The following is a 576716-nucleotide window of genomic DNA, read 5'->3' as shown; positions in this document are numbered from 1 at the left end:
TCACCGGGTGTTGGCAAACATTTCGTTCTTTGTCCATAAATTAGCCACACCCAATTATAAGCCGTTCTGTCATTTGCAGCGAGGACGCGTGTGCAACAAAGTTGCCAAATAGTAACAGAATCTCTGGATCCAGGGTGGGGGTTTACTGGCTCGGTTCGGGCTGTGAGGGCTCAGCCCACTTGGGGTGGCCCAGCTCAGCACTGCTGCTCGGTGGGGCCACTCGGGGCCGGCCGCCACCTCTGGGGTCACTCACCCTGGCCCGGCGCTGCCCTGTGGTGGCCGGGGGGGCACGGAGCCCACCGGCACCCATGGTAGCAGTGGCAGGCAGGGACAGGAGCCCGCCAGCACTCATGGCATTGGCGGCAGGAGGGGAAGGAACGCCCCCGCTCCTGCGGCAGCAGGTAGGAGGGAGCCCCCTGCCTCCCTCCTGAGCCATGGGGATGGCAGCACGGAGCCCCCTGCCTCCCTCCCGAGCCACGGGGATGGCAGCACGGAGCCCCCTGCCTCCCCCGGGCTGCGGGAGAGGAGGGAAGGAAGGAGCTCCCCTGCCTCCCTCCCCTTCCTGTGCTGCCAGCAGGGATCCCGGCTCCACCCGTTGTGCAACAGAGTAACCAATTTGTAACAATCGCGTAAACCCGGGTTTTACTGACCAGTGCTCGGCTCAGGGCCTCAGTTTGCACTTCTGGGGTTGGAAATGTCAGAAAATTATTTACATGTTAGCCGCCCCTGAGTGTAGGCTGCATTTCCGGTGTGGGAGAAAAATTTTAGTCAAAATGGTGCGGCTTGTATTCGTGAAATTACTGTAATTTGAATTTATACTTTTTGTTGTTCAAAGTGATTTCATGCATTCAGACTGTGTTTCAAATACTGCATTGTTAATTTCCTCAAAAGTGCATTTTTAAAAAATAATCCTCATCAGTGCATTTTCAAATTGTGTCAAGGATTCTTTCTTCACCATACCAGTGAAATAAAGGAAGTGTTTGCATCCTGGAAACCAATGTGCAGAGAAATTAAGCTAAATGTATCCATTCATTTTTGGGAAATCTGAGATGTCTACGACCTGATTTCTTCTCCAATACTATGAATTAGCTTGATCTATGCAACACAGAATGGTGTATTCACATCTGACCAGCATTTATGGGATTTAAAAATCAGCTTTCTAAGTAGGCATCCAGAAAATGAGTTAAACAGAACTTGTGTCTATCTCTGATGAGTTACATATAAAAAGATTACATGACAATTCAAAGGCCATAATTTGACAGTCTTTTCATGGAGATCAGAAAGTCTTGGAGCTATAGCAAGAAAGGTTACTAAACTTGTATCTTGTCAAACATGACTTAAATGATTTATTTCTGTTTCCCCCTAAAAACTGCACTCTTGGAAATAGTCAAGCCCATTTTATTGAAATTAGGGATAATATATAATTCACTCCACAAAAGAAAACAGTAAACAATTCAAGCAATAATAATTTGTCAGTGTCAGAAGTGAGGAAAAGTGGGATTGTGCAAAAGGCTTCAGTGAACAGTTGTTAGCAGGAGAGCTGATTGCAATGCCTGAAATAATATACATCTCAGAAGTCACGTATCTCAATAGCAATAATGAGAGTAAAAAGATCAGCAAATTATACCGCAATACAAAAAGAGTTTGAAGTTTCTTTCTTTTCCCTGTGTTCAGACAGGAATGACTAGATTGACTATTGAGACAGGTCCTACATTTTTGGGTAGGCCTGCAAAGTTTCTCTGCCAGTGGATAATCGATCTGCTCACAGGGATTATAGCACTTACCACAGAGCCATTAGAGGATAGCAGGTCAGCAAGTCTATTCCCTGAAGGCTACTCAAACTAAAAGTTTGCTTCAGGTCTGAGAAGTTTGCCAGAAGGAAAATGTTATGGGAAAACATTGCATTTATTTGCTTCCTTTCACTTTTATATCACATAGTCTTCATTCCCAAATATAGTTGAACTGAGTTTCAAGGGTTGGCAAATAGAAACAAAATGCCAAGCCCCAAATAAAGCTGTATTCTTTCTTCTTCATATCTCACCTGGCATTGACAAGTTTCCCAGCCTGACTCACACTTGTTCAGGAGCTGTGCTTGAGAGGATGCACAAGTGCATGCTATGGAAAGGTGGGTAGTAAATTCAGTTGTGGGTAGGAAGATTTGAATATGTTTTATTGTCCCTTTCCTGCTAGAAATTTGGGGAGCCAAAAGCAATGAAAAACAGTGTTAACTCAAGTTGGCCTCTTCCGTCTGCTATCAAAGTTCACCTGTAAAATGGACCTGATGCTGCTTTAATTCTTGGTCTTAAGTAGTTTAATTGACTATTATAGAAAACCAGAAGGAGGAAGGGAGACATTCCTGTTGCCTAGACTTTTGTTTCAGTGGAGAAACTGAGCTGATTAACTTGCTGGTTTCCCTTTTCATACTCCTCGGCAGACATTCAAACATCACGGACAGAGTTGGGGTTGATTTGGCAATGTTCTCCATGTCTCTTTGTGTGTTTAGTTACAAACTTCACTGAAAACCTGCTGTCAACAGTAGTTTACCATGTAACACTGAATTTCTAATGCAAAGACAGCTTTGGAAGAAAAGTCACATTTTTCTTCCATGGACAAGGTAACCTTTGGATAGGAAAAGCTGGATTCTAAAAGGCTGGGATTTGAGAACAGTGACTGTCTAGGAACAAATTATGCTCCTGATCCAAAGGGAAAAAAATATGTAACTAAAAAGTCATTAGAAGAAAATACAGTTTTGACTTAGTTAGGAGAGGGATCTAAGAATCAGATTGTTTAATTTAAAAGAGTTCGAAGGTAGGATTACTTTTACTGTCTAAAGTCCTGAACTAGAAAGCCTTTAACAATATGAAGAACTTCAAGCATGTAATGTCAAGGCTCTAATTACCTTTTACAAATTAAGCTAAGTTCCCCAGGCAAATAAGTAAAAAATATAATAACCCTTCTTTGCTTTTTTCTTGGTCTTTTTTTAAATTCAGTCTGAACTCATCTGCTATCATGACTTTGCATTTGTTACAAAGTTTAAAAGGATTTTCCTAGAAGTCTCACAAATTATGATAATGCCATGGTGTTAGAATTCTTGGAGTTGCCTAAATTTCTCCAGTCCCTAATTTTTAAGAGAGTATTTAATGTGAAAGGAGACATAAGAGGAGTATCCTGTGCCAATATTGAAGAAAGGCAGAACAGTAGCCGTCTTTGCTACAGGTAGCTCATACAAGTAGCACCCTGTTGTTTCACAATGACAACCCAAAATAACACAGCTGAAAGGTGCTTTGCTGCATAACCTGTTATGTGGGACACTTTATACAGCATATAGTTACTGAGGTGGACCCTCCATTATTACCATCTACAGCTTGGTTCTGTGGTGCTATACAGCAGTTTGCTAGAGCCTGTCAGAAAATGGAGAAGCTTATTTAATCCAGTTTGAAACCACCTGGCCATCCTTGGTTACATCTAGACTTACACTCCCAGGAGAGCATAGTAACTGCCTGGAGTTTCTCAACAACAGCTAACACACTCTGCCTCCAAAGTTGTCCAGTAAGGTTTTTATCCTTCAAAAAGGAGCATAAAGCTTCTATGAAGCTAAGACATTATTTCTGAATTGACGTACCATAATGTAACCCACCCTGGTCAGGTTTGAGGTTCTGCTGCAGGTGTAGGTGTAGGATGCATTTCACAAGTGTGTCTCACTGTGAAGGTCTGAATTTATAAGGGACCCAAAGATAACTTTTTCTCTCAAAATTAAACGTATACTTTCTTCATACAGAGTAAATGCAACAACCGAAGGTTAATGAGCAGCTTTTCAAAAGAAGTAATGCAATTCTGAAGTTCTAACCATTAAGTATAATCATGAAGGAATGTCTGATTTAATAAACAAATAACATCTATGATTTTATATGCCTGACTCTGCATGTTTTAGTGGGTTTTGTCAGGTGTAGGATTACCTGTGACCATGATAAATGGAAATTAAAAAAAAATTAAAAATTAATAAAAACAAGTAGGGCATGTGGACATTATGTCACCTTCATTTAAGACCCTCAGGAAAGACAAAAATATGTCAGACTTCTGGGGACTTTGTACAATCTCTTCTCAGCTGTGTCGTGCAACATAGGAAGTTAAAATGTAAAATGTGAGATTTATTTGAAAGCCTTATCACAAAGTTTGAAGCTAAAAATGCATAGCCAACCTTAGATCTGAAGGTTTTCTTCACAATACTTGATTTACATTACAGACTTTTTAAATCTATATTCACTTATATTACTTTTTAATACACAGTCACATTAGTTGGTTGCTACAGGTTTGATCCTGCTGTGCATGCTACTGGACGTGTTCATTTACTATGATAAGCAAATCTAACAAAACTGTCAGGACACTGATTTATGGTAGCGATCAGCTTGATAGTTTCATTTTTATTTGTATATGGGGAGGCACTGCCTGCACAACATCAGCTGCTTGCAAATTAATTCCTACCTGCACCCTTTTGCCTAGGGCTTAACTGTCCCTCCCACCCCTAACCTCAATGCGAAAAGAGATTTCCTGTAAAGTGGAATCAATTGCAGTGTGACTCCTGTTCTCCAGTCCCACTGTGGTCATCTGAGAATCAGGGAGTGAGGGAATACATGGTTAGAGAAGAGAAGCAAATAGATCCATCTGCCCTGACAGCAGATGTGTTGCGTGAGCTTCTGAAAACCATGTCAGCTACTTGTTCTTCCCCAGGCTTGAGGGGAGAGTGAACGGGCAGAATTCACAATCCATATGCTGAACCCAAACCGCGCTGTTTTAGAGGTGAAGTTGAGAAGTTGCACAAAACCAGCAAAATGAAGTTATGTTGCCCTTGGAAACATTTTTTATACTTGGAATAGAAGGTAATGGGGCATTTTACATGTCTAAGAGTCTAGGTTTATGCTTATAGGGTGCTCTTCTAACAGTATATTTGTAGATTTTGATTCATGTTTTGTGAATACATGTTGGTTTAAACAGAGTCTTCAGAATATTTAAGTGGCAAAAGAACCTATATTTGCAAAGTTGCTTAGGGATGATCAGTTCTGGATGGATCTGATTTACTGTAACTGCAAAGAACTGGTAGAAGGAGTTCAAGTTTCCTCAGTACTCTCATAAATGAAAGACTATTGTGCTGGTGAAGGGCTGTGTGAGGACCTAGGAAATAGTTTCTCATAATAGACATGAGGAAAAATAGTCAATTCCTTCTATTCATAACTTTTCCCTTGAACTTTTAATGATGCAGTAATAGTGAGACCCTATATTCAGCCACTCTTACTTCAGAGTCATCAAGAAAAAGTACACAGTCTCTTTCAATCATTCCTTAACTGTTTCACTGTTCTATACTTTGTGTAGCTGTAAGAAATTATTTGGTTTCCATTCGTGCTCTATCATAACTCACAGTTCAAGGTTTTTAAAAATAATTCTCCTGGCCAAACACAGATTGCAAACTGTTACGTAATGCTCCAGTGACGTAGTAGTGGGATTTTTCCAGCACTGCTGAATGGATCATTGTTAACTTTTTGGGGGGCAATTTGCAGCAATTCTTGAATAGTTGGGCTATAATATTATCAATACTACCTCAGTATGCCATCTTGATATTTCATGAGATCTGCTGATTTTTTTAAGTTGAACATCTACTCTAGTCAGGTTATAAGTTTCTCCTTCTTAATTTTCATTCCATGAATCACTGAAACAAGCCCCAACTTGGTATGAATGTTCTACCTGCCACTTGCTTGCAAAGACATAATTGGCACTGTTTCAGCAGCTAAGCTCAAGGATTTAGCTGGAACATTTCACCACACTCAACAAAACCCACCTGGCTTCCAAGTTTCAAAACTTGTTAGTCAGTGATTTTGGAAGGTACTGAGCAAATAAGAATTATTATTATAGAAATCTAGCTTCACTATAGCCTCTAATGGTTCCTTGATCTGCCAGCTATAGCAGTCTGGACTTTTCAGTTTTTTTAATGAAAATTTTACTCTTGAGTGATTGGTTCTTCAGCTTGACTATATAAAAATTTCTTGGTTTGATTAAACTTCATTTTACCTATCGTAACTGGTATCTCATATTACAACTTCTAACTCAGAAAATCTTTGACTAATTGTTCCAAATGTAACTTCTTCTCTTTTGTGGGTACCTTTTCAGTTAGGTGGAAATAAAGTGAAAGCAAAATTTTTCACTGTACTTCAAATCTGTTTTTTTTCCCTGCAAAGGACTTACTGGTCTGCAGACTTTCCTTTTACATTCAAGAAAAACAAATGTGAGATAAACGAAAGACCACATGAATTGTAGCTGTGAAAATAACAGCAGTGAAAGTCAAGCCAAATTATTACATTTTCTACTTGTTTGAACAACCATGGTTTGCCTACACTGGACTACTTTTCTTTTTTCACTAATTGCCTTCAATTACCTGAATGCCAATTTACTCAAGGCAATTAACACATCTAAAAGTTAGTTTGGGGAGATATATTTCAGCGTAAGAATTCTTGTGTTCCAACTCAGTGACGTCCAAGGAAAAGAAGCATGAGTTTCTTGAAAATATCTAAAAAATAAAATATATTTTGAATATAAAGGAGTTGATAGGCAGCAAGTTAAAATCTCCATGAAGTCAAACAAGTTAAAAAAACCCCAAAGCTCAGCTCCTTGAGCATGTCTCTTTTTATACAAAGGGTTCATACTTGGAGTGGTAGAGAAAGAAAGCACAAAATTAATAAAAGTTTCTGAAATGTAGCTGTAGTTAGATATAAAAATCTGGCTACATTTGGTATAGCACTGTATAGACTTATGAAGAGGGACCATGATTGGTGCATAGAAAGGTCTTTGATATCAGTTCAGTGCCATCGAGACTTATGAAAGGAGATCTATCTGCCTGTTTGATAGAGCTAGAGTCTGTCCTGTGCAGTGCAAGCCCAAGACAATTTGTGAAGATAAAAATATTTGGTTTTGGTTTTGTTTTTTTTAAATACAATTGACAAGGTAAGATTATTCCATACAGAAGGAGCATGTTCCATATTTAAAGAAGTTGGAGAGTGACAATTTAGCACTGAACTATGGAACTGAACTTTCCTTTACAAAAGTAGACTAAAAGCACCAAATGGCTTAGTCAGCAAACCACAGTTACTTGTTCCAGAAAGGGAGTTGAGTAGAATTTAAGCAAGTTAACCACAGCCTTGGATACCTGATCATAGGAGTCCAGGAACTGTAAAAATCACTGTTCCAAAACAGAATCATTGATCAATGGAGCACTCTTCAAACCCCGGCTGATCTACCTCTGAACATGCTAGCTGAAAAAAAGTCCTCTTACATTTTCAAACCGAGAAAATGAACACACACTGTAGAAGACAGGTCTATGGGCAATTTTTTGTGTCTTTTAGAGGAAGTATACCCGCGATTCCTTTGCTCTGGACACCAGTTAACACAAGCTACTGGTTCCCTTGAAGTTGTCTGTGTGTTGAAGGCTTTTTGGACCTTGGCTTCTTTTATGATATCTAGATTTCTGTGATTTATTTTTTCCTTAGGCTATGGGTGTTTTGCTTCATATCATTAAATTAAGCAATCAGTAGGCAGACGTGTCAGAAGGATGTCATAACACTTTTATGAAGCTCAATATGAGACAGTTTGGACTTCAAGATTATCTATTTCTCTCTGGGTCAGTTATGATGCATAGTTCTGGATATATCGAAGTAGATCTTGTGCCAGGTCCTTTGTACCTGATCTTGTAAAGTCAGAAGTAGATTTTGTTTGAGATTTCAGGGAAATTCGTGCTCCAAGTTTGCAGCATAAAAAAGTCAGAGCTTTATCAAAGTGGCCTCCTTCCCTCACCCCTCCATCTTTCCCCCCTTCTGCTGCTTGATTGACGCTGCAGTTCTGGAGGGCAGCCCACACTGCTTGAACATGATCCTCACAGTGCGGCGATGCATGCTAGATTTCTTCCCAGTTATGCAACACACTGATTGTGTGCCAAAGCTGAATAATTGCCATTCACAGGCCCACAGAGGAAAACTGCGAAGTGTGAGGACTAATCTGGGGGCCACAGGGAGGCGAATTCAAGGCAGACACTGGTCCTCTGTGGAACACCGAGAAGGTGCCCAGGCAGACTAACAGAGACACCAGCTGAGCTCAGCCCTTCTTGCTTCTTTCTACAGAGTTTCCTTTTTCTACCACTCTCCTCTCCTTGAAATGAGTGAAAATGACTTTACAGGTTAGGTGCCAAAGGCTACTGGGTTTGCATTCAGTCGCACTTTCTACAGCCTGTTCAGGCCACCGTAAGGGACTACTGGTAGTGTTGTTTGCTTTCTTTCTTGAATTGTTAACTGACTAATGACTTTATAAATATTAACATTTAAGAACTATAAATACATCAGTAAAATGAACAACATGTTTGGCATCATGTAAGAATTGAAGTGCAACTTAGAAAAGGATGGAATGATTTCCCTTTCTCATCAACCCTCCAATGACAGACTCTAATTGATAGCTCACTGAAACCAAAAGAGGTTGTCCTCTCAGAAGCAGGGGATAGTCTCTCTGGACCACCAGGGTGGTACAGGGGCAGATTGCTCTTGATCTGAAGAATGTATAACAGTTGTCATTCAGAAATCACCTAATGTATTAAGCTCAGAAAAAATTTACATCCATCAGGATGAAGTCCTACAACAGATCTGGACCTTTTACTGTAGGCAGAGGAAGAAAGGGTCTGGAAAGCAATTGCAAACATCCAGCCACATCACCAAAGAACTTTTTTCTGGCATACACATTTTGGCTCCCAGTATTGCACATCCTGCCTCTCTTTCCAAACCCTCATCACCATGGGATGTATACTCTTGAGAAATTCAGCAGCTCCCAAGAAGACTGCCACTGTTTGAAAAGAGTGCACTAGAATAACAATAATAAGGCTAAAAACATCCATAAAATTAGATAAGCAAGACATTTTTTACTTTCCATGAATGTAAGGTAGTAAGATGAAAGAATACTTGCAACAAACCAAAAAAAGCTAACTAGAAACTAACCCTTTGAACAAAGGCTCAAAATAAATTCTCGAGTGAACATTTGTAGCTGGAGAAAACATCACATTTTGTTATTACGGGACTTTGTGGTGTCTTTTCTCCTGCAGAAGGTGAAGAATAAAGGCTACAGTTTTTTAAATGCACAAATGAAAGGAGTATCTGTTTTAGTGTCAACTTTCTTATGCCCCAGACCATGTCACCACCATTAATGGTGATACCACTATTCATTCTCTCATCTGGTGATTTTTTGTTGGAATGTGTCAAATGTCTGCATTATTTTGTTGTTAGCTGTCATGAGATTAGAGGAAATTATGTAAGTCACCAGGCTTCTTAGAGATGCATTTTTGCAAATCTTCTTTGGTCAGAAAATGAATTGAGTAACATGTTCTCTAAGACAAAAAGGTAGGATACTTCTTTCAAACACAGAAAAGGGAATTTTACTTACAGCATTTCAATTAAGGCCACCGGGTGTTCCTCTATGAAACCAAGGCTAAAAATAGTTACCTCCTTTCCTGTATTCATTTGGGTTAACTACATATATCTGGGACAGTATATGAAGATTGAGGTTTTTTGACCTGTATATGAAAGACAAACATGAATCTACCTGAGGAAAACTCACAACTATTTCTTCTGTAATCCCCTGCCTACTAGGTCATTGGGTAGTTATGGGGTAGCTGCTCTTTGACGCCACGGTTTGCTGGAGCTGGTTTAACACCAATGCTACAACCTTCAACTGCGGGTGTGCCCACACTCACACGTTGACCTTGAAAAGAGACTAATTTTGTTGGCTTCTTCAGTTTTCTTGGTTTTGAGACTGTGTCAGCAAATTTATGCTGTCAGCTTGGGCACTTGCTTGTTGTAAGGCATGCTCTTTAAAGAGGAGTAGAACATAATGCAACAATAGAAGGAAAAATATCTTATGGGATTTTTGACAATTGGTTATTGTTCTTTTAGAAATCAGAAGAGAACTTTAATTATTTTCATTCCATATCCTACATGTTATGTCTCATACTGAGGAATGAAAAAGCTTTAATGATTTACTGATCTCTCTCAAGAAAATAATCTTTTAATTTTCCTAACGAGATGGTATAAAAAATAAGCTATTTTTAGTATGTAAAGTCTTGGAGATTATAGATATCCATTTTCTCTTTCAGGAACAGAATTCAGTACCTACATATTGATGTACCTTTCTTGCTTGTCTGGCCTGTCCAGAGACAGAGATTCCAGGTTTTCCTCTGCTTTTCTGGAATTTGCCTCATTGCTAAGAAAGATGAGGTTCACTTAAGACGGTAGGCAAGACCAGGGAAGTTAACATTCTTTTCCCACAGGGAAAATCGTAAAAGTGTAAACATTCAGATTTTTGTGAACCTGTGCATTTATTTCCCACAGAATAGAAATTTCCAAGCAATTGTCTCTGATTTCTTTCTGCCTTAATTTCTATTAAATTTTGGCCTAAGTCAAAGAACTTACTTTTATTATCTTGATGATATCTAGCCATGGAGGTCCTCATCAACCACCATCAGAACTGATTATATCCATCATGCATTTCATGGCAATTTGTTCCCACTGAAGATATATTGCTGCTTTTGTTTTGCTAAGGAGGTAGTGGCTCTTCTTGTCTTTTCATATATTTGCTGGTGCAAATTACGGTAATCAAAGGAAGAATCCATATTCAATACATGGATAAAACCCTGCCTTTACTCTCAGAATTTTGTAGATAATAAAAATAATTTGTCACCAATTGAAATGAGTTTATACACAGTTGTCTTCTGCACCCTGATCATGAGAGATTCACTATGCTTTAGCAGTAATCAGGCCAAAAAAAAAGAAAGTTATACTTGCTGGATTTTTTTTTTACCCTGTCCAATTGTAATTTTGCTCCTGGAATCTAATGGTATTATGTCTTTTATCCGTCTGACAACTTTGTGGAGCTGGAAGATAGCATTACTCAAATTGGAAAGAACCATAATTTAATTCCTGCATTTCTACAAGAGAAGAAAAATAGTCCATTCTGATTGTGAGGTGCAGCAGGTTGGAGGAGCACATTCAGTCAGTTCCTAAATACAGCTTGAGGCAACCCTAGTAATCCAGACTTTCTGGGATGCATGAACACTGTCCTTTGCAGTAACCCTTCATTTTGCTTTCCTATCTTTTTGGTCCATCTGTCTTCTCTATGCAACTCCTGCATTCCTCGTTTATTTTCTGCACTACTCAGTTTTTAAATTCGCTCATTTTCCTTCATGTTCTTTCCTTCCTACTTGTTCTCAGAGTCACATAGCCCACTCTGTCCTCTCTGCTGAACTGCCTGATGTCTTCTCGTGAGTGAAAGATGAGTTTTTGTTTTTAAGCTTTATGTTGATTGATTCATGCCACTGCACAGAAATGAAATGCCCTTTCTGGCTGTGTCTGTTCTTTCACCCAAAAATAAATAGCATGTACTTCTTTCTTCAATGTCTAATGGAAAGTAATTTCCTGTTAAAGATGTGAGGAATTCTTATTTATACTCATTGCTTGCTTCATGCAGGGAGAAGAGAAGCTCTCTTACTTTGTTCCTCTTTTCAGAACCCAAAGGTCTATTGGAAGGTTTCACCTCTGGTTAAAGTCTCCACTTTCTTACACAGGCTGTGATGAACATCTCTATGTATTGTAGGGGTTTTGCTTGCTTTGTCTTAGGGAAATCAGCTGGCTAAGGATTTCTGATTTCTTATGAAAAATAATGGAAAGAAATCGTTGGCTTCTCTTGAACTGTTACAAAAACTCTTTCTTAGTTCTTATTTCATGGTTCCTTTATACACAGCTGAATGATTCCACACTTCATCTGGAAACCTAAAGTAATTGCAAGTACAAGGAGTATTCCCTGCCATGCTCTCTTACTGATTTTTCCCATGCATGTTACTGTTTCTTCTCTTGCAACCCACACCATATAACAGAAATGAAGTGGAAATGGAGAATCTTTCTCATAGAGCTCAAGGTTTTATTCTCCCTCTTCTTATCACTGTTTCAATTAGCATTGGTAACTGTTGTAAAAGGTTACAGTTAGGGGGTTTTTATGTTTTCTTTGCCTGTTTTTTAAACTCTTTACTGTTCATAGTGTTTGCTTTCCCAGGAACACTGTGATGTTCCAGTTTTGACATTCAAGGATGACCTTGAGCTGTAATTTCAGATGCTTTACATGCTAATATGAAAAATGTAGACTATTTAGGTTCATCTCCGTAACAGAGCAGTCAGTGCAAATGTGGGGTGTGGTGTAGTCTTTTGGTTTAGTGTTTGAGTTGAGTTTTTTTGGCATATAGTTATATAGTTACAGTAATTTCACGAATACAAGCCGCACCATTTTGACTAAAATTTTGCTCCCACACCGGAAATGCGGCTAACACGTGGGGGCGGCTAATATGTGAATAATTTTCTGACATTTCCAACCCCAGGAGGGCAAACCGAGGTGCTGAGCTGAGCATCGGCCAGTAAAACCCGGGTTTACACGATTGTTACACATTGGTTACTCTGTTGCACAGTGGGGTGGAGCCGGGATGCCTGCTGGCAGCGCAGGACGGGGAGGGAGACAGGGGAGCTCCCTCCTTCCCTCCTCTCCCGCAGCCTGGGGGAGGCTGGGGCTCCGTGCTGCCATCCCTGCGGCTCGGGGGGAGGCTCCGTGCTCCCGTCCCTGCCTGCCACCGCCGCCATAGGTGCCAGCGGGCTCCCGTCCCCTCCCGCCGCTGCGGGAACGGGGGGACTCCATCCCCGCCATCCACCACCGCAGGGCAGTGCCGGGCCAGGACGAATGAGCCCAGCGGCGGCTGGCCCCGAGCAGCCCCGCCGAGCTGCAGCGCCCAGCTGGGCCACTTGGCCCCGTCGGCAGCCCCGAGTGGGTCGAGCCCTCACAGCCCAAGCGGAGCCGGTAAACCCGCCATGCCGCGATTCTGTTGCTATTTGGCAACTTTGTTGCACGCGGATCCTCCCTGCGAACGACAGAGCGGCTTATAATTGGATGTGGTTTATTTACGGACAAAGAACGAAATGTTTGCCAACACCCGGTGATGCAGCTCATAGTCCGTGCAGCTTGTATTCATGAAATTACTATACTATAAGTAACTATAAGTTAATATCTTGCATTTTATAATTAACTGGTTTGATAGACCAAGGCTTTTTAAAATGTTAAATATAAGCCCTTAGTAAATGAGACACTGAATTTCAAATAAGGTGAAGAATTAAAAAATGTCTTTTGTTACATTCATTAATTTATTACATGAACTACTCAGATGGCCATGACTGGCACAACTGCCTCCTACTTTCCAAAGGCCACTTGAACCTGTTTATTCCTATCTTGCTGAACAAGGAAATATAGATTATGTTGGGAAAGATAGAGAAAATCAACTCCCTTTGTTTAATTTTTCCTCAATCTCTTGAAATAAATAGTACTTGCTGACCCAAGCATTTCTTATAGATGTGTACGTGTGAATCCTGTCAGAGATGATAGTTATGGTAAAGTGAAGGAATAGAGTTCTTAATATGTCTTTGATTGCTGTATTTTCTGACAAGTCAACTTTACATCTATGATGGTATTCCTCTCTTGACAAGTAGTGTTTATAGGCGGCTTTAATTGGTAACTCCCACTTCTACAGCTTTCTCAAGTTAAGTTGGTTCTAAGCCACCCTGGCCAAGTTGCCATTTTCATTTTCCTTAGGGCCTGGCAGTAGAATATCCAGCACCAATTTAGATTTAGACCAGGTGGTATGCAGATTAACCTATTGTTTCAGAGACACTTGACATTATTTCCTGCCCAAATACATAATTCCGGTAAGCCCTGTCACAGGTAGGCTTTAACATTTTTCCTTTGATTTCAATACGAAACTAACATTTCTATTCCAAGCTGCTACCTAGCTGTGAAAAGAAAAACCATTTGAAGGTGACCCTCTGGTGCATAAGGATGCCCAGAAGCTGCTTACCCACATCAGACCTCCTCTTGATGCATATGTTCAGAATCACAGAATTATGTGAGTCAGCAGTCACACTTCCCAGAACTGTCCTGCTAGTTTTTGGATGTTTCTACAGATGGAGACTCAATCACTTCCCTGGGTAGCCTGGAGCAGTGCTCAGTCACCTCACTTACAGTGAAAAAGTGTCTCCCGATCTTCAGATAATCTCCCAGGTTTCAGTCTGTGCATGTTGTCTCTTCTCCCATCATGGAACATCACTGAAAAAAGCCTCACTGTGTCTTCTGAGGTGAACTGCTTGCTGCTGACTTCCAGTCACATTTCATACCTCTGTTCACCACCCTTTGGGCCTGAATGTTCAGCAGGTTCTAAGCCCAATTTTCTCTCTGCTAATTGGCCTATTCTTCATCAGTTTCCATATGAAGATCTTATGGGATATAATGTCAAATGCTCTCCTGACAGGTTGGCAATGTCTACTGTTCTCCCCTCAACTGCCAACCTATTTAGCATATTGGAGAAGGTAAGCAGATTGGTCAAGTATGATTTCCCCTTTATAAATCCATACTGACTACTCCCACTTGCCTTCTTGTTCTCCATGTGCCTGAAAAGCATTTCCAGCACTAATTTTTCCATGACCTTACCAAGGACTGAGGTGAGGCTGAACAACCTGTAGTTCCCTGGGTATTCCTTCTTGTCCTTTTTAGCAACAACAGGACTGACATTTTCTTTTCCCCACTGACCAGGCACTTTTTCTAGTTGCCATATTGTTCAAAGGTGACCAAGAATGTCCTTATATCTCATGACAAAAGATGTCATCACAACCCCATCTCCCTCAGCACTAGTGGGTGCACCATATTGGGGCCCATGAATTTACATACGTCCCATTTGCTCAAGTGCTCTCTGATCTTATCTTTATACACCAATAGCACATCTTCCTTGCTCCAGACTTTTCCCCTAGTCTCTGGGGCTTGGGATCCCTGCCTGCAAAGTTTTTGATGAAGAGGCAAAGGTGGCATTTAGTACCTCAGTTTTTTCGAAATCCTGTGTCTCTTTTCCATGCAACATCAGGCTCACATTCTCCCTAGCCTTTTGCTGCTTGCGGATTTAAGAGAAGCAAGGGGGTTGTTTAAAGCATCCCCTGTTGACTTCAGGTGGGCTTTGGCTTTCCTAACACTGTCTCTGCATGATTGGATACTGTCTCTATGTCTTCTCAGGTTGCTTGTCTCTACTTCCACCTTTGAGTATTTCTTTTTCATATCTAAACTTTGCCAAGAACCTCTTGTTCATCCATGCAGATGTTCTGGCATTTCTGCTAGGTTTGCTACTTGTTAAGATAGACCACTGTCGAGCTTGAAAAGGGTGATCCTTCAATATCAATATTTGCTTGGACCTATCTCCCCTCCAGGGCCTAACGTGAAGAGGTCAAAGACTACTCTCCAGCTGATGTGCTACATGATCCCTAAGTTAGGGTATATGCAAGTGAGTCTCACGGTTGTCTCTCATTTTGGCTCTCCCAGGTTGATCCAGCCTGCCCCGAAGCCAGAATCTAGGACTTCTACCTTTCTGCCCTTAAAAGAAGGGCCTGAGTCGCCATGAGGTTGTAAGCCTTGCTGTCTTCCGATGCTGCTCAGGTCACACAAGGATATGGGGTCACACCAGGATACTCGTTTTAACAGATCCATGCCTCAGTGAGCTAACCAGCTGTGTAGGCTGACCTGTGTGTGCTGGATGAAGGAAAGGAGAAGAAAGGGGAAAGAGGAAATGAGCAGTAGAATGGTGATATAAGTAATCCCTCACATACGCATTCCCAATGTCAAATAAAAAACTCTTATCTTAAAGTTGGGGTATTTGATGTTTCAGATTTTTTGTCTTTTCTATTCTCCCCTTTTTTTTAATTGGCTTGACTACTCACATTCATTTCTAAGCATCAACTCTTTCTCTTTGGAGCCACCCTGTTATAACTTTTTAATTTGTCAAAAGTCTACCTGGACTCTGCTCACAAATCAGAATCATAATGTTTTTCTTTCCATTTTTTTCTGACTATTTTCTGTACCAGAACTAAGGAAAGTCATCTTATGTGGTCTGTTTTCCTGGCACTTTAACAGTAGGACAGAAATAGCTGAAAACTGAGAAGAATATTTTCATAAGTACTTGCTCATATATAAAGATACATAGTTTATGTCAGAAAATACACTAAACAAAGGAACTAGAACTCCTGTTATCCTGATTCTTTCAATTACTATTAATGACTCTCAATGAGAGGATTCAGATTTTAGATCTAAAAGCAATGATTAGCTTAAAGATTCTAGAGAGCATCATTTTAGAAAATTCATCGAAAACTCTTTCTTAGCCTTGAAGGATTTAGTTAATTTGAATAATATTCCTATTGTCATCTAAACAGTAGTGGGTTGATCTGAATCTAGCATCTGTTCTTCCAGTTTTCATCGCAGAACTGGAATATAATGTCTCCTCTTATTAGAAATGTCTACAGTATTACCAACAGCATAGGGTTATGATTGTTAAAATCAATCACTGTTAAATGTGGATTTTTTTTCCTTTAGTGATTTAACACACAAATTCAGTCTGATATGGAAAGAAAATTCACATTGAATTTAATTAGGTTACTCAGATAATTAATTTTTAGAGACAAAAATAGAATTTTATTAGTGTGAGACATTCCTGTTCATTTAAATTGTGGGTGAAAACTTTGTTTCAACTTGACAGTGTAATTAGTTGGGTTCTAAGTGCTTTCTACCATACATTCAAAACAAATTTTAAATTATTTATTGGGATAGGTACTCAAAAAGCAAGTTCCTGCTCCACAGACTCTTACAGGACACTCTGTCGTCAATAAATGGTTAATAAATGAGAGTTTGGAAGTGCTGAATTCAGACCCACTCCAAGACATCTTGTCCTGATTTGGTCAAATCTAGGCTTCTCTTGAATGAAGACTGTTTCAAGAAAGTAGAACCAAAGTTTTCTTCTTTGGCCTACTGTCCTTTAACAACCGACAAAAGCGGACACTGTCTAACTCAATTATGTGTGACCTGGGACTGATTTAATTCAATTCCACAATGGCAGAGAACCAAGTGTTGGACATCAGCAAACCATTATTCCCACTGAAAAAAATACCCTTGTGTGGTATTATTTCTTGAAAAGGAACAACATCTGATTTTGCATTTGTGTAGCAAAGAATCTGGCATGAATTTGGTCTGGACTCATTCAATCAATGATGTTGGCAAACTACAGACGTTGTAGCCATTTGAGTCTTATGAAGTGAAATGCAAAGGGTAGTTAGTTTTGTATACAGAACTCAAAATCTTCTTTGTTCTCTATTAAGGATCTGCATGGGTTGTTCTAGGGTAAAGAGAATCTCTTCCTGAGAGTGGCATAAATATATACTACATCAATTGTGGAAAAACAGTAACAGCTGTAAAAATTTAATGGGTTTTATGCACTCTATGATCTAACTGCAGGAGAAATTTTGTATCAAATGCAAACAGAATTACAGTAAATTCACGAATACAAGCCGCACTGAGTATAAGCCGCATCTCTGGGTGTTGGCAAACATTTCGGTTTTTGTCCATAGATAAGCCGCACACGAATATAAGCCGCTCTGTCGTTCGCAGCGAGGACCCGCGTGCAATTAGTAACAGAACCGCGGGAGGGCGGGGTTTACTGGCTGAGCTAAGGCTGTGCAGGCTCGGCCCGCTAGGGGCCGCTGACAGGGCCAGGTGGCCCAGCCCGGTGCTGCCGCTCGGGGCCGGCCGCCGCTGCCACTGGGCTTGGTCACCCCAGATCGGCGCTGCCCCGCGGTGGCAGGCAGGGACGGAGCTTCCCCCGCTCCTACGGCAGCGGCAGCGGGCGGGGACGGAGCTTTCCCGCGCCCGTGGCGCCGGCAGCGGGCGCGGACAAAGCACCCCGTCTCCTCCCCGGGCCGCGGCAATGGCTGCGCGGGGCTCCCGTCGGCTCCCCGAGACGTGGCAATGGCGGCGCGCGCTTCCACCCGCCTCCCCGGGCCACAGCAATGGCTGCGCGGGGCTCCCGTCGGCTCCCCGGGCCGCGGCAATGGCGGTGTGCACTTCCCCCCCCCTCCCCGGGCCGCAGCAATGGCTGCGCAGGGCTCCCGTTGGCTCCCGGAGCCGCGGCAATGGCGGTGATCCCCCCCGTCGGCTCCCCGGGCCGTGGCAATGGCAGCGTGCCCCCCCCCCCCGTCCTCCCTGAACAGCGGCAATGGCGGCGCCCCCCCCCCTCCCCTGGGCTGCGGCAGAGGAGGGAAGAAGAGAGCTCTCCCACCTCTCTCCCCGCCCCCCGTGCTGCCTGCAGGGAGCCAGGGCAACACGGTAACACTGTAACAATTGCGAAATGCCGGCTTTTACTGGCAGGTGCTTGGCTCGGCACTCTGGCTGGCACGTCTGGGGTTGTAAATGTCAGAAAATTATTGACATATTAGCTGCCCCCGACTATTAGCCGCACTTCCGGGTTTCCACCAAAATTTTTGTCAAATTGCTGCGGCTTGTATTCGTGAAATTACTGTACATTAGGAAGAAATAACACTGGACATGTTAGCTGAAATAAACTTACCATTGATTATAACACCACATTTCATTTTAAATGGCAAGTGGTATGGGAGAAGTGAAACAAAGCAGTGGGAACACATCTAAGCCATTAATTTTTAAATTAGTGACTGGTCAAATTATAAAATTACAGTAATTTCACTATTATAAGCAGCACCATTTTGACTAAAGTTTTGGTCCAAAACCGGGAGTGTGGCTTGTAATCCAGAGTGGTCAATATATGAAAAAAAGTTCTGAAATTTGCCAACCCGGAGGTACGAGCCCGCAGCAGCCCCAAGCTGAGCTGAGCCCACCCGGCCTCGGCAGGGCAGCGCCGGGCCAGGGGGAGCGAACGTAGCAGCAGCAGGGCCAGCAGCGCTGGGCCAGGGCCAGCCCACCTGGCGTCGGCAGTGCAGGTTGGGGCGAGCGAGCCCAGCACAGGCGTCAGCACCAGCTGGCCAGCCCTGAGCGGCCCCACTGAGCAGCAGTGCCGAGCTGGCTCACTCAGCCCCATCGGCAGCCCTGAGCGGGTCGAGCCCGCACAGCCCCAAGCCAAGCCAGTAAACCCCGCGATTCCATAATTCTGTTACTAATTGGCAACTTTGTGAAAGTTGCATGCGGATCCTCTCTGTGAACGAAAGTGCGGCTTACAATCCAGTGCGGCTTGTATATGGACAAAGACCTAAATGTTGCCAACACCCGGAAGTACAACTTAGAATCAGGTGCGGCTTGTAATCGCGAAATTACTGTAGTCAAATTCATGAAAAATTCTGGATGATCAACCATCAAGTGTGTTTGCATTGCAAAATTCAAAATTATAGATATACTAATGCAAATTTCTAACACCTACTTAAATGAAAAGGACAGGAAAGTTCTCTGTCTTTTTAAAAAGTGTTTGTTCTTTCCTGGTGTTTTGTGTATTTTGGTGAAAAACTTTGAACAACTTTTTGATGCTGTTTGCTTGAGGTTGAAAACTAATGCAGAGTTGAGTAGTTAGTAGTTAGAGCTGTTAGTCTTGGAGGTTCCCTCAGCAAAGGAGAAAGAGGTAAGTATATGTGATACAGGGCAGTCCTCCTGGGGGCACGTGGTTGTGCCTGAGACTTCCAGTTCTACAATGCAACAATCTGAGCACAATCCTAGATCTGCTTACTCAAAAAGCATTTGAAGCATGTTCTATCATTGACTTTGTATAAAACTGGATGTTTTAGCAAGTACAAGCAGACTGAAACAGAGATAAGGATTTTATCCTGTTTTCATTGAAATCATCACTACTTCTGAATTCATTAGTGCAGAAGCTAGTTCTAAAATATGCATTAGGAGAATTAATGAATTTATAATGGTTATTTAAGAAAAGGGAAAAAAACCCAGATAAAAAGGTTTTCTAGTGTTTCTTTCATGCTGCTTCTGCAAAGTGTTTTTCCAAGATGCTACCCTTAAACCACTGACTAACCCTCAACACTGAACACAAAAATGTGAGTATTAAGGGCTGATAAATGTGAATTTCATCATTAGTTGCTTTTTACTTTCCCTTTGCATAACATTTTGAGAAGTTCTGAATTATCCAATGACTTTTGCTTTGCCTGAACAAGACCACCCACTACTGTGATATGATAGCTGCAAAGAGATTTAGTGGAAGTTGTTGCACATCAGTGAAAAGTAAATGAAATATTAATGATGTCGTCTAAAGAAACAATGCATTTAATTTGTGAAATATTTTCATCACTGCAATGAAATGATAATAGTAAAAATAATAAACTTTAGAAATATTAGACTCTTAAATAATCAAGCCCACTACATTGGGCAGTGTGACAGTTAGTGATTATGTGGTTTGACCCTCATATGGTACATCAATCATAGCAATGCTCTTTCCCTTTCCATCCAAGTAAAACCACTACTTCCCACGCAACATGTCATTACTATCACAATAGGATGTGCTTGGTAATAGCATTTGGAAGGAATCCTTCACTTTAAAGTACTGTTTGAAATCAGAGCTCCCTTCCTGTTGCAACTTAGCTTTAAAACAGACTTCTAGTGATCCTGGCACATACAATCCTCTTTTTCTTTACCCTCCTCAGTTCTGATTCCATTCACTGCCTTTTGGCTGTATTTTTTTAAATGAAAAACCAGAAAAGTGGTTTTCCAGATCCTGAAATGGTATTAAATTCTAAATTTTGGAGGAGAAAACGAAGAATTTTCCAATTGACATTTGCCTGTGTAATTTTGAAACCTCCATAGTATGTCCTTTGATTGAAACCAGCCAACAAACTGCAAAAATCTCCAAACATTTTTCGTTTGACTAACTCTAAAAAGAATTAAACTGCTAAATTCTACTTTAATACAGCTGCATTATGAAGAAGTAAGCTGCAAAAAGGAAAAATCCAGAAAACACACTAACTCCACCTGTTGTGGTAAACAGTAGCAAATGGTATTCACTTACAGTCTTCACTGTTTGCCAACAAATTGTGCAATAATTCCATCTCTTCTCCTTAATTTTAAATACTGAGTCATTAGTTGCTAAGATTTGTACCCTCTCACATATTCAAGGGCTAATGTTGCAAAAGAAGATAGTTTTCTTTTATGTTTTGATCTTTCAGTACACATGGCTGCTAGTTTTTGGCTATTATATAACCAAGAGTATTAGAAGTGAACCCAGCACTATGCTATGTGGGAGGTCCACAAACTTAATGGAAATAGTTATCTTTCTTAATTAAAAAGGATAAATATTTCCCTCCTTTCTCATGTTATGGCTGTTTTCCAAAATAGGACAAAATCCCCACTGGGCTTTTGGGACGATCTATCTGGAGGGAATCACTTGTCTCTCAGGAGGGAGAGAGCCTGCCTGAGGACACTAACATTGGGCCATGTTTTAAAACTCTGTCAGTCTGATTCCCAGCTGAAGTTGGATGCTACCGATCAGTGACCTCTTCTGACAATATCCAACCACTGTGAATTCACATAGAGCTTCCCCACAAGCTTATCTGCTGGTCAGGGAAGAAATAAATGGCTTAGGATAGTAGAAGCTGCTATAATTTTCACAGCTATGTATTAGAACTGCACAGTCAGCTTATAAATGGAATTTGAATTTGTCTGGTGAACTGCCACTGGCCTGGCTTCTTCACATGGTGATTGCTGAATTTTCATTGTTTTGTGTGTTCTATTTTTGTTTTTGTTGAGATTTTTGTTGGGATTTGGTTGGTTGGGATTTTTGTGTTGGTGGGTTTTGGTTTTTTTTTTTTTTTGTTTAAGTCCTCCACATTGTTAACCAGAATAGTGGGTGCTCCAGTAATCTAGTATAGTTCATGAAAGCAGATGGCTCTCTACCTAGACCAACAACAAAGTTGTGCACCAGGACGAAAGTCTGTATTTGCAGACTTAAAAAGGATGCAAGCACAAAAGTCATATCAGGTTGTGTTTGTTGCTACAGTCATAACTATTGCTACTTTCATAACTGTGTATTAATGGGCCTGTCTCCTAGATGGGGTATTTTGGGGGTATCTTTTGTTTATTGGTTTGGGTTTTTTTGTTGTTAGGTCTTTACAAACAGCAGAACATGTCTCTGCATGTGACATGTCTAAGGACTGAAGAGAAGGCAACAGCTTTCTATCACCAAACAATTGTGAATGGAAAGATTGCGTTACTGCATTATAATATTTGCAAAAACAGTAATTTTCTATAGTTTTGAATAAAGAGAAATGCCATATATTTCATTATTATTATCCAGAATTACTTGGATCCTTTCAGGTAATTATTTCCTCTAACAAAGAAATTAAAAGAAAGCTTAGTTAAGAATTTGTTGTTAGCTATGAGTGTCTTTTCTGTAACAGAAAACCTTTCTATAATTACTTAACATGAGCCTAAGAATAGGGGAGCACTGCCTGGCTAGTGGGTGCTGGTGGAGACTCTTCGGAAACACATTATAAACCCATATTGGTAGAAGACTTGACCCTCAGGGGAGGGTCAAGGGATATACCCCTCTAGAGTTCTGGAGCAAAACAGAGAGGGCACAGCAGCTGGGAAAAGACAATGTGCTGTTTAGGACATCAGACCAATCTGCCCATTCTCTGCAGTCTGGGATATGAAATAGTGAGTGCTGCAGCTGGACAGGGAGCTATTTCAGCAGTTTCAGCACAGAGGCAGTTGCTGGCATATTCTGGGAAAAAGGCAGTATTGCCTATGGGATTGTTTAGGTTTTCCTAATCCATTTCCAAAATGTTTTACTTCTCTTCCTGTGCACTTCTCCTCATTTAAACCTATTTATTTGACTTGCTGCTTATAAATGGAAAAGTATGGCTTATTGAGAACCTTAGCAATATAATTTGATTGCCAGACTGCTGGATAATGGCTTGAGTTTTATTTTGCACCTTTCAAAACTCTGTTGCTATTGCCTCAACCCTGATACTGGCTAATCAGTGTCTGGAAGGTTAGGTTTGTGAAAAGACAGATCAACAGAGGAACGTGAATTGGGTAGTTTGCACCTCTTTTGCTTTTTAATGAAATTTGCCTTATGTGGAAGAATTTTCAGGGAAAAAATTACCTGACCTGAAAAAGAGGTGAGCTGGGAGATGATAGACTGCTGACAGTTAATTGGGATATGCAGGGCAAGGCTGACAGAAGAATTTCAGAAGGATCCAACAAGACTGAATGACTGGTCAATAACACAGCAGATTAAATTCAGTGTAGACAGAAATATAACGATTCACAGAGCAGAGAAAAATGATCTATTTCTACCTCAACTTAAAGACAGTGATTGCAGAAGGACACTGGCCTAGTCAGATCTTTTCTCCAAACTAGTAAATCTTCTCTGTTTTTTCCTTTTCCTGGCAAGAGTAGGTCTTAAAATCCCTTTTTACTCTGTAAACTATGGGAATACACAACAATTTTAAAAAGTAAAAGAAAATATGGAAAAATAATGTGCCTGATCCTGGGTCCATAAAGAGTTATATGCTTCACCTAAAAGTCATAGAAAAACCTGTGCAAATCAATGTCTTCTTGCAGAACCTTTATTCTCTTCTTTGTGCACATCTTTGTGGGAGATGGAAAGAAGAGCAGAGAGTGAATTTTCTATATCATTTGTCTCATCAACTGACTTTAGGAATTTATAGCATTTTTCTTTCTCCTCAATTCAGAGGAGAAGAACTACTGTAGCATTTAAACTACAGTGACATCCTCTGGTATACAGACTACTTAATTGTCTTCAGGTCTTTGTTTGAAATCAAGAATACCTGCGTACAACTGGAGTAGGGATAGGGTGATGTCTACAAAAACAGGCAAAGCAAAAACTAAGTTGGACCAAAAATCATGCCGTGTTCTTGGTTTAGGAGGTTTATAAGCTGAGAGTCAGAATACATTAGCTAACTCAGAAAGTAGCATTTACTCTGGCTTGTCTGGTCTGCTCAAAGAGGAGTTTGTACAGTCTGTGATCCTCTGTGCTTATATTTTAGGACTCTGAGTTTAGTCTGCATTAGAAAACTTGGGTTAGACTCTGAACGCTTAAAAAAGAGCACTCTAAACATCTCAAATGTTCAATCTTAAGTGTCATTTCCTTTCTCTAGAGAATGTGGTTTTCCTAGATACAAAGTTTAGCATGAGCCTCAATGTGGCAGACCACTAAGGTTAGGATCATGACTTTTGTCTTTGAAAAAACCATTTTATAGCATTCTTAGCAGCAATCAGTACTACAGGATGTTTTATGATTTATTGCAGTCACAAAGCACACACTTACACGCATGGGACTGAGTACATCCTCAGTTGTTTTCCAGATGACAACCTGGGCTGGACAGGTAGGAGGGTTCTGCAGAGGCATCTGGACAGGCTGGATTGGTGGGCCAAGGGCAATTGGATGAGATTCGACATGACCAACTGCCAAGTCTTGCACTTGGGTCACAAGCCCATGCAGAGTTACAGGCTTGGGACAGAGTAGCTGGAAAGCTGTCTGGCAGAAAAGACTTGGGGGCGCTGGTCAAAAGCAGATGAACATGAGCCAGCAGTGTGCTCAAGAAGGCCAACGGAATCCTGGTCTGTATCAGCAACAGTGCAGCCAGGAGGACTGGGGCACTGATCAGCCCTCTGTACTTGATGCTGATGAGGTTACATCTTGAATCCTGTGTTCAGTTTTGTACCCCATACTTCAAGAAGCATCTGAGGGAGTTGGGATTGTTTAGTCTGGAGAAAATATGTCTCATGAGCGACCTTAGTGCTGTTTAGTCTGGAGAAAATATGTCTCATGAGAGACCTTAGTGCTCTCTGCAATTACCTGAAAGTAGGTGTAACCAAGTGCATTTGGTCACTTCACCCAAGTAACAAGTGATAGGACAAAAGGAAATGTCTTCAGGTTGTAACAGGTGAGGTTTAGATGGGATATTACCAATAACTTCTTCATTGAAAAGATTGTCATACACTAGAATATGCTGCTTAGGGAAGTGGTTGAGTCACTATCTCTGGAGGTATCTAGAAGATATGTAGACATTTGGAAAAAACAATTGGACTCTGCACGATTCCATGTGAATCAAGCAAAAGCTGTCTATTGTGTCCCTAAACATTGTTTATATTTACTTCTTATCTTGGATTACACAGTCATGCATTATTTAATTGGTTGTTCCGCTTTGTCATGCATCTTTTAACTGGTAGCTCTATATATTCTGCAAGGCAAGCACACGCTTTTTCTTTATCTAATTGGTTGATAATATAAGCATCATTTTACTCGGGTTGACACCCCTATGTTCTGTCAGCAACTTTTTGCTTCTTCTTTGTTCTTGCGGTATCAGCTTTTTTACCCACAGAGATCAACTATTTTCAGAAGGTTTAGGCTGGTTCACTTACTATATGTCCATTTTCCTGCAAATATAATCCTACATGTAGATGTGTCACTAAAGGACTTGATCTAGTGGTGGACTTGGCAGTGATAGATTAACAGTTGGACTCAATGGCCTTAAAGATCTCAAAGGTCTTTTTCAATGTAAACAATTCTATGATTCTAACTTAGTGTATAACAGAATTTTTCAGCCACTTTGGTGTAGGGTTCCAAAGTGTAACAACCATTAGAAGAATATGCTAATTTTCTCCACAGTTGTCTTAAATAGCTATGATTTTTTTTTCATTCACCTATTGTTTCTTTTTTGAGGGGAGTATGGGAATTTTTAATGTGGTGAACCAAAATTAATTTAGTGTTTAATTGAAAGTCATTGTTGCTCCTTTGTAATGTTTCATTGATGCCTTCATAATAGATATACTAGACAACCATGCGTATCTGATGTAGACAAACAGAAAAAAATTAATTACAAGTGAAAGTGTGTTTCATATTGTAGTGGGAGTTTGAATTGGCTTCAAGTTATAATGATTATACAATATAAATTATTAGAGAGGCTAAAGTATTGCCAGTAGCTGAACTTTCTGTAATTGGATAGAAACTTAGCTATAGCACAGACTGAGCCAAGTCCTTTTTTTTGTGCTCATACAGACATACACAGAGAACAAAAAGTAGTCTCAGAACCTAAAAACTTAGTCCAAATACTACGAAGAGGTGTTGGAGTAAGTAGCACTTGAGAAGCTCACACTTATTTTAGTTTGTTTCTATTTCTTCCAGGAAGTATTCTGCCTTTCAAGTTGTACCAATTCATGTGTCTGGTTTTTATCCTGGAATTTTCAGTGATCTGTACTCAGGCTAGTCCCACATTCTCCCTCATTTTAGTGGGCTTTGGGTATAAGCAAGGTAAACAACAAATAGAGTAAGTTATTTGTGTAGTATAACAAGCAATAAAGCCATGCACACATTTCTCCTGAACTGAGTACAATGACAAGAGAATCTTGGTACTAAATCACATGGGAATGTTAAATTCTATTCTAAGAGATTTGGTGCATGGTAGAAATGCTTCAGGCGGTGAAAGGACAGTGTTGTAAGTAGAGTATATAGACCTATGCTCTGAATACCAGTAGGCACTCAGTGTTACCCTGAAGAGACTAATTTCTGACTGAAAATCAGATGTGGTAATGTGCATTTCAGAGAGATGTTGTGATGCCTAATATTGGTTTCTCCAGAATCCTTTCCTGTTTGCTGCTGAGGGCATACTTGGTAGGAATCTAATTGGTTTCTAAATGCATAACATTTACCCTAAGTCATAAATCCATCCCCTACAGATACTGGTTTCTCAGATACTTGAACTTGATCAGAGAAACAAAATACTCCAAGGATTTTTATTCAAAGGATTTGTATTGACAGATTTGAAGAATAATTGGGTTTAAAAAGCTACCATTAATTCAAATCCAGTAGATCCGGTTACTGTATTGTATTGCATTTCTTTGTACATATGTCCACATGCTTTCTAGTTTGTACTTACTTATATTTATTCCCTATGATTGTCTATTAAAGACAAACAACTTTTTGCTATGGTTTTCAAGAAAAGGCTACATTTTGAAGCAGTTTCTCTAGAGAAATGAAGAGTGTTTGCATTGAAACATCAGCTGTGGTTTCAGGGTCTTAGAGTGCCAAAGGCATGTTGCTGCTGAAAAACAATTCCAGTATCAAACTTAACAGAACTTCGTATGCTAGTGTTGCAAGCATATTGCTATTCTGTGAAAAACTAGCAGGGAAAGAAAAATTAATTATCCTAAAATATTGATTAAGAAGTTTCACTGTGAAGAAAGAACAGGTCATTGAATTCTGCTGTTAGTGGCAGCAAATCAGCTAGAAATAGCAGCTGAAAAGGAAAAAATGGAAGCCCGAAAAAGAAATGTATCCATTAAACTAAAAAGTCTTTGGTGGACTGTTATGAATATTGGTATGTGTGCCACCATACATTTATGCTTTGTGAGTACCAATGAGTGTTGCCCGTCAGCCCAGCATGGCAGACAAGCTTGAGTAAGATAACATTTTTCTATAAGGCTCTTTCAGATATGTTCCTGTATAGATACAGAATTGCCCAGCTGTGCAGTGCTCCTTGTGCACTGCTCAGTTTAATCTGTCTAGCTCTTGTCATGGGTGATGGTAATATACTCCATTCCCTTCAAGTACAAAGAATTTTGACAGACTTGGGAAAAACTAGTTTTCAATTAATTGTTATGCTGAATGTCCATTAGAAAATCTCTATTATGCACAGGTAATACCTAAATACCCAGTTTCTCATTCTTGCACATAATAAAAAATAAGAATTATTAACACTTAATGGTAATTTATTAGTTATAGGAATGCTAGAGGCAAAGCAAAATTTTGTTGTTTCATATCCAGGTTGTACAGACGTTAAAAAATAATTAAACAAAACCCTGAAACTATTGTACTGAATTTTTTTTTACTCTTATGTTCACATTTGGTGCTAATGTGATTTATGATATGTATTTATTTGTGCAAATTGTTTTAAGGGAAATATTGAGGAAATACTTGTACGATTGACTGTTAGGATTTGAATGCATTACCCTTTAAAATTTGGTTTTGTTTTTACTTCTGCCACTCTAAAACTGGGTAACCTAGTGCAAATCAGGTCATCATTTGGAATCTGAGATTTCCATTTTGACAACGGGGATAACCTTGCTTAGTCCCACTTTCTTCTATTTTCTTTTGACCTTTTTTTACAGGGTTTTGCTTTTACTAGCCTCTTATGAGACAATATTTTGTTGCACTGTGAATATGCAGAACTTGCAGAGAGATTCCAGTGAAGATTGATACGTCTAAGTATTAATGCAGTATTAAAAAAAACCCTCACTAATTATTTGGATCTTTCACATCTCCTTTCTACTCCTGTGGATCTTTTTTTTTGTAGGCTTGATTGCAATTTGAAGGGTTAAATAATGTAACAGTGTTTTTTGCCTTCTGCAATTTGGTTTTCTCTGCTGAGTTTCTTGCTGTGGTGTTAAGGGAGTTGGTCAAGAGAACACAAAGCAAAGTAGCAGATCTGTAGACATATTGAAGACTTTCAGGATGGTATTCAGGTCCCTTTGAAATCAGAGAGAATTCAATGTCAGTGCTTTCTCTGTTTAAATGGAATAAGGATTTCATCTTCTTTATCGTCTTACAGGAAAGTTCCGGATTCCAAAAAAGAGCAGTACTTCAGTTAAATGTTTCAGCACTGTTTTTCTCAATTCAGCTGCACTCAAAGCCTTAATTTTTTTATTTGATGTGAGGCTGAGTAAATGCTTAGCAAAGAATAAAAGTTTAACTTTCCAGCTCAGTTGTGACAAGGAAAGCTGTTTAAAAAACCATTCAGGAGGAAGAAGGGGAATCTCAGATGTATTTTTTCTTAATGTGTAACAAGACACAGTAATATTCCTTTTTAAATGTTTTTCCCTTGTTCAAGAACACTTAGTAAGAATATGTGCAATTTTGGCTGCATTTTGAGAGATAATTCATTGAGTTGAGCTAGTGTTGTATAGTGAGATCACTGCTGATAAGATAGGGGATTAATATATATTATCTAGCCCAAATCAGGGTTTTATGTATGTTCCCTTGTTTGAAGGGAGTGGGGGTGGGACTTCCTGCCTCTGTAGCATTTCCAGAGCATTTTCTGCTTTTCATGAAACATCAGGCAGCAGGTACACCTACAAGAACCATCAAACACTGTTCATCAAAAGCCATCAAGTTTGTCCTGTGTTCTTTACCATGGTGTTAAAAATCAATCATTAAATAGATCTCCAGAGATCTCCAGAGATAAGGATCACCTGAACAGATGTTGCATTCTCTTTTCAACTCAGTAACCCAAGGGATCTCCTGTCTCCATACTTGACTTGCCATTTATTATTGCCAAGGCATGAGCAGAGATCTTTGTAGAATTTAGAGAGATCAATATATGACAAGGTGTATTATTATCATAATATATCATATATATATATATCATCTATATAACATACAGAGTTATATTCTATACGTACATATGTACACATATGAACCCTCAAAAGTTCATGTAATCATAGATATTTTTGCTATCTCTGTATTACGCATAGATTCCATTTTAATAAGGCAAACACTTGATATCAGGTATTCCAAAGAATTTCTACCATAAAGTGTGGTGGGGTGTGGGGTGGAACTTTAGTTCTCACAGCAAGTAACAATTGAATTCAGATCTGAATTCAGTTTCAAGCTTAGAAAAAGAGTAGCAAGAATCAAGAAGATTTTCATGTGTGTAAGACTTTTAAGCTAAAGTCTCCTACACATGCTTCATGCAAGTACTAAATAACTTGTATTTTATAAATTAAGTAGGTGGACACAATGTTAGAAATTATTAACTGGCAGTTGGCAGGTATACCTTATAAAGATGATGGAAAAGTACAGTCAATATAAGGTTTCTGCTGAATTTCACAACTCAAGTACGTAGGTGTGCACATCAACAAAATTAGCCTGTAAGTAGAAAAGTAGTAAGAAATTACAATGTTGTAAAATATGTTGATTGTTTAACTTGTTTCCCATTCCTTTTTTTTCTCTGGGTTGCAAAGCCCACACTTTGAGAAGTTAATGACCTCTGAATGACACAAATCATAGAAGGGGGACAAGGGCAAAGCTGCAGTAAAGATTTTTTTTTTCAGTACTTGATCAAATTATATGTTGCTTGATGGGATAATTCATGGTGATAAAACAAAAGCAATAGTTTAGCTTTTAGGCAGCTGGAAAACAGCATGAGATGGTGCCCTTCTTGCAGTGCAACTACCATGGAAAAAGGGGTAGAGATGCAAGAAAAATATAAATGACTGTGAAGACAGTTTTTCCTGTTCTCTTTAGAGCTTTTCCTGCTGTAAAAGAGAAAGAGACAGAGAGAGAGAGAAAGAAAGAATGAAAAAACAAAAGAAAGAAAAAGGAGAAAGAAAGAAAGAAAGAAAGAAAGAAAGAAAGAAAGAAAGAAAGAAAGAAAGAAAGAAAGAAAGAAAGAAAGAAAGAAAGAAAGAAAGAAAGACTGTTTTTTATTTTTACCTTGTACTTGATTTATTTGATGCTGTTCTGTTTTGTTATCAGTTTTTTAATCAAACTGGGGAAATGTTTTGTTTCAAACACACTCTCAGGTTTACACTCTGCCAGGCAGCACAGAACTGTCATCCATCCTCTTCCTGCGTAAAGCAAAGGAGGTTTAACTTTGGAAATATTGCCATACTACAGTATCTATCTGTTATTTTGAGAAAATCCAAATATAATTGATTCTAAAAAATGACACCTCTGCTTTCCCCTTGTTTTCTCTTGAGCTGCACTACCCCATACCTCAAGTCTTTGCGAGGTTGCATTCCTACTGCTCATTAGGCCTGAGTCTAGCAAAGGGTTTCCATGAGGTTTGATGCGTGCAAGAATGTCACATGAAAATAGATGGAGTTTAGGTATGGTGTTTAGAAGACTTTCAGTGCAAAGCCAAAACAACACACTTCAGTGCAAGATGACCCCTCGTTGCCTTTTCATTTTACTTTTTTTTCACCCTTTCCTTTGTACAATGACCTAATTTAGATGCTGGAAACATCTGAATACAGTAGAGAAGCCATAAACTATAGAAATCCCACCCCTCATTTCCTGTCCTTTTTCAAGTTTGTAGTAAGTTTCTAAATTACAGTAACCTCTATGAAAAATAAAGATGTGTTCAATATTAAAAGAAATTTAATAATAAACCCCAATATATCGGTATTCATTTTGGTTTTGCAGTAAAGACTGTATAAAATGTGGGTGCAACATTACTGTTTCCTTTTAAAATTCATCATAACCCACCCAGCAAGTTCAATTCAATTTGGGATCTATTTATGTATTTTTCAGTTTTGGACCTCTTGGTTGTCCAAATGGAGTTTCAGAGCTTACACTTAAGCTTCTATTCATTTACTGCTTGGTCTTAATGACATTATTATTGAATTGTTGCAGTCAAAATGACCATTGTTATGTCTAGGATGGATGTGGGGATCAAAAAGCAACCTTAGGAAAGAAATTAGAGAATTTGTTGTTTAACCTCATAAACCAAAGGCTGGAGGAAAATGTATAATGGACCTTTACAAAACCATGGCAGAGATGAATTATAGAGTCAGAGAAGGAGTGCTTAAGCTCAAGGACATCGTTGGTCCAGGAAAAAAAAGGACATTAGCTGACTAAATTTAGGCTGGAAAATGTTCCTCTGATGGCAAGAATATTCTGCTAATAGTGCTCTGGAATCATCTTTTAATGTTAGCAGCAAGACTCAGGCCAAACCCAACTCATTAGAGTTTGAATTGCTTTCTGAATGGGATTAAACAATCAGCTTGCATTAGCAAAGGTCTTCTCTGGAGGCAGTTTCTTTTCCTGTATTCAACTTAATTATTTTTTTATAACAAAAATTGTAAAAGTTTGTAAATTGGGAGCTTAAAATATTTTTCTTTAAGACACAATATTCAGAGATTTATGTAAGAGAAATGTGAATGAAAAGATTAGCTGAAAGAATGCATGATTGTTTGGAGTTTGTTTCTGGCATTATATAAAATAAATCTTTATTGTATGATATACTTTGTATTGCTACATTCTTGTGTGATTGCTCTAGATAGAACTGGTAAGCCATTGAAGACATAGTTGGAAAACACAAAGGACATTTATGTTCCTTTCAATACCTCAATACTTTACTCAAAAACAGACTCTTGCTATGACACAATCTCCTAGATGTGCTGTGGTTTGTGGTCATAGTTTAGTAGCTTTGGATTGCAGCCCAAGGTGCATTGAAATGGTTTTAAGTGTCACAAATGCTACCCTGTTTCCAAATAACGATCAGCTTCCCTGTGCTTCTCACCTCAAAACCTTTGGAGATGTGACCTTTTTGAACTTGTTTTTGTGCAAGGATGATACTGGGTATACCACAGAAAAGTTTTTTTTTTCTTTTAACTACTAAAGTCTATGATACCACATGTATTGCCTGACAGTCCATTATTCCTGAGTCAAACATTCTCTGCACTTGGTCGTGCTTTTTTCCAGATTCTGATATATAACAGTTCACTTTTGGAAATATTTGTTGTATGCAAAGCTTGCTTAGACTGGGATAAAACTTCCATTCATATGGGGTTTTTGCTGCTTCTTTATCTCAAATGAAGTGGCAATATTTAATTAAACTGCAACATGCAGAGCTCCATGAATATATGTTGTAAGTCAAGTTTTCTGAATTTGGAAGAACCAATGAAAACCTGCCACTTAAAAGTCCAAAGATATTGAAAAGAAGCATTTGTGCCTGGGTCAGGGGAGAATTTTAGTTATGTACAGATGGTAGCAATGGAAACAATATTGGAGTTTGCCTAGATGGTCATGAGAAATGTAAATAATGAACAAACCGTATCAAATAAATGTACATACTGTGCTGAACAGAGGTAAAACAAATTCACTAAGAAATCACAGAATTGGCTGCTGCACATTTATTTCTGTTCAGTGTGTCTGCTGCGAATAAAATCTTAGCCAAGGGCTGAGTTGCACATCTGTCTTGACCTTAATGCTACAGGCTCCAATATAAACATTAAAAAAAATCAAAACCTATTTCATGTCACAGCACACAAAGACCACTGCTCCCTGGAGTGATTTTAGTAAGTACAACTGCCCTTGCTTACAATGTTTTTAGCTTTCAGTTTTCAACAGCTCAACTCTGACATCGCAGATAAAAGCAATTTTTATGTGTAATTTTAGGTAAACGGAGTTGGATTAAAAGATTTCAGGCTGGTCCCTCTTTCCTTCTTTGTCTGCTCCATGTTACTTTCACAGGAAGATGTCTGGTGAGAAATCCCACTGCAAACTTTGCCTCATCCTACCAGGACAGCTTTATGTGAGATGTCCAGACTGGACGAGTTTCAAGGGATAAATTAGTACAAAGTAGAAAGTAAGAGGCAAGACTCTTACTATATTATTGAATTCTTTCATCTTTTCAGTTTAGCTTTGGTTGAACAAAGATAACTATGTTTCTATATGAAGCTTTTCACTGTCTGTTTTCCAATTGCTTTTTCCATTATTGCATATTCATGTATGGAAAGATTGATCAATAGCATTCTGTAAATAATCTCACTGCCATACCTTACTTGATCAACTACACAATCAAAACAATTGATAAACTGTTTTAAAGGCTTTAATTTGGGGGTTAAGGGTGTATTTGTCTCACTGAGCAGAAAATAAAGATGTTCAACAATTGTTAACAAAAAACTGCTGCTTGTAAAAGAAATTGTTTTCTTTCCGCATATGTAAATTATTCAAAAAACTGAGAGAAAAAAAAAAGTTTAATGCTGGTAGTTGGGACACTTTATCCAGGAAGTGGCATCACATGAGTTAGTGTGTCTAGCCTGTTTTTTATTCATACTTATGCATTTCTACAATGTGCAAAGGGATGAATAAAGGAGATTGCAGTACCCATGTAATCACCAGAATATCCAGATAGTTGTGCTGGAGATGGTGGGTTTATGTGTGATTGAACATACAAAAACTGCCTGTATTTCACTCAAAGTGACTGGGTTAAACCACCTTCCTCCATTTTAAAACAATCAAACCAAACTTATTTCTGGAAAAATCTTCTTTCCTAGTTTGGCTTGAATTTGTAAAATTTTCAAGCTGAAACTTTTATGAAACATTTTATGGAAGTTTTGTGGTTTGTGAGTAAGTTTTTCCCAGCTCTCATCTGTGTCCAGATCAAAGCCTTAATTTTCTTGACTCAAGCATCATCCTGCACACATAAGTATAAATAATTGTCTTTTTAATACAGGTGGACAAGTCAGCCCCTAAAAAATGTTCTATGTGCAGTCAGTTTCTGCACTAATATTTCCTGGATGATTCCTGACAAAGTAGAAATCCGTGAAGAGAAAATTTTATAGTTCACTGGTAATCATAACAGCAGGGCTTTTGTTCCAAGAATGGGGTCCTAATTACCTTCCGAAATTCAAAAAAATCATACTGACTATAGTATATTTTACATCATGTGCTAAAGTTATTTTAAGATGAGCAATTTCAATCTTTTTTTAATAAAAGCTTTTTGCATGGCACTTTAGCAAATCTGTGTATAAGTGGGTTTCCAGAATCACTTACTTTCTTGGCATTTATTCAGGAAGATGCAAATTCTGTTAACTGGCATCTATATATAGATGTCATAAATGCACAGACATTAATTTAATTAACTCTTGTGTGTTTTTTTTTTCTTTTTAGAACCATCTTTAAAATAAACTAAAATCCTGTGCTTTGTCTTTGATGTAATTTTAATAAGGTTAACTTACAGTCCCTGGGAAAATGCCTGCCTAGACCAGCCTTTAAAAGTTTGATCCATATAAATTATTGTTCTCTATTTAACAACAAAATCAATTTTAAAAATACATCCTTAATTTTTGTTGTTTCCACTCATGAAAAGATGGAAAAATAATTAACAAAATAGTAGTGGTGGAGAAACAAAAAAAAACAGTCAGAATAAATTATTGAATACTGCAATAATTTTCACTGCTTGCAATGCTTCAAAAACAATCTCTCTCTCAAGGGTCTGATCCTGCTCCCTTTCAAGCTGATGGAAGTTTTTCAATTAATTAAATGAAAAACAGCATAGAGGTAAGTTAAAATGAACTTGTTAGTTGGACTGTCACTTTATATTCTCCCTCCGCAGAGCTTAAATTTGTTGCCTACCAAATGAAATTCTTTCTCTTCATTTGTTTACTACATTTTAACTGCAAAGTACGAGAAAAGCAGTATTTTAGGTTTCAGTGAGAAACATCCCTGTCTTGTGTTTGCTTGGGCTTAATCTTCATATGTCTGTGCCACGGCGGGAGGTAAACTCAGAGGTTTCCCATTTGAAATCAGTCTCTTACCTATTTACCAGTGAGTTGCTGCTGACGATTAAGCTTTAGGTCACCAAATTGCTGCATTGTCTACAGTCACTATCTCCATCATACTACCTAAGTTGGATGTTTTCTGAAGATGTTGGCTTTAATTTTGTAGTGCCGGGCACACCATTCCAGGCAGTGCAAGTACACAGCATTTCTCAATGTCGTGGGCCGCCTGCTCCTTCTCTTCCACAGGATGGGAGGAAGAGAGAGTTGGGGGTGGGGGGAGAGCTTGACAGTCAAGATAAAAGCAAGGATATCATTTTGCCGAGACGGATTGCTGCAGTTAGTCTGTGCCAGCCCCTCTTGGCCGCTCCTGCTCTCTCTCGGCGGGGCTTCTCCAAGGGAATCCGGCGGCCGGAGCTCCTCCTGCCCTCCTTCCTCTCTCCCTTGGGGCTGGCAGGGCCTTTCCTCCCCCTTTTCCCCTCACGCCTTGCTGCCCAGGCTGAGGGGCCTGGCTGTACCCGGCTGAGGCCCGGCCCGGCAGCCCCGCACCCTGCGCCTTCCGCACTCCTCGAGGCGGAAAGTCGGGCTGCTGCCCCCGGTGATTCCCTTCTGATGGAGGAGCACAGCGGCCTCGGCAGCCCTGACCCCTGCGTGCAGCTCTGTAATTGATTTGTGACAAAAGTGACACGGTGAAATGTCGATTTACAGAGGTAATTGCACGCTGTAGTTAGGCGGTAGACTTTTAGATTACCGGAAGGAAAAGCTAAAGAAATGTTAGCAGTTGGAGAAGTAAACCTGTGGGCGCTGCTGGGTTGTGAGGAGGTTGTGAGGTTGGGAAGGGGGTTCACCTGTGCCCTTGGTGCCCACGGGAAATGTGTCCGTGGAAATGTGCCGCTCCTCCCGCGTGCGGCGTGGCAGCACGGCTTCCGTGGGCGGCTGTGGAGCCGTAGGAATACTAAGTATGTATTAAAATACTCCTTCGGTGTAGAGCCAGGCTAGCAGCGCTAAGTGTATTGATTTATAGTTTGCTTGCTGTGGCGAAGGAAATTTTACACATTTCAATGTTTTTATAAAATTTATCAAAGGTTTATGTCTTTATAGCCGTGGTAAGGAGATGGGTGCCCGTGGCTATGTACAATGCTGATTTATGCTGTATAAGGTTTTGGGGGCCAAGGGGTGTTTGCTAATGATCTTATTTAAGGTGTGGGGAAGAAACTGCTTTGACCTTAATGATAATAATCCAAGGGATTAGCACAATGAAGTTCTGAAGTTCCTTAAAATACATATTATGCTACATCTTGAAGAGCAAGTTATAAATAAGTGGATAATAGTGGACAGGGCAGGATACAACAAAACATATATGTTAACAAACTCCATTAGGACTTTCAAAAAGTCTTTAAAAACATGCTTCCTTCCCTCAGAAGCACAGAGAAGCCAAGTAGTCCCACTATGGAAAGCAAAATGTTATTTTTGAATCTGCAAATGATAAAGTCAAATAAAAAAACCAAAATGAACTGATCAGTGTTTATCCCACTAAAAAGCTACCGTCAGAAGTACACAACTCACCCTGGAATTATAATACTTATTTTCTGGCTTTAATTTATATGCAGAAAGGAATTAAGCAACAGTTCATATGAAAAATTTCCAGAAGTTATGAAAGATATGTCTACACTGTAATGTAAATGTAGAAGTACCTGAGTTAGTTTTAAACAAGAACTGGAACACTTTAGTGGTGACAAACTGGCAGCTTATCGACAACAGTGAATTTTCCCTCCTACGTTTCTCGGTCAGAAAGATAGCTGGATATGTGCTTCTCAGAGTAGGACAACTGAGACTTTGCTGACCTAGGTGAACTTCTCTGAGTGTCCCAGCTCAGTCCTTTGGAAACAGCCTGGATGTCTCCCTACTTAAGCGAAGATTGCAGCACTTTAGGAGGCACGGTGACTTGGAAAAAAAAAAAAAAAGTCATCAAACAGCCAGGAAAAAACCTAAACAACCAAAGAAACTAAAAATCCAGACCAAACCAAGCCAAACAACCCCCAACCCAAAACTCACACAACGCCCCCGCCCCCACCCAAACTCCACTTCTTGCAACATGTGTACATTTAAAGAATGAGGATCCAAAACCCGTAAACTATTTATGTGCTTTGCAAGAGTATAAAAAGTTGCAATAATAAATTAGAAAAACAGTTTTGAAAGGAATCCTTGTCACTGTAATCAGTTGTGCTTAGAGCATAAGCCAGCCTTTACTGTCTGAGGTCAGGGAGAAACTTTTCATGTTGGGGCAGTTCTTCCTATGGCCGCCTACTGAGTAGACTTTGCGCGTCTTACTAAGCTGGGACTGCCCACAGTTGAAGAGAGGATACCGGGGTATGTGAGCCACTGGTATCTTTTATATTTTTTTCCATAAACCTCAACCAGGGAAACTGAAAGAAGTGTGGTTTGGGAAGCTCAAATTGAGGTAAGAGACAAGGTAGGTACTGCAGGCAGATTCTTCCATTGCATCAGCTTCTGGATGGAAAATGTCTGCTAAGATGTTTGGATTTGTTTGTTTTTTCTTTGGGATTTGTGTTTGTTCAGTTGGGTCTGGTTTTTAAATTTTTTTTCTGTATGTTACTGTCTTTTTGCTACCTATATATTTTATTTATTTTTAAAATTTTTATAATGCTGAAACTTTTAATTAGTAGATTTCTGTGCTAGCTATATAATTTTAATATACCTTCAAGATAAGGCCCTGACAAGGTCCCGTGTAAATCAGATACAGCTGTTTCCTAAATCCAGTCATTCCTGCCTTGTAGTTTTCTAGTAATTACCTCATGTACAAGAAATACTGTATTCCTGTATTGTGCCCCTAAGTATATTAAGTGTTTCCATTAGCTTGCCTGCTGCTGAGACATCTCAGAGTTTTTGATGTGGGATTTTTTTTTTTTAATAATTTATTTTTTTCATCAAAGTAAGTAATACGGTTGTTGCGCTTTGCATCACCAGCATTCCCACTGGTTTAAGAAAGGTTTTGGTGTGCACACTTTTGCTTCCCTTGAGGTCTACCTCTGGATATTTGAGATTAGGGCTTGATTACACACTATGGAGTTTTGTCAGTTGTAAGATGACATGCCCAAAGTTGGCATTCTAGCTGATCGAAATTTTTTCATAACTTTTTCTGGGAGATGTATATCTGTTTTTGTCATTTTGTCCCTGGATTTTTGAGCAATTACTCAAAGAATTAGTGTAATGTCAAGAAATTACCCTAGTCTTTCCCAGAGTCCTTTTTGCCTCCAGATGCAACATAGTTCCAGAGGTTTTTTTTTAATGTCCTCATCTCTGAAAATGGGGGGCTTAATTTTTGTGTTAAGCCTGTTATAATTTTCACCACTACAACTGAACTCCTGAGCATTCATTTATCTTTAGGTATTTAAGTATTTCTATTGTCTTTCACATTGTTTTGATGCCTTCATATGAAAAGGAATCTACTTCCTGGATAAAATCTGGTTTATTTTTCAAATTCAATGTGATATGCTGCCTTCCCCTCACATCTCTGTCATGCTTAAAAGAAAACATAGTTAAATACATATTTTGTAAAATCTTATTTCGACATGGTTTGCTTTCTTCTCTGAGTAGAACACATCAAACCATGCAGAAATCAGATTGAAAGCCTGACAAGGGCATATTTCTGCTTGCAGTGGTAGTAACCTCTTGTCCTATCACATTAGCTCTTTCACTTGCCTCTTTCACATTGTGAACTCCGTGTTCTTCTGTTCATATGGATGACTTTTTAATTTACTCTTTTTCCTTGGAAACATTTAATCCCAAGGATAACATTGGCATAATATTGAAAGTGAGATATACTGTGCAATTTCAAATGTGTGAACTTCACCTAAGTTTTCCAGGTTTTATGTCATAGCTTTCCCTTGACTTAACTCATGTTCACAGTCAGTCCTACATTAGACTTTTTGAAAATGGAAGAAAAATTCCTCGTTCTATTCATTATCTTTTTCCAAGCCTTTTGGCTTGCAGCGATTGCTGTTTTCCATACTGCAGGGGTGAAAAAGCAGCTTCTGTGCTCTTCTACTGATTTTTTATTGCAAAGATGACCAAAGAAATGTCAAATATTGTAAGATTAATTAGTTTTAAAAGCCTAACAACCTCTGTATCAATTAAATATTAACTTTTCACCAAGCATGTCATAGTTTAAAGACTTTTATACAACATTTCTCTATCCAGTATTCCTAAAATGGTGAAGCATGAAACAACCCATTCTGGAATAAAGGTGGATGACAAAATACCATTCACTCTTGAAGCATGAATATTTTTAGGATTTCCTGTTAGCTTATAGATTTTATTTTTTCTTTAAAGACCTGTGAAAGAAACGTTACCAGCTACATTACTTTCCAAATAAGCAAGATCATGAGAAGGCATACACTAGTACTTTCAAACAAAAATGTGGGATAGACTCTGGGCACCTAGATTAAGATATCTGTTAGTCTTGTACTTTTCAAAATAGGTGTTTTTAGTTTTGCTATTCATTTGTGTTAGCACTGGAGGTAGCTGTTCCAAAGCTGTAAAAGTCCAAAGAAAGTGCAAAGAAAGAAGCAATTGGTTCCAGAAAAGAGAGATAGGAATGTGTCAGGATTTTTTTCGTTATATTATACTGTTTGAACAATAGTGTTGCTTCATTGCAGTAATTTAAAAGTTCATTACAAGAAATAAATGTTTTGATACTGCAGCATTATATTCTCTGATGACATAATGATTGCTACCAATTCCTAATAAAGAATGACTTGTTCCTCACATATTTGACCCTTTATATCTTGTTTGAATGCAAGTTAATGGGATACCAACTGTATTTGTGAACCTCCTAGAAAACTTGAGGTTAACCCACTGTAAACACAGCTTCCATCATAAAGCTTGAACATCTGTGAGAGATTCTAGTAAGAAGTCGTAAACAAAAATACTCCATATTGATTCATAAACACTTCCACAGTCCAGGACACTGGAAGGATGTTGTGTCACTTGGGGTGATAAAGAATGCCAACTGTATTTATTTTCTGAGGGCCCTCCTTGCCAGGCTGTGAGTAGTGCTCTGTTATCTAAGCTACATTTTGTATTCCAAAGTCCACATTGTGTTCCTTGTTCGAAATCACGAATTCTGTAAATGCTTCAGGCAAAACAAATTTTTATTACCCCATGGTGTGATCCTTAACTAAAAGAACAGGTTAATTTAGATGACAAAGAGAACCACTTCAGTGGAATTGAAAAGAAAATTGTGTTTCCTGTGGTTAGCCAGAAAGATCGTTCGGAAGACATCGCGATGTACGAGGAGTTAGGGCACACCCTCTCCATGACGTTAGCCAATCACAGCTGTACCAACTGTACTTAAGCCAGCGTTTGCCGGGTAATAAATGCACTTCACCATCCACCCCATGGGTGTTCGTGTGTGATTTGGCCCGTCAGGCATGTAAGGTGTTTGCCGACGTGTCCCGTCCTAAGAACTGGGTCGCTACGCCTCCACCTGCGAGGCAACAAATGGTGCCGAAACCCGGGATCGCCACCCGGTGTACAGGTGAGGGAAGGTCGCCTCTCGACGTTCGGGTGAGGGAACGTCGTCTACTGCCCCACGGGCATAGGCGGATAGCCCCCTGACGTGCGAGCGTGGACGGATAGCCCCCTGCTACACGGGCGCGGGCGATCGGGTGACGGGATTCACGCCGGTTCAGGAGGGACGGTCGGAGCGGCTGGACCGACTTCGACGGGGAGGACGCTCCCAGTGCCGTCGAGATGGAGGCGCTCGGCGAGGTAATAGGGGAATTAAACAATCAGTGGGGGATAAGTGTTAAAAGAAAAGATTTGGAGTGCGCGGTTGAAAGGTTAATAGAATTGAGTGCAGTAGGTCGTCCTGTGGACCGTGCTCGGGATATCGGGAGAAATGCCTCAAAGCACTCGCAGAAGATGTGATAATTACAGGATCAAGCAAATGTTTAAAGAGTTGGGGGAAAGTTATGCGGGCTATGGAAAGGGCTCTATCGGAACAAAAGATTTGGAAAGCAGCTCGCAGCTGTTTAAAGATCCCACCTAAAGTGCGGGTGGCCGCAGCCACCCGGACTGCGTCTGGCGATCGCGCGGGGTCGAAAACTAACAACCACTCACGGCCTCAGTGCCTTATCTCAAACCCTAATCTAGCTACTAATCGGTCGCCAGACTGCGGGAAAGTATTTGAGCCTCAGGGCATTTTTAAAGAGTCGAGCCCTGAAGAAGTTTTTAAAAAGCCACTGCCCCTCGTGTCACAAAATGGCGCTGGGGAAGAGAGAGAGGGGCAGGGCGAGAGGTCCGTTCCCACCACAGGCATGCGCAATTTCGAACACCAGGGGGAGGGCGCGGCCGGCAAGAGGGAGGAGACCCCAAGATCCAACCGGGGAGCTCACCCCAAAACACTCCCCTGGGAGGAGGAGAACTCCTCCAAAGAAGGGCAGAGAAGGGGAGGGGGAAGAAGAAGGCGGAGTTCGGGCAAAAGTCACCGGTGGCCAGAAGCTCCTTACCACTCCGCTTCCACCGACTCGGATCGCGAGTTCGGGTGGGCCGGACAGACATTGCGGCACGAGCGGTGGAGAAGTCGAGGACACACAGGGCGATGCACATCCAGTGCAGAATCAGAATCCGATTCTGATAGAAATAATGCTCCAGCCGTTCCCATCGAAAATACTGGCTCGTTCACACCGCGCGCAAACCAAGGGGGCCACCGCAACCAGGAAGTGAAGGTCCCGGAGCTCCGAAGTTTAGTGTCAAAAGCCAAGGGTCCAATTTTAGAGGGCAGCAGCACAGAGGGACGTTTAAAACATTCAGGAAGAGAACACAGGCTATCCTGCCGATGTTACGTAGCCAGGGGTGGCTCCAGCTACATCTCACTCAGCGTCCACAGAGACAGGAGGGTTTCTCCCCTGGCCATGCCCTCAGGAAAGTTCGGCAGCAGCTTTGCACGTCTCAGAACCAAGCTTGTCGGAACATGTGTGTGTGTTTTGGAGACCTTGCCAGGTCGATATTCGCCTTGGTAACTCGTTCTCCTGCAGTTGCTGAAAACGTGCCTCACCAATACAGCAAGCACATGTTAGCATTTTTAAGCATATGAGGGAGTTTACACCACAACGTTTGCTAATGATATTTGTGTACATTGCACTGGCATCGTATATTGTTAACCATTCAGAGAACTTAGGGATGTTGCTTCCTTTAACATCATAAATTTGAGGAACCAAAAATTGAGTGAATTAGTTTGGTGAAAAGTATTTTATTGTTAAATTGAAATTGTGTGATTTTCTAAAATACTTATCCCTTACCACTTTTCAAAATTTAGTAAAGGTTGGGTTTTAAAATGTAATAGGAAAAAACATTTTGCCTAGTCTAATATCTCAGCCCTGACCAGGTGGGAATATTAGCTAAGCAAAGAACGTTTGCCATTGAAAACTTCTCAGTCTCTTTCAATTGTGGCCAGACTGGAATTGGCTGACAAGGGGAGAAAACTATAAAGTTCAGATATTTCTGAATTAAAATCGAAAACAAGTAATTTGGACGGGTTGATTCGATCTTGCAAGGGCTAGAACCTTTTCCTTTGAAGGGAACGCAGAGAATCTTGTCCGGAAAGGATTCTCCTGGGTTGTCATTAGACAGGAGATTTGCCCCAAGGCATCTGGGCATCGAACCAGCCAGTCACAGAAGAAGAGCATCTAGCTCCCATCCACACAGCAGTCCCTCCATTAGCTTCTTCTCGTGCCAGGACTGCAGGCACTCCTCCTGGAGGGGCACCAGGTCCCCATCCAGCAGTCCAGGCAGGAGCGCGCCCACACATGCGAGAATTCCTCTGCCAGTGCCCTGGTGTGCGGGCTCAGCTGCAGGTAACAAGCAAGAATAAACATGGCAGAAACAGCTGAAGAACATTCTGATATTCCAGCTGTTGTTCCTTTATCGGAGTATGAAGCAGCAGAACAGGAAAAAATGGAAGCCCAACGAGTGAAAGATGCTGAAGCAATGAGAGAACAAACCTCAGAGGAAGAGAGAGCAGAAAAGTTAGAGGAGACCCTGAAGATGGAGTAAAGATCTGAAGGACTGGTACATGCAGTTGCTGTTACTGTTGTGAAAGAAGAAAGGGTGGTGAGCAGCATTGAGGAGAGATCACCATCATGGACATCTGCTGCTCTGACAGAGTGCATTGAGCAGGCAAGAGAAGAGGAAGAGAAAGAAATTCAGAAAGCAGCTGAACTGGGTGTTACTGTGGAGGATGCAGTGGTAGCTGCTAAGACAGTGCCAGAGACCAGAAAGGATGTAAGTGATGACACCACAGCAAGTGAACTGGAGCTAACCTCTGAAGCAGTGACTGCTCTGGAGAGAACAGAAGCTTCCTGTGCTGAAGAAACAATGGAAGCATCCCTTGCTGAAGAGACAACTGAGATGGTTTCTGCTGTTTCACAGTTGTTAGAAACCCCAGATACTACAGAGAAAGCTACACCAGTTCAAGAAGTAGAGGCCACTGAACAAAATTTGAAAGAATTGGACAAACAGACACAAAAAGTTCTTCATGAAGTTGCTGAAAGAGTCAAGTCAGATGTAACACAGCTGGTTAGTGAAAGAGCTGTAGCAGAAACTGTAATTACAACAGCACAGGGACTTGAGTCAGAAGTGAAAGGTGGTGCTAAAGATGGGAGCATTGTAGACCAGGAAACTGTTCTGCTTGAACAGTCCTTGGAAAATGAACACAAAGAAGATGGCCCCCAGCAAAGTGCAGAGAGCATTCAGGGCCAAAACAGAGTTGAAGATATTGTTTTACTTACAGGATCAGAGAAAAGTGAAATACCTTCTGTGATGGAAAAAAGCACGGAAAGACATCAAGGATATGTTGAAGATCATAAAGAAGTAAATGAAGTGCAGAGGAGAGCAGAGGAAACTTTATCACATGCCGAAGAGTTTAACAGCATCAAAGCCATCACTCCCAAGGAAGAGCTGTCTGCAAAGCAGAAGCCTTCAGAACAAGAGAAACTGCCTGTAACAGAGTTGACACTGAATGGGACAAGAGATGAATGTGCTCTAGAAGGAAAGCCTGCAGTTCAGGACAAGACAGAGGATGAAACCTCATCCTTGGGGCTAACAGCTGAAAAGCCTATGCAGCTTGGAGGAGAGGGCAGAACGCTTACTTTGGGACCAGAGTACACAGAAGCAGTTGTCACTGTGGTCCCTGTTAAAACTGAAAAACAAGATGGAATTCCTGACTCAGAAGAGCAGGTTTGTGCTAAAGGAGGGCCTAGCAGGACACCTGTCCTGAGAGAGGAAGATGATGCTGTGCTCAATGGAATAAAAAGCACAGAAGTCACTGTTCCTGAGGTTCTACTGCAGAGCAAGGAAAAAACTTCTGCCATTCCTTCAAAAACAGATGACTCAGAAGCAGATGCTGAGCAGAGTGTGAGCAATGGGTCTGACAGAGACTTTGCAGCAAAACATTCTGTGGCCATCACAGAACCACAGTGCAGAGACAAAACAACTGAAACTCCCTCCAAGAGTGACGAAGCAAAAGGTGGCAAAGTGGAAAGTGCTGTGCTCAAATCTGAAATGCAGCTGGAGAGCACTTCCATTGTTACCGAGGCTCCTATGCAGATTGAAGCACATGGGGCATCTAATTTAGCATCAACATGCCCAGAGATTGTTGAAAATGGAAGTGCTGTTATCCCTGATATAAGTCCTAAGAAATGCGAAACACCCAGCAGCTTGGCTGGAGAAGAGACTGTGGGAAAAGGACAAGAACTCGTAGAAACCTTGAGCTGTCAAGGTTCTCAGAAAGAAGATAAGAAAAATGAGCAATTGCTGGAAGGAGCCAAAGAAGCATTTGAATATGGAAAACAGGAAGCTGTGAGGCATGATGAATGTTCAACTGCTGTCCAGCAAGAGGAAGGCTCTGACTCAGCCTTTGCATAGGCTGAAAGCTTAGGGGCTCTGAAAACACCTGTGGCTGTCACAGCTGCAGCAGGTGGAGAGCATGTCATGGCAGAAACTGCGACACACACAGACGTGACAGCCAAAACTGCACAGCCCTTGGCAACCACACCAGAGCAAATGGTTTCTCAAGAGGTCCCAGTTTCTAATATTGACTGTTCAGGCTGTGGGACTGCAGAGCTTGATAGTGTGGAGGCAACCAAGCCTGGAGTAACTTGTGCTTCTATGAATAGAGTATCAGAAGAGCAAGAGCAGCCCCAGAGCACGGAGCAAGCCGAACACAATGGTATTCCTTCCAGTCACAGTCTGTCTCCCAGCCACCTGGAATTTCAGAAGCATGTCATTCAGTCTGTGATCATAGAGTCCCAGAGCACAGAAATTGTATTGAATGCCATCCAGTCAGCTGTTCACAAGCTTGCAGAAACAGAAGAGTTGGCTGCCCTTGAGTCAGAGCAGAGCATTAAGTCCATAAGGAAAAGCCCATCAGATACAATTGTACCTGAACTTCTGGGAAGTACTGGCAGGGACAGAGGGTTTTACCAATTCCATTCCCCCGAGCGACCAAGTGCGCATACCAGCGACCGCACTGCCAGCATTAAATCAGTTCCCCAGGGGGGATGAGATAAATAGTCCTGCCCAGAGATGCTGAACCACCCGAGCACTAGAGAAAGGCCCACAAGTTACAGTTAAGAACAGACTAAGGGAGTGGGAACAAGGTAGGAGACTAGTGCTCACGGGGCAAGGGTACGTGGCAGTAAAAAAAGGATGATGTCATCAAGTGGTGCCCATTAAAATCCATAAAGCCCATGCTGCCTAATAATACCGATGAAACTAACGAGATCTCTGAGTTTCTTTTGACAGGTTTGCCGCCATGATCCATCTCGTCAGCCTCGTGTTTCGTCTTCGTGCTTCAGTGTTCTGTCGTTGCCAAACCCGCTTCATCGGCCAAGCAAAGAGCTCAAAGACAAGTTCCAACGTCATGGCCAAACGCTCCGGCAATGAAATCAGTTCAATTCCCCTGTTTACCCAACAGCCCTAGTTTACCACCCATGTGTTCACCCTAGTACGACCAGTTGCAGTTGTTGTACCCATGTTAGCGTTCAATCCCCGTTTCATAAGTAAACTAGCCCGATTCGTGAAAGCTCATTCGAGCAAAGTCGATATTGCGCTGTAGAGCAAAGTGACTTCAACCGTTTATGTGATTTGTTAACTAGATAAGTTATAACCAAGTTGCGATTGCATTCGGACGTTTAAAACGGTTCGCGAGTTGTTACTAACATGTTCCACGAGTTATTACTAACATCAGTTTAGTACAGTTACGAAGGCTTAACCGGTCATGGAGAGGGGGGAAATGTGGTTAGCCAGAAAGATCGTTCGGAAGACATCGCAATGTACGAGGAGTTAGGGCACACCCTCTCCATGACGTTAGCCAATCACAGCTGTACCAACTGTACTTAAGCCGGCGTTTGCCGGGTAATAAATGCACTTCACCATCCACCCCATGGGTGTTCGTGTGTGATTTGGCCCGTCAGGCATGTAAAGTGTTTGCCGACGTGTCCCGTCCTAAGAACTGGGTCGCTACGCCTCCACCTGCGAGGCAACAGTTTCCTTGTGTTTCTTTGCATGTATCATAACTCAAGCTTTGTTGCTATGCAGCATGAAGGTGAACCTTTAACATCTTTAATGAACATCAGTGCAAAGCTTATCATAAAATCTGCCCTAAGTGTAGCTCTGATAAGACACCATCTGATCTTCAGTAAACTCACAAGTGTAAGTAGCATAAAGTAGAGTTTGAAATTTCTGAAGTAATTTCCTTCATCCTCTTCTTAAATAACTTGGCTGTGGATGGTCCATCAGTTTAAATGATAGAACAAAAGGTTCTACAGCTACAAAACAAACTATTTTGGCTTGCTTCTTGGGTGGCTGTTTATTGTTTTACAAGACAATGGGAATTGTCATAGTGTTTTAGAGTATTTTCATAAATTTATTCAATATTTATTGTCAAGAATACTTCAGTTTTGTATTTTGAAGTTTGATACTACTTACATTTTAAAGAAATCCTCTGGTACTTTTCCAGTTTTCTGTGACTTTTTCTAACCGCTTGCTCTCAAAATCCTTTTAATTTTTATTTGTGAACTGAGTAAACAATCTGGAAGTCATTGATAGACAATAAAAATGGCACCCCACAATGCTATTTAAAAAAAAAAAAAAAAAAGGGCGACAGACACTATTATCTTGTCTATGTTTGACATACTTTCCTAAAATTTCCCACAATTACTGGCTCAATTTCAGCTCTACTGGTGGTAAAAAATGTAGAAATGTTAGTATACACAGGGCACTGATGTGAGCTGGTGTTTCGGATCATCTATTGTTATTTATTGCTATTTATTACTTGTGTATTACAGTTTCTGGGACCCAGCCTCATGGATCAAGTACTTCACTGAGCTTGGCATCAGGCCAGCTCTAGAGGGCAAAACTGTCCCTGCCACACTGGGTTAAAACACCGTAGTTAAACTGCTGGTGAGCCGTGCACATCAAAATGTCTCTTTGGTTAGCAGAAATGCAGAAGCAGACCAACACAGTGCCCAGGAAATTAATATACTAGCTTGTACTTTCACTACAACATCCATGTGGAAATTGTGCATTCTTTACCACTGTAAGATCAAGGCACTTATGAATGTTTGATTCTACTCATTACTACAAGTATTTTAGAAATAAACATAAAAATTGTGATGGGGGATGAAGAACACTGACCATAAAAGACTTAAGAGTGTGTAGGTTTTATTCCCTACTGGCAGATGTAGCAATAACTTGTCCTCCCTGTATCTTTATATAGGTTTCTGGAGAGCAGGAGAAAATAAATTTCAAATAGGTTTTATCTTTCTTGTGAAAATTACTCTTAGACAAATATATCACTGTAAGCACTACTATAGTCTCCAATTTGGCAGGCCCAAGAAGAGGCAACCAGACTCAGTGCCCAAGAAGAGGCAACCAGACTCAGTAAACACATAACATGTAAGGAACTGTGGAAGTAATTTGCTGAACTATAAATGTTACTATGTTCACAGTAGCACAGAATCTGCTGTTACTGAAGAGCTGAACATATTTTGACTGATCTGAGATCAGGTTGTAGCTTTAAAACAGCTTTCTTTTTCTGATTGGTTTTGACCAGAGGAAGTATATTTGTTCAAATGAGCCATTCTTTCAGAGGAAGGTGTTTCATTACCCTTTGAGAACAGGCACATGTGCCAGAATAAATATGTTTTAACCTCTATAGATTTTTCCTAGGGGCAAAAGGTACTGTCTTTTCTTTGTTTCTGGAAATAGGTGAGATTTCCATAACTGTAAGAAGACAATAATTTGTGGACACCTTGAAGTACTGGTTTGTCTGTAAATTTAGCTGGTAACAAATTGGAGTGGCATACTGAATTAAGTTAGTACGGTGTAACATCTTAACCTCGAGCGTTTTTACTTATCCTGAATTACATTAGGTCTTGATAATGATTGGATTGTTTCTTCTTCGGCACCAAATGCAGCATTGCTGGGAATTCACCGTGTTGTGTAACGGGATTAGCATTTATTTATGGATTTCATTCATTAGTACTGAAGTAATTTCCCAAAGGCATTTTTGAATGCTTTATTATTATTACTGTATCAACTTTCCATTGTATCATCATGATATTTTTGGTAGGGAGCTGGCAAGTATGCAGGCATTTCAAAAGAATGCAGGAACTTGGAGGCCCACTGGAAGGCTTTCATTTGTCATTTTTTAACGCTGCCAGTCTGCCTTAGGTATTAATATAATTTCTTGTTATCAATTATAATGGGTAAATAAACTGCTTTTCATTAATTCCTAACTGTTTCATAGTTTAGACAAAAGAGAGGAAGGGCTTTTGCTGGATTTATTGAGAGTAGAACAGTGATTGAGATCTTCATGTGATCTCTATAGAAGTGACATTTAGAAATTCTAAACTGGTAGAGGTTACATGTACTTTGCCTGCCTTGAGGTCCTTTGTGGATCTTTTGTGGTCCTTTGCTAAGAAACATTCTCCTTTTGTTTTCTCCTGTGCTATCCAGAAATAAAATCCAGCTTGCCTATTCTTATTTATTTATTTATTTATTTATTCATTTATTTATTTATTTATTTAAACGTCTCTGAGAGTTGTATTCTCTGAGGTCACAGTTCCCTGGAACACCCCCCATGGAGAAAGGAAGATACTTCTTTTGCTTTTTTGAAAAGCATATTTGCATTGCACAGCTTATTTAACATTTTTCTGGCTACACATTTACTTTGCAGTATAACCTTCTGAAAATACCATTATTAAAACCTCACACATCATACTATGAAAATTATTTTATTTATAGTAATCTTACTGGGATTATTTATATGTTTTCTAAAAGATCATTGGGTGAGGCTATCATAGATGCTAAAATTGAAACTGAAACCACTAGGTAAAGACCTACTTTTCTCCGTCAGAAATCCAAGCTGTTGCAGGTGAGCAGCTATCAAGTCCTTGAGCTCATTCTTTCCACCTAAAACTTTACTGTACAGCAGGAAAACAACTGAGAAGCTGCATGCCCCATCTCATTCATGTAATGAATGTAAGGGATCACAGAAATGAAGCCTAGCTCAATTCAGTGACACCACATTAGGAACTGCAAAGAAAAGACTTAAGAGTTTAGTAATCCACTGGTGGGGGAGTTTAATATTTCTTGTCTAGAAGTTAGACCTTTTTAAGAGCTAGAAGGAATGAGCATTAACCCTGCTTAAAAAAAAAAAAAAAATTGTAAACCTAATATGAAAACTTTTTGAAACAGTTCCAGGAAGTCAGATATCATACTTACCTTTAGTGATGAAGCATTTTAGAGACAGGTCAAATTCCTTCCAAGAGTAAATTGCATTAGTGGGCATGGAACATCTGGAAAAATATGATATGTCTAGAAACACCCTAAATGGCCTGATTTCAGAAGACTGGTCTGTATAACATGGTTTGATGTTTCTCCTGTGTGTGGTTCAGTTGGTTGATTGTTTTTTTCCAAAGTAGAATATGGACTAGGAGATGAGATATAAAAAGGTATTTGGAAGACTATGGTCTGTTTATGTAGCACTGACTATTGAAAAAAAATAATGATTTTGAATGGAGGAATGAAGTTTTATGTGATTGCAGATAATTTGGAGTGGGAAAGGTTATTGAGTGAAGATAGGTAAAAAAAAAATTAAAATCCAAAGATTTACATTGTGGGTTTTACCTTGAATGGTTTACATTTTTCAGATGGACCATATGTAGATCTGTTTGGAAGTTTTCTTAATCTGGGAAATTCTTGTTCACAATTCATGTATCAGTTGTTTTGTTTCTCTTAGGGAGAACATAGCTAAAGTGAAATTATAATTAAGCACTTGACTTTGCTTTACTGCAGAAGTCAACTCAAAATTTTATGTATCATCTCATGCTTTACATTGTTCTTCAAAGTGAACAGGAACTAAAAATTTGCACCTGAAATTATATCTGTTATGTTTTGTTGTGAAAAGGGATTTATGATATTAATTTGTCACAGCTAAAGTTGTGTATTAGAAATACAGTGTTCATTTTAATTGATCATTTGGGAAAAGTAGTAAGAGTTTGAAACAAGAGTATGAATTTTTGCAAGGAATTAAATTCTTGTATATTGAACATATTATTGAGTGTGAGAAGTATCCTCACTTGGTCAAAAATTTGATTCAGACTTATTTTTGTCCTAATACTGTATGGTGGAAAGAAGTAGATTTGTCTTCATGTCTTCTTATGGTGAAGCTTTAGTTCCACAGAGGCAAATACCCAGGATAGAGTTTTGCATTATCCAGCTTCTTTCAAACCGTTATTCCAAACTTGAGTGTGTGTAACTTCCCTGTTAATGTTGATACGCACCCTTGTCCTCTACCACTCTGGGTCAGGGAAGTTTTAAAAAGTGTGCTGAATGCTGTGGGTACAGTTATATTTGGTTTTTCTTGCTTAAGAGTGTAAGGGAAATGTTAGGAGAAAAGACTTAAATTTAGAATTTCCAGGTATGTCTGGAAAATATGACCTGGTTTTGTTTAAAATTGTCTGCCTCCTGTTTTATTTGTACCTCTGCAAGTCAAAGAAGAAAGAACAAGTGTGACATATAAAAATTGTACTAAGGTGTATTTAGATGAGAAATTCTGTTTCCTCAGTTTCTAAGGTGCATTTGAATAGCCATTTTTGAATAACCTTTAAGGCAGTTTCAGGCATAGAGCAGGAACAAGGTCAGAGGAGAGCTGAAGAATGAGTTCCAATCAGTGAAATACTTTATCTTAAAAATATTTTTGCACATATACTGTTCCTTCGTGAACAGGAAATGTTTTAGAAACACGATAGTGTAAAGGAATAGTCACGGACCACGTGCTGAATCCAACCATTGCTGATATAAAATGGTCCCTTCAGCTTGAGTGGACAATTTGTTGGCAGTACTATTGAAATATCTCTGCTTTATTGCCTTGCAACTATTAAAAAGTAGTTTCAGATATTTAAGACTCCACTCCATGTCTTACAGGGGCAAGAAGTACCTGTCTGTTTTATACTGAATGCTCCTTTTGTTTCACTCATTTTGCTGTACTATTTTTATTAGTTTCTTTGCAAATAGGGATAGTTCTTGATGCACTCTGTTGCTACTTACAATGGAGAAAGAAACCACAGCACATCCTCACTGTAAGCAAAACTCTTTTCACATCTATCGAGTGTCTGAACAGACAAAAGAGCTTTGATCACTTTCAACTTCTTTTAACAAGGGACTTGTTTTAATTATAGAATGCTTTAGCTATTACTAAACATTTGCCTGGCACAGTTGGCATATGACATCATTTTACAAAAGCTTGGGTTTCTTTAGAGCATTCCAGCCTTAGGCTGCTCTTCTTAGAACTAAAGAAGGAGCATTATTTTTCCACCAACTGAAAAAGGTATCTTTAAATTAGAGCCAATAAAAATAAGATGATAATCCAGAACCATTCCCAAGTAATGACCACAATGCAGCAGTCACCTAATGAAGACCGATTTATATTCACTACTGCAGTATTTCTGGTGATCTCATGAAAATACCAAAGATTTTCCTATTCCCTCTTGCAGAAAAAACCTCCAAAAGTACAGAATTTATGGTAATCTCCCCTCCACTTTTAATTTTATAAAGTTGTATTGCTCTCTGAGAAAAGAAAAAAAAAAGAAAATTATGAAGAATTTTTTTTATCCTTGTATATTCTGTATACAATGTCTATTATAGAAAATCCATGTGGGGTAAGTATAATGTAAGAAGAATCTGTCAGATCTGTAAATGAATAATGAAAACAGTAAATAATATTTAATGTTTGAGTTTCCCTACGTTGCAATATGCATAGTTTGTATAGAAATAGTGTACTAATATCTGTTTTTCACTGCTAGCAACATTTTCTTTATTTCTTAAAATGGAGTAAGATAGGATGAAATGGGTCTTGTAAATTACATTTTGTAATTCTTTAGTAGAGGAGATTATGAAGACTATTCTCAGTGTCATTTTTGTAACTTGTGTAAACTCTATACATATCCCATAATTTGGACTTATTTGTTCTTGTCTTCATTCAGCTTTAAGACTTATGTCAGGATTACTTTTTCCCTTAATGAGATGTAAACTATTCATATTTTTCACACAACACAGTATGTTAAAACTTAGCATAGTGTAGCTACAATATTATGACAGTGGCTGTCTGAAGTTAAAGTTTTATAAAAGCTTCTCAAGTTCATTGAATGATTTCTCAGAAATAAAGACTACTGAACTAAAATTTTACAGCTTGGTATTTGTCCAGGTTCAGTCTTTTCCTCTGTTCTTAGGAAATGAATTTGGTTTTGGATCTTTCAGCATCACCAGTATAGTGTACTGCTTCTAGGTAAAGCAAAAAAATATATAATTTTCTCACTGAATCTTGGTGTTTCTTCTTTTCTGTAGGTCTCAGTTCTGATTTGATTGCCTACAGAAGTTGCAGGATCAGTTAGGGAGAATCAGTAACTCAGGCAGAGGAATTTTTAACACCATTGTAAGTATTTCAGTCATATTTTTGTAGAAACTAAAATTTCTTACTTTTTAAATTACACACCTGAATTAATTTATTTAGGATTTGTTTGTGTTTTCGGCAGTATTAACCCTATTCCAGTTGTGTGTTGCCTATGTTTATCACTACCCAGTAGCTCTTTGGCGATCTCTAAGGTAAGTTTATCTTTTTAACAACTTTGATGTAAGTAGGGTCATAGCTGCAACGTATGGTAAATCCAATGAAAATTAATTTCCTTGGGCTATATTTATCTGAATTTTCTTTAAAAAGCTTGTCAGTTTACCATCTGGTGATTTTTCTCATGCTAAGTCTCAGAGATTATTTAATTTTCTAGTATTACTACAGATTTGACATAAGAAATTACCAAAATACTCCAATCTGACTTGAATAATTTTCAAAAATCTTAATATATCAATTTATATATTCTTATTGTGATGACTTTTGAACTGCTTTTTAGAACACATGGCTTTGCTTACCAGTGTAAAGTAGTATATGTGTTACTGTGTTTTAAATGTACATGATTCAAAAACCTACAATTATTTAACTACATTAAGCACATTACAGAAGTTATAACTTATGGTTTTGTAATTCAGTGCATAGGATGTGTGTTACCCAAGGCACTACAGTTAACATCAAGAATCCAAAACTTCATTAAATTGGATGAATGTGAATGCTATTCAACACCATTTTACATTTGGTGATCTTAGCCTTCCATTTTCACAAGGTTGAATAAGATCTTGTTTTCCTAAGCTTTGGATTGCCTGCCTTTGAAAGAGAACTTAATTTTCTATTTTAGAAAAATTATCTCTCTGCAGTGTCTACAGGGAGCATCTACATGACAAAATTAAGCAGTGGAACTGTAGTCATCTTTATCACACTAAACCCTCCCCAGAGATTAGATTGTATTTATTCTAGTATCTGAAGTATTTCAGTATATTTAACATGAATAGATTCATATTATCTTTAATTATGCTATTTAAACCCTGTTCAACTTAGTGCTCAGATAAGTCATGTTCTTCAGGAGCCATTTGTATGTCTAGGGTGAGAAGTTATTAGGATAACGTCATTGACAGTCATAGTAGCTCTGATTTAGCTCTACTAGTGTGACATATTGAAACCTCATTAAATTTCTCTGTTACACTGAGGGATGCCAGCCTTGTCAGTTCGTGAAAGTTGCACACTATAACCAGCTGTGTTTGCAATTTAAGAAGGCTTAGCATAGGCGTGAGACAAAAATAAGAACCTCCCCTGTTTCTGTTCCCATCATAGCTCTAAGCAGTGGGTGGAGGGTTAATGTGGTGACATTTTGTGAAGCCTACCTGCATTTCAGGAGGCTGCCCCTTGTCTTGTAAGGTGTGTTGATAGGTCTTTATTCCTCCAGCACATCTGATACAGTGCTGGAGCCCAGCTGCTGGTGGTATGTTTCTCACATAGATAGTAGCCTTTTAAAATATGTTTGCAAAATATAATTTTAAAAAATCTAAAAGCAACTGTGTGCCCTATGTAGTGTTATTAATGCATAGGTAGCATTTCTGAACATTAGCTGTTTGATTATATAGATCTAAAATAAGCTTTGTATCCAACAGTTTTATTCTGCTGATTCTTGAATGTCACAGGGTTTCGGCAAGCATTTGTCCTGAGTTAACCACTTCCTGTATTTCCCCTGAGAAGCAGTGGTGCTGTCCTAGAGGGGAATGGGAAGGAAAAGAAATTATTTGAGGATTCTGTAGGGTAGGTTTGCAGAAGTTCTGGTCTAATCCAAATGCACACTAATTGACCTGAAATCTTCAGATACATTCTCATACATTCAGATACATGCACTTTTACAAGCAATAAACTTGGAGAGGGAGAACTGGAGGGAAAAGCAAAAAAACCTACAAACCACATTTCTGTGTTTCTCTTGAGCTCTCTGTCTTTCCTTTGGGTTGTCATGGGTTTTCTCTCTCTCACTCATTGTAAGTGCTCTTCTTCCTGGAGGATGAGGAGCCGGAGTAGGCTTTTCATTAGCACCTGCCCTGGAATGTCTTTGAAAGTTGGCAGGACATTCTTACAGGGGCACTGTGTGGATGAGGGGCAGCTGGGTTGCCAGTCCATTCCAGCACATGTGAAAGACTTCAAAACACATCTCCTCACAGGTATTATTTTTATATAGAAAGGGAACCAAACCAGAAATTTTGTGTAATGTGACAAAAAATATTTAGGTATGAATCTGACTTAATAAGACTGATTTTTTTGGAAGCTGCATACATTTGAAAGAATGCTAAACTGGAAAATGTGTCTGCTTCCAGTGAGGGCATTGCAAGTTTTGATTTGAGAGAAACAGCTATTTGTATAGGAGGGTGGCTGGTGCAACATGAGAAGTAAGTGTGTAGAATACGGGAAGTTAAAATCTTATCTCTGCTGTGTGTCTGGTGAGTCACCACACTTTTATACCCTTGGCTTTCTTTGGGTGGAACTATTCCAGTTTATAGAACAGAAGAAAATAAAAATTAACGGGAATTTAGGCCTTAGTATTGCACAGGACTTTGTCAGGTTATTTTCTAGCTCAAATACTGCTTAATGATGACCTGAAATTGAACATGTATAACAAGTTAGAAAAATATTTCGCTGGGAATAGCGAATCTGATGTAAACCTCTTTCCATCACTTTTCTTCCTTACCTCAGTAGAGTTGAGAGCCAAGGGAATCCTGAGCCAGCATTGATTTAGGCTGGTATGCACACCAGGTGCAGGATGACACATTCACAGTCTCCCTCCTGGTTAGCTCATGCAGTGAAATACCTGCTTCTTGGTCCATGACAAATGTGATTGTATAGCTTCTGGTTCATGGTATGATCTCTTCACAGGAGTCATTTACAGAGTGAAGATCTGTGCTTGAAAAATTAAGTCTCATCAGGTGTAGGACCTGCTTATAGGTGTTCTACACCTTGCAAAAATCCTTCTTTATCTCTTACCTTTCAACCTCCATTCACAAGAAAATGAGGTTTAGATGGAGGCTCTCTCTCTTTCTCCCTGAGGAACTTAGTTTATTTGCATAAACTAGAAACCTGAAAACATAACAAAAGCAGATATTTCTTCTTTGAGACTGAAGAATATAAACATGTGCCGAAACTTGTTTTTCAGCATTATTAAAAAATTACCATCTTCATTCAGTGGTACACTACTGCTTTTTTTTAATCACTGACCTTGGTTTCCTAGTGAACTGTGGTGTTCTCTGGCTACTACAATGGAATAGTGTAGCTTTTTTGTAATAATGATAGAATTTTAGGGTTAAAAGGGAGCACAAGAAAGCATCTAGTTCATCACCCTGCCCCAAGGCAGCATGAGCTAATCCTGGCAGATGTTTGTCTAACCTGTTCCAAAGCTTCACAGATATTCTTTAAGGCCCCCAGGCAACCTATTACAGAGTTGCACTACATTTATTCTTGGGTATTTTCTGCTAATGTTTAAAAAACTTCTGCTCTTAAGCTTGTCACTTCTTGTCACTGTGGATATGGGAAGCAGATTGCTAACTTGCCTTTTGCAGTAGTTTCAGGTTGTTTTTGTTTTGTATTTTGTGTTTGTTTGGTTTGTGGGCTTTTTTTAGCTTAAACATCATATAATGTCTTGGCTGTTTTACTTTGCTTCCTAGAGTTCCAGTCATTTCAGTCTTCTTGTGCAGCTGATGTTTTTGCAGACAATACATAATGCTGTCCTGTATACATGTAAGCTCCATTTAGAAAATTTCTTTTTTTTTTTTACCATTACCCGGCATATATTCTACCAATCAGTTTGACTGCATTTTTCTGTACTAGAAACTCAGTTCTTAAAAAAAACCCTCTTCATTTGTAATCTGCTGTTAAAATGATACATAGCAGCAGTACAGAGATAGCTGATGTATTTTTTTTGTTAAGAGATTACCACTGCAGGCAGTAGTGATGTCTATATCCTTACTTAATAGCTACTATTTCCACAACACGTGCGTAAGACTGGTGTTGGAGGCTAGATACTGAATTGGATGATATTACAAAAAATGTCTGTATGCTGTAATAATCCACTGTTTTCAGTGATGTCTTACTGCTGAGTGTATAAAACTTCTAGGCAATGTTTCTTTAATGCTTTAGAAATCAGTACACTAATTGGGCATTTTGAAAGACCTATTGAATGTCCATTTTATACTAAGTTCATAAAGAGAAATCTGCACTGTTGGCTGTCTCGCTGATGATCATGTCATTTGCTGTTCCAAAGAAGAGCCAGCAAATGCTGTGGGTCACGGGAAACCCCTGGCAGACAACCTCTATGGAAATAATTTTATCCCAGCTTAAAATGGAAGTCCTTGTGGCCATTCTATGTACATCCATGGAAGCTAGGCATTTATAGATATCAGAGGCGCTATGAATGACTTGTAATCTTCAGGGACATCTTTAACAAGCATTAACCCTAGCCATGGTCTTGATTTTCCATGACTGTCTCTACAAAAATGTATCTCTCAGGGAAAATAGTGTTTTGGTTTGATTGTTAAATTCAGAGTGAAGAGTTCAGTTATTTGTGTTAGACTGTTATTAAGTCATCATGTCTCAAGAGTTAAGGGATTTAAAGGACTTTGCTATAAAATAACTTTCATTTTCACCAAGCCCATCTTACTTGAAAGCAGACCTTTAAGGTGGGAATCCAGTTTCTAAGAAAATGTTCTTCAATAAAGAAAATTCTTTTTAATTATTACTTTATCTTAAAAAAAAAAAAAAACTACTTTTTGCTACTTTTTGCCTCCCTCCCTTTATTTTCTTTTCTTTCTTGTTTTCTTTTTGGGCATTCATATATTATCATAGTCATGTCTCTGTACCCATTTTTTCTTGAATGTTCCGTTTTAAGATATGTGCACCTTGTCTAAAAAGCCAGCTGGGATGCCACAAATAGTGTGCTTTATTTATGACTGCAAAGTAATTATAATGGAATTTAAAGACTTGGTTTATAGATCCAAGATGAGGATCTTCTGTGTACACTAAAAGGATGAATCCTTTCCAGACCACTTCTTATTTGGCTGAAGATGAACTTGAGGAAGCATTTTGGAGTGTCAGCCAAGGCTGCTTTTAGAAAGACCTGGGTGGGATTCATACTGTTGATATCCAAATAAAAATAGGCCCTGATTTTGATCTCTTCATGGTTACTTTAGTGTAGTTATGAAACCATGAATTAACTTTAAGGCTTTCAGGGATGAAAGGAGACATATAAGTAAGTGCCTGTTATCTTTTTTAGATTCATGGGAAAATATTCCATCCAGTGTCCTAGCAGCTTTCTCTTGTGGACTTGTCTTTTGTTTATTCTGTTTCTGTGTGGTATGCATTTTAGTTTGTTTCCTGTGAGAGCAAAATCTTTGTGACTGGGAGAAATATGTTACAGGAATAGGAGAAGAGGATGGCAATTTGGGGAGGAGAGAGGGGCTAATCTGCTAATTATAAATGAAAGTGTATTAAGTATTTTATGCTTAAGGTGAAGTTGAATATAGCTCTTTCTGGTAAATGTCACTGAAAATTGTACCGTTTCAGTATTTGTCAGCAAAAGAGTTTATTTCAGAATTCAGTAAGGGGCAACAGTTTTAGAATATAGCCCTAATTGTATGAGGGACATAAATATAATCATTCAAAGGAATATATTTTAGATTTTCCAGAAACCTTTTAAATATTGTTCTCTCCCCAGTTTCTTTAGACACCTCAGCACCTCTCTCCCTGTCAATAAATCATGGGGATGTCACGGCATAATTTGTAGGACAAATACACTTATTCTGCATAAAATTTTAATACTTTAAATGAAAGTAATTTTGGAACAGGGGAGAGATACCACTTTGGATGCAGACATTGAGTGAACATACAGTCAAAAACAGGCTTGCTTCTCCTTTTCAGCATGGAAAATCAGATACCTCAAAGTCTGTTCTACATTCTTTTAGTATGAAGTTATACTTCTTGAACCAACCTGTATGATAATGATGTTATTAAAAATGCCTTCCAAAAATGAAATTCCCTGCTTCATTTATTTTTCTTCATGGAATATGAACATTTTCTTTTTTCTCCATCTACTCACTCTGTGTTTCAGCTTTCCTTTTTTTTTTTTTCTACAGTGTCATTTAACAGCTGCAATAAATGTATTAGGGTTCCTATATATAGTTAAACTTGTGGTCTTAGCACAGTTAGAATAAGATAACAGAAAATGCAAGATTAAAACAAGACTGGTGCTCCAGAAAGGTGGCCTAAATGGAGTGATGTGGTTCTCCTTGGCAGTCTGCTCAGCAGATACTGTCAGCGTCACTTGTGAAGCGGGGAGAGGGATCAGGAGATGAGCAAAAAAAGAAACCATCTGCTGTGTGTTTTTTTGCTCTGGGACTATACAGTTTTCATAGTCCCTCTTCCAAAAGTGGCACATCTTGAATGTCTGTGTGCTGTGGTTTTTTTAGTGGTTACATATAGCTGCAGTGCATGTTGGCAAACAGAACTGACACCATCTTTGTCAGGAAGCAAACAATTGTCTCCTGAGTTAGTCCAGGTTTAGCAAGTACTCTTGTTCATCCTGACCATCTCTGCATTCCCAACATACATAATTTTGCCTTTTTACCCTTCTTAAAGAGGAAAAATAGTATAACCAAACTCCAGATATTTTTAGTGAACCTCTACAAATGTTATTGCAACTGTATTGGCATAAGTGAGAATTTCTCTTTGGAGCAAAGGCTGCTATTTAAACAAATACACTTATGCCACTCAGACTGCCTATCAGTTACTGGAGCACTGTCAATATTTTTATATTTTAAAACTATTTTATGGGTGGACATGAGGACATGAAAAATTAATACATTCAAAGATTGGAAATAATTTATAACTTTGTAGAATGTAAAAATATGTGGGATAAAGCACATGTGCACCTGTGCCATATGAAATTTGTTCCTGTCTACACATTCAGGGGAATTTGGGTTTACAAACTTGGCATACCTTTTCCTTCTCCTAGGTCTACATGGCAGGAATCAGCTCCAATATTCTGCTCTGTCAGCATAAGAAAAATGCCTTGTGAAATCAGCAAACTCATTAATTGGAATTTGAAAGGGTAACATGATCTGAATCGAAGAAGTAGAACCATCATCCCTTTTTGAGAGAAAAAAAAAATTATCCTTAAAAGCTTAGCTGATCCTAAATCATCATTTAGGTAATTCAGTTGACAGCTATTTAATGTTGGCAGCAGTATGTGTGTATGTACCACTGCCCTGGTAGTCAATGGAAGATGTCATAACCATTCAAGTGATTTATCAGTTTATAATTGTTATGGGTTGTAGTAGCTAGAGGCCAAGAGGAAGATAGTAGAGATTCTGCTTTAGCTCAAATTTTCCCAGTGGAAACATCCTAGAGTGGTAGTATGAATGAAATTAGTGCTTTACTATGGAAACCCAATAGAATTATCTCATCCAAGATCCTGTATAATTTACTTGCCATAATTATAATTCTTTGCCCTGTTGACCATAACACAGAATTGCTCTTACTGTGGGATGTTTGAGAAAACCAACTGCAAAAATTTTTGATGAGGTTGTCATTCTCCATTAAATTTGGAGAATTTGGTAGTATTCTTTCAAAATTATCTAAATAAATAGTGTCCAGAATTAGCACATCCTTCAAGAGGAGCTTTTATAAATCCAATGATGCTACTATAATCCATTCTACCAAAGAAAAGATTAGGTATAAAGAATATGACTAATCTAAAGCAATCAATGCTCAATTTACCAAGCCACATGCACAAAAAATCCAAAAAACAATTAGGTGTGCTTACTCCCTAGTAGAGTCATTTCCAGATGCTTTCCTTTTTATTCCAAAGCTGATACAGAATGGTCAAAGACTTTTCCAATTTAAATCTCTTAAATCCATCTGTAGTTTCTTGGGTTGTAAATATTATCTTCTGACTCTGAACCATGTTAAGTGGTTGAGGTTTGCCTGAGTCTGCAGATGGTCTGAATCAAATCTCAAAAATGCTTCTGTCCTGACACTTTGAAATAAAGATGATGCACATCGTTGTTCCTATTATTAAATGTTTCCATAATGGCCTTTTTAGCAAGTGGTTTGCATACTTCCCCAGGAATTCAAATGTTCTCTCATTATCATGAGTGCAGAAAGCTCTGAGCTTCTGCCATCCAAACAAATACCCTTAACCCTCTCAAATTTTGTACATTCTTAAAACAAAAGTCTGCATTGAGAACTCAGATTATTTGCTTTTGTACACTTTCTTTAGCATTTAGAATTATAATGACAGAGTTGGCCTTGCAAAGTAAAATGTAAAATTTTCAATCGGTACTATATTTAGAGGCTGTTTGGACAATTACAAAAAAAAATCTTACAGAAATTATTTTAGAATGCTAGCCTATCATATGACAAATTTGTAACTTCTTTTTGGTTTTTAATAGTCATACCATGCTTATTCTACAAGGCTGTTTAAAAGGTAAGCATTATAGAAGAAAAGAAGCCATTGGGACACTGAGGACAAGTGACTTGAAAACTTCAGCATGAGAGTGAAAAGTTAAATTTCATAAGAAAGAGAAGAGAAAAATAATCTGGGTTTTCTAAATGCATGGGATTACAGTAGTCAGAAAAAATATAGTTCCGTTTTCATATGTAGCTCAGCACAGCTCCATTTTTTTTGTTTATCATAGCATGCTGAATAATTGCACCACTCTGGCACTGGGACATACCAGGATATGGGTGTGCTATGTGTAATCAGAATCAATCAGTACTGTACCTTTTTCCTCTCTGATATTGTTTCTGTAAGGTATATCTGCAGCTTTTGCATAGTTAGGCATTCTGAGCTTTAAAAAAACCTAGAAAATTTGTTTTCAAAACACAACTTCAAAGCATGGACAACTAGTCCCAGTGTTTTCATGACTCACATGGGAGCTCTGCAGCAGAGGGCATAGCATGGTTTCAGGTCACTGTTACACAGCAAGTCTGATGTCCTGCTTTAAGTCAGCTATACGTGGACAGGAAATAGAAGGGACAGGAGTAGTTCTGAGCCAGTTTTAGATCCCTCTGAAGTTTAGGGCTGTCCTCAGATGTACCTACTTCTTACAAGAAACCAGATCAACCTCAGAACTTTGCTGTTCATTGCTGTAAACCGAGCAGAGTGCAGCAGTGGTCAGGAAATTCAGTCCCTTGTTCTGTGTGGAGAGCTTTGCACAAGTTATCAGAATTACCACTGCTACCTGTATAATTTTTTTCAATATCTTGAGAAATTCCTCTCAGGGATGCAGGTTATATTTTAAGTTGTCCTTCTTCTGCTTGTGTGTTGTAAAAGGGCTGGGATGTTCAAAGCTGAGTTAGGCCTAACGCACACAGGGACCATTATATGTAGCTCCACACACCAAACAGGGGCTCTTCTTAACATTAGAAGGTCTGAAATGAAAAGGAATAGATTGCCTTACATCTGTGCATAGACTACATTTAAATCATGTTTCTGATTTTGCTGTATCAATTTTGTATCTCATGTACCTTCACTTATATTTAAATGCCAGTATAGCAGTATTCCAGGCCACCACATGTAAGCAGCAAAGAGTTAAGAAACTAAGACAGTCCAAACATGAAGAAAAACGTAAAGACATGTTGCAGTCTGATGAAGATTACCAGACCATCACAGCAATGCCCAAAAGCATCCTTCAAACCTCAGGAAAAAATGCACTAACAGTTACCATGGGAACAACAAATTTAAAGAACAAATGAAAACCAACAGCTATTTACACCCCAACAGAATTACACAAACAAACAACAAAAACAGAATCGTAAATCAGCTAAACTCAATAACTAAGCAGAATGTGGAAAAACTTAAATATTAAACATGAAATAATGGAGGGGGGGAAGGCAGGAGAGGAACCATCCAACAATCCGTTGCTAACTAAGATATAAAACAGAAAACAAAAATGCTGTATTAGAAAAAAACCATGATTATTACCACAAGACAAAATACAAAGCTAAGCAGGTGCTTCAATCTAGATAAATGTTAACATTTTTTGTCTGATTTCTGCCAATTTCTTTACTGTATCATCAGTGAGTTTTTCAATATCAATCACAAGCAGCCCATACTGAAATCAGTGTGTTATGATGATTTAATGAGAACAGCATTTTTCCATCTTACTGGTATTCGTGAAGAATAGATTATATATTGATACCTTGAAAATATAGGAGACATAGGATTTTGATTAAAGGGATGTCAATCTGTTTTTCCTTAGTCATTCAGGTCCCTTTAAACTCAGATTCCTCCAGTATATACCTATCTATTTTTAAAAGTCCACTATGGGAAACTAAAAAGTAGTGTCAGGAGGTGACATTTGACATGAGTAGGAAAGGCTATTAACCTGAAGCTGGGATAATTTTTAATGAAGAACTCAGATGTGATAAAAAGATGAGAGTGAATAGGCCCCCTAAGATTAATTTTTGTGTTGAGAGTATCTTGAAAATGTTGTCTTTCTCAACCAAATAGTTGATTTATGGATATGATGCCAATAAAAATTTATACTGCAAGAAAAAAAAAAATCAAACCAAACCCAAAATCTTATCATACTTCAGTGTGTTGGAAGCATCCTTCTTTATATTTTACTCATGAGATAAAATGCAGTTTCACGAGTCACTGGAGTCCATTAAGGAAGAACAAGACTGTGTGGTCCAGAGTCTCACAGGGATTCTGGTCTATGTTCGGGAAGCAGCTTATTCATTTTCTCCCAGAAAAATATTTGTTACTTAGCCATTAAATCAAAGATGAGTTCATGCTGCCAAATAGATTTGAATTCAAACCATTAGAGAATTTTAGGCCACTCCCTTCCAAAGCTTTGATTTGTGCCCATCTCTTAATGTGGTGAGGCTTTTAAATTTCTGCTTGTTCTACCACCATTATTTATCATATGAAACTGTGTGAACATGGAAAGAAGGGTGGGAGGAATCCTGCCTTTTGAAAGATTCCGTTAATTTTCTGTGGCCAGACTTTGAATTTGCCTCTTTCCCCTTTTTGGCAAGGTCATGGTTATCATGAATATTTGACTGAGCAGTTGAATCTGCACACGAGAGAACTTCTAATGGAAGTGGGTATTCTGACTGGTGCTAAGGACAAGTAACTAACACAATATACATCATATACATTGTACAAGTAGAAGATAATCATGTGCACTTAAAAACTGCTAACACCTTTGTTGGGTGAATTTGAGTTACTGAATTTGTTCCTAATCATCCTTGCAAAGGGAGATAACATGTTTGTCAGATAAATAATTAATTAAAACTAGATTTTTATTCTATATCACCATTTAAAAAAAAAGAGAAGCCCCAGTTCTTGCTGATTGGAGGCAAAATTCTTCCCTTGTTTGAAGGTGATCACCAATTTAAAGTCTACCTGGTCATGTAAAGTCAGAGAAGTTAGTTGTCTGCTTCAGATACTAGTGCCACAGTTGGGAATACATCTCAGCATTTATTGGGGTCTCATCCTCTGACAACATTCTGAGTTATTCCAAGCAGGTCAGTGCCTCCTAGAATAGCCATTGAAAATGGGAATCTGTGCAAAAGTTGAGATTTAGAAGCAAAGGGAGAAAGTTATAACATTGGTATAATATTAACAGCTTGAGGCAAATTAATTGTGCTTCTGTTGTAGAGATGTCATACTGAGGTTAATTGAAAGAGAGAGGTTAAGGGAAAACCTTCCCACCTTGAAAAATGTGGTATAATCAATAGCAAAAAATAAATGGGTGATCAGTGAAGATCAGTTTTGTTTACTGTTTACTTCATGGTTGCTAAGGAATGTCTTGGAAGATAGAGGCCAGGTTTGTGAAATAAAAGTTTTTATCCATTACAGATTTTGTTCCCTGTGTGAGTCTGCGTCAGTAGCACGTAGTGAAATTCAAAGCTATTCCAGACTCCTTCATTACATGTGTGCTACTGAAAACCTCAGATGATTTTAAAATACATTCTACACTATAGAACTCAAAAATTAATGCAATTTTAAAAATAATTTCAATTTTTTGGTGGGAAAAACAAACTAAAACAACTCAGGCCAAACACCATGGATTTGGTTTTTTTTGTTTATAAGGATATGATTGTGAAACATTGCTAATAAACTTTTATTAACAATAATAAATGACAGCTGTGTGTAACATGTACCAAAGGCCTGTTCAAAGATTCATTTCTAAGTTGCATGTCATGTTTAAAACTATAAAGCATAATGACCTTTTCGGAGATCAAAGCACTGTCTTCTTTTTTTTTTTCCCCGAAAGAGATGTTTGAGGTTGTAAGAGCAGTGATCCCACTGAATAGAGTTTCATTTTCTACCAGAAATTCATTAATAGAGAAGCTGAGAATGATAGTGCCATGAGTGAATAAGGGGGACAAACCAGGTGGACAAGCAGTTGATCACATGCAGTTTTCCTCATGCACGATCCAGTAGATTAATTTGCTACCCATGGATCCTCCCCCTAACAGAGGACTCTGTAATGAACCTGCTGTAGGTGGATTTCCTTGTGTACATTGTGGTGGATGTGTGGTTGGCACAGAGTAAGGCTTTGCTGTTAGTCAGCTTGCTATGTTTCATCACGCATAACAGTGCACTCTCTCATGCCTGCACAGAAGCATGGCTAATGTGGTAGATTTGATGCTGTTAGTCTTGTGGAAAGATTTCCAGGCTGGCTCCATTCAGCTGGTTTAAGCGTGCCAAAGGACAGCCACATCATCTGGATGCGCATTCCTGTATCTCCATCAGTATTGTCACAAGCCTTGATAGTACTCCCTGTCTCTGTGGAATCTTTACTGACACCTGCTTTGGAAGTAGCACATGTTCTTCCTATGGCATGTACTATGCACTTTGTTATAGATAAATTAATGACTGTTCAGAAAGGTATTAAAAGGCTCTCACTCTCCTCAAACTTGACTTGAAGTTTATAAAGTAAAAAAGCAGCAAACATGTAAAGAAGCTATGTTGTTTGGAGCAAGCTACCAGGATACTGTCACAGACAGGGACAAGGATATTTTAGTTGGCTACCTTTGACCTGGAATCTTCTCTGGAGAGGTCAGCAGTCCCCCTACAACTGAAACTTGCAGGTTGTCTTGTTCTGCTGTAACATAAAACAAAGCAGCATAGATCATATAACATAATTTTGCTTGCCACTACTTGCCATTGTAAAATTCAGTGTAACTCTTCCAGGAATTTCTCTGTTGTGTGGTGGACCATGAACCCTGTTATGAATATTTTAACCACAAGGTTCCAAATTCCAGATAAAATAATTTTGTTAAATGTTCTGAGAAATAAGTAAAAATTTATGGCGATGCCAAAATTTTTTTTTCAGTGTTTTTTCTGAATGAAATTTTGTATAAATCATTTCACATTTTATTGGAATATTCGCACGGTCTTTGCCGAACTTCCATGACAGAAGCTGTAGCTAAGGGAAGAGCCTTCTTGTCAATTTTAATCGACCCAGTAAGATAAGATTTCATCTCTGCTCTCTTTTGTGAATGTTACAGTACCTCTGGCTTTGTATACAGTTGTAAGTTACTGAGTAAAGATAGACTTCTCAAGGAATGTATTCCAACTCCCCACTGTTGATAACTGTGCTGACACTGAGCAGATGTTGAAAAGGATAGTTCCAGTACTGACTTGTACTTTCACAGTCTTTGGTCAATATTCTTACTGTCTGTGCTCTTAGGCAGCATTTTCCTGTGCTGTATTCATCCTTAAAATTCTTGAGCTGAGCAAAGACAGCACAGGTGGGGTTCATCATCAGAAGTACCTGATATTTCACCACCTTACTTTCGTTCAGCATTGTTTTAACTTCCTGGTAGACCTTTCCATAAGCCAGCTTCCCAGCTTCTTGGTTTTCTTACAAGTGCTGTAGAGAATCACAGGGATTTTGCCCTTCTGTGCTTAGGATGGCATCACCAAGTATTTCAGCAGTGATATCTTAGCAGCCAGGTTTTAAGAGCTGCAGCTCAGAATGAGGAAAGGGGCTATTTTGGGTGGTATTATTCCGTTGTGAACACAGAGAATGTGGATAAGCACATATATTTATAAGGGCTGAATTTTGGAAGACACCAGATACCACAGTGATAAGTGCCATATAAGTACCTAGATAAGCTCTTTTCTGGGAGGCTGCCAGTATAACATCAAATGTGTTGCATGATGGTCGTAAACCAGAGCACTTCATCCTGAGGAGAAATTGATGACACTATGCTATCAGCAACTTCAAGTTTTACTGCAGCCTAATAGAAAACTAAGTCTCCATATTAATGACACCAGAAAAATGATGAGATGGCATTTTTTGAAATGACGTTAAGAGAGGAGTCAGGAGCAAGTACAAGTTGAACAGTAAATAACACATTTAGCTACGGCAATACTTGGCTATACAGAATTATTCTCCCATCAATAGCAATTCATTGAGTTTGGATCAGACTGAAAAGGCATTGCAGTTCATATATAAGCAAACAAATAGATACATAAGTAAATTTTCAGAATCAAAAAAGCAATTAAGCTAGCCAGTATACATTTGGTACAGACATGAAATGATCATACAGCACCCTTATCTCTTGGTTTGGTCATAATACTCTGCATATATATTTGTGGTTCTTTTCTCTGCCTGTCTCTCTCTTTCCCCCCTTTGGTAACATTGTCCAGATCTTCTTTCCTGCTTGTGGGGCCTCACATTAGGGTATCATATTTTTTCCTATCTGGTGGCCTGCGGTTTGTCTATTCGTCTATCACTTGAGTGTTTCTATTTCAGTGCCAACTTATAATGTCCCAGACTTCAGATCAAGGGTTTCTAACAGAGATTGTGCCATGGACCTACTTCCTTCCCATTTGTGATCATAAAACTACCCCTTTTGTTCACACAAAACCCCTACAATATACTGCTCAGGGAACCAAGACCTGCCCTAACAAGGCAGAATTTCTCCTAGTGAAAATGAAATTTTTCCAATGGAGTTATCTATATGCTCCACACTTTTCTCACCCAGGCGTGTAGGAGTTGTGTCTGGGCAGACTGGGTACAATTTCATTCTGTACCAGAATTAGGAGAGCAGATGGGTGATTTAGAGTCATATTTCCCTCCCATCTCTGATCCTGCACTGAATCCAGATCAAAATCACTGTGTTTCATCTCATCACCCTTATTCTTTTCTTCTAGCTGGGCTTAATTTTTTTCTCTCTTTCCTAGTCTCCACAGGTAGATGTTGTTTCAACAAGAGATGGTTACCAAAAGTTTCCTCTAGGCATTGTGGAAAAGGATGAGTGTTGATGCAAAGCTAGAAGGAGGTAGGGAGTATCTTCTTCCTCACCCTCCAGTTCAAGTAGAATGAAAGCAAACTTGTGCTAAAAGCAGAATTAATGTTTTTTTAATCTATTTTAAAAGCTAAGAGATGGCTTGCTATAATAATCTTGTATCCCAAGGATGACAGTACTATCTAAGTAGGGGAAAGATGTTCTTTGAGCAGGGAATTAATCTTTCAGTGTGCCTGCATTAAGAGTTCCCTCAAAAGTATTGCTGGTATTGCATTTTTGAATGCCTTTGAAATGTCAGGTTTCTGGCCATAACAGCTTTGGGTCCAGATTATTCTCCATGAGAAACCAAAAAATATTTCTATTTTCACCTTTTCTCAACACATTTTTCACCTTTTTGGGACTACAGTGTTATAAGGAGAGCTGGGGTTGTTTTATTCTTCTCTGTAGCTCTTTATTCCCAAAAGCGTATGGAAAACCAGAGACAAAATGGAAACACAGAACCTACCATTTATCTAGGCATTAGGTGTGGAGACTGTTCCTTACATCTTTCTATTGAGTACTTGGTTCTGTCTGTATTTATCATTAAAATTTCATTTTTAAAAATTTTACGTCACTCTTCTTACTATGCTGTCCAATCTTACATCCAAGTATAAGGCGCACCGGATTATAAACCATACATCCGGTTATCAGCAATTTTTCGTTCTTTGTCCATATATAAACTGCACTGGATTATAAGCTACACTTTTGTTCGCAGTGAGGATCCGCGCGCAACCTTCACAAAATTGTCAATTAGTAACAGAATCACAGGATCATGGGGTTTACTGGCTCAGCTTGGGGCCGTAAGGGCTCGACTCAGTGCTGCTCTGCTGCTGGGGCCATACGGGCTCAGCTTGGCGCTGCCCGCCGCTACTGGGCATCAGTACCACTGCCCTGGCACCGCTGGGGAGCAGCCCTGCTGCCCCGCCGCTGGGGCCGGGTGGGCTCCGGCTCGGCTTGAGACTGCTGTGGGCTCACACTTCTGGGTTGGCAAATTTCTGAACTTCGTCCATACATTGGCTGCTCTGGAGTATAAGTCGCACTTCTGGGTTTGGAACAAAATTTTATTCAAAAGGGTGCGGCTTATACTCATGAAGTTACTGGTATTTAAATCAGGTGCACTGCAATGCAACTCTTTACTTGGAATTGGTCTAGAAATGAAATCTCTTAATGCATTCCAGCATTCTCTAACTTATTTTTTCATGCAAAGCAATCCGTGCCATGTAACCACTACTATAGAAATGCAGCTGCAGTTTAAGGCCAATGCATGGCATAAGAGTATGCATCTGTGCTATCAAAACTGGCTTTTATAGCCTTAAGCCCAGTCCTTAAAAGAAAGGCTAAGCAAGATTATACTGAGAAATTGATGCTATTGTTTTACTCTGGATGCTAAGTTGTATTCTGTTACCCCTAAGATTTCATTCCTCTGTCAACCTTACTATGTCATACTCTGTTATTTCTTGTGTCTTATGTACTTTACTACCCTGAACTTTAAGGACGCTCTAGTCAAGGGTGTATCAAATGTGCCTGTGTCACAGGGGGACACCAGCGCTATATAAAGTAAAGCTGAGTGTAGAAAGGATCCACTGACAGAAATCAGAGCTTTCTCCCCAGCCCCCAGTGCTGCTTATTTCATCAAGCAGGATATAAGAGCATATGCACAGACAAACTGGCGTCCCATTACATTCCTCCAGGGTAAATAATTTATCAGGACTGATGCTGATTAAGTATAAATGTGGACAGAGTCAGGAATCCAGGTGACACAGTAGTGAGTGCTAGCTTTTGCCTCCAAGGAGTGCAGGTCACATCTCTGCATTTACATTCACATCTTCTTTCAGGGAATATTTGTGATTCTTGTGTACTATTTTAATTTTGGGGAATATAACCATTTTAGAAGAAAATGAAATATATTCACTCAGGCTAGTGTCACATAGCACACATTTAATCCTAGTATGTATCCTCCTTACGAAGCAATTACAGTAATTTCACGATTACAAGCTGCACCATTTTGACTAAAATTTTGCTCCCACCCCAGAAATGCAGCTTACACTCAGGAGCGGCTAATATGTGAATAATTTTCTGACATTTACAACCCCTGAACTGCTAGCCAGGGTGCCGAGCTGAGTACCTGCCAGTAAAACCGGGATTGCGTGATTGTTACAAATTGGTTACTGTGTTGCATGGCGGGTGGGGCCAGCTCAGTGCTGGCAGGGTTGGGGGGGAGGGAGGCGGGGGAGCTCCCTCCTTCAGGCAGGGGAGAGGCGGGGGCTCTGTGCTGCCAACCCCGCGGCCTGTGGGGTAAGCGGGGGTGCTCCTTCCCCTCCTGCCGCCGCCACTGCGGGAGCGGGGATGCTCCTTCCCCTCCCGCCGCTGCCGCCGTGGGTGCCAGTGGGCTTTGTCCCTGCCTGCCACCACAGGGCAGCGCCGGGGCAGGCAAGTGAGCCCAGCGGCAGCAGTGGCCAGCCCCAAGTGGCCCCGCTGAGCGGCCCCGCCGAGCTGGGCCACCTGGCCCCGTCAGCAGCCCTGAGCGGGCCGAGCCTGCACAGCCTGAGCTGAGCCAGTAAACCCTGTTTATTGTTACTATTTGGCAACTTTGTTGCACGCGGGTCCTCGCTGCGAATGACAGAGCAGCTTATAATCAGGCACAGCTTATTTATGGACAAAGAACGAAATGTTGCCACCACCCGGCGATGCGGCTTATAGTCCGTGCGGCTTGTATTCGTGAAATTACTCTACATTTGGTTGGATCTTCAACTCACTGATTTTATTCAGTCCTCTTTATAAATCCTTCCGTTTCAGTCCTCACTCGTGAATACATTTTATTCCTGAAGTTTTATCTGTCTGTTTTGAAAATGCTCTGGTTTACTTCTGTCTTAAGATCATAAGTTTTAAGAAGGTTTAAAGTTGTGTGCACATACCTTTCATCAGATGGCAATGCTCACTGCACTGTGTTGTTGTAATACAGGCACTGAGACAGGCCTTGGAGCTCTGGTAGCTCATAGGACATCCAAAAGCAAGATTTTGTAACACCTGTGGGGATGTTGATATGGAGATTGTCAAAGTATCCAAAACCACTTTTCCAAATAGATCTCGTCCAAAATATTCATTTGGTCCTTGCACTGCTGAGATGGGAAACACCAAATGCTGTTTAAAATTCTGGGCCTAAAATACCGCACACTGATGCAGAGAGCTTGAGCTCTGCTGATAGCTGCTGCTTAGGAGATCTTTGTCAAATATACAATTTGCTTAGACCAAAAGTGTATCACCTACAGAGAGGGCAAAAAGTCAAAATACAAAATTGAAGCAGTGCTCTCCTCCAGAGAGAGCACAACATTCAGCAGAAGCTTGAGCCATTAGTGAGTGCCAGACAGATGTAAATCTGCAGTAAGTGCAGCTGGAATGAACAGCTGGGGCAATTGCTGGGAAGAAGGCAAAACCTCTTTTTAGACTCTGCTAGTCAAGGAGCTTGAGCCTAGTATTGCCAGGCTCACTTTTGATATGCTTCATAATGTGGCTTGGGTCATCCTTAAGTCAGTCCTACGATGGACAGGAGGAAAGTGTCTCTAATGCAGTGGGGTATTTCTTCTCTGTTGTCAGATGGAAGGATAAACTTTCATTGCTGAAGTTTGCTAAATGGTGTGCCAGAAATTCACATCAGTGGAATGGCAGTGGAAGTGGTCATTTTTAAATGCAAGAAAACTAGCAGGAGGCAACACATGAGCTGAAACAATTGATAGGCCATTACAATATTTTTCTGTCCTCCAAAAGATGACTACCTGGGATCTCAGCCCTAAACTGCATCCCCAGACTTGATAGATCAGGAATTGGCTGACACAGCTGGAGAGTTGTGGTCAATGGTTCTGTTTCCAGGTGGAGTCTGCTGATCTTCAGGGCTCTGTCTTGGACTGGTACTCTTTAATATTAGTGACACAGACAGTGGGATTGAGTGCACCCTCAGCAAGTGGTGTGATTGGCACAACGGAAGGACAGGATGATTTCCTGGGGGACGCTGGACAAACCTGATAAGTGAGCAGACAAGAACCTCATGAAGTTTAACAATATCAAGTGCAAGGTGCTGCACCTGAGAGAAGTACTGGGGGGTTCTGGTGGATGAAAAGCTGAGCTCAAGATAGCAGAGTTCACTTGCAACCCAAGTGGCCAGTGGTAGCCTGGGCTACATGAAGAGAGGTGGCCAGCAGGTAGAAAGAGGGTGATTCTACCTCTCTGCTCTTCCCTTATAAGACTGCACTCAGCATTCTGCATCCAGGTCTAGAGTCTTCAGCACAAAAAAGAGGGTGTCCAGAGGAGGCCACCAAGGTGAGTAGAGGACTGGAGCATCTCTCCTATTAAGACAGACTAGAGAGTGGCGTTCTTCCTGGAGGAGAGAAGGCTTCAAGGAGACCTCATTGTGGCCTGCCTTTGAGTACTTAAAGGGGACTTACAAAAAAGAGGGAGAGTGACTTTTTACATGGGCAGACATTGGCAAAATAAAGGGAAACCATGCTGAATTTGAAGAGAAGAGATTTAGGTTAGGTAATAGAAGGAAATCCTTCAAGAAATCCTTTACTGTGAGGATGGTAAGGCACTGGAACAGATTGCCCAGAGAAGTTGTGGATTCCCCATCCCCATTCCCCATCCCCATGTGGAAATGTTTAAGGCCAGATTGGATGGTGTTTTGAGCAGTCTGATCTAGTGGGTGGCATCCCTGCCCATAGTAGGGGGATTAGAACTCTAGATGACTACTAAAGTGCCTTCCAATCCAAACCATTCTATAATTCTGTGAAATCAAAAACAGATATCAAAAACAGCTCAGCATTTTCTTACAGAAAAAGAGAGAAATCCCTTTCCTTATACTTACAGTCCTAGCATTCTCAAAGTCCATGCCTTTTGGAATCCAAGACAGTAATCTCTTGAATTACCTTTCTCTATTTCCTATATAACTCCTTGTAAGTAAATTAGGAAGAAATTCAGTGGAATGTGCAGAAATAGCTTCCAGACTAATGGAAGACAATTTGTCCTTTGACATGAAATATTTAGAGTTAGGCAAAACGAAGTCTTTAAACCAATCAAAAATCTACCATCTTTTAGAAAAACAAAATTAAAAATCATGTTAGCTAACTTATAAAAGACTAGTCATTAGACAGAGAACTATGTAACTTACAGTAGTTAGGTTAGATTTACTAATTTTTTTATTTAGACTATATCTGCTCTGTTCCATTTTCTTGTTGTGTTAAACTGTGTTGACAGCTATGCTAATGAAAGTATTTCAATACACTGAATAGATCTGGAAAGACATAAAATCTTCCAAAAAAATAACTGAGAATAAATCCTATAAATAAATATAGAAATGAGCTTAAAACCACAAAAATTTATTGGAGCTAGTCTTGGTTTTTCCCAAATACTAGACATATTCAAATCTAAACTCCTAGTCTTTCTTTGTTTAGAAAAATTTCCTTTGAAAAAAAAGTCATCTGAGAGATTTAAAATTTTCAAAATGTGTTGATGAAAACGTCTTTGTTTTTCTAGTTTTGTTTTAATTTAACTTATCAAATAAAATATAATTTCACTTAGGTTTCTTTAAATCTGTATGCCAAAACTATATTTTTATATAAACAGCAACATTATTGTTTGAAACATTTTTTCCTGATGAAAACTGTTGGTACCATGCAAGATGTTTTTCTTTTTTTTTCTGGACAGTCTTACAATGCTAATAACTTTGTCCAGCCTCTGAGTTACACAGCTGCTGGATTTTACTGTCAGTCCCCCTAATTCAACTTTTCTTGCTTCACAGGATTTGATTAATCAAAATAATTATTTTAAGTTTCTTGTGAAATTTCTGTTAAGTCTGTCAGGGTCTGTGGCCTAAGTGAGGAGTAATGCTATCTAAACTTAGGATAAAAGACTGTATGGAACATCTCAATGAAGGAAAAAATAGACCCAGAGCTTGCCTCTGAAATATAGTCTCATTTTTGGTGTTTATGTATAGTAGTCATGTTCACCAGAGACATTTAGAGGACGGAGAGAATACTGGCTCCACTGTACGTGTCATCTTGACAAGGTGAAAAGAGAGTATCATTTCAAGCCAGCTGTGAAAAGAGGACGGAATCCTCTTGGAAGTGGTACGAGGAAAGTCTGCATATTACACAGGAGCCAGTCTTCTTTGGAAACCTTTTATTAGTACCAAGCAATAAACTAACTCATGTGTGTTCAACATCATGAGGTACAGTTTGAGTGTCCCTCGCCCTGCTCAGAGTCCCACGGGTAGGAGTAACTATTGTAAGCAGTATGTGGCTGCGGAGCCGTTCAGGCCTGACCGTGCAAGGTCTACTGCTGACTGCAGCCTGTTACTCATCTCATGTAATGTGTAAGGCAGCTTGGACTGATGCAGCCAACTTACCTGATTTACCCTTTCTGTAGGTGGGAGGAGACAGCAGTAAGCACCTTGCCAGTGAGACACAGCAACCTTCCAGTGTTTCTGAGCACTTCACTGGAGCTTGTGGCTGATTAAGTCAGCCTCAGATAGCAGTCACCCAACTGACTGTATACGCTGCTGGCATTGTCTCAGAAGCCAAATCATATACCTGCTCCTTGTGAAGGAATTGGATTGCAAAACCAGAGCTGTGTTGAGTTCAGCATTTGAGTGGATTTGCAATGCTGTTTGGGGAAAAAAATAGAAAATAACATGACTCATTCTATGGCAACCATAAAATACAACAGTGTCAGAGTCATAAATTGTTGTATATTAATGTATCACCCACCTAGCACAGACAGATTTCTGCCAACAACTCTGCTAATAAGAGATAGAGTTTTGCATAATTTTTAAGGTAGAACATGCTGGATTTAATTGCAGAACTAAAGTTTGCCACTCAAAAGACCTCATGGCATTGTTTTAGATTATTTCCTCTTCCATTCTGTAGAGCACTAGCCTTCTTAAATGTGTTTTGTGAACATTAGGACAATAAAGGAAATCCTAATAGCATAGTTTCCAAATTTACCCAGAGGTCATTACTAAAATGGGATCGCCAGCAAAGAGGCATCATAGAAAAAATAAATCTATGCTTCAAACAATTTCAAGTCTTGACTTCACTGACACAGGACATTCTGATAAACCCAGAAAAATAATCTTATTTGCCCTTATTTGCCTAGTTTACCCCTTCACTGCTTAAAAGTCAATAGATTCATATAACTGATCTCTAGCTGGATGACCCTAGTTACAAGGATTTTTATTTTGTCTTTATTTTGTCTGAGGTGGGTACAGAATATAAGCAGTTAAGGGCAGAATGGGATAGATTGTTTTAAGGAGTGTTATATGTGCTTGCTTGAAAGAAGGAAAGAAGCTAGACATCCTATTCCAACCTTTGCTAGTCTGCATGAAGCATGCTAGAGAATGAATACTGTAAGCATTTAGAGCAGGTTAAACTCAACCATATTTTCATAGTGTTTGTGTTGGTTATCAAAGTCTCTTAGAAAATATTATAATTCTGGGAATAACAAGTGATAACTGTAGGAGGGACAATAAAGCAAGCCTGAGAGCTGATGTAAGGATTGCCAACTTCTTAACTTTAAGGATGACATAATTGCTGTCACCACAATCCATTGATGCAAAGGGTCTGGAAGCAAGCTGGCAGAAATACAAATTTTTCAGAGAGTTGACTGGTGGAGTAATTTATTTAATTGTCCTTTTGAGCAATTTTAGGGCTCATACAGGCTCCCCATAGAGCACATACTGTATATCATCCCTATGAAATATGATGAAGCACAGATCTTTTTGAGCACATTAGCAACCATATCCAAAACAACAGGGCTATAATTTTACAGTTACTGTGCATGATCCATTTGCCTACATCCCCTCATCCCTTTTTTGGCTGTTACTTTTTAAAACATGAAATATATGCTGTAGTGCAACCCTTCCTGAAAGAATATATTATCAATGCTTCTGTGTAGAGGATGGAACTGTCTAAAGATTTCTGTTATGTTTCTAATTCTTCCAGTGTTTTTCAAATTGTTTTGAGAATGAGACAAGTCAAAATAACTTGAGCTAGGAAAAGGAGGACCCACAGTTAAGAGTACTACTATATAATAAGATTTAAGTGACTGTTAGGATTTTCAGTGTCTTAAAAATTGTAATGGGATGCTGGCTGAAGTGCTTTGGATGCAAGGAAGACTGTAAATATGTTAATTGCCAAAGTTAAGTTTCTTCACTGCTCTGATCTGTAATACAAAATCACCTAAGGAAAGTGAAAGTGAAAGTTCTGATGACTGGTGCCTCCTCAAGTGTGTAATTTAAGAATCATTGAATAAGATGTGGTGCTGTCATCTTGTATCACCACTGACATGGATTGCAGCATTTGGATATTCTAACACAGTAAGGTAAAGTATTAATTTACATAATATATGGAACTTGGCAGGGTGCAGTGAAACAACTTTTTCAATACCCTTTTCTTCCTCATTTATTCAGGGGAGAAAACAAATTAAAATTGAAACAAATACCCTAGAAAAATAACATAGGTAAAAAAAGGTTACCTCATTTTAACCTATGTAAGAATGCTTACATTACTGTAAGCAGCCTGGGAAAAGTGGGAACATATGATGTCCAGAGACTGCCAGTTCTATTCTACTCCTAACACAGTTTTCTGAAGGTCATAAGGAATACAATGGATTTTTAAGTAAGACGGTATTAAAAGATTTCTCTATGAAAATTGCTGCCTTAGACAGAACCTGCCTCATTTACCTGGGATTGTTTGATTCCATTTTCTTGGTAGTAAGTTTGAAGATCATGGAGCATGTGGAGCATGGGCAAAACTACAACCTTATTCCAAAAGCTGCAGAGATGGTATGGCAAAGCTGTAATTTCTCATGCTCCTTAGAGAAACTGATTGTTGAACCAACCTGACACTGGGAAAGGAGTCTGACAAGGACCTCACATGAAAATATACAGAATTTGTTGTTTGAAATGGCAGGTGGCCGTCTGACTCAAGCTTCTCCATGTCACAGGCAATGGGGACAATGCCTCGCACAGTTCAGTAGTTAAAATTTCAAAATCGAGCTGTGTGATTCAAGTCAGGAGGTATTCTGATTTGATGAATGTATTACAAAAAATGATCCAGTAGGAACTGGCCTGAAATTGTCTCATCTATCATTCAATATGTAACATGTTTTTTGCATTATCATTCATGCTGTCATTGCAATTGCTGTAACTATCAAATGATAGCTGACAGTGGGAGCCAAAGTAAATCTCAGGATAAACAGGGAACTGTGCCTGCTCCATTCCACCAATTAATTTACTTAGCTTCATGAAATGCCACATACCATTTTTTGTTGTGTTGTCGAGAGGAGGTGGGGATTTTAAAGGATGTGCAAGTCTTTCCTCCTGTTATGTGGCACAAATCAAGAAGTCTTGTGCTCCCAGGGAGAAAACAGACTCCTACAGTGAAATCCTGGTTAACACTAGGAGCTCCACTTTGAAGAGCTTAAGTCTCACCTCCTAATTTTCAGAATTAGCAATCAAATTATGAATGAATTTCTAAGTTGACAGCAAGGATAATTAGTTACAACTGAAACAACTTTGCATTTCTGCTGAACAATCTGAGATAATGGCTTCAGCAAAAAAAACCATAAAGTAACACTTCTCAAGGGTCCACTATTTGACCATATATCTAGTGTTTACTGTGTTTTCTTACTGTGCTCCCATTTTGCACACAAAACCCCTGTTCTCTGTGGGAAGAATTTTTGAAAGCCAAAGAATGCAGGATAAGGTAGAAGTTAGGCACGGACATACTGGCTGTGTTTTCAGAACATGATATATCATTCCCCTGCTAGTTTCTCATAATTCCTGGCTCAGAGAGTACACTTTACTCAGAGAAAGCAGTGTAGCTGGTCTGTGTCATTGGGACATAGCCCAGATGTGTGTCAGGGACACGCAGCATGCAGCACTCTGCTATTTGTTTTCTGAGTACTTGTATGTCATCGTACTGCCCATACATAATTCAGATGTAAGTGAAAGCCACTTTCCTGAGTTCCCTTGTTGATCTATAGGGTCTTTTTAACTTTGTAGAAACTTGCAGTGGCAAAGGGCAGAGGTAATTAGAAATGGCCTTGTCTGTTCTGTAGGTTGCATCTGTTTAAATTTCATTTTCTAATCTGACATAATGTTCTTACAGTCATATCTTTTAAAATTTTCCGGTAAAATTAATAGACAATGAGGCTAACCTGTGTCAATTTTGCATAGCAAAGGATTTTCTTAGCTGAACTTTTAAGTGTATAAAGCACCATTTCCTATCGCTTATCTCTGTAGCATATTTGTTGTATAAGAACGATGTCTTTTCATTCCTCCCACTGCTACCTTTCATTCTTGGCCAGTGTACATAATGATTTTGGAGGATGAATTAAAAAGTTCTGTCTGAGCTCTTAATGAAAGCTCCCTTTTTATCTTATCTTCCACTCTCAAGGTAACTTTCTGATAAACTTGTTTGTTAGAGAGAATAAACTGTTTGCTTCAACTTTGGTTTCATTATGATACTGAACTGTGAAAAAAAAACTTAAGGAGAAAGTGCTTAATCAGTGCTAGAGCTGAAAAAATATTCCTGCATTTCTACAATTACTTAAAATTTGCAATTGATTTCACTCTTTGGGATTGCTTTGTACATAAAATCTAGGAAAAAGTTTATTGGCAGAATATTTGCAAAAAAGAGCAAAGTTGGGACTTAAACTACAGTAATTTCACAACTCTAAGTTGCACCCTTTTGACTAAAATTTTGATTGAAACATGAAAGTGCACCTTATAATCCGGTGCACCTTATATATGAACAAAGTTTGGAAATTTGCCAACCCAGAAGTGCGAGCTGCAAGCTGAGCTGTGAGCGCCAAGCCGCCAGCCGTGGCAGCCGCGGGAGCCAAGCCGCGAGCCGCGCCAGCTGTGAGAGCTGCACCAGCCGACGCCGGGGGCGGGCAGGAGTGCCAGGGCCTGTGACATGGGGAGGGTGCCTGGGGCTGTGTTTAAAGGCTACACCGATCTGTGAAAAATGTTTGCAAATTGAGCACTTGCCAGTAAACCCCGTGATCGTGCAATTCTGTTACTAATTTGTTACTTTGTTCACATGGGTCCTCACTGCAAAAAAAACAAGTGTGCCTTATAGTCCAGTACGCCTTATATATGGACAAAGTTTGGAAATTTGCCGACACCTGGAAGTGCACCTTATAATCCGGTGCACTTATAGTCATGAAATTACTGTAATTCCATTTGGTTCAGGTTTTAAATATCCAATCTTATTTATGGTTTCCTGCTTAATTTTTTGCTTGCTTGTTTGTGAAGTTGGGCATAAAAAACCAGTCACTAAGGAGTGCTCTGGTGTGCTTGGTATAAGATGACAGAATCACAGATTACTCTGAGTTGGAAGAGACCTGTAAGGATCATCAGGTAAAACTCTGAAGTGAAGGGCCAACCCCAACGCTGGTGTTACTAGCACCATGTTCTAGCCTAGATGATGATGATCCCTGCCACTATGAGTCCAAACTTTAAAAAATCCTCTGGATATCTCTCAGTATCTGTTCTTTGACAGAAATCTTGTTGAAATGCAAAGACTTTCAACATGTGTTCAGGGTGTCTGAAGGTTCCGGATACAGTATGTGTGATCGATCTGTGGGGCTTGTGGAGAGCACAGGTACAGGCTGCTGGTCTGCTTTTGTCTGGTAAACTGAGCTCAAATCACTGATGCAGTGCATTAGGGATAGGTATTTAGGAAGTGTTGTGTATGCACCACTAAGTGCAAAAATAACCATCTGAAACCTGTGGAGCTGCCATCTAAGACACCACACCAGCAACTGAAGCACAGAGAGTTGAAACAATAATCTTAAAGAAATTAAGATTTTAGTTAAAAGTTAAGAGTTAAAAGAAACTGGGCTTGAAATAGTTACCTGAAACTTAAATAATTGATTGCCTGTCAATTTATGTTTGCTTAGCTGTGAATATGTATATGAATATGTATTTGTTTAAACCTTTTGTCAATAAATAGACTTTGTGACCACCTGTAATTTCGCAGTGCGTATTAGGGGGCTACCCCACACTGCTGCCCAGCGCTGAATAAACATATCCTTTCTAACTTCAAATTGTTAGAGAGTTTTTTGTCCATCACAGTTAAGTATTGGTATTAGACCAATACTCATATTTTGGTAAATCAGAGTGACTTGCAACAAGCAGTTCAGAAAGAATCTACATCTATTCAAATGGTGAAATTTATTCATGAGCTGAGAAACAACATAGTGTTTTGAGAATTGTTTGAACCCTATTCAGAGGATTGAAGTGATGCATATGCCTTATGCTGATCCTCCACAGAGGAATGATATTCATCCAGTGTGAATACTTTTGAGTAGAGAATGAATGCTTAAACCACATGGAGACAACTGATGAATAGAAAAAGAGGATAAATTATCAAATTAATTAATATTAGTAGTGAGTGCTTACAAATAGTGCTCATCAAGGACTAGACCTTTTGTTGCTCTGACTGGGTGGGCCCTTGCTGGTTTGAATTATCTTTGTAAGCAAATGATCATCAAAGAAGACAAAACATATTTTAAGAAACCCTTTTAATACAGCATAACTCAGAATAAAATATACTATTGTTTAATAAAGCTATCATAGGAACAATTCAGAATTTATGAAAGCCTTTGGCTTGAAAGCAGAACAATATCCTATTCCAATATACTTATTTTCTTATTATGAGGCGTTTTATTCAAATATAGTGTATTTGATTGTAATAACCTGGAACATAACTGGCCTATAAAAGTGGAAGAGAGAGCAGCAAGTCAAACACTAATGCCTAAATTCTGTGAAGAAGTACTGAACAAAACATTTATTTGTTTTTTATCAGTACAATTATTGACGCTTAGATGCAAAACATATAGAAAGCAATGTAGAAGTTCTATACTGTTTCTAGAAGATTTTGATACTTCCATATATACTCTTTCTTTATGAATGTTATGCAACCCTCTCAATTTTAATCACTTTCAATTTCTTTAATGTATGACATTATCAGTTTTAAGTTTTGAGATTTTTTGAGATTTAGTGTAACGCCTGAAATCAACAGAAAGGAGCTTTTGGGATATTCTAAATAATTGCTAATATTTTAAAAATTGTTGATGAAAAACTTAAAAATATGCATGCATTTTAAGAACAAAGCATGCATCGTTTTTCATCCACGTACCATAACCAAAAGCTTCTGCAGTGAAATATTACAACTGTTAAATCTAATCATTTCAATTTCAAGATCTATGATGTTTCATTGAAAAAAATCTTGCATTCACAGATTGTGAATTCTTACGTTTTAACAAAGACTTTTAAGAATGTAAGTGTCCTCAGATAATTGGAACATTGCATAAAAAGGAAGCCTACAATCTTCATTTTATGAAACACCCAAAAAAAAGTATTTCCAGATGGAAGTATTATGCTTATTCGACTTAATTTTTCACTGAATTAAATTAATTGCCCCCTGTCCTTGTCTCTTATCTAGGTGTCCCAACTTTAGTTTTGGTCTGTCTTCCTTAGCTGACACCTTGTCAAGTATAACTTTGTTTCAGTGTAGTGTTTACCTTATACTTACATGATTTCTTGTATGATCGCAGTTTTCAGGTGTATCTGCTACTGTCCCAGCTTTATTTCCATTGAACTCACTGATTCCTCTTCCTCCTAGCCCTGATGTCAATGGAAGCAGTTAGGCCATTGTCAAATAGGATCAAAAAATTTGGTGTTTATCAACTCTGTCAGAAAGTGATCCTAGCTCTGATACATCCTAAAGTAGTCTTACTTGAGTTCAGTATAAATTAAACCTCTAATTTATGTATCTGCTTTCTTCCCAGTCTCAGGCCAATTGGTTGAGAATATCTTGCCTCTTAATAATTTTGTGTTTCTAAGCCAGTTTCCTTGCACCTAGAGTTTGAGTTTTAATACAGGCCTTTAGTTTCAAAATATAACATTGTCATCATGGTAGCTATTGGCATCATTAGGATTTCTTAGCAACAGAAAGAAAATCTATGCAAAACGTAACTTCTCAATCACAGAGGAGACCCTGTGCACTAGGGAAAATCCACATGCTATGATCTAGAGGATAGAGAGTACATACACATTGCAAATAACCGTGCCAGAGATAAAAAAGGTGGTGTGCCGTAGCTATGGCCCCTCCAGTAGGGAGGGTGGAAGGTGAAGCTGAACTGAAGAGGCTGGAAATGTTTGTATTTAACCTTCTCAGGGAAGAGTGAGTGGGAGCTAGCAGGGAAGTGGAAAAGCTAGTGTGTGGATCCCAAGCTCCTGAAGGAACCATCATGCATGAGAGCAGTAACTAGCACCAGAGGGTAGTGAAGGTTGGCATCCTCTCCTCTACTGGCTGGGGATCTCCCTGTCCCAAAGGCCCCCTGCAGCCTCCTCACTCAGCTCAGTGATGGAGGGGCATCCAGCTCTCCTCAAGAGATAGAATATGTGCTCCCTTCCCTTCACATGATTCTTTTTTTTAACCTGCATCTTACGTGCTGACTTTATTCTTCAAAATTTATTTTTAATATTCTACAATTTAATGCTGCTGATCTGCTGCGTGTCTTAAGTCACATGATTTTTTGGGCTCTTCTTCCTTATTTGGAAAAGGCAGCATAGTAGGTCTCTGATAAGCTCATACCCATCTTCCCTGAGTCAGTTATGTGATATTAATTAACCTGCATTATGCAATGATTACCTGTATCAGTACAACATAAGTCACTCTTCAACAAATAGTGCAGACTTTCACCTGGATATTACCTTAGAGTTTTCTGTCATTTCATACTCTTGTTTGGGGCTTTGGCTGGTTCTAATAACACATAATGTTGTGAGACTCTCTCAGATACACATTTTAATTATCTTCCTAATCATTCCATTCCTTGGAAGAGTAAAAACTACAATCTTTTGCAGCTAAACTTCCAAATATCCATGATGCAACAGATAAAACTTTCTCAAACAGTTATAGAAATCTTCTTTTCTTGTAAATTGCATTATGACTGCTTTGAAATCCAATGGAAATAATTAAAAAGTGGTGAGAGCATTTGTTGCAAGCCCATCTTTAACATATTAAAATCACTCCTGAAACAATACTGGCTATAGACAAAAGGTAGTGCTTCAAGAAGAAAATACAGAAGAAAATAAATAATTGGCCTGCCACTCCCAACACATGCATGCACAGCCTGCCACAACATTTTTGTAGGTTGTCCCATTTTTAAATTACCAGGATGCAAAATAGACACTTGTTTTATTTTCCACATTTGAAGCAGCTAGTTGATGTCAGAGACCCCATGTTAAAAATTATTCTCATATGAAGTGGAGTCAACAAAAAGGTGAATTCAACTTTGGGTATCACTAATTATTAGATCAGTTTACTGGTAGTGGATGGATATGGGAAAATTTTTATTCCAAGCTTCATCTTTGAAATCTTCTGTTAGTAGAGGAACATACATATGAATGTGTGTGTGGCAAGAAAGCTTTCTTCCCTATATGCAGAGCAGGTGTGCTTTCCTGATGCAGTGTGCTACAATCATTGCTTGGAGGTGTAGGACTTTCATAGATGAGTTTTTTAGCTGGAAGCTAATAGTGCTTTAACTGGAAGAGTCTATGGCACTGAAATACAGAAAAATAAAAAGTCTCTTTCTGTGCAAGAGAAAACCTATTCTTAATGGGTTTTTTTCTCTTAGTATCTGTGCCTAGTGAGATATGTTCATGGCCTGATTTAAAAATTAAGGAGATTTTGACAAGGTAAGAAAAAATATTTATACATACAGAATGCTAACTCTGGACAATAATTTGATATTTAAATCCTGACAGGAGAATTACAAAGGTCTGTAACTCACAAGTGATGAAGTAAGAAGTACAGTAAATTACAAAAATCCTATTACACATATCTGAGTAGAAAATTTCTGGACTCCATCTTTTAATGCTTTAAGTTCATTAATTAATTCATTTTTATTATTATTATTTTGGTTTTGTATTTTGGCTAGTGGTTTTGTATTTTTGACTAGTATTGAAAGCAAGGTATGGAAAAAATAGCTATGCCACAGTGAGGCATATCACTCCATGTGTTAAAATCTGGCTTTTTCTGTGGTTTGTTGAAAAAAGATTACCTGTTTTCTCCATTTTCTCATCTCACATTGAGTTGTTGAAGAGGTTTTTGTTTGTTTGTGGAGTTTTGGGGTTTTTTTTGCCTTTTATTCTGTGGGGACATGAGATCACAGATACCTAATCCATATTAAAGAACTCAACTTCTTAACGGTGTTTTCCACTGACTACTAAAGAGGATTGGCAAATGAAGAAAACCCCTGAGTTGCCTGAGAAGGAGAACATTTTTGTCTTAATACAGCCATATGGTCTAACTGAGCCTTTATTGCTTCATATGATGCCATTTCAAAGACATGAACAAGATCTGCAATTGTGATCCTGTTGCTTTTAGATGCACTTGCAGCTCTAAATGGGGTGGCCACTCCCCACAGATACAGACCTGGTCTGTGCTGAGTTTGAAATTACCCTAATTTCTGAAGGCAACCTGTATCTGCACCTCCAGATGCACAGAATATTTTTGATGTTTTAACTTAGAAAAAATGAAAAAGGTGAAGAAGAAAAATCCTGGTTCAAAACTAGTAATCAACTATCTTCTTCTTTCTCTCTCCTTCACCCTTCCTCTGTCAATAGTTTTGGATCCCATGTAAATGCAACAGACATTACTGATTTAGACAGGAAAAAATGTGGAGGACTTGCTCTGTAATTTACTTCAAAGCAAAAATAAAGTGCCAAAAATCATAATACAGTATCCAATATACTTTTTCAAGGAGTTATACTTTCACAGTAATGAATGCATGTGTAAAAAAAAGTGGGGGAATTTTTTATGGAACTGGCTGATAGTTTAACTTACTCTACATGAAATGAATACTCTGAAATCCTAAAGAATACAGTGTAGGTCACATTACACTGCTAAAAACATGCATGTACACTTCACTAAGGCAGTTATTGAGACTGTCTCATATCATCTCACAGTTTTGAGTTATGTCATAGATTCTGACTGCAAATGCTCATATGTTGTGAACACAACTTCAATTTCACATGCTACTCATTTTAATCATACCCAACTGAAAACAGGAAAACCTACCTGCTAGGTATACAATTGAATATGTTACAGTTTCTATGTAGATTCTATATAGAAACTACTCTGTGGATTCCTGTAATTAATGTAAGAGTTTTATAAGTTGCTCATTACTACTTTATTTGTAATATACTGCTGTGGTAATCCCCAGGCAATGGGATAAACATAGGAAGGATCTTATAGTGAATATAGATAGATAGATAGATAGATAGATAGATAGATATAGATACAGATATAGATGATATATATGTACAGTAATTTCACGACCATAAGGCACACCCCCCGGGAGTTGGCAAAATTCGCAACTTTGTAGATCAGATAAGGCGCACTTTTTTTTTGCAGCGAGGCTCCGTCCCCAGCTCTCTCCGCGTGGTTGCTGGCCGAGGCCCCGCCTCAACCCGGCAGCCATTGGCCCCCGGGCCCACCTGTATCCCTCCATGCCACCTCCACGGGGCCGGGGGTGCCTGTGTAGGGCCCGTGCTGCCTCCACGGGGCCAAGGCATGCCTCTGGAGGGGCGACTCCCCCTCCACCGGGCCGGGGGGTGGCTCTGGAGGGGCGACTCCGCCTGCACGGGGCTGGGGCGTGCCTCTGGAGGGGCCGTTCCACCTCCACAGGGCCAGGGCGTGCCTCTGGAGGGGCCGTCCCGCCTCCATGGGGCCGGGCTGTGCCTCTGGAGGGGTGGCTCCGCCTCCACCAGGCCGGGGCGTGCCTGCCGCCACTCCGCCCCGCCTCCACCTGGCAGCCATGGCACTGCGTGTTCCCCCCACGGCTCGCAGCTCTCACTTCTGGGTAGGCAAATTTTTTGAACTTTGTCCATCAGATAAGGTGCACCGGACTATAAGGTGCACTTCCGAGTTCCGGGGAAAATTTTAGTCAAAAGGGTGCACCTTATAGTCGTGAAATTACTGTAAATATATATATGTATATAAATAATGAAATATGGCTCTCCAATAACTGCTATGGATAATTAGTCACATTAGCAGACAGTACTGTGTTTCATTACTTTCTTCATGCATTCAGTTGGGTAGAGTCTAGACTGAGACTTTACAATGCTAAAAAAAAACCACAAACAAACAAAAAAAATGGAATCAACAATATCAAAACTCCCAAAAAATCCCAAAAAACCTTGAAAAACAAATGCAAGAGGAATATTAGCTTCTCAGACCAACAGTGATGCAACAGGACTTCATGAATTCGCAAGACACAATTCACTGCACGTATCAAGTACTGCATTATAGAAAAATCAAATCTTATTTTCTGTTAGAGAATATATCCTGATTAGAGATCATCATACATAAACTCTCATGTTTTGAGATTTTGGACAATGCTTGCAGACACATTGTAGGATTTTTGTGGTTAGCCTGTGCATGGCTTACGAGTTGGCCTTGATGATGCTTTTGTGATCCTTGTGTCTCCGGTGTTCTATTATTCTATGATTCTGTGATAATGAAGCCCATAACTGAGATGGACTGAGAAAGACACCATAGCTTTTGCTGCTATACACAAAAAGAGATTCAGATTCGGTGGAGAGAGGAGAATAGGATGTAAAAAAAATGGGATAATGGTGTCTGTGGATGGATAGCAAGTCAGAAAAATTTCAAAGAGGGTAAACGTGCTCCCCCTTTCTACCTAAAGGAATTTTGTTTCACCAGCAATGATGTCCAAGGATTATTGTCATTGTGGGTAGTGTTAGATAAAATCCTGATTTGTTGCTCTTCTCTTCATTGTCCTAATGTCAGGAAATAAGTAAAATAGTAAAGGTAACTGTTGGTGAGAGCGCTGTTGTGGGCAGGATCTGGCTTGGCCATCATTTCTTGGGTGTTTTGTGTTGCTAAATGCAGGTTTCTGATTAGCTGTTCGTTTGAAAGAAAGATATCTATTCAGGTATTTCCAATAGTTTGTTTGTTTTGCCTTTTAAAATTTGTGTGAATTGAGAAAAGATTATAGTAGACTGACCTTAATCCGTCTCTCCTCTTCCACAAAAAAGGTGGTGCATAGGGGAATTGCAAAATATTGGCATTACCCATTTATCTTTAAATTTCATGTTTTTACAAAATGTATAATTTTTTATAGAAGACTAAAAAATATACTGTGCAGGTAAATAAAGTTTTGATTGAACTTCTTCAATTTCCTATGTATTTGAGAGTTGCTTAGTAGATTTATTTGATTGCTGCTGCTACTTGAGACTTTTGACTCTACAGAATCTGGGAACATATTCAGTTAGGAATAAGCAACAAGAATAAATACATTCATATCTTACATCAAGGAATTGGTGGGCTATTTTCTGTAACTATTTTTACTGTGATATTTTCTTCTATAATAGGTTTACTGACAAGTTATTTTTCCCCACAGGAGTAGTAGACTCAGGGAAATTAGAGATGGAAAAGTCCTACTAGGTCATATTGTCAATTTTCCTGTCAACACAAGAATGCTCCTTGCAAGGAGGTTTTCTTCAGTATTTCTGTCTGCTGAGCCACATGAAAAGAGTCAAGAATATGCATTTTCTGATGTAATAACAGCAGTGAGAAATGAGGAGCTGCTCTTTAAATTCCTTTTTTTGAGGCAAAGGTGGTCAGAACTATCTGGAAAGAAATTCAAGCCAGTTCTTTACAAAGTAAAAAATACTTAAAGGTAAAGTAGAAGTAAACAGTGAATTTTTCTAACTTTATCAGAAATTAACCACTTTTGGTAATGATACTTCATTGTTTTTGTTTGTAAAAAGTGCTGCACATACAAAATGTCAACACTGGGCCCCATTCCTCTGGACATTGTTCGCAAAAACTGTCCTTACTTAGGACATACCACAGATTGCACAGAGGCTTTTCATAGGAGTAGGAACTGTTTTTGCAAGTAATAGTTTTCAACAATGATTGTGTAAGTTATGAGGGGGAAAATGCAGTATGAAGACCTGGATAGCAAATACATTTTCTCTTCTGGGAAAATTTTTATGTTATAAAAAATGTTCCTGTTACATGGGGGAAGGAGAGGGCAGGAAACATCTTTAAAATTTTACATCTTGCAAAGAAGGTCTGGGTGTATTTACTCGCTATCACAAACATGCAGATCAGCCAACTCCTCTCTGCTAGGGGCACATATTCAGCTCTGTGCTGTCTTTCACCAGCTTCATGATGGCTCTTCCAGTGTAGAGCTCTCCTAGGCTCCTTCTTGCAGCTATGGGAATTCTTTCTTAGCTAGATTTTTTTAATGTTAAACGGGGCAGCTTCAGTGAGAATGAGTGGCCATAATATAGCCCAGTTTTAAGATTCTTACATAGTATGTGAGCAACTGTCTGAAAAAGAGCTCTGAAGTCAAGTTTTGCATCCACAGAAACCACCTGTGAGCTGTTGGCTGGCCTTGATCTTCACAGTTTCACACTGGGACTCCAAGGCTGTTTTTCCTTAGAAAATCCCATGAGAACTGGTATGCTCCCATAGTGTTGCAGCTTCAATGAACTTACTCCACATTTTCCATTATAATCTGTTGCATTAAAACATTTGCCAATATCTGTGTTTCTCCAGACTGCCAAGCCATAGTGTCTTATAATAAAAGGGTTTTCTAAAAAAGAAAGCAAACTACATACTACTCTTTTGAATACAGAAACTCTGGTTTGTTCAGAAAGGCAACTTCTGCAGTGCTAAGAGACATCAAAAATACCAATCAGTCTTTCCTGACACTGTCCTTTTCCTCAGGTGGCATTTCTGGTTATCAGTCTATGTCAGTTTGTAGGATTTATTAGGAGGAAAAGGAGTGTTAACTCTGCAGTGACTAGCTGTGCACTCCTTGTAAAAAGTAACAAAACGATGAATCTGGTTACTTCAGGGAGTTGTCTCTGAATGTATTCTGAGAGCAATGTTATAGATAATCATATTGTTACAGGCTTTTTTCCTTACATATTTACCACTACGTGGTACTTCTGAAACAGATTGGGTAAAAAATTACATCTATCAGACTGAAACCAATTGCTGCACTTCTTCACTGCTGTAGCCTTATTCCAGAGTGTAAGTATCTCTGGTCACATCCTGTTTATAACCCACTGAATAAATACTAAATTGCTTTCATTTGCTGATTTTATTTACTCAAGAAGACCAATGGCATCATTATGGCATCATTAACAATATGATTTTTTCAAGTCCTTTTAATAAAATACATATTGTTTATATTTCTTAGTATTAGCTTCTATTGCTTGCAATGGATTTTGTATCATAGTCTGCACTGTGGCATTGTAATATGTGCTTATTTTTTGTCAGGGAGTAGTTTGATTTTGGTTTTCCAATTCATACGTACATGGCAACATTTATAATATATGATATGGTATGATATGATATGATATGATATAATAATATAATATAATATAATATAATATAATATAATATAATTAATATAATATAATATAATATAATATAATATAATATAATATAATATAATATAATATAATATAATATAATATAATATAATGTAATATAATATAATATAATATAATATGTGAAGTTCTGTCCAAGTTCCAAGTGAATGAGTATCAAAAGACATAGTGCATAAAAGAGATTGCAATCTTTGTCTAAAACTAGAAGGTGGCTTGGTCTGTAAAAAATTCAGGAAGCAGTGCAAGTATTTGACATATTTATTTCTTGAGTATAGTGTATCTCAGAACTGATACCTTATAAAGAAGATTGTTGAAAAGCAAGAATTACAAAGTTTTGCTTATGACTTTAACAATAAGGTTTGGTTTTGGAGTGGGTTTTTTTTATCTTTCACTTGGGGCTTTTAACCACTTTCTATTTTTGAAAGAAGTTTCAAATTCTTGTTCTTGTCTTGTCATGCTACTTTATCAACAAATATGCATTTTCTGCCTCTGACTACATATGTATTATTCAGTTGTTTTGCCTCTGAGATCATGTAAAAGCTGTCCATAGAAATACAACTACAAAAGTGGCCTCTCTGCTTGTCTCACTGGTCAGTTTCAATGCAGGGTCACTTTGAATTCAGTGAAATTTCTTATGCTTTCATAAAGAAGCAGTAGCTGATTTCGTCTAAAAAGCAATGCTTGAACACATGCATACTTATACTGTGGGTATAATTGCATTGTCTTTCAGCTTCCCAAAGTACTGGATAACCTGATGTAAATGTGAATCCAGATTTTTGTTGTTGTTGGGCTTTTTTTGGTTTTGTTTGTTTGTTTGTTTGTCTGGGGTTTGTGTGTGTGTGTGTGTGTATGTGTGTGTGTGTTTAACGGCTAAGATGAACTTCGGCAAAGGGGAAAAAGCTAAGATTTGATGAAAGGAAAATGGAGGGAAAAGCAGCCCTGAGTCTAGTGAATTAAAAGTGCTATAACCTACCATACTAATATTGTAGGCTCTAATGTCCCAATCTGACAGGCTTACTATGAGACACCACTGGTAAAGCAGAAAAAAAATAAAGTATGAGGTCTGTGTTCGTATAAAGATACCATTCTAAAACCAATGACAATGGTGTAGTGCTATCCAACCTGTGCTAGTTTTGTCTTTGTTGTGAAGCTATGTAAACAGCTTCAAAGCCTTTTACACAGTGTTTGAGGGAGATGGCTCAAAATTAGAGCAACAGCAGAAAAAAAAAATCTTTTTCCAGTCTGAAAAATCATGGACTAGTCAGATTTTTTTTCTTGAAAATGCATGCAGTAGATAAACAAAGTGGAAAATAAAGATTAAGATGGGCCAGAGAATCAATAATTATTGACTTATGATAAATTTAGGCAGGAAATTAAGTCAAGTTAATTAATAGCCCTGAGTCTTCCAGCTGGGAGAAAACATGCAGCTACAAAGACTTGTTAATATGTAGCTACAAAAAGTTTGTTATGGTATCTCTGAGAGTGGGGATCTTGGCATGATGGTGCAGGAAATTGCTTTTTACCTTTGTGTTCTCCTCCTTTCCTCCTATAAGAAGAGAGTAAGGTGAAATTGTTGAGGATGGCAGGGATCTCTTGAGGACATCTGGTCAAACTGCCCTGCTCACACAGGGTCACCTGATCACCCAGGATTGTGTCCAGTCAGGTTTTTAATGTCTCCATAGATATAATCTCCACTGCTTCTGTGCGCAACCAATGGCAGCACTCGGTTAAGACATAGAAAAGAGGCACCAAGTAGAGCACTCATACAGGAACCAGATGGGGAAAGCTCCATCGGGCACATTTCAAAGCTTCTTGTCAAACACGTTTATCACTTCGAAGCTTTGCTCAGACTGGCTCCAGCTCTTGAAAATCTGATCCATACAGATGTTTGTGTAAGGTGATAAGATTATTGGAGCAGTTTTATACTTCCAAACACAAATATGGGGGTTGGATGTGGATGCTAGGATTCATGATCCTACATTGTTTCAGGATTGACAGTGTTATAGCAGTAGATGTTTAATTTTCGATTGGTCATTTATCATATATAAGGTGTATACTCCTAACTCCATATTTAAATTAGTGAGACTCCAATTCAATGTAAAACTAAGAACAAAAGAACAGGGAGAAATAGTATTTTACAACATTTTTCTCCCCCCAAAAAGTTCCAAAGCATGTTAAGATCAGCAGTTGTGTAGTAGTGACGTTTTTGTGGTCCATGTGAAAGAGCCTCTGTTGAAACAACACTCCTATAGTGATCAACTTGAATTTAATGTAGAATTTAGGTTGATAACATGGAGTTCAATGGAGTAATTACGGGCCAAATCCTGATTTCCTTGGTAATGCAGGTGTTTCCTGTGACTACCACATGACTTTAAATTTTAAAAAAATTTTTTGAAGACGTTTCTCTCATCAACAAGCTTCCAAAGAGGTACTTTAAAAAAGATATCACCATTTTTTTCTTCAAAACTCTGTGTCCAGTAGGAGAGGTTCCTAATTTACTGTTAAATCATCTTGTAAATAATACATTCACCTCAAAACTCTAGAATCTAAAGAGCAGTTCTGATGAGAATATACTTCCAAACTGAAAAGACAAACTGAATGCTTTACCATGTGATGTGCTGAGAAAGCTAAGTAGAGGTGATTTTTTCTAATTTTTGTCATTCAAGGTGAATATACTGTACTGACCTTAATGCCTCTTCCTGCCCAGTACTTCAGAGCAGGACTCATTCTAACTGTCCTGCAACCTCACTTGTTTGATACTGAGATCAAGAGAAAAACTTTCTTAAGGTGCCATTGAAAAGTTGGATCAGGTATTTACTTTCCAGAAAACTTCTGTCGCATGAGAGAGAAGACCTGCTGATAACTTACCCAAACAAGCTAGATAGGTATTCCCTTACCATTATCCTAGTAAGTGTATTTACAAGGTCAGGTTTCTAGCAGAGAAAAGGAAGTTATCTGGTGTTGATAATAAAGTAAGTTTTTATAGGAGGTATTGGATTTCAGTATTTCCCTTTCCACCTGTATTGTCTTTTACAGATACCAAATGACAGTTATTTGCTGACATTTTGCTGAAGACTGAGTGAAAGAATAAGCAGTTGAGGGGGAAATCCTTGTCTTGAGCAGCCAAAGTGAAAAGAAAATTAAAAAATCTCTTGGAGAGGGGGGTGCTAGAAAACAAACATGAAAATCATTCTTGCAATTTAATGCGTTCACTGATATTTTAAACATGTTAACAATTGTAATTTTGCCTCTTAGCTCATATTTTGATCCCAATCTCCTGTTCTTTTGCTTGTTTGCTCTTTTGTTATCTTTATTTCTTTAAAACTTGAGGTTTGAGGCTTTATCATGTTTCAGGGTCTTATGAGAGAGTATTTTATTGACTGTTTAGAGGTCTTTCTAGCAGGACAAGACTAGATGAAAAGGCCCTGAAAAACAAAGACATTGCTGAGGGTGCAAAAGTCTTCCAGAAGATAAACTTTTAAACTTTGTTTTTGTTTTGTTCTCCTTAGTTTATCATGGCAGGCTGCCTGGGCTCTTCTTTCACTAGATGTTCAAGTAAAGCTAACTTTGTATTTGCAGGCTATCTCAAATGTTGGTCTCTATTGGCTGCTAGAACCTGGTCAATGAGCTTGAAGAGACATAGTGAGTGTAACTGCAAAGGTTTGCTACAGAGAGAAGCATTTTCTGTGTCACTATAGCCCTTTGGGTTTTTTTGCATTTGGACTGGGCTAAATGTCTGCATACACTTGTCATGGACAGCTGACTTTATCAAGGACAAAACCTGGTGAAATGCAAAGGTGCATTTAAAGCTCTGGCTTGATGAAACAGCAAAGCGTGACTGGCTGCTACTAGTTAAATCTGTGAATCCAGAGGCTAAAGCTGTAGTCAAAAATAGCTTCCTCTCTCATAAAGCTACTTCATCTCCCTTTCCAGTCCTGTAGAAACTACATGGCCTATGCAGTGCACTCTATCTTGACATACAGTAACATTTGGAAGAGCTGGTTTCCAAGACCAGCTTCATGAAAAGGTGCATTGTACTTTAAAAGAAGTGAGAAATCAGGAAAGACTAGTCAGAGTAGCTGAGGGATAGAGGTCACTGCATCTTTCTCAATACTACCCTTCCCAAAGGCAAGCCATCACAACTGAAAAAGCTGTGCACCACTTGGTTTTTATATTAATACTACTCTTCATTCCTATCATGCTCACCAAGGTCTGCACAGCTCCCTGATACCAGGGGTGTGACCCCCAAGGCCTAACCCCCCTGCAGAGGTTTTGTTCTGCTGCTCCAACAAGGTGAATATGAGTCTGCAGAAGAGACTGAAGTGCTTTGTTGCCAGTGGGTGCTGGGTTTCTGCCTTGCTTTCCTGGGAATCAATGAGGTTCATGCAGGAGGGTAGAGGGGACTTTGCTGCAAGTACTGGGTTAATGCTGCCAGTCAGTGCTGTGGAGACAGCAATCCATGGTCTTGGGGCTGCAGGGGAGAAGATCCCTGAGCACTGCAGCTTCTGCAAGCATTTTACAGCCATGCTGGGCAATAAAAACTGCTTCATCCTGCTGCATCATTACAGGTCCAGTTATCTCTGTTCTTTTGAATTTAAGTTTTTGCCATATCACTGCGGGGTTTGTTACTTGAGGTACCCCCAGGATTATAGAAAGGAATACAGTAATTTCACGACTACAAGGCGCACCAGATTATAAGATGTACTTCCAGGTGTCGGCAAATTTCCTAACTTTTGCCAATATATAAGGCGTACCGGACTATAAGGCACACTTTTGTTTTGCAGCGAGGATCTGCCACTGGCTCCCCCCACACCATTGCTGGCCAAGGCCCCGCCTCCTCCAGGCAGCTGTGGCACCGTGGGCCCCCCTGCACCCAGCAGCCATGGGCTCCTGGGCCCCCCTTCACCCGGTAGAAGCAGCACCGCGGGCCCCTGGGCTTGCCTGCATCCGGCAGCCGTGGCCCCATGGCCCCGCCTCCACCCGGCAGCCGCAGCCCTGCTGGCTCCTCCCGTGGCTTACGGCTCACACTTCCGGGTTGGCAAATTTCCAAACTTTGTCCATATATAAGGCGCACTGGACTATAAGGCGCACTTCCGGATTCGGGCCAAAATTTTAGTCAAAAGGGTGCGCCTTATAGTCGTGAAATTACTGTACTTTCCCAAATGGAATATCTGCTATTGATTTTGGGTGTTGTATAATCTTCCTTCCTCACCATTCCTGTTCCTCTTACAAAAATGTTTCTTGGGGGAGAAGGGGAATCCAGTACGAACACAATTTGTAATGTACTCTGTGGCACTAAGGAAGCTATATCCACAGCAAAAAACTGCCTTCTTTCCCCTGTAGTCTTGAAGGGCTCTCGCACAGTATATCCAGTATTCTTTTCACAGTCCTTGAGCTGAACCATATGTATCCGTTACCTTGTCCTTCCCCTATCTCTTTTGCATCCTTGAGTGTTTCACAGTAGGGTGCAAGGCATCAGATGTTGCAGGATCGTCTGGACATGAAGGAAAGAGCTTCTGGGAACTGCTGTGGGTGTCCTTGCTCTGCAGGCATGACCAGACTTTTGTCCTGCTTTCCTTCCACTCTTGGATTTTCAGAAATTTATGAAAATCTGATGATATCTTTTCAAGTCCTATCATCTCCCACCTTTGTCAAAACATAGTTCAGTCTACCATAAAGGTTCAAAACTGGGAATAGAGGCAGAAGCACAGAGAGCATAATCATTTAAGCCATTCTTCTTTGGAACTCAGGCCTGCAAGGCTGAATTCACAGCATAACTGGTGTTACATTTGTGGGTAAAGGCTTTGGTTAATAGGGGAATGGGGGTTCATGTTTTTCCACTCAGGTTATTTTGCTCAGCGTGAGTTTTGTCTCTGCCTCTCAGGGACTGCTCTGAGATGATTGCAGACAGCAGCGCCATGCAGAGCCCTTGGAAACCCTTGAGGTTGCAATAGGACTCCCCTTGGCATTTTTCCAATTTTGTTTCTGCAAAACTGGACATCTATGAAATTTCCATTACATCAATACAGTAGTTGTTGCAGCAAAACACAGATCATTCAGCAGTGTTACAGAATTTGTTTGCACTGCCTTTTTTCTTTCTTCTTTTTTTTTCTTTTTTGAGTTGAGTAGAGTTGAGTTGAAAAAATAAGCAAGCTACATGGAAAGGGTGAACATATACCCAGGAAATAGTTTGCTGATAACATAGGAGCCTTCATGTCTGCTGGGTGGTGCCTTAAGTTTTCTTAACAAAGAAGTGAGTGTTAGTGCATCAAATAAAAGTTACTTTTTGCACTCACATAACTGAGGCTGAGAATTTCCAAGATGAAAAACTTGGCTTTTTATTTATTTTTCTTTTTAATTTTTTTTTTTAATGGAACAAATCTGAGTTGGATCTCCTCTCCCTCCAGCAAACCCCTACCCCCCACATTGCTCTCCCCATCTTATTAGGATTACAGTATCCCAAAAAACTCTTTAGTACTGTGAGCAAAGGAAACAAAAATGGCTTTGCATTATGAATTGAACAGAGATTAAGCTATTGGAGGCCTTGAAATAGTTCTTTCTCAACTTCCATTCCCATGAGGTTATCCACATAAAGTTGCTGTTTAGTAAAGAGTCAGTGTGATGAAATTTATTTGTTGAGTCTCTTCGGTGCCAAAGCTTTTGCCAACAATCTGATCTACCTGATAGTGGTACTATTTCAAAAATGTCCAGTCAGTAACAGAACTGCAATTATCTGTAGAGTTTCAAAGACACCAGTAGTAAGTGGGATCAGAACAAAGAAATCAAAACAAAAAACGTCTCTTAATAAAATAAATGCATATAATGATTACTTAGACTATTTACAAGCTATGAAAAAGTAGACATTACTTTTTCATTTCACATACCACCCCTGCCTCTAAGCATGTGGAATCTTTTATTATATGACTCCATCAGAGGACCATATTGGATGTGCTTCTGTCAGCTGCTATATAAAATAAGTAACTCCTAGCTGTCCCTTTCAGATAAAAGTTAATTGCAGGGGAAGGGTACAGGACCAAAGTGTTAAAATGACATGGACTGTGGATTTTGCATATGATGTCCATTTTTCTCCTTTTGCTTTATTACATTTAAAGAGTTCTCTGCCTAACAATTTGCTATACTAAAAAACCTGCAGTACTGTATATCTACATAAATTATACACAAAATAAAGACTTGGGAAATTAAGTCTTGCCATCTTAAGTACATATGTTGTAAAACTATGTACGCTTTTTTTTAGTCTCCAAACTGCAAGGGAGCGTTGTCTTTCACTTTATTTTTCAAAACCTTTAATTACCAACATAAAATGAAGTTATAATAGTCTTCTCTTTGTTTAGTCATCTGTGAAATGAGTTTATGGCCATGGTTTCCTCTAAGTCAGTATCACATCAAAACCCCAGAGTGGGTAGAAGTAGTGCAACTGTGTTAGCTATGGGCAATTCAATTTCCCATTTTGCATTTTATAAGGAATATATATATATATATATATATATAGGTATAGGAATACCACAAGAAGCTTTCTACTCAGCAGCCTGCTTTTATTTTGTTGAAGACTAATAATCTTGAGAAAAGTCCATCATACACTTACCCACCTCTGAAGCTTGGAGTGGATCCACTTGAGATGACTAAACTACACTTTTCAAAAGCCTCATTGCTCTTTCCTGCTGTACTACAGCACATTCTAAAGTAAAGCAATTTTGACCATCATGTTTTCTGCTTATATGCAAATATTAGCCAAAACTGTTAAAAAAAAAAGTCAACAAATTGCTTTTGTGTTCTCAGTTACATGAAAGAGGGCATTTACAATGCAAAGGCCTATTTCTTATGTTACATTGCAAAATAAATGTCTGGTAGGAAGAAAAGTTAGCCATCTGTAGTTTCAAATTTCTACATACCCAGCATGGTGTGCCAGCTCATAACATTATGGCAGCTTCTTGCTCACCTCAGCTGGTCAGTGTGCTCTGACCTATTCAGAGGGTTGTTTTACATGTTGGTTCACCTTCACACCAAGGGCTACTCCTTCATGACTGCCTGTTGCATCCAGGCTGCTGCAGCAATCCTGCATGACACAGCCATCCTTCTGTAGGAGTCTCACAGCTGTAGCAGGGGATGTAATTGTATTTATAAAAGCTTAGGGTTTACCTTCACTTGGTGAGCATGTATCCTGCCTGGTAGGCATGCTTTTCTCCTTTTGCCCTGGTCTTCAGGTTTTGGGTAGAGGAGATTCTCTTATATTTAAAGATTTCAAAATGGTCATGGAGGCTTTTTTGGTCTGAGATGGTGTTATCTAAATTTAATACAAAACTTTCAGCTACCAGTACTTCTTGGAGAGAGCAACTGTGTGGCAGGAGTTTTTCAGGCTCAAGCAAGGTAGGCTCTAGTTTAAGGAAAGCAGACTCATTGAAGGCAAATCCACCATGGTAATAGGTTGCTCTCTGTCTTTATTGAAGGACATAGGGCTGTGCAAGAGACTGAACTCCCTGGCCTTAGTCTTGGGTAGCCATATTTCCCAAGCTGCTGGTGTGTCCTAGTTAGTGCCTTGAGATATTTTGGCCCTGTTTTTTTCTTCACCCACAGAATGGAAAATTTTGGTATTGTGTACATGGCTGAGAAGCTTGACACTTCCCTTTTGTAAGGCTGCACATGTTCAGACAGCAGATTTTGAAAATAAGGTGGAGAGTGTGTCAAGTGCCTGCAAGGTGTACTGTAACTTTGTTTAAGACAGGTTAGGATAGAGGCTGGGCCTCATAGTCATGGCTCATGTCTGGACTGCTTGTCATAGTACCAGTATGAAGAACATGTACGGTGTTATTAGTATTATTTTAGGAATTTAATCAAAGGCCATATGCTGACTCAGTTACAAGGGGATGATACAAATCTCTTCTGAGTTCTACTCTCACAGAACTTGGTCTCACTCTTTCCTCCTAGCCTATATTCTTTTTTTTATGCTAAACACTGAACTCTGGTTATATTCTAAATTATTTCTTTTTTCTTTCTGTGATATCTTGATTGTCCCATTCTTTGTATGTTCTTCTGATTGCAATTAGAAACCAGTAACACTTAATTCAAACTAGTGGTGTCAGAGGATTTGAAAAATCCACATGATTAATTAATTCATACATCCTTTATTCAGATCAAGAGATGTCAAGTGCCAAAATTTAAAAAAAAAATAAAAATCAGTACTTCAGGAAATTTCAGTCTTTCAGGTTTCTGTATTTTAACAATTAACCTTAGACCAAGGCAGCAGTAAATGATTATAAATCTTCAGTTTGACAGTCTCCATATGCACACTGGTAGTTCAAATGCATGTCATCCAACCCTTCACCCCTTTGTCTTAATGATAGACTGCTTGGTATTTTCTCCTAAAGCTTTATTTATCCTATTGTGTGTTAAGTTTCCCGTGCCAAATTCCCTAGGTCTGTTTTCATAATTTACATGAAAAGATAAACAGTATTTGTCTGCTGAGGAAGGTTAAATTGCCTGCCACTTGCTTTATGTTTAATCTGTTGCTTCAAATAAGATAGAGCAGATACAGCATATGAATAATATCAGAAATTTATTTTTGTGGAATGCATATTGATGGAGTTTTAAAACAAGTAAACATTAATTAGTCTTGAGAGCAAAGGCTATTAATTTTAACTGTTTAGTTCCCCGACTTCTACTGTTAGTGTAAAGGCTTCCACAAACAGGCCCACGTGGATCAGCATCCTAGGCTTGTGCTGAGCCGATGCGCCAGTGCACTGTAAGGTGAAGCATGTTGGAGAGGCTGGGGATTTCCTGGTGAGCACCTTTGCCTACTCTGTGTGGTGAAACCCAGAGAAACAGCAGTAGAGCTGAGGCAGCCCTGGGCAATATAGGGGAAAAGGTGATCTCTTCTGTAACTTTGCTGTAGGCTTCAAAGACAGCCCAGGCACAAACAAGCTGGCACCATGGGGCCAGGCAGGCTTGTAAATTCACAGCCATCCCACCTGCAGTGGCAGGAGGTCAGCAGCTACTGATTCTTGGAGCTGCTCCAGCTTGTCAGCTTCCTCCAAGGCTGACAGAGAGCAGCCACAGTTTCACTACAGGGAATGGGGATCCAGGCAGAACCAGTGTTGCCTTAGAGAGCTGGACAGAGAGGCCATACAAGGCAAATCTTTGAGAATCTGAAATATGAGCTAAGGCAGACAGGTTGTTCTTTGGTGAATTTGGGATTGTGTTCATATTCTTTAGAGGCAGAAAGACAGAGACAGAGACAGTGTACACCACCATATGGATAAGCATTGAACAACAGCTGGAGTATGTTTCTCAGAATAGATTTGACCTCTGTGAAACTGCAGCCCTCCAGAAGAGAAAGTGTGAGATGGAGGGTGGCTTGTTATGTTATACTTCAGTGCACTTTGATGGGGGTCAAGCCAATGTGGAGAAATGTGCCACTAATATGCAAAAGAGCAACAAGCTGGAAAAACAGATGTAGGTAATTCTTAAAGGATTGTGTTGCTCCCCCTCTACATGCCCTCACATCCCACCTCCCTGCATTCATGAGCACCTCCCCAGAATGATACTTCATTTAAGAAAAAAGTTGAATATTCCAAGAGCAGGTATTAGGGTGTGACATTTCTCATATGAATGGGCTAGAGTTTTGTATCCAGGACAAAAGAAACACAAGAAACACATTAAATTTTGTATTCATAGGAGAATATATGACATCATTTTGATTTGTCAGTCTTCGTGAAACTGATACACAGAATTTGTTCAGGAGGATATTGTGCACTTTTCCTGTTGAAATGTTTGACGCGAGTACTAAGAGGAAGAGAAAATTGGGCAGTGGAATAGGATTGAGAATTTGAAAACTAGAAAGTAATATGTTGGGTTATTCAAGTCAGAACCAAACAAATGGTAGTTACCAATTCCAAGTACAGCAATGAAGGGCTAAATTTCATTAAAAACAAAACAAACCCAAAAACCTCCATGCATCTGTCTGTTGATAATTGATCATTTAAAGACTGCACTTTCAAAATATTTAAAAGAGCTTTGCCCTTGTCCTGGCAAAAATCAGGTTTTTACTTCATTAGTATATATTTCACATTGATTTATTGCATTGCAATTGCTGTAGCTTGGCATGTATGTAGCTGAAGGCCATGTTTAGAATTATAGTGTTTAAATGTTTTTGTTTTAATTATTTTGTGTTAAAATAATTTAGAGTTACTTGGCTCAGATACCTTCACAATAGAAGACTTAATTTGTTCATGTGATATTTCCCAGTAAAAGAATAGTTAGATAAATAAGCAACAACAGGAAAAAAAAAAAGAAAAAAAAACCACCCCACCAAACTGCCAAGTTTTCATACTGACATTCCTTTCTATCATCATCATCAGACATCCCCTCAAGTCCTGCCACGGTATTGTTGGTTTTATATTATGAGAACAAGACAAGTGCCTGGAGGTGCTGCAGATAGCATAGCTGGATTAAGGAAGCCTGCAAATTGTGGCAGCAATTTCTGTTAAAATTTTTTAATTACCACATGTATCATGCCAAGAAACTATTGCAAAATATGGATATTTTAATTTGTTTCATGTCTCCAGGGTGTGTTGTAAAATGGGAATCTGAGACTATTACCTTTAAAAAAGAGTGACTGTCATAGACAGACTAACACATGATGCTTGCAGTGCCAGTGGTATTCTGCTAGGTCAAGAGAAATGGCTGGTAAGCCAAACAGTCTTGGTTTTTAGCAGATAGAGGGATTTTTTTCTCATTTACTAATTTCCTTCTCCCACAGAAGCCCCTGTTTGGCATATTTGTTTTAGCAAGATGCAGTCAACTTCTGAGGTGTCCAACCTCCCACCACCTCACTTCATAAGGAAGGTAAAATACATGACACTTTCAAGGGGAGGTAGAGTCCACCCTGAAGAGACACATGCATGTCAGCAGGAAGGCAGCTGAGATTTCCCAGAAACCAAACCCCATATGTTGTCTCTTCCTCCACTATATTGTGGTGGGCAAATACAGCTGGGAAGCTGAGGTATTTTTTAAATTGCATCTTTAAAACTTTTAATGTTCCAAACAGACTACATGGAGACATCTGCTTGCTTACCATTCAGTGAGTCATGACTCGGTGTTGTTTTGGTTTCACCAGTGTGAGAATTTTGATTTATCAAGATTTTTGACCCTGTAACAGGACATTAAAATTGCCAAGGATACAAATTTAAGGATTATTTTGTCAGGGTTTTGTCATTTTGCTGTAGATTTTGTCCCGTTAAAAAGTTTTAAATGCTTCACATCTGCTGTGCCACAGCAGAGAAAAACAGAGCTTTGTCTGGAGTTTAAAGTGTGGTTACAGTCAAAAAAGTGACTGTGAAAATGGCATGTTCTTAGTCAACAGATCCATTCCCTATGTGTATTACCACTTTCACATGCAAGCTTGACTTGTGAGAGTAAGTCTGTCATTAAATTTCAATCCCTTTGCCCATGGAGTGCCTGCGGGCCTATGGGGAGCAAACTATGGAATGCTTTCTTGCACATCCCAAATGGATTCCTCAGTGAAATCCCAGTGTCAAAATCTTTTGCCATAAAGAGGGTGCATGCGACAACCTAACTTTCAGAGACATGGCTGATGGCGTAATACTGGTTAACCTTGCTTCCGTTTCCATTCCCCCTCACATGCCTAAAAAGAAACAAACCAAAACAAACCCCAGCCCAAAACCAAGCACAAGTACCATCTTTTTTTTTCAAACCAAATAAATATGATCTGGAAGTCATTGAGAAACAGTAAACATGAAACCCTACTGTGACATATTTACGGAGTGATATATTCAGAAAATGACCGCACTTAAATAAAATAAGTTCAAAGACTAGTAATCAAAACCAAATATGGTCAGTCCATCTTCCAGAGAAAAAAAACACGAGAAAACAAAAAACCAAAAAAGCCCCCTGTAACTGGCATTTCTTGAGCTGGATTGATACTTGTATATGCATCATGGTGAGCAAATGATAAACTGGTAGGATTTGAAGTAGAAAAATTAGCATTAAAAGAACCAAAGAACTTAGGTGAATAAAAAACCTGAAGCAAAATTTATGTATTGCCTTTCATAATTTATGTTATTACTGTTCTAGAAAATCTAAGCATAGACTATCCTCTCCTCCTCCTTAGACTGCTTTAAGAGTTTGTAACACAGTAGTGAGCAAATCACTGCCATAATTCAATCCTAGCACTTTTCCTCTGCTACAAGTGGCCAACTCAGTTGAGGTTGCAAACTCATTTTTCATAAGTCATTTTTCTCATCTACATACTCCTGAACTGCTCTGTCGCACAGGGGTAGGGTGAGTGGGCATGGTTTTCTGTGCTCCAGAAGTAAGTAGATGTGCTCTGGTTTGGGCTGTCTACAATTACCAATGTCAGGTAACATTTTAGTCCCTCACATTCTTGCAAAATGTGAACTGTATGAGAGGTGACGTGTGGGAGGGTGAAAATTATATCTCTGGAACTTTCCAAGTGAATTTCCACATGTGGAAAGGCTGGAAGAAGCTGTAAATTGAAGAAACTTACATTCACTTAAGCTGTTTAAACTTTCTTCTGAATCCATTTCTATATCCTATTAGGTGACCAAATTTGAAAACCTCTTTCCTATGCTGACATGCTACTAATTTATCAACTTGTGTATTTTGAAGTGAGTGAGGAAGGAGGAAGAGAATAACAATTTTGATTAATAACTTTCATCTTTCTTCCTTTAGGAATTATTACTCTTCAGCTGCCATGTGTTCTTTCCTACAATATTTCACTTGCACTTGTTCTGTTTTCTTCCTGTGATGGAAGTCTCAGTGGAAAGTACTATGTCATGTAAATAATATACACATGACAGTCTATTATTTTCTGAGGTTATTAATCCCCATAGAGTTGAGAGCTTTCTGGTTTGCCTTAATGTAAAATCCATAAGCATGTTCCCACACAAAAAAACTTCCAGACTTGTAGTTCAAAAAGCTTAGAAATGATCTTTTGTGAAATTTCCTGAGAAATTTTAAGAAAGTTAAAAACCTGCTGATAAACTTTGAGATGCAGATTAGGATTTAGACAGGCATCACTTTTAGCTCTGCATAACTACTCATAGATACTCAAAAATTACTAAAGTCTCTGCTGTTTCCAAGTTTGGTGTGCATTAATGAAGCCTTGAAGAAATCGGTTTTAATTGCAGATGGCACCAAAACAAATTGTCCCTCTCAGGAACAGTGAAATGTTAATGTCGGGACTTGGAATCAAGCCATCATGGAGTACAAAAGAGGTGTTCCCAAGGCCTCATATCTATACATAAGTAATGTCTGATTCCTGCCTTGTTACTAAATTCTTCACAAAGCTTCTAACAGGAATGCATGAGTGCTTGTTCAGCTTGTTTCCACACCAGGTTTCTACTTTCTATCTGCTTCAAGAAAGCCTTGCTGTTCTAAAATGGAAAAGAGCCTTTTTTTTTTTCCTGAGGTGGAATGTTCCTCTTTCTGTATACTACCTCTCCCTTTATTTTACAATCACTGAACTGTTCACCCTTAAAAAAAAAAAAATTAAATGTAATTACCTGCAGCCAGGGGCTCAGAAAATAGAATCCTAGTGATAACTGTCTGAGAAATCTATCATTGTCTGGAAGCAAGAGCTGTGCTATTGACTTCTTTTATCATTTTTGAAGCAGTTCCTTTTTCTGCAGGATCCTTACCTTAAGAATCATAAAGTTGTAACAATCATTATTAGACAAAGGTTACAGTATCTCCCTGAAGGCAATAACTCAGGAGAAGTAAAAGGAGAAGTTTGTAAAGCAGAAAACAGAACGACCCATTTAATGGACACTTGGAAAAAAGAAAACAAAATTATTTGGGTAAAAGTTGAATAGAAGGAACTAGTAAATATTCAGGCTTTGAAATATTTTTACTTCAAATACATGTGATGCCCCATAATCTCTTAATAACCCTTTGGCAAGAAAATAGTTGATTGTCAAAAGGCCTGGATCTGCCTCTCCTGTCCTATGCATCTCCAAGCTCTAAAATCCTTGCAGCTAGGGAGGTCAGGCAAAGTGATGCAAAAACCTAGGGTGTTCTCTTTGGAGGTCAGCAGGCTTATCCTGTGAACCCTAAAGAAGTTTTTAATATAGACAGTGAAACAGGCTCCAGTGACTCACAACAGTTCTCCTGTTTCCCTGCAGGCTGTCCCTGAGTCAGTCACAGTCACACAGGTAAACCAGCTCAGGGCTATAGAAACATCACAACTTGACAGCCTGCTCTGAACACACCAAGCAATCTCTTCAGTATCTCATCTACACCATGCTGAATTCAACTTGACACAATAAGTTGGGAAGGTGAGCAATAAACACATTTTCAAGACTACTGAAGGGCAAATGCCTGAGTACAAGATGCATCACAGAAATAACAGTGAGACAGTCATGTCCAAGCTGCTGGAATTGATCTTTGTAAAGACTGAACCTTGCATTGCTGTGTTTTACAAAGATCACACAGAAGCCAACACCACAGTGAATCTTAAAAACCAATTACATGTGTGGTTTACCTCCCAAGGTCTTCCCCAGTATTATTACCTCTAACAAAGGGGCCAGTGTTATAAAAATAATCAGTGTTGGCTAAACCACTTGAATGCTGTTAAGAAAAGTGTCTTCTTTGCTGGATTACAATCTAAAATGTTTGACTATTTATTTGTTTTTTGTTAAAATTGTAGTAAAATTACAATGCCTCATAGTACTAGTAGCTCCTATGCATAAATTGTATGCCATTAGCTGTAAAAAAAACCAAAAGAATTTTTTTTAAAAGTTTAACAAGAGTATTTACAGTTCATATAAATCAGGCTTTTGAATGTGTTGTCATTTCAGTTTTGTCAGGTTTGGGGTTTTTTTTGCTTTCACATTTTAACCTCTCTAGTGAGGAGAAAGTTGTGCTGAAAATACTGGCATCGATACCTGCTTTAGGTGCTAATACCCTGCCCCTGGACACATGTTCACATTTCTATTGGCAGAAAGATTATGAATTTTGCACTGACCTGGAATTTTGTAATTTTCTACTTCTTTGCAGCATGAGATCTTAAGGAAAGCCCCCTGGGGAATATTTTTCCAGGTTCTTCCCTCCTTTTTCTAATTCTGACACCATCTGATAAATTGGATTTTGGTAAATTGCATTGCCAGTCCTGTCATACTCTTACTTTGTACTCTCAATTTTTTCATTCCAACATTCCCATATTCAGTGCTCTCCAATGCTCATGGAACCAGACTGGAATTATTCTTTTTTATTGGCTTACTAAGCATGCCACTGAGGATGTTTACTAAGGAAGGAAGGCCTGACATGAACCTGATAGATTAATAGAGAACTGGTCCCAGATTTTTTAAGACAGTCTGGAGGGGTTTATATTCCAGAATTTCATCTCTGGTGAATAATGCACTGAACCTTAATTGATTCCTGCAGAGTGTCTTTGACTGATGAAAGGGACGCTTCTCGAAGAAAAGCAGACATCAAAAGTTTCACATATGTATGTGCAAATGGCCTTGGGATGGTTGCATGCTGATCTCCAATTAAATGTTTTAATAAATACGATCAACCATTTACACCCTGATTAATATTCCTTAGCTCAGACTGTATCTGAAACTGTATTTGAGTAATACAGGGCAAAAGTCCAGTCTCATTCTCAAGTAACACTGAAATCCTTTATTCTTGAATTAAAATAAATTCATGGAAAGCTAACTTGTGGGCTTACTGAGGATAACTTTTTATTGCAATGGATAGAAGTAAATAACCTTTTATTCATATTTAATTTTTTTTTTCTATATGACAAACAAAGGTTTAACAAATATTTTCATCTCTGCTGTGTTACAGCTGGATACCCTTAAGACTGTTGTCATGTATTATAGCCTCTTCTGATACATCCCCTCACTGGTTTAGATATCTAATTTTTGTTTCAGATTCTTTATCCTTGCAAAGAGACAATAATTAAGTAACTGGTATGTCTCTACCTGTCAGTCTTTGGATCTCTTTGCTTTCTACGCTTCTCCATCCTTCACTCTTCCTGCCACAAATTTTGTCATTTGACTCACGGTCATGTTCAGCCAGGCTCGGCTGGCAAAGATGGTTCTGTCTGTGCAAATTTCTGGGGGTGATCACCTGAGTAGTAAGCTCTGAAGCAAGGTGCAGTGAGGATGAAGCAAGAAGAACAGGTGTTGTGACCTCTGTCTGACAAGGCGTTCAGACCCCAGTTCCTCTCTGGATAAGTGACATGCTCTCTATGGTGGATAAGAGACACCATCTAGGATGTTGATGACAAAATGGGAGAGAAGTCAGTTTATGCAAGGGGAGATTCTTCATGAGACAAAAGGGACACATATGTAAGGATGCAGGTTTCGGCTCTACCAGAATGACTTTAAAGTACCTCTAAAATTGACATAGATAAGTTCTCCAAAGAGGTTTTTTTTTTCCCCACCAAGATACTCAACTGCTAGTTTTGTTTTTGATGACAGATATATTTCTTCTAGTTAATTTTCCTTTACCCATATGAAGGCTATTAACACAATAAAATACTTTGACTCAGTAGTTCCATCTGAAAAGCGTGTATTTTTCTGTCAATGAGAGAAACAGTAGAATTCAAAACAGATCAATTCTTCAGGATTACATTTTTCAATAGATACTATGATTTTGATTTTATGAATGAAAGACACGTGCTAAAATGACATTTTAAAAGCAGCTAGTGTAAGGTTTGGGAAACGAGTCAGGACAATGATTTGGGAAAATAACATCAATCAATATGCAAGCCATTTTCACTGGTACAAATTTCACTGGTGAAATTCCAAGAGGTAACACATTCACTGGGATTTACTGAAACACTCTCCTTTCTGGTAATATCACAAGAAAAAAAAAAAATACCAAATCATGTAGCACTGTTAGCCTTGAGATGTCAGGAGTGGTGCCATAGGTCATCTTAGGAAGAACTGCCAGCCAATAATTGCACCGTCTATTATTTTTTGTTTAAAACGATTTAAATAATTCCCTACAGACAGAAGTTTTCACAATGGATTGTTACTACTTTGTTATTTTCTCGATGTTTTTCTTTTTCAAACCTACAATATAATTACGAGATTTTCACCCAAGACAAATTGTCATTATTCTGTTCTACTAGAGTTAATGATTTTGCATTCTGGACATGAGATAGTTACTGTCAGTTGTGAACGTGAGTCTTGTACAGATGAGCAGTTATTCACCCAGCGAATGGCTGGACCGATGGAATAATGTGTAAAAAATGAAAAGTCTGGTGTACAATTTGCTGCAGAAATTTGTTTCTCCATCTGAACCTTTCAGAACCTCCTGTCATTTCCAGTAATGATAAAATGGTGACATTTTGCTTCTTTCTTTTTTGGCAGAAGTCATTATGATTTTCTATACTTGCATGTTATAAAGTATTCTATGCAGTAATTTTTTCTTTTAATACCTCCAACTGCATATTTGCTATATTTCCTAATTTAGCTATGGTAAAATTTACTCTGCTTGTTTAAAAAAAAAAAAAAAATCTCTGCCTACAAGTGACTTTTTACTTACTGTCTGATTGTACTAATCTTAAGATTCAGTTCTGACTTTACTTAACAATCTCAGTGTTCTAATTTTCAACCAGAAAGCAACCTAAGTTTTAAAAAGAGACTAGTTATGTAAAAATGGCTGATACTTGGGATTCGCCATTCAAAGCATTCTCAAAGAGGCAGGGTTTTTGGAAGGTATTGTCCCTTAGGAATTTTCCATCCTCTTCAAATCAAACTTAAGACACTAGCTGTTTTTGAAAATTAAACTGGTCTCAATTGCAGCTGGAGGCAGACTTCCCAAAAATTTCCCAAGAAGTCTTTACTTGTGAGGTGTTTTGGCTGTATGCTATAGGATCAGGATATTCTGTCTCCTCATAAGCATCTGAGCATTGGAACTTCTTCCAAGGCAAGGTATGAATTCCAAGCTTTTTTTTTTTTAGTCTTTATATGAGGTAACTGAGAGATGAGACTGCAGGGAAAAAAATTGTATCATTCATAAAATAGTTACTTTTAGAGCAGATATGCCATCCTTATTGCTGAAGTCCTATTTTAATGTAGTGGAATGCTGTTTTGTTCTGCACAGTGTGATTCTATGGTGTTGATTCAATCCCTGTGTCCACTTGAGTTTGACGCTAATCAGCTGTAATTGCATAATTTACAGATGATTACTGAGAAATCCTCTACTGGTCTAGCAAAGACCTTCTGCATTTCTGGATTCTGTAGTATCAGGCCTTCATTCTTGTGGTCCTCAGTCTTTCACAATCACATTAGTTTGGCAAATGCCCAAAAATATATTTAGTCATGAACTCATTACTGATACAACAGGCAACACAGGGCATGAAACACAATGCTGTTCACAGCATTCCTCAATAATGTGTTCTGGAATGCTTATCTTAGATTCCAACTTGTTATTACTTTGGCACACTTAAATAAATGGACTTGTCAACAAATAACAACCAGGAGCAACAGGCAACGTTTCATTCAAGTTATGTCATTGCCCTTCAGATTTCATTGTCCATATGTGAAATGCATTTTTTTCTTGGGAAATAAGAAACATGGGAGAAAAAAAACAATGAATTTTTGTTAGCATTTGACAGTAATTCGTGTGTTTGATGAGTAAAGGAGGCAGCAATACCAATCTAACACAGCAACATTATGGTAGCCAAGACCAGTAGCTTCTGCTCCATATATTACCAGTGAGTCAGTGCTTCATTTATTCAAACTGCAGCTTGCCACCAAGAGAATCATTTGACCCCAGTTTTTGTGCAAAACCTGCAAGAGGAGGCCATCCAGAATTTCAGAGGCAGAATTTAAGAAGCAGTCATAAAAAGTATGCTTACGATGTCTCTGTACTTCCTTGCATCCTTTTGTAAATTATGGGGGAAAAAAATCTTCATTTTTATAAGCATTTTGGAACCTGCTTTTTTCCAAGTTACTGGAGTGCATGTCGGTTATAAGGACCAATATGCTCTTTACATCTATTGTGCCACAGAAAGACGGCTAATTTCCTTTTTCATACAGTTTAGAAATTTAAACATTTTGGTGAGATTAACAGTCTGAGATTTAAAGTGAGCCTTCACAATATTTCATGCTTTAGGAAGAACTATTCCAGTCATAGGATCTGTGTGTGTGGGAAGAGCGTGGGAAGGGGTGTATGCATAACTGAGGGCCTTCTGAAAAGAGCAAGAGCATTTCTTTCTTGGTTTACACTATTTTAAAGAATACAGTGTGTTTTTAGGGTTTTCTTTTAAAATACATATAAGTACTTCTACTCTGGGCACTGGGAAAGGCACATAGAAGGGTTAAGTAAAACACTGAAAATGGTACGATAAGTGGGCAGTAGATAAGCAGAGGCAGTACTGCTGATCATGAGTGGTCTGGACTGTCATCAGTTATAAGACAAATGTATAAAATGGGCAATTTTTCTGTCATTGGAAGTTACCTCCAAGTGCAAAAAATATTAGCTGCAAGAACTATACTGGTATATGTGGATGGATGCTATTTCCTGGTACTTCCAAAATAAAAGACAATATAATTAAATATTTTATTGTTAGCATGTTGCTGTTGCTACTCAGCAAGGCAGTCGCTTTCTTTGTCTTGTATTTTAAATGTTCCTGCATTGCTATACTTTCCTTACTTGAGGCTTTGCTTCCAAATGATACCAATTTTTCACTGAATCTCTTTTTATGGCCAATCCACTGCTGAAAGAAGATTGACATTTTCAGCTATGCTTGGTATTTCCCATTGTAACTGCCTACTGTTTCCATAGAAATCCTTCAAAGTGTTTTAATAGAACGTGATTTAAAAAGGAGTTTTGTTGACACATTTGTACTGCCAGGTTTTTAACAACTTGATTAATGTCTCCTCAATATTCCCTTCTTTTAAAAAACAAAAGCAAAGATGTACAAAATATACATGCTGCTGCCACAGCACTTTCACTGTCAATTTCCAGGACCCTTGAATTTGTTTCTCTTTTCTGTTTTTTTCCTCCCCATCACCCCTCAATCCTATTATCATTTTGTCCCTGAAAGCCCTTTTCTACATAAAATTAGCACTAGAAAATCTACAGTGATGACAAAACCCCCTTAAATCAGACACTGAGTATGTTATGATTCATCAGAAACTCTCCATGCCTCTGAACCAAGTTGCTTACTAAATGGCTGCTGCATCATGGGCAGAGCAAGATGTGAGTAACCCATGCCACGCATTGTCAGAACTTTTGGAGCCCGTTGAAGATACCCACATTGAGCTGAATACATTTTGTTTTAAGGGGGTGTTGATTTAAATGTTGGATGATTCACTGCCTCCTGCTGTCTCCTGCAGTGTGGGCATAATAGTCGCACATTTGAATGCAATGCTTTTTAATTGCTTTCATTTAATGTCCATCCTCCTCATCTATGCCACAGCATGATGCCAGTTACCTTGTGAAATGTTCCAGCTACTCCATTCCACACTCACTCCTTATTAGGCTCCAAAGTTATGCTCCAAACTTCCTAAGAGTCATAATTCTAGCTTTCAGCATAGTTGTTATTCCTCAGACAGTTTAAACGTATTCACAACCATGTGAATCCTCATGCCTCTCCTGTGTTTGCTCTGTTCATGTTAAAATAAGAATTAGCTGTCTCTAGTTGTTAAATATGAACAGAAATAGATAATGCTGGAAATGACACATATTAATTTGGTTTTTTAATTAGACATTCTGACATCTGGAAATGAATTTTTGGTGAGTCTGATGATGATCAATAGCCTTTTTATGTGACCAGCTGGCCTATCCGTCCATGACAGCAATGGAATTATTATGGGAATTATTATGACCTTTTTTTTTCTCATGAACCTGAAGGATGATTAGAGTTTTAGCACAAAGTGAGTTCCCATTTTTTGTACCCATTATGCAATTTCAAGATTTCAAGCTAGTAACCTGCTAAGCAGAAATCCCTTAATCTGCCAGGCCCTACAATGCCCTCAACCAGTTAAGCAAGAGTGGACCCCTTAATTAAACATCTATCTTTTATCTATCTTAAAATAGTTTTCTCATTTCTTACTGCCTCCAAATATTCTGCATTATACACATTTTCGGATAAATTTCTGGGTGTTTCAGTATAGGTATTTAGTGTCTGTTCAGATGTCTCCTCTAAGTATTTTGCAAATGTCTCAGACAGAAGGGTGTATCTAAAATAGCACTAGATGACTATACTTAAGCACCTGAATCTCATCCCATATTACATTTTAGTCAACATTTCCCTCACTAGACTATAAATCAGATAAATATAGGGGTCCTTAAGTGCATCTTCAAATGACTTGTGGTAGGTAATAAACTACCTCTGCTACTTGGATTCCATTTCCTTTGGAGTGAAAGAGACTCTTTTTACAGCTTGCTGGATCACACTTCTTTGACTATTCTGTATTTTCAGTGTTATCAGAATGAATTGGTGTGATTTGAACATATACCCTTCTGTCTGTAGAGATTGGCTTCTGCCTATCAGTTGCTAAATTCTGTTCAGTGTACGTGACAGACCAAAACTGCAGCTGACACCCATGATGAAGAGTGTTCTGTGCTTGTCCCTGGAAAGACAGGAATTTAATTTCTTATTGTCACTTGAGTAAAGTGTCACTATTGCCAGGGGACTTCCATAAGAGTAACAAGCCTACCAGATACCATGCAATCATTCGCTAAATAGCACATCCATGGCACACATTTGGGGTTTTCTCCATATGTCTTGCTTTGAAGGCTCAGCAGCAGTGATAAATATATGGACTGCTTCTTAGCTGCAGGTAAACTAAACAATTTATGAGGAAACTGAAAGAAAGCATAAAGTGGGAAAGCCTAAAAAGCTTGGAGTAAAATTAAGAGTGTGACATCAGTGGAGAACACTAACAGCAGATGCAGATCTGAAGAAAAGTCAATCCATTGTGGTTTTTTAGCAAACAAGGCCAGCAAATTTATGGAACTATTATTTTTAGAAAACCAGGGGAAAAATAAGTCGGTGAAGGATAAGATATTGCACCTCTATTCTTGTTAAAGCAATTTTGCCCGTTTAAATATTAAGCAATACAATCTTGTGTTATACATGAACCCAAGCATGAATCCTTTTAAAGCTCTGATATCATAAACAAATGCTCAATGAATTGCAGCAAGTGAATGGTATTGTAGTGGTTATGAGAGCTTGCAGAAACCCCCTTGGGGTCTTCTGTTGTCTTACAGTTATGCTGCTGCTAAAATTCTTTACTTAGGGGATAGAAACAGCTCATTAAATTAAATGCAGCTTCTTCAAGATGTGACAGAACATAATGAAGTTAATAGTGATTTGGATTAAGGAAATTTTGATACTGATATTTTTGCTCTGACTGTTGGCATATATTGAATGACTGGATAATTTCTTTGCAATGAATAATGGATAATTTTGTCTAGCATACTGTAACATTATGCAAATTCATCACACACAGCAGCAGTACAAACTTTGCTCTTCCCTCTTTTTACATCTGACCTGTGCTGAGATATGAAAGGTTGAATTCAGAGAAGAGGAGTAGGGTTGTCCAGGGTTTCTGGGGTTTGTAATAGCTTTGCTATTAAGACCACATTTAAATACACAAGTTTTATGATTTTTTGTCAGGTTTTCTGCATTCAGATCAGCATGCCGTGCAAGCTTTTCCTGCCTTTTGTTATTTAAGCAAAATTGAGCATCAGTTTACAAATGATCTTGTTTAGCATCAGTACACAAACTTGCTTCACCAGAACTACAAGCACAGTGTCAGTTAAAGCCTAGTATCTCCTAACATAGACTGTGAATCTGGACAGGCCATTTATTTGCAACGGGCTTGATTCATGTTGCCACAGAACTTAAAAGAAGTATAATGCTTATCAGTGACCTCACTACCAAAAAGTGTTTTTATATTGGTGAAAACACACAATAGCAGTGTGGAGGATTGTTGAATTATACAAAAATATTGGGAGTGGAGAGCATATTGATTTATTTTTGTTGCCTGGGGAAAGATGATTTTACACAATTTCAAAAGAGTGATCCAGAAATCAATGGAAAGAATAAAAGCTTATCCCCAAAAAGCCTTCTCATGAAAGCTGTAATTTGGAAGCTCTAAGGAATATCAGTAGTGAGTATACTGTGAAAGTGCAAAATTTTCAAACCTCTTCTCTCCACAGTGTGGGAACTCAAGCGTAGTGGAAGCTATTCTCCACAGAAAGGGAGAAGAATGGATCCAGCCACTAACTGGCATAATTAGATCCTTTCCTACACTACTTCATGGACTTACACATTTGACTTACCACATAAATGTCTCACCAAATACATAAAAATGGCTTTGCAAATTTGGCGGTTAGATAAACCCTGCTGACTTTAAGCTAAAAGCAGGATGTGCATTTTCATATATGGATTGCCGCAAAGTTCTCTGATGGTCTCACATGGAACAGCTGCTTTCCGGAGTGTGCAGCACCCTGCCACAGAAATCCAAGTATGCACTGGAAACGCAGCATCTACAATGTGTTAAATATTTCTGCTTCGTAAAATGCTGAGAATGCTGATGCTACAGCTCTCTTAACTGACATGCAGGTTTAGCAGCTAGGAGGAATATAGAAAAGAAATCATAGATAAACTTGTCCTTGTGCTAGCTTTGTTTCTTTGAGGAGAGTTAGTTACTGCAAGGGATTTACTGGATAGTCAGGGGCCAAGGTTCTGGCTGCCAGCAGCTAAGTAGAAGAAAAAGGTTTGAGAATTGACCAGTAAACTTTGTTCTTGAAAGATTACATAAATGAGAACTGTTCTTTAAATTGTAAACCCTCCAGCCGCTCTGTGAATTACACGTGTCTCCTGCACTGTGCAATGCTAAAAAGGCTTCTGGGGGGAATGGGGGGTGGTGGAAGGCTGTCTCTTCAAAGTTTCCTCATACATCCCCTCAAGGGATTTATTGCTTTCAGATACTGTTTCTCACTCAGTGTGTGTAACCCACTCTTCAGCATAGCTCTGTCCTTTACTCGATAGGATAGTTCTTGTCAAGCCTCGTGTGCTACAATGGGTCAAGACTGTTTTAGGAACCTTTTCTCTTGTGTTGAATCTATGTATGTCTCAAAGGAGCACAGGGACTCTTTGACTATGGTCTTTTAGAACTGCAAATGCGTTTCATACTGCTATTACCGTGTCTCCTTCTGAGATGCCTATAAAGTCATTGCTGTAAGGAGGATAACATGGTATAAAGAGCAGCATGAGGTACAGCAGATTATATTCTTCACATTTATTGTATGTTACTGCAGATGTGTTAGTTTTCTGTACAATGTGTTTTACTTGCACCTCCTTTTTTTGCTTTGCTTGCCCTGAAGTGGCTGATTTATGTGTTTTTAAACATTTGGTGTAAACAAATGAGTACATGAGACCTTTTGCAGTACTTTTCAAACCCCTCCCAAGTCCATCTGTCCTTTGCAGTTGTTCCAAGCCACAGAAAGGGGTGTGTACATGTGCTCTTGTGTATACGTAACTATATATATATAGCTTAATATTAATCAAACCTATACTTTTTCCATTAAATTGTACTGAAAAACACTCAGTTTTAAATACATCATGGTTTCAACAGGATTGTTTTCTTACCTTTTCACTAAGAGTTAAAAAAGAAAGTATCATGCAAAGTTGCACTGTTTCTGAAGAAATCTGAAGTGGATGTCATGCAGGAAAGCACTGCTTTTTGAACTGAATTATGAGAACAAAAGGAAAGGAAAGGAAAATAAAGAAGCACTGAAAATGGGCAGTACCTCCTTTTTCTTTTGCAGTAACTTGTGAAGTCAGAATTTCTTCTTAATGTCCTATTCTTCTCAACCTCCTCTTCCAGCTGTACCCCCCACCCTAGCAATAGTACATAAAGGAAAGGTTTTAGTTATATATAAACCAAGAAGTGAAAAAAATTCATAGTTTGGCAGTTAGATGTGCTTAGAAAATTGAAAAATTTTCATTCAGATATTTCCTGGTCCCTTTGTGAAATCCATAATATAAACCATAATACTATATAATACATTAGAATATAATATATTATACCATAAATATAATCCATAATATTGGAGAGCAAAACCTCTCCAATATTTCAGATATTTAAATCAGAGAGTTGCAACTCTCTGAAAACACAGGTCATTTATTGAAAATACAGGTCATTTTCCCACTGAAATTTTACTACCAATGAAAGGTGTTGACAGTTTTTTTCATCAGACCTAATGCTGTTTCATTTAAGATTAAATGAACAGCATATCAATGACTATTTGATGGATTGTTAAACATTATTTAATAGGTTCTCTCAACTGGTCAAGATTTTTAAGTTTTGGGGGTTTTGTGTGTGCATGTATGTATGTATATGTTTTTCGTGAGAAGATTGTTAACCCCTGTTGAGGCCATGCTCTAATACAACTAGTGGCATTTTGGGGATAAGAGTTGAGCATCATTTAGATTAATACCATTTTTTCATTGTTGTGGATGAGACAATATATCTAAATAAATTCTTCCACCACTAAGCTACGCTGTTCTGAAATTGGTGTTTAATGTCATTCTGTAAGTCTATGATATTCCTATTTCTTTATCTTCTAAGGAGTGCCAGTACTTTTATATGAGCTCATGTGCTGTTTTATCTTCTGTGTGTTCAAAGATGTGATGTGCAAGGGCTGTTTGAGCCTCAGTTATGGACAATAATTTAGATTAGCTCCACTGAAGTATTCTAATGTATTTGTGGGAAGAGTTTCTTGATATTTCTTTATATCTGAATAGCATGTAATGAACTACAGTCAGTTTTCCCTCCAGATAAATTATGGAAGTGCAAATAATAATTCTTGGAGATGTTTTAATCAAGCAATTAAAATATCCACTGTTTTTGATTCTGTTGTTATTGTGATTTTAGTGGTGACACTTATATTTCAGTTTTCCTCCCATAATGCCATAACTGAGTGAAGTTTGGAAATGAGAGATTAACAAGAATTATATAAATAACTGAAGAGTTGAGGGGAGAAAAGAGAAAGAACACTTTCAAGAACCCAAAGGGAAAAGGAATCCATATTCAGTTTGATTTTTAAGGTGAGGTATTCATCTGTTCTTAATTTATCCATACTAATACAATCTTCGCTATCCAGCTCATCATCTCCTGATGAATAATGCATGGATAAATATTGCTACCTATGAATGCAAAAGTAGTTTATAATTCCCCAGAAAAGTTTTATTAATAGTACAGTGTTAACCACCTTGGTCTGAGTCATAACTAATTGTTGCTGTATATTTGTGAAACCCAAGGAACTGAAGACAAGAGGAGGCAGAAGACAGGAAAAAAATCCAACTCAGGTTAGTTGTATTAAAAGAATAAATGCTTTTTAGTCTGAGCAGGAAGCTAGTGACTTTTAATGTAGTCATTCTTTAAAATAGTCTTTCAGATGATTAAGTTAGAAATCTTCACTATGCTCGAGCTATTAACAGAAACCACCTGAATTTTTGGAAGGAAGTCCAATGGAAATAGAGTTATAATATCCAGAAACCTCTGTAAGAACATGCTAAATTTTCTGTTCAATGGTTTAAGCTCTCTTATTCCCTTCTCACTTTTAAAATATGCTATTAAGGAGAGGTTGAGAGGAGACCATGTTTGACATCCATATGTTGCTATTCAACCTATTAATTATACCACTTAGTTTAAAAAGAAATTAATCTAATTTGTAATGTTAAGTTACATTATACACACACCACTAACATTGTGCTTCACACTGTCTCCAAAAAACTCACATTGAATAGTGGCACAGCGTATCACTAACAGAACCAGAAGTTAAACCTGAATGTGAAAAATATTAAAGTTCCTCTGTACCTTCATCAGTGTGCAAACTTTGTAGAAGATAAAGTCCAAGAGAAGTCTGGCAACAAAACAATTCTTCTCTGAATTTAGTTGAATCAATTGGACAGGAGAGAAATCCTGGTAAACAGTGAAAAGCACTAGTAAATAAATATAAATTTAATGCTCTGAACTCCTCTGAACCCTGACAGTGGCAATTCATTCCCAAAGAATACTTATTTGTCATTCCACCCACTGCTGTGCTATAGCTGACACTGAAAACATATTAGGAAAGTGTATGTAATGTTCAAGGCATCTTTAGACTCTTTCAGATCTGGAAAATCGAGACTGGTTGCTCAACCACCTTTTCTACCAAAACACCAGCTGGAGAGAAGCTCCTAATTATTTGGAACTCAGTGTGCTAGTATGAGCTTGAACAGATGAAGACTAGATGGAGCCAAATTGCCCTTTCACACCACCTTTACACGGGTATAACATCACCAATTTAAACGCCATTAAGTGACAGATGAGTAGGTCTGCATATCTGATTATAGTGTACAAAGGAAAATGAAAACTTTTTCTCTAAAATGATCTTAGGAACTGTTGTGGGCAGAGGGGGGAAGAGGAAACAAAAAATTTAAAGTGGTCAAAAAAACTAAATCAGTTCACGGGGGACAAGAAAGGCAGTTCAAGGGGGAACAGAATTCCCATGTTGAGAGACCTCTGTGCATGGTGTGCATTTCTTACTGTCATACCTGCAGTCAGTATGCAGCAAACATGGAAAAATTCTGTATTTGCAATCAGAGATTTTTCATTCCTGTGCTGTGGAATGTCCAGGCTAAGCTGCATGAGCACTGGACATGCATACTGTAAGCAATAACAGTTTGTTCAGGAAGCTGCAGAGGTTTTGGTAGCTACTTCAAAATTAGCACAGATACTTGGAGATTTACAGGATCATTTTGTTCTCTGTGAGGACAACATTTCACCCTGTTATCACTTGATGTAAATTGATTTTTGCAAGAATTTCCATTGAATCTATTTAAGGAAATAGGAATTTAGAAAATAAATCTTTCATGACTTGTAATGCTGCTGGTTTCACTTTTCCTTTAGCCCGCTTTAGAATATAATTGGCTGGATTTCATTACTTGACTATTTAGACTAATATACCTCTAGGCAGAATTTCAGGCAGAGAATATGTATGGCATCCCTGAACCACTGATAGTAACACTGTTAACATGACCTATCAGTTTTTAGATTTTTTAGCAAGAAAAGCTAACAAAGTCAGACGACTTTATTAGAAGAACACAACTGTGAGTCTCTGAAGTGTAAATTAAATCTCTTCTTGCTGCCTTTGTCTCTCCAAGCTATGAAGGAGCATTATCAAAACATTTCTTTACACTGCAGAGTGGCATTACTCTTTGGAAGATTTCCAGCAGATGCTGCAATAAGCCCTTTAGGGGCAGCTTTCTACAGTTCATGCTTCTTTATTCGTAGTGCCATGGAGTCAGAAGAGGGACCATGAACAGGCAAAGTTTTGTTATCCTCCATTAAAGAGCCTTAAAGATCTCCAAGATGAGATGTCTCTCCTCTAAGACACCCCAGAATGAAAGACCTAGTTGAATGAAATTGTCTGGTAATAACAGAATCATAGAATATCCTGAGCTGGAAGGATCATCAAAGTACAACTTCTGGCCCTGCACAGGACACCCCAAGAGTCACACCATGTGCCTGAGAGTATTGTCTAAACACTTCCTGAACTCTGTCAGGCTTGGTGCTGTGACTGCATCCCTCGAGAGCCTATTCCAGTCCCCAGACACTCTCCAGGTGAAAAATCTTTTCCTAATACCCTACATAAAACTCCCCAACAGAGGTTTATAATGTTCCCTTGGTGTTCTATCTCTGAGCACCATAGAGTAGAAATCGGTGTCTGCCTCCCATGAGTTAGTTGTAGACTGCAATGAGGTCTTCCCTCAGTCTCTTCTTGAGGCTGAATAGACCAAGTGACCCCAGACTTCCTCATATGGCATCCACTCAGTGGCCCTTCACATCTTCATAGCCCTCCTTTCAACACTCTCTATCAGCTCAGTATCATTCTAGTATTGTGGCATCTAAAACTGCCCCCAGCACTTGAGGTGAGGTGGCTCCAGTGCAGAGCAGAGCGGGACAATCCCCTCCCTTTCCCAGTTGGTGATGCTGTGCCTGATGCACACAGAACATGGTTGGCTCTCCTGACCATGCAGGCACTGCTGACTCAGATTCAACTTTCCGTCAACCAGGACCTCCAGGTCCCTTTCTGTGTTGCTGCTCTCCTGTGTCTTGTTCCCCAGTCTGTCTGTACACCCAGGGTTGCCCTATCCCAGGTGCAGAATATGGCATTTGTCTTTGTTCATATGGTTGGTGGTTGCCCAGCCCTCTAATTTGTGCAGGTCTCTCTGCAGAGCATCCATATCTTTGAGGGACTCAATGATTTCTCCCAATTTGCAATAATTGGCAAACTTGTTTAGTATACCTTTGAGTTCTGCATTCCAGTCATTTGTGAAGATGTTGGTCACAGTGCCAAGGATGGAACCCTGCAGAACCCCACTAGTAACAGGTCTCCAGTCTGATGTCACCCCATTTGCTGTAACCCTTTGTGCCTGACCCATGAGCCAGTCACTCACCTATCCCATGATGTATTTATCCAGCTCTAGGCTGGAAAATTTGTACAGAAGGATCCTGTGAGAGACAGTATGGAAAGCTTTACTGAAATCCAAAAAGATTACATCAACTCACTTCCCTTGAGCAGGTAGGTGGGTAACCTTGTCATAAAGGGAAATTAAGTTTGTCAAGTAGGACTTTCCCGTCATGTAGCTATGCTGGGTGTGATCAGTGATTGCATCGTCCTTTAGGTATTTCTCCTTCCAGGATAATCTTCTCCATAATTTTACTGATCACTGCCAGGGACACCAACAGGCCATATAATTTCTAGGGTCATCTTTCTTACTCTTCCTAAAATCTGGAACAAGTCCCTAGCCAATCAGCTGGAACATACAACAACAGGTAAAAGGCTCTTGTATTTTTAAGGCACTGTAAGCAGGTAAAAATGCAGTCTCTATTTCAGTGTACCATGTTAGCGCTCTAATCCTGCTGGCATTATACAATATGCTTGTTGAGTTGCATAGAAACTGTCTAGGTAGTGCACTGAATACACTATTCAGGACATAAGAGTTTGGCATATGGAGAATTTACAGCCCCCATGTATGCCAAGAAAAAATATTGTTATTATACATAGAACTAAAAGAAAATTTACATTATCAATGAGGCAATAGCATGTCATGTATTTCAGTTCATAAAATCGACATTTTTAATAAAAGGTGTTAGTTTAATTTAGAGCATAAGCAGAGAACATAGGCAAATATTTTCCAATTCATTAGGCCACAGGCCCATAGCATGGATATAAATTCTTCTGATGAGTCCTGTCACCACATTGTAATTCTAACACTGCCATTTTCTGAAATTAAGCAGACCCATGCCACCCTTTGCTCTGCTGATGTAGCTTCAAATATTTCACATGAGTTCCTCAGGGCTGGCTGTGATGCTGCATCACAGTGGGAGCCATCTCAGGTTGCACATGGGGAATGGAAGGGGTGTTTTGCCCTGAATTTAAGTTATAAGCCATGAATCAGGAAAACAAGCTATTTTCAGTTTGCCCTCTCTTCCAAATAATCATCTTTATGCCCACTCACACAAGCATATTTGTTCTGCATTTGTAGCACTCTAACAAGATCAGAGTTTTGAGGATCTGAATATAAGCTGTGGATGCTGCCTCAATGTAAAGAAAAAAGACACAAGTAAGCCCTGCATCTTCTGTGGTTTTGGGAGGAGGAGTTATATCATGTGCAGCCTCTTGGAGGGGTTTCCCTACTTTATTGTGCCAACTGGCAAATCTCTTACTGAAACTTCTGTCAATTTTAAGTATTACTACCAAAAATCAGTTGGCAGTTGTAATCCTTTTGTTTAGATAATTGCAATTCACTGTAGAACAAAAGATTTACGTCATCTGCAAAAGTATCCCAGTTTGTAGAAAGCGTGTGGAATTTTTTGTTATTGTTGACATTTTCCTTTCAGCCATTCATATTTATAAAGGAGTAAAATCTCTTGGCACAGCTGCCTGGTGATTGTATTTAGGATAGACATTTGGAAACAAATTTTGCTAAGCTATAGCACTGTTGATTTTGGTAGGTGAAGGTTGTCAGGTTGTCTCATCAGATGTGAATTGGTCAGAGGGATGAACACATCCCTTCTGCATTTCCCCTCTTTTTATGAAACAATCCATCATGAATTGCAGAACACTTCATTTAGCACAAATTACGCAAGAAACAGCTTAGTTAAGAAAAATGGAACCCATATTGCTTAAAAACAAAGATTAAAAAGTACCTTTTTTTTTTTTAATCTGACTAATTCCACAGTGAATGACATCTTTGTCAGACCTATAGATACAATGTCTGTATGCTGGTGTTTAGGAAAATACCTTTGCTCTCCCGAGACCCATTTGGAGTGTGGCCTCCAAGTCGAGGGTACCCAGCAAAAGAAAGACGTGGACGTTTTAGAGAGAGTCCAGAGACCATGAAAATGACCCAGGGGACCTCTCCTGAAAATACAGGCTGAGAGAGCTTGGGATGTTCAGCTTGGACTAGAGAAAGCGCTGGGGAGGCCTTGCTGGGGTATTTTCAATATTTAAAGGGGGCTTTTAAGAAAATTTTTACCAAGGCCTGTAGTGACAGGAAAATGGGCAATTTTGAATCAAAGGAGGGAAGATTCAGTCTGTATATAAGGAAGATTTTTTTTTTTTTTTGTGAGGATGGTGAGAAACTGGAAGAGGTTGCCCAGAGAAGTTGTGGATGACCCATCCTTGGAAGTGTTCAAGGTCAGGTTGGATGGGGCTTTGAGCAACCTGGTCAAGGAAAGGCGCTCCTGCCCATGACAGGGAGTTTGGAACTGGATGATTTCAAATGTCCCATCAAGCCCAAACCACTATAATAATTCAAATAATTTTGTCATTCTATAATTCTATGAAAATTAGAGTTTTCTTCAGTTTATATCTGCAATATATTTGGTCCAAAGGGAAAAACATGTGATCCAACACTGGGCACAGTTGTCCTCCCTTCTGCCAACTTTCTTGGCCTCAATATGAGTGCAGTCATCTTCTAGTGATTATTAGAGAAATGGTCTTAATTTGATTGATATTAAGAGAGAAACTTTAATTGACTGGAAACAAGAAATCAAGATGCAACAACAAAATTTTCCTGGAGAGTGAATTTGGAATGAATCTTCCAGAGGTTTATACTATGTCTACAAAAAGTACTACCATATACAAAAATTTTTCAGTTACTGTGTTTTAGCAACTAATAATATAAGAAGATATTTCAAAAATTAGATAATTTAAGTATACATTTCATGTAATTGCCTCCTATGGTTGGGAAATGAAAGAAGGTGTATGTGTGAAAGTATTGTTTTTCACTAGATTTTAACGAAAAAAACCCTTGGATTTGTTTGCTGAACAAAATTTTCAGATTCAACATTGCTAAGTACTATGCTCATAATTTTTTCTAAAGTGTTAATAGTAAATATTACACCTGAGGTAGATATTTTCCTAAAGCTTTTTCACATGAGCTTTTTAATTTTTTCCATTATTTCAGTGCCATGGTAACAGAGACATAAAGATAACATGTCTGTGTATCCAGTATTTACAGTGCTATGTTAAATAATATAATTATAATCCTCTTAAGTAGTTCGTGCATCAATCTAAACAGCATTGCACCCATAGATTCTCCAGAAAATATTGAAAATCATATAATATTATTTATGTAGGCTTACATTAGCTAGCCCACAATAGCATAGCCACTGAATTTTACAGTACTCAGCCTAATATGAGTATTATTTAAATTCTTTTGTTAAAGAAATAATTTACTATGGCTCCTGATTAGCAGTATTCTTATGTGGAAGCTAATGCCTGTCATAGAGTCTCACTAAAATCAGTGGAAGTATGCAAATTTTTAAAGCTCTATACTTCAAAATATTTTCCTGATTCGGATTTATATACCTTAAAGCAGTGGAAGTCTTTTCACTCATACTAGCAATAACTGGGTAGGAATACAAAGTGCAGTAATAACTATATTTTTACCATAACTGGCAAGTAGGAAACCTTATACTTGTCTTATGTGCCTATATTTTTCAGTTCTATTCCACTTTTTTTGCAAACAAGTTGGTGTAACTAGGTTAATTTTTTTTTTCTTTTTTTTTTTTTTGTGTGAGTAGTTTCAAGGAAGGAGATCTTTAATTGTTCCCTCTTAAAGCAGTTTAAAGCAGTAATAGGTACTTCCATCTTGAAGCAAGGAATGTCTGGCTTTTGTTGATTATATTTTTCTATCCCCCGGATAACATGAAACCTCAAATATACATAGGCATTATGTACCGTGATTAAGGTTTACATAGCAGAAAGCATGAGTTATATATTCAGTTTTGCCACAAAATAGAAGTCCTTTTTTACAAAGGAATGTCTGCATTTCCCCTATGTCAGTCTGGTTGAAGAGCACATGATTTTCTGTAATTTATGTGCTCTAGTTTGTTGGGTTTTTTTCATTTCTTCTCTCTGGGATAGTTTTAATGGAAACTTTTCTATATTCTAGCTTTAAATACTTTCTGGGAGACACTAACAGGGTGGAAGAAGGAAATTTTTCTTATTCAGTAGCCAAAAATAAATATAATCGGAAGTTTGTGGAAGGCGTCTTATTGGTCTGGGTCTTGATCCAGGCAAGTAGGTGGGACAGAAAATGATTCGCCTGGAGGAAGGATGGATTGTGAAAAGATAAAGAACAATGCCCCGCCTGGTTTCAATGGAGGGCCCATTAGCAGAATATCTGCCATGGAGATAAGGATCACTACCCTCACCCTCAACAGATGGTGATAGAATAGACACCTTTTATCACACTCTGTATGGTAACGTGCAGCTTATAATCAGGTGCGGCTTGTAATTGTGAAATTACTGTAATTGATTATAGAAAGGAAATTTTGTGCTGCTTTCAGGACAATTAGATAGCTGGATTGTGCTCACTGAGGTGATTTCCCAATACATGATGTGAAGTGGTTGATCATTTCAAATATCTTTAACTTCTCACTTTCACTGCTAATTAAGAGGTGATTCTGTGTCATTTAAAAAACTTAATCTTCAAAAGATTTTGAATATTTCATAGTAAATTCTCATCTCTGATGTTATCTCTTTAGTCAAGCAGTATAGAGAGACCCAACCTAGATGTCTGCCAGAAATCTTCTGCAGAATGTTACAGATGCTTTGAGGAATCTCCAGCTTAGCAAGATCTGGCAGAACTTCACTACAATCTCCATCCCTCTCCTAGGTGTCCATGCATGCACCTGCTGTAAGCCTCGATAGCACATCTGCTTGTGCCACAGTTTGGCAGTTCATATTCATTCCACAATTCCTGCTACCAGTGTATTGTTTATGCATCCTTCTCATGGCAGGTAAATGGCAGTTTTATGCAATGTATGTCCATAATTTTAAAGATTATTGCTTAGTTCAGACTTATGTTCCCCAGAAGAATGTTCCAATAAATTCTGAAAAAGAGCTTCAGTAGCAAGTCTTTTCTTTATCAGAAAATCTCACATTTTGTTGCCATGAATATTGTTTTTTTAAAAAATCTTTTTAGTTAGCTATTACTTATGGTGAGCATTCGTGCTCTGTTATTGTACACAGTAGAGTTTGAAACAGTGCATGCTTTCTCAGTATTTGTAAAAACCTGCTTCTCAAGTAGATCTTCATTCAGTTTTGAGGTTACATGGGCAGAACAGAAAGTATCATACAGCTGGGCCAAATATCATATCCACTGGACTGCTGGTTATTCCATATGTTTAGGAAGTAAATTGTTTGCGTAATCTTTAAATCTCTACTCTTTCTTCCTCTTTCAACTTTCTGCAGCCACCAACTCACCTCTCCTAGTTTTGGTTTTCATTAATCATTTCTATAATTTCTCTTGAAGACTTAAGTTTGGACTTTTTTTTCCTTTTTTCATTTTTTTCTCGGCTTTTTTGCTTTTGATACACACCCTTTATTTATAGCCATCTACCTTATCTCATATGATTTTAATGAAACCCATCTTTCACAGTTACACAGGAGTATACAGCATTTATGACCTTTTGTCTTATTGAGATCATGAACAGTAATAGAGGTAGTAGAATTATCAATGCCCCAATGAAAACAACTGGAGTTAGGAGGAAAAATGTGCAACAAACTGAAGAACTGAATGCTCTTCCCATCCCTTGTCCCTGACCTGAGCTTAAGGAGAGGCAGAGCTAATTCAAAACTGCAGTTGAACAAATAATCTGTGGAAGATAAAAGTAGTCCTTTGAAGTTATAAAATACAACTTATGCTCTCATGTTTTCTTTTCTGGCTGTCTTGGAGGCAGTTCTCTCAGTTCCTTGGAAATGGCTAATCTGCATGTTTTGGTATATGAATTTCTGGCAACTATGTTTTACATAATTATTTAAATGGAGAAAAAGGTTAACTGAGTAACAGAATGTAATAAAATTCTCCAGTGGTAGTAAACACTAGACCCAAGCTGAGAGGAAGAATTGAGCTTAAAAAGCAGTTTCACACTGGCATTAATATGTAGTCTAGAGAACACTGAGTGGGCTCTGCTTCTCATATTCAGAGCAGGAGAAACAATGAAGCATCATGCTACCTGGTGTAAAAATACTATACTCCAATTCAGTTTTGAGTAGTATGATCCTAGTGAGCAGAATCAATTTGAGACCAAAAATTGTTTCACAAGCCCACCTCAAAATGTTAAAGCTGCTTTTGCCCTCACAAGGGTATGGGATTAATGTCCTGTCAGCACTTTGAAAATGTAAAGTGCTAAGTATATATTATTATAACCCTTTCCATTTATTACTTTTTATTGATGGTCTCGTGGTTTCCATGACGCTATGTTGATTTGCACGGGATTTTCCTGCAGTGTGCATTTCATCTCACGAAGAGTAAAAAAACAAATAGTTCTTTTTAGGCCTTGTGCCTTGTTGGATAATATCCAGTTACTGGGGGACTTGTTTATGACCAACTATCTCTGCTGTGAAAGCCTTACTGCAATACATTATGCAGCTGTTTGTTTTCAACTTTGTTTTCTCAACTGTATAAGCCTCTGCTGCTACTGAGACCCATGTGCTGCTCCTAACTGACTCCTAAGGGGTTCCTGAGTGAAAAGCAGACTTACCACCCACTGAACTCCTGTATTTTTCAGTAGTAGGTGCCTTTTTCTCATAGTTGTTCTGTTGTGTTCAAGGAGTGGGAGTGAAGCCAGGCTTGTCAATCACTGGCAATCAGGGAATATCTTGCTTGTTGAAGTTCAGTCCAGTTTTTTCTGCCTCTTCTGGCATTGGCATTGCAGCCAGACCTCTTGGTAGCCAAGCTTTTCTGAGGAAAATTCCAAACTTTATTTCAAAATTTTAGATTTACACTTTGGCTCTGCAACATGTCTGTCTAACTCCCAGCCAAGTCCCCAGGCGGCATTTACTTTTGGAGCAGTTTGCCTCCTCAGCTCTGCTTTCCTGCAGACTTCAGGGATCAAGTTAGGCCAAAAAAAGCCAAAAGCATATGAACCATGTGTGCCTTTTGCTTCCTCTTCTGTTGAGAGTCTCAGCATGGAGGTTGGCCCTGATCTGTCAGCAGTGCTCCCTCAGCTGACAGTCTCAACCAGGTGGGTTTTCCTTGGCCCTCATCTCCACTCAAATCATAAAGACCTGTGAAAGCCACAGCTGCATGTCAGCCAGCCCCTCTCTTGCAAAAGGTCCTGTGACAGGGCAAAAGTACAGCAGGTTTTACCCAAATGCATGGATGAATTGCCACACAATGCAAATACCAAAGCTATCCAAGTTTGTGTTCTTGTGGCACATGTGACATCTTTTAGGGCCTGTATCAACTGCTGTGCTTTTATCTACATCTCTCTACACCTTTTCCTCCAGGGGTTCAGGTGCTTGGGGGTAGAAGAAGCCAGAAGGTGTTGCAAAGGTCCTCAGACCTGCTACTTCTTGTAACCTTTCATGTCCCTTGCTGAATCATTTCACAGACTGACATCTCCAGTAGAAACACAGGCCTACCTCACTTCTGTGAAGTACAGGAGGCTTTGTACCACATTGAACAGTGGGCTAATGTAGGTTGGAAAGGATCTCAGAGGGTCATCTAGTCCATTCTCCTGCTCAAATCCAAGTTAGGCCCATTAGTTAATAATCAGCAATGTGGAGCATGCAATATGGTTTCTTTGCCAAAAATCTATCCTGGATATTTTTCTAGAGCATTTTCTTAGCTTAGTTATCCTCTCTTGTTCAATTTAGTGAGAGAATAGAGAGCAGAGAGAAGAGATAAGAGGGTGAAGAATCTAATGACGCAATCAAGGTTTTGTTTAGCAACTTTGTAGACTAGAGCAGGAGTGATCAATTTGAAACAACAAAACCTCATATCTGATGATTCCTCTTGACAGACAGCACTCTGATTCTGTCAAAGCAATTCCTTCTCTTAGTGAGAGAAATCTCACCTGTCCATGCTGGAGAAAAGAGTAAAATATTTTAGCTTCTTAGGATGTTGATTAAAAAATCAAACAGCCAAAGGCTTGAACTTTATCCAACATATCTTAGAAGTCTGTAGTTCCTTGTTGTCTATGGAGAAGAACAGCAGGGTTTTCCTGATGCACCTAAAAGATGCAATTAATGTCTTTTATGTGGCTAGTATCTACTGTATGTTCTTCTCAAGGTGTTAACTTCAGACTGCTATGGCCTCATGCTCACAGTATTGGTCCAAAAATGCTGCCGTATCTACTTAGAATATCCTATATCCCTCCTTCTGTGTCCCCTCCATACATCCGTGGTGTGGAGAAGGACAAAAGTCCAGACACTAGGGAAAAAAATGGGTAAAAAGAAGCCTTTTTGACAGGCTGTTTTAGGTATCAAAAAGGAGTAAAAAGTCGTAAGTCAATGACTGCTCAGGACACAATGTATTAAGATCTTTGGGCACTGCCCCTTCCACAAGCATCAAGTGTCCCATCATGGTGCTGGCATTGTTACCACCCAAGACAGACAAGAACAATCAGCTTTATCTCTAAGAGAAACTGTCCTGCTTCCAGTGGACAATATGTCCTATCTCTGTGTGTACTATCTGCTTGAGAGAAAAGAAAAACGCTAAGACATATACAGAAGAATTGCATGCAGAGGTACCTTTGTTGCATAGCTTTGTGGGCTGGCAACTGACCTCTTTGACTGTCAGAATAATCAACAAGAAACATCATGCAACCTGTCTGTATCTTGTGACCTCACAGGTGAGTTGATAAATGACATAAAGTTCAGAAGTTCCTTGGTCTATGTGTTCATAGTCCCATGTTTTCCATTGCTCCTCAAGGCAATTCTAAAACACCAAAGAAATTGAGGTGACGCTGTTTATGCCATGCTGTCTCTATGGTTATGGTTGTCATGTCAGACAAACAAAACAGATCTTTAATCTTAGAAGTGCCAAAAAAGAGAAAAGGACCCATATTCCCTCTGGGACCGGGTAGACTCGAAATGGTGAGTAGATGATGTTGTGGAGTTTAAGGTTTTCGTTTTGATTTATTTTATGTATACTTTTAAGGCCATTATTTATTTAATATATTCTAACCAGTGAGATTAATTCTCCACAAACAAACATAAATGCCTAAACAGGAGGCTCAAATCTCTCAAAAAAAGGACATTATGTACAACTTGGAACATTAAAGATTATATCCTTAGGATAGTGTTCACATATATAAAATCCTGAAATGTCAAAAAGACAATATTTTACTTTCTTTACTACCTAGAGTAAAACTGAGAGCAGATAAATATATTTCATGTGCTATAAGACCATTTTCTGTAACAGAACTCTGCTAGGTACTGTTAATTCTGGCACCTAATCTTCCGAATTGTAATGGTATTCACTCTTAAATTATGGGAGGACTATTTCTTGAACTTACTGAAATATTCAACTGCAGTGTTTTACAGTATTATGGGGTTTGGGATCCATGGTACTAGAACCATGTCCTCTACCTGTGCTAAGCAGTCAGCTGGCCATAAACACATAAAATGCTTCTGACACCACTAGGTAGTCAAAAACCATCTCCTTTTTTTTTACAGTTAATTTCTTGTCCTCAAATTTTTTCTTCTTTTTTTTTTCCCTGAGAAATTTTCTTAAATCTGCATTGCTTGGATAGCCATGCATAAAAACTCTTTTCCACCTCTTTTCCAGATCTTTACATGTGTGTATAAATCCAGTTGTTACAAACTGTACATCTTAATGTGAAGGAGAATAAGGATATTAACCCATGCACATTTAAGTATTTTGTTCTTCTGAAAAATAAGGTTCTAAAATATAGCTTTTCACTGGAAAGAAGTATAATCCTGAATAAAAATGAACAGTAATGTCCAAGAAGTGAAGTTTTTCCTGGAGCAGAAGAAGTCCTTCATGCTTTTTCCTCTTGATGGCGTATTATATTTAATGAGATTGGTGGTCTGGGAAAATGTATCAGAGTTAGCCCAACTTTGCAGATTATATCAATTAGAGAGAACATTGGGAGTCAGGGGATCCTCTGGTGTTAGTACCTTGAACAATAAAATTTTGTGCCTATGCATCTATCAGGTTGAAAAAGTACCCCATGGAATAGATATTTTTGTTGTGTTACAACATTGTGATTGCAATGCATTTGCTGCTGATCAAAGATTACAGTAATTTCATGATTATAAGCCACACCATTTTGACTAAAGTGCACCTTATAATCAGGTGCGACTTATATATGGACAAAGAACGAAAAGTTGCTGGTTTAGTTTGGAGGACAGGTGTCTGCTGAGAAAGGCAGGAACTTCTCTTTGAAATGGAGAATGTAAACACCCTCCCTCCAAATTATTATAATTTTGAAATCAAGGGGTTTTCAGGCAAAGATATGGGAATTAGGAATAACTGTTCTTTACCACACCTGATTATAAGCTGCATGTCTGGGTGTCGGCAACTGTCTTGTGTTACAATATAGAGTGTGATAAAAGGCACCTATTCTATCACCATCTGTTGAGGGTGAGGGCAGTGATGCTTATCTCTGTGGGAGATATTCTGTTAATGGGCCCTCCATTGAAACCAGCTGGGGCATTGTTCTCTATCTTTTCACAACCCATCCTTCCTCCAGCCAGTCATTTTCTGCTAATGGCCCATTGAGTCCCACTGTGTGACTGATAAAATTACTTCATCCCATTGGGAGTTGCTCCAGCCAGGGGGAAGAGACCAACATTTCTTACCAAGATAAAAGCAGAGGTTTTGGGACACTAAGGTAGCCCCTTTCTCCGCTGCACTCCAGAGGAAAACCAGACTTCTCCACATCACCACTGGACCTCCGGAGGGAAACTGCACCTTCTGCAGGAGCACTGCTTTAGCTGAACCACATCTGTCGCTGCAAGAGGATGCAACCACCATTTAATGGGACTGCTACCAACACCCTGCCTGACGGGGTGTCAGGTTGTACTCTGACTTTGTCGGGGTTTGGAGTTTGTTTCTTTGTAGTACTGTATTTCTATTTTAATTTCCCTAGTAAAGAGCTGTTATTCCTAATTCCCATATTTTTGCCTGAAAGCCCCTTGATTTCAAAGTTATAATAATTTGGAGGGAGGGGGTTTACATTCTCCATTTCAAAGAGAAGTTCTTGCCTTTCTTAGCAGACACCTGTCCTCCAAACTATAAAACAGCAACTTTTTGTTCTTTGTCCATATATAAGCCGCACCTGAGTATAAACTGCACTTCCAGGTTTGGACCAAAATTTTAGTCAAAATGGTGCGGCTTATAATCGTGAAATTACTGTAATAAATGAAAATCTGACTTATAGCTATGTAAAAGCATTGGATACAGAGAATGAAATGATGATGAATGCAAGGAAAATTACAAAGTCTTTATGTGCAATGCAACTTACTTTATTGTTTCTTTTTCAAGGAAATCCAAGCAGGGAGCAAGACTGTCAAATCTGGATTATACAATAAATATCATTAAAGGGAGAAGTTAACACTTGCCATTATTTCTGCATTCACTATATTTTTCCAGTCTCTTGAGAATGATCAAATCTCCTTACAAATAGTAAAATATTTAAAACAAAATAGCTTCAATATATATGTCTGTATACGCCAAGATATGTCAAGTGCTTTATGAAAAGGATGCAGACGTTTACTATATTTTCCCTTTTACTTTTCACATTGGAACAACCTCAAATAATAGTATCATAGAAATTGAAAAGACATATTAAATGATGCATTTCCTTGCCAGTGGAAGTGCATTCCCAACATACAGAACTTTCCATCTCAGGCTTATAGGCATCTACCCCATCATTTGAGGACTCCATTGCACAGCACAATAAAATTAGTGTTGGAAATTTTCGCTATATCTCAACCTAAAAATAGATTTGTTCTCTCGTACTGCCTTACTCGTACCCGTAAGCCACCCTTTTCTGTGCTTCCTTCTTAAGAGTTCAACTACCAAACTCTTAAAAATTGTCGTGATATATACTCCAAACTCTGTGAAGTCAAACAAGTGCAAAAGCAAGTGGAAATTGTTTTTTAAGCTGAAATTATGAACAAACTGTTTGCATTTACTGCAGGTGAAATATCTGCCTCCTCTTTCACAAAATTTCACAGTTGTATCAGTTCAAAGCTCTTTGGACCAATTCTTACCTTTTTCAATGTCTTCCTGAACATTTAGATGACTCAGAGATAAGACGGGCAATATCACTGATACTGCTGTACACTTGAATTCATTTCAATAGTGTTGCAAATTTTACTTTAGAAATTGCTCCGAAGGTGTGCTTCTTTCATAGAAGTCTGCTACCTCATTTAACACTTTCTCTTAGAAAGCAAAAGCTCTAGTAAACGTGTGCTGAGCTAGAACAGGTTCCTCCATAACTTCACACAGTAAATTTAGTTTCATGGGATTTATGACTTGTCTGTTAACTTGTGCCTTCAATCACCTTTTCATACTTTCATTTGATTTATCTGAGTGTTTCTCTTAATCTCTTCATGGTAGGTAATGTGGAGTGTATACAAATGGTTAAAGAAGACATTTGAAAGGTGCAAAGATAACAGGCAAACATTCTCAATCTTCTTGTTGGAGAGGGGCTGTGTAGCTAAGGAGGAAAAAAACAACCAGCAGTGGTTTGTATGGAAATTTGTGGGTTGGCTGCCCATTGTTAAATTAAGTTCATCTATTCATTTCCAGGAGTATTCCTTTTCACCACACTACTTACTCTACATTTTGCAGTGGATACAAGCCAGGTTGGGGATTTACAGCCTTCTATGGCTACTCTTGCCAACTCATAGATCTTGAGAAGGTGTGTATCTTAAATCTTTAAAACAAAATTTGTTTGCTGTAGGCATTCACTGATCCGTCTGTTTCCTTCCTTTCTCTTTGCCTCTCCACCACCTTAATTTGTCTGTGGACTTGGCTTCTTTGTTCTTTCATGACTAATATTACCATCTGTGACATTACATATCAAGATAGCAATGCAACATATTAAGCACAGGAAAACCCGGAATGTTTGAGCTCATCCAAGCATTTGTTGCTTAAAGCTCCAGCATTACTTGTAGCCACCTGAAGCATCCCAAAGTTTCTAAAAACACATTGCAATAAAACAGCAGGTTTCCGTGTTGTTATTGAAATTGAAATACAAGACCTTATTGGAGCTGCCTTCTTGCAAACAATCTGGGCAACTTACTTGGTTTTATTTCTCACAAAAGGCTCATAAAAAGAGCTTTTTTTTTTTTTTTTTTTTAATAGCGTTAGCCTAACTACCACCTAGAGCAGCTCACTTTGGGAACTCCCCAACTCACTTTTTTCAAGATCTCCTGTTGTTCAATGGAAGCACCATTCCCAGCTCAAACCTGTTGACCACAGCCGATGTGAACTATGCCCTCATGTAGCAGGGGTCCAGCAAACAGGCAGGACCATAAACAAGTGCTTATCTCTGCCACCTTCTGCCTGTTCAAGGGTGAGGAGGGGGCAGCAGGTGTGAAGAGAAATGTATCAAGTAAAAGAATCTTGAAATGCAAGATCAAAATCAGAATGGAGGTCTCGTCCTTCTCTTTCTCGTATAGTTCTAGACAGATCCACATTTTATTTACTTAATAGGGATTGCAGCAACCACCAAGATCTGATATTCTGAGAGACAGACCTTTCCCTCCCATTACTGATTTTTCAGACAATGAGTTGCTTAACTGTTTATCTCAAAACCTTATCTGCAGACATCAACCTGTCCAGTTTTTCCCTGCATTAATAATTTTACATTTTAAGTTCTAGTACCTTCATGTGGGATTCAATATTGAATAACCTTATGTTTCAGACTGTATCTTATTTGCATTATAGCATTCTGCATTATGAAAGAGCTGTAACTATAGCACATAATAATACAATAGTGAATTATAAAGGTCTGTGTAAGATTAGGGGAGTTTCTTTGTGTCCACATTGGAGTCTGTTATGTCCTTTCTAATTTATCCAGATTGCCACTAGCACAAGTGAGGTGAGAGCAAGCTTCCTCCCCTTATCTGTTCCACCCATAGCACCCACAGCTCCTAAGTGCTGAGGAGTTTATGAATTTACTCCTCATATTGCCATAAAAAAATATGTGTGGGTATGTATAACACAACACTTTAATGCTATTTTTCATTCTCCTGTATCTAGACATTATAAGCCTTTACTGTCTAAGATGACAAATAATCTAGTAGTTCCTGTTGAAAACAAACAAACAAACAAATAAATACAATTATTCTTTCTGTGTAAGTCATAGAAATGAGAGCAATATTACACAAGAGAGATATAAAAAGAACTATGGTAATGTCACAAGATGGATTTGTTAATTTGATTTGGTATGATAGACTTAGAAAAATATGTAATGTTTGTATTATTCAGAGGAAGGAAAAGGTGAGCTGGAGAAAGGAGGAAATGGAAGGACAAAAAGAGGGTAATGACAGCTGACAAAGAGGAAAAGTGTGCTTCATCAGAAACCCCCTCATCTTTTGCCCTGGGCCTGCAATCAACCTTGAAGGGGAAAAATATTTGCTAGTGGTGATGTCACTAGCCTGTGTTTTGTAGGGATATTGGGTCATTTATGACCACTGTGTTGACATGTTAAGTGGTATGCAATTTATCACTACTGTAGGGTAAATTATCTTCCTCTGAACAGGAATTTAAGGGTAACCAATGTGCACATTAGAGAAATGTATGCAGACTAACATGCATGCTCAAGAGTACACAAGTAACACTATAGATGAAAATCTGTTTGCATAAAAATCGACAGAAGTGCAGGTGTTGCCCCAAGTGTGGATACATTTTTAGCCATAGAACACATGTATTGAAATATGTGTGTAACTTACTGTAATTATCTGCACTACAGTGAGAGATACAGTGTGATACAGAAAGTGTATTCAATATTAATTCATGTATGTTTTTCAGATCTTACCTATTTCTATAGCTGATGCTTTAAACATTAGGTTTAATGGAAATACTGATGGTATAGGTGTACATGACTGAATTAGACATGTGGTTAACTTCTGCTGTCCACCTCAAAACACCTTGGGGCACAGGCCATAGTTAAAGTTGATAGTGGCTTCTGTTTGTGAGCTGTCTTTCTGGCTTGGGTCCATGGGACCCCATCAGCTGAGATCTTACCCAAGGAGGTGGGGCTGGGCGCTGTCCTCAGCGGGGCATAGAAAAATCTTCAGCAGTGAGTCGTGTTGCTCACCATCCCTCCAAAGTTTCTCATGCCTGCTATCCCCTCCCTGTGGCTCTGAAACAGGGTTGATGAGGCACAGGAGGCTTTCCCCTTGTTGTGGTCGCTCCTAGCCCCAGGTGCCCGTGGGGCAGCAACAACCCCTGTGGAGATGGGGCTAGGGAAGGCAGGTGCTGTTCCCACGACCAGAGCCCAGCTCCCAAGGGGCAAAAGTGGGGGTCGGGAAGTTAGCAAAGGTCAGCCAAGTCCCGCTGGCTCTTCTTAATCCTCTTTTCCACCCACAGCCCCTTGAAACTCCCCTGATTTCTCCCAGAGCGGTGTCTGGGGGAGTTGCTCTACTGCTGCAGGATTCAATTTATTTTTCTCGCTTCCAAACTATGCTTCTGCAGAGTCTCAAGTCAGTTTTGTTTCAGCTGGTGTCGAGCAACACACAGGAGAGATGCAGCTCTATTACAGTGGTTTGTTTTTCTTTTCCTTCCCTTTTTTAAACCTTTTATTTTTTTTTTTCACTATTTTGACAGGAAATCTTGCTCCTTTTTCTCTTGCATAAGTATGAAGTAACCCTGTGAAAACAAATATGATTACTTGTTTACGTGTATAAAAATAAAAGGACAGTTTTGCAAATCAAGTTATATCTGAAGAATAGAGTTGTATAAAGGATTTATTTATTTGCATTTTTAGCTAGCCAAACAAAAAGAAATCAGCAACAATTAATGAAAAAAAAAAAAATTGGTCCACCTAGAATTACAATTTGTCAGTTTGTTTTATTGCCAAACAGCAAGACACAAATTTGAAAGAAATGTCATTTTGGGTCAGAACACATACCAAGTAGGCTTTTTAATATTGATCAAAGATAAATATACAGTAAATTCACGAATACAAGCCGCACTGAGTATAAGCCGCATCGCCGGGTGTTGGCAAACATTTTGTTCTTTGTCCATAAATAAGCCCGCACCTGAGTATAAACCGCTCTGTCATTCGCAGCAAGGACCTGCGTACAACAAAGTTGCCAAATAGTAACAGAACCGCGACAGGGTGGGATTTACTGGCTTGACTCAGGCCATGAGGGCTCGGGGCTGCCGACAGGGCTGGGTGGCCCAGCTCGGCGCTGCCGCTCGCGGGGCCACTCAGGGCCGGCCGCCGCCACCGCTGGGCTCAGTCACCCCGGCCCGGTGCTGCCCCACAGCAGCAGGGGGGGCACAGAGCCCGCTGGCACCTGTGGCGGTGATAGGACGTGGGGATGTAGCCTGCCTGCTCCTGCAGTGGCAGCATGCAGGGATGGGAGCCCCCCGAGCTGCGGGGCCAAGCAGGAGAGAGCCCCTGCTTCTCCCGAGCTGCAGGGCTAAGCAGGAGGGAGCTGCCCCGCCTTCCCCACCCCCTGTGCTGCCTGCACGGAGCAGCTCCACCCGTGGCGCAACAGAGTAACAATTTGTAACAATCGTGAAATGCCGGCTTTTACTGGTAAGTTGCTCGACTCGGCACCTCGGTTTCCACTTCTGGAGGTGGAAATGTCAGAAAATCATTCACATATTAGCCGTTCCTGAGTATTAGCCGCATTTCCGGTGTGGGAGCCAAATTTTAGTCAAAATGGTGCGACTTGTATTCGTGAATTAACTGTAGGTAAATTTCTAAAGAAACTCTTAATGCAAAATAAGAATTGGCAAATTTCTGTTTGACAACATCAATATGATTCCTCTTGACATTTCAAAATGTTTCTTTTGACTGAAGAGTTTCATTCTGCTGTAATACAGATTGTTCCTTGTAAGGAAATCAGACCCAGCTTTTTGTGACCAGCTTTTTGCTTCCTTACACAGAAATTAAGGAAAGGCTAAAAAGTGTTAACTAGCTATCTTCTTAGGTATAGCTGGAGAATGTACTTTTTGGGTTTGGTTTTATACAAAACATCCGGGCACTAAACCAAATTAAAATATATAGACTATAGTTTCAAGGGAAAGCTTTGTCCAAACAAAATTTAAATAAATTCATGCATTTCACTAGGTTAAAAAATCAAATAAATAAATAATTTTTCTCATATGTAATGGTCTCAAGGTTTTGCAATTTCTCTCCTACTTTTAAAACAATAAGACTCCACAAATGTGGATAAAATCATCCCACTCTTCCCACTTAAAGTGAAGAACTTTTTCCAAATTCTTATGCTGAAAAAATGTATTTCTTAGAATTGATGATTAAAACTATATAGAATAAGAGTTTTAGTGCTCTAGTTAAGGAAAAATAAACAACTGCATTAGCTAATCTGAGTTCAAATAAACAGATGCATAAACTGGACTATCTCAAAGCAATACAGAACTGAACAGAGACCATTAACACTCAAAACACTTCACAAGGTTCAGAGATTAACCTCTTCAAAGCAAAATGTGGTTAGGTCTTCTATGATTGCACTGAGGGAGTGAGTGATAGCGCCTCTATATAGTGGCAAGCTGTAATTGCATATTTGCTGAACTTGTATGCTGGTACACAGTGAAGCTCACATGAACTTAATTTTAAAGAGGAAAATAACAAAAAATGTGGTTTCATTTACTGTTTACTGCAGCCAGCAAAGCTGACCAGATATAGTGGTGTCCAATGCACTTTTGTGTCTTTGCAAAAATTCTAAATTTTCAGGACTGTTAACTCTCATGTGCTGGAAGAAAGACCCTTTGAGATATTACCTAAATGCTGTAACATGATGTTGAGCCTTGCTTATTCAGCTCTGTGTACAAACGATTGGTGACTCATTAAAAGAAAATTCATTATTTTTAAGAAAATCTTGACTATCTGTGTAGCTGGCTAACAGATGAAAAGTACAAAATCTGTGGATTGTGGATTTTCAAACAGATCCCACCAGCTTCCCAAGTCTACAGACAATTTTTAAAAACTCTAAACCAACCTACCAAATGACCAGAAAAAAAACCAGAAAACCCAAATAAAATAGAACAACACAAAAAACCCCACAACAGAAAACCTTCTGTCAAACAAAAAACAGATCCATTTGAACCAGCAAAAGACTATTGTATATATTGTCTCAGATCACACAAGAAATGAGGGTCTCATGCAATAGTGCTGACATCCTGGTAGAAAATACAAGACCTGCCTTTTACCGATATGGAATGGGTCTTGACTTCTCAGGCAAGAGAGAGCAGCAATTCTGACACCCTAGGATTACTCAGATCTCCTGTACACCTGCTTTGGGACCCTATGTCACTATGGACCCTCACCTCATATCTGCAAAAATCTTTTTCTGAGTGTTGTTTTGCAAGTGCTTTAGATTCAAGTCAGCATGGATTGCTTTGTATGAATTTTTTATTCAGACTTTTTCATACTTCTATAAAATAATTCAGAACCATTGTTCAACTTTTAACATTTAAGTTTATTGAGGGAAAGGGTGAAATATATAACATTTTTTGATAAGCACCCAAAAAAGATTTTTTACCTCGGGAGTCCAGTCCAGGTTTTACATAGACTTCAGTACGAGGTAGGCTAGGATTTTGGTGTTTCAGCCAGCATTATGTGATTATACATATAGAAATGATCAATAAGGTTTCCAGTTGCAGAGGTCGCTATTAAAACCTTTACAATTGCCATTTACACATAATTAACATTGCCACATGGTTTACTGTATTCCCCACACTATGAATGGTACTGTAAAGATAATTAGGGAAAAGTTATAATTGTAAAGATTTGCATTTTTGTATTCCTTAATACAGAGTCTCAATGCTATGATTTAAGGAACTCCCAATAACTGCAGAAGCTGCAGGGAGCTTTGCATGGGAAAGGAAGAACAGTATTTCTTTTAAGAGCTTCTTAAAACTTTGTTCCACCTATGAAATCCTCTGTAGTCTATGCTATTATAGTCTAAATAATCTATACTATATATCCAAATTTACATATTTTCATTAGTTTTTCATCTTATAGGAATGACTGTTTCTTCTGTTGGAAGAATTCCACTTGGAAATTTCATTTTCAGGATTCAATAAAAATAGCTGTAAGAACTCCTGATAGGTTTGAAGTCAGAGCTTTCAAACAGGTTTTTACATTTGCCAGGTTTTACAGCCCATTTTAAAAATATGTGCTAGTGTCAAAGAAACCCAGCTGCACTGAAATGATAAACATGACATGGGATGCTTCAGACTGTGGATGACCTCTTCAAGACACAGGAGTGAGTATTGACTTCTCAGGCAAGAGAGAGCAGCAATTCTGACACCCTAGGGTCTTCCTGCATTGTTCTAGGTGAGTACTTATGTTCTTCCAAAATGTGGGTCCAGGGAGTGTTCATTTTGCAGTAGGAAGATATAAGCTATTTCAACTGAGATGTGGTATCTCTGTCACCCCACAGCCTGCAGTGTAGACAAGTCTGAAGCGTGTTTGAGCTGTATAAACATAACCACAAGCCAGTTTCGTTGTTCAATACAGTTTTGTGCTGTGCTTGGAAATGGAATTATACATTCCTTTCCATAAAAGCACCCTAAGGGTAACAGATGCCTAAAATGTATCAATTCCATTATCAAGAAGTAGATTATCCAAGCTGAATACACAGTATCAGAGTTTACTGTTTTGTATGTAATCGACATTCTTAACATTTTCCTGGAGTGCTGTTAGTTTGGGTTAGTAAGACTTACTGTAGTCTCAGTGTTGAAAGATGAATAGGCCTATCAACTGAACAGCATAATAAATTTGTTAGGATGCACACGACTGTGCTCCACCTCTCTGTCGTTCTTCATCGTGTATAATGTAGCCTAACGCAATATGGCAGCTGTTAGCAGAAAAATGGTGCAGCAGCCATACAAAAGTGATTTATGTCTTAGTACCAAAGCAGCTAATATTAAGAAACTGGTGTTTTGGAGGGCAGCAAACAAGTTAAATATGAAACACAGCATATATGTATTCATGAAACACAGGAAGCTGTGAAATGTTAGACTGACAGTGAAATTCTCCCTGGGTATCCACTGTAAGGTCAGATTAATAAAGGGGGTAATTGGTGGTGATGGTTGTGGATGTTCAGAGCTGCCCACAAGTCACAGCTGCTTATGCTGGAGTATCAGAAGCATGTTAAATGCATCTCCTGACATGAACCCAAAGATCCTTACTACCAAATGACATAAGAAAGGCTAATTTAAGGTGGCAGCTGGCAGAAAGAAAAAAATATCAAGCAGCAAAGTTGTTCTTAGCAGCCATAAATGTAGAGAGGAAACAGTGGGATGAGAGAACTAATGTGGGCTTCATTCCTCTGCTGCATTTTTCTACTGGTGTAAATCAACTAGTTTAAGGCTACAGTCATAGATTAGGGATTTCTCCCTGAATGCTGAAAACTGCATCAGAGAAAATTCTGTCTTTGGTTTACAATACACTTATTGTGACTAAACATGATCATGTAATATCTTGTCAGTTTTGCCACTGAACGATGTAACAGATTAATCTTAAACATGGTGAATTACAGCTACCCCATCAGAATAATCCTTGGTTTCTGTTTAACATACTCTGTGTATATATACTAAAAACATACATATGTCTATGTATGTATGTACTCATGCTGCTGCTAAGTGTGATGTTTTTGGTTCAGTGGGTGGCACTCTTCCTTCTCAGTCAGTACTAAACTAGTTGTTCCTCCCATGGTGCTTAATGCACAGTGGAGTATGGTCGGGTCAAAGAGGTTAATAGCCCTACTTTTGTGAAAAGTGCCGTGAAATCTTTCTTAGCAAGCAATGAGAAACTCACATTAAACACCCTCTGAATGAGCCTGTGACTTGCTCAGAGTTACAAACTAGGGTGTTGCTGTAACACAGAAAGAGGGGAAACCATGCTGCATACATAAGTGGCTGAGTCATCCTGCCCCCACAGACATTTACCAGATGCAGTGAAACTTTGCTTGTGTGGAGTTACAAAATAATAACAAAAGATAGTATGACCAAAAAATACTGGAGCTTCTCTTTGGCATTTAAAAAAAAAATAATTATGAGACAAGCTTTCACCTGATTGTGTGTAGTCATGTTTTAAATAATCTGGATGGAGATCTCTCAAACGTTTTACTGTCATATTCTGGATTTGTTAAGTACTGAATAAGGTGAAGCAAGTGAGACTTGTGGGAAAATGGCCACATTTTGTGTTGTTGCTAGAGGCCTTGCCTTGGAGAAAATTCCAGTCCATTTAGGAATTCCTGGTTCCTATGCTTTAGATGTCCTAAATTACTTTCTAGCCATCGGTTAACCAGGATAAAGATTATTCTAATAGAATTTTTTATGCTTTGAAGATTTGATCATATCCATGGCAAAATGAAATGGCTAGGAGGACTCTATTTTGTGAAGCCCTGTTGAGATCTTGCCCTTTGCAACTCTGTGGGGCTAGAAACTTCACACTGGCAGCTATATGGGCTCTCTGGACAGCCACTGAAATTTAGAAATCAAAGTTTGTGTGGCTCCAGGAGTAGGTACTGGTTTTCCAAATGCCAACACTCCCTTAATATTACCCTATAGAGGCTTATGTAACCATGGAGCATTTTTGTACCTAACTCCACAGAAGCCTAGTAGGTCACTGCTACCACACTGAACTTTTCAATAGTGATTCAAATCACGAGGTCCTCAAATAACCTCAAATTCTTCAAGGGTGTCAATTGAGTTGTCCTCTTACATGCTGATGCCCAGTTTCCTGAGGGTTCAACTGCATGTGTGGCTTCTCTCCCCTTCCCAAACTTTCTGTCCAGTGCCAAGGAAAGTCTCTTGAGTGTTCAGAAGAGGCCAATCTCTTCTGAGCCCATTGGTGTTGACTTCTGTCTCCACAAGCCACTTGGAGATTAAAATACCAATCATCAATCCATGCAATCATCTTTTTTTTTTTTTTTTTAGCACTGATTTATGCCTGAGGAAGGGAGCTCAATGCTCTGTACCCATGACTGGCTTTGTCTTTGGCCTAAGCACCCTGTGTAGGGAATCTGTAGCTGCTAAATGTGGCAAAATGGCTTAGGAATAGTCCTATCCCATTGATGCAGGAAAGGTGTACCTAGCTCAATAGGAATTCTCAGGTAAAAGACTTGACAAGGACAGCAGGATTCATCCCACTATCTATGGGATTGAGACACCTCTTAATTGTGTCTCTTCACCCTAATTGTTTTCACAACCTAAAAGATTAAATTCTATTGCGCAATTATGGTACCATACTCTTAAACATAATTTTTTCACCAGTTTCTCTGCAATCTCTCTATTAGAGGATATGAAATAATATCTTTGCAATTCTGGTTAAAAAAATCATAAATTCCTATGTTAGACAATACTGACATAATATTTTTGTATTTATTATGTTGTTTGGTCACTACTAATCCCTTGTAAATGGTGATTATTTCAGAAGTCCAAATTAGATGTTCAGACTTAAGACTTATTCCAAGCATACAGTGATTTGTCAGATAATAACACCCTTACACTGGTATGGTCTGTTACCTGAATAGATTCCAAAAATTAAGTACAAACCATGTTAGAAATTACTTCATCTGTCATTACTTTGTGGTTTTCAAGGTGAAATGAGGTAATTTTTAAATAGCATGGAGTAAGATTGCATAATGATTTAGGTCAAAAAGTGAGTAACAAGTCACATAGCTGAGATGAGCAGAATATAGTGAGTATAGAACTGCAAATATCAGGCATCCATAATTCTAGATCATATTAGACTAGCTATTTCTTGAAGTCTAACTAAGGAAAAATGTTAAAATTGCTGCCAGAAACAGTTCTTACAGAATTTGATGGCAAAGGATGATTTGTGTTTTTATGGGGGCTGATTAAAATACATTAGAGATACTAGGGACAAGCAGTATTCAATTATTGGAAATCTAAAGATCTTACCCTCTCGTGAAATCTAGCAGTTATTAAAACTGCAATAGAAAAAAGCAATTCCGGCCCTCTACGGAAAATTTTTTTTGCCCAGTTATAAAAGGGCGTGTGATACTGGAAGTTAAAGAAATGCGGGCAAATTAAAGCAGGCTCTACTTCCTTGCTTTTCATTTTTGGAATGGATGAGCAACACACATGGATCAAAGCAAAGGGCTTTGTTTGTGGCTGTCCATTTGTCCTTTATATGCCAAATCACACGAAAACATTCCAAAAGTTTTCCCAAATACTCCTAATCTTAAAGTATTATGATTCGGTGAACTTGTTATTTTATATACAGTAAATTCACGAATACAAGCCGCACTGACTATAAGCCGCATCTCTGGGTGTTGGCAAATATTTCGGTTTTTGTCCATAGATAAGCCGCACACGAATATAAGCCGCTCTGTCGTTCGCAGCGAGGACCCGCGTGCAATTAGTAACAGAACCGTGGGAGGGCGGGGTTTACTGGCTGAGCTAAGGCTGTGCAGGCTCGGCCCACTAGGGGCTGCCGACGGGGCCAGGTGGTCCAGCACGGTGCTGCAGCTCAGGGCCGGCCGGCGCTGCCACTGGGCTCGGTCACCCCGGGTCGGCGCTGCCCTGCGGTGGCAGGCAGGGACGGAGCTTCCCCTGCTCCTACGGCAGCGGCGGCGGGCGGGGAGGGAGCTTTCCCGCGCCCGTGGCGCCGGCGGCGGGCGGGGACGGAGTTTCCCCGCTCCTGCCGGGGCGGCGGCGGGCGGGGACAAAGCACCCCGTCGGCTCCCCGAGCCGCGGCAATGGCTGCGCGGGGCTCCCGTCGGCTCCCCGGGCCGCAGCAATGGCTTGCGCGGGGCTCCTGTCGGCTCCCCGAGCCGCAGCAATGGCGGCGGGCGCTTCCCCCCCCCTCCCTGGGCCGCAGCAATGGCGGCGCCGGCTTCCCCCCCCCCTCCCCGGGCTGCAGCAATGGCGGCGCCGGCTTCCCCCCCCCTCCCCGGGCCGCGGTAGGGGCGGCCCGGGTCCCCCCTCTCCTCCCCGGGCCGCGGCAATGGCGGCGCCGGGCCCCCCCCCGTCTCTCCCCTGGGCTGTGGCAGAGGAGGAAAGAGAGCTCTCCCGCCTCTCTCCCCGCCCCTGCGGGGAGCAAAATCTTAGTCAAATTGGTGCGGCTTGTATTCGTGAAATTACTGTAACTATGTTACTGAATCATCACTTTTATTGTTTATATGTTATATTTCAGCTTGGTCTGTTGAAAAGAGTATGTTTCTACCTAAGGGTATGTTTTCTATCTTTCAGTGGCAACCTATGCTTTGTTTTTGTGTTCTTCCCCCTTTGCATGAATCACTAAAGCAAAAAATCCTTTACTTTTCAACAACTACCTTGGTAGATTAAAGACTTCCTTTGATGCAAGCACCATAGTCACCCTTGTTGGCAAGGCAAGGAATAGGGTAACACAGTTTTGCATTTAAATAAATAAGCAAGTTTATATGCAGCTTTACTTTCGGATCAGAGCTTCAAAGAATCTGTCTTGTTCTGCTTGATGTATCGTAGAATACTTCTCTGACTTCCTGCCTATTCACTCTCTCTCCTGATAAAATACATACAAGCATTGCCAGGATAAGCATTATAAGTAGCTTTACATGCTCCTTCCACCCCAGAGTTTTTTTCAAGAACACCCTGAACACTCTTACAATAATTCCAAATTAGGGAATTTATTCAACAGACAGAACTGAGTTGCCTCTTCTCACATTGGCTGAAAGTATCTGATCTTGGGTCAGCTTTTCAAGGAGCTCTGTATTGTGCTTATGTACATTTTCGCTTTATGTAATATGTACCTTTTTTATATCTTTTTTTTTTTCCTTTCGCTGTGTTCAAGTGTTCCATAATGAAGGATACTTCTGCCCTTGTTTATTCCAGCATTTGTTGGATCCTGATTTCAGTCATTCTGGACTACATCAGAAGTAGTTGGAACGCAGTAACTCCAAATCTCTTCTGGTGTCACTAAGATCAGGTCTGACTCACTTCTCCTATATCTAGTATTTAAAATCAAATCTGTTCTTTTTCACATTAAAACTGTAATTTTGTTCTGCTGTACTTTAAATTGTAGTATTACTTTGAAAAAAAAAAAAAAAGACCATAAAAATGACATTTCATGGTTCTATATTTGTCTGACAGTTGTTTCTGTTGCAGAAGTGCTCATTTTATAAGTTAAAAATCTGTCTTTCCTAATACTTAACTCAGAATGCACAGGATGTTATGATTTGAGTTATTGACGCACTGTCTTCATATTCTGCAACCACTGAAGGCCATTTTACATTTTAAAGCCTCTGTCTGCTTGCGCCACCCTGTCTTCTTCAAATCATGCGCCTGGTAACACGGCCAGACCTTTTGCATTGCATAAGCATGTTACAGGTCTAAGGGATCACATTATGCAAGGCAAACATACACTTCAGAAAAAAAATCAGCTCAGACTTCATGTTTTAATGGCAGGAATCACAATTATTAGTAACAGTAAAACTTCGGTTTTCAATCAGAAACAAATAAGGACCTTTTCAAAGTCATTCTATGGGTGCCAGGTTTGACACATAGAACTTTCAGCGCAGAGATGTGGCCACCATTCTGCTAAATATATCAGGAAAGCCTTAATTTGATCTCAGAGGACAGTCTAAGAAAATGAGAACAGTACCTTTCAGTTTGGCAGAAGTGGCGGTATGTTCAGCTGCTTTGTCAGGGAATGTGCTGCTAAGGGTGCACAGGCAGGAGTTTGACGAGAAAGGGGTTAACTGAAAATTATGGATATAGCACATGGCACCGACCAAACTTCCACATCTCTTTGCAGTCAAAGGTCTGTCTTTCATTTTCTTTTATAAAATATATCAACCAATTTAGCATTAGAAGTACAACTTTTTCATATTGAGAATAATGTGTTATAATACAAAGGAACAAAGGCTGGAAGTTGAAGTAATTTTAAAAAATGGAAGAAACAAAGAAAAAAATGACAGGAAACAGTTGTGATTAGTTTGGAAAAAAAACAAAACAAAAACACCATCTTTCCCCTCCCTCTTAGCCTTTTTAAAAATATACTTGAAAATGCAACATTTGGGAAAACCTACATGTCTATATTTAGGGTTTGAGTTACTTTACTCTGCATTTCTTTATCACACTTTACTCATCCATATATCATTTTATAGAAAGCCTATGTGGCAGGCTTATGCATGTCTTACTTTATAAATATTTATTACCCAGTGGTGTGTTCCTATCTTTGAAGTTACAACCACTTCTCCTTTTCAGTCTGTGTTCCCTCCTTTTTCTTATTAAAAAAAGAATCTTGTCAAACAATTTTGTTTATGTGAAAATACTGTGAAGACTAGTTTTGGTTTTAGCCTCATCTTTATTTTAGTTTGCCTTGCTTCTCCCCTCACTTTTCATTTTAGAAAGTGTAGGCCTGGAATTAGAATGTAAACAGCATGATCTCTGCTGCTGTTCATGAATGCAGCAAGGCAAGCCTGGCCATTCATAGACTCATATGCCCATGGGTCTGTCTCCACAGGGATTCCTTGGAAAAGCTAGGAGGTCTTGAGCTTGAAGGAAGTATGACTGGCTTTGAAGAAAGCTCAGAGACAATCATCACAGGCTGTAGCTGCTCAAAAATGAGGATAATTTATGTTGTTTTGTGGTTTAAAAGGAAGGGATCTCAAAAGTATATATTTAAAAACAAAAACAAAACCCAATCTACCAACCAAAAAAACCAACAAAAAAACCCCAAATAAACAACAACAACACCCAAAAAAACCCCAAAAATTAAAAGAAACCCAAACAAACAAAAAAAACCCCTAAACACTTCCCGCCCCCCCAAGTAGTTGGCTGCATCAGAAGAATAATCAATCTGTCTGGTTTGTTACAGCATAAATGTATTATTGCCTTGTTATGTAGAGTGATTTCTCTCTGTCCACACAGGATCAGTGTTTTCTAATAACCTGGTCCACCATGCTATTCTATCAGAAAAAGTGTGGTGTTTTGCTGAGGTAAAAGTGACATCCCTAAGTGAGAATCAGCAATTAGCTTGTCCAATCAGAAACATGATGACCTAAAATTTATGTCTTATTTTTCTTCCCTCTCTCTGTCCCTTTAAAAAATTGCATGTGAATAGTTTGAGTAAGCTGGACTCAGAGAGAGCAAAAGAGAGGCCTTGACCTACTTTAATACCCCAATCAATTAAATACAGGGGTTAAACCTAGGTTCTTTTGCTCTGGGTAAACGCAAAGGAGAAGTACTTACCAGACATTTACAAATCACACAAAAGTTTACTGGCAAACATGGAAAATCAAGGAATCTTGGCACATTATTTAGTACAACATAAAACACTTAGCATAGACTTAGCCCATTCGACATAAAAACTTTCAAAGCCATTCAATGTTACATTCTGTAAAAAGAGAGTCAAATAAGAAGAAAGGGAGAAAAACAGAAAGTCAAGAAAAATATAGAAAGACAGACGTAAAGCTAAGTCCTGGATTCCAGCGATGTAATGGCCAGAAAACTCTAAGATTATGGTGGGGTTAAGGAACAACATGCTTGTCTCATGGTCAGGCTTCTTACAGCCTTGGCAAATCCCGGGCCTTCTTCCCAGGTGAGATTTATAGTCTCTTGGCCACTCAGGGCCTGAGTTAGGCAAAACTGGGACTGCATGATTGTGCATGATTGACAGACTCTGGGGCAAGAGCCTATGGGGGACAGGGCACTACCTCACCAGAGCAAAGCCTGACCCACCCCCTTCTGCACACTCCAAGAAGATGCCTAGAGAGAAATTATTCTTTTCAGTTTCTGATGAATGAGAGTTTCTCTTTTGCTCTAAAGTCTACCATTCTCTTTCAATATCCAAAGCCATGTCTGTATTTTCCAGTTATACCAACCAGTTGAACGAAAAGTTCAGCTTGCTTTTCTGACTGATGATGCTCGTTTAGCTCACTATGGTCATTATAATGTTCAATTCCCTTTCCTGAGAGACAGTTCATTTCTATGCATGCAGCTCAATTCTCTGCAAGTGTTCAAGGCCAGGCTGGATGGGGCTTTGAGTAACCAGGTCTAGTGAATGGCATTCCTGCCTATGGCAGGGGGATAGGAACTAGATTATTTTTAAGGTCCCTTCCAACATGAACCATTCCATGATTCTATTATTACTGATATTCAGCTGCTTTTTCATTATTTTGTGAAGTTCCTCAACAACTCCATTCCACAAGCCTTTTTTTTATTCCCTTTTTCAGATTTTCATGCTCACAGTATAGTCTCTAATGCAGAGCTAGACACTAATGACATCTTCCCTTTTCTTTAATCTGTTTTAATGAAAACTATTACTTATGTGCTGTCTTCTTTATTCTATGATGGGTTGGTTTCTTTAGAATGAGTCAGTGGGGTATCTTTTTAAATTCCTCCTGGAAAATCCAAGCTGGCTGTATCAGTTTGTGGGATTTGTTGATTCCTTCTCAGAAATGAAAGAGTTTTCCATATAGCAAGCATGCATTGACCCTTATTGTCATTCTTATTTGATCTTTTAACTCTTTCTTAGATATTACAGATTTTGCAGGCTTTTCTCATTCTTTTCCATTTTTATCTGTTTTTAGAATTATTTACTGACATTTCTGTTCTTTTCAATTTTTCCGCAAATGTGACTCTTTCTCCTGCCCTGTCATACTGACTTTTGGTCTGTTTTTCAATACTGTGACTATACTGCAGTATCCCTAAATAGTCTGCAATCTGCTTTAAAATATTCAGCCATCCCTTTTATCGTCTTGAAGTCTTCATAAGATTTTGAGGTTTATTTTTCCACTGTAGCAGAGGAAATTGGAAAGATGGACAAGTAAAGCCTGTCTTCTTATTTCAGAACAATATTATGATAATAGATTATTGCTTTGAGTTATGCATAGAAGTTTCTTCTTTTCTTCTTGTCTAGATGCTCCCTGAAGAAGCCATTCATGGCAGCAAAAAAAACAAATCTCTGCATCATGACCTGATGTGATTGCATGGGAGTAATTAAAAACACTCCCCTGTTGCTGCATTTTCTCTCTCTACAGTCCCTCTACTTTTCCTCAGATGCTACAGACCCTCTCGGTAACTGGGTGGGTCACTGGCAGGACAGGTCTAGTACTGGGCTGCTCCTGTTTGGACTTGGAGTTTCTATTAGTAGAGAATGTCTCTTATTTGTTGACATAATTAATTTATTTATCTGATCTCTCTTCTTCCTGTCCAGACGTGGGGGTGGCATAAAGCTCCTATGCCTGAGGGTGCTTTCTTAGGCTATAGAAATAGGAATGGAGGAGCAAAGCCTGAAGCCTAAACCTAGAGACAATTTCACCACAACAGCTGCGTACAAATGACCAGACTTCCCACTGAAAGCGTGAGAAAGGTGTAGGATTTGCATGAAAAGGTATGCATCTGAAAGCATGCCAGATTTGAACCTGATTCATACTAAGGTAGTTTACCATTGCTGAGAAGGGTCTGAATTGCTTCTGAGGGTTGTGTCATCTGCTAGAAATTAAAAATTTAAAAAATGTAATAGTGTGATATGTCACTTGTTAACCAATCTGTCTGCCCAGACTCAGATAGATTTCTGGCCTCTGCATACTCTCCTGATGGGAAAAGCGATGAGTGTCTAATGTCTGAATGTGGTGCTATGTCTTCTTCCTGAATTGTGCCATTTCTGAGGCATGACCATGTGTCAGTGAAGAACACACACAACTCAACCGAGAACTAAGATTTAGACTTTTGAATGGACCCCTTCAGCAGAAAGACCCCTGTGAAATTGCATAATTGTGTTCTGTAAATGAATTTTTTTTTTTACATTTAGTCTGATTTCAGTTACTTCACATTTTTCAAAGATATTCAACTCTGATCACTCTCATATGTAGCTCAGTAAAGTGGACATGTTTTCTACCATCTTACTATCTGCTCTTTCATACTCTGTGATCTTTCTTGGAAAATAGGATTCTCCTATTTTCCTTAATTTTGCTTTCAGTTAAGCTACTCAGCTCTATAACACCCATCTGCCTTCATTAACATCAAGCCAACTACATCCTAATTCAACCATAAGAGGCATTCTTCTCTGTGTCTAAGTTGTGGACGAGCAGTCTGCTCAAGAACCACTCTAGGAATCTCTACTAGATCTACTTGCCAACTTTCCTCTGAATGTTTTTCTTGTTTGAATAAAGCTGCTATGTTGGTTTTGTCTGCTGTTATATTACATTCTGATATACATTTCTATCTTCTCAGAAAGAGTAATTTAGTCATGTAATAGAAACGGTATGAATCAGATATATTAAATAATTAATAGAATTGTAGATTGGCCTGGATTTGAAGGGACCTTAAAGATCATCTTGTTCCCTGCCATGGGCAGGAACACCTTTCAGTAGACCTAGTTGCTCAGAGCCCCATCCAACCTCGCCTTGAGCACTTCCAGGGATAGGGCATCCACAGCTTTTCTGGGCATCCTGTGCCAGTGTCTCACCACCCTCACAGTGAAGAATTTACTTCTATCATCTGATCTATATCTACCCTGTTTAGTTTGAAGCCATTCCCCCTTGTCTTGTCACTATAAGTTTTTGTAAAAAGTTCTCTTCAGCTCTCTTGTAACCCCCTTTATGTACTGGAAGGCTGCTCTAAGGTCTTATGGGAGTTTTCTTTTCTCAAGGTTGAAAAACTTCAGCTCTCTCAGCCTTGTGTTTGTAGGAGAGGTGCTCCATCTCTGTGATCAGCTTTGTGGCAGATTCATGTCTTTCTTGTGCTGAAGCCTCCACTGTACACTAGACGGGGTCTCACAAGAGAGGATTGAATTTGTCCATGTGTCTGCCATTCAAAGACAAAATAAACCCATTCCCTTTCACAGTCCTCATGAGATGAAGATACATAGATACTGTCTAGTCATGTGGACGTTTCTCCCAGCTTTCACTTTTGGCGCTCAGAGTTGCTGGCTATTGGAGGGAAAAAGAAAACCTAATTGTTCACTTAATTCTGTTCTGCAAAGAGTATTTGGGATTCTCTAGCAGACAATGACGTTCTGCACTATTTTCCCAGTCAATGCAATTTTAGCAAAGATGATGAGAAATAATAGTAGACAGGAGAGATGAGATTATGTGGTGACAGCTCTTTTGAAACCATGAAGTACCCAGAGGTCACAGAAGCTGGGCAGCAGGTATTTACATGCCATGGATTTGATCACTGTGGTATACTTCTATTGGCAGAATAAGGAAGGACAGTCACTCTGACCCCTAAGCAGTACTTCAGATCAGTCTATGTTTGTATTTTCAGGAGACAGACAAACTTAAGTAAGAAATGAATCACTGAGGGCAGCCATAGAACTAACAAAAATTTGATTGTGTTAGCCCGCTGACAAGCATGGAAAGAATCGTGAAACTAACCCAGTGACTCAATAGCCCAAGGAGCAGTGTGAAGCTGTTCTTTTAAGGTAAGAAATCCACACTGAGTAAAAACTATTCATGTATCTGTTTACCAGAACAATTTGGTGTTTTCTGTCTTTGTATATTAGCAACTTAATTACAGTAATTTCATGATTACAAACCGCACCTGATTATAATCCACAGCTCTGGGTGTCAGCAACCTTTAGGTCTTTGTCCATATATAAGCTGCACCTGATTATAAGCCGCACTGTCGTTCGCAGAGAAGACTCGTGTGCAACAAACTTGCCAATTAGTAAAAAAATTGCGGGATCTCAGGGTTTACTGGCTTGGCTCGTGGCCGGGTGGGCTCGGCCCGCTTGGGGCTGCCAATGGGGCCAGGTGGCCCAGCTTTGCGCTGCCACTCAGCGGGGCCGCTCAGGGCCTGCCGCCGCCTCCGCTGCCACCAGGCTCACCCCTGCCCGGCGCTGCCCCGTGGCAGCAGGCAGGCACGGAGCCCCCCGCCTCTCCCCCAGGCCGCGGCGCCAGCAGGAGGGAGCTCCCCGCCTCCCCCCCTGTGCTGCCGGTGGCATGGAGCCCCCCCTCCACCCACCGTGCAACAGAGTAACCAATTTGTAACAATCAAGCAATCCCAGGTTTTACTGGCAGGTGCTCGGCTTGGCACCTCGGCTCGCACTTCTGGGTTTGGAAATTCCCAAACTTTTTTCATATATTGGCTGCTCCTGAGTGTAAGCCACATTTCCAGGTTGGGAGCAAAATTTTAGTCAAAATGGTACGGCTTATAATCATGAAATTCTGCTTTGTATATTACTAACTGGTTTAATTTCTTTAGGATAGGTTTTTTCATATTTTTATTTTTTTCATATTTTTCATATTTCTCATAGTATTATGTTTTTCTATCTGTGAAAAAGGCAGCTTTTAGTTCTTCACTGCTCTTTTCAGGTGGAGCATTTCAACAAGCTTGTACAATAGCAACAGTTCTCAAAAGCATTCTTAAAGTATAAAGGAAATTAAATGGCTGGAGAAAATGGAAAACATTTTGATTGCATTATCTAGTACTGCACTCTGTGTCATGACAGAAAGGATAACTCTCTGTTTTACACCTGAAGTGTAAGCTTCAGTTGTATCAGGTTAATACACTAGCAGCTGGAATGAAGTAACTCTTACAGTTTTATTCTCTTAGAGCAACACCCAAATCCAGTTGGATTTCTCTTTGATGGCAGTAATGATCATAGAATTATCTATGTTGGAAAGACCACTGAGTCCAACTGTATAATAGTGATCATAAAGAAGGGAAGAAAGCAAATATTCAAACATGTCTTTCTAATCTCTGAAACAAATGCTTTCTCTAGCACTGATAGTACTGATTTTTTTTAAAATATATTTTCAGTAAGAGGAAACCAATTCAGTTCTCCAGGCTTTATAGAAGGCTTTCAGCGTCTAATTGTTTAAAGGCCTGCTGATAGCTGTGATGGCCTAAGCTTGAGCACCATGCAAATAATCTGTTTAAAGGTCAACTTCAGAATTCTCACCCCACTGGAATGTAGCAGGAGTCTATTTATCACCATTGGAATGCAACGACTGGTGAAAACCCTTCATAAATTCACTCTACTTTCAAATATGAAAGTACTCAGATAAGTTCTCACTCAGAGCACGAATCAGATGCTTTTAATCAGGCCTCTGATAATTCCATCTATCTATCAATTTATAAACTAACTCATGTGAACTGATGGTTTCCATTTTTTTTTTTCTCTGTAATGAAAATTACCCCTTTATCTGTGTGAGCATCAAGTTCTGGATTATTTCAAGGCAATTGTGGTGATAGCAGCTGAAGACCTAACAGTCTACAGGCAAAGGGAAGTTGCAGTTGGCTTTAGCTTTTGTACTCCATATCTTTCACAAGGAGAAGTGAACAACCTAAAATTCCATTGCTTGTTGGGCCGTGAATTCAAATGTCTATTCAACTATTATATATTCATGCTGAAGAGAAAGATATAATACTGTTCAGTCCAAAGAGGCATTATTTCCCAAGTTCCCGTGAATTTCCCAACAAGGAAGGCATATTAAGGAACAATTACACAAGGCTTGGTGAAACTCCCTTTATTTATTTCACTTGTGTTGTTGCTGCTGTTGTATAAGAAAGAGCAAGTAACAAAAAGAACAAAGTAAAATAAAGTAACAGCTGATCCAAACATTTTTAACATGTTGAAATCCCGTTCCAAATGCAAAGACTCTTTCTTTCTGCCTTTTCTTTGCATTGATTTGCACAAGCATTTTCTCTGTGAGCCAAATACATCTCTGGTATAACTTCACTGAAGTCACTGGACTTACACCAGAGGTGTTTTTGGTCCTCTGTCCTGGGTAAATACAGTAGGAATAAATTGGTCACGCAGGCAGAGTGTCTGGCAACAAGTGCACTGAGTGGTCCTGGCAAACCAATAGGAAAAATCTAAAATAAAAAGCCCAAATAAGTCTTTTACTCAATATAGGGCCTAAAAATCTACTGGGAGCTGCTGAATACTGCCCACTAACTGTACAAAGTATAGGTAGCATGCCTTCCAAATATCAAAATACCAGACGGAATGCCGTGAAAATAAATAACTTCTAATATAAACAAATGAGAACATATCAAACTGTTACCTCTTTAAACATAATGTAAATAAAAAAAAATACCAGTCCTTCTACACAATAAATATTAAGAAACCATTGACATAGTTGAAATGTACTCATATAAATTAACAACTTTAATTACATTAGCCAAACAGACATTGGTTAAAGCACTGCATGTAGTATGCAAAATAATAATAATAACAATAATAATAATAATAATAATAATAATAATATCAACAACGAAACACAAAATGATAGAAACAAAATAGGCTTCATAATATCTTGGCTTTCATAATTTATATATATGTATATACATATATATAGTTGTGTGTATATATATACTGTAGACATATATAATATGCATATATATTTAATAAAATGCAATATAACAATATATTATGTCATATTGCATTATATTATATTTTATATATACATATTATTATGAAGATATATATACATATATATAGATAATATATATATATCTTCAACCCATTGTCAATGTATTGTTTTTGAAAGTATTTAAATACAAAGAAACCCATTGAGAATTAACAGATTCATTATTTCTCAAAAAATAAATAGCTATAAAACCCAGAAGTGCTGCTTGTTTCAGCCCATGAAAACCTTGCTTCTAGTTGTTCACAAAAGATCAAATTATGATTTTATTTACTCATGCTAAAAACATTTTACTCCACATGTAATGCAGTGAGAGCATATGGGGGAGTAAAGCTTTTTTCAGTGTAAGGAAAGGGATTAGCATCTGGTTTTTATACTGATGCGCACTATTGACATGAGGTTTAACTTAAAGAACTTATTAATTTCCATCATATCTACCTACACTTCAGAAACAGATTTTGCTCAATTTATTAACGCTGACTGGTAACTTTCTAGGAAAGGAGACCCTCTGAAAATCAATGGCATTGCTTACAGAGTAAGGCACAATTCCACATGAGTAACTATAGTCCATCAATTTTTAATTTTGCACATAGAATTTACAGATGCCTGAACTTCTCTACCTAAGAGATATTGCTGCTAGCCTCTATATTGTCTTGTGGTGTCACTGTTAAATGAACTTGACACCTTAATTCTCAACTAAATTAAAAAGAAAAAAGAGGTATATGTAATGGAGCCCTACTTTGCAGTGATTTCGTAGGAGACTCTTCCTATTGAAGTCAATGACAAAACTCCCATTTCATTTGTTTCTGCAGTCTTGCGCACTAGACCATATGAGTGCACAGTAATTACAAGCATCTGTAAGCATTTCCTTTTGCTAAATCTAAAGGATACAAATACATTCAGTTTTCCCAAAGAAACATCTTAGCATGTACTTATGCCAGTTTCTTAGGCTTTGTAACCAGTGGGCATGTGACAGGAGATGTGGAAAGACAACCAAATGTGGTCAACTCTCAAGCAAGAAGATTATGGAGGTGCTAAACACATTTCTGTGGTTAAGTATATACTGAAAATGTATTTTCAATATAAACAGTCAGTAGGTTATATGGAATGGAATGTGTTAGCAGTTAAGAGCCTTTCCTTTTTTTTTGTACTGTCATACCTGAAAGGAGAAGTAATTTTTAAGGCTGCATGCCCTAGAACAACTGCTTAAATATGGTAACAATTTCTAATGCTATTTTAAGTACATGCAGATTTAATTCAATCAAATTATCAGGGATGGGCTATTTTGCTGGAATCATTCAGTCTTGATTAACATCCTAATTTCTTATTTTACTTTATCATACAGTTTTACTTTATCATACAGTTTTTCATTTCCCTCTACTTTAAGTAACTCTGACCGCAAATCAAAACCCCATGACTGATTCTAGAGATTGGAGGGAGAAATCTTTAAAATTTGTGACCATTATATACACACACAATCGAAAGCTAAAAAGTAGGGCTTGGAAACAGTTACTTCTTGATTTGAAAACTTTCTTCTGTTTTTGGTGTAGCTATCAGGAAACATGCTCACAATATCTAAAATCCTATTTTCTTTCCTCACTTAGAAGTTGTCTCAGGCTAGTCCCTGGTCTGAAATCTGCTATCAAATTCAGGATCAGAATTATTTTTTGTCTTTCTCCTTTAGTCAGAAAAACCATGAGTCTAAACCTACTTTGCTACCAGCCAATGCGAGTTTTGCCATTGTCATCTAGGGGAAGGTTCTGAGATTTCAGGTCTCCAATACTCTCTAACAAATCACTGTTGAAAATAATTTTTATCAATGTGAGCCATCTGACCTGTTTCTCTTACCACTGTGTTCAGAGATCCACCATGATGCAGTCTCACTCAAATAATTGGATTAAACAGTGTTGGTTGTGGTGCTGTTCATTCAGAATCCTTTCTCTCCCTTGACAATGCCCACAGCAGAAGGAACCTGTGATTCTCCCTGGCACAACTTTACTTGTGTTAGTTTTACTGATCTTGTAAGGAGACCAGTTGAAATCAAAGGGCCTGTTGACATAAGTAACCATTCTGGGACATCTGATCATATAAACAAGGGTTCTGGGGCATCCAATTTTAAAGCCAAGTACAAAGACCAGTGATACTTTCCTCAACAACTCTCACAGACTGTGTCCCTGCTCCTGCTGCTCCAAAGGCTGGCTGTGCTTCTAGAAAAATCAACAGAAATTCTGCCACATGCTTCAAATAAGCAGGGCCAGGAACTTCTTTAAAGTTATAAAGATAAATTAGTTGTGCATTTTTTTTTTCTGGTAATTTTCCTACTAGCATTTGGTACCCTCCCTTTCCCCAGGAAGAAAACACAAAAAACCCAACAAACTTCTGCAAATAATTTAAATCAGAAAGCCATGATATTTTACAGAACACTTCAGTGAAAAATTTAGTGTTTAACCAATTATATTTTTTCAACCTTTTTTTTTTTTGCAAATTGCAAACAAGTCTGTAAAAAAATGCATTGTATAAAAAGTACATAAATGTATAACCCATTAGCTGTACTATGCAATCTAAATATTGTGAAATAAATTAGATAGAAAACTTAGCTATATGCATGTATGTTGATACCTATTCAACAGAGGAAAGGGCTATTTTTTTTCTTTCTTTCTTTTTTCTTCTTTTTTTTCCCTTTTCTTTTTTTATCTCTATAGATACATACAAATACAGACATGCGCCCATGCGCACATACATATGCACACTCAGAGAACACACACGCAGACATGAACACACAAACAGTTTTGGCTGACAAAAATGAAGGCCCTGATTACACTGTTCAAACATGGTTCTCGCCATGAAGGTGCTAACACACTATCCCTAGCCAGTGTGACTGGGTTATATTGTGCTATCTTTTTTCTTTATTTTTTTTGGTTTTTTTTTTTTTTCGGTTTTTTTTTTGGTTTTTTGGGTTTTTTTTTAACAAACTGTGCTCTCAACAAGACGGGGAGCCGTGTTAGTACTTCTTTCCAGAAAAGGCATTTAGAAGCCTGTCCCATCAGAAGGCCGCTAACCGAGGCTTGGTTCAGCAAATCTATGAGAGTCTGAAGTTTCAGGCTCAGGGTTATCAAACTCAGTGTAAACAGGGCCTAAAGGTTTCTCCCATTCCCTCTTATCATCTCTCCCCACCCAAACATAAACATAAGTTTAACATTCTTTTAAATATGACAGCATTTAAAATTTTTTAAAAAACAATGACTATCTATCTACCTATGCCCTACGGGTTGGACCCTTCAGGTTAGGTGTTGACACTGAAAATTAGGTCTTACAGGTAACGCGCAAACCCATTAAGAGTTGTCATGCTAGAGGGTGGTGGTTGAGAAAGCCAGTATTTCAGCAAAGACTGTATTCCAAACAGAAATCCAACCCCGACTGCCATTTTCTTTATGCTTGCAGGAGCAATGGTGGACAGGGCCCAAGGCTGCTTGCAATTTTACATCAACACTTTTTAAGTGTATACTAGCACTTTAGATTTCTCTTGCACAAATACCATTTTGAACACGTAGCCTCCCACTTGGCAGTAAGAAACAAGAAATCTTTTAACATACTGTGCTTTGCACACAAACATTCATTGTTTTAAGAACAGTAAAATGAAGCCAGAAGTGCTTATACCTTGTGTATGCATACATATATACATACAGAAATATATACATATATATGTATATCCCTTGGACAAAGTTGTTTCCCTACAATGCACATTTGCTGTGCATCAGGGCCAAGTTTAGTCTTGTACATACAAAACAATATGATTATGCTCAGATGGACCTTGGACCCAAGCACCTTGGATCCAAATCCCAGGAATTGTCTGGATTTATTTCAAACGACAATTTTCTGTTGAGGGCACTATTTGAATTTAACTGGTTAACAGATATTCTAGCCTGAATGTAATCAACCCACTGACACTTAATTCAAATCCTAACTCATTACAGGTGAATGGTTCCAACCACAAACAGACTTTGCAGAGGCTTGCACGAATGTCTTTGGTGTATGTGTCTATTCATTTTAAGGTACAAAATAATAATAATTATTATAATAATAAAAATAGTTATTTTGTGTGCTGTAGCAGTTCTTGTATAGCTCACAATAAGTGCAGCTCTCAACCCCTCCCACACCCAACCACCCTCCCTTGCAAATATTTTTAAATAAGGATTAGACAGGTCAGACACCATTGTAGTGCAAATAGTAAACGATTAAAAATTTTTTTTACAAAATATAGAAATGTTTGACTCCAGTAACTGGACAAACATGTTCCTTTCAAGTATCTCTCACTGAAGATTTTTTTTTAAAACAAGTTACTTCCATTTGTAAGAAAAAGTCTTTCTGTTTTGTTTTTTTTCTTTCTCTTGCAGGTAAACAGTTTCAAACCATCTAGGTTGCATAGTTCTAACATTGTAAGCACCTTTACAGAACGTAACTTTTATTCTTTCATTAATTTTTCTGTTTTGTTTCTTTTTCTTCATTTTTCTTTTTTCCTTTTTTCTTCTTTTTTATTTTCGCAAATGTAGTGCAGAAGATGAAGGTGTACACACCTGCACACTATTGACCCTTGATGAATGTTAAGTATATGTATGTGTATTGTGTCTGTATGTATAGAGAGATGTATACATAGCCATAAATATACAAACACAAACACTACACACCTACTCAGTTGCTCTATAAATGTGGGGGGGGAAGCGCCAGTGACTGTAGTGATCATACACATGGCTTTTCATTGACCTTTTGGACTTTGTCCAAATTTCTGCAGGTTAGGTGAGCTGCTACCATGGCTTGACCTGATGGGTAACTAAGGGAGGGAACGGAACTTCCTTCCCCTAGTAGTAACTAATATTTAGTATACTATGTAACAAGATAAGGAGCATACTGAAAGGAAGGGGAAATCCCCAACCCATACCAACCATACCACCATTCAGACCTATCTTATTCAAGCCCAGCTTCATGACATTTTCTTCTTTTTTCATAGCTGAAGTCTTGAAGCCTTTTCTGGTCCTCCTTAAGTCTTTTTTTTTTTTTTCCCTCTCTCTCTCTTTTCTTGCTCTCTTCTGTTTTTTGCTTATATTTCTGATTATTGTTTCACTCAAAAAAGATTATACCATGTCTTTCCTCTTCTTGGGCTTTTGATATATTTTCTTCTTAACAAGGGTCTTGTGCACATCAGCATCTATGAACAGCCACACTCCTCCACAATCATATTCTGTATGTCTTTCTTAATGATGTTCTGGCCATCATCGTAGTAGAGCATGGACATAGGCCGGAGCTTGGTGGGCACACAACATGATTTCAGGTTGGCAAAGGGGCTATGGCCCCGCATACGGTAGTGGTTGATGACAGTGGAGTGGAAAGATAATGATGAACCAGATGTGCCTGCTATATGGCTGGGACACTCTCCTTCACAGTAGTTGGCATGATAACCTGTAGGAGCAATGATCCAGTCACTCCATCCTATGTCCTTGAAGCTGACAAAGAATTGCTTCTTGCAGCAGATATTGACTTTGCCATCACACTCTAGGCCTCGTCTCCGCCGTCTGTGCTGGCGATCCTCTGAGTGCCGGGCAAGCATCATCAAGAAGGGCCGATGTGATTGTTCCTTCTCCTCTTCTCCTGTGAATTCTCCAGCTTCCTTTTCTTTCCCTTCCCCTTCTTCTTCCTTTTTCTTCTTCTTACCCAGTAGCACCAGGTTGGCTCCTGTCTCTTGACACAGGTCACAGGCAATTCGCACATCCAAAGAGCTCTTGCCTTGGTCCAGGAGTCTCTGGACACTGCTGGAGACAGGGAAGATGTGCCAAGTGCTCTTACGGGTGTCCACTGCCTTTTCTGAAATCAAAGTCTCACTCTTTTCGCCTTTCAGACCCCCATCCTCTGCATCCTCTGCTCCTTCATAATTGCCTTTTGGCTGCCGTTGCTGTTGAAACAGGCGGATGGTAACTTTTGTCCTGCTCCGGTTGGTCTTGGAGACCTTCAGGAAGAGCCACACTTCAGCATGCTCCACCACCGATAATTCACTGCCTTCCTTGGAAATCTCAAAGTGCAACATTTTCTTGGCTGTGCCTGATTTGGTAAATGGAAATAGATAGGAAGAACTTGTTAGTATGTCTGCTTGCATTGTGTTAAAGAGACTTCTGTTACTTTTTCCACAGGCATGAAGTGCCCTAGGTTTTCTATTTGGTTCTTTACATTTTTATAGATCTTCTGTTCTAACCTTCCTTCACCCCCTCCTCAGTTTGTATTTTGTAAACATTCTCTTTTTAGAAAAGTATATATTTGCCTGTTTTCCAGCATATTTTAACTAGAGCATTTTTCATAGTAATGACATAGTCATTAATGTAAAGCTTCTCATGGCAAACAGCATCAGTGGCTGCCAAGGGTTCATTTGCTTAAGATGTCTTTGTGATCACTGTTAGTTGAAAGACAAAAAGGCTTTATGATGGCAGTCCATATATACCACATGCATAAAAGTCTACACCTAATATCTGTATGGGAATGAGGTCCAGTGCTGCCAATTCTTTACAATAATTTGAAAATTATGTGGGAAAGAGGTTTACGCTTTCTCCCTCCATAAAAATACATCCTTCATTTGCATCTTCAAATGAATTCTAAATATCTATTGTTTCAAAAAAAACCACATGCTAAAATATAAACCTCGGCTTTAAGAAGTTTGCAGAATTATATTTTAAAGAATTGAAGAATTGCAGCAGTCAGATTTTTCATCCTGTTAGATGTTAGCTGTAGATCCTGTTCTTAATTTAACACACTGTACTTGCTGTGATTATAGTAATGGTGAATACACTGAGAAATGAGTTAAAGAACTGTATAATTATGGGGACGGTTCTCTGGCATAATTGTATCAACTTGCTGAGATGTCATTATGATGATTGTGATGGTGAGGAGGTGTTTCTCGGATACAGAGCTCATATCCCTGGCAGAAGTTGGAATGAATAATGAGGGCTGTTTAATGATTTGATCACTAGAGCATGAAGAAGTTAAGAGAGAATAAATTAGCTGGGGGGTGGTGATGATATTATTTTTTCAAGAGAGGTACTTTTCTATTTTCTTGACAAAGAAAAAAGCCCTGATGATGTCTTTTGTTCCCTCTCAGCATGGAGGCCAGGATGGACTGGGGTGACAGATTTGCAGTGCACAGATACCTGGCCTTAGTGAGAAACAAACAGTATTCATAATTATCAATTTGTCATTAATATTATTCTTGAGCAACCCATAGTTGTTTACCAAATTTTCTGTGCAGCAATTCTTCTTGTCAGTGAATCCCAAAAACACCTTTGCACCCTTAAAACAAAAAGTGATGATTAAAACAGAAGTAGTTGGACACACAGAGAAATAATTGCCCTCATTGTAGCAAGGCTCATCTCCTTGCTTCCTACTGCAATTGAATTCACGAGTACGGGTTCCCTGACCATTCCCCTGTTCACCCATTCTCCAGTGAGACAGGACTGGAGCAAAATCCTAAGAGACATCTACATTGTTTTCACTTGTAAATTCAAGAGTTGCTGATCTCTGAAGTTTGTAGGCAAGCTGTGCTGTCCCTTGAGCTACCTGTTGCTTTTCTTCTCTGTGAAGTACTAGCACTGACACATTCAGCTGTCCCTCGTGGCATTCCAAGGTCAAAGAGAGAGACATTTCTGAATTACAGTGTCCAAAGGACACGGTGTTTTGTTTTTGTTTTCCCTCTAAGTGAGAGTGTGAAATTGTAGACTTTAACTGTCACTGAGATATAGAAACACATGGTTTGTGTTAACTGCTTCTCACGGACGGTTGATGCCAGCCTCCAAATTGAGTTACATTAATTTCTCAGGGAGCTATATGAACCAACAAGATTGTGCTTTGGAAAAGGAAGTAGGCCATAAAAAAGACAGAGGCTGCTGACCAGTACCAGTGAGGCATGATGAAATTACTCTTTTTCTACTATTTTTTAATTTATTAATTTAATAATGACTGAATGGCTAATGCTGGTTTTTTTTTCCATTCTGGTAACCAAACCATGTCAAAGCTTCCAGCTGTGTTGGAGCAGAGGTCAGGTGATAGACACCAATCTAACTCCTGACTCAGTTTCAGAGCATGAGGAGTTGTACAATGCTGTCCCTCCAGTCCAAAGGAACCTGGTCCAAAAGGCTGGTTTGCCTTGTACACAGGGATGTTATAGAGGGTTCTCTATGAGAATGGATACTTACCAGCTGTGAGAACCAGCCAGCCTCTGACTTTATTCCCCCTTACTCTATTCTCTAAAGCAAGCTTCTAACCTTAGGTTATCCCTTTCCAGTCCTGATAAATCCTTTCTGAGGAGGACCTGGACACCAAGGGAACCTGAGGGCAGGGGTTGTGTCAAGGGTGGGTTGCTGCCAACCATGACTCTCCATTCAACCCATTCTGCTTTCTGCCTCTAACCAAGCAAACCTCGGTAAAAAAAAAAAAAGGTGGTTTAGATCAAACTGCAGAAGGTCTTCTGACACCAGCAGCCTCTTCTCAGCTGCTCTCTTTCCCCAGAGCTCACAGCCTTGTGTGTGGAATCAGCATGAATTGCTGGGAATTGCCATACTTATTTTGTATTCTTGAGAAACCAAACTGGGCACGGACAGCAGTTCTGGAAGTGGCAGGGATCTGTGCATGAGCAGATCAACTGTGCTGGGTTCATGAGAAGATCAGCTGTGCTGGACATGGACAAAAAACCTGGTCTGGTCATCTGCTCTAGAGAAAGCAGGTAGGGTGTGCAGACCTGGCTCAACAGTGGAAGAAGCTCTATGACCTATCTAATCTGAAAAGCCAGGCAGCCCTGCATTACAGAATAACCTAATGCTGTTAAGTGCTAGCACATGGTATTTCACATTCTGCTATTTCCATGCTAGTAGGAGTTGAAAATAGTTACCAAGTGATGTATCTGCAACAGTAAATATTCATATTACCTTTTGCAATGGCCAGAAGTATAGTGATGCAAGCACTTTTTTTGACAAATATTACATGAATGAAACAGGACCTAAAGAACCCTCTTAAATATCTTTTCAAATGTGTGTGGAAGATTTCTTTTCTATGTGTGGAAGTAGAATTCTTCCTCATTACTAAAAATATTTGAACAGTATGGTGAAAGCATGTAAGTACTTGCTTTTTCTTTACTTAAAGGAAGTGAGCTTGAGCAAGGTAGCCTAAGACATGTCCTTAGACAGGGATAACAGCCTCCTTGTATGTTGTTAGCTACAATAACAGCCTCTCTGGATGTGGTTAGCTACATTTTCAGAAACAAATGGTGGATTAAGATTCTAAAGAAAAAAGATGCAGGAAGCTTATATGAGCCTGATATTTCTGAATGAAACAAAATCCTTAAACCTGCATAGCTAATAAAAGGTTTTATAGCAATTTAAAAACACTTTCCCTTTCATAGGTCTTTTTAGAAGGAGACTGGGAATGGTGCAAGGTTGAGGATAAAAAGCATGCTTTCACATTAGGAAAAAACGAAGCTTTTCTGAATTCTCTCCACATTCACAACTAGTTTGTTACAATCACACAGCACAAATGGTATGAATCCTGCAGTTTTTAAGAGGTCACTGTTCTCAGACAAACTCATTTTGAAATCAGAGTTTGGCCTGTGCTAAAACCAAATTGCAACTCTAGAATCTGGCTTATTATGATCATACATTCACTTTATCTTTGTTTCCAAAAGGTTCAGTGCTACAATAAAATAAATTCTTCAAGTGTTCTGAGACAAAAAAAAATTAATAAAAAATTCTATATTTAATTTTCTCCAGATATTTCCTAGAGATTTAGCATTTCTTTTAGGTCTGAATTAATGGTCAGGATCAAAGCTTCGGAAATATATACTGTTCATCAAACCTGAAGGTAAAAGGGAGATTCCTGAAATTTGGGGGTGGTATCACTTCCATAATTGCATTTTGTTTACCCTTTTGTCCTTCCTTTGCATTTGCCACAGCTGATTTGTGAGGGTCGTTTTCCATTTGTAATCATCCTGCTCCTCCTGTCTGACTGCTGAGGAAAGACCTACAGCCCAACAATGATAATGCCTTCATCACTCCCATGCTCATATAAACAGCAATGTCAACAGCCTGGATTGTTGTCATAGCAGAAGGTAGCTGAAAAAGGAGACAAGGGATTACTTTGGGGTCCTTTTGTTTGCTTTTCTGCTTTCCTCTTTCCCAAAACTTTGGAGAGGCCACCTCTCTGCTTTACTGCTGAGCAAAGTCCCTTCCAGAATGAGGACTGTGATGCCAAAGGAGCAGTCCAGCAGGGCGAGTGACACCAGCAAATGATGTGAGAAGTGGTTAAAAATACAAGCTCTAAGAAGTAGTGCATATATGGTAAAAGGTTTAATGGAAGGAGTTACTGAATGGAAAGAAAGCGTAGCAGTGTGTATAACATGGGAGTTTTCTCATATCTGTTTTTCTCTTCACTAGTGCTCATGCACCTTTTTAGGTGCCTTTCTCTCCACCTCTGGAAGGGCTGGCCAGGGCTTGCACAGGACTCTGTGGTCAGCATCTACTCCCAAGCAGCACTTGGGTGACAGGTGTGGCACAGGAGTCCATGGAGAGATTGGCAGAACCTTTGAGGGCCCATGCACAGGAGGACTGGAGGTGCAGCCCTGCATGAAGAAGCTCATGCTGTGCTCCAGCAGGAATCTGCAGGTCCAGTGTGCTCTTCCTCTGAGGCTAAGGATTCTTCCAACAGTGTGGTTGGCTTTAACTATGCAGCTGAAGTTCTGTTATTTGCAATTTGTAGTAGGATTTAAGATCAAGCCCTGTTAGTTCAATATACTAGGTGGGGTTGAGTATCTTCTTTTGAGTAAAATGTGAAAATATTTAGGTTTGTCTTAAGTATATGCAGTTAAATTATTAAGGCTTTTTCTTTCATAATGAAAGTGATTAACCTTTGTGAAACTATAATGTGGCTTATTCTTAATTTATCTTAATACACAGGATTTATTTTCCTTTGAAAAATGCTCAGTGTGTAAGAAGGTGCTGTCGCTTTAAATTTCTATGCTTCATCGGTGCTTAATTTTGAAACATTTTTACATTATAGTCTAAGTGAACTGTTTTTCCATACAAAGAGAGCTTTTTTTTTCCTTTTTTAGTTGCTAACTTTACTACTGCCTATGTTTAGATTTGGGGGAATTTGTACTGAGTGCCAATCTGTAATTACATTCAAAAGCATCCTTCCCTTCACTTCTCATTTCCGTTCCCCAGGAGACAGAAAAAAAAATAGGTTACTAGAAAGGTTGTTCTAAAGAGAGTGAAGAGAAGAGCATAGTTATTGAGAGATAATTGCTCAAAATGTTTACTAATGAGTGACCACTGGAGTTAGATGAATTCTCTGCAGCATAGAATTTATTCAGAGAATTTAGTGTTATCGTCTGGTAATTATCCCCTAGGCAGACTGATGATTACAAATGCCCTATTGCCACAGTTAGACAGTGGCCATTTCTGTGAATACATTTCAGCCTATGGATCACTGGCAAACAATTTATTCTGATTATTCATTATCTGGTATATGTGACTGGTCATCCAGGTTGCATACTTTCATTCCTGCTCCCTTACTCTTGCCTCTTACAGTGAGAGGAGAAATTATGACACAATTAATACCTTATCTTTATGCTCAACTACCATTAGATGACAGAAAAGGGTGATTTTGTTGTACAAGAAAAATAAACTGAAAAATAAAATCAGGAAAAAGAACTATCCCCAAGCATTCATGGAGGCAGGGAGGAAGCAGCAGCAACTGCTTCTATTTAAATATTTTTTCTTCAAAAGTTAACCCAAAGAGGCATTGACAAGGTCATTCAGAATGTGAAATAATTCAGTTCTGGTGAACCTTGACTCTCCTCTGCTATTTTGTTAGGAGAAAAGCACTTTACATCCACAGCTTTGAGTTCTTTCCAAATTGAAAGCCCTTCCCCCACATGGCTTTAAATATTTAGAAACAAAAAAGGTGTTTGTTTGGTAGAAGTTGTTCTTTTTTTTTTTAACTTGATTTCTTCATTTACATCTAAAATAGCTCAAGCAAAGTTTAGGGTCATTTGCACCAGTAAAATATTCCAAGGTAAAAACAATCCCCAGTCTTCAACTGTTTTTTTGAAAGGGCAATTTTTTTTGTGCACACTTGTAATAATTTGCTGTGATTTTTAAAATTAAGTGGATCAGAGGCTGCATGTCTGTTTTCATTAAAATATTTAATTTCTGTGCACTAAGGCTCAAATTCCAAGCCCACTGAAATGAGTAACAGAACTAGCAGTTACTTCCAGTAAACTAAACTTCAATCCTAAATCAACATTGCAAAGCTCTGTTGCATTAAATGAGATTGTCTTCTCATAGGCATATCTCTATATATAGATAGAGATGTAACAACTCCTCAGCATGAATCATTTACGTGCATGCAAGGTAGATATATCCTACACAGAGAAAAACACATGAATACACATTCTTGTCTGCAGGAATGGCATGGGTACAGGCACAGGTACACGAGCATGTCTGCCCTGGCATAACTGTATGTAAGGACATATGTGTGCTTATACACACATACAGGCAAATACATATTCAGATATTCCCTGCTAGCACACAAAGCTGTGGGACTGGCTACACAGAGATGGATACATACAATACTTTTTGTCTTTCTGGTATATTTTCTAAACTGGTTCCTACCTTCCTAGATTCATCTCTGCTTTCTCAGACTGTTCTTTAAACCAATCAGTGCACACCACCCCCCCCCCCCCCCCCCCCCCGCCGAATTCTCACATTTTAATACAGTGAAACAGATGAATACAGAATGGCTTTCCTCTTTTTCTCTTCTGGAAGTAACTTGCTTTCATTTGCTAAACTTGAAATCTTTGATTTGATATGCCAAGGGGGAAAAAAAAAGGAAAACCAACTAGGGAAAATAGGCTTGTTTTCTAAAAGCCGAGGAGCCTGCATTAAAATAAAAGGGTCTGAGCAAATCATCTCAGAAGATGATTCATGGTCACATTCCTCAGTATCTTGTAAAAAAATAATATTTATAATTTCTGATGTCTCTAGATTTCCAGCACTGCTAGCATCCATCAGTTTCTTTTATCCCCTCTACTCTTCCTGCATTATTTTCCTTGCAGTTTTTCACTGCAGTGAATCCCTGCCTTTTAAATAAACTAGAAGAGAGAGACGAGTCCCACTTAGAGCAGCTACAGATAAGCATAAAGATCTCCGGGATTCAGAATCCAATTAGGTAAAATAAAGAGTTTGCAGGAAGGTTACCTCGTGTAGAGCCAAAAGCCTTTGGAGTGTGCCCTCTCGTGGCCGTTCTTTATTCAGCATGAATACTTGTAACCTTAAATACAGTTCTTTTCGGAAGAAATTTGTTGAAATTATTCAAAATACATGAGCAACACATCCTTTGGTTCTTTTTTCCTCCTGAAATGGCAGCTTGGTTGTATAGGGTATGTATCTTCTGGGAAAAGACATGAATACGTACATACACTTACCCCTCTACACATGAAAGTGGACATTACATGATCAAGTCAGTTCACCTTGAACTCTGTATGAAGTGGTACAAAACAGTAAAAGTGCTCTAAATAGCCGGCAGACTTCTCTACTTTTTATCCTGAAATTTCTCCTGGTGATAAACCTTTAGATTTTAGTGTTTCCATCCAGTAATTCCTATCACCTTCTCAGGGCAACCCATTTCATTGGTAGTTTAGTTGCCAGTTGGCAAAATCCCAGATCTGCCTAATAAGCTGTCTACTTAAAATAATGAACGAGTTAGTAGCAAATCATATTTATAAGTATTGAGTATCTCTATTATTGAACCTGTTGGATCAATTTGTCACAAAATTATATGACCTCTCTCCTCAAAAAACTATTTTTAGGACTTTGAAGTAACATACAGAACTCTAGCACAGCTAATCTTGCAGCAGAACTAATCGAGGTTAGTAATCTTAGTTTGATATGCAAGTAGAAAGTAATTTTCATGTTTTACTTGTAAAAGTGCCAAAGGACAGTAGGGTGCATTTGTAACTTTTGCCCAATACTCACAGTCATTAGTTTTGCAGAGATCTGTCTGGATTTGTTAGCTGTGAAAACTATCTGCCAACTATTTTGCTGATTTCCTGGACATAACTACACCTGTGCTTCAGACAAGTGTACCTCATTTATTTCCCCTCTAATTGTCTGAAGTCTGTGCTTGTTTGAATTTTGGTCTGTTTTAGAAAAGAGCAGTGTCGAGCCGGAGCTGCATGCACAGGGTGCTGTTTGTTCATTCACTCAATTTCTTTGTGTGTTTGAGAATATGGCTGATGAAAGATGAAAATACTACCTTTTAATAAAAGCAAGTAGTAAATGTAGCATCTGAGAGGCATGGGGAAAGGTTGGTTTATGTCAAACCATACTCAAAGAAACAAGAAGCCTAAAGTCTTATTTTGCTTTTTATATACATTTATTTGGTACAATATGAGATGTTTTCATTCATGTTCATTGATTTCTTATTGCCCTCTATCGAGGCTGAGTGAGTTTGATGTTAAAAGTAGGAAGTGCATTAACCTGACTGAGAGCAGAACATGATTATTCTCCTACCTGGTGTTTAAACTTCATTCTATTCCCAGTTCCCACAGAATGAAAAGTGGAGACTGTCCCTGTGGCTATATTATATTCCTTCCTTTTTGACTCAAACTTCCTATATGACATGTCACTTGCCTTTGGTTTTTTGCCTCACTTTCCTTTACAGGAAAAACACTGGCTTAATGTTTGACAGGTAAAACAGCCAGTGCACAGGAGGACAGGATCTCAAGTACAGAGAGTTACTTGAGCTGATGCAGCATTGGCACCTGTAAAACCTGGCAGATCCTCTGATGTTAGCAAGTCACCAGATATGAGTGGCTGTAGAGGAAGAATACGCTTCAGTAATCTGAAATTACTCCACAGAGTGGATTTATCATTTCCGTTATAAGCCCAATTCAGAGCTTGGTTTTTAGGTTGCTAATTGTCCCTCCCTTGCTCCAAATCAAAAAGGCATGGAAAGGTAGCAGGTGTGGAAAAAATGTACAAAGCAGCCCTCCTGCCTAGGCTTCCAGGATTGTTTTAGTACAAAGGAAGAGAACTGTGGCAGGGAAGAGAAGGCATGAGAACACAGTGGATGCTCCTGTCCTGCAGCTCCATAGCATAAGTTCTCTTCAAGTGACTTGCCTAGCAGCAGTAGACAAGGCTATGTAAATCAAGCTGAGTGACGTGTCAGTGCTGGTGGCTGGTGGCGGGGATCGGTGGCAGGATGATTGGCCAGTGTGTGGGCAATGGCATGGTTTTTGCTGCTCACGTGACCCCAAGAGCCAATGGCTTCAAGAGCCACCGTTGGAGGGTATTGTACAGAGTAGGCATATATCAAATTCTAAATTCCTTTGTGTCAGAGCTCAGGAGAGACAATAATGTGTTTACAAATTATTGCGATGCACACAGTGAAGAGAAACCACTGTTCATGCCATATGTGTTCCACTGTGCTAAGAGCAAGCTGCTGAAAACCAAGTGGGGAATACGACTCATAGATAGCTTAGAGGTTTCCTTGCTTTTATAAATTCATTTCTAAGCTAATGTTGAGCTACCCCTGATTCTAATGACCGCTGGCACTGACACCTTCTCCCTGCTTTTTGAAGTGGAGGGGATGGAAAAGCTGAAATGCCTGAGCTCTCATGCTGAAAGAACTGTTAATGTGTATATTGACAAGGACTCCGAAGGCTAGGACTCCTTGTACAGTTGGAAATCAGACAGCCAGCAGGAATGTCTGCACTTAAAAGCATGCACACTTCTTGTGCATGGCTACCCTGCAATCAGAACATCTGAGTCAACAGGTTTTCAGGACTGGAAACTCTGAGTGTTGTCTCAATTGTTTATATTGCTGCAGCAAACTTTTAAACAAAAATGCTTAGAGTTCCTTTGCATACTTTGCCTACCATATGCTGTACCAAACAAAACAATGACATTCTTTTAAAACCATCTTGGCAACAGGAAAAATGCTTTGGCTAGACAGCATCATAAAAAGTTGATGTTAGTTAGATGATAGACTTACTACAAGTAACTGCTATTGATGCATGCATTAGCATACCCATTACACTAACAGAAGTATGTGCAGATACATATACGTTGAATTAAAATGGGTTCTGGTCCTATTCATGTAGGAACAAGAAAGCAAAGTACAATTTTAGAGCTGTTTCCTTTGGGCAGTTTATGTGAGCCTTAAGACTTTGCTTACTAAATATATATATTCTGAGCTCTTGCTGCCTAAGAGTTAGGGGAAAAAGAACTGTGAAAGAGTTCAAAATACACCCTACCAAGGTTGCATTTTTTGGCAGGAGTGTTTTAGGAGCAGAATCTTTTTTCCAGTATGCAGAAGTCTGCATTACAAATTGGATCAGCTACAGTAACTTGTCCAATTCTATTGAAGTCATCTGACAGTCCCTGCAACTCTTTATTGCCGAAGATGCTGTGTTAAATTAAAAAAAAAAGTAAAATAAAAGAGGGAAAAAACTACAAAAAAGCTCTCTCATTTCTAAAACTTTAAGCTGCTTCCTCTGATTTTATAACTTCCACTAAAATTTTTACATGAAAGGGCTATTTCTGAAGTAGTTAATAGTTCACTTTCTGTCTTGATAAACTCCCCAAAAGGCTACAGCCTTTTTTTTTTTTTCACCATCAACTCTGCAATCCAGCCCTTTACTGCAACTACTTTGGATTTACAGGTAGAGTTTGGAAGACCCTGCTGCAGCCTGACTTTATGTTCAAGATTGGTCAGAGAGCTTCCTCCCTGTGTGACTGACTGTGCTTAGCAAGTGTAATCTGTAGCCAAGACCAAGTCAGAAAAATCAAATTCCTGCAGACTCCTACCCCCCCATCCCATTCTTCCTTCTCCCTTCCCCCAAGTCTCATCCTACAACCTTTCAGAAAACATTATTGCTGAGGAGAAGAAAATAAGTTAATTGCACTTTTGGCACAAAGGATATTTTTCAGTTTGGGCACAAAGGATATTTTACAGTTTTGTTTTTCAAGCACTCACCTGATTCTGCAAAAGTGATGATTTCTGAGGTTTGCTCCACAACTTCATTCATTTCGGCTCTTCTTCCAACATCATCCTCTATTTCCACATAACCATCCTCTCCCACCTTTCCCACGTGGAGTTTTTTGATGGCATTTAAAAGTGCTGCCTTGGGCACTGGCTGGGTAATATTAGGTCTGTCCCTCAAGTGCAACATGTTCAGTATGTGCTTCTTTACTGCTTCCACCATCTCAGGCTGTGAGCTGGGCACATCCTTTGAGAGCGTGGCAAGGGCACATGATGGACAGTCAGTGACTGAACTGTGCCCCTCGGATCCTGGGGTTGGGGAACTCCTCACTATAATCCAGCAAAGCACCAACAGAAATCCTCTCTTCCAAAGCAAAGGCATCCTGGCAGCAAAAGTTGTTGTGATTCCCTTTTTAAAAGGCCCTGCTTTTCCTCCCCCTTCACGAACAGTTTTTTTGGGGGCTGGTTTAGTTAGTTAGTTTGTTTGTTTGTTTTTCCTTCTCTTCAGCAAATTCTCTGGAACAAGAACCAAAAGTTTTCTGTGAAGTTTTGTTTGCAGGTTCCCTCTCTGAATGCAATAAGTGCTGTAGATGTTTGTGGCTGTCAGGGAGAAGAGTTCTGACTCTGTCTCAGAGTAGGAGAGAGACACAGAGAGAGGGAGAGAGAGAGAGAGGACGGATTGGCCTAAAGTGAGTGAGTGAATGAGAGAGGGAGGGAGTTTTGTCTGTGAGTAAAGGCTATGATTAGGAAGGGGGAGGAACAGGCAGGCTGGCTTCCTTATGCTCATTGCTCCCCTAACACACACCTCTCTTCAAATATCACTACTCGTAGTTCCTTCCCTCCCCCCTTTCTAAAATATCTTCTCATTCCTGTAAATTTACTCCTATTTTTTTTCCTTTATTTTTTCCTCTCTGTTTGACCCCCCCCCCCCCCGCCAGCTGTCATTTCCCCCCTTTTTTCCTTTTTGTTTTGTTTTGTTTGTTTTATTCCTTCAACAGTATCACTGGCATAACTAAACAGAGGAAACATGATTGAATTAAAAGAGTGAAATCTTTAATGAGCACCTTGCTCTTGGTCTTGCCTGGTATTTTTAGGGATAGCAGGAGATGTTAAATAGCTTGTGAATGAGATGGGAATGAGGGCAGGGGCTCTGAATATTTTGAACAGAACATTATTCTGCCTGAAATAGAAGAAAAAAAATCTTTTCTGCTCACTTCTAATGCTGGGGGTTATCAGCACTGGCAAGAGGTCTGACAGGCACAAAATAGCAGTGTTGTTTGGAGGGCTCTATAATACATTATACACTCCCCAGCTGCAATATACAGTCAGCACTGAAAGCCTAAGCAGGAGTTTGTACATATATGTGACATGCCATGGTAGTGCCATATAATGTCCCTACTTCAATGTTAGTCTGTGCCTGGAAATTCTTGGGTAGATATATTTAGGTTTGGGGTTAATCAAGCAATGCCTGAAAAATGGTTTAAATGCGAAAAGTGTTACATGTCATCTGGCCAAATCATATTTGCTTCTGACTCAGGCAAATCCCTCATCGATGCCAATAATAATTCCATCTGAGTGAAGGCTGAGTAAGATCTTCTACATTTGGCCCATTGTTATTAGAAGACACTTATTACTTCAGTCATTTAAATCACAGAGAACAATCATAATGTTAGAATAAGACATTGGAAATTTAAAGAAATCTAAAGCACTACAAGAAACAGGAGTTTCAACCAGTGTTGGTAGCCCCTTGTCAGTTTATGCCCAGGAGGGCTTTACTCTGCAGTGAAAAGGCATTCCCTGTGCCACTGCCATGGCTTCAGGTTGCCTTTACATTCTGTATCCTCTCCATTCTGTTCTTTACCCAGCAAAGTTGAAGTTTCCAAATTCGCTTACATTTGATTTGGTAATGGAAAAATGACAGATACAGCTATAACTTTTGAGATTCTTCCCTTTCAGGTATTATCTTGTACATATTTTCTTAGGTCAGCTTCTTTTTTTTAGCCTTTACCCTCTTTTATTCATTCCTTTCATTCTCGCTCTCACACACCTCTATCTTCTCAAATGGGCTTGCTTCCTACCCAGCAAATATTCCACTCTCAGTATATTACTGTCAACCATTGTATTTCACAGTGGAAAGGAGTAATTTATAAATAAAAGCATTGAAAGGTCTCTAATTTCCATGAGATGACTACAGGCACATGGGCTAAGAGACAGGCAAGGAATTATAGGTAGAGTAAATGAAACATACAGAAGTAATTGAACAATCAACCAAAGTCTTACAAATGTTATATATTGCTAGTCTTTTTCAATTAAGATCTTCTATAAGTCTTTTACTGTTATAAGGCATCCACAATACCCCCTCATCTGTGTTTTACTGACCTCAGTTGCTATACTGTTATATACTGTTACACTTACAGGTCTGTCAGCATTATAAACCCTGCAGCCATTCTTATAAACACATCTTTGTAACACAAACCTCACTATAATACATCGAATTTTCTTGGATCTTGTGAACAGCCCAAAGTCTGTTGTAATTATATGAAGTCTGAAAGTCAGCTTGAAATAGAACTAAAAGTTTAATTGGATGAAAAAATAATTTCAGATGAAATATGCATTCATGATTAGATGTACTAACAGATGACATAATTAAAGGAGTTATATATAGTTCTAATATAACACCTCTCCTAACAGTGTCTGAGGAAAAGTAAGGGAGAGGCATAAATCAAAATAAAATACAGATAAGTATGTCTGGGTTCTTGCTGTGGGGTATATGTTGCCATATTCTACAGGTACAGTTATCGCATACAATCTCTATTGCATAGAGGTACAGCATATTTTACTTGCATGTCATGATGATGACAGTTTTAATGTTAAAGCATAACTTTCTTAAAACAACTGTTTTCTAAAAGCAAGTTGTCCAATACTGCTGATACATGGTTTATTTGTACTTACATGTATATACATATATGTACAAAAACACATACAGAAATGTGTTTGAATACATACAGTAATGGTGGTTCAGTCTCTTTCTACAAATTACCTGAGCTGCAAAGTTCTGTATATGCATTCATTCAAAATAACCCTAAGGGTACGCAACAGCATGCACAGGAATTAAAAGTTTCAGTTTTAAAGGAAAAAAACTGAATGAAAGTTTTACCTCTCTAGTCCTGACTCTCAGAAGGAGACTGCTGTATTGTGCTTTAAGAACTGCTGAAGTTCCTCTTTGTGGTACTCCTAATGTGAAGCTTTATACTTCTCGTGTACACTCACATATAATGTCTTTCAAAAGTGGGCTGGATCACTGTGCTGGATTGGTTAATCCTGTTACATCAGCAATTGACTGTTTTTCCTGTATGAGGCATACTTCTGGTAATTATCTAATGGAAACTCCTAATTCTCTAGCATGACAAAATATCATGGATCAACTCATAGAGGTGATTTCTATATCCATTTAAAGACTAGAACTTAAAATCAGACAAAGCAAACATTATGAGTCAGGAAGATACACTCTAACTTGTTGTATTGCATAGATAGATATAGATAATATTAGATGTAGATAAAACTGTTCTAGTTCAAATACAGTATTTGCCAGCTAGTTAATTACTACTTTCAAATTATTTTCTTCTTCTTATGGATATACCAGATAATCTTTCTACAAATTTGGATTCTTTTCAAATTTAGGAAAATGCATTTGAATAAGAATCCTTTTGCTTTGGATAATTTTTTTTTAAAATTCAATATCTGAATAAATATGTCCTTCTGTTTAAATTAGGGATCCCTTTAAAGCTCTTTAAAAAATGAATCATTTTGCTCCTGTCCAAGTCTCCTGGCTCCTTGACGTGCAGATTGCATCACACTATTAAAAACTGTTTAGACATCTAAAAATAAATTACAGTGAATGACAGGTCACATTTTTTGCAAGTGTGGTATTAACACTTGTGAATAAAATAAAAAGCAATTTTCCTTTTAATTAACATTAAAAAAATCAGAAATAACTGTGCCAATTAGGCAGTACAGAAATAATACATAAAAGGGCAAAAGTAAATCCAAAATCCATCTCCTTTCTTAAACACATATAATAACTGGCTTTATGTGGTACCGTTTATGACAAATGCCATGATCATGCAGTCTTTACTCATTCATAACACCCACTGATTACCAGAAAATCCCCATCCCTCAGATTTTTTTTTTTTTTTTTGGTCTGATTCGTACTTATAATTATATTTTTATGTCCTGTTGGTAATGTAACTTTAATCTGTCTTGGAATATGGCTGATCTGGAGCAAAGAAAGATTTCAAACTTTCAATTTACAGTGATACCAGGGAGTCCTTATAGCAGCGTTGATCCCAACTGGTGAGTGTGCTGTATACACACAACAGCTTTGGTAGAATGAGAAAAAAATCAGAAGTTAATGGGAAACATATGACCAGATAGGTTGTTTTGTTTCCCATTTTTAATACGCATATAATAAGTGAAACAGGTTGCAGTAGCTTTTCTGCAATGAGTTTGGTAGTTCCAGTTGTTGCAAAGAACAGCACTTTTTTTTTTCCCCTTTCTTTCTTTTTTTTCCCCCTTTTTTTGCTTTTTTTGCCTCTCCTTTTTTTTTTTTTCTTCAGAGACAGTGAGACTCTTCCTTGAAGAGCCAGATAAGGAACATGTATATACCTAGTTAGTCACAGGACTCTTTTTTTAGAGAGGATCCTAAACCCAAGCTTTGCCAAATGACTTTTCTACCTTACAATCTTGTTTTTCTCAGGACCAGGGTGAGTTTGGTTTTAACTGACATCCTAAAACTCTTTGAAATTAGTTGCATACTGGTACTGCAGTGCCTGTTGCAATTTGGCAGCAGACATGTTCTCAGCAAGAGACCTTACATTGCGTTGGTTTTACGGAGAATAGAAAACTTGCCCGGGGAGTAACGGAGCTGTCTTCTTCTAGTCAGAGCGGTGCAGCGCCGGCTGTGACCGTCATCCCCCTCCTGGGGCAGCACCACCCCGCTGGGACAGAGTTTCTCCCACCGCGGCGGAGGGGCAGAGGATTCCCAGGGAGAAAGTGTGTGGTCTGTGACAAAACGAGAAAGCTACCGAGTGAAGCCCAGCAAGCATGTATGTGATTTATAGCGCAGGATAACTTCTGAAAGGAGTTTAGGAGAAGTGAAAAGCATTATTCATTTCAGAGCATGCTCCTTATTGCCTCGGGGAGTTTGTGTATAGCTTTACCAAAGGCCTAATGAAAGCTTTACTCGGTGACTAATTTTTCTTCACACCTATTTCTCTCTTTATAAATATTTTTCTCCCCATCCCCCTCGCACTCCTTTTCATTTTGTTGAACACAGCAACACCTGCTGGCAGCGGTCCGGGAGTACTGCTGGAAAGACCCACTGATCTAACTCTTCAGACCAGCTGCCATTAAGCACTGCCAAGCCATATTAATGAGCTGCCTCTATTTTTACCCCTTCCTGCCAGAAAGGGCAATTGCTCCTGGGAAAGACTGTAGCTGGGTTTGGTTTTTTTCTGATTTTTGGTTTTTTTCTATCAACTTCAGAGTCTAGATAATCATTGTTCAGTTGGGATTTCTAATTTAAATTCTGATACCACCAACTGAGACCACATAAAATATTGGAGTGATGCTGAGTCTATCTTGCTGGTTCACAGGCATATTTTAGTACCCTGCTGGATCAGAAATAACTAAAGGAATGGGACTGAGAAAGAAGGTACTCTAACAACCTGTCTCTTTCTTTTTTTTATATATACTTTTCCTAATTGTGGATTTTATCTTACAAACCATTTTAAAAAATGGCCCAATGCCACTTCATTATTCACCCCCTAGATAATATGTGATTTACTGGCTACTTTGGAATCCTGAATTGCATACAACAATATCTGTCCATCTCCACCCCTGCTTTGAAGAGCAGCAGAAAACACATTGGCACAGATTTCTGTGCAAATCAGCTGGAATCTCACTCTGTTTTACCTTATTTTCCTGTAATAATAAGAAAAGATATGCCAGAAACTTATATTTAGAAGTTTTATGTAAGTGGACCAATTAAGGCTGGTCTTGCTGTTGCTACCAACTCAAACGCTTATGTGCTTATTTAGAAGGGTCAATGATTTCAATAATAATTAGTGAGCTGGTCAAAAAATAAAGTTCATCTGAGGATAAGAACTCGGCCTAGAGGGTAGGGTAAATAAGAGCTTTCTTGCCTTTCTTTTTAATATTGATGGATGACACTTTTTACAAGGGGGCAGGATAAGTATAAGTTCTGTTTTACAAGAACCTTATATAAAGTCAATCTGACAAATAGAAGCAAGTATGTTAATTTTCGTTCTAAACTATACCTATGTCTCCTGACATGTCACTCATTGATATGTTTTCTTGCCAGCTCATGGAACAGTGAGCTTTAACAAAGATATTTCATGTTCATGTTATTTTAGCATATGAGTTGCCTTCTTACGCTTAAAAATAAAAGCCAAGGCATATGAATACATAAGACAGGTGATACAGATGATGTTATTAGTGTGATGCAATTTGACACAAATATGTGTTATAATCAGAGCTTGTTCAAAACTTTTCATTTTGGGAAAAACCTATTTACAAAGAGAATTTTCTTGAATTTATAGAAAGAATATGGAGTTAAGTTGTAACTGGAGAGAGTAGTCCACAAAATCAAAGTTGTTCACGCAGCTTGTTCATTTGACAGGTGACTTTTCAGTATAGTACTGAAAAAGTAATCTTTTTTCTTGAGAACTGTTCTGTAATGTGTAAAATATCTTGAGTGATGCTGTCTTCAAAGATATTTTGAGGTTTATGATTAGAGTCACATCAATGATTTAAACCCCAAAGCAAAGGACCACCAGGTGACAGTTCCCATTTGGCTCCAGGTAGAGTAAAAACATTCATAGGTGAATTAAAGCTATTATTGAAAGTCCACTAAAAAGAATTTCCATGCTGTTGAAAACTTTGACTTTTAGTCAAAGCATATATCAAAATGATTTCTTATGTAATTGTGCTTCATTCAGTGGAGTTTTATCAAGGATATTTTTGCACCAACTTCAGAATAATGGGAAATGATCTTATTTCTCTGATAAGCCCTGAATTCTCTGTTCTGTGTTCCTTTTACTACAGTTAATCAAATCACAGTACACACAACTGTTTAAGCTACAGACTCCTATTAGATTTTAGGGCCAACTCTTGGTGCCACAGAAGTTAAGGCTGACTGTGGGAGCAGTAGTCAGTTTAATCAAGCTTCCAGGATAAGTATAAACCATTGATGGATGGAAAGAGAAAGAAAAAGTTGTATCTTAGATAAAAGCTGTTCAGATGATTACTCACTGATGTACAGTAATTTCACGACCATAAGGCGCAACGGACTATAAGGCACACCTTTTTTTGGCAGCGAGGATCCGCCTCTGGCACCCCCTGCACGGTTGCTGACTGAGGCCCCGCCTCCACCCTGTTGCCGCAGTCCCACAGGTCCCCGGGGCCCCCCTGCACCTGGCAGCCGAGGCGCCGCAGGGCCACTCCCCCTCACAGCCCCGCGCAGCTGCAGGTCCACTTCCCCTCGCAACTCGCACTTCCAGGGTGGCGAATTTCCGAACTTTGTACGTTATATAAGGCACACTGGACTATAAGGCGCACTTCTGGATTCGGGCCAGAATTTTAGTCAAAAGGGTGCGCCTTATAGTCGTGAAATTACTGTACTTCTCAAAGTAATATTGCTTGTGGATTTTAGAAAGATTTATTACTGTGTTTGGAAGAGGAATGTTGGACCCTTAGTTAATATGAATTGGGGTAGCTCTTCTGACTTCAGAGATTGAGATACATCAGTAAGTCTGATGTAAAGTCTATTTGCTTAATTTAATTTCTAGATATTAATGTTTAGATTTTGGCTTCTCTTTTTAAAAACAGATCCCAGTTTTCATCTTGTTTGAACAAATTTCATCTTGGTTTAGCTCCCTCCATGATGGGGATACATTTTGCATATTAAGTTTTGATTACTTATAAATCTGCTAATATGTGGGAGGGAATTGAATGAAGCTCATAAGCTTTCTCTCTTCACTGAGCTGAACTCAACAAGAGGTTACACTGGCAAATCTTCCAAGGTAGTCATCATGTACAGGCCATTGGGAAAAGTTGCAGTGTTACATCAGCAGATATTCCCATGTGCTGATGAGTGAGAGCAACCAGAAGAGAACTAACATAAGTGACATACTGAGGACACCAACAAGTAAATTTTAAAAAGTATATATTGATCTTCTCCATGGTTGCTGCTTTTTCACTGTGAATCCCTTGTGGAGCAAATCACGGTGGATGAAGTAAATACACTCTGCAATGAAAATTTTACAAGGAAGCCTGACTACTTCCAACTGTTTACTGCTATTGATGAGGACCCAGGAAATCTATATGCTATGGCTCTACCATCAGCTGCTGAGGACAAGTACCTTATGTTCTCATCTGTAAAGTTGAAGGAATCAGTATCTCTTCTGAGATCTATGGGTCAAAAATTACAAACAAGCTCTTGCTGCTCTTTTGTTTCTCATGGTCACTGGTTTTCATGTAGGTTATTTAAAGTAGTGTTTGGATGCATTTCCAATGCAGACACAGGTTAAACCTGACGGATGGGTTAGGCTTCAATTATTATTTTCAGGGAAACAGAAGAAATTACCAAGAGCATTTCACATATGGGGAAGTGAGGGGAGTACAATGGACAGTCATCATTTATTGACGTAATGAAGCTGCTCCCCTTCTCTTTGCATGTACTCCTGCCCCAACACTGTTTTAACAAACATCAGAGATTACCCTGAGATTTCAAGTTCAAATGTTAACCTATATATGTTTTCGGAATTTATCTCAGATTTTTTTCCTCAAATCTGGGGTTACAGCACTTGAGAATTAACTTGGTAGCATGAAGTTGAACTTTTGGAATGGGTATGAGACCCTCAAATCTGGATTTAATTTCAATTCTATTAAATTTTCTAATTTGACTTCACATTTTATGGTTAAAATTTTATACTTTTGTAGTTCAGTGTAGGTGGGAGGTGTAACATGTAGACAGTTAAATACCTACTTTCCTGGTGTCTGCTTATAGACTACAATGTGCACAAACAACTAGGCTTTATGCCTCTTTATCAGTGAGGACAAAATAGTACCTGCCAAGCTCACAGGTCTTGGAGAAGTGCTTCTAAAATGAGCTTTATAATACCCAGTAACAGTTGGGGGAATAGAGGGTTGATAGGCAGCAGTGATGGCCAGTTGCCTAGAATATCAGTTCCTCTTCAATAACTTTTGTATGCCAACTATGAACTTATAAACAGTTATTTTCTTTATTCATTGTCTGCTTATTGGTGTCATGCCCTCATGGTGACTCCTCTAAAAGGGGTGACATAAGGTAGCTCAGAATAAAGTTTTTGTGTGCAAACAGGGCTCAACTGTGTGTCTATGCACACATTTTTAATTGCTCCTTTGAAGCTACCCATTCAGGGACAGTAACCAAGCATCTAGGAAGTATAAAAACAACAAAGAAGTGTTCAGATGTTTCTCATAAAGCAGATTCTTTTTTGAGAGGGTTAGTTCTCATTCTTTTTTTGCCCCTTAAACTGAATTTATCTCACGTGATCAGAGTCAAATTGACAGCTTTGAACAATAATTTAATCTGCTCGCTCACAGGAGAGAACAGCAGGGACAGCCACAGTACACTCTTCGTCACCCACGTTCTTGAGTACACAGAGACTTGTTCATGCCCTTGGTTCAACAAGTTCTGGAGACATTAAGCAGAGCTGCCTGCTGTAGTGTCTTGCTTTGAGTGGGAGATGAGCTGAAAGAAGTGAATCCTTTCAAACAAATCAGCAAATAACCAATGTAGAAGTCACATTCAGGTAAGTATTCATGAGGGGTATCTGCAGACTAGAGAGAGATGAGTTTTGAATGTATCATTTAGAGGTCTCCAAACTTAAAAATGTAATGTGCAGTGACAGTTCAAAAAGCCAACAAAAAAAATTGGTTGTTGTTAGGAATAGTGTGAGAGCAAGACAGAGGGCACCATGTTGCCTTCATATAAATATTGCATCCACAAAGTGGATGTCTGCAGTTCTGGTCTCTGCATCTCAAGAAGGACATAGGAGAATTAGAGAAGACACACTAAAACTATTAAGGTTTTGAAGCAGCTGCTTAATCAAAAAACTGAAAAAACAGCTTGGAGAAGGGAAGGCTGAAAGAACATGTACTTGGGGATTAGAAAACCATGAAGATGATAGATAAGGTGAATGCCAAACTGTTATCCACCAAATCCTGCAGTATCAGGGGGAATGCGTTGAAACTAGTAGGAGAAGATTTAAAATAGATACAGAGCTTACACAATGGAGACTGAGCTTCAGGGATTTGTTGCCACAGAAGGTTGTGGAGGCAGACAGTATCAGAAGACTCAAGAAGATCCATTAAAAACTACCAGAGGGAATAGGCAGGGACATATCCTTTAACATCCTTAATACAACAATTGCAGATTCAGGGCTTCTTGAAGGGATGGGCCTGCAGAGAGCAGCCAGGCTCACATTCTCTCTCCAAACAGCATCTATTCTTGCCAATGTTGGAATGAGAAAAAGGGGTTAGATGGACCACCAGGGGGACTACTCAGGAAGCGTCCTTACATGGTAGTGAGGCGCTCCTGTCTCTATGCTGTGCAAAGAACAAAAAAGTTTCTGAAGGTGATTCAGAGCAAAATGTAACTGTTCTTGCCCTGAGTCACTTTCAGAAAAGCCCATCTCTTGCCACTAATTTCAAAGGAAATTTACCATAGACAAAAGGAAGTCTTGTGAATAACCACGTTTAATCACAACTAACACAGGTTGAGTTTGAACTGCTGCTCTAGAACAGAGAAGTGTCACATATAGAAACTTAATCCAGACACCTCACAGTCATTTTGGTGAGTGCTTTTAAGAGCAAAAACACTATCAGATTATTGGTTAACTTTGATCACAGGCAGTTGGAAACATTTCCTCAGCCAGTGATGTTGAAGTATCACGTCAAGGTCTGGTTAAGATGAAAAGTTAAGAAAACATCTTCTGTATACATTAGACTGCTCTCTCATAGTCTTGCAGCTGAATCACTGGGAAAGACTGCCTCTGCTGTCTAGTTGCAAAGCTGGTCTGAATTGCCCAGGTATGGCCGGATATCCTAACATTTATGGGAAGTCTGCTGCATGTCAGCATCTGGGAACAGAAACAGGCTGTTTGGCTGGAATTACAGGATGACATCTGACTCAGAAAGAGGGGTGAAAGTCAGGAGGTGATTCTATTATGTGAATGCCACCCCAGTAGATTCATTTGAGCTCTCCAGTTCATAGATGCGAAATATCTGCTTAAGGGACAGTTAGGTGTTTCAATACCTGATCTCTACATACAATGAGCTATTTGGACATGCACATATAGATATATTTGGACATAAATTACCAGAGTTACAGATGCAAGACATTTTTAGGCATGTGCTGAAAATCTGGTCGTCCCAGAAGAAAAAGTTGCTTGTTCCCAAGCAGATTCTGAAATTCAGTAATAGGCTAACATACAGTATGAGCTAAACAGAATCTAAACTTGTCTTTTAAGTGTATTCTAACTGAAATGCGAAGCTAAGTATAAGGGATCAAAATTACTGATCTCTGATAGCATGAATACTTGGTATATACATATACATACACATACACATACACATATACATATACATATACAATTTTTTTTTTAACTAATCAGATGATTAATCACTAAATCTTTTGAAAAAGTTATGTCACTTTTTTTTTTTTTAACTTTGAAGATATGAGATGGGAGTTTGCTGTTCAGGGCTACCAAAGAAGTCTGCAGGCAAGATGAAAATTAAAACCTAGGTGGTTCCCAAACTTTTCTTCCTACTTGATAAAATATGTTGCTACCTACACATGAACTGAAAAAAACCCACCAAGATGCACAAAGCCTCAGACAGAAAACGTTTAGAATACAGTTAACTGGTATGTGGTTAACATTTTAGTATCTGAAGTACTTCTCAGCTCATCTTCCGCATGAATTTTCAGATACTACCACTGGGACCATTATTCACTGCATCAGTTTATGTTTAATAATGTTCAGAAAAGGCATTTGAATTGTCCTAGCTTGGGGAACATTTTGGTAATGTAATGTCCAGCCTCTGCCATTCCCCCTTGAAACTGTTTCTTAGTGCCTATAGGACAGAGAAGTTGAAAGTAATGCCATACACCCTTTATATTATCAGTGCAAAACCTGTACACCTCACACAAAAGAGTTAGTTTTAGGGAAAGAGCTCAGAATATCTGACCTTCTCTCAGAGCTGGACTGCACAATGTAAGTGCTGTTACTCTCTAGGGTTAAGAATTCAATTTACACTGGAAGTCTTTTTACATAAGCATTTCAGTTCAGTTGGTAAATATTTCCAGGTGGCCAAGTATAATTTTAGAGAGGGAAAATTTGCAGAGGTTAAACAGCAAACAGGATTTTTATAAGTCTCTATCAGTTTGAAAAAAGAAAATGTAATTAAACACAGCATTCTCCCACAGATGAACCAGAAGCTCAGGATCCTCCACAGCATGTCTAATTTTTTGTGTTGTTGCTGGTAAAATCCATGCTCCAAAGATACATAAGATGCTTTTGTAAATATGTTCTGTAATTTGCAATGAAATAAAAAGTTATCACAATACCAGTACATGAGGCAGAAAATGTGGATCATGCAGCTTTGTGTCGAAAGACCATTGGGATAGCTTTTGACCAGTTTTGAGTCTGAGTGTGTATGTATTAACAGAGAAAGGGAAGAGCTTGCTGCAGGCCAAAAGAAACATCTTGCAACCCTATAACGAAGCAGAAGAGTTAAAATAATGGCTCCAATTCAGAAGTTCCACCAGAAATATCCTTCGTTTCAAGTGCCCTTTGTGCTGTCAGACACTGTTAGCCCCTAGTTAGTCACTGCTAGCGAAAAAAATCCTCAGTAACACACATCGAAGTTTGGTCAGTTTGCTCAGCTGCTGTTGATGTCACCCCTTGCCCACTAAGAGTAAGTTACTGTAATAATTCTCCCCTTTTATTAATCATAACTTTATAGACAGCAAGAACAGAGTGACATCATTGTTGAAGAAGACTGGCTAAATCATGCTCAGCTTTAGTCAGCTTTGCTATAACATCTCTTGTGTGTCACATGAAAATAATTACCAGCTCTCACTTTCCATGACCAATCATCCCCCTCTTCCCCCTTTATGAGACTACAAGTCTCTACCTATTTCAAACACCTGCTGAAGGTGTAATCTATTTAGACATGAAAGAGAATATCTTTAACTGGAAGTTGGGACATTCCAGAGAATCCATATAAGATGAAGTCACTTGCCATATAAAACATTAGTGGTATTTATTATGGCAAAACAGCATCATCCATAGTATAATATATTGAAGTGTTTCAGATAGAGGCTATCTCATACTCTTCATGTGATTCCAGCATTGGTAAATTCCAGCATACATTTTCTGCTCGTTTTTGTTTTGGATAACATAAAAAGTTTGTCTGCTTCTACATCTATCTGTATTAAAAGAAAGAAATAAGCTAAATTTCTTGGACATTTTTTCATTGTTGATTTTTTGAAGGATACGTAATTAGTCATTTGCTAACAGGTCAGTGTTCGCTGACCTATTGCCTAAGATCAAGGGAGAGGCAGATTCTACCCTTCACTTTTACCTCCATATTTCAGTCGTTTTCAAGCAAAAAATACTTTCAAGAGAAGTGTAGTTGAGAAGAGTAATTTAGATACTAAGCAAATGTTATATCATATGGGCAAGTGATTCTTTCCCACCAGAGAAGGAAACACACCAGGACTTAGTTGGACAGCATGTCATGTTTGTCTGCTAGTTAGAGATATTGTCGCAATCCAATGCCTTCTCTTACTGTAGAGACCTAGAAAACATCATAAAATTGCATACTAACATTCTCTTTGGAAGGTTAATCATTTGAGCTTCATACGTTTTTCACCAATGAATAGTCCCCTAGGTTAAATTATTCTTGTATTTTTCCCGAAACCTTTATGATTTTGTGCTCCTGTTTAAACACCTTCCCAAAAAATCTCCCAAACCCAAAAAACAACTTACCCTGCAACAAACTAACAAGCAAACAAACAAAAAAGGATCATCTGAGAGAAAAAGCACCAGTTTGTTACACAAATGCAATACAAATACAATACAAAGAGTTTTGTTCATTTTGTTAATTAATGCGACCTCTTAATTTTTTCTCCTGGGGCAAAATGCCACATACTGTGAGTATGACAGGTATTCTCTGTTGAAAGGTGTATTGTGTTGGTCTCCATGGTGCTAAGACACCTGTAATGCACTTGAGCAGAATTTACGAAGTTTGGTCAGCAATTAAGGCAGGTCACTTACAAAGATCATTGCCATTTGGGCACTCTGCCTAAGTGCTCTGTATTATTACTATTGCTACTATGACACCAAACTTTCACTGCCTTTAGCAATTACCAGTAATGATGAAAAATTATATTCCTCATAATGTATTCAGATTGCAATACTGAAGACAATACTTGAGACACTGGAAGTTTTGGTGGAATTAAAAGGATTTGCAGTTCCAAGCAGTTGCAATGTGCAATAAACTTTTATCTTCTGTACTTGTTTTAAACTTAGGCAACGTTGTTTGGCATAACTGAATCTTTTGGAATCAGAGAGAGCATAGCAAAACTAAGTGAGTTTTTTCTAATAATCTGAATTTTCTCTTTATTTTATAAATATTAAAAAACAGCACTTGAGTGATAACAGATCATTGAAGTCACCTACTTTAAAATGCTTGAAAGAAATGCATTTAACCTGGGTTTTGACACCATGAGTACATTATGGCAAACAACATCTGTAGTTATTGCTAAATTTGAAAGTAATCCATTATAAAGCATGTGTGCAATCTCCCATTTTCTTTTTTAGACAAAAATACAGAACAGAAGTAGTTATAATGCATGTTTTCTGTTTTTCTTTCACCATTGCTGACATAAAAATTCTGAATAGAATTTTTACCTGATGTATTTCTGGTGTTCCTTTTATACCTGATTTATAAGCTAATTGGGACAAGAAGTATTTATTTCTGCAATTAACACCTATTGATCATGGAATTTCATTAATATTTTTTGCTTCCCTTACCAATTATTTGCACTCCTCTGCATCTAATTTATATGCACCGAAATAGCATGCTGTTCAATATTTCAGCAGAATCTCAAGTTTTGATAGGTACAAAGAGCTTTGGGAAAAATGGAAAATCATATCACTAAAGAACAGCCATAAAATAAGGTGATTTGGAGAAATATATATTACTATAGATAAGGGCCACTTAACCTCATATCAACTGGTCATGCTTAATCTTCCAGTCCACTTAGCTTCACCATAAGTTGCCATAATGTTAAAGATATTCATCTTTCTCAGAGGTATTTTATTTATATTTAACATCATAATATTTGTCTTAGATACAATTTTTCCTGATTCACTGTCTTGAAATTATTCTGTGTGATTCTGTGAAATATGCTGTAACCCTCAAAAAGCAATTGACCATGTTTGAACAGTGTTACTGGAAGAATGAAGAGGACTTGCACTGCTTCTGCTTGTAACATGCTGTGTTCTGTGCATAAAGGGGATTTTGGTCTCTAGGCCGCTAATCTGGCATCTTTCATGAACACAAAATTCACAGCCAAATAGATTTAGTATAGGAAATAAATAACTCTGTCTCCATTTCAAATCTCAAGGAAAATATAGGCAGTTGAAAGAACTGAAAGAGAATTACCCAGCTTAAATTTGGCTGGAATTACTTCATGTGCTTATTCATAAAATTCAGTGTGCCTAACTTTGATTACTTGCTCCATATGACTTCACTTCAGTATTTGCATTTTCACATTATAATATACTTGAATGTGCAATAGCATCATGCTGCAAAACATAATGTATTACCCAGCAACATTGTAAGTTATAAGAAGTTTTATGTTCTCTAGTATTTGTTTGATTCAGTTTCTGTATGTTCATTTTTGAGTACATCTGCATACACACACACACATATATAAAAATCAATCGGTGAGTATGATTTTTTTAATGTACGTGAATCCAAGTGCATCACTAGCCAATTGTTAGGAAGTAACAGAAAGGAGCAGAAGCATGTCTGTATGGATTGTCCTGCCAGTTTACGCTTTTTAAGCACAATTTCTTTGTCCTGAACACAGATATCATATCTCTTTCTCTGTAACCAAATAGGAGAGGCAAATTTACAGAGATAGCACTCTGCACCTTCCTAATGGTTGTGATAGTAGATCAAAGCAGTAAGAAACATTGCATTTTAGCATTCATTTTAGCGTGAGGCTCACTGTTGATGTCTTAACATCCTTTGGTTGTCTTACAGAGTTAATAGATGACTGAGACTGACTTTTTTCACATCATGGTGCACCAGGCCAGTCTAGCAGCTCATAGGGTGTCTTGCTAAATGTTTTCTTGTCGCTTTTCTTGTGAAAGCTTCCTTGTCAAGGGCTTTGCATCTTATTTCGGTTTCAGACTTCCATTCGTTTGTTATTTTTGAGCCCTTGTGGAGTCTTCTCTCTAGAGTTTCTTCTTCAAAAACAGGTTTCTGCTCTTCTTGAAACTAGTCTTTTTGTGCTGCAAGGCAGATTGCACAGTAGGAACATCATGCTTCCTAGAGCTCACAGGGTGACCCAGGCTGTTACAACTCCTGAGACCTTACGGAGAAAAGTGCACAGACTACTGGGAAGACTGCATGCTGGTCACAATCCCTCATGTCAGTCAACAAGGGGTCAAGGGACTTCTGAGTTTGTCAGAAGCATTGACGCTGTCACCATAGGTCTGTGAGATCCACCTGCTCTGGTCACAATTCACATATTTGCATTTCAGTGATTGTGTACTTAGTGCTCTCAGGCATGTTTGGTACTGTGTAATAGATAGAGAACTCCTCCACCTGTTAAGCTTATCTTTCAGGACAGTTTTGCAACTCTAGTGCATTTGTAATGTTTGTCAAGTTGCCTATTGCTCCTGATTGACATCTTCATTATTCAATATTTCTTCCTTGTATTCAGGATTTAAAGTCTCTTCTGATGATAGTTTAGATTGCCAGAAATACAGATATCATTGCAACCATCATCTCTGGCCTCTGTAGCTGTCTTTCTAAGTTTTTCTTCTCAAAGTTTTGTTAGTCCTAACTAATCACAGGCCCCATTTTCAACCATAACTGCACTTTATTTTCTTGGCGTTCCTGAAGACTTTAATTAAAATATCCAGATTTTTTTCCTGAGAAAACCACTGAGAAAGAAGTCCTACTCACCATAGAGGAGAAGATTTGAAAATATCAAAAGTTCTCCATACTCTGTTCTGGGACATGACTGAGCTTTAGAGTATGATTCCTCATAAAGTTCCTAATAATTTCTGTTGTGGCATCATAACAAATGTTTTCTTGAACACAAACTGTCTTACTTTTCTAGAAATTTTTTGTCAAAATCAAAGAAAGATTTGTGGATGTTGTCACACAATACCTCTGAAGAAACTCTGTTCACTTATTACTCAGCTGCATGTAGCTACATGCCCTCAATTACTCTTTCCTTTAAAGTCCTCATGAGATCACTCAAATGTCCTTTTTTTGCCTCGATCACACTCCCCCCTGTTATCTCTGGCAGCCACATTCAAACTTTGCCAGTAATTCAGTGCTCCCACAACTTGACAGATTGATTAACAGATTGTTACCAGGCTTGCTGTTTAACAGGCCAATTTTTTAAAAAAGTAAAAATTGGGGTGGCAATTACCTTGTGATTTGAGCATGCTTATCTGTTTCAGTTTTGGTTTTGCCTCAGAGGTGTCTGTTACAAAATCTCATTTGCATTCACTCTATAACCTTGCCCTTTAGGCTCAACATCTGCATCTTTACTTGAAAACTGAAGCAACACATTCAGATCATTGTTGAAGCCACATCTTGAGTCCCAGTCCCACCCTTTCTCCACAGCAGTAATTCTTGTTATGTTATTATTTGTATTGAACAAAGGATCTTTTGCTGTTTTCTTCAAAGAGTCAGGAAATTCATGAGGTCTGTGTGACTCAATATAACTTCATACTTCTTTATCTCCAAAAGGCAGTCTTGTTCATGGATACATAGATCCTTTTTTATCAAAGCTTCTCTACATAACCCTAGTTTTCTTCTTGTATCCTTGTCTGCCCTGTTAGATCTGGAACCTTTTTCAAATTACTTTTTGTCTTTTATGGAATACAAGTCCCTGATAAAAGAAAAGTAACGTTTGAGTCTATGAAGTCCTTAGGACTGGTAGAAAAGAATAAGGCATGAAAGTTGCCAGCATATTTTAAATTTTCCCCAGCTGCAACAGAAGAAAAAAAAAATCAACATCAAAATCTAAGTTAAAGGAAAAAAAACCCCACAAACCTGAATAAATTATTCATGAAATATTTATGAAATTTTCTATCACTTCAACCATTTTTATTTTTTCTAAATATTCATACTATCATTATGGATGTAATTTGAAAATTGCGTTCAAACCCCATTTTTCAGTTTCTGAATGATTGGCACTTCTACTGGGACAGAAATTACAGGTGACTTTTTCTGTCTTAATTTCCTAGGGAAGCTATAAAGGAAAACTGTCCTTTTTTACTAAGCTTCAACCCAACCAAGTCAACATTTTTTCTGGGAAAAAACTTGCATATGATCGAACATTTTCTATCCAAATAATTTCAATAGAATTTTATTCTCCAGAACTGCATTATAATGCAGTGTCATATTAAGCCACTGCCTTCTGTCACTTGGCTGTCCCTTTCATTTGACAAGATGCAAGTTCATTATATGCTGTAGTATTCTGATTCTGAGAGATTTAATCATACAAGCTAAGCTATAAAAGTGTAGCAACTTGTTTTCTGGCAGTGCCGCCATTCTTTATGGCATCCAGTTAAAGTGATATGGATGGTTCAGCATTATATGAAAGGTGTCTCTGAATGGGGGAGGCTGATGGAAAAGAGGTTCTTTCTCTTGACAGAACACATACCAGTATGTCAAAAGCTGAAATAATTAATACTGGGATAGGGATAATGCCTTTGGGAGAGCAAACAAGGCCAAATTTCTGCCCAGTTGCAGTCATGGTTCCCAGCCTAAGCATACTTGCAACAAACTATTTTCTTCAGCCTTGCCTCTGACCAGTTCTCACTTGACATTTACATCCTGCTGTTCTAACTTTCCATCACTGTTCTACCTGCATGGTATTCTTTCCAAAGTCTTTCTGCACAGCATAGGTATCTTCACTTGTGAGCTATTTGTGCTCAACTAGAAAAGAGGAAAAGATCATAGAGTCCAACTGCTGATGCATCCCAGGACACTGATGGCTCTCCTGGCTGCCAGTGCATTGCTTTCAGTTTCATTTTCAGCTTTCCACCAAGCAGGACCCTCAGATTCCAGCTTCTCATTCCCTAGTCTGTCCATATATCCAGGTTTGCCCTGTCCAAGGTGCAGGACCTGGCACTTGCCATTGTTCAAATTCATACAGTTGCTGCTTCCCAAGCCCTCTGATTTGTTCAGGTCTCTGTGGGACCTCTCTGCCTTAGAGTTTCTCCCAATTTAGTGTCATTGTCAGACTTGTTTGGTATCCCTTCCAGTCCTGTGTCCAAGTAATTTATGAAGATGTTGAAGACCACAGGGCCAAGGATGGAGCCCTCCATCCTCGAGTGACAGCTCACCAGTCTGAAGTCACTCCATTGACTGTAACCCTTTGCACCTGATCTGTGAGCCAGTTGCTCACCCACTGCATGTATTTATCCAGCTGTGGACTAGACATTTTGTCCAGAAGGATCCTGTGAGAGACCATATCAAAAATTTTACTGAGATCTAGGAAGATTACAAGTGGTTTCTCTTGGTCAGCTTGGTGAATCACCTTGTCATAAAATGAAATTGTTTGACAAGTGAGACTTTCCCTTCATGAAGCCATGCTGACTTCAAGCGTTTTTCAGTAGCTTCCAGAGTAATTTTCTCTGTAACTTTACCAGGGACTGAAGTGAGACTACAGGCCTATAGTTACCAGGATCATCCCTCTTGGTCTTCTTGAAATTTGGAGCAGTTACCAGTTTCCAGTTGACTGAGACTTCTCAAGATCGCCAAGACCACTGAAAAACCATTCAGAGAGGCTTTCAATGACATCAGCCAGCTCTTTGAGTACCCTGGGATAAATGCCATCAGGCCACATAAAGGATCAGGTGAGTAAAATGTATAATGCTAGGTTTCATTTGTGACTGTAGAAGGATCAGACAGCTTCACAATTGTCTCACTAAGTTCCACAAATTTGATTTCTACAACTTGTATGCTTAGTTTTACCTTTTTCTCTACAGACCAAAAGTGAAACTTCAGTGAAATTTAAAATATGTCTGTTCTTGCATATAGATCAGTGATCAATTCAATACAAAAGTTCTAATACAGTATGGAGTCAATATAACTAGTTTCTTCTTTTCCAGATCTTCTCAATTGGAAGTCTCCTGAAAACAGTGTCATAGAAGATAGAATATCCTTTTTTTCACCATAGTTGAGCACTAAATAAAATTCATTTATAGTTCTTGCTTCCTAACAGACAGTAATTTGATTCTTGAAACCTGACCACTAAATTGCAATTTTCATAACTTAACCATTTCTGGTCAGGGAAGTCTCAAGTGTCAACTCACAGAAACGCTGAATTATCTCTGGCCTCACAAGAAATAGTCTCTCAGGTCATGGCTGAGGTCATTATTAGAGTGTTTTCTAAAAGCTTGTCAGTATTCTTGGGAGATTTAACCCTACAAAATGCTGAACACTTTTGATAGACACTGAGCACCATCAGCTTTCATTTGGATTAAGATAGAACTGAGGACACTCAATCTGTCTTGAAAATGTTTAGTGTTTTGTAAGACTGAACCTTGACCCTTTTTTTTCACTTTAGAGTCCCTAAAGAATCTTAAATTTAATTACAAAAACTCTGCTGAAGCTCAGGCAGAATGGACACTAGTACATGCCAATGGTATTTAAAACTGACTGTCAGTCGAGTATTGAATTTCTCTGTCTGGGTTTTAATATCTTTTTCTAAATGAGTACAAAAATAATATTTAAATCCCATGTAATGTAAAAGTAATTAAAATGTACTTTTAATGCAAGACAGTACTTGTAGAAATTGTTGGATACCTCTCCTGCACTTAGTGGGGGAAAGAGATATTGGGCTTTGGAGCATTTCTTAAAAATCTAGTGAAGGCTTAACATTGTTCTATTCACTCCTTGAAATCAGAGATAATCAAATGATGAGATAAGTGGATAGGTCTTTTTTGTTGGTTTTTTTGTTTTGTTTTGTTTTGTTTTGTTTTTAATTTACTGAAGGCCTCCGAGTGCATATTCTGTTGAAGGTGATAACTCCTTTGGGACACTGTAAGCTCCACTCAATGTATTTAAGGAATATCTTCCATTTACACAGACCACATTTTTCTTGATCAGCCCATAAGGATGAGGGGAGAGAAAAATAAGCCGTAGACTGCTTTTTCTCTCTTCTTTCCTTTTTTTTCCCCCCAACTTCTTGCCACTTGTTTTAAGCTCTGTTTTAGGATTGTGGCAAACTGCAGCTGCTGGTATTCAGTCTGCCCTTAATGCTAGAATATACCCTCATAAACCCAAAAGTTATCCAGTTAAAGAATCCATTATATTTTTAGAAGAAAAAAGTCACACTCTAAGGAAGACTTACTGGGCATGAATGTGAAAAAAGAACTTTTTTCAGCCTAGGGTACAAAACAGTAGCATTTTTTATGTACTGTCTTTTTAAGCTATACCTTTAACACAACCTCAAATACTTCTTATATTTCCCTTACAATGCCACTGGCAGCAGATCAGTGCACTCCAACAACATCCTTAGCTACTGGTAGTACAACTGCAAGTCAGGTGAGTTGGCTCAGGGTTGCAGTTCTACTGCATGGGCTTCACTAGCTTATGCAGACACTCCTGATGGCTAAAATACAGTGACTGTAGTACTACTGATGGGGAAAATGAAAAGGAGATGAATTGCAGACAATAGCACATGCATCCATCACGAACTTCTCTCCTGTAAGTGAGTGGGAGGTGAATCTGATTCACAGACTTCAAGCTAAACGGATTGCAAAGTTTTGAAGTAAAGAAAAAAATATTCCTCTGGGTCAGTGTAGTGGATGTGGGATTTTTTTTTTTGTTTTCTCTTCTTACAGCAAAATTCATGCTTTATTTCTCAAAATCGTTTTATCCTAAAATGATTTTGGCTCCCAGTAGTTAGATCCTGATGATGCTTGATCCTGTGTTCTTTCTATGGCACATTATAATTCTGGCTGCTCATTATTATTCATCATCTTTCCTAATTGTGTTACATAGGAACGGTTTCATGGCCTGTGACATGTGGAGTAGATGTTCCATGCACTGTTTGTAATTAAACATCTAATTCATAGTAGCCTACAGAGCAAGGAACAGTTCACAGATGGTTCCAGATGGTCCTTTCCAGTTCTGTGTTCTCACATTTTTATTACAGTTAAAGGGTAGCAGAAGCAAAAGGTAACTGGCAATCTCTGTAACAGAGATTCTCTGGATTTAAAATGCTCTTTGATCTCCATTTCCTTTGAAACAAAGAAGGAAAGATATGCTACTTGAAATCAAATGCAGAAATGAAGAGTGAAATACAAGGTTAAAAGTAATAGTATGAGAAATTATTTTGTCATATTTGGTTGGAAGATTTTCACAACTATATTTTATTCGTTTTGAGTTGAATAGCAGTGCTTTGCTCCAGCTACCAAATGAAGCACTCATCAACTGTTTTCATCCCTCAAACACCATCTAAGAACAATATCTTGCCTCTTCCCCGGTAGATTTAAAATGCATTATCCCCTGCACAGGAAAGTGTCAACATTTTCCGGAGCTATACAGACGCTATCTATATCTGTGCCTTTATCTGTATCTTGCTAGTAACTTGCATATGAAGCACTCTATATCTTGCAAAACAGACATATGCCCTTTTTGCTGCTGTGTAAAGACTCCACACTAATGTTCCCCCATGCTTTACATAACACACATGTGTGCACCCTGATGCAGAGGAATGAAGCAACTCAGTAGGGGAAGCCTCAGACCAAAGGGATTCACTGAAGTGCAGAAATGGGAGGACAACAGATCTGCTACAAGAAAGGTCCCAGATCTTCTCTGCAACTAGTAACTTATGCAGAATTGCCCCAGTAATCGATTCCACTGAGTGTACAGCTTGCCCATGTCAGACAGGCAGACACACATAATATGCCCTTGTTAGCAAGGCCGAGGTAGTACTGAAGAGCTCATTTTACACATAGTGTGTAACACTGAGTTTCATGCTACTTCAGTAATTAGTCATGGGGATAAGGATCCAATTAAGCCCATATATGTTTGAAAGTTCCCACTTAGGGAAGTGCATGTCTCTATGTTTCTATGACTGTATCTGCGACTCTTTGTATTAGAACTGTGGCTGAACAAAACTTTTAAATCCAGAATTAGGGAGACATGGGGTAGATTTTGGATTCAGAACAGAATCTAGTAGTTCAGGCCCATCCTTGTAAGAGACTGTGAATGAGTGGTAGTGGTTATTGATGTCTGTACAAGCAACAGCATTTCTAAAACTTTGACACAAGAGAGCAAGTTGGTAACAGAACCAGTCTTGCACTTTTGCTGGGTCAAAATTTCCTTTTGGTTGAAGGGCTCTGCTATTGTCACTCCAGCATATTTTAAAAACAAGAATTTCCTGTGGGCCATCACTTGGGAGGAAAACTTCTAGCCAGGGGTTAAAAGTTAGCAATCTTCTAATTTATCAGTTTGAATTAGACCAGGATCTAAGAACTGAGAAGGAGAGGGTAATCATGAGGCAGTTGTCTCCGACACTCCAGCAATCTATGGCAAATGAAGGGCTGCAGTGTTTTCAACATTAACTGACTTTTACCCAAAGAGTAAATGTGTGGACCAAATCTATGACCCAGACCTGGTCCTTAAGGCATTTTAGAAAAGATAAATTTGGCTTCTTATGTACAAACTCATTTTATTTTCAGTGTTTCAGCCTGCAGGAGTACTCAACTGGAGATAAAACACTAGGTTTACCTCTGCATTTGAATAAGTAATGGGGAAAGAAGTTTTAATCCGATGTCTTTTTTCTGTCATGGATTTCATACGCTTGATTTTTTTTTTGTTTTCTCCTCAGTCTGTCAAACTCTCAAAAGTGACCTTGACAAAGGATTTCTCTCACTTCTTCTGAGTGTGAATAATCCAAATAATTTCTGTGCTGATGGTTTGTTTTTATTATGGATTTCCTTGAGACTTAGAAGCTTGAAATAGCAGCTTTAATCTTAAAATGTTTAAACTTGATTAAGTCACAATAAGTCTGTAGCTATCTGAATATGTAGATAGATATCTGTTATTGGCACCTACATGACCTTCACTGATGTAGTATTTGTGCATCTTGCAATCCCAGCAAGGTTTTAGTCCCACTGCCCCTGCCAGGCAGGGAACTGTTAGCTGCCTTTTGCAGATGGAAAACCAAAGTGTGGCACACAGCCTATCCAGGGACTTCTGGGAAGTCCAAGTGCAAGTTTACAGCAGCATCCACTAGGTCAAGCATACCTTCTTACCATATTATCGGAACAGTTGCAGGAACAAAGTACAACCAAGTTTCTTTATCATATGCTAACTCACTTTTGAATTAAATTTGGCCCCTCCTAATAGTCACAATAACTTTAAAATAAGTTTAAGTGTGGACAATATTGTTTTTAAAATATCTACTTATAATCAAATCAAATTGATAGCCATGGGCAACTTCTCTTAACAGGCTGCAATAAAAGCAAACTGATCAAGACTGGGGGACTTCAATTAAACCAGTTCTGGATTTGTGGTGGTGGAACTTGAAAGATTGAGTGAGCCAGCAGACTCACTAGTGAGCAGCTGTAAGGACAAAATGTGACAAGCCTTCACCTGTTAGCATTGAAAGAAACATCTTGATGATTACAAATTACAGTAAATTCACGAATACAAGCCGCACTGACTATAAGCCGCATCTCTGGGTGTTGGCAAATATTTTGGTTTTTGTCCATAGATAAGCCGCACACGAATATAAGCCGCTCTGTCGTTCTCAGCGAGGACCCGCGTGCAATTAGTAACAGAACCGCGGGAGGGCGGGGTTTACTGGCTGAGCTAAGGCTGTGCAGGCTCGGCCCGCTAGGGGCCGCTGACGGGGCCAGGTGGTCCAGCACGGTGCTGCCGCTCGGGGCCGGCCGGCGCTGCCACTGGGCTCGGTCACCCCGGGTCGGCGCTGCCCCGCAGTGGCAGGCAGGGACGGAGCTTCCCCTGCTCCTACGGCAGCGGCGGCGGGCGGGGATGGAGCTTTCCCGCGCCCGTGGCGCCGGCGGCGGGCAGGGACGGAGTTTCCCCGCTCCTGCCGGGGCGGCGGCGGGCGGGGACAAAGCACCCCGTCGGCTCCCCGAGCCGTGGCAATGGCTGCGCGGGGCTCCCGTCGGCTCCCCGGGCCGCAGCAATGGCTTGCGCGGGGCTCCTGTCGGCTCCCCGAGCCGCAGCAATGGCGGCGGGCGCTTCCCCCCCCCTCCCTGGGCCGCAGCAATGGCGGCGCCGGCTTCCCCCCCCCTCCCCGGGCCGCAGCAATGGCAGCGCCGGTTTCCCCCCCCTCCCCGGGCCGCAGCAATGGCGGCGCCGGCTTCCCCCCCCCTCCCCGGGCCGCAGCAATGGCGGCGCCGGCTTCCCCCCCCCCCTCCCCGGGCCGCAGCAATGGTGGTGCGGGCTTCCCCCCCCCTCCCCGGGCCGCGGTAGGGACGGCCCGGGTCCCCCCTCTCCTCCCCGGGCTGCGGCAATGGCGGCGCCGGGCCCCCCCCGTCTCTCCCCTGGGCTGTGGCAGAGGAGGAAAGAGAGCTCTCCCGCCTCTCTCCCCGCCCCCCCCGTGCTGCCTACAGGGAGCCAGGCTCCACCCGCGGTGCAACAAAGTAGCGATTTGTAACAATCGCAAAATGCCGACTTTGCAGCTGCTCGGCTCAGCACTCTGGCAGGCACTTCTGAGGTTGTATTAGCCGCTCCTGATTATTAGCCGCATTTCCGGTTTAGGAGCAAAATCTTAGTCAAATTGGTGCGGCTTGTATTCGTGAAATTACTGTAGACATTTTTCTAGTTGGCCCATCAGTGAACATCAAGTCTTCCTACAGGACGGATATCCACCATCAATAAAGTTGATGTTCGTATGTACAGTGAATCCAGAAATGCAACCCATATGTAATCTAATATAACCCATCCCACACATAGTTCACAGAGTTTGTAAAAGAAATGTGAACAGTGTAGAGAGGACAGTGTAGAGAGGAAAGCAGTAATGTGCTGAGGCAATCAGCTTACAGGATCTGCAATGTCTGAAGCCTTCCTAGTTCTTGCATGTTCGGGTCAATGACTTACTCATCTTTTGCTTCTGCAGCAAAATAAAAAATGGGAATAAGGATATTTTATCTGCACTTATCCAGCATTTGATTTGGGAGGGATGTTTGGAGGTTACTGCCCAGCTTCCTGTGGAAAGCAAGGCCAACTTTGGGGTTATACCTGGTGGCATGGTTAGATCAGTGAGCCAAAGGATGTGACCATTTCTCTCGGGTATGCAAGACCTCATGGATCAGATTGTGGCTTAGGGGGTAGGGGCAGAGAGACCTCGTGGGGCAGGGTCTTCTGAACATTAGTTCCTGATGCAGGCATTAGAGGGATGCTTCTGTCATCCTAGGCATCATGGTAGGCCAAAGCTTGACATGACAGTGGGTTGGGATGTGGGTTCTGCATTCCAGAAGCCCCGTGGCTGCCTCATCACCACTCAGTATACATGCCAGGCCTAATGCAGAGGTGGGATGAGAGAAGGTATCAAGAGGACAGAAGCCGGCATGCTGTTACCCTAGCAGGAGCAGCTCTGGCTTCCCAGTGTGGCTCCCCTTACCTTCCTGTAGGTACTGCACGCTGGAAAAGGAGCAGCAGTGGATTCAGTGAGGAGTCTCACAACCCCCAGGAATGTCACAGAGTAAGGAATAGCCTTAGTGCTTGGGGAAGAATTTGTCAAGCGTAGTGAAAAAGGAAAGCAAAAAGAGAAGCTTGTGCAGAGGGCCTGAGTCGCTGCCGTGCAGCAGGGCTGTGACCCCGGCTCCGGCCGCTGCGGTGCTGCTTGCAGCCGGCTGTGCGTGCGGCGAGCCCCGCGGAACGGGAGCGGCACCGCAGCGCTAATTAGCCGGGCGCGCTCATTAGAGCAATCCCGCGCTTGTTGGTGTCCGAGCGCCCTCTCCTGGTGCGGGCCGGCCGTGCGGGGCAACATCCTGTATCATGTTGTTGAGCGTTCAAAACTTGGCCTGGACAAGTTTTCCAGACTCTCTCCCTCCCCATTTCCCCATCCACAAAAATTCTTCCCTTTTTATGGTTTTTGGTGTCCAGGAGAAATATTGGGTTACCTAGCATCTTTTCAATTGGTTTCTCTGATGTTCTATGGAGATAGGCATTAGCACAGGTTTTCCTCTTAGTTCTTCTTCTGTCTCTGTGAAGGAGGAATCATTTCGAGCTACCATCTCTTCCAAACACCTGATTCTGACAGTCTGTGTTGCTGCAGATAGGCCCCAGACACCAGTTAATCTGAGGAATTTAATGTGAGTTGTACATTGGTATTTATGGAAGATTCTTCAAGAGCAGCTTTATAATTGATTGTGTGTATCTCACTGTTTGGATACCATGACCATCACTAGAGGACACATAACTTACAACAGCACAGTAGCCAGAGGAATTATGGTCTTGCAGTGAAAGTAATGATCTTGCAGTGAAAGTAATTATCTTGCAGAACAGTGTGGGTTTAAGTATAATTTTCATTGATTTGAATAACTTTTACTACATTCAATGAGCTGTAATCCAGTGGAGACTTTTTTCTCTGTTCAAACTGTTCCACAAGGAATTTTTCAGCCTGTTGTAGGGAGTGAATTCCAGTAAAATAGGACCTACATGAACAGCCACAGTCATTTGACATAGGGACCAGGAAAGACTGAGAGCATGAGTAAAAAGAAACAACTTCTATGTAGCTGTGAAAGAGTACCTGGATTGCCAGAAAAGCAAATCACTCTGTTTTTGGACATGGATTGCTGTGATGTGTGCTGGAGGGTCAAGAAAGCTGGTTTGAATGAGGGAGGAACATTTTTCAGAGCCAGAGAAGCCTTTACCACTGTTCAGGTCTCAGACTGAATGTTTAACATACTGTCTGCTGCTATCTGTAGTCTGCCCTCAACTTCGCTTCTCTCACCCAAAGATCCAGGGAGAAGTCAGTAATTGTGTAAGGCTGGAGATGCCATGTGGTATGCAAGGGAGTGGGAAAAAGAGTAAACCTTTGGCTTGCAGGCCACAGAGTTGACATAGACTGAGGTTGTGGGCCAGCCACAATTGTCTTGGGACTGCTGTTCTCTTCTGCTGGCACGTCATCTGCCTGCAACAATGTGCTGACTGAGCCTGCTTGTCTGTTGTAGACCTTATCCTACCACTCCTTTGCCCTGTAGAGCTTTTCTGTATTTCAGTTGCAGATCATAGTAACTAGTTTTGTGTTCTGTCCCTCTTCACAAAAGACAGGATCAGAAGCAAAATATTTTCTTGGTACCACACAGATACACAGCACATAGACACAGCACTGATACCACCCTAGGGTGTGGGAATATGCTCCTCAGATTTGTTTTTGCTTGTACTAACCTGTGAATTTCTTTTGTTTTCATGAAGTTTATGTCAGCACTTTGAGCTTTAGATGTGGTACAATAGCACAAAAGAGTGTCACAGAGACAGCCCTACCCTCTCAAGAAATGGACTACACAATGTGTGCTGCAGTACTGTGGGTAATACCTCACAAACCCTGATAGCCCACAGAATGTAGGAATAGTATATGTTCAGAGAAAAGACCATAAAGAGAAGCTAGAGATTAATATGTTTTACTCAGTAAGCTTTCTGCAAACAGAGATTTCAGAACAAGCACCCTTAGAGAAGTGTTCCAAAGTGCTTGTGGAACTCACAAGTGCAGCCAGCAACCAAGACGCCTATGGCTAAACTGTGTATCAAAAGAAAAATAAAAATAATAGCTTAGAAGAGTTAAAGCTTTGGTTTGTCTTTCTGTGCTTCCTCAGGAAAGGATATAAACTAGCAGCAAAATGTTCTCGGCATCAGCAAAAATTCTAGCGCTGTCAAAAAGATCTGAGATGTGTTAAACTTCTGCAGATGCGAATTGAAGTTGTATCAGATGTGATTGCTGAAGGAACTGTGTGCCCTGAAATTTCACAAGAAGTCATGCCCAGCAGCTCTTTGAATGCCCATTGGGACACAAGGTTCTACTTAGGGTCTAAAATACAGGGGGGTCTTAAGTATTCATCTTTCAGAAGTAATTTTCTTGCCATTGTAGGGAATATGGACAGTTACATTGACAACATGGGATGAAGAAGTATAACAGTGCATGTGGCCCCTTGAAGGACCTGTGGGAATAGCTGGTGCCGCTGTATAACAAAACAGTACCCAAATACTGGAAATTAGCTGAGAGCTACGATTCCCAGCTGACAGCCCAAAAGGAACAGACAGGACTAGAGGCACCTCTTTTGGAGGGATAGACTTTCAGAGGGGTTGAGGGACTAAGGGACTGTTGCTAAGTGAAAGAGTTTTTATTCCCCCCTAGATTAATTTTAAAGGGCATTTCTGTCCGGCTTGCTCAAAAAAAGTGTTTATCACACAGCTATGGCTTTTGTTGTCCTTGGCTAACAGAAAGCAAAACCAACCTCAAATGTGTATTCAAAAAGAAAATTGTGCTTAATGTACATTTTCTTTCATTATCCCTCTGCTGTTTCTCTACCCTGCCTTGTAAGAGGATTATCTGGAGGTGGCCTTAGATAATGTTGTTGGCTTTTAAATACTTGACTTCCCTATCAGGTGTAGCCAGAGGGTTGCAATGGTGCTTCTCATGGAGATTTCTGTGCTGTGTGAACAGGACTACAATCACTAAACTTATTTTACTCAGACCAGGATACAGAAAGTAGATAGCAACAACTTCTAGTCATTAGTGTAATGTTTGATACATGACTTTTTTTCTGTTCCACTGTCACAGATGTTGCTTATTGCAACATTTGAGACAGAATTCTCATCAAAGGAATGCTTGTAAGAGGAACAAATTTTACCTGGAAAATCCCAAAAGAAAGAGCTACATCCCAACAGATAATCCCATTCCTTCTGGAATTTTTCCGCTTCTACATAAAATTTATTCCAGAGCATTCCAGCAGAGAATTTAAATCAAAATCTTTTGAATAAGTGAAAATTATGGTTCACATCTCAGCATTGCTGTCGAAGTGGTAAAGACATGAACTTACTTTTATGAGCTGTTTTTCTCCACTGCTAGTAAAACTTAGTCTCCTAAGAAACAGGTATGGGCAGGAGAATGCAAATGTGTCCATGGTGCTCTTCTCACATTCTCTTACCCATTAGAGCTGCTATTAGAGCTGCTATTACAGTAATTTCACGATTATAAGCCATACCATTTTGACTAAAATTTTGCTCCCAAACCAGAGGTGCGACTTACATTCAGGAGCGGCTTATATCTGAACAAATTTTGGAAATTTCCCAACCCAGATGTCTGAGCCAGCAGCAGCCCCGAGCTGAGGCGGAGCCCGCCCGGCCCCAGGTGGTGGGGCAGTGGAGGCACAGCGGCAGGGCTGCCCGGCCCCGGGGTGCCCGGTGGCAGCACCAGCTGGGCACGCCCCTCTCCCTCTTCTCGGTGGCACCGGTCGGGCACACCCCTCTCCCTCCTCCCGGTGGCAGCAACCGGGCAAGCCCCTCTCCCTCTTCTCGGCGGCAGTGGCCAGGCAAGCCCCTCTCCCTCCTCCAGGCAGCAGCGGCCGGGCGTGCCCCTCTCCCTCTTCCCAGCGGCAGTGGCCGGGCAAGCCGCTCCCCTGCCTCCTGGCAGCAGCAGCGAGCAGGGCTGGGGCTGCTCCCTGGCGGCTGCCCCGAGCAGGGCTGAACCAGTAAACCCCCCGTGATCACACGATTCTGTTACTAATTGGCAACTTTGTGAAAGTTGCACACAGATCCTTGCTGTGAACGAAAGTGTGGTTTACAATCTGGTGCGGCTTATATATGGAGGAAAAACGAAACGTTGCTGACACCCTGGAAGTGTGGCTTGTAATCGGTGTGGCTTGTAATTGTGAAATTACTGTACTTGTTTTATAATAGAAAATCTAGGTTTCAGCAGACTCAGTGTTGTATTATTCTTCTTTTTAAATAGGAATTAACTCCTTCCTATCTGCTGAATTGTACTTTACAGTCTTCATCATATATCATCCCCTCAAGCTGCAGTGAAAGACCAATTTCACCTCCTGCTTTGCACTGCTGTCTATCTGGGATGCCACAACTACCCCATGCTGGCAGATGAAACAGCCATGCCCACTGTCTGTGGCTGAAAGGCTAACCTTATCATGATGTTTCTGACTTTAGACATATTTGGTCTGTTCTCAGGTGGGTAGTCTGGCTTGGCATTGTGGCTGTGACCATCAAGCTGGGCGATAGTTTTCTAAGTGTCATTCCTCACAGAACTTTTCTCCTTTGCTGTTTAACACAACTGTAAATACAATCTTGTACTTATGTATTTATGTCTTTCTAAACAGCAATGCCCATATTTATACATTCAGTGGTATCAACACTGACAAAACCAGTCCTGTTCAGTGGTGCACTCCAAAGTTCCAGTTGGATCTGGTCACAGATCTTTACTGGCCTTTTTTGCTGTGTTTAAGAGAGTGATTTTCCTGCAACCTTTCTCAGCCATCTCATTGCCCCATGAATGTTTTGAGCAACTGATACACCTCACTGGGTGTTCACTTAGTAACTTGAACTGCTGATATTCTTTGCCTTGCACATCATGATTCGCTATGGATAAGCATTGACACTGTATAATTGTTTATTAGTTTTGGCTTGTCTTAGAATTTTAGAGTAGGAATCATATTCTAAGAAATAGGTTTTTAGGTCAAATTCTCTCTTGCTTTTCCCATAGTCTGTCATTTAATGAACTTGAATCAGGTTTTTTTCATTTGTGTTCTTTGGAACTATCATGTCATTTATCTAAGCATATATCCCAGGCTATAACAAAATTTGTCTTGCTCTTTGCTAACTTTTTTCAATACCTATAATACATTGTTTTTCTTAAACTGCTGAAATCATCATGTTTCTCCTCTGATACTATATAGTTCTGTCCATTCTTTTCTTTCTCAAATGCCAAGATTGTGGCAAATGCCCTTTGCTTACTCTTATAAAACAGTCCTTATAAAACAGTAGATTTTAATTAGTGAAAAGCTAAAGGGGAGAAATATATCCCTCTGATAATTTTCTTTCTCTGTGGAATGAAAAGGAATGTGGTTTATTTTTAGCTGGTGTAGATCTGTTTATTGACTTGCTAAGCACAGGACTTCTGAAGTTGTATTGTTTCCCATATCTATGCTCTATTTGCAGCTCAGGAAAAACAAAAAAGTTTATGAAATAGATTTTTCAGTTTAAAAGTCGGTGTTTCATATAAGTAAAGTATTATGCTGCATTAATAAAGCTTGAAACAGCTTGCCAGAATTCTCTATATCACTACAGGAATAGTATTTGTGTTCCAATTAGGAGCAAAAAATGGCTACGGTGTTACTGAGAGATGTCAAAATAAACAATTCATTGCATTTTCTGCAATAAGTAACTGCTGTTTTGATTGATGCATAAATAACAAGATAGATTTATCAAACAAAAAATATTTTAAAATGAATAAACAGAATTCTTGGTGGCTGAATTGTTTGTCTATTAAGGTCCCTTAATGCAATACAGTTACGGTAATTTACGATTACAAGCTACACCTGATTATGAGCCACACTTCTGGGATGTCGGCAACATTTTGTTCTTCCTCATATATAAGCCGCACCAAATTATAAGCGGCACTTTTGTTTGCCATGAGGATCCGTGTGCAACTTTCACAAAGTTGCCAATTAGTAACAGAATCACGGGATCACGGGGTTTACTGGCTCGGCTCAGGGCCGTGTGGGCTCAGCCCGCTTGGGGCTGCCGATGGGGCCGGGTGGCCCAGCTCGATGCTGCCGCCGCCGAGCTTACTCACCCCTGCCCTCTGCCTGCACCACCACTGCTGCGTTTGCTCATCCTGGCCCAGCTCTGCCAGGCTCCCCCACGCCGCCAGGCGGCCCCACGCTGCTGGCCCTGACTCTGCCGGTCTTCCCCCTGTTGCCAGGCGGTCCCCTGCTGCAGCGCTCCCCCACGCTGCTGACCCCCCCAGTGCTGCCGACCCCCCCCCCCCAACCCACGCCACCGGTCCCACCTCTGCTGGGGCCGGCCGGGCTCCAGCTCAGCTTGGGGCTGCCACGGGCTCTCACTTCCGGGTTGGCAAATTTTAGAACATTGTTCATATATAAGCCGCTCCAGATTACAAGCCGCACTTCCGGATATGGACCAAAACTTTAGTCAAAATGGTGCGGCTTATAATAATGAAATTACTGTAGGAATATCTTCAGTAAAGTGCAGAACATTCTTCTGTAGCTTACCATGGTTGAAGTCACCCGCAGAGGTTAGTGAGAATTGCAATCATTCTCAAAGTCATGTATTTACTTCAGTTTTTCTCTTCATCATAGCAGATGCTGCAGGGCAGAGAGTGCCAGCCGTTGACTTGAGAGCATTTCAAGCGCGGATTGCATGAGTGACCTCATTGATATGCTCCCAGGATGTGAGCACAGAGCAGGGAATGGCAGACTGGGCAATTGTGACTGTGGGAGGAGGTACCCCAGCAGCACTTGTAGAGGCTGAAATAGCATGCTCCTGTAGGAATATGCTATGAGCATTATAAGAAGCCTGTTGAAGCGAGATGCCTGAACTAGTGAAAAAAATTGATATTGCATATCAACTCTTTCTACTTGGTTTTGACTCCTGGGTAGTTAATGTATAACCAACCAGCATATGTTTCTCTATAATACAGAAAAATTGTCAGTGTTTTTCAATATAATCAAAACTAAAAACTCTTTTTTAAGCTAGATCATCAGCCATTATAAATCCATCATTTCCTTCCTTCCCCAGGGATCTCTGATACTTGAGGGGCTTAGGGGAAGATTAATACCAAGTTAACTTTATTTTTAAATACCTTATAATTTCTATGAGTACAGATAATTCTTTATAGAAGGATGTACATCAATGAGGTTTTTTTAAGGCATCTGAAGCAGATCAGCCAGAATAGATGAATAATCTGGTTGACAGTGGGCAGATGGCACGTATGGTTTTGCTCCTCTTCAGTAATATGCACCAGTATTGCTGAGCTATGGTCCAGGCTCTAAGAAGAAGCTTATGAATCTGCAAATATTTTTGGTGTTGGGCTTCATCCATATTATCAGGATGAATTTTTATAGAAGTGCTTAGCCAATGGAATTTCTTCTGGCAGATGGATCATTTGAATTATTGATTTACATCTCTTTGTGAGACTTTTTTTCCATATCACATAGATCTGAGGGTTGTGCTGGTTAACCTCACTGCACATGATCCACAGCAAGAATCTTTTTAACTAATTTCAAAGCTGAGCAAGTATTTATCCTAACATCAGAGATACAGCTTTATTTCTGACCTAGAGGATCATTGTTTCATTGGGCCTTATTAACAACAGCATTATTTCTGTTTTGCTATGTGGATTTATATCAGTGTACAACTTCAGTAATGTAATAAATTAAAACCAGTGCGCCAAATCCTGATTCAGCTGAAGTCAATACCAGCGGTACTGCTGACCTCACGTAGCAGAGTGACCTGTTTGAAAGCAGTTGTAATGTCCTTGTATCTCAACTTCCTCATAGCTTTTTATGACTGAAAGTAGAGACAGAACTTTTGTTTGTTTGTTTTAGCTTTCTGTTTGCTCTCTTCAGCATGCTTTTGTGCTGCTTTTGCAAAACACAGTATATATCTGTTAGAGTGTCCAGTTCAAAGGATGCAGTTCTGCTGCTGTTGTCTGCTTAGTTATTGTTTCCCCTGCATTCTCTGGGCCTACAAAAATATCTGATTTACTGCCTTACTGTTACCCAACCAAATGACATTCTTGTGGCTTTAACTGTTTCATGTATCCTTAAGAATGGTTTCAAATTGATTTTTAAAGCATAATTTATCAAATCAAGGGAAGTTTACTGCCCATATGCTTGACCCTTAATAAATAGAAGGTTTTCCTGCTCTGCAAGCCAATTGTTCTTCTTGAGCTTCCTACCCTTTACCTCAGTGCAGTTATGACAGTTTTACCAGCTGAAGATTTGGCCTTGATCTCTGCTGCCTTAATTCACACAGGCTCCCTTCCAGCATCTCTGGTCAAGGTTAAATCAGCTTTTCACAGCAGTGAATCAACATCATTGATTCATTCTAAAGTCTACATATAAGCCTTGATATTATTCCTGTCTGTTTCAAGATGTCTGTGTCAAGTCCCAAGCAGCTATCTAAACATTGAATATCTCCTTGAAATAGAGTTACACAGTTCTCTTACAATCATGTTTGAATTCCAAAGTTAAAGGCGGTTACATGAATCAGCCATACCACAGTGCCCATGGTGACAAATGAAAGAAATGGCATCAGATATGTGACATAGTTCTTAAGATTACTTTGTGGCTTACATGGTCTTTATTCTTTTCTCACGTGAAAGTTCTGTGTATGTACCAGGAGAAATGCCATCACATGAAGAAATGTCATTATGTACTTGGGAGGAGTCTTCTGTGTGAGGAGCAGTACATAAACTATCACATAAACTCCTGTTTTTCTGTTCCAGTTTCTTCCAACTGTAGTGAAATTTGACTAGATTGATAGCTCCAGCCTTGTTGGAATAAAATATCTACCCCCTCAAAAAAGTCAGGAGTGCTCTACCTCATAGAAGGTACATCATATTTATTTAAGGGATAAGCATACTGCTTAAATGTATTCTGTCTAGCTTCTGGAAACCTGCAGTTTATGCTGGGCACTCTTATTAACTTACTTTGAACTTCTTATCACTGATTTAATAGCATAAAAATTCAATTCTAATATAATGGTTCCTATATTTACAGTGTTTGCATGATTTCACATATATCATCTTCAAAGGCATACACTGAATATGGGGTAAATCCAGCTGTTGTTATTATTTTTAACCCAGTGAGCTTTTGGTAATTGCTATCACTGTCTTTTACATTCTAACAGTGCAGTGCAATGTACTATCTTGATTTTATTATAACTAATACAGAGTCCATAATCTAGCAAAATAAAGTTTGGATCTGATATATAAAATAATAGGAGATGAGTAGAGAAAGAATGTTAAAAATTTGGAGATTTTTATATTCTTTGGCAATGGTGGTTGTAGATCTGTTCTACTCAGACTAACCCCACAGGAAAATGAGATTGGCCTCATGCATACCCTAGCTTGACTTGAAGTAGATGTCCATTGGACTCCCATTGGTAGATCAATGATAGGGAAATATTTGGATATGCTGCTAAACCAGTTTTGCAGCCACAGCCTGGGCCAAGATTTGGACTTACTTTCCCGTTTCCCGTATGAGAAACTCTACAGCATGTGGAAAATGGAGCAGACAACTGCTTCAGTACAAGTTACGTGAAAGTTCTGCTGGGCTTATGTGAAAAACAAAGTGTTCAGTACTTCATCCTGGACCAGTCTAAAGGCTGGGCTTTTGTGTATTGCACAGTAGGAATGATAATCCAGCCACATCATTTTCAAATGCTGTTTCATTTTCCACCTGCCTTAAATATACTTTTGCTGCACACCAGCATCTCAGCAAACACCAGTTCCCAAGAGCTGTGTCTGCCAGTTTCCTGCCATAACCACCAAAGCACACATGAAGGATTCTTCCCAGTATGTGATGTATTCAATTGGCCTGCAAAACACAGTCCTGTTGCACTGGATCATTTTTAGACAAAGTCTTCCAAGTCACTAAGAGACCAAGACAAATTTGTAATGAAGAGTATTATACAGTGTCCTCTTTAAATCTTATGGGCAGATCAGGAGCATATTATTCCTATGCAGAGCAACAAGGGAATGACATTTTCTTTGCTGTTGCAAATGGAATGTTCATTACACTTCAAGGGCAGGAAGGAAAAAACTCAGGTAAGACTCTTTTTAAACATCTTTGTCTTACAGTTTAGATTTTCTTCTTCCTTTGAAAACCTGTTATTTTTACATTGCCAAACTTCTCAGACTAACTACAGTGGTTACAAAATGGTGTATTCATCCCTCTGCATAGGCACTGGGTCCTTGAAGGGGGAAGCTATGGTATGGGGCCTGCAGCTTTCCCCAGTTACAGGTTGCAGACATGAGGCTGAGGTAGCACTGCTGACCCCAAAATAACCAAGTCAACAGCAGGAAAGATTTTGCATGCCCAGCACGGATTTGGGCAATAGCTGTACCAGTAATGTATGTGAAGTACCTCATAGTTGAAATATTTTGCTCTAACTATTTTTTTCCCCTTGTCTTAATAACAATTTTCTGCCTGCAGCTGTTTGCACTGCAGAATGCAGCGTTAATGCAACTTAATCTGAAATGAGCGGTAAAAATCTGAATAATGAAAATGATTGGGGCTTTTGGAAGGAAAAATAGTTTTAAGATAATTTCACATGTTTAATATATTTGCTTCTTTATGTTTTATTTCCATATCAAACCTCCCATTTTTCCATTTTACTCTGCAACAGAACACAGGGCAAATTTGTTCTGTGAATCTGAATACCCTCAGTTCATGAGTTCCTGAACTTTGGTTGCTAGGAGTATCAAAGTCTAAGCCAAACTGAAAGGCAGTCTGTTTCTGTAGTGGTCAGAGTAAAACCCTTGATCTCAAATTGAAAATTTTTGAAATCCAAGAACCAAACCCTGGCCCAAGCTTCACAGCTTTAGCCCATCTCTCATGGTGACACTAACATTCTGCTTTTACCCAGAGGGTGATATCAAGAAACCACTTGTAATGTCATTAATCCCAAAATTAATCCCAAACTTTAAAAAAAACTCATTGTTGCTGGAGGTAAATAGAAGTTATCACAAGGAATATTCTGGGAGACTTCATGTTTTTGTTAGACTGGTCTCTAAGGCTCAGCTCCTCTCCTCCGCTCCAGGCAGAGGCTGCACATCTGGTTCCTAGTAGAGAAGGGACATGCTGCACTAGCTTGGTGCTGAGTGAAGAAAGTGGTTAACTTTGGCTGTGTCTGCACTGCCCTGTCTGTATTCTGTGCTTGCTGTTGAACTGGACAGCTTTCATGGAAAGACCACTGATTTTCTTCCCATGTTCTTTAACTGTAGTCACACGTGGCCAAGCTAAACCCCCGCAGTGCAACTGTTTTTTCCTATTTACACATGTTACTAAGAAACATCAGCTAAGGATATGTTATTACAAGTTTCTGAATGACCCCATTCTTGGCATAGAGCCAAGCCAAACATTTTAGTTCATTTAAAAAAGCAAAATGTGATAGAGTCAGTAGTTATGATTGACAAGCAGAGGTAGAGTGCTACTATGAAACAGAGAGACGGGAAATTCCAATAATCCAAATTAATAAGCATAATCATTAATTCCATCAGTGGGATTATAAAACAGAAATGTCATTCTTTGTTAAGAGCTGTTTTGGCCAGGAAAGGACACAGGAGACAAACTGTAAAAAAACAATGATTCATTGATTAAGGTACCTTGATATGATAAAGATGTTAACATTGAGGGTTTTTTTAAACTTGTTTATGTTAGATTCATCAAGCTTTAAGTCTATAATAAAGGAAAAAAAAAGGGAAACTAAAACCCAGAAATATAATTTAAATAACAACACAACAAAAAGGGTAAAAATGATGGGATGGTCTTATGAAATAGACAAAGAAGAATCTAAAAACCATTTCATTGTCTCTAAGCACAACACGGAATTCTTTCTCTTTGTCACAGTAGTACTGTTGTAACCAATTTCTTACTCCTCCTCTTCTCCTGTTTACACACACCAGAAGGAATATGTTGCTTTGACAGTCTTGTTAGAACATATGAACCACTAGTAACATTCTAGTAACAAAATCACCCCGTTTCTGTGGTTATTTTCTGAAGACAAACAGTAATTCAGAAATTACTATTTTCCTCTCTTTGTACTGTTATTTCATTGTGGACTCTAAATGGTGGCATGAGACACGCTGACTGCACTGGAGTACAATTTGGAGGGGATGTTACCAGCGCACCCACTTGCACTATTCTGCTTCAGAGTTTGTCAGTGTTTTGATTGCAAACTGCTCCTCGCACAGATTTATAACTAGGTCATAAAAGTTCCCTCCCAGCTAAAATTTGCACTTCTTTTAAGTTTTATGACACAAGCACAAAATAGAAGTTGGATTTTTTTTCGTGGGATATATTTCATCATAAGGCATAAAGATTTACGCACTTAAATCCCATTTTTGTTTTAGGAGAGTTGCACATCCGACTGTCTGCAGGCATCAGCATAGAGTTCTAGAGGCAAATAGTCACCTGGTTGTCCCTAACCTCACTGAATGCCATAGAACAAAGCCAATTAACAGCCAATCTGGCTCATAGTCCGTGTTCTTTACTTATTGGCTGTGGCCAGATTGTTTTTGTCAGCCCTTTGATCAATATGGTTTTTTTCGGAATGCTTTCTAAACTATTGGTGGAAGAGTGGGAGACTTCATTTCAAATGTACCTTATGAAGCGGGAGTCAGAACAAAACAGAACAGATATTAGAGAAAAAAATACACCTTTTTCCTTCTATCAGAACTGAATCCAAGCTAATTGAAGCTAATGATATCCGTTGGCTTCATTGTCTCTTGTCAAAAATTATAGAAGACAACAACTGGAAAAGTGTCCACAATATCCACAACTCCCTTTCACAGCAGGAACTCCATTGTGATGTCAGGTACAAGGTTTATTACAAACTCTGAAAAAATGAGCAATTATTTGTTTAGGAATTATGTTTCATGTCATATGTAAGAATAGAGGCACTGTATTCCTGTCTGTTACTATTTGTGCACAAGAACTGTACTTCAGTTCATCAGCAGTATTCAGTAACATTGCATGAAGCTGGCTGCAAGAGAAGCAGAAGGGTTGTTGTATCAAAGGCTCACTTCCTTCTTGAAGTTTTATAGGACCTATCAGAATTTTATGTATCTTTCCCATGAGTGTTGACTGTTCTTGCACAGTTCTTCCTGGATTCTTGGAAGATCTTCCCGTTCATCCAAAAGATAGATCTTCAGGTAGTTGTGATGAAAGCTGTGGACTTGACAAATAAAGGACAGTGCAGTTGAAATGGTGCTAAATCCATCATAAGTGCAGGCTTTTTGCAAAAACACCACAAAAATACTTAGGCTGTCATTTCACATTAAACTTTTTCTAATACTGTTGCTATTTTGCCAATCTGTTTTTCAGGGATTTAGTTCTCTTTTGTAGACACAGCCATACTGTATTTCCTTGTCCAATAACTAGGACCATGTGAAATACTCTCTGTCAAATCCCAAACCACTAAGCACTGTCTTGGTTTCAGCTTTCATTATGACTCAAAATTCAGACCAGGATGGTCTATTGAGAAAATGGTATGTTAAGGTTCACAAACCTTGCAAATAGGCCTATTTTGATTAACTCCACTTTTAAGGATTGGAGGCATGTTTGAAAACCAGGATGAAGATGGCTCCTCATTGATGGCAGTTCCCAGGTCTTTGGCTAAGCCAACCAGAGAAACCAAGCTCCCACTTAACCATTGCCTCTGAACAAAATTTGTAGTGCAGTCTGGCACTCTTTACCTCACAGGTGGCTAACCTATGTTGGAGCACAGCACTGAAAGGGCCATTTCAAATTGTTAAGAGAACTGCTTCATTCTCAGTGCTGGCCAGAACCTAGCTAATCAGAGCTGCATGTATGTAGTGTTCAAGATTCTTGGTCTTCATCCAAAGGTATGCCGAACTCAAGGTTTTAAGTTACTCAGTTGGTTATACATTCAGAACAGAATGACAATTTTAACTCCTAAATAAGGTAATTAGAAAAGAAAGCCCCCCTTCACCCTCAGTTTTAACTCCCTGAAACAACTCCCACCACTACAGCATTCAGTGTACAGGGGTGTGTAATCAGGATGGAGACATTTAGCTCTTGGGTTTTTTTCTTTCCTGGTGTTATATTCCTGAAAGACTGTTTTATCATCAGATGAAAGTGTTGGAATTGAAATATTGCCGTGTGGCTTACATTAGTGATAGTAATAGTCTGCTCCAAAATTACCCACCCAACATGCCTTTTAATTTGTTTGATTGAATTGACCTGCCAAGGTCTTAGACATGGCTAATCTTTGTTCTCAGGCAGATTGTCTTCATTAGGACATTGCAGGGTTCTGCAGAAGCAGCATTCTGCTGGAAGAGTGTCCTTTCACAGTATGCAGAGCCTATTGAGAGTAGGTTTGTTACCTCACAAGTAAATCAGTATTGAATTTTTTGTGGTTCATGTTTTTGTTTTATCCCTATGCATGCTAGCTTCAAAGGTGGTGTTCTTCATACTTATATAGCTTATACTAAAAGAGACACCAAAATAGGCAGATTGTACATAAAGGGAACCCCTGTGTCTGGGAGAGGCACTAAAACAAGTATAGGTTGTGTCACTGTGGAAGCTAATTCTGGATAGCAACTATGAATGAGACTGACTAATGCTGCAATCTATCACATCTCACCCTAGCTAGTGTGACAGCACTTGTTAGGCACCCCATGTAAAAATAAAACATTTCATAAAAAGTGTTAGAAACTGGTATGAGGTGACTTATTTGATTTGAAACATGGAGTTATCAAATAAAACAGCTGTCTGTCAGATCAGGTGTATCCACGGAGTAGCAGTCATTTCGAAGACTGCTGTGGGTTTGTAAATTTTCCATTTAAAATATTTTTCTCCCTTTCTCTTGCAATACCTTAGTTTCTCTCTATATTTAAATGTCCAAATTTCCATGCTTGATGTTCTGTTTATTTCATTGTATTCACATAACAGAAGTAAAAAAAAATGCCCGTGTGGATAGGAGGATGAGCTATTTCCATCTCAATGAACAGGGGGAGAAAGGGGGAGATACATTTAAAAAGGAAGTAGAGGATTTCACGTACATTTGTCTAGCACTAAGCATCACAACATTATCTGAAGATTAGGACATGTACTGAGCATAAAAGAAAAACCTCTAAAATTGATTTAAAGAAGTGGTTTGATCATGGATGTGTGAATTGCTCTGTCATAATCACTGCCACAAGGTGTTTTGAGATTAGGAAGAAAATCTCAAACTATTTGGGGAAAGGGACAATGTTTCAAGTGGAAGAATGACAAGGAGACTGCAAGAACCAACAGGAGAAAGAAGGAAAGTGATAGGGGATGAGAAAATGGATTAACCTAGTGTTGGCTGGAAAATGAAAACGGAACGAAAATATACCTGGACATGATAAGGAAGAGAGAGAGGGCGCAGAGTGCTAAACAGGAGTCTAGATCACAAAGCAGAGAAAAACAGAGCTAGCTGGCTGGGCTGAGATTTGAGGGCAAACAGTTTATAACAAGGTAGATACAAAGACTGTGCATATATACTATGTGTTGGAACATGGGAAAGGGAGACATGGCAGCAAAGAATGGTAGGTGGTACAAGACAGTTGCCATAGAGCAGCAAAAATGAATAGATGAATTTAAATTGTAAACCTACAATTTAAAATGGGAGTTGAGGCTTTCTAGACAGTAAGACTAGGACTGGGAGAATAAAAGGGGCTGTGCACAAGCACCCAGAGGACTCGGAAGTTAGGCAAGGAGAGAGATGTGCTGAGAGCAGCGACTGGAAAGATTTCATGAGAAAGATGAAATTTGGATCCCGAAGCAGAGATTTAGATCCCTGAGGGAAGAGATTAATGAAGGCAAAGCTGTGTCAGAGAAGGTGAGACAGGAGGAGTAATGCTGACATGGCATAGACAAATAGCTGAGGAACACAGAACAGTACATGTGATATTTAGGTCCGCTCCCAGCTTCTCTGCTGTCAGCAGAAGTCTATTTAAATGCTAGCAGAGTGTGTGTCATCCCACTTCAGTGTTGCATATAAAGAGGTCATCAACCTATTGCTATAAACTACTCCATTAAATTAAATTACCTAAACTTGTGTGGAAAATTCATACAGTTGACAGTGCAGTGTTTACGAATAGTTTCATGATGGAGCTTCTGTTTTTTCACTTTGCTTTCAAAAAGCATAAAAATAAGCAAAGAAAAATACATATTAATAGTACTATTAAAGTTTAATTTAAGTGTCTGGATTATTTTTTATTTTCCAAAACATTCTGAACTTTGTAATCATTATTTTGCTTCTCTGCCCATTCCCATAAATTTGCTCTCTGATACCATCTTTAATTGCAAGCACACTGGGGATTTTTTTTGTTATGTTGGGTATTTTTTCTCCACAGGCCATTTACACATTGACCAGTTTTGGGTGTGAATCAAGAATGAGTACTGGGGCAAGATAATGTCTTTAGTACTCTTTCTTCATTTCTTCATAAAAACCTGTGAGATGTATGGTGATGTAAGGTGGCCGTAGGAAGAAAAAGAACAAGTCATATGGCTGCGCTAATTGAGTACTGGCTCACAAAGCTTGATTCTCTCCCTTTCCCATTACCATTCAGTCCCTGTGCTTTGCCAGGCATCACACTTTTCCACAGGTGGTCACTAATTGTGTTTTCCTCGTTTCTGGGGTCCTGACAGGAGACTCTAGGGTCTGATTTGCAAAAGTGCTGAGCATTCACAGCTGCAACTGAAGTTAGTGGTACTTGTGTTTTTAACACATAAAGGATTATGTAACATTATATACTTGGAAATATCCATATGACAAATTTTAAGTGAACTGGATAGTGAAGTCAACTGGCATGAAAAATACAGGGATTTAAATGTGGGGAAGTTTGGAATTTCTCAAGTCCAAAGTAAAAAACTTTCTGCAATTTGGATCCCAAGAAAGTGGGTGGAAAAGTCTTACCTAGAGGGCCCCAGCTACAACTCAATGAATAACCATTTCAAAAGGGATATTAAGACTAAGCAGGGAGCTTACAAGGGATGGAAAAAAGAATCAACCAGTAAAGAAAGCTATGTCTTCGATGTCAGAAAGTATTCAGAGAAAGTGAGAACTGCCAGGAATCAGAGAGAGTTGGACCTTGAAATAAAATTAAAGCAAGCAACAAGAAGTTCTTTGGCTATAGAAATAAAAAGAGAACAGAAGAAGAAAGGAGATGAAATTGGAATGCTCTATAAACTAAGGATATGGCATGGGTTTGATTCTCAAAGTATAACCAAAAAAAAAAGGAGTAAATACCTCAGTTTTCAAATATGGGTGATGATGGGGAGATTGACAGGCAGGGAGGAGGACCTGGAGAAAGAAAAATTATGTGAAGCAAAATTTAAAATCCTTGATACAATCAAGAAGAAAAGTGGATAATGTCAGTTTCTGAATGCTTGTACATGAAATTACAGGTCACATGCAAAGTAATTTAATAATTCATAAAAAGACAAGTGCCAGGTAACTAACAAGAACAAATTACACATGAAAATAAAATTACATTTAATATTTCTAGTAAAATAAAAGTTTAGTGCTGCTGAAAAAAGGGAAACCTAATTTGGAGAATTTACATGCCTTCTAGGCTAACCTCCTCAATATGCAGCATTTTAGTCTATATTTTAAAGATATGGGCAATTAGAAATCATGGGAGAAAGAACTAAATTGCATCCAGGGTGCAGTATGCCAGGATAACTTTATATCTGTGTTTGATGTTTTGTGTATTTCACTGAAATTTTCTCCTACATTATGTATGGATTAAGAAGAAACAGACAGGGTTTAAGAAGGTGGTAAAGAGGTACACAGGAATGGCTAGTACTCATAGCTGAAGGACTGCTGGCAAGAGAACACACATAAATATTTGCGAAGATGATTTTGGTTCTTAGTTATTTGAATATTTTCATTAATCATGCTGGCTCAGAATTAATTGTATGCTAATAAAATCTGTTCTTGACTTGATAGAAAGCACTGTCAGAAAAAGGAAGAGATCCAAATATCTTATGTAAAGAATCATATGACATTCAGGTCTGGACTGTTTGCGAGGTCATGTACATAAAGAGCTAAAGACAGAAATTTCTACTCTAGTTTGAGAACTCATCAATTTCCCTATTCAAGAGGAAGAAAAAGGCCTGGGGATTTGGGTTACATGGTGACAACAAATGTTCATGTCATTTGAAGGAGCCCAGGAAAAAGCAAATTAAACCCTTAAACTATGTCAGAGACAACTTCAGTAAAGATGGAAAAGAATTAAAACTGTTTTGCAAGTCAGGGGGAGATCCAAGAAGGGTATACCATATACAGTTCTGGCCCTGTATGGTAAAGAACAATGAATTTGAACGAGAATTTTTGTCTGTCTTATGGGAGAAGATAAAAACAGCTTTGCCTGCTTTTTCTGGTAGAAAAAACAGACTGAGGCAGGAAATTGTTAATCTCTATAAACACATGTAAAGAGGTGGAGCTGGTTTGAAGGTATGGGGGCAGTGAGAAATGAGAGCAGACAATACTGATTTCAAGGAAGCATTCTCTAAGCTAAAGAAAATTAAGGGCAAAAGAATTCACTGATAAAAAGTACACGTGTAAGTATTAGCCTAGGAACTGGGATGAACTTTCTAAGCAAAGCATCAGAAGTCTACAAAAAAGCTTCTGTCAGAAGAGAGGAGCATAAAGACTGTACTATAGCTGTGGCTAAGAAACCCTCCAGTGCATACTGGCTTCCTGATGCTTTCTCTCCCTCTGACCAGCAGCAGCCTGGATTCCTCCCTCCAAGCTCCATGCAGGTTGCTACATGTTCACTTTTAAATACGTTTGTTGTTGCCATGTTCTTTGCGCCAGTACTTGCTGATTTTCTGAGGCCAGAAATTACAAGCACATAAGTCACAGAGGAGACAAGGAATCTTGTCTTGCCAGCCCATTACAGCGTCATAAGTCTCACAGATGTTCAAATATATTGGTTTTGAAATGACACTCCCACTATGTGGTTGAATTATTGCTTCTAGTGAAGGACCTGCTTCCATCCTATCTGATCTCCTTTTATTGTTTGGTGGTGTTTTCATGGTTGTTTGCATGTACCAGCGTATCTTCTTTCTAGTGATGGCTAAAGCTCAGCGTTTTCAAATACCAGGCTTGGTTCCATTTATTGTAACACATAGACTTTCTGCTTTTATCCCATAGCAGTATTCTTGTTTTTCTCTACCTCTTGCATTTTCCCCATAAAAATGGACTGGTAAAGCTTGAAGGTATCCCTAACTCAGTATTTCATTTCTGAGGATGGTCAAGGCCAGATGTCTGAAGAAGCCTGGGGGAAGAGGGAAATGTAGTGAGACTTCCTCAAAATACTCTTTAGGCTCCAGGAATTTGTGGCTTGGGTAATTCCTGAGCCAGAGATGGAGCCTTTGTTTTTAATAGCTCTGATGGATTTTTCTTCTGTGAATTTGTTCATGAATCTTTAAATACAAGTTAACTTCTGGTGTCTCCCAACATCCCGTAGCAAGGGTTTAGCTGGCTTTACTGTGAGTTAAGCAAGTTAAAAGCTAGTTTTTATTTGTTTGAAAAATGCTTCCTGATTTTCATTTGATGTTGTCTGGCTTGTATACCAGAAGTAGTGTGTAGTTGTTTCCTATTTACCATGCTCATGCCACTTCTAATTTTGAAGACGTCTATCATAAAGTCTCCTAGGCTCAAGGGTCTTACTGTATTTAATAATTCCTTAGATGGAAGCCAGTCCACAGCTTCTGTTAGCCTTGGTATCCTTCTCTGTTATGTTTACCAGATTTACTAACTATTTGGCCATAGTGGACAGTAGTTCCCCCTGTGGCAATTTATACTAGGATTTTATATCCAGCTAGAATTGAAAGGTGAACTCATGGCATCCTTTAATTCCAAGGAGCTAATTCAGATGCTGTTTTGGTTTTGAGCCTTTAATGTGGCTCTGTCTAGTGCTCAGAGCAATGCTGGCAGCTGGTAGCTGGCAGCTTTGCAGACTGCTTCAAGGTACATAACATTGTCCCTGTTCCTCCCATACTAATTTCTGCCACTCCCATTTCATTGTCAGTATGCATACAGCCTCTCTGGTCTTCTGCAGACCCTTTCACTCCATCTTGGGTGGCCCCATCTCAAGAATAACAAACATAGCTCTAAAAAGTATCTTCAGCTGTACACCTTCAAATGCCAGCTGACCAGAACCTGTCCAGTTTAACTCTCCCCCACCTTCCTAACCTGGCTGCTTGACAGCTCCTGCTATCCCTTCCTACCTATTTCTCTGTATTTCTAGTCTCAGAGCCATAGCTTGTCTCTTCCTCACTGTCTCCCAACCCTTGTATCTCCTACCTATGCTAAATCCTCTGCATAGCAATCATAGCTATTCTCCAAAGCAGCCTTCTTTGAGCTAAGTATCTTTGAAAACATTCCAAAAGAGGAAATTTAGACCTAACCTCAACCTAAGAGTCAGAGCTTATACCCACAGCCCCACTCAACTTACCATTGTGCAGGGAAGAGCAGGCATGGGAAGGAGCAGGCAGTCATCTGGTGTCTGCACATACAAGTGAGACCTTCAGCCTAACCACAACCTTTGGTCCTGTTAGCTTCATATCCCCATGCCAACACTGAAACTGACTGAATGCCCTCATTTCAAGTGCCTGTCAGAGAAGAAAAAAAAGCTTTCAGGAAGGAAGAAAAACTGCAGGAAAAAGAGAGAAAAATTTAAATTGCCTCCTTCCTTTTCTTTGCAATTGTGCTGAAACCATACAGGTGAGATACTCCCATCTCAAAGGTGCTGCCTTCTCTGCCCCACAGACTAACACACTTCAGGATATTCTTACTCTTTTTCCAGGTCCATGTGGGACCTGGTTCTTTGTATGTTAATTGTCTAAGGCAGAACTTGAAGGATGCAAGAGCCAGAAAACCAAAGGGCCATGCATGTAATCAGTGGATTTCCCTTTTCATCTCACGGTCTAGACATGGGTTTTGTCCCTCTCTCTCTCTCAAGTCTGACCAATATCTCTCTGAGATCAGAAGGTGTCTGGTTTCCTCTTGTCTGCATTCATATACATTAAACTCTTGGTACTTCCTTGGGAATTGGTTGTGACTCTTATTGTGTAATTCACTGAATATCCTGGTTTTTTTACATTTGGATACTGCAGCAAGATTGTGGTGAACTACATGCTTGGTGTTCCTCAGTCTCTCTAGTTAGTGACAGGTTTAGTTCTTGTCAGAAAATTTTGGTAGCTTCATTTGTGACAACAAAAATTGAGACTAAAGATATATGCCAAATGTTATGGTAAATAGCCAGGTGATGGACAATAGGTTCAGCAGATCAAGGCAACAGTGACATCAAGGATACTTTTGCCCAAAGCAATTTTGCTAGTAACCCCCTGCCTTACTGGGGTCGTGAAAATATTTTCAAGATTCAGCTGGGTAGCACCCTTACACCCTTACACTCTGAACAATGAGAGTAATTTCTGGCTTCAGCAGGTATTGTGTCTTCTTGAAATGTGGCTTTCTATGCTGGAGAATATTGAACGAGATAATTGCTTTTGTCTCAGACTAAGAAAAAAGTCTGACCTGTTGTTAGTGGGTTGGCCTGTCAATGACAGCAAGCTTTGCATTCTAAAATGCTCTTGTTTATATGGCTGTATTTTTTTTCTTCCTGATAATTTGCACTGAATAAGAATTAGTGAACTGGTAAATTGTCTTATATTACTTACTTAACAGTATTGTATTTCCAGCAGACTGGAAGTCAGCCTGATAAGTTTGTTAATCTAATAAATTCATAGAAACCTTTTGGTGATAGGTTAAATAAATGTAAAAGACACTTTAACTTATCATTTGCTTGCTATCAGTCCAAATCTTTGCTGAGGCCAAAACTGGCATCTGTGCGAACCGTTTGCTACATTATTCCCATGGCCTACTCATGCCGAACTGCCCTAAACCACAAATCATTTGCTCATTCTTGTTCAAGCCATCAGTCTAGCCCTCTGGGCTTTGCAGAATCCAGCAATAAATCTAGCTCTGATGACCCAGAGCTTCTGAACCCTAGCCTTAAAATTAGAGTTAATAGTCCAGAGCTCTCTAAAAGCAAGAGAATTAATTACAAGCCATTTGTCTCTGTTAGTCTAGCTGCTAGTCCTACAGGTCATGCTGTATCCAACAATAAAACTACTCTCTAGTCCTTACCATCCCAAAAGTAATCTGAACCCCAACTTTTAATGTAGCCCAAACCCAATATCTAGTCCTGAATTAACCAAGTTCCTTTGTCTGTGGTACAATTAAGAGATATCATTGGTTGGACTCAATGTAGATGACATCAGAAAGTGAAAAATAATGACTTAACAGTTTCCTGATGTAAATTTTCATGCTAGCCCATGGATAGCAAGTCTGAATGAGCAAGGATAATATCTGCTGTTATTAAAGTTAGAAGTGCAACTGAAACTAGCTGGTGGGAATGCTTAGTCTTGTGGTTGTGATAAGTTGTCAGGTTACAGTCAGAAGTAGAGCTGGGTCAGAAAAAGAGGAACTTATGAATTTGCTTTACAACCGAATCATTTCCTCTTCAACGAGGCAAAGAAAAAATCTGGAGCAAGAATCATCCAGGACTGGAAACAAAGAAAAGATGTAGAGGCAGCCTGGGAAGATGCTGCTTTATCCTTTAGATCTGAAAGTACTGGCCTGAAAAGTCTTAAATACCTAATTTTGATATTGTCCTTATTCTAGTACCTACATAGAAAGAATCTTTTTGAGCCTTGCAGTGTACAGAAAAACAGTTTGTCTTCAAAACTCTAGCCTAATCTACACTATTTCCAAGTGACTAAGGATTCTGAACTACATGCCCTTGCTAAGATCTTCCACCATCTTTTTTCTGGAGGACTTGCAAAATAATAATAGAAATATTCTCCCAAGGTGTTTCCTGCTTGGAAACCTTCCCTATTCCAAGGCTACTGTTGTCTTAATGTTATTATAGAGGCCAAGAACAAGTAAAGACACTTCTGGTACTTTCTCTGGTATTTGATCTATGAGCATGGCAAATCTTCCACCCTGTAATAGAACCTTCTAGATAATAGCAATCTGAAATACTCTGTCCATGCTACTCTCAATGAGAAATCTAACCCACCAGTTTCCCTATGCCGGCAAGGGGAAAGGACACCTTCTCATTAGGGTTTGAATAGAAGTTGTCCTGAATGTTAGAATTCAGTTTAGGGTTACAAACTGCAGAACTTCTGAAAGTGAGAAAATCTGTGGCTAAACTTTACAGAGAAATTCTACTTGCCCAGAATTAATAGAATGCTTTGCTACCTGACAGATACAATATCAAACAAACAAAAAATAGTAAGTTCCATAATATTCTTTTTTTTTCTCCTTAGAAAACATGAAGATAAATACCAGTCTCCATACGGGGGAGGTTAAAGCCTCATGCTGGAAGGCTTGCTGGCAGACTTCTGGCACTGAGGAGGTAGTGAAAGCTCTTCAGCTATGTTCAGGTTCTCATTATCACTCTTTATATCCCCTCCTGTTTGAAGAATAGCAACCAAGGAAGAACTTGGGGTTTTTGCCAAGAAAGCACAGTTCAGCTTAGCTGAGAACTTGTACCTTGGAAGCTGGGAACTGAGACAATAAGGGAAAAGTGCATGCAGTGTTGAATTTATTTGGAGGAAAAACCTATGGGTTTGGGATGTTTTCAGCCTCTCCTGAGGGGGAGCACAGCTCCAGGGAGTCCTAGCCAAAAATTAATTTGTGTATCAGCAACACTTTGATCAAGCAAATCTGCTGACTACAGCTGGCAACAGGGAAATGGGCACTTCTGGGTCTGCCACAGTGCTGGCCTCGGGTGATCATGGATGACACTGCAGGTGCAGCTTGTTCTCAGCCACAGGAAGCCTGCTTTTAATTGAATCACACAAACTATTCTGGGAACAGCTCCAGAGAAAACCAGACATTTTATATATTGGGTTCACTTAAAAAAAAATTGCCATCCTTTGTGTCCTCTTCAGTACTGACTCCCATTTTGTCTACTATTGTTTAACTTGTTCATCAATGACTTGTATGAAGGGGCAGATGCCTCCTCATCAGATTCAATGATGACCCAAAACTGGGACAAGTGACTGATACCACAGAGGGCTGTGCTAACATTCAACAAGACGTGGACAGGCTGGAGAGCCGGGCAGAGAAACCTAATGAAGTTCAGCAAAGGCAATTGCAGGGTCCTGTACCTGGGGAAGAATAACCCCTGCACCAGCACAGGCTGGGGGCAGCTGGAAAGCAGCTCTGCAGAGAAGGACCTGTGGGTCCTGGTGGACAACAAGCTGTCCATGAGCCCTTGTGGCCAAGGCAGCCAATGGTCTCCTCAGGTGCATCAGGAAGAGCATTGCCAGCAGGTGGAAAGAGGTGATCCTGACCCTCTGCTCAGCCCAGGTGAGGCACATCTGGAGTGCTGTGTCTGTTCTGGGCTCCTCAGGACAAGAGTGACATGGAGCTCGTGGAGTGGGTTCAGCAGAGGGGTATGAATATTACAGGACTGGAGTATCTGTCTTACAAGGAAAGGCTGAGGGAGGTGGGCTTGTTCAGTCTCAAGAACAGATGACTGAAAGGGGACTTCATCAATGTCTATCAGTATCTGAAATGAGTTTGTGAAGAGGATAGATTCAGAATATTTTTGGTAGTGCCAAGCAGTAGGACAAGAGGCAATGGGTAGAAACTAATGCACAGGAAATTCCACCTGAACATGAGGGACAACTTTATTGTGCAGTGAACATGCACTGGAACAGATTGCCCGGAGATGTGGAGTCCTCACTGGAAATATTCAAGAACTGTCTGGACACAATCTTGTTCTATGTGCTCTAGGCTGATGACTCTACTTGAGCAGGAAGTTTGGACTAGATGACCCACTGTCGTCCCTTCCAACCTTACCTTGTGATTCTGTGATTCTTTGAGTGAGATTCTTGCCATGGGCTTCAGGTTTAGGGTGGGGTTTAGGCAATGAAAACAGTGAAGCTAGATTTGTTCATGAATCTTACAGCCACTAAGAGAGTAAGATGTTGCATGAAGTTAGTAGGGGGAAAGAAGTTATGACAAATTTCTTATGCCTCATCAGATTGGACTAGATTAAAACAGATAATCTGCAACTCATGTGAACAATAAAATTAATCAAAAACTATTTGACCTGGAGTCTGTTTACCTCATGTTGGTCCTGTTGGCTGGTTCCCAGAAGAAAGTCCCTGAAATTCTAGGCTTCCTCTTCCCCACCTTACTTCTGCTCCAAAAGACAGGTTCTTGAAGTACTGGAATTACTCATTACTTACTTTTTCATTCTAGTTGTGTCCTTCATCTTACTTTTTATATTTTAAGGGCAGGAGCATAAAACTATTTAGAGACTTTCTTCTCCTCAGCTTCAACCTCAAAATGGAGGTTTACCTCCTTGCAGAAAGAAAATTTACATAATTTCTGTCAAATGAACACATGACTCTGGAACAACCTGTAAGATTCTAGAGTAATATTTTGCCTTCTTTTTATACTCGTATCAATATACTTAACCATATGTCCTGAAGCAGAAATCCCAAACCATTAGAGAAAAAATGAGTTAGTTGTGAACTAATTCTTCCTGCTAACTACATTACTCCATCTTTATCACAGCAAGACTTGCAAGACTGAGAAACAAATCTCAATTCATATTTCTTCTTTTCTCATCCTACAAAGACTAAACACCTAAAAGAGATGCTTACAACTCAAAAGAAGTCATTAGAAAATCCAAGCGTTTCTATTAGGAGCTTTCTCTATCACTTTTCTTTAAGTATGTTCCTAACTTTAGTATTCTTACTGAGCTCAGTCAGAGGCTAGGCAGAAAAACCTCAATCACACATCCTTTCTCCACAATAACAACTGCTTTCTTTATCTTTCTTTACCAGCACCTGCAAGATTGAGGCTTGTGTTTCATTCTAGTTTTCCTTGACTGAATTGCAACCCTAGCCTGAAGGCAGTAATCCAAGACAGTTTGCAATGCAAGTGTATTGCACTTTACATGGCAAACTCACTTTTTTAAGCTGTATCCATCATCTGGTGTTTTGAAAATCCAAGATTCAAGAAGGAAAGCAGATCTTTGTTTCCTAATTCCAACTCTTGCCAGAAACACACTGGCTATGCTGTTATCTGTGTTTTCTTGTCCCTAGGCATCCCCATGAGTGCTTGGACAAATCAGCAGGTGAGCAGCTGGGCAAAGGGAATAAAGTTTACTAAAGCAACCAATAAGCACATGTAAGTAGAAATTCCTGCCAGGGGTGATTTTTATAGGTAGAAACATGTAACTGGCTGCTGCAGCTGCTCCTTGAGCATACAGTAGGGAGGAAAGATATCCTTCCTAGCTAGTCCTAGTTTTATCTGTTGTCATGGGAGACCATTTTTTCAGGCAGTAACAAATTAATTCCTTCTCCAGAGCACACCATCTTATTTTTGCTATAGATGCCCAAACACACCTCTATTTCCCCTGTCCCCTGTAGGAAGTATGGAAACTCATTGGGAAATCCCTGGATGTCTGGCTTTGACATTTAGGTCTGTGACGTTTACAGGACCAGGAATAGAGGTTGTCATGGCCAATGGTTTTCTTTGTCTCTGTACCTCAGGTCTCAATGCGGCATGAGTGGTGCCAAGAGGCTGCAAGAACACATTATCCTGTTATTCTAAAGCAGACTTAACCTAACTCTTCCTTTCTTTTTTTTTTTTTTCCTTTTTTTTTTTTTTTTTGAAAAGCTGAAGAGCTCTTACTTAATTTGATACAGAGTATTGGCTTATGAATAAAAATGTAAAAGAACTGGGCCATACAAGGCTCAGGCATAAGTAAGTTAGGCATTTCTTTTCTGGAAAGGAGAAAGCATAGGGACAGTATGATAAGGATCTTTGGCAGAATGGAAAGGATCAATTGTGATCATTTGTTCACTGTCTCATTCAATATAAACCTAGGCTAATCAAATTAAATCAGAAAGAGGCATGTTTCAGAATGCTGAGGGAGTTGGTTCTTTTCACACTGGATAACTAAGGCACAAAATCCTTTGCTGGATGACCTGTGGATACTGTTTACATGTGCTCAAGATGAGGTGAGATAATGAAAATGATCATGAAATGGCTGAAAATTGAGGGTGTAATATTAGGCTTACTCTGTTTTATACTCTAGGCATTTCCCTATGACCATTCTCAGAGCCATGAGGACTGTTAGTTTGATTTTCTAAGGGCAGCTAACATTTCTAAGTCCAAGCTCTACATGTCTTAATCAACTGTGATCACTGATCTGAAACAGCCAAAGATTCAGCCATAGCCACAAGCCACTTTCATTTGTCAAATTAAATCAATTTCCTCACCAAGCTGAACTCACAGTCAAATCAAGGAGCAAATCAAACTTGCCAGTCCCAGATCCTAATCCTGAGCTTAATGTGTCCCTTGAACCTGGGACACTAATTACGATTCACTTTTCTTTGAAAGACATGCAATAAAGGATTGAGCACAGCTTCTCAGACACTGTCATTTTGAAGTATAAGCTGATACTGTAGTTGTAGCCAAAACAAAAGGCGTCAGAAATAATCTTCGTATTTCACCCTTCCTTGCTCTGTTCCTGCAAGTCTTGAAGGATATAGCAATAATGACCCTCTTTTGCATCTCTACTTTACACATCTCTAACACTCTCCTGAAGCTGTACTGTAGCTTTTCAACCCATTATCTCCCAAACTTTCCATTAGCTCTGCGAGTCTTGCAGGATGTGGCAATGAAACTGAGCTCTCTTACAAATCCTAATTCTGTCATCAACCTTAATGCTAGTTTTCCCAATCTTTACTTAAATCCTGCCACTGCCCTTACAATCTCTTCATCTGCTGAAAACTGTTCTTCCTTCTCAGCTGACTGTATGCTGGGAAAGATTTGCTACATCCTACACTTGTATTCAGTGGCTGAGAATGTTAATTTCTGCCTTTCATATTCTTCCCACAGTATGTACACTGAGCCATGATTTTCAGTCTGGCTATGTCCTGAGTCATTAGCTTCTTGATCTTGCATCTACCTACTTGCTCTGTGCACTAATGGCTGTCACTGTTCTGATTTTTCCCTTGGACAGCTCCTGTGCTGTTGACATTTGCATGTGTTTCCCCAGGGTTGAAGATGATTCCCTTTATTATATTTTCTCCTGCAAACTGAAATCACATGTCTTACCAATAATGCTGTTTCTGATTAGAGAATCATTTTTGTCTCCAGAGTTACATGTGGATACCAGAACTCTCCATTGTGTAATTCACATATCTAACTTACACTCTTCTTAATTCCAGGTAAAATACTTTCCCAGCCTTCATCCCAAACCCAATAACTACCTACAGTATCCTTCAGCCTAAAATCATGACAATTATTATTCTTCTATTTCCCAGCTAAAGCATGGGATATGAGAAAGACAAATCTTTGCCTTATTAATCCTTACAGTCATTTCAATATTCTGGATCCACTTTTCCTTTGTACTGCTTTAATGATTTTGCAATTCTATTTGTCAAGAAGTCCAGTTTTCCTGTGGAGTGAATCATATTACTTCCCTTCAGAAATGCTGTCTTGTTCTCTTTTAAAACATGCACCTTTCTCCAGTGTGAGCATCACTTCTATCCTAGCTAATAAAATGGCAGGATTTCATTATCCTTGTATTAGAGGGGCTCTTTATTAGGAGAAGCCTTTTCACAGATGCTACAAGTCAACTTCAGCTATGACTACATAATAAAAGTAGACTGGTTCCTCCTCCAGACTTCTTCTCTAACTCATACTCCATCTACATTGCTGTATCACTAAAGAAAGATTAAAACAGTTTACACAATTATTGGTATGATTTGCACCCTTTTCAGATTATGTTAAGACCTCAGGTAGGAGAATTTTGCTTCCAAATTCCCTGATTCTTGTTTGGTTCTCATGGCTGTGGTCCCATGGGTAATCTAGCTCAGCAGAAGCCGTTTTCAGCTATTTTTTTCAGTGACAAGATACCATTTATCTGAGTTCTCTGATTCAGCCCAAGACAGTGGGGAAGGGCAAGGGAAAAGGAAAACAAAACAGAATGGTGGAGGGTGTATTTGTAGAATCTAGTTGTGACTTGTATTTCATTTCTGCTGACATGAGATCATTGATTCAAACACCACTACACTCAGTTTGTACAAATTCAAGTAAAATTCAGACTGGCAGACTCCAACATGTACTCTCTCATAAATGCATCTTTCAGTTCCTTCAAATTCAGCAACACCATAGAGATGTACTTGGCCTGGTGTTTTGGGTACTGTGCTCAATTCACTGGTCCTTGAGCTGCATTTTTTTACAGAAAGAGATTTGTTTCATGTAATCTGTGCAGAGTTCATGTAATGTGCCCTCCAATCACTCCTTCCTCCAATCAACTCCAGTAATGCAGCATTACTAAGAAGAGGTGGACATATTTTGTTTCATTTCAAACCCACTCACACACTTATGAAATGAGGAACAGAACTCCAAAAGGATTAGATTTGTTTTCCCTTTGAAGGAGGCAAAATGCCAATTTGGGCTGCTGTGAAGAGAAGGAAGTCCTGAATTAACAATGTATGAATTCCTAGCAGTGTCAAAGCACTCCTCTCTGAGTTATGAAGAGGGATAAAATGCCACATTATTAGTGGATCCCACTTCTTACAATTGTGCCCTACAACTTCTGCAAAGCTCTCCCGTCCTCTATTTCTCTCAGGAACCAATTATTCTGTGGACATAAAGCACAGTCCTCATGTTTCTTCATTTCTGAATGGAAGAAATAATGGCAGATTGTCCTTTCTATAATAAGAAAGTTGCTACATTCATCTGCTGTGAGAATCTGTCTTCAGGAGTCACTAACTCCTATTTTATTTTTGAACAGTGGAGCAGAGCACAGACAGTGAAAATGAGGGAAGTGGAGTAAAAGTATTATGCCCAAGTTGTGGCTGCTGTTGCTGCTGCCACTGTGGCCACTGCTGCACAGGAATATTTACTGCATCCAGTGTAATAGAGGATGTTTACAGCTGAAAGGAGTACAAACGCCAAAATACTCAGCTGCAGCTCTGAGCAAAGTGTTTCTGGCCATGCCAATAGTATGAGACTTTCTTGTTAGGCTCTTTGAAAAAGCAGTCTCCTTCAGAAATAGGGGTTTGGTTGCTTCAGAGCAAAGCCAATCTGCATTTGTTATGGTGGTATATCACCTTGAGTTTTGCTTTCTTCTGACACTTTGTGCCTTTGCTGCAGCTGAATTTCAGTCTGGGAGGCAAAGTCTTCTATGTGGCACAGCAAGCCTGGGTTTCTTTCATTTTTTTTCTCTCTGAACAGACAAATAAAAAGGCATCCACTTGCAGAACTAGGCTGGTTTTATTTCCACAGCAAATGAAGAGAGATTTTGGAAGAATAAAGGCCTGTGTATCTCCCCATGTGACGATTTGCATGGCTTATTTTTTGCAGCTGTCTAAATTATCTCTTAAAAATGTGCATTTTTGCAATAGCTCTACTCACCATTTCCCCCCTCATTTAAGGTCTCACCGCTGTGCAACGAAGCTGCAGTAACAACAGTGAGGTTTACAGGTGTGGCCTCAAATGAGGAGAGGTGAAACTAGGTAACAGTGGGTCAGGGCAAAACAGCTGGCATGATGGAGCTGTCTGCTTAGACAGCTGGATATCTCTGTACAGCAGTAACTCCCTGCTCCCAGCTGCTGCTGCTGCTGCCAGCACAACTTCTGTGTTTCTGCTCTTTTTTTTTTTCTTTTTCTGCGTGGGACTCAAAAAGCCAAGCAAGGGCTCAGAGGTTGTTTTTCTGTTGTGCTCATAGGTAGCATCACAATTTCATGCAGATTTGTGGTACAGTCACCATTGTAAATCTCTTGAGTGGAGACAACATGACTCAGGGCAGCTCCTTTCAGAAGACATGATGTCTAGATTTTGTTTCATTTTCTTTATCCTTTCTTTCTTTTCTCTACAAGAGTGAAAAAGATTCCCAGGTAATAAGCCAGTTGCAGAAGGTGAGATCTTAAGAAAGAAATAATAACTATCATAATGGATGCAATAAAAACTGAGAGGCTTGAGGTTTTCTGTTTATTCTCCACTCTCAGTCGAGGGAAGAGCACTCCCTCTGATCTGCTTGGGTGTGCAAGAGGCAATGTGTTGGCCCAGGTGTCCTACAAGGTGCCCAGGATTTCGAGGCTAGAGGTGAATTCCCGTATTTTTACTCTCCTTGTCCTTTCCTATCCGTCATTACTGTTATTCCGACTGAAGCAGTGGAATAGGAACAGAAAAAGGAAAGTTATGAGTTTTCCAAACCTCTCAAATTTTTTTTTTCTCTAGGCCAAGGATTTTATAAAACTCTAACTCCAAAACACAATAAAAGCCTAAGCTGCTTACAAAACCCCTGGCTCCACAGGGTTTGCTTATCCTTAGTAATTATCACTTAATATTTGGCCCAGCACAGCTATCTTTCAGTCTTATAAGGATAAATGTATTTGTTTCACTGCTATCTGAGCTCTTTTTCACCATCAGACTGAAACCTATAGTTTATTATTCCTGGACGGAGGCCTACACACACTATATGTTACGTCTGTAGTTCCTTCAGTCAGTGGGAAATGTTTTAGTATTATTATCTTTAAATATTTTGCCAGACACTGTGGTCTTCCAGCTTTCACATAGATAGGGAGGGAGTGGATGTGTGGCTAAAGTGCAGGCTTAAGAAATGGGAGGCAGGAGTGTTTTTTCCCTATGTGTGCCAAAATGCTTCGAGAGAAAATTCCTCTGGCAACTAGAAAGGCTAAAATGCCCTTAAACCAGCTACTATCTCCTTGTACTTAGGCTTCTGAAATCATCAAATTATTTGAAGCATTTTATGACCACAGGTGCATTTAGCGGTAAGGATCATGTTTAAATAATCTATGCAATACTTTTTTGCATCATATTTTTTGGTATATGTAGTACAGCAGAGGCTTAGTTCATATTTTTAGAAGCAAAAATAAAGGCTCCTCATTGCAAAGCTGAGTATTTCAGTGAGTTTAGTACCTTCTCAACAGCTGTTTTTTGTTGTTTTTGTTGTTTCTACATATTTAAGCTAAAGGTTTAAACTGAAGCTGTAAATAATGGTGTTTTAATGTGTAAGAGCCAATACCAAATTAATAATGCTCAAAACATATAAAGTAATGAATAAATTTTAAGGTCATGTCTTTCAATGACCTGTGGTTCTGTGTCAAACTGGAAATGGTAAGTGTTAGTTGTTTTAATACCTATAAAGCCTTTAATTGATGCAACTTTCACTATTTTTATTATATTAATAATACATAGCACAGGGTGTTAATCTGAGAGAGCATCAGAGGTGGGTGAGGCACAGTATCATGGCAAAGTCTATTTGCAGTAGGAAATACACTGATTTCAGACTTCTGGATCCTCCTGTGCCAACTGCTCTCCTAATTTGTCATTCTTCAACAAGGACCCAAAAGTTTGTAATTTTGTTTATGAGAGATACTACCTGAAAACTATGTGGACCAGTCATCTCATCTGTTCTGGTGTGTCTGTAGTTTCACCAGGTATTCTGCACTGCTCGAAAGAGAAGTCTTAAAAAGGTAAGCACCAGTGCTGTTGTATGGGAAAAAAGACAAAGAGGAAACATTAGCAAAGAGCTGATTCCATAGAGAATCCAGGATCCCCAGTGGTCCTACTGCTGAAGGAGGAGGGTTGAACCCGTGAATCTCTCTCAGACATTCACATCCCAAAATTTCTGTTGGATGGACTTTAAGTCCCCTGACCTCAGCCAGAGTTGCTCAGCTTGGAAAATCTGGTCCCTTTAGGTACAACTGGAGTATATTGATTTCAGGGCTGAACTTGAGGAAATTCCAGTTTACTATATTACCCGTCCACCTGCACTTTGAGAGACATAACTGGACCAGGAAAAAAATAAGGCTCATGGTTTGGCAGAAAGACTGACTGCAGGTGGATGTAGAAGAGCCATATTGCCAAATGCAATAGGAGGCTGATCCTTTTCACCTGCCCCAGGAGCTGCCTGCTTTTCCCCCAGCAGCAGAGGCCATAAGGACCAGAAACTCCCACGGTGGCGAGTTAATAGTTCTCCTAATGGCCTACATGCGCTACATACATCAAATGAAACAAGTACGAAAATGGTTCATTACCTTCCTGCATTCCAAGGTTAGGTTTTTCAAAGGAATTCAGGTACATAAAGTTGCAGGTGGACACCTAGTAATGTTTACAAAAGCACTCATGTGCCAGATTCCCATGGATTTCAGTATAGATTAGACCCCTGAAGATAGACTGTGTTTAGACATCCAAGTCCTTTGAGAGGTGAGGTATTTTGCATTTATTGCAGTGTCCTGCAGGGTGCATAAAGATTATTACTACAGAGCAGCTTGTGTGCTGTCAGTCCAACACACCGACTTACTCTGGAGTGACTTGTTCATCTTCCCATACCCAGTGGTATAAAATCTGTTGCATGCATCCCACCTATCTACCATACAGGGAACCATTCTTATTTGTGTTCTGGAAGCCTTCTCTTGAGCTCACTTTTCCTATAAAGAAGTGAAAAGTATTGTGGGGGGGAAGATGGGAGGTGGAGAGAAAGACAGGCATCAGTGTCCAGCACACAGCACATTACCAGTTACCCTGCCAATTAATGTGCCAGAATTCCCTCGCTTGCACATGTTATGTTGTTTTGATGTAACTAAATGACAGTTGCATTCAGCTACTTCTTTCTATGGAAAAAACATCTTCAAAAGAGCAGATGAGCATGACCCCATTTCTCATTTAGTTTCCCATTAGTTTAATTGCATATATATTGAATATATCATCTATCATGGAAAATTGCTTTTGTCTCTGTAACATCTGCAGGACACTATTATGGTAAACACTAGTGCATCTGCTGATGCAGGTTGTGCTCTCCTCATTTTTTATTCCATTTCATATCCACAAATTTCAAACCTGTGCTACTAGAGCTATACCATTAAAACCACTGATTTCACAGGGAAGAGCAGGTGCTCAATGACACAGCAGATCCTGCAATTTTTTGTTTATGTGTATAAATATGCCTTCACTAGCTTAGACATTTGGACTCAATGTTTTTGCTCTTGGGAGCATTAATCTTGCATCTCAAGTGTACACTAAATTCCAGTTTGCTTCCTCTGTCTCAGTCTGTTAAAAATTTGGTTTCATGTTTTTATTAATACCATTCAGCAGAGGGTTTTTTCTTTGTTTCACCACACTGTCAACCTGCTGCCCGCTCATTCAATCCCAGAATGTAATGTCCCATGTATGCATATAATTTTTATTGTTAGAAGACGAATGTAACCCTTATGCTGAGGCCATTACTTATAATTTCTTTGCATGACAGGTTTGTGTGATTCGCACTGAGGCTAATTTATTCTGTGAGTGGCTCTGCTTAATCCCGTGACTGTCTGTGTGCAGCGCATGCATATCATCCCCGAATGCCTTGGTACACATGTTAACAACGGGAAAAGTACTTGGTGGAAGAATGTAACTTTCAAACTCAACTGCTGCAGTTGACACAGACAGTTCCTCCCTTCATCCACAATTTGTCTTACTTAATCTTGTGACTGCCTGTGGAAATGCCCCAAATTGTTTTTCTTGCATTTTTCACCTGCAGGACTTTAAATTAGAGACTGGAAAAGCAGTATTGAAATAAATGTTTTTCTAATTGTATGCTTTACTTTTTTTACTGAATTTTTCAAAGCATTGGTTTAAAGATGAAAATGCCCAAATTGGGATAAAGAAGGAAATAGGAAACTGCAAAGTTCCACATGCTGAGTTCTGTTTAATCCTATTTCTAGGGGAGTAAAGACAGTTTGCTTCCCTTCAAATGAGCTGTCAGTTTACTCTCCAAAGCAAGTAGAAGTCCTTCCGAGAGCCACAGAGATACTCAGATATCTGCCAGGGAAGGACGTTCATGACAAGTTCAGTACCTGGTCTTACTTCCTGCCTTTTTCTCTTCCACTCAGTAATATCACCATGCCCCAAGAGCTGAATGCCATTTGTGAATTCAGAGCCAAGAAACATATTCAGGACTGGGCCTGCAAATTGTTTTTACCCTCACAGTACTAACAGTTCCTTCTCAGATCCCATTTGTATGAGAACCAGCCCAGAAACAAGACCTTGCAAGATAATACATTAGACTTTAAACTTATATTTGTGTGTGTTTGTGCGTAGGTCAGTTTTTGTGATCTTTTTTTTTTATATCTATATATATATAGATACATAAAGTGCCTTATATATAGTTACAAAATTAAGCATGGTCTATTCTGGTTTGCTTAAATCCCAGAAAACCCGAGGCAGAACAGAACCCAGGTAGAGACAGAACATTTCCAGAAGCACTGAGCCCTGCCTTGCAGCTCCCATTCCACTGTATCCAGTTCCAGAGGCACCATCTCTAACAGTGTGCATAAATCCTTACAGTGTTTTGGATCACCCCTATATTTTACCTTTTATTAAATTAATTGAGATTCTTGAAAAGAAATGAGTGTTTTGTAGTATGTTTGGTAACTAATAATCATCAGGGAATTTATTAAAGAGTAAATCTGGTTTTGACAAGGAATTAACCAGAATCATAAATAAAGCTTATAGCTGAATTTTTTAAAAAACTGAATAGGTAATTTCCTTCAAATGCATAAATGTTCATACGTAATTAATTCAGAAGACTTTGAGTATTTTTTCAAGAGATGTGCAAGTTCCTAAATTCCTGTAACTTTCAGTGGGAATTAAGCTTGCTGGATTTTCATTTTAAAAAACCCAAAGAAAACCCAACAAAGATGCATGCTCCTAAGTCACTTACGGTGCTTTGCAAACATTACATTCTGATCAGCTCAGTCCTTACTTTAAGCCCAAAAGCTGATATTTTCACCTGAAAGCAGGTGTTCTGTTCTCTTGCTAGTCTCTTTCTTGCTTTGTCTTCTGTTTTTGAATCACAACAGAATAGCTTTTAGTGGCCAGTAAACTACTACTTTAGAAGAAACTAACACACAACTCTTGTAAATTCACCACAAACTATAGATTAGAAAGGGGGGGGGGCTTACATTAGATCAAATGCAAACATGCGTTTAGTGTTTGCATGTACTTAAGCCATTTACACATTAATGCCTCATTCCTGTGTGCAAACTAGTAGAATGATAGAGTGTGCTGAAAGCTGTGGAAATAGAATTGAAAGAATCCTTGCAGATTTATTTGGAAAAAAAGCCCTACCACTTTTCCTAATGTTTCCATCTCTGACTCTAGAAAATCTGCCAGGTCAATCCTCTGTTGAAGTCAGTGGGAGTTTGCCACTAATTTCAATGGAAATAAGTTTTGGTTCTTTTACTGTAAATCCCCTTTTAAGAGAATCCTACTGATCAGTAATGACTCATTCAGAAGGAGACCTGGTGAGCAGTTTGAAAAAGTCCTTTTCTTATTTAGCACTGCTTGAAATTTATTATTTAAGAATTCATATTATGAATTAGCTCAGGAAATACAATTGAGAAGTTTCCTTTTTTTCCCTAAACCCAGTCTCTCCCTTTCTTTACCCAGCTCCTTCTCCCAAAAAAAACCCGTGGAATATACAATAATGCCAGTAATTATGTGTTATGTGATTTTTATTGCTATGCAATTTATTACAAATGTTTTTGTGGGTGGTGCAAAGTATTTGAACAGGTTTTAAAACTAGTTAGAAATTTATTAAATATTTGTGATTGTTATTACAGGTTGTATTTTATGATCTAAGGTTGATTTATACGTACGAAAACCAAAAGGCAATGCAGTGTAACCCATTCAGAATTCTTCTTCGGTAATGCTCTACAGTGCACAGTGAGACCCGCCAAGCTAAAGAGGCTCTACATTTGCTGAAGACCAAAAAGTGACCATTACTGAAGCAGAAACCAGAATATTTGGCATATCCTGTTGCTTCCACTAACTTAGGAAAGGTTTCTAGATAGTATTTACAAAGAGCTTTTTGCAAATTTTAAGAAACTTGAACTTTAGATGTTGGATTAAGAACGTTTTGCTAAACTAAATGTTGAAGATCACTTGAAATGCATATGTAGAAATACTTTCCAAAGGAGGAGTAAAATAATTGCTGTTATTATGTATGTATGTTTAAAAATCTATATGATTGATTCAAGGAAAGGCACAAGGCACATCATGTATAACAGCTAGACCATAAGGTTACCCAGATTATTTCATGATGCACACATTTTAAACTGTGCAGTAATGAGTAACAGTCTGAAAAAGGACACATGGATGTATTTGCCCAGCAGATGTCCCGCTATTTAGCTGACTTTCTCAAAAGTGCTGGTAGACCTTCCATATCCTATACCATTTCAAGTACAGATCATAACATCAACCACACCATGCAAGGATTCCCCATACATCTTCTCTCCTCATTTGTTTTATTTTCCCTGTTGATCACCCATCAGAAATGGTTCCCATCCTGACTGGTTTGAGACCAGATAATAATGAATAGCAACTAACCACAGAAAATCTTAAATCTGAACAGGATGTTTTCAAATAAATAAGAAACATGTTTCTGCCTTGGGAAAAAAAAATTAAAAAAAAAAAAAAGAAAAAAAAGAAAAAATAAGAGTAAATTCAAATGCAATGGCTGTTTGTATACATAAAGGCTTTCCCTTCTTTCCCTTCTTTCCCTTCTTTCTTTCCCTTCTTTCCCTTCTTTCCCCCTAGCTGCTAGAAAACCATAGATTGCTGATAAATTTAGAATTGGACATTTGTTCCACCTTACTTTATGATGGAAAATCTTGAGGGCAAAGAGCATGGTGTTGCAGAGACTGAGGTGGCTTCATCTCTTCTCCACAAGTCTGGGATATCAGAGTTTGTAGACAAGTATCTTGCTGGTCCAGAAATTGGTCGGTAATTTGTCTTCAACTGTCAGAGGTAGTGGTGGTTGGGAAATGAGTCACTTCTCCCTCTGCTTCTGTTGTTGAATCAGAGAGATTGCCAAAATAATGACCTGCAAGACTGTCCAGGTTTCTCAAATTGTAAGGTCACAAAGGAAATAAAAGTATAGCTTGTGCTTTGTTTGGGCCATCTCTATGTATTTGCATTGCAGCCAGCAGCAATAGGTTTCTGCTTCATTTCAGCCTTCAAAACTCAGGGGATTTTTTTCCTACATACTTGAAGGCAATGCAAAAAATTGGTATTCCTGATCATAGAAAGAAATGGTTCAAGTGACCCTCTGGACTGACAGCTGAGGGGAGAAATCCCATCAAGTCCTATATACAAATCCATGGTGGGCTGCTGAAGAATAGTCTATGTTTTCATCCAAGTTCATTCTGGCCTTGAAAGCAAATCCTGTCTAAATCAAGCAATGATCCACATGGACATTGTCTCTTCTGCTCCTTCCCCCACCATAGTGTGACTGTCAGCATACTCCCAAATCTTTCCTAAATTAAAACATGACACTGCACACACAGCTTTCCCCTAAAAAGCAGATGAGGGAAATGTTGCATAGATTAAGCCACCTTTGGAAAGTCTAAAAGTGTTATAGTGATGTGAAAAGAAGTGTAATGCTGAATGGCAGTAGAGGCTTTTATTTATTCATTGGCTGTTGGAGATTTTGATTGAAAATTTCTGTAAGTTCTTAATCTTTGGCACAAGTTTTAAGTCTCTGTTGAATCCATTAAAACACTAGGTTGTAGCAAAGAGGCACATCATTCCATCTTTAGGCACTTTACTCCCATTTATATCAATGGAAATTAGATAATTCACACATCTGGTCCTTCGTCTAACTTTCCCAACTGTGTCCTTGGGGTGCTGAACTTGAGACACTGAAAAGGGCCAATTTTTAATGCTAAGAAAGTCACTTGCAGCTCTAGGTAGTTACAGTGAGTAAAACTTGGCATTCCAAAGTGGAGGCATCTAATGTCCCTAATTACTAGTAATCTATTTTATACCTTTATTTGCTTTTACGTAAAGGCAGGCAAAACAATATACAGCTTCTCTAGCTATATTTGTGTCTTCCATCTTTAATTTCACATTGACACTGAGGTCATGGGCTCAATCCCTATACTGGGCATTCACTTTAAATGGACTTAATGAACCTTGTGGGTCAATTCCAACCCAGAATGTTCTGTGAAATCTGTCAATTTAACGTACATTGAAAGTATGTTTCTTTTTTTAACTTTGAGAAAGGTTTTTCTCCACTATTTCTTGCTATTCTTTGATCAATTGTAAATGTCCCTTTTCATACTTATTATTCTCACTTTTCAAATTTGTTACTAAAAATACACACATGCAGATGTGCCAGTACACATACATCTGCATCCATAATTACTGTTTAAGTGATTACACATAAAGGCTGTGCATTTTTCATGATATAGTAAAAAACTCATTAAAATATAGTTTTTATTGTGCACTATGTATAATGTCCATCATTCTCATTTACGTAATATGTGCACTTCAGATCTATGTTTAAATTCAACACAGCTTAAAAGGCAGGCAATTGCTTTTCTACAAAGAATTTATTTTTCTCTAGGTAGGTGAGACACTTTCTTTTAATTTCTCATCACAGAACATTCTTTCAAGTCTCTTGATAATTTCATTGTTTTTTGCCTAGAACACTTCCAGGCAGTTAACTGGTTTCAGAAATAAATACAAAAATTCAGAGGATGTCAAAACCAGCATGAAGATCCGCACGCTGATCTTACGAAATAGTAAGTACCCAGAATGCAATCCAGACAATACATTTATCTGCAGGCACTTCCTTGTAGTATTTGTAGCCCATGACTGAAACTTTAAATACTGCCAAATCAAAGTGAGATTTTTCGGCTCTCTAATGGTGGGGCTCTGACCTGCCAATCTTTAATCACCAGCTTGTGAGCACACTGTTGTACAGCTTGGAAGAGAGATCCTTATATTCAGTGACCCCCAGCTCTGTGACACTGTTCCCCATGGCAGTGCCTCACAGCAATCCTTCTCCTACAGCACTGAGTATTTGGGTCAGGTAGAATGACTTTGTGTCTTCCTGGACACACATCTAAACATCTTGTTAGCAGCTTGCTGGGTTGTCTCTGCCTCAGAAATATGCTTGGTGGCCTTCCTTGGCAGTAGCTGTAATGATGCAAAGCTGGGGATAAGTATGCTGATCATATTCTAGGTACTGGCTTTTGCAAGGGATGTTTTCTTTTTTTAACACAGGAGAGTAGAGACAAAGAGGCCGAGGGCTCCTGGTAGGGACTCCGCAGCTGACAGCAGTTGAACATGGGTAAGTCTTGTGTGAGAGTGTATGGAAAACAAGGATGGGCTCATCCCAGCCCTCATACTTGCAGGAAGGGGCAACTAAGCCAGGACTTTGCCCTTTTTCAGAAGTCTATGATTTTCAAATAATTTTAAGAGTACCATGTCTGTGGTTCAGACATTCTTCTGCTTTAACTTTGATCCTTGCTTTCACATCATGTTGTGCTGGTGGGGAGGTTAAACTGGAAGTTGGAAATGCTCCTCTGAAGCCCCAGATCAGTTTCCAAGAAGTGTGCATGAGCCTGGGGCAGCACAGGGTGGGACTGACTGTCCTGCAGGGTTTCACCTCCCTGGAAAGGAGTTGTAAGAGCTCTGGGGCCCCAGGGAATGCAAGAGAAGGGCATTGCATCAGAAATGTCTGGGTTTGAAGCAGGTGGGACCCCATGGACTGAGCCCACTCACAGCAGACTGGTGACCTTACACAATGGGACTGAGCCAGGTTGTGACAGATGGTGTCCCTGGATCTGAGACTGGGTCCTGGCTCTTACTGTTTAGTTAATTAATCATGAGGAACATAAAAATTAACTTGGTAAACTGTGTATACAGTATAAACCCTCTGATTTTGTAGACAGCAAATCCTGTGCTGGAGTAAAATTACAAGTATAATCAAAGTTGCTGGTAGATTTTGATGTTTTCCTCATGGCTCTTGTCAATTTATTCCCAGAAGTAAATTTGAAAGGACATTACTAAAAGACCTAGTTTCTGACAAGGTTTATTGGATAGGGAGGACTGATGGGATAGAGCCATTCCTGGTGCTCACATATACCTCAGGAGCATTTATCTTTAGCAAGGTCTCAGTGAAAAACTGACTCAGTGGAGTGTATTTTCCACATCTAACAAAATTGGCTAAGTGATGTATCTTACAGCAGGTAAATGTTGAAGTCTGATTTCTGAGACTTTTGCCTGAAATGTTTTACTTATTTAAGAAGGAAAGAAAAAGAGACAGAAATATCCACCCTCTGTTGACACTGGCTGACATCCCTATGCCAATAGGAGAACTGAATAGACTGGGTTCCTTGCTGTGTTTTGGGGTGCAGGCTGCAACATGTAGAAGGGCTGTGCCTATCAGAGGCAAACCATCATTTTGTGTATCCAGAATGGCACAGGAAATCAGAGACAGCAAGGCAAGGATGAGCACTGGCATGAAGCCTTTTCTTGCAGGCACACCCTCCATGCCAGCAGCTCGAAGGGAGTCAATTGTCCTAGTTAAACCCTCAGAGGAATGTCCTTCCCTTTGGTGAGATTCCAGATAACACACACACACTTTAAAGCATTTTTCTATCCCAACAATACTAGTCTCTGGGCAAGAGACCCATCCTCTTTAGTCAGTTCTTTTGAGATGTGGGTGATACCTCTGCCAAGATAGTAATTTACCTCCACAGTGGCTTTTTCCAGCAGGTTTCCAGGAATGAGAAGAACAGCTGGAGAAACTGAATGCTGTGCTTCTTTGGTGGGAGGAAATTCTCTGTACTGCAATATTAGTACTCACTGCCTGTTGCGGTCACCAAGCACTGTCATCAAGGAGCTTTCAAGGGGCTGTAAGGAAATGGGATGTACTGGAGCTCTCACGCTTGAGCTATTCAAGTCCTGAAGGGTAATGCAGGGAGTATGTTTATCATGTAAACAGTGAACCGTCTGTAAAAAGGGAAGTTTTATGCAGTGATGGAGTTGTGGGAAATGAGAAACCACAAATTAATGAGAAACACTACCGAGGTTAAAGTTATTTACTGATTAGATTTGATTTCACTTTGTTTGGTCAGATTGGAAGGGGGAAAAGACATAGTACTGTGTGATAAATCTTTTACTGGCACAGATCTGAGATTATTCATAAGTGAGACTAACCCACATCAGTACCAACAGCTTATGCTGTACCATTCTGCCAGCTGGATATGCCAGCTGAACAGCTGCTTCAGGCAAATTTTCTTAAACCTTACTAGAAATTGTCTCTTTTCTGTTTACCTGTGGTGGTCCAGTAGTGTTTTCTGGTATTTATTCTTTAGGGGAATTTTGGAGAAATAAATAAATCACTAAAAATACCACTGTAGTTATATTGTGACTAGAAGCAACCCAACTTCCCAGTCTAATTTCTTGGGACCTTCCAAGTATAGTTACCGGGGTGTGTAGAAAATCAGGAATCTCCCCTTTCTATTCAGGTCATGCCTTGCCCTCAAGGTTACGCAGAAAATTACTTCTGTCCAATAGCAGGATTTAATCTGATTGCTCTTTTTAGCTAAGGTGATATATTTGGGGACTGTTTCTCCAGTTTGAAGAAAGGCTGAGAATGGTGGGATGGTAGAGGATACTTAGGAGCAGAGAAAAGGCACAAGTTTAAAGGTTGGGTACTTTTTTGTTGATGCAATTTATGACAAAATACCAATCTCTGATTATACAGAAATCAGAGTAATGACTTGCAGCCCAGGACAGTGACATTTGAGGTGAAGGAGAGGGTTTTTTACAAAGATAGGGACAATAGTATAAACTTGTTTTGCGTAGGAGTTTCAACTGCTTATTAAACCTTTGCCTGCCTGAAAAGAAAGAAGGAAGAAGAAAGAGAATGTCTAAATTCTAAAGCTGGTTTGGCCTTAAGAATTCAGGGCATACTTAACTCACACATAATTGCCATGCATCCATTGCTTCTAGCATGCAGCTGGCTTGCATTTGACCAGCTCAACACATGGCAAAAAGTTGTTTGTTGCATCTCTCCTTTGGACTTGGCTCAATTGCTTTTGTTTGTTGCAATGCAACATAATTTATGCAATATTGCTGTAAAAGTGAGCTTGAAAGAAATAAGAAATCTTGGATTGCTTCAGGAATGTTTTTCCTGTACTGTGGTCATGTTTCACTTGTAGTTTATGACCAAATTTTTAATTCTTGAATTTACTATATCACTATGATGTGAATGTACAAAATTATAAAAAGTAAAAGCATGTGAGTATGTGAGAAAGATACAATATTCCCCTCCACATTTCATCATATGAGGAAAAAAATAGCCAAATGGGAAATTATTTTCTCCTACACACAAGAAGTAACAGAGGGGAATTTCAAAAATGAAGTGTCTGCACAGATTGAAAGCAAAACTTCTGAAACTATTCAGAACTCTAACAGATGAGATATGCCTACAATACTGACAACTATCAAACTCTACAGGAAAATATTTTAACTTCCCAGGTGCTACAGATGTGTATCACTATTTCAGAGCATCACAGTGTTCTGTGTCTAGAAGTGCAGCTTTGACTTTCTGTGTGTAAGCCAAGAGAATAATTTCTGGACGTAAATTCGTCTTAGGACAAGGTCAGGTCTGAGTTCAAAGAAATCTAAGGTTTCAGTTCAGATTTGTTTATCCTGAAATCTTGCCAGACCTCTATTGTCCGTTATGTCCTCTGTGTCTATTAACATAGCAGTTCAGTGATGGTGATTAATACACAGGAGCCCACAAAGAGCTCCTTGGTCATGTTTTACCACCTAATTGAAAATAAAATTGAGAGTCTTCTTTTCTTTTCATGATGCTGATGGAGAAGTGGTATCCTTGGGGCTCATAAAAATATTCCTATCTGTATCACATTTTACAACAATAAAACTTCTGACGGATAAAATCCATCTCCGTGTTCCAGCTTCTCCCCACTAATGACGCTTATTGTGTAATGCTGTCATAGTTACTGGGTCTTATTTACGTAAAAGTTCTGATAATCTTTGTATCTAGACCAACAAAGAGCAAGATACTTCCTGAGATTTCTGAAAAGAAGTTCAGAAGACCTATAGAAAAAGTTTGGATCTGTGACAATATATAACCATTTCTTCATAAGGCCACTTGATAAATGACTGACAAGTCAGCAGTGTGGAAGCTGCAATATTAAAGTCACACTTCTACTGATATTTCCACCATCAAGTATCAATATATCACCTGATATCAAACTTGAAGCAGACTCAGTTTCTACTGAAAATTCACAGTATCTGAATCCAATGGCCCCACCCTTTGGCATTTTGCATATGATTCCTTCATTATGGAGTGCTTGTGGGTTTTGATTTAATTATCCCCCTAAGACTTCATGCACAAAAATGTATATTTGGAGTGCTATTCTCAATATGAGCAGTTTGTCAGTCAAGGCCTTTCACTCTAGTTTAAATGTTCCTGAAATCCAGAAGGGCTCTGATTTCATAGGTCTAGTAGAGGTTTTTCACAAAACCAGAGGTATTTTCAAGATACCCAGAACCACAAATTCAGCCCCCATTGAATTTCAGTTTCCCTTGCAGGTCATTATTGTTTTCACCACTTTACAGTGGTACTGGCCAAAATCAATCTTTTACAACTCCACTTCCTACTCATACAAAAAGTTGGGACTTTTTAATTAGAGCTATTTATATTTTCGAACTGAGGAAGACATTCTGAAAAAGGAATTGTTTCTGCAGCCAATTTGGGGACCTTCTGTCTACAAAATCTGCTCTAGACACTTTCCCACCACAACTTTCTTTCCATTATTAGGAACTTACACCACTTTGTATTTAGCTTGGTATTTTGCCAAAAAATGTTCTTTAGGTCTCTATAGTACAAAATCTGACAGAAAGCATAACACAAGGAAAAAAAAAGGTATTTTTAAGTCCCTATTTTTTTCCATTTTCCCATCAGAAAAAATTTTTTTAAATATTAGTAGTATAAATCCATCTCTGTTCCAGTTTTTGCTCTGGTTATTTATACTCTATAAATGTGATCCATGTAGAGAAGTCAAACGTTATTAAATCCATTCAGATAGTTCTTCAATCTCTTCAGGAGCTGAATGTACCTGGCACAGGCAATGAATATTTCCTTTTGGTTTCTGAGCTAGAAATAATACTTGAAGTAAATTATTTTCTGCTGTGATAATGATGATAGTACCAGACGTCCTGAGTGGAAAAGGTCAGGGAGGTTCTGATCCTGAGTCTCATTCTGATATTGTGTCTTACTTTTCTGCCCTAAGAAAACTCATCTGGGATTCTGTCTGTGGTTTTCAGTAAGAACAGTCCTTTTCTCTCTTCCTGCACAATTTTTCAGCCAGATTGACTGAACTACAAAAAGGTCAAATGACTTACTTGAAGGGTAAATCATGAGTCAGTAGCACAGCTAGCCCTGAATCAAATCCTTTCCTGTCTTCCAGTTCAACCACTAGACAACACACAATTGCTTTTATTAACCAAAAAGCTTTAATGAAGTCAACATTAGCTGTGGTATGTGCTAGCATGAGTCCCTGAACAGTTTTAGTATACATTCGTATGGGTCTGTGAAAATCACTCACATTCTACCAGCAATTCTTAAGGCATGTGGCAGACAGCAGACCTGGTGTCCCTCTCTGTGCATGCCTTATGTCCTGCCTGGGCATTTCACTGCTTGCACACGCAAGCCATGCAGGCACTGGGAGCTGGTGTACATGATCCTGGTCCATGGCTGAACTACAGCCTTTGCTCTCAGTCCTCACTTCAGCTGCCCTTTCTTTGCAGGCAAGAAGAGGGGAAAGGGCCTGTTATTCTGCACTGTAGTCATATGAGATCATGGTTTGGAAAATGTTCAGAAACACTGGAAAAGATAAACTCAACAATCTATTTTGACCTTAGAGTCTACCGATGTTTGTTTTAGCTGACCTATATGCATCTGCACATATTTTGGCAGATAGATGCCTGAAAACTTTGTAAAGAGGCTCATGGCAAATTCTGTATAAAATTAAAAAAAAAAAAAAAAAAGCTTGAGCCGGCATCTCTTCTCATCTAAAGCACGATTGGCTTTGTCTACATTACTTCTAGCAGCTGACTCAACTGCTGCCCTCTGCCTCTCTAGGCAATCTGTGCTGACACTTCACAACTCAAATTATTCGGTTAAACACTCAGGGAATATTTATTGCCCTCCCTTATTGAAATGAGTGTGTCACTTATGTATATGATGTAAAGCATTCAAAAAAATATAGAATGAAATATAGAATGGTTTGTATTACAAAGTCAACAGTACAGAAGTACAGAAGTGTCCTCAGTGAGGATTTCTTTCCTCTTATTCTACATTTTGCAGTACAGAGAGCTTCCCCCCACCTTCTCTTTTTACGGAATAATGCCAAGTACTGCCTTTCTCGTAGTAAGACTCTATTTGCAAAGATTTTCCAAAGTTATTCTACACAGTTGCCTGAGTATGTGAAGAAAAGGTAATAGGAAAAAGAAATGGTTTTAAAATGATACAGAAGATTTGACTTTTCAGTTCTTCAAAGCCAGGAAATTAATATTGAATCATCTGACTGTGCTGTGATGTTTCAACTCATACAGCACCCAAGATAACCACTGTTCAGAGACCCTGCAGTAACTCAGCAAAATGGGATGACTGGAGGATGACGTTTCTACTATAAATCATCAGGTCTGTAGTGTATATGTGTAACAGACAGGACTTGAGAAGTAGGGAAAAATGGGACTGTTGTGAAATGCCAGAAGGACTTTTAGCATGTTTCTTTTACTGATGACTGGTTGGCAGCTCAAAAAAAAAAGCTCTCTAGTATAAGGTCATCATATAAATTAAAATGGAAAGAGCTACTATTAGATTCTCTTTTCCATTCCCTGTCACTGTGGAATTGTTCCCTACAGTGTTCTTGAGTGTTTTGTCCAGTTTTCTCTGAAGTAACTTAAGCAACAGGGTTTTCATTGCTTCTCCTTGGAATCCTACCCCACACTGTAGTAGATCTCATTAACAGGAAATGTTACTCTAACACATAAATCTTCCTGCTCTCCATTTCATCTCATTAATTCCACTTATACTCCCTTTTCTGGTCCTAATCAATCCCTTTGCCTTAAGTGTTTATATCCTCCTAAGACTGATGGGGAATTATCAGAGCCCAATTAGATATCATTCAGCCAAGATATGTGCAGAGCCATTCCCTTCATTTTCCTTCAGCCCACATCTAAGCCCTGGTTCATTTTTTCCCCTCTCTGAAGTCCCTTCAGTTTGTCATCAAGTTGCCCTCGATGTAAGTGTAAGAGAGTTCTGGTCCCTACACTGCAGAGAGAGATGTGGTGATCAGGTTTCCAGAACACCAGCAATCCCCAACTCACCGCAAAGTCAGATGGAGTGGCCACAGAGACCACTCAGGAAGAAGGAAATAGAGGAGAGTAGCAGTTTGCAGTGAAAGAGCAAAATAAAATGGCAACCAAACAGCACAAGCAGTGTCCCTCCATGGAAAAGAGCCACAGGAAAGCTTTGAATGAGTCCTGGGAGCTACACCACCACAGTGAGGCATGGCACCATGGCTTACACCCTGGCTGGCAGCCCTGAGGATTGTTGGTGGTGTAGAAATGTCCCCAGATCACTCCATGGTCACCCCAGGCCAGTTGTGGCAGGCAGGGTTGGTGTCACCACTTTACCAGCATTGCAAACCACTCCGTGCTGCCCTGCGCCATGACATCATGAGTGGCAGCGATCTGGGTGAGCGCGGATTTTGCAGATGGACAAAGCCCACTCTGTGTACAGGTTTTTTTCCCTTGTGGCTGTAAAATTAAGGAGCGGGAGAGAAACCTGGGCTGTGTCATAGTCTCCTGGTGGTCCGCTCCCTCCACTCAGCCCTGCAGACCATCCAAAACGTTGTCATTTTACCCAGGAAGGCAAGTAGGCCTGGGGTAGATCCAGAACAGATTACAACACAATCAATTCACAGGGAGGGGTATTTTTGAAGGAGGAATATTTTTTTTTCTCTGGCTGGCTGCCAAAAATAAATAAATGCTGTAAGTATAATGTAATGTTTTTAGAGAACACAGTGATGGAAAGAGAAAGCTCATTTCTATATCCACATTAAAGGGAGAGAGAGGGTTATTTGATTTTTTGCAGCACTGTGCAAAGCAGTCTGAGGGCATATAAGGTATAAGTGCCAGTATTTCACAGTAGAATTTGAAACACAGTCATAGTCTGAAGAAACCAGTGTTTCGTTTCTAATCAGAACAATGTACTATGGCTGTTTGGTCTGTATTTCAGCATCAAAAAGCCTCTGCCTGAACCTTTTGTGACCTTCAGAGAGTTTTGCATAATTAGCTTGATTAAAGACACAGCACAGTTTTAGCACCAGAGACCATAAACCACAAATTACTGAGGATCACGTGTTTTGCAAAATAATACCATTCATGTGATTATTTGTTTTGCTCTCATCATTTTTGAAATATTACTCCATTGCTTTGACTTGAATTTCTGGTTGTAACAGATAGCCAGTTCCCAAATAACATGTAAGTCCTTACAAAAATGTTTCCATTGCATAAAAAAGACTTATTGGATTTCTGTAAAGTCATAGAGCTGTTTGATATTTGTATTAGGGATGTGACTGAAAAACACCAGCAGTACAAAAACTTTCAGCTATCTAGAGTGTCATTTCATAGTGCCTTCCTTAGACTTTGCTTTTACCATTTTGATTTTAGTGCATTAATCTGAAATTTTAAAGTGTGACAAAGTCAATAAAAGACCAGATCAAGAGCATATGATAGATAATACATCAATCAACTTTGACATCCAGAGAGCATTGGGTCATCTTACAGAGTGCAGTTTGGGGACTGCTCTGATCAAAGAATCCCGAAGATAGCTGTGGGGGCTTGCAACAGAGGGGAGTACTGTCATAGTGTTCCTTGGACCGTGCATACACAGCGCACAGAGCCCAAAGAATTGCCAGGATGGACATACCTGGCAGTGGGACCCACCTGCCTCCTGCATGCTGAAACAGAGACTGCCTAGTTCTTTTCCTCTCCACTCACACAAGAAGTAGTAATTTTCCACTGCCTGAGGGTGGTGGAAAGAAAAGTTCCCTAGATGTCCCAAGCATCCCAGATGGAGAGCACTTTTATAGGATCATCTCCAGCCAAACACTATTTTTCCTCGCGGCTTTGGTGCAGAGTGGCTGTGTATCCCTGCCCACCTGCTTGCCTTTACTAATAGGTTTCCTGACAACCTGTCCCTCTAACTAGGGATGAAAAGAACTTGGGCAAGTGCAGTTGGGTTCATACAGTCTGTGTTCATGTGCCTATGCACTACGTAAGGCCAAGTTTACATCTCCTGCTCCTCCTGTTTCCAGTAGCTACTAGGCTGATGAAAATGGTCAGCTACATTACAGGGCTTGCAAGCTATTTCAAGTAACCTTGCCCTCATCCACTCTGTACCTACAGCCTTCATGGTCTGCTGGAAAGACTGCATAGATTTATGCAACCCTCTGCTGTTAGCACACTCTCATTGCTGCAAAAGATCTCAGCTTGAGACCTTCATGCGTTAAAAGAAATTAAGGAAGTTGCAAAATCTGTTGGTACAATAATAACAGTGGGTGTTCTTACAGAAACCAGTATAAGCTGGTTGAGTGGCACATCTGGGACGGTTTTAAGAAGCAACTTGATTAATACCACAGATGACTGCTATTTAAAGCCATTCATTTTGATGCATAGTTTGGGGGAGGTTCAGTTTACCCCTAAGGAAAAAGCAGGAGTTAATACAGACAGTGAGTGTTTGTGCTCCACTGGACGGTATTGATCACTGGTGATTTAGATTTGATATTTTAAAAGTGAGGAAATTGATTACAATACATATGAGGACATTTCAGTGGGGCAAAAAGTGCAAGAAAAACAGTGGCAAATCCCTCTGCCCTTTAGATCAGACATTTAAACCGAAGATTGAGTGTGACAATCTTATTGGGAAAATAAATACATTCGCATGTTGGTAATTCAAATTTTCCTGTTTCCAGCATTCTCCTTTCAGGGCTGTAATCTTATGATCAGGGTTGAAGACTCATGGATTGGAGCAACTTGGAAGAAACTTGTATTGTGTTAAGGAATGGGATGCCAGAGTACTCATCCAAAGGCAATGAAGTAAGAAAAAATAGATGGGATACTGGCACAGGTATATACTCTAAGTAATGAGATATAGCTGTTGCTAACCAGGATTAGAAAATCCACACACTGACTATTTGTAATAGATGAGAAGAAGAAGCTGGAAGCCTTTTACTTAAAAGGGTTAAGCTTCACATGCATCATTGAGAAAGTGAGGAGTGAGCTAGCAAAAGTGAAGGACCATACAGCTTATAAAGGACCCCATAGCTGAATTTCCTTAGTAGAATCTATGGGGTATTTTCCATTGAGCATGATCTGAGCATCTATGTTCAGAAGTAGGTGGAGATGGGTGGTGAATCCTGTTACCACACTGTAACTCTTCAGAAGCCGTATGACAATGTCATGTCTTTGGGGGACAGAAATGTTTCTCCTGATATAAGAGAGCCTAAGATGGATGCACCTTTTGGGATGAACAGATTTTAGGCACATTCAGCTCAGCATACGGACTAGTTACGGCACCATATGGAAGGTGACGATATTATGGCAATAGACGTAATGGATCTGATTGTGATCTGGCTTGCACCAGTTCTAGGCAGATGCAACTCCTTCAGCTTTAATGGACTTACCACAGCTTCACACCAAATGAAGTGAAACAAGTTTTGGGTACAATACATCTGCATTAAGCAATGAAAGACTGGTGATTTGTGTGATATCTTTTTTAATTTCTCTCTTTTTTTTTAAACTAAAGTGCTAGCATGTTGTGTGGGGAGGCTTTTTTTATTCTTATTAACAGTTGGCATTCTGTTTGTTGTAAGCTGTGTGTGGGTTTCTGTGCAAGACAAAGGCATGGCACTGCTCTGGCTGGGAAGCTTTGTGCCAGTTCTTCACTGAGGAACTTCACAGCAGTTTTGGACATATTTTTCTACATTGGGAGTGGAAGGAAGAAAACAGAGCATGTGTGCACAGCAAAGGCAAACTTTTCAAACCTGGTTAATCTCATTGTACCCATGCTGTGCAAACCTCGGCTGCTCTAAATTAAATGTAGCTGGAGGAAGCGAAAGCACAAGGATTAAAAGAGAGAAAACAAAGGAGAGAAGCAGTGAAGAACACGAGGAGGTAGCAAGATAGGGAGAGAGCATTGAGCAGAAGACAGGCTGTGATAGTAGTGCTGTTCTTGTAAAAGAGGCACACAGAGAGAAATATTTTTTGCAGATAAAAAAGACCTAGAGATTTGAAGCTGTGTTGCCTTTCTTCTTTGTCAGAACTTGCCTCCTGACAATCCATTTTGCCCCAATACTCATCAGCCTTTCCTGAGAATAGGTGGCTGGAGACAAGGGGCAAATGCTCTTCTTTTAGAAGAGCTCCCTGCTGGTTTAGCATGTATATGCAAATAGCTGCATAAATTGATATTACCCCTAGTAGGCAATCCTGCATTTGGAAGGAAAATGGGAGGAGGTAAACAGAGTAGGGAAGATGGGAAGCAGCAGAGGTCAGGGCTGAAGAAAACAGCAACAATTTAATTCCATAGCCCTCTTCCTCCTCTTCTACCCTCCTTCTTGGCTGTGGCTGGAGCACATCTGATGTGTAGGCAGCACTCAGGGCCCAGGAATTTGCATGGCCCTGACATTCGCAGGAATAGTCTTCTACAGTCATTAGAAATGCTTTTGTCTTGTCAACATGGAAAACAGCCTGGTTAAGTCCAGGCCTGGGAGGCAGTTGCAGATTAGGGAAATAGTCTTTGGAGTTGTTTGTATGGGCCAATGTAAATCTGAAAAGGACAGTATGCTATTGCTTTACATTTTGGCCGCAACTAAATAATAAAATATGTTGTAAATATAAGAGGTATCTACTTTCAGCTTTGCAGGCTTAAAAAGACTGATGATCTGGATTATAATCAAAGTTTGGGATTTCATTTTCCTATAGGCTGCTTTGATGAAACATGAAGAAAAATTGGCTTTTAAAATGTTATCCTCTGTGCAGAAAGACATTGCCAATGGTTCCAGCTGATCTGTTGCCTTTGCAATTGCTATCTGGCTGTCAAGTAGAAGTCGGTAGAAGAATGTGCTGCAACAGCATGGAGAGACTGGAAAGGCATCCCACAGGCTGACAGCATGTGATGCCCACCTACCTCCTCTACAATTGTCCATGCCACGATACAGGACATGGGTAATACCACTGAACTACGCTTATGTAAGACCAGGGCTTCAACTGCACACACAAGGAGCTAGAGGAGAGTTACAATGTGACCACAGACAGCTGAGCAAGATGTACCTGAAAACAGCTCCTTTGCCACTCTGTCTCTTCTTTTCACACACAGCCCAAGCTCACTGAATGAGAGTCGGGCCAGCCAGCAGAAATGGCCCTGCATAATTTCTTTCATATTTATCTCCTGCACCACATGACCTGTTAGAAAAAGCAGACAAAGAGAAACACATTTACAGTGCTTAAAAAGGGGAAAATAATTGTTAATGTTCCCATGATTCTTGGGGAAAAGATGAGGTGGAAATGCAGCACAAGACACACCATGTGAGTGCATTAGCCATCCTTGCACTCATCTAAGTTGCCACAACAGCTGTGCAATGCCAAGGGCCAGGGTATACACTTCTGCAAAGTTACAGAAGGGAAAATACAGCATTTGTTCTGCTTTTAACTCAGCTGATGTCATAATCAACTCATGTGAAAAGTTTTCTCTTTTGGTGCTTGAATGTTTTAATCTGTTCCATACTTGTATCACTGATAACTCGCCTTTGAATGTTGGCACAATCTGCATTATACTTAACCCAGAGCAATCTTTATTAATGTAATTTTTTCTAATATGTCAAATGCTGCTAGGAAGTTACTCCTCAGTAAGGACTAGCTGTGTGGAGGATTTCAGCTCTTGGAGCTCAGCTGGATTTAATTACCCACACAGATAAGTGTAGCCATTTATTTTCTTTGAACTGGAAAAGGTTGCTTTTCTATTTTTAACCCCTGAAGACAGCTGAGTAATTCAACTGAAAGTCTGCAGTCCAGAAATAACCTTTTTTTTCTTTTTGTCCTATGAGGATCAAATTGTTTCTCATGAGCCAAGGTTTAACCCATAGCTGTTCAGTTCAGTTTTAATATATTCAGGCCAGGTTTTCACAGATTGGTAATAGCCAGAGTCTCTGATATTAATCCAGTGTGGAATTGAGCAACATGGCTTGCAATTTCCTTTTGAGAGAGAGTGCTTTTGCAGGAATATTCACACGGAAAAGTACTGCTTAGTAGGATTCTTCACTGAGTGAGATGCTACTCGACACGTATAAGGGTAGCAAGGTCTCTTCCAAAACAAACATGTATGATCAAATTTCCAAAAGTGCTCTGCATGTTGCCATTAGTGCCACAATGGGGAGAAACTGCGTGCTAAGCACTTAGAAAAATCTGGCCCTTGTTTGAATGTGAATGGGGGCTTGAGCTCTTTAAAAAATCTGGCTGCAATTGTGGGTGCGGAGTACTTAGGAGGCAGTGGTGGTCTTGAACCAGGCCTGCCATTACTGATTTACACCCTTGTCAGCCATTGATTTTCAACAGAGTTACACCCTTCTGGAATTGGAGCAACACAGTCAGACTGCCATAATTTATGAATTAATGCACATATAGATATTTATTTTATTTTATTTAGTTTAGTTTTATTTATTTTACTTTACTTTTTGGTTTTTTAGGAAAATTCTTTTGAAATATTACCCTGTTGCCTGAATCCGTACTGCTCCTGACTGTCTGCCAGCTCCCAGATTAAATGTAAGTCATTACGGAATGTTTTCCTCACATGGGAAAGACTGGAGTGGCCTAGTGTTAGTTTTGCCCTCCGACATTAATTCTAATTACCTCAAAATGCAAACATGTTTGAATTTCCAACAGATGACATTATTTTTTCTTTGACATCAGACATCAAAGAAAGAAAAATAAACATGGGACAGTGACAGTATTAGGCCTCTAGTCATTTTTCAGAGGATTTTTCATGTCCTGTTCCAGACTGGTTCTTCTTTAAGTCTTGTCTCGGATATTAGGGAGGGGAAAGGTTTACAGACTCCAAGACTGATGGAGTCTTTTCCCTTCCAGTTCTCTGAGGCAGATGGGGGGAAGGAAAGAAGCAGTCTGGTTTAGATCAGGGTTGGAGTCTTATTTTTTAGAGGCACACACACGACCCCAGTAGTTTGGTTATTTTCTTAAATTTTTTAGCTTTTTTTCTGAATATTTGTGGATGATACTGCTGCATTTAAAAATTACAATAATACAAAGAGAACAGAAATTTGTACATGTGAATGAGAAGCTCAGAATTTTGCAGATGTTTAGTACTTTTGGGAGATCATTGTTCCGATAGGTGTCACAGCAGCTGAAAGCTGATATTGCCAGATATTCCCCCTACCGGGCACTGACCTTTAGGACCTTTCAAGTCCGTAGGATTTATAAATGGACCAATCAAGGGAGCTGCTTCTATTTGTTCATGTCATGGTTTGGGAGGTGCTAGCTTGCACCCACATGGTTTTTATGAGGTTGTGGCAATGGTAACTCCCAGTCAGCTTTCATGGATCCTGACACAGAACCATGATCCTCTCACCTACACCACTGACTGCACCCAGCACCCACTTCTCCCCAGTTTTTGCCAGGCTCCTGGGCTGGCTCTGGAGGAGAGCATCTCTGCATCTGAAAAACAGAAATAAATTGAATAATACCACTGGTCAATCTGACAGACACCATAGAGAGATGTAAAGGCTCCATGATTAGAGATCCTGATTGTGTTTTGGTGATAGTAAAATCCATGCAAGAAATCAAATTATGAGAAAATTACAGAAGTCTCTTCCCAGGGCCTGGGAGAACAAGGTTATTGCAGGACATTTCAAAGATGCACTATGTAGGCAGTGCTGTGCAGGGAAGCTTCAACAATATATCTGTGCTATTTGCTCCTCACTTTTTTGAGCACTAAACCTGACTCCCAAGTTTTAAATGATCAACTTGCAATGGACCCAGCCTGCAGGTGCTGCTGCTGGGGTTTTGCAGTGCATCAGTTCAGGATGCTTCTTTCTTTCCCTGATGGAAAAATACAGTAATTTCACGATTCCAAGCCGCACCATTTTGACTAAAATTTTGCTCCCACACCGGAAATATGGCTTACACTCAGGGGCGGCTAATATGTGAATAATTTTCTGACATTTCCAACCCCAGAAGTGCAAACCGAGGTGCTGAGCCAAGCACCGGCCAGTAAAACCCGGGTTTACGTGATTGTTACAAATTGGTTACTCTGTTGCGCGGTGGGTGGAGCCGGGATCCCTGCTGGCAGCACAGGAGGGGGAGGGAGGCAGGGGAGCTCCCTCCTTCTCTCCTCTCCTGCAGCCTGGGGGAGGCAGGGGCTCCGTGCTACCATCCCCACGTCTCGGGAGGGAGGCAGGGGGCTCCCTCCTGCCTGCCGCCGCGGGAGCAGGGGCGCTCCTTCCCCTCCTGCCACTGCCGCCATGGGTGCCAGCAGGCTCCCGTCCCCGCCTGCTGCAGGAGCGGGGGAGCTCCTTCCCCTCCTGCCGCTGCCGCCGTGGGTGCCGGCAGGCTCCGTGCCCCCCCGCCACTGCGGGCCAGCGCCGGGCCAGGGTGAGCGAGCCCAGCAGCAGTGGCGGCCGGCCCCGAGTGGTCCCGCTGAGCGGCAGCGCCGAGCTGGGCCCCCTCAAGCGGGCTAAGCCCTTACGGCCCGAGCTGAGCCAGTAAACCCCCGCCCCTGATCCCGGGATTCTGTTACTATTTGGCAACTTTGTTGCACGCGAGTCCTCGCTGCGAACGACAGAGCGGCTTATAATTGGGTGCGGCTAATTTACGGACAAAGAACGAAATGTTTACCAACGCCCGGCAATGCGGCTTATAGTCAGTGCGGCTTGTAATCGTGAAATTACTGCAGATCCTTTCACTGCATTGGGCAAGTAGTAGTTCTTTACAACACACACCCTCCCCCTCCATGCTTCCAGCCCCTGCTCCATTTAAAAAGTGCAGAAACAATTTTATTTTATGTTAATAAATGACAATAAATAAATAAATAAGCCATGTGCTCTGCAGTTGTTGCCTGCAGTGTGAGCTCTAGTGTTTTGAAGTGTTTCTAATTGGGACCCACAAATGTTTGTAACAAAACTTGGCAAAATCTTGGGCTGAAGCCTCTGGGCAGCTCAACCAGTTTCACGCCCATCCTCCTGATCCATTTTCCTTTGATGCGTGCCCAGGGCAGGCAGTAGCTCCTCAGGGGCCCTGCAAGGGCTGTGGACTGGAGTGACTGGGCTGAAAGGCATCAGGCAGCTCACCTCAGGCTCCCTAGAGAGTGTTAATCCTCATGCTGAAGCCTTTAGAGGCCCTAAAATGAATTTTACTTTTCTCGCCTCTTCTTGCAGTTTGACAGCATAGCTTAGAGTCTGGTACTGTCAAACTGGTTTTTTTCCATTCTCTGCAATATCTGTAAGCTACACCATGACACTACTTCTCCCAGGAAGAATAGTAAAAAGGTACATGGTAGAGAGAAAACATTTGATTGAGGTTATCTTTCCAAAATTGCCTACAGACTCCGAGAGAGGTCTAACAGGAGACATCCTGAAGGGCTCATTTGAAAACAAGGGTACTGAAAAGCTGCCCTCCAAAAGTCAGCATTTCCATTTGAGTGCTTAAAAATGAATGTACTTGAAATCAAGCTTTGTATGGAAATTTGAACCAGCCCAAATACTAATACTGGCAACAGCTCTGCATGTTGGTAGAGCATACCAGTCCTCATCAGGCAGAGTGTATCATTTAGGGGTATGTTTTCAAAATTAGTTAACCCAAATGTTCTTACAAATGGCTTTGATTATTCTCTGTCTGTACAAGACCAGATTTTTGTAAGGGAATGGACAACTGCCTGAGGAGAAATGGTGGTGGGGTATGTGGGTATCCTTTTTCGCACACATCAGTGCATATTTGGTATATGAGGTGGTGCTTACAGAATTTTCCTTTCACTGTTCAGGCAGTCAGTTTTTGAAAATGTGGCCTGTGGTGTTTCTGTTTCTTTGATGTTCTCAAATGGGATCTAGTTATTTTAACATGTCTATTATATCTAATTTTCTGCTAAGGCCACCTCGAGGCTCTAGAAGAAATCAGACTTTATGTTGTCCGAGCTGTTTCACCCATTTCTGAATGAAAAGGGATTGGTATTTTCTGCTAAAATGACATTCATCCTTCTTGTTTATGATGTGAGAAATCCTCTTGTTCAGAAATGTGCAGTCCTTCCTTTCCACTCAGCAGAGAGTCCATTAGCTGCTAGAAACATTGGGCCAACAAAGAGTGGGTGACTTGTTATCTCTTCTGGATGCTGTGTGATTAATGATAGTCACAGTCCCATGCACACATTCAGAATCAGCCTGATGCTTCACCCAAGGTCATAAAATGAGACCAATTATACTGGAGCAGGTTTACATCTTCAGTAAAATCTGAACTAGACAGGCACTTCTAGGACTCCACCAAGAGAGCAAGTCTTACCCAAATCAGTTTGTGTTCAAGCTGTTGCTATAAACCAGTTAAATGTTTTGCGTGATGTAGGACACTGGTACAACGTGGGCTTTTTCATGAGTGATACTGGGCACCCCCAGCCCTTTGCTGGGATCATTGTATGTACAGAGACTGCTCAATCATTCCTCTGGTCAGGTACCAGCTAAATTGTATCACTAACAACAATGTAAGTGTACAGAGCTGTACATGTGCATGTACAAAATTATGTACATGTGTGATTAAGATTAAGTAGCAATGCATCTGTTAATATTATGTGACTCTTTGGGAGAGAGATTTTTCTAGTACAACTTCAGAAGTGCTTAGGACAACAAGATATTCTCTGTGGGAGTTGTCTACTTTCCACGTGGAAAATACATGATGGGGTTTTGGGTAGGATTGAATGTATTTTGCTGCTTTGAATTACTGTCTGGATGAGTCAAGCTATTTTTTGTCCTGTTGGATCTCTGTGGTGTTGGTGAATAGTTATTTCTGCATGGACGGTGCATTAAAATTCCTGTTAACAGTCAGATTCTCTTCAGCAGCAGATGTTAACTTTTTATATAAAAACAAGCATTTAAAAACAATTCCTCTCTTATCAATACCTGCTTGGCAGTTTCACCCTTTGGGAAACATATGTCTGGATAGGAATCAGAGCTTGTTTTGGGAGAGATGGCCTGTTGCCATACCCCCTTGATGTTTCTTTTAAATCTGGCTGTAGTGCACCTTTAAGATTTGTGGAGGGGTTTTTTTCTCTTTGTTTTATGCCTAGCAGTGGTGCCTTATGCATTCACTAAGAATGAGTCCAGAGATGAAGACAAGAAATTTAGGAAACTGTAAATATTCTTATCTCTACTGCTGGTGTGGGTAGAATGAGTACCCCAGAGAAAAATATTGTTTTGTATGAGGTAACAGCTGCTGTTCTGTAGGTATTGAGTGAGGCTGTGCTGCATCATTAATCTTGTACTGCTGCTGTAGCTTTTCACTAATGAGAAATAAGAGCAAGACCATCACTGTGTGGAGATTAGAAATGGAGGCTGTACCGTTCAGGAAGGAAGACCCAAACCCTCTAATGATAGTAGCTGGGCATTGTTTTCAGATGCAGCTTGGACTTACGAGCTAACGCTGAGTAACTAGGAGTGTTTCTTACAGTAAAATAGTGTCTAGGTGCTTTCAGTAGTTGCTGTGTGGACAGAAGGCAACCTTTACATTCATGTTCATGTTAACTGGGTGGCAGGCTGTACAAGACGTACACCAGTCCTTGCTGAACCTACCAACAGCCAGAACCTCTTCACAACTGTGTGAACGCCAGTAGAGAGCTCCCATCACAAACTGATTCATTATCCATTATAACCATGCAGTTAGTACACCAAGGAATGATTATAATTAAGAAATCATTTAGATTTATATATTTAAAACCAGCATGTTTCGCACTTGCTTGAAATTTTAAGAATTATTGGGAAGAAAAAAATATCTTCCAAACCGAAATATATGGGAGAAACATCAACAAAGTGTACTATGCTGTGCTGAAGTACCGATGTTTGGGTAGTAGTTGCTTGTTCCTTTCTGCTAAAGATTAACCTGACACTATATCTGCAGGGACATCTAGTGAAGGTCCTCGTAGCATGTTCAAGATTAACTCTTTTAGAGATGCCACAAAAAAGAAAAAAAAAAGGCAACAAGCAGTCAGGATATTCTAGTGGTTTACCGTGTTACCATGTGCTTTCTGGGAGGAAAGTGAGTGCTTTGGATGGCTAACAAGCCTCTTGTTTGTGCAGTGGTGATACACCATGAAGACTGGGCAGCTTTTTTACCCTGAAGTCCTCAGCGGAAACTATTTAAGGAAGGTTCTACATACTGGACCATGTCACATGTTTTGTGACATTCACAGGGCTCCAGCTGTCCTATGTGGCCTCTTTACAGTCCCGCTTCAGAAGGAGCCTTTTGTACATGCCTTTCTGAGCACATCTGTGAACTCCTCAGTGTGCTGTGTGAAACACAGATTGACCCTTCTATGATGGCATGGCTGCACCAGTGGACAAGAGAAAAGCTGCAGATGTCATTTATCTGGGCTTCTGTAATGCCTTTGACATCATTCCCCAGAGCATCCTTCTCTCCAAATTGGAGAGAGATGGATTTGCTGGGTGGACTATGTGGTGGATAAGGAATGTGGTTGGACAGTCACATCTGCAGAGTACTAGACTCCTCTAGATGGAGATCAGTGACAAGTGGTGTCCTTCAGGGGAATACTGGGAACCAGTGCCGTTTATTAACTCCATCAATTACAAACAAAGGGGTGGAGTGCACTCTCAGCAAGTATGCAGATGACACCAAGCTGAGTAGTAACATTGCTTGAGAGATAGGATGCAATCCAGAGAAACCTGGATAAGCTTGGGAAGTGAGTCAAACTCGGGAACTTGTCCTTCAACTTCTTACTTCATGGCTAAGAGAAAAAGCAGTGTGGTTAGCAGTTGTGGCAAGTGCTTAACTTATTTTTTCACCTTTAAATTAGTATATGAGTGTAAATACCATTACCTTTAAATTTCCTAAATTACCTTTAAATTGGCAATTTAGAGTGTAAGGAAGGTGAGACCAAAGTTTACAAAGTTGGAAAAAATAAAGCTTCTGCAGCTAATACTGTCAGTGGTGTCTAATTCCTTTTGGTTTCATATGCCTCTGAAAGTCAGTCTACTTCCATATTGTGGCACCAAAGCAGTCTAGTTTTCAAATGTGATGAGAACTAAACAGCCCAGATGACACTAGAGACTGAGACCTCTCCATCAGAGGGTTTATACACGATGTCAACAAAAAGCTTCCCTCAGTACCTGTAAAGTTCTTATTTGTCATTCCAGAGCTTCCCATAGCCTTTTCACAGCACAGACATATTGCATGTATAACTCAATATGAAGTGTGTATAAGGATTAATGCTTCTAGCACAGTCCAACTCTCACAGCTTGAAGCAGTGCTCATTTTTCAGCATTTCAGTTAGTAAGTAACCGAAAGAGACATATTGTCTTCTCAATATTACTGGGTTCAGCCTTGAAACATAGGAAGAAACTCTTCTGTGTGTAAACACAGGGATTGGGACTGAGCCTAAGAAGATGGAACGGAAGAAAAAGAAGTATGGTACCAGTTGGAAGGAGGATGCACCAAATACCTGATTGCTGGAGAGGAGGTATGTCATAATAATAAGTTCAGGGAATCCACTCTGATTCAACAACTGGTTCTATCAAACCAGATGAAACTGCCTTCAATACCATCCTGGACCAGATTTTTCAGAAGAATTCAGCAGCTTGGTAGCTAAGCCCTTTTGCAAAACATCTTCCACTTATTGTCACAATAGAAGCTGCTGGGTGCTGACCACTTCAGAGAATCTGGACCAAATGCAGGATGCCAGGCACTTGAAATTCTGGCACTGGACTCTGCAGAGAATTCTATCCATTATGTGCTGCTCCACTTCAAAGTGGTTAGCAGCTTGTGACAACCGTACAGCATCACAGCAAATGTCACTTTTTGTGCAAACATTTAACCAACATAAAGCGGCTTTTTAGCATGGTAGTAAATTTCCCCCAAATCTCAATTTGCTTTGATTTTTTTTTTAATTTTCACTGAATGGAAAAGAATTACTGAGTTTGGGCCTTTCTGATGGAAGTATTTACAACATTTTTCAGGGTATCTTGGGGAGCTTGGGGTGCAAGAATGACACAGGAGTGTTTCCTCACAAATCTTGTTTACCATTTTCTGATACAACATCATCAGCACAAGTTTAAAAACAGAGAGATGAAACATATTCTTCTGAGATTTTCTATTGTTTTCTGCGCAGTTTCATGTTTTAATTTTGAAAGAAGAGAAAGGAGACACCTTGAAGGAAAAGAGCAAGACAGTTTAGCAGACTAAGAGCTGAGGTTCAACTCTGCAATCTGGGTTCAGACCCATCTCCAGCTTTCAATATAATCTTTCTTTGCATATTCTTCCTTTTTTTTTTTTTTTTAATCAAACCCAGGAATTATACAGCTGTTGAGATAAGAATAATTAAGAACAATGCATTTCCTTTTAAAGCTCCTCAAAGGATAACCCTTAATAAGATGAATTGAACGTCTCATGCAGGCCACACACAAATGATTGCTCATATTTAGTAAAAATATTTTTTGGGGTAAAGATAAGCTAATTTTGCTCAGGAGCAGAGGGTGGTCTTTAAGCCTTGCATTTGTCAAAGAAACAAGCAGCTTTTTATCTATTTCCTATAATCTTCTAGAGCTCAAGAGGAGTAATGTAGGGGGAGGGAAATTCAGGCAATGTATTTATGTTGGAGCACAAGCCTGAGCATTTGAACAGACCATAAAGTTAAAGAGACAATGGGCTGGATTGTGGAAATCCTCACTTGCAATCCAAAATTTATATGTGTTGATTCTGTTGCTCCTGTAGGTACTCAGCCTTGCAAAAAAGTGCTGGGCAAGCTCTGATGTGCCACAAAGCTCATTTGGAAGTGTAAGGCAACTGGAAATCAGTTTCTCATAGCTTTCATATCCGTTGCTTTTTTAAAATGCCGGTTTTTTTCCATGGAAAAGTTTCACTACTGATCTACGTGGAAGTTCAGCAACATCATCACAATCGAAATGAGCTTGCAGGATGCAGGGGGACCCCTGTGTTCCTCTTTTCCCTCCCAAAATCTACCCTGTTCTATGCCCTCTGGATGCTTAGCATTGGATAAATGGTTCTTCTCTGGAGGTATCCCGAAAGACACAGGTCAGGCATTAGGACCCACACCTTGAATGTGGCTGCTAGAGCTCATAGAGAGATGCAGTTTGCTTTCACATGCAGATCAGTATGAATCCAGAAAAGCACAGTGAGGATGATCCTTGGAAGCCTTTGTGCAGGGTGTTGGAATGCAGACCAAACTGCTGCTGGCTGTCTGTACTCATGAAACTGGCCTCATTTGAATAGTTCATGGGGGAAAGCCTAAATATGAAGAAAAGGCAAGACATGGTGCAAAACATGCCATTGACAGGTTCTCCTCCTCCCCTTAAGACATTTCACCTGAAAAAAGAGAAGTACCAGCTACAGTTATAAATTATTCCAGCTCCTAGTTTCCAAATGTTTCCTCTCTCCCCTTTGTATCTGTTACAGATGCATCATCCACATATGAATGTTTCCTGGAATTTGGTTCCAGAGATTTGAGCTTGTGAAGTTTTGGGGCCAGACTTACTCAAATGGAACTCCCAGGGAGAAGAAATTGCCTCTCTGTTTAAATCAAGAGGCTTATCAGAGAATGTTAAATGTTTTTTTTACAGCTAAAAGTCAAAAGATCTAACCAGTCTTCTCCTTGCTATTAGCTGCAAACATTTCAAATTAAAAAAAAAAAACCCAAAAAACACAAAGCAAAACAAAAAACATAACACACACACACACAAAAAAAAAAAAAACCACCAAGAAAAAAACTCAAGAAAACAAAAACAACCACAAAATCCCAAACTCTTTCCAGTCCCCCTTATCCTCCAGACATCCCAAGTCTGTTCCTGTCTCCACCCTTCTAATTACTAGAAAGACCCCTCTTGGCTGGAGACATCAATGCAGGATTGTTTTACGCCAACATTGATATTTTGCCTGCTTAAGCAGAATCTAAAATGGGAACAGAGTGATCCATTAGCCAATGAAGGAACATTCAATCAAGCAGTGCTCTGCATTTCTCCAGCGTTTTTCACCCAAAGCAATTAAGCATTCATTGATTACAAGCATTAATTAGGTCTAATCACATGCCTGCAAATGAGATGTCAGGAAAACATGAAAATGAGTGTTGTGTTTTAAAATGGATTTTGGTGATGAAGAAAGACAATAGTCATCTTATGGGATTCCCAGACACCCTTCATATTCATAAAGACAAGGTGCTGATCATCTCCAGACAATCAGGCCCTGCTGGTCCATGCCAGGCAGGGCTGTCAAACATTGCAGCCTCTGATTTTCTTTCTAGATGAGCTTCAACCACTGCTTGCTATTACTCTTTTATAATGAAACAGAACACAACGGAGGAGAACGGGCAAGTGAACCAGAGGCCTGGCAGCACTGAGATCAGTGGCACAGCCATCCGAGAACACACTGAACTGCTGGGGACAAGAGTAACTCAAAGCAGTTGCAGTTTGCCAGACTCCCTAGGACAACCTGGTTATACTGTAATTTTTAATCCAAGGGTTGCTTTTCTCCTTTTTCTTGGCAATTCAATTTACACATGCCCACGTGTATTTAGTGCTTTTAGCTAAAGTTGAAGTCACCTGTTTTTTGCCTGAGGCTGAACAGTGATTTACAAAGCTCTGTTAGCAGCTCTATACCTGTATGCTCTTTCTCTGTCTACTCAGTTGGTACTTGGTGCATTCGTAGCACAGCTATTAGACAATATCTAAACACTTATAAGGGCTTTTGTCTCCCAAGCCTGGTCCTGCTTTTTAAACTCAACCTTCTTGTTTTACACACTCCTCCATTCCACTCTAATTTCTATTGTTTAATCTCATCCAGTTCTTTCTGTCCCTTCCCTCAGCAGGACACAAAAAATAAAAATCAGCAATGCCTTAATTTTGCAATGTTGCAAAGTTGGGTGGGTTCATAGGAAAATATCAAAACAACAAAGAGGAAACCCAATCTTTTCTCCCAGCTCCCATGGCTTGATTCCAAGGCCAAGAAAAGACAAGACTGCAAGACTGCATTCACAAGGGCTAGCATGGACACCAGGTTGCATGGCTGCAAGGCTGCAAAATTGCTTCTTGAGAACAGCATAAATTATGAGTGAAGCCTGGATCCTCCTCACAGTGTGCTCACACTTAGCTTTTCATGCATCCTTACACCTACTCTTTTTCTAAAAATTAATCAAATGCAAGGATATGGGGAGATCCAATGCAGTCGCATAAGTAAAATCAGTCAGCCTGTAAAACCCACAGCATGATGACACAGACTGCTTTCCCATCCCCGTGTAGTCTGCTCCACCCTTCCTCTATGTGTGGGGCACAAAGATGCTCAGACTTCCATTTGCTCACAGGCTGCTTTTGGCATTGAATGTGGTTTGCAGCAAGCAAAATGCCTCATTTCTCATGCTTGGTGCAGCAGCAATCCTTGCACATGCACAGGAGGGATGCTCACAGCCCTCATGTCTCCTGTCCCTGCACATTCAGAAGGGCCTACTTAAACAATTAATTGCTGTGAATTTGACTTTTGACAGTAAAAATGAGGAGGAAGGTCAGGGGTGTAGCGTTGCTGTAAACCAGAACATATGGCCCACTACTGGTGAAAAGGCAATTGCTCAATGGGGGTGATAATGATTATGATGGGATAAATTGCAATTAGGATAACGGAAACAGAGCCTTTCAGCAGAGAAGGTGCTGCATTAGCTCCAGCATTAAAGTGGTTGCAGTATGTGACAGTAATTTAAGAAGGAAGAGAAATCTGGGCACCAAATGGTACAGCAAAGGACCCTTACAAAGTCTTGAGCTGGGATGATGTGTAAGTGGCAGAAAGCAGATGATGATCTTCTTGTGGTACTGCAAGGATGTCCAAACCAGAGCAGGTCTAGATAAACTACTGACCTCTTACTCCTGGAGGTGGTCATCTATGGACTTAAGGGTAAGGCAGTGGGCAAAGCCAATCATGGAAGACCTTGCTAGTGCTGTTGCTATTGCTCAGTGGATGAAGTGTTTGGGAAATGCCTGCTGTTTCTTGGCATGGCAAGTAGGGTGGCAGCATCTGAGTCTCCACTTTCTTCTGTCGGTGCTTAATGACTCCACAGGTCTCAGTGGAGTTGCCTCCATGTAAAACAGGAACATAACAACCCAAATCAGGCCTCAACATCTGCAAAACTGGATAGGTTCACAAGGATTTAATTCCCTCTTAAGTATGTACAAATCACATGGGATGGCACTGCCTAATTCCCTGCATTTCTGCATAGCACAGTACTGTCACTATTCACTGGGAAAGAATGTCATATTTGCATTTTTTCAAGTGTGGTAATACTGACATTGCTCATCTTCTCCTAACACTCAATAGCAATAGGCACAGATTTTCCATATTGCGTCATACTGCCTATGAGGGTCCTTGTCCTGATTCAATCACCTCTGCAGTGAAGTGGAGATCTTAGAAGCACATCTAACCATGCATGCTTAAAAACCAGAAATAGAAGCAAACACGAGTGTTTACCTATACCACTTTTAAAGCTGCAGAACAAGCTGAAGTTTGGCCTACAGATATCTGGTAAGTGTCAACAATTAATACAGGCATCAGAGAGCAGATCAATGTCATGCAATGCTTTTGTCAGCTGCTGACTCCAGCATCAGCTCCAAATCTGGGAGTACTACAGAGCCACAGGGGATCAGTTCTTCTTGTCTCAGGTGCAGTACTAATAACCTGACTCTTCTTTCAGGAGTCACACTAATCTTTCCCCATGGATTAGTGAGGAGTTGAACTCATTCAGTTGTCTGCACCGTGCACCACTAAGATGGTAGGTCTTGCTCTGGTGGTTCAAATAGGGCTTTCTCCTTGAAGAGACATAATAAGCTTTTTTCGATTTTACTTAGAGGATTGTATGTCCAGGCAGCCTCAGGAAAGGAGGTTATGTCCAGGAAGAGTCATAGACTTTGCTCTTTACCTAGATGAGAGTCTAGCTCAAATGCAAGAATACAGTTCCAGTTTAAATGCTCCAGTCAACTAAATGCCCTTCTGAGTGCCAGCAGAGGGCATGTCCCAGTCCCTGAAGCCTGAGGTCCAGTCAGGTACTACAGAAGTTCTTCATGTCCATGCTAAGGCAGCTAGATCTGTGCATGTGGTACAATCAGATCATTTCAGAGCGGGTACATCTGTGATTTAAGGACCTGACCCTTCTTGATTGATTTCTGTCAATGCAAGAAACAGTCTTAAAGGACACCATCTGACAGCTATCAGTGAAGGGGTGACATTCCTACCCTTTCTGAAAGGGTTGTCTCACTAGACAGACACATGAAGCTGAGCAGTTGTTACCCATCACCCTGCATTCCAGTTTGGCCCATCCTCTAACCAGGCTTCTCACACCCAGGAAAGCCAATCTTAGGATTTAACCTGAAGGAGAACTTTCTTCTCAGCACAGAGACCCTGCACAGTGGTCTATCACAGCAGGAAGTGGAAGACTCATTGGCTTGTTTGGACCCTGGTGAGGGGACACAGTATCATGTGGAGGTGCATCATCTGCAGGACTGCTGTGCAATGCTACCAGCTCAGCTGTGTGAGGGCTACATTGCAACTACCGCACCATTCTGTCCAAACATATTTTGTGTAAGAAATCTCACCTCCAGGCCTGTGTTCAGCACAGCATGCTGGGGCTGTGTTTCATCTCACCCAGGAGTAAAGTGCTGTGCTGATCTGGAGCAGGGTCATTCTTAACTGTCAGGAGCAGTAGAGGGGGAAAGTTGGCTGAGGTTTTTGCCCTGAGTCCAGCTCCCAGAGGCTGTGCAGATCCTGTACCATTAAACAAAGCTAAGCTCATGAGTTATACTTGTGTAGCTATTGTCTTTACTGCTGTTTTTGTTGTTAATACCTTGGCTGCTGGTAGTATGTCTGGTGTTTTTAGTATTGGAGTCAAGAAAACAGCATTAACTAAACAACCTCAACACAGTAGAGGTTGCCAGGTTGAGAAACCCTCTGATGTTGGGAAGCAGAGCAACAGTCTCTCCCCACTTCAAGTCTGTGACCTGCATTCACTTAGGGCCATGGAAACCCACAAACCCCTGTGGCTGAGTGATGAGCGTGGTAAGTACAAAAGTTAATGACAGGTGCTTGGATTTAATTGTATTGTTTTGTAAACTACACCTGTCAAAGGTGAGAGTGAAAGCACTGGACAATCAGCCTACTTGAAAATATAACAGCTACAATAGGAGAAAGCTAGTTGGTTATATTAGGGATTTTTTTTAATTGCTTTGAATTATTCACAGTATCAGTGGTTTCCTGTGACATCAAGCTTTTGAACATCGCTTGATTGCCATGAACTGTGGTGTATCCAATTTTCCATTCCTGACTACACCCAAGCCACAGTTTGTCTGAGAAGCTGCATCTGCAGAAGGCACGTCCTGGCTGGCAGCTGAGTAACTGATAGTTGGGGGTAGCATAGAGGCGCCTGGTACTCAGCACTGGTGCAGATGAATCCAAGTGACTTTTTTTCATTGTATTTCCAGAGAAATAATGGTAAAACAACTATTGAGTCAGTCAAAGGGAGGAAATGAGAGCAGAGGCTAACTAAGTGTGTGTGAGACAGAGCTCTGTGGACTGCTCTGCCTATGCCAAGAACTGGGGAGTTTCTGTCAGCTTGGTTGGGAAAGTCGAGCAGACAGAGTGTAAACTACTGCGTTGACTGTGCGTCCGTAAGCACTACTGCCCTCTTTTGGGTGGAATTAGACCTGTGCGGCTGTTTCATCCAGCAGCACACGCTGCTGCATCGCTCGGGTACAAGACAGGGGGACTGCTCCTGCAGCAATGCTGACAGCGGTGCTCCCGTGAGGAGAGCTGAGCAGCGGGATACCTGTGTGCAAAGGCTTTGCTCAGCAAGGATGCTGTCCGAGAACAGCGTGACCATGCCATTACAGGCGTAGCCCATCAGCCTGTTACCATGCTCTGATCCAGCTCCTCAGACAGGCTCCAGCTCCTTGGGTGAATCGTGACATCCAAGCTGCAGTTGCTTCATGTGTTTTTCCCCTCCTCTGGCATTGTTCCGCTCCATTATCTGCTGTGCAACAGGGAACAGAAGAATGGCTGAGCAGATTTGGCTCCAGCCTTGCTGCAGGTAGGTAGTTATGTCAGTTGTTGAATGCCAGTGTCAAGTTCTGCTGAAAACACTGTGTCTGAGACCTTCACTGTGAAGGCGTCAAAACCTGTTCTGTTGGGGCAAGGTGCACCTTGAACTGGGCTCCCCCCTCTTTTGTCCAAGTGTTTTGCTGGAGAATCTCTCATTAAGCAGCAAGGGCTGTTGTCAGCAGAGACATAGTTTCAGGATATCGGTCAACCCAATGGTTCAACACATTTGGTGACCTATGTCCCGCAACAGTCAGATCTTGTGGCCATGCTATTTGTCTCGAACAGGAGAACACATCCCTCTGAGAGCCCACTCTTGCCCCCAGACATATCTGATTACACTTAATTCAGCTTCCTCAGCTGCAACATTGCACGGTCACAATCTGACAAAGTCCTTACAGTGACCTAGACATAAAATTTGAGTTGATGAGTGACACTTTTTATAAGACCAACTGTTTCATTATGAAACTTTTGAGGTTGGAAAAAAAAAATCCCAAACAAATAAGAACATGTCCCTATTAAAAGACTGTCGGAGCATTTTTATGTATCCTCCTTGTAGCAATTGTGGCTGCATGTAAAAGGCAAGCATGCCTTCTGATCGTGAGAGAGTGGCTAAAAAACATGAGTCACACAGTCGAACCTTGTGACTTGGTAGAAATAAGGAGGTCTCCTTAAAGGCAATTTGTGGAAGAATTGGAGAGAAACGCAATTTTTCAAGGTCAGCCAAAGGCTAATGAGCACTCTTTCATAGTGCGATTGTATTGCCTGAATTTCTGTATTTCAAAGCCAGTCTAACTATTTTATTGCTGAAGCACTGTAACTGAAGAGGTTGTAATAATATTGACAACTAATCCTGCCAGAATCTGAGATGGTATTCAGCATAATATGAAACATTTTCTCTTTGCCTGGACAAGTACTGAACAAAGAGTTAAACAAATATGTGGATCCCCAGAGTACCACTTATCTTTCTTCCCGAAGGGCATGTGTACAGATGCTTTGTAAGCTGGGTTGTCAACAGTTGGGGCTTGTGGCCAGATTCACGTGTTCTCCACCTTTTCCTTGTGAGCTGCAGGACAGTCATCTCCAGAGGGACAGTTTTTCGTAACTTAATTAGATTGGTGCCATTTGCGCAGCTACAGTTTCAGGTTGGCTCAGCTTTACTTCTACTCCAGCTCTCCAGTTCAGGGGATTACAGTAGCACTGAAATTGGTTCTGAACTAAACATTTGGCAGCTACCTCAGGTCAAGGAGGCAATTTGTGTTACTGCTGCTGCTAAATTAGAAATAAATAAATAATCAATGTTGCAGCCCTTAATGATAGACTAAGAATGAGAGACAAAATGTTTTTGCAGCTCTCCACTGTGAATGTACTTAGGAATATGTTGGCCTTTTTTTCCCATGAATGAACAACTCTAGTCTAGTAAACCACTTTAGTTGAAGAAGAGCAATCTCCAAGTGCATTCTCTTAGCATGGTTTTGCACTATGCTTAATTTAGTGTAGCTTTAATCTGCTGAGAATCTGGATGGGCTAACCAAAAATCAGCCAAAGTGTTCCCACTGGAGTTTCAGTGTTTTAACTGCATCAGTTTAGAACGGATAGAAGTGAAATCACTCAGATTTTTAGCATGGAGACAAAGCCCTTAGTCCTGACTAGCTTCATACTACTAAACTGCAGTTCAAGAAAAAGAGATCTGCAAGCAGTAAGTGTAGACTGGAGGAAAAGTAAGAGTGCAGGGCCTTTCCAAGCACCACATGTAAAATGGGCACATCCTGCCTGTGACATTCAGTGTTCCTTAGAGACAATCTATGAGAGTATCTGGGCTCACTTCCATGCACTGTGAGCCACAGAGACTCACAGCCCACAATGCCCCCCAAAAGCTCCTCAGTGTGACTCAATGCTGCATGTGGTTGAGGTTTTAAGGTTTCACCTGGGCAGCCGGTAGCTGGAAAGCTGCACAGTTGTGACATTTTTACCAGATTCAGTGATGGATAACAGCCCATCCCCTAGCACACAGTTTTGAAGATGTCAGCTGATAAATGGCACTTTAGCAGGTGACAGATGTAATAAATTAAAAGGCATCTGGCAAACCTGCTGTAAAGGAGAAATATAGATATTTGCAGGGATGGAGAAAAATGACCACTACTCATAGAGAACAAATAGAGGAAAACCAAGTATCTTCATGTCCCTCCTAAAAGCAAAGTAAAACACAGACAAATCTACGATTTTCTCACAGAATCACAGACTTTTTGGGGTTGGAAGGGTCATCTGGAGATCATCTAGTCCAACGTCCCTGACAAGGGGGGGTTATATCGCTTGGATATAAAGAAATGCAATTGGAACCGTTTCTGTCTAACTCAAGACTCTTGTTGCTAAAGTTATTCCTGTCTCAGCGCTTTCAAGAGTGGGTTTGCCTGTTTACTGAAGGTAATAATTATTTTATGACTTTTCACTTTCTCTGTGATATGAGCCATTTGTGAACTGGAAGTAACGTGTGAAAGCCAGTCAGTTGCTACTCTGCAATACTGAACAAATATTTTATAGATAGAATCAAGTCAGGGCAGTGGGGAAGGGGGCAGATTGTGATGTGTTTGGGGCTGTTTTATTCAGGGTCTGAATTTTGTAGGTCATTTGTTGGATATTCAGAAACGGCCATATGCATCATTATCACCAGTGCCCAAATTCTGATTTTAAGAAGAGCCTGTGTCTTGGGTTACAATACAGGATGTGATCAAAGATATCTATTTTATCACCATCTGTTGAGGGTGGGGGCAGTGAACCTTATCTCTGTGGGAGATATTCTGCTAATGAGCCATCCACTTAAACCAGGCAGGGCATTGTTCTTTATCTTTTCACAACCCATCCTTCCTCCAGTGAGTAATTTTCTAATAGCCCATTGAGTCCCACTGTGGGACTGATAAAATTACTTCATCCCATTGGAAGTTGCTCCAGCCAGGGGGAAGAGACCGACATTTCTTACCAAGATAAAAACAGAGGTTTTGGAACACTAAGGTAGCCCCTTTCTCCACTGGACTTCCAGAGGAAAACTGGACTTCTCCACGTCACCACTGGAGGGAAACTACACCTTCTACAGGAGCACTGCTTCAACTGAATCACATCTGTCACTGCAAGAGGACTGCAGCCACCATTTAGTGGGACTGCTACCAACACCCTGACTGATGGGGTGTCAGGTTGTTTTCTGACTCTGTCAGTGTTTGGGTTTGTTCTTTGTAGTACTGTATTTCTATTTTAATTTCCCTAGTAAAGAACTGTTATTCCTAATTCCCATATCTTTGCCTGAGAGCCCCTTGATTTCAGAATTGTAATAATTTGGGGGGAGGAGGTTTACATTCTCCATTTCAAAGAGAGGCTCCTGCCTTTCTTAGCAGGCACCTGTCCTCCAAACTAGGACAGCCTGTTACACTGATTTTTCTGTAGAGGACTTTCTTCAAAAGTAGGAAGAAGTTTGGTGCTATACCTGGTCTTCCAAAGACCCTTTGATAATCACAGGGTAGGAAGGGGAGCAGGGGTGAGATGTTTTCCTCCAGAATGCATTTCAAAGCCAATGCTGAATTTAGGCACCCTGAATTTAGGCACACTGAATCATCCTTTGTAGAGGATTTTATCTTTCTCCATAGAACAGGCAGAGGCTAGAGAGACTGGCTGAGCGACTTAGCTGACTGCAGCTGGTGGTGTGAAATTTTTCCTTGTTGAAGCCAATAAAAACTTAAAGAAACAGAGCCATCCACAGCATCTTTAAGTAATTCATTTGCCGTCATTCTTAACACTTGGTGCTAGCTCTCTCATCTGATCAGGTTTGAGTTCTCTTGCTTGAACAGTTGTGATGGCTTTCCTGCTTGATGGAGAAAGATTTAGTGGAGGCTGTTTCTGTCATTCACGCAGAAATTGAGATGCCTCTGAATCTTCTTTGTGATTGCATGAATAAACACCCCTCCCAAAGAGTCTCACTTAGATGCAGTTTTGCCATTTATTGTGTGGCTTTTGGCAGGTTTTTAACACTCCTTTGGCAGTCATGACTTGCAGCCTCAGCAGTCAGTGCTCCAGGGCCAGAGAGCAAGGCTGCAGTGCCCTGTTTGTCCCCTGCCCCCTCCTTCTGCTCCATTCCACCTCCCACTCCAAGGCAGGGGAGAGGCATATTGAACTTTCCGCTTACCTACAGCCCAACCTGGTATTAACGTGGTGTTTCTGAAGCAGAGTACTCTGCAGGATGCCTTTTGAGACCCTTGTGGCACAGCTCTCAAGAAGAAGAAGATGCTGCTGAATTTTAATAGTAGTTTATTTCTTAATGGACTGGTAGATAATTTGCCTTTGCATATAAAATAATTTCCTTGCCACTCATTTCCAATACTGAAGTAATAGGTAACAATTTCAGCTTTTTCTGCATCAACTTTGCCAGTTTTGCTAAGACTATTTTTGTTCTTAACATATTTTTAACTTTTTTGTTCTACCTAAATATAGAAAGCCTGAATATTGAAGCACCATTTCCTTCAAGGCCCACAGCTTCACTTACTTCATTTCTGCATTTCATAATGTCATCATTATTCTTTACTTTTTTCCTCCTTTTTCGTTACTAATATAGTTAGCAGTTTCCACTTGCTGATGAATTTGAATGAGTTTTTAACTTAACATGATTGTGGAGGGAGGCAGATTAATTATTTCTCTTTCATTTTTATTATGCCTGCACAATTTTCATTCTTTTTTTTTTTTTTTTCTGTTTAGATTTTTCATCCTAACTAATTTTGAATGCAGTTTACAGGAACTTTGGGAAATCTTTTTGATATAAAAGTTGGGTATATTAATCACTCCTTGCAAATTTCTCTTTGGCCACAGAGAATGTAATCACATCACAATGAATGGTCCTGACACAACCAGCGACTTCCAGACTAAATGAGGTCCATGGTAAAGTCACTATATCTATGTAATTGCTGAGTAAGTATTATTGCTAGTTTTAGAAACTTTAAAATGTTTCTCAGTGGTATCAATGGAACCTGAAAAATATTTCAAACTCAAATCACCTGTAAAAACCAATTAATTTTTTTTCTTTCCTGCATAAAAAAACCCCAATGGCTGAAGGAGTAAATCAACCTTTCCTTTTTCTTGGCCAGATGATCCTGAAAACTCCCTTTGTTTCTTCTTGGGTTTTCTCTATGCAGTCACCCAAGTTCAAGATTTTTTGGTCTGAGTCCCTAGGGAGTGGTGGTACCCAGAACATATTTGTCTTATTGCTTCTTCCATTCCTGATGAGATTACAGCATCCTGATGTTGGAGGTTTTTCATATAGCCTAATGTAATTTTTTATCTCATTTCCCCTTACCAGCTATACCAACTTTCAGAATTTATATGTAGGTATTTGAAAGACATTGTTCATTCTTTGAGTTAATTATCAGATCAGCTTGGTTCATTTTTGTTACGCCAAATTTGACATTCATACAATGAAATTAATACAGAGAATAAGTTTTTCTTGCATTTATCTTTTAACAAGTATTTCTAGTCAAATAAAATTATGACTTAATTGCATAAGCTTTTAAGTGAATAAAACCAGATACAGTAATTTCACAAGTATAAGCCGCACTTCCAGGTGTCAGCAACTTTCCGTTCTTTGTCCATATATAAACCACATTGGATTATAAGGCGCACTTTCGTTTGCAGCAAGGATGCTCGTGCAATAAAGTAACAAATTAATAACAATCACACAACCGTGGGGTTTACTGGCAGGTGCTCAATTCATTAGCTCCACTCCCCCTGCGGTGCTGGCAGGAGCCCTGGCTTGGCCCCGCACTGCCCACCTCCCCCCACTGTGCAACAGAGTAACCAATTTGTAACAATCGCACGATCACAGGTTTTAGTGGCAGGTGCTCAATTCGCGAGCTTGGCTAGGCCCGTGGCTCGCACTTCCAAGTTGGGAAATTTCAGAACTTCATCCATATATTGGCTGCTTCGGAGTATAAGCCACACTTCCGGGTTGGGACCAAAATTTTAGTGAAAAGGGTGCGGCTTATACTCATGAAATGACTGTACATGCTTTATTTAAGAATGGTATAATCAAGTATTTTACTGATTTTTGGGCCTACATGAGTATTTCTCTCATTATTTGCACTTTAAAGTCACAACAAAAATTACTGTTGTCCTTTTCTTTTACTAGTTATTAGCAGCTCCCTGCAGTTGTTTCCATGCAAACAGTGCTTGATGTGAATAGAAAAACCCAACTTAAAAACTGTCTAGAAAGGAAAACAAGAAATGTTTTCTGTGGTGGCTGTGTCTGTGAAAGTTTCATCAGCCATCTCTCAAAATTGTATGTATCTAGCGAGGGCTGATTTTTTTCATAAGTAACAGGGTTTGTGCCTGTTTTGTTCACTCAGACTTGTGTATTATAAAGAATCTGATTTTCTGAAGGCAGTAACCATCTACTATCTTGTCTTGGGTTTGTCTTTTTTTAAAGTGTTTCAAGTTGATTCCCTAGAACTGAAGGAACCAGTAACTTATAATTGTTCCATTGTTGTCGTTATTTTTAATCAGGCTCCCATTAGAAGCATGAGAATGTTTTTGTTTTCCATTCTTTTTTAAAATCAAGTCAGATATCAAAATCTGGAAGTCCTTTGCCAAGATAGGGCTTCCCTCTTCATGCAATTCTCCAGTTACTTCATCACGAGTGCCCAAGATGGAGCCATGAAAAGAAGACAAAAGTACAAATGCTACAAAATGAATTATGCTTCTCATTGTTCTTGTGGTCCTTTAACCAATGGAAAGTAAAGCCCATAGGTAGTGGATTTACAGTGATTTCCCTTAAACGTGACCTTGGCCCCCTTTACCGTAGTACCTGGCGAGGGCCTGAGCACCTGGGCTCTTGAATGAATCATCCACACTGGCTTCGGAAGTAAACCTTCGCAGTGAAATAGCAGCAATATCCGGACTGGCCATCAGCTTCTATTCCGTTCAGCCTCAGCTGATATATTTCATATGTTTTTGTAGCTGAAGCTGGGCCAGGACTTCTCTAGCTTTGACAGGAGGGCTAAATGAGAGCAGGGAATTTTATGTGCCTCTTCCCACAGCATTCCACTGACCATGCAGGAAGTCATTGATCAGTGGGATTTAGGCAATGTGCACAAGAAAGGTATGTGTGTGTGGCCCCATGGCCTCTGCAGCATGTTCTGTGACGGCACCAGCCTCTGATTCAGTGAATGGAGGGATAAGAGCCTAGGTGGTGAGCCACACACGCCACGGCTGGTCTGCGTCTCTGCAGCCGAGCAAGTGCAGGGTGGGCTGTTTAAAGCCTGCTCTGCAAGGCTGCCTGTTTCCTACTAATGCTGTGGTTTAGATGTGGTCATAGGAGAGTGATTTTCCTGGGAAGTTGCTTAACGTTCTTTCACAAACAGAGGGCAAGTTCCCTGACCTGGTAGCTCATCCTACAGGAACAGAATCTGACCTCTTATAGATTGCTTAGCATTGTTTGATTGTCCTGATCTGTATGGCTCCTCTGTGCCACAGCCCAGGAGAAGAGCTGAAAGGCCATGTCATCTCTTCAGATGTCTGATGTTCAGGCTATGCAACACTGGGACAGTGAAGGAGCTGGTGTGCCTGCACACTGACCCAGAGCTGTTAGCAGGAATAGTTTTGCAGAAATGCAAATGGTATTTCTGACCCAAATGTCATTAAACTCAATCCTAAGTTTAATGACCTTACTGGAGTTGCATGGAAAGAATACTTATCCTGTTGTCAGATATACTGTGGACATAGAGAGCATTAAAAAAATATTTATCCAATACGCAATTTATGTACGTAATTTCTCTGAAATTTCTTTAGAATTGCTATGGAGAGGTCTTCCAGACTTCTGCCTTCCTACATTGTATCAGGAGCCGTTCCACTGTAAAGGGAACCTCATTGCAGCAGTTTATGTGCATTAATATAGAAGGTGGCAATTTGATTCTTCATCTTTCCTGTGCCTCAGTTTCTTTATTTGGCCGCATTACATGGCTCGGGGTAGGATTCAGCTGTGGTAGGGTGGACAGGAAAGGGTTTTATGTCAGTTCAGTGGCTCTGTCATTGCATGACTCGGAGCATAAATTAATGAAATAAAACTGTTTTCCTTCTCTCTCTCTTTCTTATCTGTGATTTTCCATATACAAAGGAAATGAAGAGGGGGAGGCAGTGAAAGGTTATCATTCAGTGATGAGACAGGCTGTGGAGAAAAAGATGCTACTCCTTCAGCAGTCCTAAATGTGTTCCCAAATCTCAGAAGAGCTGAATATTTCAGCTGAAAGAGTCAGTCATGAAATAATCTTCTCCCTGGACACCAAAATAGTTTTCACTATTGTACAGCATCAACAGCCCACTGAGCTGAATGTGGGCATCCTGTGCAGAGCTAGTATTTCAGTCTGTCCACCTGCAGCCCAGTAAATAATGGCAAGGATAGTTTACAGTTACAGAGGGATCGGAATTGCTGGCTAAATGGTCACAATCCAAGAAAATGTGTTTTAATTTAGGTAAATGAAAAGTAATACATCTGGGAAAAAAGAGTTCAGGCTGTACCTACAGGACAGGAGACTCTGCCTTGGAAAACAGGATTATGGGGTCATTGTGGTAACTGTCTCCACAACAGCTGCTGGTTCAATGGAGCTAAGGGAGAGCTGCTGATTCTGGGAATCTAGAAGCAAATAATAGGAATTGGGGATGACTGAAGCATCGGCAGGATCATCCCTGAGCTGCAGCAGCACCAAATGGGGGTCTCACCATGTCCACACCTCAGTGAGAAAGAGGAAACACTGTGGACGACCACTGATAAGGTAGCTTGGAATTCCTGCATGCTCACTGGAATGCTGTGGGAAGAGGCTGGGAATATAAAAGGCTTTAAAGTGTGCCATCCAGTCAACTTTTCTATGACAAGGTTTATGTCTTTGTAATGCTGAATCACAGCAGTGAAGTGAGGGGCCACTGAAATTACTCTAATTCAGCTTTGACATGAAACCCTCCTTCCTACTAGTGGACAGGCAAGAGATGGTAAAGTCACCTCAGGTGGTTGCCTTTACAGATGGTAAAATAATTTGTGAAGGAGTTTGCCTTTACAGACATGTCTGAGTCCACTGCAGGACAGAAACTCAGAAATTTACCATCATGAGGGTGTAAAATTTGATTGGAATTATCATTTCTCAGTTCCTATTCCAGTTCCTTTCAGGGTGGTGAAAAAAATTTAAAAAAAATCTACATTTCCCTCAGTTTTCTCATTGGTGCAGCTCTGAGACAGTGATGGAGCCCATCCTTCAGCTTTAAGGGTTTGGGCCACAGGTAGTGTGTTGTTGGGTATCTCTGGAAGCAGTGGACATAGATGGGGCAAATGCTTTGGAGCTGTGAGAGGATGCAGTACATCTCTCTCCCCTTGGGACCTGCCTATAGCCCCACCTGTGGCTGCCAGTTCTGTAAGGATTTGCTGAGTATTGCCCTGCCTCAGAATAACCTGACAGATTCACTTGGTAACATTGCATGATCCAGCTCCTGCTCTGGTCTTTTCTAGTCTTTATATATGGCACCAAGCAGCTTTGCTTTCAGAGAACTGTGGTGTCTTGGTCTGTCTGAAGCCTTCAGGCTCAGTGCAGGGGCTGCTGACTGCCCTGAGCAGCACGGGAGCTCTTACCAGTTGTTCACAACAGGCGCAATTTGAACCATGAGAGCTGGGGGTCAAAATATGATTTTGTAGAAAGCACCAGGTCATATCAAACAACAGGATCAAATATGCAGTTTCCTCTGCAAATAAAGGTCATGAGATCTTAAAATACGTGGAGAGAGATTATATTATTATCATCATCTTCATTATCATCATCATCGTCACCATAATTATTATTATTGACATTATCTTTGATCTCTCTGTTGTGTCATTTACTGCTTCGGGAAGGCAAGGCAGAAGCTGGCTTTCCAAGCCTTCCTTAATTGCTTTTTTTCCATCAAGGAGTGCAGAAAGCACATGCTAAGGCAGAATTTAGGCTTTGCACATTGCTTCATCCCACCACAACCACAGACTGGCCTCACCTACAGAGTTTGTGCTGCAACTTGCATTTGAACTTCTCCAGCTTGACCTTGGGTTTTGGATCTGCACTTTAGCAAGAGGAAGACCAGCTGAGATGAAGGGGTCTGACTCTTGCTTCAGATCTTCCCTAACCATGGGAGTGTGCCTCTTGCATAGCTCTGATCTGAGCTCATCTCTAAATACAACCAAAATGCAATAAAATGCACCAAAAAACCCCAAAACCCCAACATCCCCCAAGAAATATGTCCAACAGTGGTTATTACCACAGTTACATCACAGCAGAAACAGGTGCAAGGAAATAAATTCCTCCCAAAAGTTTCTATTCAGGAGGGAGATGACTGAAGAAAGCAGAAGGAAAAGAGGAAGGCAGAGGTAAGGGTGGGAGCCAGGGGAGAAAGCAGAAGTTGTTTCTCTTGGGATGTGGCCAACTTAGTAGCTGTCCAAACTCAGGAGATGTCTTGGATGCTCCTTCTTTTACTGTCTTTGCTTTTTCCATTTTAAGGCTGCCTGCTAGCAGAGTGTGTGATAACGCCAGTGTTGTATTGCCCTCTGAATGCCCTATTGCCTGGAACCTCCACAGAACTGTGTTCAGGCCTGGTGCAAGAAGACACACATCCTTCTGAGCAGATTTTGTATAAATTTCAAGGAAACCTTCAAGGACTCATCAGCACAAATAATTCTCTCTGCCCCAAAACTATGGGGAAGGAAGGGAAGCGATTATGGGAAAGTTCACATTCCTCCAGCAGCTGCAGTCACTTGGGGTGGGATTCATCTGACAAAACATAGAGGGCTCCATCTGAGCTAGTCACATTTAGGCTCCCTTTATGGAGGAGAATATGGGGAAGCATAGGCACAACTATGAGTCACCCCTACTCATTTCAGTGTCTAGAACAGGTCAGGCGAATCATGCCTATTTCTCTTCTTTGCTTTTCAAAGGAACTGCAATGAAGGGGCCAAGTGTAGGTCTGTAAAGTTAGACAAAGCTCATCCTTTATCTGGTGTCCAAACCAAATGATTTTATCTGGGACCAAGGGGCCAAGCTGTGATGAGGGCACTGCCAGCAAATGCTGAGTAACCACAGCAGAGTGGGGTAAGTTGTCTCACCCACAGCTTATTTCACTGTGGGAGAGGATGCAAGGAGTGCAGTACTGGAGAGGAAATGGCCTAAGAAAAATGCCTATAAAAGTCACCATGGGATGTCACCCTAGTGCCAAGACTATGTTTATTTTGAACCAGATAGGTACCTCCGCTTTTCTGTTTGCAGGCAAAAGTTACTGCACTCCTGACACCACTGCAACTTCTTGTGTGACCAGTCACTTCCCCATTCCGAGCCCCTCTTTCCTTCCCACTTCTTTCCAGATTTCAGTACAGCAGGCCCATCTTCAGATCCCTGTGGAGCATCAGGGGGTGCTGGCTCAGCTTGCCGTGTCCTTTTCCCGGACGCCTGGTTTTGTGCTGAGCAGTGTGTCAAAACTGAGGAGCATTTCCCATGCAACGTGCTCTGCTTCAGGGACCCTTAGGGAAAGGAAGTGCAGAGGTTGCCAGAAGCAGCAGTGAAGTTACGTTGTTATCTGACGAGAAAAGTGATGAAACAGTAATGCTTTTGAGCATGTCATGAACCAGCTCCTCTCTTGAGGGATTTGTGCTGAGAACCTTCAAGACTTTATGTGCATCCATGGTTGTAACCCATGAGTAAGAATGTGAGGCATGCACACAAGGTAAATAAATGGTTAGACAGAACTGCTTCAAGTCAGTTTCCCCTCCCACTCTTTTCTTTTCCTTTCTCACCATTGAAAGATAAACAAAAGCTTAAGTGCTATCATGGGGCAATGCATTCTTGAAGTTCCTTGCCGCTGCATCCCAATATGCAACAAGCCTATTTACTAACACTACTTTTTCATTCACCAGGCGTGACATGCAGGAATTATGGCAGTGCCTGGCAGAACAAAGCAGAGTGCAGACGAGACATGAAGCTTTTCCGATTGACTGTAACTGATTCTGCTCAGCACTAACCTGCAGCTAATGCATGGGCCAAATGCCAAGTTTCCAACTCCCTGCTGTAGGTTTTTAGCTGACAGAGGGGGACTGGTGCTTTAGGAGATTTTAGTTTCCCCACCAGAAAAAAATCAGAAAAGTGAGTTAATTTGCTTAAAAATAGATGAACAAATGAACGTGTGTATATGTGTATATTTGCACCTGCACATGATGTGCTTCAGAAAGACCTAAAGAGAGGAAGTCTTCAGAAGCTAATGTTAGAGAATTTAGTACTTCTCCAGAACTCAGGACTTCAGCTTCTCAGTCTCAGCAAGATGCTCATGGACAATTTGTGCTGGGACTTTTCAGAGACTGTCTTTCTTTAGCTGAAAGGCATAACTGTGATTCTGGTACCTTTAAATCTGCCAAAGGATTTAGTGTCAAGGCAGCTCCTTGCTCTGTGCTCTGATATTTCTGGGAAAGCTGGCTGATAAATAAGGAGAGGTATGTTCATTAAGTGCCCTCACTTGGAGTTAAAGGGCCAAGCACACTTCTATTCCTCCTCCTTCACCCTTCTACAAGAAGGTCACTGGGAATAAATAAAATGGTTAAAGGTGCAGGATGAGAAAATAGCCTGGTACTTGCATTACCCCCATGGTGGAGTGGCTGCTGGTACAGCCCTGGGTGAATGCTGGTTCCTGTTCCCTCCCACCAACCACAATCCCTCTCTGGGACAAAGAACCATCTTTGCCTCTCATTCAATAACACACTGGTTGTGTGATTTGTGTGTTTGAGCCGAGAGGCCTGATCTGCTCTGTAGGATTGAAACAAGCTGTCCCAGATCACCTCCCTCACCAGAGATGCCAATGCATGGGATGGGTTTCCCAGGGATCCTGTATGCCTGCACCCCAATGGTTGCCTTGGTACTAATACCTATTAATAGATGTAGAGGAAGAAATTGGAAGAATCTCAGTTCTTTCCTGGCAGTGCCTAGCTCTGCTGGAAACCTTTCCTCACTGCAGTGTACCATCCCAGTCCTTGTGCACCATGTTTTCTATCTATCATCTCTATTCATATGGGCATGGATATCTTTAGTTTTTGCTTTGGAGAGCTAAGAATCCACCCCACACAGCTGAATCCTCTGTGGCACCTGTGCTATCTATTTGCCTCACTTTGAAGCTCCTACAATTTTGCTCTGAGGTTCATCTTCTCATTCCTTGTTTACAGCAGTAGGGATAAGAAGCTTTAAGCTTTCCTGAAGGTGATGAGGGAGAAATAGCTGAAACCAAGGATTTGCCTCCTCCACCAAGAAATATATGCAAAAATGTTTCACTGTTTCAGTCCATGGAAAAAGAGACCTGGACTGGACCCCGTGGAGCTCTGAGGCTTGCGGTGCTCCAAGAGCCAAAGAGGCATGTAGGCTCTCTAGCTTTAAGAATTGATTTCCTAAGTGAACTGTCAACTCCCAGTGGCTGGAAAAATCTGCAAACAATTTCTAGGCACTGAACAAAGCAAATCTTTGTACTGTGCTGTAATAGTTCATTATTAAATAAAAGTTCCTTTGTTAGGCTATAAGAAATGGTGTGTACTCTGCCACTCTTCACAATGTGCCTTGGTGTGACTTTGCAATGCATATGAAATTCTATTTCATGTCCTGCGAAAAGATGACATAATTGTGTGTAATTTTAATTTTGGTAGGAAAAGCTCAGGGTGAAGCAAATATCACAGCACAGCTCTGGTGACTGAGCTTTATTGCCAATGCATTTCATTCACAACCATACAAGAGAACACGGAGACTGGACTTTATCTCATTTGCAAAAGAGCAAATGAGGAACAACATGGACAAAATGACTAGTGACAAGACTGAAGGAAAACTTCAGCAGCTGCAATTCCTACAAGCTGTGTTACTTACTGGGCTGTCTTACTGCAGTTCCAGGCTTAAATGAGTCAAAACAGGAATCAAAGGGCATCAGTGTTTTCCCATCCAGAAAAGCAAATGTGTTTCCAGCTCCCTCTTTTCTTTTTTTCTCTTGGTACCCAGTGAGTTCCCAGTAATCTGCCAGTTTGGGCCCTACAGCCACAGAGCCCTGTTACCCTGCTCAGCAGCTGCTTGTGTTGCATGCTGACATTGCTTTGCAGCAGACCAGGCCAAGGCACAGGTATGGCAGCTGTAAGCCCTTCCCCTGCACCTTTTGTCAGGCTGTGACCTTTTAACCAACCCCATCAGATCATGATTTAAGATTGTATCCCCCAAAGCTTTTCTTCTCTTGCTATATTGTGCATGGGGTTGGTAGTGCATGAACACAGATGTAGTCTTCCTGATCCTTCCTTTCCTCTGTTACACCATTGAGGCCATGGGAAACCCCCAGAGCTGGTACTTCCCTCTCAGCTGGAAGAGGCGGCAGCCAGGGCTGAGGTGGGCATTGGGCAAGCAATTTCTCTGAGCCACTTTTGTCTCTTGGCTGGGCTTCAATGAGGCTTTTCCAATAAGTGTCCAGCTCGGCTCAGGCTGAGGCTGCTAATTCCAGTCGTGCTGGTGATTCATATGCCATCTAATAATAGCAGCTTCTGGCCATGCCAGCACAAAAACTGACCATGGAAGACTCCACAGTGCTTTGGGCTGCCAGCCCATCAGCCATCCCAAGCTGAGCTGGCCATGGCTGGTGGTTTGTCTCTGAGAGCAGCACTATGCAATTCAGCAAGAGGCTGAAAATTGTGCTGTGGGCATTGCTGTGAGCAATGCTGGTCCTCCAGCCGTGGGCCCTCTGTCCCAATGCCAGTGCCACCACCGGGCCAGTTCAGGAGCTGTGGAAAATTGACTGCTCCTCCTGCTGCTTTATGTAAAGCAGCTGCTATTAATTACCGGCACCAGCAGCCAGCTTAGGTAGTTTGCTTTCAAGGGCAAAGCTCTGTTTGTCCTTACTTGCCATCCAAATACAGTTTTAGAGCATATGCAAAAATCTGCTACATAGCTGCCAAATTCATCTTGGTGGCAGAGTCACTGCTGCTCCTGCTACTGAAAGGCAGAAGGGGGTTTGTCTGGGATTCCTCATTCACTTGTTTGGATGCTTCCAGGAAGGAAGGGCAATGACAGGGCAAAATGACACACATGTTCCCCAGACAGACTTCTGCACCACCTTTTTCCATGCTCCAGTGGAATTTACTCTGCCTGGTGTTTGACCATCTAAAAATGAAGGCAGGATAGTGGTGGTGGAGCCTGGAGAGGAACATGCAGATGAAGCCTTGACAGGTGATGGCTCTGTGTCTTGGCTGCAGACCAGAAGCCAACCCAGGGTAGGGGCGAGAAGTTCATCCCTACCCTGCATTACAGCCCCAGCCAGCCAATTAAGGCTCTCCCTTCACAGAGGGACAGCAGTTCCAGCAGAGCCCATGGATGGGAGTAGCAAGCCCACAGCAGGATGCTGCAGCCAGGCTGGCACAGCAGGCTGGCTACAGAGCAAGTCAGCATCATGAGCCATGATTCCCACAGCCTGGCGACACTGGACTGCTGCTACAGCCTCAGGACTTCGGGCACAAAGATGGTTCTTGCCCTGCTGCTTCCAACCATGAGAGCTGTGGCAGCGGGAAAAACACACATCCAGGGCAGACAGGGTCGCTGCTGAGTTCTTGATGGTGAGCACCAAATACTGGAAGAGGATTATTAGAAGCTAGAAAGCCAAAGTGTGATGGAGCCAAGGAGGTGTGTGAGACTGAGCAAGATGCAACAGCATAGTGAGCAGTCCTGCAGTGCAAACCAGGTACCCAGCTCCACTACTGGGTGGAAGGATAGGGCCAAGGCAAACCCCCTCCCTCCTGCTCTCATACCCTGTGGCTGATTCCCACACAGGGATCCTGCACAGGTACCCCAGAACTTCGCTGACTTTAACTCGTAGGGATGGCAGCTGGTTGGGTAGGCCAGGCTGTGCAGGACATCTGCTCCTTGGACACCATCACTGCCATGCCCCTGGCTCCCACAGCTGTCCTGAAGGGCCCCAACTTCCCAGCAGTCATGGGGCTGTGCTCCCACACCACCACACAGCAGCTGGGGGATTTTCCTGGTAAGCAACTGGCTCATTGTTTCACTTTTGCCATTTGCTTGCCTTTCAGGAAGGTTTTTCTTTCATTGCCCCCCTGACCTTAGCTGGAGTTGGGGTTTTCCAGACCCAGGGTCAGAGTGGTACAGGTCAGCTTCCTGTTCCAGCTGTGCTTGGGAAGGACCTGAAAGCCAGGTACCAAAGTTCAGCTTTCCTTGTACCAGTGGTGATGTTCAACTCCTGAGACATGCTTTTTGGAGCTCTCCTGTATACCAAAAAACAGGAAATGGTCCCTGGGCAGAGGAGGAAGAGCTGGCCTTGGAGCCAGCCCTGATATGGTCATACGTGGCTACAGCTTTCAAGGACACCCCCAGTCTGAAACTGGGCTGGCTCTGTTTTTGCTGAGTGGTGTCTCTAAATTTACTAAATTCTGTCTGTTTCCTTTGTTTTTCTTCCTCTAAATCTGATATTTTCATTGCAGTGGACCAGCACTTAGCTCAAAGACTGACCAAATACTTACACTCAGCAAACACAGTGCCACCAGAAAATCTAAGCAATGCCACTGTCTAGGACACACTGGGAACAACATTTGGGGTTTTGAGGGTCTCCATTTTTAAGTTTAGCACAAGGCTAGCCAAGCATGGGACGACTTAAGTCAGGACAATGTTGTCATAAAACTCATCATCTGGTGTAGGACAGGAGAAGAGAAAGCCTGCAGCCTGTTCTCTTGAAGGAAAATACTTTGAGAACATGCACAAAGAAGGGAGGATCTAGTTCACCAGGGCTCATATTTAACTGGGTAGATCAAAGCCTGCGCTATTTGCTTCAGGACTGTTGATTTTGGTTTTTACCAGCTCCTCCTCCACAATAAAAAGTCCAAGGGGATTTTGTATTCTCCTCGGCTTTCTGCAGAATGGAGCTCTTTGCACCAGAGCTTCTACGCAAAACTTGGCACACAGGCCTCCCTCTAAGGGAGCTGCGGAAGGCAGAGGTGACCCTGCAGCAGGCAGCCCCAGCCCCCAGTCTTGTTTCAAACAGGAAAGCCAGCCCTGGCTTTAGCATCAGCAGAGATGGGGGCAAGAGGATTCCCTATTACATTTTGCTGGCTGATGCTCCAGCTTCCCCTTTCTCTGCTAATGTTCCAGCTAAACTGGAGCCCAGAACTTTCCGGCTGCCCATGCCAAGCAGAGCTCAGGTGAAGAGTAATTGAAACCTAATACTGAAACCTAAGAGGTCTCAGGGTACAAGGGTAAGCAAGAAGTGCTCCAGTGATTCAAGACTGCACTCCACAGAGCTAAGAAAGGCATTGCTGCCTCCCTGACTGTGTGGCTAAGTCTCTGCACAGCTTCAAGCATTTTCTATAGTTGGGAGAAAACAGCAGTAATCTCCAAGAGACTAGCCACGGAGAGGAGAAAATAGCATGCAGTATTTTTGGTTTTCCTCTATGCTACAGCCTTGAGAAGAGGAGGAAAGGGCAGGGAGAGGCATCCAAGGCAAGGGAAGGACTGGACACAGGGCAGGTGTAGGAGCTGTGCCATTGGGCTTGCTCACACTGTCCCAGCCCACTGTCCTGGTGGGCCTGGACTAGGACACTGGACCGCAAACTTCAAAGCAATACAAATTCCTTTAATTCCATGCAACAAAAAAACAAGCATGGCATGCTGTGTCCTACTAATGGTGTCCAAAGGAGAGCTCTTGCCAGCTGGATCAGCAGCAGGAACTTGCTACTCCAAAGGTGATGTGAAGAGGAGACAGCAGCCCTGGAGGACAAACCACACTGCTCCTCCCTGGATGGCTGCAGCTTAAATTACTGTTGCTGGAAGGGAACAAAGCCCAGAACAAAACCTGCAGCACACTTTGCCACTTATGGCAGCCCTGCAGCCCTTGGCTTCTGCTGCACCAGCCCCCAGCCCCCAGCTTCACCATGGGCAATGGGGCCTTGGCCACTGAACTACACAGCTCTGAGGGTTCAGTGCCTGATGAGTGCTTTCACAAAATGTATGACTTGGGAATTTTTAGCCCTCCTTTACATCTGTAAACTTCTGATGAGAGCTCAAATTCAGTTTCTGAAGCAGGATGATGCAGACCGTTTTTTCTTCTTTGAAGCTCCATCGAAAAAGCTATATTTAAGCAATGCCATGCCATGGGGTCCCACAGACAAAGTTGAAGGAGCTTGCTGAAAGCAGTTGACCAGAGGCTGAAGTGGGCAGCAATGACAGGGATGAGATATATCTGCCCTTTCCCAGCAAAAGCCTTCCAGATAAATAAATTTGCCAGTGAAAACATCGCCACAATTCCTTGGCACTGTGTGGGATGTGCTGTAAGACTTCAAAACAAAACAGCCTCAAGGCAAAATAGGCAAAGTGAACTTTTCCTATGTCTTGAGAGGGCTGGCTGTTCATATAATGGAAATGGGAAGTCTTCAAGCAGCAAAGGTGAAGCAGGAACTATGCTCAGGATAGGGAAGCACATATTTCTCATGTTTCTCCCTCAGGAGATGCTGCCTGCTGCCACAACCCTTTTTATACCCAGCTCTGTATGAGCCTCTGCTTTGGGATTTTTCACTAAGCGTTGCTATAGGAACTTCATTGCTTCTGTTCATCCAGGTCTGAGCAGCTCCCTGTTCCCACTCCTCATCTCCCAGGGCTGGCAGCATCGAGGCTCTGAGGACAGCAGAGGATGCTCAGGTACAGCAGGAGTGGGGTCGTTCAGCTCAGCTAATTAGTGCTACTATTTCTGTCTCTAGCCTTTTCTCGGTTGTATCCATCTGGGGCTCTTTCAGTCATAATAGAGCTTTCCACCCTCTTGTTTTTTTCCTCTCTCCTCCTCTGTGTTCCCGATTTTTGCCACTGTTTCATGTTGCTGTCCAAATTATTTGTCTCTTCTCTCTTGCTCCGGTCGTGGGAACATTAGTAATGTTATTCTGCAGAGCAGGGTGGCATAGACACCGCCTTGCAGACCTGACAGCCATCCTAGTGCTGCTGGCAAAGGCTGGAGCAGCTCAAGCGGCTGATGGGAAATTATCCTGTTTATGGTTCATCACCATCTGATCTACCCACTGCTTCTTGCTCCTGCCTGGGCCCAAATGTGCCGCTGCCGTGGCTGTGCGCGGGATGCAGTCCCGCTCTCTGCTCCCCGCTCTCCTGCTGCAGCCGCCCTGCGTGTGGGGCGAAGGGAAGCATGACTCACATGGGCCTCCCACCCGTGAGTAACTGTGTTGGTCTATCACGTCTCAGCCAGCTGGGGCAGCTCGGAGGGAGGGCGGCTGCTTCCTTGGCGAGGCATGAAATAGGTCACTCCGTCCCCAGAACATGGGTGAACACAGGGGACCAAGATTGCAATGAGCAGTCTCACATCAGATGCAGGAGCAGCCCTCTGTGACTGGGGGGCAGGCAAAGAGGTACACAGACACGGGCTGCAGGGATTGCTGTTAACTATGAGTTATTCCTTCTTCCTTGCCCAAACCTAGTCCTTTATCTCCTGGGAAATGAGCAGGGAGAGTCCAAAGCCAGTGAGGAAAGACAGGCAGAGATGGTGGGAACACAAAGCAGTTATGTGCTTCTCAGGGTGGAAAGAGGCCCAGGTTATTAAATAGCAGGCAATTTTAACATGAGTTATTAATACTAGTTGTTTGTACTGGGAAGTGGTGCCTAGGGGCTCCCATTGCACTAATCATGTAACAAAGCTGTGTTCCTAACACAAATAGCTTGTGTTTCAGCCTGAAGAGAACAAGTTGTCTCCTTCCCATTGCCCTCTCTTTGAAAAAGCAGCTCGACGATTACACAGTCAAGCCCACAAATACTGGGAAAGGAAAAAAATTACACTGGGCTGCCCTACAGTGCCATTGCCTACATCCAGCCAGACCAATAACTCCATCAGTACTGTGGGCCACACTGTCTGCTCTTCATCTCTGACCATGGCAGGACAGGTCTTAACATTATTGGGGATTTTTGTGTTGCCCATCTTTGGATTTGAGTGTAGTAATGTCATGCCACCTGTTTAGGGTACTGGGGGGCTGTGGAGAGTTTTCTCCTTTTCTAATTGATGGTGTATATCTCTGTTGTATTTTTTTTCAGGCTTTACAAACTGCAATTCTCTCTTGGGTACGTGTCCTTCTGAAGTAAGAAACCAATTTAATGAATTAAATTAATTCATTTGCAGCCTTGGCACCAAAGCACAGACTAAAGGTCAACAGCATCTGCTGATTTTGGATGGTAGAAACCATGACTGCCCTGCTATTTTTTGTTGTCCTGAGAACTTGGCATTAAACTGAGCTTTACCACATGGCAACACAGGTCCTACTTTCTCTGGCAGCAGCTTTGAATATGCAGCTTTTCATCAGTTCAATCCCAGGTTAGGCTGCAGGACCAGGAATGTGACCTGGAGCCCCAGCTCTTCACCGAGCAGTCCCCAGCCCTGGAAATGCCGTAACCTTGGTGCATGACCTTGCACTGTCTGGCAGCAGCTTCATCTGCAGCCTCAACACAGCACACAACTAGTGTGCTGAACAGGACAGTGGGGCCTTTGGCATCTCCTGCCCTCTTGACATTCATCCTGAAGTAGATCCAGCTGGTGGAGGAGATACAGCTGGGATATGATCATGCAGGGGCTGGTTAAAGGTAGAGGTAGTGGTGCAAGTTTGGAGCAAAGAGCAAAGAGGGGCTGTCAGTCCAGGTGGGGTCCCTTATGGCAGCAGGTGTGTAATGCTGATCATGCTTGTTTAGCACGATACTCTGCACACGTGCATGTGTTCAGGACTTTATGCGTTAGCTTGTAAGAAGTGGGAGTTCCTCACCTCCCACTATCTGCAGGCGGCTGGTAAGGCTCAGAAATGCCTTGATCAGTTCTAAGCCCCTGACAGCCATGATCCGTGGTCAGCATGGATCCTGCTACCGACTCCCCAGTCCCCACAGGCCTGCTCATTTCTCTGCTGGTCTATCATGTCTTTGTCTCAGTGTTGTTCCACTCCTGCTGCTGACCTCCTGTTGGCCGAAGTTGTGGAAAGCCACTGTCACACACACCCAACCCCCAAAGTGAGCTGAGGCTGAAGTACTGCCAAATTCTGGGAGAATTTTGGATTGCAGCATATAAGGTAAGGCACCATGGCCCCCATCCACCTCCTTTTCAAACTGCAGGGTCTCCTTCACCCCCACCAGTCCACTCCCAGGTTTCTCCTGCCTCATTGGCTTCTCAGCTGGGCAAGCTTTAGGCTTTAGCTCTCCATTCTACCCTTTGTCCTTCCTCAGGCCTGTGCCAAATGACAAAAACTTAGTAATGGTAAACAACAAAACACAATGAAACAGGACAGACACACAAAAGAAAAGAAGTTAACATGAGCAAGTGACAATGCAAAGTTACCTCCCACCACCTGTTAAATGGCTCGCCTATTTTGGCTGAGCAAGGACTAAGGCAGAAGCTGAGCACTGGGTGTTGCCAAGGTATCAGCAATGGAAACAAAAGGCCTCGAAATGGGAACAGCTCAGACACCTTAAGACCAAGCAGTGCTACAACATTTTCTATACTGCTTGCCATCACTAGCTTGACATCATCCATAACAAGTGTGCTCAACAGGAGCACTCATTAATTATGCCCAGTTTTGAAGATAACTGTGTCTAGTTCTTTGCAGATCATGCTGTAACCCACCTGAGTGGACATCTACAGATTAACCCAGACAGAGGAACTTTTCTTTCTCCTTCCCATGCTTTTTCATGGGTGGGGCAAGCCTTTGTGAGACACCCTTGGCAAGCAAGGGATGAGAACACAGCCCCCATACAACAGCCCAAAGTTTAGCACAACTTGGCTTTGGGCTCTGAACTGACTGTTCCTGCAGCAGAGTTAACCAGGTCAGTCTCTCTCCTCCCTTCAAATACTTAATCTGTGTGACAGAGCATTTTCACTTATTTTTCCACCCAACACCCATCAGCCATTTTTCTGTAGCGAGAGGGTAAACACCCTGTTTTGTTTTCCCATCTGTATTTAAACTGTGAATGGAGTGAAGCAACAGGCTGGGAAGCAGAAAGAGGAAAGCAGATCTCAGTGGAAGCGATACAAGGACTGATTGCAACCAGGCCTTTCAGATGTAAGAAAAAATAACTCCCTCCCCCAAGGAGATACTTTGGAAGCTGAAAGCTAAGAACTTAAGTACAAAGGCTTTTGTTTTTATTGACATTGTAAGAAACATTTTTTTCTTTGTTACAAAAAAGCTAAGTGGTTCTGAAAGCAGAAGTACAGTTCATATGTACACAGTGCTACAGACCCTTCAGATCAACCTAAGGCTTGAGAAACATCAGATCATAACTGCAGGTTTATCAAATGAAGACCACTAAGGTCTGTTACAGCTGAACACTATTCCTACCGTACATAAATGTATTTACATGGGTTTTTTTTCTTTTTTTTTTCTTTTTTTTTAAAAAGGATTACAAGTTTTATAAAACAAAATTTAAAAAATTGGAAAAAAAAAAGCAACACTTTTTTATCTTACACATCTGCAGGACCGACAACAGTAACTGTTCCATAGGAGACATTCCACCAATCCAAGGACAATAACACATGAATACCAGAGGTTTACAAGACATTTTGGACACTATTAACAGTGGTATGTGCTATTAGCTCAATGGCAAGTACTGCCTCATCATGAAAACTTGGAAAACACATCTTGGTCCCTCTCCTTTACAGGGTCAACACAAAATAAGGCACATACATTGCGAGAATATAAACACTGCTGTCCAGGTGGACAAGCCACAGTGGGACAGGTGTGGGTGAGCCGACCTGCCATCTCACTGAGGGGCGGGCGAAACAGGGTGGGAGGTCAGCAGCCTGCCAGCATCTTAATGCAGTAACCTCTGGGGCCATTCTCCAAGGAGAGAATAACATCATCTGCCACATGGATGTGTGGGACCATTGTACTCCCCAGCAAAGCCCATGTGTGAGCCCACTGACTTTCCTGCTAACACACCTTTCCTTCACCTGCATGTAACTGACAGATAAACTCTTCACTGGTGACTTCTACTTCATGGAAAGTAAAACTGTCTGGAGAAACACACATACTTCAGGCAGGCTGAGTGTTACTGATATGCCCAAGGAAGATCCTCACAGAGCCATTACAAGAAACGGTGATTTAACTTATACTGTAATGCTTTAAAAATAGAACGTTCATATTATTTTCTGCATTTTCATTTTGTGAGTTTCCAACAGCTACGCAAAAATCAACTGATGAGCCACATACACCAAAGCAAGCTTTGACTCTGTAACTGGAAGAGGAAGAGTAGAGGGGTGCTAGTAAACTCATCCCACCAGTGCTGATGGGACTTTCCCCAGACTGTCACATGTTGAGAAGGAGGTTGACAAGCGAAGGCTGGTGTCCAGTGTAACAGTGCCATGCTCAGACAGACGAGCCTACCTTATCAAAACAGAACCAAAACCCAGGATAGATGGGCTACAATGTATTGCTACCCTCACAGGTACCAAAACCAGGCTCTTTAGTATAAAACAGAAAAGCATAAGAAAACAATAAAAACTGAAAAGCGACACATGAACATAAGTGATACATACACTTAACGGTGAAAATTATAAATAATTGCACAAAATCCCCAAAGACTCAGCGGAGTCTCTGATTCTTCAGCTTCAGCCAAATCAAATGGGATGCTTTTCTTGAGCATGTGGTTTCTACCAAGACACACTGTTGGCCCAAGACAAGGCTAAGTGAGTGATGAAGGTTTGTCAAATCCAGGAAGGCAAATTGGCTACTCAAAGAGTCTCTTTCAGCCTGGAGCAATATGAATGGCTCCTTCTAAGCTCTGATGGATCACATCTGTTAATAGCTTCCCAGCATCAATTGCACCAGCAGATACAATTATGAACTGGAAAATTGCATTTTAAAAATAGTTGGAAATGTTTGGGGTTTTTTTAATGTATTGGTTCCATAACAATAAAAGACTTCTCTCCCCAGCCACCTACTCCCAGGTTGGTCGTAAGTCTCCCTGTTGAAATTGTTTATAAACATGTAATTGATGGTTTTAATAAAGAGCCAGGAGAACTGTCTGAAAAATGTCCAGCACAGCCTCTCCTCATGCCTACAGTGCTGCTTCTCTGTAGGGCTGTGAGCTGTACCTCAATGCTGCAAAGCACAACATGGCCTTTGGAACATCCTTGCCCCTGAGGACCTGCCCAGTGGGATGCATCTCTTCTTGTTCCAGCAGCAGGGCAGGGACAATGGTTGTGAACAGGCAACAGGTCTCTAAAGGGCCTTTGGGCAACAAGAGGGCAACAGGGAGTAGCTTCCTCCTGCTGTCACAGCAATCCAGTCATTTTCCATAGTGAGCTGTGCCCCGCTGCCTGTGCAGCCCAAGGACCACTGCAGGTGGCCTGTGAGAGCTGGTCAGGGGCAGGGAGGCTGGGAGGGCAACTGGCAAAGGGAAAAGTGCAGGATGAGCAAATATGTGTGCATGGAACAAGGTAAGAAAGAAATGCTGACTAAAGATACAAAGAAAGACACGAGATATATCATGATAAAAGGTGTAGGATATTTGCATTTGTCTTGATTTCTGACATTCCAGCTCACAGTGCAAATTTCCTGGTACATGCTGTGATAAGCTCAAATATGGCCCCTACACCAGATTCCTCTGATATTTTCCTACTGATTTATAGATTCATCCTTTAACAGCTGTTAACAGATCAATGTTATCTGACAGCTTCACTGAGATTCCATTCCTACAAATTTCTTCAAGTGCCATGTCCTGAATCAGCTGGTATTTCACCTTTTCTTTTACAATTGAAAAAATGCTATGGTTTTCTAGCCTACAGAAATCACCTTCAGATTTTGACTGGGTTAAAGTTTATCTGTATTTCAAAACTGACTATGCTCCCTCTTGTCCCTGTTTGCCTACTATAACATCAGCTCCTTACAGACGTCTAATCCATGACTGTAAGTGCCTGCACAATTTATATCCCATAGTAGGACTTCAATACTGGGATTTAACTGCAAGGACTGGAACTCCATGCAGCTTCTAGGAGTCGGTGAACTTAAACTGTGGTCTTGTGATTGTTCCTCTCAGCAGACTGTTCTCCAAGGAGCATTGTTCATTCACACACGGAGCCCAGCAGAGCCAAAAACTAGCCAGTGCTCCCAAAGCAAATGCCACTCACCTCTACCAGTGAGCAGTTTCATGATCACAGTGTGTTGGTTTCAATTTTTTGCCAGTGTAATTGACCCTGGGCATTGACCCACTGGTTTGCTTTGAAATTAAATGCACATGGTGTCACCAAGAGAGAGAGAAAGAAGCTGGGTTGGTCTTTTTGAGCTTTGATTAGTTGCCAGACAACTCAGTTGGTTAGAGCGTGGTGCTAACAGCATCAAAGTCGTGGGTTTGATCCTCATACAGGCCATTCACTGAAGAGTTGGACCTGATAATAATTCCAGATCAAAATAGTCTGTGATCTGTGAATATTTGCTGTTCTCCTTGTTTCTTTGCTATTTTTAATGGCAGTTTAAATTTCTTAATTTTGTAAAGCATGGACACAGTGGAAAAACATTTAAGATTATCAGATTGCTTGCAACTGCTTTGATTTATTTAGCTAGTCTGAGAACTGGGCCAACCATTCATTCTCTACTTCTTTTACATGACATGCCCATGATGTTTTTGAAGCTGTATGTATCCATGGAGCTGTCTGGGCTAAAGGGGATGAACACTCGATTCTTCCAGCAAATGAGAACCAATGGCTCAGCAAGTTACACCTAAACAATTTGCATTAAAAATAAAAGAATTCCACAGCATGAAATACAGCTATTTTGTTATTTCATTGTATGAAATACTTCATAAGACCCTGATTGTTTCTCCACAAATGTAGTATGCATTGAGAAGGTTATAGACTACCCAAGTCACTACACACACCATAATTCTGCTATCCAGTTACCTAAAAAAAGAAGGCTGAAAACCAGAATACCAAATACTGCAAAAGATGAGAGTTGGACGATGAACAGTTTTCTGGTCCTCTCCTTCCTCTGAAATAGGCTGAACATGACACAATCTCAGTACCGTTATTCATGGCGGTGACAGCTATCTCTGTATGGGTTTACAAAAATCCTTAAGCTTTTGCTAGAGATCAAAGGGCTAATGGTTTTTACATTTCTTATTTGCTTGAACCTCCCAACTTTGTGTGCTCCACGTTTCTGAAACTACAGCCCAGGGGTACCATGGCAGTGCATTTCTAAACTGGTTTTCCACCTCAGTGTGATGTGTCCAGTGCATCCAGAGAGGATTTCATCACCATATGCTCACTTTACATTGTGCCTGGTTTAAGGTTCAAGGGGAAAAGTTGCAACAGTTTTATAAGGTCTAGCTTCATTTGAGTAACAGAAAATTGTCAAGTCATTTCATCAGGCCTTTCTTTACAAAAATACCCCCAAAACAAAACAAAAAAAAAGAAACAACATGCACTTCACACGTTTACATTGGTTTACAATTAAAAAACAAAAGGAAAAAAAATAAGCATACAGACATTTGAAAAGGGTGAGAGAGAGGGAGAAAAGAGAGAAAGGGAGGGAATGGGCGTAGCAATACTGATTCAAAACTGAAATGGAAGACAGTTTCTCCCTAGAACACTTTAGGGTTTTCAGAGTCCTTATTCCATAAAAGGAATATACTTGAAACACATCCCATTTAGGTGAGATGAGATTGCTAAAATACATACACAACTAAAAAATATGAGTCTTTTTTTTTTCCCATCTGTTATCTCCTAAGTGTTTTTTTTTGTTTTTTATGTCTATTGCATAACAGCAAGAAACTTGCTTTCTTCTGCAAGTGAGGTCAACAAAGAGCTCATGTCTCCAATAGCCATATTGGTTGTGCTTACAGGCATAGCTGGGAATGTAAGAGATGCTCGGGGAGTGGTGAGGCGTGAGGAATTGCGGGAGACATTTTGAATGATACTTGGGCTCAGGGCTCCTGAAATTAAGCTGACATGGTCCCCATCATCTATGATAGCATCAAAATCTATCTGCACACTCTCTAGACTGTTGTTGTCAATGCTGTCAACTGTGCTTGACACTTGGTTAGCCCCTGGGGAAAGAAGCTCAGATGAGTTTTCAGTTGCAGTCCCCTGCAGCAGGCAGCTGGCTTCTGAACCAAAGAAAGAACCTGTTTTCATAGCTTGGTGGCTAAAGCCCATGGTTTGGTCATATAACTGACCAGAGTAATTCTGCATGTTAGAGCAGAACTGCTGTGATTGACCTTGCATTTCCATCTTAATGGTGTTTACCCTGTACATCTGGTTGCCATCCCCTATGTGTCTTTGCTGTTGGGATAGGTTGTTTCTCAACATGTTCTGCCGTCTGTTGCTGCTGTAATTAGAGCATGGTAAAGACTGGTAACTTTTGGCCCCTGACAAACCTGAAGGCTGGCTACCAATGGTGTGAGACACCAGTGGACAACTCTGTGGCCCTTGATACAGGCTGCCTTGTGAGGTAGGACTAACCTGCCCTAGCATCATTTGACCAGACTGATTAACTCCCTGGTAATGAATGCCATCTCCAACTGGCTGGTTTTGCAAATAGTCTTGTTCCATCATATTCCTGTCCTGCATCCCGTTTGCCATACTGATGGTTTGATCGCTGGATGCCAGGGGGTGACTGAAATTTTGTTGGTTCCCATTCACTGGCATGCTGCTGATTCTCAGCTTCTGCCCTTGCACTGCCATGCCACAGGAATTGTCTGTCACCCCAGACATCATTGCTTGCCTGCCCATGCTTTCACTGTATGGCTTGTTGGACTGCATGCTGAAAGAATTCCCAGCTCCGCTGGCAAGAGTCATGTTCTGCTGTAAACTGTAGAAAGCGTTGTTCTCCACCAAGTTCTGATAGCCGTTCTGCTGGGCCGTGTTGCTCCTCTCCAGGTTCTGCTGCTGAACCATCACATTATTATACAGTCTGAAGGTCCGAGCCTGCTGCAGTGCTGACCGCTGACCACATTTCAGCTTTGAAGGAGATAAGTCAGAACTCCCTGAGCTTACTTCATTCCACTGAATGGGCAAGTCACTCTTATTTGCCTCGGGACCTGCCTGCTGACTGCTCGGTGGAGGGGCTTGGTCAAAGTTGCTGGGGTTGTTGTTTCCTGAAACTGAGCTGTGATGCATTTTGTTGCTGTCTAGGACATTGTTCAACAAATGGTCGTACATGCCCTGGTTCTGGGAATTCAGATACTGGACCACGTCATCTGGCAGGAGATCCTCATCATTCAGACTGCTACCTGCTTCCATGGTAGCAGCCTCCAGGGCGACGTTCTCACTGATGCTTGGAGGACAGGGGGAGCTGAAGCCGCGGAAGACGCCACCCTCAGAACGGGTGTAGTTCTGAAGAACAAGGTTGCGCTTTTCCATGGATGGAGGCAAAGCAGGAGGGTTAAAGCTATTAAGACTGTTGAAACGCTGGACTCTCGGGATAGAGAGGTTGTCAGACACCATTCTGACTGGATCACTGGCTCTCCTTGTCCCATTTCCTAAAGCTTCATGAGACAGAAAATGCCTCCTGCTGTAACCATTTGCCCCACCATCACTACATCTTCGAGGGACATTCACTGGAGGCAGTGGAGATACTCCAGACTCCCTGCAGTCACCCAAGAGTGCCATCCTTGTCTTGAGGCTCATCCTCTCCATGTTAGGCAGTGGAGTTGGTGGGGGTCCACCAGTAGCTGCTGCATATTTAGCTTTCAGCCTGTATTGCTGGGCCGGGGTGAGGCTGAGAAGACTTGGCAGGTCATCAGACTGGCTCGCTTCACTGGAGCGCCGGGAGGCATCCGTCGAGATGGGGTCGTATGAGTCTGCAACGCTCATGTTCTGTGGTCTTCCCTCTGCCTGGGAGGCATCGCTGGACCTCCGGCTGGAGAAGCAAGGTGAGATTCCAGAGGACCTGCGGCTGCTCAGGTAGGCTGAACTGATTGTGCTAGTATTGCTGTCCCTCCTGTTCAGCATGTTCAACACAGTGATGTCCGTACTTGAGAGTTCATTCCTGTTTGGCAGAATAGTCATGGATCCTCCGACACTGCAGCTGCTGTTTGACTGGGTACCTGTGGGCAAAATTCACAGTTGAACAAAGAGGTATTATTCAGAAACTGGTGCAAAAAACACACAGTAAAGAAGTAAGTGGAGTATAAGTGAAGAACATCATCACAGCCAATCACAGCAGTGCTCTTTCTTGAAAGAAGTAGGCATAAAAACTGTGTCCTTAGGTTAAAAGTTAATTCAGAGACCCAAGGATAACAATTCAGTGTGAATCCCAGCAGAAAATTTACAGCCCATAGCCACAAACTGTCATCAGCTGGTGCAGTGCAGCTATGCTGGCTGATGTGCCAGGAGGACAGATTCGTAAGGGAGCTTTTTATAGGCAAAATATAATTAAACAGGCATTTGCATGGAATGGCAAAATATACAAATTAGAGGCTATTCAAGGTCATTTCTAAGACTTCTTGAAATATTCTTGAAATAGGTCCTAACAACTGCAAAACATCTTTGCTGGTTTCCTTGTTTTGGTTTTAAATAAACAGGATAAATTTCTTAATTTTACATAGTTTGTTTTGATTGAATAGGTCTCAGAAAACCTGAGCTGTCACTGCTGGGTGGATACCAGAAACCTACAGAAATGCTGTAGGCAAAGTAGGGGCAGCAGTGACATCCATTTTGGTCATGAGCAGCTCTTTGGAGGAAAACAACTGGGGATCTTCAGAGTTCAACCTTGCCTTGCTCCCATTCATGAGTATCTGCCCTTTTCAGCAGATATTTCTTCTCTGGGTGGGAACAGGTTATTTAAAGGGAAGCCCACCACATCTCTGCAAAGGCCGCCTCACAAAAGCCTCAACAGAAGGACTTCCATACAATAAACTCACAGGTATTTATTTCTTCTGCCTTGTCTCAAAAGAAGACAGAATTATGATAATCTTGGGTCAACCTTTAATTGTAGGGAATATTATTGGGTCCCTCGTTAGCCCCTGTTCTGTAAAATCCAGGACCATCAGACTTCTCAGAGGGTGGGTAGAAGGACTTGCAGTGAGGGAATAAACATAAAGTGATCAATTTACAAATAATTTCACAGCTGCTGAGTTTCCTAAGTTGTGCAATTCCTGCAAGAGTTGCAAGATCGAGCTAGCAAGCAACAAGATTAAGGACAAAATGTGTTATCACTCCTATTATGTGTATCTCACCGTTTCCTATGAGAGGTGGCAAGGTCGGGGCTTTGGAAGGTGGAACGGGGTTCAGTCTTGGAAGCATTCCATTAACTTGTTTCAACCTTTCTAATTTCACTTGCTCCATCCATTTGGTCCCTGTCATACTCCTCCTGGCCTGTAAGCCAAGTGCTGTGGTGGCTGTGGAAATGGTAGAGTCCATGATTGGGGTTTCATCGATGACACTGAGGTCTCCTACACTACCACCACCGGTCAGAGTAAGCTCGATCCCATTGTTGGAATAGTTGCTGATGGGGGACTGTTCGCTGCTGCATGTAGACTGACCACCAGGGCTTGGCTGAGATGTCTGTTGGAGGGAAGCAAGAGACAAAAGAGTATGAGGATTAAGCAAACAATGTTAACCAGAGCATTTTCACTAAAAGAAGGTCTAAATGGAGCCAAAGATTTAGGTATAGAAAAGTTCAGCATTAAATGATAACAGGGATCATTCATAAAGAGACTTTCTAGATAGTGGCTTCAACTGCAGTGAATGGCATTGTAAAACACAAGACTAAAATCCCCTTTCACATGTTGCTGATGGTATACAATATATCTGTCCATAAGACATTTATCCAAGTCATTCCCAGAGTTACTCCTATCACTTCAAGCCATTTGTGAGTATGTATGAATGGATACCCTACTTTGCTTAGGTGTTGTTCCCAACTGAAACTGCAGCTCAGAAAAACCAAACCAGAATTCAACCACGTTAAAAGGTATTAGTTTACACTGCTAGGCTTGCAAACAAACAAACAAACAAACAAGACTCCAACAACACTGGAATTTGTGTTTTTTTAATTAGACTTGTGGCTAAAGAATGTAAGCATTTTCCAGGCTTAAGGCTCATTGTTACAAACAGTGGTTGGCCTGAAATGTTGGCATGTAATAAAACAGGGACAAAGCACCAGTGCAAAAAATACTGTATCATATTATCAACATCCTGTGACCCTGGCAGCATCAGGTCTAACTTATACCTCCTCTTATACCTAACTTCTACCATCTCTGCCCTGAATTGAGGTAATGATCCACTCTACCAAATCCTGTGTTTCATTAGAATTTAAGATTTTAAGTGCAAGAATTTAGGTAGACCATACAGGCTTCTAATCTGCAGGGATATAAACATGCCACAATAACATCTTTCTTAACAGGGAGTGTTCCCTGCTGCTCTAGCAGAACTCTTGCTGTGGGGAAACACAGTCTTGATTTACTTTTCAGACTTTTTATAAAGTTCTCGCAAAAGAATGGGAAAATTGACAAACTGACAGACAAAACAGAGGAAGACAAACAGAAGTCTCGGGACTTAATATCTCACTGTAAGGTTCTATCAGTGTGATCACAAATCAGCGGGGCATGCAGTATCATTTTGCTCACAAGAACAGTTTCATGTAAGTTTTTAACTTTTAGGGTTTCTGATGTGGTTTTGTTTTTCGGTTTTGGGTTTTTTTCTTGCCACTCTGTGATCTTTATGTACATTTTACTGAAAAATGAGATCTAGAATTTCTGAAGTGGCAGGGACAACTCTCACTTTAAACATCAATGAATGAAGACGCAGATTCATGGCACTACTGTAGTTTCATATGCCCCTAAGGAGTCCATTTGAGATTCAATAACTATTTTATTATTTCTGACTTGAATGATGATACTTAGAATTTATGAGGCCACACCAAGCAAGTTCATTTCCAAATCCTGGCCATAGCAGATTTGGTGACAAGAATAGAAATAACAGTTACTATACAGAAGAAAGTTTGTGTTTCTGGACAATAGCTCTGTGCCATATGGAAGAAGTGTAATAGTGATCAGAAGGCTGTTCTTGTAGCACATGTCAAGATCACAGAAATACAGAAATTACAGAACTACAGAAATAAGAACTGTATTATGCAAGACATATATTTCTAGATGTGCAATACAAAAAAAGAAAATGGAAGTCTCATCTAGAGGGGAAAGTACAAAGACATTTCTGAAGATATTTCACCAATATAAGCCAGATTTTTCACATGTCAAGTGTTGCAAAATGCCCACAACACATTACAACTGGGAATGCGTTTGATGGATTGCACATTATTAAATAAAGGAATGATTGAACAACAGACAGAAGACTAAAATAAAAACATAAATAATGTTGCAATAAGAAAAACAGCAGAAAAGTTAAAATGCCCTCACCTTATTACCCACTGTCCTTAGGAAGTTAGAATAAGACATTTAAAAGCATTAGACAGAAAAGACATTGGATTAGTTGAAAACCAGAAAATATACCCTAGTTCATACATGCAATGAAAAACAACACACAATTATTTTTAAAATATAATCTTCAGTGAGAAATATTTAATACTATGTAAGCTATAGGCATTAGTATCACTCTTCCACAAATTTTCCTGCTAAAACTGTGTTCAATATACCTCAATAATGTTACAGGTTTACCTAGCAAAGAAAAAGAGATTTTGTTCCTTTGTAAACTAAGGTAGTTATCACCAAAGATGGCAGAGGACCTCCAGTAGACTTCAGCAGGAGCTTACTCTCATCCCTTCGAAGTTTTTGAATTCACTATTAATACTGAACAGTTTGAGCATAAGTCTTAGAACAACATAGCAGTAACTCATATTTCAGTGAGTAATCACTTTGAATTGCAGCATGATTAACAGTATGAGCAGAATTTGGAGGGCTCATATTTGTAGTCCCCAAGGGCTGGATACAGATGAATCATAGACCCAGATGGGGTAGAGGATGGAGTGGCTGCCTTTGAATTAACCCTTATGAAGAGGGCAGATGGCACATGAAATTCAGGCAAATAAAAGAACTTGTGTATTTAAGATAGCATCTCGAGAAATTGAACACAGTCCTTTCAACAGTTTAATGCAATATGTCAAGGTAAACCCGAGAAAAATATCTGCAGACTGTCAGTTTAAATTGATTTAGTTAAACTTGGATTAGGTTAACTTGATTAAGTATCAGATAAATGTAAGAGGTCACATCACAACAGAGATGCTATTAAAAGATGCCCATCTGCTGTTTAAGAAAGTCAATTTATCCTGCTTGTTTGATCCATCACCCAAAAGCCTCAAGCCCTTAAAATATGATTGTTTCCCCAGGTTCTCCAAAAATTATTATCATCAATATCATCATTTTATTCATTTGGACTTGTGGCTTGGTTTAGTTTGGTTTGGTTCTTTCATATTCTGGCTTTCTGCAAGATTCAGATCCACCGTCTTTCTTCTGGAAACAGAAGGGTGGAAAAAATAGGTTTTTGTAAAATGAAAACTCTGATTTGCTCATACTATTCTTATTCCAGAAGATGGAGTTTTTTAAGAGAAACAATTATTGTGGCAGCTGCCAGCACTGCACTTACTCCATATTACACAGATTAGATGTAATCTTTTTTTTTTAATTTCTTAGGCTTTAAAAACATTTTACAATGTAAACACAGAAGAAGACCTCACAAAACCAAACTTTGTGAGCCAGAGCTTACAGACTTGAGCATTTCATAAAGGGATTATTAAATGGTTGCAGGAAGAAAAGGACAAAGGGAGTGGCACGGTGTATTGCATACCATTGGTTTTTCTGACTTGACTGCTTTCACTTGGAGGCATTCTTCACGCTTTGAGGTAGTGTTGCTGAGGTCCTTCTGCTCACCAATTGCACCCTGAGTCTGATGGCCTGGAGAGCGGCTCTGAGAGTGGCTGCCTGGGTCCCTTGGTGGCGGAGGCCGTGGGTGGATATCTCCCCTCTGCTTCTTGGTGACGTGTGCCTCCGGGCCGTGCACGGTCTTCACGTGCTTCCGGAGGGAGCTGGGGTCTGTGTAGCGCTTCGTGCAGCCCGGTATCTTGCAAACATATGGTTTCTGACAAGACACAAAAAACCCCATCTATATTAGATTTAATTCCATGTGGGACTCCTGAAAAACTCCTTGGAGCACAGCTGGTGTCACAGTTATACACTTTCACAGTGAATTTGTTACCTAATTTATGGTCTCTACAACAACTGAATCATAGAATGGTTTGGGTTGGAAGGGACTGTAAAGATTATCTAATTATTCACTCCCCTCCCAACACGGGCAGGGCCCACTTGGTCAAAACCATATTCAAACATAGCCTTGAACATTTCCAGGGATGGGGCATCCATAGCTTCTCTGGGAAACCTCTACCAGTACCTCACTAGCCTGACAGTAACCATTTTCTTCCTTATAACTAATCTAAATCTACCCTCTACCAGTTTAAAGCCATCACCCCTTGTCCTATCCAATTGTCACTGCACCTAGTCAAAACCATTTGCTCCCCTTGGTTCAGAAGGTAGCAATTCGGTGCTGCACAGCTGATTGAGGTCAGAGCCTCTCATGGGTGAGCACAACTGGCACAGCTTTCATTAATCTTAGCAGAAGAGTCAACTCAGCTGTGGCAATTTATGAAGACTGGTCTAATTTTCAACCCTGTTCCTTGCCCTCAGCAGTTTGATAGCATTCCCGGTATGCCTAGTACCTACTACTTGACACTGAGAGGAACAACCTCATTCAAAAGATGCTGGGCCACTTGTTCAGGCAGAATTAACTGAGGAAACATTTTTTTCTGGCTCCATCAGATCACCAGTACAAGGTCAAAGCAGAAGATATAGTGCCATGAATATTTTCACGTTGCAGTATATGCACTAGTACTACTACTACTGCAACTAGCATAACTCATCACTCATTTTTTTAGAAACCCCTTTGTTTATCTGTGAATTTCTATAGTTCACGAAGCAATGTAGAATAAAGTAAATTTACTGTCTTATAAATTAACAAATCCTTTGTTCTTTTATTATGAGGGGATTAGAAGGAAGAGCTGAGCACTTCCCAAATCCTTTAATTGCCTTGGAAAGCAAAGTATTGTTCAGTCACTTTTATTACTGAATTGTTTCCAAGAAACTACTATTTTAAAGGGTTTTTTTCAACAAATAGAAAGAGACCTTCATGCAGAGTTTCTCAGAGGGGTTCTCTGTCTGCTTACACATGGCACTGTAGAGCCTTTGACAAATATAGCTTCATCATAGCTGTGTAAGGCCTGACACTGCTTCCACTGACATCAGTGGAAAAAACCCTCCCATTTACTTGAATAAGAGCAAAAAAGAGCAATTTAGAGATGATGTTGAACTACCAAGGCAGGTTTTCTCAAGTTGCTATGGAAGTACAAGTCACTGAGCTCTCCTCTGCATGAGTAAGGAATATTGTCAAGAAACGTTTTTAAATGCTTTTAAAGCTCTCTGTAGGTTACCTACTTAAAGTCAAAATGGCACTGCAAGCAAGTGCTGAATTTGGTCTGTACTTTTCATTGTATTCGCATCACTCCACCAGTATATGTTGCCCTAGAAGATTATTTTGGTGTGAAGTAATGGTGAAGGAAATGTTTAATTTGCTCCTATGGCTGCACCTATCAGAAATCATGTGCAGCATAAAAAGTCTCTGGTTGACTTACTGATAGACACAAAATTCTGATCTTAACACAAGGGCAGGTCACATTGCTAAGTATGAGAAGGCCTAACTCACCAACGAGGCAGAACACAGGTTCAGAAAGTGAATGAAAAAAGAAAGCTCAGGCAGTTATTGGCAAGGCTTGGAGAACTTCCTTCTACCTTGGTGACCATTCACAAAATCACTGCAAGCTTCAGTGCCATTATTAGGTGGGCTGCTGAAAGCACACACAGCAGGGATGAGGAAACTCAGAGATGCGCAATGCCCTCTGCTTCCCTTGTGACTGAAGAGATGCTGCAGGGTGAGGACTGGAAGAAGATGAATGCTCCCTGGAGATTTGCCAGCTGTAGTGTGTGCCTGCCACAGACCTGACAACCAGCTAGTGAAAGACACAAGCTGTGTGGAAATGGATATAGCTGCTATAGTATGTCCCATTATAGTTTGTTCCAGGACTTCCAGGTTTAGGCTAGAGGTGAAGGAGTATATGTCAAGGAAGAGAGAGTGGACTCTGAGATGTGAGACTGAGATGATGTGATTCTGTGCAACTTGAAATGGGCCAATAAAATGTGGTGTGATTCCTGGAAATGGAGGCAGCAGTGACAGGAAACACAGTAGTAGTGAGATATTACATTGAGAGTTTGGGAAACAGCTGTGACTGTCACAGCTGGTTTCCTTGAGAAAAGTCACATTTCCTCTGCTGCATCCCTAGTCCATGATGTCTGTTCAGGAAGGAAAAAAGAGTAAAAGAGGCCAGACAAGAAGGAAAAGGCATAACTCAGAACTTAAAAGGCAACCCATGGTTTCAAATGTGGAGACTGTGGCTGTCTGCAGCACCCCAAAGTATGCTGGGGAAGGTGCATCCCAGCAGATGGCTGGTGCCAACACAGGCAAGGAGATGGGTCCAGGCACTCAAGGAACCATTCCAGCTCCAGAGGGAAAAATGATCCTTCCTATACAGAGAAAACAGGATCTGTCCCTGGTTAATGCATGTGTTTCCATTAGAACCCCTCATTCAAAACTCTTGTACACGTAATAAAACACCAGGTCTGTATGACTTGCTGTGCCTGTCCTCTGTAATACAATCCTATGACCACACTCTAAGTCTGTTCAACAATGAATTATATTAATCTTTTGAAGCTGTGCTTACTTACTTCATTGGAATGAGTCCTGTTTTGGTGCTTGGCCCTGTCAGAGGCATTGGAGAAAGCTTTGTTGCAGCCTTCATGTTCACACACATATGGTTTCTCTCCAGTGTGAGATCTCAAGTGCGTTTTCAAGTTTTCTAGTCTGGAGTAGGCCTTTGTACAACCTTCAAACTGCAAACAAAAAATAGGACTAGTTCAGTTTTAATCTTTGGACTTGCAGGAAACAGTAAAAGTGGACTTATAAAAGTTCCGAATTTTTCCAAGCCTTCATAACCTTGTCCAAGGTAGTTTTGATTTGGACGGTTTTAATTTTACCCAAGTAAACTCCACCACAGCTCAAGTCAAAATGCTTTCAGCATTATGTTAATCTTCTCTTACAGGACAGCACAGTATTTGTGTACTTTGACTAAGACTGAAATCCATTGCAAAGCTACCAGGAGGCTGGTGGCCAGCACCAATATCAAGCTCTGTAAGAGAAAGTTCCTTTAAATAATTAAGCAAACTAAGCCCTGTTTAATAATGCCTTTTGGGGCTTCTTTGTACTTTAAACTTCAGGAAGGGGCCAAATTATCCAGGGAATCCCCTCTCCTAAAGCTTTTGTCATCTGGTTATGCTGGATAACAAAGCAGACATGGCAGTTTGTTCTTCACAAGTGTGACAGATAAGAGCTCAGGGAATGCAGCACTTGTCTGCTCTGTTTGTTCTCTGCGCAGCCCCAGCCTTCCTGTACAAGCCTGGAGTAAAGGCCCCTTTACTTACAGTGCATTTGTGTGGCTTCTCCCCTGTATGTCTCCTCATGTGGACCACCAGCATATATTGGGCTTTGAAAGGTTTCTGCTCTCGGGAACAGTCCAGCCATCGGCACACAAACTCTTTCTTCTCACCATGTATGTGGTCATTGTTGATATGCTGTTCAGGTAGAACAGAGGTTACAGCTTAACAGAAATACAACATCAGGTGCAGCCTAATTGTAATTTCCCATTGGAAGAGCACCAGAGATTCAGGTATGAACCAGGTCCTTGTGGTACCAAAAGAGTAAGATCATCTGCACTTCCAAGTGACCACAGGGTTTAAATTACAGATTCTACTGGAAGCCCACTAAGGCCCAATAATGTTTTTCTACTGAGATCAACAGGCTTTGGATCAGGCCTCAGGGAAACAAGGCGATAAATGGATCCTGGATAATCTCATGCAGAACTCCACTTGTGTGATTCATATTGGGTACTGCTTTTGCAGAGCAGGGAAGCATTACTTAAGTGCTGCTCAACATAAACAATGTTTACAAAATTAGGCCTTCAGAAACATGTCCTCCAACCTGAAAAATCAACAGAACTGCTAAACCAAGTTTCCAACCCAAATTCACTCACTTCCTGTTACTCATATTTTCTTCCACTAAATGTATTTAGTTCAGTAAATGTACAGATCGTGGTATACACTGTGAACATTAACTCTGAGTAGTGAAGCATACATCAAGCCAGTTTTTGCCATTGCCAAGTCTGGCTCTGTCTGAATGTGTGTGGGAGTGACAGTGGCCCCAGTCCTACTGACTCGCAGGCACATCTTTCTGTGGTCAGTGTCATCCATGTGAGTGTATCCAGAAGCAGGACAGGGCTGTGTGCCTTTCCACAAAATCAGCTTGCTCTGTTTCTTTCACTAAGATCTACTTCAGAAAAGCATTTAAAAATGGATTTAATTCTCTCTGAGTAGAAACAGGCAGGTGAAGCAGGGCCAGCATCAAAATTGGTTTGGATTTTTTTAAAGGTTTAATTGTTTGAATTTTTTTGCACAGCTTTAGAAAATAAAAGAAAATAAAACTACACCTGGACTTCCAGAATCTTTTTTTCCAAGATACCCAACTCATCCTCCCAGACTGCCTTGGAGAAATCATTCCACACTGCCGTACTTCTGTCATTGTGCCACTAGATGGCTGCATTACTCAGCGAATTACATTATTCCCACTAAGGTACCATCAAAAAAATCTTTCCAGGTTTTATTCGATCACAGCACAGGGATGAAATCTGTATCTGTTCCATAATGGACCCACAAAAAATGCCAGCCGTACAGAAACTCATAGCTCATACTGGAACCCAAATAAAATATCCCAATCTTTTCTGAAGTCTTGACATCAGTCAGAAAGCCACATAAAATCGCGTATGTTCAAAATTATGCACCATAGCCATGGAAAACAGACATCCATTGCCTGCAAAAGATGACACTTTATTGCCATTTCTTAAAAGTTGTTGGGGGCACAGGATGCATGAACAGAGCAGAGGTGCTGGGCAACACACAACTTGTGATCTGCCAGAGTTAATGTTCCTTGTCCAGATCTAATACATAATACACACACCTGTGAAAGAAGCATACACATGTCCTGTGCTATGAAATGCCATCAAAAGAGTTCAGTGAGGGTAATGTGTGCTCTTTCTTGAAGGAGAAAGAAGTAACAGGACAAAATTAAATGCATTCAAGTAATTAATGGCCAAATCTCTCCGTAATCACCATAGACCGTGTGTTATGTGGTTAAGCCTGCACAGCCACGAGGGGGATGAAACTTGAGTGTGTGACACAGGGCTTTCCATTTGACACAAAAACCTCAAGGCTGGATCAATCACTTCACCACAGCACCTCCCTTTACCTCCTGCTGTGTGGACACTCAGGCACTGAGGGCTCTTTCAGAGAAAATCTCCATAGGACAGTTTTTTTCTCTTTGTCCCTGCAAATCAGCTTGCTCCCTGCGTTCCAGACCTCTAGCCTTTAACAGCGTGGGACTCCTCTAAAACTGACCTTTCTCATGGGCCTAAAAGTCCTTTCCTCATTCCCTCCCCAGCCCATGCTCACTACAGCAGCTGACAGAGCTTGCCAAGAGTGGTGAAGAGCATTTGCCTCTCTCCATCACTGGCTCACCTGTCAAATATCTTGTGATCACCCTCTGGTCTCTCACAACTGCGACCCTCCACACACATTTGCCATGCTCTCTTATTTGATCAATCCTTCCTATACTCTCTGATCTCCCTACAATCAAACCCCTCTTTGTGCTGTTTTCCTTCATTGCTCTGATGCTCCAAGTGGCCCCTGAGAGCTTACCTGCAAATCCATCTCATTCTCATTCAATCCCTCTGAGGATCCTCACCTTTAGGGGAAGCCTGGAACAAATGAGCCTGCGATCTGCTAATCTGGGTAATTTATTTGGTTCACAGGTGAGCTGCTTAATTGCTTTTTGTAGAGGGGTGATAATTTAGGAGACCTACAAACATGTCCAAATACTGAAAGGCTGGTCTGGAGGAAGACACTTGCTAGACACAAAATCAGCACCAGCAATGCTCTCAGGGAAGGAGATTCACAGTACAGTAATTTCACGACTATAAGGCGCACCCTTTTGACTAAAATTTTGCCCCGAACCTGGAAGTGCGCCTTATAGTCTGGTATGCCTTATCTGATGGACAAAGTGGCAAAATTTGCCAACGCGGAAGTGCAAGCCGCAAGGGGGAGTGGCCCCGCAGCAGGGCTGAGCTGTGAGGGGGGAACGGCAGCAGGGCTCTGCCGGGCTGTGAGGAGAGAGTGCCCCCGCGGAGCTGTGCCTGGCTGCAAGGGGGAGTGCCCCCGTAGGGCTGTGCCTGGCTGTGAGGGGAGAGGTGTCCCGAGGGGCTGTGCCTGGCTGTGAGGGAGAGTGCCCCCATGGGGCTGTGCCTGGCTGTGAGTGGGGAATGGCCCTGCAGCAGCGTCAGGATGTGAGGGGAGAGGGGCTCTGCGGGGTGGGCCCACCGGCATCAGAGCGGCCACCGCGCAGTGGGGGAAAGCCACCAGAATTGGGGCAGTGGCAGCGCGGGGTGAGCCTGCCAGCATCGGGGCACCCGGAGTGCCAGGGAACTCCTGGAGCAGCAGGGCCCCGGGGACGCTGCACGGAGCGGCGGCGGGCATGCCCTGGCCCCGGGGACGCTGCACGAAGTGGCGGATACAGGCGGGTCCAGGGACCCATGGCTGCCAGGTTGGGGCGGGGCCTCGGCCAGCAACCGCGCAGGGGGAGCTGGGGGCGGAGCCTCGCTGGGGAAAAAAAAAAAAAAAAAGTGTGCCTTATAGTCCGGTGCGCCTTATCTGATCTACAAAGTTGCAAAATTTAATGACTCCCGGGGGGTACGCTTTATAGTCCAGTGCGCCTTATGGTCGTGAAATTACTGTATTTGTCATCCTGAGATTCAAACACCCTCACTTGCTTCAGGTATGGTGAGAAAACCCATCAGTCATCTGCTGTGGACATATAGGCAGAAATACACAAATGCAAATCACTAACTAAATCTATACCGGGATTTTTTACCATTATCACTTGGCAGAATGTGCAATTTTTGCGACATGTTTAAAGTGGAGGGAAGTCTCACTGTACAAACAACACCATTTAGAAAAGTTCAGAAGTTTGTGAACTCTGGCATTCAGGTTCTTTGACTCAGATAATTACCTTTGGATTTTACACGGTGTTTTTGGCTCCCTGGTCTCTATTATGAGAGGATATGAACAGTTTTGAGCTTGTAAAACAAAGAATAGTCAGGAATAAGAGTATTATGCAAAGCAGAAGCTTTGGTACAGTACAATAAGGATTTATAGGGTTTCAATTTATAATCTGTTTGTAACCTTATTACACCCATGAAATGTCACATTCCAGGGACTAGATCAGAAGGATTTTTTTTTTCCCGGTGAAATTGAATTTTGATGCAGTTTCAGGGTGTGAAAAGGCTTTCCTTTTAATTTTGTAGGCCCAAACCTGCAAGTTTTACTTATGTCTGTAATCCTTATTACAGTAAATAGGCGCATGAAAGCCAATGATATTACTCCCTAGTGTCAGGTTTGCTAGCATAAGGCTCTGAAGCACCAGCTCTGTATTATTAAGTATTTCTGACCTGAAAAAGAAGTCCCCATTAAAAGCTGGAATTCTACAAGCTATCTCCCATTGCACACAGCTCCAAAAAGCTGCTAAACAAGGGTCATTTGCAGAATACCAGTCACTTTCATGCTACTTCAATGCTTATTAGCAAACCTCTGTTTGTCCTGCCTCATTTTTCTTTAAAAAAATGTCGTTATTATCATCCAGTTCCAAAACACCTAAAACAAACAGAGGGAGCTGACCTAAATACTGATTTTGGTCTCAGAATGACCTGCCTTTGAAGGAGGAATCTCTGAGATGGTTTTCAGTTCCAGAGCATAAACCCCCACCAGATAAATTGAAATCAAGGCTGAAGTTCACCTGTCATCTCTACTGGGCTATCTCAAAATCCAGGGGTAATGGGAAATTCAATCCACAGTATCCTGAAAGCATAAATGCTTGCATGGTAAGAAATACTACTGAAAAGGGAGTGCCTTAAATCATGCATGTTCTCTTATAATCCATGCCAACCGTACCTGTTACTTGATATTGTAGCAGATGAGATGAGGTGACACTGAAGGTAGGATCTGCAATAATCTTAGTGTTCCATTTCCCTCCTCCAAGAGGGTTTTCAGAAGAAAGGAGAATCTGCACACATCCTAGCTGATTGCATCGTACCCATCAGCTATTCAATACATGAACAAAGGCCAAATGTGCTCTGACAGTAGTCAAACAGCAGGAGGAAAAGCCTCTCCGTACCAGTGGAAAAACTTAGGAACATCAGAAAAAGAATGTCACTGCAACTGAGATTGCATCTGAAAGCAAAGTGGCAAGAGCAGAATACTCTAGGAGAATCTCACATTTCTGTTTTCTAGGTTAGAATGCTGCCCTAGAGTCTAGGAGAAAACTGGGAAAAGACCATCCTGTATTGGTATAATGTGGTAAGTTAGTGGCAAAGACATATCACCACTGCCAAAATTAGGTTAATTTCAGTTATACAATGACAATTTCAGATTTTTATCTTCTCACAGTTATTTCCCTGTATTTAAAAAAATTAAAAAGAGGTGCTAAATAACTTCTCACTAGATCTCACCACTGACATTATGCAGAGGCAGAATTTAAACCATCTTCTAGCACAAATCTCCCATTGTACTGTACTGTTACAAAAAGTCCCTCAAACCAGCAGAGCTGCTGCATTTGATGCATAGGGGACAAAGTGCTAAAGGTGAAGAGGCATCGCAGTAGAATGGCTGCTAAACACAGCTCCACACAGTGTGGAGCCCACAGAGGGGACATGTGCAGAGGCTGTGTCTGGCAGTACCAGACGGGATACCTCTGAATCTGGCTTGGAAGGGGATTAGCTATCCCTGACCTGCAAGTCCTGCAGGGAACACTTTTATTTCTGTGTTTTGTATAGGGATTGTAGATTTGTCCTTAAGCCCACATACAGTTAGAAACAGGTTCTTGGTCATCAGGCCCCTCCTCTTGCTATGGCAAGTCCCACTGCACATAATCCTGATCATGAACAGAGCTTCAGCTTCTAAGTACCTTGGTGATCAGCTCCTTCTGCTCCCAGTGGAACGCGCTTCTAGGAACTCACTTTTCTGCTGGTTAGCAACTAAATTCTAGCTTTGATTTATTCACAGCCAATTTATATTCATTTGTTCTCATGCCAACACTATCCTTCAGCTTAAACAGCTTTGCTTCCCTGCAGAATGTTTAGTTCTCTCCCTTCCCCACCCTAACTAACTGGCAGACAGCACTCTCCTCTCTGTCTTCATTCACTGGATTACATAAATTAGTTCCTTCTCATCTTCTCTTCAATGACCAAGTCCTCATTCCCCCCTTAACCTGCTTTGGCTTGAGGCAGGGAAGTCTGAGTCCCATTTGCCATTTTGTTCCCAGATTCCCCATTGACACTTTGAGGACCGTATTAATCCATCAGTGGCTCTCTCAGCCTCTTTACCTGCTTTAGTACAACTTCTTGACCAGAATAGTGTGAAGTACACCAGAACTCACCAGACTTGGTGTAACATAACTTAAACTTCCCTGTCGCCACTTAGGTGTAAGTATAGATATCACAATCACTTTAGACTTGAGACTATTACGAAAGCCTCTGAGTACCTTGTAGCTTGTGAATGTACCTCTCCTAACAGCACACCTCAGAAAAGAGTATCTTCTACTATGGCCACAGTTGAGGCAGAGACTTAAGGCCCAGGAAATCTAAAGGCCACATTCACAGGAGTATTTAGATTTCTCACTCCCACTAAAAGTAGTCACTTGTTCACGAGTGGTGTGCATACTTCTGAGGTTCTTGACCTACACAGCTTCCTGACATAGCCAAGTGACTGCAAAAAGGCTCGCCTGCTCCCCAGGGATGCAATATACAACTCATCACTGTTCCTTGTTACCATTTTAGGTAGTCAGACAACTGAGAGATAACATCAGACAGGCTTCCCTACCATCTCATTAACATCTTGATAAAGGTTGACTCCATCATCCACAGCAAGATGAACAGACAAAGGCATTGTAAAAAAGTCAGGATATAAAGGAGGTCCTGGTGAGCCAGGAAATCTCCCATGACAATAGAAATCTCATTGTGGAGAGGAGAAAAAATGCATCTCCATGGAGTGAAATCCCCAGCAGACTTCTCGGACACATTCCAATCACTGCAATCGAGTCTCCCTCTAACCTCTGTGATTCTCTGTTAGAACAATGCATGCATTTTAATTTCCTCTTATCTGATGGAAAATAGGTACAGATCCTGTCTGTCCTTTTCTTACCAAAGATTTTGCAGCTACAACCAGGCTAAACAGCCCCAAGAGACCAATGTCTCCTCCCTGCAGCTCAGATTGAGAGTACACTTTTGACCCCATGTCCTTAGGGTGGCATTAGTACTTAAGTAATTTTTAGTTCCTGAGATGGAAGAAGCACTTAAGCTGCTTTAAGCCCTTATGGTGGCATAAACTCATAAGCTGGTTGCAGTTCCCAAAGCCAAGTGGATGCTATAGCTATACATGAAGAAGTCTGCACTTCCACATAGGCACATGCCTGTGGAGAAGCTCAGATAACCATCTCCAATCCTGCTTCCTTTCCCTTGGATGCACTTATTGTTATTCCATTAGAGTTCTTGATGCTGTCTTTCATACTTTATGGAAGATTTAAGAAATGCTGCTGTGACAGATCTCTGCTAACGCTGATTAGCAACATGACAATTCATATAATTTGCTGATCTGGCCCGAAGCAGGTCAGTGCCTCCACATTCTTGACACCTTTACTAAAATGGAATACACACAATTAAGATCATCTGGATCTTAGAAACACTGCACAGCAATTTCCTCAGTGTATAATGAATACACTGTGCACTGTCTGCACTGCACTCCTCATGTCACAGTGTTTGATCTTGTCACTCAATCTCTGTACTTAATTTTCAACATTTTCCACTATTAACAAATGAAGACCCATGCTCACCCTAGATATGGTCATGATTGTAAACCTAAATGAAGACTTGGCATGTCACATTCCATAATCAGATAATTTTGGGTTACGTGTGAGAGGAGTGTGGCTTTTTTAACAGCTGTAGTGGTTTAACACTAGCCAACAACTACCTACCAGCTTCATTCCCACCATCCCCTGCCAGCAGGATGGGGTGAATTGGAAAAAGGTAAAATCCATAAGTTAAGAGTAGTTTAAAATCCAAAATAAAAATTATAATAGCCCTAATAATGACAATGGTGAAAAGGAAGATAAGAGCAGGGATGTGAATAATAGCCAAGAGAAACAAGCGAAGCACAATGCCCTTGGTCACCACCTGCTCACTGATGGCCAGCACGCCCCTGAGCAGCAATTGGTCATCCCAGCCAACTTCCCTGGTTTATATCCTAGGCATAATGTTCTGTGGTATGGAATATCCCTTTGGTCAGTCTGGATCAGCTGTTCCCAGCTGTGTACCCTCTCAGATTCTTGTGCACCTGCTCCCTGGCAGAGTATGGGAAACTGAAAAGTCTTTCACTTAGGGTAGGCACTGCTCAGCAACAACTAAAACATCTGTATGTTATCAACCTTATTCTCATACTGAATCCAAAATATGGAATGTACCAGCTACTAGGAAGAAAATTAACTCTATCCCAGCCAAAACCAAGATACAAGCATGCAAAATTATATATATACTGCAAATATTTGTAACTCCAGTGTGACTAAAATGTTTTAGAACATTTTTAGAAAGGTTTTAGAAATGTCCTAAAACTCATTAGAAAAAAAAAAATTCTCATACTCATTAAGAAAAAAATTACTACATAAAGAAAGTTTTGGTTAAAAAATGGTTATTTCAGAAAGGAGTGGAGCATGCGGAAAATGGGAAATGTAACTTACCTATTTTGCAAACTTATCATTTGGACTCTGTGTTCATGACTGTTAATACTCAATTATAAGAATAAAAAGAGACTCCAGTCAGCACTCCAGCCAAATTAATGCTTGAAGCTCATTTATTACTGTGCTGTTCTGGATACCCATTTCTGTCCCTTGAGAACTGGCAACAGCAGTCAATGAAGAAAGGGAGGAATCAAAATTAGAAGCCAAAGTCAACTGAAAATTATGATGGTTTATAACTAGAGATAACCCATGTACATATAAGGATGGGATGACAGGTACAGGAGAAGGGCAGCATGGAAACCAAAGGCTGGAAGAGAGGATGGAAACAGTAAAAACGGAGGGCTTCAGTGTCTGAGGGAGCATTCCCAAATCAATGGTAGACTGAAAGCAACCTCAGAGATGTTGCAACAAACAACTGGGGTCAACAGCTTTCTAGAACCAGCACAGCTGCCACTGGGAGAAGACTCAGTCATATGTAAAAATTTAGTAAAGATCTGGAGTTCAGTGCAAGACAGGGACAGAGACTGTCACTGTTTTTCGTGGAACGTACAAGTTCAGAAGCAAGGAATGCACAAAGGCCAAGAGCAATCAAACTAATGATAGCCAATGAACTTCTGCATTTTGTGGACTTTACTGTATGCCTGAGCAGGAATCATCTTTTTTCCTCAAATGCTGTTTAAGTAAGCCATGGTGAATCAAATGACTTTTTACGTATGGGATTGGATAAGTCTTGTTCTCTAAATGTGAAATAGTATTACTAATAAACAGGATAATGCTAATTCAAAGGACACAGCTCACCAGGACTGTTTGCTTTTCACTTCCTTCTTTCAGCTAAAAATATAGGTCTGATTTTTTTTTTAAATCTTTCTGCCCTAACAACAGCAATAAAATTTCTGAATCCCCCATGCTGAACAAAAAAAAAGATATTTTCTCTCTGCTTCTCCTTTTGTTCTCTAGCAGTAAATCCTGTAGTAGTCTTCGTTGCCTATCAATAGGTTAAACATATCCAACTTGTATGTTTAAATGCTAAAGACAGAGAAGTCCCCATGGATACGTCAATCATTGGCTCTTGTACAAAGAAAATACTGTATTTTGCTCAGAAGAGCTTTCTGTGGCAATTTAAACACAGTGAGACAGACACAATATCCTGGAGAGAGGAAAACCTGCCTTATTACATTCCTGACCCAAGAGAAAGGATCTGCCCTTAGGATATAAAGAGAATCAGTGGGGGGAAAGAAAGAGAAAAGTTATCTAATCCTAAAAATAAAGACAGTGGTTCATAATACAGCATGACCTTCTTTTAATCTCTGATATAGCAGTTATTCAGTATGGATGTGATAGAATACCAACAGGGCAAACACAGCTTTTTCGTCAGGCTGGGAACCAACTCACTCAGCCTGTATCTGTTTCCAGGTTTTGGACAGCTTTTTGGTAGACTCTGGTATATTCTGTGGAGTGAATGGAACTTACGGGATATTGCAGGGATTCTTTCCCAATAAGATCACATCTTGTTCTTGTTTCATTTAATATCCATATATTCATGTATGCAGTACAGTTAAGTCTGTTAGCAGCAAAATGCACTCCATCAAGGGCAATGTTTTACAGCTCTCCCTTGATTTCCTGTGTCAGAGCATGCAGCTATAAAGCAATGGCCAGAAATTGCATCTTTATTTGCTAAACCTGAAAATCTAATAAATGAGATTCTGCAAGGACATCACATAAATGTTGTGGACATTAATCATTCCAGTTTTACAGTGGTAGGAAAGGTGTTTTGACTCTCAGGTTTGTTTCTTCTCTGATGTTCTCTTCCATAGCTCTGTCAAAAATAAAGTGCCTCGTTTTTCTTGGAACTTGCATTCTTGTATTACTAGCTGGGACACTAATAGGTGAAGCTAGTACAGGAATTCCAGCTTTCTTACTCTTTTTTTTTTCCCCCCCAGCTATAGAGAAGTAATTTTTCAATGCATGCTGTCAGGATAACTGGGATTTACCATCACCTCCAGCAATGATGCTTTGTAAAACATTTGCCTTTGCTCAAGCAAGGTATCACAGCTTCCCAATTTTAGCAATGTTATTTAAAAAAAAAAAAAAAAGCTCAACTTCTTCTCTCTTCAACCACCTGCCCAATCTGTGACCTGCCCCAGGACAGGCTAATTGGATTTTTGTGACGAGGCTGCAGAAGGAACTGATATTGAAAACCACAAGCCAAATGCTCAAGTAAATTGTTCTCAAACAGGGATGTTTTGGTTAAATCTCTGCTCTCCAAGGTGGAGCCCTGTTTTCCTGAGAACTGCTGAAGTAGGGAAAGATGCAAAAGGGTTAGATGAGAATGACAAATTCTTAGGGCACTGGAATGAAGGAGCCTGTAGGGCACAAGTGCCCCTACAGTGCTCTTGGAAAAGTACAAGGGGCCAACCACAAGCTGAGCACTGTGGTGTTTCTCCCAACACCTTCTCCTACCTTCCTGCTGTCTGCAGTGCTTCCCAGCTCTCCTGGCTGCCCTCCCTCCTGGCTGCCTCTGCCACAGTGCTCCCTGCACAACTCCTGCAGGTTGTGTTTCACGCTCCACATCACTGCGTGGGTGCTGGCAAACTGTCCTCCAACTTCTACTTGCTTCAGGATCATTCTTGATGTAGACTGTGTTTGAACACACAGGCTGAGAGCTGCTCTGAGCACCCGAACTGCTGTGCTAACTGCACAAAAGCCTGTGCAGTAATGGCTTCCCTTTTTAAAAGGTAACATCACAGGTAGAACACCATTATAACGTTCAACTTCACCAAGACTTCAGCAATGCACAGAATTAACTTTTACAAAAATTAGCTTTTATATATATGTGTGTGTGTGTTTGACTCACTTTTACTTTGTTTTTTTAGTGCTCTTCACGTTTAGGTCCCCCAATTATACCCACATTTCACCTGTCTTCTGTGTAAAGGTCCTATGAGAAAGAAAAATATAGGGTAATTTGGTACCTGCAGCATAACAAGAGCCCCAAGGAGAAAAGCAGAGGGAGGAAAAGACAGGTGAAATGTGTGACAGTTATAGAGAATTCAAACTTGGCTTGAAGGACCAGGGCTGGAAGAAGAAAGTTGACAAAGGCCATCTGCTGAAGGGTTTAAGACCGACTGCTGACTACATGATTAAACTGTGATGTTGATCTTTACAGTGCAGTAGCAAATGAAGGTGGTCTTCTCCCAAATCCTATACCCTAGCCCTGCACTGATGATCTTCAGCCTGTTCTGCCTGCTTTCCTCTCATTCTTCTCCATCACACATGCATCCAAACTCTCCCCACAGACTTTCTGAGAGGTGGTTACATGCAAGAATTCTACAGCTTGGGCTGCAGGAAGGACTCCTGCCTTCAGGAAACAGCTTTTCAGCATGATTGCAAAGAGGTGCAGTGCCTGTTCAAGTCATAAGCTCACAAGAGAGGAAATTCACATTGTAAAGAGCTCCACATTCCCCTCAAATCCATTAAACATTCCTCTCTCAAATAAGCCAAACTGGTAGTGCACAAACAAGGCAGAGGTTTTCCTACAGTTGGATGGTGAAGAAGGTAAAGACTGGCCAAACATCTGCTCTTCCTTCACTAGTTCTAAGACTGCGAGTGAATGATGCCTAGAAAATGTATTGTCTGATACCTTCTAGGAGTGGTTGAATATGGAAGGAGAGAAAACCACCTGAGGCTCAACTTCAAATTTTCTGCTTAATGATCTTTGCATTTAAGGATAAAAATCGATTTTACGTGCAACTGCTGGAGAATTTCCAGGAAAACCATATTAAAAATCTCCCTCACAGGCAGTACCCAAGGCAAGCAATAGCTTACTCTTCTTTACAAATCTGAACTCGTGCACATCTGTGTACAATTTTTAACAAAAACATACAAGACTTACCTTAAAAAACAAAATTTTAAAACTTGAACAGCTCAACACTTAGCACTGCTACAGATGTTAGTATAACACACTTAAAAGCATATATTCTATTTCTGGATTTTTCTCTCTGGCAAAGACAGACCACAGAGGACTCCTGCCAGCACACATGAAAAGGAAGTAATCATAAAGAGGTACTACAATAAGGCATTTCATCTTATTTGCAAATAGAATGAAGAATGAAAATACCATTCCTGCTTTTGACAGAAGCACACACAAGGCAGAACTAAATACCTTGGATGTTTTCCCACATTTCTGCAGAAGACAAAAAACTATAGGCCTCCTTCCTGCCACCATAACTCATCTGACTTCAATGGAAATCAGACCTGCTGTATATATTAAACTTGAAATTAACTATTCTCCCCCCATATTGTTTGGCTTTGATAAATTCCAGCCATTGCTCCTGGCCAAGATGCACAGATCCTGGTTCAGTGAGCTGCTCTGCTGACATGAGTTCTTATGGCAGCCTGGAGCCCATTAAATTCGATTGAGTCCAAACTGAGGTCTCTGCAGGAGTGGGGCTTTAGCAACTCTTATAGTTACTTATTGAGCTGTGGGTTCAAACCATGCTAAAAGTAATAATATTCTCCTTTAATGTAGGGCATGTTCACAAGAAAACAAAATTGGAAGATCTTCCTAATCTTTACATTCCACAGCACAGACCAGGGTAGTGGAGCCAAGAAAGAAAAGCTTAAGAGTAAAGATGCTTAGAGAAAAAAAAAAGTACCCTGCAACAACTGGTGCACCAGATGAATGTATAAAGACAGAGTTATTTTATAAAAATTGTAAGCTGTAATGACAAAAATCTGTTAAAATTTATACTGCCTTTCAGTTCATGTGTTTGAAAATACACTGGAACCAGTTTAGAATCAAGAGGTTCTTTGCATTAAAATGTAACTGTATATTACAGCAGCTTTATACAATTTCATATTAGCAGAGACAAGCTGCTTAATCCCATGAACCAATTTAGAAACCTATGAAATGCTAGAGCAAGAGAAAACAAGCAAAAGTTAAAAAGTACCATTTTAAAAGTACCATTTTGCAATTTCCAAATTCCAGGAGTGGTACAATGGGTCATCTATCTATGCAGAAAGATTAGCAAAATATTTGATCCTTTACAAAAAAGTTAAACCTCTGCCTCTTTTACTGGAAATCCTTTGCTCCTAAAGGGGATAAATAGCAAGGTAAATGTCAGATATTTCAATGGGATCTGCTTTTCAAGGTGCATTAAGCATATGGGCACAAGCACTATAGGACTTGCTAAAAAGCAGGCACCTCCTTTGGTTTAACATTGGACCAGATTTTGTAAAAACATGCACTTTCTTCTACTTTTGGTACTTTATTAATAATTACAGCAAGCTAATACTGACCCACTTAATATGAAAGAAAATATATTCCTCAGCAGGATCTTCCTGTGTAAATCAGTAAATCTTTCTAATTTTTTGTAAAGAGAGGCCTAGTGCTTACCACATGGACACATACAAATTGTTTGTATGATTAAAATACCAATGTTTTGTCTGCAGAAAGAGATTATTGAATAACAGCCTTTTTTTCAATAAATGCACTTAGTGTCTCCTTATACATAGACTATGAAAGCTGTAATTCAGAAATAATGCCTGATCCACGTTTTTCAATGAAAGGCACTAAAAACCTCTACAAAAACTGGTAATATTGTGACTTAAAAACACAGAACACTTATCACAGAAACTACAAAGAAAAATGCTGGCAGTGATGGGCAATGCCAAAATCTTTAGCAATATATGTTTTAATATATTTAATCACAGAGGACATCCTGCTAGAATTAATCCAGCCTCAGTAGCTGACAGCAGCAGCAGTGTGTTAAAGCCACGACATCACAACTGGACTGGAGGAAGTAACTGGGGCTCTTCCTCCCAATACCTCCAAGAAACGTGTTTAACAAGCTTCAGCACATGCTGCAGTTTATTGCTGCTCTAAGACTTCTCTTGGTTTTTTTACCAGACATCCAGTTAGAATTTCCTTTTTGCACCCATACTAGGCTTGCAGTCCTTTACAGTCCTGTGCTGTATCTAAAGATGTATAGAACAAGGGAGTATCACCTAAAACACTTAGAAAAGAGCCAAGGCAAATTTTTTCTGCCCCTGCATTCCACACACTAATTTTAATTGATTTCCAGTGAACTTACAAGGTCTTTTGCTAACTAAAAATCAATCCTAAATAGTCTAGTTTATATCAAAGATTCCTATCTTCTCCTATATACCACTGTGGCACCATCTGACTGGGACAGACTTGTGCTGGCAGTCAACCACAGAAATCTGCAGCAGCAAACCAGAGGGCAGTGCTGTATCTCTGTAACTCTTCCACACCCAAAAACTTTTTAGAACTGCAGCCTGGCGCCTTCAGAATGTCATATAAAACACACTTCTTCGTTCAGGCTTTTTTTACTAACTGTAAGTGTTGGAATCCCCTTGGCAATTAATTTCCTGGCTGGTAATCCCTTGGCTCTGATCCATATGGGGAGAGTGGCTGCACCTGAGGTAGGAGTGCAAGGCACATGCTCTGACTTTGCAAAATGGAGTGGTCTCTCGATTTAAATGACAGTGGCCAACCCTGAAAACTTTTTACTTGCCCTGCATAATGGAGTAAGCTCAGCTCGCTGTTAAACACTCTTTAAAGCTGAGTATAATGTGGCAAATGGTCAAACACTGCAGGCAGGGTTTTCTTGGTTATCTGAGGCAATATTTCACATAATGTAGGCACAATAAAGAAATATAAACACTACCCAATGGTAGTGAGATAGAAGAATTGTACAACATATTGTTCGATAATTAGCACTGATAACAGTTTAAAGGATACAGCCTTCATTTCATTTTAAGAAAACTTACACTAACAACAACAACAACAGAATCACTTCATATCCACAGTGTATTAAGATTCTCTACTCTCAGCTCTTGTACAGAGGTACAGAACTCTTGTGGCAATCCTGCCTGATGCTGGTAACTGGCAAAACACTCTAAAATGAACAGACCAGAGCTACAGGAATGCTTCTTCCTAGCAGCCAGGCCAGGTGGGCTTGATCAGTTCTGATAGACATATGTTGTGAAAGGTATTCAGAAACAAAGGGACAGAGAAGCTTCTATAAGTAACCAAACTCTCTTCTTTCCACTAAGTTTCCTTTAGTTTTGGACAAAAACTTTCACAGGAGAAAGTTGGTACCATGCTCACATGTGCTGTGAAGAGTGAGATACTATCTTTTTAATTAATTCAGCCTAAAGTAATGCAGTTTTAAGTAATGTGCTCCAATCCTAAATTCCTCGAATTAGGAAGCATCAGAGCTAAATAAATACAGGAAAGATACTTGTCCTTCACACTACAGAATCCTAAAATAAAACACTACAACCCTGCCCTCCCACAAACCATACTGGACCTCCCTGGATGCATTCAAGGTGTGTTGCCCTTATCTGGCAGGAATCACTTCTGAGGTAAGGTGCGAACCAGAAGCAAAGGATGGACTTATCTGTATTGTGCTTCTCTCTGAAAATTTAGTGAATGCCTACCCACTGCTGTGCTGCTGCTGTTCTCTCTTTTCATTCTTTCTTGGCACGTGTAGGAGAGGATAAAAGCCTAATGGGTGCGAGTGTCAGCACAATATAAATTGCTGCAAGAAAAAACTTGATGCATGGCTTGGGATCTGAAAGAATAATGTCCACCATTGTTTGTGATTATGGATCACATCACAATCTAATAGCAATTTTTATTTAATCAATAATTTCCATGCTGAACAGACAGCCCTGTTACAGAGAATCGACAAGCAAGTACTGATAGCGACAAGGCTTGTTATTAATCTTTACCCTGCCAACATTTCAACCAAACTACTGTAAAAAAGCACCACCAAGATGGATTTAGAAGTAGGTCTTTGGTTTGGTTTTTTTTTTTTCTGTCTCTTTTTTTTTTCTGTTTCTCTCTCTCTCTCTCTTTCTTTATCCCTTTCTTCCTTTTGCTTTTCTTTTCTTTTTAGCTACACAGTCCCATTAACCTTCTCCCTTTCAAGGTATGTAATGTTTAATACACTTTATATTCGAAGTTTATTTAAGAAACCTGGAGCTTGAATTGCACAAAAAGGCAATTCATATTAAGCAATTTCACAAATCAGTGGGACCTAGCCCAGTGCTGAGTGTTAGCCATTATAGGCTAATAAATCATACTTTCTCTTTGAGATGTCAATCGCCAAAGTGCTTTGTAAAAATGTTGGCATCTGTAATTCAGCGAAGCCTTTTCATCTTGAAATAAGATGCTCCAGACTGATAACAAGAATAATCCTCTCTTGATCAAAAAAAAAATCTGCATTTTACCAATTAAAGCTGCTGCCAGAAGCCAAACGGAGCAGCACTGAGACTCCACTGTAGTTTATCTCTGCTAAACACAAGGAGGGATACAGTTGGAGCTTTGTTTCATTTTCAGCTTGACTACTTTATCTCACGGAGAACTGCAGCATCTCAGCCCTGCAATGCACATAAGAATGGTATATGCAGACCTCATACCTACAGTGCAAGCCACCAGAGGACCACTCCTGACAAAACAACCACCCATTCATTTTATAGATTAGGTACTCAACATCTTGAAGAAAAGTCACGCTCACACTAAAGTTTACGCACAGGAAAATACTAGACTTGTTTCCCCATGATAAAAAGCTCATCTGCTTTTCATTTTTCTTTTTCTTTCTATTATGAGGTTACACAAACAATAGAGACTGCAAAAATGAATTCATGTAGCCCAGCCTTTTTAAAACTAAACGTAGAAACTTCACTCATGCCTGTATTTAAGTTGCCTGCATCTGCCACTTCTGTCTCAGAAAAAGCACTTCCACATGCAGCTGAGCCAGCGCTCACAGATTTGTATTCTTCCCAGGACTGGTTTACTATGGGTAAATTTTTTGGTAGAATATGAGTGACAAAAGCAGTGCAGAGACATACCACACCAAACACATCAAGGTAGATCTCCCACTGGTTTGCCCTAATAACACAGGCTATGTAACATCAAATCACTTAACAGAAGAAAGACATGAAAAAGTTGAACAGAAAGAACAGCTCTGTCCAGGTGAATTTGCTTTGTCCTGGCCCATTGGTCAGGACTGAAAGGTACCTGAAGGCCATGCATAAGCCCAGCCCTCCCTGCAGCTCTGAGGCAGCAAAATTAAGGCAGGGAGGGACTTCCCTTTTCTCTCTTCTCCATGATGTACCAAGAGTCAGGGGGCGAAGAGTCAACTCTGTTTGCTGCTTTGCTCTTGCCTATGTGTTTGTCAGTCAGCATGAGCTCCTCTGGGACTTGGCTGGCAGCTTCTTATTCTACATTTCTCCACAAAACTGGAAGTCACCAATAAAATATCAGTAATTTGGAAAAGTTCACCAGCTGAACTCTCAGGCAAACACTTTAATTAAGTATGTATGTCCCTTTCCACCCAAGTGCCCACTCACTATGGGTAGAGTTAGACTAACTTCCCAGGGCACAGGGGGAGCACTGTTCATCCCTACCTACAACAGTGAAAAAGAAGTGTTATTTAAAGGACATGTCATAGTTCAGCAACCTCTTTCAGGGATACCAATTGAAAGACAATGACTTTGGCAACTCCTATGAACAGAAGCCACAGCAGCAGCAGACTAACAACAAGTTTTCTTAATGCTGTGAAAGAAATGCTAATTACAGAGGAATTAAAATTAAAAAATGATTACATTTCTCTCTCTAAATCCCCTCTTAATACTTCACAGATTAGGGTGGATTTATTTTGTTGTAAACCTTTCTCTATCAAAAAAGAAATCCCCATGTTATTTTTTCCCCTTCTTCTCTGTGATTCATCAAAAGCCAGACTCTAGGCAGGGAGACTGCTGATGCACTTGTGTAGTGGAGGACCTGAGCCAAAGCACAGCTGGCCTTTGGGTCAAGCCCACAGTGAATAAGATCTCTTCACAAGGCAGCACTAATGACTTTTAACACTGCTGGGAGGCAAAGGGCATCACGGTGACTGACTCAGAACAAGGATGTGCTGAGAAGCACAAGCAGGGGCCATGCCAGAGCCTGGGGGCTACCGAGGCTCCAGAAAACAGCAGTGAGGTCCATCTGTGGTTACTTAACCTTAAAACCCAACAGCACTTACATGGACACCTCTGATGGGGGTTAAAGACTTGTTTAATTTAAACAAGACTGTGTTAGGTACCCAGGCAGAAACCAAGAGAGAATGAACATGCTCTCAAGAGCACAGATCTGCTTACCAGATTTGCTGTATCATCTAATAAATTGCTGGCCAGTAAATAATCAAACAATTGTGGCACAGTTCAAAAGGATGGGCTCAGCAGTTTATAATCCAGCACAGTAAGGTGGTGTCTTAATTAGAAATTGGCCTTTAAACAGTTAACAAGGAAGAGACTTCAAAATCTAAAAATATCTGTACAGATGTCTCTTATGATTATTTGCTATAACCTCTTCTTCCTTTCCTTTGTACCCTCACAGCTACAAAGATCAAATATATTGAGGGGATGGACAAACTGAATAAAAAAAGCCTTCCCATGGCACTTGCTTGCCACTGAAACAACTCCCTGCCTTCTCCAAGTTGCCCCAACTTTTAGCTCAAGCCTTGGGCTTGTCTCACTTGAAGAACTGATTTCTTTTGTCCACAGCATTCCTTCTTGAAGTATGAGCTAGGGTCCAGGCCCCAGTGAGTAGAAAATAAAACAAGATGAAACCAAATAAAACCACCAACAAAACCCTCTTTGCTGTTGTACATAAAACATTCTCCTTTTGTCAGGAAAAAATGATTACTATCATGGATTTCATGTTCTTATCTAGTCCTTACTCTTTTCAATTTAAAGGAAACACTCCTGAACCTTTCAGGGCAGCAGCTGTCACTGCCATGCACAATGAGCTGAATGGGCTGAGGCTGCTCTGTGTTACTGTGCTAGAGCCAAATAAAACTATAATGAAAATGCACCGAAAATGCCTCTGAAAAAAAATTAAGTAAATAACTCAACACATTTTGAGAAGCATGCATACTGGGATGTGTAATTACACCCCTTTGGGATTGTAAGGGACGTGCTTCACAAAGCTGGGACTTCACCTGCCCCATGACCAGTTTGCAAGCACACCTCCAGGACCCAGAGAAAATAAACTAGTAATACATGAAGAATAATCTGTTTGTTGGGCCAGATGTGTGCAATTACCTCCATTTAGGTGCAGATGTCTACTCACACAGCTGCATCCAGCACCTGCTTGGGTTTGGCAGTTTTGGGGCCCTTTGCTTACAGGGCAGTTTCTGCTCTTGCAAGGGTGGGCAATATGCAACTCTCAGCATCACTTACAGGTCTGCTGCACAGTAGCTGATACTCAGGGAAACTGCTTACCTGCCTACTGCAGTTGGATTTTTGTTTAGAGAAGAGTGGTGAAGGTCTACAACTCTCCTACAGGAGAGAAGCTGAGGAAGAAGACACACGCTAAAGTGAGCACAATACCAGAGAAAGGGAGACTTTCAATTCTATTGACTTTGAGTGTCCATATTTTTGAGCATCCAAAATCACCCACTGTAAAGAGAGCTAATCCTTCAGAGTAGTGTGTTCCCCATCTCCTGATGTTCTCAAGTGTTTTGTGGTGCATAGGATTGATTAAGGCACCTCACAGCTGCTGTAAAACCTAAGCATCCTGTGCCTTGGATGTGGGCACAGTTTGGGATTTATGTAGGTCTCCATGGATTGCTGGCCAAATTCTGTTGGTCAGAGTTGAACCCACTGTTTTCTGTAGGAACAGAGAGCAAGGACATTAAGAATCTCCAGTCTCGGAAATGCATGTAATGGTTCTTTTGGGAACCCTGGGTGCACTGTGATGCCTTGGAAACATGTGGGTATCTGAAAAACACAAGAAGCTGCCCTCTGGTGCAAGAACGGAATGATGTGGAGCAGTGCAATCCCCAGGGACTGCTGAGGGAGTGCTCCAGTCACCAAGGCTTTGCAAATAGGCAGGAAGACCTCAGCAAATGGAATCCTGAATGTAAGCCATTGCTCATAGTTTAGGGCTTTTTGATCTCATCTAATCAAATGTAACAAGAATGAAAGAATTTTATTGCTGTTCAGGAGAAAACACTAACAAAAAATAGCTCTACAGTTCTTCAAGCATATTTTTGAATAAAAAATAATTATCATCAAGGCTACGCAGCAAGGGGGATGAGGAATAGGCAGCACTGCATTTTTCTGATTGCCATTGTAATTAATATTTAGCAATAAATTCAGTCATTTCCTTGAAGGATAATTTTCTTAAATAAACTTTTATCTTTACCATCTAGCCCTTTTGCAATATTTTATTCTTAACTGATTTCTGGGGCACAAAAAGGGACAAACTGCAACAAAAAGCAGATTTATAAATATATACAATATCTTATTAGCTTCTAGGCGCTCACATATTTAAAACAAACTTGAGCTCAGCTAAGCCCAATTATAATATCTCGCTGGGCAGAGAAATTAATTAAACAGCTGAATGATAAAGACCCCAGCAGCAAACTGAGGATTTAAAATAAATAAGATATTTTTTAAATTTTTTGAGGAGAAGAAAAAAGAGCAGAAAAGAAACCTACAATAGACATTTCAAACATTAATGTAACCAGCCTTTTCAGGAGTGCAATGCACTGTAAATAAGACTACCTGGCAGGAGAATGCAGTGGCAGCCCTAATGTGGCTCGCCAACTTTGTGTCTTGCTGATGTCCAACACGCACCCCTTTTGCATCAACTTCAAATAACCCTGGGATCTCAGCAGTGCAGCTCAGCAACAACCAGAACAAGGGCAGAACTTGTCAGGATTTAAGAGCTTTCAGCAAAACCCTTCAATTGCAGCCGGTACCCTATTCCATAGAAGGATATCAATTATAGATAGTGACTTGCTTTAGCAGTGCAGTCGGTACTGTCAGACGCTAGATAGACAACCATGAAGAATCATGAATCTTTCTATTAACTGTAGAGAAGGGCAGGGGGAGAGGAAGGATGGATAGGTGTTATAAATAAGGCAGAGTGTCTGATGGTTTAACACCTTGCCTTTTGGTGCATGCATCATGAAAATTTAACCATGCTGAATTCTAAGTGGCTCATATAACTTGAAAATAAGAGTACCCGTGCCAAAATAATTTCTATGTCAGACCCTTCTGGGTGGGTCAATAATTATTCTTTTAGGTAGCTTTTCAGTTATTTATTCATAGCAGCTCAGATTCTGCTCATAAATTCAGTCAGAAAACATTGGGACTGAAGAACACTTTCAATGGCACCCACATTTTATACTAATAATTGCAGGACTTTGCTACAGAAATGGATAAAATGACATCAAATGCTGACTACTGTGCACAACATTTCATTTTCTCCTGTAAAGCTATAGCACATATTTAGACACAGATTTTGTTTGCGTTTACCATTTCATACATGCTACGTCACACATCGCTTTGTAATGCTGATTCAACTAGAGTTGATTTCAAAGTAAATCAGGTCTCAAAATTCCCCAAGAAATAACAAAGCTATGTGTATATGACAGAAAGACCTGAATACACATGACTCATATTTACCTTTTTCAAAACACATGCATATGTGCTTGTGTATACACCCTATACATAGTGGGAGTAGTGACATCTATACCATAAACTGTGAACACCATGTATTGTGGAAAAGCTTATCAAAGCTCTACTCAATCTGGCATGACTAGAAGTCACATAGAGTTACCTAACGCCTCAGGAAACAAAACAAAACAAACAGCTAGAAACATAGTTCCATCTCTTCCCTTAACACCACAATTCCTCTAAAATTTCAGTGTGTTGGGAAGCAAGGCTTGGATAACAGTCTGTCCTGTGCCATTGGACATTCTGGGTCTGATCTCTTGCTATTATGCATGGCTACAACTGTACAGAAAGATGGCAGATGTTATCTGAATGCATCTTGCTAGGGCAATTTAAGCCTTTATTAGCTTTATCTATGCCTGTTGCCCCTGCCTTGGTGATTACTACCCCACAGCAGAATCAACAAAACTGGTTGGTTATCTATACTTTTAACATCCTGTCTAGCATCTTTCTTCCAAACATTCAAGCTCTTCAAGCTCAGCTGGAGCAGCTCAGGCTCTGCTGAGTCTGCCAGTGGGTTGGGGATCACCAGGAGAGCAGCAGCATGTGCAGCCAGGAGAGGCATGGTGGCAGAACTCTGCTGTCAGATCAGGTAGCTTCTGACAGCACGAGCAGCCTGATGTACATGGCCTCAGAGCTACGGGGTAAAAGGACCTCGTGCCCATAATCAGGTGCCCTCCTCCTCCCATGTTTGAGAAGCATCTGGAATTGTGAGGCTTGGGGAGGCCTCCAGCTGCTACCACAGTGCCAGGGCTGTGGAGCCAAGCGTGTGCACAGGCCCTGAGACACACACCGTGCCTGTGCACATGCCACACACACAGCACTCAGAACTGTGCTGACACTGGTTTTAGCAAAGCAGCTACAGCAATTCGTATCTAGTTGGATTTACCTACAGTATTTGGATAGGAGGCATACATGAGGTACACCACTTTTCAACTCAGATTTTCAAGGACCCAGTGCTCAGGACACTTTCTGCCAGAGCACCACACCCAAGCAAAACCAGGACTGCCCTCCCATGAAGCCCCCCTGAGACCAGACCTCATTTCCCTAGTTGCTGCAGATGTGCATCAGAGGGCTGTGGCAATCAAGGGCAGACAAAATGTGCAAAAGGCAGACTGGGGTGAGTGGCCAGGCTTTCAAACAGAGTTAGATGTCTAAAGCCCTTTGCAATTCTGGGCAGAAATAACTTGCTCGAGTCCCCACAGCAGGGCTCTGCCGGAGCAGCAAAAGAAATCACACACCATGGCCCCATCACTGAATCCCGCTGACTCTTACAGCATGATTTGTGCTACTTAAATGTGATGGTTGCCATGATGAATTTATTGTCTTCAGGGTATGGAGTCAAGTCTTGTACCTTGTAATCCTAAACACCATCATAACACACCTGAATGCTAAACCCTGCCAAAAAGAACTCCCTGTCATAGAAAAACTTTTAATATTCCTTTTCTGTGTCCAGAGAAACTAATTTCAGATGTCGCCATTGTTCAGAAGCATAGGAAATACACCTTTTTCAGACTTGCTGTTGACCATTACAATGCAAGAAGATTTGCTATGAAAATCCCAGCAAAACCAACAAATTAACATTAAGCTCCAGAAGAACTAAACTACCACCCTGTAAATTTACAGTAAATTCACGAATACAAGCCGCACTGACTATAAGCCGCATCTCTGGGTGTTGGCAAACATTTTGGTTTTTGTCCATAGATAAGCCGCACCCGAATATAAGCCGCTTTGTCGTTCGCAGCGAGGACCCGCGTGCAATTACTAACAGAACCGCGGGAGGGCGGGGTTTACTGGCTGAGCTAAGGCTGTGCAGGCTCGGCCCGCTAGGGGCCGCTGACGGGGCCAGGTGGGCCAGCACGGTGCTGCAGCTCGGGGCCGGCCGCCGCTGCCACTGGGCTCGGTCACCCCGGGTCGGCGCTGCCCCGCGGTGGCAGGCAGGGACGGAGCTTCCCCTGCTCCTACGGCAGCGGCGGCGGGCGGGGACGGAGCTTTCCCGCGCCCGTGGCGCCGGCGGCGGGCAGGGACGGAGTTTCCCCGCTCCTGCCGCGGCGGCGGCGGGCGGGGACAAAGCACCCCGTCGGCTCCCCGAGCCGCGGCAATGGCTGCGCGGGGCTCCCGTCGGCTCCCCGAGCCGCAGCAATGGCGGCGCGCGCTTCCCCCCCCCCCTCCCCGGGCCGCAGCAATGGCGGCGCGCGCTTCCCCCCCCCTCCCCGGGCCGCAGCAATGGCAGTGCGGGGCTCCCGTCGGCTCCCCGGGCCACAGCAATGGCGGCGCGGGCTTCCCCCCCCCTCCCCGGGCCGCGGTAGGGGCGGCCCGGGTCCCCCCTCTCCTCCCCGGGCCGCGGTAGGGGCAGCCCGGGTCCCCCCTCTCCTCCCCGGGCCGCGGCAATGGCGGCGCCGGCTTCCCCCCCCCTCCCCGGGCCGCGGCAATGGCGGCGCCGGCTTCCCCCCCCCTCCCCGGGCCGCGGCAATGGCGGCGCCGGCTTCCCCCCCCCTCCCCGGGCCGCAGCAATGGCGGCGCCGGCTTCCCCCCCCCTCCCTGGGCCGCAACAATGGCGGCGCCGGGCCCCCCCCGTCTCTCCCCTGGGCTGTGGCAGAGGAGGAAAGAGAGCTCTCCCGCCTCTCTCCCCGCCCCCCGTGCTGCCTACAGGGAGCCAGGTTCCACCCGCGGTGCAACAGAGTAGCGATTTGTAACAATCGCAAAATGCCGACTTTGCAGCTGCTCGGCTCAGCACTCTGGCAGGCACTTCTGAGGTTGTATTAGCCGCTCCTGATTATTAGCCGCATTTCCGGTTTAGGAGCAAAATCTTAGTCAAATTGGTGCGGCTTGTATTCGTGAAATTACTGTAATTCAATTTAAAATACAAACCACAGGATATTAGCTAACATGATCAGCAGACTTCCATTAAATTTTACACGTGAAACATCAAAAAATCCTTTTTCTTTTTTTATTGTCAAAGGCACCTTATTCCTGAATTTCTCGTTTACGTCATATATTTTTGTGTATATTATTTATCATCATCACTGGGATAATTTCTGAATACTGAAAGGTTTGTCAGGTATCATAAAGCTTCAGGCTTACAATTGCTAGCAGATATAAGGACTGTGCCTATGCAGAGGCCGCTGTGATGTCATTTGGCCCATTTGCACACAATCAATTCAAAGGCCAACATTTGATCTTTTAATTGAAATGTGTCAAACTACCTGCAGAAGCCATTAGTACGGCATTTCTTCCCCAAAGGTACTGTGACACCAAAACAGTTTCTCCTCACATTTCAATTTGAGGAATTGTGAATTTCTCAATTTCATTGCTAGGGAATTACAGTAATTTTATGATTATAAGCCACACCTGATTATAAGCCTCACTTCCGGATGTTGGCAACTTTTCCTTCTTTGTCCATATATAAGCCACACCTGATTATAAGTCGCACATTACAATACAGGGTGATAAAAGGTATCTATTCTATCACCATCTGTTGAGGGTGGGGACAGTGATCCTTATCTCCATGGGAGATATTATCTGCTAATGGGCCATCCATTGAAACCAGCTGGGGCATTGTTCTTTATCTTTTCACAACCCATCCTTCTTCCAGTGAGTCATTTTCTGCTAAACGCCCATTGAGTCCCACTGTGTGGCTGATAAAATTACTGCATCCCATTGGAAGTTGCTCCAGCCAGGGGGAAGAGCCCAACATTTCTTACCAAGATGAAAACAGAGGTTTTGGGACACTAAGGTAGCCCCTTTCTCCACTGGACTCCAGAGGAAAACTGGATTTCTCCACATCACCACTGGACCTCCAGAGGGAAACTGCACCTTCTACAGGAGCACTGCTTCAACTGAACCACATCTGTCACTGCAGGAGGACTGCATCCACCATTTAATGGGACTGCTGCAAACACCCTGCCTGACAGGGTGTCAGGTTGTACTCTGACTTTGTCAGGGTTTGGAGTTTGTTTCTTTGTAGTACTGTATTTCTATTTTAATTTCCCTAGTAAAGAACTGTTATTCCTAATTCCCATATTTTTTCCTGAAAGCCCCTTGATTTCAAAATTCTAATAATTTGGAGGGAGGGGGTTTACATTCTCCATTTCAAAGAGAAGCTCTTGCCTTTCTCAGCAGACACCTGTCCTCCAAACTAAACCAGCAACTTTTCATTCTTTGTCCATATATAAGTTGCACCTGATTATAAGCCGCACTTCAGGTTCCGACCAAAATTTTAGTCAAAATGGTGCGGCTTATAATCGTGAAATTACTGTATGTGTCTAAAATAATTATTGGAAAAACATCACATTTTGGATATTATTTTAGTTCTTGATTGTCTTTCATTTATCATTATTGTTGTTACTGCTGCTATTACTTAATAATAACAAGAACCTGAAAATACATCTTGATGAATAACTGCAACACCAAGAGGTTCTCACATTCCAGCAAGTGAAAGCTGAAATTGCTTTACTGAAGTCAGCTTTGAAGGATAAGTTTACCATTTGGCATAGTGTTTGGAAATATATGGTGGGTTTGTTTTAATTTATTTGAGGTGAAAAAGTAGATTTTTCAATTAGCTATTTCAGAAGTACTAGACACATTCTGCAATAGACTTTGCATGATCTCCAGTAAAGTACTGAACAGTTTTCTAAACTAAATACAATTCTGTCACACTGCTCATTTGCTGAAGATGTTCTCTATTCTGTACTAGGAATTCAATTTTTTTCCAGAGTATTCAATATCTTCTATGATGTCAGTAAATAAGACAGGTTAAGGCTAAAGGCTGCTAGTTAAGGAGGTTATAATTGCAGGGGATTGTACTTGTCAGCTTGTATTCTGAAATTTTACTGCTCACTTTCTATCTTCCAATATTACCAAACAGTACAAATTGTTTATTTGGGAGAGGTGGCAGAGAGGAACAAAAACCAAGGGAGATAGAATTAATATTTGGTGTACCACAGAAAAGACGGTACAGTTTGTTTTTGCTAAAATAACAGAAGTAACTCAGTCCCCATGTATTTAGCCAAATAATCCCTTTCAGTTTACACACAACAGTAAATTGATAGCAAAACCTCTCTAAGGGAAGGGAAAAAATTCCCCTCACCCATTTCTACCATTACAGCCCCTTTGGGGAGAAAAAAAATCAAACTTGACTAAAGGTTAATAATCATTCATGTCCAGCTTACTATTACTCAATAACTATCAAAGTCTCTAACTCAAAATAGTGTTTGCTGGCTTACAGGATCAGAGCCATTACAATCTCTGTGGAAGACTTTATTGAATTTTACACTAAGCTTTAGCTGACTGAACAGGTCAAGCACTGTGGCTTCGAGTTTTCTTTATTCTCAGAAACTCGTAAACCCCTCTGCAGTTTGCAGCTCTGTTAGCTAAGAAACTTGACTCAGCATAGGGTCAGAGAACCTGACCCCCCTGAAAAAGGTCACGTAGTTTTAAAACCTAGTTCCTGAATACCATTAACTTACATGCACTAGCTGTTCCTGCGTGTCAAACTCCCGGGAACAGCCTTCCCAGTGGCAGTTTGTCTCATAGACCACTTCAGGCTCCTGTTTGCTTTCATCTTTGTCCCCTTCCTCTTTTACCAAGGTCATTCCTTCTGGCTGTTCCTGAAGAGAGGAAAAAAAACAGGAGTGAGAAGAGAGAGGAAATTCTGGAACTGAGGAGGAAGAAAAGTGAATTACTTCAGCATTAAAAGAAAGATGATGGGGAGGGGGGTGTGTGTGTGTGTGTGTGTGTGTATGTGTGTGTGTGTGTGTGTCTGGAGAAGATGGGGGAGGGAGGATTATTTTTACTCTCACTTCACTACGCTACTCAGTTTTACAAAACACAGAAGCCCAAAACAGGCCTGATAAGACAGAAGCTATTTGCAAACAATACATGTATAAAATAAATTCTTTGCTCCCATTACATTTCAATTAAAAATAAATCATAATGGCCTGGCTCCCCTCACACTTTATTTGAGCAGCTTGCTATTTGTGCACCTGGTTTTCATGATTCAGTGGCACCACTAATGCGAAAGGCACTATTAAATATAGTTGAATTAACTGGAATTTGATTTTAGTAGTAGGGTTGGACAGAAATCGGATCATCAGTAATCCAGTGTGTTCACATTATTAAAACAGTAACAGGTTTGTATGCTAAAACCTTTTCGAGAGCAGACTGGTAGTTTTTGAGTTATGTGTCAGTCTGTTCTTGCCCATAACATGTGCATAAAAGGGGTGAGCAGGGGAAGAAAGTATTTAATTTTAGGGTTAGATTTCCCACCTCCAGTTCATCAGGTGCCACATTCTCCCCAGCTTGTTATTTGCAGAGGGTAAGAGTCAGATGTCAGTGTAAACATTTGGTTCAGATTATGCACTACTGCTGTTTTTCCATTTCAAACCTGCTGAAGGATTTAGGCAGACCTCTGCTTTGTTTTCATGGATTCACTCACAAGACTGAGGCTCTGATTCTCATCTTCCCTGAGTCACTGTAAATCAAGAGTCACTCCACTAAAACCAGTGGCATTAACTGGTATAGAAAGTGCAGCAAACGAGACTGGAGCCCGACACTGGGGCCTCAGTGCAGTACAGTGCTAAAACCCAGTAAAAGTCAAAGTGGTCTTAAGTATTTTTGCTGAACAGAAAACATGTCCTTAATAAAGACCTGAATAAAGTCTCTTGTACACTTTTCTGTGGCAAACAGAGCATTTAGCATGCTGACTGGTCAGAAGAGCCTCTCCATCAGCCTCCTTACTCTCTGCCCTCATCCTGCCACAAACCCTGAACCCCAGGAGCTGCTCCCATTTAACCCTGGCTACTGGCAGAGGCTGCCCGTGTGTGCAGGACACAAAGTGCAAGGAGCCTGAACGCGTGTGTGTCACAGGAAAAGTGCATTTTCCCTCCAGCAGAAAGAGGGAAGGTTCATGACTGGAACCTGGCTGCCATACCTGCATGCTTCCTGCTCCTGGGCTGGGGAGGTCCTCATCAGGCTTTATCTTGGAGCGCTTGTTGTGCATGGGATCTCCTGTGCTGCTCACTGCAGATTCACTTGTGGGTTTATTCTGCTGCAGGCAAGTGGGGTTTGGTTTTTTCCCCCAAAAGAAGACAAAATTAGACTGCGATAAATATGTGGCTCCAAACAAAAATATGCAGCATCTGCTCAGCAACTTTGTATGGAGAAGCTGCACTGTTAATTATATTGGATATGCAATTACACTGTTCTTCAATTACATAGCATTAACTCATGGAAGAACTGCATTGCTCCACCTTGTAGCAGAGCAGGGAGGGAGGGGAAAGGGGAGCATTTGATGTAATTGCTTGCTACAAACCAATGCTGGTTTTGTCAGAGCAGTGAGAGGTAGGAAGAACTTGATTTTCCACATAATGACAACTTTGGAAAGGCAATTTTGAGAAGGAAAATCACTTCATGCTCAAATAAACACAAGAGAAACATTTATTTTTTCACACTTAAGCAAAGGTTTTGCATTTCATATCTGCACACAAGATCTCAGGTTCTTCACTATGTTTCCCCTTATAATGGAAGGATAGGAAGAAGAACTGAACACTAGTGTGAGACTCAAACAAAAAAACCTAGATGAAGTCCTGGAACCTCACAAGTTAATAGCAAAATAGCTGACATAAACAGGCGAGAATCTTGTTTTTCTCTTGTTGTGCTTGACTGAACACCATTATCTACACCTGCAAATGGATCTTGTAGGAATCCAGAGATCTTTTACAGATATCTGAACTTGCAGGGACCCCACAAAAAATCAATATGTTTTCTACAGTAGTATGTTCTTCTCCTACATTTATAAAAGCTAGTCAGGAGATAAACAGCTTCCAGAGTGATAAATAACCTCTCTCAGGTCATCTAGAAACAAACAGCACTAGTTAATAACAAGCAAATCACAAACCGTGATAAACTCCACATTAGGGGCCTGATTCACTGCTGCTCATTCCCAGCTTTCAAGAATACACCTTACTGAAATGATTAATTCTTACTCAATAAGTCCAATTTTGCAAAAATCAGAGAAAAAACCTTTAATCCTCTTCACTGCTTTTTAGTTACTCTCTTGCTCACAGAATTACTTGCTTCAGGTTACTCACAGCTGTACAAGGAGGGCAGAATATGACTTTGTATATCCTAGGGTCAGCCTGATTTGAAGGTGAAGCTGCTAATCTTTAAAACATTGGTGTTTTTAATGTATTTTTCCCCTTTTCTTACTCCCCACCTCTACTACTTTTCTATATAAGATCAAGGAGAGGCAGCATGGAACGAGAAGTTGCTGCAGTACACTGGAATATTTAGGAGGACTAAAAAACACACTACCAATCAGGAACTGCACCAACACTCCTGTGATTCATTATAAAATGACTGCAAGCACTACCACGACAAGAAAACTGTTATCAAAGGGTCTCAGTGACAGTGGCGATTAATTGCCATTGAGACAATGCCATTTATTTAATTTTTAAATTAATGGGGTGTAAAGGTTTGTTTTGTTGTCTCTCACCTGTGTGGACTCAGAAGGTCCAGAGCTGACCTGGACAGGGTTCAGGACACTGGGGATGCCAGGGATAGGTCTCTGGGTAGGAAAAGTTGGAGCAGGATGGATGAGTGGAGGGCTGTGTCCAAAGGCTGAACCTAGGGTTTGCTGACGACTTATGATTTGCTGATGCATTTGCTGGAGGGATACTGGTGTAGGAGGGTATGTGAAACTCAGAGCAGGGCTGAATTTGGGAGAAAAAGGAGGGAAGAGGGAGGAAAAATATGAGGTACATTACAGTAAGGAACCATACAGATTAAAACTTCAAAATATATTTGATATCTTTAAACCACTTGAAACCAGATTTCCCCCTCCCTCTCATATCCTTCTTCGTGCCCCAAAGGGTGATAAATCCTGATGTTAAATCCAGAGTTGCCCTGGATTTACTAGTGAGTACAAAAATGATACCATAACAAAACAAACATTTTTTCCTAACCTCTACCAGAAACCAAAGAAAGCTGACTGAAATAAAATTCAGAAAAACTGAAATAAAAGGCAGGCAGTTCAATAACAGCTATTTATTGCAACAACAAACTTTATATAAAGAAAAAGAATGGGTGCCTACATGCTTTATAGTACTTTTATTGATAATGCAGTTCCCCTATGTTCACGTGTATGAAGCAGTTCCTTTAATCTTGGCTCATGCTACACTCTTTCATATGTCTCTAGATCTTATTACAAGAGGAGAGAAAATCAATTGGTTAAATGTGTTCTGAACACCATGCTTGTCATATCACTCATTTGTTTGCAAAGATGGAAAGCTCAGTTCATCCAGAATGTCACCTAAAGAATTTCCATCAGTGCAGTTTGGTTACAGAAACTGATGGATTAACCTTTCCCCTCTGAAATTGGTGATCAATGACTTCCAATGTAGAAATATTCCAACGGGAAAGCACTTCTCCTTCTTCCAGTTAAACAACATTAAATGTCTATTAAAGCCCATTATGCATGTTAATACCTGTCATCACTTCATTACTTCACTGTATTTCCCAGACCACAGTGACTTAGGAGGAAATTACACTGCCATCTAAGGATGTATTTTGTGGGTAATGCAAAAGCATTCTTTGTGTCCCACTTGAGAAATAAATGGTGTGGAACTAAATCTTCACACACAGGAGTGAGATCCTCCTGTAAATATTTGCCAATGACTTCCAATCATAAAGGGGAGAAAAAATAAAGATAAAGAATATTCATTAATTAAAAAAATACACTGAACTACTAAGAGTTCCAAAAAGCCACAGGAATATAAAAAATTTGGTCTCAAAGGAGAGCGGTGTGGGCATTATATCTTCCAAGAGTCAAGGCTTCTTCTAACGTCAAGTTTATCCAAACTAACAGTCTGGAGTCTTAATTGCTGCTGCTGTTAAGTGCATTAACTGAAAATACTGTGATACAAAAAGCCAAAATAATTTCAAACATTTCAAGAAATAATTCTGCAGAAATTCTGTGTTCATTAATATGACTATACATTTTGTCTGTTTGACTACAGTTCATAAAAAGACAGCCTCAATGTGATTACATTACTATTATTCCTGGTGAGAACTCTGCATTACAATAGTTTGCCCATTTAGGACAGAATATCATTAAGAATACCCTGAGAGAATTTTACTGGTCTTTGAGGAACTCTCTTTTCATTCTGCATTGTATTCTTTCTAATAAAGGGAGGCAGAAACGTAGTGAAAACGGTAATTGTTCACAGCAAGGGTTAGGGAGAAATCAGTAATAATATTCAGTTATTTAAGCTCTATAGTCCCTGCTAGTGTTCCTGTAAGCAACCATGAATGATTACAGCACGACTTAGCTAAGGTAGCCACTATGGATGATTAATAGGACATTAATCAAAAGATGCATATCAGGCTCAGAATTTGTTCACAAGCTTTCTTCTAATAGTTGATTTCATGTTCACTGAGCTCTATGCCAGTTTGTTCAATTTATTCTTCAGTGTACAAGCCATTCATCAAAGAACATAATGATTTAACACCCCTTTTCCTTTTTAGTGAACAAACATTACCAAGTGTAACTACTCTGGTCTGTTCATTAAAAAACCCACAATTACACTGCCATACATGAGGTTGAAAAAAAAGCCTCTTACTATATCCCTGGTGTTTTTTGCTTCCACACATACACTGAGTTCACCTCATACACTCAAACACTAGACGGCACCATCCTGAAGATGCTGGCAAATTCACCAAGATCACCAAACAGGACACAGAAACAGTTTGGAAGAGGTATTTTATTTCTCTGTGGTTAAAGCCTAGGACACCTTCATCCTTCAGATGAGTCAGTTTAAAAGAAAAAAATAAGTGGATTGATTTCATTGGTAGGTCCAAACACATAGCAGCCTTTGGAAATGCAGGTTTAGTTTTGGGGTGGTTTTGACTTTTTTTTCCATTTAACCATGCACAACAACAGCTTTACAAGTCTAGGTTCAAAACTTTTATAATGTCCTTCAAACCCTACATGGTAAAAAGATAACTGTATGACTCAAGCAGTGCAGTGCTTAAACATTAAGTAAGTATACTTGCTATTCCCCTCCCTACATAAATTAAAATGGCCTCCACCAAAGGCATAGATTTTACCTCCTACAGTTGTCCTTGTTATCTACATCTGTCTCCACATCAGTATCCAGAAAGAGGATGCTAAGCCAGGCATTGACAAAATTGTAGAGTACAATAGAGGAGACATACAGCATCTTAGTTACATGTTCTAACTGCAAAACCAGTGACCCAGTAGCAGATGCATTAAGACACAGTTGGACAGATGTGCTAGGGGAAGGAGAAATCCTTTTTTCTTTAGCATCTTTCTTTTACCCGGTGTTCATCAGCAACAGTTGAGTCTAAGGGACTAGGATTTTCCTATGGAGTCTGAAAATCCTTCATTCCCTCTACCTCCAAACTTCAAACATCTCAGAATGAAATGAAAAGATGATTGTGAGGGAGCAGAGGAATAGCCAGCACAGCTAAGGAAAGTAACTCAGGAATAGAGACAATGGTTCAGCCATCAGGGTGACTTCTTAAATAGCTCAGGTAGCTGCCTAATAATTCTCTCCAGCTGTTTCTGGAGAGCTCCTCATAAGGCAAGTTGACCTGGCTGGGTTTAATGTCACTCACATGCAAGATGTTGTCACAGGGCAGCCTGAAGGATTTTTCTGATTTGAACAGATCAGAAGGTTCTGAAGAGAACAGAAGGTGGTAGGTCTTTCCCTGCCTTTCAGAAACCATACAATAAAGTTAATCTTGAGGGCCAAAAAGAAGAAAAATAAATCAACATTGCTGGCATGGTGTGCTCTATTGGGAAGGGAAGGCCTGAATTCCTGCCCTCCTTCCCAAAGTTTTTCACTGCACTTTGTTCAGCAACTCTTGAATACAGGATGGATGTGGAATCTCTGTAACCCAGAGCCCCATGTGATCTCTGCCTTGAGCAGCAGCCATATGTCCTCCTGCTGGCCCTACCAAGCCCACACTGCTTCCTAGCCAAGTGGCCAGCATCAGCAGGAACAGAGGACAGTGGCATCAGCTGTCCTTGTCCAGTTGTTCCAACCATGTCTGCTTATAAATGTGCAGCAGTGTCATTCAGGAACCACCAAAAATTCATGTCCAAAATAAGTAAACAAGACCTGAAAGTAGTAGTTTTGAGACTTTGGAACTACTAAAACCAACAACCAGATTTTTCAAAAGCAATGAGTAGTTCCAGAGGCCTCATTTTGACTCATGTTTCTTTTAAGACAGTTTTAAAAGGCTGCATTTCAGACAAGGAGAGCTCAAGACTTTCAAAATCCAGATGCCAGAAGAACACGAGATTCCTGCCCCAATTGTTCATGTTTTCCAAAACACCAGTCACTTCAAAAAAATCTTGTATTCACAGAAATGTAAATGAACTATGAATCTTTTCCTTCCATCTACCTACTGAGATATGAAAATTTACACCACTGGAGAGAATTTCATTGGTATTTCTGTTACAGACTTTTAAACAAAGTAGAAAAGGAAAAGAAGATGAAAGCATGTATAGTCACTAAAAATTACATGCCTGTTATCTTTTTAGTTGTCGAGTTTTATGAGGAATAAGGGTTAGAAGAAACATGTAATATTTCTGCTTAAGCATTCAATAACTCATATACACTGACAGAAAAGCCCATTAGTGATATCATTTATTTTATCATACTGTGGGTTTCTGCGTCTGTCAGTCTGTCTGTTGGTCTCTCTTCTCCTCATCTGCAAAGTCTCAAACTCCCTTCACTGGAGGTGATGCAGGGCAGTGAACTACATTGCAATTACATGAACACATCAAATTTTAAAGAACAGACTTCAAGAAGAAGAAAAACAGACATTGTAATCAAAACCAAACTTTGTGGCTACTTTGTGGCTGTCCTGCTAACAAGGTCGTCCAGTTTCTGGTCACAGCTGCGGAATTTACCACAAAACATCTGTGAATTAAAGTCAAGAAAAAATCCTTCTTTCCTATACATTGCAGAGGTGTGCCTAAGGAGACAAAAATGCTGAGGAGATTCCAATTTTGTGAATACTGCAAAGACTGTCTCACTGTATCACAGTAATTTGCTTCCCAAAAACTCTGAAGGCACCCTCTTTGTGATACAAAATACAAAGTTCTGCAAGATCTGATGCATGGAAGTCTCGCACAAGTATCTGAGTGCTTTTCCCTTTCTGATTCTGCTTTGCAAGGTTTTAGGACAAGAGCTTCCCAAGCATGTTAATAAGGAAGCATTTAATGAAAGACATAGGGGAACAACTTGAAAGAGGGTAAAAAAAAGCATATGTGGACTTTTGGAATATCTGCAGGCATAGCCAGCAGGTTCATATGTGACTAGACAAATCCAAAGACAACAGATTCGCAAAGAAATACTCAAGGGAACAAGAAAGAATGTATACTTTAGGGTTCCTAACCTAAAGAACATTGATGCTGGGAAGAGAGAACAAAAATGAGCAAGCAGGGGGGTTCATGTGCTTCCTAAATAGCATCCCCTTTTTGCACCATCAGAGACACTCTAACTAGAGTAACACCTCTAGTTTGATCCAGTAGGGTATTTCTGATGCTTTAAATTATTTTTTTCTTCATTTTTAAGCCTCAGAAAGAGAAATTGGTTTCTCTGGTGTATCTTTGTGCATTCATATAGGAAAATATGTTTATCATATTAAAAGTTTATTTCCTATCCTCTATCTTAAATATTTTCTGTGTCCACTGAAGATCCAGCACTTTGTTATTCTACACAGCACTCATTATCTGCCTTTCCCTTCCTCTCTTTTATTTTTTTAATATTTGAAATTATTTTGATATCTTCTTCCTTTCCAGCCTGAAAAAAGCAAGTAAACTCTATTTATACTCATAATTTTTCAGACCTCTAATCTTTTTTCTTTGCTTGTCCTTGTAGTTGCCCAACTGTCCAACATCTTTTGAAATAAAACAATGCAGAACAAACCACAGGACAGGAACATGGGGCATCGTGAGACACACTGTCTCCATCTAGATCATGGGGCAGGAGAGAGCTTCAGGCCTTTTAGCCTTTGAAGGATCTTTGATGTCTGCATTCACAATCCTAACATTCACTTCAAGAGGGAGAGTGCAACCAGCACTGCAAGGGGACATGCAGACCCCTTCCCACCTTGTGGAAAAGCCTTGGCATTCCCTGTTTGCTCTGCAGCCTCCATCACTTATTTTTGCCATCAGGGACTTACACTAGACAGATCAAATTATACAAATCCCTCCTAAAAGAACCCCAGTTCAATAGAGAGCTAAATAATTTGTAGGTTGACTGCCTTAATGTTCAATAAAGCTGATAGTCACAAACTAAGATAACACCTAGTTAACTTTAAAATGCACTTCTGTTTGCAGCAATTTACCCACAGTATATATAATACTCATGCTCAAGTAGGTACAGATTTCACCATTTTGTCTTATTATCCCTTAAGAGTTGCATGAAGCCTGTGGACAAGGAAAACCGAGAAATCAGGGTTAGTACTAAACTACTAATGTTGGAAGAATATCTGGACTCATTGAATTCGATGATGTTTTTATCTTTTGCTTAGACCAGGTCAGCTTTTCACCTCTAGTTTTTAATTTTGATTTTCAAAGTCCTTATAAATTGTTTATGAAAGTTGTTAAGAGTCAAATGAGCACCTTTGACGTTTTATAAATGGACCCAGCTACTGTTCAGGAAAGCACCCTAATAAGTGTTAAATACTTCTGAACAGGGACTGACTTCAGCAAATCCTTCAGTGCTGTCCTAAAGCCTGGGTCTTACAGAGAGAGTAATCTCAACTGAAGTAAGTCATAATACAAGTCAAGTTAACAGTGACCAAATACTGCTTTTCCCATAGTCAGATGCACTTTTTTAAAAAATAAAACCTAATAAAAGAAACCGGTACATTCATCCCATGATAAGCTGCCATGTAGCTCAAAATACAGGACATATGTAATGTAAGCGTGGGTGGGAGCTGAGCCATGGGTGCTGAGCGGATATGCACAAGCTGACTTCATGCACACAAGTTTATATATATCTTTTGATGGAACAATGTATATGTGTAAGATGCAGCCAGGAACACTGCATACTCAGATGTGAAAAGCTGTGGACAGTCAGCGGGACAGACCTCAGCAGAGGTGCAGAAGAAAACAAGCCAGTGAGTTCTGCTTAAATGAGGATGAAGAAGATAAGAAGCAACCAGTAACAACATATAAGAAAACCGTCTCCTCGTGTTTGAGTTGACAGAAACAGGAATTATGTACATTCCTTGTGAACACACAGGAGTGAGTAAAAAGAAGTTTCCAGCTCTGTCCTCTACTTCTCCTCATGGCAACAACCTTTAAGAGTGAATGTTGACAAATTGCTCAGGACACAGGAGAGACAAATCACATGGCAACCTTGCAGCCCTAAAGAGATTTGTGAAACTTACAGTTTGAAGTATCTTAGACACAAAAAAACCCCTAACAGCACTACAGGAAGAGAGACTTTAAAATGCACTTCTGTTTGGAGCAATTTACCCACAATATATGTAATATATTTAGTAATAAAAAATTGTGCTTTAAATTCTGTTCCACTCCCTGAATTTTTTAACTGACAACACTGTGCTTTGAGTAGAAAAGGTAGAAAAGTCATCAGTAGTTTCTATGGATTGTTACTCAAGTACAGGGGAAAACAATACCAAACATTGACTATGAAACATAATGTGATCTTGAATGTAGGTATGAGACTTGAAATCCTTTTTTGAAAACTGAAAATATTTTTGAAAAAATATTTAAAAAATGACTAGGTTTCAAATATCCCTCTGCATTTGTAATGTTGACACATTGCATTAAAAATCACTAACTTAGAAAAAGTCATCTAAATTAATGGTTAAAAGATGCATCCTGCATCTAATGAAGTAGGGCATGTATTTTACTAGGTTTTCCAGTTTTCAACAGATAATAACCATCACTGTACAATTGTATTTAATTCACATACATCATTGCCCTTTTTTTTTTAATTTTCTATTACCAGTTTAAAATTAACAGAGTCTGTGGTTTGTATTTTCTCTTCAGCTTACCTTATTATCAATTCTGTTTTATCTGCTAGGCTAGGTGAAATTTTTCGTCATGAATACATTGCCATATCCAGAGTAAAATGGCATAGTTTCACTGAGAGTAACAGAGCCACACTGATTAACCTTACGTGCTCAGACAGCACTGTCAGCTTTGTCCTTCTCACTGGATTATTCCTGTGAAGGAATTCTTAGTATCCTAGATGGACTTTGTATAAATGGTACCTTGCATAATCTGAGCTCCCTCCATGCAAGCTCATGCCACTTCTAGCAAACATAATTTTGAATTAAATTCATGGCTAAGCATTTTTGGGCTTCTAAAACTGGTATAATTTATTGCATTCAAAATGCTAATTAATACTTGCTTTTGGGGTCTGAATATGAAGTAATGAAGGGGTAAATTCCAGCACACTTGTCTTAGCTTGAGAACTTTCCTGGAACTAATATTGCTCTGGGTTCAATGACTTTAAACTCTTTAACTTTAAACTCTTTAACTTTAAACTCTTTAACACTGAATCAGTCTGGAGCAAGTTGCTTCAAATGGACTTTTAATTACAAGATCTGTGGCACAGATTTACAGGCATGTATACATAATCTCACTTGTATATAGGTGCACCTGCACATGTAAATGTGCATGCAATACATGCCTGCATGGTCTGCATTCTTTATGTTGCTCAGCTCCTTAGATTTTACACTTTCAAAAGGCATAAATCTTGCCAGTCATGTTTCTGGTGTTTCTGGTGAGAAACATCCACCACTTTCTAATGCAAGATGTAGGTGCCCTCCAAAACAATCTCCCTGAATGTCACCCTCCTACAATCTACATGAGCTTTGTGCAGGAGGCTAGCTGCATGGTTGTATTTCCACAGAGCCTGATATAGATGCAACTTTCTGTGATACTGATGAATTTCACTTTTATTCACTTTGTGGTACTTCGCTGTTATTTACACTCCTGGAAAGAAGGTAAAAATGAAGATATTATTGCAGGATAGAGTATTATATTCTTCTTTAGGTTAACCACAGTACAAGACCATGGAGAATAAAGCCTTATATTGCACAGATATGAAGGTCTAGTTTTAGTAGGACCTGTTTTAGTGGGGTTACACTTGGACTGAATTTGACTCAGTCTGAACTAAAACAAAGCCTTCATTTACAACATATTGCATACAATTAATTAGAAAGCTTTTAATGTAAGAAAGGCTTTCAGTCAAAGTCAGCTCTGTATTTAACTTAGGTAGATCCCAATAAGAGTGACAACAAAACAACAAAACACCTATAATGCTGACATAATTAACAAACTCTTTATCGTACCTATCTTATAATAATGACCTTCTTGCAAAACATTGTTGTGAATGTATTTTGTTCTACCTGTGCTATGCTAAACTTGTCATTTTAATCTCATTAACCAGCATTTGATTGTGTCCTTTTACACAGACATAATTACAGGAATATTCAGATTTACAACTTACAGTTTAAAACACAAATCAAAGGTAAGAATTAAGTAGTTGGATTTAAGCAAAGTTAGACACAAATTCTTAGATGTGGTCTTCTATTTAATAGTGCAATTGTCAGCAATCTGGGATGGAGTTGAGAAATGAAAAAATTATATCTACATATGTGACAAAATTATTTTGAGTAGCATAGTGAAAGCTAAGTGGTTATCTTTAGAGCTCAGTATGCTAGATGAATGAGCAATACTGATAGCAAGATGCATATCAATACTGAAATGGAGTCAGAGTTACTCATACACTGGTTCTAAATTAACTGAGACAAATGACAAGAAGCACTTGCTTGTCTCAATGCAGAATTCAATGAAGGAATGAAAATTTGATCAACATGAAGCTATGGTAAAAATATGTTAAAACAACTAGCTGGGGGAAAAAAAAGAAAAAATCATGGTCCATTTAAATTGCTGGTCCTCCCTGGAATATTATTGCATGCAGTAGAAGGAGACTTTCAGACAGTATTAGCAGAAAAGACAATGCAAGAACTCTAAAGAGCAGACTGCAAACAACATCAGAAAGATGAATAAGAGGAAACATAATAAGAATATATAAAATATTGAATTAAGAAGGAGGATGAGAACATGAGGGTTTCCTGTCTTTATAAATATGAGACATTCTGTTAAATTCTTAACCAGGAGAATTTAAAACTGATAAAAGGATACTCTCTACCTTTTTTTTAATAGAGTGTATAATTAGATGGTTGCACTCTTATCTAAAGATACTTTTGCTTTTCTCTGTTGATAACTTTATACTTCATTTGGATGCCTTAATTCTATTTTTCTCTTGATTTTCTGTCTGTGTTTGCAAAGGAAAACTGGAGAAAATATTACCTAGTCACTCATCTCTAGATACAATGCACTGACTCATTATACAACAAACATTCTATACAAGGAGCTTATATGAGATGAGGAAATAACTGAGAATCCAATACCTGCTTGCAGAAACACAACCCTTGTCTTCCTCACTGATGTTAATCCATTGCTGTCTAAGCTCACCCTACAAACCTGGCTATCCCTTTCTGGTGCTCTTTGTGAAAGTATCCTTGCCACCATTCCCTGATGCTTCAGATCAACCCAGAGCAAAGTGACAGGAGCCAGAGCAGCCACGGTCTGGCTGTAATTATCCACACTATGTTAATTGTTCTGATACTATCAGGGAAGCAGGGTAGTGCATGAGGAAAAAAAAGTGCTACTGAGTTTTCTCAGTTTCTTTCAAACCTTCAAGTTGATCCTAAAGGGCTCTTGTGCTCACATGAAACTGAATTTTCACGGGTTATGAGATGGGTAAGTTATAGTCACAGTTATATCTGCCTAGACCAAAAGAAAGTCTCGTGTAGTAGGTGGAACTACTGACTTAAACACCTTGGATCTGACAGGGAATTCAGATCATTTTCTGAAAACTGACTTTTTAGTTTTGGTATCACAGCATTGCCAAGGGACTAAATTTCAAGGGACTAGAGGTTCTAAGTCTCAAATCTTATAGAACATGAAGTCCCAGCCTCCTAAGTTTATTAAAGACCAGTTAATCTTTTGTAAAGATTTTGAATCAGTAGTCTTAATATCACGGGAAGTGATTACCCCCTCTATACTCACTCTAAACCATGCTGTCTCTCAAAAAGAAGTGCTACTGAAGTGCAAAGTCTAATAATTGTCACAGGGAGCAGACATAATATTAAGTACATCTTGACAAAGGATTAATAGCAGGGGTGCTGCACTGCAGGACTGAGGCAGGTAACCAAATGAGTAAATGTCAAATGAAGGATTATCCTCATTTGATGCTATTTCACACATCTCCTTTCTGCATAATCTCTCCCAGCTGAGACCTAAACCAGGTGTTTTCAAATGCACAAAGTAGAAGCTCTACCTGGTGTGCTAAAGAAGATCCACTATTAGCTGTCAGCAGGAGTGTCATCTCCTTTTCAAGTACTCAGCTACTAGTCAGGATACAGCACCACACTGCCAGCTGACAATGGCAAGGCACCCGCCAAGCTGAGCTCCCTCTGGGTTGTGCTAAACTGCTGGAATTTATTATTCTAACTACAGTAGTATCCATGTCAAAGACCAGAGCCCTTCTGTGCTTGGCTTTGTACAAACAGAGACCAAAATGTGGCTCTTTTCACCTGATTTCATCCTCAGCATCCCACAGTGCTCATATAGAGGATCCAATGCTGAAAAGCAGTGTGAAGCACAGGATGTAATCTTTCAGCCTCTTTTTTTTAGCCATTGCGAAGACCAATGAGGTCCTGGAGACACTTTCTTAACACAGCCAGAAACTTTACAAAAACGGGTGTAAGAGAGCACTGAGCCCACAAAATTATACCAGAAGTAAACCTGTCCATATTTTCATGTGCTGACTCATCAGCTTTTAGTTATGTGATAGCACACCCCTTTTCCCCTCTGCATGATTCTTAACTCATTCAGTTCACAAGACACACGGTAGCCTTCAGTGAGAGGCCCTCTGGTATTTTTCTTCTCTGTGCCCAGAGTAATGCCCATAGGCCTTCCTTCCCTTGTATTTAAAACATCAGTGAATAAATAATTACTGACACCCTCCTGAGCTTCTCCACTGTGCTCATCACTGTATAATCTAATTGCTTCACAAAATGTTAATGCTTTCAACCTCCCTCTGAGGTGAAAGGGAAGGATTCATTTTGCACAGGAACATGAATCAAAGAAAGATGGAGGCAAAAAGTGCCACTCATTGTGGTTGCCCAATTTCAGGCAAAAAGATCTGGGCTAGTTAACATGACATAGCATAAGAAATGGTCAAAACAACTGTCTATATCTTCAAGTCATGGCTGTGAGCAATTTGACTCCTCTGCAGAATTAAGAGCAGTAGGCTGGGACTCCAGAAGATAAACTGAGCCTGGTGGTTACTTCTGACTAGTTCAGGTTGCCCAGCATCAGTCTAGCATTGTGTTGCAAGAGCACGGACTGCCCTGCAGGCAGCAAACAACAAGATTCGAGGCTCCCTCCTCTTTCAGGCTACCTGGAATCGGTGAGACAGTGTCCTGTGGCTCTCTCTAATCCACAAGATACGTTCAGGATGTTCAGGCTGTGCACTGAAGAAGACAGGGGCCCTACAAACACTGTGCAGCCCTGAAGTTAAAGATGGTATCAGAGCACAATCACAAGGGGGCAGTACCTTCATTCTCGGAATGACCAGACTCTGCGTGCTTTATTTTGCAGCCTTTTCTCTCTTCTGCTGCAAGTCTATGTTGTGTTATAGAAAGGCATTTTGTGCCAACTTGCTTAGCGTGTACAGTTTCTGGGCTGACTCCTGTCTCTTCTAAAGACTGCTTTCTGTTTCACAAAACTGTTATGGCTGGACAGACAGCTGAGTCTCCACAGGCTCCCCAAGGAGGTACCAGAGCTGCAACTGCAGGGAGAGGTCCTCCTTTTACTCTGTGGGCCCTGGACTGGAACATGCTGAGAGCTTAGTTTATTTAACACATGCTAATAGAAACTTCTTAAGGGCTTATCACTTGGCTGAATGGGACAATTTCTCAAGAGCAGCAAAGATCACATTTGCATCATCTAGGCAACATTCCTGGCAAAGTTCAGCTTCACATAAAAAGGTAAGCAATAGTTGTTCTAGTTTGTACAGAAAAATCTCTTCTTCTCTAACTTCATTTGGATGTTAAAAATTAATAACCTTGCTGATGTTTTTTTGGAAATATTCAGCATTAGATACATATTTGCCATGAAAAATGCTGCCAAGTGTAAACTACTTGGACTAAGTTAAAAAAGATGGGAAACAATATCAAGAAGTAGAAGGATTGTGTACCATTAAGTATAGTTAATGCTACTGATACTATTGAAAGTAGAAATCCTTCCTGTCTTGCAATTCCATCTAGAGTTTGCTGAATTGTACCATTTTTTTTGCAGCAACTCCGATGATGTTAACCTGCAAGTTTCCAGAAGCTGGAATTTTACACCAGGAAATGTTTTTTCCTAGACTTTGATCACAGTTGCTGACAGGATATTAAATGGGATGAACCTATGGTTTTATTCAATACAACAGTTCTTGTGCTGAATTCATTATTTGCAAAACAGTGAATAATAAATTTGGTTTTACTGACAGTCCTGTTCACATTTAGTCTTGGAATTTATTAAGGCAGTGAAATGTGGTTTGGGTTTAATACCTTACATCACTGTTTATTTTGGTTTATATAGACAGGTTCATACGGGAGAAGTTAAAGGGCACCAACAGAGGTGAGTTACAAAGCAGGAAGAAGAGCTTTCCCTTGCCTTCCTTTTAACTGAGAAGAATGGAACTATACATTTCCAACTTTGCGTGCTGAATAGACATACTCTTATCAAAATGTAAAAAAAAAAAAAAATCTTTATTCAAAATCATATGAAATTTTGCATTGTGCATTCCTGGGAAGTATGACCAGGACAGGTTGAAAGCTTTGGTCAACCACAGGTTCAGTCACACAAGCACTGCTTTCTTAGTGACACTAGTTCACAAGACTCACTTTGAAGACTCCCTAGTGTCCTTACTCAGTCTTTGCCCACAGTTCCCTCCAATTCCACAACTGTCTTCGACAAAGCTATTCATCTGACTCCCAGTTTGGCTTTGGAAGAGTAAAAGAAGAGAAGACTTACTCCACTGTAGAGACTATGCCAACTTTCATTCACTATTTGCTTTACCAAAGTTACAAGCTATGGAAAAGCAGTTTAGTCATTAAGTGCCATCCCACCTTAATAACAGTGCAGATAGTGCACCTCCACACAGTTACATGTATTTGACAGACGTGGTCCAACTGCTGCCAGCCATTGACATAAATCACATTCCTCATTAAGGAGTTTCATATTTGGGACCATGATTCCATTGAATGCAAAATTGTATTGCAGAGCTATGGCACTGTACCTGTGAAATACTACACAGCTAACTCAAGTACATCAGAGTTATGAAGCACGACTATTTAAAAGTGCTTAAAAGGGAAAGCACTTGCACTAATACCAATATTTACAGTGCTGTCACTGTCAGAGTTTGTCAGGCTCATGATTTCTAACACACCAGCTGTGTGCCCCATCTTCCGCAGGAGTGAAAACCCCCATAGCCTGTTTTCAAAGCTGTAAACATGTCATTTTTGCCACAGAGCATTTCACAGATTTCACAGAATAATCTGAATTGGATGTGACCCACAAGGCTCATCAAATCTGACTTTTTAAGCGAATGGCCCATACAGGGAGTCAAATCCATGATCCTGGTAGTGTTTTTTAAGCCTTGCTAAAATGGGCACCCCATCTCAACAAACTGCTGTAGGGATTTGCTCCTTTGCCTCACTGCAAATTGAATATGGAAACTGCTGTTAAGCCAGGGCCCAGAAGCACTCTTTGAGGGTTATAAATGTAAATTCAACATTTACTGGCACTTTGGAGAGGTGGGGGAATTGGTTTTTTTCAGAATACCAAAGCAGCTTTTCTCATTTAACATATAGCTATGTGACAAATACAAAAATGTTCTGCAGTTACATCTCCATTTTTCCTTCTGCAGCTCCTCATTTTCTTCCACTTTCTTTTTTATTTTTACATTATTCCTTTAGTATTCTTTTGTGCCCTATTTTCTTCCCTTTTCTGTACAACTTCTGTCCATCACTTCAGTTACTATCCTGCTCTTCTGCCTCCAGAATAACCATTTCTGTTTTCTTGCACACACAAGTGAAGGAGCCAAGTGAAAATCATAGCACTGATGACAGTACTTCCTTGGTACCAAAAAAAAGAAAAAAGGAAAAAAACCCGAAAATAATTTAGCCAGAGAATGTCAAATCGTTCAAAATATGGAAAAAAAATGGAGATGAACACCCAAAAGTTAAAGCCAAACATTTGAATTTAACCGTGTTTCTCTTCTTTACTTTCTCATGATTGTAATGTAGGAACATTTCACTCCATCATATTTATGGGCAGAAGAACCCAAGTGACTTAAGTCACAAACCTGTCCTAGAGTTTCTTCTCTGAAAATGGATTCCTGGATACACACACACTGTTCCTGCTGGTCAGATTAAATATTATCTGCACTGGACAATCATAGGCCAAAAATTCTTTGTGGTTACCTTTCTGAGCAAGAAAAAAATATTTTATACTTTAAATTAAGTTCTGATGAGCATACATTGTAGAAACAGAAAAATGCACATATTCACAAAAAAACCCAACAAGTTACTTAAAGATGTGAGAATACATTCACATTTGTGTGTGTGTGAATAAATGGGAATATACAATTCAGGCAGAAAATACAATTCTTACCTTATTGCACTTGCAGACAAGTGGCCATAAGAACCACTGGCTGACGAACTGCTACGAGAATTATTGAGAATTGTGACCAAGGAGTTTGGAGATGTCCGTATCATGGTCTGAAGGTCAAAGCTGTGGTCAGACAGGGGGGATATGGACAAGGTGCGCTTGCGGCTTGGTCTGGCTGACAGCCTCGGACTCGGAAACCTGGCGCCTGTTATGTAAACACAAATAATTATCCACCAGGATACTTCATCGCATTTATTTGTTATCACTGATGGGTAGAAGGAGACACCAGCACGCCGTGACAAGCCCGCTCTCTTCATTTGTGATCTACTCACTACGATTGAGGAAAATTAGGAAGAAAAATCTTTCTTCGTATGGCTTACCTCAGGGGAGCTCTGTTTATTAATGTGCAAGCAAAATGATAAATGGCTAAACAAAAGGAAAAGACTTTTATGAGTTATCCCTCTTATTTCTGGTGATTTATGAATCTGATGGCTTCTTAGACATTCACATCATTAATTCAACCATGAGCAATGAGACAGTAGTTCAGATCTGGGATACCAGCAAGCTCAAACCCACAACACTTTAATACGTACAGCCAAACCTACACATGTCAACTACAGTATAGAAATGAAGAGGAAGCTTTTCCTTTGTTGACCGCAATTCTGCCAGGTAGATATTTGATGCAAAACTAAAAATCAGGACTAAAACACTAAAGGGCCAGTTCTATAAGTAGAACTCAGATTGATATTCAGAGCATTAAAATGAGAAGCAGTAGGCTTTATTTTAATTTGTTCAAGATCCCATTATATTCTTTTGTTGGACTGTATAGGGGCCTACAAATGCTAAATTTCTTTAAAACTGGAGATTAGACTTTTCAAAGCAGCAAAGTGAAGACAAACATACAGCTACCATTTAAATAAATACATATTACATTTCTAAATTTTATGTCCTGTTCTGAAAATCTCTACCTCTTCTCATCTATTTTACCACATCATCCCAACTCTCTGCAGTCCTGACAGAAGATAGATCATGTTAAATTTATTCCCCTTATTTAATTATTTTCAATATTGGTTGAGAGCAAGGAGAGAATTAGCTTCCCCACTGCATACTGAACAATTTCCTTTAACATTACGGCTGCTTCTACCTTTTAAATCCCTTTAACCTGTAGTAAAGGACTGAATCCTAATGATCCTGACAGCCAAGGTCATGCAGGTCTTGGGTTTGATGCCTACTTTACAGCTACTTCTCCTAGAGTCCCTGACATTCTCCGTAACTTGCTAGTAATTCACAGTTGGCCAGAGCATCCAGTATAGGTCTGCCTTTCCTAACATCTTTGTGTCCAGGATCATTTTTTTGCAGGGTATTAAGGTTAAATGTCTAACAATAACCAGGAGAAGAGCCCAAATGACTCTAATTAGACTCCTCTCAAGATCAGAGCTAGATTACAATCTATTAGTATGCTTTCTTACACATCTGAGTGAGTTTCTCTTCTTTCAGTGCATGCTAGCCAAGAATTTAATACAGTATCAAGGACTGCCATTTTATTGCACTTGTGACTGTGTGATCAGATCTCCATTTATAATCCTTCTCCTCTCTGGCATCTGGGTAATACAGAGTTTTGTTCCTTCCTGCTCTCTCCAGAATAAGCCTTAGTCCATACAGCTCCAATCTTTCAATGAATATTCAAACTCTTGATGCATCATTTAAAATTTAGGTACAGCCATTTATTTATTCATAATACCTACCACATGCTATTTTACGTAATCTGTTTTATCTCCTTTTTAGGAGCTTGCTATTGTACTGTGTCTGGTATTTTATTAGTGCTGTGCTTCATGTCTTTCAAAGGCAGAGATCTTGTGCTAAAATAAGAAACAACAAAGATCAGCAGCTATAAGAAACTGCAATATATCTAACAAGGAAATACAACATCCATGTCATGGTAAAACAAAAATAGTTGTAATTTGCACTTGCATCTTTCATCCACAACTCTTCTCTGCTGACTGTTCAGCTGGAATGAATTAAAACAATGCGTCTGAAGTCAGTGCTTGTAATGTAATTTACCCCAGATGAGGATAAAATTCAAGTGCTTTATCATGGTTTTACAAGGGCATAGCTAAGTAGAGACATTATACTCCCTGCAGTGCCCTGCACATTCTCAAAAACTGCAAAGACTTCCCTCCTCCGCCCCCTCCCTCTCCTTGCCCTTTCTGGGGTGAACCTGTCTCCTTTGCCCAAGTCATGCTATGGCTTTTGCATGTCTGCCCACTGCTTGTTGTACCTGTGCTTTGCCTGCCTGCTGCTGCCAGGGCATCCCAGTGTCTGCTCTGGATGTACCAGATCGGTGTCCAGGGATGGAGAAAGACTCTCCTTACAGCTGTCAGGGGCAGCACCAGGGCATGCATACAGTAGTCTCAGGCTGCCTCTGATCCTCCAGGCAGCACCTATTCCAGTCCCATCTAGCTCTGGGGTCTCAGCAGTCCCCTCCATCTACCTGGGACAGGAACTATCTCCTAGGGGAGATTTTGCAGTATCCTGCAAAAAGGGAACATTTCTGCTTCAGCCAGGGAAGAGCTTTACAGAGTCTGACCACAGGAGACAGGGATTTAATTCGAGGGGGCATGAGTTCTAAAACTAAAAATACAATTGAATGGAATTACTGATTTGCCATATCTTCAAGGATTAATTAGGTCTCACATGCCTAAAAAGTCTTAAGCTTGAGCTGGCCACTTGTTACAGGACATTTGCTTAACCATTCATTTAGCATAACATGAGTTTCAGTTAGTATGCTACTATGAAAAGCAACAGGTCTCAATTTGTCAGTGCCTCTGAATACTAAACCAAACTTTCCAGCCTTGCCCAGCATTTATTTTAAAAACAAACACTTGGATATTTATTTAGCAATTTGAGATGCTCATCTGCTCACAGTGCTTTCCCACCGAAGTACTACATTCCCTACTCAATAATGCTTTAAAATCAGAAAATGAAGGAGCACTGATTCACTAAAAATCCATTTACCTCTGTGGAAGTGCTGATAAAAAAAACATCAGCTTTGGCAAAGCATGCAAATGGAAGCTGACAGTAAAGATTTGCTTAGAGATGTCACCTTTTTGGAGTAATGTTATAGAAATGAAAAGTCAGTAGTAGACAGTAAAGACTTGAGTGTGCCAACAAAAAATCCAGCAGGTGTCAGAAGAAAAGATCTTATTATGAGGTGGAGATCAATTCTAAAATAACAGATATCTATCTCCATCATAAATTTCAAAAATGGAATATGCCATCCAGCAAATTTGCCCATGAATTTGATTTCTGAGTTGAAGTTTTTAGCATTGCTTAATCATTTATAAGGCAATCTTCAGACATGTATCATTTATTCCATCCCTTTAAATCAAACCTTTTTTATTCCCTTCCTTTAAATCAAACTTCTTTGAACATGTCTCAGGCACTAGTTTTTATTGAAGGTTGTGAACTTGGGACATTTGAGGTGGTGGGTTTAAAGTCAAACCTTTTTTCTTTCTTTCCCTTCTGTCTTCTGTTTACAGATGTGTAAAAACTTTGTTTTCACTTTATGAAAGTTTATCATAAATTTTGTCTTAGTTTTCAAAATTATAAATCTGTCATCAGTTTGAGAGAAGAAGAATGGCTTTGATACTCCACCCTCACTCTCCAGCTCTGCTTGACAAACAGAGACCAAACCCAGTCCAAAGCTTCTCATTCTGGCTTAACTCTTTAGGCTGGTGTTTGGGTCTGGCTGAGATGACATTCTTTTTTTTTTCCCACTGCAGCCCTCACAGTGCTGTGCTTTGCACTGGTAGCTGGAAAGGAGTTTTGGCTGCTGCTGAGCAGTGCTGGCACAGCATTGTCTTCCAACATTCCAGAAGGCCAGAAGTGGGCAAGATCCTGGACACAACCAGGTCAGCTGACCCAAACTGACTAAAGGGATGGATATTCCACACCATATGACGTCAGCACAGACATAAAGGCTAAGAAAAGGAGGGAGGGAGCATTCATTATTTACAACATTTGCTTTCTGGAGCAAACCCTCCATGAGCTGGAGCTCCGCTTCCTGGGAAATGGATGGACATTGCTTGCTGGTGAGAAGTAGAGAATAAAAATTTTTGTTTTCTCTTTGCTTCTGTGCATGGAATCTTTCACTTTCACCTGAGTAAACTGCCTTATCTCAACCTACATGTTGTTTCCCATCTATTTTCTCTCCCACATCCAGCTGAGAAGAGGAAGTGATAGAGCAGTTTGGTGAGCATGTGGCATCCAGCCAAGGTCAATGCACCACAGCTGCCCAAACTCTTTAGGTCAGCTGGGTTACTATCAGAGTGTCTAATGCCAAAAGGAGTAGGTCAATACCAAATACATTTGAAAAAGAGAAACCTCCTGTTCTAAGTGAGGATAGACAAAAGCTAATCAGAGTGAGGATATTGATAATTTGGAATCTTGAAACCTCAGGGAACATGCTTGTGTTCCGCTGACCCTCATTTAAGAGAGTAGAACATGTTCCCCAAGTGAAAAATGCACCTATCAACTCAAAAGACAGTGATTTTTAAAATTGTTATAGTGCTTAAAGACAGTTTTGGCATTCAATATCCTTCCAGCCACAACAAGCAATTTCAGTTGTTGCTACCATGGTGCTGTCACTACCCTCCACATCTACTCTGCTCCTATTTGGATGCTTTACTTAAAAGATAACAAATCTGACTTTTTTAGAATGAGCAAGAAGATGGCATGGCTTGATCAGGGTCTCTGGACACCAAAACTGTAGAAAAGATTTATAGCAGCAGTGAAAATTTTGGTTCAGTTTTCATGCCACTCAGGACAGGATAAAGAAGAATTACAGGATGAAGAATTAAAATTAAGCATGCATAATCTTGGCTTTATTCTTCTGCAATGTATTAGACAGCTCATGGACAGCAAATTTCAGAGCTTCAGGAAGTCTACTGCTCTTTGGGTAAGATTTAACCTCTGAGTAACACCTCTCCCACTCTTATAATCTCCATTTGAAATCAATTTTCCAGCACCCCAGAGCAAAGCAGAAGACCCCAAACTGTACATACTGTATGTAATACACTTTGGAACTCAGTGCATGCTGGTGTTGGAATTATTATTTGCAGTACAGGAGGGGGTAGAGATTCCAAATTTCTGTGCTAAATGCTGCATAAGCACACAATTAGGAGACAGACTTGCTTCACAAAAGAACAATGTCTTGATTGTATCTATTTGGTTGTTGTGTGGGATAAATGAGCAGCAGCCTTTCAGTCAGTTGAGTCAACTCACTCAGAATTTGACAGCAGATAATGAGGGAAATTACTCATGTGTCTTCTGCTTCCTTTGACAAGATTGGGCAAAGGCAAAGACTACTTTTAAGATCACCATACAAATTCTTAAGAAGAAAGATCCAAACAAATGGCATTGCTTTGCATTGATCACTGTACTTTGTTATTAAATGCATACATGGGCATTCTTATTGGGGATTTTTTAAAGTCTTAATATCAGCTTCCTGCTAATTGTTTTGTTCTTGTTTCTAATCTAAAAATCTGACAAAGAAGAAAGGGGTTTTCTTTAGCATGATGAATGATAGGACATTCAGATTCCTACTTAATGACAATTAATTTACTGTATACCCATGCAAGTTAAGATAGTTTTAATTAGTTTTTACAAAGTAAAAGGGTAACTTCATACTCTATTTAGATAAAAGCAGCTACTGCCTGACTAAACACATTCTCATCAAATACAGAAGGTGAGCTGAGTGACCTTACTAGGATTCACTCTTATTTTAATTCTCTATTTACTGTATAAAAATAACCCATTTGCATAATAGTGCAGTTTTTGTCTCTAACTCTGAAAAAAATGCCTAATTGAAAAGTTGCTGGTATAATTAATCTCAAATGTGTGATCATAATTTTTAAAAACAAACACAAAACAAAGTGTGCATTTCAGATGTATCCTAGCTAGAGCTGGTGAACACAAATATCCTTAATAAAGATGGTGTTTAGGTACCTTTTATGAATAAGCTGAAATTATGGGCAAAGGTCAAAACATTTCCTGTTAAGTAAGAAGTGATAATATTCTTGGGATGCAAAGGGTGCAATTCCATGTATATTACAGCACATATAGTCTCTACTAACACATGATGATCCTTCTGCAAATGCCATTGTTTGTATGATGTCTTCTGTTTTTCTCAAGTTTTCTGACATATATATGGGTATCTACCTTTCTAAGGGCTGAATAAACCGATTAGATCAAATCTGCATCCAATAGTGTGGTTTGGTACCACTAATTATGTGCATTCAGACATTCTCACAGTAGGAACCAAAACCCTTGAAAAATATCCCTGCTCATTGCAAGTGAAGTTTGACTAGAAGACCTTTAAAGTTCCCTTTCAACCCAAAGTACTCTAGGATTCTGTGATTCTTTTCAAGGAAGCTATGTCCATTCATGCAAGATGGGGATTTGTCCTTGCAGCTGGAACACAGCAGCAAATTTACACTACCTGAACCATGCATAACAGCATCTCCATTCTGCAAGGTGTTATTAACAGGCTTTCAGTGCTTTAGCAGTGTGCCTCATCTCTCCCTATTCCTCTCAAAATCACAATCAGGAAGTATCATATTCTTAAGCTTTCAAGTACTGAAGTCTGCACATTAATTTCTGGTTTAAGTCTACTTGTGTGAGTTTATTGTGTTTCTGCAGTGTGCTCATGGTATGTTACTGTAAATTCTTTATGCATGCTACTAGTGCAGTGAGACTCATAATAGAAAATTAATTTTAAGAATCCTTCATTAGCAAGGAAACAAAATGAAAAAAGCTTTCCTGCACAGTTTCACAACTATCTGTCTTGCCTGATTCTTATAAAAATTATTGGTGAGTCAAGTACTTCACACTCCAAGGCATGTGTTCATATATAGCAGAGCTAGCTATATATATATTCCTATGTGTTCCAGAGGTAAACCTCCCAACTTCCACACTCCTTGAGATCACCAATTGTGGTGTGCAGCCAACAGCAGGAAAAAGAAAACACATGTAAATAAAAAGTTTAAAATTCTACAAGAAAACAAGTGTTGTCTAACACTGTTGTATTGGTCTGTACTACCAAGCAAAAGTCAACCAGCTTTTCTTGCCACCATTTTTTATTGCCCTCATCAGAGGGAACAGAGTACATCCTGAAAAGCATGTAAGCATCTATGACTCGAGGGGAATGCTCTGCATAATCCCTTCTGGTTGATCAAAAGAAACAGTAGCAAGCACTTTGCAATGGGGTCCTCTCTTTTCCTCCTTCAACAGAGAAACAGAGACAGATTAGAGGACTGAAAGATGCCGAGTGGATGAAGAAGGCTCTTAATATTATGGAAATATTATGGATAACTAAGTTGGGATCCTGGAGAATTAAGCAAACTACTCTACTTTACAAGTGGTCACTGGTCTATTGGTCTATGATACACAACTTGTAAGTGCAACTAGCACTCTCTGAAAGGTGCAGGGCATGCTCTCCTAACAGAAAAACAGATGTAAACTTTCTGTTAACAGCGAGCTCATCAGGGCCTAATCAAGACAGTGAGTAACTGATTGCAAATAGAAAAGGACATTCTCAAAAGCACTCCAGCCCTGCTAGAAATAAAATTTATAATCTGTTTTCAGGAGCAGTCCTGCTCCTTTCCCTACTTTCTTTCAAAGTTTACTTTTAGGCTTGACATAACCTTTGTTCATTTGGCAATCAATTCTCTGGCCCTCCAGCTTCATGAGGAGGCTTATGTTGACTCCCACTTCTTTATCAGCACGGAGGCCTTTTGGGTCAGTCCACAAACAACCCACGTGGTTCCCTTTGTAGGACTGTCTATATTTCTAGAAAATATTACTCACTATCCATGGCATGAAGATATTCCATATGAAGAGCCCCGGCTCCTGCAGTGGCAGCTGAAGGAATGATGTCGGCATATGGGCTGCGCTGGCCTGCCAACAGAGCCATCTGATGATAATATTCAGCTGGACTGACGCCAGCGTGTGGAGCTAAAAAAAACAACATAAAAGTACCGTTAATGACATAAGATAAACAAGAAGGAAAGTTTTATCACATTGCTGGTTTCTTTGGCTATTAGAACAGCTTGTTTATTTTTTAATGTAATGCAACGTCTGCAGTATGCCACCAAGGGTCAACATATTTCAACCAATGGTACTGTAAAGACACCATTCAAAGAAACAGCAAGACATAAAATATTAATGAGCTTGGTGATCTCATATTTTTGTATTTATTATTAAGTGACTCAAAAAGTGACAGCCTGACAGCAATGGAAACAAGTATGATTTATTTAGTGATATAAAAAAAGCAGGAAAACCTTCCTAGCATTTTATTCCCATTTACCTCATCCCTGGCCCAAAGGAATCCATCTCTAAGGTAACAGTGCAACTGAACTTCCATAAGCATTTACGTATCTGGAGTTTCTACTTGGGGACTAGAAGATTCTCCCTCACCTTGTCCCTCTGTGTCTATGCTTTGGAGCAAACAAGGGAAAAGGACAATTCCAGGACAAATATTAGCTGTCCATGAACAACACAGAGTCAGTTTTTTAGGAGGACAGACTCAAGTCAATAAATGTGACTGCATCATTCAAAGTTAATGTATAAATATACTTGCCACACAAGTCTGTTTTCAGAGTCAAAACCACAGACTGAATAGACTCTACATCCCATCAGTGAGGTTATCATGATGCAGTCCTCTGATAATGACTTGTATTAGTTGTTCTATTACATAAAAGTAACATGAGAGTTTCCTGTTCCCCTCCAATTTTCAAGCAGGCCTTCAACTAATAGGAAACCATGGACAAATACAAAAATTTCCATCATTTGCATCATCATGCTCTCAGCAGGTTTCAGATTCTACTGACAGTAAAGGCTCATTTCATGAACTTGTGTTAAATATACTCATAAAATAAGATGGGCTCCTTCTCCTTGATCCTGACCCTGACCCTGAGCTGCCATGAAACCTGAGGTGAACAGCCCTTCTCTCTGGTATCTCCCTGTCCCAAACTGCAAAACAGTTTACACTCTGGTCACCACAAGATGGTATGCAAGCTTGCTTAAAACACTTAGGATTCCTTAGGTTAGTGGGTTGCACCCCAAGCTGATACACCAGATTATTTTTATATTCTTTCAGATCATTTAATGAAATTTTTCTTTAATCTCAGCAACTGAATCGTGAATGAAGACAAAATTTTAGGTTTAAATTATTTGAATATTGTTACCAGTATAGAGCTACTAAAAAGATAATTTATATTTTCATTAGAAAATCATATCCTAAATGCAAACCTTAGAAACAAAGAATCAAGATTTACACTTTCAATGTTCTTTTGAACATAAACAAGGCATTGGAATTTGGAGAAAAGTTTATTCAGCAACAGATTGCTGAAGTGTATAACCTTCCTTTATTATTACCAAATAAAATGAAAGAATGTGTTTTTGATGCTAAAATGTTAAATATAACATATAAGAAAGGGTTATGAAAAGGGTTGTTTTATGTCGAACAGGAATAGGCATAAAAATAAGCTGAGATAAATGAAAAGTTGCTGCTATTTTTTCCAAATTACAAACTGATTTCACAATTAAATTCAATCTTTCCACTTTCTGTCAAATGGTAAAGAAATTATTCAGACCAAATTTTAAAAGATGGGTAACTCACACTGAATCACTCAAAGTATTAAAGTTTTACAGTAGTGGGCAACCATGGTATATTTCCAGACAGACTGAAAATACTTCCTGAGCTTTCTGACATAAGTGTCTGGGTTAACTAACAATAATATTGGCTGCAAACTTTAAAATTAACTGCTGCAGAAAACATAGTGAACACATAAATGCATTACTAAATGTTCCATATGCCAATAAATGCTCTGGTACTCTTAAAAGAATATTCCTTACTACCTCCCTCCCTCAAAACATAAAAAATTAGCCTACTAAATAATGTATTGCATGAAGGATAAATGAAGAGGAAGACCCATGGCCCTGAATATTTTCCTGTTTATTCCCAGGTAGCTTCAGCTTTGTTCCCATTTTTCTATAAGCGGAGGCATTTGCTTCTGCACCATAGGCACAGCTGAGCTTCATTTGAGCACTTTCCTCTATACACACCAACAACTCCATCCTTACCCCTGCTCCAAATCCTCTGAGAAGTCCTCAGCCGCCCCTGACCCACCAAATCTGCTGGCTAAGGAGAAGTGACAAGAGTTATGTTCCAGATTGTTTTGGCTCCTGGCCATCCCCAGATCTGTGAGTCTACAGACTGAGCCCAAAAGTACGCTGATCTAATTACCTAACTGTTCTAAAGCAATTAGGGCAGCAAGAGAAATCTTGCTATGGCTTTCAGAACAGCAATAACAACTTCCAAGATTTCATAGTTCAAATGCTATATCACTAAAACCATGGTGTGCATTATGCTATTAGTATGCATAGTGCACATAGCCCTTTAAACCACAGGAGTATTCATTTGCATTCTAGAAGTGCCACGATTCAGACTTTCTGATCCCAGGGACCCACATTCGAAAAAGGCATTTCATTGTACGCCTGATTGATCATGCACATGACTATGGATTCCAGGGAACATACTTGCAGCTCTCTGCAGCATGCTGTTTGATTGAGATACCTTCAACGCCTCAGTCAAGCTAATGTATTTTCATTGGATGCTGCACAACACCAGGGCTGTGGTAACTGATCAAAGATGAGCTGTGAGCCTATAGGGAGTGTGAAGTAACATGTACTTGTTTAAAACCTGAACAGAGATGCTTAACCTGAAGGGAGATGCTTAAGCTAGTAAGTTTAGCATGTACTTATGACAGATTTGGGCTGTGTATACAGTCTGCAATCAAAGCTCAGGGGATGAGCATTAAGACAGAGCGTACTCAGTTGTACTGTCCACACTTGAGTGTCTCACGTCATGGGAAAGCCTGAGAGTATCCAAGCTACATAGACTGGCAGGAGAAAACTCTTTCTGAGGTGGCAGATGGAGTTGAGGCAGGGTATTTCACAGACCTGAACTGGCACCAAACACCTGCACTGTAGACCTTAACACCATCATAATTATGACGGAGCTCCAGACTCAACTGCTAACACGCCAGTTGTCTATTTGTTGGGGAAATGAACAGTTCCTTGAGACTTCACTACTTACAACTCGCTGGACTACGGTGGCAGAGCAACACAGTAAGATCACACATTTCTATACTGTACACATCTACATTTAGATGCCAAAATCTGAAATCAAATTCTACCCTGTGACATGTCTGGATGTTTCTGGAGAGTCAGTTGGGTGCTGGGTCAGAGAACACTATATGCCTACATCTTTGCAAGTGAATTCAGTGTGGTACACCTGAGACTAAGACTGTATTAAGCTTGAAGTCATAGGTGGTGATAGGTGGTTTCTTTCACACCTTCCTTTGTGTGCCACTGCAACATATCTTAAGCATAAATGAAATTCTGCAAGAATGGGACCTGAGGAGTATTGAAGATAGCGAGGTATTCTGCATATTAGCCCCTGTGAAAAAGCCCAAATGCACACCACAGGAGTTTTCCCAATATATGCCACTACATTATAGCTCTGTCATTTTTGTGCTGCATCTAAAGCTACAAAGCTTCTGAAGTCAAAATTTGCCTTTCTGACCATTCAAATATTTTCTTCAAAGTATTTTTTTTTAAAAATACTTTTGCTAAAATAAAAAGGGTAGCAAGAATTCATGCAACATCCAAAGTGCTGCTAGGAAAGCCCTATGTGCATGCTATATACCTTGACTGACAATAGGTCATTAAAATTTATTCTCATAAGAATATGTGACCATAACTAATGGATTAACTGTAAAGGTATATATTCTTATAAACGAGGATTAATTAGTTATCCGTTTGGATAGGGTGCATCGCTCATTTTTCAAATTCAGCTAAAGACAGTTTAACTGTGGTAAGTTTCTTAATTCACTGGGAAGATCTTTCCTGTGGTTAAAGTACCAGTTTCATTATCTTTCTCTACATCGTTGATTCTGAGTGTACTATATTTTAGCTCCCTTCAGCAAATGCTACAATTTTGAAATGTCAAACTGCTTATGCTTACCCACTATTGAAAAACCTTACTAACAAGACAGCCTTTTTTCTGTTGATGGCACACTTTGGCAAAATTCCCACTGAAATGAATAAAAAATGTGCTAGAGTAATGACAAGAGTAATCACAGGAGTTCACTTCAGCCCAAATAGCCTGGAAAGTAAAAGCCATGGTCACACCAAGACCTAAAGCATGGAATTTCAAGTACACTGCCCACCATTTAGATGAAAAGGGACAATCTTGATCATCAGTCACTTCTACGTAAGCACCGTTTTATTTGGCCATATTGTTGGCTATGATAAACTGAAAAAATTCTGCATAACTTTAACAGAACTATTGACCAAATGTAACTAGTCAGTGCATGCTTTATATGATTCAAAAATACTATTTTAATTAACAAGCCTTTTGTGCCTGAAGACCTCCATGGTTATACACTGACATGCACTCATAAAGAATCTGACTCAATTCAGTGCAGTAACAATGGATTTTTTGGGAGAACAGAATTACACCCCATGTCAGCCCCACAAACAAAAGATATCACAAGACATACACCACCATTCCAACATAAATTTTGAATGAGGCAGCTTTTTTTTTCTTCTCCCTGAAGTTTTAACATTTGTGAGATGTACAAATGAGCCATCATCGGCTGATGAAGTATTGAAACATTTATGACATAATGAATATGTCTGACAAACCTGGTGTAGCTGCTTTGAACAAGGGGGAAAAATGTTGACAAGATTAATATAACTTAAGTTGCTAAAATGACAGAAAACAGGAAGCCTGTCTTAACCCACCGTCTGTTGGGCTGAGTCCACGGGCTGCCGAGATCATGGAGAGGGACGGGCTGCTGTGCAGGGACCTGATGTAGTCCATGTAGGGATTAATGTATGGGTGAGGGGTGCTGAAAGGAGACTCTGATGTTGCAGCAGGATTTCGGTGCGGGGAAATTCTAAGGAATGGAAGCTCTGAGTATGTTGGGCTACTAGATAAGGCAGAAGGCCTGGAAGAAACAAAAGGAAGAAAAATAAAACCAGCCAGGTTATCTATACAATAAAGAAAAATACTATAAAGGTAACACACTTGTTTATTGAAGAATAACAACTAGGTTGCACATGTATGGAAGTTAACTGCCTGGAAAGAAAAAGGATGGGAAATTAATTCTTCTCTGTCCCCATTATTAGCAACATTTCTCTGACCAATTTTAACATGATTTCATATTTGGTTTAATCTTTACACCCCTCAATACCCTTTCCCCAAGGAGTTAAGGAGAAAATCACTTCAATTAGTGCAAAATATGCACACTGTATTACATAGTAATTCTTACTGTGATATGAAATACATACTGAGATTCAGAATCATTTACATCTTCCAAATCATGTGGCTATTGAAAAAGGAGCTTTGAGAACACTGCACCTATGCCTTTCCTTTGCCAGCTTACTCTTTCTATACAGAAATTGCTTCATGAGTCCCAAACTGTGTAAGTCATTAAGACAGATAGGTCCTTTGAAGCATTTTTTTGTTACTGTCCCTTCCCATGAAAAAATGCACAAAATTTGGTAGCAGAGGAAGAAAGATTTCTGCATGTGTGTGTTTCTAGTATGGTGCCAGTGACCAATGTTTTTTAACGAGACCCCATTAATAAACTACATTTTTGTGAAGGGAAACTTGGTGCCCTCTCGTGCTATGTGTGATGAACCAAGGCTGAAAGCTGAGTTCACAGCTGACAAAAGATAAATAGCCCACCATAACCCTCCCCATCATCCCATCCTGTTGATACGACAGCGTCTGGGTTCTGCTTGGAGACTTTTCTCTCTCAGCATCCCATCTCCAAAGGCACTGGAAAAAGTTCAGATTTCATCAGAAGGGGTTGGAGTGCCTGCCCTTGCCAACCTGTTCTTTGGCAAAAAACAATGATTAAGCCTGTTGTGCATTTGCTGTAGTCCAACTGGCTGACCCGAACTAAATGCCTTTTTGTCCCTGTTTTTCCCATTAATTTAGCATATATACAGCACAGACACAGGCAGCAGCTGTGAGAGCAGTGAGGGCAGCTTGTTCCTTTGATGCCGTTGGCTTACAAAGAGTAATCAAACAAGAAACATATTTTTTCCCCTTTAACATACACATATAATGATCAATGGAGATAGTTGTCATCACCTAAAAGACCAACAGAATATAATCTTACATAGGAGCCAATTCTGCCCTGCCATCAGCTCAGAAATGCTAGGATATGAGTGGGACAGTGATCAAAGTCATGAGTTCTTAACATGACGCCAGCTTCCCTGCCACTAAATCCATGAGAGCTTGTAAAATCTGAGGAATGAAGATTTCTCCTGATGAGTTTTTCTCCATTTTTTCCCTTCCCTATTTGACCTTTTTTGTGTTTCTTGCCCTCCAACAGTTTTCTGCAAGGTAAGCCTGTTCAGCCTTCCTGTATGAAAATACCTCCTAGCTCCAAAGTTTGTTAGAGAGCAGCATTTTGTGCTAGCAGCAGGTACCAACAGTGCAGTTACTCCTCTGGCAAGGGGTAAGTGACCTCTGTGGGTAAGTTACCCACATAAAGTTAAGCCACTCACTAGCACACCTTCAGCATATTTGAAAAGCACTGAGAATGTGAAACCAGAAGCCACTTTCCACCACTGTGCAAACCAGACATCTCCTTTCCTCAGAGAACTTCTTGTCTGCAAGGTTCTAAAGTACCTTTGTTTTACAGTGGAAGCAAATCTTTTATCTTGATACTATGAAACCCCAGCAGACATTAAATATTCGTTGTCTCCTGATTCCCTATGAGGCCAAGTTTGGTAGGCAAGAACTTTAAAAACCATGGTGACGTAGGAAGCAAAAGTACTACAGCTGCGTATCACATTACAGAGTGAATTTCCTATCCTGGCAGCAAGGAAAATACAGTAGTACAGCAAATTTAATACAAGAGTAACAAAGAAACTAAATTTGGATGTCATTTTACAAGCGATTCTTTTTAAATGTGATCCCAACTCAGTTAGAAACACAAAGAGCATGTGGGCAGGCTGGGGCCCTGGCCTTATCTGGTGCATATTGAACAGAAAACTCTTTAAATGCTTATGCAAGAAGGCTGAAAGTCTGTATCGGCCTCAGTGATTCACTCTCCAGCTGGCCAACAGCCAAATGCTGCCGCAGGAGCAAGATTAAGAGCCAGGCTGTCAACTTCTCCCTCCAGATCCAACAAGAGCCATTCAAGGACACCAGCACTCAGATGCTCTTCTCTTCAGCCCCGCCTCTTTCTCCTCTTCTGAGCTCCTCAGTTTTGCTAGGATGCTAAGGAAAGGACACTCACCTGGGTAACATCAGTCAACAGCAGGCATATAAACAGTATTATCTGAGGCAGAAATAAGGAGTCATCAGATTCCACAAAGAATTCCCAGCTCTGGACTCTGATGTTTCCTAATTTCCCTCAAGCATCTGATTTTAACATGCTGCTAACTTCTGTGCTCACTTTCAGTCTGGACTTCTCTTACTCATCTATTTTCCCAGACCCTCCTTTCCTTACAGACCCATTTTCTCTCATGCCTTCTTCGTCTGCTCTCAGTCCCACAATTTGAGTCATCCTGATTTATTCCAATAAGCATCACATATCCTTCCTTTACTTCTGGGATTAAACTTCACTATGAACATCTTTCACAAGTATTAACTCCCTCCTTCAAACTAAAATGCAGTTTTTAGAAAAGGTGCTGCCAAATACCCTCACTCTTGCTTTGCAACCTCATTGTGTAGCAATAAAGAATTACTTTTGTCCTGTAAACAGCAAACAGTACAGCCCAGGAGTGGCTCTGCAGATACTCATTCAGTGAAAAATCAAATCTCCAGATGTGGGTGGCAGTCTATCCTCATAATTTTTATTTCACATGTACAGAATAATAGAATGGTTTGGATTTAAAGGTACCTTTACAGGTCATCTAGTGCAACTCTGCTGTCATGAGCAGGGAAAGAAGCTGAAAATCCTCCTTCAAACTCAGGACCCTTCAGCCCAGCATCCTGCAACCTAGCCGTGCATCCTCTGAATGGTGTTCTGCCTTGGATCTGAGGCTACTTCATGGAATGCAATTAGACTGCAGCATGAGAAGAGACAAGGAGGTTCTCAGAGATACTGCTTGACAATTTATGCCTCACTTGTAAACCATAGGAAGGCAGAACTTGCCTTGCATCTTCTCCTGTGCAGGGGTTCTTCTGTTATACAACATATTCAGACCACTTAAGGGAGGAAGCAAAGTAGATGTACAGTAATTTCACGAATACAAGCCGCACCAATTTGACCAAAATTTTGGTGGAAACCCGCAAGTGTGGCCAATATTCCGGGGCGGCTAATACATTAACAAAATTCTAAAAGCTGCCAACACGGAAGTGAGAGCCCGCGGCAGCCCCAAGCCAAGCTGGAGCCCGGCCGGCCCCGGCAGAGGTGGGAAAGCCTGGCAGAGGCGGGGCCAGCAGTGTGGGGGGCGGGCGGCAGAGCCTGAGCCAGCAGGGTGGGGCAGGGGGGGCAGCAGAGCCCGGGCCAGCAGGGCGGGGGAGCCCGGGAGAACTGGGGCTAGCAGTGCAGGGGAGCATGGCAGAAGCAGGAAGGCCGACAGGTGGGGCTGCCTGGCAGCGGGGGAAGCCCAGCAGAATCGGGGCCAGCAGTGCGGGGGAGCCCGGCGGTGCGGGGGCCTGCAGTGCTGGCCAGGGCGAGGAAACGCGGCGGGGGTGCAGACGGGAGGGGGCGGCCGGTGAGTCTGGCGGCGGCGGCGGCAGCCCTGCCGGCAGGGCTAGCAAACGCAGCGCGGGGCGGGCGGCGAGCCCGGCGGCGGCGGCAGCAGCCGGCCCGCCGGCCGGGCGAGTGAACGCAGCGCGGGGTGACCGGTGAGCCTGGCGGCGGCGGCAGCCCGCCGGCCGGGTGAGCGAACGCGGCACGGGGTGACCGGTGAGCCTGGCGGCGGCGGCGGCAGCGGCAGCCCGCCGGCCGGGCGAGCGAACGCGGCGCGGGGTGACCGGCGAGCCTGGCGGCGGCGGTGGCGGCGGCAGCCCGCCGGCCGGGCGAGCGAACGCGGCAGCGGGGCGGTGCTGACGGGAGAGGGGGGCCAGCGAGCCCGGCGGCGGCGGTAGCACCACCCGGCCAGCCCCGCCGAGCCGTGGCGCTGAGCTGGGCCACCCGGCCCCGTCGGCAACCATGAGCGGGCCGAGCCTGCCTGGCCCCGCCCCGAGCCAGTAAAGCCCGCTATGCCGCGATCCTGTTACTAATTGGCCAATTTGTGAAAGCTGCGCACGGATTCTCACGACGAACGAAAGTGCGGCTAATATTCGGGGTGCGGCTTATCTATTGACAAAGACAGCAACATTGTCGAGGCACCGGAAGTGCGGCTTATAATCCGTGCGGCTTGTATTCGTGAAACTACTGTATGCTCTTTTCTGAATCAGGACCTCTGTGTTTCCTTCTGGAGACCCCGAAACTCGATTCAAATTTCATACAAAGCTGATCACATTTTCAAGACATAGCTGAAGTGGGTAAAAGAGATCCTGTGGCTGTGTTTCACCACTAATTTTTATCCTGCCACATTAGGATTATTTTATTATTTTCTCCATAACCTTGATTTTATCTACAACCCCAATGCAAATGAGAAGGAACAGAGAACAGGGATAGCTGTGAAAGCATCTCCTCCTTTCTCTCTAGAAGACCTTCTGTTCACTGCTAAGGTGCTGAAATATCATGAGTGCCACAGAGCTTCCATATCTAACACAGGACTTCCCACTCCCCAGCCACATCCAGCCTGCCAGCTTCTTCCTGTCCCAACTCTGATGTTCTGGGGAATCTCAACTACAGTAATTTCACTACTATAAGGCGCACCCTTTTGACCAAAATTTTGGCCTGAACCCGGAAGTGCGCCTTATAGTCCGGTGTGCGTTATATATGGACAAAGTTCAGAAATTTGCCAACCCGGAAGTGTGAGCCGCGAGTCGCGGGGGGAGCCGGCAGGGTCACGGTTGCCAGGTGGAGGTGGGCCATGGGGCTGCGGCTGCCGGATGGAGGCGGGGCCATGGAGCCGCAGCTGCTGGGTGCAGCGGGGCCCGGGACCCTGTGGCTGCTGGGTGCAGGCGAGCTCAGGGGCCTGTGGCACCGCTCCTGCCGGGTGCAGGGGGGCCCAGGGGCCCATGGCTGCCAGGTGGAGGCGGGGCCTTGGCCAGCAACCGCGCGGGGGGAGCTGGGGGCAGATCCTCTTTGCAAAAAAAAAGTGCGCCTTATAGTCCGGTGCACCTTATATATTGGCAAAAGTTCAGAAATTTGCCGACACCCAGAAGTGCGCCTTATAATCCGGTGCGCCTTATGGTCGTGAAAGTGTTGTACTCAGCTTGTGAATGGCACACACATGCTGAGGCAGAGAGGTCAGGGTAAGGGCAAAGAGGTGTATTTTTTCCTGTTAGTTGTGATGCTATTTTGATGAATTGTTGCATAGGTGTCTGCACAGTCTTAAAAACTTACATAGTCACACCAGTTCAGCAGTTGTGAACAGCATCAGTTGTAGGGCAAATCACTGTATGTGTAAAGCTGCTTTCTTTAAAAATGGGTTTTTTCTGACTGAACCACAGGTGAGTTATCGGTAGGATTTCAGTTATTACTCATGAAAATGGTGTGTCATTTTGTTTTGTCGCTTACAACTGCAATAGATTAACTCTCCACAAAAAGACTGACTAGCAGCAGGTTTGGATTTTAACCACCACAAAAACTGAATCAAATGCAATTCCCTTTTCAGCCCATACAGCTTTTCAGCCCATACCCTTTTTTAACTGGTGAAGGAAGATCATGGGAATCTGAGAGTCGATGAGGCAAGCATGAGCAAGTTATACATATTTCAAAATGATCTGCATGCACAGATCATTACCTAGTATTATCATGAAAGGATCACACATTCTTTCCATCAGCAGAAAAACTGAGATACGGCGACTCCTACCACATACCTTAGGCTATTTTTTGTATTTAAGCATTAGTTTTACAAAGAGGAAGTTTGGATTGCCCAAATTCAAATCCTATCCATTTCTTTGGTGCTAATGGAACAGCTAACTTGAGGTGAAATATTGGTGTCTGGCTATGGCTTACGACCTGTGTAGGTAAGCCAGCACAGAGCTTGTTGACTTTGGGTCCTTTCAACCACCCTCTCAGTGTTCTACTGATGGGATTAGAGTATCAGCCCAAGGTCCATGAAACTATCTTTTGTGGATTCATGCATGTAACTGAGTTAGGAATTAGGGAGGGGGGGATGGAAGGAAAAGAGACCCAATTCAGGGTGCTGGAGATAGCAAAGGCCAGCTGCTCCCTAAGAAAAGGCAAGCCAGGACCCACGCATGGGCAATGCACTCCATGCCACCAGATCTGAGTGACCAGAGCCAGGTGCTACTAACACAGTCAATCAGCAGTCTGAGACAAGACAAAGTGACAAACCAGGTCTGGATTGGGCCAGGCAAGTGCAGAAGGAGACAGGGACAGAGACAGGTCAGGAGACAAGTTATACCATGGTTCTGAAGGTTCTGTCCAGAACAGCTTCCTACCTTGCAGATCCTGAGCTCAGCTAGGAGCAGGACCAGAAACTGGCGCTATTTACAACACAGGTCAGACAGCTCAGCTAAAAAGGAGTTCCTGGAAGCATGAGGTACTGGTAGAGGTCTCTGGTGTGGCCACTCAAGACAATTACAGCCAATTAGTGGCCTCAGGGTACTTACTCGTTTTGGAGTGCTTGAACTGTTTTTATAGGTGCCAAAATACCAATACAGTGCAAATTGTCCCTGTTCTTCTATCTCTTGCAACTGGGAAAGCTACAGGAGGCCCCAGGGCATAGTGCAACCCCCACACTTGTCACAGGCTTTCTTCAATAGCAATATTTTCTGGAAGCAGATGTAAAGCCACTCAGAACAGCCACAAGGGTCTGTGCCACAGGAAAATCTGGACTACTATTTTTGAGGTTGGTTTGGTGTTAGAGACCTGTCATAAATGGTTTCCAAATAACTTTCAGCTGTGCTTGGACAAAAGCCTCTTCTAAGCACAATCTATCTTTTAAAAAAAATCATGATGATTTAAGGTCTTTCTGATTTTAAAGGAAACTATAACTCCAGGACTGGAAATCTTAATGCCAAGTTTTGTTCTGATAAAATTTTAAATGGCTCTTTTATGAATCTGTTGAAAAATACATTTATATTGAAAACAGCAAGTGATCCTTAACTATAACATTGTAAATATGACACTGAGCTGAGGTTACAGATGGAACAATAATCTATCTCACAGAACAAAGCTTGTCAACGAAGTGGGATGAAATATTGTAACATAACCTAATTTATTATTGCCTTTTCATCCATCTTGTTATATTATGAATGTGTCAAAGTTCAAACCTCAATATTTAATCATTTAACAGTATGTTATTCAATGCTGGAGCCAGCATTGATGGCATGACTCTCATACCAATGATATCTACACTGTTTCTCTGATACCTGTTCAATTCAGTCCTGCCTGGAGAATTGAAAAATATTAAACTCATTAAACTGCCTATGATACCTTTTTAAAATTTTTTCTTTTTTCTTCCTGCAATAATCTTCTGATGTCTGCCCACAAAACATTAACACTTACTTCTAGTAGAACCTGGAAGATGAAGAAACAAGGACTTTCTTCGTATGTGGTGACTCCTCTTCTAAAGAACGTGGCTCAATTCCTTTGGTAATATCTCCCATGTTAAATTTCTATTGTTTATTTAATACCATAGTTGCTTCTACAGACTGATCCTTCAGCACTAGCAGCCAACAACTGGCTAATAAAAGGTTTTTATATTAATAAAGTTGAGCTCTGAGACTTCAATGTAAGGAGATTGAGGCCAGCACAGAGCATTTTTAAAATGCAATCCACAGTCCTTTTCCCTTTTCACTTCTCATTGAATTGATAAACAATCAAACCTATAAATACATAATACAATGGGAAATCAATAATATAATTTTTAATGCCTAATTTTTTTCCAGAAATTCCAGCTTCAAATAGGCACTCCATTCCCCTAGAATTGCTCACTGCCTCAAAGCTGCTATATCACCTTGGACTTAGGAAAACTAAGCAAGTAATTATGGACATTTAAATAATTATTTGAATACGTGGAAATGTCAGAGCTCACTTCATATAAAACAGCTCAAGTGCTGCAAAAGAGTAAGCACTGTTAACTGTATTTTCTTAATAGCGGAAATGAAGAAAAAGAACACAAGCATGTTTTGCAAGTCCTAATACAAAAAACCTCTTGATTTCCTATATCATTTTCCATGTTTCAACCCCTAGTGAATATTTGCTCACTCTTCCTCCAAAATTCACACTGGAACTGTAGTCAGCATAGGGAAGTAAATCACAGAATCGAATCTGGCAGCAACCTTTCATTCAGTAGATACATACTCAAATAATTCATGAGTGGGTCCATGCCTATGTAGTTCACATGGAAGCTGAATCAGGGTTTAAGGTAGACAGGCTCTGGTTTGGTTTCCATCATCTATCTGCTGTCCACCTTGAGTTTGTTGTCTTTCTGATCCACTCTTTCTCCATCTTTAGAACTGTGATAAGCACTTGGAAAATATTCAGTATCTACAGTGGGATGGTCATATTAAGAGATCCTATGTTATGAATATTTTCTCACTGAGGCAAGGACAATCCCTTACAAAATGTGTGCAGTTCCGGTATGCAAATTCCTAAAACATAAAAATAACCTCATTTGGGGTTAGAATAAAAAGTTTCTCCCACATAAAGTTAAAAGCCATCATTGCAGAAAAAAAAAGGACACAAATGACTGTATAAGAGATGTTCATGGTTCAGGAAATCTGCATGACAATTAGGCAATGACCGACAGGAAAAGAATATTACTCCGGTTGCCCTTTCCTTCTTTGGGAAGTGTTAACATTATGTAGTTACGGTTAAAAATTGACTACATTAATCAAGCACTAAATCCTTAGTCAGTGATATATTCTTATTTTTCAGCTGACAGACTGCCTGAACATAGACCCAGGTTTTTTACATACACTGTCTGCTACTTATAAGACTTCATAAATAACCCAACCATCAGCTTGTGGATTTCCTCAAGAATGGTTTATGCCATGAAAAGCAATGAGTATTATTCCATTATTTAACAAAATGCGGTTTACATAAGATCAGCTGTAACACTGGTGACCTTCAGCCCACAGTAACATCTGTACTGACTACAGCAACTGCTGCTTCAGGTGATACAGCCTTGACTTGGAGTCTTAACATGCATTCCTTAAACGTGTATGCCAATACAGTTTTGACTGTTTAATTTTTTTTGTTATGAAAAATGTAAATAAAACTATCTACTGTCTCCCAGTATTTCTCAAGTAAAGTCCAGTCTTCTTGCTCTCTTCCTCACATACTAGTTAATCTCCCCAGAACAACTTGCCTCTCCTTTTCCTCTTCCTTCCATTCACCCACGACTGTTGCTGCCTCCTGGCACTTTGAAACACTGTCCACTTGGCCTTTGCAATACAGAGCATCCCCCTGTAAAAGGAAAGCAGCTTTCCTCTCCTTTCTTCAAATCCTTCTCAAGATGCTGCAAAGAAATCAGTGACTGGGGGAGGATTATATGGATTTACTTGGCAATTTCTTAGCTTGTATAAAGGATGCAAACATACAGAAAAGTAACCAACAGTAAGGACTCCCTGCAAATGACACTTGCCCATTCTAGGTTTCTACCAGAAGTTATCTGGCAAATTTTGTGGCAGCTGTATAAGCCTCCAAGTACCCAGCTGGTGCCCCTCCCAGGCAGCAAATCTCTGCCTCTGGCCACTTCATTGCCCAGTTTCAGGAAGCCAGAGCAAAGCTGGGAGACTGTAAATGGGGCAAAGGCACACAATCCTGCTGAGGGAGAAGGGATAATCCCCAGGGTGAGGAAACAGCTGGGGCTGGTAAACCCTGAGGCCATCAGAGCTGACTCACCAGAGTTTATTTGCCAGAGAGGTCTGACTTGGAGCTCTTCCTGGCAGAACTCCTTGTATTTGCACAACACTCAGCAGAGCTGCGATCCTGCACAGAGCTGTTGGACATTGCAGCAATGTAAACAGTAAATAAAAGTAATGTTGACATGTGATTTCCATCACTTGCTTCTGCTAGAGCCCTAACCAGGCACTTTTTTTTCCTTTTGCTCAGCTTGCACTGAACCATAAGACCTTATACCTTCATAGGACAGCCCAACCTCAGTGCTGGTAAATTTTTCCTCCCCTGTCTTCAGCTGGTTCCAAGTTTACTGACTTGTAAATGTACTGACTTCCACATTAATATATGGAGGATAATGTAGCAACATTGCATTTGATGCAGAAATTACCATCATGAATATAAAACAGATGCACAGGACAAGAAAGTGTTACTTGAATAAGATTGTCATGTACCTCCACACACTATTTCCTCTTCAAACTATGCTGTAGCACAAAGTGCAGCAGGAAAATCTAAAAGCTCTACAGCCAACTCATTATCTGTTGTTAGTAATAACAAACTGAGCAGTTAAATTACCCATGCGTTCCTACAGCAAACTTCTGTGCTCTGAAATTCTCTTCCAATGCTCTAGAGGTGGTCCCATTTGCTATTCAAATTTTAGCCTCCTGTAGACTACAGGCAGAGCCTGCCATCCCTTCCAGTATTTAACCAGAGGCACCATCATGTGAGAATGTGGACATATACAAATCTGGACTGCATTAATGTACCCTTTTCTTGCCTCCCTTACCGCTCCCCTCCCCTCCCCTCCCCTCCCCTCCCCTCTCCCCTCCCCTCCCCTCCCCTCCCCTCCCCTCTCCTCTCCTCTCCTCTCCTCTCCTCTCCTCTCCTCTCCTCTCCTCTCCTCTCCTCTCCTCTCCTCTCCTCTCCTCTCCTCTCCTCTCCTCTCCTCTCCTCTCCTCTCCTCTCCTCTCCTCTCCTCTCCTCTCCTCTCCTCTCCTCTCCTCTCCTCTCCTCTCCTCTCTCAGAAAAAATGGGTCAAAGGAGTGTCAGAAGCTTTCTCACACTTAATGCTGTTAAGTCAGCTAATTGAATAAACATTTGTTTAACATTTGCTCCTATTTCACTAATGCACTGTGAGAATGAGAAGAATTTTATTCCCCCTCTTCCCCATCCCTCCCCCTTCCTCAGGAGTGCCACTAGCTGTTATCGCAGTGACTAATGTGCTGTATGTGGCCATTATAGTCCTCAACTCTGAAATTACACCCAGGATGAACGATAGGCTCTGCCTGTATGCTGATTGGACTTGGATGATGATTGATTAGAAGAAAGTCAGACTATGTAGCCATGCAAAAAGAATGCACTAAGCCACAAGCTTAAACACTAAAGAGCATTTCACCAGTGGCTTCAGAGCTATTAGATGTTTTCATACGAACAACATTTCTCACATTCAGGTTTGCGCATTTTATCTTTATTCTTTCAAATACTGAAATTGCTTGGATAAGAGGGTTATATATTTATATATATATATTTTTATATATATATATATATATATACACACATTTCTAAGAGTAGCCTGAACTTTTAGAGGAAATTGAAGAGGCTTTGTGTCAAGTACAGCTAAATCCAGCCTTTCTATATCAAACCCCTGCTAGAAAATTACTGTGCACATGATAAGGCTGAAAGATATAATAAAAAGTGACTCTACTCAATTTACACTGCAATATTGGTATGACTGAATATTTTTCATTCAGGTGACTGATAAAATCACTAAACTGTATTGCAGATAAATAAAGGAGGCTTCTGTCAAGAATAAACACCATTAATCATGAAGTCTCACCCTCTGAGTGGCTGTGCTATGCAACTGCACAAATGCACCAACACAAGTGGCATGTGACCCACTGCCTCCTTTCTTTTGCCAGCTCCCCGGTGATACTGTCTTCTTAGGAAATTTCTGTTGCCTTTACAACATTTGGAAGCCCGGGAATGTCTTTTCCATTCGAGTTTATCCACAACTGCAACTGAAATCTAAATTTTAGTGGCAATACATTCAGCTAAAAATTGAACCCACGAGACAAAGTGAAGCCATACAAACTGTGGCTGCACTGATATAAATCCAGCATTATAGTGAAAAGCCTGTGTTTAAACTTGTAAAAATGAAGCCTTTATAATTCTAAAGCTGAAACAAATAGGAACTTTTTCTTCCAAGCCTTCTTCCCATCTTGTTCCAAGCCCATATTTTCTTACTGGTTTTATTACTTAGTTTTGGTATTTCAAAATAGGTGCTGAGTTTCTTTTTGAACATACAAATATAAAATTTCTTTACATCATAAATCTACCTCAGTAGAATCTATGGGTTTCCTTTCAAAAAAGCAACTTACATGCTAAAAATGGACTTGAGCTGAAAGAATCTTACCCAGCAAAAGCACAGTCATACAAAAAGAATAACAGACAACTTAGGTAACCTTTTTGTAACCTGTTTTAGAGCAAGTGATGATTCAATAGTGGCCAAATTATTAAGCCAGAATGAAGCAGTGCCCTACACACTAATGAGGTTAAAAAATGTAGTTAGGTCTTCATGTTAAAGGCACTTAGCAAGCAGCCTGCTTGGCAAAGACCAACTGTGTGTTGGAGCAGAGGACTAATCACACAGGCAGGAATCAAATCGACTGGAAGAATTAGGAGACTTGCGGCCCCGAGGAATGTAATTCATGCAGAAAAGCAGTTGTCAGAGCGAGGAGAGGGAACTGTGTGGGAAGAAAGCAAAATAAACAGCTCAACAAAGAAAACAAAGACGCTCAAATAGTGGCTTTTCTAATGCTTGAGTACACCGAAACTTCAGTGGGCGCATATGACAAAAAACTCATCAAAGATGACCTCTATAAAAGCAATATACCGGTAAATAGTGAACTGGTTGAAAAACACTCAGAAAATGCCTGCAGATCTTTAAAAATAACCTTGACAGCATTACACAGGACAGAGAAAGTACACATACATACACACATGCATGATTGGGAGAAGAAGAAAAACAACCAAATGGTACAAAGCTAAGAGAGTTGAAATGGTTTTACAATTACTTCTCATTTCTCTCTCTACCATTTACAGATGAAAAGAGGATGCAATCTGCATGCAACGAATGCTCCTGCTCGTGTGCAGCAATACTGTCCGTGGAAAAAACAGCATTGCTAATTAGGATCCACTCCCACGGCCCGAGAACCAGATTACTGCATCCAGCAGGGGGATTATCTGACCATAAAGAGGAGTTTGAGGCTTGTCCTAAATCTCAAAAAATCTCATGTGCAATTCATGGGAAGTTTTTCTCGTGATGGGTATGACCTTGACAGTTACTGATATATGAATTTATATATAGTTTGCTGTCTTGAAAAGTAGTATTTTAATTAATGTTATTACTATCATAATTTAATGTGTTTTTTTATTTTTAGAGAACAAAGCTTTTAGTTTAGTACTTTGGAACCTTTCTCCTCATCTCATTCATTCACTAATGATTTTTCTAAACCCTCCCTACCTCAAACTCAAAAAGCTATGCACAGTATTGTTCCAGCAAATATTTGCTTCTTCCCTTAATTCCTTCCTCTCATTAAGGCAGATTTTCCTTCTCCTGGAAAAGCACCTGAAAAGCTTCTCACATTACCTCAAGTGAGCACTGTCCTCAAAATCTGCTCTGTGATGTTAAGAAGCACTCTTTTCCCAAATTAAAAACCAAACCAAAACAAACCCTTTAATTTCCAGTGCCTACTGTAAGTCACATTCACAATACTACAAAACTGGGATTTGGGGAAGAAAGAAATCTTTTCTTTAATTCTTTTTTATGATAAAATAATAACTTCACTGTTTAAAACAAAACAAAATTGGCAATAGCAAAAGAGAAACTCAGAGACTGAATATTTCTCCTATTGCACTTGCTACCCATATTTGGTTGTGAAGGGAACATTTGACTAAAATTCTAACTTTACAGGACTACAATCCTGACAAAACAGTGATGTGAAGGTTTAGCATTAATCATTTCTGTTGAGGTATGGTTGGATTTGCTTAAAACCTCTGTACTATCATCAACAGACAGCCCAAAATTGATATTCACAGGGATTAGTGACTGTTACTGAACAGAGCATCAGCTAGAATTTCTCATCTAAAACTACATGCAGCAGGAAAAAAAAGTAGATCATACAAATCTACAGAAACTCCTGAATAAAATTCTACATATATACATTTCTATATAAAACACACAGATTATTTTCTGAAATGCATCCTCCTCCCCTTCCCCTAGACAAATACATGATTTGGGAAAGAAAAGCCATTTTGAGAGTGACAGTATCAGCTCCCAGTATACATTCATGCTGTACCTAGAGTACACTGACTGGAGTCAAGGCATGACATTATGAAAATACGACTTCCAAGCTTTTCCCATCATCCAAGCAGCATCACAAACAGCAGTTGTGCAAGTGACAGAGCAGCACCAACGATCATGAGGGCAGTAGGATTCACAGGTTTATGAAGCACTATTTACATGAAAGGTGCATGCTGCTAAGGTACAAGGGGGGAATAAAGATATTCTGCTAACAGCTCCCTCTTGTATTTTCTCTCCCAGTATCGAAGGTCCAGGTATGGGAGCTGGCTGAGGTGCAACCAGAAAAGATCAGGAAAACACTCAGTTCTCATGCCAGGCTGAGAAGTCTTGTCTCTGTCAGGCCAGCTTTTTGATCCTGCAAGCACTGAAAGACATTTTGCTGCTATGTAGTCCACAGTACAAGTCAGTCCTAACAAATGGCAAATATATAAAGGCTGGAACACTATAGCCATCAAAAGAAACAAGAGATAAAGTCCTCACACTGCTATTCTTGTTCTCTTTGAGTGAAAAGCTGGAGTTAAAAAACTTTCCTCTGTAAAAAGCTGTAACTTTGAACAACAAACATAAAGGAATAATATTCTGGCTGCATACTTTTTTTTAAAAAGTAGTAAATTCAGTTTTGAAATCTTCAAGGGAAATGCACTATCTATATGCTGCAAGTGCTATTAGTTATCAAAACAGAGTAGGTAGCTAGGTGTGTAAATGAAAATCCTGAGAGGAATTACCTGGCCAGCTTGGAACACACCTGCACAAGCTACGCATTTGCTCCCTCAGCATCTCCGCAATTCAATCTAATCACAGGAGTAGAAACACAGCTCCCAAAAAAGGTGTCAGGATGGAAGCCTGATGTCCAAGGAACGAGCAAGGAAAAGAAAGACAGAGGCAGCTACACAAGCTTTCTTGTGACAAGCTTTCTTGGTATTGTCTTGATGATATACACTGATAGTGATCTTCCAGGGTAAAGCAGAAAACACCTGATTGCCCCTGGTCACTCAGCTACTGCTCTGTCTTCCAAATCTGTCTACAATGTTGTTAAATGGGGCTATTTGTGTTGGTGGCCTCTATAAACTGGACTAGACTATCAATCTTTTCTTCCATGGGCCAGTGGAAAAGGCATGATAAATCTAGGCTGAATTTCTACAGGAGATACAGGACTGAAAGATGTGTATCTTCAAAGAGATAGCTACTTAAATCTGATATGTTTAGAAATTCTTCCTTATGTGCAACACTCCTTAATTTTCTGTTGATCCTTAACACTGATGGCCACAACATCTCATAAATAATGCTTTCAAGAAGACGATAGGTTAGTTCATTCCTTCAGAAGCTTTGTACTCCTGACTCATGGGCTGCAAGATGTTTTGCTTCTGTGTCTAACATCCACAGAGTCTCCAGAACATTGACAACACACCTAAAAAGCTGACTATAAATGCAGACGTAATCTATAGTAAATTCAGACCTCCACATTCACTGCTGGAAAGGATTAAGCACCTGCTCTTTAGTGGCAACTTCATAGCTTCAGTGTAAACGTTACTCTGAAATAAGGTCCCAAGCCTTTCTTGATCATGCATCCTAAAAGCAAAAATCAAACAGAATAACATTTTTCTTTAAATTGTTTCCTCTATTAATCAATAACATCAGTCATCAATGATAGCTCAGCCTGGCCTGAGGCACAGCAATGAAACACCCATTGAGCACAAAACACAACTCTTTCAGGGAAATTAAGGTATCCTTGGTTTTTTTCCTAGCATCACACAACACAGAATATGCAAGGGACAGCCAGTTAGTCTTCTACATCTCAGAAGCGCAACTTCAACAGCCTATGTTTTGCTACAGATATGTAAACAAATACAGACATACACAGACGCATATATATGTATATATTTGTGCTTTGGGAAAGAAAAAGTCTCAACTACATACAATCCATACTACAAGATTCTAGGACTTGATGTCTTTGTTGGGGGAGGATGGAGTCTAAGTCAGTGAAAGACTGTGAGATTGAAAGCGTGATGAAGATGCTCTGTGTTCCTTCAACACATCCTACTCATCACTCATATTTCTTGGAGTTTATACCTACTCTAACTTTAGGGAACTTCCAATTCACAACACAGGGATCTCACAGGTATGCTTTAAAAAAAGAAAGAGAAAAAAAAGAAGAAAAATCCCCACTAAGACTGTAACATTTCAGCTCTCTTTGAAGCAAGATTTAACATGAGTGGAAGAATTGTACTAAAAAAAAAGGAGTCTGTCACAGTCCAGTACCTCACAGGCTACTGCAACAAGTTTGACAGCAGCCTCTATAGAGTTGGCTTGCTTCTGGTTCACTGCACGTGAATACCACAGTCAATATCTGCTCACTCAACTAATACTGCTGACTACAGCACAAAGAACACAGGAATTTTGTCCAAGAAACCACAGGCTCAGAGCCTTTGAATGCACACTATATTTAGAGCTTGCATTCTTTGCAGCTGATAACAGAATGAGATAATAGAAATTTCAAGCAGCAGAACTCAAGCATTGAAGTAATTCTATATATTTTTGTTTAAATGTTAGATTAAGGTAATGATCCCCATGTTCTCAAAGGTTTTGCCATTGAACATTTTTTTCTAAGTATTTTGTTAACATTTTTCCTCTAATTTTCCATCTTTTCAGACTCTGAGAAGATCCTTGCATTAGCTTTAACTACAGAGATCTAAAATTATTCAGTCCATGTCAAACACAAGCAAAGATATTCATCCTATTATGTAAAGAGGATGCATGCGCACACACAAATTTGCACACTTGTGTACACATCAGCACATCTCAAGCACCCAAACAGCTTGAAATCATGTCTAGTTATTCTTCAGTCTACAGAAAAATGTTACATAGAACAGTGACCTGAGGCATAACTTTGCTGGCCATTCTTTTTGCTTCCATCATCCCTTAATTCATGCTGGTTTGAAAGCCAGCCTTAGGGAACCACTTCTCACTGGCAGCCAAGAATTCATCTAAGGAATGGGTTAACTGCCCAGATGGGGTAAATCAGCTAAGTGGCAGTGCTGATGAGTGCTGATAGACACCTTGCTGCTGATAAACCTTGGAACTGCTCCTCTGCAACAGCATAATCCATAAAAACCTCTTAAAGAATCCCCTCTGCTGGACTGGGCTCCACCAGGCAAACCCGTGTCTCTCTATGTCTGGGGGAAGACGAGACAACCTATCCCCTTTAGATCATCAGAGGGGTGGTCCTCAGGGTTTTTCCCAATTTTCTCTCCTCCAGAGTCACAGCAGGAGGATTCCCTGTGCATTGTTGCTACTCCAGAGTGCTGAAGAGAGGTGGGCAGCCAGCTGCCAGCCACTAGAGGCATATCTTGCTCATTAGGGCTGAGGGCTGCTGCCACTCGAGTGCTTTTCTCAACATTAAAAATAACAAAACCCAAGAACCAAAGATTTGGGGGAACTTTCTACTAAGGATTTTCAACAAAACAAACCATTACATTTTACAACCTTTCCCTTCTACATTAAAAATCTCACCAAAATTTTCCTCTAATTTCAATTGCTGCAACTTCCCCAGACAGCCTGAAATCAGGCTGCCTGTATGAAAAGAAGAGCCTCTGTTAACGCAGTATTTATCTGCTGCTATTGTTTCTCCGTTATAAATCTGTAGTTCCTTGGCATTACAATTAGCTACTCCACAGAAAATGATTATGTCACAAAGTATTATCCACCACAGAAACAGATGAATGATGTGAACCAAATGTAATCTGGTGCACTTAGAGGCAATTCTGTTGACTTTCATGTAAATGTGCTAGCTTAAAACAGGGATGGATTTTAGCAGTGAATCCTTATTTGATCTTGATTTATTTTTCAGCAGAAATTAAACAAGACAGTTTTTTCTAAATACTGCTTTTTCCTAGAAGAGAGACAGCAAATCAGTGAGAAATACAGAAGAGCTGAATTGACTGTGCAGTAACTCCAGACTGCAGCTTATCTAAACAAATGAATGTAACTGAACTTAGATAAAACAGCTACATCAAAAATATTTAACTATTTCTATCCACATTTTAAGCTACTATTTTCCCCTTTAAAATGAAGCTCAGAATCAAAAATTTAAGAGGAAACACTTATCCGTTTTTTTCTGCAATTCAATATATGCCATTACTAATTTGCTTTCCAAACTTTTTGCAGTTTCAGGTAGTTTCTAAACACTCTCTGTTTCTGAAGCTACTTTGCAAGCATTACAAAGCTTATGAAGGAGAATTTATGATCTGCAAATCTTAAGGTAAATAGCACTAAACAAGAATGAACAGCTGAACAAAACACTGATTCACTATTTTAAATGATGCGAAACTATACACTGAGTGAGATACCACAGTTTTAGCCTAGACAGAAGCTTCCTATTCCCAAACTTCGTAAAAGGTCAGGCACTGAATGAAAACTATCTGCTGAAGTTTATGTGTGGGCATCTGGCCCTGGTATTTTACTTCTCTAAGTACCACTAAGAGGGATAGACACTGCTTGCAGAGCCTACAACATGCATATCTGTGGCACATAACAAATTCTGAATAACCTTAACGAGTCACCAGACCATGCTGATTCCTTCTCAGAGACTTGCTACAAAAATCCTTCAGGCTATTAGCAACTGCTTATTCTTCATGCTGCACTTAACTTCCAGGGACAGGTTTCTTGGGGTGTTTCCCATTTAGTACAGGATTTCTTCCTCTTGAAAGAAAATACTTTCATGGATGATTTTGGAAAGCTGTAACTACAGTCATCATTTCATGTCCCAAGAGCTTCTCAGTCTTTCTTCTTTGATGGCTCCTGGCTAAACCATAAAACCCATTCCAAGTCTTAAAGTAATTAAAGCCAATTCAATAGGTGATGTTTTTCATGCTGAGTGGGGCTCTCCTTTCCACTGTGAAGGGATCAATGAATGCCCTGACAAGCTGACAAACTCCTTGCCAAGTCTTGAACTTAGAGGTACACTGAGGTAAAGCAGCAGGCAAAAGATTTAAGAGGTTTAAGCACTCAGATTTTAAAAAATAAATTAGAGCTTAGAAATGAAAATTAAAAGACATCATAATGTCAGTGACAAGGCTGGGAAAACATAAACATCCTATCAAATGTGTGGCTAGTAGTTTCTCCCATAATCGAGGATATGCTTTAATCTTCTCACATTTGGGCATCCCCTATTTTGCTGCATGGTTCAAAATCAGACAATGATGAAAGCTGAGTATCTGGGCCTGACTTTGCTTTTCTTTCCACCCTTATTTAACTGACATGTGTATAGGTATGAAATAACATATCTACGAACTAAACTGCCTTTTTATCAACTTGGAGCTGACTGCAAGCAAAACGCATGCCGTGGTTTAGTACCAGAGCATTGAGAAAGTTCAAAATATCTGTTCAAGTCATTCAGGTTAGGCAGATGCACGGTTATCTGCACGTGCATCATTTCAGGGCATAAGACTGTCAAACTTGCTAGTCTCAAATAAGCAGTTAGGGAACTAAAAGGAGCTTGGAATATCATTTATCCTAGGAAGCTAAAATACAACAGCCATAACTTGTAACTTCCTCTTAGCAAAGGCAACCTCCCCCAGCTGTAGCACATGGGTAGCATCAGTGAACCTTCCCTTAGATTTACCTGCTCACTCTTCCTTATGCTAAGGCAAAATGGGATGGCAACAAAAAGAGATGGAGACTAAATGGATGAATGTTTTCGAACATGCATGATGCATTCTGTAATACATTCAGCCCTTAAACTTTAGCTTTCCACTAGCCTCTTGCAACACATGCATTTAGCGCTCCAAGATGTACGCAAGCCACCGCCCCAGAGAGCCATTCCTGATAATGCCACCTGATTGTTGTCTCCTGCCACATCTCTGCAGGAGTTCGTTCCCTCCACAGCCACAGTAACTGTGCCTGGAAGTATCAGGATAGGTCACCTTAAAAGGCTGTCCAGCTCTACTTTGAAATGAAGCATACTGTGAAAAACCTACTGATGCAACTTGGTTGAAGCATGCAAATGAATGAATGAATGAATGGCCAAGAACAGTAGCTTCCTAAATCGCTGAATTTAAATCCACCAGTAGAATTTTGTCTCTGCCTTAGGAGCTTTTTTAAAAAATTACTAAATAAAAACTCTCCTGGCTAAGACAGATTTTAAAAGCTGTGGGACTATACAGTTATTTACACTTGCACTGTCATAAACATAGACACCTTTCTTCTTCTGTTCACTGCTAACAACCTTCATTCTGGACAAAGACATCAAGCAACTGGAAGAGTTAGCCAATAATAAATTTGTGATTTGGATCTTGAAGAAAAATAGCATACTCACGGTATTAATTTCAAATAAACACCCTCATTAGTGACATAATTTTGAATCACTGCACACCAACCAGAAAAGGCATCACACTCTAATGGACGACCTAGCAGATGTCAAGGACCAAAGCATAGATAAGCTCCTCCTTTAATGCCATACTTTAGAAATCAATTTTGGAAATTAGGAAAGAGCTGGACAAAAACAACAAGGAAAAACAAAGCAAGGAATGTGATTACTAAAGCCATGCTTCTTTTGGTTTGTTTTAATCATATGGTGTTTATCACATAATTTAACCTCCTTGTTCAATGTAAAGAAGCAAAATTGAATTACAGTTTACTTTTTTTTAACTGAAGAAAAACAAAATAATAAAAGGAAAACACAAGGTCTAGCCTCAATTCTGCCATTCATCCATTGTCACTGAAGAGCAACTTGAGTTTCATACATCTTCCTGAAGTATAAGCCAGAGATGCACTGTAGAAATTCCAAGATAACTACACAGCCCTAACAGGTTTTGGTAACAAAAAGTGACACATTTCAGTACATATTCATAAGGGTTGGGGGGTTATTACTGGGCTGTAATTGCAGTTGTTCTAACACCTAATAAGCCATGGCTGGAAAAACAAAGGCAGGTTAATTTGTGATTTCCTCTACTCATTCAGAGGCAAATTAAGTGTCAAACAGCTAATACAGAACATATTTCATTTTATGAGATTTTAATTTAATTCTGCACCATATCGTTGACGCCTTAATGTAGGGTGGTTTATCTAAGAGGAAGAGCAATTTATAAACCTCTTTCAATTGAAATCTTTAATGATAGGATAGGATAGCATAATTACAGCAATGCCTGGTAGTCCTACTATACATAAGCATCTGTCAGCAATTCCATCATAAACATAAACCCTTATTTTAAGGGTTTAAAACTCAAATTATAAAATTTGGCTCCAGGCAACAATTCTGACCATCAGCAATTAAACTATAAGAATCACATACAAGAATACATATACTTTTTTTAGAGCTGCAAGTATGTAAGAGCCCTGTAACATCTTTAAAATTCCTGCTTTCTTTTTCCTTTTTTTGCTTGGCCAGTGTTCAAAATTATGTGCAGACACTGTAGGTACCATGCAGACAAGGCCCTCCTCAAATTTTTCTGGACTTGTATTATACCTAAACTAATTCCACTAAGGCTTGACAGGTTCTGGAACATATTTCAAGGAGCTTGAATAACTAAAATCATGCATTTTTAAAATTTTTATTTTTTATTTCAATTACATGCACGCATTTGAGAGTACTACAAAGCTGAGGAGAAAACCACTCATACAATGAAGTCATTGTGGAAGCTGTAGGTAAACATTTGCTTCCTGACTGGTTTTTTGCCATTTTCTCTCAGAATTCTCAAATACCGTCTCAATCCAGTTCTTCTTTTTTTTCTTTTTATTTTTTTTTTAATTTTTTTTTATGGGTGCTAGTACAGCAGTTCAAGTAATGGCTCCAAATAATCCCAAGTGATCCTAAGTGCTACTCACACCACGCACCAGGCTCTGTAAATCTTGCAAGAAAACCACTGAGTGTCTACCTCTCATGTATATACATTAATATATTTTCCTGAAAACTGCAAAAGCATGACAAACTAATGTCTACAAAGATGCTGAAGTCCAAATGATTTTTTTAATGTTGCTCGATTGCTTATTTATATTTAACATCAAGGCAATTTTGAGTATAAAGCTTGGGCTGATATGAGAGTGTATTTCTAAAGCAGTTGCCTGCAGTCATCACATCTGGCTAAGATCGCCTTGCCTCTGCAGGGCCCAGCTGAATCACCACTTAATCAGGGAGCAGGGGTGCACAGTACACAGCAAGACCTTTCCATAGAAGGAGCATGATTTGGGGCTCAGAGGGGACTATCCCTGAATGCCAAACAAGGTATGAAACAGGCATTTCCAACATCTTTTGGGGCTTTTACAGGAATCTTGGCACTGAGATTGCTAGTCCTGATTTCCCACTGTCACCCAAAGCAGGTGACAGTGGTCTACCCACCCAAAAGCCCTGCTGAGGGCTTGGGGTGCCTTGCTATGGACTGGGTTCATGAGACTGAGGCTCTAGGGAGGGTTCAGCCCAGCAAATGCCATCAGGAATGGTTCCACATGGCACAGACTTCCAGAAGCCTCTTCCAAGCTGGAAGGCAGTACTTGTGTCTTGGATGATGGTCCTCTGCTGACACAGGTTAAAACTCCCTCCCTACAGCATCTGCCCAATACAAAGAGAAAGGCAGATTCCCCACTATCTTCAGAATGAGCAGGATCATCTCCCCCAGCTCCCAAAAACATTCACCCATGTAAAAGATTGACTGCACTGCAAAATCTAGGATGACCCTTTAATGACTGTCTGAGCCTGCCACCTTAAGCTTACAAGAGTATTTAGCAGGAAATTTAAGCATGTATTTGAGTGTACTTTATTATGATTGTGGTGTAAACGGTGAGGCATCTGAGGAACCCTGAGGAATAAATCACAGATTTCTGTGCTCTCTCTTTCTATAAATACCCACTTTTCCTCTAATGCCCAAGAAGACTGCAACACAGATTTATTACTTACCTCCAGGCAAATTTGCTCTGAAATTACAATTCAGTAATAGAAGACTGACCCAAAAAAACCTGTTAGTAAAATATTGTGTGTGTACTTGGGCATGTAGTTAGGATTGTTAATATCAATTAATTCTGCTCACAGAGGAGGACTTGTTTTAAAACAACTTCATTTTTTTTCTGCATATATGTAATTACACAGCTGTAACTAATAGCCATAGAAAAGCAATCTGCCATCTAAACAACTAGCATTATTCTTCAAAGTATTACTTGCGCTTTTCTTCTTGTATTTTCGCAGTGTGAGAGGTGATTAGTAGGTATGATTAAATGTATACATCAAGCCTTTTAGTGAACTACCAAGCCCTGCTTTTTGGCTCCATTTTAAATGGTATTTAGCAATTTTCTGGATGCATCTACTGGTTTATTCTGCAATGCTGATACCCGTCTTCCTATATGGAATAAGATAAAATTTATTTCTACAGGATTTCACCACTACCACCCTTTTCTAATGCATGTTATCACTGGTATTCATTTCTTTTATCTTTGTGTAAACCATGTGCTCTATCACATTTGCCATTTTGTTTGGGTGACATTCCCATCAATCAACCGATTGCCTATATGTGCACACAACAGGGACTAAGAAAATTTACCAAAAATTTCATTATGCTTCATAGCAGTCACTAGGGAAAAAAACCCAACCTTTTGGTTGTTTTGTAAACACAACTTTGGCATAAAGGGAAATTTTAGCTATGAAGAATACCAAGCTTAATAGAGATTAAATACATATTTATCTGGTTGTATTTCACAGGACTCAGCATTTTTTAATTTAACCTTTATAGAATGACATAAAACAGAATAAATGTCAGCAAAACACATAAGTAACCATTGCCAGCTACCTATTGAAACAGGAATTCCTCAAGCACCAGCATGGGTTTAGCTTTATGAACAGATAACCTCAATGCTTTCCAAAAGTAAATCTTGCACTCTGGCAAGACTGGGAAGTGCTCCAGGTACATGGTTTCAAGCATTGCAAAGGTTCATATATTTGTCCATTTCTTCAGGAAGCAAGGGGGAACACTGAATACTCACACATGCAGAGGAGGAATGGGAGATGGTTCGTAATGGTAGCGTCCCTCATGATGTCTCGCATCAATTGGTACAGGAGGGTGGAATGCTGGAAAAAGGTGAGGAGGATCTGAAAAAACAAGCAAGGTTCCCAGATCTGAGTATCTCAAATGATTCTTTAAAAACAACATTCCTAAAGACAGAACAGATACTGAAAAGTATGTGTCAAGAGTGCTATGATTTAGGGGTCACAATCTCCTTCTGTGCTCCTGTCAGTCAGGTCTGTCTGAGAGAAGAATTTGGCCCACAGTGCTTGTATGAATATGTATTTACTAATTTTAATATTCTCTTTTTATAGCTTAAATGGAAAAGGGCATTAAAAAAGTCTTTAATAAATAATTATGTGTCCATATGCGAAGCATGAGATCAAAAGGACCATCATGGCTTTCATAAGCATTCCTGATTTATTTATTTTGTATTAAAACAAGGAAAAAAATCATCACAGGACAAAAAGCCTGAGCAGAGAACACAATGCAATAAAAAAGTTTATCCTTAGAGATGTATGCACAGTCCTAAAACAGAAAGCGAAACTGAAGTGACATACTGAGAAATGTAAGTAAAACTGGAGTAAATCAGACAACGATGTTTGAAGGCAAATGTGACTGGGAAAGGCCATATGGGAGATGCTCAACTGCACCGTGCCAATGGCTAAACCTGGAGGAATGTGTGTGAGGACAGAGGGACTCATTTCATACTCAGGTCTTGAAAAGGGAGGGTGCTTTCTTTGTCCCTGTGACTGGAGACCCAGGGACTCATAGCTGCAGTAACCTCCCTGCTCTATCTCCTCCATGGCTTTCACAGGATGGGAATTTTGCAGCTCTCAGAACTCCTGCTCCCTGCTATTTCCAGAGAGCCTCGGAGACAGGCTGACAAAAGGGGGAATGCACCCCTGACACCCCCATGGGTATCAGTCTGCACTGTCCACGGCTTCTGCAGCCAGATTGCCTCCCAGCTTCAAGGGGCACAGCTCACACAGAGCACAGCTCTCCTCACCAGCACACCGCTGCAATCTGTGTGCCTCAAAATGTTACACACTGCTCACCACTCTCCCAAATGCTCACCATTCCAATGAGATGTTAAGCACCTCCAGCGACATGAAACAAACTTATCCTGCGCAATCATTACCCAGTTGCCACTTTGGGTGATGCCATGTGTTTATCTGTCATCAACTAGAGATGGTTAAAAAAAAGGATTTTTCCTTATCATTTTTTAAAAAGTTGGGTTGCTTTATTACTGTATTTTGAAGAATGAGAGGAACAAACCTCATTGCCCTGAGGGAATACACAGGGGATGAAGGGGAAATAATTTCTGAGGAAATATTCCAAGTATTTCAAGAAAGCCTGGAAACATCTCACACAGACTGTCCAGTTACATGGCTTGATTTTGTGAAAGGACATCAGCATGTGATTAGCCACAGCACATTTCAGCCATTTATTGACTTAGGCACCATAAATGAAAAGTAACTGTGGCCTATGATGTAAGCTGGGAGATAAAACGGTATATTTAATTCTGGTTCTACTGCATCAACTGAACCTTGGCATGCAATCTGTTAGGAGCTTCACCCCCCATGCCCAGCACTCATGGTCTTCAATGGAGGTACAAAAATGGGTCACAGATGATCAGGAACACAGTCATTGTCTGAGTGGAGGATGCTTGCTGCCACCTCCTGAAACACATTCCCCACCAGACGCCAAGGCAAAGGAGAAAAGGGACATGGAAAGTTGTTTTAGCACATCTCCCTGCCTGCCCTCTTCCCTGATAAACTGGTATTTGACTACAGCAGCATAGGCCAAAGGGAGGAGGTTTCAAAGCAGTTGTCTAGAATTTTACCATACAAAGTCTGCCACCATTTCTTCACCAAAAAAGGAAGTCACTGACACCCTCATAAATACACAGGCAAATCCTTCTCTGCCCTATGCACTTCCTTCAAAGAGTGAGTCTGGAGACTACAAGTATGACCATCGAGATTTTGCTACCCATATTCATGTCAGAAGGATTTGGTTCACCTGGCCAAAACATGAAACCCCACTCAGGATGCCAAGTCTCCTCACTGTTCCACCCTCAGCCAGTCTGAGCACCTACCCATTGAAAGCAGCCCTAATAATTATGCAGTGAAACACTTTTTGACCCTCCTCAATGTCTAATTTACTTTCCACAGAGAAATGGAAACTTAGTATTAAACAACCCAAAAAAAGGTATTTTTCTCTGTGGGGCTTATGCAGTGCAGATCATCAACAAGTTTTATTTATGCATGGGCTATAAATCTCCAAGAACATCTTTTTGAGTCCTCTCACATTAAGCTCCTTTGTATATCTTGGTTGCATCTTGTTTGTAGTTTCCATCTGGGAAACAGCCGTACTCCATCATGGCACAGGAAGCTGTCTCTGTCAGCCCTGAGCCGTCCAGAGCAGAGCTGCATATCAAACCCCAACATAATTATCCAGCTCACAGTTTATTATTTACACACGAGCAGTACAGCTGGTGAACATCATAACTCAAGTGTATGTGTAATAAGTTACTATACTATAACCATCTCTTGTTGCAACCCTTAAGAAAAACCACATGATGACTTTTCCAAAGTCAGGCTAAAACTGCTGAAGCAGAATAAAGTGCCACTAAACCTGGCCACCTCCTATTTATCATACAATTTCCTGACTGATGGTTCCACAAACCAGCTGCTAAGTGCTGTGTACTCTACTGTCAGCAGACTAACATGCTAAATGGGAGACAGGGAGAATAATGTACAGAACTATAGAACTGGTGGAGTCAATTTTACAGATGGAAATCAAATCCTGCCATGTTGGGTCAGCCCAAGTAGATGGCAAATTCTGCGTGCTGGGGGTCCCAAGACTACTCCACTTTGAAAAGCACTGAATATTTATATGGAAAGACTCTGAGATCAGAGAGCCGCCAAAGCACCCATCATCCAGGGCTTCTCTTGGAATTCATTTGAAATGACATAAAATGTAATCAGTTGATGTGTATTTATATGGAAATTAGATAATAACAAGTTTACAAAGCAGTAACTGAGGCTGTGGACAGTTTCACATTGACTTTTCTTATCCCACCCAGTAACTGTTTCATTAAAGGCACCATCAGAATATTAACAGCACATTCTGCCATGAGTATTGATACTGTAGGTAAGCAAAAAAACTCAGTGAGACTAATCAGGCTAGAATTCAATCTGAACCTATCTAACTTACAGTTGCTAGTGCAAGATGCTTTACCTATCTAGAAAACCAGCGCAAAACCCCAGTGTCAAAGAAAGGATAGCTGCTCTGACTATGCTTTCATTCGTTCATTTAAACTGTGAAGAAAAGAATCCTTACTTTCAGCAAGAATAAACTCCTCTCACCAAAACAAATCGACAAAATCTAACTTCCTATTCTGATAAGAAAATTACTTACTACATTCTTAAAAATCCCCAGGTAGTTTTCTTGTTTTCTTACAGACATCCAAATGCAACTGTGAATTCTTGGGCCAATGACATCCTTGCAAAGACTGATGTAAGTGTATAGATGCTGGCTGTGTATTTGCAGCCCTCAGCTTCAATTCAGTAGAAGTACCTGATTTTATGCATAAATTCCACTGTTTTCAAGAACTTGTAAGGACATGCCAAAGCATTGGAAATATATTTGAAGACATTGCTCACGCATTGCTGAGTTTGGTAGCTGTTGCTGCCTTCTGAATTCTGTAAGCTTGCTTCACATGCTCTCCTGTGTCGTGCACAAATAGTGGGGTCTCCTTAAAACAAAGTGAGAGACACAACTGCCTATAATCCTACGAACTCATCCATTTAATCACTGTGAGATTTTCTGGAAAATATGTCAATTTATGCTGACTTTCTGTTGTGTAAAACTTTCCTTCTTATTTCTCCTTCAAGAATCATTCTCACCATCCTTAAGAAGAGAATAGGATCATCTCTCTCCAATTACAATCATTCCCATACAGGAAAAAAGAAGAGATCTGCTCTTGTTCTCTGAAAGTCGACAACTTAAGTCTCTGCTGCAGCATCAAGAGAAAGAAACTGGGAGAAAGGACAGGTATGTATGAACAGTAAACCTGAATTGAAGTCTGATGAGATGCAATTCACAGCAAGACTTGAAAGGAGGATGATGCCAGCTGGCTCAATGGTGCTGTGCAACACCCTGAGAGGATGGCAGAAGGGTCAGGCTGCTACAAAGCTCGCTGAAGGTCTTGATAACTTTTCTGTACACTCTGCAGTCTCTCAAATAAGCTTTACTTAGGGGATCACTGTATTTGGAAAGATCAGCTGTGGTGGTGTATTAGTAAAACACTCCTCCCTCAGCTAGCTGACTTGCTCAAGCACCTTGTGATTCCTGCCAAACGCTGGAGGGAGACGACTGCTGAAATGACAGGCTGCATTTTTCAGCACATCAAGAAAACATTTGTTACCATAGAAGATGCCTGCACTGGCTTGAACTCACCCAGTGTGGCCCCGATGGCTGCACCTGTGTCACCAGGTCAGGGCCATGAAAACAGAGGTCCCAAGCCCAAGACAGGAAGCCCTCATTATGCTTCAGCACATTTGTGCTTAGGAAAATCAGCTCACCGAATTACAGTAATTTCACGACTATAAGGCACACCCTTTTGACTAAATTTTTTCCCCAAACCCAGAAGTGCGCCTTATAGTCCGGTGCGCCTTATCTGATGGACAAAGTTGCGAAATTTGCCAAACTGGAAGGGCAAGCCGCAATGGGGGGGTGGTGCCGCGGGAGTGCCGAGTCGCGAGTGGGGGGTGGGAGCGGGCAGCCACGGCCAGCAGGAGCCACGAGGGGAGGGAGAGAGCCAGTGCTGGCCCTGGCCCAGGCAGAACAAAAAGCCGGGCGGTGCCACCATGGGCGCGGGGGGAACGAGAAGCTGGGTGGTGCCGGCCCCGGCCCAGGCGCGGGGGAAACGAGAACCCGGGCGGCCCTGGCCCGGGGGGAACGAGATGTGCGAGCCCGCAGCAGCCCCGAGCAGAGTCCGCCCGGTGGCGGCATCAGAGCAGCAGCGGCGAACCCCCTGTGGCCGCCAAACGGCAGCGCCAGCCCGAATAGCGGCGGCGGGGAAGCACCTGCAGCCGCCAAATCATGGAGGTGGCCGAGCCCCCATGGCCACCGAATCGCGGCGGCGGCAGAGCCCTTTGCGGCCGCCGAATCGTGGTGCCAGTCGAGCCCCTTGCGGCCGCCAAATCACGGCGCCGGCCAAGCCCCTGTGGCTGCTGAAAAGCAGCGGCAGGGAAGCCCCTGCGGCCGCTGAATCGTGGCACCGGCGGAGCCCCCGCGGCCGCCAAATCGCAGCACTGGCCAAGCCCTTGCGGCTGCCGAATTGCCGCACCGGCCGAGCCCCTGCGGCCGCTGAAAAGCGGTGGCGGGGAAGCCCCTGCAGCTGCCGAATCACGGCGGTGGCGAAGCAGCAGTGGGGAAGCCCCCGCAGCCGCCAAATCGCGGCGCCGGCCGAGCCCCTTCGGCTGCCGAATCGCAGCGCCAGCTGAGCCCCTGCAGCCGCCGAAAAGCAGTGGCGGGGAAGTGCCTGCAGCCGTCAAATCGCGGCACCGGCCGAGCCCCTTGCAGCCACTAAATCGCGGCACCGGCTGAGCCCCTTGCGGCCACCAAATCGCAGTGGCGGCCGAGCCCCTGCGGCCGCCGAAATTGGAGACAAGTGGCGCAGCCCCGGGGAAGCAACGAGAAGCGCCACCACCACCAGCAAACCGGGACGCAGCGTGGTCGCACAGTGGGAGCCAGGTACTGTGAGCCGTGCCAGCCGGCGCGGGGGGCGGGCGGGAGTGCCGGGGCCCGCTGCAAGGGGAGGGTGCCTGAGGCTGCATTTAAAGGCTACACTGATCTTTGAAAAATGTTTGCAAATTGAGCACTTGCCAGTAATTTGTTACTTTGTTGCACGCTGCCCGGCTCCTCGCTGCAAAAAAAAAAGTGCGCCTTATAGTCCGGTGCACCTTATCTGATCTACAAAGTTGCGAAATGTGCCGGCTCCTGGGGGGTGCGCCTTATAGTCCGGTGCACCTTATGGTCGTGAAATTACTGTACATGTCAGAGCTGAGCCAGGTGCAAATTTCTATCTCAGATATAACCTCACTTAAGGTGAAATCTCCTTTCTGCTTAAATCCATTACAGTCTTGATGCTGAATGACAGCACCAAGTTTTCACACCAGATGTAACAGATACACTATGATGCAAAATATAGCCTCCCTGTTAATGTCTTTTCAATATGCAGAACAGTTTTGAAGAGTTTGCCAGCAAATTTCTACACTTCCTTTGGTTCACAAGCTGATCACCAGATGAGAATTTTCTAATATTCAGCTTTGCAGAGTCCCTAAGGGCACCACTGTTTCTTCACGTACATTTGCTTCAACTGATCTGAACTTAATGGCATTGCCAGGTTTTATGGCAAGAATTAGGTTCTTAGTTGCCAAGCAAAGATCTTATTTTGGATTTCTGTTTAATTACAGCTTGCATTAGGGCTCAATAAGAGCACATGTTGTCTCTGAGGGTTTTTTTAGTTCTCTTTCAATAAGGAGTGATTTATGTTTTCAATGTCTGCTTAAACAGAGGTTTTAATCAGGAAGAAAAAATGACTGAGCCACAGCTACACGTTAATGCATGCACTTAACTCTGTGCAGTCTGAAGAGTTTCCCTATGGTGACTGGGGCTGCTGCTTCAAGCGTGGCTGGTTGCCATCTGAAGCACTGCTTGTTTGCAGGCTGATCTGCTGCTGTGCTACAGTCAGTTATCTCAGTATTCTTTTCTGTGTGTCTGTGTGCATGTGCACGCTTCCAATGTGGCAGCAGTCGCATTGACATGGATGCTGCTAACTCACCATCTGGCAACACAGAGAAAGGGATTCTACATAGGAAAGAGGAAAAGCCATGGCAAAGCTGGGAAAAAAAGTCAACTAAGTGTATAAAGCCAAGAAACAGACAGAAGGAAATTGAGGAAAAGAACTTTAAAAGGGTAAGTCCTCTCCATTCCAGTAACAATAAATGTTAATTGTGATAACATACAGTAGATGTAACACATTCAGAGAAACGACAATTTTACACGGGCTTACTTCCCTTCCATGTGTCTGTGTCTATTAATGATGATCACACTTCCCTTTCTATCCTCTGCTGGTGCTCACAAAGCCTATGCACTGATCTTAAAACTAAACCACAGGAGTTCCAGGCCAAGCCTCACAAAACAGAGCAAAGCAGCTCTTGTTATGGCTCAAAAATAATTTCTGTCTTTGCTAAAACAAAAGTTAAGACTTTGGAGCATCTTAGATTCTTGTCATCCATTTTAATACTTTCAGTCTGTAAATCTAAACACCTTGTGGGAACATGTTTTATTGTTAGCAGTCCTACAATAACCATTATGCCAAACACTTGAGGGAGGAGCAGTTATATGTTGTGCTGGAACAAAATTTGCTGGAACTGGTTTCATCAGCTGGCACTGAGAGGTGTTTTAATATGCCAGATTTGCTCCAGGTATTGGCTAAATAACTGCTGGATTGATTTCAGTTTGAACACTTTATTATTCTTTCCAGTCAATGCAACTCTGCTGTCTAAGGAGCAGGACTGCCTTCTGGAATACTAACTAAACTTTGTCAAGTCCATTCAACAGATTCCAGTGATCACTGCCATTTGCCCAACTGGAAAAGAAAAATTAAATTAAAAAACTCAGTTAGACTCACAGGGTAATAAATATAATACTTGTACAAAACACCTTGAACAGAAAAACCTCAATTTCTTTCAGAACATAATTTATGATTCAACATAGCCCAGTGATTTGCAAGACTGTTTCTACTGGGATGGATGCACTGGTAAGCAAAGAAAGAACTCCATGTGCTGACCTGATCAAGCAGCCATAGACTTGCCTGGTGAGTGGGGTGGGAAAAGCACTGCTGCCCTACAACCCTCTTGGGACACACTTTTTAGAGGAGGAAAGCCAAGTCACTGCATCAGCACAGCTTGTCCAAGAACAAACACCAGATTGGTGGAAATGCATCAGGAATATCCTGCCTTCCACCCAAGAAACACTGGCTGCTTCATCCTACAAACAGCTTTAAAAAACTTGCATGAAGAGAAGCACAACTGCATATATACACCCAGCACCTGTATATGGGCCATGGTCTCAGGATAAGAGGATGATAAGCCTCACCATCCCATTACTTAGAGGCATAATTGTTTCATCTAACACAGCTGGTTCTCGGTACAGCACAGCTCATCTTTTTCATAACCTCTGGATCACATGCAGCATTTCTTAAAAAACTTAATAATGTGGTTTCTGAAGAAAATGACAAATTGCCCTCTGCCAGGAAGCTGACAAAAGAGATCCCTCCCTCTTCTACCTCCAAAGGACATGCAGCAATAAAATAATTCCGCTTCTGCTTTGCAACGCAGTTGCTGCCTTGCTGTTCCTGCCCCTAACTGCTGGTGCCACCATGTGTCAGTGCAGCCTTCACCGCTTCAAAATCCATGGTTAAAAATTATGAAAGCCATAACTCTCAAGAATCACAGACAAGTGGTTTTACCCAGCTGCTCTGGAATGCTTTCCACCTTTTATTACACATGTGTATGAAGGATCACATCCTCAGCATTTCCTCTTCTGCAAGCAGCAAGCAGCTAGATCCATAACCACAATATATACAAAAATAATTTGTACCTATCTACCTCTTCATATCCATTTCTGTAGCACACTGCAAATTCCAGTGGTTGAAGGTGAGCTACAAAGTGGAAACTGAGGAAATTAAAAGGTTACAAACAAAATAAATCTTGATTCACACTGGTGAGAACTAAAGAAGAAATCCCACAGCAAGGCTTTCAACTCCAAAGAATTTCTAAGCAGAAGTTTAACGTGAACTTCCTGAACAGTAGAAGAAGGAGTTGCCACAGATCAGCTTGGTTATTCCCTAAGGCTCAACACAGCTCAAAGAAAATGCATCTGAATGTCCTGGTATCAGCTGGACACATTAACTTAGCAATGACAATTATCTGTAAGATGCAAAGATAAATGTGGCTAAAGAAAGGCAACAGAAATCTAGAAACCAGTGGAGGGGGGACTAGAAATACCCATGTATTGCTGCTGATTTGATGTGGGAACAAATGAAGACAAGTCAGGTAATTCAACAAGCTTTGGTGACATTCTTAGAAGTTTACAAGCATCATTGAATCAGTCTGCAAACATTATTTGTTTAAACGATGGTTTGGAGACTTGTATGCTCGTCTGTGCAGCAGAATCAAGTTTAAAAGCTATCTGAAAGACCAAACCTCAAACAGTTGGGCATCAGTACAGCATAGGGAAAATCACTGTAGCTAAACAGGTTTTCAGCAGCAGAAGGTCTGGACCACAGTGTGAAAGACTTGGAAATATGAGTATTTTATGGCATGATAGCAATTAAAAAGGAAAATGTATAATTAGATCAATTATGTCTATTTTTAGATATTAAAACTCTTCAGATTCTATGGGATGCACAATCAAATGAACACTCTGAGAGATTTCTTTTCCCTGCTGTTCAACCGGTTTTTTAAAAATTTCATCCAAATATTCGTAATTATTTTGCTTCTCTCTGTATCATCCTTAGCAATTACTCTCCTTCTGAGGTGTTTACATTCTTCAAGTTCTTGCAGATGAGCAGATAGTTATTGCATGTGCTGTCAGGCTACTTGATAATATACATTTATTGCAACCTTTCATCTCTCTGTCCCTTGTTGCTGCTTTCTGTGTTTCTTCCACCTTGGGTTGTCATCCCTGCACTCTTGGGCACCAGGTTTTCATGTAGGCTGATGCTGTTTAGAAGGAGGTAGCCTTAGAACTTTATAATAGAAATAACCTATTTCTGAAAATTTCCCTTTCCAGCAGGGATATGTATTTCTTACACATAGTCTCAAAAAACATTCTATTTCATTTTTCCACTATGAGACAGTGTATTTGTTATGTGGCAGTGATGTTACCTACCATTTCTAGGGGACTGCTGGTGAAACAGGCACTGCTCAAGTCTAATAAAGTCAGCACAAATCAATTCTTGGTTATTACTTCTTGACATTTCTAAATACTTGATTTTAAGCTGTTTTCTTCCTATATGTCTCAAACCTTACCTCAGCTTCTTAGAGAGTTCTTCCTCTGCATTTAATTTTTATGCTGTTTACTTTTTGTTTCAGATCATTACTGAAGATGGAAAGCACAGTGAGTCCCTTTAATTTGCCCTATTGACATTTATTCTAAGTGCTCACTCAGCCTATTTTTGAGATGTCATATTGTCAATACCCCAATCAATCTTAGTTATTTTTACAAGTCAAAATTTGAGGAAAATATTTTTAACAAAAAGGGCTGTAGTTAAATTGTGTCACTTCCCTGGGCCTCAGCCTGGTCACTGTTAACAGAGAGCTATCCTTTCTGAGACACTGTAAACTTCTTCAGTGAAAAGTCCCAATAAAGAGCTAAAATGACAGTATTTTATTAACTCCCCATTATTTCTTCTAAAAATAGTGGCTCAATTGCCTGAAACTGCTTATTCTTTTACTAATCTCTCTTGGCTTTTGTTCATGATCTTTTATTAAGTTTATTTTTCTTTACAGAAAAATTCTCTGTTTCCCACTACCCAAACACAATAGGACAGTATCAGCTTTAGCTATAACTACAATTTTTTATATTTTTAGGACTTTTTTTAGGATTTAGGATTCCCCAATTCCTCTTCCTCACCAATGGGCATTCTCTCTATATGAAAGTATGGAAGTTCCTCATAAAGTCTTATGAACACTTTCATCCTCTCTCTTGCTCTCTGCAGATGTAGTGGCAGGACCTGACGTACACTTCTCTTGCTTTGGAAATTAAGTGCTGCTTACCCAAAGTGGCAACCCTTTACATCAACCATGGAAGAAGGGAAGGAAGAAGGGAACACTTACTTAAAAGCATAAATCAAAAATGGACAATCTCAGTAGTTAATACTTATGGTCCTTACACCCCATGAAAACAGCCCTGAGTCAGCCGTGTCCACACCAGAGGTGCAGAGCAGAGGCACACAGCTGCACAGGGCACCTGGCTGCAGAACCAGCTGCACCATCTCCTGAGGTCTCTTGCCTGCACTGTGTCCTACTGACACCAGCATCATTGCCAGGACTCATGGGTAAGTCCAGCTTCACCAGTGAGGAAAAACACTCCCGCTAATGAGAGAAAAGGAAAAAATGGAAGAACAGAGACCTGAACAGGCAGAAACATAAAAATGCAGTAGTGGCAACATTTGGTATTAGCAGCCCATGGCATTAGCAAAGATTTTTCTGTATAGCAACAACACATAAGCAAAGTCTTCAGGGCAGTTTCTGTCTTCACATCACCTGTCTACAGTGCCTACCACACCAGGGCTCCAGTTTCCAGACTGAGCTTTCTGGCACCACCACAGATAACAGCATAGCTTTCTCCAGCCTCCAGTCCAGGCAAACCAGAAAAAAGGTTACACAATCTGCCCGTATATGCCACGTTCTTCAGCTTGGTGATTGAGGGACAAGACAGGAGAAAACACAGAATTAGGTGGAACAAACCCACAAATACGAGAGAAGAGGGAAAGAACTGTTCTGCCCATCCAAACAGGTAAGGGGGCACTAAAGGGGAGGCTGCTTTTCATTCCTCTCCACATCTCAGAGGAGAAGTCAGGAGTGCAACAAGGAGACAAAAGGAGCCAGAAGAGAGGAAAGATGGTTAAATGAGGACAAGGCACATCATTCTCTGCCACACAGCCAAATAACAGAGGAGGCTATGGACACAGGTTTGACTGACCTCAAGGGGAAAGTCACAAAAAAGAAGTGTAGTAAAGATCTGAAAGTCTTGAAACTATACGACCAAGGAATTCCTCAACTGAAAATTTTGTGAAACTGAGGAGCAAAAGGACAGCAGAGTCACCTGTGAAGTTCCTATATTAATCCCATGGCATCTGCTTCACCTTTCTCTGATATTCAGACAGCACATCATCAAGGGTAGTGCCAGCACTGCAGGATTTCAGCTCCTTGGCATAATCATGAAGACATCCCCAGCCTGTAAAAGCCCATATTTCAGCTGTATGTTTGCATGTTACACTGCATAAAAGAGGTGGTGGTAAAAGTAACTTAAGAGGTCTGTTTCCTGTCCACCAAGACACAATCCTCTCTTCCACATTTCTGCATGGAGTTCAGATGCAATCAAGCTATAAGAAAACAGGGGACTTCATTTACGCTTCAGCAGAAGGAGGGAAGACAAGTTTTCTTCAGTCCCACCCTCTGGCAATCTTGGACCTGTTCCAATGCATTAAGCATCGGTTTCCCGCCAGTGAAGTGTTTGATGCTCTACTAAATGCAGTGGGAGTGAGAGAGGTATAGTAATCCTCCATATAGAAAAGCCATTTGAAACAAAGGTTGGAGGTCAAAAGTTTAAATGTTCATGACAGAGACCACAACAGTCCTTTTCTCGTCAATAACATCAAAGGATTTGCAAGCTCTTAATGCTACTATTGTCGCTTGTTTGGATCCTATTGAAATTGTAGCATATTTATTGCACTCCGGGAGCATAAGGACTTTTTGTTTGTTTTTATCTCTGTGCCGAACCCAAGGAGTCTGAAGCGTTGTGACTCCCCTTGCTCCCAGGGAGAATGAGCAGAGAAATAATGCCAAGGGATGTGGCATTGTAGTCCCAACCAACTTGGTGCTTTTTTCCGCGCCAAAAAATATAAATGATGGATGGAAACATATGGTCTCTATTGGACAGGGTTGGAAATACCAGCTCCTGAAGTCCCCACATTCCCGGTTTTAATTGTTCTGTGCTGTGACAGGGGGTGAAAAGCACTCCCCACCATCAAGGTCTGTTTTGCCAGTCATTGTTGAGAAATGTTGCGCTGCAGCCGACTAACACTCCCATTAGGCACAATTGTGGCGAAGCCAGGAGCAGCAGTGAGGTTCTCTGAGACGAATTGAAATGCCTTAACCACAGAGAGTTTCACTTCACCGAGCCCTCCTTTGCTCTCTGAACTTCTGCTTGCGGTTAGGCAGAAAGTTACTACCAGACTTCTGCAGAGCATGTTCCAGGCATTGTATTGCCATCAATACCTCATGCCTTGCCAGGAGCAGGATCCGAGTTCATTTGTTCCTACCTTCCCCAGATTCCTGTTCCCCTCTCTACAATAAGGATTAGCAGTTTAAGTTATGTTGCTGACCTCCATCTGGCTAGGCAGAAACAGATGTCTGTGCACTTGGGCACGATCTTATTTCAAAGTGGGGACTCTGGGTTACTAATGACGTTATAAAGGCAATAGCATATGTTGGCTCTCAACAGTCCATTGTCTAATTGGGATGGTTTTAATCAAATATGAATGCACCCAAGTTTTCTCAGCTAATGAATAAATCCCCCTTTTAAATAACGACAGCAATTTTGAAATCTCCATCGAGGCAGCATCCTGAGGAATGCCTACATGAGCAGCAGTCATCACTGGAGGCCTGAAAGAGGCTGCAGCAACATCCGCTGCAGCCCAGTTCATTGTTTAAACAATTCCTAACTGCCCTTCCCAGAGGTAAGCTGCAGCCAAATTGTTTTCCTTCATTTCACAAATCAGATATGTACAGCTTATGTGAATAGCCCTAAAGTTTACTTTAGTCTCTGTGTAAATACATTCTATCACATATTTCAAACAAACAGTTCATTTCATTAGAAAGGCAAACAGCGTAGCCACAGAATACGAGCACTTGAGGAGAACTACACCGGGCAGAGAAATCCTCTGCCCTTGTGTAAATACTGCCTGCTCTGGAGCTCCGGGCAGCATCCGCCTGCAATGCCACTTCAAAAGCCTTTGCACAAATACTTCACACGACTGTTTGCAAGTAAATGATAACCCAAAGAGATTATCTGATGACTATCACTACCGCTGCAAAGGCAGAGAAAGAAAAGCCAAAACACTTGCTGCCAGCCCGGGGTGAGATATGAAACTACAATAAACTCGGTGGCAAACCAGTAACATCAGCTAAACCTGTTAAACTGGAAAAGTAGTGCTGCTTTGGTAGCCTGCTTTGGTGTTATTTGGCTCCACAAAGGGCAGCAAGTTTTACCCTTAGCAATGAAAACGTTATTGCACCTCCATTGCTTTTTAACTGAGTTGTTAAACTGGCAAACAGCAGAGAGCTGTACAAAAGAGTGAGAAAGCTGCATAGCCAACAAATCACCAGATAAAGCACTAAGCTAATTCCTTCTGGACAAAATACACACAGCAATTCAAATGCCTCAGGAGCACACAAAGTACTCTTATATCCCAGAAAAAAGTACAGAAGGTAAAGGGAGAAAAAAGACAACAGGACACATAAAGGAGAGGCAATGGAAGGCAGGCAGTGTTAGGAGGCTCCTCTCCCCCGCTCTCCCCTTCTCACACGCATGTGATTCCTGGGGACACTCATTGCTGAGCTGGGAACGCACCTTCAGGAGAGATATGGAGCTGAGAACTGCTTTATGCCAGCTGAAGGATTTTTATTAAAATACTGTTGTTTGCACATTTGAGGAGAAGGACATAAGGCAGTTTGTTACGAGTTAAGGGCATTTTCACCATGTTCATCACTACTGTCATCACCAGAGTGATCACATCAAGCTACAGGGATGGCATCTCTGCATCAGTCATAAAGCACAGGCCCCCAGTAAGCCCAGAGCTTTCACATTACCTTCCAAAATAAATTATCAATTATCCATATGCTTTTAAATCAATTCTCAGGCAAAAAAGAAACAACAAAGAAAAATCTAAATATCCTCCAGAAAGTTTGTAAATGGGGACGCACTGTACCTGGCTGTACAGTGAGGGCTCACAAGCTGTGCAAGTGCTGAAGTTATTCCAACTATCATATAAAGAGGAGAGGAACAGATAACACTTTTATTAGGGGGAATCAAGTCTTATCAAATATGAACATGGAGGTTAGGATACCTCAGCAATTGTAACTCCAACCCTGCAGTGATGCAAAACATACTTTTCAATTATTTCCATTCTCAGGGTAAAATTAAGTCCCACTAACTCAACACTGTTTTATAATTAACTTCACTGAAGTCAGCATAGCCAGCTCTTGTGAATTTATCGTAAGTCTTATTTTTCTTTTCAGTGTTTTGGGTTTTTTAAAGCTCCAGTATTTTCAGTCATGTTACTAAGTAAGAATTTCAGCTTTCATTTAATGGGAAAAAAACCTCCGAAACCAACCAGAAACCACACGTATGTTTCCAGCTGTTATGGTTGCAGAGAAAAGCTGGAAAATGAGAAACCCACACATTTCATAACATGTGAGCAAATTAAAAGCTCAAAAAAAACCATGCATGAGCACGTATGTAGGTGCAGACAGGATCTTGCATTTGGATCTTGCAAAGTTGCAAAACTTTATGTATGTGTTTTGCATGATCACATACACACAGTTATTATTTTGAACACCTAGATACTAGGCAACGGCAGGACAGTACATCTGTGTTACAAATGCTACCTGTTGCCATTAAAATCTGTGCATTTTAACAGTTATTATCTTTAAAACTTTGCAGAGATTTTGGTACATACCAGAATTGCTCTTCGTATTTCAATGATTTTTTTATTTGACTAAGTAGATACTTCCTGTACACAGTGTAATTTTTTCCTATCTATTAAGAGTTGATTCTTCTAAATTCTCCTTATATACCCAGATTATAGTCTTAAAAGATTGCTACTAAAAGACATGACGTAGAAAGATCCTTTCTGAAAATTTTAGTCAAAAGGCTGAATTTAGGTTTAAAGTGGAAATAAAAAAACTATGTTTCAGTATGATCTAGAGAAAATGACAGTCATAACCAGCTCTTTTAGGAGCTACAATAGTACAAGTAATACATTTATTGTTATTATTACAACAGATAGCACAAGCTGACCTAGTGCAACTAACATATGTTCTAAACCAGTTCTTGGAGAGCTGATAAATCTAACCTTTAGGTGCCAGGAGTTGGGAATTTCCTGGCGTACCAAGCTGGTTGACTTACTGACACTAAAAATAGGACTCCAAACCCTGCTGCTCTCGTGCTTTACGTACAGTATGATTTTTTTCAAGCAACTCTGATCCATTCAGAAAGGTGAAAGAAAAATAAAAATCTATTTCTTTCAAGATGTTTATGGCCTGAGGCTTTTCTAATACAAAAAGGGGAGAAACAATTTATTTTTACTATGCCATTTTCCAATCTCCAAGTTAAACCAGACCACTTCTGCAGTTTTTTACAACATTCCAGTGAGTCCTCTGTTGCAGTTTTTTGTTCCCTAGCACATTCAGCAAGTAGCTGAAAAAAGTTATGCCTACCCAAAAAACACATGTGGGACTGGTGGTTCAAGGTGCCAGAGTTAATCTAAGCTCTATCTTAGACACCAGCGAACAGACCACTTTCCTTCCAAATCCATTAAACCCTCTTGCCCCAAATGCCAACCTGCATGGAAGACTCAGTTCAGAGAAAACGAAATAATCACATATCCTCTGACACGCACAGAGAAGAATCCTAGAAACACAGGAAAAGCATTATCTCATCTTTCTCAAGAAATATAATTTCTGTTCCTCTGTTTACTTGAGCAGTCTGCAATTAGTTCAATTTCTTCTACCCATACTGCAGCAATAAAAACCTCAAATGAGCAAAAGAGAACAACTCACGTAGGCATCTTATAAATGCACTTTTAGGAGTGAAATACATAACAAGCGTTCAACGAAGAAATCCAGGTCTCTACTTTAGCTCCATGAGATATCACCATGGCTTGTCTTTTACAAGTGTTTAACTTGGGGTGACATTTCTTTGCAAAAAATGACCTCTCACTTGATGCCCAAGCCCAGGGTCATCCTTGAGAGACTCTCAATCACGCTTGAGTTCAGAAGCTTTCTTGATAGAGGAATGTGAACAAGTTGGATCAACAATAGCCTTGTGCTCCTAGATTCCTCTTGATGACATACTCTCATTAGTCAAAATGAGATGGCAACCCTTCACTGATGTTTACAATAATGGTGGCACAAGCTGCCTTTCAGTGCAGATGAAGAGTACGTAAGAGGAGCTTGCCCCTTTCTCATGCACAAACCCCATCAGGGCTATAGAGCAGAAACAAGTACACTTGGCATTTTCTTCAGTTTACCAAAACGGATCTCCACAACTTGCTGAACACTCCCAAATGGTTAAATCCGGTAGCAGGTTATTTAACTAGGTGGAAAGCTATTTTTCATAGGACTCATTAGTACATCGTGGGTAGAACCTGGGGAAAACCAACACCAGAGACAATCACCACCACCAAACTTTTACTGGGATGTAGTGAATGACCCTATGATGAGGCATGGCAGAAACAGAAACTAGCAGAAGCTGTTTCAAAAGGGCCAGTATCTATCTACCACCTTCTCCTTCACACATAAAGCTGCCTCTGGCATGTTCTGGCAGAAATCTAAGGGGTTACTTCCTAAAGCACCCAGGCTGTAAGTTCCACTTCAGGTAGCATGTAAATCCTCAGGACAAGAGGTACATGCCTTTCCTCCCCTCTCACCTTAAAGATTTTGGGATGTTTAAAGTGAGGCAGCAACAACCAGGACTAAATGGAGAAGACAATCAACATTTGAGCACCAAGCAGGCCCTTATGGGCAAACTCAGGGAGGGCAGCCCCTTCATGCCAGGCAAATGCTGGGAGTTCTTGGCCAGGTGGGAAAGCTGTTTTCAAGATTAAAAGCTCCCTTTGGCTGCTTTTGCTTCTGGCATTCATTCCTATTTGTATCTGATTACGGGTTTGGCAGAGAATTTGCTTTTTGAAAAAAAAAAATCAGGGGAGAGTTTCCTAGTTTCCTTTTCAGACATAGGCTTAGAGAGAAAACAAGAGACTCACATTCCCTCCTCTCCCAAGCTGCACATAACTGGGTAGAGGTCAGGGGGTGCAGCAAACTCTCTGTAAGTAATCCCCAATTAAGTTCATTCTTAACTGAAGCACTTGGCTCACGGGCAGATGGCGTTTCTCCTGTGCACGTGAGCTCAGCAGACAGAAATCCCCGGCTCGAAGCAGTGTGCCTTGAACAGAGGGAAACTCCTTCTTCTCTGGCACTGAGCTGGTGCTCCCAGAGGACTGTGAAGACCTTGCTGAAACCAGAGCCAACTTAAGGGGACATGCATAGCACCAGATTGGCACCAATATGCTGCTCAATAAGACTGAAAATCCAGTTTACTCACTTACACAAACCCAGCAAACTACACAGCAGACTTGGATTGTAATGACTTTTGGGGAGCCTGAAAGAGGCTTGGCAGAAGAAGGAATTTAACCACCCAAATTAGTCTTGTTAAGTGCTGCAATGTATATTCATTCTGTTCTTTAAGGAAAGCACAAAACTACCAGGAGCAGGGACATTTGATACATTCATAGGGTAGTTCATTGAGGCTTTGCCTGAGTGCAGGAGATCTGACCAGGATGTGCAGACATCACACAATGATCTGGTATGCTCCCTCAGCCCTAAAATGCCACGTACAGCTAAGCTACCACAGGGACTCCATCCTGCAGCCCCAGAAAGAGGCCACAGCCTCCCTCCTCTGCTTTGGCAACACTCTTCTCCTCCTCCCTCATCAGAGTTTCCTGCCATGGCAATACAGCAGGGACAGTGGAGTGGGATGAAAAGCCTGGAGCTGCTGCCTCACATGCACAAAGTCATGCCTGCACTGTATTTGCCCAGTCTGGTTCACAAGGTCCCCACAAGAACGGAACTGTGGTAATACAAACCATGAGAGCATAAACCCTGGCACTGCAGCTACTGTCCTGCCCTGTTTATTCAGGCAGTGAGCCCAGAGCTGGGGTAGTCTGCATGCTGCCCATCACACTTGGCATCAGCACCTGAGCTGGTGGGATGCTGCTGGGCACAAGCACCAGCAGCAGACACACCTCTGACTTCAATGGACTCGCAGGCTCCATGCTAACCCCCCCGCCCAAGGTCTGTGGGCACAAGCCCAGCTGTGGCCAGCAGGATGCTAAAATAATGTTTCAATTCTGCTCCAAAGGCAGCAGTGATCAGAGTCAGCACCTCGAGTGGGGCTCGGCTGTATGAGGCACTCTTTGACATATACGGACACATTGTCTCTCCTGTGGATGATTATACCTTACCAGCTCTTTAGCAGACTGAGGGCTAAAGCAGGCCAGGGAGTTTCCAGCCCGTCAAATAAAAGAGGCGTCTGCTGGGAAGAGCGTTAGAAGCCAATGTTCTCTATTTATTATCCTAGTGCCTCTTCATATGGTGTTAGCCCAATCATGGAAACAAGGGAAAAAAAAGGGGGGGTTGGGGAGTGGATAAATATCAGACTTTGGACACGATCCAAAACCCACATTCCCAAAGCGGCTGAGAATCACCATGGGGACAATTCAGTACACACTGTTTTTCATTTGACAGCTTCAGACTCAAACCCCCAGGCACTGGCATTGGGGAACTGCGCATTTACATCCTGCCACAATGCTCCAGCCACAGCATTTGGAGTGGTCGCAGCAGCCTCTGCCACCATAACAGGTATTACTTTTGCTGCCAAACCAGCTGGGGAAGAGGTACTGGCAAAAATCTGGCATATGGATGCGTGCAAGGGCTTTAAAACTCCTTTCACCTCACTACTTGCTGGCAGCAGCCTTTGCCAATACAGACACTCTGAAACAACAGAAAATAACAGAGAGAAAGTTGAAGGAGAATCAGGAAATAAAATACAAACTAAAATAAAAAATCCCCAACAAGACATAGTGCAGCATAAATGCATGTTTTAGAATCTCTGTGGATAATGAGCAATATTAGAAAACCTCTGTGAGAAGGCCTCATAGAGCTCATTTGTTTCTGAAATAGGTACAAATCTGGCAGGCAGGAACTGCAAAGAGGAGTAAGAAAGGAGAAGGGAAAAAGAGACCGGAGCTTGGCTCATGGATGAAGAAAGAAAGGGAAACTGGCCTCCTGCCAGGATTTTTGTGAATGGGTGGGTGTGTAGTATCCATTTCCTCAAAGTTCCAGGGGGGAAAAACAACAAGGAGGTAGGGAAATGCTTCAAATTATATGTTATTTGGTCATGCTTCAAAAATGTGCAACTACTGTCACGTAATTTGATATTTCCCTGGTATTTTGGCTATTTTCTTGTAGCCCAGTTTCTTTCTTAACAGATACTTTTCACTCTGTGCTGAATGTATTCAACTTTTACACACTAAATGTCTATTCATAAAAAATGCAAGTCCTTTAAGTGAAAAATTCTGAATTTATGAGCATAAAGATTTTAATGTACCTTAACTGTCTTAAAGTGTCATTCTGATTTCTGCTGAGCTAACATTTACTCCCAACATAAAGGGGCAGCAGCAGTGTTGCAAGAGGTCTAAGAGACAATTTCACATGTGTTTCAAAAATTACAATTTCTCTCAAGTATATTTAAAGCATAACTATTGTACTGCAATGCTGGGAAGACAAAAAAAGAAAGACCATCTGATGACAAAAACAATAACACACAAATGAAATTAGAGGTCTAACATGGTGAAGTTTGAGGTGTTGCTGCTTTTCCCATAGCTGTATAATCAAATCTTGTCCTCGTCTTTCATTGTTTGGATTTAGTTTTTAAGTGCAAATGTATATTAATTATAAAGTATGTCAATTGTGCAGTAGAGGTACTCTAAGTTGAAATAATCAGGTATCACTGAAAAGATTACAGCAATTAAAAAGTTAACTGAACAAAACAAGCAAAACTGTCCAGAATATGTCGCAAAACTCACAGGAGGGACAAGACCTAAGAAAAAGGAGTATAAAATAATTAAAACCAAGACTAAAAGACTAGGGCTCCCCAGAAGTGACTGAAATACACAGCTTTTAGATTTCCTAAAGTTATAGTTCCCTAAAGTCAAATCAAACCCAACCTTCACCATTACTGACAGTTTTTTGAACATTCTAATTCAGGTTTCCAGCAAGCTTGGTAGAATTTTCAGTGGTTGGTGAGAACTGTAAAGACACTGGAACAGTAAGACACTGGAATAAGAGAATGGTATTTCATTCAGGGGGGATACGAAAAACTAAATACAGTTTAGCCCTGCCACCCCCAAAATGAAGGCGGTTTAGTTTTCTCCTAACCTGCAGAAAAGTTGCAGGAATGGCCCAAGGGAACTTCAGCAGCCATTTGCACAGTTAGTGTACTAACAGGTTCATCAAACAGCTTCTAAAGGAATAGCTTTAATAACCGCAGGTAAAAGAGGGACTTCGGCCCACCAGCCACAAGCCCCAGAGTGAGCTGACCTATCCAAGTCTGCTTCTGTACCACAAAGAGCAAGTAGGGACTAGCAAAAGTAGAAACTCTGTTTAGAACTCCTCCCCAGCTCAGCTTCACTGCAGGATTAAAGTAAGACCTCGGGGCCCACCTGTAAGAAAGAACAGCCTCCAGCCCTGAGAACTAGTGTGTTCTTGAAAAGCATCTTGAGGATGCAAAGTAGAGGCTGTCCCTTAATAGAGTGCAAGTATTAAATAACGGTAACCATTTAACATTCCTGCAGAGCCTTTTGAGTTAACAACTTGTCAACTTGGGCTCAGCTGACAGAAGAGCAGAACAGCCACGCAAGGCAAACAAGGTTTTCCTTGAATCTCTTCAATCTCTCTCTCAGGGTTAGAATTTCTTTAAAACTTTTTACTTTTCTTCCAATATCTTACCTTCAGAAAGGTTATATATTTTGTTGCTGTCCAGCCACCTTGCATGAATTCAATTTTTATTCAAGTACAGACATAAAAAGGAAAAGAGAAAAAACCTCTTTTGGAAAGATTATTTTAAAAGAAATATATATTCAGTCCCTGAAGGTTACTGTGGTTTATGGAATAGCATATATTTTGTTTTGGTTTTTTGTTTGTGTTTGTTTGTGGTTTTGCTATATGTTCAGTACCATGATTACTCATGGATCTGGGAAGTTGTGTACACTTAACTACAGTATACCACACATGTTGGCCACCATTCAATCAATATTCTTATTTTCAGTTCAGCACAAGTTCATTCAAACACCAGGCTGTGAGCTTTCATGCTGAACAGATGTATCAAGTATACTCTTTCACCTATTAGGTAACATCAGTTAGTCTGAGAAGAATCCATGCTTAAGTTAAATGGAAGTTTTATTGAGAAAAACATCTATGAGGTAGCTGGCACTACAGAAAAACCTATCACTTCAGGCATGTTCTACAGACTAGCAAACATAGACACAGGAAGTTGACAGAAACAATGAGGATCTTCTAAAAAGACCTGAACACAGATCCCTTTTTACTAACAGGTAAACTGGAAACAAAAAACTCCACAAGACAATTCGGTCACGTAAGATGAGAACCACAAAGTGGAAGGATTTGCTTATATATTCAGTGGGCACCTGAGAGTTTGGTGACAAGACTGGCATCTGTGCATGTTTTCATCCCTAGGACGGTTATCTGTTTTCTGGAATGCTGTTTGCACCCACCTTTAAATGTATCTTAGACCTGGAATTTGAGCAAATGAGAAAACTGGCCCATCCAAAAGTTTAGTGCTCAGCCCAAGGGGTTTTTTTTAATATGCTACCAGAAAAAATCAGGGACCCAAATACCTGCAGAACCAATTTACTCCACCTTAATGAAGGTGTCTACATGTCACAGGCTGCCCTGCACACTTCCAGCTCTCACCACTGCACATGCCTTATACCAGCCACCAACATAATCTCGCCTTATTTATGTTCATCTTAATTCTTTGCCTTCATCTTTCAACCAGTCCTTTCTCAATAAGTATAAACCAAAGGAAGAAGGGAACTACCAGAACACAGGCTATGAATAAATGCTCTGCACTACAAGACACATACATACATGTACAGAGCAAGAGAAACAGGGAGTAAAAGTATTCCCATACCAGGAAGTTGGTTATGACTTCCATGTGAAAATAATTAAATACAGACAGGGTCACAAAAAATATAGAGCATCATCAGTTTCTTTCACAGAAAGAGGGAGATACCTATGGGTTCTGGAGCATGGAGAGTAAAGACAAAGTGACACATCAACTAAAACCTGTGGGATACTAGAGAGACCCAAGTGAAAACAACTAACAACAACTGCACATATACATTATCAGATGTATATACAGTTTTCCCCTACACGGTGGAGTCTGAATGTACAAGATTGCTGTTTAAATGTGATCACCAGAATAAAGTATGACACAGCTCTACACCCTAAATTGTGCTGCCTTATCCCTTGTTAAATGAAAAACTCACTGTAGCCAGGTGTTCTGAGTCAGAATACTCATTAATCAGTATCTAAGCATGCTGCAGAGACACTGTACGAAAAGAGAAGGAAAAATATCTGACTGAAATAAAGTGCAAAGTGAGCAGAATCCAAGAAAAAGCAGATAGGAATGGAAGCAATACATATAAACAATAGAAGCAAAACACCTCTAAGTCAAACTCCTCTAACTTTTTGGGGACCTCGTCCTGCTTCCAAAATTACGTATCTAGAGAGCTCCTCAGAATAGCCCCAACGACAGGTTAAAAGCCCCAGTGATGACGTTAATCCATACAGATAAGCTGAAAGCCACTAACTGACCTATTGATAGCATGTAGACCAACACTGACATCAGTACAAGACTTCAGTAGGCCATCAGCCCATTTGTTGAATCAGGCATATTTTTTAAGGGGGAAGTATTTATTTTAGAACTGATTTTCCTTCCCTTTTAACTAGAATTCTATTTCAGTTTGCTAACACTTAATGCTAGTTTCAACATTAAAAAAAAAATAAACAACAGAACTCATGAAGAAGTTGCTTTTACATATACTAACAGTTCAAATTAAATTTATACATGTTTACTAGAAAAAAAATATGGGTAAGATCTTGAAAAGACTTTATGGTTATTTTTAGCTGCCACAATAGGTTGCTAATTCAGTGCAATAAAACCAATCATTAACTACTGAATGACTACAAAACCACTTGCTCGGTGAAGGTGAAAGATCTGTACTGACTGCATTCCAGTAATTGTTTTCTATGCAGAAGTGACTGCTGCCCTCATTATTTTATTTTTATCTTGAATTTTGTCTTGAATGGCATTAGATTTATTAGATTTACCTACAAGAGCATAAGAAAAAGATATTTGAAAATATGCAGGCCGACAGCTTTTTAATGTCTTTTACGCATTAGAGGTGCCAACAAATTTAGGCAGAACAGTTAGACACAGGACAAACTCAAAGTTTATCTGCTCTCTTTAGCAGAAACCCTAAGACTATATAAATCAATCCAAAATGCAGGCCCATTCTCTCTCCAGTTTGCTTGTCATGACATCAAATCAGGGCTCAGAGCTGAGACAGGTCAGACATGACAACTCACACAAGGCACCAATTGCATGAAGATGCTCCTTTACTTTCTCCCTGATACACAGTGTTTTCAAGATAGAAGGTTCTTCCTACAGTGTTTTTTCCTCTCATTGCTAAAGGTTAAGATGGCCAAAACTGAGCTACACTGGTTTCCCCTCACAGAGGAGCAACACAGCAGGTCAAGTCAAATTCTCCACATTCCACCTCAAAACTGAGCAATTCACCTCATTTCCCACTGACAGTGTTTGATTCTCAACAAGTCATGCCTCAGCCCAGCACCAGTGGTGAGTCTGTGATAAAGAGCATGCACTTTTCCATGATGTCAGAAGAAATAGTTAATTCAAATAAAACTTTTATATTTATGAGCTTGCTTTGGCACCTGGTTTTCATGTCAGCATTGTATGAGTATTAACAGAGATGCAAAAGCACGACAGAATCATCCAGGCAACTGTGTGTGTAACAGCACCCATGTACATCACGCCGCTCATGTACCAGTTTTGAGAAGAAAGCTTCCTTACTGACAACAAGTCACTCATGCTAATTGAAGTCCCACGCTACGGTACAGTAAATGACAAACATCTCAGGATCTTACATAAGAAAGCTTTCCTTTGATACATCTGCAGGCTTGTCATGCTTTTTTGAGTTAGTGTAAAATAAAGACATGGGACAGGAGGCTTTTGAGACTCCAAAAACATGAAGAAAAATAATGGAACTCATTACTGAGCACAGTTTTGACTTGTTTGAGGTCTGCATTTGTTAGTGAATGGAACAAATGATGTTACAGGGTGAAAGCTGCCAAGTTTCATTAGAGTACTTCTGTGAAAGTGTATGATCTCAGAGGCTATACATGTTAATTTACAGTAGAGTTTAGATTAAAGTGATGAATGCGCATCTAGTATACATTTAAGCACAATTTTAAAAGAAAACCAAGCTGGAGCCTTCCTGTTCAACATGCCACTGCAGATTCTCTGGTGTAAAAGCAGAGCACCTCAAGCAATTGTTACAGTCTCTATTGCCAGAACGACACTGTATTTAATTACATGTCCACTAGAACTGTAAAGCTCATTTCCTAGCCCTGAGTTCAGCTATCAGAATACAAGTAGTTTGAACAGTGTTTCATGTCTGCTTGATGGGTAAAAGCTGTCAGAAGGTCCCGTCAAACATGAAACAGAGTAAAAGATTAATTTCCTGGTAAATTTAGTTGTGTTTTATTTTCTCTTTAGCTCAAGATGCTGGTTAGCATTTAGTTGTTTTGCTTCACAGTGAGCAGACTGAATAGAGTCCAGCTTCTATTCCTATTTATTTTTTCTCATTTATGTCTCCTAAAACCATTTTAGTATTTTTTTTCTGTTTTTGCACATAAAGTATAAATGAGACAAACAGGGGTGCTATGTATTTATATAGAAATATGGCAAGTCTGTTCTTCAGTGAGGATGCATTTAGATATTTTTGTCTCCCCATAACACATGCCCAAACCACACCTAAACTTACACAACTCTAGAACTCCAATTCTGTCATAAAGCACACAAACAGGCTTCCTGCTTATGTCTCACGTACTTTTTTGGAGAGCAATAGGTGATGTCAGGCCAGCTGGGCCTGCAAGAAAAATTGCACATTAGCTGCAAAAACTAAAACATTTCAAAGAACCTCCAAGTCAAAACCTCCCCAGCTGGTAACTTACCGTCAGAGCAGAGCAGTGGACAGATGATGTTCTGGGGCAGGACACTCAGCTCAGCCCCAGACTGGCAGGAGCAGCTCCCCAGGTTGCACTGGCACCTTTGGTGATCCAGAACTGCTCGAGGGAGCAACTGGATGTGCACTGCTGCAGCTGAGCGGCACAACTTCATGCCAAGCAGCTGCATGCATTTGGTCAAAGTTCACTTTTTTCCTTTTTTTTCTAATCAGGTCTGCTTAAACTAAAATTGAACATTGTGTTTGTAGAAACAGGACTTAACAGCATCTGCTGACAGTTGTGCTGATACAAGCACAGCTCCTCTTCAGCGTGACGTAGGAAACTGGGGAATGGATTCTGTTCTCTGTTCTGTGACTGCAGGACTATCGACTCAGCCAGAGATGCAGACAAACACATGCATAAGGATAAGGAACACTGCTTCACAAAAAAGACTTCCTAAAAATCTCTGCCATTCTCCATGAACCTTGCACATTTAGGTGAGAGCAAGACTTTGAACCATCTAACTAGCTGAAGAATGAGGTAATCAGTGGGAAGCTAAGGTACAGAAAATAAGAATGTATTTTAAAATGTATGGGGATATTTCGGATTATAAGAGCATGGGTTGTACATAAACAGTAAGAAATCAGAATGATACTCAAGTGGTATTTTCTTTTACACTGAAGCCTTCAAGCTAAAAACAAAGGTTAGCAAAATAAGAAGTTGTGTTTACTGGGTCCCTAGACTTGCCATCTAATACAGCTATTCATCAAAATACTGCATGCTTTTTGCATGACACGTGCATCTTGTTCAATCAATGAAAAACTGCAAAAAAATCTCCTAAATATTCTATTCTAAACAACACTTTGCAGCTACAACCACAGCCTGATTTTGATTTATAGAATAATTTCACTGGAGAACACCTTAAGTCACAACAACATTAAATACAATAACTTTTCATTCCTTTGCTGAACATCGTATGAAATTAAACAAAATAAAAATTGACAGCACCAAGTTATCCTGAATCTATTCCAGATGGATTAAGTTCACGGTATGTATTAAGTGGAGATTTTAGTTTAGGTTTGACATCGCATTTCACTGACTCCCCCAAACAAATCAAAAATAACCTAGGATGTGTTACCAATCCAATTTTAAATCTAAGGATTTCTGATACTAATTATAGAGTAAAAGAAGAACGTTGAAGACATTTCAACTTTAATAGCCCTGCCATTCTGATTAAAAATATCAGCTTTACATTGCAAGAAATTTATAAAGTGGACTCTTTACAAATTGTTAGGGAGCAATTTGTGCACAGTTAGTTCTTTGTTTAATCCAGAAATCTGCCCAAACCCTGATTGTGTGCTTATTTCCCTAAGGCTGGGAGTGAAGGTTATTTCATTATGCCTTTTGGGAGCAGCAATCTATCTAATACATTTCTGAATTATTCCAGACTGAGCCGAAGCTGAACATGAGAACAAAGCCTTGCTTCCACAGCAGAAAGACCAGACTAACTCCCAGCTGGAAGATTTAGACAGAGATTTATAAGTACAAACACTGAAGAAATTTGCAAGTAATTGCATGTATTTACTCTCTGTTGTGGCATGCAGTAAACTAATATCTATTAAAACATATCAGCATAGGTGCTCATTGCACCCTTCATAGTCTCTTATTGCGAGGTTGTAATGAAGGGTTGTTTTGCTTTTTTTTCTTTATTCTTTCAGGGCAAGAGGACTAGGAGAAGAGGGCAAGAAAATCAGGATTACTAAATGATGCCCATTGCTTATGTGTGTTTTAATGCACACAAATCCTATCTCTGTAATTCAATAAATATTGTAATTTCTGCCAATGAACAGTACTCCCATCTGTTCTGTTATAAAAAACAAAATCTGGATACTTACTATTAGCTTACTATTAGCTATCTTTGGTGTTTCTTGCTACATACAGAAAATACTCATTTATTTTATTAGCACCTACACACTCTGCAGGTTCATGCTTTGAAACAATAGTAAGTTTAATTTTTGCTGAGGCTTTGGTGCAGCAAGCACTAGATGAGTCTTACTGGGCTGGAGCACCAGTTGCTTTGGAAGTCACTCAGCAGGAATATGGTGCTAAATACCAACACATTTACTTGCCCCTGTGGCATCCTCATTCAACTCCAACACAAGTGGGGTTTTTGGAAGATCAGGATCTTACTACGTGTTTTCTACTTCTCTAAAAATTTTGTTAAAGTTCAAGGCGATTTGAAAGCCATTTGCTTTCCAAAGGTTTCCTAACAAAAGGAACATCTGGAGAAATTATAGCAATATCTGCTTTTGGAGAATGCCAGGGATACCCAGGTTTGTTCTAATCAATGAGTGTTCGAAACTGTCTATTCCAAATATAGCATTTCAAAAGTCTGTTTAACACTGCTGGGTGACAGAAGCCTACCTAGATCACACATCACTTAAAAAACCCTACCAATTTAAAAGTCAAGAAAGAAGTAGCTGCAGACAAAATTTGACTCTGTCCCTGTATCCTCATCAGACAAGGGGACTCTGGGATTAGCTTTCATTTGGTTGGAGTGGTGCTGGAACACCAAGGTTATGTGTTCAATCCCTGTCTGGGCCATCCACTTAAGGGTTGGAGTTGATGATCTTGTGATGCACCTTATCCACCTACCTGAACTTACAATGTCATGGCCTAAACTGGTGAGATTTTACAATTGCATCACCTTATCAAATTGTTTAGTTTTAAGAGAGCACATTCTCTGTTTCATAAGTTTATTTGAAATCAAGAATTTCTGTTTAGCACCTCAAAATGTCAAAAAAATGTCTCCTGTACAATTCTGTATGAAGTTCAAAAGGATATGTTTATAACACAGACTTTGGTAATAATTTAATAGCTAGTGACTAGGATTTGGGGTCTTAAGTAACAGATCATTAATAAGTACTTAGCATAATATATCAGTTTTAGTAATCTTTCATACAAGATTTCTGTGTAGTTCTTAGGATTGAACATTACAAGAGCAGCACTTGGAGTTTTCCAACCAAGAGTCCAAATTTAGTCTGTCTCCTACTACAAAATTAAAATTTCAGCTGCTAATTATTCTGAGTTAATGTAATTTAAAGTTTATAAGAATAAAATGAGCTTATTTACTATGAGAATAAGTAACTACTAATTTCCACATTTGAGACAGGTTAATTCCACTGCTGTCATTTAGTAATTGTAACTGGCTATTACAATGAGTGTTTTCTTTAGGGAGTTTCCCCATGAGTTCCCTATACTACCTTCTGTGTCCAAGTTTCTTTGTTTTTTTTTCTTCTGTTGGGATATGCAGAGTTTCAGCCTTATTGCATGAAAATCCTATCTCAGGGATAATTTAGCCAATATTCAACTATAAGAGACTTTTTGAAACAATCTGCAGTTTGTGGATTAAAAAGAGGACTGCAATATCACAATAAGCTTAAGAGTATTTAATTTTTTTTAATTAAAGAAAACAACCAACGAAACAAAAAAAAACATCACCATCCCCCCCTTCCCCCAGAAACCTCTTTCACCAAGTGTGGAAAAAAGGAGCCTCATGTAAAAATCTAGGTGTGAGTAGAGCTGGCCAGGCTGATAATTGCTCCTCTGAGACCTGATGCACTCACTGCACACTTGACATCATCTGCACTTTCATTGTGAAGCAAAATTAACCACATACATTACAGCACAGCCCATATTCACCTTGGTTACTGGCAAAATACACACAAAGATATCCAACTTCAAGACTAGAGACTAGAACCGGCGTTTTTAGAAATCTAAGTGTAAATTAGACTTTAGGAGTGGGTTAAACACTCTTCATTTTCAAATTACCCCAAAGAAGCCTCAAAGATCTTCCAGAAAAATTTCCCGATGTTCAGCACGTCTGAAAATTCAGCCATTTATTTACATTGCTGCATCAAGCTGTAGCTTGACTCCAGTTCTTGAAGCAATGTTTACACAACCTAAATGATAATCAACCCTCAATCAACCCTACTGTCCCAATCTCAATTTTCATGCTTCAGGTGAAAACCTTGTAACAAACAACACTTCAAAACAGCATCTAAAAAATAAATGGCTAAAAAAAGTTACCCAACTTGAAACCCAGCCTAGGAAGTGAGATTTTAATCCACTTTGAAAGTTTTTCTAGTTAATTAGTAAGGCATGCGCATAACACATTAGACAAAGATTTTTATTTGTGGCTTTGCCACAAACTTACTTGAAAATCTCCAACAAATCTCAAACTGTCTGTCTCTCAGCTGCTACAAACAGGAAATGGGTCTGTGCACACCTGCTTTGAGAGAAAAATAGCACTTCATACAGAAAACAACATGGGGCCTTTCTTAATCAATGATGGAATTTCATTCATTTTTTTGAAAAAAAATGTGGGTCAGTGATGAAAAAACATTCTCGACTAATCACTGTTCTATATTGACTTTATGAAAAATCATGTTTTATAACTCCTTTACTATCTTAGAAAACTGCATGAGCAGATGGAAAAAGTTACTTTTCCTTTTCCCTCACCAAAGCTACACCTTGAAAAAATACGTAGCATGAAACAGCAAAATAGACAGTAGATTAAAATTGCAAAAAGAAATCACTTCTAATCAAGCTATTTTTAGAAGTACTTCATCTGTGTTCTAGTTTCAAGAGTATAAAACCTAATCCTGAACTACTAGAAAGCCTTCAGCTGTTTTGGATGTGGTGGGATTTCATCCCTAATGAGTCCAGAATCAGTTTGTTTGCTCTACAGAACAACCACAGCTTCACTGAATGAGTTTTGCCTACCTGCAGAACTAGGGCCAGGGTTTCACACTGCAGTATCCACCACAGAAAACTCTGCTGGCCACCTGATATCCCAGACTTTTATGTTCCTCCAAAATCTGCAGTGTTTAGACAGGAGGGAAATAGCCTAATTTTTGAGGATTTTTCTCTTAGCATGAACAGAAGACAGATCAATAAATCCAAAGCAGCTCTAGCTCTCGGAGACAGGGGCCAGGAAAAAAGTATACAGAGCAGTTAGGAAAATTAATGATCCTGTGCATATTTAAACACGATGAAGAGACTAATATCGGAAGATAAGGAAGAGATAAGACTTCACAGAAAATAAGGAGAAAACTTTGGATTACCTTGACAGAAAGACAAGACCAAAGAAAGAGTCATGCACAAGGAGACTCTTAAAGGCTCTGAACGAAGACAATTTGAAAATCCACCCAGTTTTTACTCCTAATCAAACTCTCTGTTAATATGATTTGAATCTTTACGTAGTGTTTAACACAACACTTGGCAGCTGAAATTCACTGAAGTAACTTAATTGAGGTGAATTCCCACAGTTCTCAGATCACATTGCTTTTAAGAGATTTTTTGAGTATTTGCTGCTTCTTACAGGGCTAGCAACTACAAATGCTACAGCCACTTCTGAATGTAATTTGTATATACTAACAACAGCAGTCAGCAGCTTATGGCATTTGTGTATGTAAATAAATAAATAAAATACTTGATACACACACTTCTGCTGTGTTGCTTTTTTGAATTATCAGCTTGTTAATTACTTTCTAAATACAAGTAAACACACTGTGGTATAATCATTGGACTTCAAACAACTCCTAGTCCACTCTACATTTGTTAGCATGAGATCAGTTTTGACTGCAGTTTTGTTCTTTTGTAAGAAAAAAAAAAATTCCACTGCTAATAACATAGCATGCAGAATTTACTGCTATTTAAAAATTTCAGACTCATGAGAGGCATAAAGTCCCAAAGCCGCAAAAGATTTTTTAACATATGCAATACAAATATATATACACGTATTTGCGTACTTGTACACATATATAGGGAGAGATTTGGGTAGCACCTGCTGCAGTGGATTTATATAATGTCTGACAAAACTCTATTTTTAGCCCATTATAACTTTCTGAAAACTTCTTTTTCAGGTTTAAAGTTTTCCATGATTGTTCAGATGAGCAGAATCAAATAATATATTTTTGCTTGATGTCACAACAGGAAAATAAACCTGAAAACAAACACCTAAGTTTTAATTTTCATTGATTGTTGTACTCTCACTATGAAAAAATGGCTGAACCTTACATTTTGAACTCCCAGGATGGTGAATTCCCACTGACTTCTAGTTTCTTTTGTTATTTAGAAACGCTAATACTACTATTAGTAGATGTTCCCATGGTGTATGTATTAACAGCGCAACAGCCAGCCATTTCACTTCCTTGTCTCCAAGAAACATTATTTCTTACAACCTGGATAAAGACAAGCCCAGGAGTCAGTCCAGGGCCCAGAAGGAAGCTCTTTCCATTTCTTGCCTCACTGTAGAGTGGGCAATTGAGTCTTTGGACCACAGCATCACATTCCCTACAGTTGTCTGAAATCAGCCCTCCCCTTTTTTTCTATACAGCCCACTTGTGTTCGGGTGAAAAAGGAGCCAGGGTTCTTTAGAGAAGAGGTCAGAATTTGGCTTGATGTATCAACCACATTTTTTCTCCTGAAAAACACTTAAGTCTGTGATGAAAGGTTGTTAAACTGTAGTACAGTTGACATTCAGTTTGAAAAGATGCTTCATAATGACATCTTTACACTGAAATTACATAAATAGCTATTAAATTCAGTTAAACCTAGCACTGCCAGTTTTCATGCATTTCTCATCAGGTGGAATAGAAAAAACCCCTCACTTTCCCTGTGTTTTATGAACTCAGAAATGAAACAGCAGCCTCCTGATTAGTTCCATAAAAGTCCAAACTGCTGACAGCTAGCTCTAACATGAAATTGAAGAAGGTGAACAGAAATTTAACATCATGTTATTCAAAGTATTTGCAGCTTATGGACAGTAAATATAGAATATTTTATGTATAAACATATTCAATATGTGCATTAAGACTTGTGCATTACAGCACTTGGTTGCCTGTGCATAAAATGGTACACCTGTCTGATTTATATAAAGGTAGGCTGCCAAGAATATGTCTGTATTTCTTCAGACAACAGGTCTTCTTGAAGGGATCTACAGCACCTCACATCATGATTTTTCATTCCCTTTGAGTTAGTATTTTTTTTCCTTAGTTTCTGTTTCTCTCATCCTTCTGTCCTCTCAGAATTAGCTAACTGGGAAAAAACTGTATGGGCAGAATTTTACAATCTTCACAAACACAATAAAAATTAAACACACACACAAATTTTAAATTATGTGCAGTGTATGAAGGTAACAGGCATATTTATGGCTATAATGGCACCAGATTTATATAGCCAGCATTAGCTATAGGGTTCCCTATAATAATTTTATATATTAAAAAAATCTGCTATACATACATCACAAGCACTCTTTAACATACCAGATAGCTTCCAAACAGAACACTCAAAACAAAACCCAAAAGGTTTATGAAGGTGCTGTTTTGTTTGCCTTTTATTCATAAAGTAGAATCACTATGTAAGTCATGACATATTATTCTGTAGGCAACAATGCACAACTCATTATTTTAAACCAAAAGGATTCAAGTTATATATTGCTGAGTTTTCTAGGTAGAAATGGTTTGTTGCCTTTCTTTTTTTTAAACTAAAATACACTATCACTTGTCATTATAATTTGAATTAGGGCCATCAAGATACTCGGAATGTGTTCAGAAGCACTTAAACTTAAGGACTTCCACTGCAACATAGACCTGAGTCCCTTAAACTATTTATTATCCTCAGAACAGTAACTTTACTTTCATCTGTCAGAATCACAGATACTGTTTTCAGCAGAAACTTTGCCAGTCTTTTACTTCAGCCACCATCTCAAAGTTACAGTACCAAAATGACTTTGTAACACTTAATTTAATTAGGGCAATAATGAATGATACCAGGAAAAAAGACTCCAGGTCAGAGTAATGCTCCTTTCTTTGGCATCAAGGATGCATACCTTTTTTCCATCCTCAAGAGGCAGATCTATAACTGAGTTACACAGAAACAACACCAAGAACAGAATGTACTGGGGAGCTGAAAGGCGCTTGCCTGCTACCGCATCTCCAAATCCAGGTACGATTCCCACATGAGAGGGAATTTCAGAAAAAGTAAGCTTTGTCATTTCAAAGTGGTAAATGCCTTTTCAGAAACAAACCCTTATAAAGTGCCGATGTCTTCTTTTAATAAATTAATGCTGATAATTGATGACATTCCCATACCTTGAACACTGAGCAGAACAGCACAAATGTGAATTCCACCAGTGCAGGCATGGGAATAAACCAGCAAAAGGATGATTTCTGACTGTGAAGCCAAACATCATCACTCCCCTTCTTTTAGAAGCAGAAAGTGGGGTGAGGACAAGGAAAGAAAAGAAAGACAGCCAAAACCAGCAGGCTAAGTAGAGTAACCGGAAGCATACAATATACTGCTAATGCTTCAGTGTCTGCAAAGGACTGCTCAAGCTGTGCTCAACAAAAACTCAGTAATAGTCAAAGAGGGAAATAAAAAAAAGGCAAGATGTTTGGCTTTACTTTCTGTCAAATACTGTTAAATATGAGGCACTTAAAAAAATAGAATGAAAGAATCCAGTAATGCTTTGTACAGGTGGTAGTGAGGTCCCTGGCTGGGCCTTCAGACAAAACCATTCCCATGTAAACCTTAAAGAGGATTAATCCTCAAGGACCACTGCAATGAGACCTTAAAAGGCTGAACAACAGCAGCCTATCACGGAGGCAAGCAGTAGCCTGCTCCCAGAAGTCTTCTCTAGCAGAGTTACATCAAAGCAAACTGGGACCAGATAGCAGGATTCTGCAAGAATCCCTTATCTCAGCGCTAGCGGATGCTTCTCCTCTGATTGTCTCGAACTGCCACCTGTCCCAGACATCTTTGAAGGCAATGCTAAGCCTGTGATGGATCTGACCTCCTTGAGCTGAGATTCTTTTATGTGTTTCTTCATTTTCTGCTCTGTTACATTCTTTCCCTGCAATGCACACTACATGAAACAAAGGGAGTTCTCACTCCTTGACTTACTGTCCCCAGCTATTTGAAAGCAAAAAAACAATGTTAAGGATTATACTTCACCCGCAATATGGAGCTGTCCTCAGGAGACAAGCCTCTTATTTTTGAGAGTTATAACTAGATGGCTTTTACACGAAGGGACTTTAAAATGAGGTTCAACATTGCTGGGAGCCAAGATATGAAAGCTGCATATCAGAGATAGCTCAAAAAAACAAAAAGGTTCATAATACAGAAGTATATGAAAAATTACATTACAAAAATGAGCAGGAAAATAACCAGGAAGCACCAAGCCTCAGAGAAAACACCAAATTATTGTAGTATATATATGCATCCCATGTTGCACAGCAACAGCCTTTAATACCAGTGTCCACCATACAGTGCCAAAATCATCCTAGATTAAAAGAAAAAGAATTGGTCACTACAAATAAAACAGCAGGTCTTCTACCTGAGACACATGCCTATACTGACATAAAGTATTACACATGGCTCCCACAAAGGGATATGGCTTCACCACTGATGTTGTGCATCAGAGCTGGTTTGTAACCAGTGATGCACTGGCAGCCACACCCACCCTGACTTGGTGACATGCAGTAGGATCAGCCAGAGTTACAGAGCTGAAGATAAATTGAGGGGAATATCATCATAATTTTATCTCATAGCTACAAGCCATAATATACAAGTCACCATGGTTCTAAAAAATCTGGGCTGAGGAGGAATACTGCTACAAGTCCCACCTCTGGTTTCCCACTTTGCACTCAATTAATTCTGGAGTGTTTAGTAAGTCCTTTTCTTCTAAGTACATGGCACTGTCAGAAAAACAAGAAGTAAAATACAGCTAGGTTGCCAGCAGCACCTCTCAGTTGCTCACACTGACAAAATAAAAGCGTGTCATTAGTTGCAGTTAGGTGGGACTCATGGAAGCACTATGCAGCAGGTTGGAAGCAGGCAAGAAGAGAAAGCACCCTTCTTGAATTCTTTTGAAACTCCCTAGGAAATCACAGTTGGAAGAATTCAACCAACCATATAAATGGCAGGATTCTGAATCAACCAGTGGAGCTAGACTCTGTGAAAGACTGCAGCAAACAATGAGCAGATACAGAGTCTGGATAATAAGTTTAAAAAAGGTATTACATGGAAAACACTGAGCAGACCCTGGCATTTTCTGAAGCCAAGATCTACTGCCTTGTAGATCATGTGTTGCCAAATAAATGTGGCTTAGAGGCATGCTCAGAAGGAATTTGAAGATGGCTTCTTCCCATCTATATAACAATTCTGACAACAGGGTATTGTGCCTCAAGATCACAGAGCAATGCCAGACTTAGCATCAGGCTCCCATAAGAAAAATACAGAAGTAATTTCTCAACAGACAGCAGAGCACACCATTTCGGATGAGTGTCCTCCTTAGAGAGCTGTGCCAATACCTTGTGCAACCTTAACAAACAGTATCTATGTCTACATCGCTTCATAAAGGCAGCCCAGAGGCCACCCCCTCAAGGTAAGGCACAACAACCTTGTGTTTTGCCAGCCTCCAGACACAGCCCCAGCAGCAACTGGCCCAACATGCCTCAGGTCCAGTAGAACCTGCATGCCCAGGCAACCCCCATGTGTTAAAGCAACACAGGCAACACTCCCCACAGTCTACCTACCAAGAATTCCAGACAGGGAGACTGGTCACAACACAGACCCAGCATGTTTTAATCCTTCTCTACAGACCACTTTTCAGAGCAGAATACACACAAAATTCACATCTATGGGAAGAACCACTACAGCAGCCCTTGTCCTCCCCAACTGTGGTTTATAATGCACAAAGGATGAATGGCGCTACTAAATGCCAGGCGTGTGTTAATCTGATAAGTAACTACTGACTTTAAAGAAATGTGCTATTTCCCCACAAGAAGCAGGCCAGCATTCTGTGCTTCATTCAGGTTTTTTAATTTATTCTGTGGGATCATATGAAGCCAAATCAGGCCTTTAGCCTTCATGTAAAGGGGTTTCTTTCAGTTTGCTTCACATGTTTAAATTTTTAAAAAAATTAACTAACAACTTGTAAGAGTGAAAAAAAGTACAAACCATAGCCATTGCCAGCCTCACACAATGTAAGGACTTAGATGAGCACGACATACATCAGGCTTTTCAAATCAAATTCCATCCCCAATACTGGGCAGTTCAATAATTAGCTATCAATGTAGGATTAGTGCTCCTTTTTTCCCTCCGAGTTAAAAGCAAAAAAAAACATCCCCTCCTATCATAGCAGTAATTAATGTTTTGATGTCTGGCACCAATTTTATTGCTAACAGCACTGTTAATGCCAATTCAAATACTGTCCAGCATGAAGAATAGCTTTGGTGCCAACAGTTTCCTATCACTGTACCATGCTGGTCCATTCCGGTAAAGTGAGCAACCAGTGTTTATACATAATATAGGCCTTGATCCAAATTTCATTCATCCAAGTAACCCAATTCCATTTCAACAATGTCTAACAGAAGTCAAGGCCAAAGCTTGAAGCTTTCATAAGTTGTATCTGTATATAGGCTGGTGAAAAAGAAACCCCAGTATCTTTTCACACAAAGGAGTCTGACATGCTGGAATGAAATCTAATTCAACACATTCCAATTCATTAGTTATTTGCTTCTACACTTAGCATGGTGTTACTCTCAGTTGTCACCATAATCAGCCATTTATTTGCAGTACTTCATATGCCATTACAGTAATTTCACGACCATAAGGCGCACTGGATTATAAGGCGCGCCCCCGGGGAGTCGGTAAAATTCGCAACTTTGCAGAACATATAAGGCGCACCGGACTATAAGGCGCACTTTTTTTTTGCAGCGAGGCTCCGCCCGCAGCTCCCCCCATGCGGTTGCTGGCCGAGGCCCTGCCTCAACCCGGCAGCCATTGGCCCCTGGGCCCGCCTGTACCCGGCAGGAGGGGTGCCTCGGGCCCCCAGGCCTGCCTGTACCCGGCGGGGCCGAGGCATGCCCGCTGCCCATCCATGCCGCCTCTCCGGGGCCAGGCTGTGGCCGCCGCCCCTCCGTCCCACCTCCACAGGGTCGGGGGGTGCCTGTGGGGGGGTCGCCCCACCTGCAAGGGGGCCAGGGGGTACCTCTGGAGGGGCCGTCTCACCTCCACAGGGCCGGGGGGTGCCTCTGGAGGGGCCATCCCACCTGCATGGGGTCCGGGCGTGCCCGCCGCCGCTCCACCCCGCCTCCACCTGGCAGCCGCGGCCCTGCCGGCTCCCCCCACGGCTCACAGCTCTCACTTCCGGCTAGGCAAATTTCTGAACTTTGTCCATCAGATAAGGCACACTGGACAATAAGGCACACTACCGAGTTTGGGGGAAAATTTTAGTCAAAAGGGTGCACCTTATAGTCGTGAAATTACTGTACTTTTGGCTTGTTACCACTGGCTACTTCAGTGGGGACTGTAGATGGACAAATAACAACGTTCAGCTCTTCATCAGCAAAATGGTAACATGGATTTGTGGGAATTATGATTTTAAATTACAAATAGCATGGAGAACAGGTAAGATAAAAGGGTAGAATCTAAGGCAACTGGGGATTATTTCAAAGTTTATTGAAGCCAGCAGCTGTTGATTCATTGAATTCACTGGGTCCTCGATCAGCATCATTCAACAGTTTGGGAAAAATGATGGCTCAGGGCAGCACTGAAATGTGAAAGGGAAACTAGAATAAACAATGGGGGACCCTGTATACTACCTTATTCAGTGTGAAACATGAAAGAGCATAATTGAAATTAGAAAGCAATTCTGTTATCTGGTGAACTGTTTTGAACTCAAAAAAACTGCAAGACGAAACAAAAATATAGAAAGCAAAATCAAAAGACTGTCTTGTAAGCGATAACTCTTACTTTTAAAAGGAAGTATGAAGATGTACAAACCTGTACATTCCCATGCATATACTGCCCTTCTGGTTGCTGTGTACCCACCACCACACAATGCCAATGATCACATGGCAACACAGCAGCTGCATTCTTTAAAACACAGCCATGAATACATCAATATTGAGGATAACACTGCTTCCCTGCACTGGTGGTTGCTGCCTCAGCTGTAAGTTATATTATCAGAAATCAATAAAGGTAACCACCAGTACAAGTCTGACTGAAGGGGTAAGTATTCCTGACATGATCTCCTAACTCAGTGATCCACTCAGCAAGCTCAAGAGCTCCAGTTGTAATTTGAGGAGTGCTTTAATAAGAGTTTAGAGAGTACTGAGTAAACTATCAAGGCTAAGAGGTAAAGAGCCAGACTAAGAGGAAGCTAATTGTGCTGCTGGGTGTGAACAAAAGGAAGTAGAGGCTATGGCTAAGTGGCTCTCCTCCTAAGTACTGGGCTCAGTCAATAGGAATAAAGCTGTATCTGCAAGTGATCCTGAAAATGATTCAGCATCTAAAGCATTTTAACTGTTGTAAAAGTAAAGGCCTGTGCAATCCTGGACTCCAACAGGAGCCTGTACTGAGAGACTTCCATAGGACAAGCTGAAAACTGCACTTAGCAGAGACCATGCTGCCTTTCAAATCCTCCCTTGACAAGCCCCTGGTCAATGCCATGCAGAGAGCAGGCCCACGGTGCCCACACCCCCCCACTACTCCTGCTGCCCACCTGAGGCACCCTCTGTGGCACCACGCCCTCCTCCTGTGCCCACACAAGGGCCAGGGGGCAAGAGCAATGAAAAACAGGGCACCTCCAGTTCTCAAGCACCCAGAATGCAAGAAAATTAACACAAGAGAGTCAGGACAGGGGAGCATCCTGTACACATTAGCGACTCTGCAACCTTTTTATTGCTGCGGTTTGTTTAACAAAAACTGGCCATTGACAGCAGATATGGAGAAAAAAAAAATCTGAATTTAAATGTTTGTTTTCTACATTTAGACACAACAACTGAGAATTCTGCTGCCTAAATACAGACACATAGGGCCATCTTAGATCCCTGATCTATCCGGATATTCATACAGAGTTAACAGAGCCTCAGGTCCCAGAGATACAGGGATTGCCCAGGTTGGCAGTCAGACCACTTATGATCCTCACGGCCATGGAAACGGCACTCAGGTTCCAATCTCTACTTAGGCAACTAAATTCCCTCTAGTAACTGACCCAAGAGAACACCCATGCAAGAGAACCATCTCACATTTTTCCCCATCTTCCAGCTGCTGATGCCACAGCAGTTACATTGTACACGCACAAGATCGGTCCAAATCCACTACAGACCTTCAGTTTCAAAGCATTGTGACAAATGTCCATGTATCTAGAGATACAAGAAAACAACTTTTGAAGATGCTTTTCACTCTCGCCTGATTTAGGGGCAGCTGATCTGCCTTGATGCTCAAGAGATGGATTACATTATTTCTTGGCTTTTTCTTTGCAGTTCTCAACCATGATTCTGTGGCTCTGAGCAATGAATTCTGTCTCTTTCCATGGAGACAGTATAGAACAAATACGGAGTGTAAAGTAGCTAAAGGAGCTTTAGCTGGAAAAAAACAAATCAAACCCATTAGAGAAGTGAGTTTGCATTTCTCCTGTCTTCATCTTCCCTGTTCTTTAAAACAAAACAAAACAAAACAAAAAAAAAAAAAAAAAAAACAAAAAAACACCACACTTAGAACTTCACCCTACAGCTTCCTTAGATGCACTTGAACATTGAAACAAGGAGAGATTAATAGAACATTTTAATGCGCTTCTCAAAACATTTTTAGAATTTTGAAGTCTAACATAATTATAGGGCTAGAAATAATTTCTATAATTTCTTATTTCTTGTTTAGAAATAGGAAATCTCAAACATTCTATTCTACCAAATCAAACAAAAAAAACCACAAAAAACCACAAAAAAACCAACCCCCAAAACAAACAAACAAATAAAAAACCACTAGCAAAACCAAGACCAAACAAACAAAAAAACAACACCCAAACCTACATGGTCACCTTTCAATTGCTCAAACACACTACACCTCAAAGTTTTCCAGATATTGGCAGCTCTGGTGTCTGTCTCATGCTGAGGAGAGAAAAAATGCATAAGAAGGAAGAACATATCTACATACTGTAAATCTATAGGTGCAATTGTTACTTCCAAATGAGACCATCACACAAATGCAGCAACTCCAGGGGTCTCAAGAGACACTGCTGATTTCACATGGCTCAAGAGAAATGTGCAGTTTAATGAGCAGTTTCAAAAACAACACAAGAGGTTTGGAAGGCATCTTGGAGAAGCTATTTCAACTTATAAGCTACTAAGCTTACAAAGTCTGCAGCACCTTCCTAAATTTCACACTGAAGTTGCCTCTGACCATAAGTTTGAATTTAAGAACAGTAATGGTTTTTGTTGGAGGCTATTGAAAGATGCTATTACAGTAATTTCACGACCATAAGGTGCACGAGTCGGCAAAATTCGCAACTTTGTAGATCATATAAGGCACACTATTCTTTTGCAAGGAGGAGCCGGGCAGTGTGCAACAAAGTAATGAATTACTGGCAGGTGCTTGATTCGCAAACATTTTTCAAAGATCGGTGTAGCCTTTAAACGCAGTCCCAGGTGCCCTCCCCATGCAGCGGGCCCCAGCACTCCCCCCTGCCCCCGGCACCGGCTGGCACGGCTCACGGATCCCACCACGCGGCCGCGCTGCATCCCAGCTTCCCCCCAGCCGGCGCCAGCACCGCTTTTTCACCACTTTTCGGTGCTTTCCCAGGGCACATTTTTCATTGCTTTTCTGCGGCGTTTTTTTGCCGCTTTTCAGCGCTTTCCAGTAGCGCTTTTTTGCTGCTTTTCCGCTGCTTTTTGGTGCCTTCCCTGGGCATTTTTTCACCGCTTTTCTGCGCCTTCCTGCCGCATTTTTTCGCTGCTTTTCGGTGCTTTCCTGCAGCGCTTTTTCACCGCTTTCCCATGGCGCTTTTTCGCCGTTTTATTGTCGCTTTTCTGCGGCACTTTTTCTCCGCTTTTCCACGCTTTCCCGCGGTGCTTTTTCACTGCTTTTCGGTGCTTTCCCGAGGCGCTTTTTCACCGCTTCTCGGCGCCTTCCCGCGGCGCTTCTTGGCACTTCCCCGCGGCCGTGCCACTTCCCCCCGCTTCTCCCTGGTCGGCAGCCGCATCGGTTCCCGGTTGCCCCCGCCCGGTAGCCGCAGCTCCCGCGGTTCCCGACTCCGCCCGCAGGGCGCAGGTCCCGGGTCCCGGCTCAGCTCACAGATCACACTTCCAGGTTCACAAATTTCCGAACTTTGCACATCAGATAAGGTGCACCAGATTATAAGGCGCACTTCCGGATTTTGGGGAAAATTTTAGTCAAAAGGGTGCGCCTTATAGTCATGAAATTACTGTATATTTTAGACTTTTAATCCCAAAAATGTTTTTGCAAGCACGCTAATTTTTTTAAGGATCCACACTTCAGTTGCTCAGCTGACACGAGCAGTCTGACATTCACTTTTCTAAGAGGTTTTTTTCCTTGTGGGTTCTATTAAAAGCTTTAGATTTTACTTTTTTCAACTACTCCTACTTGACAACATTTGGAAACCACCCCATAAATCACTGTCAGTAGACAGTTTTGTTACTAGAGTGCTTAAGCCTCTCCCCTGCAAACTGCTGCAGAGTTGAAGTAGGACCCAGACTCTGAGAAGTCAAACTCAGTTTGAAATTGAAGCGCACCTAAATGTATTTAAAGACTCTGGCCCAAAATCTCTACCAGGATTCTCCACTGACATTCTCCTTTCACTGTCCAACCAGGACAGGTAGAAACTCTATACAAAAAGCTGTCATGGTCTCCTGTCTCCAAAAGACACTGAAACTAGAGGTGAGATGAAAAACGGGTCTGTTTTGGGGCTCTCCACAAGTTGTCTCGGTTGTCTCTCCTGAGTCCAAAATTAAGCCAAGGAGATGACAAGGGAGGCCACCACCTACCCCTCTGTAGGCCCCATCCATGAGCCCATCTGCTGGTGATGACCTGGACTACTCTCACTGTCAAATGTGCCACACAGAGCCACATGTGCCACTGTGGTTCAAGGGTCGCTGCCATGAAAAGTCAGCGCTTTCCAGTTACTGCATTTTAAAATTGTGTTTCCAGTTAACAGTTGGCATTTTTAGAGACATCATCCAATTCCCTTCTTTTTTTTCCCCCACACTTCATTTTCTTTTCCTATTGGGATATGAAGGAAAGGGAATTCTTCTCAACAGAAATAAACACTAGTAAATGAAGAAGTGCACCTAGTGAACCAGTATTGTATTTCCTTGTTGGGGTCTTTCATTCATGTTGCAAATTGATTTTGAGGTGACACTAACACTGGGTGGTCTAACTTGGGGCAGTTTTTCAAGGCCCAGTCCTTACAAAGCTAAGTTCAAGAACAGTCACTGGGAACGAGGGCAATCAAAACCTCTGGAGGGCTAATCCTATGAAATGTGCAATAAGCAGTTCCTACTTCCTCAGACAGATACAGAAGCTTCAAAATCAGCAAAATAAATCCTTGATATGAAGAAGGACAAAAAAGGAAAGAAAAAGAGGGGGAAAAAAAAAAGAGTGAGTTCCTGCTTTCAGCTAGTGCAACTTCTTTGAGATGAAGTGACTTACTGCAAAGAGAATCCTGCAAGGGGCACACATTCCTGTATATATCAATTTTTGGATCAGAGCCAAGTGTTCTGTCACTGGCTTTTTACTTAAGATAATTCTTCAGGTTTTGTTAATTAGGTACTAACAATTCTTTCAGACGAGTTGTATAACCCAGGGAAGAATATCAACAGTATGTTTTAAATCAAAGTGTTTACATCAGGAATGATTAATTTTTTTCCATGAGGAATGACTTGTGAGACAGGCAGTCTTAGTCTACCATAAATCTACATGAAAATTAAAATTGCGGAGGAGAATAACAAAGGCAAGTTGCTATCCCCATCTTCCCTGCCTCAGCCCCAACTCTAGAGATGGAATTTACATTAACAAGGGGCTCCAACTACCACTGGAATTAGTGTTTGAGAAACTCAGGATTTTAACTCCTTTTAAGAAACACTATGATTAAGGTCAGTAACTCCGCTTTCCTCAACAAAGAAAAGGAGCTAACTCAATCTGTCCTAAAGCCTTTCTGAAGAAAAAAGTTTTTAAAAGTGAAATAAACAAAAACAGCATCCCTCTCTTCCTTTGTGAGTTGTGATGAAATAGTGGTTAAGAAATCCATAACAAAATAGACAAAAAAGAAAAATTTCTGGTTTAGGTCTGTGTTTTTCCTTTTATGTGTTGGAGGATAGAAAGCTTTGAGCTGAGCATGGGACTGCATTCACATTCTCAGTTGCTAAATGGTTGAGGGGCTTTCTGGTAGTGCAGAAGGGCTGCCAGCTCTGTAGCATGTTCATCCCAGTTGTTTGAAAAGTTGGTTCACTTGAAACATAACCATTACCCCCACCCACACGAGAGCTAAGTCCCCCTCAATGAGGGATTTATTCCACATTTATGATAACTATTATTACCAACATTTACAGTACCAGTCATTTTAATTAGAAAAAAAAATTAAAACAAAAAAAAAATCCTGCAATGCACAGAGACATAAATATATACATGTACAAATGCAAAGCACTCAAGTTGTTTCTAATAACTGCAGCTTATGGTAGAGACATGCGTTCCACACATAACTGATTTAAACACTCTTTCTCTTTTTTTGTCATCAAAATATACAGATTGCTTTCTTCCAAAAAATTATTTTCCCTTTCCTGTGTTACAGGAAACCTGCCCACACTTTTAAAAGTGGGTATAAATAGAAGCATGAATTAGGCATCTTGAAAAGTCTATATTTTCCAACCACAGGAAAACTAAGAAATTACTGTGAGTGTTTACACATCTGAGTATGTTGAATTAAAACGTTTTCTATTCATATGCCCAGGAAAACTGGCAAGAAATTAAGAAAGGAAAACAATAGCCTCTCTGGTTCTTTACCTGTTGCTACAGTTTACATTATTCAGCCTTCTTCATATGGACCACTAAAAGTGTCAGTCTGAATACAGTCACCACTCTGATGAAAGCATATCTTACATATATAAATCATATAACTACTATGAAAATTTCAGTAAGACTGTCTGTTTTCCTATAAATTTAACTAGACATTTGTCTTTTTAGTTGTCTCTCTGTATCATAGCTATTAAAGGTAAATAAAAGCGTGATGGCTCTTTTTATGACATTAATAGCTTGAGGGACTTTATAAATCAGTGAATACAAATGTACTACTCATTACAGGAGAGGGAAGCAGGTCTGTCCATCTGATGCCTTCTGACTTAGATTTCTGCTTTAAGATCTTGTGTCTCATTTAAAATTAACTCATCTCCTGTTTCTCTACTGTCATATGCTGGGTAACTTCTGGTGCTCTCTCAAATACTGACATCAGTGTTTTTCTAGTAGTCCACACAGCCTAACTAGCTAGCATTAATGGCCTCAATACAGTCACAGTAGCTTCATTAAATCTTGACAACTCTTGTCAAAAGGTGAATTTGGAAAAATAAACCAAAATAAACTCACTGCAAACCACTTAGATATATGCTGACTGACCAGATCTCTTTTTTTTGGCTGAACCTTCAGTAATTTCAGTAACACTTTGAACAAGATTTAAGGGGTGAGCTGGCAGCTGGTCAGATGGTCAAAATGGCAATCTTCCCCACTAAAGTCAGCATAAGATCTGTTGTTTGTTTGAGGGTTGTTTTTGTCACACATTGCATTTCTCCCCAGCTGTACTGCCTACAAACAGAGAAGCTATTTTGCTTCCCCAATAATACTTGTTTGTTTTGGTGAGTTTCTTTTTAGCTAGATTTGGGCATTTGTTAACCAGAAACTAGGAATGGTGCCTGCAAGCCCCGAGGTAATACTTGCATGCTCTGCTGCTCACCATTGGCCGCTTGCACTGCACATAGATGCCTCTGTAGCAGGAGTCTGCCGCGGGTGTGCTGCAGCACATGCCCCTCAACAGGGAGATGAGTAACTCCCCCAGAGGGTTTGAGCAGGTCTGTACGAGAGCTGGAGAGAAGGGTGTACAAAAACCAACTGACTACATTATAAAAGAGTTCAAAAGCTTAACTGCAAACTTTTTCCCTACATACTGATCTAAACTATACAGACAATAAGTGTTCCTTTTCTCATAATACCTCCATACCAACAATCAGGTTCTCTTTTTTTTTTTTCTTTTTAAGGAGGTTGGTGAGACTTAAGGTTGTGCAAGACATACTTTGATCTGCACCCTGATGAGTGAACATTCCCCTTTGCTGCTAGCCCAGCTAATGAAGGGATAAAATTAGCTTTTATCCCTGACACTTTCTTCAGCAAAAAAACATGGACTAATCAGCTGTCCTCACTAATCAGTCGTCTGGCTAATGACCTTTTGCCTTAAAACACTAAAATTTCTGAATGATGTTAAAAAAAAAGAAAACCAATGCAGACTGCTCTCTCTTTGTGGGTCTTAAGCCTATCATCTGGAATTGGAGACTGAAAGGTTAAATGGCAAATCTGTATCCTGACTGGGTGATAAATCTATAATCAAAAAGCACAAGCCTTGACACCTCAAGATGTACTTCATTACTACACAACTAAATGATCTTTTTTCTCTTTTTTTTGTAAACGAGAAACAGATGAAAAAAAAATTGCTTAACCCCTTCATACTTTGCCTGTGGAGAAATCCACTCCACATCTGTGTTCAAGTGTCAGTTAATTTCTTACTTTTTTATTAATGCCTGAGCAAGAATTCAGAAGTTGAAACCATTTGCCTTTTTTCCTCCCCCTTACAACTTCAGGGAACTATAGCTGGGAAATAAAATTGCAAAACCACTTCATCAAGCCTGCATGCTCAAACACACTCGTAAACGACTAAAAAAACCCTCCAAAACAAAACAAAGAGTACAAAAGCACAAAAATAAGCTTTCCAATTCCCCAGATTCTCAGTGTACAGGGCACAGTCCTTCTTCCTCTCAATAACATACTTTTACATTGTTTTAAAAGAGGGATTTTTAAGGCCTGTTTCATTTTTCTTCTCTGCTTTCTATAATGAGGTCCGTTTTTCTTCATGTTTTAAGGAGGTGGAGCAAAACACATCCCTGGATGGCTGAGGAGGATTAGCAACAGATGAGATGTCCTGTGGAAGTCACTTTGCAGAGGTCTGCAATAATTTCTAGCTGCAGTGCAACTGCACCCTGGTTTTTAACTTCAGGAATAAAAAGAGATTGCATTTACCACAAACACCACTCCCTCAAGATAATGCACTTCTCCCTGGGGGCAATGCGAAGTGACAGAATCACGTTAAATTTCACAGCTTTCCAACTTTGCACCCCCAAATGAGCCAGTAATCAATACTCACGGTAATGAGGGTCCATGTAACCGTTTCGGGGATCCATGGTAAAGAGCGTCCCGCGGTAAGGTATGGAAGGTTCGGGAAGGTGTGATATAGATCCATGGATCTCCTTCTTGATTAATGAGGCCCTTTCCTCACTCGACGTGGAAGGCTCTTCACTGATCTTGCCGAGGCCTTGCCCACCCTGCGGCTGCATTGTGATCGCGTTCCGTCTCTCTCTGTGATAGGTCTGCCCAGGACTTTCATCCTCTGCAAAAAAACGAGGGAGAAGAAAGAGAGAAGGGAAGAAAAAAGAGAGACACACACTTTTAGCCCGTTTATAGCAAATACAATAAAGAAAAGTTCTCCCCCCACTGCCCTCCTCCTCCTCCCGGTGTAAGTTTGTGACAGGAAGTGCCTGTGTGGCTGTGAGGGATGGCCTGGGGACACTTGCCTGCTCGGAGCTGGCAGCAGTGGAGCAGTAGATCACCGTCACCCATGCACTGATGCTCCTGCCAGCGGGGCTATCAATTTTGCGGGGACAGACAGAGGCTCGTTGTTTCCCTGCCTGTGGGACAAGGAGCTGGGAGCTCCCTGATGGGGAGTCAAGAAATGATTTGTCACACAGAGGAGAAGATGAACCCCACCAGCTAGGTCTAAATCACACCCAGTCAGCCACCACAGCTCTGCAGCCCAGCTCCAGGTCCCTGGGGTTTGCCTGTGTCAGGGGCTGAAACCTCGCAGGGAGGTTGGTGGTGACCAGAACCAAGGTGGGCAACAATAAAATGGGTACAACTGCTCAAGATACAGGACCAGCAGCATCAGGCAGCCACAAGCATGGCCACCTGCTCTGACACTGTCACCACACTGGTGCCCATGCAGGATGTTGCGTACAATCCTCCTACCTCTATTTCCCATATCCACACAAACAAAGCTGCAAACTCTTAATGAACAAGGGAGAAGAAAAAGTAGGGGGAAAAACAACAATAGCTAAGAGGGTCAAACCTAAATCCTAGTTTGGAGTAAGTCTCTAGGCCTGTAGTACCACTTGTAAGGGGAAAAGGGCCTCCTGACCATGGTTCTACCAGCCTTCCTTGCAGACAGCTCCAGGACTAGGTGCTGAAAGAACTCTCTGCTCCCACAAGAATTTTAACCCCTAGGGACTACATACACCCTTCAAAAGCCAGACAAAATGGTTCTGCTCCTCAAAATCAAGATGCATGTTCCTAGGTACACTTCACATGTGCCATGTGGCAGAGGGGCTTTGCTAGGTACATAAGTCTCTAATGTAAATGCTCTCCTTCAGTTGCATTATTGGTTTAAAATAGATACGTTTCTCTAAACAAGCATGATTCCTTGCTGGCTGTAATCCTCGGCCAATACCAATGCTCCAGGTACAGCCTTGTTCCATCAACCACACTGCACATGCAAGTGTATGCCTATATATCTTGAAGGAATACTAAGACTCTTCATTTCAAAGTTGCTCTGCAATTCTGGAAGCACACAAGGAATCTCAAATAATTAAATGCTGGGCACAAAAATGGTAACTAGAAAAGGAAATGAAAACACCCTTAGGAAATAGAACTAAAGTGCTCTTACTGTAAAATCCACATGCAAGGAAGAATGATTGACACCAGCACCAAGACTGCACTTTGGTTGTCAGAGATTTGAGGTCAGGGCTAAGTTTTCACTTGTACCTTTCCCTGGTGTACTTGTTCACACAGCAAAAGCTGCAGCCAGCAATTCACCAGGTGACTACTTTCAGCAAGCCTGACAGAAGTGTAACTCAACCTATGTGCCTTTGTAGAATTAGATTAGAAGCAGGCTCTGTACACACTGATACCTGGCCATTATATGTGCAAACTAGCCACACTATTGCTTTGCATGAAATGCTAACCAGTTTTTCCCTGCCCCCTCTCCCCACAAGTACCAACAACAAAAAAACTCAGCAGCATAGCCTACTGAGCACTTAATTATTTTTCTATCTCCAAGTATTACAGCAACCAGGGTTTGCTGACTTATCAGCATCTTCCAGGGACAGAATTCTTTTTGCAGTCAGTAATTTTACTTACTGAGCTTTTCCAGGGTTGGGTCTGAGGAGAAAGAGTTAATGGAAATAGACAACAACATTACAGAGTTTAAACCCTTCGCCCTTTTCTACTTTTTACTAATATGCACAGGCACTGGTCCCTGCTCTGGATTAGCAGGGTTTAAGGTTTCAACTTTTTTCACTGAAGCTGGTTTTAGTTAGAGAACTGCAAATCAGGGACTAAAACTTTAAAACTTATGAGGTTTTTAGAAACCCGCTTGTATAACTAAAAAGAAAAGAAGAAATCACCCCAAAGATATATTTTCCATCAAGTTTCTCTTTAGTCAGAGTCTTTTGTCTTTTATGTTACATTTCAACCTAGAGTGAACTTTCACTGATGAGACCTAAACTCCTATAAAAACAGGGTATTACACTCCATTTGAAATTCTGACAGACTGTTAAGTAGAGCAAGTTAACCAGTGCTACAACAGTTCAGAAAGAAGAAAGCTAGAGTGATTTGTGGGGCTGTATAATCACTCAGATGATCAGATAGGATTTCAGTTCTTTTACTCTTCCATATAAAGATAATATTTGTTAAAACTGCCATCCTGGGATACAACTAGAAGCTGACATCTGTTTGCAGAGTCCACTTTCATACTTTTCTTCTCAAAATATGCATGCGTCATGAATCAAGGCACTAGTAACTATTATGGAAAATCCTGATTTTTCAAATTGCTGAATGAAATTCAAACCCTACTTTCAGTAACTTAGAAACTAGAGGGAAAATAGGGCTTGTTTTAACAAGCTTTTCCCTTTTTTCGTTACTTGAGGAAAAAAAAGAAAACATAACTATTTTGCCTTCTGCATCAACACTCTCCCCATTATAAAGTTGTTGCCATGTGCCATTATAAGTCAAAAGTTTCTGTGTGTTTTCTGCCACACAAAAATTGACTCAGAATTATTTAACTAAACATGGTGGCATTTTTGCAGTAATAGTAAGGCTTATTTGTCAACCAAACAGCTTGCTAAGCGTTGACTTCACACCACCAGGTTGCTTGTGATAGGGGGCAGATGAGAGATTTGATAGTACCCATGCTCCAGGACACCAAGAGATGAGCAGCTTGCAGGAGCTCCCCCGGCATCAGGCGGGAAATTCCTCTTGCAGTAACGTTGCTGACTCTCACGGCAGGCGAGCCACTCCAGTGTGCCAAAAGGGGAAAGATGTCTCATCTTGTTCTGGTTCAACTGAAGCGTTCAATAAAGTTTCAAGAGTAAGAATGGGCAAGGTGTGCCAGGCCAAATTATTGACAGAAACACACTGTCTACCATGGCAACAAGTGGGATTCTAAAGCAAAAATGTAAGCAAATAGCTCACTTCTCCAGCAGCATCTGCCAAAGGGGTTTTACAGCCAAATAAGCGACAATCGTTCTGTTACTGCTCTGCTCTAAAAGTGATCAGCTTTAGGGTCAAAAGAAACTTCTGATTTATTTAAATGTTGTAGAGAGACAAATGCCAAAGTGAAAGGTGAAGTTGGTGGCAGCCCAACTCCAGCATAATTCCTCTCACCATTTGCCAGTGTAAGAGTGAAGGGTTAAATAAGAATAGAAAAAAGCAATCATGCCCAAGAGCAATCTGCGTAAGCTTCTCTTTCTTCACATACACCCTTTCTCTGACTGAACAAGGCAATAGTCAGAGACACATGTTAGAAGTGCCCAGTCTTGAATGATCGCTTTAATCCAGGATTCTCACATCCACTGAGAAATACCTGATTTAGTCCTGCTATTTTGATCAGAAGCCAATTTCATTAGAAGTGCAGAGCTCCTCACTTAATGGAGCACCTCTCACTCAATCAAAAAGCTTTCTCAAAAAACTCACACTGGACAGCATGCCTGAATAAACACACTTTTAATTGCACAGCTAATTTATTCATAAAGTTTTTTAAAAATCAGCACAAGCCAAAACTTAACACAAAAATCCTTTAAACTTTCTTTATCCATTGAACTTTTTTGCCTTTTTTTAACATAGACCAAAACAAAGTAAAAGCTATTTTACTTTAAACCCCTTAAAGTCAGAAACTGAAAAAAAAAAATTTTAAATCTATTGATAGAGCAGATTAAAAGTCAATCCCAACACACTTCAGAGACACCCCTGATTAAACAGGACAACACCAGCCCAGTTAAATCTCTTTATATATAAAGTTCCATCACCATATTTCTGCTAGCAACTTTCAGAGAGCATTACTATCTCATGAAAGATCTGATAGCACTTCAGCTGAGTAGGAGAAAAAAAAGGTACTTACAACTCAGTTCAAGAGACCCTGGCTGATGTTCCCTCTAAGCTCTTCTCTTGACCAAAATTCTTTGGCTACCAGGACATGGGCATTCCTCCCTCTTTTCCTCTCTCTCCCTTCTCCTCCACCACCCCCTCCCACCCCCATCTCCCTCCCTCTCTCTCAGAGGCAGTGCTTCTCCCATTAGAGGAATTAAAAGTGGTTGGTGCCATGCTAAATTTAACAAGCTCATTAGTATTCTTCCTGTGTGCTTCCTAGTGAACTCTCCCTATTCAAGCAGCTCTCTCTAGCTGAGGGGTCAGGCGGCTAATCATTAAATCAAACTAATGTCACCCTATCACAATCAGCCTAAGAGAAGGAGGGTTTATTATTTCAGTTTATGCTAAATAAACGGTTTTACAAATGGTCTCCAAGCAAGGTCAACAGCAGCTTCAATTACAAGACAAACTTAACAAGAGTTGCTATAAACCAAGTGCTCCATATTGACCTAAGCACAAGCTCCACTCTGCATATTGCCACTAGCAGGATTGTACAGGAATGCATATTGTAAAATAAAGGAAAGGGTAATCTTTTCTTTGCAAGAATTTGTGACTGCACAGAGACTGCTCATTCACCTCTCCCCAACCAGATTGCTGCTCAGCTCAATTCACCCCACACAAAGGCTGAAGACCAGACCTCAATGGACCGAGTGAAACATGTTCAAAACTAGGCTCTCTATTGTGACTGAATTTCTTAACATCTTTTCAAAAAGCGGAGAATGCCTTGAGGCTAAAGGAAGAAACAGGCTAATGGTGAATTGGGAATACTGAGCAAATTTCAGAGCCCTTTCCTCCTAGCTTTTGAGGTTGAAAGCAAGCTCTTTCCTTTCAAGTTTCAAAGTCCTTTTTCCTCCCGCAGTGTCACAGAAGGATTTGAAAAGAAGGTAATTGTGCTCACAGTCCCCCTGATCAGAGCTTACGTCCTATTTCTGGTATTTCAGAATACTTCTTGCAATAATGGTGCATATAGCTCAATCCCTTAACCGTCCTGCACTCTGCAATTGCTCATTAAATGAACAATTGCTGGTATAAAATGCCTTTTATGTTCAAGGTCTGGATATAAGATAAGCATTCTAGTACTCTAAATTTGGTTTACTAAGGAAACTCTCCATCATTAAATTACAAAACTGAAATCAGAATATCAGTCTTTCCCAGAAAAGTAGCATTTTAGATGCTGTGAGCCAGAAGGAAGGGGGAAGGTGGAATGTAAAAAAGATGGACTATTTAGATTCTTAGATACCTAAGTAAGAAAGCAATTTCCTTCCCATTTAAGAAAGTCTAAGTTTTTGACACCTGATATTTTCTTCCTTGAAATGATGCAATAGAACAATTGCCAGGCTGATTAGGACACCTGTACCTGAACCTTCTTGCATACACACACTTTTCACTACTCTCTGACCACCTTAAGAGCAACACTAGGGAAACAGATCTGTAGGATTGTGCTTGCCTTTAAAAAGAGCAGAATGTTGTTGTAAGCAGAATTTTGTTTTGGGTGAGTACAGTAGTTTAAATTGGACACCCCTGGTCACAAGTTTGTTATTTTCCTGCATTTGGAGCAACTGTACAAGAAGCACTCTGGAAATACTAACACAGATATGACGGACAATGCTCATAATTGGTTATAAAAATAGACTCCAATCACAAGAGAGACTACAAAATCTGCTAGATAACAATACTGTACTCACTTTATTTGCAATGCCTAAGCATACCTTATACAAGACTTTTGCGTTTATAAATAACATACATTATTTGAGCTTACCACTGAAAATGTATAGTTTTCTATTCCCATTTGCAACGGATTTTTAGCTTAGTTATTTTTTATTTATACTATGTATAGTATTTTCCAAGAACTGATTTGTGATCTTTGCAATATGAATACACAGCTCTTTTGTGGTTTTGTTTATTTGTTTTGAAAAACATGTTATATTCTTTTGTTGCCAACTCTAGCTTTCACTGGAAGCAAAAGGATTTATCAACAAAGAAGAGAGGGGACCCAATCCCTACAATACCTACCTAATACTCCATGCCCACTCCTTATTTTCCTCAAATGACACATACATTCCTTTTTGCTGCAACTGCTGCACAGCTCAGTTCAGTTATGACTTTGGAAACAGAACCTGATCATGCATTCCCTCAGAGTCAACGGCAGAGTTCCCACTGACCTAGGCAAGACAAAACTGGGCCTGTACAGAGTTCACACTGCTCCAACACTAAACCAGCAGCACATTGTTACTGGGAGAACATCGCTCACAGCCTTTTCCAAATGTGTGAATAACTCTTCCCCAAGACTGATGGAGAACCTGAGAATGGCATGAAGCAGCTTAAAAAACTCAGGTAAACTTTTTCAGAGCCCTAAATCAGAGAGAGCCTTGTTAGTAGCAATGTCTTTATCTTAATTTATCTCAATCCAGATGAATTCACAGTGCTTGTTATCTCCCCAGCCACTCCCAAATAAAACTAATTGGCTGAAACAAAACAGGAAATTATGTAAAATAAAACCACCTTTAACATGTCATACAAGCAAACACCTACTGTTTTTAACTGAGAGTCTGCATCTACAAATCCCTGCATCAGATCTATAGGGAAATGCTAAAAAATCTCATATAAGCTGAAAAAATCCTACTGAGGAAACAAGAAGTAGCTGTAGACACAGCTACCTACACGCAAATGCAGAGTTCTGTGGAAACATCCTTTCAATCCCAGGACTCAGCCTCATTTGGCAGACAAAGAGGGCAGGAGGCAGGGCTGGGCTGCCTTACACATGATCTTGCACCTTGCTGATCATTCAGGACACGTGGGAGAAAAAGGAGTAACATTTGGGCATATGCCGAAGTTACTAACCTGACACTTGAGCCATCCCACTCTCTTCAATGACTTCGGAGCAAGCTGCCAAAGTCGCTTGCTGTGAACCAGATTCCCACAGTATCCTGTTGGCCAAGTTTGCCTCGAGCTGCCCAGCTGAACAACCAACTAGGCAAGATGTGGAGCTTGAACCCCTGCAATGCCCAGCTGCAGCCCCAACTTGCAGGGCTGAGTCTCTGGGATGCTAACAGAGGGACTAATTCTCAGCAACTTGCAAGGTCAGTCTCTGAAGATGTGGGAGCCTCACTTCTGAACAAGCCCCTCTCCCAGCCCGTTTCCACACGGGCTTTAAAATAACAAAAACAAATAACTTAAATCAAAACAGCTGAAAACCATTTTCTCCCTTCCCAAGTTCAGGGCTGCATGTTTCTCCCGTGGCAGATAGTGGATTATTGCAGTGACACTAACACCGCTGGCGAGTGCAGCCCCCAGCATTCTGGTTTAGGTGTTAGTGACAACATTGACTGCAGCAGGAGAAATACTAAACCCTGCACCTAGGTACCAAGCAGGTGGCAAGATTTTAAATTTACCTCCATGGGGCCTACAAAGCCCAAATTTTCCTCGCTTTACTCACACTAAAATTCTGGGGATTCACTGAAACTACTTGTGCAAGTAGAGCAAGAAGGATTAATGTCCAGCAACAGAAAAGCTCCAACCATTGGGCACAGATAGTCAGTCTGGAAAATGTGCTGAAGATGTTGGTTAGCACATGGAAATGCTGTATCATTAGCTTGATGAGAAAGGGGCTCTCAGTAGTACCAGTGCTTTGAAATTCCAGCAGACAAGAAAAAAAAAGCCATAATGCAGAAGTAGAAGACATTTGGGCAAAATTACCATATAGCCTGCCATTTCTCCTTTTAAATTTGCAGAACGAGAAGGCAGTTAAAAGCATTTCCCTTTCTTGGTATAATAAATTTTATGTTTTGATTTAGCTACTTGAGGACTGGGAAACTCAAATCAGAAAAAATATTTCTTTCAAGAACAAACTTACTTTTTCATTTCCCCTTTCAAAAACCTGTTCTACCTTACAAAATTCAGCAAAGACTGCAAATTACTATGCAACAGCCTCAACAAACTAGAACATTTGCTCAAGGTCTGCTGATCAGGACTAAATCTTGAGCTTTGCACTTTCAGAATATCTCCAGGATCATTGCCCTTCTCCAATATCTAGACTGTTCAAAGAGCCAAGAGAATCAAATATAACTAAAAGACAACAACAGACATCAGGATCTGACCTTTGGCAACTATTTTTCAGAAGGAAAAAGCTCCTCAGCCTATTGTAAAACTCTCAAAAGGATCCTGATTTAAAAACATTATGAAGTTCCTTCCATTAGCCACTTACTAGACTGTTAGTCATTGCTTACTTTGAGCAGGCTAATTAGTTACATCAAAGGCACTACAATAAATTCCCAGGAGGGTTTTGGGGGGGATATATTTCTCAACCATCTAATAGCACATTTATGCCTATCTGTGGGTAACTGCCTCATTTCACTCAGACACTGGGGGACATACTCAGTGCTGTCACTTTCTACCAAGCCAGCAGCAAGACCAGGCCTTAAAGCTATTTGAAGCCCGATATAAATTTGATTAACCATGCTTAAAAGCCACAAAAGAGTGAAAGAGGCATTATAAACCCTTTGGTGTACCATCTCCTTTTGCAGCATCTACAGCACAGACACCTTAGTCTTAAGAGAATAAAAAAACCCAGTTATCTATAGTGTTGCATATAAACAGAATTATATTTCTTCCTTTTTTCCTTGGGTGAGTTCAAACTGCTATATGGAATCATTAGCAAATCACTAAAGTGCTTTGCAGCAACCCAGACAAGCCTTCAGTTTAGATGGCATATATCATCTATTTAGTTGCAAAATTTACTTATTGCTGCGTCCTTTTGCACAGTTGCAGTAAGACTTTTGTTTCCATTATATCCCTGCACTTCTGGTCCCTGAAAAATACCAGTTGTTTAAAAATATGTCATGGGTTACTCTGCCCTGATTTACAGTGGCTGCAATCTCTGAACAATGATTTCACCGAAGTTTACTTAGGGCAAAATTTGAATGCCATATACATTTCTCTGTGCAGATGTGTACGTACTGCTACATACAAAAGTGTGGACACAGCACTCGTAAATTCAGTTCCACCTTACATTCTATAAAATCCAACCAATTACAGATACATTATATATGATGTCGCCAAATAAGTGTCCACACAGGCAGGCTGGATACCTGAATGTAGAAATGAGACTTTTCACAGTACTCATCAGTGGTCTAAATATTTCCGAAGAATGCTGCAAAACAGTCGTAAGGTTTATAGCAAAGGATGTCTTCAAACAAAGAACTCTCGAGCCCTGTACCTCAAACAATGTGATGCTTTGAATGACCTTCTGGACATTAGTGCACTACTTTAGAAAAGCAGAGCTACTAATCCATAGATTTTGCAAAATATTCCTTTTATCAACACTGCTTTTTCTACCAGGAATATATTCTGAAGGCCCCAAATCTGGCCTGTTTACCTCTAAAGTTAAAGCTCAGGAGCTTTCCTCCCTGCCTGGAGACACTGCTTACAAAACAAAAAAAACTCTCCTTAAACCTTAAGATCTTGACCTTTCCAAAGATCAATTTGTTTTTTCTCCCCTCTGTCCATTTTCTTCTCAGTTTTCTCCACTAAAAGGGATGTACAAGGATGTATCTCTCGCAGAGGTGCATGCTGCCATAATCTCATGGTTCCTGCCTTCACATTCCAGTCATCAAAAATACTAACAGCCACAGCAAGCAGCCTGGGTCCAGTCTGGCAGCAGAATGGATGCATGCAAGTGGGCATGGAGATTGGAGAAGGAAAGGACAAACAAAGCAAATTCTTCATACCATGATTTCCCCTCCCCTCACCTAGGGGATGGAATCCTCTCAAAAGCTTTGGATCTCTGGATGTGTGGAGTTGGAGAATTAAGACAACTGACGACCACTCAGTCAGTGCCTCTCTCCTCGCTTCGTCACTTCCACTGCACACTTCTGGCCAGGTAGAAAAGGCAAGAAAGCCGATACACACCAGCTTTTTCCAGCTTCTCAACACAACCTCACAGGAACTGAATGCCAACCAGATCACTTTATGGATTAAAACAAGCTGATGGTAATGTTTTTTGTTGAGTTTCAGGGATGAGCAAAACTGGATTTGACTTTGCTTTTTTGATTATTTATGCATTTGTCTTTCTAACCTTAATGCTGGGTAACAGATTTTTAAAGATAGTGGAATATTGGCCTCAAGCTTTTAATGATTAACTGCATACATGTACTTAGGTGCTTATAACTGCCTTAAGTACAGTAATTTCATGACTATAAGGTGCACCCTTTTGACTAAAATTTTGGTCCGAACCAGGAAGTGTGCCTTATAGTCCGGTGTGCCTTATATATGGACAAAGTTGTGAAATTTGACAACCCGGAAGTGCGAGCTGGGAGAGCCGTTGGGGGAGCCGGTAGTGCTGCGGCACTGCCGAGCAGTTCGGGCTCCCAGCGTCGTGGTGCAGCTCGGGCTCCCTGCACTGCAGCAGGGCACAGGTTCCCGGCACAGCAGCACTGCAGAGTCGCCCAGCAACGTGGGGCAGCATGGGCTTTCGGCATCCCAGCGTGGCTCAGGCTTCCAGCAGCATCGCGTGGCACGGGCTCCCAGCACAGCGGCAAGGCACAGACGCCTGGTACCGCGGCGCAGCATGGGCTCCTGGCACCGCCAGGCGGCTCGGGCGCCCGACACCAGCGGCAGCCCCAAGTGGCACCGAGCCCGCCCGACCCCAAACCAAGCCAGTAAACCCCACGATCACACGATTCCATTACTAATTCGTTATTTTGTTGAGTGTGGTGCAGATCCTCACTGCAAAAAAGAAGTGTGCCTTATAGTCCGGTGTGCCTTATATAATGTACAGATTTGCGACATTTGCCAACTCCCGGAGGTGCACCTTATAATCCGGTGCGTCTTATAGTCGTGAAATTACTGTAATATTGTATATTTCCATTTACCAAAATGCAATGGGCACCTGAGATCATAAACACAGCCAACTCAGAAAAACAATGCTCTGTCCACAATGGCAGAACAATTTAAAACAGCACTCTCCTCCTACTATACTAGCCATGCGAGCTCAAAATGGGCATTCTTAAATTGTGAATCAGGTTTTGCTGGCTTAATATAGACACAATTTGGCAGAAGGAGATTTCAACATTTCCTTATTATTTTTTTTTCATTTGTGTTCTTGTATTTTTTTCATTCTGCAGTCTCAGGCAACATCCATTTAAAAGAAAAATAAAATTTCATCCCTAAAAAACATAAAATTTGTATGGAAGGAAGGCTGGGGAAGGGAAAGGGAATCACCTGCAAAGTTCATTTGGCTATGTGCAAAGCAAAAGAGAAAAAAAAATCCCTGTGCAATTCTGTGACTTATGTGTGCTGCAGAGGAATGCATAACTGTAAGTCTTCTTCATTCACCAAATGCATAAAATACTGATAACTGGTTTCATAAGAGAAAAAGTATTTTTATACAGCAAGTAAGTGCAGTGTGATTGAAGGATTCAAAGTCCATTTAATTTATATACAGAAACATCCACTTAGATTTGAAGGCAAAATGTGTTGAACTTAGCCCAAAGCTGCCCTACAATTCACCCTGCACGTTAAATGTTCCAATTCTGAAAAAACAGAGCTTGCCTCCCATTTGTATTACATCAAATGCTTGTCCACAGCTTGCATAACTTGTCCACAAATACATAACTGTTGACTAATAACTATTTACCATGTCCCTCTGAAGGCTGGGGGGGGGAGAATGGAAAAAAGACATAAAATCAGAAGAAAACTAATAAATCAATATTTAAGGGGTTATTGCCCTGAAGTAAGTTGGCCTTATTTCAGACCCCTGCTATTCTTTCAGCAGCAGAGAAAGCTCATCCAAAATACTGTGCTTCATCCACTTCATAACAGCCACCATAAGAGCTGAATCATGGCTTTTCATAAACATGCCGAATTATTGAATAAGTACACCTGATTTACCAGCTCTCACCAGGCTGCTAAATAGTCAAAGAAGCTTTTTCTCCAAATAGTAGCCATGTTCTTTCTTCTCCAGTGCAGGACAGAAGTTCCATCTTGCTGGCACCAACAAGAATTCATCTTTTTCCTTTATAAACCATAGCCTTTTGGAACCACAACATAGATACCTCCTACATTATACTGTCAAATTCATCAAATTAAGAATAATACTTTTATGCTAATCTCATTTTTCATACCAGTTTTACCACAAGTCTTGTAAACATGAAAACTAGAAGACAAGTTCTAGTCTAGATACCTCCAGGTACTTCATTTGTGCCACAATCATTTGTTGTATTAACACATCCTCCTTGCAGAGGATACCAGATTTAACACATTTGTCCTATAAAATTCAATTAACCATTTCAGATGTACCCGAGTTGTAACATCAAAACCAGCTAGCTTTAAAGAAGAAATTCCCATTAGAAATTGCAATTTTTTCATGGCAAAAAGACTGACAGTCCACAGCCTTCTCACAGCAGAATACATATTGGGCTTGCTTGTTGCAAATCCTTTCTAAAGACTAGAAAAAAATCTTTTCCAAAGCAGCAAGGTTACCACTGTCAGCTGTACTGAACTACATACTTCCCTCTCTTTCGGGTCTTATCTTCAATAATCATGGAAACAAAGATGTAAACTTGGACATTAAAGAGTGTTAACATCAAAGTATATGCACTACTTTTGATATTAACCAAAGCCTTGAACCAGCAATCTAACTGGCACAAATCAGGGGTGTCTATGTAATTTCAGAAACAGCTGAACTGATCTTTGTGCCATGACCTGCATTTGCTCACCGACTTTTCAAAGAACAGTATCCCTGTATGTTTTTACAACTACCTGCCAATCAAGAGCAGCACGAATCCAAATTCACTTCTTGGCATTTTCACTACTTATCTGTCCACATTTCTCAACACATTTCTTTCTTCAATACATTTTAAAAATTTTAACATTTCCATCCAGAGCAAGTTCTGTGCATTGGATCAAATCATGGCCTGTATAAGATCCCTGCCTTTTGGTTTACATAAAAGTCATTGTATATCACAACTCAGATTTAAAAAAAAGAATATACAAGGGCATAAATAAATTATGTAAATAGATGTCAATAATAGATTGATATTTGTTTATTACCTCACCTGTATTCCCCCATCCTCACTCTCATTCCATCTATCATCATATTTATCACTCTTATGGTCTGCATATCCCAACAGAGGATTTAAATTCTCTCATCAAAGAATTTAAGTAAAAAAATAGGCTTACAATCTCCTAACCTTCCCTATTTCCCACAAAAATCTGGGTTTTCATCAGCAGTCACAGACACTCCCCCTTGTTGAAAACCATTCCAATGCCATCCTCATAACTTGCATTCAAATGAGTCTGTGCCAGAACTTAAGGACAACAGCCTTACAAAAGGCCAGTGAAGACACTGAACTAAGCAAGTGACGTACAGAAAAGGCAATGCAAAAAGTGCAGGTAGATAGCTGGACAACACTTTGAATTTCAACTTTTCCTTGTGCTTTACCTTACCAGCTTAGTTCATACTTAGGTCTACACAAGACTCTCAGAACATGTTAACTCAAAATATGTCATAAAACTTTAGCCAGGACAACACATCATGGCTTGAATATATAGCATATATGAACATATAGCACATATGCATATAGCGTATGTATCTCCAGTTATAAGTACAAACTTCAAAATAAATTAAAAGAAGACAGGAAAGAACAAGCTCAAATTTGGATTCCTAGCATTTTTGGTACCCTATTAATGTTTTATATTAACACGGCAAAACCCAGGATGCTAGAATGCATGCTGTGATGCAACATAATGCATTACATAAGTGTACTCAGAGGGATGGTTCTCCTCCCATAATACAATGGTTTTTTTGCCTCATTTCTGAGAGAAACAAGACTGAATAATATCAAGGGAAGGCAGAAAGGAGTTTGGTATCTATTCTACATATCTTTGAAACTCATTGATTGGATTAAACCATTTTTGTCTGAGGCAAGAGTTTCTATACTAGATTTCTACCAAGAAAAAGGCAGCATCTGGGTGGAAGAGATGCTGTATTACCAACCCTCTAACATCAAGTTTGCAGACTAATTTTTCTACATCATACAGAAAGCATTAAGGAGCAAGGTGTAACAAACATTCCACCAGAAAAAAAACTTTCATCAGACTCAGCATCTTACCAGAGACCAGAGAATCAACACAGAAAGCCATGCCCTGGAGGCAATTCCCAGAAAGGTCTATTTCTACTCCAAGCAGCTCTGCATTTTGAGCAGACCTGCTGATTAGGGATGTGATCTGAAGCAAGTTTCCAGGGCAAATCTTATAAAAAATCAGCACCAGAGTGCAACAGAATTACATGAGGTTCTGTAGGCTTCAGCAGTATAGAATGATTCAAACACTTACAGTGCTTGCAAGTTACTAAGTATTCTCTTGAGGACTAAGCATTTGTCTTCCACAATCCCCCTCCACCACTGAGGAACAGACTGCCCAGCATACTTTCATCTACCCAGCAGGCTATCAACCACCCATGAAACTATATGCAGGTGTGAAGATGGAGACCAACTATAGAGTCTGTTTTGCCAGGCTCACCATAAATTTCATCACAAATGGAAAAACTATACAAGCACAGCCTTTATGAAAAGCAGCAAATAAAAGTGTGGTCCAGGAGTGATCATTGCCATCTTCATAGACCAGGAGCACAGCTGCAGAAATACCAGACTTGTATAACAGAAGCTGGGTTCACTGGCAAAAGGGCTTTCTTCTCAACTTCTCAACAAGACCTCTCTTCACTTCAGCAGAAACAGGGAAAAATGGAGGGGAGTGGGCCCAAAGGAAGCTGCGAACAAATTGCACCTTAAACCAATAAAATACCCATGGTCCATTAAGTTGTCTCATTATTGAGAAGTCAGCAATTAAAATTTTAACGGCATGCAAGCAGGTTTCTAAATCATTAGGCAACAGAACACAGTGTCAACAATATCACTGAACAACCACCACTGCTTAATCACTTAGGAGTCTGTCCTGCAACTATTCATCTGAGGACCACAGAAGTCCTCAGCCCAGTATACCACTGGAACTACCTGCTTTGTAGCAGTAGGTCATTAATTTATCTTCCCTCATCTCAAATTGTAATGTTTTACCTGTAAGGACTTGAGAGTGGGTATGCATTTTTGCCACAAGTGCAAAACAAAATTATGATGCACTGTTTATGAAGTATTACACATCTCTGCACACACAGAACTGTTGGAACATGAACAACACAACAAGAAAAAGGATAGTTTGAAAGTACATCAAACCCAAAAGATAAAGGTCTTGCCATTTTTCTCTGCAAGACCCCAGTTTCATCCAGCACCACCCACGGGGTGGACAGTGTGAGTTTTAGAAACAGTTTATCACTACTGGTTCTCATCTTGGAGTTCAACATATGGCCCCTCTGCTCCATGTACTGGCTTCACTGAAGCCCAGTTCTGCAGGTAGGTTATTAATTTCCTCCTGCACTTTCTCTGGCACTCATTGCAATATCCAAGTGCTTCATTAGTAGTATGAAAATGTTTTTTACAACAGTTCTCACAAGGTGAAGAGATGGTCTTGTCCACTACCAAGAGAGACTACACACTTAGTGTCCTTAGCTGTACATACATAGTCAAGAGAGCCTGAGAACCCATTTTCAGAGAACACATTTTCAGAGTATTTAGCATCAAATCTACTTTATACAGTTTGTTTTTTCAAGCAATATTTATAACTGTATTATTAGCATCCACACATGCTTGCCTTTCTGAAAATCAGATGCAAGACAAATACCAAGAAACAAAAGGAAAAACCTTCTTATACTGGTGATGTTGAGTTGCTTCAAGTAATAAGAGCTCTAGGTTCAAGGTAATTAATGACACTGCAAAAATTCCTACATATTTGCACTTTTGTGTTTAAAGTATTTAAAAAGGTGGGAGTTGTGACTGAAGAATTCCTCATTTCTGGGGCCATTTATAAAAAGCCGCTCTGCTAGCAGAGTATTTTATTATCTAAATATGAGTTCAGTCTGTAAAATCTCCTTCTATGGTAGCAGAGAGATATTTTGTCTTCTTCATTATGTATTTTGATGAAATACAGAAATTTTTATCACCAAGACCTCCACCTCACTATCAAATAATGCAAAAGTTGGCCAAGGGGGTGACAGATTATTATAAAAGAAGAAAGTGCGGGAGAGATCGAGAAATATTACAGCTGCATGTCTGTTTCTTCAGGTCACCACACAAGAAAGGGATGATTGCATGTGATCATATCATTAAAGACTGCACTATAATGGACAGGCACAGAGAATTCTATGTTGGTGTTCCTGATTTTGTGATATAAATAATATTCCTTTATTTAATGACTTGCATGTAGCTTCATAATATAAAAAAAAACAACAAAAGAAAAAGCAAAATGGGAAGATGAATATGGCAGCTATAAAAAATGGGCAATTTAATTCAACCGACTGACCCTTTGAAAGCAAACAAAACACCTTGTAACCTCAGCAAATTATCATTTCCCAAGACATTCAGGGCAGAAGATGATAGACAGCATATCAAGGGTTCACAGTCAGTTACTGATAAGAAGAAATTTTGCATGTTGAATCCCACCCCAGGCTTTAAAGAGGAAATTTGCTTTAGTGGAAACAAACTTGCTGCTTCTTCCACTAAAATGTATATTTTCAGTTCCCTTGTAATTTTGAAAATGCTTCATCTTCCCTCTACTATCTCCTCCTCTGAGACCTAATTGCTATTCCAACACTGCACTCCACAAACCTCTCATCTCAGACCCATTTTCTTTAACCAGTATCTGTTAGCCATGAAATCTCAGCTCTTTGTCCTATTCCTTGTGGGAAGAATCTCCTTGCTCATTTGTTCCCATCTTGTCTCTCAATATGTCTTTTTCTTAATCTTCAGTCATGCATGCCAGTGATTGTGCCCCATTTCTGATGATTCCCTGTCTCTCCCTCTAGTTCTCTGACCAATCTCAGTACACTAAGCTTGGGCTCCCTTCTTCAGCTTCTTTTTATGGGATCTTTTCTCTCTTACCCCTTTTCTCCCTTCTGACAGGGCTCCCACTCTCCAACCCACACTCAACTAAACAGAAACCTTCCCCCGTCGTTCTCAGCATCAAACCCTGGACTAGCACAGGAAAATTGGTGGAGGTGTCCTTCACATGACATTCAGAACAGCAGATCCTGTATGATCATCTTCAGTTTCCTCTCGCTGTTCCCTTTACATTGTTAGCATTGCCTTTTCTTTGGTGCAGTTGGCTCTTAATGGCGATAGATGAAAAACACAGTCCTAAGGTCCACTTGTATGCTTAGCAGGAAGAAGAAAGATAATACCTGAGGAACAATTATCTCTGCAACTCTCACAGTTGCAGTTAAATGTATGGAAGATTAGTAATGCTTTCTCATACAATAAGAGTCATGAAGTAGGATCCATCTCACCTAACTCTAATTTTCTCTTGTTATTTAGGCTCCTTCTATTGTTGGCTGAGAAATTATGCCTCCAGACTGTCATTCAGCCTATCTCAAAATATAAGGACTCATCCTTTGAATGTATATCACTGACTACAGATCACCCAGTTAGACATTTACCTTTCAGAAAGGTAAGGGTAGATAAGACAGATCTACTATTCAACTTTTAGAAATATGGAAAATGCAAACTGTTTTTTCACAATTTTCTACATAATGTACTGTTGTGCCATCCAGTAATAATAATAAAAATAATATCTGCCTTCAATATTCAATATACTTCTGCAACTGTTTGGTCTGATTTAATCTTTAAATAACATAAGTACTCAAACTTATGAAGCTAACAAATTTCATTCTCTATTTCATTACAACAATCAAATACTGCAGAGTAGCTTGAAGAACACTGAATAATTCTTGCTCTCAGATGATTCACCTAATCTTTACTGGAAAAACTTAAGCCCCAGTGATACAAGCAGTTCCTTAGGATAGACCTGATTACCTTCTCTCACTGCTTAGATAAGGAAGCCAGGCCAAACAACACCAAAACTGGAACTTCAGCACTGAAACAGCAACCAAACCATATGACTCATCTTGATTTGTTGTTTTAATCAAATATACAGTCCACCATTTAGTAATAAGGATAAGGCAAAGCCAAAACAATAAAGCTATATATATATATTCTTATATATATTCTTCTAAAGCCTACAGGAGAACACCATGCATTTTCAGTCTTATAATCTGTAAGACTACAATAAGTGCTTTATGAGATAGGTAGATGGATCCAAAATCAGTTCCCTGGGACAGATGTCACACTTCAGAGATAACTTGCTGTAGACATCTAACTGCCTGAGCTACAAAGGTATTGAGTGTTGGTAAGACCATTTACATCAGTGAATCATTCAGAAACATTCAGTTTCAAAACTATATGGACTTTATCATCACTAAGCAGTTGTAGTCCTGATTTACTGACCTATAATGTGTTTAGCAACTGAATTTCCAAAACATCTATGTCCTAGTGAACAACTGATACTAGTTTGTGCCTAAATAGAAGACTGGAGATGCTAGGACCTGGATCTCCACAAATGTTGTGCAGCTGGTACTTCTGTGACTTTTGTCTCTCTCTCTGTATCTGTTTTGGATCTGTAGACTATAAACTCTCCACAGCAGGAACTGTCTGTTATCAGACATATATCCACAAATGAGCAAAGTGAGGCATCTCAGAATGGGTCCTTCAAAAGCACCACGAAAATGTTTTGGTTTTTTTCAGGCTGCACAATTTGAGTTTCTCAGAGAACTACTGGAGACCCCGTATCTAAAAATCAATTACCCAAAAAATATATGGTTTTTTACCATCGCAAAAAAAAGGTGTACTGTTCATTCAGTGTAAAACATGGTGAGGTCTCAGTCATGTTGGAAGTACAAACGAAGTACAAGAAATTTTCCCATGTCTAACTGGCATCACCAATGTTTTAGGAAGTGATCTTTTGAGTGCAACTCTCAGAATATTCATCCTTCCCTTCGAATTTTAATTTGAATGTGCCTTTCTTCACCACTGCAGAGCTAGCTTTCCTGGACAAAAAAAGATGAACAACTTTCAAGTATTTCCCTCTACCTCCTTCACTGTTACTTCCAGTAACAATTGGGAAATATCACTTGAGTTGGAGGGAGATGTCTGGTATCATTGGTCTGATTAAATGGAAAAGAAAAGGCGCATGTACCCTATCTTGCTGAGAAGACCTGTTAAAAAAAATCCAGAATCCAGTGAAGATTGATGAACTGTACAGGACAGTTAATTGTCACTGTTCCCAGATGAATGAGTTATTAAAGCTGTGTAGTAATTAAATCACATCTCGTCTTTCTTCTTACACAGCCAGGACAATCTCCATGTTGGAGAAATGAGGGTAGAAATAAGAGAAAAAAAAAGTATAGATTGCTTTACTTGCAGAGCTTAAGACAACTTTGAAGCAGCCCCTGCTGGGATTCTAAATCATCCAAGAATTGTTATAAGTGTGAGTGTTTGTAAATAAGGCTAAGGGTAGCCTTAGAAGTTCAAGAAAAATTCCCAAGTATTTGTGCTTAGCTGGTGTACATTTAGATTTTATCTTTTGAATTTTAACTTGCATTGTCAGAATGTTTGATATCCAGTTTGGGAGAGGCTATATTTGCATTTAGGGATAATGAGTTTAAAACATTGTTACCATTTCTTAACAGCTAACCAAACTGGAGAGAAAATCAACCACAGAACAAAACTGGAGCAAGGGAATTGTTAACAAAAAATAGTTCTCCCTTACAGCTCTACAAAGAGATCAGAGAACAGTTCTTTACTCAAACCAGATTTTAGATGCTTCCTTCCGTGCACAGTACATATGGCTTGCATCTATTTTTTCTTTAAAACAGAGTTACATTTCTTCCTGTTAGTAAACATATCAAGACTTTTAGGACAACTAACCACAGCAAATCTCTTCTTGCTTTTAATGTAGATTGAACATGGGTATTCTAAATAGGAAATAATTTCTCTGACCATATGCATAAGTTGAATGGCTTTGTAAGAGCTAACAGGTAAAAATACTGCCTTACATAAGAATTCATTCATTTTTTACACAGCTAGCATTTGAGGAGCTGTGTGTCTAGCACAAAAGTACTTAAACAAAACTGAATTTAACTTGACAAGAATACCTGCATTACCACTTCCCCTCCAAGCTTACTTTCCCACCTTTCTCCTTATTCCACTTTTTTCTTTTATACGCCACCCCTTTCATACTTGCCTTTTTTCTTTAACAAAAAGTCACTGCTGAGTAAAATATAAAACGCTAGCACAGGAACAGATAATTCCTTCCCACTGCCCTATCAACCCTTCCTCTGCCATCCTGAAGGCAATATAGTCACTCAGAAAGAAAAGTTGATAGCAATTTTAAGCAAAGCTAAGAGCTGAAATATTGCAGGTTTTCATGCTTCAGGCTTCCAACATAACAGTGCATTGTCCACCCGCTCCAGTAACTGGCTCCAATGTATTTAATTTCCCTCCCAACTTTCTCAGTTTGGTGTCAAATACAAGAGACAATTTGACTGTACATGTAAGTGGATTGCTAGTCCAGATTGCTAGTAATGTTATTTGCCCATTTTGCACCCAGAGTGCGGCAAAAAAAAAGGCAAGGAATCTGCATAGAAAAATGTGTAAAAAAAACCTGATTCAGCAGCTACATCTTGCTAATATTAACGATAAGCCCAGCTGGCAAAAACCCAATAGCAAATGAGAGCATAACTGAGATGTAGAGAGATAACAGGATCTGGGGGCAGCTTATGCAAATATAGGCAAAAAAAGAGCTCTCTGCTGTATGAAAACAGAGCACTGGGGGTGGGGTGATGCACAGCAAAGAGGAAATCCTAGCTTAATCCCATGGGCTACTCAGCTCTGGATGTGGCACTAACTTCCAGCAGCAGTACAAGTCTGCAGTGGAAGACAAAAAAGGGTACTGCAGAAGACAGGTCTATAAAAGAGATGTTTAAATGCTGTATAAATGAACTTCAAAAACTATAGACACAACAGAAAAAAAAAGGCCACAGTGATGGCATCCAGTATTATCTTGGTGACAACTGTACAGTGCAACGAGCTTGGAAATGGCCAAAACAACTACAAGCCAGTAATTTTGAACAAAAAGATCTGCTGTATCCACCCAGCTCTGACAGACTAGTTATTTGATATTAATTGGGCTCTGCTAACAGCATGGCAAGAAGAGGTTGTACTGTGGGGCTATAGACAGCAGTCATTTATCTAATCTTAACATTTTAACAGATCTTCGTTATCACAGCTTGGCATCAACACTGTACTCTGGAAAGTACCACACCCTGAAAGCCTCTCACTCTGGTATTTCCACAGTTGCTACTATGCCAATCACAATGACTTTCTCTGAAGCATCCAACTTTCCCAGCAAAAGGCACATACTAAATAATGGCAAGCCAGAAGCTCTCTCATTAACAGCCTTTTTTATCTGTCCATCCATCCATCCCCCCAAATTAAGAGCATGAACTGCATGCTTCAACCTTTGTGCATACCTTCTCTTTCCATGGTCAAACTGCCCAGACATCACTGCACACAAAAGCATCACAACAGTATCCTTTTTTGACACAGGTACCATGCATCTCTTGACAGAAACACAAAAAACCAGAGGTTTCTTCCCTTTCAGAATGAATACACATAAACAAGGCTACCGTCTTAGCAGGTTTGCATGCAACTGTATATCATAGATGTTATCTCTGTTGACATTTTACTTACAGCCTTTAAGTCAGAGGTCTTGTCCACAAAATAAGTATTTATTTCAATATAGATGACCACTTGCAAGTATTTAGTGACAAGAAGAGCAGCTGAGCTGTGTCTACACACCATTTGGAAGGGCCCTGGCTAAACCATTTGTGCTTTCCTTGAACTATTTTCCAGAAGTATCTGGCCATCTACCCCCAAGGTCTCTAGCAGGAAGTAGAGTGCAAGCAGACCAGTGACAACATGTACTGAAATGTCTCACTGTGAGAAACTGCCCAAATCAGACACAGAAGGGTGGATACAGCAGCCCACTGAAATAAAGGCATGACTGGCCACTAACAGAAAACAGCAGGTCTTATGCTGCTGGCCTTCATTAGCTCTCAGGATCCAATCGCATCATTGCTTATAAACTCTTCTCAGCAAGAAGTTGTAACTTAGACAGCAAGAGAGTGGGTAGGCAGCATTCAAGACAGGACTTCTTTAAAGCCCCTGACAGTTATCCCCCATTAGTAGAGATGATCATTTCTTGGAATCAAAAAGACAAAATTTGAGGCTAAAGGAAGAGCAAGATTGGTGTCACGGCATCCAGAAGGATGTGACTTTGAAGTGTTTCTTCTTTGAAGTATGAGGAGTATGTAATGTCAGAAATATAAGATTCTTGTGAATGAAATTAAGCAACAAGGAAAAAAGTCAAAATACTCCTAGCATTCCTGAAGCTTGCCAATAAGCAAGAAACCACAGCTAGGCTAGGCTACATGTACTCCCACTCATGATACTGCAATATCTCAACCAACACAAGACATACTGAGGAAGAGCTTTAACTGATACTCTCCCATAAACTCTCCCTTCTTTCTCCTCTATGTCCTTTCAATTGTCAGCATGAACAGAAACACAAAAGAGCAAATTAGAGAATACGATTTCAGTCCATCATATCAGCTGCAAAGACCAGATTTTCAGGACAATAAATCACCTGGCTATGGATATAGAAAGTTCACATATTATTCAAGCTCATTTTAATGGTGACAGACAAAAGATCCATCCTTTCTACAGCAAAGTCTCAGTAGTGAGGATCCATCAAACAACAGCACCTCATTCTGCAAGGCCTCTAGAATTTCCCAGTAAGACACTGACAGTCAGCCCCAGTGACACCCTTGAAGGATATTAGCAAACACCAGCCAGTCCCCAGAGCCCAGGTTCCAGGATTTGGAACAGTGCACATCAAGGCAGAGAGATGATGATATCAGTGAGAGCTGGAAGTACACTCCAGCAGCTGCAGTTTGTCACAACCACACCCAAAACACTCATCATCTTCAAACTTCAAGAGTTCATGTGGAGGAAAAATCTTCTCCGTCGTGGCAGTGAAAATTGTTGTTGAATTAAGTCCCACACCTTTTAGCAAGCTAATAACCAAAGAAAACCCCTCAGTCCAAATGATCAGTGTTTACTCAGTGTTATGCTGTTTACTCAGTGTTTACCCCATTTATGATATGTGTGACCTTGTGTGTTTCTCTGACACATACTAGCCTGATATACTGGGTCAATATTAGCTCAGAGCAGCCTACATTAAGTGCCAACTACTCTTGCATCAATTTTTTTCAAGTCAGATGGAGTTGTTGTATCCAAAATCCAAATGCTTTGTTTTATACCTTTCTTGTACAAATTGTTAAAGGCTTTGCACTGTTAAGCATCTGGCAAAAGTTGATTACGCACCATTAAATCTCTTCTTGCTCAGGAGCATGAGTGGGTTCAGGGCAGCTATTAACATATGCAAAGGTAAAACAGCATCATCCAGTAATACCTCCATTTGAAAAAACATCCTAAACACTGAAAAACACAAAGAAAACACGTATCTTTCTGTTCAATATTATACCTCTTCATTTAACATCTGTGCTGCTATTCTTCCACTAACAGAACTTTCCCAACTTCTTGGGTAAAGACAAAATGTTCAGCCTGCTCCTTTAGAAGAGAAAGTTTTCAGCAAGTCTTGTGTTTAACGCAGTAAGCACCATCTAGGTGACAGCCAAAGAATGTACATTTGATTTATCCAGGCCAGAGAGTTGCACTAGAGTATTAAAAAAACCCCAAAGTACTCACATCCCCAGAAATCATTCAAGTAAAAAGAAAATACAGCAGGGTGCCTCAAACTTCTTATGAGGTTGCTCAGAACTTAGTCATTAGATTGGCTTAGAATCTAACATTTTTAATATTTACATCACTTATATTGACAGCAACTACAGAAATTACCTGTCCAAAAAGAGTAACTACATGCACTTTCTAACCATGCCTAATGCTTTTCAGCAGGTTCAAGAAAGCAAGGAGCCACTGTTACGTGACCAGTCAGCAGAGCAGCTGCACAGACAGAGCTGGTCAGCAGTTCAGTATTGGTGCATCAGAATTTCCTAGAAATAATTCAGTATGGACTAACAAATACTTATGGACCTGTGCATTTAAACACAGGGAACAAGTCACACTCAAATTATTACACACACACACACAGGTATAACTTTCTCCAGACCATTAGAGATTCACAGCGGAGAGCGAACACCCCAAATCTTTTACAGACTTCAGCATGGGGGAATCATTAGAATCTGTATTATAATGTCATGAGAACTGATATGCAGCACACACAATGCAAACGATAAATGTGATCCTGTCTATACAAGTTAGTGAAATATGATTAAATATGTTGAAGGATTCCAATGGATCCCACAGAAGTCTTCACCTTACTGGCCTCCCAAAGTTGTGCTAACAAGCACAAGGCAGCTTATCAAATCCTCACTAGTATCTCATAGTGTTCCACAGATCATTACTTTTGCGATGAAAATCAAAGACTGCTGTTCCTCAGTTTCAAATCATTCAGGCTGCAAATGGTAGCTGTGGGAAAAACTTGAAATATAAAAATAAAGAGAATGGAGTTTTCCTTTATTTCCTGGATTTTGATCACTCTTGGCAAGTTGAAAGAGGAAACACTGTCCTGTCTATGAAACTACAAACACTACAATATAATCTCTCCAAAAACACTCAAATTTCAGTCTGAAGAAAGTGTTTTCATGTTTTGTTCTGAGTACCAGACTAAGTACTGACCTTTTGCTGTGAGGTTGTATCGTTCCTAGAAATGCGACAACACAAATCAGAGAGGATATTCTCTTTCAGCTTTGAATACAACACATTTAGACAGATACTTGTTTTAGTTAATTATACTGTGCTCATCATCACATTCAAGGAATCTGGTGGTAACAGTTGATAAAGTGTAACACATTTGTTCTCTGTCGTTTCTGTTTATAAACCACAGGGAACACATCCCTGCTTCCAGTTCTACCCAGAAGGCACTCAGCAGTACCAGCCTTGCTCAGTAGTGTTCAGTTCAGTCATTTCAGCTTTCACAGAGCTCTTTGTAGTGCTGGTCCCCATTGCTGCAACTGCAGACAACGCCTGCCGTACTGATGCATCATTAAGATGACCTGTTCAACAGGTCACATTCCTCCCTGAGATCTTCAGAACTAACAACTCTTCTGCTGATTTAGCTCAAACCCTCAAACCAGCCTCCAGGATGGCTGCAGAATGAGACAGAAAAGCTGCTCAACACCTAGACCTGGGCTTCAAGGAAACAATTTATGTTGGGCATATTTCTGTTAGCTTTTCCCAATTCTTACAGGCAGGACACTTTTGGGACAGGAATTAACAACTCCCCCCTCAGCTTTATCTGGAAAATAGCAACCAATTAGTACATCAAAATAAATTACAATGAAAACATAACAGCAGACAGAGTACAAGTGAGGGAAATGACAATTATGAAATAATCTCTCTTTGCACCTTTGAACACATTCTGTCAAACTTTTTGCCAAATTTGTGGCATCCATATCACCTGTGCCCACCATAGCCCCTTCACAGTCACAAGAACAATACTTCAGCATTGCTGACCAGTATACACAAGACTAATCAAAGACTAACAAACCTTGGCAGAACTTTATTTTAGAAATTCACTTTTCTTTAGATCAGTATTTGGCATTGAAGTAAACATTTATAAAAATAGGAACAGTTGTCTTTGGGTATACACACTATCAATAAGCAAACACAAAACACCAACAGATAGTGTTTGCTTACTGCAAACTTTGCAACAGTAAAATCTGTTTCACACTTATTTCTAAACCAAGTTTGAATGCTTACAGCCTGCAAACATCATCATCATGTGTCTGTGGAGAACTGCAGTGCCAGTATGCACAACCACTGACACGATGTGATTCACAGATTTTTCTGTGTTTTGTGTATGTTGGCTTATCTTGAGGGCATGCTCAGTCTAGTGTGTTGCCTGTTTTTCATTAAATGGAAAGACCTTTTAAAACAATAAATACAGGTTTTCATCAGAGCCCTAAGACATCCATTCATCACCTTATCTTATCCCAAACAGTTTTTGAAGAGACATGTAATAAAAGCATTCTCTTTTTGCCAAATGCATAAAGTATTTAGGGATGATGAATGAACGAAATCAAATCTAGTTACATACTTGCTACAATTTATTTAAGAGCAATGCTGACTCTTTCATTCCCTCCATCCTGCAGTTACCAGAGTCACTTCACTAATCCAGTGCTTGAGATTCTCACTAAAACTAAAATATACAGGTAGCAGAAAAAGGGAAACTTTGATAAATCTCCAACCAATCTGAAGAAAACTAGAATTGCAATTTCTGCATATAAGCACAGCTGAAGAGCAGCTCTAGAAAGCTCTAGGAATATAGAAGGTAGTAAATTCTGCTCCAATTACATCAAGCCATGAGTAAAGCATCAGAGATTGGTAGTGCTGAAATCAAGTAAGGTTATGTTGCCAAAGCAGTAACCCAAGATAGGTAGCCAGGCTGAAAGACGTAAGGAAAATCGTGCACGACAACCTCACAATAAAGGGAACTGAGGGGAGGGTTGTAGTGAAGACAGGGAGCACGACAAAGCAAATGCTGGCCTCAGAAGTGCAGGGCAGTTTTAAATGGGGTCAACCTAAGAAATGGGCAGAAAAATAAGACAGAATGGAAAAAAAATTTTAAATTAGCATATGATAAGACCAAAAAATAATAGAGAGAGCAAATGAGGTGTAAACAACAGGAACCTGGTAAAGAGAAATACTTAACAAGGAGATAAGAATATCAGGACAGAAGGGTAACTTGAGAAAATTAAGTAAGGAAGGGAAGCAAATTGAAGAGGTAGAGGAAGGAGAAGAAATAGAAATGGCCACTCTTGCCACAGTATACACAAACAGGATTCCAGTTCCAAATTCTGGCAAATTCAGCAACTTCTTGTGTTGTTTTTCCTTCTCTCCCACTTATGCAGCCTTATCTCCTTTTCTTGAGGAAGGGCATGATCCTGCACCAGTAACAACTCCGGCCATCCTCCCCCGGGTAATTCTACCAGGAACTGTGCCACCGAGAAGCCAATGCCAGTTGATTTATGCTGGTTTTGTAAATATCACTCTGCTTCCATGTTTACCACTACATACTTCACCATTCATCACTTGTAGACTTAAAATAATGAGAACCCTGGTGACTCTCAAAATACTTTCAAACTGAGGTTTCCTGTTGTGAGAATCATCACTTGGGGCCTGACTGAAGATTGCCACCAAACTGTGGGAGAAGTTTTTTTTTTTTCAGGTTTGTTTGGCTTTCTTAAGGAAAAAAAATTATAGAGGCCACTTCTTATGCATGAGGTTGTTTCAGCAGAATGTCTGGATTTCAGCTCAAGCTGTGATCTCACCATCTCCTCCAACTTAAAAACACTCATAACAGACTGTTTTTCTAGCTCTCACCATCCTAACCAAAACATGTGACATCATTATTTCTATAGGTGTAAAAATGCCATCTCTCTTTTCCACACACCATACTGAATTACTTCATTAATCAGAAGGAAACTCAGAATTTGAGAAGCAGGACTAGAAACTGGGGTTCAGTATGTTCAAGCAACAGTATGTTGGTTGGTCATTAAAACGTCTCTTTTTTCCCCGACATGGATCTCTCTTGTATGTTTTTCTCTACTTGGTGATTTTCTGTTTGTTTCTCTCTATCCTAGTTCTGCTACCCTATTGTCTTTTCTATTTAGCTTTTGATTTACCACAGATGTCCTTTCCCAAAAAATGCTCACACATTCATTTTTCTTTATTTTCATTTTAAGCTTATGTCTGTCTTCCTCCACCCACTTGATCTCTTTCTCTCAGTTACTTAACACTTATTTTTAGCTTTGTTTTGGATGTCTTACTTTCTATCTATCACAATTTTAAAAATGTATTTCTCTTTTTTTAAAATCCAGATGTCTTTTCCCTTACCATGTTGGAAAGTCTCCTTGTTTTTTGACCTACCATCTTTCACCACTTCCCATTTTATTTTCCAACATCCCATAGCCCAGTCTTCCCAGTTCAGGACTGTATCATGCCTCCAGCAGAGTGCAAAGCATAGGCAAGGAAAGATGAACCAAAGCAGGAAGCAAACAAATACAGCCCTGACTTAAATTCCAATGGTCAAAACTGGACTGATGCCCCCACCAGCTGGTGGGAGTCCACTCCCTTTTCTGATGAAGAGGAGCATATGCCTGCCTGCAATGGCACCCAAGCTTGTGAGCCCTTGCTCCCTTTGCTGTCTGAGGAGGGCACAGAACCTACCTCCTATGGCACAGTAGATCCCTCCCCATTTCTCCTCCCTAGCCCTGGCAGAAGGAACATCTACAGAGCAAGGCCAGTTTGATCTGGGCTGCTGCCTCTGCCAGCACCTCCAGCTCTAATATCTGCTGCCTGTTACCACAGAGACAACACACCATGGAGGCAAAAGGCCTGGGAGGAGAGAGCAGCAGGAGCTCCGAGCAGTCTTTCATGGGGATGCAGTCAGCACACCACCCTCTGCTTCCCACTCCTCCACTCCCAGGTAGCAGGGAGTGAGAGCCTGAAGAGATCCTCCTCCCTCCTGTGTAGTAGAAACCACTGCAAACTGTTCCATTGTCCCTGCTCCTCCTCCTCCTTTTGCAAGGGTGCCTAAGGAAAGGAAAAAGATCTAATTTTTCTGGTGAACTGAAGCTGCATGGTACGTGGCTTCAGATTAACAGCAAAGTCCTGCAGGAAGCAGGACAACAGGCCTCATACTCGTCAAGGTACCAGCTTAAACATCTACATCCAACAGCCCTCTGAATTCAAAATTCTTCCTAAAGAATAGATGATTAAATGTAAAATATATAATCCTCCCTTTAACATGCTCTGAAAGAATAGAGACCCAAGTCACATAGCAAGTTGATCAGACTCAGATTGCAGCTGGTTTGGTCCCCAGCTCTTGCTCCCTACAAAACAGGGCTGCCTTGTTTTAACAGTAAGAGACAGCTTAATATCTAACACTCATTTTTTAAAGAAAATCTAGCGAGTGTAAGAGTTCCTTTGCTCATAAGCAACTAAGGAACACCATTTACGGGCCCTGTAAAGCTGTTCTCAGTGACTGAAAGGCAGGATGGAGGTCGTTACAGAGAGGGTAAATCACAATTGTTATTTAAAAATTTAAGGATCCTACCTCATGCTCAAACAGTCCTGGGGAAGACCTCAGAAGGCACTTCCAAAGGATAATGAACGAAGTGCTATGAACTAAACGCTGTAAACTTGTTTACACTCTCACTTAAAACCAATGTAAACCAAGAGGAGCCATTCAGAGAAGCAACACCAAGATAAAACTGATCCAAGCCTCTGAAGGAGCACTGCCCTGGGGAGACGAGTTTCCCCCTAGCCCAGGCTGCCTTCTAATCAATGAGTGTCATTGTTCTCACTGCTGACTTGTGATTTCAGTGACTCTTATCTCATGAAGTTTCATGAGCAAAAATTACCCTCTGTATAACAAAGCCTTCCTAGGGCATGCTATCACTGATTTAGTTACTAAGCCAATCTTAGCTACTCTGCAAACACCACTAGCTCCCTATTGGCACCCAAGCTGACCTTCCCTGTGTTGCAGCACAACGGCCCTTACCATACCTTGATATAATAGCATTGCCTGCTTGATTTCAGCTCTCACAATGTTACTGCTTACTGGTTTGTTTTCATGTCTGGAGACCAAGATTCCTGGTTACAAAATTAAGAAAATATCATTCAAAATGCTTTGTCACTGACAAATGGAGTGTAGCTGTGCTGTAAGAAACCAGATGGAAATTTAGTTCATGATTCCAGTAAAAATGTCAGTGAAATGGAACAAGAAACTCCTCAAAGACCAGTGGAGCACATATTGTTCCAAAATTTCAGGGCTTATCAGGACCAAATAAAATCTGGAACCTACACAGCAATGAGCTGTTAGCCTCTTTATTCCATACCAAAATGGTTCTTTCAGAGACACAGAGTCCACATATACAATAGTCAAAGACTTCTTTTTTCTGGTGCTCTGGTGATTCCTGCAGAACTGTAAGAGACTGGCAAAAAAATCAGAAAATGTTTATACTAGTTTCCTGATGAATACAAAACTGAAACACCTGGCATTATTTTGGTATTAATTTGCAGTGTAATTATAGTGATACCATAAGCTCAAGTGAACCTGGCTGGCAAGGTTTTCCAAATTGAATACTTTTACACCACCCTCCCCACCAGAGGTAACACTGAGAGTTTTGGGGTGTTGCACACCAAGCAAAATCATGCAATCTGCCTTTTGAGTTCAAACATTAAGTTTGGTTAGCATTTGTTTGCACAGTACAATCCACCTGCAGCAAACAGCTTGGTGCAGGTAAGAAGACACCATTTTGTTCAGAAGAAGAACGTAATAAACAGAGTCTGGGAAGGTGTCAGTGTTCATCACCAAGTCCTCTTGAATTTTGGTGGTGTTTTTCCCCCTGTGTTATAAAGGAGGCAAAATGCCCTATGCTGAGTATTTTCAGTGCAGTGGCCACTATGAACTTTGAAGAGAAGGATCAACAGGCTGTTTGCACTGACATGGATTGTGTTGCAGAAAACTCACCAACTTCTCTCAAAGCAGAGTTTAGACAACACAAACTATAATTCCACAGTAAATTCCTGCCAATGCATAAATACTGAACAATCTTCCTTGCTGCTCTCATCCTCAATGCTCCACACTTCTCTGAAAGCAGACCCTATGCCCTTAATCCCGTATTTCCATTCTGCTACACACTGACTCCTGACCTCTTTTATTATCGTGTTCCTTTAAAAAATTAAAATTATACACAAGAGACACAAATGAAGTAAATCCTTGCATCAAGAAAGAATGTTGCTGTATTGTGAAGTCTAAGGTTTTGTGGAACTCAGTTAAAATCAGTCTAATGTTACAATATCCCTATCATTTTGTCTTCTATCAAAATGCACATAGTCAAATTAGTAAAAAAAAAATCTAGAAAGATCAAGATATCAATAAGAAAAACATGAAAAAAAATAGCAATCACACTAAATGAAATATGACTTCTGTGAAACAAGTATTTTTCTTGGAACAAACTCACCCATCACACCAGAGGAAATCAGCTTAGGCTCATTATGATGGAACATTAGTAAGAACAAAATTTACTTTCCATGCCTTTTTATTCAAAAGCTACAAACTTCGAAAAAGAGATTAAATAACTAAATAAATTGATTATTTAAGCCCTCAACCTGTGAGCAGTCTATGCATATACTTAGATTTATATGCCTAAGTAACCCAATTCCTAGCAGTGTGTGTGTTTCAGGACACACACATTACCTTGAATGTTAGAGTATTTTGCTTATAGCAGTACAAACCAAAACTCAAGGGAGCACATGATTGTACAATGCAGCTGTATCTATGAGTTGAGAATTACTGTAATCAGTGGAAATAGAAACCCAGATTTTCTCTAATATCACAAATTTCCTCAGCAAAGAAACTTAACTAGAGGCAGCTAAAATTGTTTTCTACTCAGTAACACAGGATAAATGGGAAAGAGACTGATCCTGGACATTAACTATATTCAGTCATCCAAGTATTACATTTCCTTGCTAGCAGTCTGCTAGAACCATAGCCAAGGTTTTATCAATACAGGAATGCACAGACCAGGCCTTCAAATATTAAATAAAATATTTCTCTGATGGTGTGGAGAATAAAAAAAATATTAAAAGGAAAGAGGAGAGGGAAAGGGAGAGGGGGAGAGGGCCTGTGTGTATGGAAGGAATGTGAGCTCAATATACAACAGCACTAAATATTTTATCTTTGAACCAAGTTGCTACAAAAGAGTCCTGATTAACATTTCATTGCAAAAGATGCACCACTATACTAACGGCCTTAAAAATCTACATTTAAATGGAATACAAAAAAAATTGTTATTCAAAAGCATTCTCCAGGCATTCCCTTTTAAAAGCAGTAGGTTAAAGGTTTGATTTATATAGACTTTAAAGAGGTTATACATTGCCTTTGTCACATCACAGTTTAACTGTGTAGTTTCACCTCAGCTTTACATTTATGAACTGGATGAAGACAATACCATTTCTGATGTGTAAATTCAAACTTTCTTATTTTTTATTATTTGTCTGTCAGAAATTCCTTTTGGTACATATAAATGCTAACATCTAGCCTTTGAGGTGTTACTCTTTTTTCCCACTTATTTCCCTGAAAAACTAACATATGCTACAGGTTTTAATTTTATTTTACAGAAAACAGCACATGAAAGTATTGCTGGAGTATTTATTAGATTCATCTGTTATCATTTTGTTACATGATCTGCAAGGAAGGAAAAACATACTCATGGTTGTACCAGAAGAGCATGGTTGGTGCATCATGACTGGTAAAATATGGACTGGTAGTTCCATACGGGACCCTATGCCACAAATGTGGCTTCACCATATTTCAGTGTGTTAAGTGTTTGCACAACAATGCTGTTTGAATCATGTAAGGACTCTGTTGTGCATCACCTATAGATTAATAATTCTCACTCCAAGCAAAATCCAGCTAAGCTAAGGACAAACACTAAAGATAAAACTCAACACTTGCTAATCAGCTGTTCAATAGTGAACCACAGCACAGAAGGGACTTGCATGGCAGCCAGCTTCTGTGGGATGCCAGACGGGGGGCCCATCTTCCCATCTTCCCCCAGTGTTTACACAGGGAACTGGTGAGAGATATTAAGCAAAGGCACCAAGCCACAGGAGAGCAGCCAATACTCTAATAAATGCAGAACACATCACAACCTAAATATGTTAGTGCAAATGTTGAATGACTCCTAATTATTTATAATCAGCAGTCATTAAGAGTCATGCTTTTCCCCCTTGATTCCTTCAGCAGAGAGGAGGCAAGCGTGAAAAATGGGTTAGCAGCCTTTCTGTGGGCCAATTGCTCCTGTTCTCAGAGGGACTCAGCCAAAGCCCATTAGGAGGATACTGACCTCAATCTACTGTGGATCAGTCCCTGAACGCCACACAAGTCTCTAGATTCCAAAAAGGTTATGCTCCCCCTGGCTTTTAAAAGCAGAGGTAGAAAACTTGAGAAGCCTTATGCTACAGCCACTTTCCCAGAAGATTTTTATGTGTCCCATGAGATGCAGTTAGAGATCAAAGAGTGCATAACATCCCCTCACACAACCCACTTACCTCCCACACACTTGCAAACTGGGGGGCACCTTATGTAGAAATTAAAGGAGGCAGGAGTGATGCAATGATGCAGAAACTCAAAGGAATGCCAGGTGTGCCCAGCATCGATGTGCTGCCGCAGCACACATTTGTATCTGCAGATTGCCTGCTCCCACCCTATACAGAGAACCTGGCTGCAGAGATGTGCACAGGTGGGTACTCCAAAGGAAATGGTGATATAACACAAAAAAAACCCCATTTTTAAGCATTGTTCAGCATTCAAACAAAAGAATCATTTTACATATCCTACCTCATATTAGACCTTTATTATCCTCAGTGAAGCTCACTGCTTTTCTCCTGGGAGGGCCTCTTACACAGAACAAATGCAGTCCATATGTAAAGCCTACTAATTAAAAGAGCTCCTGCAGTCATTAGCCAAATTCTCTTTCCCATCACCCTCACCCAACAAAAATAAAACTTCTAACCAATAGTTCAGTAATGCCAACTTGAATACACATTCTTTGATGGTGTTGAAGACCCTAAAGGAGAAACACTTGACAAGTTATCTGTAATTTTTGCAAAATATTAGACAGTCACAGTGCAACATTTTCTAAATAGATGATCTAGTTGTACAGAGCTGCTGAGAAACACGGTTTGTGTTTCCAGCTACTGTCCACAAGCTCATAATCACAATGCTTCCAAAACACCAGGAATCTGCACTGTAGGATACTTGATGACATAGCAAATAACTCTTCCATTGATACAGCAGTAGCAGCTCTCAGAAACAACTCTGGCATTCACTCCCTGAGAAGTAAATATTGACTTAACAGTATCTACAAGAGCATATGCAAAAGCCATACGACTGATTGCTTCTGCCAGTGCAGACTCACATGTTCAGAATCACACCTGCCACTTTATTCTAAATCATTGAACCGTGTAAATCATGACAGAGAAACCTCCTCTTACAACTGCCATTGAAAAGAATCCAAGAGACTCTCTTCCGATTTCCTAGATGGGCATTTTACATGGAACATCCCAGTCCTGGATGCAACATCCCAGTCCTGACAACATATAAATGACTCCAGGGGAGCAGCCTGTGCAACACCCATCAGCATCCAAAGACCATTTGCCACTATGTGGATCTGGGATTTTTAGGTCCGGTTCTTTAAGCAATCACTGTTTCAATACAATTTTACAGCAAAAAGGTCAGATTAGGACAGTTTGGAAAGCTGTACACAACGAAGTTTCCTTTGCTCAGCTTAATGGACTTCAGTCAAGGCTGCCTGAGAGGACCTTCATGTTAAATGACTCTGTGGATCTAAAATATCCTAACAGGTTTCTTTTTGTTCTGAAATGTGTCTTGGGATGTATTGTCCTTGTCACTCAAAGCTCCTCAAGAGTCATCAGAGCATTCCAACCCTCAATGAGAACTGTAAAATGCAAATAACTAGCATCATCAGATTTAGTACCAATAGCAAAGGTTTATTGCCAAGCTGAGGGCAATTCTTGATATAAAATAAGGCCAGTAGATAATGAAGCTAGCTTGTTCCCTACGGGCACAGAATTTTGAGCATGACTTCATGCTTCTGCATGAAATAACCCAAACAGAAGAATGAAGTGGTAAATTAGAACATATATAGCTGCACCCAAAGTGCTCATTTCCAGGCTCCAGAATGAAATGTGCACTCATAAAAGAAAGGGTTCTGCCTCCACAAACAGGTACTTCCCAGTGCTACCACCATGGCAAAGACAAGAAGATGCAGTTTGCAGTGCTTAGAGATTCCAGCTGTCTCATCTGCACTAATGGACTTAATACTGGTCCCAAATGTGAAGCTCACTAATTTCCATTTGACATCAACAGCAATCCAATGAAGTAAGGACAAGGCTTCAAATCCCATCTTAACTGCAGCAGAGCCAAGAGTTGAACAAACATCTACAGAGATAAAATACCATCATATAAACAAGCTGTGGTGACTTGTTTCTTGAAATACAACAAGGCTGTCTAATAAGGCAGTCACACATCCTTAATTATCCAAAACAAGTCTAATTATCATTTAGGCAATTCCAAAAACCATGGCAATTGCAAAATAATGTATAACTCAACCATAACTGCTTATTGCGAGTAATGTACACTGCATGTTATTTTCAGATGATAGTGAAGTAGAGAGATTTGGCTAAGGTTTCTAATGACTGCCTTTCATTAACCCCAGAAAGGAGACAGAGAAACAGCCATCATCATCATCACCACCACCACTACCACTCATCTACTTCTGTCATCCTGGAGCTAAAGGGAACATAGGAACACTGCCTATATCCTGATATAATGAGTTACAAAATAGTCTTCCCCAGAGGATACAGGCAAGCTTATATAACCAGCAGTGAAACTGGGCAACTTTCCAGAAAATTTATCCAACTGCCGGCCAGTCTCCCATTTCAAGGTAGCTGGAAAAGCTAACTGCTGAATAAAGTCATTTGATCCACATCCCATGCATTTTAATAAATAGAAAAGAACAGACACCTATTAGTGTTTGCTAATTTTTATTTCTTAAAACACTGAAAGGTAAAACATCTTCCTCTCTTCACACACTTTCATGGTCTCTTTCAGTTTAAGACACTCAAAAGCATTTTCAGCACTTAACAAGAAGAAATACGTGTTTATGGATAGAAGCTGAGTGTTTTTTAAAAACACAGAAATATTGTGCCACATTCCAAATTAAAAAAAAAAAAAAGAAAGGAAAAAAGGGTTCTTTCTTTGTGTTTTTTTTTATGAAAGTGCTGTTAATTTCTAAGTGGAATCTTCTTGTCCCTTTCTATCGCCCTTTACCTCTCCCTTTCCATACCATTTCTTGAAGTCTACTAGGATCACATGATGGCAGTCATGTCAGCCAAGTTCACAGACTTTGCTGACCACTAAAGAGAAAACTGAGACTGGACAGACCTATCCCTAGAAGGGAACAGTTGAAGGAGACAGTCAGAGTTTGCAACATCTTTATTTTTATTAAACATTTTTATTTTTATATCTCATTTTTCAGGTTGAAGACTGATTCTGTCTGAACTCCAAAAAAATAAAAGAAAAGTCTATAAACTGAAGGGACATAAAGCTGGGAAAGAGATTTTCAGTGAGATCATTTCATACCTCTTCATGGCTTATGTTTACTCTAGTTAACATCCACTAACTTCAAGGACTCTTTACATTTTGAAGAATTGACTGTTGCTAAGTTCTGAATGCTCTCTCTTTCAACTACAGCTTGATAGCCTACAACGTACACACAGTGCCTTCTGCAACTCCTACAGCAGAACCTAGGAAAAGCAATTTTACTGTTCTCTTTATTGCTAAACAAAATATAAGCCCAACATAATAAAGGGTTTTACTTAGACTCCTCTAATTTTCTCATTGTTTAGGTATATTCCACAATAAAATAAGTTCAATACTGCTGCACAGGGGACTTCCACTACCAGACTGCCAAGGATTTGGTTTTCACAGCAGCCAAGACTTCTGGAAATCCAGAAGCATCTGTACAAGGACATACTGTGTGCAGCCAGACCACGCCTGAGACTTTGCAGATATAAGGGATGCCCACGACATCCCTGCCGAGCACATGCTCAGGGCACAGTTCCACTTGCACAGAGGCCTGGTCAGTGAGTCTGGTTTCTCTAGGATGTCAAAAAGCCAGCAGAAAATGTTGTGCCAACCTGAACCGTTCTTTTGTTAGGTGGAGGTTCTGTCCTCACCTCCCAAAGAAGTGAAGAGCCTAGGAAGGGCAAGCGAAATCTAGCACAGTATGTCTGTGCAAATACAAGTACAAAAACAGTAGCCCAAATTGTGTTCGCAAACAAAAAGCTCTGCTCTCTTCCTTCATGTCTAAGATCTCTGTCTAAAGGCAACATTTCCCCCATAATTAAGAAGTCTGAAATGCGGTATTTTTCTCAGATTCACCTATTAGTAAAATTAAGTTTTTTTATATAAATTATTCCGCGCCTACCTATAAGATGTTACATTCCTGCCATTAAAGTACTGGTTCCATTAACTATGACTTGCATCTAACAATGCTAAAATACTGATTTTTGACAGGGTCAAAGTCCAACACGACAACCAAAAAATTCACCTGAAGTCTGCTGAAATGAAAGCACCATGGAGGAGCAGAGAGCTTGTTCTTTCTTTTTTTCTTTCTTTCTTTTTTTCTTTCTTTTCTTTCTTTTTCTTTGTTTTTCTTTTCCTCTTCTTTCCTTCCTTTACTCTTTAAATACCTGGTGAAACTTTTGATATCTTTGCCCAAGGTTCTTATTCACTTATAGACATAATTATTATTTTTTTAAGAGTAGGTTTATTTTTAGCATCTCCTTGAGCCTTGAAGATAAATGTAGCAATAATTACAATCCCTTGAAATATTTTATTACTTGAGATATTTTGGTATCATTCATACTAAGGTTATTTCTCAGAGGAAAAAAATAATTTCTTGGTGCAAAAGAAAATATATGCAAGCCTTAAATTCTGATTTAAGTTCGATGGATGAAGAAAAAGGTCTTTGGGAATTTAAACAGCAAAATGAATCTACCTCCTATTCTCTGAACAATCAAAAGAAAATGTTCAAAGCTGAGGACAAGACTTTTAAAATTATTTCCACTCTTTTATATGCAACATTATCCTCTACCATACCAGCAAACAAAATGGTGTCTTGGAACACATATTGTAAGCTCAGGGTGACTGTCAGAAGATGCTGATGCACCTTGAATTGAAAATACAAAATAAAAACTACTATTTATATTTTTCTTTGACCAATACTTTAGAAAACTTGGCACTGACTTAGACTGAAATGAATGTTGAAAATTAAGTTGGTGATTCCAGATCCCTGCTCTTTTGGCAGGGACACAGGGATCCGGTATCTATCCTGGTGTAAAGTACTAATGTCCATTCGCTCAAACTCTTCAGCCAAATGTCTCTGAACAACAATTCATACACCTTCAGAAAAGCGGTTTACAATAATGTTCAGAAAGCAGGTTACAAGTCTGGCATTTCTCTAAGCAAAATTGTGCTGTTTTTAATTCTGCTGAAAAAACTGAGAGGTGTGGCTCTTTATGAAGGCACTGAAAATGCCTGTAAAAACCAGCAGGTTTTATAGCACTTTGTGACTGAATATTTAAATATGGATTAAAACAAAGGATTCCCATGCTGCTCCCACAGAAGTCAATGGCAGCTGGCGTCATGAGAAAGGTCAAGTTATGATCTTTTAAAATCTCTGAAACCTGGAGTAGCTCAAACTACAAGGAGTGATTCTATTACAACTGCATGGTAACTAAGGTATTATTTTTTCCTTTCTTTCTGATCATGCAGAAGAGCCTTCAAATAGAACATTTGTAAAAGAAACATGTTTCTAGGATGAGGTCCTGAGATGGCTTGATGAGAAGTTATCTCAAGTTTCAGAGATGTGATAATTCAGTGATCAAGGGTAGTGGGAGCCCAGATATCTTACTGAAGGGAACCAACTAACAGACTGGCTTGAGTAAGGGACTGGAAAGAGATACTTAAGACTGAATATTTAAAGCCTGGACTAGTTAAAGTTGCTAAAAATCTTTTCAATATTTCAGTAAGTTGTAACTTCAGCCTGAAATTAAATAAAACTCTATCTCACCACTAAAGAACAATATGAAATTACAACTACAAGCACATCTTACAGACACCTTTTATGGAGTTAATTTTGTCTCATCCCTGTCTCACTGTTGAATCCTGCAAGTCATACTGCATGTTTTCAACCCTCACCCCAGAAAGGGATGGATTTCCCTGACTTGCAGGGTGCAGGCAGCTTGGAGCAGCCCCAAGAACCCCAAAAAAAGGGTAAGGAAAGCACAGGCTCCTCACCAGTGACAACACCTGTAACTCAGGGAAGCTTGAACTACCAACAAGTTAAGCAAAAAACCTGAGGTGGGGAGAGAATACCAAACCTCCCTCTGGCAGATGCAATCCCCAACCACGGAGAGATCCTGGCTGTGAGAAGCTGAGGATTCCCAGACACTTCCAATGGGAAAATCCACTGAGTTGAGAAACACAACATACAGTGCCGCCATCTCCTGAGTGAGCCCACTCTGCATCACTATGTTGTGCAGTCAGCACTGAAACTAGTCCACACTTAAGGGCTCATCACAGATGCTGAGCACCCCAGGGAGCCTCCAGCAACTGGCAGAGTCTAGCCTCCACCCTCCTCCTCTTCAGCAGAAATACAAATTTAAAAAAAAAAAAAAAAAGCAGGAAGACAGTTTATGAGGAGCATTTTATCTGAGTTGCAGTTGGAATGGGCTGTAAACTCCCATGGGACATCTAGGTTCACACACTTCAAATGAAACCATAAATTGAATATTAAACACACATTTTTATCAAATCATATTTCTCCCAGAGAAGGCTGAGGACTGCCTGTTTATTTTCTTAATCTGATTCACTATGTTTACAAGTGGTAGGAAAGCTGGTTATATCAACCACTCCATCTTTCTAGCTCTATTCGAATGACTTTGATTTTGTTTTTCTAACACTGCTAAGAAAACTATAATGCAAAAAAAGAAATAAAATCTATAATCTGTGAAAAAGCACTCTGAAATCCATCAACCAAGTTGTATCCATAATTGCTTCCCTGGTTTATCAAAAAAGGCTCATTTGCATTATCTGTTATCTTTAGATACCCATCCTAGTCTATAAACAGAGTTATCAATCCCGTTCAGAGGCCAGTCCACAAATTGAAGTTTTCTATAGAGGGAATTAGCTATAAACAAGCCTGAGGCAATTTTCTTTGACAGCCAATGGTAAACCATAGGAAGTAACTTCAATAGTGATTTACAGTTCTCTGGTTTCCATCCAACTTTTCCTTCTTGTGCTTCTGTTCCATCCAAAAAGGAATTTTTCAGATGTTCTAATTTCCCATTCAAGATGCAATCAATCCCAAGTCTAGGTGTGTCTAATCCAATTTTTACGGTATGTTCATGGGCCAGCACCAGAGAAAAAGAACTCTCTTTTTATTTTCTTTCAATTGCCTCTGCTGCAATCACAAGACTTGTCATCTCCTGGTGTGAAATGCACAACAGCAAAAGAGAGAGAGAAGGAGATTTCAGAGAAAGAGAGAGACAAAACGTCAACCTAACTAAAAAGAAAGGGGAAAGAGATACACAAAAATAACACATTTTTTCATAACCCTACATACTGAAAACTTACATCTAGCAGAATAATTAATTAACTCCAACTTCTTAAAGTCTGTGTGGAGTTTTTAAGTCCTCATTCAAATCACAATATACCATTAGAAGCTGGATATTTAGGAAAGGATTCCAGCCTCGCACCACCCATCCTCCTCATCCATACCACAGTGGTCAGATTCAATCCTGTACTGCTTGCTCATGCACACCACTCTTCTGTAGACGAGTAAACCCCATTGTCCAGCCTCCCATACCACTGAGACTCAGAGGACTGCTACTCTTTTACAAATGAAAGATCTTTTCTCTTAGCAGCTTAACATACATTTTGGCTAGCTCTGACCTTCTGAAAAAAACCTGAGGATTTAAAATATTTATTTTTCAATCTCCAATTTAAAAAATATCTCTAAGGCACTGACATGCACAGTGGATCTTAACGTGACCCCAGGCATAGAAAACAAGTAACAAGCAGGGGCATGATTCCTCCCTGGGTAAACTACAGAAAATGAAAGTAAAACAGTCAAAAACCCAATGTGAGAGAGACCAATGGATTTAAATCTGTGAGAGAAGAGGCAGAAGAACAGAGAAGAACTACACCCACGAGTTTAGCAAATAGTGTGTCGACACAGACCAATAAAAACTGTTTCCTTTTATATTAAAGGAAAATATATTCATATCTCAGACTACTACTTTTCCTTTTCTCTATATATGCATTTATACCTGTAGGACATACGTCTGTGTATTTACACACATGCAAAGGTTATTTTTCTCAGGACTGAAAGCTACCCTAACGGGTAGGCACTAATGGATTTGAAGCGATAAGGTAAAGGAAGATATGCAAAATGCTCCAGAACTTCTGTTCCTAATCAATCACCAGAGATCAGTGACATCATTCAAGCCTTTGATCAGAGTTCCCCTTTCAAGCTTAAAAAGGGGTATAGATTGACCCACACCAATGGAGGGACTGAAGAAACACCTAGGATACAATTCACAGTGAAATATGAGAAGTCACTGGCATCCGTCTTCAGAAAAACTATCCCTTCCCACCTTCCTTAAGGAATACAGCGTACATTCCAGAGCAACCAAGCACAAACAACAGATTTATCTCTTTCCCCAATAATTAAAAAACAGCCATGGAAACAACACATCACAAAATCCCTTCAGATTTTATTTTTGAAGTCTGCACATACATTCTATCCTGACTGGTGGTTTACTACATTTACCTGCATTTTAAAATCTCCTCAAGTCCATTAATTTAAAAAACTAAAAAAATTTAAAAAAAAAAGGAAAGGGAAAAAAAGAAAAAAACCACCTTATTTTCCCACAATATGTGAGCAGATTTAAGAAACAAGGCTTTTAAAATCCATTTTTAGAGAAGAAATAATTTTCAGGAGAACCAGCATCATGGCAAGCATTCAATAAATTTAGCACCAGCCTTTGTCCACATCAGGGCATTCAGAGAGTTTGGATCACTAATCCCACTTCAGCTAAAATTGAGCTCCATTGTTTCTCCTTTTATCTGAGTTTCCATGGCACTTACTAGGACTTAAGTGTTATTTACTTAGTGAACTTTGTTAAAAAAAACAACAACAACAAAAAAAGTACATCTTAACATGAGCATCAGATTTGTTTTACTTTCAATAACCTCAAGGCGCAGTCAACATTTTATAGTCTCGGAGATTTCTTCCATGTAAAAAATCTTCAAGAAAAGCAAAGTTGAAAATAGACCTGAAAACACTCACTCCATTGTTTTGGTTTGGTTTTCTCCCCATCTGTATTTTAAAAAAATCTAACTGAGTTTCCTGAACTGCAGCAAAAATGTAGTTTATTATCTCCCTCATCAGGTGATCAATGATTTCATTAATAAGACAGATAACAAAACTGTCATATCATCGACACAGTTATGAAAGATGATCCTGGCTTCTTGCTCCATTTTCCAAGGTCTGGGATTCTCTGTGGCAGCTCTGAGTCCATTCAATATTTTCCACAGACAGAGAAAAGTGAAAATCCATTTTGAAACCAATTTCAATTAGGATCCAGAAGCTGTTATCACAGGTGTCGCAGAATGGGCCCGTAAGTGGAAATGTCGCCTATCCATTCTGAAATGAAACCTTATCAGGGGCTACGAAGATGGCTGAGGACAGCCTATCTGTAAATTACTTTTCGTCCTGTGTTAACTCAACCCTAGTTCTGTCATATGGAATTCTTTCCAGCCCCTCGTAATAATCTAATGACTAACCAGGCGCTGTACCAAAACGGCTTTTATTCTGCTCGGGCTTCCCCCGCCAAATGAACAGGGCTGCAAATGCAAATAACCGGAGGCGGCCAGGCAAGCCGGCGTATTTAGTAATATCATTTAAAGCTCTCATAGTTTATTACAGGGAAGTAACGCGCTTGCATTCTGAAGCCTGTCTCCACCCATTGCATTCCTGGTGATTTTTCAATTGCAAACTCCAAGGCCCAGTTATTTCATTAATTCAGCACCCAAGTACTGAGGCTTTTCTCTAACATCTTTCAGTCTCCTTTTAGCAAATTATCCCATGACGGAGGATTTATTCAGTCAAAGACCTCGGACTTTGAGAGGCAACAAAAGAATCAAGAGACTTTCTGGTCCACCTGCCTGGCGAATGATGAGGCAGGGTAAAGCCTCCCCTAGAGAAACCAATCAAACCATTGTGTGGCACAGTCAGACCTTTTCAACTGTCAAGCCAGGAGAGCAGGAAAAGAGATGAAAGAACTCAGGATGAAGCTACCATTTACAGAACCATGTGGGAATGGTCTCCGAAGATTTAATAATTGGGATGGAACTCAACTTTCTGAAAACTAAAGAAAGGGGCAGGGGGGGAAGGAAAGGAAAGAAAAGAGAGAGAAGAAAAAGGAAAGAGAAGAAAAAGGAGAGAAAGAAGGAGAGAAAAATGAGAGACCAGGAGGAGGGGAAAACACTGCTGGTCAGGCCCAAAAGGAACTTTTCCACACATAAAACCCTCTGTTGTTATGTATGAACCCCTGCACTGGAAAGGATGAGAAAAGCAAGCACAGGACAGGGGCACAGAGAGAGCACATGGTCTACAAACCTAACTTCAATTTCAGCAATTAATCATCCCATCTTAGGAAAAAGTGCATCAATACAAACCTCTTCTATTTAACCAAAAAAAAAATCCCCTTAGTTTGGGACATCGGTGTGCCTTTTCAAGCTATTGCATTTGTGGGACTTAAGTTTCCACTTGGCTGCATGTGGAACATGCATGAAAAGTCATACTAAATGAATGGAAAACAGCGTATTTTAAGTGGCTGGAATGTGCAAAGGATGTGCTGCTCTGTAGCAAGACTCCAGTTGACTGCAGGCACAAGATGAGCACCTGCTTTTTGATAATCTGACACTTAATGTCTTATAAGCCAAATTTTAAAATGGTCTGCACAAAACCCAGTATTTCTTGTGTACTTCTATTTCTCAAAGTGCCTCTGCACACTTGAAGTATGCATTTATCAGTAGGTCCAGATCATATTTACAAGCAAATATTTTTTCTCAATTGCCAGCCTTATAAGTAAAATAGAATCTGCAAATTAAATTGTGACCATTTGCAGTATACATAAAAGGCAAACACTTCTAATGGGAAATAAGATAACAACACACTAAAAATCCATTTTGTTCCCTTTTGGTTGGGATGTCAAAAGAATGCATCTCCCTCTTCTTCCACTCTCACCCCAAAATAATGAGATATGGCTTGGAAAGAATACAGAAATGTAGTTTTAATATGGAACCTTCTTTACATAATCACAGACTATACCCTTAGCTCACTTCTCCCACTTATTGACATATGTCTTTAGTAATAATTTCTATGTAAGCAGAAGCTGAAGTTTTGATTCCTCTGCAAAAGAAGAATAAAAAGGAAGGGCGGGGAGAAGTAAATAGAAACATACAGAGCAGGGACATAATCAAATGCAACACTGATTCCTGATTATTTCCTTTTAACTGGAGACAGATATGAAATAAAAAACATCTAGCAGAGAAAAGACGAATGCCATTTGAAAACCTGTTAAGTAATTTAATTACTTCAACTGCTTTAATTTACACAGTTCAGATCATAAAGCCAAATACTGCGCCTGCCAGAAGGGTTGCCTAGCTTTAAGTCAATTAGAAGGATTCTTAAAAATTCTTTTTTATTTATTTAAAGAAGATGATCTGCTCTGCCTAGCTCCTTCACTTACTGATTCTCTTTTTTGGGATCCTGGATCCAGAAGTTTTCTGCCTTAATTTTTAAAGTGCCCTTCCAATCTTCCCAAGCAGTCTGGCACCCATTTGTTTGTGGACACCCATTTCCAGCAGCTAGGAGGAAGATGCCATCATTAGGAGCAGTAGTGCTGCCGCCCTACTGCTCCCTACTTCAGTGGCATGGGCTGGCACAGCAGTCCAAGATTTCTAGGGGGCCATTCTCTTTCAGGGTATCTTCCCCTGAGACCAGCAGTTGATGGCAATGAGTTTTTTGGAAGGCTAACAATATCATTGAAATTTCAGCTGCCAGCAGCCCTTTTTATTCTAAAAATCAAACCTCTTGGTTGCTTCTTCCTCACCAGTGGGCTGTAATGGCTGAATTTTTTGAGTTCTGACTGACACTAGACTCCTGCAAAGGACTAGATACAGAGCATCATACCATGGTACCATACTGCAGAGATACAGGTTAAATCCTTTTATTATTATCACTTCTGTGTCAAATCCCAGGTACAATTTTAATATGGCTGCTTGGGTGTTTTAGGGTTGAGTCTTTTTTTTTTTGTTTTGTTTTTCAGGAAAAAAACCTCCCCAGTATAAAATTTCCTAAATTTAGCCTGCACCTTGAACAGGTGTCAAGCTTCTGCTGTTAACTAATGTTTTCTCCTGATTCCACCTTGTGTTATCCAGCAGGATGTTAAGTCATTACTTACTGATTACAGTGATTGCAGGGATAAGCCACTCAATCATCTCTTTCTGGAACTTGCAAAGGGATACAGGAGGATTGACATTTAATATCCCTTATGCTATTAACCACTGCAGGGAGGGGAGAGAAGGGGGGAAAAAACGAGGGAAATCTCAGCAGAATTAATGAAGCAATACTGTATTGCACTTGCAGATCACACGGTTTAGAGTGGAGTATGTGTAGGGGTGGCTCACTGAGGAACAACACTAGAAAATAGCATCAGGCAGAATGAGTTATTACAGTCTACAATAAGCCATAACTTGATGACTGAAATTTTGTTAGTAAGCATAAAGGACCATGGGTGCATTACTCCACAAGAACATGTATTTAATCAGCTACTCACATCAGATTACAATACACCAAGACATGAGTCCCCATTTAATTACAACCTCCAATACCTTCCTTTCCAATACTCCCAAGCACCAAGGCAGCCTATTCTCCCCTGGGAAAAGTACCTTCTTGTAAGTTTATCCTCTTACAACTTGGCCACAAATATTAGAACAGAAGACTACAAAAAAATCTTACAAGTTCAGGTCTTTGCCATTGTTTTTCTGGGCTACCACATGTAGCCAGTCTACCCTTAACTTTCATGCTGCTCTATACCACTTGTAGATAGGGATTATTTCCAGTATCTGCCTTGCTGAAAGAGGAATTTGTCAGAAAACATGTACACTGAAATTATCATTTCCAGCATCTAAAACTACAGGATGTTGTTTCCTCCTTGATCTGGAAATGAGAAGTGAAGAGGGCCCCTCCATCCCCTTTGATTTCAGGGGAAGAGGATGGCATCTCCTGATAACTTCGTAGAATTAGGTCTCATATAATCAATTCAGGGCTCAATTTGCAAGTCGCTAAAATAGTACAGGCAATGTTTCTTGATACCTAACAACCTCTTTTGAACCCTGACCTCTCAACAGGACCCTGAGCACATCAGTCCAACGAGGGGGCTAAGAATGGGTATTATGATTAACACCTATTTTATGGTGAGGCTTGAAAGCAGGCAGCAGGACAAGCAACCAACTTAAAGTTTAAACACGAAATGTGATTCTTATGGGGTTGCAGACTGCTGAATACTTGCTTCAATCAACCCTGGAAGCACTAGGAAGAAGGAAGAAAAAGAGACCTAGACGAAGCTGGTTCTTCTTCCGAAAGAATCAAAGTGAACGCATGAACTTCCTCTTTTATTCATCTATCAAGCTTGGTTTTAAGTTACATCATCATTAAGATAATAATTTCTGCTTTCTATCACTTTAAAGTATGTTCTCAATAACTATCTGATTCTGATAAAGGTAGTCAAGTCCACAACCTACATACGTTTATAATTAGCTTTTTTAAAGGCAGAGTAATAGGTTAATAAGAAATATCAGATTACACTGAAACAAGCTCATGGGTCAAAAACGAGACAAAACATATCAAACTGAAAATAAGTGCTTGCCTGTTAGACATTGAAGGAGTTCCTATACAATAACTGCATTGTTTTAATGCAACATTAAAAATATCAGTTTTGAGCCAAAATGTTCAAAAGAGGAAAGCACTCTAGTCACCAACAAAATTCACAAGCCAAATAGTAAATAAATCAGGTTTGAATACAGCATCACAATTTCCTAATGTTCTCCAAGCAATGCTGTGAAGTGCAGTCTTGCCTTGTACAAGCATCAGTTCAGTCCTTACAGAAATTCTCTCTACTTTTCTGAAATTAAGGCAAAAAATTAATTATCTCTATGGTACAGATTAAGTGAAAAAAAACAAATGGCATTGAGTTGAAGTCTGTGTGTTAAGTTAGTATGGGTTTTTTTAAAAAATGCCTCTAAAGAAGTAGCCTAACAATAAATCCAATTCACCTACAAAGCAGCCAGCCTGGTAAAGCATTAACGCCACTGCCTAATTGTAAGCATGCAAATACCCACATTATTAGGGCAAACAGAACTAGCCCCGTGGCTAAAGCAAGGCATTGGCTTAAGTTCACCAGACTGGAGTTCATGACTTTACTGCAATGCCCAGGAAGGCTGGCAGCTCCTGGTGCTGGAGCAGCAGTAGAGCACTGCACCAGTGCAGACAACACAGCTGCACAGGCAGGGCATGGCAGCAAGCAGATTCCTGCTGCAGCACTGCAGCACTCAGCCTGACACACGGACTTGGTGTGCTCCTGGTGTCAGCTCACCCATCAGGCTGAGAGGCACAGGGGCCTAGGAGCAGCAGGAGCAGTGGTGGAGAATAAGCCTCCACAGAGGCATTTATCACAATGCAGCAAGACAAGCCACTGGGCAGACTCCTGCAACATTTCCAGCACTCATTTGATGATTTTTTTCTAACCCTGGAATTACTTGGAATTGCAGGAGGTACTGTATTATCCACCAGAAGTCTAACAAGTCAGGTTTTGTGACCTGTAACACCAGACAAAGGCTCTCCAATGGGAGCCCAGAAGTAATGTTAATGAGTCTATCAATGCATACCATCCCTAAGAAAGCCATTCTTTGCACAGCTTGATAGAAACCTGCTTGTGCATGTAGCAACCTTCAGAACGACCTAAATCCATGCTCTGGCATGGTAAGGAACAGCGTGCTTTGTTTCCAGAAAAGTGGCGCGAATGTGCACATGAGAAGATAAGAGCTGACAACACATCATCTCATCAAGGTGGTCCAGGGCACTGGCCTCTACTCCAGTGTAACATGAGTGGCACAGCCATGACATAAACGTGATGTGTTTGTTGTTGTTGTTATTACCTTGCTGAAGCAGATCACCCTGAGGTTATCAAATCCCATCATACACAAAACTAAACTTACTTCATGCACTAGCACAAACTTTTTTAATCATACAGCCTTTTGTGAATTAACATCTCCATTAGAAGCTCTCTTTAGCAGTTTTTATCCCCCTGGATATTAGCCTAGCAGTAAATATAGCAGCCAAACAAAGGATGAAAAGGAACAACTTGTAAAGGAATGCATCGTAGTAAACTGCATGCAGTTTGTTTGAGACACACAAAATGAAACACAAGAAAAAACCCAAAAGCTTGCAAAAGTGAATTCAAAACATAGCAAGAGTGGTTCCACTGGGAATTAAAGTGCACCAAAGATTTTTCTCATTACATTTCCTTATTACATTGTAGTTATTACAAATTACGATAATTTTTCAAATTTTTTGATGATATGTATTTTAAAAGAAGTTTTAATTTGCTCCAACTCATGTTTTCTCCTGGAGCAAATTTTAATGGCTAAGTTATAAATCCTGAAATTTAGGTGTTTATAATGGAAATGCTGGCAGATCTGTATCCAACACATCACAAGCATCTCAGCAATACACAGTTTGTAGTCAGGTGAGTGCAGGAGAAATCTTTATGGCTATTAAGTGATGACAGGAACTCAGCAGAAGTGGCTAATGTGTAAACTGCGGCCCATGCCTGCTCAGGGCTTGAGACTACAGTGCAGCTGGTGCCTTCCAAAAGGCACCCTTAGTCTGAGCCTCAGAACTTCTACTGAACTGCTCAGGTTAACATGTGAGCTCCCCTTCCAGGTCACCTTTCCACTTTCTTTCCTTTGCATCTAGATTTACACCACACTCTTCAATACACAGTCTGCACAACATAGGATTTAAAAGTTTTCCACACTCAATAGCCATATTAACATAGATCCTGCTCCTGGGTGTGTCATTATTTCTGGGAGCTGTTGAAATAATGGCATTTTCTTTGTTTCTTCGTGACTGTATGCTGTGCATAAAAGCTGTAACTAGCAGCTTTCCATCTGTTTATGATCCAAGTTCTGACTTTCAGAAGACAGCAGAGCTACTGAAAAACACTAGTCTGTACATCACACCTCAGACAGGTATCAACAAAACTTTACCCTGTAAACTTTGTTAATTCATGAGTTGTCCAGAAGGACAGAAGCACTGATATTAGACATGATTATGAGGTGACATTTGTATGACACAGACAGATGTTGCTCTGCAATGACACCAGTCTTCTGAGAAGAATAGCAGGGATCATTCTGTCCTTTTGTTATTTTTAAGGGTACCTTACCTTGTTTAGCAGAGTATTGAAATGCAAATCACATCATTTAACATTACCACAGCCCTTTACAAAAAAAAAAAGGCACTGAATCGACAAAAGTTGCATGTTTTGTAGGAGTGGTGTCTTATAGCAATTGATGATGTTCCTGTAGTAAAACTCATTCCAGCATTAAAGAACAAAAGATGCAAATGCGATGCAAGCTCCAGCTTTTATGCAAATTGTCCCTGTAACCAAAATTCATTATCATGACAATCACATTTGCAAGAAGCATAACTTTTAAAACACTGCAAGAATAAAACTTACATTTACGTTCCTGAAGTTTTAGTACTAGTATTTGTTTTGGTACATGCTCCATGAAGTCTCTAGACTAAGAGGAAACTTTTCATATCAAAGAAGGACTCAAATGTTTTATCCCTTTGAAGCCCAGCTCTGCATCTCTGGAAAGCCCTTGTGTCTCTGTTATGCGTGAAGGTAGATTAGAAACCCAAACCTTGGAGATCCTAGTGACTTCCTTAAATACAAAGACTAACAAGGCCTACACTTACCCACTGAAAACAAAGTTAACTGTCATTGTCTTAAGAAAAAGAAGCCTTGGGCCCCAGGCCGTGTACTACATTAGCATCTCCTTCCATTAGTAGGAGATAATTCCAGTGACACAAGTTTGTAGTCATTCATTAGACTTTAAGTCTTTCCAGATCTTGGGAGTTTGATGACCCTGCCATGCAGTAATACTCCCCATAGGTGCAGCATTAAAGAAAGAAAATTACTTTACCATAGGGTAGATCAGTGTCAGAATTAGGCAAAAACATCTTCAAGGCTTTCATTTTAGCCCTCTAAATCTGAATGTTTACCAGTAACATTCAAGCTAACCCAAACAGTCAAGAGATGAATGTTTGAGTACAAACCCCTGACACATCAAAGAATATGCATATGTGTTTAACTGTGCATCTGTTTGAGAAGTTGGACGAATGTGGAAAATCCTATTATCGATTGAAAAAAAAATACAATGGGGACCTCTTCAGCTAATGTGAACCACTGTAATTCTATTGACAGCAACAGATCTCTGCTGACTTACACCAGCTGAGGATCTAATTTCAAATGCCTTAGAAAACTGATGCAACATTTTCCATAGTGGTTCAAGGGTTTTTATACTCTCATGGGGATCAATTCCATCTAGTAGGTCAGCAGGTGTTGAGTTTGCTTTGAATCTGAAGTCCAGTCACACAGAAGGATACTGGATGGACATGTCCCATCTAATTTTTACTGACCCATGGAGATTCCCCTCTAGTATGGCCATAGGATTCATGTATTTTCTCCTGCAGTTTAGTGGGACATAACCTGTTTCTTCGAGAAAGCAGAAAACTTTATTCAGGATATCAAAGTGAGAACCTGTCCTGGACCACAAGCACAGATAAGTGAGCATGATGGAAGCAGAAAATGTGAACAGAAAATGTTTTTCCAGAAATACACCAGGACCACAAAATATACAGAAAGGCATTTTCTGTTTTTAGCCACTACTAGACTGATTTGTAAAAAAACGGCAGATAATCAGCAACTATCCAAAATCCATAGGTCTAAACTCTGCCCACACCATTCTAAGCAATTTTCTTTCCTAATGCAACAGGAGTTTTGCACTAGTAGTAACCAATACGCTCAGCCCTCTTACAACAAACAATGAAAAAGTCTAGGGCTGGGATTAGCTCACACTCTTCTGAGAGGCAGGGAATATGTAAAACTGTCTACTGAGATATAATCTCTGGAGAGAATTAAGCAAACTACTCCAGTTTTGCAAATCTGCAAGCTGTACATTCACAACTTTGAAATGAATCCACCAGAGGATACACACTTAGCTTGATGCTTTGTTCCGGGCATTAAGAAACTTTGGGAAGGTGGAACCCCCCCTTTGTAAGAAGGAAGTTTATTTGTAAAAGAAAAGAAAAAGAACCCTTTGCCATTAATTTTGACAGACCTACTTCTGTCTCTATAGTAATAACTAATTACCTAACTGGTGTAAGAGATTTCAATGGCCAAATGCAAAGCACTTGCAGGCCCTGCCAGGCTAATCAAGACAATTTCCAAAATGCCAAAACCAGGAACTTCCTATAATAAATAACTTAGCACGTTTACATCTCAAATTAGAACATCTGGAAGAAGGAGGCTCTGCCTGACGCTAAAACAGGCCTTATTGTATCCTACCACCTTCCACCACCACCACCCCTCCTCCACTCGTTTTCTTTAGCCTTTCTGTAGAACAAACACTGATCCAGGTGCAAATGCTCAATTCACAAGGAATGCAGTGAACATAAAATTACTGTAGGTTTGGCTGCTAGTAAATCCCTGCTGTTACTCACCATTGGAAGTTGTGCTGGAGGCAACAGCTTTCTCACTGACATCTGTTCGACTGGAGCATTTCACGATGGAATTCTCCACTTTTTTCTTCTCAGTTGTGGTAGAGCTATGGGACTGCGCCTCCATGATGACTTCTCATTACTTCAGCTCTCCTTGCCTAATACCTGAATGAAACAAGAGAGTCACTCTAAAGACTGTTTGAAAGCTTAGCCCAAATCTTTTCACTCCTCTCACCTGAAGAAGAGCCTGGAGCACAACTGAATTAGCAGTTCACAGCTCTGTAAGCTCATCAAATCACGTTTGCATGCATGAATTCCTGAGGAACTTAAAGAAATAGTAACACCAAAACCAGGCATGTTTGCCTTTAAAGAGAATCAGCATCACAAACCATTATGCTGTTTGATAGGTAGGTCTACTTTTTTCAGTTCTGTGGGGTATAATGGATCCAAGGGAAAAAAGGCCACTATTTTTCTCTTATGCCTAGAGCACTTTGGAACAAGGCAAAAAAAAAAAGTCAAGACACACCTTCATGTTGACTCTAGAAGCCAAATATTTAAATTTCAACATTCATGGTGTTGGAATACACTGCAGCAGGAATTATCCTGTCTATCTCTACACCTTGTTACTCATGTAAACATCTCTCACTTTGTTCAGAAATCTAACTCAAACAAAATTATATTGGCGAAACACCCCGAAAACCACAGGGAAAGACAAATATTATTGCTGGTGGCAGATAATGAGATCACTTTCCTTTGCATGAAAATGCTGGAAACAGAAGGATCTGTAGAGGTGTCTATCTGGTTATTTTGCCTTTCCTGGACATTCTAACTGTCATCTCCAATGATACATTCATTTTATGCCCCACAAATAATTTCTCACTATTCTCAAATATTTTACATTCCTGATGGAAACACGAGAAGCCCAAAAACTTCTAAAAGGGTATTGCTGCTGGTGCAGCAGGGCAGGCACAAGACTACAGGGATCTTAGGCTATGAGGGACACAAAGGTTAAGCACTGGTCTGCAGCTTAACTTGAGGTGCAAGTAAGCTTTACACACATCAATATTCCGCACACAACATGCTTAGAACCAAAATCTTGGTACTTTTGTAATTTGAACATGAATCTATGCAACAACAACAAAGTTTTCTGTTCTAGCAACACTGCTTGGTAGTCAAATGGGTCTAAAATGGAAGGAAGTCATACTCTTCTGGGACTGCATTTAAATAAAATTTTAAAAAGTCTTCAAAAAGCCACCAAGTATAATGAAGTGTAATTATATTAGCAACTAGTTTCTCAAATTCTGACATTCTGACAGTCAAAAAAAGAAGAAGCAACACCAAACAAACAAACAAACGGCTACAAAGCCAATTCATCACAAACACAGCTCTCTAGTAAACTTTCCCCTTCCCACCTTCCTAGTAGGAGTTCTTCTTAATAGTACAATAAAACACTCCAAAGCCTCATTGTTATACAGTAGGGATCAAAGTAGAGCCCAATCACTAAATGAATCATTATTTAGCTAGCAGCAGAGCCAAGGAACTGGGCTAGATATCAGAGACTCTCTGCCACTGACCTACTGTCTAAGTTTTGGCAAGGCATTTTTCTTCCCTTGAGTTTCTTGCTTGCTAAAAACAGGAATAACAAAGCTCTGCCTGCCACAGAAGAGGAGTTTAAAGGCTACTCTCAAGATCTATCTGTGCAAGTGCTACAAATATTATTGTGATCTGTGAAACAATTTCCTACCAGAAGGCTAAGAATGTCAGGCGTCTTCAAATACAGTGCAGTAATTTCACGATTATAAGCCGCACCATTTTGACTAAAATTTTGGTCCAAACCCAAAATGTGGCTTATAATCAGGTGCGGCTTATATACGGACAAAGAACAAAAAGTTGCTGTTTTAGTTTGGAGGACAGGTGTCTGCTGAGAAAGGCAGAAACTTCTCTTTGAAATGGAGAATGTAAACCTCCTTCCTCCAAATTATTATAATTTTGAAATCAAGGGGCTTTCAGGAAAAAAGATGGGAATTAGGAATAACAGTTCTTTACTAGGGAAATTAAAATAGAAATACAGTACTACAAAGAAACAAACTCCAAACCCTGACAAAGTCAGAGTACAACCTGACACCCCGTCAGGCAGGGTGTTGGTAGTAGTCCCATTAAATGGTGGTTGCATCCTCCTGCAGTGACAGATGTGGTTCAGTTGAAGCAGTGGTTCTATAGAAGGTGCAGTTTCCCTCCAGAGGACCAGTGGTGATGTGGAGAAATCCAGTTTTCCTCTGGAGTCCAGTGGAGAAAGGGGCTACCTTAGTGTCCCAAAACCTCTGTTTTTATCTTGGTAAGAAATGTTGGGCTCTTCCCCCTGGCTGGGGCAACTTCCAATGGGATGCAGTAATTTTATCAGTCACACAGTGGGACTCAATGGGCCATTAGCAGAAAATAACTCGCTGGAGGAAGGATGGGTTGTGAAAAGATAAAGAACAATGCCCTGCCTGGTTTCAATGGATGGTCAATTAACAGAATATCTGCTGTTGAGATAAGGATCACTGCCCCCACCCTCAACAGATGGTGATAGAATAGATACCTTTAATCACACTCTGTATTGTAACGTGGAGCTTATAATCAGGTGTGGCTTATGTATGGACAAAGAAGGAAAAGTTGCCAACAGCCAGAACTGAGGCTTATACTCAGTGCGGCTTATAATCGTGAAATTGCTGTATCTAACAATACTCTACTTGCAACAGCCCTGATTTTTACCCAGCAATGAACAAGTCTCATTGAGGACAGATCTCACATGAGCTTTGTAAACAGCATCTTTCCAAATTTCCCATATGTCTTCTCCCTCTTTCCCTTTGCACACCTCATGCAAGGGCATCCCCAGTTTAGTCAGTTAACTCGAATATCTTGCTTTTCAGTCTCTTGCATTAGTAGAGAGGGGGAAGGCTGGAACTGCTGCCAAGCTGTTCACCCCACACTGAGAGGAATGTGTTTGTTTTCTCTATCAGTCCTGGCCACATAAACACCAAAACCTGCCTCTACCCAGCCTCCAACCACTGCATGAGTGAGTCCTTCAATGTATCCTCCTATTTTCTGACTAACCACCCTTGAGTTATTTAACATTCTCTCAAATTAATGATTTCCTGTCCATCTCTGAAGGAACTAAAAAAGCCATACATCCTAAGTTGTGGTTATTTTTCTTCCATTGCCTTCTAAGGGCCACAACTGCTATTGAGGCAGCATCTTCATTTACATCAAAGAGTACAACTCTGAAAACTTGTAAGATGAAGCTGTAGAACTCGTCCCCCTTTTTGTTTGGTCCTAGGTTCACAAGCATGTTGATTTTGACTTAAAGTCACATAAGGAAGCAATTTTACTCCCTATTCAACTAGAAAGGACATAGTCTGCCTCCACAAGGTCAGTGGAGTGGCATGACACATTTGGGAAGACATCACAAAAATGTTAACAGGTATCTAAAGTGGTTCCACTGGCTCCTGCCACACAGATACCTATGCAGGTATGTGCAAGGAGCCTTCACTTATCTCCACCTCCTCACTTACCTCCAACTCCTTCCCCTCCCCATCACGACAGGACCTCCATAACAAACTGTTCCTACACTTCTCAGAAAAGGAAAGTAATGCAGGTACTTTAAGGAGTTAATGCCTTAATCTCATAAAAAGCATTTTTGGGTCATCTGCAATTCAAAAGCAACATATGGCTGGTAAGACTGACATCCATTCTCTTGGCTACTTTATTTCTTTCCCCAACAGCCTGTCAATGAGATTTCTGTGGTGTTCTGGGGTCATTTTCTTTACTGGAAGAAAGAATAGCAGGCATAATTCCATATTCTTCATCACTCTCTTTCACTTCTCTTTTATATGCTACCTGGTGTGGACCACAGTACAGAAGCCTAAATCTATTTGGACAGAAAATTGCAGAACTAGCCAAGACGTAAAATAAACATCTGCTCTTGGTACCTGCTCTGCTCTTGGTACCTGCTCTGGTTCATGTCCACACAGTATACATCCAGAAGGCTGCTTTAATTCATCTCAGCATGAAAGAGGGAACACCACTAGAGAAAACTTTCTTACTCAGCTCTACACCCTTCACCATAAGCCAATAGCCCCAGCTCTGCAGGCTTTTCCTCCTGTGCCTTCCTTCCTCTGCTCCCAACCCACACACACGTGGCACGGACACTGGCAAGAATTCGTGCAGGTCCAGCAAGCCCCCAGTGGTGCATCAACAGTGACATGCACAGTTGGGAAGGTAATGAAGGGCAGAAGAGGTGGCAAGACTAATAATTAGAGGGGTGTGGTCTGCTATGTTTTGCCAAGCATGCCCCTCAGGGAAGCAGTCATCAGGAGATTAATAGGGTGCCCCAAAAATCTCTTTTTTTTTTTTTTTCCGAAGACTACCTTAAGACTAAGTTGAGCACACAAGCCCAACACACATCTTCTAGAATCATTCTCCTTAAATTCGGCTGATTTTTATTTTCTCTCAGAAATTGTACTGAAATATGGGAGCTGCAAATAAAGTCCAAGGTTATGTAAAGATTTCTTTCCACTGGTTGTTAACCCCTACCAAAAAGCATTCTAGAAATCAGTCAACCTGACATAATCCCCAGATTAAAATATAAAGTGGCATATATTAGGGTCTATGTGTCTCTCTCCAGCATGTGGGTCAGTGACTTTCCTTTTCCTGCCTCCAGGCCTGAGACAATCTGTATGTATTTGCAGCAGGGAGTCCCACTTTCAAAAAACCTGAAAGCTAGTTTCATTGGCTATCCAGCATCTCCAAGTGCATATGAATGGGAAGGAAATGCTATAACAGTATACAGGCAAAAGCTTGAACTTCCATAGGTAAATAGAGGGATAAACATTCCTTCCTGAAAGCAAACATTCATGGCTTTTTCCCATTCAACCATGCTTGAAGCTTTTGTAATTTCCCTGAAGCCTGAACCCACTGCGCAATTAATTCCAGATCCCCATTTTAAACCTAATCTCTCTCAAAACAGTAACCTGCCTGCAGGTGTGTCTCTTCTTTTAATATAAAAATGTAAACCTTCCCCAATTGTATATTATATTGGAGGAATTTTAGGAACAAGCTACTGGAACAAACTAGTTAAATGAGGAAAACTGTCTCTTTTAAAAGGAGTGTCAACAAATCACAGTATGTTGGAAATTTATTTCAAACAAAAAAATTCTTTCAAGTAACTTCATATTATGTAATTTCCATTTCTTATGTATGTTGGTTATAAAATTGTGCCTTACAGTAGTAAAAATAATCATATTGATATATTGGGGAGGAAAAAACCCACATCTTTTTGTTCATTTACTCACAGTCCAAACTAACCAAAACCAGTCCTGTACTTAGAAGAACAAGAAACTTGATCCTTTCTGAATATACATTTGAATTTTCCAAGAAATCTTCACTCATTATCACTTCTCTTTTAAATAATTTTATTTACATTGCACACATTAGTTTTAAAGACTGGACCATGCAAATATTTATTGCTAGGAACAGTCTCACTGACTTCAACAAATCTGCTTGCTTTGGTCAAAGAGCTGAAGTGTAAGCATTTTAAATTCTCAATTTGGCATGTTAAGACTGCTTCATGTTTCTTGTGAATTTAAATGTTCTGCCTTGCTTTGGTTTATTTTTATTTTTTGAGGAGTATCTTTTAACATCTTGAATCAAAAAAATAAAAAAGAAACAAGTAAAACCTTTCCCTGTTTTACTTGATGCTGCTATAGTTGTATTCAATTCATTAACAAGTGGTTTGCATCCACTGAGAAGAGCTGTCTGAAATAGCAGTGTCACAGCATTCATCATCATTACATCAGCAGTAGGGAAGTTCATACTGATTGCTATCAGCAACCAGAGTGCCCCAATCAGCGTGCAAGCAAACACAGCATGTTTAATTTTACAGAAATGACTCTGGGTAGTTAGGGTGTTCATAGGTACTACTTTGATCCACACTACTGGAAGCAGTCTTTGGGGATACAATGCATCTTGAACAGCACAACTGTATGAAAGTGAAAAACACAAGGGGAGGCATGAAGAACAATCAGGAAATTACAGTCTCTCTCAACCATAAAGGACCCTTTATCAATTTTATCAACATGGGTTACACTGTTCCTTGGGATTATTTAAGGATAAAAAAATGCATCTTGTTCAGCTACATTCAAATGCAAAATTTATATGAGACAATTTTAAGCTATTACATGGGAGCTATTTCATACTGATTTATACAGGCTTGATTCAGGTACATTTAACTTCCAAAACCCACCTAGATTTCAGCCACTGCTTTCGATCAAACCTGCTGGCAAAGCTGCACTTACAAAGTTACCCCTGACAGAACCTAATGAAAAATGTTCAAGCGCTCAGACATTTCAAGAAATATCTCCCAAATGTAATAATAACCTCTTGGTATATCTCACCATTTTTGTCATAGCTACAGGAACTAACCTGTATATTTTTAGAATAGTTTTATCCTTTCCCAACTCTTTGTAAGCTAAATCAGAATTCTGCAACTCTCATTAACTACTCCAAAGTAACTTTATTTGGGTTCCTCCCTGTTGAGACAACTACTCACAGTAAGACTAAGATCAACATAAACAGTACAAAGAATCTTATATCCGCTTTACGTAAAACCACAATAAACAGTAAGTTAGGGGTGGGGGGCAAGGTATCTTATATTTCACAATACCTATCTCCATTTCAATTACATGCATGATCTATAAATGCACTAGTTGCTATCTGTATATGTCTGTCTGAGAGAAAGCGAGAGAGAAAGGGAGAAAGGGAGAAAGAGAAAGAGAGAAAGAGAGAAAGAGAGAAAGGGAGAAAGGGAGAAAGAGAGAAAGAGAGAAAGAGAGAAAGAGAGAGAGAGAAAGAGAGAAAGAGAGAAAGAGAAAGAGAGAAAAAGAGAGAAAGGCTTGAGAGAATCAAATAGGTGGATTTGTAGCTTGAAAATGAAAAATAACCCAAGTTAAGAGACACAACATGTATTAATACAATCTTTCCAAACTCATTACTATCTGCTATCTTTTCCATGTCACTTTCCTTTGATTTCTTTCCCCCCATAAAGAAAGAAAAACAACTGGACCTAAAGCCTGGTTAATGATGATCTGATCTGTTCCTGATAGGTTAAATAGCTTGTGGCAACAATAACAGAGGATCACAAACACAAAGGCAATCAGCAAGGCAAACCAGTGCTATTAGCATCCTCATGATTAAGATCCTAAGTGAGAAAATATTCTGTGGCATACATTGAGCTACTGATTTGATTGTAATATTTGCTCGACTCCAGGGGAATTACATATGTGCTTATGTATTTCTCCGACAGATAAACTCATCTACCTAAAAGTTCTGAAAATATTTTAAACATACAAATAGAATAGTTCAATAAGTGCACTTTCTACTGAGGCAGCACCTCAGTTGCTTTAAATACACATCAGCCACACAGTCTTACAAGTAGATTATATCACTTTTGTTTACGGATTTAAAAAGCTGATAAGTATAACCCAAATTAAATGTTTTTACTACTACTTCAACAGATTAAACTCTGTATCTAAATAAAACAGATCTCTGACAGGAAAGAGATGATTTATTTTCATACTCAGTAAACAGAACTTAATGGATAACAACACTGAAGGATTCAGGTCGAACCGTCCGTCTCCAGTCTATCCCTCACAGAAGCTGCTGTTTGGGAACATGCAAGACAAAGCTGAGGGAGACAGAGTTCAGACTTAGTGATTTTACAATTCAGGTATGATATATCCTCTGAGGTAAAATTTTATAATCAATTCACTGTCTGAGAGTCCTTACAATAAAGAGATGAACTTTAAAATTAAGAGAAACAAACAACCAAGCCCACAACAAAAACAAAACAAATCAGGTAATTAACTCTGCATTTAACCATTTGTTATTTTAATTTTAATTGTCTTGGGTTTCCTTACTCCTTTTTTGACTCTCTGACAAACTCTCTATCTAAATACAACAGAAATAATAAAGTTTATTTCTTAAAAAACAGAAAGTGCTACATATCTTTCAAGTCTCCAAATACTTTAATGTATTTGGGGAGGGGGGTTTGTCTAAAACTAGTAATGCACTTACCCTGGAGAAATCAGAACTCCTTCCAATTAAACTGCCTAATATTGCTCAGAAATTCAGAATAAGCTGTTACTGCTTGTTTTGCAATCCTACTTGTGCTTCAAATTCTGCAGCACGAAAAACTCTAATGATTATGTCAAAGTAAGATTAGCTGTAAAAGAATTAGCACAGGGGGGTAGGAAAAAAATCTCCTGTGGACTGTATCATTTGTAGTAATAGGTTACAATGAGGGGTGACACTTCAAACTTTCCTACCAAGTCTACACTCTGTTTTCGCCCCTATCTTTCTTCAGGAATTCAGCAGCTAAACGAAATCCAAAACAAACTTAAGTAACAGTGCAGCGACTTCCTTTGGCAACGCATTTGTTTTTTGAAACCTGGATTTTGGTTCATTCATTTGCTCAAGATCTGAAAGGCCGGGAATATTCTGAGAGAACAGTGAGGGGGACAACAGTAAGGCTTGCTGTGTGAATAACACACTCTGACTTCCTCTACTGATACTGTTTGTAGGATACTTATGGTGACAATACAGGCTGATTTTTTTCTTTGCTTTCTTGTCTTGGTAAAGCAAATTATAAACATCTGTAATTGATGTGCTTTGCACCACTTACTTAGGCAAGTAAGAAGTCACTACAACTTGGACAGAAAAATGCAGAAATACTCTAATTTCAAGTACTGGAGCTCAACATTCCAGTGAAATGACCACTTTCTTCACACATTTTATCTCATCAATCCCAACAGATGAAAGATTCCTTAGAAACAAAACTAGATCTATGTATCAATGTCAATCTATACAGGAACTGAGCTCAAGGAAGAATGTATTTAATGTACATCTATTGCAAAGATGTGACTTCTGTTCCCAACTTATGATATGCAAATGAAGGAAGAAAAGACTGTATTCTATATTTTACTATTAGCATTTTAAAACAAGATCAAAGGAATCAAGTAGAATGTTTTTGAAAGTGCCATGTTTTGATCACAGTCCCATTCCTGGAAGCCTGTTTATCTCCTCAGCATCCTCTCAGGTTAAGGGATGCCTTCAACCAGAATTTCACGTTCTAACCCAACACAGATGTTTTAACACGTCAAAGAGCTAGGAAATCTCCATATATCCAGGAAGAACTTCAAGTGTGAAAGGTACTTTATAAAACTTTATCTTTAGCTCTTACAGTTTACTTTAAGTTTTACACCTATCTCATACCAGCAGGAAAACTGCATCGTGATTCCTTCGTGTTTTTGTAACTTGACAAAACACAACAGCACAACTCTGAACTGCTGCATTACAAATGCACAATCCACTTCCACTATCCTTGTTAAAATAGCAATCACAGCATTATACAGCTGTATTATTTTCCTAGAAAAAACATCCACAGTGAATTGGAGAGCCAAGCAAAACCCCACCAAACTACGTTCTGATAGTTAAGAATCAGTAGTGCTAGGATTTCATTTTAATATATACGGTTCAGAACAGCGTACTGAACTGACATTAACTTGATCTGTGTTTCTAACTCTTCAGTTTCAGGTATTCATAGATCTTATCTAATGAAGGCTTCATTCTCTGGGCAGCTGGATGGTGTATTCTTTACATGCAGTTGATTTTCTTGACGTTAACAGATTTTTATGCAGAGAAAACAGAGTCTCATACAAAGCAGCAAACACTACTGTGGGAGGTTCAGCTCTAAACCACCGGGTTTGTTGGATACATTACCCTGAACTAAACATCAGATATCAAAAAACACAGCAACATTTTGAGCATCAATAAAAATAAAGAAAGAATAATTTTTTTAAAAGGCCTAATCATCTTGATAATCAGTGTAAAAAATAATTTGACATTTGAGGGGCAACTTCAGCTAAGAAAATTATTCAATCAGATCTCCTTGTAGTGGATCCTGATATTATCAGTTCTGACACCCAGCAACTATTTAGAGACAAACACATTCTACCCCCATTACTTTGTCCCTTGTTGTAATCTAAATAACCTTGCAGGGGTTTTTAACATCAGTGTATTGTCTCGTTTCTTATTTTGTTCTTAAAGAGAGAGAAACCAACTCCTCAGATCAGCAGCCAATTTAATACACTTTCAAGGTAAGGCAGGTACAATTTACATGTGCAGAGTATACCACAACAAAACCACAGTATGATGCCAGCACAATCTTTAAGAAAGTTTTCCTCTAAATCACTGCAGAAAGCAGCCTTAAAAGAAAGCAGGGATTAGACTGAGCTGGAAGGTAGGGAGGGGACTTACCTCAAAACCAGCCAAGCGGAAATCAGAGCAGTAATTCTACCAGTCGGCAGAGAACACTTTTAGAGCTATAATGGTGCGAAGAAGTGCTGGGTAGCATTGCCTGAAGGTAGCACTAATACACTGCTGACTAATGACTGGGCCATTCGGACAATGAATTTGGGGGTTGAAAACTAACAGAAACCATGCAGTACCTTGACAAATGGGCTTTCAAAATTTCATTCACTGAATAACCTTTAAGCGCAAAATTGGCTCAAGTTCTCTCGGGAATAATATGACACATGTTGTTGGAAAATAAGTATTTTCCTTTTTAATTAAAACTATTACACCGAATACATAAACATGATTACAGTGAACAAAATATAAGAGTTAACTATTTAGCACCTAGAAGAATCCAGACTCTAAATGTGAGGGACCAGAAGGGTCAACAAATCTCAGGGTTAACCACCTGATTCACTGAAATTCATTCTTGGCAGAATATATTTTCCCTTCTTGGAGGAAAAGGAGAACAAGAACTTCAAAGGTATGTTTAATGAGCTGCTACAAACACAATTGGTTAAAAGAGGCTCAGAAATTATGTACTAAAAGCTGCATTGTGCTTAGAATTACAACAGAAAAAGTCTTGTTTTAAAGAGCCTGGTCAAAGTCAAGCCCTATAAAACAAATCAAGCCTCGTATAAACTTTGTCACCTAGTGTACTGACAAACACATTAAAACAACAGAATCCCTCTTTAAAGGAGCTCCCTATTTTTGGTGCAACTCGGCTTCTAATTTGAAAATAGCAATTTTGGCTCTTTTTACAGACAGAATGAAATACCTAAAGTGTCCCTAAATTAACAAGTACCACTTGCCATAGACAGCATCGCCCTTAGCAGCTCCTAAAAACTTCAGAAAATGATCTTAAAACAGGAAGCTTAGTGAGCTCATAAAACTGTTGTTGGAGCCAGGAACACATAGCATATTTAATCTGCAAACTGTGAGAGTCTACAATGATTTCAGCAAGATCTGAGGCATGCCCTCAAGGTTTGCTGGGATCTGGGATTAGGGAGTTGATAAGAACCCTCCACTGCCCATGGACATGTTTTTCTTCTGCAGTTAAACACAAATGCATAGAGACGTTTGACTGCTGCTTGGCGTTACTGCTCAAGTTATATAAAAGCTTTGCAGCTCCTTTTGCTGTCAATATATCAAAGTTTAAAAAAAATCATCAAAGTGTGAAATTTCATTTAAAGTCTGCCAGTCTACAGCTCTATTTCACAGACCTATCAAATAAAAGTAAAGATGAAAAATGCACTGAAAGAACTTGAAAAGTTTGCAGCAGCACCCATGCCCTATTTTTGTTTATTCTGTCTCATTTTATTTGATTTTAAAGTATAACAAATCAATTCCCTTATAAAAATGACAAAGTCTAAAGGGAGGATGTCTATAAAACCTGTGGTTAAAAGACAACTTGAAATCATTATTACAGTTGAACCTTTTGTTGAATAAAGTCACCTCTGTAGCCATTTTAGCATTTTAATTGCCTAACTGCAAGTTGGCAGAAAATACCTTGAATCTTCCAAAACAACCAGAATTACTACAGAATATGAGTTCCAGAAAAACTAAAGCTTTCTTCAAAGTATTCTTTAGCTAGGGATTTACAACAATTGCATAAAGAAGAAAAGCCTGACTTTTAAGGTAATCTACTATAGTCTAAAAGCATTAACATTCCATTAATAAGGTTTTCCTGAGGATTTCATGACTCGTTGATTCACTTTTCCTTCAAGTCTGCTTTTTCTTAGTACATTTCTCTCTCCATATAGTTGAACACATGCAATACACTGATCATTAAAATGCCTCCTTCCATAAATCCAAATAAACCCTGCTTTAATTGCCTTCAAATTCCTTATTTATCAGGCAAAGAAAACTAACTTTTCACTAACGCTCTGCAACATAAAAGTATGCCATTCCTGCTTCTAATATGCAGGATAAAAGTCAAATACACTCTAGGAGTGCAGGTAATTCAATAGTTTTCCCCAAAACGAGCCAGGAAGTGTAACTGAAACTTTCATGGGTCAATATCAGTGCATACATTTATCTTGTTAAAAATTCAAGTAATCTGCAAGATGAAAAAAATTACAATGATGTCTCCAAACTTGAGTATTTTGGTTTTTCCAACACTACTCAGGAAAAAAAAAATCATTTGTAATCACTGATATTTTAATTTCTTAGCTACAAACTGGTTTTGTGTTTGAAAATGTGCAATCTTTCACAACTGATGATTACGTGTAGCAGTAAAATATTTTCTTGGCCACTGCACATCTTCTCAAGCCAAAAATGTTACTCCACTTACATAGGAAAATGCAGGTGGTGTCTTTGTTTTGCAGTCCTTCTTACAGAAAAGCTTTGGGAAACAGCATGTCCTGCTGAAAACCATATGCTATTATCAGAATGCAAGAATGCATTCATTTGGGCACCTTAAGCCATAGTTTTGCTTCCACTGCTGCTTAAAAGAATACACATACACTGAGAGAGTCGTTTTCTTGCTCATTCTTCCTCCTCATTCAAAATCACATAATCCTGCTTTTAAAGAAATAATCCCTTGTCCTTAAAATAGCCTTCTCTCATAGTTACTATTATTTATGCTTTTAGAATTGGGCTATACACAAAACTGAAAGTATTTACATACTAGCTAGTTATACCCAAACCTTCATTATATAAACAAACTCTCAAGAGGCTGCCTACAGTTTACATTGCTAAACTCATTCACTATTACTTTTAATATATCTTTCCACGTCTGAAATAGAGTGGTGTGCACATGACAATTTTTACATTTTAAGGTTACTTTACTTTTAAAACACTGTATTCGTCTTCCTTCAAAATAATCATGACATATATAATTAAGAAACTGTCAGATCATTATCAATTTTTAATAAAGGACCTAAATGAAATAATTATAGGAATCAATCAGTGAGGCACCTTTGCAAATTACAATGCAATTGCACAAATATTCAAACTACTTAAGGCCAGTTCTGGCACATTTCAATCCATAATCTCGTTGAACACCACACCAAAAACAATTTTGGAAGACTGAGAAATATAAAGATTTCTCACTATTCCAGTGACTTAAACGATTTCAAAACAGATACCTATACCACAAAGAGACAGAGAGGCAGCCGTGCCCTCCTAAAAATGTTTGTTGGATTAATTAACCACATATCTCAAGGCCTCTGGAAAATTTCGCTTCCAAGTTTTTCTGTAGCACGCACGCAAAAGAAACAAAGTCTTCACGCTGAAGCTTAAAAAATCATGTTTATTGAGCCTTGGAAATGAAGCGGGAAGGAGCAGGGGCGCGACGAAGAGGAGCATTTTGCAGTGGGTTGCTACTTAATGCTCCTTTAGTGAAGTAGCCTCTAAAACGTGAGACTCTGTATCAAACAGACAGCTATCCGTACCTCCGACTAAAAGGCTGTTTGAGATCCGTACAGTCCATCATTTCAAACTGAAGTGGCAGCTGGAAAATGTGGAACAGCTGGCAAGGAGCTGGGAGAAAATGTTTTACATAAATATATCTACATACAAACTGGCAGAAGGCCACGGATACCGTACCCGCAGGACCGGATAAAAACTACGCACCAGAGGGTTAAAAACAAAACTGGGGAGTGAGATGTGGGGAGCGGGGGGCGTGTGTTTGCTTTGCTTTTACCTTTTCTCTTCACGTGGTGCGCGGGCTAGGGAGCGGGCGCTAGCAGCTGCGGGCCCGTCCGAAGGCGCGGGAATTGTGCCAGCACCCCACCGACTTCACGGGACAATCGGAGCGGCGGCTGCTCCCACCCTCCCAAGTTGGGCGGCGCACGGCCGGGCCGCGGTGCCGGCCCGGGGCGGCTCCGAGGCTCTCCCGAGGGGCAGCGGCCCCGCTGCTCCCGCCCGCCGGCCCGGGCCCGTCCCGCCGCCCGCTCCCCCTGACCCCGCGCAGGGCGGCGCGGAGTGGGCCCTTCTTCGCTCCCCTCTGACCGGGACCCGACCGTCCCCTTCCTTGCAGTGAGCAGCCGGCAGGGAACGACCCCGGGGCGCCCTCCGCCCCGCCAGATGTGACAGCGGATTCTCCCCCGCTCCTCTCGCCTTTCCCCCTGCGAAGTTTGAGCCGGCCTCCCGCCGCACGTGAAAACCCCCGGCAGTCGGTCAGGGAGTAGGGGCGAGGAGAAAGAACGGGGTGGAAATAAAACAGCAGCTGTCGCCCGCATATCGGCAGCTCTGCGGCGGGACGAGCCCGGCCTGGAGCGGGGACTAGCCCCGCACTCCGCGCCCTCGGCTCCCGCGCTCCGTGACAGCCATTTTGGGGGTTAGACACCTCGGGCCCCCTGCCCCCCTCCTCCGAGTTAGGGAAGCGGGAAGGGGGCCGGGAGCAGGGCCGGAGCGCTGAGAGACGAGAAAAGTGACCCGGAGTAGAGCCGGGGAAACAAAGAACTTCTCGCCCAAGTGGGTACGTACCTGCCGCCGCTGCCGCCGAGCCCCCGCGCTGCCCATGGGCGAGGGCCGGGGCCGCCGGCTCGTCCCCGCGCCGCTCCCCCGCCGCGGCTAGCGGGGCCGGCCTCCGCCGCGTTCAGCGGGCATCCCGCGGGCAGGGCACGGGACGGGACACAGGCAGGACGGGGGCGGCAGAGGAGGGCCGGCGGGTGTTGGTGGTGGTTGTTTTATCCCTGCCCGCCTCCCGCGGGGAGCAGCCCGCGCCTCTGCCTCCGTGTAGGGGTGTGTGTGCGCGGGTCCGACATCAGTTTCAGTGATCTTGTAATCTGATCCCTTCTGACTCACTCGCACTGACTGACATTTCTGATTTGGTTCAACAAAAAGAGCGGGGGGGAGGAGAAAAAGAAGGAAAAGAAGAGAGGGAGCAAAAGAGGGGGGAAAAAAAAGTATCCCCAAATCCACCGCCTGGTCCCGAACAGTTTTGGTAGGGAAGGGGAGACCCCCCCGTCCCGTCCCGTGCCGCCCGTGCCCTCCAGCCCCACCGCCGCCCCGCATTGTTTTGGCTCGGCGAAGCCACCGAAGGAGGGGAACAAACACATCGCGCCGAGGTACTCACGTGTCGGAAAAGTTGTCCCTCTCGCTTTTCTCCGTCTCGCGCGCTCCTCTCCGCCGCCTCCTTCAAATTTTACAGATGTTGCAGGGCTGCTCGTCGTCGCCGCCCCCTCCTCCCAGCGCTGCCCTCTGGATCAGATCAGGGGAAAGGCTCTTTAGGGATAACTCCCGATTCAAACACCCTCCGCTAAACTTTCCCCCTTCCCTCCCCTTCCTCTGAGCGGCGGAGGGAGCTCCGCTCCCCTTCCCCCCTTCCCTCCGCCCGCTCGGGATGCGGCGGGGCTGGCGCTGCCCGGGGCGCGGGGCCGCTTGCCTGGGGGAGCGGCGCAGGGCTGCGCCCCGGGGTGCGGGTCGGGCCGCGGCCTTCCGGGCTGCGAGCTCTCGGCATGACACCCCCGCTCCCCCCTTCCTCCTCCTCCTCCTCCCCCGCCATCCCCCGGCCCGGGCCGTCCCGCCCCGGCGGCGGCCCAAGGGCGGCGACACCCCGCCCACAGCCGGGAGGCAGCGCGGGGCGACCACGGCCCCCCCCCGGAGCGGCCCCTCCGCCTCGGGTCTGCTCCCTCCGTCTCCCTGCTCTCCCCCTCCATCCTTCAGCTCAGCCTGCATCTGCAGCCCTGCTTCCCGCGCACCGGTGCCTCGGACACCCCTTTCTCCCGCCCGCCAGAAATTCAGGGCTTCTTGGGGGAAAACGTGCCCTCTGGGTTGGTTTTCTCTGAGTGCTGCGGCTCCTGGGCTCCCGTTTGCTCTGGCGACGCAGGCTGACTTGACTGGAGGACTTCAAGGAAAGTTTCACCTAAGCCGTGTAACACCCCAAAATAGTTTTCTTTTCGAAAAAATACAAGTGCTTGGGTGAGGGGAAGGGTGGCGGTGATGCCTGTGCCTGCTCCTCCTTTCCCAGCCCACTTGCTAGCCTCCCCAGCACCCTGCCAGGCTCCTCTGGCCTTCACCCTACAAAACAAGGCTCTCCGTTGCCTCTCTCTTTGGCCCTCGTCTCCGTTCTTCCCCCGGGCTCCGTGCAAGCAGTTTTCCCACAGCAGCATGCTGCGGTTCAGAAATAGCAGGAACTAGGATGCCATTTGTTACAATATCTCCATCCTTCGGGAAATGATGTGTCCTGACGAGACACCTTGCCTTTTTCTAGTTCTGCGGATTGCTCCCCTGATATTAAAAAAGTCTGAGAAACCGTAAATGAACATTACCACAACCATTTTCCATCAAGTCACAAGGTGGGACTGCTCTCATGAAAAGTATGTGTATATATATTTTTTTTTTGTTTGTTTTTTTGTAAGTTGCCATCAGTATGTCAGAATACTTCATAGGCACTTTTGTTCATAACCTGGCTCAAAACAGAGGCAAATAAAGATTTGTTACTGATACATACAATTCAGCAAGGAACCTGAGCTCAGGCTCATTTGGGAAGTCCCCAAAAATTATGGTTCTTGAAAAAAAAGGTATGTTTGCTGGTGGAAATGAAAGACTGGGTTTTAATGCTGTGCATTTCATTAAGCTTCCCTTAGTCTCACCATTGAAAATGTTAATTTTATTATGAAACAAAGCTGCAGGTATCTGTGGTTTGAGATGACTTGGTCCACGAGTTTTTTAGAAACAGAGAGAAAGCAATCTTACCTGACTCAAAGGACCGCTTCAACCCTAATTTCCTCAGGCTAACTGTTTTGGAGTTGTTTTTCACCTGGAAATCTTTTCTGGGTGCAAGAAATAGATTTAGAGACATGCCTGTAATACGTGGATCTCCTCAGTTTGGTCAGGCTAATTGCCCTGGCAGTCCCAGGGATGCCTTTTTTGTGCAAGTTTTGCAGCACCAAGTTAGTGCACCCTGACTTTCAGGATAGACACGGTGGTCAGGTGCTTTCACACTGTGTGAGAGGTGCACGTCGTCCAAGCTGCTACGCAGACGTGTGCACTGTTGGAGGCGGACAGTAGGGCCCAGGATGAAACCTTGTGCCCTGGTGCTGTGCCTCCGCAGCCAGTGATTTGCCAGCACATCGAGAGACAAATCTGCCCCTGCTCAGACAGAGCAGTCCCTGGTTGCCCAAGTGATGCCGCTGACAGGCATAACGCTACACAGGGAAGAGCAGGATCTGAATACCAGTATGAAGAGCTCATATTCTTCCAACTTTTTTATCTTATATTACTTCCTTTTCCAGTCTCACGTTCCCAGGAAAATGTTAGCTGTTTCATGATACTTGATAATAGTGGTATAGTACTGCGGATGTTTTGTTTTAGCTATATATACTGTATATATACCACCATATGTGTGTATTTTATGTAACATGCATACCATCCCCTGATACATATATATGTGGTGGGGGACTGGTGGTGTACAGAATGATTAGGCAAACCTCAGGTCCCTTTACAGATCTGTTTAAGAGCAATATGATTCCTTCAGCCCATTGTATCCTTCTCTCATTTTCTGCCTATTGCATATTCCTTTCTATTTCATGCAATCAATTTTCTTAAACTCTTTTTTCCTCTTTGTATAATGAAAACCCTTAAAAGTAACAGGGGAAATTAACAACACCCAAAATTATACTTTGTGAAAGAAACAAATTAATGTGGAAAATCCTGTTTGCCTAACCATTTATAATTCAGTATTGCTGATGTTAAGATATTGCTTTTAAAAATAGCTTAAAAGGCATTCAAACTGGGGCATGATTTTAAGTTGAGACTAGGCCTTCAAATCAGTACTCATCTTAGACTTTTTTAAAAAGAAGTTATTTCCTCAAAGCTTGGACATCGTGTTACATCATAAAACCTCTTTTTTATGTTTGAGGATTTCGTTTGTTTGTTCTTAATATTATTCACACAAACTCTGCTCAAGACACATATTTCTAATTTGAGATAAATAACCCCAAACATTTCTCAACACTCAACTCACACCACCATTGAGACAGACAAAAAATTATAAAGAGGTGATAGAGTGCTTTAAGATTTGCTTATGAAAAATAGCCTTCTGATGCATTTCTAAGCAGTGAAAGTCTTGAGAGAAGGGAAACACAGAAACAATAACTGAAGTTTCTGCCTGTGCCTGTGTCTGCTCAGGCCAAGCCAAAAATAAAAACTGATGGTGAGTGGGTGACATTTGCCATGTGAAATGTATTGTAAATATTTCAACACCTTGACAATGAAGAGTGCAAAAGAAGCTTAGAGCATCCAAGACCCTTCAGCTAAATAAAATGAAAATGGGCAGGTCTGTTCAGGGAGGGGCCTTTCTTTTAATCTTTCATGTCTGATTCAGAGGAATCACACTTGAAAGATGCAATAGGAAGACAAAAGCTACACATAAATAAAACATAATGATTTTTCCACATGTCTGGATTGCCCGTTCAAGAGAAGCTGACCTCTGAGATTTGTCTGTGATGTTTCTCTGGAAGTAGGAATTGGCTCCTGCAGAAGACCCGTTGTCCCATGCCTAAACTAATTTCTCTGACTCAATATGCCACAACCACGAGGCATTCCTGCCTTAAGTTATATCATGCACGATACTTTTGCATTTCTTCAGCCTACCTTGTGTCCCCACTTCTTCTTGTCCTCTGATTTGGAAGTTACAGGTTTCCAGGCTGTGTGCATGTCTTCCCTTTTTGCTGCACCTTTTGATGCAGGAAAGCACAATCATAAGGATCAGGGACTCTGCTAACATAAGCTGCATGAAAAAGACCTAATATTCAGTGACATCAAGAACCAGTCTCTTCAGTTACGCTCCCAGTTGCATCACCCTCCACTTTCTCTCCAATCGCAGTGAATGTTCTACAGGACATATTCAAGGACCTTAACTGTTGCTATTTATTCAGGTGACATTCATTAGAAGATAAAGATTTTAAGACAGTCACTTTCTTGCCAGTAGGCAAATGCCTTACAGGAATAAATTCTATTAAATAGACAAGTCTGTTGTGCTTTCAAAGGGGCAACCTCAGGTAAAGCACCAGACTATGGAGCAATGGCACTGATTTCTGCTCACTTATGCAGTATCCATCACAAGAGAACTTGCCCTATGCATCTCCCTTGTTGCATTGCTGCTTCATACAGCAGAGAGGTCTCAAGAGGTGGAAGGAAAAGAGGAGTATGAGATGGTACCATGTCAAAAATCTTCCGAGTCTGCAGAAGCTGCTGCTGGGGGACAAGGGAAGGTCATGGCCTAAGGTGGGAAGCAGAACTGGTGTATGGAGGTGACTACAATTGGGAAGGATATAAAAGTTGGGGTAAAAACCTTATCTACAGTTACTGTCAGGGAACTGATTTAGGAAAGGTAAATGGTGTGGGGCCTGAGTAGGAAAAGAACTAATTGTTTAGAATCTCTTGATTTTGAAAATTATAAACTGTACCACTAATATACCACTGCATGCTAGTGTAAATTAATAACTTTGGATTCTTTCATTGTTTGGGGTTTTGATTTTTATTATTGCCATTGGAAAAAAAAAAAGACGTTTATCAGCAAATATCCAGATGCGTCAAAGTAGCAGCCCTCATTCAAGAGTCTGAGTTTTCTAAGGATGCTTGTTGCAGCCTTTCACAGACTTGATATACATAATTCCTTCTGGCAGTCCATAGCAAGGAACCTCTATGTCTTTCTCCTTCTTCTACTAACATTGGGGATATCACTAGATTTCAGTGGAAAAATTACTGATCCCTAGTGATCAGATTTATCTTTCTACTAGCAGATCATCTCTTGTACACCATCCAATTTCTCTGAATGTCTAATCTAACTAACCTAGCTACTTATGACATATATTCATCACTAGGTTTTTTAACGCTTTATAATGAAATTTAACAGATCAAAATGCAGTAATTTTTTTAGCCCCTTCTATCTTGTAAATATGTAAAATTGCATATTTCTTTTTCAAATTCTGTTGTGATTACTGAAGAAAAATTAAGGCTAAGAGCTGAGTTTTACACACAGACAAAAAGGACAGTTTTATGCAGAAAATTCTGTACTTTTGGGCTGTCTGCATAAAAACTCTGAGCTCTCCATCTCTTAAATACAAACTTTTTTCAAAATACTTTTACTCCCTTTGAGTTTAGATGTATGTTTGCATCAAAATTCTTCATTACGATAAACATTCTACAGAGGAATATTTTCTTTTTACAGGAAATTAAAATGGTGTTGTTCTGCTTGAGATATTTTGATATATGAGCATAAACACACCAAACAAACAAGCAGAGTGAGTTTCCTTTTTTGCTCTTAAAAGCATCTTATACATGTTAATTATCGGGCAGGTAGCATATGGGGAAAAAGCAGAGTGTCTCTAACAGACTACGTCTAATAAAGACACAAAAATCATAACATTTCATGCAGAATTGGCATAAATAATCTGTTTATCTCCTTTTTGCCATGCTATAATAAGAAATTAAATTGCTAACGGTGGTGATATTTAGGTTGTTATAATTAGCTACATCATCATTAACATCCCCTTTAAATGATCTGGGATACTTTCAACCTCTCTCTAGGGAGTTGTCTCAGCTTCTCTCCCAACTGAGCCATTGAACTACACGTGCAAAGATTTAGCAGTATTTTGTGGGGTATACTCACAAGCCCTTCCGCAGGAGATGTAGTTTATACAGACTGCTCTGGTAGAATTTAAACCAGTTCCTTCAATGAAATCACCTTTAAGAGAAAAAAAGGTTTTTTCTAGCATGTCCAACCCTATGTTAATGTTGCTTATTATGGTTGTGTCAGTCAGGATGGGGGAATGGGGAGAATATCCCAGATATATGAGGGATCCATCAAAATGTCTTTTTTTGCCAGTTGTTGTTGCAGTGAATTGGACAGACACATTCTGAGGTGAATTCAGACACTCCCCTAGGAAATGACTAGGTTTTCCCCTAAGTCTTAAATCTACTAGCCAACATTTTAAAGCATGCTCCAATACCATGGAAGGCTTGTAGTCTTCAGACTTTTTGTCAGCCTCTTGAATAATTATTTCAGTAGCTGGTGGATGTCCATTGTTCTTGTCAAAATGCACATACAAGGCTTTGTTTGCCTTTTTTTTCAAAGGCAATGGAAAAAAATTGTTTAATAACTTCTATTTCATCCTGTGTTACCACCCTTACACCTGTCATCGTATCAGGCTGCAGTTCAGAGAGACATTAAACCTCTAGTACCACACCATTTCAGTATAAAGCTATTCTGTAGATAGAAAGTCAGGACATCAAGAAGTACTAAGGAGTTTGTACAGTCAGGATTTATAACAGATGAAATCTTTTCTATTCCTCTGTAGTCAACATAAAAAAAGCACATGCTCTGTCTGGTTAATTTGGCAGAAAGGTGATCAGATACTCACAGAAGATTAAGTTCTTGCTGGTGTGTGACCCAGCAGCATGCACAGCTTTCATTAATGGCAGAGAACAGTCCCATGTACACATATACAAAAATGCTGTCAGAGCCTTTCATTTTCCCTGCATCTCATTTATGTCAGACTATTTGAGTTCTCTCATTCCCTCTTTTGTAATTAAGAACATCCACAAACGCCTGGGAAGAACTGATCAGCAGAAGATGTGCACTTTTTCTCAAGGGAGTAACACAAATTACACCTCTATGTTCCCCTAAGTCAAAGTCTGGGTAACACCTCAGTTGGAGACAAGAAGGAATCTGCAGCTTAAGGTCACAGTCTTGTTCTAAGGGAAGCAAGGCCCTACTACTTCAGAAGCAATAAATAAATAAATAAATAAATAAATTTTAAAATAAACTACAGTGATAAGCCAGGTTCCTTTTACAGGGCTTAATGATACATCCTTACCTAAACACCTTTAGCAAGACAAGCCAACCAAACATGGGATTTCAGGATAATTACCAATCCCACAATATGACCACCCTTTCTTGAAACTATCATCATATTTATTTCTTTGGTACTACTTTTTAAATTTCTCACTCACAAAAATGAAAAAGGTAAAATACTATAAAACTGAGCTGTTTCTCTCCAGATTGGAGGTCTTGGACTGAAAGACTAAGTAGCTAGACCTCAAAAGTACACCTTGCTAGTTATACAAATTGCTTGTTTGGAGAGGAGCCCCATGGATCTAAACCAGCCATCCTTGGCACTGGTCTGTCTGTAATGCTCACCACTAGCAGTCCGGAGTGGAATACAATGCCAGGTGGTAGATAACAGTAACTGAACTTTCTGGCTTATTTCAGGGTTCTTTAGCAAGCCAGGGCATCCAGGGATATGCAAGTCTTAAGTGAAAGCAGATGTCACACTTTCATCAATCATATCAAATATTAATCTTGCCTCCCAATTCAGTATCAGCTCCCAGGTTTCATTGAAGTGGATGCAATTTTTGCCATAGGCTTTGGTAGCAAGAGGGATATAATTTCAACATGAAATTCTGAATTTTACTGGAGTTACCTGCACACTGAATGTAAATAGTAATCCTTTGTATGTTTGCATGATCTCATCCTAAGGAAAGTATTTGAAAAACAAGGGATAGAAGAGCACTTTCCTTAGGAAATTATGATACTTTGTCAACATGCCTCAAATTTGTCAACAGTTGTCAAGAATATCTTAAGTATATGTGACAAATTGAAAGAGCTTTATGTTGTTTTGCTTGAACCTAAAAGGTTTCTGTTCTGTAGTGGTCAGGCAAACAAAAAGTCTGTGAATTTTGCTTAAATAAACATTGCAGGCTAGTGCTAACTTGTCATTGGTGCTGACACGGACTAGCAATTGGCCAACTAAGAAAACAGCAGACGGGGAAAACAATGTGAGACATGCTATAATATATAGTCCTGAGTTTTGAACCAGTAAGATAAAGAGAAACACAAGTTTAGAAAAAAAAAATCACCAGAGTTTTTGGCAGGTAATATCTCTTCACAGTCTGTACATTTACCCAGCACAGTAAGAATATGCTCCAGTAGAATACTTTACAATGGAGTCCAACCATGGTTTTATGATTATCATCAGTTCAAGTAACCACCACAAATAGCAATGGACAAAAAGCAAGCTTGCAGAGTATCTCAAAGTGAAAAATTAAGCTATTAAAAATGAGACAAAAATTTAACATGTATTTAGGGTGAAGTACAATCCAAAAGAAGAATACCAAATACCATAAATGTGCTTCTATCCTATGTACATTGTAAGTTTTCAACTTTTCCCTTTCCAAAAGCATAACTATGGTGAATGGATGAGTTCTTACCCTTTTGCTTGGTCTATTATTTTACCCTTTCCATTTTATTCTGCCCTTGCATGTATTTGTTTACTTTATTGAACTATTAAACTAGACTTAGAAATCAGATTCTTCCTACCTTTCAAAATATTAGTTACTAGGAACACAAACAGGACAAAACTACAGTAATTTCACGACTATAAGGCGCACCCTTTTGACTAAAATTTTGGTCCGAACCCAGAAGTGCACCTTACATAATGTACAAAGTTGCGAAATTCGCAAACCCGGAAGTGCGAGCTGCGGGCCAAGTCGGGAACTGCAGGAGCTGCGGCCGCCAGGCCGGGGGACACCGGGATATGGCGCGGCTGCCAGGCGGGGGGGACGTGGCGCAGCCACCGGCTGGGGAGAAGTGGCGCAGCCACCGGCTGGGGAGAAGTGGCGCAGCCACCAGCTGCAGGGAAGCGGTGACAAGCGGCACAGCCGCTGGCCACGGGGAAGCAGCAACAAGTGTCACAGACACCGGCCACGGGGAAATGGTGACAAGTGGCACAGCTGCGGGGAAGCGGGGAAAAGTGGTGAGAAGCATCGCTGCCGTGGGAAAGCGGCGAGAAGTGCCGCCGCCGCCAGCCGGGGGAAAGCTGGGATGCAGCGGTGGGAGCCAGGAGCTGGGAGCCGGGACCCGCTGTATGGGGAGGGAGCCTGGGGCTGCGTTTAAAGGCTACACCGATCTTTGAAAAATGTTTGCAAATTGAGCACCTGCCAGTAATTGTTACTTTGTTGCACACCGCGCGGCTCCTCGCTGCAAAAAAAAAGTGCGCCTTCTAGTCCACTGTACCTTATATGATCTACAAAGTTGCAAAATTTGCCAACTCCTGGGGGTGCGCCTTGTAGTCCGGTGCGCCTTATGATCTTGAAATTACTGTACTTCCATTTTTGTAGCTTTCTGAATGTGTTTGGTGAATGATGCACATGATACCACATAGCACATAACAAAAAATAGAGACATCAAAGTGTTCAATTAATTTGACTCTCATACGTCATGAGATGCGCTTTAAAGAGATGAAAATTCAACTGAAATATTGCTGAAAGTTCTCAGATTCTTCTGGTTATTTGTAGTGAAAAGAATGTTATAGAAATTGAAACTGCACTAACTTAAAATTTTGCTTTGCACCTGTGAAGGCAGGGAATACACAGCATAAAGCCCTATGATAGCTGACGCTCGCAGGATTCTGGGATCTGAAGTTTAAACAAAGAGAAATAAGCACTTGCAAAACCCCACATGACTTAGTGGGATACCTGAGTTAAGAATTGGAAATCTGAGGACACTGCACAAGGAAAAGTTTTACGAGGCTGAAAGAAAAAGAAGGAAGATACGTACTTTTCATTTTCACAAATCCGTAAACTGATGGAAACTCATAAGCAGAATACGGTAATAAGATCAAAAGATGACAGAGAACTTTTACTCATCCTTCACCATATACAACTTTGTGACTACTCATACTATGACCCAGATACAGATTAAGATCAACTAATGGATGGGAAACAGAAAAGCAAAGTAACAAGATAAAAATTATGCTGGTGAGCAATAAGAGCTTCATGGAGAACTTGTAGCTATGATACTGTGTCTGTCTAAATATGTAAAAGTATATAAAATCATTTGGGCAGTGCATTCTGCTGTTCAAAAGAGCCTAATCTTCACTCATACTTGTGAGCAGACATCATGTCAACTGTACTTTAATGGCCTAAAAGCTCATTGTCCAGTTTGAACTTCTCATCTGGATGCTCTTGACAGTCCCTGTGTTGCAATTCATCTCTTCTAAAACAGGTGACTAAGACAAGATGAATCAGTCTTTGGAAATCCAGGGGCAATTAATCTTGCCAACTGCAAGGAAGTCATGGGAGGAGGTAAGCATCTGGCTGCCCCAGCACTGTCTGGTGAGACAAATCCCACCTGGGCTCTGACTGCCGTCTCCCTGAGCAGTGCTTCCTTCCATCTGTGGTTCCTTCCTGGCAGCCAGTGACCTCACCTCTGACTTCTGCCTTTGCCTTCTTCACCTTTGCCTGATAGAAGTATCCCATACAATACTTCTGCTATTAAAACATGAAAAAAATACCCTGCTCATGAAGCTTCCTCAGCAGCACAGACTACTGCAAGCAAATCAAGCCTGTCTTTTGTCCTCTATACTGGTTTCCCAAAGAATCCCAAAGGAGATGACATTCCTCATCTTACTGTATCTAAAAAATATGCCTAATGCTTTGAGGTGATAACCACATAATAACATCATTCCTCAGACACACTGGAGCCTACCGGAGAGAATCTTGTTTGTTTGGGAAACTGGACTAAGGCAACAGTGAGGCAAAATCTTTGCTGTCTTCTGTTCCAACCACAAAGCTGCGAGCTTCTACCTGCCATCTCCATACAGGGAAGAGAAGCTCAAACAATTAAAAACAAACAGAAAATCACCAGCTGTCAAGGCAGACCTTCAACATTTGTGTGCAGGAAGACAATGGACAGGATTTACTCAGCTCTGCAGAGCTTGAGAAGGTATGACTCATGAGTAATATGGACGACAAAATATTCTGAGGTGGAGTTGAGGAAAGCTTAATTTATAGTTATGCCCTCCAAATCCCATTTAGCACGCTAAAGTGTGATTAATTTGTTCTACCACAGTGGGTTGTGTAAGAGGATGTGCTGAGCACTAATATATGAGCAGTCTAATATCACAGACTGTATCAAACCTTTATCCAGAGCCCTGCCTACTTGAGGAGGTTACAGCCAGCAATCTACCTGTGCTGTATGATATTTGATGCAATTATATTACTATCTATATCTGTTCAGAAAGTATAGAAGCAATGTACAGTGAACATGGACTTTATTTAAAAAACTCCTGGATCACACATAAATTCTTTTCATATTGATATTTCTTATGTGCCACACAAATAACAGCATATCTTTATGGTCTAAATCAGGCAATTTCTATGGTGCTGGGAGAAAATGTGTTGGCTTCAGAGTCACAGAAGCATTATACACTTACACATCCTATTCCAGCAGTATAAGCCCAGGTATCAGAGCTGGTGAGTGATTTGTATACTCTGCTCTTTGGCCTGGGTGCAGGTCAGTGGTCATATACTCTGCAGTCCTTATCCAGTTGCCTCTTCATTGCTTTTTACTGCCTAAGTCTGGTAGATATCAGTGAGAACAGCTGAATAAAAACTTTAAAAACAGGTCCTGTATTTGGTCTGCTACCTTTTGAAAAATCTGTTGGGACTTGTGGTAACAAAATGAGGCTCTAGCTTTTCAAGACACTGAATAGCAAAAAAACCAAAATGAGCCTATTCTGAAGAGAAGGACAAGAACTCCTTGCCTCTTCCCAAGCATGAAAAAGACATGAACAGGGCCTGTTAGCAGCAAACATGACACCCTCTGGCTGGATGAAGCCTTCCTCCCCAAGGTTTTGCTGGAGCCAGATGAATGCTGCTGATGTTGTGAAGATGCTTGGCAGAGGTTAAAAGCCATCTTTGCAGGTAGGCCAGCTTCAGGACAACAACAGCTTAACAAATCAAAGCCAATGCCAGCTCAGTGTGCTCAGAGCAAGGCAGCCCAGCTGGAAGTTTCTCCAGCTATGCCTGAGAGGGGCCTTGGTGGGGATCAGTGAGGCAGTGGTGAGTCTGCATGTGGTAAAGACATGAATCACAGGAAGGAGGTATGCTTTGGACAAAAGATAGCCAGAGAGAAATGTGAAGAAAAAGGTCCTTCTGAATTAGACTTGGATTCCAGTTATGCAGAAAGCTAACCAGAACTGGGAACATATATAAGCGGCAGGTACACACCCTCCCAAAGGGATGGATATTATCTCTACCATAGCTCCTGATTGTTTTCCTCACATTATTAACAGCAACACAGTCTAATCTGGATGGCACAGCCATCAGTTGGCCTGCACCAGTGCCCCAACCTCATGTGTCCGGGGAGACAACCAACTCTTCCAATCAAATCAGTACAGACAAAACCAGCACTGCACTTTGTCTGGAAAACCAACAACACACAGCTACCCACACATTTGTATTATCCCTACCTGCCCTCTTGAGTTTAGGTTCAGAGATAAAGGATCTCAAGGTCCCAAATTTGCCTTCCCATTTCAGCTGTGAAGCTGCTACTACTTAGACTCAATTTCATGATTGACAAATCTCTCCTTTCTATAGGGGATTCTTTCCTTTCCTTTCCTTTCCTTTCCTTTCCTTTCCTTTCCTTTCCTTTCCTTTCCTTTCCTTTCCTTTCCTTTCCTTTCCTTTCCTTTCCTTTCCTTTCCTTTCCTTTCCTTTCCTTTCCTTTCCTTTCCTTTCCTTTCCTTTCCTTTCCTTTCCTTTCCTTTCCTTTCCTTTCCTTTCCTTTCCTTTCCTTTCCTTTCCTTTCCTTTCCTTTCCTTTCCTTTCCTTTCCTTTCCTTTCCTTCCCTTCCCTTCCCTTCCCTTCCCTTCCCTTCCCTGAACTTCCCTGAACTTCCCTGAACTTCCCTGAACTTCCCTGAACTTTCCTTTCCTTTTCCTTTTCCTGAACTTTCCTGAACTTTCCTTTCCTGAACTTTCCTTAACTTTCCTTTCCTCAACTTTCCTGAACTTTCCTGAACTTTCCTTTCCTCAACTTTCCTTTCCTGAACTATCCTGAACTTTCCTGAACTTTCCTTCCCTGAACTTTCCTTTCCTTCCCTGAACTTTCCTTTCCTTTCCTGAACGTTCCTTTCCTGAACTTTCCTCAACTTTCCTCAACTTTCCTTTCCTTCATCAAGGTGCCTGAAAATGTCTGGGCTTCTTCAACAGAACCAGAGTGATGTTCATAATCCTGAATAACATATGTTAAACAGCACTGTATTCCTGATAAAAGATACGGAATTGTGGGTTTGATACAAAACCTCTGTTAGACATAATACTCATCAAGCTATTTACCGTATTTCAATGCCAATCTTACTTTGTCTTAGTTTTCAAAAAGCTGAAAATTTCACAATATTTATCATAACTTAAAAAAAATATTTCCACCCAGGCAACCCTGACAACAACCATTGGGATACCAAGAAAAATAAAATAAATACTTGTTTTTCTGAAACAGTGTTACCCTTCTCCACCATACCTGTGAGACAGGGATTGCTTTGAAAGTGTCATTTCCCTCATGCTATATAAAGATGTGGTATAGACAAGTTTTCCAAACAATGTCAGGCTGGACATGGTCCACCTTTCGCTGTATCTCAAATGGATTGCCTTTGAAATGCGGGTAGAGTAAACCACCAAATTGACCCACCTTCCTACATTTGCGAGGGTTTTTCTTATGGTACAGAAATGTTGCATCTGTTACTGAAGATTCAAATGTGCAACTGTGTATGCGGACTCACATTTGTTCACAGACAGTAACACATTATTTCTCATATAATCCTGGGAAGGTTCATATACATTTGTGGTTAGGCCAGAGCCCAAATCCGACTGGGGGGGGTGGGGAGGAAGTGCTTAACGAGTTTAAGACAAAAAAAAAAAAAAAACTTGTGAATTTTAGTGCAAGTTAAATATCTAAATATCCAAGCTGGCATTGGGAATGTCAGTCTTATTCTCTTAGTGAATATGTTTCTAGATTACCTTTCTCTTTTGACTGAAAAAGGCTAAAATTTCCTTTATAGTGCTTGAAACTTGTTACTGCATACAGTCCATGAGAATCTGGTTCTCCTGGTATAAATAGTTTGTTCTCATTTAGCTTTTCAATGTGACATATTAAAAGAACAATATTTGTAATTCTCTTAAGTGTTGATTTTGGGAAGGGATTCTTTAAAAACAAGTGTGCTTGTTTTTCGTCATCCTAAAGCACATTCAGAGCTATTCTGCTGATCTCACCGAACTTATCTTGGTGTCAATCTAGTTTCAATGAGGCAGACTTGAACTAGAACAAATAAGTATTTTTGAGCAGTCATTGTGAAGTGAATGTCTTTCACGAGCAAACTCAGAGGGCAAGACATGCAACCAATGTCAAAGTCATTGCATCTGTTTACATTAGAGATGTTTGAATCAGAATCTTCTCAAGTGGTGTATTAGCCCAACAGTAGATCAATAAACAACATAGAGAAACAAGTATCTTGTTTAGGAGTGTGCAAGTGTTTCTACAGAGGAAGGAGTATGACCATTAGGATGTTTTCTAAACTGTAAACACATCATTACCCAGATGTTTAATTCCCCTCTTAGACTGCACAATAATAAATACAAACACTTTAAAAACTCTGGTTAGCATTCTTTAGAGCAACTTATCAAACTACTACTTTTTCAAGTCCAGGAAATTCTGTTTGCATTCCTTCTTCTTCACTATCACACACCTAATATTTTTGGTCTAATGATGCTCAAAGCTGATTGTCCACAAATCCCACAGGAGTCAGGGAGCCCTTTGATTGTCGAAGTCACTTTTTCTATGTCTTTAAAATATGAGTTTTGAAATTAATTTTGCTTACCTATTAATATTTTAATAGATAGAATATAATTCTGCCAAAAATATTCACACAGGAAACTGAGTAGGAATCTGTTCAGTGTTTATAGGGAACCCACTTCCATTAAGCAACTGATCTTTGTCAGTCTTGTGAGTGCTCACCATAAACAAGTTCACTCTATATGTCCACACTGCCTATCTCTTTCCTTCCTCCTGCAATCTGCAGCGCAACTGGAGCTTCCAATCCATTTCTTTTCCACCCTCTATCTACTTACTGCCCTGGCAGCCTTTGTCCCATTACTTACATTGGGAAAAGCTCTTAAAACCTTGTGGGAAATAACAGGGCTGTTGGGGCCAGACAAAGAAATTCAGTTCCAAGTGCAGAGTTAGGGAAGTGACTGGCAATGAAAGCTTTTCATTACATAATGATGGAAAGTGTTAGGGGTGGAAGGAAGAGAGAAGATATAAGAATGGAAGACAGTCAGATATCAGACTGGAAACTCAGGAAATATTAAAGAAAAGAAAAGAGAGAGGCTAGAAATGCATCAGCCCACAACTGGTACTTTCTTAAGTTCGTTACAGCAGGAGGAGCTGAATTCAAGATGAAGGAGCTGGCTTATACTGGAGCAGAAAAGGATAATTTTCATATACTATTAAAAAAAACCACAAACGTCAAGCAAATGCAGTGGAAAAGGAATACGTATTTTTTGCTTTGACTCATTTCTTTTGGCTTTGGGGTTTTTTTCAGTAATACCTGGCAGGGATTTGCTCTACCAGGGGCACATCCCTCTGTGGCTGCACCGATGCCATTTCCAGCTACAAACAGATGTGAGGGCACTGCTAAACCAATGGGAAGAGCTTTGCTGGGGGTATGGTCAGGGCTGCAGACAGTAATGACCCAGGCAATTGGAATGTATGGAAGCAGCATGTATTTTCTACAAGCAGGAGCCACTTTTCTGAGCGTTTTGCCCCAAAATGACTTTTTGCGTCATGAAGAGGCTGCTGTGGCATCCAGCTGTTACAAACACTTTGAAAGACCCCATTTGTTTACACACGTGAAACTTCACTTTCCCAACCTCTCAGATTCTGGTTACAGCTTTTTGGGAGGAAAGCATATTGACTTCTAAATTTCTACAGATGCTACATTTTTCAAATTTCAGTAACTCTCCCTTTTCATATTTTTCTTCCTTTGGCTATTTTGTGTTCCTTTTCTTCTTCCCAACCCCCTTCCCCTCCCCCCCAACACCCCCACCCCTCATATGTTTGGAAATTGTCCAAAGAAATTAATTAAACTTGAAGGACATTATATTTGTTTCTTGTTTCAACCTCTTTCCCAGATTCCTTCAGTTGGGCGTTGCCCTTAATTAACAGCATTTTTGTTTGAAATCACATACTTAATGATCCCTGTGTTCTCACTGTTTTGTTTGGTTTTTCCTATTTCCTTCTTTTGTTTCTTTTCTTTTTTGTTTTGTTTTGTTGTTGTTAAAAATGTAAGTTTATTTATTTGCAAAGACTATACTGTTTATCCAAGTGAATAGTATCTTTAAGTGGAAAAATAAAAACCAAGCCAATTTTGTTGCTTCTTTACTGTCTCAGCTTAATAGCTCTATGGTTTCTATTTTTTTTTTCTTTCTTTTTGTGTGTATTTCTAATTCCAGCTTTGCAATACACATCAAACCAGACTGGGCTTGCACTTCTTGGTAAGCTATGCTACTTAATATTTCATTTGAAGAACAATTAGACTTTCTTCCCCCCAAGAAAACAAAATGAAGCTACAATAATACTCTTTCAGTTACATCTACAGATACAGGATAATTGATTTCCTCTGTACATTGAAAAAGCTTTATTCTTTTTTGTTGACAACACCAAATCTTTTTTATTTAATTAACGTTTCAAAAAGTAAACTGATTCAATTAGGATAACTTTTCAATGGAAATAGTGAGATGCAGAATAAAGCTTTTTCTAAGTTAGTTGAAGGATGTTAGGGGACTTCCCCATGAGAGGAAAGCAGCCAACATGAAATCAACTAAGTTTCATCAATAAAAGGAGAATGGGGCCTAGTGGAATCACTCTGGAGCTCAGTTGCTTGAAAAAAAACCCCATTTTATTTCCCACACTAATGTTAAAAAAATGGGGAGCTTATTATAAGGATGCTTTTCTCTCCACTGCCACCTGCCCCACACCAATAGCCAGCCTCATTAAGCCAAAAACAACAAACAAAACCCTTTCGGAAAAAAAATCAGATTAATTCTTTAAGGTTGCAAAATGAAGATAAAATCTTGCGATAGGTAATGGATATCAGTGGAGTATAAAATGTTTAGGTCTGCATTATGTGTTGAACAGAAAATAATGTTACACCCTCCTCCTAAGAAGTTTGTTGCTCAGCACCTCCTTTGTGGGAGGTGGACAATTACACACTGATGATGTGACAGAAGCCATTAGAGACAGGTGGCATCCATGGAAGGTGACCTACTTGGGCCAGAAACAGGGCAGTGAAGACAACATTCCTTCCACATCTGTCTTCTCCCCCTTGCTGTGCCAGTGCACCAGGAAAGGGACTGCTCTTCTTCAGACTGTGAGAGGATGGACTTCACAAAAGGGTAAGCATAAGGAGAACCAGTCAATTCAGGCGGTGCAATCTGAGGACTCTGAGGTCTGAAAAAGTCTGTGACTAACACCACTAACGCCCCTGCCCATTTTAATAGTTCACAAGAGCAGCAACACTGTTTTGTGAAACCCAAAACTCTTCCTCCTCCCTTTACCACTAGGGGTGAGATAATGTTACCCTGCAACCAGAAAGAAACAGTAATTCTATTTGCCATATTCAAAAATAGATAGTTTTTAAGTACAGGTTTGTGCAGTTCCTACTGGAGCCCCAAAACCCAGGAAAATCTGCTTTTTGTTAAGGCTTTGGGTCATATGCCATTCATCTGCCGCCCTACTGATAGTGGCTTGTGGGACTGACACACAGAAGAAAACCAGCATGTAGCCCCTTTTGTGGTGTCTTTCTCCAATGGATATATTTCAACCTCAAACTGTAAATGTCTTAAGATGCAGGTACTGCCTCTCATTATTTGTGCCCAGACAGCCCACTGATGCTACTGAATGTTGGATACTACTGCATGTAGGAAATACAGGGTATATTGCCTTACCTCATGAATGGAGGCTATAGCACTTCCTTTAAAAAATCATTTTCTCAGTCATCAGGAATGACATTTGCTTCTGGTGAGAACAACTCAAGTCAGCTAAAAGATTATGGGGAAATGGCCTCCTGCTTTCATCCCTGAAGTTACTAGGTAATAATTCGTCTCTCTCATAAAACAGGAACCATATTCCTTTTAAATTTAGATAAGGGAAATGGAATGCATCCAGCAGAAAATGCTAACTATTGTCCAGCAGACCACTGAAGTCAGACAGATGCAAGCACTGAAGGAGGCTCACTTAGGTAGACAAGCAAACAGCAGAATTCACACACTACTTCTCCCCTCCCCAAGTTGTGCAATGGAGAATTACAGAGCCTCTGAAAACATGAGCTAGCAGAGCATGCAGGACACTCAGAAATGCCTGCGTAGTGAAACCTAAAGGATTGGGCTCTGCAGAGTGGTCAAAGGGACTTTGTGTTGATGATGCAATGTCTGTAACTTGATAATCTGCTTGAGAAATGTGAAGTTTCTAGAACTATTTTGATCTGCATAGGAGCCTTCGTGTGTACTTGCAGCTGAACAGTTAAAATAAATCCGTGTTACGAAAACACCAATTTCTTCACTGGCTGAGCTTAATGGATAGCACAAAGCCCATTTCTCCTCTCAAGCTCAGCACTTTGGCTAGGAGGTCAAACAGCATTGTTGACAATACAAATTACTGACTGATTCCTTTCACGCACCTTGCTAAGGAGATAAGCCCAGACACAGTAGGGGTGTTTATACTGGTGTGACACCTTGGTATCTCTGGTACCGTGTCCTAATCTCTATTCATCTGCCAAGGAGAAGTCACTGGGGGACAGGAGAGGATGAGGACCATTCTTCACACACAGTAATATTGCTCAGAGTATGAACAGTGAAAGGTGGTTTGCTCTTTTCTCCTGGTGAGACTGGGCCACCAGTGTGGAGGAATATGAGTTGGATGGGGAGAGGAACAAAGTAAAACAAAATATTTGCCCCCCAAGTTAGAAAAATGGGGACTTTTCCTGCTCCTATCCCTGTCTAGACACATTATCATGATCCAAATGTTCCAAATTTACTTCATACTTGGGCCAGGAAGCGGAATTAATTCCTCCTGTGTTATGGGAAGACCACTCCAACAAACCCCTTTGCTCTCTCAGCCCTGAAAATTGATCAGACTCAAGGATATCAACCACAAGAGCGGTTTACAATTTGGTATTGCAAAAAAGATTTATTCCATTATCACATTAATAAATCAGGCAAGAACACAGTCACCCTCCTTCCTACCCCAGCCCCTGTCCTAAATTCCCACTGGGAACAGATGCCTAAGGCTCCTGGTTCCACCATCAACATTCTTGTATCACTTAGGGCTTTTATGTGACATTCATGGAATAAGGATAGCTACAGTTCTGGTAAGAAGATTGTAATTTCAATATGCCTCATGATGTTCCATGTAAAGTTGTACCAGCATGTTTTCAGAAGGTAGAAAAAAGGTGCAAACACAATAGAAATAATAATCAAGCAAGCTTGAGCAGTGGGGAAGGAAATGAGCTAATTTCCAAATGCTCAGTGCCCAGTCATGGAGACCAAGGGCAGGTAAACAGGAAAAGAAAGGAAGGAGGAGGTCATTACACCTTTGGCTAGAGAAGCTTCTTGTGGTAGTTGTCTGAAGCAGCTGCTGCACTTATTTTTTAAGAGGTGACAAAAGATGAAGGACTATCTGAGAAAGGCTAGAACATGAATGGGTTGTGGAGTCCATACAGCCAGCCTCACAAGTCAGTTGAAACATTGTGGTTATTAGGTGCTTGTTAAGACTCTTGCTAAATGCATTTTTGTACTTTTTTTTTCTTTTTTTTCATTTTTTTTCTTTTAATTTTACATTACTGTAAACCTATGTTTTTAATTCTTTGAGCTACAAGTAAAATGCATCTTGGTTAGGGATAAAGTTGATTCTTATCAATTTAACACATGATATACACAGTGAGAAATGAAAACTCCCCACTCTCAGCTCCCTCACACTTCATTCCATTAATTTTCATTTGAATAGTGGAGGCTGAAACCTGAAAGAATACAAACTCACTCTGGTTCCGTGGTGATTTGCAAAAGTAGAAGTGGGCTGAGAATTCACCAGAAAAAGGTACAAAGATAGGCTTTTCTCCATACCAAGAGTACCAGGAGTGGCTGGGGGCATATTCCATAAAGAGATTTGGGGCTTTGCTGCCTAGCTATGCAATACACAACTCAGGCAGCCTGCAGAGAGAGGCTTCATGGGTCATCACCCAGTTTTCATGCTTCCCTGCAAAACACATCCTTGGGGGAAAAGTGAAGACTGCTTAGGATACCACAACATCTATGCAAATTATCACAGGCCCAGCAACATTTAGGCATCTGAAAAGCTCCTAAGTCTCTCAAAGGATCTTCTCTTAAGCCTTAAAAAAGTAGAGAGGACCAGAGAATCAGAGGAATTTGTCAATTAAGTGACTTCAACCAGTAGAATTTTGGAAGATCCTGGACAATGAAGTCTGGGAAGTGCGGCAATAGGACACCAACAATTATATGGGCACTCTTGCCTCACAGTTCAAGAGAGACACAGGCACAACAAAGTGTAATTTTAATTTCCCTGCTCATGTTTCAGGGAATATTTGAATTTGCATTTAATTCTCTTTTTTCCTTTTCTGCTTGTATTATTCTCTCCTTATCCCAATAATCCAAAAGTGTTATTTTCTCTCTAATTTGTTCCCACAGACGGCAGGGTAGGGAAATAGAAAACAGAAATCAGAGACCTTGGGAGTATAATGAAAATGAAATCATGTGCCTCCAGATTAAAAAGAGGAAACGTATTAAGCCTTTAAAAATACAGATTAATCAATTATGTATGCAAAAGAGGACACAAGAATTACAGTCATGAAAAGCGGAAGGAAATTCAGAAGTACAGTATATGCCTCTGGGATCCTCCTGACTCAAATCCAGCAAAGGGATGTATTTTCCCTCCATGCATGCCCATAAATCCCATGAATGTCAAAGGGACACTGTTCATTTAGAATGGGCCAAAATTTATGTTTAGAGAAAAGAAAAAGGAAAGAGGTTTCATAAAACTGTCATAACAGCACCAGCCTTAAAAATTTTAAGCACATTTCAGTGACCACTAAGCGAGGAAAGAAAAAGAGAGAATGAGCAACTTCTGTCACGCTGTTATAATTCCCACACCAGAGATTATCCTTTAGCTACATTGCTATATCGGCTTTCATTACACATTATACTAGTTGAAGAGGCCTGTGGCTCTCCGAAATGGATGCACCAGGGGACAGTGTGGGGAAGCACCCCGAAAAAGATGCTTGTGCCCTTCATGATAATCCAATGACCTGGCCTGACAGCAATGCTGTAGAAAAGAGAGTGAACAAAATATCAACACCTAAATTTAGTGTTTAATTTTCTGCTGTTGCAATCCTTGAGAGATACTCAGGGTGTCTTCTGCATAAGAACAAAAAGAAGGAAAAAAATTAAGTACCCATTGATTTATGTGAGCTTGGAGGATGAAATTTTGCCCAATCAAATTGCTTGAAATAGTAAGCTAATTTTAAAACCAACATAAAAGTGGTTTTAAAACCTCACACTCTTGAGATGGCATTTTCCTTCAGTTCTTCCATTATTCTGACTAGGTTTCTGGGACCACATCTTTTACAACGAGGAGTGAATTCCTCCCTGTTGTGTCAATAAATTACATAAATGTAAAACTTACACCATTTTATATAGAAATATAGTGTGTCAGAAATCTCCTGTTGATTCAAGTCCAAGACTTGATTATCTCAACTAATCAGCAATACATTAAGAACATTTAATTACTGCCAAAACAAAACCAAGGGAATATTTCCCTAAGCCCTATCTCCAGAATTCTCAGAACTTGTCCTGAACTTACTGTAAAACTAGCTGAGTTGCTTTCTAGGGTCTCTTGCAGGAGAGCCTTTTTAGATCTTCACCACTCTGATGGTTGTTTTAAATATAGACATAGTGGCTAGTGATTTTCCTTTGTGTTTGTATCAACATTGACCTGAATAATGCTGAAACACTGCTTTCCCTACCTGCACTGTATCCTTCTTACCAATGTGGAATTGTATACTTCTCCCAGACTTTGCTTTGCCAAGTCTTCCTGCTTTCATCTGATCCATCGAAGTTGCAGGTCCTGGATAATCCTACAATTTCCTTCTTGTATTTGCTTTAGATCCAGTCATTTAATAGGGAAGGATGCAGCTACACACAGAGTCACTCTAGCTGTCTCTTTCTCATGCCTAACACAACACCATTCTAACTTCCCTATCTCTGCTGGAAATACCTCACCAGTGCAATTGGGATAGCGTGTTACTGCTTGTGGCTGTGTATCCATCAGTCTTTTTCCACAGGTGTTGACTAAACAAAAAGCTCCTGGTCTAGGGCAGATATTAGATCCTAAATGAACATTTTTTGCTGTTAACTGCTGTTAACTATCATCGCATTACTACTACCTCACTTCTCAGAACCATTTGTGCAACAGTTTTTGCAGAGTACTCTCTACAATACTCTACAAAATATTGGCAATGTCTTCCAATTTGCATGGTCTAGGAAACTTTGTTAATATAAATTTAATTGTGACATTCATTAAGAAAAATTTTAAATAAGGTCCCACACTGGCTACTGCTGGCTTCAGTTAGCTACATCTTAGAAAACGCCAAAAGTTTTTGCATAATTAGACTAAAATAATGACATTTCTGTTTAAGTGAGAACAATTTGTCACAGTCAGTAGAAAAAGGTGAAGATTAACAGAGGAGATAGTAATACTGATGTCCAAAGATATTTTAATTTTGGATTTCCTTCTGCCCCAAAGGAATCTTTAGGTCTGTAAAAGACACGTATCTTTTCTTACCAACATATCTTAGTGTCAGAATTGCCCATACTAAATAGCTCACATTTTATTCCTTCAGAAAGCACCTTAACGCTGTTGACGTTACAGAAGCTTTTCTGTAAAGCAAAAAATGTGCACATATAATGCAATACATAGTTATGACTATGCTACTCAGGTATTATTATAGGTGTCATGGAATTTCACCAAGACCTCTGTAGAATCTGCATCACTTTGCAACAGGTGGGCACTTTCTCTTTTCCTGTGGTTGCATTACAGCTTGCAGCAACTACAAAATGCAAATATGCTCTGAAGTTTCACTCATGCTTATAACATTTTTTTGAGATCCGTGGGAATAGCTAGATAGCACAATCTAATACAGTTTCACCCAGTATATTTTGTATTCATTTAAGTAACGTATGATTTACAGTAATTTCACGAATACAAGCCGCACCAATTTGACCAAAATTTTGGTGGAAACCCGGAAGTGCGGCTAATATTCCGGGGCGGCTAATCTATTAACAAAATTCTAAAAGCTGCCAACACGGAAGTGAGAGCCCGCGGCAGCCCCAAGCCAAGCTGGAGCCCGGCCGGCCCCGGCAGAGGTGGGAAAGCCTGGCAGAGGCGGGGCCAGCAGTGTGGGGGCGGGCGGCAGAGCCTGAGCCAGCAGGGCGGGGCAGGGAGGGCGGCAGAGCCTGAGCCAGCATGGCGGGGGAGCCCGGGAGAACTGGGGCTAGCAGTGCAGGGGAGCATGGCAGAAGCAGGAAGGCCGGCGGGTGGGGCTGCCTGGCAGCGGGGGAAGCCCAGCAGAATCGGGGCCAGCAGCGTGGGGGAGCCCGGCGGTGCGGGGGCCTGCAGTGCTGGCCAGGGCGAGGAAACGCGGCGGCGGTGCAGATGGGAGGGGGCGGCCGGCGAGCCTGGTGGCGGCGGCGGCAGCCCTGCCGGCGGGGCGAGCGAAAGCGGCGCTCGCGAAAGCGCCGCTCGGCGAGCGAAAGCGGCGCTCGCGAAAGCGCCGCCGCGAGCCGCCGCCGCTCGCGAAAGCGCCGCGGGGCGGGCGCGGCGCTCGCGAGGCGCGGCGCAGGGCGAGCGAAAGCGGCAGCGGGGTGAGCGAAAGCGGCAGCGGGGCGGGCGGCGAGCCCGGCGGCGGCAGCCCTGCCAGCCGGGCGAGCGAACGCGGCAGCGGGGCGGTGCTGACGGGAGAGGGGGGCCAGCGAGCCCGGCGGCGGCGGCGGCAGCACCACCCGGCCAGCCCCGCCGAGCCGTGGCGCTGAGCTGGGCCACCCGGCCCCGTCGGCAACCATGAGCGGGCCGAGCCTTCCTGGCCCCGCCCCGAGCCAGTAAAGCCCGCTATGCCGCGATCCTGTTACTAATTGGCCAATTTGTGAAAGCTGCGCACGGATTCTCGCGACGAACGAAAGTGCGGCTAATATTCGGGGTGCGGCTTATCTATTGACAAAGACAGCAACATTGTCGAGGCACCGGGGGTGCGGCTTATAATCCGTGCGGCTTGTATTCGTGAAACTACTGTACTTTTCCTCTAACATTATATGTGTGTGTATTAGTCCTGCCATATTCCCCAAAAAGAGTATATCAGCTGATGGAATTTTGACTTCAGAAGGATCTTTTTTTTTTTCCATCTTGATTTTTTCCACCACTTCATTGCTTCATCTTTTTTTGGTTTCTTATCTGAATTCATTTACAAAGTGAAAACCTATTCAGAGAAATAAAATTAGTTAGTTAATTATGTCAAATATACAGAAAAAAATCCCCAACCTAAAAAGACACAGATAAGCAAACAGTATCCTAGTTTGTATGTCTGAGGAAAGTACTCTGTCTACATTTTTCAAAGAATCAAATGCTAAAGGAAGCAAAGTATACTAAGAAAACTGTTGTGACTGCAACTTTGGAAGTTTTGTCATTGTGCAAGGAATAAAAAGATCTTTGTTGCACAGTGCCATCAACCTGCAGTAATGCATAATAATTACCACACACTGTAATAAAAGCTGAGAATTTTCACAATTATACACACATGCCATGCTAAACATCACAGTATTCTAATCGTCTACAGGCAAGAAGAATTTCCTAATTCCCTTTCCAATTAGTGTCAACATTAAGGAATATATCCCCTCTTAAATATATACACTGACTTTTTGAGGCAACTTAAAAGAAGGGTTCAACCACGGCACAGACTATCATGAAGGAAGCAAAAGTGAGTGTTTGGGGCAAGGTCCTATTATGTTGGGTGCCGACTCATTCAAAGTTGTTTGCAGATGGATAATAGGTAGTACACTGTGATTTCCATGCAGCAAATGTGGGTGCTGGGAGGAGATGCTGTATACTCTCAGTGGTTCTCAAGCTGTTTCTGTCTCCATGATGTTGCCCTTCCAGTGACCTGCTTTCTTCAGAATTTATTTCAAAAATGAAATATGCTTTTCAGGTTACTTTGAAATGATTTTACTTGAGGATCAGCTCACCTTAAAATAATGTATGTAAGTATGATGTTGTCCCAGTAGCTTATTCTTACAGCACTTTTGTCCCTTAAAATACAGATCAACTCATTTAGAGTGACTACCACATGAAACTGTTACTCTGTTTTAGAGGCCAGGCACAGCAGCCTGGCCTTCCTGTATTTACAGTATTGAGTTCAAACTCTGTTCTCAAAATTTCCCTAATTCACCTATTTCAGTGTAGTTTACTTTGTTGTGGCTAAGTCCATACCTTTCTATAGACTAGCTCATGCAGTTTAGACAGCATTATCTTAAAAATACCATGCCTTTATAAGATCATGTAGCAAAATGTGATCTTCAAAGATAAGATATTAAGTTGCTATTTTAATAGTGTTACTTGCCCTGATGACTTGATTCATCACAAATTCAGCTATAAAATCAAGTCAGATGTCTGTGCCATTTCCTGAAAAGCACTACCAATACCAAATTACACATTTCCCTCTTCCCAAACTGCAGCTAATTTTCTTCTGCTCCATGTAACACAAGCAACATTTGCTAAGTATCGCAATACAGGCACTATTCAATGGAAGTTTTAATGTGAATTCAACTCATTCATTAATTTACTGGAATTTCCCCCAAAATGCACACATTTGACGATGTTCAAGAAAGACATGTCTCATTTCATACAGTTTCATAATGACTGTAAAGCATGTGTCAATTTTTCATTTGTTGTCTAGCATTTATGTTGTTCTAAACTGGTATTTTTGTTCTGCAACATGTTCAGAAGTGCTGAGGAAAAATATCTTCACTTTTGCATAAACATCAGAAGTGTCATAAAGAAGGAAATAGAACTATCTGAAGGTATTGAAATTCATTGCTTTCAAAGTGATGAAACTGTGTAAAACTTGCAAGGTTAAACTCTAAACTTCCTGCCTCCCTCTTTCAGCTAAGAATTGCTCTCATAGAGCAAGAAGTCGTGGAGATCTCCCTATCCAGGGAAGATATTTGGAAAGTAGGCAAGATTTCATGAGGATGTCATTAGCGCTTTCTCCAAAGGGTTTTGAAATGGGTAGGCTTCTGGAAAATTTTTAAAACATCAGCTTTTTAAGGAATTTTCTGCTGAACCTAAGTTTTAGAAGCAATTCAATGGGGTGTCACTTTAAGCAAGGATGAGACCATGCTGTGCTAGAAATTTTAAAATCCAAACCACAAAGCCATGTATTAGTGCAGAATATTGCTGTGAACACAATGTAACCTTCAGTATTATTCTGATAAAAAATGAACCCCTCACTCTGAACCCCTCAATGGTCATCTGCATTTGAAATAGGTCAATACTAACACATAAACTCATAAGCCTTCAGAACTCCTTTTTTATTTTTCTGTAGCCTTCCATTCTCAAAAGATGTGTTTTTCTTTACAAATGTCCTGCTTAGGAAACCTGAACTGAAAACTGAGCTGCTTCAATTAGCATGTCTTATTTGTCTATGTTTCTGTTTCTTTACTTCATGTGCTTAAGTCTTCAAGGCAGATCTTCAGGGCAAATTCTTGTGGATATCTATTCCCAAATGCATTTCCCACAAATAGCCTGTAAGATATATTTAAAAATCAGATATTTTGTTTAACATTCTTTCTAGATGACCTTTCGCTTGTCAAAGTGACCTCATCCTACCCTTTCTTCCAGTCTCAGTGTTTGCTGTTATCTGCTCCCTTCCTTTTTCCTTCTCCTCTCATTCTCATTTGGGTCTTTTCCCTCCTCACTCTACAAAAATACTTGGTTTCATCTCCTAGCTAAAATCTTCCATCTTTCACTCTATTTACATCTATAATTTCCATCCATCTCTTTTCCTTGTAAACAGGTTGAAGATTCTCTTTGCAATAAGTACCGAATTCCTTGCTTCTGATGCTACACTATATTCCCCATATGTTCTTTTCTGTCTTTACCTTGTAGAAACCATAAATGGCAAATCCTTAGCTAAATCTCAGTAGTCCTTTTGCATCTTCAACTTAATACTGTGAATATTACTAACACTATCAAATAGCCTCCTCTTGGCCACCTTTCCTTTCTTTATTCCTAATATTTCCCATTTTTTTCTCCTCAAAGTATCTTCCCTTCTCTTGCATTCTCTAAACATTCCACAAGATTGCCTCCTTTTCCTCTTCTATCCATTGTGGCTCATTTGCTGCAAATTCATGCAAACAAGTCACAACTTCCATAATACAGAATCAGAGCTCTGTTCTGTAACAATTTATTCCAGACATACATCTTTCTATCCCAATGAGAGTCTTAATAAGTCTCTGGGTATCACATCAACGGTGACAAAAAGCCCTGAATACTCACAAATCCTTTCTCTTGTCTTCATCTTTGATTGTGGTAAGCAACACTGATTTCAGCCTTGGATGTCCACATGCAGAAGCATGAGATCTTGTCTTCTCACTGAGTTTCCCATCTGTGCTCGTGGTTCAGTCCACACCGTCTTTCCACACGCTATCTCTGAACAACAGTCTTTATTGTCTCTTCTCACTGCTGAAATTCTTGTCCAACGCTCATCTCGATTAGCGCAATGCCCTTTTCTCTGCCCCTCACAAAAGCACTCTTGCCCTGCTCATTTCAGGCCCCAGCAATATAAATCATTTTCCTGGCCTGTTGTTCTGACTATACCCATTATCTTTGAACCCTTTCAATGATTCCTTTTTCCTCTGGGACATCAAGCTTATTGTGACTCTCTTAACTTTCAAAACCCTTCATGGCTTACTCCCAACTTGTCACTTTTTATTCACTATCAAAATATAAATGCCCAGCATCAGTCGGCCCCAGATGCCAGCTTCAATTGATCAATTTGTTAAATTTTCCAACAAGCATTTTTGTGCTTTCTCCCTTGCTGCCCCTCAGGCTTGAGAAGAGCCTGCATGTGCATTCATAAAACCAACTGTTATCCTCCTTTGAATCCCTTATTAAAATTCTTCTTTGCCAAAAACTTGAGCATGGCTAGCTTACATGTGCATGGAAAGCATCCCCTAATATGATCTTGTTATTCCCTTACTCTTATCCATCTGTGGTCACTGGTCTTATATTTCTATTACATTATTTTAAGCCATTTGAGACAGAACCTGGGTGTTTCATGTTTCTCCAGCACTCAGTGTGCAGTGATTCTAGAACACAATTTGGCCTGCAAGGTGCTGTGGAAACACAAATGAGGAAAAAAAAAGGTATAAAGAAAAGCAACAGAGAGAGAAGCAAATGAGCAAGTAGGGCAGAGTGATTTTTTTAAACATTTTTTATGAACATCTGCAAGAATCTTCCTGCTGGTTTTAGTCATTGCAGAAAGGAAGACTAGACAGCCTGTTCAGGTTGGACAGCCAGGCACAGGAACAGGAACATGGCAGACAAATAACACACCGGTAAAGACCTTTACATATTCATGCCTATAAGCTAAACACAGACTGCATTTTTTAGAAACATGGCTTTGGAACTGCTCACAGAGCCAAGTCAGTACAGCAAATAGAGTATCAGACAGTTTAAGCTGGTTTGAGCTTCCAGCACATTAAAAGATGCATACTTACTTTCTCCAGGTTTCTAATTTTTTTTTTTCAAGCTATTCAGTGGTACAGTAACGATCTATTATTTGCCTATTATTTTCATACACACACCTCAGTAGCACAGCTAAATTGTACAATGTTTCCTTCCATTGCAATGCTGTTGAACAAAGTTTTATGCTAAATGTTTTGAAGGCAGATGAAGGATGGTGAAAAAAATAGCAGCTCAAGTACACACTGCACCGACTGTGTGCTTTCTGGGGGACTGTCCATAATACTCCTGACCTTCCTTAATTTTAAAGAGATGGCTGGGAGAAAAAGTACTCTACACCCCATACAAGATTTTAAAGTAACCACAGCAAGGCCTCTTATAATTAAGCTGCTCCACTCCATTCACTTTCTTTCTAAGTTCGCCGTAACCAAAATTGCAGTGAAAGAATTCAGGACCTTTATTCTCTTTCATTATAGCTAGACTTTTGCTACATGGGTGATTCTCAAAAGGGGAATTGTTAGTGGTGGTTTTCTCTCTGGCTCAAAATTATAGCACCTATTTCTACTTCAGCACGCACAGCTCAGCAGCTCACTAGGGTGCCTGATGCTTACGAGACAGAGTTTCCCCTGCTCTGGGCTGGCTTTACAGGCCATGTATATGATTTTTATGTATCTTAGACTTAGAAGCTTCATTTTTTCACCTTTCTGAGATAAGGCCAAGTGCTTCAGGGACAGAGTTCGCTAATTAGAAGCTGCATGCTAAATCAACAATTGCTTTGCCAGCAGTCAGGTTTGAGATACAAAGAAAAAATGTATTGGCCACATGTAAAGCTTTGGGTTTGTTTTGACTTAGATTAATTCAATTACGTTTAAAAAAAAAAAAAGGTTAAGTTCCAAGAATAAGAAATCAGTACATTTACATAGAGATTAGGTAATAAAAGGTCTGTTGCACTGAATTCTCATTGGATGTCATGGCTTTCACTCTAAGTCAGAATTACGAAATATCACTTTTAAGGAGATATAGGTGTCTTAAATTCCTTTCTCATTTCTTTTCTTTTAAATTTCACCTAAGAGCTTAACTCCTTTGCCTTGCAATGTAGAGTGCTGTATGCGTATAGAATTCTTATTGCCATGCTTTAAAGCTGCAATGCCCTGCAGGCTCTCCCTCCCTCTGCGTTGTATCCTATTTGAAGACCTTAATGAAAGGGCCTGGTTCCAGAATCACAGCAGCTTGTCTGCACAACCAAATTCCATCTCCTAATGAGTTCCTCTAAATCTGCCATCAGGTGACTTTATTGACTCTATGATCATAATGAGGTAGCAGCTCACTTTCTGCAGTTCTGCTGGTTTCAAGCCTGAAGTTCTCCTCTGCTCCCGGACTTTAGCTGATACTTAATGACGAGAAATCAAGCAGGGGTTTAATGTCTGCAAGAAATGTCCCTGAAGTGCAAAAAGCCCCAGACAACATTCTTGAAACTTTCCAGAGCCATAGGACTCTCTAACGATACACTAACAAACAGGAAATCAGCCCATCAGTAGCTAACTGACAGATCTGAAGGTTTAATTGCTTCCTTATTAGAGAAGGTGATGCAGTATTCGAGTTGTCATTAAAACAAACACGCTCCTTAATACATGAGGATTTATCTGAAACACATATCCCTATCTAATCTCCAAACCCTTGGTTTAAGACTGTTCATCTCCCAACATTTTTTCCCTGTTTCATTCCAGGGTAATTGGAAGATTATCCTATGATATGTGAATAGGTACAAGCTGTTCAGGAAAGAATGCAATCTTTAATGAGTGCAGTGCAGGCAGCCCAGACACACATTGAGTCCCATTACCCTCAGGAGTCTAAGTGAAATTTCAGTGAGCGACAGCATCTTCCTACGTGGCCGTAAAGCGTCAGGCACACTTTTGTTCTCATATATCTAATAAGGGGATGGAAGTGTGGCAAATGAAAGTGAAGAGGCCACTTGCCCCTGACTGTTTTGTCAGGGTTTTATCAGAGTTTTCTTTAAATTTTTCACTACAATCTTTAAATAGTTTCATTTGTTGAAAAAAATGTTTGTTAAAAAATTGACAATGAAATTTTAATTATGTTTGAATTCTCCAGATTCCACTCCTGAACTCACCTAGAAGTTGAACAAATATCACTCAGGGATGGACAATGTTTATCTTCAATTTTTTCTCTCATTTTTTGGTCTTTTTTTTCTCTTGAGATTAGAAATGAGGGTGTCCAATCATCAGCAAAGAATGCAGCTCAGAAGATTTGCAATATCCAGTGTGGTTTTGCAGATTGGATAGAAATTTTCAGATAAACTGTATTTTTTTCTGAACTTTGTGCTGAACCAAACTGAAACTGAGGTTCAGATCTTCTCTCCATGAATTCTGGTAAGAGGTAAGAATCACAGAATCAAAGATTGCCAAGTTCTTTTGGTCATTTGAGGCATTTAGCGAGAGAACCCAACACTTTACATTTCTGCTTTAAATTTGGGGAGAGATATTTTTATTATTCCATTTTCACTGATCCAGTATTTTTCACATTTTCCCCTTCAGACTTGTAGAATTCTCACTATGCTGGTGGGAATATGTATGCATATATGTGAGTGTGTGTGTCTTTGTGTGTAATGTACAGATAGTGTAATCCTTTAGGTATTAGGTCAGGACTGTTCCCAATCATATCCTCTCATAAACAGCACCTTTTAGCAGAACATCTGGAATAGGTATCAGCTACTATACTTTCCCCTGTTCGGTTTTACATTCATTCCATACCACTGACAAAAGGGAGAGAGGCTGATAGCAAAAATATCACTTCCGGCTCCCAAATATTGTGCTAATACAATAAAAGCATTTAAAAAGCACTTAAAAATACACTGAGTTGGATGCTGGTAACTCTGTGTATTATAATCACGCAATAGCATTCACTGGCTTCTGTAGCTCTAACCACAATATTATTGCATTAGTGATGAACTTGAAGGGGGCCAAAATTACCAACGTGAAGAGATTCAGTCGCTCCATCAGCAATGGAGACTAGAAATAAAAAAACAAAACATGTGGGATGAAGAAGGGTGAATCTGAATAATGGGGGAAAGTGTCTCTAAAGGATGCTTTCAAGGGTGACCCTCTAAAATAGGATTTGCCAACACCAATGGCCCAGCTAACCCAGGGATGACCTCAGGCATTTGAATGCATACACATGCAGTACACCTGCACTAGCTGCACAGTAAGGCTGGAACTGGTCTCAGTTTGCTCCTTAACCAAGTTTGGAATTCCCTGTACCTACAGCCACGCACAGGGTCTCAGAGTAGTCTCCCTGCCGGCTGGTATGTCCCTACAGCAACCTGGCTGGGTAGGCTCAGCATCCTCATTTCACAGCACTGTGTGTCAGGTCAGTACTGAATTCAGCTGGAAACTTGAACAGAAATTGGAGGTGACTGATCCCAGACAGCTGCCTCAAGGGTCTGCACTATTCAGCTCCTGCCTGACCAAGGTGCTACAGAGATTTCATTAAATTCATCTCAGTGATCACCTAGACTGGTACTAGAGGAAATAAATTGTTGAAAACACCACTCTGTTTCCAAAGAGAAGTGGTTATCCATGTTTCACCATTGCGATAGCACTCTACCTTGGAGGTGTGAACATCTGTAGTCATGGTTATTAGAGAGACAGTTGGCATTTTCAGGGCAGTGGTAGTAGTAACATGCGACCCATCTCTTAAACCCCTTCACTGATATTTGGTGAACTTCCTTGGACCCAGACATTCATTTTTATTTGAGCTGAAATTCAGCCATCTTTGTGTTGCCGATGCTGTCAAGCATTTAGGGAACCAAACTGACATCAGGGTGTTTTTGTCATTAGAGTTTGTGAGGCAAAAACCCAATGGGTAGGATTTTGGACTGTTTGCTCTAGAAGCATATTACTCTTTCATAAAATATTGTAAAGAACATAATTTAAAAGACCCACATATTAAATCTCTTTAATCTTCTTAACACTAAAATCATATCTATATTTCTCCTTTTTACCACTATGAAATTTGCATATAGGGAAAAAAATGTCCAGTCTTGCTTGGGCCTACAGGATTTCAAATTTTTGAAAGCCTGCACCATCAGAAGAGCATTCCAGAGATGTGAGAGACCAGGAATTTTGTTTAGGTGGAACAAAATAACCATTCCTGTTTTGATTTTATATGTCTAGCATCTATGGCATGTGTACAGCAAGACATTTTCTCTTATTTGCCCAACAGAAATTCCAGTAAGGTCCATCAGTACTGTGGTATTCTACTACATCCCTTTTGCTGCAATCCCCAATGAAAACACTGACTTGCTTTTTCTCCTGTGATTTGTAGGAAACACAGAAGGGAGACTGTTTTGTGTTCTGACAGGTCTAGAGAAGATTTCACTGCAAAATGCTACAAAATACTAAGTGTAAAGATAAGCCATGCCTTGGCTCAGGCATGGTCAAGAGACCCAACACAAGAGAAGCTAATCAAAACCCAGAGATCTCAGAAATAAACGTGTACGAGTTCTAACTAGGGTTGATGCTTTCCTAAGCCTTGCTGTTTGCAGCTCCAAGCCTTTCTCGTTGTATCCCACAAACAAATTTTGAGATAACCAATCCACATGGGGCCTGGTGAGCACCAGGTGTTGGTGAGATTCTCTTATAAGCATTCTCCCACTTTGCATCCAGAGATTGGGGTTGGTGCAATGTGGAGACTGGTTTGAGCTCCAGAGAGAGCAGAGGTGAATATGTCTTTTAAACTTACAATGCCAGAAAACACTAGTACGTGACTCCAGTTCTGAAGGGTGTTGAACCAAAGAAAGTGGGAAGGAAAGTCCATCTTGGTAACACAACTAACCTGTCTGTGCACCACAGCTGCTCCAGGGCAATAGTGAGATCAGCCTTGGGATTGCAATATTGCTCTCTTGCCAGTCTCTCCTCTTCTCTCTCTTGTCTGATAGTTACTCTGGGGGAATATCAACATTTTGCCTATATGTTTTTGTGTGCATGGAGACGAGAGTGGAAGCTTCACCAGCAGACACTTCTTAGCGGTACCTTGGTGTAGCTGCTGACTGAGGAGTTCATGGGAGACCATTATTTTTGTCAGGATAGTTCACTAAGCAGAAACACATTTGGAAGCAATTAAAAAATAATGGGCCAAACTCAACCCTGATATAACCCCACCGAAATAAGTCACTGAGCTTAGCCTGGGGAATTAGTTTTATTGCTTCAATGATAGTTTTGACCTCAAATGTTTTTTCCTTTTAAACTTGGAAAATTTGTTTAAGACTATTTAATTGTTCTCTCTAATCTTTGCATGGTGGTGATTCCACTTCTATAAATATAAATGTGGTGCACAGCAATCTTGCTGATCATATAAGGCAGAATAGAAGATTTGGAACTTTTTCTAGGCACGAAGTGATATTTTATATCATTGTTAGGAGTAATTGTTGTTGTTATTTGCAATACTGTTCGAAGGCTGCAGTTGGACTGGGGTGTCTTTGTATTTATTATAATGTCAGAATAGGAAATCTTTCTCTTTAAAGAAATAGAGGCAAACAATGGACAACAATATACTGTGACAAATAGAAGTGGGGTACAATAGCTACATGCTTCCTAGAATTCAAGCATTCTTTGGCTTTAATTAAGGTTATAATCGAGGGGAACACATGCAGAAAAGGAGCAAAAAAGGGAAGAACCACCTCTGGTCTTTCTATGGCCAGCAGGCTATCTCTGGCTAAGATCATCACGAGCCTAAGCCTTTAGAAAGGGAGTGAAGAAAGAAAAGTTTCATGCTTTTTCTTAATAGGAACAATGGGGTAGCATGGAGGAAGAAACAAAAGTTTTTAACCGAAAATTAAGTGTGTTGAAGGAAATACTTAATGTCCTCATAAAAGACATCAGAGGCTGTTGCAAAGAATTTCAATGGCAAAACTGTACATACAGAAAAGTTGGTTTTCCCTTCCAACTATATTTTCTCTATGTTAAGTAACTTTCTGCAGTCCTTAGAATAAGAAAATCATAAAACTGCAAAGAGGAATTTTTTTTTTCTCATGCAAAGTCAGCCAAATTGCCTGTTAAGTTCCAACCACAGGCAAAATACACAACAGGAGCTGAGAATTTGGATTGATTTCAGATCCCAGTTCATGGTTACACACCTTATAGCCAAGCATGGGCAAAGTTTGTTAGACTTTGGCTTTCACTAATTCTAGCAATGCAAGTGGAATCCAACTTCTCTCTTGAAACCTTTTAGATTAAGCCCAGCTGAATTCCCTGTTTGGCTGATGTGCTCACTTGAAAAGTAGTGTTATCTCTCAGTGCAAACAAAATTAATTAGAATTGGAGTAATGAAACTGACAGGTAAATAGAAGAATGAATCAAATGGACATTCATCTCTTGTCTGAGCAGGTCAAGGGATTTGTGCAGTACCTTAGGCATCTCTGGTTTTTGTTGTTCCAGAGATGAATAATTAAAAGCTATAGGGTGTGATTTCTACCACAGACTCTTGGCTACTGGGAACCAGCTGCTATGTGTGCTTTATTAAAATTCTGCTTAAATTATTGGTAGTGCTGCACTAGCAGTAAGAACAAACTGATCAGCATCATACGGGGTCATTTGCTCCTTCCTGCTCCTGCTTACTAATTAACTCTGGCTGTAGTCGTGCATTAAGGGAGGTGCTGGAGGCACACAGATGCTGTGATATATTCAAGTCATACATCAAAGGAGGTTACTGAACTATTAGCCTTGAAGAAAGGATCTCTGGCAAGATTATCAACATTCATGCTTCTTCACCCTGGATTCTTTCTTTTGTTTGGATGTACACCAAGAGCTCCTTGTGTACACCTAGCTTTTCCTGTGTTGCTGTTTGTGCTGGCAATTTCACAAACTTCTATGAGTTACAGAGGTGATAAGCACAATGCTTGCCTTGTGCAGTTCTGGGGATCTGAAGCTCGTGTTTTAGTGCATAAGTCCTACACAAACTTTGCATTATGCTTACAGCACACTCTCTCCAGGGTTATTTGCCTGTTAGCATCACCATGAAAGAAGTGTTTGCACAGCTAACACTTTGGAAGCATATGCTTCATCTTCCCTGTTATTTCCCATGTCTAATGTCATTTGCTGATCGGAGTCTTAGTATTTTTTGGAAGCCTAGTTTTCATATATATTTCTTAACTAGATGACACTGCAAAGCTATCATGCTTCTGTTGAAAGAGAGGTAGGAGGGAATGTAATTTTTTGCCATGATTTGCTTTCCTTACACTTTGAGTATTATGTTTGACATGACTAACCTAATCTAAGAAGATTCTAATTCCTCACAACTCTAAAATCTTTGAGTTGGAGCAATTTAGCCATGAACGAATTCAAGCTTGAGAGAAATACAGCAGAAGCTGAAGTGAGGATCTGAAAGAGAAAATATCAATAGGCAGTCTGAAGCCCCAGGGAAGTGTCATACAGAGAGTATGATCAGCAAAGGTTTGAGGATGAGTACTGTGGAGCCAGGAACTGGAGGACAGTAAGGCTTCAAAGCCTGGGAACCCAGGAAGCAGCACGATCCAACACACAACTTGACTGAACTGAAAAAGGATGACAGAGAGAACCAAGGGAAGATTGGAGAAGACAGAAATTGCACCCATACGAGCTATGTCATATCCTGATTTAGCTTATGGAAGTTAAAGGTTCATGAAATGTGGGGGTTCACACAGGTAAAGTTGTATATCTGTTCAGTGATTGCTGTCTTACAAGACAGAAAAAGTCTTAGGTTAGAGTTCTGTTTGAAAATCGGAAAAGAACAGTAGGTACACACAAAATTCAAGAGAAAGATATACAGTAATTTCACTATTATAAGTCACACCTGATTATAAGCCGCACGTCCGGGTATTGGCAACTGTCTTGGGTTACAATACAGAGTGTGATAAAAGGTATAAATTCTGTCACCATCTGTTGAGGGTGGGGACAGTGATCCTTATCTCAACAGCAGATATTCTGCTAATGGACCATCCATTGAAACCAGCTGGGGCACTGTTCTTTATCTTTTCACAACCCATCCTTCCTCCAGCGAGTCATTTTCTGCTAATGGCCCATTGAGTCCCACTGTGTGACTGATAAAATTACTGCATCCCATTGGAAGTTGCTCCAGCCAGGGGGAAGAGCCCAACATTTCTTACCAAGATAAAAACAGAGTTTTTGGGACACTGAGGTAGCCCCTTTCTCCACTGGACTCCAGAGGAAAACCGCATTTCTCCACATCACCACTGGACCTCCGGAGGGAAACTGCACCTTCTACAGAACCACTGCTTCAACTGAATCACACCTGTCACTGCAAGAGGACTGCAACCACTATTTAATGGGACTGCTACAAACACCCTGCCTGACGGGGTGTCAGGTTGTACTCTGACTTTGTCAGGGTTTGGAGTTTGTTTCTTTGTAGTACTGCATTTCTATTTTAATTTCCCTAGAAAAGAACTGTTATTCCTAATTCCCATACTTTTGCCTGAAAGCCCCTTGATTTCAAAATTATAATAATTTGGAGGGAGGGGGTTTACATTCTCTATTTCAAAGAGAAACTCTTGCCTTTCTCAGCACCTCCAAACTAAAACAGCAACTTTTCTTTCTTTGTCCATATATAAGCTGCACCTGATTATAAGCTGCACTTCCGGGTTCGGACCAAAATTTTAGTCAAAATGGTGCGGCTTATAATCGTGAAATTACTGTAATTTTCATTGTAAACCCTTGCTTTTACTGAGAAAGCCAATGAGAGTGACAAGAAAGAAAACTTAAATTTGGATGAGCAGTCTCTTTGCATTAGTATCCTAAGCATCCTCAAAATGAGAATTTACAAAAACACTGGCTAATAGGAACTTGGGAATTTTATTTTTTTTTAAACAAATGTACATTCAATGACCAAAAATCAATGTTTCATGGGAAGAAACAGATCAGTTCTGAACATTTCTCATTTTGACAAAATTTGGGAAAAAACTGTGAAAATATCAAAATACTCTTAATGGTGTTGAAAAAAATCTGCCTTTCCAGCGTAAAATTTTACTAGTTTGAACATTTTGGATGACCAAACACAATATGTGATGTTTTTCATCTTCATTTTGTTTGAGACTTATTTTTCAAAATATGAACAAATTTCAGAGGATAAGAACAGTATTTCCAACCCTGCCCACCTATGATTGCTGTCTATTCCAACAGCTGACAATTTACTTATTTGTCCCATGTGGACATGCACTGATTTGAGCTTACTCAAGTGTTTTGAGCTGCCTTCTAAAAACCCAACACCATGGACTCACAAGTAAAAATGTATCCACTTTTAATATCTCTCTTAAATATCATCAGTTATAAAACTTTTGAAGCCGAAGCATCCTGGCTCAGAGCTACACAACAGTCATGAATGAAAAAGGTGCCACCCCTCGGACATCTTCAAACAATATTCAAATACTGAACCATGAATACAATGTCAGGAGTGCTTGACTTTGCTTTTTTTATTAAACCTTTTTGTAGGGAAGTATTTATGGACCATTTTTAACCAATAAAAGCTCTTAAGATTTTTAGAATAATCCATGGACACCTCAAACTTTTAGATATACTCACAATCAGCTGTTGCTATTTATGTCTGCAGCTGTGCAAAGATTAGACTATAGTTTGAATGCTTTTCCATTTATTTTCTCTCGCATTGTTTGTCTACTGTCTTCCATGTGTGACTCTCAGAGAAAAGTCATGCAGTTTTGGAAGAGGTAGAAATTTAAAATTATTTTGTGGCCTATATGTGATGGCTATTGGTCCATAAAACAAAAAAGTTAGTAACATAAAAGTAGGAAATTTGTCTGATGGTAGAACAAGTAAAACCATCAAAGTCAGAGAATCTGCAATAGAAAGTAGATATTGCAAAGATCTGAAATTCAAGAAATACGCAATTGTCTTCAGTTTTCACACACTCAATTTAAACTAAGAAGAAAGTGGATTTCTGCCCCTCCCCCCCCCCCCCCCCCCCCAAGTTGTTTAATTTTGCAATCAGGGGAAAAAATCAAGTTTTTAGTTGAAACCTGAAATAAGAAAAAAATTCCAAGCTCCTCCTCTTTTTTCTTTTTTCTTTTTTTTTTTTTTTAAGTAGAATAAGGAAAGAACAGGATAAAAGAAAGCCAGTTTGATAATAATTTTTGTAAATCCCTATTAATTCACAAGACATAGAATAGCTACAGAAAGTTTGGCTTAAGCTGTTAGGAATTCATGGCAATTGTGAGAAGGTTTTGAGCATTGAAATAAGAACTCAGATACAGTGAGGCCTTTGCAATATACTGAGTTCATGAGGGTGTCTCCCCCTGCTCACTGAGGTGGAGAAAATCAGGATGAGCTTTTGAAGGTGACTCATACTGGATCAAGGTCTGGACTGTGAGTTTGGCACAGTATGTTGCCTGAAAAGTGTGGTTATTTCTTCCTGTCATAATCTCAGAGGCTAACACAGGCAAAGAACAACCCCAAGCACTGAAATGTGAGCAGATCTAAGATCTTGAGGATAGGAAACAAGATGGATATCAACTCTGCTTAAACTAAGAAAAGCAGCAAAGGAAAAGGGACCTTTTAAGGCCTCTCTTCAGAGTACCCACATCAGGCATGAATTAAGGTAAATTCAATTTTTACCTCAAAACTTGCATTCCTCAAGTATAACAAGTGGTCAACAGCATAACCTAATGCTAAACCTCCTGACCAATTCCTCAGACTTTCTGACCAGTTTCTCATTTCCAATTCATCATTCTGTGATGGTCTATTATGTGTAAAGCTGATGAGCACAGCACTGATCTTCTTCTAAGTGGCAAGAACTTCTGCTTCCTTCACCACTTAGCATCATGGCCATACATGAGTCACACAAGGTAACTAAAAAGCTCTGGAGCCTGTCAGGAACTTTTGTATCATGATGGTTCAAGCACTTTGAATCTCCTTCAGGAATAACTTCTCCTGAGTGTGCTAGGCACTGGGAAACATGCACTTTTACAGAGCAAAATCTTTATTATGTAAGGTACATAATGTATACAAATATGCACAGTATGAGTAAAGAGGATTTGCACTAGTGAGAATTCCAAAAGAAAGCAGCAGCACAGATACAGTGACATGTTTTGTGGAGCCAGAAGGGAAACAGACAGTGGTACACCTCATGAAAAGCATGTAAAACAAAGCCTGGAATCAAGTATCTAATTTTTTTTTACTTTTTGGAGCAAAGAAGCAAACACTGAGCTAATTATTAAAAAAAAAATAAAATTTTTTTCTGAATCTCCATGAATGCTCTAAGTGTCTTCAGAATTTTGTAGTGAAAATTTATTCAGCACAGGTGGTTTTGCAATGATGCAATGAAAAAATCCATGGTCTTTACTGGCTCTTTCAGACATCAGCCTGTGGAAGATGTAATGTTCCTCCTCAGGACTGCTATACAGAACATACTGGCCAGACACGAGGCTTCAGACCAGAGCTGCAGACAGGGAAGGCCTGCTGTCTCTGGGATACATGAATATTAACTGGCACTAGCACTTTGGTGACATTTCCATGGGCTCAGCATTCTTTCTAAGCAATACTGCACACTATTTGAATTCAAAGATATGCCTTCTCCAACACACAGCCCCACTGTGCAGCACACAGCCCACTCCCAGCTGGCTCCATCTGAAATTCTTTGCAGAGAAAGCCCAAACCTGGAGATTATTTATCATTAGTATGAGTATGGGTGGTGACCCGCTGCCTGGAAGCCAGGCAAAGAGCACAGGGGCCACAGTGACGCACACTGCTGCTGCCCTGCAGGAAGACTGGGCTGTACTGTGGTGCAGTGGAGGCTGCAGCCATTCCTGAGCAAAGCTGGTGACAGAGAGGAGCTGCACGCTACATTTAGGGCCAGCTGCCTTGCTCTCTGCTCGTGAGCTCCAGTGCGATGGTCACGTAGGCACATCCATGTCTGCCAGGCAGAGCGGCCTCTCAAGAGCCAGCAGGGAATGTAGGGCTGCTAGGGAATCCTGAATTACCCAGTTCTGAGAACAGATGGTGTTTCAGCTCCAGCAAAGTCAGCTCAGCAACCTTCACAAGCTCTGAATGCACCTGAAAAGACATAAAGATCTTCTCTGCTACAAGTGTTATTTGACATCCTCAAACTGCAGATTCCCACCCTTGTGCCTGCTTTGAGCTAAGGACTTATTCGTGTGTTTAAAATAATATTGCTCCACCAAAGCAATATTTTCCTTTGCCCTATCAGTTCCAGCTGCAGATTCCCATCCAGACCCTGTTTTGAGTTACACTTCAATAAATATACTTGCAATTGAAATCATCTTTCCTTTTTGTCCTCTCTGCACTACAGATTCCCACACTGACCCCTCCTTCAAGCCACAATTAATACATAATTTATGTCTGAAATAAAAATCACCTCCTCCTCCTGCCTTACCCATTCCAGCTGCAGTTTCCCATTGCCATCCCTGCTTTGAGCCATGATTAATACATATGTTTAAAATAAAATAATAAAAAAGTAATCTCTAGCCTCTGCTCCCCAGCTGCAGGCTCCCATTCCTATCTTATCCTCCATTTCCAGCCTGTGAGCTCTCCTAGCATTACCTCCCAGACAAAGAGGGAGCCTCCCCCTCACAGCAGCAATGGCCTGCAAGGCACTTCTTTATGGATCACTTCCATCTCCTTCAAGGATCAAACCCTACAGCATGTGAGGGCGAGGTGTCCATAAGTCTTACATCATGGACATTTACAGAAACAAAGGGAAAAAAATGCAGTTAGTTAGCAGTCACCAAAACAGGGAGCTGCCCATGAGAGACACATCTGGGATTTTCTCTTCTCACCCTGTGAGGTTTTGCTATTCTGTCCCATGACAATGGGTTCAGCCTCTACTTCAGTTCTGCATCAGGAAAGATTTTCAATTGATTAAACAGAGTTTGAGTGACTGCATAACCTAGTGTGAGATTTGGCCTTGCTGCATAGTCCATAGCACTGGTTTCAGTGGATGACTCTTCCTGTAGAGTTGACAGGATCCTGCGTAGTAATCAGCTCATAACCCCATGTCCCCCCATTCTTTATACATTTATTTACACAAAAATCCTTTCACACATGAAATTTATCAAAAGTTGTGTTGCACTGAAAAGAACCCACATCTGCCTTTGCCCTTCTTCGGGGAAGGAAGCCTCAGTCACCTTCAGCGGGATGGAAAAAGGGGTCACCACTGGTGCTGGCAGGAGGAGAGGACAGCCTGGAGTTCTTTACCATGACTCAGAGGAGCAGTTGCCTGCGTTGCCTTTCTGAGTGCTATTCAGGTGAGATCAAGTTTAGGTTTGAGGCTGGTTTCTTTGTTGTTGGGATGTTTGCCTGAATTGAAACTGAAACTCTTCACACTATCTGCATCTTCATATTTTTCTCTACTGTCTTCAGCAGACATGAAAAAAACCCTTTTTGTTTGGGAAAGGTGAGGACAGAGAGAATAGGGAAAGGACCAGGAAGGGCCTGGGGTATATTTTCAGTCATGGAGTGAAGATGAGATATCCTGGAACTCCAGTGCCTCCCTAGGACTCCAGTATAGTCAGTTAGTCTGTGCACCAAGGCGGTACACAAAAAGCACAAGACTGACAAAAAAAGCTTTGTTCTGGGTTCTGGACTAGGCCACTGTGGGAAGTCTTGCTGCCATTCTTGCATCTGCTCCTCTAAGGGACTCATGCAGAAAGGGCAGGATAATGGGGCACTCCTGTCCTGACCCTGCTGCCGCTGGGACAACCCACTCTCATCACTCTTGTCAGCTCTAATTGCTTTTATTAGAGATACTTGACTTATTTCTGTTTTATTAAATAGTTTTCAGATGGTACAGTTAGCAGAAGTAGCAGCTTGTTAGTTGAAAGTAATGCCCTCCCAAGAGAAGGAGCAGTGTGAGTCAGCACACGGACAGACACACAGGTGACTGGCCCTGTCTTGCTGCACATGACGTATAATCTCATGTTCTTTTTACCTCAACCTATGTATTTAGGTCAGGAACTCATTAGGGAAGGGTTTCCCTCCTTTTTTTGTTTTTGCTCTAGTACATTGAGGCCTGGATACTAGTTTGGTACCTAGAAGTACTGCTATAAGTAAAAAAATAGCAATTGTTCAAAATCACAGGAATTTGGGATTAAGTTTGGTTTGCTCATTAAAACAAATATCTAAAATCTAAATTCTAAATCCATGTGTTAATTGGCTTCTCTGCAGAGAGAAATACTTTTTTAATAGAAGTAACCTTGAGATGAAAAAACTATAGAAGGTAAGTGGCAGCAGATTCTGCTTCAGATATATTTCTCACTGTCCCTCCTGGGAGAAGAGATCAGTGTTTTACTTCTTAAAGCTAAATCCAGAAACATAGCCTCTATTTCACTTGCCTCAGTAGACATTGAAGCCTCTTCCAGGCATGGAGGAGTGTCAGCAGTCCTACCCTGCAAGCATATGAGATCTGATCTTCTCCATAAAACCGAAGAGGGGAAGAATGGTGAGGGAGGAAGCAGCAGTGCTGGGAGGCTTGGTTGGGAACCCAGGAGATGCACACTTTTTTTACTTAACTCATTAGTGAAGGCCTTTGAGATCTATTCATGGAAAGTTCTGCAGAAAAGGTTGGCATCATCTCTTCTTTCATCTCTTTCTTACTTCGTAGGAGACGAAATGCAGCTGAGAGTGTTTGCTTTCCTGACAGCTGTAAAGATGTTGGGCCATGACCTTGACTCTGTACACGTTACCTGCCCTGCTTCTCAGCCATGATTTTGTCAGCTTTCATTTCTGCATTCTGGGTTGAAAACTTTTTGTGTCTCTTGTTTTAAATAGTGTCACCTGCCTGAGAACAGCAGAGACAAAGGATTGCCTGGGGTGTGCAGACCTGGTGAAGCAAACACAGCATTACACAGCACTGCCCTCTCCAGTTGCTCACAGCCTGAAAAATTTGCCAAGCAAAGCTGTTGGAACTACTGCTTCAGCTGCTGGGCACAACTGCTTGGCAGGACCTGAACTCGGCATGTTGGATGGAGCACCACCAAGGGGCAGGAGAGAAGTTCTGGCCCTGCAAACTCACAAGGTTTCACTAACAGGCACATTTCCCTCCCACTCCCTGAAAAATGTGGGTTGCAATTTTGCTTGAATGCAAGGGATGTATTCCATCACGGTACTGAGGACTGAGCAAACTCAGCTGGTTTCTGCCTGGGTGGAAGGTATTTTAATGAGCACAGGGGACCAATAAAGCTCTGAGAACTGAGAAATCAGCTGTGCCTCATACTGAGTGTCACTACTGCTGTGAGTTCAGTCAATGTGCACTCAACAAGAACAATCACTTACATGTTTAAATTTTGATTATGTATGAAATGAAGGGGGTGGGGGGAACCAAAATGAAGTTAGGATTTAATAGCTGTTGTGTAGCTTTTGGGGCATTTATGAATACTTTATGGATGATGGATAGTTCTGAAAATATGACTTTCTCAAGAAAATCAGTCCATTTTGCAACTCTAATGAATCGTGATATACAGTAGTCCAAACACTGCTTGCCAGGCAGCTACCTTAAAACAAGATGCTAAGTGAATATTTTTCTTGATTAGATAATGGGCTGGTTGAAATTCCTTCAGCTTTACTGAAACAGAAGTTAGCAATTTTAGACATATCAGATGATGCATCGATTTTCTGTAAACAGAAGACTGTGCAACCCACTTTATTGAAAAGGCCTTTATACCAAGCTAGATTTAATCTCTCAATTTGAGAAGCAGCCCCATGAAATAAGATGTTTGCATGCAAAATCTCCCAGATTTCCAATGGAAATATAAAACAAAGAAGAGCATATTCCCTTGGGGACTGCACCTATCTTGGATTAGATTTTCTCTGATGTTTTTGCATCATATTACCAATGGCTTCAGGGAAGTGAAACAGCAGTTTTCTTTCTTGAGAACAAAGGCTTGCAGAGTTAAAAAAAATGTTAATATATTTAAAGCACTTTTGGCTACTGTTCTTTTCATTACTCTGAGAATTCTGGACAAAAAAGGTATCTTATTGTATTATTTTATCATCTATGTTAATGAAATTTGCATTTAAGGCTATGGCCTGAGAATTCTGTAAAGGATAACGATTTCTAAATGAGTACTTTCTGTTTCCCGTGGACATAGATGTTTTAACTATTAGTACTGCTCTGATAATACAGATCTGGCTCCAAAACTCACTGGAATCCTTGAAAGTATTTTCCTTTAGTTTGGTGTTTTGTTTTGTTTTGTTTTCTTTTGTTTCAGTTCCATGGATTTTGGAAAAGATCTGATAGTCACACATGGAATGTATGTAAACTTTATAGAAAGTTTTGGACACCCAGGATCAGGATTGCATTCTCCTACCTTAGATTTCAGTTCTGACATCTTCCCATTTGCATGAGTTTTTCCCTTGTTGACTATATTTGACTTTAGATCAGTTGTAGGAGCACCCAGTGCAGTAGGTTTTGCTCATGCGGTGTGTCCTACTGGATACAATGGGTAGGTGCCATGGGACAAAGCAACACCAAGCGCCATCAGTAGTTCTGTGCCTGTTCAGATCCAAGGGAAGCACTTTGCTTTTCCTTTGTTTAATCAATGTAGCAGATAGTTGTTATTATTATAAATGAATTAATAATTTTTAAATCCTCATTTATTGATAATTTAAGAATGTGGGTTTTGTCTTCCCTGTTTGGCCAATGTGAATTAATAAAGCCCTTTTCAAAGAGGTAATACTTTTTAAACACTTTGGGTACAAAGACTCAATTTGTGTTTAAAGCACTCAGTATTGACCTGAGCATGCTTTAATCCTGAGAAGTGTTATAATGCTTTATTATAATGTTATGAGTGCAATAATGCTAAATGCTTAAAAAAGGTATTTTTAGCAAATCATCCCTTTCCCTCAATAAGAGATTAGCAGGAGGTGCTATAATTTAAAAATAGATTAAATAAAACCCATGAGAGTAGATTGTCTGGGAATTTATATTCAGCCTTTTTAGAATATTCAGTAACAGGAAACATGCAATGATTTGGAAGAGTATCCAAAGGAAAATCAACACAGAAACAGCTTTTCTGTAGGAAGCTCACTTGATTGTGGAACTTGTGACCTCAGAATGGTAAGAAAGCAAAGCAATGAGCAATTTGTTTTGGTTTTCTTCATTCTTCAGGGAAGTGAGGGGAGAGATTTGATCATTGCTACAGCTGGCAAGAGTTTCTGGATTTCCGATTAAGGATATTTCAAACAAAACCAAGAGCTTGGGAATTATGAACTACAATTCGACTACTTATAAACAAACAGCTAATTCTTAGATATGAGTAAACACCTCAAATAATTAAATTAATCTGCATACAATCTCAAAATTCTTGTCCATATCTGCTGGTCTAGAAGAAATCCCTAAATTAATCTGTACACTAGTACACTAGTGCTAAAAAAAATTGTGGTTTTACATTTTGATAGGTCAGCATTGACTGAAGAGGCTCCACCATATTCCCTCAAATTATTCTGAATCAAACAAACCAGACTGTAGACACAACACTACTAACCCCTCTGAAAAAATGGTATGAAATACCTTCCTGGAAGTCATGCTTCTTTATTCTCTTTAAAAGGCTTAATAAAGGGCAGAGTTGAAATAAATCTTGTATTTAAGTCTGATGGAAATAATTTGGAAATGGAAAGGAACCAGGAACTGAAGCATAATAGACTTCAAGGTAGCACCTGGATTGGCATGGTGGAAGGTAGTTGCTGAGAATACAGCTACATGTTTACTTCCATTTAAATTTCACATATCTGCTGTTTCAGGCAGCAAGATTGCTCTTGAAGCATGTCTGTGCTATCATTTCCACTCCCAGTTCACAGATTATATGAGAGTGCAGTGTAAGACAAATTAGCTCACTCAGTAAGATGACGGGTTGATGAGAAAAAGAGGAGAGAGGGAAGAAGAAACCAAACCACAATGCCATGGATCGTGTGGCAATACCTGTTTCTATTGCCTGCAAGATGAGAAGATTTAAATTTCACAAGATCGAGGAACACAATCAAGCCTACTGCAGAAAGTAAACAACAACAGAATACTACTGATGAGCACTTTCTCTGATGGTGTTGCTGGACAAAAAAAAGCAAGGGTTTCTTGGACCCCTGGACATGGAGAGTAGTATATGACAATCAAGAAGCCAATAACCTTCTTGTAAGTTGCTCAACTACTTGTCTGCAAGCCATGTAGGCAATCCTTCTGCTGTTGTAAAGTACAGTAATTTCACGAATACAAGCCGCACGGACTATAAGCCACACCTCTGGGTGTTGGCAAACATTTCGTTCTTTGTCCATAAATAAGCCGCACCTGAGTATAAGCTGCTCTGTCGTTCGCAGCGAGGACCCGCATGCAACAAAGTTGCCAAATAGTAACAGAACCGCGGCATGGCGGGGTTCACTGGCTCGGCTCGGGCTGTGCAGGCTTGGCCCGCTCGGGGCTGCCGACGGGGCCAGGTGGCCCAGCCCGGCACTGCCACTTGGCGGGGCCGCTCGGGGTCGGCCGCTGCTGCCACTGGGCTCGCTTGCCCTGGCCCGGCGCTACCCCGTGGTAGCAGGCAGGGACCCTGCCCCACCCCCCGCTCCCGCAGAAGTGGGTGGGGACGGAGCCCCCTGCCTCCTCCCCGAGCCGCGGTGATGGCAGCATGGGGCCCCCCCATCTCTCCCTCGGGCTGTGGCAGAGGAGGGAAGGAGAGAGCTCTCCCACCTCTCTCCCCTCCCCCCGTGCTACCTGCCAGGAGCCAGGCTCCACCCGTGGCTCAACAGAGTAACAATTTGTAACAATCACAAAATGCCGGGTTTTACTGGCAGGTACTCGGCTCGGCACCCTGGCTGGCACTTCTGAGGTTGTAAATGTCAGAAAATTATTCACATATTAGCCGCTCCTGAGTATAAGCCGCATTTCCGGTGTGGGAGCAAAATTTTAGTCAAAATAGTGTGGCTTGTATTTGTGAAATTACTGTAAATCAAGGAAGAAGGAATAGAATTAAATTTCACATATGACATATAAAAGGCAAACCACTACTATTGAGTGCAAAGGCACTAAAAATACTTGTACAAAGCAATACATAAATGTACCCATCCTATCGTTTTGCAGACATTCCTAGGTTTATATCCAGTAATAAAGACCTTTGCAGTGTTTTCCCAAATGGTTAACATGAAACTCTACCTGTTCCATATAAAACCCCTTTGAAGAACATCTAAATTTCAATTTAAGAGCAGTATAGTTCTGCTCTGCATTAGTTGCCCTTCAATTTCCCAGAAATGCCTTCATGTTTCAATGTCCATACATAAAAAACATGTAGATAGCTACAAAATCTGTGTGTATATGTATACATATTTAATGAACACGTAATAAATGGACACATACTATTGCACTGAACTCTCGTTGTAATACAATACTACTGCCTGTATCTAATGTGATAATCAAAAAACAATACAGAAAGAAATGGAGTTTTAATTTTGTCATTGCTAACATTCAGCCTTTGAGAGGAGCTCACCTGGAGCTGACCTAGGGCCTCAGCCTTGAACTAGTGGTCCTTATTAATTTCATAGCCCATGGAGAAATATACATACTTGTATTATATCCTTCACCTCTTCCTAAAGTGGACACCTTGCATAGCCTTGATGAATCCCTCCTTGCATGATTCTGTCTCTGTAAGTTATCTGCGAAGTCCAGACAAGGATCCCAAAAATGCTACTACTCAAAGTAGTCATGGTGAACACCTAAATGGGATGTGACTAAGTCTGCGCTCAGATGATGGAGGTGGAGGTCTGACTCTCCACAGAAGAAAATAAAACAAACCAGATCTAGGCATTAAATATTGAAATGGTATAAAGCTGCCAAGTCCTCCTGAAGCTCAGTGTTCCAAATTACTGGATACCTTTGATTGTCTTTTTATTTTTTATCCCAGTTCTCCTTTCCTCATCCGTAAAATTGAGACAACAGTCCCACTGCATTTCATATTTCATATATCAGCTTCACCATTTCAAAAATGTCCACCCAACTCTTGCTCTCATAACAGCTCACAAGTGAACCTACAAGGAAATTAATAATTCCATACTTACTGCAGGGCCTGATGATACGTATTAAACAAAGCCTGGGGCCTCTTGTCACCTGGGGGAATAAAAAATAAATAATGGATGCTTCTCTGAACTGTAAAGCATCACAGAGGAGTGACACTAGCAGAAGACTAGACTAAGAGACAGACAAACTAGCACCTTAAATTCCAGTGTTAAAGTGTACATAAAATCATATATATTGTGCATATACCCATTCACATACATTTTCTGTCTACTTCTATGCTACATCATGGCTTTCAGAATACAGACTAAGTAGGAAGAGCTTGAGAGGAATTATATCTAAGATATAATTCAGTCCTCTGAACACCAATGTACAAGTAAATACAGGAAAAAAAAGCTCCGTTTGTATAGACACATCCTCTTCTGATTTTTAAAAAAGCTGTCTGATCACTACCAAGAAAAAACTCCACCAATATTCATCCCTCTAAACATGAGACAGAGAGGTCATCAGGACTGGTTTTATTATGAGGTTTCAGGTTTTCAGAAGTGGTATAGGGGTGTTCTAAAGGTTGGGGGGTGTTTACTTACAGCACCCAGACCATTCATGTGCTGTAAGACACAGTAAATACGCATATGGATGCAGAATAACTCTCTGCCTTAGAATTAGAAAAAGACAGAAAATGAAAGCAGCAATCTAGACTATTATGATAAAAACATTAGTATGTGCTGTTATGAACTCCCCTTTTCTCTGAGTTACCTTAACTTCAAGCTTTGGATAGAGCAGATTTGCATGCTTAACTCTGGGCATCCTTATGTTGGGCCCATTGGAATGGAGAGGTTTGACTGTAACTGAATTTTCATCTCTGCTTTGACAAGAGCAAATCTCACTTCAGACTCAAATGACCCTCTGAGGCACAGTGCAGTGCATACCATCAGGCCTTTCTAGGTTATCTGCACCCCCTCTATGCTATGTTTCCCTTTGAATCATAGACTATACAATAAAAATGAATGAAACATGTTAAAAGAGCACACAGCTAAGTTGAAGGGACACAAATGTATGAGATCAGGTAGGATTTTTGAAAGAATGACTGAAAGAGAACTCTTTTCAAGCAGCTGGTTGCTGTGATAAAAAGAAAGTTCTCCCTGTCTATTTGGTGTGGACATGATCTCATCTCAGGTGGTTTAAAAAATCATCTCGTAAATATAATTAGGTTAGAAAAACATGCGCACTCAAATCTGGAGGTTTTGGAAGCACAGCATGGATTTCTGGTGAAGTATGACAGAAAAATGCAATATCACTTCCCTTACCTGGTGATGTGGAGTTGTCCTAAGACATAGAAGTGCTGGAAAGACATGGGATGTCAGTAGCTCTAAGTACTCAGGGAGCATAGCCCTGCTTGCTCACTATTAGACTGTGTTCTTTAGGTACAGAATTTTGGCCCCCTTTTTTAAATCTCTCCTACCCCCACAGCTCATATTTCTAATATGAGCTCATATTTCTGAAACTCGCAGCTTTCCCAAAGTTAGCTACAACACAGAGTCAACAGGACTGGTATTAACAGGACTTGAATCAAAGGACAACACCCAAGAAAACCAGAGACTTCCAGAGCTGGACCTCTGGGTTTGGCCAGCCAACTCCTATTGCCTCCATTAGGACTTAATGGAACAAGAACAGCTGTGTTTTGCAAGGCTGAGCACTTTGAAAAGCAAGGTCCTTCAAGTTTATACTTCAAAACACAGGAGATGCTAACACCAGTACTTCCAGTGGATGGATGACTCCTTTGTAAGCTGGAAATTGCTGACACCTCCCATATACTTGTGGTAAGAGACAACATTTCTCTGGGGTTCTTTCAGCTGCAATTCAGCTCCTCCAAGGAACCAGCAGAAAAGTGCTGTAGAAGGTACTCTATCCACCCTCCATTTAGGGCTACATAATTCTAGGATATTAGAAAAATTCTGGAGAAAATAAAGCTAAGAAAGGCTATTGAATATTAACCCAACAACCTTACACGAGTACATTTGCTAAGGTGACTGTTGTCTTACCACTGAAATTCAAATGCTGATGAATACAATCACCTATACAAAAGGATTTTGCAAATTTAAAACACTGTAGAATGAACAGGGGAAAAAAAATGGTTGTCTTTAAAAAACAGATGTAGCATGCCAAGGCTCTTTATCCCTGAATTTTTCTTCCAATACTCATGGTTGAAAACAATGTAAAACTTGAGTGTTGTATTGTACAACAAATGTTCTCACAGACAGTGTGCAATAGTCTGCCATATATTTCCCATCTGAAAATAATGATAATTTTCCATACCTTAGGATAGGTGTACTTCATATAAATGTCAAATAACCACTCAGCCTTGCCATAATTGGGCTTTTGCTGCATTAGAGAAAACCCATATGTTGATTTGTAGTCACCTCTAGTAGTGCAGTTTGCAGAGAAGAGATATAATTTAGCCAAATGTAAAATGTAAGCATAATTGCACTTTAAAGAAATGCAGTTTTCAGCTGCATAAACTGAGATCATCTATGATGACCAGGTTCTGTTACATCTGGAGAAAGATTAATTCTCTGACATCGAACCCTGAATTTCTGTTTTGTTGAACTTGCAATTGTTTAAAGATTCTTTTTAATATAAACTTGAGATTGGCATATGAGTGCTGCAGATTACTGTGTAAAGCCCCAGCTGGAGCAAGTCTCTGAATGCATTGTGTAATTGACTCAAACAGGAAGGAAAGGAGAACCTGGTAAAATACTTCATTCATTTATAAAATATGAGCTAAATTTTTGTCTCTACCAGTGAACAGCCCTGAATTCAATACACAGTTATACACAGGCATAACTGAAAGAAGAATTTGGCCACTTTAAGAAATAATAAAGTCTTTATTTGATTTGTCATTTCTTAGCAAGATATTTGTATAAATAAAACACTCTATGTTTTTATAACTGCATATCTTATTGCCACTGGTTTTAAATAACAAAAAAATGTAGGAAAGCAATCTGCCTGTAAAAAACTGAGTAAATACAGATGCTTGCCCTTTTAAATAACTTCTGATGTTGTGTCTTATTCTTTTAATTCTATCTGCTTAATTAGACAGAAAAAAATGTAGGAAAATTAACAAAGGATCAAAGCAGTGAAAAAACCCCCACAATTTCTGTCCTCTGTCCTACTCATAGAATCCACCAGGTATAAAACAACATAATTCCATTGAGATGAAACAATCTGGGCAGGTTTCTTTTAAATGGCCAATACCATGAAATATGATACAAGCAGCATCAATAAAGTACATTACAGTGGTGATTTTTAGATCCCTAATATACTGCCAGTTTGTGATCAATTAATTTGTTTAAACAGCATATGACAAATCCATTGCAAACTAGAGCACTTAATAAATACTGAGACGAAATATCAAGAAATATCAAAAGTGCAATCCAGCAAGAATAAAATTAAGTTCTTGTTTTCTCTTCTTTTCAGTGTACATTTTTACTCCTTCAGAGGGTCCTTTGCTGGAAAGTACCCCTCATATAAATCTGGTGGTCTAGTACCATTCAACAGCTAGTAGCTGTTTTCCAGATACCAGAGATTATTTTTAAGTTATGAAGTAGATTGCTTGCTGATTCCCCTTGTATGAAAATCGTCTTCTTAGATGTTGCCCTTGTCTTACAGTCTTGCTCACTTAACAGACGTTCTGAGGTACACACACACATGCTTATTCTGCACACCATACACACAGTGCTACATATGCATGTATGCACAAACATACACACAAAGACACAAAAAGAATTTCTACAGGCACATATACCATGTCTGAGTCTGAGTCTCTTGAAAGAGACACTTATGTTGCACCCAAAAATATTATTATTTTACACAGGGACAGAGGCATGGAGTTTCCAAGTATAAGGTGATAACACAGACCCTACAGACTTCATGGCATGGGAAATCTTCTGCACAGAAAGGCAGAAGCACAATTCACAGAATACTTTGTTGTCCATTCAGCTCTTATTTAGTGATTTAAAATCTGATATTAATTTTGCAATTTTTTCAGATCATTTACTTCTCAGTTCACTAGCCAAAATTAATATCCTTGTGAGCCAATACTCCAACCATCCCCATGCCTACAGCGTGCATCACCTCATCCAGATGTTCTCTGCCAAAAATCGGCGTAATGTGTGTGGAATTGGGATATATGTTGTATTTACCTTAATTTAATAATTATTCTTCTGGATGACAGTGACCACATCTCAAACATTAATAGCCTCTATTGTGTGATCACTGGTATCAATCACAGCTGTTCCATAATGAATCTCATAAAAATATTCCATCAGTGATGGAGAGGGCCTTTGAGATCCACAGAATGAGTTTCAGATGTTTGCAAAGTACTCTGAGGTAGGCTGCAGCTCACACAAGGGAAACTCTACCAGGTGTTTGCCTTTTCATGCCTGCTGCATAAGTAATGTAACCCATAAAAAGGATTTTTTTTCCTCCCTTGGAGTAACTCAGCCCAGGGAAGCAGAACAAATAAGAAGATAAAGAAGCACTTTCAGAAATGGAAATTTTGACCAGTAGGGATGAAATTCACTTTAGTGTTATAACATTGGATAGAGAAAGGGTAAAAGATGTTGGTTTTTCTTTTTTTCTTTCCTTCTTTCTTTTTAGGGGCAGGGGTGGGGTGTGGAGGAACGAGGTGTTTTAGTTGTAGAAGAATGCGTGATTATAGTCTGAATGCTGAAAATCATCATGTGTTCAACTTTGTGACTGAAATATTCAGCATTTTCACAAGTTCTCTGGACTATATTCTCTCCTGTCTTGCAGACAGTATCTTAAACATAAATAAATACATCTAAACTTTTCTCTTACTAGCCTTGGTGTCTCAAGCTATATGCCACATTATTTCCCTCTTAAATGATTCCTTTTGATGAAGTATAGTAAACAAAACCCTAGACTCTTGAGCTAGAACACCGTGCAACTCTTCCAGGTTTGAAGAAAACAATGATGATATGTGTTGGTCGTCTATACTACTAAACAGAAGGCAAAATAGGATAAGGATACAGAAAATTTCATACTTGGTTTCAACAATGTTTCCTTCCAATAACTGGGGCTGTATCTATTGAAACGAAGCCAAGATGCAGCCCTATGTGCTGATCTCATGTTGCACATTGCTTTCAGGCCATATATCATCACAATTTTCCTTTAAATAAGTATTCTTTTCCCTAAATGCTAGTTTTTCTGTGACTATTGCACATCTCTGACAAGAAATTTTACCCCTTCAACTCAGTATATTTCTATTAGTGTAGCTGTAGGATATGTTCAATCTTACAGTCAGGACAACCACTCTAACTTGCATACCAATTATCTCATTCATTGTACCTTCAAAATAAGACCATTACACAGCAGCTTTTTCTCATGTGAAACCTATGAGTAGTTGTGCCATTGCTCATAAGGGGAAAAAACTCTAAACCAGCAACTCACAAAAGGGCCAAACACTGAGATGGAAATCCCATGAGAGAAAACTCTCTTGTTAAAGTTTCCATTGGCAGATCAGCACACCTCAAAAACAGCTTTCTGTGGCAAGTGAAGTTACCTGTTTCTGGAGACTGATGGGGATGTAAAATTGAAACAGATTAAACAGAGGGAAAAAAGTTAAGTAAAAATTAATTTGGTTTTGAAAGTACTGCTGGACTGGACAGCTCTGTTGCATACAAATATGCACATCCCAAGCTAAATAGAGAGACTTCAGCAGTTGCTGCAGCAGAGTCCACTTGAGGCGTCAGTCAGATGCACTCCTTTGATTCCCTGCCCAATTTCAGAGTAGCCTCCAGCAGTCTGAGGCCGAGGGACAGCCTTAATTTGTGGCAGCTGGACACAGTCATTGAGGAACCATATGGCAGCTGGGAGAAGCCAAGTCAGGCCAGTGCCTTTCCCTGCCCTGGGATACCCTTTGCAGAGGGAGGGAAGCTCTGGTGCCACACAGATTCCTCCCAAGCCCTGTGTAGCTTCAACCCTGGACCTTGCCAGGTATCTTAAGGGGACTGCAAAGGGTTTCATGCTAATTTGTCTCCAAACATCTGTCCAGACACATCCTCCAACATCCAGAGAGACTACAGTTGCTATCTTCTCCTGAGAAATCCCCCATGGAGTTAAATGCTCTTAACAAATTACACAGAAACAAGACCTTTGCACCAAGCCCATCATTTCTGCACCACTGTGCTAGCAGCCCCTGGGACACCTCCCGTGCTGCATCTTGGGGGATAGCAGTTCCCAGGGGTTGTGGATTGGACAAAGCACCACAGATTTTTGAGCTAAATGCTGCAAAGCCATCTGGTTTAAATAAAACTGGAAACTGGGCCAAGTTTGGTCTGCAGAAGTTTCTTCCAGGTACAGCACTGACATCTTATCTCAGCAGCATCTTAGCTTTTCCATACCCTTGCATTAAAAGTCAAATAATATTTATGTGGATACACATACAGCTCATGTGGCAATCTTCTTAAAATAAATTAATACAATATCCTCATATTTGAGACAGTAACAATACTATAATTATAAAATGCAGGGAACAATAAATCATGTAAATCATAATATGTCTCTCTGCATCCCTTAGGCCCTTTTGTTTGTATTGCAGGATTCAGAGTTGTTTTTTTGGTTTGATTTGTTTGGGTTTTTTTTTAAACTATATGCAACCTAAGACAACAGCAGTAAAAGAAAACTGAAAAATATCTGTCGAAATCTCATATATGAAAACAGTTTTTTCTATCTGATTTAGTCTAAGAAAACAAGACAATCTACCTTCCCAAAAGGGCCAGACATAAAAACAACTTTACTTGTGGCTTCAGACATTCAGCAACACTCTGGATTAGCTTTAACCATTAGGTAATGTAAGATTCAAAAAACATTAGCCCTTCCATAAATCCAATTCATAAACCTTCAACTGAATATTACATTCATGTATTTTATGGATGCGTAACCCAAGAAATAAAAGTTTCATAAATTCTTGTAGTCAATGACTGGATCAGGACGTGTCTTCTCTTAAGGAGTTTTTGAAGTAGATGCTCTCACTGAACACAAAACTCAACACCTTTTTTATCAATTTCTTTACTTCCCCCACAAAGGTAATTTGGCTTGTGAGCATGATAAGCCATTTTAAAAGTTGTTCAGCTCACTCCTTTTTGAGGTTCACTACTGTTTAAAACATTTTTTTTTTAAATTATTTTTAATTAAATGAGAAAAATATATCATGTTTAAAAGCTCTTGCTCTCTGCTATCCTTAGGTCTTACTAAGTGAAAAAGTCCACTATCAGAGAGTTGGTGGGACTTGAAGAGAAAGGGAGAAACCCCTTAGCTCATCAGGTTTACAGTCTCCTTTTTAGCCTCACAAAGCGATCACCAGGGCTCCTTGCAGGCTGGGAAAACTTTCCTGTTAGATTCAGGATATTCTGGTGCAAAACTTTTTCTTTTATAGAGCCTGGCATTCATTTTGAATATGATGTGTGACAATGTGAAATAGAAAATACATTTGGTGCCAAAGATATTATGCTAGTGAAAAGAAGCTGGATCCTCTCTTTACTAGTTGTCAGTCAGTCTGTGTCTTGCAGTCTGAAGCTGCAAAGGCAGCCGCTAAATCTGTGGCTGCAGTGATAAAAAACTAAGGTATTACTCAGCACTAAGAGATGCATGAACAAAAGCTGAGAGAAACCACGTGCATCATACAGCTCTGAAAACTGCCACATTAACTCGCTTCACTCCCCTCCTCTGTCTAGAACTGAAAACCCACTAGTTAGGTATGGGGATTCTGGGCCCCTCTGGCTCTCTTCCTCTCCCCAAGTGGACAGGGAAGGGCTGTGACAGTCCAGGATGAGAAAGGAGATGGTGGGATCAGGGAAAAAAAATCTGGTAGCAAAACAATGCGGGACAAGGATGGGCTTGCTTTGGTAGTACAATGACAGACTTACCTTATATTACTGTAATGAATTTTTGTTGACAGATTAGTTTGGAACTGTTGAACCTCAGGTTCTCTGCTCCTCCCTGTGTCTCCCATGGTTTTTACCATATTCTTTCTCGAAGTTTCCCTTTTGAGGGAAGATGGGGCAGAGGTGCAGGAGGAAGGCAGTCTGCAGCATGTATCCTTTGTTAGCAGGAATGTCATCTGAGGATGATTTGGGTGAAGGAGTCTGAGGATCTGGCAGGAGTGAGCTGCAGTTATCAGTCACACACAGGGCACAGCGAGATCCTAACAGAAAAGAGGAATATAAGCCATGCCAAGGATCAGAGGCTGCTGTGATTTGTATCACTGCAGACATACAGTGGCAAAAAAATGGCAGCAGTTTGAATTTATAGTAGTAGACCTTAGGTCAGAATGAGTCCCACGGGTCTGAAAAAAGTGGGAAAGGGAAATCTATGCAGAGAGCAGTATGTGAAGGCAAAATGGAGAGATAATGGGAGGATATGGTGCACCAGGATATTGTATCAGCAACTGTGGAAATATGAAAGCACAAATGGTTAAATTAAATTATATTTTAATGCTCATTCTGGTCTGCTTGACTATCATGAATATTATAATCAAAAGATTGATAATTTTGATATCCTAGCAGAACAGAAGTACACAGTCCCCAAAAAGTGATAGATTGTATCAGCGTGGAAATCCCACTAACAGGAAATTTCAAAAATCTCCAGACAGATCCTTAACTGCTTCTGTGGCAGTGCTCCTTTCTCCAAAATTACATTTTGTTATTTAATTTTTTGAAAAAATATCTCTGCTAATAATTAACAAAGATTTGTATCTGAGAAAACAATCTCATTTGCCTATTAGGTAGGAGGAGATCAAAACTTTGCGCAGCCACAGTCCCAGGGGACAAAGGATGTCAGCTCCAGCACTCTGCAGTGCTTCATCAAGCTAATTCACAGTGTCACAGGCAGCAGGAACCCACAGGTGCTACACACAACCTCCACCATGAGTCTGTCCTCAACAGCTTTTCCAGAAGAGCCTTGCTTTTTGCAAGGGAGTTTGGAAACACGGAATTTGGAATGATCTCTGTTTAGCCAAACCAATGAATGAAACAGCCCAGTCAGTGATCAAAATGACTGAAAGCAAAATTATCCACTGGGCTCCCTGTCGCTCTTATGCTAGAGAACTCACTGGTTTGCCAGAGGTGATTTCTCATTGTTGCTGTGAAAGGTAGTGAGTGTGACAAGATTTTCAGAACTTTATCCATAAGTGCTAATGATTATGCTGCTACTGAGAAAGGATACAGTGAGGAAAAAGGAGGATACAGGGAGGAAAAAAGCCAAGTCCTCAAAATAGACTTTCTTTCTTCAAGTGGCAACTGGCAGCTCAACTTTCCTTATAATAAGCATTCCGAGTTGGACTGCCAATGCTGCTGTTGCAAATTTCCGCCAAATTTCTCCTGCAAATTTTTCTCAATTTTTAGTCTATCAAAATCATACTCACCTCAGTTGGAGTTTTATTGGCATTGTACATGAATGAAAAACCTGAGCAAGGACTTTGGAATGTGTCTGAGATATTATATGTCTTTGCATGTATGTTTATTCATTTTTAAGCATTATTATTTATACCCTCTGGAAGCAAGAGAAAAGAAAAAAAAAAACATAAAGGGGGGGGAAGTACTATAGGTTAGTTTAACAAAACAACAGTGATTTGCATTGCTGCTGACAACTGTCTTGACTCTTCAGCACTGAGAAGTGCCAGATGGTGAGTTTGGAAGTGTTAGCAGCAAAAAATGTGACCATCTCAGGTTCAGGGAGTCTCTGAAAGGAGGATTTGGAAACTGGAACCCCACATAAGGATACAATCCAGAAGCAGATCTCACTTTTATTGAAGAGGTAGCTGCAGGTAGCCTGCAGTACATTGACACTTCTTTAAGGACTCCATTCTATTATTTGTCTCCAGCTGCTAAAAATAAGAAGGAAATATCTCTTCAGAACATATATGTATGTATGGAATTATATATGTGTATGTATACAGAGGGGAAGAAGAGACTAACAGTGAAGAAGTCAACTTAATAAATAGGTACATGTAACATTACAAGCAGGAACCCAGAGAAAAGTTCCAATTGAATCTTTTTGGGAAAGATTCAGTGAGTATATTGATAATATATGCTGCCCAAATAAACATTTTCCATTGACTGATGCTACCCGGAGGGATTTCATACCTACACATTTTAATGGGAAGGACTGGTCACATAGCTGGCCAGCTGGGGTTAGAGTGACCAGCTGGGACTGCTGTATCAGGGAGCCAACATATGAATCCAGCCTGAGAGTCAGATGCATGTTTCTTTTCTGGCATGTTTCAACCCTGATAGAACATAGAAGGCTAAAGAGATGGTGCATGGAATTCCTGTCTCAGAACTTTGCATCTCTAAGTAGCTATCCAGGAGCCCTCTGATCCCTCTAACACCTAGAGGCAGACACATGATCTGTGTGAGCTACTCCATCTGGAGCTGCATATCTAAGATACCCTGGGTAAATCCCACCTTTTAGAGTACACATTTTTCTTGGCTACACTGAAAGCCCTTAGGTGAGATCTGAGTGCTTAAACAGACACATCATCATCAGCACCTGAGAGTGACCCACCTGGCCTCTTACTGCCTCCCCAGAAGGGCACAAGTCTCTTGTAGATCATCTTCTTGGCTCTGACTTTTAAAGGAAGATTTTAATTGCATTTTACAGCCCTGTGGAAATGTTCAAAATATTTCTGGACACATTTACGGTGTAGCCAAGCACCTGAATTGCTCTCCTCATGGGGGAGCAGTAACTAGGTAAACACAAATCCATTTTGTCTTGTCAAATAAATTTTGCATTAGAAGAAATGACAGGAAGGCATTACATATCATAGCAATGGACCATTGAACACATTATGCTTTCTCCAACTGTGGTAGTTAAATGGATACCTAAGGAAGACAAAGGAAGGCAGGCATGTTTGAAATGTCCCACTCTTCAGCTATTTTCAGTTTGGGAGTTCTCGATTAGGATATGGTGCTTGTGTATTTAATAATCTTCACTGGTTTTTCTTCCAAGAAGATGTTCCATCTGGTCTTGAACTCAAACTGATTTTTACCAAAAACAGAAGCAAAAAAAGACAAACATCCTGCCTTCCCCAACCACCAGCAGCACAGAAATGTATCCAAAAATAGAGAAAGTCCTCCAAGACCACGCGATCACTGCTGGCTTAGTAAAAGATAAACAGAGTGACAGAGCAGAAATAATTTCCAATTATATCCCTCTAAAAGTGGTGTTGGAACAGGTTGCAGGTAAGACACATAAACATCCACCGAGTTCTATGAAAGCAAATGCAGGACGCCCAAGACTATGCTAGTCTGGAAAATATTGGCCTTGTTGAGGTCCTGGGGAACTATAAGGAATTATGTAAAATATTGTTTGTCTATGCTAAGCAATGAAAAGAAGTTATTGCAGTAAAGATGGAAAATGAGTTTCCTTAAACATCCAGTATGCATCCTTGCTAATCCTTCAGTTAAAAACTCACCTTCAAAGTAACTTTTCATTATCAATCTCAATATTAGGACATTCTGCTTTTCTTCCTTTCTCCCACTGATCCCAAATTTAAAATTCCTGTTTTCAAACCTCGTACATTACTATAAATTTTACAATTGTTTTTATACCCCCTTATTGTTTCATAGGTTCATCTATTAAATTAATTTATAATTGAAAACACCCGGGGAAAATATTTTGTAGATTACAAATATTTATTTGTGAAAGCAGAAGTGTAAATACTGAGACAGGAAACAACATTGATATGGAAATCCCATTTGACAAGTCCATTTGAATAAAGGCAAGAGAACATTTTGTAGCTCCTCAGTAGCATAAGGCATAATCTAGGAATGGTGATTATTCCAAAACCACATGTAATAAACTCAGGAAATACATAGTGAATATGGGAACAGGCTATTCAAAAGTGTAGAAGTAGAGAAATCAAACAACCTGACAAAGATCTCAGGTGACAATGATTTTTTTCTCCTTTTGTATCTCCAAAGGGCAGAATTCAAATTGTCATGGATGTAAATAATAAGAGAAGATGGTTAATTAATTTCTTGGACAGAAAAAGCAACATTGGAGGCCTCCTAAGGAACTGATATTTAGCTATTGCATTGTGATACAGTTGAAGATATAAGAGACCTAGAGTAAATTACAGCACCTGTCTGGAGGCTGCTGTGTTCATAACACCATAAACTGTATTTCAAATGCACTCCAGACAGTCTTTGGGGTCACTAGCAGTTGTGCAAAGCCAGAATAACTCCTCTGGCACCTCTAGATGTACTCTTTGAACTCTAGGGCTATAACAAAGATGAGACACGTGCCTAGGGACCTTCCACAAGACCAGGTTTTGGGAATCTGGTGCTGCAGCCATCAGAGAATACTGAACAGAATAATAGTAGGTACTGGAGAGACTTTGTTAGATGTTTTCATAAGTTTACTGAGTTCAGAACTGGTCTCTGAGGAAAAAGGATGACTAATGTGTAATGGCATAACTTGAAAAGTGAACCTATAGAGACATAGTAGGAAACTACACACTAGTCAGTTTGACATGAGTTGTGAGCAAAAGCCTTTGAAATTCTTTTAAGAGTCAAAAAGGAAAACATTTGGAAAAGAGCAGATGAACAGAAAATAGCCAGCATGGCTTCAGGAAAGAGAGGTCACCATGGCTCACTAGCAGAGGGGAATTCTTTGCGGATGTTGCTGCTTGGCTAGGGAAGGGGCTATGGTGCACCATCCCTGAGGCTGGGTGTTTCTCCAAGCAAACTCCACAGTGGGACTAAATGGACAAGGTACAGAGTTTGTGGATCTGGAGGAAAGTGGACATTCAGACTGAGTAGGAGCTGAAGAGAAGACTAAAAATGATGACTTTAAAAATTTAAAGGTGAAAAGTAAAAGAGGCCTACAAAGTGCACCAGGAACTTGAACTGGCTTGAATAAAGGAAAAAAGAAAAAGAAGGGGAAAAAAAAAGATACAAAATAAAAACAAGCAGAAAAGAACAAAAAACTGAGGAAGGTTTGTTACTGATTTAACAGACAGCCACCAAGATCACCAGTCCTTGGAAAATAATGAGCCTCTCAAGGTACTGTAAGATAGGTAAGAATTGCTATGGTCTTTTCATACAGGAGGGAAAACAGAAGCAGCAAAATATTAATGGTTTGCTCAAGCTCACACCTCCTACTTCAGCTGTCTGACTCATCAGCAGCACTTGAAGGAGAAAGGGAAAACCTGGGACTAGGATCCTCACACATAAGTAAAAGGGAAAATGTTTTTTTCAATATCTTGTTTTAAAATTAACATTCTTCAAATATGGGCAGAAAATCTTGTGATACAAGGGAAAGATGTTGATTGATTTTCCCTGGGAATTTGTACATTGAATTCCACCCTCTGCCCTCCCTGGTGAGATCACCAATGCTGAGAGCTCTCAAGCACCCAAATGTGACTCAGAGCGATTTTTTCCAGAGTTACCCTCACAGCAAGATATTTTTCAAAAATCACCACCCTTTATCTCCTGGTAGAAATATATCATACCTGCTGAGGTTTCAAAGAAACAGATGAAAATAACACCATGATACAACTGCACTTCATCTAATTGCCAGCCAGGAAACAACACAGAGCTACTTACACCAGAAAAAAATATTATCCTGGAGGAAGGTCCACAAACACATATTGTTGTTACCACCATACTGTTGACAGCACTTGCAATAAACCCGCTTTTTATGTCATTAGTGGCCTTCTGGGATCCCTCAATGTCATGATTCCCAACTCCTGCCACACAGACTCCAGTTCATGGGAGCCATGCCACTGCGTAGGTGCAGCAGGGAGACTACAGCCCTGTCAGTGGGAATTGGGGAGTTTTGGTTTGGTTTGCTGTTAGGGATTTTTTGGGGGTTTTTTTGGGGGGGGATTTTTTGGGGGGTTTTTTGTGGAGGGTTGGTTTATTTACTGTTTGTCTTGGTTTTTGTTCTGGTTTGTTTTGTTCTGTTTTGTTTTTGTGGTTTGTTTCTGTTTTTTGTTGTTGGTAGTTTTGGTTTTGGTTTGGTTTGTGGGTTTTTTGTTTTGTTTTGTTTTGTTTTTTTCAGAAAACTCTAGGTACTTAAAGCTCAGATCTGCCGCCTGGGAAAGATTGTGATCCTGGAGTGCCGTCCAACTGCTACAAGACTGAGCAGCTCTGTCCCAGGCACAGAAACACTGGGGCTGCTCAGTCTCCTGTGCTATGTTAAACCTCCCCTTGAAGTAATGAATCACAGAGCCACAGATTTCACTTTACAACCTTTTCCAGGCTTCTCCTGCTGCTGACGGGAACTATAAAGGCCAGGACTTTCTTCTGACTGCTTGTTGGTTTCAAGGCCTCTTTTTCCTTTCCTTTTCTGGTGCTTCTTTGCCCTGTCTTACATGTTGTAATTAGCTTTCCTGGAGGAGTTTTACAAGATGAAGATAAGAAACAGCTTATCCCGACAGTTGTTTGTCTTCACATTTTCCCTCAGAAAAGAAGAAAAAAACTTCCAAGAACTGAGTTTCTATGTGAATCATTATTTGAGGGGCTAGAGAACAGAAATGCCATGGGCAGTCAAGCAGGGAACTTAAAAAGGAATCCAGCTGAAATGCAATAATACAAATATTTGAAGGGATTTTTGAGGAATTTCAGGACAACCCACTCCTCCCATTTTTATTAGCTTCACCAGTGCTTGAGAAGGTGGTTATACTTTCCAAGTGAATGACAAAAACCATTTTCTAAACACCATTTAAGAAGAAGCTATGTGGCTGCATAATTGTGTTACCCCAGCAAGAGAGACATTTTTTGAGCCATACGTTGAGTTGACATTTTCTTTCCCCAGTCTCACAATTTTTGGGAAAATAAATATTTGCTTTCCTTTAACAACTAGCTTTTGGAGTCTGTAGCGGGGAGACAGCATGACAAATATTGCTAAGCCACAGGGTGATTTTTTAAATAAAATGTTGTGACCTGGGTCTCTCCAGATAGTCTGGTACTTGCTACCTCTGTATCCTGTGAGTTTGATTTCACAGTCCACAACTTGGACTACAAATTGATAAAACTGTACTTGGCTTCTCTCACACATTCTTTGCAGTCCTAGTTCTAGTGTCATGACGGAGGTCAATCTTGTACTTCTTACCAAAGTGGTTTTCTTACTTAGAAGAAACTGTCAAACTCCCTCCTCCCACATGCTGTGGAAGTCAAAATACCAAAACAGCTTTAAAATATAAATAAACAAATTAATGGAAGTCCACAAGGGGCAATTAAACCGGAAGATACAGACACAACCTCTAATTCCAAAGTGCCTAGGCTGCAGACTGCCAGAAAGGAGGTAGAAATATTGAACAAGTATCACTGTAAGATAACCCTGTTTTCATGTTAAGGTATTTTTTGTTAAAGTAGTGATGCAGTGTCCACAAAAGAGCTAAGTAGCCTAGCAGATGTTGAACTCAGAGATGAGCCCTGTGAGGAGGAAGCAATTTTTCACAACACTGAGCTACAACACATATCTTTTATTCTGCACATGTTCCTGTTGCCATCTCTTTTTTTCTGAGTTTTATTTTGATGTATGTGCAACTTGTGTTCAGCTTATAGAACAGGAGAAAAAGTAGGCATGGGTACTCACAAGAGGACTACAGTATCTGCCACGGTGGTATCTGGCTACAAGGCTGTGTATTCACAGGAGGTTTCTAATACAGGGAAGAATGGGAGGTCTGGGAGGTGATTTTAAGATGGACTGGGAATTGAATGGTGGAGACTTTTGAGGTTTGAGATGGGGCTGGTGAAAAGAAATGAGGAAATTACTAGGTGGGAGGATAATGAAAAAATAAGGATTAATATGGACACCCTTTTATCTCTGTTCACACAGGCATTTCTAATCAGAGTCACCTTTCTGAAGGGAAGAAAACAAACTTGCTTTTTTCCAATATTCTCCTTTTCAAGCACATGCACAGGAAAAAACACGCATATGTCCCTGACTGTTCAGTTCCTACTGCTCCTTCCCATTTTTGCTATTGGGACCACAGTATAAGTTCTTTATTCTGTTGGTAGAGTTTAGGGTAGTGAGAATGTCCTCACTTTGATTGGTGATCTTGACACACTTCAGAGAAGTTTGATTGTTGAGTAGCTTCCCCCATGGGAGAAAAACAACACACTCTATTCCTCACTCATTCCCTATCCCAACCCATCCTGTCTCCTGGCTTACTGAGGGGAATCTCTGCCTCTTTGCTCCTTCTTACCTAACAGATTTTCAGCCCAAGAAAAGAGGCTCTTCTTGTTTAGGTCTTGAGGTTACAGACTAAATATCTGGGAAGGACCCAATTAGAGTCTGTGATGGACACCTCATTCCAGAAGATTATCAATGAATCTCAACTTTCTCTGTCTCCTGGGAGAGCATTTTTGGGGTAAGTAGCAATAATACAGTTTTTCAAAGACATCACAGGAGAAGATAATTGGCTGACCAGAATAACTGCATGAGTTCAAAGGACTTGAGGAAGAGGATAGATATATTGACTGACAGAATATACACTTTTAGTATAAATAATATTAGCCAGAGTAAGTTCTCTGAACTATTTTGTGAAAGTTTTACATGATTCTCATAAATAAAAAAAAAAACAATTTTAGGAAAGTTTTATGAAGTACTATATGCTTACTGGGATTGATTTTTTTGCATGTCTTTCCTTGGAGGGAAAGGAAATTAACTATAGTATTTTTATAGCTGAGGAAAAAGGATGACGTATATAATCTGAAATACTTACGTTGAATTTAAGGTCACCATCAAATTTTCATTATATACAATCTCCCTACATATACACTTGCATATTTTTTGCCTGTCCTTTTGGTGTATGAATGTCTGCCAAGCCTACAGCAAACTAGAATTCAAATGCTTTCAAATATAAGAAAAAAATCCAAAGCTAGAAACTATTTCAAACCACACCTCAGCCAAAACATCTACATCTAAACAGCCCCTGAAATGCGAAGATCTTAAAAGTTAGGACCATTTCCACTGCTAATAAATCGTTACTTCATTATCAGCCACCACATGAGTGCTTTAATTTCTGTCCAAGTCTCCTACAGACAAAGTGGACAAGAGATGGGGGTAAGTTCTGTGCCAGATTCTCTTGCCGTTGTTGCTATTCACCTTTTCTGTGTGCTGATGACACAATGTCATTTAATTAACCCTGACAGCTCTTTTCCTTTCGTCTTTCCTTTTTAAGAAAATGGATATGAAGAACATTCTTTTATGAAATTGTTGTATGGTTTTGAACATGTAATATTTTCTCCAGAGAAAAAGCAATAGTTTTTCATGGGCTATGTTTTTTGGGTTCTGGCTTTGACTCAGTCAAAAATTTTTCTTCAGAATTGTTGAAAGAGATAGTAATTGACCTCTAAATGACTGAGGAGAACTAGGAATGGAATAGAGGGAAACAATATGGAAGTGAATATTCAAAATGCGGAATGCAGTCTAGTCTATCTGTCCTTTACTCTCTTTGGTAGGTCACTCCAAAAAGGGAGACAGAAAACAAATAAAGGAAGATGAGGAAGGTGAGAATATGAAGTGGCTTCCAGATAGATTAGGATTTTTCTCCTCTGAGAGGAAATGACTGTGAGACATCGTGATGGAAACAAATAAAATTATGGATAAACTGTTTATTAACCACATTTCTCTGGTTATTGCAATAAAAGACAAGGGTCAACCACTGAAACTGGTCAATAAAGCCACTTGGTGGAAAGTAAAGCAGAAATAGTACTTTATAGCTTTTCCTGGCTTACATCAAGCTCCTTATGCTGGGACATCCTCTGTGACCCTATTTCCCTCTCTCCCTTGATGATTTTTTTTTTAAGATATTCTACATTGTTTTCTGCATATCGTCTTGTGACTTTTCCCCTCCACCATGGACTGTGGTCCTCTTCTCCTGCCTCTATGTACTTTCTAACTGGACTGTCTCCCAGGCCATTGTCTTTTTTCACATCCTACTTCATACTACATTCCCACCAAACCATCTTTCAGTCATACTTTACTCAAAAATGCTGTGGAAGTTTTTGTCAGACCAACCTTAGGTCTTCCACATTTTGCTCAGAGTATTTTCCAGGGGACTTCAGAGTAATAAAGGAGGTTTGGCACACTTTTGGGCTTGAGCCAGTGTGACCCTGCTGGGCCATTCTTACACTCTTCTGACAGTCTTTCCAATTCTTTCAGGTTTAGACTTCCATGAATCCTACTATTTGCCTAAAACAACCTTGACTTTCCTGTCTCCATAACTGAAGACAGGAGCTTCCAAACAGAGTTCTGGTAGTTTTGCAGATGGCATACTGGCACTGGGACTGTGGAGGCACTAGTGAAACCAGGCTCAACAGAGATTTAGGGGTAAAAGGTGGATAAGGAGGAGTATCCATATCAGCTCTGCATGATGACCGCTAAGGTAGAAGCACCGATCAATACTCCTCCATTTTCCACAAAAGTTTTGCTCTTTCTTTCACACAGGTGGCAAGAAAGACAAAATTAATGAAAATAAAAAGAAGGCTCTGTGGGGCCTTTGAATGTTTTATTGTGATATGGATTCTTCAATTATATTATGTCTTGTACATAATTTTTAAAGATCATCCCAAGCCATCTGGCTGATGCAATTTGGAAGTATAGTTGCCAAAAGGAGCAAAAAAAAAAGTGGATGAAAAATATTCATGGTGTATGAAATAAGAGAGGAAGTTATTTCTTCAGAGAGAGAAAAAGACATGATAATACCTAAAGGATGGGAGATATTAACGACTACTGTAGTGCTGGCAAGAACATGTCAAGAATTGGTGCACATATGCAATTCATAACTTTTTAGACATCATCCTCTTTGCTGCATAAATAGATTTACAGCATGTTTTTAACCAGCTCAGTAGACAGATGAAAAAAATGGTACAGTGTGGCAGAAGACAAGTATTTTCAACCCCTCCACTACAAAGATATAATATTCTTAAAACAAGGCATTTCCCACTCCTTTATCTCCAACTATTCTGCCATAACAAGTCTCTTGGACTGGCTCAAATTATATGCATGCCAGATTAAAACTCCAAAGTCAAGTGCCTAATTTTTTGAGTTTAGAGGTGTGGATAACTCGCTACTACCAGACTCCATAGCCAATGAAATTAATCCCAGAGTTTTAAACTCCTTAGTGACCACTGCATTTGAGTTTGATCCTTCCAAATCCATGCCTTTGTTTTAGCTACTAGTGGCCTAAGTTATGAACCTACCAAATCATGAGGTGTACAGCATTTATACACTGTCATTCCATGGCATGGACATCTGGCCTGAGAGACTGGGTGAAAATAGTTAAAGCCAAAACTATGTTTAAAGTGAAGAAACACAGGAAATATAGTGAGTGCCCACATCAAAGTGTCTGTGACTACTTTGAATGGCATCTGCACTTTCAGGCTCCCACAGTATTATTTGCTTTAGCATTTGTGGTTGATCTGCAGTCAGACCAAGCAATGTACTTCAGGGGTGCATCTGAGGAGATAATCTAAGAAAACAATGGGCTTTTGCTCTGTTTCCTGAACAGCATCATCATCAAAACTTACTGAAATCAAAAACAAAAACACAGCAAAGCACAAAAGGGTCAAGTCTCGGTCAGGCTGGAACCCAGAGAGTGGCACATATTGCTCTCCCTCTAACCAATGCATTCCTACATCTACTTCAAATTACAGTAATTTCACGATTATAAGGCTCACTGAGTATAAGTCGCACTTCCGAGTGCCAGCAACTTTTCATTCTTTGTCCATACATAAGCCACACCTGATTATAAGCTGCAAGTTACAATGCAGAGTGTGAAAAAAGGTATCTATTCTATCACCATCTGTTGAGTGTGGGGACAGTGATCCTTATCTCCATGGGAGATATTATCTGCTAATGGGCCATCCATTGAAATCATCTGGGGCATTGTTCTTTATCTTTTCACACCCCATCCTTCCTCCAGCGAGTCATTTTCTGCTAATGGCCCATTGAGTCCCACTGTGTGACTGATAAAATTACTGCATCCCATTGGAAGTTGCTCCAGCCAGAGGGAAGAGCCCAACATTTCTTACCAAGATAAAAACAGAGTTTTTGGGACACTGAGGTAGCCCCTTTCTCCACTGGACTCCAGAGGAAAACCGCATTTCTCCACATCACCACTGGACCTCCGGAGGGTAACTGCACCTTCTACAGGACCACTGCTCCAACTGAACCACATCTGTCACTGCAGGAGAACTGCAACCACTATTTAATGGGACTGCTACCAACACCCTGCCTGACGGGGTGTCAGGTTGTACTCTGACTTTGTCAGGGTTTGGAGTTTGTTTCTCTGTAGTACTGTATTTCTATTTTAATTTCCCTAGTAAAGAACTGTTATTCCTAATTCCCATATTTTTGCCTGAGAGCCCCTTGATTTCAAAATTATAATAATTTGGAGGGAGGGGGTTTACATTCTCCATTTCAAAGAGAAGCTCCTGCCTTTCTCAGCAGACACCTGTCCTCCAAACTAAAACAGCAACTTTTTGTTCTTTGTCCATATATAAGCCGCACCTGATTATAAGCCGCACTTTGGGTTTGGACCAAAATTTTAGTGAAAATGGTGCAGCTTTTAATCGTGAAATTACCGTAATCACCCCAAAAAATCTTTCTTGGCCTAAATTGGATGCTGAAGAAAGGTAAATAAAGATAAAAATAACAGAAATGAAGGAGGAATTAAGCTGTGGTCAGAAAGTGATTAGAAAATTACAGTTAAGCAACCAAAAAACTACTAAATTTCACCTGATGTTTTTGAAGTGACCACAGAGGTTTACTTGTTCTGGGTCTTCTCCATGGCTGTGATCAATGGGATGTCTGAGTCTCTAGTAACTATGTCAGTGGATATGTGAAGAACAGCTTCATCACCGCCTCTTAGCTGGCTGCAAAGGATGCAATACATTAGCAAGGCACATACCATTGCAACACTGAAGCATTGCCCATTTTTGCACGTTTGATATGCAAAATCCACCTATATTCTTTCAAACTAAGGCTCAATGAACCTTGTTTTAAAGAAAAGGTAGAATCACTTGTCATCCTCGGTCTATTTCATTATTATATGTGCCCTGGGATAGAAAATGGAAATTACCTATCTTAATAATTCTTTCTAAATCAATGCTGAGGCTGGCGGAGCTCTGCAGTAGGAACATCCATTTCACTATAAACAAGTACAGCCCCTGGCTGTACTGAGTATCCCAAATGAAAAGCACCACCAACAATAAAATATACACTTCCAAAAATGAATCAATGAAGAATGAAACCTGAAAGTAATTTTAAATATTATTTTCACTTTTTTTTTAATGTCCTGTCTATAGAATGTGGTTTTGATCAGATTTGTTCTTTACTACAAGATGTATTCTTTAGACAGGATATTCTTATGTATAGTAATTTCCAATATCAACTGTAGGAACTATTCCTGGAGTAGGTAAAACACTAAAATTAGAAAGAACTTCTGAAGTTGGATCTTCCAGTTTCTACACATCATCTTATCACTTTGGCCCATGCAGAGTGAGTGTAGACAGCTACCAGGACAGAACAACAACAAAAGGCTGCAGCAGGACTTCCTGGGTACCATAGCAGAAGTTTAGTCTATGATTTTTTTCTATATTACATGTTCTGAGTCAGAGACTCCTCTGCTTCTCAAAAAAGAAATTAAAAAAAAAAAAAGTCTGAAACAAAGTGCCTTACTCTGTCATCATTTTCCATCCTATTTCAGGGTAGAGAAGAACCAAAACCCATGTGCAAAAAATACTATCTTCAACTTTGAAATGCAGAAAAACTTCCAGACGATAATAATTCACTAAGGACTAACTTATTCATTTTATGCTTCTTGGGTTATATTCTCAACTGAAATAAGTGACTGGGTCTCAGGCACAAATTCATGTCTGTCCTTTCCTTTCAGACACCAGGGAGTACGTCACACAACAACCAGGTTTGGTATTCCCTCCCCACATAAGAGCTGCTTCTTCTTCCACATGCTGTTAATACTTCCCTTCCCTGAGTTTTTCCTACTTTCACTGGGTTCTGATTTGTCTATAGTCACTACATATGGGCACAGTATCCCACATTCTAAATGAACACATACTACATACTTAATTGCCTAATGGCCTACTAATATTTTCCATGTTATTTTTTCCACTGTTCCTAATGCAAAATTATTCCATTACGTGTTTGGTTTTTGCTTGTTCGCGGTTTTTTTACCTATCATTTAATATTTAGCAGAAATCATTACTGATTTGCTGACATTAAAGCTACTGATTTTTTTCCAAAACAAAGTAACCACATGCAACATAAATATACATTTATTTTAAAGATGGCAAACCTAGTAACTACTGAAGAATTCCCCAAAAGAACTATAACTCATTTTTTATGCAGATATAAGGACTAGTGACAACCAAAGGATAACCAATTAATTCACCACCACATCTTAGGTAGTGTGTTTGGCACTTAATTCACAAGATGGTGTATCTGTTGGCTGATGGAGATTCATAAAAAGTTTCTGCCCAAAAAGTAATTTCATTGTTATACTTGACTCAGAAATATCTATAAATATTTATACAATCAAAATTCTCCCTTACTGATGTGTCTCAACAGCACATAATGTTGAAATGAAAACAGGCTGAATGAAAATTATTTTTTAATGTGATGTAAGCCTTTCTTGAAGAAGCTTCGTGGTATGCAGCCAGTTTTCCTGGTTCAATAGGCAACAGCAGTTCCTACAAAACTTTCCTTCCAAAACACACTATTTTGCAGTTCAGCATATGGCTGTGAGTTTCATGACCAGCTTATTGTGTGGTTGTGTAAATTTTGTTATAGCGGAGGAATCAGGAAACTACAGGATAATAGTAGAACAACAACAATGTCTAATCTCCACAGGTTGTTGTAGTAACTTTGACATCAGATGGACATGGAAGAACCCAAACAATAGTTAATGGTAGAACAGTCTCTCCACAGGATGAACATATCACTGACACTGAATAAATACTAACATGAAAGCATCTCTTTTTAATTTTTTTTTTTATTCCCATGTGAAAAATATGGTAGGTTTTCATCTTCTCCACAAACTTTTAAAATCACTTGAGAACTATCCAGTTCCTTATTTTAGCTTCTTTGGAAGCCTACAAACCCTTTGATACAATGTCAAGCATTGGCCAAGTGGGAGAATTGCAGTTAGCAATGCGCAGTGAGCCTTGTATTTCACCACGTGTTTCTCAGTGCACAGTCGGAATATTCACTTCTGAGCATTGCATTCTAAGAGACCTCATTCCAGGAAATGTGTCAGGCAGCAGAAAGCAAAATAAAAATATCCTGATTGGAGAAAACCATAAGAAAGAATGGAAGATGGGACAGATCTTACCAGCACTCCCTTGAGCCTCAACCAGACCACAATTATCTACCAAAGAGTTCACTGATGGTGCAATAGCAGAGCCCATCTCAGCTCTGAGTAGCAATCCCATTACTCACAGTCATCCCAAACAACTCACCTCCCAGACAGAGAGGAGCCAGTTGGGGTACATGGTCTCGCATCTCTTGCACATTCCTTCAGGCAAAAAATGTCAGCAATTTTTATATAGTTCTGAAAACTAAGCATTTTATAAGGTATGCTTTTATATGCACACATATGTTTAGGCATTAAATAATGGGTTTTCCTTCAATTATGGATTTTAGTTCCCCTCCCCTTTCTTCATCTCCTTCTTTATTCATTCTAGGTGTTCTCCTGGCATAGACAGCACTTCTTATCTCTATGTTTTCAAAATTACTTCCAACTGGAAATGAGTAAGCTATTCCTTTGTAACTCATCTCATTGATTTATAAAATACTACTATTACTTAATCAAAACACATGGCAAAAAAACCTTTTCTTTGATTTTTTAATTGTAAACAACACAAATTTTTACATTTTGCAGAAAGAATTTGTTTTGCGTCAAATCCTGAATTTTAAAACAAACTAACCCACCCAAAGCAAACAAAAAACAGACCCACATACTAGGGCAAATGAAATAAAAGAAAATAACCTGTGCTCTCAGGAGGGTCCCTTATTATTTTAGCAAATCATAACCCAGCTCAAAAATTTCAGGAACTTTCTTTTCAAAATGCTTGAAAAGGTACTGTAAATATAGTTTACCAATGGAAAGTGTTTTTGTTTCAGTACAGTTAAAATCCTTGTGTTTTCTATTAATTTGAGGATTATAAAAGATGATAGAATGCATAAATCAAACAAAAATATTAGTCACAAACAGTCCAACATGTTTTCTCATACTCATACAATAAATCCCCTATGCATTCAGGTCATTCCCATGATCCATCTTTATGCACTTTTATTAGACTGGCATTCAGAGACTTCTGATTAGTTCATTCTTACAGTATAGCAGTTGAAAAGCAGAGATGTAATAATGTAGAGACAAACTTGATGGGATATACAGTAATTTCACGACTATAAGGTGCACCCTTTTGACTAAAATTTTCCCCCAAGCTGGAAGTGCGCCTTATAGTCCGGTGCGCCTTATCTGACGGACAAAGTTCAGAAATTTGCCTACCCGGAAGTGAGAGCTGCGAGCCGCGGGGGGAACCAGCAGTGCTGCGGCAGCCAGGTGGAGGCGGGCCCGGGGGCCCACAGCACCGCCCCTGCCAGGTAGAGGCGGGCCTGGGGGCCCGCGGCGCCACCCCTCCTGGGTCCAGGCAGGCCTGGGGGCCCATGGCTGCCGAGTGAAGGCGGGCCAGGGTTCCCATGGCACCGCCCCTGCCAGGTACAGGCGGGTCTGGGGGCCAATGGCTGCCGGGTTGAGGCGGCGCCTCGACCAGCAACCGTGTGGGGGGAGCTGGGGGCACAGCCTCACTGCAAAAAAAAGTGAGCCTTATAGTCCGGTGCACTTTATATGATCTACAAAATTGCGAATTTTGCCAACTCCCGGGGGATGTGCCTTATAGTCCGATGCGCCTTATGGTCGTGAAATTACTGTACATAAGACCAAAGAACACAAAGAGATCAGCAATGTCAGAAGAAACGATCTAGCAGTGAGGTCTTTGTGAACTGCTAAATGTGCTATTGATTTTTATTGCAATAGTGTATCAATAAAGACTACATATTATTGCCTGCTTATAGCTTTGTATCACTGACATTCTTGACAGTAAATGTATTTTCTATCAAGCAAAGGTAGCAATCTAAAAACCAGGTACATGAAGGAAAAGACAAACCAGGAAATTCAGAGATGGAGATGGGCAGCTTTTAAAATATCTGATTAATATACTAATTTCTTTTGAGTACTGCTGTTACTAACGACTTAGTGCACAAAGCAACAATCAGGATCTACAGACCATT

At 40.3% G+C, this 576716-nt stretch overlaps 3 protein-coding genes and 1 long non-coding RNA gene across 14 annotated transcripts; 2 read left to right on the top strand and 2 right to left on the bottom strand.

The window, feature by feature from the left end:
- The first annotated feature begins 41189 nt into the window (after positions 1–41189).
- Positions 41190–45876, top strand: LOC116993859 (A-kinase anchor protein 12-like). Its single transcript, XM_033055045.2, is given in 2 exon segments — positions 41190–42183; positions 43073–45876. Coding segments are annotated over 2 exon segments (3693 nt in total). The 3' UTR covers positions 45772–45876.
- An 83457-nt stretch (positions 45877–129333) lies between these two features.
- On the top strand, positions 129334–289978 carry LOC117002412. Of its 9 annotated transcripts, none has more exons than XR_004419289.1 (10): positions 129334–129416; positions 139652–139837; positions 238597–238693; positions 239178–239244; positions 248981–249135; positions 250989–251231; positions 252749–252824; positions 259647–259743; positions 286007–288492; positions 289892–289978. It is a non-coding gene; the product is annotated as an uncharacterized LOC117002412 (long non-coding RNA). The 9 variants fall into 9 exon arrangements; XR_004419286.2 differs by lacking the exon at positions 289892–289978 and having other exon boundaries at positions 286007–287503; positions 288356–289449; XR_004419287.2 differs by lacking the exon at positions 289892–289978 and having other exon boundaries at positions 286007–287520; positions 288356–289449.
- INHBA (inhibin subunit beta A) lies at positions 156149–172577 on the bottom strand. The gene is made up of 2 exons (XM_033071488.1): positions 171900–172577; positions 156149–160928 (listed from the first exon to the last, which is right to left on the bottom strand). The coding sequence occupies exons 1-2, from the start codon at positions 172285–172287 to the stop codon at positions 160042–160044; spliced, it is 1275 nt and encodes a 424-aa protein (XP_032927379.1). The 5' UTR covers positions 172288–172577; the 3' UTR covers positions 156149–160041.
- Positions 289538–502957, bottom strand: GLI3 (GLI family zinc finger 3). Of its 3 annotated transcripts, none has more exons than XM_033071455.1 (15): positions 502771–502957; positions 487362–487523; positions 435369–435611; positions 388111–388216; positions 363625–363830; positions 358621–358767; positions 350758–350959; positions 335440–335656; positions 333877–333993; positions 332414–332554; positions 304946–305095; positions 304193–304357; positions 301152–301442; positions 297590–297917; positions 289538–296458 (listed from the first exon to the last, which is right to left on the bottom strand). In XM_033071455.1, the coding sequence occupies exons 2-15, from the start codon at positions 487483–487485 to the stop codon at positions 294162–294164; spliced, it is 4734 nt and encodes a 1577-aa protein (XP_032927346.1). In that variant the 5' UTR covers positions 487486–487523; positions 502771–502957; the 3' UTR covers positions 289538–294161. The 3 variants fall into 3 exon arrangements, with proteins under 3 accessions (XP_032927346.1, XP_032927355.1, XP_032927364.1); XM_033071464.1 differs by having other exon boundaries at positions 333877–333990; XM_033071473.1 differs by lacking the exons at positions 487362–487523; positions 502771–502957 and adding an exon at positions 439671–439760.
- Positions 502958–576716: the final 73759 nt, after the last annotated feature.

Source organism: Catharus ustulatus, chromosome 1 (assembly GCF_009819885.2).
Source record: "Catharus ustulatus isolate bCatUst1 chromosome 1, bCatUst1.pri.v2, whole genome shotgun sequence".
NCBI lineage: Eukaryota > Metazoa > Chordata > Aves > Passeriformes > Turdidae > Catharus > Catharus ustulatus.
Note: the sequence above shows the minus strand (reverse complement) of the source record. Positions and strands in the feature narration are given on the sequence as shown.

Excerpts from the sequence above, each read along its gene's own strand:
- INHBA (XM_033071488.1), bottom strand. The coding sequence starts at position 172,287 with ATGCCTTTGCTTTGGAAGAGAGGATTTCTGTTGGTGCTTTGCTGGATT. Across the intron at positions 160,929-171,899 it reads CATCACTTTTGCAGAATCAG|GCACAGCCAAGAAAATGTTG; the intron begins GTGAGTGCTTGA and ends TTACCAAATCAG.
- GLI3 (XM_033071455.1), bottom strand. The coding sequence starts at position 487,485 with ATGGAGGCGCAGTCCCATAGCTCTACCACAACTGAGAAGAAAAAAGTG. Across the intron at positions 435,612-487,361 it reads CTCCAGCACAACTTCCAATG|AGGATGAAAGTCCTGGGCAG; the intron begins GTGAGTAACAGC and ends GTTTTTTTGCAG. Across the intron at positions 333,994-335,439 it reads GACCTTCTGAGTCCACACAG|CAGAATAAACCCACAAGTGA; the intron begins GTGAGAGACAAC and ends ACTTGCCTGCAG.